At 43.7% G+C, this 481548-nt stretch overlaps 30 protein-coding genes, 2 long non-coding RNA genes and 3 other non-coding genes across 58 annotated transcripts; 22 read left to right on the top strand and 13 right to left on the bottom strand.

Moving 5' to 3' along the window:
• Positions 1 to 1435: 1435 nt before the first annotated feature.
• On the top strand, positions 1436 to 12544 carry cabp7b (calcium binding protein 7b). Its single transcript, XM_086135088.1, has 5 exons — positions 1436 to 2020; positions 9287 to 9430; positions 9505 to 9617; positions 9784 to 9931; positions 10009 to 12544. Exons 1-5 carry the CDS (start codon positions 1912 to 1914, stop codon positions 10134 to 10136), a joined length of 642 nt encoding a protein of 213 aa, XP_085991214.1. The 5' UTR covers positions 1436 to 1911; the 3' UTR covers positions 10137 to 12544.
• Positions 12545 to 12718: 174 nt separating this feature from the next.
• On the bottom strand, positions 12719 to 15435 carry zmat5 (zinc finger, matrin-type 5). The gene is made up of 6 exons (XM_086135089.1): positions 15287 to 15435; positions 14405 to 14598; positions 14241 to 14303; positions 14060 to 14140; positions 13036 to 13144; positions 12719 to 12966 (listed from the first exon to the last, which is right to left on the bottom strand). The coding sequence occupies exons 2-6, from the start codon at positions 14529 to 14531 to the stop codon at positions 12828 to 12830; spliced, it is 519 nt and encodes a 172-aa protein (XP_085991215.1). The 5' UTR covers positions 14532 to 14598; positions 15287 to 15435; the 3' UTR covers positions 12719 to 12827.
• On the top strand, positions 15294 to 21890 carry ttc33 (tetratricopeptide repeat domain 33). The gene is made up of 4 exons (XM_086135087.1): positions 15294 to 15526; positions 17657 to 17738; positions 18292 to 18423; positions 20443 to 21890. Exons 1-4 carry the CDS (start codon positions 15294 to 15296, stop codon positions 20809 to 20811), a joined length of 816 nt encoding a protein of 271 aa, XP_085991213.1. The 3' UTR covers positions 20812 to 21890.
• Positions 21891 to 23204: 1314 nt separating this feature from the next.
• Positions 23205 to 27888, bottom strand: ptger4b (prostaglandin E receptor 4 (subtype EP4) b). Its single transcript, XM_086135420.1, has 2 exons — positions 26887 to 27888; positions 23205 to 25678 (listed from the first exon to the last, which is right to left on the bottom strand). Exons 1-2 carry the CDS (start codon positions 27694 to 27696, stop codon positions 25133 to 25135), a joined length of 1356 nt encoding a protein of 451 aa, XP_085991546.1. The 5' UTR covers positions 27697 to 27888; the 3' UTR covers positions 23205 to 25132.
• A 10392-nt stretch (positions 27889 to 38280) lies between these two features.
• On the top strand, positions 38281 to 51649 carry map1b (microtubule-associated protein 1B). Its single transcript, XM_086135389.1, has 6 exons — positions 38281 to 38641; positions 40247 to 40348; positions 42644 to 42726; positions 42901 to 43041; positions 43124 to 48688; positions 49141 to 51649. Exons 1-6 carry the CDS (start codon positions 38431 to 38433, stop codon positions 49294 to 49296), a joined length of 6258 nt encoding a protein of 2085 aa, XP_085991515.1. The 5' UTR covers positions 38281 to 38430; the 3' UTR covers positions 49297 to 51649.
• A 1980-nt stretch (positions 51650 to 53629) lies between these two features.
• On the top strand, positions 53630 to 57714 carry ptcd2 (pentatricopeptide repeat domain 2). The gene is made up of 10 exons (XM_086135959.1): positions 53630 to 53817; positions 53973 to 54065; positions 54507 to 54636; positions 54713 to 54830; positions 55373 to 55451; positions 55525 to 55616; positions 56537 to 56650; positions 57042 to 57116; positions 57200 to 57316; positions 57394 to 57714. Exons 1-10 carry the CDS (start codon positions 53700 to 53702, stop codon positions 57613 to 57615), a joined length of 1158 nt encoding a protein of 385 aa, XP_085992085.1. The 5' UTR covers positions 53630 to 53699; the 3' UTR covers positions 57616 to 57714.
• Positions 57715 to 58149: 435 nt separating this feature from the next.
• On the top strand, positions 58150 to 62102 carry cacfd1 (calcium channel flower domain containing 1). Its single transcript, XM_086135068.1, has 5 exons — positions 58150 to 58579; positions 59380 to 59452; positions 59629 to 59754; positions 59967 to 60074; positions 60703 to 62102. The coding sequence occupies exons 1-5, from the start codon at positions 58477 to 58479 to the stop codon at positions 60779 to 60781; spliced, it is 489 nt and encodes a 162-aa protein (XP_085991194.1). The 5' UTR covers positions 58150 to 58476; the 3' UTR covers positions 60782 to 62102.
• Positions 62103 to 62225: 123 nt separating this feature from the next.
• Positions 62226 to 82672, top strand: LOC147191990 (carboxyl-terminal PDZ ligand of neuronal nitric oxide synthase protein). Its single transcript, XM_086135067.1, has 11 exons — positions 62226 to 62979; positions 64349 to 64420; positions 72681 to 72773; positions 72837 to 72895; positions 73144 to 73252; positions 73332 to 73452; positions 73791 to 73969; positions 75010 to 75168; positions 76066 to 76270; positions 76668 to 76920; positions 81219 to 82672. The coding sequence occupies exons 1-11, from the start codon at positions 62872 to 62874 to the stop codon at positions 81694 to 81696; spliced, it is 1836 nt and encodes a 611-aa protein (XP_085991193.1). The 5' UTR covers positions 62226 to 62871; the 3' UTR covers positions 81697 to 82672.
• Positions 82673 to 89685: 7013 nt separating this feature from the next.
• Positions 89686 to 123214, top strand: garnl3 (GTPase activating Rap/RanGAP domain like 3). Of its 3 annotated transcripts, none has more exons than XM_086135427.1 (30): positions 89686 to 90193; positions 100532 to 100601; positions 106112 to 106186; positions 106436 to 106535; positions 106854 to 106972; positions 107490 to 107554; positions 107835 to 107898; positions 108179 to 108205; positions 108303 to 108378; positions 108463 to 108561; positions 108967 to 109070; positions 109438 to 109546; positions 109628 to 109673; positions 109751 to 109857; positions 110571 to 110686; positions 111088 to 111210; positions 111506 to 111580; positions 111652 to 111766; positions 112536 to 112673; positions 114059 to 114175; positions 114269 to 114426; positions 115043 to 115201; positions 115519 to 115585; positions 116067 to 116174; positions 116745 to 116863; positions 117451 to 117586; positions 118212 to 118271; positions 119625 to 119852; positions 120041 to 120164; positions 120282 to 123214. In XM_086135427.1, exons 1-30 carry the CDS (start codon positions 90096 to 90098, stop codon positions 120436 to 120438), a joined length of 3159 nt encoding a protein of 1052 aa, XP_085991553.1. In that variant the 5' UTR covers positions 89686 to 90095; the 3' UTR covers positions 120439 to 123214. The 3 variants fall into 3 exon arrangements, with proteins under 3 accessions (XP_085991553.1, XP_085991554.1, XP_085991555.1); XM_086135428.1 differs by having other exon boundaries at positions 111106 to 111210; XM_086135429.1 differs by lacking the exon at positions 89686 to 90193 and adding an exon at positions 97511 to 97611.
• An 11081-nt stretch (positions 123215 to 134295) lies between these two features.
• Positions 134296 to 137539, bottom strand: ptges (prostaglandin E synthase). The gene is made up of 3 exons (XM_086134146.1): positions 136148 to 137539; positions 135381 to 135463; positions 134296 to 135233 (listed from the first exon to the last, which is right to left on the bottom strand). Exons 1-3 carry the CDS (start codon positions 136259 to 136261, stop codon positions 134984 to 134986), a joined length of 447 nt encoding a protein of 148 aa, XP_085990272.1. The 5' UTR covers positions 136262 to 137539; the 3' UTR covers positions 134296 to 134983.
• A 1030-nt stretch (positions 137540 to 138569) lies between these two features.
• usp20 (ubiquitin specific peptidase 20) lies at positions 138570 to 149624 on the bottom strand. 3 transcript variants are annotated; one of them, XM_086135352.1, is made up of 25 exons: positions 149467 to 149624; positions 149134 to 149224; positions 148689 to 148742; positions 148487 to 148549; positions 148179 to 148337; positions 148013 to 148109; positions 147764 to 147833; positions 147411 to 147524; positions 147158 to 147236; positions 146371 to 146842; positions 146135 to 146284; positions 145884 to 145996; positions 145502 to 145674; positions 145084 to 145178; positions 144964 to 144997; positions 144828 to 144873; positions 144179 to 144359; positions 143971 to 144097; positions 143628 to 143797; positions 142859 to 142940; positions 141783 to 141891; positions 141599 to 141701; positions 141460 to 141528; positions 141219 to 141387; positions 138570 to 140319 (listed from the first exon to the last, which is right to left on the bottom strand). In XM_086135352.1, exons 2-24 carry the CDS (start codon positions 149209 to 149211, stop codon positions 141230 to 141232), a joined length of 2796 nt encoding a protein of 931 aa, XP_085991478.1. In that variant the 5' UTR covers positions 149212 to 149224; positions 149467 to 149624; the 3' UTR covers positions 138570 to 140319; positions 141219 to 141229. The 3 variants fall into 3 exon arrangements, 2 of the variants coding, with proteins under 2 accessions (XP_085991478.1, XP_085991480.1); XM_086135354.1 differs by having other exon boundaries at positions 148179 to 148296; positions 149134 to 149624; XR_015103544.1 differs by lacking the exons at positions 138570 to 140319; positions 141219 to 141387; positions 141460 to 141528; positions 141599 to 141701 and having other exon boundaries at positions 143628 to 143822; positions 149134 to 149624.
• A 358-nt stretch (positions 149625 to 149982) lies between these two features.
• rpl7a (ribosomal protein L7a) lies at positions 149983 to 153045 on the top strand. The gene is made up of 8 exons (XM_086134199.1): positions 149983 to 150025; positions 150815 to 150935; positions 151118 to 151267; positions 151467 to 151607; positions 152131 to 152210; positions 152398 to 152528; positions 152607 to 152676; positions 152909 to 153045. Exons 1-8 carry the CDS (start codon positions 150023 to 150025, stop codon positions 153011 to 153013), a joined length of 801 nt encoding a protein of 266 aa, XP_085990325.1. The 5' UTR covers positions 149983 to 150022; the 3' UTR covers positions 153014 to 153045.
• On the top strand, positions 150972 to 151045 carry LOC147191995 (small nucleolar RNA SNORD24). The gene has a single exon (XR_015103607.1). It is a non-coding gene; the product is annotated as a small nucleolar RNA SNORD24 (small nucleolar RNA).
• LOC147191996 (small nucleolar RNA SNORD36) lies at positions 151986 to 152060 on the top strand. The gene has a single exon (XR_015103613.1). It is a non-coding gene; the product is annotated as a small nucleolar RNA SNORD36 (small nucleolar RNA).
• On the top strand, positions 152248 to 152325 carry LOC147191997 (small nucleolar RNA SNORD36). The gene has a single exon (XR_015103606.1). It is a non-coding gene; the product is annotated as a small nucleolar RNA SNORD36 (small nucleolar RNA).
• Positions 153046 to 153230: 185 nt separating the features above from the next.
• surf1 (SURF1 cytochrome c oxidase assembly factor) lies at positions 153231 to 155997 on the bottom strand. The gene is made up of 9 exons (XM_086134197.1): positions 155873 to 155997; positions 155727 to 155793; positions 155101 to 155219; positions 154722 to 154804; positions 154453 to 154647; positions 154260 to 154332; positions 154010 to 154172; positions 153450 to 153531; positions 153231 to 153374 (listed from the first exon to the last, which is right to left on the bottom strand). The coding sequence occupies exons 1-9, from the start codon at positions 155930 to 155932 to the stop codon at positions 153308 to 153310; spliced, it is 909 nt and encodes a 302-aa protein (XP_085990323.1). The 5' UTR covers positions 155933 to 155997; the 3' UTR covers positions 153231 to 153307.
• Positions 155998 to 156078: 81 nt separating this feature from the next.
• On the top strand, positions 156079 to 158185 carry surf6 (surfeit 6). The gene is made up of 4 exons (XM_086134193.1): positions 156079 to 156279; positions 156758 to 156931; positions 157164 to 157246; positions 157391 to 158185. The coding sequence occupies exons 1-4, from the start codon at positions 156189 to 156191 to the stop codon at positions 158087 to 158089; spliced, it is 1047 nt and encodes a 348-aa protein (XP_085990319.1). The 5' UTR covers positions 156079 to 156188; the 3' UTR covers positions 158090 to 158185.
• Positions 158186 to 158323: 138 nt separating this feature from the next.
• Positions 158324 to 163544, top strand: kyat1 (kynurenine aminotransferase 1). Of its 2 annotated transcripts, none has more exons than XM_086134191.1 (13): positions 158324 to 159363; positions 159450 to 159508; positions 160054 to 160201; positions 160310 to 160459; positions 160550 to 160636; positions 160964 to 161092; positions 161184 to 161304; positions 161429 to 161505; positions 161651 to 161740; positions 161833 to 162019; positions 162327 to 162403; positions 162679 to 162765; positions 162856 to 163544. In XM_086134191.1, the coding sequence occupies exons 2-13, from the start codon at positions 159456 to 159458 to the stop codon at positions 162919 to 162921; spliced, it is 1272 nt and encodes a 423-aa protein (XP_085990317.1). In that variant the 5' UTR covers positions 158324 to 159363; positions 159450 to 159455; the 3' UTR covers positions 162922 to 163544. The 2 variants fall into 2 exon arrangements, with proteins under 2 accessions (XP_085990317.1, XP_085990316.1); XM_086134190.1 differs by having other exon boundaries at positions 158324 to 159302.
• Positions 163545 to 163867: 323 nt separating this feature from the next.
• spout1 (SPOUT domain containing methyltransferase 1) lies at positions 163868 to 168362 on the top strand. 2 transcript variants are annotated; one of them, XM_086134192.1, is made up of 12 exons: positions 163868 to 163947; positions 164045 to 164084; positions 164685 to 164798; positions 165063 to 165222; positions 165325 to 165414; positions 165490 to 165539; positions 166199 to 166329; positions 166407 to 166479; positions 166556 to 166654; positions 167436 to 167538; positions 167608 to 167755; positions 167872 to 168362. In XM_086134192.1, the coding sequence occupies exons 1-12, from the start codon at positions 163900 to 163902 to the stop codon at positions 167935 to 167937; spliced, it is 1122 nt and encodes a 373-aa protein (XP_085990318.1). In that variant the 5' UTR covers positions 163868 to 163899; the 3' UTR covers positions 167938 to 168362. The 2 variants fall into 2 exon arrangements, 1 of the variants encoding a protein (XP_085990318.1); XR_015103403.1 differs by lacking the exon at positions 167872 to 168362 and having other exon boundaries at positions 166556 to 166846; positions 167608 to 167650.
• On the bottom strand, positions 168357 to 173886 carry st6galnac6 (ST6 (alpha-N-acetyl-neuraminyl-2,3-beta-galactosyl-1,3)-N-acetylgalactosaminide alpha-2,6-sialyltransferase 6). 3 transcript variants are annotated; one of them, XM_086134194.1, is made up of 6 exons: positions 173663 to 173886; positions 173425 to 173474; positions 171984 to 172196; positions 170804 to 171219; positions 170392 to 170499; positions 168357 to 169959 (listed from the first exon to the last, which is right to left on the bottom strand). In XM_086134194.1, the coding sequence occupies exons 2-6, from the start codon at positions 173434 to 173436 to the stop codon at positions 169773 to 169775; spliced, it is 936 nt and encodes a 311-aa protein (XP_085990320.1). In that variant the 5' UTR covers positions 173437 to 173474; positions 173663 to 173886; the 3' UTR covers positions 168357 to 169772. The 3 variants fall into 3 exon arrangements, with proteins under 3 accessions (XP_085990320.1, XP_085990322.1, XP_085990321.1); XM_086134196.1 differs by having other exon boundaries at positions 171984 to 172122; positions 173651 to 173886; XM_086134195.1 differs by having other exon boundaries at positions 173651 to 173886.
• A 2751-nt stretch (positions 173887 to 176637) lies between these two features.
• On the bottom strand, positions 176638 to 179555 carry st6galnac4 (ST6 (alpha-N-acetyl-neuraminyl-2,3-beta-galactosyl-1,3)-N-acetylgalactosaminide alpha-2,6-sialyltransferase 4). The gene is made up of 5 exons (XM_086135845.1): positions 179451 to 179555; positions 179192 to 179353; positions 178027 to 178436; positions 177170 to 177277; positions 176638 to 176897 (listed from the first exon to the last, which is right to left on the bottom strand). Exons 1-5 carry the CDS (start codon positions 179460 to 179462, stop codon positions 176711 to 176713), a joined length of 879 nt encoding a protein of 292 aa, XP_085991971.1. The 5' UTR covers positions 179463 to 179555; the 3' UTR covers positions 176638 to 176710.
• Positions 179556 to 179818: 263 nt separating this feature from the next.
• miga2 (mitoguardin 2) lies at positions 179819 to 188234 on the top strand. Of its 3 annotated transcripts, none has more exons than XM_086135699.1 (15): positions 179819 to 179859; positions 181233 to 181451; positions 181806 to 182016; positions 182384 to 182499; positions 182680 to 182803; positions 183031 to 183161; positions 183593 to 183710; positions 184290 to 184396; positions 184485 to 184597; positions 184868 to 184940; positions 185272 to 185358; positions 185992 to 186090; positions 186257 to 186391; positions 186472 to 186642; positions 186825 to 188234. In XM_086135699.1, the coding sequence occupies exons 2-15, from the start codon at positions 181356 to 181358 to the stop codon at positions 187014 to 187016; spliced, it is 1773 nt and encodes a 590-aa protein (XP_085991825.1). In that variant the 5' UTR covers positions 179819 to 179859; positions 181233 to 181355; the 3' UTR covers positions 187017 to 188234. The 3 variants fall into 3 exon arrangements, with proteins under 3 accessions (XP_085991825.1, XP_085991824.1, XP_085991823.1); XM_086135698.1 differs by lacking the exon at positions 179819 to 179859 and adding an exon at positions 179870 to 180191; XM_086135697.1 differs by lacking the exon at positions 179819 to 179859 and adding an exon at positions 179871 to 180074.
• A 150-nt stretch (positions 188235 to 188384) lies between these two features.
• On the top strand, positions 188385 to 192722 carry dolpp1 (dolichyldiphosphatase 1). Its single transcript, XM_086135805.1, has 8 exons — positions 188385 to 188500; positions 189405 to 189505; positions 189803 to 189887; positions 190148 to 190247; positions 190588 to 190686; positions 190802 to 190930; positions 191268 to 191357; positions 191463 to 192722. The coding sequence occupies exons 1-8, from the start codon at positions 188425 to 188427 to the stop codon at positions 191497 to 191499; spliced, it is 717 nt and encodes a 238-aa protein (XP_085991931.1). The 5' UTR covers positions 188385 to 188424; the 3' UTR covers positions 191500 to 192722.
• Positions 192723 to 201055: 8333 nt separating this feature from the next.
• ntng2b (netrin g2b) lies at positions 201056 to 256496 on the bottom strand. 6 transcript variants are annotated; one of them, XM_086134691.1, is made up of 26 exons: positions 256397 to 256496; positions 256135 to 256212; positions 254051 to 254570; positions 242138 to 242781; positions 223239 to 223411; positions 221017 to 221046; positions 214884 to 215027; positions 214675 to 214788; positions 214479 to 214571; positions 214179 to 214337; positions 213672 to 213830; positions 213482 to 213586; positions 213263 to 213373; positions 213113 to 213193; positions 212576 to 213028; positions 212412 to 212492; positions 212245 to 212328; positions 212078 to 212161; positions 211906 to 211983; positions 211745 to 211828; positions 210296 to 210397; positions 209972 to 210076; positions 208358 to 208432; positions 205332 to 205499; positions 203809 to 203943; positions 201056 to 202994 (listed from the first exon to the last, which is right to left on the bottom strand). In XM_086134691.1, exons 3-26 carry the CDS (start codon positions 254327 to 254329, stop codon positions 202771 to 202773), a joined length of 3765 nt encoding a protein of 1254 aa, XP_085990817.1. In that variant the 5' UTR covers positions 254330 to 254570; positions 256135 to 256212; positions 256397 to 256496; the 3' UTR covers positions 201056 to 202770. The 6 variants fall into 6 exon arrangements, with proteins under 6 accessions (XP_085990817.1, XP_085990821.1, XP_085990818.1 ...); XM_086134695.1 differs by having other exon boundaries at positions 212576 to 212824; positions 212918 to 213028; positions 256135 to 256480; XM_086134692.1 differs by having other exon boundaries at positions 214884 to 215009; positions 256135 to 256480.
• A 55914-nt stretch (positions 256497 to 312410) lies between these two features.
• On the top strand, positions 312411 to 351696 carry rapgef1b (Rap guanine nucleotide exchange factor (GEF) 1b). 6 transcript variants are annotated; one of them, XM_086135355.1, is made up of 27 exons: positions 312411 to 312752; positions 327882 to 328027; positions 328597 to 328775; positions 330322 to 330478; positions 330554 to 330642; positions 331201 to 331356; positions 331938 to 331988; positions 332903 to 333017; positions 333612 to 333798; positions 334097 to 334603; positions 335872 to 336074; positions 338795 to 338956; positions 341519 to 341665; positions 342484 to 342576; positions 343939 to 344024; positions 344307 to 344412; positions 344762 to 344837; positions 344907 to 344991; positions 345557 to 345649; positions 346380 to 346565; positions 346660 to 346744; positions 347138 to 347232; positions 347310 to 347388; positions 347457 to 347558; positions 348465 to 348562; positions 348648 to 348776; positions 349514 to 351696. In XM_086135355.1, the coding sequence occupies exons 1-27, from the start codon at positions 312725 to 312727 to the stop codon at positions 349662 to 349664; spliced, it is 3591 nt and encodes a 1196-aa protein (XP_085991481.1). In that variant the 5' UTR covers positions 312411 to 312724; the 3' UTR covers positions 349665 to 351696. The 6 variants fall into 6 exon arrangements, with proteins under 6 accessions (XP_085991481.1, XP_085991482.1, XP_085991484.1 ...); XM_086135356.1 differs by having other exon boundaries at positions 333615 to 333798; XM_086135358.1 differs by lacking the exon at positions 338795 to 338956.
• On the bottom strand, positions 351687 to 355503 carry uck1 (uridine-cytidine kinase 1). 2 transcript variants are annotated; one of them, XM_086135366.1, is made up of 7 exons: positions 355291 to 355503; positions 354239 to 354398; positions 354021 to 354114; positions 353794 to 353936; positions 353635 to 353729; positions 353493 to 353541; positions 351687 to 352793 (listed from the first exon to the last, which is right to left on the bottom strand). In XM_086135366.1, the coding sequence occupies exons 1-7, from the start codon at positions 355381 to 355383 to the stop codon at positions 352597 to 352599; spliced, it is 831 nt and encodes a 276-aa protein (XP_085991492.1). In that variant the 5' UTR covers positions 355384 to 355503; the 3' UTR covers positions 351687 to 352596. The 2 variants fall into 2 exon arrangements, with proteins under 2 accessions (XP_085991492.1, XP_085991491.1); XM_086135365.1 differs by having other exon boundaries at positions 354021 to 354117; positions 355291 to 355500.
• Positions 355504 to 356058: 555 nt separating this feature from the next.
• dnlz (DNL-type zinc finger) lies at positions 356059 to 357346 on the bottom strand. The gene is made up of 3 exons (XM_086135368.1): positions 357027 to 357346; positions 356803 to 356942; positions 356059 to 356428 (listed from the first exon to the last, which is right to left on the bottom strand). Exons 1-3 carry the CDS (start codon positions 357303 to 357305, stop codon positions 356278 to 356280), a joined length of 570 nt encoding a protein of 189 aa, XP_085991494.1. The 5' UTR covers positions 357306 to 357346; the 3' UTR covers positions 356059 to 356277.
• A 493-nt stretch (positions 357347 to 357839) lies between these two features.
• lrrc8aa (leucine rich repeat containing 8 VRAC subunit Aa) lies at positions 357840 to 364029 on the top strand. The gene is made up of 3 exons (XM_086135361.1): positions 357840 to 357986; positions 359227 to 361363; positions 361935 to 364029. Exons 2-3 carry the CDS (start codon positions 359237 to 359239, stop codon positions 362208 to 362210), a joined length of 2403 nt encoding a protein of 800 aa, XP_085991487.1. The 5' UTR covers positions 357840 to 357986; positions 359227 to 359236; the 3' UTR covers positions 362211 to 364029.
• A 62-nt stretch (positions 364030 to 364091) lies between these two features.
• Positions 364092 to 368979, top strand: phyhd1 (phytanoyl-CoA dioxygenase domain containing 1). The gene is made up of 10 exons (XM_086135364.1): positions 364092 to 364372; positions 364918 to 365076; positions 365738 to 365813; positions 365896 to 365999; positions 366536 to 366598; positions 367535 to 367556; positions 367652 to 367780; positions 367845 to 367961; positions 368076 to 368202; positions 368672 to 368979. Exons 1-10 carry the CDS (start codon positions 364214 to 364216, stop codon positions 368718 to 368720), a joined length of 1005 nt encoding a protein of 334 aa, XP_085991490.1. The 5' UTR covers positions 364092 to 364213; the 3' UTR covers positions 368721 to 368979.
• Positions 368823 to 373250, bottom strand: dolk (dolichol kinase). The gene is made up of 2 exons (XM_086135363.1): positions 373143 to 373250; positions 368823 to 372054 (listed from the first exon to the last, which is right to left on the bottom strand). Exon 2 carries the CDS (start codon positions 371983 to 371985, stop codon positions 370405 to 370407), a length of 1581 nt encoding a protein of 526 aa, XP_085991489.1. The 5' UTR covers positions 371986 to 372054; positions 373143 to 373250; the 3' UTR covers positions 368823 to 370404.
• Positions 373251 to 373699: 449 nt separating this feature from the next.
• On the top strand, positions 373700 to 388375 carry nup188 (nucleoporin 188). Its single transcript, XM_086135563.1, has 43 exons — positions 373700 to 373754; positions 374533 to 374587; positions 374869 to 374942; positions 375027 to 375111; positions 375194 to 375274; positions 375368 to 375412; positions 375504 to 375596; positions 375681 to 375800; positions 375880 to 376091; positions 376226 to 376340; positions 376432 to 376632; positions 376734 to 376814; positions 377399 to 377491; positions 377576 to 377695; positions 378413 to 378539; positions 378628 to 378786; positions 378867 to 378993; positions 379358 to 379445; positions 379522 to 379598; positions 379680 to 379794; positions 379867 to 379987; positions 380087 to 380153; positions 380316 to 380441; positions 380526 to 380766; positions 381536 to 381742; positions 381831 to 382000; positions 382087 to 382156; positions 382235 to 382302; positions 382440 to 382638; positions 382725 to 382802; positions 382871 to 382956; positions 383832 to 383968; positions 384232 to 384410; positions 384511 to 384711; positions 386047 to 386139; positions 386209 to 386361; positions 386440 to 386577; positions 386705 to 386779; positions 387042 to 387278; positions 387456 to 387587; positions 387659 to 387732; positions 387803 to 387932; positions 388004 to 388375. Exons 1-43 carry the CDS (start codon positions 373720 to 373722, stop codon positions 388196 to 388198), a joined length of 5280 nt encoding a protein of 1759 aa, XP_085991689.1. The 5' UTR covers positions 373700 to 373719; the 3' UTR covers positions 388199 to 388375.
• cdk5rap2 (CDK5 regulatory subunit associated protein 2) lies at positions 388375 to 417584 on the bottom strand. Of its 3 annotated transcripts, XM_086135560.1 has the most exons (49): positions 417513 to 417584; positions 416805 to 416866; positions 416106 to 416216; positions 415724 to 415800; positions 415518 to 415641; positions 415255 to 415406; positions 415056 to 415182; positions 414922 to 414975; positions 412560 to 412676; positions 411968 to 412087; positions 411782 to 411874; positions 411480 to 411698; positions 410940 to 411110; positions 410752 to 410862; positions 410418 to 410555; positions 409992 to 410171; positions 409729 to 409923; positions 408880 to 409068; positions 408588 to 408696; positions 408354 to 408493; positions 408164 to 408280; positions 407769 to 407912; positions 407580 to 407692; positions 407027 to 407166; positions 405521 to 405661; positions 405351 to 405448; positions 404829 to 404972; positions 403835 to 403933; positions 403545 to 403675; positions 403199 to 403460; positions 401542 to 402877; positions 400785 to 400886; positions 399889 to 400037; positions 399459 to 399811; positions 399091 to 399323; positions 398542 to 398593; positions 396792 to 396925; positions 395838 to 396080; positions 395091 to 395216; positions 394884 to 394997; positions 394670 to 394817; positions 393826 to 393944; positions 392761 to 392973; positions 392145 to 392449; positions 391695 to 391841; positions 391473 to 391608; positions 389302 to 389348; positions 389141 to 389189; positions 388375 to 388757 (listed from the first exon to the last, which is right to left on the bottom strand). In XM_086135560.1, the coding sequence occupies exons 1-49, from the start codon at positions 417517 to 417519 to the stop codon at positions 388699 to 388701; spliced, it is 7950 nt and encodes a 2649-aa protein (XP_085991686.1). In that variant the 5' UTR covers positions 417520 to 417584; the 3' UTR covers positions 388375 to 388698. The 3 variants fall into 3 exon arrangements, with proteins under 3 accessions (XP_085991686.1, XP_085991687.1, XP_085991685.1); XM_086135561.1 differs by lacking the exons at positions 414922 to 414975; positions 415056 to 415182; positions 415255 to 415406; ... (3 more) ...; positions 416805 to 416866; positions 417513 to 417584 and adding an exon at positions 412788 to 413849 and having other exon boundaries at positions 392145 to 392446; XM_086135559.1 differs by lacking the exons at positions 414922 to 414975; positions 415056 to 415182; positions 415255 to 415406; ... (3 more) ...; positions 416805 to 416866; positions 417513 to 417584 and adding an exon at positions 412788 to 413849.
• On the top strand, positions 412762 to 416028 carry LOC147192015 (uncharacterized). Its single transcript, XR_015103558.1, has 2 exons — positions 412762 to 412801; positions 412919 to 416028. It is a non-coding gene; the product is annotated as an uncharacterized LOC147192015 (long non-coding RNA).
• Positions 417585 to 418975: 1391 nt separating the features above from the next.
• LOC147192016 (uncharacterized) lies at positions 418976 to 423561 on the top strand. The gene is made up of 2 exons (XR_015103559.1): positions 418976 to 419403; positions 423122 to 423561. It is a non-coding gene; the product is annotated as an uncharacterized LOC147192016 (long non-coding RNA).
• LOC147192017 (uncharacterized) lies at positions 422273 to 475621 on the bottom strand. Its single transcript, XM_086135562.1, has 61 exons — positions 475171 to 475621; positions 472289 to 472359; positions 467747 to 469242; positions 466362 to 466415; positions 461007 to 461060; positions 459303 to 459356; positions 459166 to 459219; positions 453362 to 453406; positions 451180 to 451233; positions 450865 to 450909; positions 449410 to 449463; positions 448236 to 448280; positions 444526 to 444579; positions 443696 to 443740; positions 442239 to 442292; positions 442025 to 442069; positions 441029 to 441082; positions 440839 to 440892; positions 439815 to 439868; positions 439678 to 439731; positions 439479 to 439532; positions 439362 to 439406; positions 437505 to 437558; positions 437371 to 437415; positions 436879 to 436932; positions 436728 to 436781; positions 435529 to 435582; positions 434522 to 434575; positions 432319 to 432372; positions 432158 to 432202; positions 431437 to 431481; positions 431277 to 431330; positions 430697 to 430750; positions 430461 to 430514; positions 430305 to 430358; positions 429613 to 429666; positions 429417 to 429524; positions 429293 to 429346; positions 428874 to 428981; positions 428727 to 428780; positions 428367 to 428420; positions 428212 to 428268; positions 428063 to 428116; positions 427883 to 427936; positions 427761 to 427814; positions 427095 to 427148; positions 426910 to 427017; positions 426681 to 426788; positions 426364 to 426471; positions 426201 to 426254; positions 426052 to 426114; positions 425913 to 425966; positions 425720 to 425755; positions 425605 to 425622; positions 425479 to 425514; positions 425370 to 425396; positions 425239 to 425289; positions 424873 to 425041; positions 424186 to 424295; positions 423878 to 424099; positions 422273 to 423428 (listed from the first exon to the last, which is right to left on the bottom strand). Exons 1-61 carry the CDS (start codon positions 475221 to 475223, stop codon positions 423282 to 423284), a joined length of 5283 nt encoding a protein of 1760 aa, XP_085991688.1. The 5' UTR covers positions 475224 to 475621; the 3' UTR covers positions 422273 to 423281.
• Between the last annotated feature and the right edge of the window lie 5927 nt (positions 475622 to 481548).

A 481548-nucleotide genomic window follows, 5' to 3' on the forward strand; every position in this document is an offset into this window, starting at 1 on the left:
GCGACCTCCGAGCTTTTAGGTCCACTGCTTCGGCGGCCTCAGTGGCACATTGCGCCCCTCAGGCTTCATTTGATTTTGATTGGACGCATGATGGATGTGACATTGTGCGGGCAGTCGCCCCCCGCATTCTGCTCGGTCCCCGTGGGGGTATTGCGGCGGTGTTCACCTTTTCCCACTGCTGGAGTCTTAATTAACTTTACAGTAATGACTGCGGAGAGAGTCCGGCTGACGTGGATCTTGCCGTTTCGTAAAGATCGAGTTCGTCGTGCAGGGTGGAGATTTTTGTGTGCTGGAAGTCACGGAAAATGTAAAACTACTTCATTTGCTTTCCTGGGCCACAAAAAAAATGTCTGCCTGTATGTGTGTGTGTGTGTGTGTGTGTGTGTGTGTGTGTGTGTGCACCCTAGAGCTTGAGCTCAACTCAGCTGCCATTGATATTCAGTGTAAACGTTCCTCTTGCTTCTTTTCGCACCTTTCGCTCCAAACTTTGACCAGATTGGATCTGAAGCTCCCCGAAAGAACCGATGATAACAGAGTACATTGGAGAGCAGGTAAGCATTGACTCCTTTGTTTTTGAATCAAAATGCTAATTTACTTTTGTGCCTCAAACCCTTTCAGTTGTGTTTCAATGAAACAAGTGACGCACACACACACACACACACACACATGGTTGAAAAGTAATTTTCTGGAGCAATATGATAAGATAGAAAGACAATGAAATGATACCTCTTGTCATGCCTTGAAAAAAAAAAAGAAACATACAATTTATGAGTGTCTTTAAAATGTCCATTCATCCAAAGATTGAACATTACGTCCAATTACAAACAAGCTGAAAGTGCTTCGCATAATCACATCATCCCCATCAGGAGATGCGAACAAAGGCTCAGCTCGTAAAATGAGAATAATAATACTAATAACACCAATAATAAAAAGTGATGGGAGGCACAAATCATGAGTGGAGGGCAAACAGACATAATGAAAAGGTTACTAATTAAAACTGTATGAGATTAGTTCAAAAAGCAGCAGTTGTTACCCTAGCGTGTGGCTAGCAAGACCACGTCAGCGCCTCAAGGTGTCACCGAGGCAGGATCGTAACGTATTTTGACATACTCCATATATATATATATATATATATCTCCACACACACATGCAGTATATATTTAATGTATGTGTGTTGTCATCAGTGTTTGTGTGTATAAGTGTGTGTCATGGTGTGTATAAGTGTGTTTCATGGTATGTGTGCGTATGATGCATATGTATGTGGTTCAGCGCGTGCATGTTTGTGGTAGTGAGTGTGTTTATAAATGTGTGTTTTGTGGATATCAGTCTGCGTGTTTGTGTGTGTGTAAAGAGAGAGAGAGAGAGCGAGAAAGAGAGAGAGTGGGTGGGTGAGTGGCACTCAATGACTGTGTGCGCGGAGAAGAGAAGAGAAGGGGGTCACCCAGGAATCCCTGGAAACGTCTCAAGATGCTGCTTCCTTTCTTCCTGCCTCTCTTGCGAATCATTCTCTCCTCACCGTGACCATTTCAAGGCGCGTTCATGCCGCACCAAGGAGACAGAAAGTAGTTGGCACGCCAAGCAAAAAGCCGCGTGCACCGCAAACACCACAATGTGAGCGTCTTCTTTTTTTTTTGTTCCCCCCCCCCCCCCTCGTCGTCGTGTTTTTGCAGACATCCACCAAGGCTGCGGTGTTGCACCAGCTGATCCTGTCATCAAATACTCTGCAACAAGAAATCATGCAAGAGGAGCGCTGAAGTTGCACTAGGAGAAAAGCAGGGGAAAGAAAAGGAGGATTTTCTTCGGGTTTGGACGTCGAGAACCCAGGAAGGGTTCGGGGGAAGAAGAGCTTTGGGCTGCGGGGCTGCATGAGGATCTTCACCCGGCGGTCAGCTCGGTCTCCTCGACGCAGAGATGCCAGTGCGCGCCGTGACCACCAGGTTCATGTACAAGGGGCTGTGCACCATCCCGGATGTCCTCACCTACCGGACCCCCGTCAGTCTCCCCGAGGATGAGCTGGAGGGTGAGTCCAAAAGTATTCTCGTATTATCCAACAACAATATTATTCAGAGTCAGGATCAGAAGTGGCAAAAGTTTGCACATTGAGCACAGATACTTCTACTACTTGGAAAAAAATACTCAGCTAAAAAGAGAAATAACTGATTCAACCGTACTATTGTAAGTAAAAAAGTAACGCATTGGCTCCATGTGTCAATTATTTTGAACTTCTGTTTGAATTGGCTACATTGAAATGATACTGAATGTAATTGGCCACAGCGTTAGGTAGACTGGCACATCTCTGGCCAGGCACGTGCAAGCATAGACCCCAAGTCGTGTTCAAGCACCTGCCCTTTTGCCACAGATGAAATAATAGCCCTGAATGCTACAGCTCTTTTTTAAATCTTCATTCAAATATAAAAAAAAAAAAAGACTTCTCTGTCATCAGCTCCAACCATAGTGTTTTAATTTATTTGGAGTTAATCAAAGGCACTTTAAATGACAGTTGTGTTTTGACCACCATTTGAAGAAGAAACGTTGATGCCTATGTACAATCACAGTTCACAAACAGACGAACGAGCATTTGCACTTTTGTATGTGTGTCTGCTCCATGTGTGTCCAAAGTTTTGTCATTCCTCTTAAATTCGATGCTAATTTTTACTAGCCCGTCTATGGCATTTCACATTATATAATAGCATCAAGCTAAACAACATTATTTGTTTTGGTTGAACATTTTGGAATTGAGATAGCTTAATTTGATAAACGGTATTGTTGACTGTGCTGGTGTATCTAATGATCACATATTGAGCGCTGTGTGCTCATATGAATTGGGACGAACCCGTGTGACACGAGCAAGCATCTATGGAGTAAGTACATCATATGTATGTACGGCATGGTACCCTGGGCTGTGAAGTGATGCATGTTGCTATGAATACCGAAGCGTATAGAATTGCTGGTGGTGGCGAGTGACATTTAGTTTGACTCCTCTATCGTGTTAATGCGCTGCAATGATAGGTCGCCACAGTTGTTCGTACCGCACCGGGGGCCTCGCGTCTCCCCAAAAAAAGTGAAGCAAATTGTAAGGTTTTGAGGCGTCAAAATACTTCAACAGTATGTTTCATCATAAGATGAATTGCTATTAAATCCACTCCTCTCTGCCACACTTGTAATGTATTTGTTTTTTGGGAGGTAGTTTTTTTTTCTTTTTTTAAACTATTGATGCATTGTGTTTTCTATGGCGAATGGCCAAAAAGGAACAATGCAGTAAGATTTGTACCACAATTCTTCTTGCTGGAGTGAAGGAGAGTGTCATGGCGAAGATTTTTGGAGAGAAGCCAGCAGACTGGGGGGGGGGGGGGGGGGGGCTGACCTGAAATCAGATTTATCCTTTGATGTGAAGGGCTTTTGCATTTCTTCTTCTTCTTCTTGTGTGGAGCTGGGCTGCGTCGGCATTAAATGACATCTGCTCTCTGCAGCAGTTCGCCGCGAAAAGAAAATTGTGCAGTTTGAGGCAATAATTGATCATTTGTACACCGACTAAAAAAAACTCCAAAGAGGACCAGGGAAATTGGAACAAATCCTTGCTTTCGCACAATCCTCATCTGAAAGCCTTTTTGTGGGACTTAGGTTTGAATGGCTCCATTTTGTACGGAGCTGAGTAAGTGATGGGAGGGTACGTCATGACAAATGTTGTCTACTGTCTTCTCGCTCAGCCCAAACGCTTTCATCACGGCTCCATTTTAAAGTTCCTCCGCTTGCTCGACCCGGCTTAATTATTCCCCCTAATTAATTTCTAGTTATAGATGCACCAAGGCATATGGCCCACACATCCAGATGGGCGATATGCGTAACTATTTTCATGAGATGACAACTATGAATCTGCGCAAAAGCACTCTTTAGCACGAGCATCATGATAGCACACAAAGGAATTGCCGAATTTGGTTCGTGTCCAAAAAACAGGACTAATCAATGTCAGATCACATGTACAAGAAAAGATTGCAACGAAAATGTAATCCCAAATAAACGTAGCAACTTTTTTCCATGGGGGGATGGAGGGGGAAGTGCTTTATCCTCTTGAAATTTCAATTAATTTTGTAATATAAACCATCAACTCCCCCCCAAAAATACTTTTTTCCTTGCTATAATGCATTTTTTTCTTGAAAAAGTCCATATTCTTCTTGAAAAAGTATTTTCCTTAGTAAAGAAATAGCAAGGCCAACAAGTATTTCTTATTTACCAGCCTTGCTTCTTCTTCTTCTTCCTCTTTTGTATTTCCTGGCAGTCTTGATGCCCTGTGGTGACGTACTGCCTCTCACAGGTCAGCCTGGGCACTACAACAAACATGAGCCCAGTAAACTTGGCCGTTTGTGTGTGTCTCTCACATCTAAAATAAGTAAATAAATAAATCTGTCATGGTGTTAAAACTCGGAGTGTCTGTCAGTTAAAGAAATGATGCAAAAGCCTCCCGATGCAATAAGTCAACAATCATGAATCAGCCCTGAAAGCTCTTAATGGATGACTGCTGTCCAGGATATTGGAGCAGATGCTTGTCCAAATAGGGCCACTTGCGGTGCCAAAACCCACCGGTACTTCTCATCAACCCGCAAATAACAAGCTGCATTGTAACAGAAGACTCCATTTAGAAGTGTGTGTGAAACAAAAACAAAACAAAACATATGTACAGTATATGTACGTGTGTGTAAATGTATTAATGCTTGTCTAACCAGTTAGCTTAATGCGAACATACAGCTAGCTTAATGCCAACATACAGCTCAGGTAATGGAAACTAGTAAAGATGTCCCGCTACTGATAGACCTTCAAACAACGTTCTATAAAAGATACAACCGAGTTTGACAAAAACAAAATATCTGTGTTAGCTACTCAAGCAGCAAGTACTTATCATTTTAGGCGATGACATTGCCAGAGCGCTAGACATCAAAATTACGGCTTTGGGAGGTCTAGTAGTTTTTTTTTTTTAAATTGTTGTAGTCATAGTGTTAACACACACGGAGCAGTTAACAAACAAAGGGAGCAGACAGCAATAGTCACCCATGGGTGCAAACTGTACAGTGGACAGATTGCTATGCGTTTTTTTAAACAAATTTTAACACCTATCAATATGGGTCGCAATTTGGCAGCAAATGGAAAAGGCCATTCCCGTGGTGACAAGCACCGTATTAGCTCATTAACAGTCATCAAAGAGTCTGACTATAATGAGGCTTGGTGTTGATGTGCTTTATTTAATGACATCATGCATTTTTAACACATTCAGCTGTTTTATTTCACTCCACAAGGCATGAAAAGGTGACATTTCGGAATTTATTGTAACCGACCTTGGCAGGTGTTGACATGAAGCGTCACGGTGGGTGAACTATAGTCCTACGTGTCCTCGGCCCAAATGTCAGCTGGATCTCACGTGGAAGGTCAGAAGTCTTTCAAGTCCCGGTTCAGATGTCACTTTCCGGACCTGTGTAAGGATGAGAAACAAAAGCACTCGCACAGAAGTTAGCGCGACAAATAAGCTAAAACAAACATAAGCCATGTTGCCTTTGCAGGATGTTATCCACACCATCAGTCTGCTGGGAAATTGGCAGTAAATATTTGAGTTTCTTATGAATAACAAAGTGTGATAAATGACCTGCGCCGCTGTCGCTGCTGCTGCTGCAGCGGCTTTGGGATCAAAACACAAAAGATGCCTTAATGGATTATGACATTCTATTACATATGTAGCTTTGCAGAAACCGAAAACAGAGCCATAAATCAAATGTAAACGCACGACAGTACGAAAACTAGCTTTGCAAGTCACTTGAAACTTGCTTCAAAGAAATTGTAATATATTCTTTATCCTCTGTGAGGAGCATTTCATATTATGAAAGACGGTTGAAGCTGCAGTTAAATGGACACAAATCTAGAGAGAGTGAGAGACCTGGCTACTCTGTATTCAGTAGAAAAAAAGTAATCACTGAGTGTGTCCTGGATTTTTGCTTGTCTTACAGCTAAAAAAACAACAACAACAATATATATATATTTTTAATTAGAATCAGGTGCAGGTGTACTTAACATTGTGACCCATGACAGTTTTTTCTTTGCTTCTAGCCAGTCTCGTCTTTTATTTGTTAAAGATGATGCATTTTCTAGCCACCCTTATCTGCGTTCCTCAGCGTATTTCTGGCTCACATTCCTTATTGTTAACCTTCTTTTGTCCTCTGTTGGGTTTGATTTGGGGGATGGCGTCTCTTGTTTTGTTTCATGTAAATTGAGTTGATTGCAATCTCAGTGCTCATCTTTTCACTAAATGGCATCCATGTACATTGCGTTCGCTTTGCGGGAGTGTATTTAGTACGTCACACCACATTGCTAATTGTTCTCTTTTTTTTCGCCATTAGATCCTGGTTTACATCTACAAATTCTTCTCGTTTTATTTGTGATTCTGTCCTCTGCCCTTGTGTCTGACCCTGCTCTGTCAGTCTGAATAACAGTAGTCCAATACCATTTGTCGTTGGTTGCGCCCGGAACTCCTCCCCGTCGTTTCCCCTGTGTCCTACCCAGCTGTACCTCGTAATTAGTCTGAGTGTGTTTGGTACCCTTGTTTTGGAACCTTTTGTCCTTCTGTTGTTCTTTTGTTGTTCGCCTCCATTGTCCCGCTAGCATAGCATTAGCATTTACAGTTTCAAAAGCAAGATATTAGCAAGGAACTCCGCAAGTAGGACTCTGAGCACAATCGTATGCATACTGCGACATCAATAAATAAAAACTGGCCGTTATTGTCTAGATCAGGAAGCGACTGTACATTGCGGTTTCAGCTCTTTTCTTAAATATTCACTCCTCTCAGCCCCCAAAATAAAACCAATCTGAAATCCGGCGGGCGCCACTGAGTGTGCTGAGTGGATTTATTTGGTTACTGGCACTAGGTCATGACATTGAATCCAGGGTGGTGCTCAAAGGAGATAACAACACTCCAGCCATGCCGCCAGCTGTAATGTAGACAGATGCACTTTGTGTGTTTGTGTGTGCGAACAGAATATGCCCGTGCGTAATGTTGCTTGTTGGCTCTATTAGACAGAGTCTAATTGTATGTGACGCTGCTCCGTGTGTTAAAGTAGCAGTTGTTTGATGCTTTCCAATTACCGTACATTCAATTCCACTTTTCATTAGCCTGTCTAAGGCATGTGCCAGGATATGTTAGCAGTAAGATAACTGATGTTCAAAAATACAAAACTACTGTATATATTTTGTTTTGCTGGTTAAATGCGCCATGTTTGATTCAAATTCAATGTAAAATAGTAACGCAGAACACAAACATGTAGCACGCCATCATTTGGTCACAAATAGCTCGCAAGCGGCCAGTTTGAAAAGCGAACGTATCGGTCAGCTTCTTAAACTCGGCCTGCCTTTTTGCCGAACAGCACAAAAAAAAACCATTTACAAATCGGTCCTCCGTTGACAAAACGTTGGTCAACTTTCCTCATCTTTTACAAAAAGAGAGTACAACACTAGCCAGGTTAGCAGCTAGCACAAGAACCTAATGTAGCAGTGTGCATCAAAAGTTGGTCATCTTTCTTTAATTACACAATCACATTGCATATTACCTTGTGATCACAAAAAGCTAGCAGACAGCTCTTGCGAGACACTGTTAGCAAGCAGCCTGTGACGTCACTCAGTCCCCCTTTCTGTCAAAAAGCACTTAAAAATTACCTTTGGGGACAAAAAGTTGGTCGTCTTACTTCCTTTAGACAACCACACGACATTTTGCCTTTTGATGCACAAATAGCTAACTGACGGCTAGGTGCAGTAGCTAACAAAGAAGTATACATGTTAATTAATTGCTCCTTCACAGACCCACATTAGTTCTTTCTTGATTAAAAGTTGGTCAACTTTCTTGTACACAAACACATGGTAGCATTCTTAAATTTTGATCACAAATAGTGAGCCGCCAGATAGAGCGACAAGGTAACATAGCAGTCTCCTTCTTGTCAGAAGCAAACACATAGCCGACGACACTTAAATCAAAAAGACTGCCCGCCTTTTTACGCTGGAAGCTCTTTGTTATCACTTCAAAGAGAAAATTGGGATGCAGGTCGTTGGCGCTGCGCAGCCAACAGGAGCGCTTGCCAAAAGGCACTTAATGAAACGCCCACACTGTCGGCCGGCCCTTCCGTCGTAAGCAATTGTGCTTAGAGCGTCCTTGTCTGGCAGCTTTTTGGCTTCTTGGCCGTGATGTGTGCGCCTGCTGCAACGGGCTGAGATCAAACATGAGCTTCTCTTTTACACAAACAGTCAAATGGGGAGGAGGAAGGAAAAAAAAAATCAATCAACTCGTTACTTGATACAATGGAAAGCCATTTCGGGTCGATGTCTTGCTGTGTGCTAGCGTAGCAGCATTTATCATACTCGCGTTTTGGCAACTCTCATTTGACATAGTACACAACAAAAATGAATAATGCTTGTAAAGCTGTCATTGTGCCTTTTGTCTTTTCAGCTTGTTTTTCTGTTTTAGCATGGCAAGCATTAGCATTTTACCTCTCAAGTCTTTTTTAAACATTGTTGACACGTGTCCTATTGTTTTCACACATGGCAATGGTTGCATATGTGTGATGTTGTTTACACACATTGTTTACACAGGTATCGCTGTTTAAGCAAGTGTCTTATTTACATGCATTGTGTGGTGTACGCATGTGTGTTATTGATTACACACATTGATTTTGCAAATATCTTAGCAATTACATCCGTTGTTTGCAAGTGAGCGGTATTGTTTACATGTTTGTAGTTTACTCACGTTATGTTTTGTTCACACAAACCATTGTTTACACCCAAGGTCTTTTTTGTTTTTTTAAGCATGTGTGGTATTGTTTACACACGAGGTATTGTTTGCATGTGGTGTTCATACGAGCGGTATTGTTGACGCATGTATCGTATTTTACACATTAGTTTCTACTTTTTTTATTTTTAAAACACTCGCTATCGATTACACATGTATGGCATTGTGTACACAGGTGTCATTGTTTACACGACACAGTTCTTATCATTTACATGTGTTGTTTACACATGAGTGGTATTGTTTACATGTGTGATATTGTTCATGCATGTGTCATGTTTACACACCCAATATTTACATGTGCGATATTGTTTCCGTGTTGTTTACACATTATTAGTTTTTTTATTTTTTGGAGCACGTGTTTTTGAAGCATTTGCTATTTTCTACATATGTGTAGTTGTTTACAGGTGGTATGTTTACACACATGCCATACTGTTTACACACATGTAGCAATCTTTTGGGGGTTTTTTCCGTCAGAAATCCGAGAGGCGTTCAAAGTGTTTGACCGAGATGGCAACGGCTTCATCTCCAAACAGGAGCTGGGCATGGCCATGCGTTCCCTGGGCTACATGCCTAATGAGGTGGAGCTGGAGGTCATCATCCAGAGACTGGACATGGATGGTGAGGCTCCCTCACAGTCATCCTAGAATTCTACATATAGTCACGTCATGTCCTTTGCGCGTGTGTGGTCTCAGGAGACGGTCAGGTGGACTTTGACGAGTTTGTCACGTTGCTCGGTCCCAAGCTATCTGCGGCCGGAATGCCGGATAAGTTCCACGGAGCAGACTTCGATTCTGTCTTCTGGAAGGTCAGTCAAGTGCACAACAAGAGACACGGTCCAAACACAAGCTTGCATACTTGTGTCACATCACATCGGGGATGGAAATCATTTGCCAATGTGTGTTTTCAAAAGGGGGAAAAAAATGTTCACCATGCAATTAAGGAAGAAAATGTGTTTTGGTCCCTGCAACCAGTGCGACATGCAGAAGCTGACGGTGGACGAGCTCAAGCGTCTTCTATACGACACCTTCCGGGACCACCTCACCATGAAGGACATCGAGAACATCATCATGACCGAGGAAAACCACCTCAACAGCCCCGAGTCACACGTGGACATCGACAGTGCGTACATGCACACATGCACACTCACATTACTCCCGCTGTAAAAGTGCCTGAAAAGTGTCTGGATGTTCCCACAGCGAGCCCCACGCAACAGGAGAAGCACACGTGTGTGCGCAAGAGCCTGATCTGTGCCTTCGCCATCGCGTTCATCATCAGCGTCATGCTCATCGCCGCCAATCAAATGCTGCGCAGAGGAATGAAGTAGCCCACCCGTGAACCAAATTTTCTTTCTTCACATTTTCACCAGCTTGTGCAATAGAACGAATGATGTCGCCGACGCTGGCTTCCACCGGACATGATGAAATATTGTGTTGATAATCAATACCACTTTACAATAAGGGCACCGCTTCAGAGGGTTTCGTTCCTGCTTGCTAAATTGCTGACAAAGCTGTTGTCGGCACTTTCTGATGACATCACAATCCGATATAAAACGATGGGAGTTACATCGGGCTGCTAAATAGTGAGACTCATTTCACTCTACTGCTTTGTCGCTTTGTAAATACTGTTCGTTAATTAGCTCACCCCAATGTTCAAATAACTTTGATTTAGCCTATGACTCAAACCTGCCGTAGATCAATTCAAACTTTTCATTCATCATGAATGAAGCGTGGATACCCCATTTAAATTCAATGCAAAAAAAAACCATTTAAACTTATTAATTGGTGATATTTATTACTGTTTATATATGACATTGACATTTTTAAACACTGTTAACGCGATTTATGAACAAACTCCTTATTTTAAAAAAGTACACTAAAACTAATGTATTTAAAACTATGAAGGATTTTAATTAAGGAAGCATTTCAATGCAACCTATGCACAACCCCGTAAAAGGATTTACAACACGGTCACTGATCAATTGATTTTGTTCTATCCGTTCATCCATCCATTTTCTAATCCGTTTATTCTCATAAGGGTCGCGGGTGTGCTGGAGCTTATCCCAGCCATCTTCGGGCAGTTGGCGGGGGACACCCTGAACCGGTTGCTAGCCAATCACAGGGCAAACACAGACAAACAACCATCCGCGCTCACACTCACAGCTAGGGACAATTTGAAGTGTTCCATTAAACTGCCATGCATGTCTTTGGAATGTAGGAGGAAACCGGAGTACCCGGAGAAAACCCACCCAAGTACAGGGGAGAACATGCAAACTCCACACAGGAAGGCCGGAATCGAACCCTGCACCTCTGCATTGTGAGGCGGACGCGCTAACCAGCCGGCCACCGTTCCGCCCCAATATTGTAATTTAGAATGAGCACACATTTCACGACCTACCCGCGCAACTCGTCACCTCTCTGTAAGCGCACCCTTATTGCAATGTGCCACTACCTTTCAACACAATCTTTTCATCATGACATCCTCGAAACAAACCATCTCAAAAGGAAGCAGGCCCTTACAAGAAATTAATAGCATATTGTGTAAAAAAAAAAAAAAATCCTGGCAACAAAAGCGTGCAATATCATAGACACAGATTGCAATCAAACAGCAACCTAAGCGGCGTGTGTGTGTGTGTGTGTGTGTGTGTGTGTGTGTGTGTGTGTGTGTGTGTGTGTGTGTGTGTGTGTGAGAGTGAGAGAGAGACAATTTATGCAACGACATCAAAGACAACTTTGATGTTCTGATCATTTCTCCACAAGGATCACTCGAACTCGTGAACTATCATTTATTGACATATCATGGACAGAAATGACTTCACGTACGCCACGCTTATATTTTCTTACTGGAGAAAGTGACGCCGTATCTCCGAGGCGGATTATTTTATAACAAACAAACAAAAAAAAGTAAGGACGGGAGATTAAAAACAAACTGCAGAAACACATTTATTTAGATGACATGAAAGCTGTTTACGCGATATACTTGATATCCAGCTTAAGCGCCATGTACTAGTATCTTCTTTTTTTCGCACTAGTAAGACAATTCCATGCTACTAGTGAGACACAGATGGACCACTCGTGCGCTAATTAGTAATGAGGGCAAAGATTATACTTTGCAGTACTAGTAGATTGATCTGAAGCTTGATATCAGGGATACGCTCAAAGGTTTTCCAGTTGTTATGTAATATAACGATCATGCACTTTTCAGACTTGAATCTATTTTTTTTCCCCGTCTTAGTTTGAACTTCAACTTGCAATAAATATGTGTACATATGATGATGAAGATTGTAGAACGCGACATGCCATTCGCCATTACCTCCTCATGAAGACATATCATGTAAAGTAGCAGGTTTGATGTGAATGTACATACAGAAATAATCGCGATTGTAGCAAAAGATATTGTGAATGTCGACGTGTATTTTTTATTTTATTTTTGTCTGAAATTGTTCCTCAAAAAGGTGGATGTATAATTTCTGTCAGGTGCCTTTTGTCACAAAATGTCGTATTTAATGTGAAAAGTGTGGAGCACTTTTGAAAAAAAATGTAGTTTTAATGCTGGATCTATTGCAAAATTATCAGCAATATATGAACGTGTGTGTGTGTGTGAGTGCGTGTGTGTTTGTTCTGACTTGTGTTAAATTGTCCGTATCAAGTGTACACAGATGTAATGTAAATGCTGTCTGAATGCACGACATCCAAGTAAAAAAAAATAATTATTAAAATCCACAATGTGATGACATTTTTATCCGTTGCCTTGATTGGTCAAAAGAAGTTTGGTAGGCGTGCACAAGTCGCCCCTTCGCCCAATCAGCACAAAGAAAAAATTAATTGTACTGAATGTCTCGCCTTTATCAAGCAGATCACATTGGAGCACATTGTGTAACTTTACAATATATAGAAATATTGACAAAAATCAGCAAATTTCGTATTTTTTAATGTTCGTAAAATGTAAAAAAAAAAAAAAAAAAAATTAACACACGATTTTAATCCAGCTAATATTGTCAACTCAATAATCCAATCAATCATCCCCATTTCGCATTGCTGTCCATTTTCCAGCCACCTGGAGGAGGCGGCACCAGCGAAGGTGGCAGGTCCGGAATGGAGAAGATCTGCGGCGGGATGTCGCTCTGCGTCAGGTCCTCCTCCCGCTCGTCTTGCACACTGCGCAGATGAATAATTCAACTCGCAGCCCATTAGGTGTGCGCAGGCGGCCGTGCGCGTGGTTCGTACCCTTTGCTGGCCCGGCCGCTTCTCCTCTTCTCCCTGGTGGACAGCCACACGTCCAGGCTGGGCTTGGCCTCGCTCGGGTCCTCCCAGCCCTCCAAGCGCCGTCTCTCATCTGCGAGACAGAGTCATAACTTATTTACGGATGTCTGGACCTGAGTCCAAACACGCCGCGGGTAATGGTACAATTCCACCTCACTCTTCGTTGAAATTACCATTTATTTATTTACCACAAATACTGAGTGAAATTAACAGAGATTCCATCAAGCCGTTTGAGCCAACGAAAAAGCAAATTTTTTTGAGCAATGTTTTTTTTTTTAACAATTAACCTCTGATTTGACCTGTTGCCATTCATACAACTGAAACACAGCCAAGTGTTCGACTAAACATGCTCAAAATTCCCACTGAGTAATACGTGCCTTGCCTCAACAAAGGTTGGGACGCGCTGCTTTAGACAACCAAAAAGGCAAAGCGCCAGCGACATCACTTATTTACAAACGTCTAGACGGTATTTGTCTCACGTCCTTTTGATTTGACAAGCAGCGCGTGGTCTGCGAGTCGACTCATGCTTTTCTAATCAAGTAACAAATCTTCAAACGTCTCCTTTTATGGTAAAAATACATCAAGAGACAATGTGTTGCACTCCCAAATTTACTGCGTTGGCTCGCCGAGGGGAGAAAAAGAAGCGTCGGTTCATCATGTGTGCTTCTGTCTACAAGCACAAATATTTACTAGCTACACTTTCAATGAGAGGACAGGACAAATTTTGAATAGCCAAGCACTTGTTCATTTTTCTTTTGTCATTTCATTTGGATAAAAATAACATTTTTAAAACAGATTGTTTGCAAGAGCGCACGCACACACACACACAGAGACAGACACACACAGACACACTATAGATGGATGGACGAACAGACAGACGGTTTGGACAGTTGACAGTGAACAGATATGATGGGCGCATAGAACAAGTGTGGCTATTGTTTTTCTTTTTTCCAAAATCAAAAGCGCCCTCATGTGGCGAGCCGCCTACCTTGCATCTTCCTTCGCAAATTGAACATCTCTGCCTCGGACATGTGAGAAAACCTGCAGCTGGGGCCAAAATCGCAAATGCCTGAAATATAAATGACACGTTTTATCACTCACATGCAAACATATTTTAAACATTTTCAGCGCCGCTTTCGCTGACTGCGAGAATGGCGTTTTGTTGTTACCTCTTTGGAGGAACTTCCTGCAGGGTTTCTTTGCCTGTTCGTCTTTTAAAATATCTGCATAGCCTGTGAAAAAAATGAGGAATTTGAGTATAAGACAATAAAATGGATGAAAAGGCAGTGCAATAACAACTGGGCCAAATCGTTAAGTTACTGATTTAGCTTACCTCTGAAATGGTCGAACCAGGCCTTTTTAGCTCTTTGGTGCTGCACGCCAAAAAGATGCTTTTTCCTGTTGTGCATGTTGTCCTGGAAGGAACGCTCACAGTAGTCGCAGTAGTATCTTTTTCCCATGGTCTCTGCGGTTTTTTAAAATCCCAGAACCACAGCTGTCAGTTGCCTTTTACCTTTCAAATAACCCCTGTATCAAATAGAAATAAAAAAATGAACGTCGTTTTCTTTCATCTTTATCCAAGTTTGAACAATGTAGTGGGGAGACCACATGCGAGTCAATGTTGCATATCTCGGCGAAACCCGGGCTTTACCAAATAAATGTTATTTTTAAATGGTAAATGAAATTGTTGTTTTTAATTAAAAAAAGAACCACAACGTAAAGAAAGTACGGTGGCCGTGGGAAGTCACAAGATGATACAGTACAGTATTTGTAAACAGAAGGGAGACTGCGCAAGATGGTGCTAGCAAAGTTCAATTTCCGTTGTCAACATTTTCAGACAGTGTCAGGACTTACTTTTTTATTTCAGTAAATAAGAAGGAATTGTAGCACTCCAAATATATATATAAAGCAAAAATAAAAAAACAATTACAAATAATATTTTCCTCAACGTAACAGCGGTCGCCTCTTGATTACGCCACAACTTTCTCCAGACATGACTAGTCGACGTCTGCTTCATCCGACTCTCACATGAATATTTACTGGATGTTATGATTACTCCTGCATTTGTTTGGCGAGTGTTTCCATCGTGTGTGTTGACGTTTATCAATATACATTGCCGTGCCATGTGTAGGCGGCTAAATATTTAATAATTGTCTATTTTCAGTGGGGTTGAGATGAGTTTCGGCTGTTAAACCGACCACAATCTGACTCTCACCAGCAAAATGGCGTCCTTTGGCTGGAAGAGGAAAGCGGGCGAGAAGGTGTCCAAGTCGGCGGCTCAGCAGTTCGAGGAAAAGGACGACAGCGAGGCGGCAGACCGGCAGCGGCGTGACGGGGACGGCCAAGTGGACTGGCAGCAGGCCGTCAAACGCCGCCGGGAGACCCTGTTGGAGGATTGCGCTGCCAAGAGCAAGACGCTGAAGGAGGAGGGCGCCTTGCTGGCCGAGCAAAACAGGTTCGCTCGTTCGGAGGGTTGTTGTTGTTCGAGCCTACGCTGCTGGAAAGCGGTCAGTAGGAGGCGCCGTCGCAAAGGAAAACGTCCATAAGCCATACGAGGAGGACAGTTGTGCCTGGACTTACGAGCAATTAAATTCGTTCCGTGGCTAGGCTCGCATCTCAAGTCATCCTTCACCGCTTGATATGAGTGGAAATGTCATTAATCCTTTTCAGACCCACGAATTACATCTGCAAAAAATGTTACAACTTGTTTCTAATAGGAAAGACAGGATTCTCTGTGGTTATACTTTAAAAAGCCACACCGTAATTCAATCATTTTGGATTTCAAGACCAACTTGTACGAGAAACTTGATGTGATTGCTAATAAATTTGAAGCACATCTACTTAGACACATTAGTGACACAAAATTAAAACGTATTTGAGTTTTGGTCACTACAAATGGCTTGATGGTGGCGCTCATGTTTGATGATTCTTGAACTCAGCGCCCAAAGCCAGTTTGACCTAACGACATGAATTTTTGTAAACATGTTGATGAGATGACCCACTATCATCCCATTTCCAAGTGCCCTCAAACAAACTCGTCGAGATGTAGTCCGTTTTCGCTAGTTCGGGACCCCTCACAGCTACAGTACATGACATAATTTCTTCTGGGAACTGTTATCTGATCTTTGCAGCAGGGTAGTGGACCCTTGATAACCGAATTCTATTTACTCAGCCAATAGCCCCCTGTGCACTCCATGACATCGAATGCTGTCTGTTGCCACAGGCGACTCCTCGTAATCACATTTACATGGAAATGATACCCGTTAATGGCACTCTCGGGGTTTTAGATGTGATCTGAGTGCTGTCGGATGGGTCGACCGTTTTCACCTCCTTGAACTATTTTGACGCACTGTAGTCTGTGACCCGTCGCTATATCACGGGTCGTCAAGCATTTGCCTGTATTTTAATTGCAAGTCAAAACTAAAAACCCCCAAACGTTTAAGGAGTCTCATATTGTTTATTGTTATAAATGATTAATTTATTGCATGTGGTTGTTTTTAAAAAAAAAAAACATAACCGGGAAGAGTTTCTAAAAAAAATAAATAAATTGCATGTTAAATCGCAATATTGGTCAGAAAAAAATTGCAAAATTGTTCCGCCCTACTCGAAACGGAAATGGCCCCTGAAGGGGGAAAATGGTAAAATGTCCGTTAGTGGTTGGTAAACAAGGGTTGACGACCCTCTTGTTTAAATTGTGCTAATGGACCTTTTGACTTGTTGTAGTATTTGATGCCCTGTTTGTCCTCACTGTCAACTCTGTCCTCAGTAACCTGTTTTTAGCGCGGACCTTTGACACAGGCCATACCAAGTACACACACACACGTATTGCTTCATTTCCTCCGATGGTGCGCTGGTGGTTTGCTGACAGTTTCAACACTTCCATTTCCTTCCTCTTTGCCTCGTTCGTCTTTCTCGCTATGCCACTTCGGCCAACGGTTTTCACGGATCTACGCTGCGGTTTGTCTTCGCACACAGCGATTCACATCTTGGCCAAATTTGAAGGATACAAGACAGCGGCGAATGGCTGTTGGAAGACAGGAAGCCATTTTGACCATTTTTTTTGTGTCCCTCAAGATCAAGTTGTCATATGCATCTTGTCCAATTGAAACAAACAAACAAAAAAAGCTAACGACATTTTGGAAAATTCAGCCCCTGAAATAAGTTGTCTGGCATGTCTGCCATGAATAGACACCAAAAAAAGTTTCCAAAAGCCAGGCTGTTGAAGACACAGGAAGTCTGCCATTTTGCTTTTAAGTGGCCATTTTAGTTATTTGCACAGTCCCAAGGTTGCTTTAACTCTTACCTGTGTGTATTAAACAGATGGGTGGTTGGGGATTGTATATTGTGTACATGACATTATGCAAGACTGATCTGTCAATAACACGCGATATCATGCAAGGCGTCACTGAATATACTTGGCCCTTTTGTTAGCTTACATAATACAAGTCAAACATACATGCAGAGACAAATGGCTTTCGTTGCAAATTCTAAAACGTTCAGAGTCCTCCTCAAGCCCAACAATCACAATCCTACCAGGCAAAGACAAGACATTAAAGTTTGGTGCTTTTTTTTTTCCTTTCCCCAGGCACAGAGATGCTGTTAAGAAGTGGGACGAAGCCATTCAGCTGACTCCAGACGACCCACTGCTGTATGAGATGAAGGCCCAGGCAAGAACTAGCAGACGTGTATTCACTAGGCTTTGCACAATCATGATTTTGGAGCCGATCCCTGATTAGCAACTTTAAAAAAAACAACAACAATAAACCAGCCCAGCCTATGAAGAGCCGGAATTCGCATTTTATTTGAAATGCATTTGGGGAAAAATATTTAAACCCTAAAAAATCTCCCACAAACGCTGATAAACATTCAGTACATGCAAAATAGATGGCGGGGGAATGCTGTTTTGTTTTACATATTTTGTGGGTCCACTCAATGTTGTCATTGATTGACTGGCAAATTACGACATTAGAACCGATCATCGATTTTGCAGAAAAAGGATCCGATCCAGCCGATCACATGTGTCAGGTCTACTCTCTGACAATTCACATCACGACAAAAAAAAATTCCTCCGGGTGGCGAAAGTCAAAAGTTTTCTCCAGTGGCACCGAAACTAAACAAACCCTTTCATGTCATTTGACCAAGACGGAGCTATTGAGGAAAAAAGCTTCAATGAAGAATTCTTTGGCGTGATTTGTTTTCCCGCTCGGTGTTGGGCCGCAGGTGCTGACGACACTGCAGGAGGTCTTCCCCGCCGTCAAGGCGGCAGAAACGGCGGTGAAGCTGCGGAACATGTGGTGGGAAGGCTGGCAGACTCTGGGCCGCGCCCAACTGAGCATGGGAGAGGTCGACCTGGTAAGTCACAATCGCCTGAGCTCCAAAATTTTCGCTCCAGCCAAAACGACCACTGCCTATTGTTATTAACATACAGTATGGCGACAATAGCTGGCGTCGGTACGGTTAAGTGACCAAACGTGCTATTTTATTTTTTTCTCCGACAATTATTTGTGATCGCAGCCTAGTATTTATTTATTTATTTATTTAACTTAGAGGGGGAAAAAATCCAATACAGCGGTGTCGTCACCTCAACTTTCATTTTTGGTCAATATGATCAGCGGTTTGGAAAATGGATGGATGCAAAATCTGACATAATTGGTCACAAAAGAAACGGTATCCACCTGTTTTAAAATTCTCAAAATCATTTGCAGTAGGAAAGCGGCATCCTGCCATTGAAAATAATAACAATTTTCATGATGTCGAAGAAAAATCTTGTTTGTTTTTTTATTTTATGTAACTGAAATGCCGCCATCGGTTAAGGTGGAAATTACAATGTTTTCAGCCAAAATAAGGGGAGAGTTAAAAAACAAACAAACAGGAACATTGTGCCACCTTCAAATTGGACAAAGCTGACGTAAATCGCTTCTTGACAAGCCGTTAAGATCAATCGCTTGCGCCTGTTTACTACAAACATCCCAAACGCGCCCAGCGCCTGCGGCAACACCCGATATTGCCGCTAAACATGTCACGTCTTGAATATGTTGGGCGCGTGTGTGTGCATCTGTGAAACAGAAGTTGCGGAAGTACTCTTACTCTGTGCACAAGTAGAAGTCCAGAAACCAAGGTAAAAAAAATATATATAGATATAGAGTAAAAGGATGCATTTTTCCTGGTACTTAACTGCAAAAGTAAAAATACTTTGGAATGGTGCCTTGACTTACGAGTGACCCAACCAACAAATATTTGGGGATACGAGCCATTTTTCGAATGCATGTATGCATATTTATATATTTTTTGCTTTGATTTGCAAGCTAACCGGTGGTATGAGCCCTGTGCAGCGAACAGTAGAAGGAGGAAGAATGGACATTTGAACACAAACAGTGGCGCAGCACACGTAGACAGACAATGTAAGACGTTACATGCATATATTCTTTATCCTAAGCAAAAAAAAAAATTGAACGCTGACATATGAGGACTGAAACTTACTGAGTCACAGTAGTTATATAAAAAAAAAAGTCTTCATTTGTGTCCGCTTGACTGTGTTATCCTGCCACCTTTTGGTGTGGTTAAGTTGCGCAAGCCAGAAGGAGCCGTAATGAATTCGTGATGCACAGACCGTTCAATTCTTTACATTGTACTTATGCTATTTGTATAGTTTAACAGCAGAAGTACAATGTATTATCATCGAGTGCAATTTTCCTGATTTAACACTTATAATTTTAAAATTTTAAATCTGTTATTTTTTGGGGGGCGGGGTGAGACTGGAATGGATTCCTGGTATTTCCATTCATTTCTAAAGGGGAAAGATATGATTGCTTTTAAGTGTGTGTGTGTGTGTGTGTTGGGGTGTGGGGTGGACTTGTATCTCAAGGCACCACTGTTTGGTTAATTGCTTGTTATAACTCACCACGATCAGTGTCGAGCTAAACGCTCCGAAATGACGCACTCCTTCTGTTCTTCTCGTGCGAGTTGTCTTACGGCCAAGACAATAGGAAGTGGTGAAAGTCAAACACAGACACACCTCACACACATTGCTCCAACTGGCAAGGTGAGTGGGGGGGTGCAAGAACATCTATTTTTAACCCAGGCACATCCAGTCGCATTTCAGTTTTGTAGACTATGACACGTTTGAGTGGAATCGTTCCGCTATGCGTCACTTTTGACCGTCTTTTTACCTTATTATTATACCTCTGCGCCGTTGATGCTAGATTCATTAGCTTGTCTATGGAGTTTGCATTGTGTGTTAGCATCAAGCTAGCACACAGGAACCACTGTCCTGTAGTAACCACTGTCCTTGAAAGGGTTAAAGCCACAACATGGAATTGTTTTTGTTTAGTTTGGATCTTTCTGAGCACAGCCTGTATTTTATACGTGCAGGCGCTACGGTCGTTCCAGGTGGCCGTCCACCTTCGCCCGTGGGAGCGCACCTTGTGGCAGGACGACCTAGCGTGGGCGCGGACGCTGTGCCGGCAGAAGGCGGCCGCAAGGGAGAGCCTCGGCCGCCAAGAGGAGGCTGACCGGCGGCTCTTGGATGCCCCGGAACTCCAAAGGGACTTTGACTTTGAGTCGGACGAGGTGGTAGCGGCGTGCGAGGCCGTCGCCCAGCGCCAGGCACGCTACCGCAGCCCCCGCGCGGGCGCCCTGGTGGTGGACGCTGCGGGGAATGTGCTGGAATCGCGGGAGGGAGCGTCAGGAGATGCGGCGGAGCCCTTGCGGGAAGACTTTGTCAAAATGAGAAGACTCTGAACAGGTATGCATGACGAAATAGGTCAAATCATTGAATGTGTGTGCATAAATAACATATCTTGCCATAGAACTGTTTCCCAACCGAGGCATGTATTTTACATAAAATAAATATCTTATGACACGCTATAAAAAAACGGTACAAGAAAGTATGTACTGATGATGTCATCCCAATTTTGTCAAAGATTTTATGACTCAGAAAGCTATTTTGCTGTTGCATGAATGGCAGCAGGTGTCGACGCAGGTTATTTTGACCTTCTGCCATCTAGTGGAAGAGCATGTCATTGTTCTTCCTGTCACTATACATCCATTGCATAGATAGAGGAACAATGATACCCGATTTGAATTAAAGACCCTCTAAAGTGAATTTGGAGATTTCTTTCTGAATACATGTTTGAAAATAAGAGCTGAAAATGTGCAGACTGAGAACTATGTTGGAGTGAATTGTGGCAATCGAGCATTTGGCTGTTTATCCCATTTCAGTGTACCGATATTTTATGGAGTTTTTTCTGGGAGCAGGGTGGCTATAATGATTTCCGGTGATGCATTTGGTCACCTATGGGTTGTCCCTCCCTCACGAGACAAAAACCTGAACGCCTCCGTTCACATCAGCGGTTGTCTGGCGTAGTGAGCTAGCCAGCGATTCCTACGCGTTTGGACCAGGGTGGATACATTTTTAGGGCTCAAACATTTCATCCTGTTTCATCATCAGAAGGATGCTAGACAAAGTCGCATCCTTTTTCCAGGTCGTAGTCATGGTATTTGATTGACAGTCGAGCGAGGCTTTGTTTCAGTGCATTCAGCAGACACACCCACGGCGTTTGGGAGCCGAGACAAGGGCTTAATTTTTTGCGATTTTGAAGGTGGTTTTATAGAAATGCCGATTTGTGTAAGCATTAAAATTTTGCAGGGTTTGTTAACGAGGGTGTCAAATTGACAAAACACATTTGTTTTCACTTTAGAGGGACTTTAATAAGTCAGTCGGAGTCCGTCCAAAATAGATAAATTTGGTGGCATTGGTTCCTGTCACATTTTTATGTCATTGTAAAAGTCCAAATGAAATAAATGCACTGAAATCAAAATGGAACGGTTCCTTTTTTTAACACCCCTTTTTGTATGGTTATGAGAAAAGTATCGTTGTCACGTCCTCTTTTGAGACACACCATTGTGTTTTCTTTTTTCTTTTTTTTTCCCATGTTGCATAACAAGAAGATGAATTGAAGTCAGTTTTTTGTGTGCCGAGTGTGATTGGGGTGAATGGAGTAGCGCCTGGGCGTACACTGCAAATTTTAAATAATTTTCATAAAACTAATAACCCTTTAAAAATGGCGCTTAAATCTGCCATTTAAAGATTGAAGACTCAACATCGAAATGAAACTCCTTGCAAAGGATTTGACAAAAATTCAAGTTTCTGTAGTGGCATGAAAATTGTAATCATTCGGTTGCGGTCTTTCTTTTAAATTCCCCAAATGAAGCCTAAACGAAACATTTGTAAACTGTTTGTTTTAAATAGGAATGGGCAAGTATTGGTATCAGTTAAGAGATCGGGTCCTATTGTATGCTGACGATACCAGCCATCGATACATCAGGCAAAAAGAAAATCTGATTATTAAGTCCTTCTCGGTACTAGTTGGCGCTATACTTTGGTAGTTTGACAGATCCTCGAATCATCGGCTGTGAAAGAACTTTTTTTTTGGGCCGTGTTAAAGTGTTAAGTATGAGAGTTATCAATATCCTGCATCGGTGAGTACTCAAAGAGTGACGAGTACTGGTATCAGTCTGGTAAAAATATCGACCATCCCTAATCTTAAATGAGATCAAAGTGGTGCGTAGCCTTGACAATTTACTAAATCTTGTTGTTTTGTTAATCCACTTCAGGGCAACATCGCCTATTTCACGGCTTGGCCAAAGAGAATTTAGAAGGGAAAATCAATGCTGGCCGTGAAATAAACCCAATCTCAACATTTAGTTGTGTTTTATTTTTTTAATTAATTTTATTTCTCAAGGGCGTTTTGCTCCACAGCTTCAGGACAAGGGCCATCTTGAGTAGTAAGTCAATAGAAAGTGCCTGCGGAGCGAATGGCGGCTGGTTATAAAAAGAGATGAGGGCAATAAAACGCAATCTGACATTCCACGTCAAGATCATACCGAAGTCAAGACGACAGAGGCGAGAGAGGTTTTTGGGGTGGGCAGGGAGGTGTTTGAATGTCATCTTTGTTTCATTCTGACATGTGTTGACTTAACAGATCTCTGTAGATGGCGCCACTATGTGGCTTTGGATTTGAGCTCCGTCTTAAATTTGATCAGGTCTTCGATGTCCTGCCGACGTCTTTTATGAAGTCGCTATCGCTGCAACAACAAAATAAAAATACAATTTGGAAAAAGAAGACTCTTGGCACCGTTTTCCAACTTTATTGTTGCTATAATTCGGTACAGGGGCAAGAGTGTTTGAATTTTCCTGTGCTTTCTTTCAAAATGTCCATTTTCTACAACGACAATGGCGTTAAGCGAAGAAATACAACACATATCGGATGAATCAAAGCAACGCACGCGCTGGTAAAATGGGATTACATGAATCACAAAAACGAACAACTTTTGAGATCTCGCCCAACTGCCTTTCATCGTGAGAACATTACGAGTCCTCAGCCCCGAAAGCCGTACTATAGGACCTCAGAATCGCTGCACCTTCTCACGGAGAAGACCATAACGTGCACGTTTTCATACGCAAAATAAATTAGCTTCTTGCAATGGCAACATTCACATTTTCATAGCTTACACATCACGTAGCACATAGCTAACGCTCTCAGAAAATAAATTGGGACTTTTAGGAAATTGGGATAGCATGACATTTGTTTTCAGTGAACCCCTGTGGTATTGCAGATTTTCTAATGATTTTTTTTTTCTCCATGCATTTATTTTTTACAGCGTACATTCTAGTCCGAATTTTGCGTTACAGGCCTTCAGTGTAGTCTCACGCTGTGCCACAACATGGTAGGCAGCACTGAGCTCTACACAAGACGATGATGCAGTGTAGTTAGGAAAAAGAAGAAGAGCCAGACAAGGTAAGGTATCAAGCTGCCGTAATAGTCCTTGTTTGAAGGTTCAGAAGTCACTTACTAGCGATGCTAATTTCTGCCAGCGTCGTCGACGCACTTCACATGATATGTCGGCACAAAACTCACAGCCTTATACGGTTTTGTTGAACTTTGGTGTTGGAATATTCAGTGTTTGATTTACTTTTTGTTTCATGTGTCAGTTACATAGTCAACATCAGATGGGAGTGACAAACAGCTCGGAGCAAGCGCGCGTCGCCTCTCATTTGGAGAACTATGTGAGCGAGAGAGCAAAAAAACAGGCGCTAAGGAATGCAGTGATGTGAACGTAAAGCGAAGGTAGGCTTTTAAAAAAAAATAAGTACAACACTAACAGACACATTTGGATGACAAAATTAATATTACACAGTAAAGCTCCGCCTCTTTTCAGGGGAAAGGGACTGTGTGTCATTGTCACCTTCACAGAAAGCTTTATAATTGCCATTAATTCCGCATGATGGTGACAAAGCACTACTTTTGTCTGAATGAAGCTCCTGATTATATCTCAACATAGTTCCTTAGCTCCAAGATGTCACATGATTGTGGCAAACACCGTAAAACCACAATTTGTATTTTGGGGGTTCGACAATAAAAGGGACAGTGATTTCTGTAGACTCATATCTTTGTCGAAAGGAAAAGCTAATTTTCACTTTAGCAAACCACATTAGCAAAACTTAAAATATTTTGTGGAATTGACCAACTTAAAATGTTCTCAAAGTTTCTTGCCTTGAAATATTTTGCTCACCCATTTCTTTTTTTAAACCGTGTATTTAATTTATCTAGACATAGTTCTTCGGCACGAAGATGCCCTTAGTACTACGAATGTCCAAATGAAGCGCCTCCATTATCTCAACATAGTTCCTTGGCACCAAAATGTGAATTTTATTTTATTTATTTATTTATTTTTAACTCTGCTTGTGTCGGCATTCACTGTACTTGAAAAAGTACAGTGTTTACCGTGTATGGAAAGGTTAAAAGTTGTTGTTGGGTTTTTTTTGGTATATGATCATTCTACATTGTGGATTTTCACCTATTGTAGATGCGTCTTGAACAACGCGATAAATGGGGGATCACTGTAAATCCAGTCCAAACAAACCCAGAGGCGTCAATGACGAGTGGTCATAAGACCTGCGCTGTATTTAATTCAGTCTTGGTGGCCATTTGAAGCGATGGAAAATATTTACACCTGACAAGATGAACTGAAACCTTCTGTCAGTTTGCAAAGTCTTTGCTTAGATGCTTCTCTCCTGGACATTTGCCGTCCCATCCGTAAGCGACACTTGCAAAGCCGGCTTGGAGATATCCGGCCGCTCCCCCTCCGCGGGCCACTTGGGGGCCTCTGTCCGAGTTGCGCTGAACTCCCTCGGGGTCAGTAACATTCGTTCGCCCGGTGAGCCGGAACCGCCGTCCGCCCCTTCTCGAAAGGAGCTCGTCCCGCCCTCGGTCGGGTACAGGAAGGTCTGCGAGGTGCACGCCGTCCCTTGGCGTCCCCGCGACACCAGAGACGGCGAGTCCCGCGACACGATGGACGACGAGGACAGGCGGACGCCGGCGCAGCGGAACTGGCCGCCGCGCCCTGTCCGGCCCCGTCCCATCTTGCAGAAGAGACATTTGATCTTCTCCATGAGCGTGAGGACCACCGTTTTCCGGAGCAGGATGTACACCCACGGATCCAGGATGGGGTTGACGGAGGCCATGCGGATGGCCAGCAGGTCTTTGTTGAGCCCCGTCGACTCTTCATTTTGGTTGCTGCACAGCTGGTTCACAAAGATCCTCAGCTGGAGACCAAAAGTGGGAAAACAATGTGCGTTGATTAGTCCAACAGACAAAAAGAAACAAGTCCCGGGTCCGTTTTTCCAAGTTAGGGTCCCCCGGCACCAAATCTCCTCTTGAATTGAACAGTTAAGTCGTGTCATCATTTTCCGTGACTTCTAATTTCAAATGCAGTCAAATCCCCGGGCCAGGTGTGCGCATGCAAGAAATGATTTTCACAGTCATTGACGGCTTGCAGAAAGGAACGACGACACCAACGCGTTGATATCAGATAATTGCACAAATTGTCACACTTTTCACATGGAAACAGACAAAACAGAGCAGAAACAGAAAGTTGAGCAGTAGTGAGGACAAGGCAGCCAGCCAAGCAAAACGGGTCCTTTTCAAACAATCATTCATCACCACTGCCTTCATCCAAGGCAACCCCCTCCCCCGTTCTTGCTTCCACTGATCATTCCTTGGGGGGTTTTTTTTGACAAAGGCAACTTTCCAAACGGGCTCTGCGCTCCTCATCTCAAACTCTCAAGTGACAAAAAGTCAAGTCCCTATCACATGAAGCGTCAGTCGGTTGGGTTTAGCGACAAAGCGCATGCAGTACGTTTACCTTACTGGCATAAAAGTCACTCTTATTTGCTCATGTTTTTGCTCCATGTCTGTTGCGAGGTAGAAAATTTTCCAATTTTTAACCTTTAATAAAGGTTAAATAATAATAAAGTTTAAATCGTTTTTCCGTTTCAATTTTTGACAATTGCGATGATAATCACATTACTGACAGCTTTTTTTGACAGTCTATTTTTTTTTAAAAAGCTTTTCAAGCCGTTTTCTGAATATTAAAGCTCACATTTTTAAGAACTCAAGTAAGATGATAAAATGTATGCAGACGTGATAGAGGGGCCAAATGCGGTGAATTTCCTGACCAAAAAAAAAAAATCTATTTTAAAAGTTTTGTGGTCGCTTTTGATAATAATCCGGATGTGAAAGCTTCAGTCATCACAAACAAAAACGGAGTGCAAATACATCCTCAGTCAACCAAAATATTTTGAGTGGCTTAGGAAAGTGACTTTCAACGCAGAGTGCATGTTTGAAGTTTGTTTGAACCCTTTTCAAGGGTAGGGTGGGGTAGCATGATCGCGCAGCCTTTCGGTTGCGCTTTTGCGTGTTGCCAATTTCCAGCGCGTTGGGGAGTAGTGCCGTACCGGATAAAGCGACTCACCACTAAGGGGATGGAGCAAACGAGCACCACGGCCGAGGTAGCGATGAGCAGGATGACCATCTGGATCTCGGCCCCGGCCAGCCGCCCCAGGCTCCTCCGTCGGCCGAGCTGCGCGCGGGCGGCCGCCCGCCGGCCGCGCTCTTGCGCCGCTCCGAGCGACGTGCGCCGGACGAACCGGCGGTGCATGAGGATGAGCGCGCCGCACACCATGACGTTGCACGCCACCGTGGCCACCACGACGGCCGCGTTGACGCCGGCGTACATGAGGTTGAAGGCGGCCACCGACGTGCGGTTGCCGCTTCCGTGCCAGTTGATGAAGCACCAGCTGCCCGGCCGCTGCAGCTTGACCTCCCCCAAGCCCATACCCGGCAGCGCGCACAGCCCGGCGTTGCTGACGTAGATGGCGAGCAGCGCCAGCGCCGCCAGCCGCTGATTGACGTACTCGTTGTAGAAGTAGGCGTGGTTGATGGCCAGGTAGCGCTCCACGGACATGGCGCACAGGATGCAAAGCTGCGCCAGGAAGAAGAAGAGCAGGATGAAGCCCGAGTACTGGCACAGCGGCTCGGCGCCGGGCCACTCGCCGCGCATGTACGTGGCGATGGTGACCGGGCTGGCGAGCAACGTGCCCAGCAGGTCGGTGACGGCCAGGCCGCACACCAGCGTGTAGAAGGTGGTCTCCTTTTGCTCCTTGCGCGAAATGCGCAGCACCACGATGGCCGTGACGTTCCCCACCACCCCGAAGATGAACATGATGACCGGGATGGTGGGCGGCTGGAAGGTCCGAGGCGGCGCATCGGCGGTGACGTTCATCTTTCACCTCAATCTTGAATGTGCATCCTCCGCAAAGGAAAAGTCACATCCCAGTTCCTTTTTTTCCCCCCCGGGTGAAATGAAGCGCAAAATCCTACATGCACGCAGAAAAGTTTCGGATGCTGCGACACACTCACTGTGCTGTGAGACTTCTGACGACAAGTGGCTGCGGGGCGGTTTTTCGCTTCGAGCAGCTCCTCCTCCGGCTCCTCCTAGAATGAAGCAACAGCACACTTTGTGTTGGAAGTTGCACTTTCTACTTCACTTCTGCTTTTTGAAAAATAAATAAATCCATACTTTTCCAAAGGAAAATGTCCACATATGTGATGCAAGTTGTTTTAGCTGTCTTTGCAAATAACTAAGAATTGAATATCAGCTTTTTGTTTTCAGGCATGGCTTTTTTTATTTTTTTATTTTTTTGGGGGGTCTGCTTGTAATAGACCCATTGCTTCCAAATTTCACGTTGCTTCGTTAAACTGGCTTCTTATTGTTGTTTTGTTATTTAAATTCCCAAGCGAGGATGTGTTGCTAGCTGTTGGCTAGCACTGCTAGCGAGGATAGTCCTAGGACAACCCAGTGGGATATATTCCAACCACTGGAGGATTTCGATATATGTAGAAATGTGTCGGTGTAAGAAAGTTATTAGAAATATCGTAATTTTCAGAAAGTTATTAGAAATATCGTAATTTTCAGACTATAAAGCCCACCAGATTACAAGGCGCGGTCTCAATGAACCGTTCAATTTTGGGAAATTTCTATATATACGGCGCACCGGGTTATAAGGTACATGAATGCAAATTAAAGGAAACGAACCAGTATAGCTAAGGAGTCAAAACTTTATTTAACTTCAATTCAGCCTACATAAGGGGCACATGATTAAAAGGTGCACTCTCGATTTTTGAGAAAATCATAATTTGTGCGCCCGATAGTCCGAAAAATACTGTCAAATCTAATTCTCGTTTTCTTTTTAACGCAGATTTTCATCACGACGGATGGATCTGGAACTCTCGTTAATGTTGATCAAACCCATGACTCGCCCACTCAATCAACTAAAAGCTGCTGGAATGTCCTGGCAGCAAACACGAATGCCTCAACGCCCCAGGGTGCGAGCCTGTGCTGCCTCGGGGACTCATCGTCCCCAATATTTGAGGTTAGTTTTATTTCGTGCGGGTATATTGACGTATGTCGTCAAAATGTTGACCGTGTGCAACCGCTGCGGAAAGGCACTTCGACCGACTCCCGTCCCATCCTGGGAACGCCGGAGTTCTCCATTTGCACTCAGCGGGATCGGGTCATGTGACAAAAAGGCCTCTCCGGGGAGCCGATCAAAACACCCCCTGTTGAAATTTACTGCCTCCCGAAACGCACTTGCACCTCCGTCCTGCGCAGTGACTTTTCCCATTGCCTGAGAAAGTTGTTTGTTTATGTACACGTGCCCCCGTTATAGGACCAAGGAAGTTTATTATTGTATTTTATTTTATTTTTTTTGTGGCTTCATTACCCCGTCTGTGACCAAAAGTTAGCTGTGACGAATTTTAATGAGGACAGGAGATGCATGGGTTGTTATGGGGGGAAAAAAGCACAGAAAATATGAATTTAATACATTTCCAACAAGGATGCTGAAGTGCACCCCCCCCCCGGTCTCCCCTCTCCCTGCCGTCACCCCCCCCCCCCCTCGCCCTCTTCCAAATCCAAATAAGACAGCCAGCCACGAGAAAGACAAGTCTCGATGTGTCGACGCCGCTTGCCAAGTCGAGCAAGATTCCTTTCAAAACAAAATGATGGACGTTGTAAATGATGGTGAATTTCCAGCTCGTCATTTGTTTCCCATGATGTCGGTATGGGTTGACCACCCCCGGCCGGCCCCGCACCCCCTACCCTCCCGTCCCTGCGGAGTCAGGTTACTCTGCCCCACAGTGCTGGGTTAAAGGTGGAACTCAAAGGAAGGCGATGCGTCCAGGATTTAACACCAGTAAACATTTTTAATGTCATGTCAGGAGAAAGAATCGGATGACTACTAGTGGGATGTTGAGTCGTTGGGGTATCTCTGTTTTTCTGTATTCTTTTTTTTCCAGATGGGGTTTAACTTCTACGCTCTACATTCGAAAAGCAATAATTGTGCTTTACTTTTGTTTAAATAAAAAAAAAAAAGACTTCATGCCCCACCTTGGCCCTATCTGTTGCATTGAAGAAGCGCTACTGCACCTGTCTAGCGTATAATGAGAGTCAACGAGTCAAGGTTTGTGTGCCTCAAGATCACACAACCAAAAAGAATGAAGCAATTCATCATCCATATTTTTGAAACATTTTAATTATAAATATTCATATTTAATCCTTTTAGGGACAGCAGTTACTACAGTGGGCAGCTTATCATGTTATCAGGTTACAGGGTGCATGAAAGGGTTAACATGACGTTTAAAAAAAAACATTTATGGACAGAAGTCAACAGCGGATGAGATCTTGCAAAGATGTGAAAAATGGATCAAGTCAAGTACTTTGTCAAATGTGCTGTATGTGCAATATTTCATTTCTGAAATGTTGCCGGTAAAGTTCCACAAATCAGCAAAATTCGACATTAGAGCCGATCACAAAATTTGCATAAAATACAAAATAGCCGCCGATCCAACGTAGCTGAGCACATGGGTGGAACATCCAGTTTTATGTCTTCAGTCAATTGTTTTGAATTGCGAGTAGCTGCTTCGACCTGGTTTTGTGAAAAATTGACTTCAGTAAGAACGAGCACAACATATCTTAAATACTGCTTAATCCTTGCTGGACTCATAAAATCTGATTCATACTTTACCCGCATAGTTGGATTCAAAGAGTGACGTATCTCTGCTAATTAATTTCCATGCCTTCAAATCTGCACACGCTCAATTTGCATGGCCCGAGGGTCTTTCATGCTTCATTTCTTAGTCGGCATGATACTTGATTTTTACGGCATTGTTATGGAAAAAGGGTGGCGCGGTACCCTAGTGGTTGGTACATCTGCCTCGCAGTCAAGAGGATCCCAGGTTTGAATCTGGCTCAAGTGTCTCCTCTGCTCTGTCTTATTGTCAGGACTAACTTTCGAACGAAAAGTAAAACAGGGATGAAATGAACATTTTTAGCGACGTTCGGTCCTCAATTTGTTATGAAATGTAACCTCTCCGTCTGTCCTCCACTAACTTTATCCACCAAATAGCAGTACATTATCCAAACGCCCCCCCCCCCCCTCCCACGAAGGACTTTCAGCATTTCTCAATGCTGACTCAGCGCCTGTTGATGGAGCGTACGGCCCGTCTCGCTATCTGTAACACTCCAGTTTAAAATGGAAAGCATATCTCGTCCTGCTGCATCGTCCGCCGCTGTTTCAGATTCAGACACTCAGCCCCTCGGTTGCATTTGTTCGCTCAGTATTTCGGGACCGCCACAACGGACACGTGACAACATACATTCATCGCCCGCCATTTTTGAGTATATGACCAATCTTTCAATACTCACACAGACTACTGTATTGTTTCAAGATTTTTCCATTCTTTCGTCATCAGCACTAGAACATGGGGTTGGTTTCACCAAAACGTTTGTGACTACAAAGCAGAGAAAATATTTTTGGGTGAAAAGAAACATGCTAAGCACAAACAGTGATTTGGACGCCCTTTTTTTTTCTTTTTGTGACATCTCAAACTGTAAAATAACAACACAGAGAAAAACGTTTGATCGGAAATAATTTATTTGCAGACTACGAAGCGAGCTGACTCACCACGTGGCTCGAGTTGGACATCATTGGCCTGTTGGCCTTCCCTCCATTAAGTGCGGCATCTTAACTCGCCCTCACAAGTCACGACACTAACTTTCTAGTACATACCACAACATACTACGTTTCCACCACACATACACTGTTCAAGTGTGAGGCACCACTTGCCCAACTTCAAGCCAGCATCTTTTCTCTCCCTCATAACAAATGTGACACACCAAGTCTGACCACCTAATCTTTATTTTCCACTCAAAAGCTGTGCTGATCTCAAATCAAAAGTAATGGAACACCTCCATCTGCATCGATCCAGCTGATGAATATCAATGTCAGTCAACAACGTTTCCATTGCTTTGCTAACATTGTGAAGTGACACGCAAACCCCCCCCCCCTCCCCGCTAGATTAGCTAAAGCTAACAACTGACAACGTACACCTTACTTGTGAGTGCATGTTGATTTCTTTTCCAGATGAGAGAGATTTGTTTTGAGCACCAGAGGCTGTTGGTTTTTTTTAGGCTGGCACAAGACAACCCACCGTTCTTGCAGCCCACCAATCTCGCCTGAAAAATGTACTTGAGTCCAGTACGGAAGTAATATTACTTAGTTACTTCCTAATCAATGGCAAGTTTTCCCCCTGCGGCCACAGCTATAATTACCCTCATCGGCTCCGCATTCGGCTGCAGTTTTTAGCATAAGCTTTGGAGGAACAAGTCCTGACACTTGCAAACTATTTCCCCTTCGGGAGAGCAAAGAAGCGCATACCTAACGTCCCGCAGCGTGTGTGAGTTTGTTCATGCGTTCGTGTGTGTGTATGTGTGTGTGTATACAAGAGGGAAAGTGAGGTAACTTATTTTTCATATGAAGACTGAATTATGGCACATGCCAAAAGTTTGGAATGCGCGTGGAACAAACATGCCTATTCTTCTTCAACTGCTTTGTGAGCCACCGTTTACACTAAAGCATTTTGTTAGTGTAAACTCTTAACGCTTAATTTAGGGGTGGGGGGTAAATGGATTTATAAGGATTTGGGGGGCACACTTGCTGGGTTCCTGACGACCCTCCCTGGAACAGGACGTCATTCCTTGACAAGTATACACCTCCTTGAAATAATCGTTTTCCTTTTCCAATGCGGGGCGGGGATGGCGGGGGGGGCCGGGGGGGAGCGAATTTCATGAGTCAAAACACAGGGTTAGGGTTCAGCTGTTCTTTTTGTGATATATTTTTGCACTTTCTTGCAGAAAACGGAATTCTTCTGCAAAACAGCCCCGAAGCATGATGTCGCCACCGGTGTAGGTGTGCTGTTCTTTTCGTGATGAGCAGTGTTGTGTTTGTGCTAAACATACCTTTTGGTGGGGGGAAAAGCCATGAAAAGCCTACAAGACCATCTAAGCTTTATTTTGGGTTAATTTGAGGCACTTTGAAAGGTGGCAGGTGTGTGCTTATTTCCATTTAACATGTGTTAGTGATTGGTTAATTCTGAACATAACCACATCCCCTAGCTAAGAGGGGGTGCATACTTATGCAACCAAATAATATCCGCTTCTTATTTGTACTTACCCGCTTGAAAAACATAGCAAAAACTTCAACGGAGTTGTACCGTGCACACGATAAATCTTAAAATAATAAATCTTGGTCTCGTTCCCCCCCCCCCCCCAAGTCACAAAAAAATGGCACTTGAATAGGGGGGTGTAGACTTTTTAAAGCCACTGCATATTTTTTTAAGTTGGAATCAAACTTTAAATGTATAATGATAAGTATTTCGAGTTGTATTGATAATTGTGTTGTCATTGTTGAGTGCACCCCACATGTCCTTTTTTTTAATGTTTATTTATTATTATTATTATTTTATTAATGGTACTTTCCACCATCTTGCCCGGCGGGCGTGCCGCAACTCTCAAAACAAAGTGCGAAGTAGTGCAGCGACCTGCAGGGGATTCAATAGAATCTTTTATTCCGAAGCTTGTGCAGATTCCAGCGACATAATCACTTTAATTCCGCAGCCGCCTTCCTCGGGGCGCTTGTCTTTTCACACATCAGTCGGCGTGAAAAGACAGAAAATCATACCCTGTCCGCACTTGAACATAAAAGCCGGCTTTGCTTCGCTTTTTTTCTTTTTTTTTTTTTCCAGCGCGTTTGTGGTTTTTCACCTCTGTTCAGCGAGAAAATGAATGGTGACTCTTGCCAGCGTGTAAAAAAATCCACCACCGCCCCCCACTTCACCCCTCCAAAAAAAATATCAGCAATTGAAACATAAATGTTTCACAGTTTAGCACATATACTTGACACGTCTCGTGTCAAGTATACAAAAATCTAATTTGGTAGCAATCCAAAAAAAATTTTGATCCGTTTATCTTTTGAACGAGCCCTGAATGAACTTTAACCCTTTCATTGCACCCTGTAACCTGATAACATGTCCACTGTCGTAACTGTTGTCCCTGAAAGGCTTAAATTTCCGCAAAATGGCGGAAATGTCTTTTTTTTGTGGTCTTTTCAGGCATAGCTTCTTGAGACTTTTATTTTATTTTTATTTATTTGTTTATTTATTTATATATATATATGCTATACTCATGAAAGACTCTGGAAATGGATGAACCGGCCCCGGCACGACAATGTCCGCTCCGACCCAAAATGGCAGGCTTCCTTTCCGGCATAGCTTTTTGAGATTTTAAAAAACCAATTTTTTTTGTGCATCGACTCGTGAAAGACATGTCTACAAAATTGGATTTTGCTCTCCATGAAAATGCCTCGAGGGGCTAAATTTTCCAAGAAATGTTGTTGGCCGCAACTGAGCACCGCCAAATTACTTGTCTTATTCTTTAGTCATCGGAAATTGCCACTTTGCTTCACCCACACATGAAATTAAATTCTTGGAAATTTAGTGGCATCCCTTTGTCAAAAACAAATATTTTGCTACCGTTGCCAATTGTGTGTGCGTGCAAGTACGTCTGCCAGCTGCGTTTTGCCCTGGCTCGGATGTCCTGTAACAGCGGACCTCACATCCTGAGGTCCAAGTTTGATTCTGGCATGTTAAAAAAAAAAAAAAAAACAACAATAACAAAAATTTTCTTTCCCTCCTTTTTAGTTTGGGGCCCTCTGTTTTGACCAACAATATTGATTCTCATTCATTATTAAATTCCCCTGTGACAAACGCTCACATGAGCACAAATGTATCCTTCTCTGAATCAAAACTGCATATTTTTGGAGTATGCGAAGAAGAGCAGAGTCCAAGTCTGAGACGAAAGACGCCCCGAATTTTGAAGGCAAATGTCTCCCTCCCAACATTTATCTTAATTTCATGAAAGGCAAAAAGAAAGAGGAGAATAATTCACTTCTACAACATTCCTTGTCCTGTGAGGCGTTTGAGACTGCTAAGGAATTTAGAAAAATAGCAGTCTGAGCTCACCAAATCCGAACTGGTTTCAGTCACATGTAAACAAAGGGCAGAGGGCGGGGCTTGTGATGTTTGTTTGTTTGTTTGTTTTTTAACTAAGTGCAGAAATTGAAAAGAGTTTCATCTTTTAGTTGAATACTGATCAAAACGAAGGTTTGGTTCCAATCATCACACATAATGGGGCAGCCCATTATTGCACTCAGCAATTTTTTCACGCTTGTGTGCCAGTGCATCTGCATGCGATATAAGCGATTATTAGTTATCTTCATATCGTCACCGGGAATTCCCCCAGAGTTTTATTTTGGAGGTTAAACGTGACGTCACTGGAGGGGTTTTGTTCGGGTCGATGATCTGGCGCCCTCCAGTTGACCCAACCAGACCCCCCCTACGACTCCGCTATGTCGGGAAATCGTGATACTGAACTGGATCTGCGTCCGTGAGATCCCAGATAACCGCGTTCCCAGGAAAAGGGGAGACGTTTTAATGCGTAAATCCACCGGGGGTTGGAATATTTGCGGCTCAATCTGATAACGCAGCCAATTTAGATTTTTGCATTTGTTTCATGGAGTTTCAAGCAACGTGGCTTTCTTTTTTTTTTTTTTTATTCTTGGATCATTATGTTTGCTTTTGGCCTCTCAATGAAGACAAAGTGAGCAGAAAAGTCCCATGTCATTGGAAGAACATCTTCAAGTGGCCCAAAGGAACTCCCAAAACATTCCCAAAGATGCTCTCTCTTTATACTCTGTTGATGAAGGCCATCGACTGTGGGAGGAAGAGGTGGCCAAAAAAAACCCAACAACAACAACAACAACAATGCGGACACAAAAGGAATTCTCATAAATATGCTAATATGATCCGAACACCGCGGTCCACCATGCTGCCCCTCTTTCCCATAGTAATCCAGTAAAATTCACCTGCTGTGTGTATAAAAACAAAAGCTTGAGAGACCCTAGAACAGAGCTTTGAGGGACACCTGTGTTCAGTTATTCAAACAAATTCATTAAAAAAAATGAAAATTTGTATCTTCAGACACCAAAATGTTCAGCCAAACTCTATAGTTTTGACTAACTGAAGTCAACTACCTCAATGGTAACATATAATGCTAAATAGCATAGATAAGCGCACGGTATTTAGCTTAGCATTCATGTTAAGCCCAGTATTGCCCAACATTTAGTGGCACAGCGTTGGTGGGCAACCTTAAATTGGGTCTTCTCTGTAAAACTCTACACCCCAATTAAAAAAAAAAAGCTTCAAAATCTTCAATTCAGTGGCGGTTCACCGCACGTGCCCCGTGCTTGACTGGCAACCAGTCCTCGGTATGCCACCGCTCTCTCTTGCCCAAAGTAAGTCATGTAACACAATGGAAATGTGCTGATTTTCTCCACACGTGTTTGCACTTTGATGTCGCAGTTGAGAATGTGGCGTGCAGGAGGCAAGTTAGGATTAGGTTGATTGCTCAGGTCTGTTTCAGGTTAAATTGACTAAAAAGATAACAAAATAATGTCAGTCATATGTGTGTGTGTGTGTGTGTGTGTGTGTTGGGGGGGGGGGGGGTCTTTCAAGGCACATGAAAGGGGCCTTCAGATCAGTACATAGCAGAACGGAACATACCCGGTTGGGAGGTTTCATTTTTCACTCATTTGATGTGCTGTCATTGTGGAGTATGTACTGGCTTTGTTATTTAAAGGTAGAGCAACACATGCTGGAAATCAGGCGTGCTAACATTTTCTATGCCAATTTAGCGTCCGTAAGGTTGCGGGTGAGCTGTAGCCAATGCCAGCTAATTTTTGGTGCCTAATGTGTGACGCCAGGATCCGGGTTGGCTAGTTCGTCTGCATGTTAGCGGGTGTGTGTTGTGTCCCATAGCAGCTCCTTGCGAGTGTTGTCATTTCATATTTGCGCATTTAAACACCTGTCTCGTTCAATAAATGCGCCTGTGGCTCTCCTTACCCACATGCCTGGGCATTACAATATTGTCCTTTTTTTGTTTGTTTGTTTTTGTCACTTTACCCCAAGCTTAATTTTTGGGGGGTCTTTTATTTTGTCCCAGAATTCGCCTAAAACTAAATTCTTCTTGAACTGCATGCAATTTAAGGATCCATGCAGCTGTTGTGACGCAACAGCATGTGTCACCCACCCATAACGGGAATCAAACAACAAAGTGCTCAAAAATGTGATGAGCTCACATATGACCCTCTTTCACCTTGCTGCTGAATTCTGAAAAAGCATCGCATGTGCTTGGATAATCTAGACTACTTTGTTGTTTTCTTCATAGCATTTAATAATATTGATGAATAGCGACACCGTCCCCCCCCCCCCCCAATTATCTACATCAATAAATCGCAAAAATATCCCATTGCCAAGTTAATGCACAAATCCTGCTGCCTTTTGCAATTATCGCCAGTAGGTGGTGCTGTCAGCGCAAGAATCAACAGCTGGTAAAGTGTTGTTAAATTGAAAATTAATGTTAGCAGTATTGTTTAGTTTTCTGTGCTAATCTCTTCGTTCGGCATTTTGAATGATATATTAATATTATTTATTCCAATTGTATATGTGACCGAGAGAGAGAGAATGCAACTCGCTATTTGGAATTGGGCGAATTGCGAATCCTCAAAGGGGGAAACTCCACTCATTTGAAAAACGTTTTTTGATGCTGACTGTCATGCTGGCTTAGCATCCACGCGCCCTCAAACGCTACACTTCCTCTCTGATCGCGCCGGCGTTTGATATTGATTGATTGGTCTTTTAACAGTTGCTTTCAAGCTTCCTGCAGGCACGGTTCCTCTTTTGCTTTGTTAAAAGAAAATCCCTCTGAGATGGCGTGCACTGAATACATGAATGCAAATAGACACCTCGTTATCCCCATCAGGTGACCGTGCGCTTTTATTTATAAATCTTGATATATTTCTGTTTTCATTACTTCTTAGTCATAGATAAAATCGTATTATTATTTTAATCATGTCAATATTTTGGTTTGTCATTTTTGGGATTGTTTTTGATGACCTCCCATCTAATAAATGTTTCGTACTCTCCGCAATTAAGAAAAGAAAAAAAGTAGTCAACGAGCAGCATGTGGCCCCCACACTCTGAGTTGCACCTCCATTATAAAGGTAAACGATTATTTGGGTGATTTAAAAAAATATTGGGTGACAAAAAAAAAAAATATATATATATATATATATATACAACCACCAAATTTCCCACTGCATTTCAATTGGCGTATGTTGTTCATTTTTAAAGAGGCATTTTTTTCTGGCTAGGAGGTGCGAGGTCCTATGTGGGCACCCCAAGTACCGCTAATGAAAAAAATAGTGCCCCCCCCCTCCACCATTTAAGTTGCCCATCCCTGCCATAGAAAGATAGATTGATAGAAAATTCTCATCCTCCTCATCCTCCCGGTCTCTTCCGGAAGGGTGCGTTTGATTCGTTGCCAGTGACATCAGCTGTGCCGTGAGTGAGCAAAAAAAAAAAGGAGGTGGGGGGGGGGGGCTTGCAGGCAGCCGGGGCCACTCCTTGTCCTCACTCGTGCGCTGACTACAGCGCAAGCAGCATCGCAAGAAGGAAAAAAAGAAGAAGGAGAGGACGAAGAGGAGGGAGGGGACCGCCAACTATGTCCGCCCTGTTGCAACAGAGCGCCGCGGCTGCCGACGCGATGCCGACGATGGAGCCGGCGACCATGACGCCCGGCCCGGCCGCGGGGGCTCCTGCGGCCTGCAGCCCCGCGCGCCACTTCGTCGACTCCAAATTCTACCTGCTGGTGGTCCTCGGCGAGGTGGTCGCGGAGGAGAACCTCAAGTGCGCCGTGGCTGACATCGAGAAGGGTAAGCCGGCGTGCGAGGGAAGAATTAGGGCGAGAGGAGGAGAGGGGTCTCGTTACGTTGGGACGGGGGGGGGGGGGCGGGGGGGGTACCGTGACCCTCCCGTTTGATCCATTTATTGGGATTATTCGTGGCACTCTCCAGCACTAAACTGATTTATCCCCCACCAGTGGGAGCATCCCTCCCCCGTTATCCTCCTCCTGCATCTAGCACTCTCATCCCACACCGGCCGGTAGGCGTGGCCCGGGCCGCACTGCGGTCCCTACGGGAAGCCACGAGGACCAGTTTGTAAAGCCGTTCCTTTTTTTCTTATTGCTTCGTAAAATGTAATTAGCAACAGGAAGATTCTCTGTTTGCTTTTTTATATTTTCCTTTTTTTTGAAGATTTAAACCCATTCTATTTTGGGGCACTATTATGTACTATGACATATAATATCTCTTCATAATATTAACATAAGAAAGTAGGACCAAAAGTATTCGGACAGTGACGCTTGACTTTTTCTCCTCTTCCTCATTATCATCATCCCATTCGAGAGTGTCTTGGGGGAGGGCGGGGTTGATCAGTTGCCAATAGGTTCTTGCTGTCGTTTTTGTCATGTACGACAATCTTTATATGAAAGAAATTGAATATCCTGAACATCTTATAAGTCCGAAAGAACGATGGCATTGTTTTTTTCTGCAGCATAAAATTATTAAGAGTGAGAAATTGGGCCTTCAAGGAGTTGGACGATGACACCTGCGTTTTTAAATAGGCTAAAACATATAATTTGCATTTTCTTCTTCATCATCATCATCATCGTCATTTGGTCAGTGACAGCTACGTTTTCATGACAATGAAATAAGATTAAAATTTATAGTCAGCATATCTATATTTAGGGGCCAAACCCACCAGTCAAGTTGCCAGTTCATTTGACCCAATTTCTATGACAAAAAAAATCTTTTTTTACTAACCTTATTAATGTCCTATATTTGAAAACAAAAACATTGTGCGATTATATTTCTTGATGACTAAAACAGAGACATTAAGCAAACCAACAAGAAGAGGATTTGAAAATTCAGCCCATCTCTGGATGGATCTGATTTTGTGGCAATTTATTATTTCTCTTCAATCAGGATATCTTCAATGCTATGTGCATTTGGCTCTTGCATTGGCGTCAAAGCACATGTTGTGCCCCACCCCGATTGCTTTGTTTTGAGGAGAAATGCCTGATAGTGACCACGACAGAGGTTTCATTGTGTGAGCTGACGGAGCCGTGACTCAGCTCACTCTAATGTGATCAAGCTCATCCTGCCAACGTCATTTTCATCTTATGATCTCCCGCAGACCATTGTTACATCAAATGTCTTATTCGTGCATCATATTATAGCCATGGCATTTCATTGTGATTTTAAAGCTTTAAAAAAATTAATTAACAAACCACTGCGGTTTCTTTGAATTTCCTGAAAATGTTGAGTGTGCATAGGGAAGGGGTAAAAATGTACTTATATGTTGAATTGACTGGACTGTACTGTCCATAAAAGTTAAATAAAAATATTGGGAAATATTTAAAAAGTACTGCAGGGGTCCACAATATACATTTATGAATTTTCTATGTATTTTTTTTCCAGGTATCCGCTCGTGGGACGCCAATCTGATGGACTGTAACCTGGACCAGGAGCTCAAACTCTTTGTATCCCGACACTCGGCGCGATTCTCTGCTGATGTCAAAGGTAAAATATCCCTTTCATACTCCAGTGGCTTCTATATCGTGTTTTGGATGTTACTCAACTGCAGAGGGTTCTGGCTGTCCACCAGGGGTTGGTTTGTATTAGAGGGAAGGCTTTTTATTTTTTTCGAAAATGATATTTATAGTCATAATATTGTCTTACTTGCAGCAAGTGACTTGGGGCAATTATTTACTCCACTGTTAAAAGTACTGGGTGTCTAAGTATGTATTAGAGGGAATGCCTTTATTTGTACAAATACATTCATACTATATATCTTTATTGATGTATTTCCTCAAATCATGGTCATCCTTCCATTTGACGCAGCGTAAAATAATCACATAAACGTTTCCCATTTCCAGTTGCAACTGTAATCACCTCAGTTCGCAAGATTGAATCGTTTCCTGCGGCACACCTGATCTTGGGTATATTAGCATGCGGCATTTCTTCACCCAAGCCCAAACGAAATTGGGCTGCAATGATTGAGCAGTGGCAACTATTTGAAGAACTGCGGCGGATCACGTGGCACAAATGTAAAACGATGCGGCAGCACATCGAAATCCTTTCAGGAGGGTCAGGGAGATGATTAAACATGGCTGCCGTCCAAAATACGCTCCGAGGCACGGGCAAACCCCCGCCGCCTTGCGATTACATGCGAAATTTTCCACATCCATTCGACATCATTTAAACATTTTTTGGGGAGCTTTGATTTCCTTCCATGCCATCGTCTTCCGCTTAACAACAGGATAGCTTTGCTATAATCAAGTCTGATTAGCCTTACATTAACACGCAATGCAAAAAGCCTCACCCTTTTGTCCTTTCCTCTCCTGGTGGCTAGCGACTCTCTTCTCTAGCTGCTCTGCAACAAAGCAGCGAACTGCACAGCTAATTTCGGAATTGGTAATTAACAGTGTGACATCTCCGGGTCGCAGATGATGCGGCATTGATGTCCAGCTCGATGATGTTTAGCACATTAGGTCAGGATGAAAGTACTGGGACAAGAGGCTAATGGAGGACCCCTGGAAAGAGGCTAATCAAGCTGTGTGCTTCTTCTGTTAGTTCTAAAAAAAAAGCAGCAGGTGGTTTTTGTTTTGTTTTGTTTTGTCACATAGGCAGGAATAACGAGGAGGAGGAAGGAAAATGAGATTTTTTTTTTTTGTCATTTGTAATAGTATTTGAGTTAACTCATTCTTGTCATTGTCTTAACTTTGGTTAAAGGAATCAATTAGCGACCATCAAAGCTCACCTGTTTTCTGGGTGTGGGCATGTGACATTCGTAAGCTGAGCCCACTTGGCACTGTGATGTCATTTTCAGTGGACACCAAGAGTCAAAATGGCTGCCAACAGAGATGGGTCAAAGTGGGCGGATTTTACTGCTTAATTCCTGATCCACAAATGCAATATTAATCAAAATGCCACATTTTGACTCGTTGGGGGCACATAGAACATATTATCAAGAACATTTTAAAGCCCGTGGTGAGCGGTAGAGCTATTAGAAACAATATTTTGAAGACACATTTTTGCTCATTCCCTTTGTTGTCTACCTGAGGATTTGGTGGCACACCGTTTTATCGTCATTACACAAGCTGTTTTATTATTTATTTGTTTTTTTTCTTAAAGCAAAACGGGGAATGCTCATCTCTGCAGTTGTTCCACTGATCTATTTTTGGTCTGGTGCCTTCCAGATCAATTTCCTCCTGTGTCCTCGGTTGTGCGACAGTCTGTCTCCGCCAGGAAGCCAATGGGGCGGGACTGTGGTGGAGGGGTTCGGGGTGACGACTTTCGCTGGTTAATTGCAGGGGTCACGGCTGCTCCAACGCGTTGACACTTTGTCATGCGTCGGCAGTGCTAATGCCAGCTGGTGGCTGACGCCCACTCCCATGAGACAAAGGGAGAGAAAATGAAAGATGTGGACTTTGTTGCCTGTTAGGATGCTGTCGCTTTAAGGATCAAGCATGTCATGGTGTGGGCTTGGGTGTGTCGGGCACACACACATGCATACATCACATGTGCGAGACGCTCACACATACACAGATCATACCAAAAAAAAGAAAATCAATTTATACAGCATAATTTTAATTAATTATACCGTAATTCAATAACCGTAAAATCCCATGCATAGTATGCATAACCCCCCCAAAAAAAGATTCCAAATTGGTGGGAGGAGGTGTAGTATTATTCATGTGTGTTATTCTGATAAAAATGTCACCTTGTTTAGAGGTTTACCAGTGCAGCATATCGGATGATGAATTGAGAGCCCAAGGCAAATGTGACATTTTTGCATTTCGTTCCGTTTCGCAGGCCAGAGAATTCTTCATCACAAAAGTAACGTGCTGGAGACAGTGGTGCTCATCAACCCCTCAGACGACACTGTGAGCACCGAGGTAAACCTGAGCTACTATAGCGATATCCTGCCTTTTACACACCTGATTCCTCAACAGGTTTATAAGGAAACATGGTGGGCACCTTCAGGACACATTATATCATTATTCTCATTAAGGCCTGCTGAAAGTTTCCAACAGAATATGTCGTATAATTCTCACCACCTTTCTTTTTAGGTTCGATTGATGATCTCAGATTCTGCCAGACAAAAACTTCTGGTCCTGTCGGGCCAGTGCACCGAAAGCACTGGTGAGCTCCTACTTCAGTCCGGATCATTTTCCTTCTCCAGATTCATCGACATCTTCACTGACCAAGAGGTCTGTTCACAGTTTCTTCCTTCTCCCAAATGTTTGAATACTTCAGTAATTTAAATTTTTTTTAATTTTTTATTGCCTTTAGATTGGTGAACTGCTGAGTACCATTCACCCGGAAAACAAAGCCAACCTGACGCTCTTCTGCCCTGATCAAGGAGACTGGAAGAATTCCAACCTGGACAAACACAACCTGCAAGACTTCATCAACATGAAGCTGAACTCAGCACTCATCCTCCCTGAAATGGAGGGACTCTCCGAGTTCACCGAGTATTTGTCCGAATCCATCGAAATCCTGACACCTTTCGACATGCTGGAACCGCCGGCCTCCGGTGGTTTCCTTAAACTCTCCAAGCCGTGTTGCTACATCTTCCCCGGCGGTCACGGCGACTCCGCTCTCTTTGCCGTCAATGGCTTCAACATGCTCATCAATGGCGGATCCGACAGGAAGTCATGCTTCTGGAAGCTGGTGAGACACTTAGACCGCGTGGACTCCATCTTGCTGACTCACATCGGCGATGATAACTTGCCCGGCATCAATAGCATGCTGCGACGAAAGATCGCAGAGCTGGAGGAGGAGCAGTCGCAGGGCTCAACGGCAAACAGCGACTGGGTGAAGAACATGATCTCGCCGGATATCGGCGTTGTATTTGTGAACCTTCCGGAAAATTTGGAAAGCCCTGAACCTAATTACAGAGTACGCAAGAATCTCGAGGAGGCGGCGGCCACTCAACAGTTCCTTGCAAAGCTGAACCTGAGAACTGAGCCACTGCAGCGGCCTGTTGGAAACACCATTGAACCCATCATACTTTTTCAGAAGATGGGCGTGGGGAAGCTCGAGATGTACGTACTCAATCCGGCAAAGAACAGCAAAGAGATGCAACATTTTATGAAGCAGTGGACTGGAAACGAAAAGGATATCGCTTCTATCCTGCTGCCGAACGGGAAAGAGTCAGAGTTCCCTGTATCTTACTTGACATCTGTCAGCTCTCTCATCGTGTGGCACCCTGCGAACCCCTCAGAGAAAGTCATACGTGTTCTCTTTCCGGGAAATGCCACCCAGCAGCACATCTTTGAAGGTTTGGAAAAACTGAAGCACCTGGACTTCTTGAAGCAGGCAGTTGTCACTCAAAAACCAATGCCTATCGAAGTGCCGTCAACACCGACTCTGAAGCAAGCCAAGATGAAAAACAGAACGGACAGCAAAGAGAGCCTGAAGTCGAATCCAAAGTCTTCGCCAAGCAAAGGTGTCAGGAAAGAATCCAAGGAGGAGGTGGCGGAGAAAGCCAAGGCAGATGCAGACGAATTGTCTCGTGAAACACAACCAAAGGCAGAGAAAAAAGAAAAACCCTCGGTGAAAAAGGAACGAGCAAAGGCTCCAGAGAAAGAATCAAAGGCGAACGCAGACCAAACTTCCCAGAAAGAAACACCAGAAAAAAAGCCATCTCAGATCAAAGTGAAACCCGAAAAGGAGCGGATTGCCAAGAAAGACATTAAAATATCTGCGGAGAAGAAAAAGGTGGTTAAAAAAGACTTCGCCAAAAAAGAGGACTTGCCTAAAAAAGAGATCAAGAAAGATGAAAGGATGAAGAAAGAAGATGCAAAGAAAAGGGATGTGAAAAGGGACATCAGGAAAGATTCTCCTATCAAGGAGAAAAAGGATGAAAAGAGGGAACAGAAGAAGGATCTTAAAAAGCTGTCAAAAGACACCAAAAAGGTATTTTCCTCTGGAGATGACAAAAACCTGTCTCCCAAACCAAAGACCCTGAAAAAAGATGTGTCAAAGAAAGATGCAGGCACGCCCTCAAAACTGAAAGCCAAAGCAGGGTCAAAAGTGCCAAAGGTGGATGCAAAGGTCGATGCCGCCAAAAGTGCATCTGCTGCTGCGACTCTTATGATGGACCTGGATGCAGAAAGGGCTATTATGTCTTCCCCAGAAGACCTCACAAAGGAATTTGAAGACCTCAGAGCTGAAGATCTGGTGGAGGATGCGGCGGTTGTACAAGAAACTGTAGAAAAAGAGGCTACAATAATCACCCACTGTACAGACCCAATGGAGACCAAAGAGTCCCCCGAAGCACCGGAGTCTGTCGATGAGGGAATCGCCACAACAGAGGCTGAAGGGGAAAATGGAGCGACTCCAGACGAACAAGCTCTCAAGGGTAAACTCAACGGCATGAGTGAAAAGTACGACGATGAGGGCACTGTGATGGAGGAAGTCTCCGACGGAGCCGATTACGAAGAGAAAGGGGAAACCGAGGAGGTTTATGAGTCACGGAGAGTGCTATTGAATCACAAAGAGTCCTGCGAAACTCTTGGTGATCATGATCACACAGATGCTCAACACATGTGTGAAAGCAAAAGCGAGAAAACAGAACTGATTGTTTCAGCCTCACCCAAAGTGTCATCACCCGTTTCCCCCGCCGGATCCATCCACAATGAAATATTTCCGGCCGGCGTTGAGAGCTCAACCGCCTCAGACGAAGCAGCCGAGGAATTTGCCGTCACCTCTGGCCTCATGCAGTCCACCCTTGTGATCTCCAGTGCGATGACTCTGACACCTAATGATGGGACCAACTCTCCATCGCCGGAGTTTGGCATATTAGGTATAACGGAATCTGGAGAGTGTGAGAAGAGCAAACTACCCTTACTTCAGACTAAACCTCGTTCCGACTACTCCGGGAGCGATGCAACCGAGGGCCAAGACTACAGCCACACGGCCTCGACAATATCTCCCCCGTCGTTATTAGAAGAGGACAAATTTCCTTGTGATGGGAAAATAGATGACTTTACCACACTTGAAGAATCATTTGAAAAGCAGGACACAGTCTCGGCAAGGCTGACTTCAACCGCACCCTTTGTGCAATCTCCCTCAAGTAATCAAAAATATAACTTTGATTCATCATCAACGTTTGGCACCCCAATTGAACTGTCCACTACCTTAGCAGGGTACACCAGAGCAATGGGTGATTCCACCCTCAGCCCAGAAGACAAGACATTGGAAGGAGCGAGCTCCCCCCAGTCATCAGGCCATACACCCTATTATCAGTCCCCAGTAGAAGAAAAAGCAAGAACTCTGCCACCCATGTCAGACAATGAAAACCAGGGTCCGATTATTGTGGAGGTCACAAGTGACAAAGAGGAGTCTTCGAACAGGGATACACCCGAGCCTGATGAGAAAGAGTGTTTGTCCTCTATGGATAAATTTGCTTCCTCTCCAAAAACCCCACCTTCAATGGACCTGGACTCCCCTCTACAGAAGGAACTGGATGACATCAACAGATCAGTCTTTTCCTCAACGACGCTTGTGAAGCAAGAATCGGATGCTCATTCCATCGCGGCTTTCAAAGAAGAGAGTAAAATGTCCATTTCTGAAGGCAGCACATCAGACAAGTCAGGCACACCGCTAGAGGAAGTGGTAGCAGAGGATGTGTTTTCGCATTTAGCCTCAGCGTCCACTGCCTCGCTTGCTACCAGCTCTCTGCCCGAGCCCACCACCGACTCCCCTTCCCTCCACGCTGAGGTTGGCTCTCCTCACTCGACGGAAGTAGACGACTCTTTATCCGTTTCCGTAGGTCAGACCCCGACTACCTTCCATGAGGCAGAGGTGGCATCCCCATCCAAGGAAGACTGCCCTCGGCCCATGTCCATCTCCCCAGACATCTTACCAAAGACCAAATCCAATTCACAGATCCATGACGCAAAGTCACCTGAACATTCTACCATGTCAATGGAATTTGGCCAGGAGTCTCCGGACCACTCCTTAGCCCTTGACTTCAGCAAGCAATCTCCTGAGCACCCATCTGCAGGAAGCAACTCACGTGCCACAGAGAACGGCCCAACTGAGATTGACGACAGTCCTTCGCACATTGAGAGAGCATCCAAGGACCAGACCTCTTCGGGGGAGAAGCCTTTGCTTTTTGAAGATGCAGATTCAGCCCGTGATGCTTCTGTCACCCCATCGGACGCATCACAGTCCACTCCCTCCGCCACAACCCCATGCCAAATGACAGAGTTGCCCCTAATGGCTGAGCAGACGGACGGGTCTCCGGTCACGCCGAGAGCAGTCTCTCTAACCCACTCTGCCCCCCATTCCCCCTATTCCAGTGAGGAATCCCCAGTTTCAGGAGGTCCCGTGGAAAGAGACATCAGCCCCATTTCTCCGTCTGCGGAGCACAAGTGTGCCGGACAAGAGAAACTTGACAAACCTTCTGAAATGACAACGGCGACCTCTCTTACCCACTCGCCCCCTCATTCCTGCCATTCTAGTGAGGCCTCCCCGGTTTCAGGAGGTCCACTGGAAAGAGACATCAGCCCCATTTCTCCGTCTGCGGAGTACAAGTGTGCCGGACAAGAGAAACTTGACAAACCTTCTGAAATGACAACGGCGACCTCTCTTACCCACTCGCCCCCTCATTCCTGCCATTCTAGTGAGGCCTCCCCGGTTTCAGGAGGTCCACTGGAAAGAGATATCAGCCCCATTTCTCCGTCTGCGGAGCACAAGTGTGACGAACAAGAGAAACATGACAAACCCTCTGACACGACTTCCCTGTCATCATCTGCATTATGGTTTTCAGACAAAGGAAAACCTTTGCCAGAAAAGGAGACCAACCCGTTTATATGTGACGATTCAATACTTGGAGTGAAATCTCCCGTGAGCCCCAAAGTCTCTTCCCCGTCACATCTACCTCTGTCCTCGCATGCATGTACTTATAACACAGCTTTCAGCTGCAGGGAGCCTGACCCTTCCAAGATCAGCCCATCCATTTCCAAGACTGAGGCCGACCTCTGTTTAGTACCTTCATGTGAATACCGTCATCCCAAGACTGAACTTTCACCTTCTTTCATCAACCCCAACCCTCTTGAATATTTCCTCAATGAAGAGAGAACTCTGGAGGAAGAGAAGCCTCTTGAGATGGTGGGAGGTGGGCCTCCGCCTTCAGGGGGTAAGCTTCCTGCCAAGCAATGTGAGGAGACTCCTCCCACATCTATCAGCGAATCTGCCCCCTCTCAGACCGATTCTGATGTTCCGCCGGGGACAGAGGAGTGCCCCTCGATTACGGCAGATGCTAACATTGATTCAGAGGATGACTCTGAGACTTTGCCCACCGATAGAACCCTCACCTACAGGCATGCCGATCCTCCTCCAGTAGCGCTCATGGACTCGGCTCCAACTGCGGGCCCCCATGATGTCTGCATGGTCGATCCAGAAGCCCTCAAGGCTGAGGAAAACCGCCACAATGCTAACACGGAAGCCGCGGAAAAGCCCAAGAAGAAAAAGCTCACCAAAAAGGCCTCTTCGCCAGCTCGGAAAACTGGTCTGTCAAAAGTGAAGGACTCAAAGACCGCCTCTCCCAAGAAGAGTCTTGGAGAGGGGAAAGATGCCAAAAATGCAACCAATACGTCGGCATCTCGAAGTACCGGCGAGAAGGTGTCAAGTGTGGCATCTCCACCCAACTGTCCTCCAATGTACATGGATTTGGTTTACATCCCGAATCACTGCAGTGCTAAGAATGTGGATTCCGAATTCTTCCAACGGGTGCGCTCCTCGTACTATGTGGTCAGCGGCAATGACCAGACGTCTGAAGAACCCAGTCGGGCTGTGCTCGATGCTCTGCTGGAAGGGAAAGCCCGGTGGGAGAACAATATGCAGGTATGTCACTTATGTGATCTGTATATATGTTTTTACAACAGAAGTTCCCAAACTTATGTATCAGTAAATAAAAACAAGTCAATAAAAATAAAATTCATGACAATTAATGCAGTTGGGAGACCTGCACTTGTTTCTGTTCAACAAGCCGGTCCTATCATGAGGTTCTGGGAGACGTTGACACCCAAAATGTTGTACAAATGTCCAGTCTACGCCATAGTTTTATTCAGATTGCTGACTTTGCAGAGAATCCCACTTCACAAAGACAGGATGTCGGAAATGAACGTTCGGTGTTTAGTAGGGTTTTTTTTAAGGCTGATTTAAACGCTTCATTGCCTCACTTCTTCTTGTTGTCTTATCATTTGGCTTCTCCCCTTTTGAAGAAGCTCTCCAAAGACATTTGTTTGATGGTATCGGCCCTAAACGGTCAATTCCCTCTTTCTCCCGCCCATCAGGTCACGCTGATACCGACCCATGACACGGATGTGATGCGGGAGTGGTACCAGGACAGCCACGATAAGCAACAGGAGCTGAACATCATGGTCCTGGCGAGCAGCAGCACGGTGGTCATGCAGGACGAGTCCTTTCCAGCATGTAAGATAGAAATGTAGGACGAGGTCATTCATGAGCGAACGTAACTGAGCAACGTCACCTGAAAACAGTCACTCCTACTTTCACACACGTCAAATTAACTTCCACGATGCACTTCTGAATATCAACCCACGACTTTTCCAAGGAACTGCTGGTAAAACAAGAAAAAATACGTCATTGATCTTGACTCCCTTCACCCACCTTTCCAGTTCAACACATTGTGTTTTAATCTTGTCGGATGGATAAAGAAACAACAGATCTTTGCCTTACTGGGATGTTGAGTAATGAATGTATCCGTTAAACAGAACGCTAATGGACAAAACATCCTCAAATGGTCACACAGTTGGTAACACGAAGGCCAAAGCCCTGTGCTTAGGGATTGTAAAATATTTATGAATAGCTCTGTGCATGAATTAGCCTTAGCTTTGTACTTAAATTCGTTTTTTTTCCTTAACCCTTGGGGCGAGTGAGCTTGATAAATGATAGTTGAGCGAATTGTGATGTTGGGTGCAGATTTGCCGCTGAATGACCTTTCACATAGCCACACCTCCAAAATGCAGACCGACCAATCACTTAATGCTATGCTGTCATCTCTGTCGTCATTTGAATCCCTCAAAAGTCAGCTTTGTTTGCACCGATCTAATAATGCACTTGTATTATTCGAGCAAGATTGCTACGGCATTGTTAGCTTGTTGACCAAAATGCTAGGCTACTAATCTGCGGCTTGGTTACCATGCATGGCACTCGCAAAATTGGTGCAACTCGGCTAACGAGTTTAGCTACTTAGCTCATTTACCAAAACACAATGTCTGGTCAGTTAGGCTTCCCCTGAAACAAGCTTAGCAATGTTAATATCATTGTTTTTAGCTTGTTAACCAAAATGCTACACTGCTAACACAGGACTTGGTTACGATGCGACATGAGCTCAGATGAGCTACGCTAGTAAAGCTAGCTACTTTGATTTTTAACCCAAAAAATGCTCCACCTATATTACTCAAAGGACTAGTTCTGATCCGTGACGCGAGCGAGATTTGCCGGCTAAGCTAACAGGCTACCTTTAGCATAATGCCCGCCATCCAAACATTGGCTAGTACACTTTGGACTTGGTGACGGTACCTTTTTAGTGGAAGTTCAATTAACAAGGGATTTTTGAGACATGCCAGCAATTAGCACCTAGATGCTAAATTATTTAGCCTCAACGTAGCCAGCATCCCTGTGAATGAGAGCGATTTTATGTTATGCAACACCAAAAACGGACACAAAACATGAACCGCTGTCCAGTGAACCTCTGTTTAGCGTGGTTGACCCACCACCTTCCAGATCCACTCATGATTGGTAAAAATTCAGCACCATGGAGACCGTATAAAAACATTTTCTTATATCTTATTCTCCCACATTTTAAAGACACTAACTTATTATCCCACACCATTAATAAGAGAAAGAGGGTACTTGCTCGTTTGATGCATTTGTTTTTAAACCCACCCTTTTTTTTTCTCAATTTTTTTTCTCATTTTTTTTCTTTCTCACTTACAGATTTTCACAATTTACAGACAGGCTTAGCGCCCTATCACCCGCAAATAGTGGTAGGCCACTGTTTATTTAAACACCATACCAGATTATTACAAAGGTCTGCTAGCATGAAGCTCACATTTAAGGTGAAATACGATAGCAAGGCAAACAGTTATTAGCATAGTTGTTCCTGTAACTATTAACTTTCAAAACAACTGCTACTTTAACATATACAGAGAGACAACACACACAAACAGAGCATACATACAACAATACTCACGAGCATATATTCTCACTGCTTGTTGGACTATTAACGAGATCTCTGCCTCTTCTTCTTGTAAATTATGCTACATTTCTTCCAGTAGAGCTCAGTGCTGCCTGCCATGTTGTTTCACAATGTGGTGCAACCTAAATTCGGACTTGTCCGCACTGTAAAAAACAAAACAAAAAAAAACTAAGCGTGATTTGGTGGAGTTTTACTGTACTGGACTATTAGCAACCGCTGGGCTATTGTAACTCACCTGATATGTCTTAAATGTCAGTGCTTGATTGCAACTAAAGACCAACTTTGAATGACAATACAGCCAACTTTCTCTTCTTCTCCTTCTACTCTGTTAAATGAGCTACCTTTTTCCTCCCGTCAACAATGTTAATCTGTGTCTTGTGCTCTCAACATCGCCCTCGCACCCTCCTCTACAAACTCATACTGTACGTGAGCTCTGGCCATTTGTTTCAAGTGAAAGTAGTTGTGCGCGCTTTCTGACTGTTTGTGTGCCGTGTTTAACACAAGAGCAACCACCACTGCTGAATGATTCCAAATGCAAAACACAAAAATAAAAGGAAGTATGTTGATGAAAACACAAACGAGTGTTCCCTTTTATCTTTTTCAAGGAACTTTTGCCATAATTTCTTTCCAATTATACTAATGAGAAAGCAAACTTGTTCAGGAGAGCAAAGATGTGCTTTATTAAATGAATCCACAGCAATCTCTTTCTGTAGGCATAAGAAGCAGGACTAAAGAGGATTTGACAATCAATCATCAGCAAATACTAGGCTGAACTTGAAATACTTCCAGTTTCCCCTCTTCTTCTTTCCATATACACAATGTCAAACACAATAGTGTACTGCCTTCTATTGGCTGACAGTGGAATTACTCCCCCCAAATAATCAGGAGGAAGAAAAAAACGGTTTTGGCACATTAAAGCATATCATTTGATCCTTTCTCAGCCGTTCTATGTTAAATGTGCGCTTCACAGTCTGATGAATGGCAGCTTTGTCTCTCTGGGACCCTTCGGGCGCTTTCCACAACAAGAGCCAAAGTCAAATTCACGGCGGGAGAAAATCAAAGGAAAAATGTAACAAGCCAACATGTGGCTGCTTGTCGCAGGGAAATCAAAAGCGTGTAAATGGGAATTATCTTGTTGTGATGATGAGCAGATTGGCAAACATACCCACACTCAAGTACAGCTACTTGCATGTTAAAAAAACAACAAAAAAAACGAACCAATGAATAGCATGTAGGTCACTGTTAGAACCAGTATATGTAGATAGACACCATGACAATAATTAGAGGCATTGGCATATTTTTTAATCAATGACAAAGAATAACTAATATACCTCCATGTCAGTCTATTTTTGCATTATAGTGACCCGTAAAAGGCCAATGTACACCAGAAGGAGCCACACTATGTCCATAGAATTGACCATGAATTAACTTTGTCTGCTCAGAGCAAAATAAAACTAAAAAGTAGTCAGAAAAATATTTAGTTAAAGGTACCAGGAAAATGCACTTAGTAACCAAGTATTGCCACCATTGATGATGAGCAATACAAAAAGTGCATCAGTTTTCCCTGATGTTGTATGCAAGAGAGAAGCTGTCACCATGCACGCACATTGCAGGAAGCCATCAATTATCCAACGAGGCCTGCGTCCGATTGGCTGAGCAAGCAATCTCAGGCAGCGCGGCCTGAGGTCTTGTTGCTCAGGGCGACAACAGGGAGCATCCCTTTGCTCTGCTTTGCTTCCGCTCTATGTAACAGTATATTAAGGTGTGCACTTGAAGGTACTCTGCAATACGTTTTTTTGTTGTTGTTGTTTTTTACTGTGAATCGTTGTAAATTGGGTTTACGTGGGAAAATAATGCGTATAATGGTCGTGGAAAAGTAAAAACACTTGACTTGATATAGTTTCAGTAAGCCTAGTACATCCTTATTCTATATATAAAAAGGGGCGTTCATAATCTATTGAAGAGCACATGGGTATGCATCAGCAAAAAATAAAAAATAAAATAAAGCAACAGCACCACCAGCTGGTTGATTCTTTTTTGTGCATGTTCTTCATTAAAGACAAGACAAACTGAATTGGAATTAAAAAGAAAATACAATGTAGAAAATGTTCATTTTCACAGCCCGCCCAAGTGTCCATTTCAGCTAAATACATCTTTATTTTATTGTTGATATTGTCATGTATTTGTGTGCTTTTTCATTTATCTTTTCTGCTCTCTTGACACAACTTTATATAATTAAAAATAATTTATTTTGTGGCCATTTTTGTTTTCAGAGCGGAGGTTTATGATAAGTATCGCATATTAAATGTATTTTTGCAAAATTTACGTGATATCTTTCTCTTTTTTATGCCCCGGTATGGCAGCAATCAGCTTCCGTAGTTTAGTTCCGCAGAGAAAAAGACTGGTTAGGACGCCGCCATGTTGGAATGTACCACATTCCTATCACGTATAAACAAACGCTAAATACAATATTCACACAAAAGCAACACATTTATTGCATATACGTGTGTTTCTAAGTGTTAAAAGTATAATGAATGCGACGTGATGAAAAATTACGTCGGTTAACGCTGTGTGGTTGTCATTCACGTCCCCTTTGTTTACGCGGGGTTGGTACAGTTTTTTGACATCATGGCGCTGCGGAGCCTTGCGGCTGTATGTTGTCGTTCGTTTCGACGCGAACACATTTCTACTAGAGTGACAATTTCTGCTTTTCAACAGCCAGGCTGGATTGGATCACGTTTAGGAGGTAAATTCTAAACATTTGCTGTCTTGTTTGTCGGCAACTTGGAGTAATTCGTCCATCAGTACTCTGGTGGATTATGTGTGCAGAGGTGACTGCCTGCACGCATGCATTAATTACTTTGCTTTTGCTTAAAATAATTCTATGTATCAAATCTGCAGCTAAAAGGCATCTGCTGTCAGAGGATGTCGTCAAACTTGAAGACTTCCAGCGAAGGAAGCTGGCAGTCGCGCACCTCATCACCGGATCAGAAGGTAACGTATAGTGGACATGTCCAATATAATTTAGTTTTATTGAGAAAAAAATTAATGATTGTAAGCTTATCGCCATTCTGTGCTTTTCGCCAAATAGTTGGAGGCAACCGCGCAACTAAAACTACTTAAATAACTATTCAGTCAAAGTTTATCGCACATCAACCTTTAAACTTGTACTACAATGTTGTATTAGAGCAAACGGTTCTGAAAGGTTAAATGCAAACATGTTGTACTCAAAAAAGTGAGATACAATTCAACTGTGCATGAAAATTAATTCAAAAAAGTACTGGTCAGATTTTTTTAATGCAAATTTGATGTGTTAGTATTTAATCAATGCATCTTTTGCGTACCTTGACAGGGCGTCAACGTACCAACGTTTGAGAATCACCACTCTATCAAAATAGGTTGCGTTTACCCATTTTTTCCCCCCCATATTGGCAGGAAATTTTATTGAACTCTTTGGCCACAAACTGCAGAGGAACAGCCTGGTTTTGCAAGACGAGCTCAAGCTGCTGCTTCACTTGTGTCAGTCTACTGAGGACATGAAGACTGCCCGAGATGCCATTTATAGGTATGGTCCGGTATGGTACATTTAACACCAAATTCCACAGCACTCCCCATGAATTCACACCATCACCTGTTACCAGGTACCATGCAGAAAACAGGAACGTAGCGCATGGGGAGTTCAAATTTGGCCCAGTCTTCATGAGACTATGCTATGAATTGGGACTGGAGAAGATGGCCGCCGCTACGCTTACCGATCAGGTGCACATCATTGGTGGCAAAAGTACTTGCATGATGTTCTAAAGTAGAAGCACAGATACTTGTCTAAAAAAAGTGTCAGGTAAAAGTACAAGAATAGTAGAGTGTAGGGTTAAATCGAATGCACAAAGTTGGCTGGGAAAGGCTCCAGCATGTATGGCTCTCCTGGTGTGTGTACACGTGCCACTAGGGGGCAGCACTTATAAATACAGTTTTTGTTTCGAGGTCCTCTTCCCCAAGTATTTGTGTTTTAAAAAAAATAAACACAAGCAATAAATTAATCAGCTTTACAGTGAAAATTGTGAGTTTTAGTAGACATAAATGTTTTGGATTTATGGGTTCGATTTATGATAAAATAAATATAAAATATTAAATATAAAATAAACCAACCTCAACTTTTCACGTCTATTTTGAATTTGATTCATTGTTCAGCCCTAGTACAGAAAACAAAATGTGTACTCAGTTACTTTCCACCACCGATGCACATTTGCACCATCAAGGCTCTACTCTGTGTTTGTGCCATTGATCTTTTGTCATCTGGACAGGAAATGAGAGGCTTTTTTGGCGACCCCACCTCCTTCAACATTGCCATTGACATGTTATTTGTTAAGGGCTATCATGAAGGTGAGTAAATAATTCAGTAAATAGGCTGTCTGCCTATATACTGTTGTGTTTCAAAATGACAAATGTGTTGCAGATGCTCTCGAAGTGTTGCGCTCCATGAGAAGCCAAAGTGTGCCTTTCAACAAAGACACATTGACGCTGGCATCTGCTGTCTGCTACAAACTGGTAACTGAAAACACATCGTTGTTTATGTTGCGTTAAAAAAAGAAAAGAAAAGAAAAACAAAACTTCAGTCACAGCCAGTAGGAGGAAAATGTTTTCAGCGCGTGGCTAATGTTACTGGGTCATGCACATGTGACGTTTCCCCGATTTAATTCACCTCTCAACGCTACCATGACACAATAATAGTAACCATCAGCCCGATAAAAATAAATCACTTGGAGCACTTCACAATCAATATTCATTAACATTAAAAAAAAGTGCAAATAAAATAAGTTGTCATCACCAGAGATGCTTCTTATTCAAAGTTATCACGTGTGCATGCTTGCCAAAGTTGCCTATAACACGTTTTGATCTGACCAATCAGATGGTGGAAAATTGCTGATAATAATAATAATAATAATACATTTTATTTATAAGCACCTTTCAAGACACCCAAGGACACTTTACAATAACAAAAAACACAAAACAATACGGGTTGAGCAGCGGCAGCCAAAGATGTCATAATTTGATTGCAGAAAGTGCTGCTGTTAATCCAGCAGCTCCTATATTTTGTTGTTCTACTTCTTCCTTTCATAACTTTGCTGCTGTGAATCGGGAATTTCTCCATTGCGAGACTAATATAGGTTTTCTTATCTTATATTATAGCCCAATGACAACGAACGCCTCCCTCAAAGCGACACTGCCCGTCATGAATTTAAAGCATTTAACCACTGTGCTAACCAGAACAGCGGCACTTAGCAAAGCATGTAAAGAGGTTTTGCGGAAAGAAAATGGGAAAGGTCAACTTTACAGATGGCACTGTTTAAAAAATAATAATTTGCAGGCGGTGAGAAAGGTTTGTTTTGGTTTTTGTGATTTGTGTGAACTTGTGTGCTGTTCTGTTTTTATTTATTTATTTTTTAATCTTTGATTTCGGGCATCAGAACACAACAGAGTCACACGCGATCTGCACGTCCCTCATCGAGGAGGCTCAGGCCAAAGGGTATTTTGTCCCCAGGCACGCTTACTGCTTCGCTGTGGCATTAGCCCTCAAACAGGTGAGTTTGTGCTGAAAAATGTCACAGAGAATACCCTCCACACACAGTCGGTTAAAATACAGGATCAAAAGACACCATATAATTGGTATTCCACCTCATATTTTCTTCCTGTGGGAACAATGACTATGATTGCAGCTTAGTTGGGGTCCCTCTCTGCCTCTTGATGTTGTTCATTGCCATGTGGCATCTCTTCCAGTAGGTCTCAGAGCTGCCAAGCTTGTTGTGCCGCAGCCTGGTACTACACTCAAGCACGCAATCCGAAATTAGGATTTGCCTGTATATTGTAAAAACTCCCAAAAAAGATCGCTACAAAATCTGCACAAGCGATGAATCACAATCAAGCAGAGTTTCACTGTATCACGCGTGAAATGACTGTTGTTTTGCTCCTCAGAATGACCGTGAAAAGGCACAACTGATGTTTTCACAAATCATGAGCACAGACAGCCGACTGTGCCAAAACATAAAGGTGAGCCTGCAACAAAATAACTTTGTGCAAGTTATTCTACGTTTAAAACTTTTTTTCCCGCCTCTCATCACGTGAATTATTAGATTTTGTTACTGGCGATTTCTGGACAGACAGAAGAGGCCGTCATGGTCCTTTTATCAGCGGTCAAATTTTCCAAAAGCCCGTCCTTTGTCAGGAAGCCGGAATTTTCTCAAGAGGTGGTAAGTGAGAGCATCTTGTCACACATTTGATACCCTGTGAGAATAGTGTCCTTGACATTTCCTTCATTCACTCCCAGCTGGATCAGCTGCGTCTTCATACTGATGGTGAAGAGCAAGCGGCTGAAGTGGAGCAGGTCATTTCCCAGCTGGAGCGTGCCGGTCAGGTAAGGCAGCAGACGCTTGATGACATGCTGTGCCACACGCCCGCCCCCAAGAGAAAAATGGCCCCCATCATGGAGGAGAGGCGGACTAGGAGGAGGACATTAAAGCCACTTCCCTCAACGCTGTTGTCTGAGTGATGCGCTCAGCTTACTATAGTACATGAATCATCATGATGTGTTCTCCTGTATATTAAAAAAAATATATTTAATAAGAAAAAGAAACATGGGCCTCTTGATTACTGATCATCATCAAAATGTGGTATTTTGTTAATATTTTAACCTCTTGTTTTAAGGATGTATGGTAAATGCAACAATGTTCTGTGTAATTTTGTCCATCACAAAGATATGATGGAAATAATTTGATTCATGTTATTTTTATTTTTTTAATTTTATTTTTTTACATTAACCAAGCTCAAAACTATGGATAAAATAGCCTCTGAAAGTAATACATGATCTGATTGATTAGTGGGGCAGACATCCCACCTGCCGTGATGAGTCAGTTTAATTGGTTGAGATTAGCTCTCATGTCACGAAAGAATTTAAATAATTTTAAATATTTTTTTCTGAATAAAGTGCTCACATTTCATTTTTATTCATTAGAATTGTCTAAAAATAAAAACACGAATCTGCTGATTGTGAAACGCGATATAACTTGAAATGCCTTCCCACGATGCACTGCGGTTGCAGCAAACCGGAAAAGGAAACCAAAACTTCCACGGAAACTAGTCATATACTTTCTTGTCGTTGTATCTCATTTTACATTAGCAACATTGTAATTATTGTTGTCACAATTAAATCATTACACAGTTTTGATTTTTCCACGAGGAAGTCAGGAGTGACGTCCATGTTTTGATTGGCGCTCTTTAGCATTAGCCGCTAGCAACCACAGGCTCCATTTCGGCTCCACGGTACGGCTGGCGACGCCGCCCGGAGCCGTTGTGACGCCACTGACAAGTCTTTAATAGAAATCGAGATTTGCTGTAGCTTTCGATCGAAAGGATGAACTCCGAGGAGACCAGCAAAACCTCCCCTCCGGAGGACGATGGCATGACGTGGTGGTACCGGTGGCTTTGCAAAATAGCCGGTGTGCTGGGAGGAATATGTAAGTTGATTACTTTTTTAATTTAAAATTATGGATATAGTTTTTAATGTCACGCTTGTTTGGGTCGTAAAAAGTGACCCGGTTTACACGAAAGCTGTGTTTTGTATAATAACACGTTCATCCACGTGCTTGGTGGCAAAACGTTTCATTATAAACCCGTCGTGTACCAGCTGATTCACCTATTCGCAGATCTTTTTTTCGACGGTTTTTGGGGGGAGGGCATTTAATGTTTTCATGATTGGGGGGGCGGCCATTCAACCGCCATTTTTCATGGAAAATTGATACTGTACTGAAGATTTCTCTGGGTTTTTGGAATAATTTAATTAAGGGGGCGTTTCAAAATTATAAATATTTTATTCCCAGGTGCATTTGAACTGGCGTCAGTTATACACGGATTTTTGCTATTAGCAGGCCGGCACAGTTCCCCCCCCCAACCCCCGCGAATAACAGGGGTCCACTTTACTGAGTGATGAGGTACAACTCAACAAAAATCCGTCACCCACTTGCAGTAGCTTGTCCACCTGCTGTTTGCGCCCCGCCTGTACGAGCAGAGAGCCTGGATTTCATCAAACGAAAAAAAGCATCATCAGCAACACTTGACACCGGAGACTAAAAAGTGCCCGTGTCACACTAACCACAGCTGCATATTCCATGAGCTCTGTATTATTAAGCAGGGTGGAAATACGTGCATAGAGTGTCAGTCAACACGTGTCAATCCATATGTATTTTGTTTGACATTGTTGTATCTATATTATTTAAGTGTTTTGTTTTTTGTGTACTAATTTTTGTGCCTTTTGTAGCCTGTGCCATCGCAGGAGTATGGAACTGTGTCACTGTAAACCCTTTAAACATCGCCGCCGGAGTGTGGATGGTGTAAGTCATTGACTTAGTAGGCATTTCCTATTTAGAATGTATCTCTCCTGTTTCATTTAATCCGTAAGAGCTCCGAAGGACTTTTTGTGTCATTTGGTTAAAAGCATTTTGGCTGAATTGCCCTAAAATAAACCCACAAATTTACAATGATGTTGTTGATGTGCTGCTGCGTCCAGGTTGAATGCCTTCGTTTTATTCCTGTGCGAGGTGCCCTTCTGCTGCCAGTTCATTGAGTTCGCCAACGCCGTGGCGGCCCGTGCTGACCGCTTCCGACCCTGGCAGAAATCCTTCTTCTACTGCGGGTGAGTCATCGTCGACACCGCCTTGGTTTTGTTAAAACCACGAGACAAATTTTGCAGCATTCCATTTAACTTCATTGGTGAATATCGATTGAATACAAGATATTAGAGCTCAGTGACAGAATGGATTCATGTTGCAAGTCAAGATCCGACTCATTTGTGTCTGGTGGGCAAATGATGACCCAGACTTATAGACTGACTTGTGTTGGGCTCAGGATGGCGCTGTTTCCCATCTTCCTGAGTTTCTCCTTCACCACGCTGTTCGGGAATGCCATCGCCTTCGCCACCGGGGTCTTGTATGGCCTGGCATCTCTAGGGAAAAAGTAAGAGCACTCTTAAAGCAGCATTTTTTCAGCCCAAAAAACAAAAAAAGTTCTAACTGTCTCTCTGTCTGTCAAACACCCACTAACAAGCAGTCGAATCTCATTTTAAAAAAAGGCTTATTTTTTCTTTTTTAAATCTTAATACCCTGACATGAGTTTATATTTAATATGAGGCACTTTTGGTTGCTCATTCAAGGTTTATTTATTTATTTATTTTAATTATTTTGTTTTTCGCAGAAAGCTGATAATGCATATATTCCTGGTTTGGCATTTGCGAATTTGCAGATTTTTAAAAATGGACCTGATCACATCATTATTACAAATACTAATTATTAATGAATACTTTTTTTCTGTCCCTGAAACACTAAATGGTTACTTACTTGCTGTTAACATCCCTTTACAGTGATGACGATAAAGTTGGGGACTGATAAATGAGGGGGATAAAGAAAAAGTTAAATACAACTGAAGGGTTCTGACACAGTCATGCTTTCATTTGGCTGTGTTCAGAATACTTGTCTCATTCCATATGTCCTAACACCCTTACGGGGCGCCATTTTGATCGCCGCTAAACAAACTCCTTCCCGGTGCCCGTGCTACGCTAACGCCTTAATGGCCACTCACCTATCAGGGGGGACGCGGTGACGTACGCCCGTCTGCAGCATCACAAGCAAGGCGACGAGGAGAGGATGACCGGCACCACGGAGTGAGAGCCGTCATCTTGGCCCCTCTGGCGACGCTCCCAAGATCTCCCGCTCGTATTTATTTATTTATTTATTCTTGTAACCGACTTGCAACCTCTGTTTGAATTGTGTGAACATGTGTATATATTTTTGTAATTGTTCCTTTTAATGGTTTGCGTTCTCTTGGCTGCTTGCTTGTTGGGTGTGAAGCCTTGAACTCAGAAGTAGGGCGTCCATTTTGTGATTGCTCCCTTTCAGGACCTTAACCGCCATCGTATCGATTGTATTATGTACTTACACGACAAGATTTATTTTGGGTTTACCGCACCGATTAAGTCCGAGCCTTTGCCTTTCCTGATCCACAACTTGGAATTTATTTTGTTTCTTCTTAACTTCAAAGATTCAAACTGTGTTTTATTTTTGCTTTGTTGATGTTACCTAGCACAACGTTTGCTCGCTTGCAGTTTTAGTGGAATGAAAAATGAGTTGTGATTGACCCCGTTTTCCTCTTACAGTGCCCAAGGGACGTTTATTGAGTCAACTATTGAGAGTACCGTGCATCTATTTCAGGGTAAAGTGTTAATTATTCTCTTTGGGTGAGTATAGAAAAGTTAAACCATTTAGAATATTCTAGCCATTATCCGATTGATTAATCAGAAACTTATTGTAAACAATAATGTGCATGAAAGCTTTTTTTCTTTTTTCACTTGGGGCCACCCTCATATCCTACAAAGTAACTGTGACTTTGAGTGTGTACGGCTATAAAAAGGCGGGACCTGGCTTGGTGAGTGACATGAGCATCAACGAATAAAAGTGTAGAGTTGGCTCACCGCTGTTTGGACGTTAACATGAAGTTAACTCGCCAAACTGTCAGCTGGTAAATTGACTGTGTGAGTCGTGGCCATCGGAAGCGCATGGTAACCCATTAAACATTTATTTGGGTGCTGCTTTTAATAATTCAAATGGACAATGCACTCTTAAAAAGGGATGCCACTATTTGAGGAAATACTATTTTACAAGCTGTTAGTGAACTTTGTCCAGCAAAATCCATTCCCGATTCAATTAAAAAGGGACTAATTGATTGTGTGTGTTTGCGATGTGTTATTTGTATCTTTGTTGTTGTCCCAAATGTTTACAACGTAGCAGCAATTTTGTCAGCTAACGTCTCCTTCGGCTCTCAGGGACGTGGGCACCAGGAAACGCGCACACACTCATTGTTAAAGCCATGTTAACTGCAGTTGGAACAAGATAACATGAAACCTTTTTTGTTGTTTTGAAATCTGGGCCGTATGGACATTGTGTACTCATGAATCCTCTTATTGATCAATTAAACAATTGTTCGACTGCAGGACTACTGTCGGCCTTTTCTTACACGAACAACATCGGTAACGTGCAACTGTATAGAAGCCTCAACATTAGTTTGCCCTTGTTCCTTCACTGAAATATTGCGCTCAAGGACGACGACTGTTACTTGGAAATTAAAACAACACTACAAATAATAATGTGACAAATCGTTAGTCAAACGTGACCCAAGTGCTGAGTAAAGGTGGTAGAGTAGATTTTGGTTTTCCTGGTTACTTCCCCAGTCGTTACTCAAGCCCTTGACAGCTTTTGACACGTTTTTTATTTGATTACGTAATTTATGTTGATTACGTTCAGTTTAAAAATATTATTTTAACACTTTTTTTCGTATATTTCGTAACGTGACATTCAAGACATTCGAAGCTGCAACTTGTGTCCCGCAAGCGTCTCCACATTTGGCCTCCAGGGGGAGCTCGAGTGTGGGCAGAATGCGCGCATGCCGCCTAACTGAAGGATTCGGTGGAACTTTGCCCCATTGAAAGCTTTGCTTTGTGCGCGAAGCCACGACAAGTGCAGCCAGCCGCCAACCAGCCCGACTTGCTTGCCTTGTGTTGCAGCACGACCCCCCTCCCCTCCCCGCAGCCCACCACTACGGAGGCCATCACCCAGCCTAATTTACGAGCACCGCATTGACGCTTCTCCTTCTCTTCTTCCGGTTCGGAGCGACCGCGATGCTCAGTAGCCGCCGGGGCGAGGAGGAGCGCCGACCCGGACCCTTATCGTGAGGTCCGCGCCGCGGCTGCGGGGGCTGCGCCATGCCGGCCAGGAGGAACCGCTACAATCTGGTGAACGACGTGACCGACGCCAGGCTGCCTCTGCACAACGAGGAAGCTTACCAGCATGGCATCTCCTTCCAAGCCAAGGTACGCGCACGCTACACACACTACAGACGTGGCTGGAGTCGGCCAAATTTGTACTCAAGGAACGATTCTAAGACTGTAGAATATGACGACTCAAGTAAAAGTGAAAAGTCGTCTAAAAAATAACCACTTGAGCAAGTATTCACTGGAAAATAACCCCGACTCTAATTGTTGAATAGCGATGAAGAGAGTAGACAAAACTTCTCAGGTAGTGTTGCTTTTGAACATGATGACTCAATTAAAGGTGAAACGTAGTCTTAAAAAAACTTGAGGAAAAAAATACTCAAGCGCTCAACTGTAAAGCACAGGTGAGTAGAGTATCCAAAAAATGTACTTAAGCAAGAGTACTTTTACAGTAATATAACCCAGGCAAGAGCCAACATAGTTCTCAAAATATTGAATATTGAAGTCAGTAGTTTATTGGGTGAAAATAATACTCAAGTACTGAGTATCAGGTGAGTACAGGTGGAAAGAGTAAACAATTGTTGTAGTTAATTAATAGTAGTGTTACTTTGAAAATAATATGAATAAAGTAAAAAAAAAAAACAGTAGTCCCCCTACGTATTCAATGAAAGAAAAATACGAGTCAAGAACTAAGTAACTGGTGAGAAGCGTACCCCAAAAAATCTATTTACGAAATTTGCCCCCCACCCCAAAAACAAACCCAATGGGGAAATGAATTGAAATATATATTTGTAATAAAAATAGAACTGCTCTGAAAAGTACAATTAATCCCAAAGGTTACTGAAGTAAGTGCATTAAAAGTGCAGTAAATGCATTAAAATTGATTGTGCCTATTTGCGGCAGGATAAGAGGAGTTTGTGGGCAAAAGATTGCTTGAAGACGCGGCGACTCTGCTTTCAACTCGCTGTGTATCTGCCATCAATTATTAAGCTCTCAGCAAAACAGAATTCAGCTTTTAGAGGACCCGAGTATACTTTGTAATTACCTTCAATATGAGATTGGATTGCTTGTCTTACTTACTTAGGGTGCTCAACCCATTGACGAGACCACCTGCCATCATGTCGTGCTTCAAAGCAGGATTCTTTTAACGCGTGATTTGACTATTTTCAACATACCGATAAGGAACACTAACACTGATGCAGTCCAACTCACGATTTTTCTTTGAAATTCAACTACATCTTTTTTACTCATATACTCTAAAGTTTTGGAAATTTTAAGGACACTAGAAGGGAGCCTTGAGGTACAGAGAGAATACACAATGCCCTCACAGGACTCCAGCCAGGGCGTGTCCCCCCCCCCCCCCCCAAACTTATAAATGTGTGCTACAGAGTATATTTATTTATTTATTTATGGGGGGGGGGTATAATGAAAAATGGTCATTTGATACAATGTGATGCGTGTGTTGCAGTATGTGGGGAGCCTGGACGTGTCGCGGCCCAACAGTCGCATGGAGATTGTGGCGGCCATGAGGAGGATCCGGGTAAGGAGATGACCTGATAAGACACCATACATACAGACTCACACGTGGTTATTATTTCCCGCTGTCCGTGTCCCGATGGGGCCGTCGCTCCTCCCTTGCCCCCCTCCTCCTCCCCAGCCCCTCCCCCGCGGTCCCCCAGAGACGGTGCGCACAGCTGCATGAGGCGAGCGGGTTGACGTTGTCATCTAAGTGAGCCTGGCGAGTCTCCGACACGACAAGGCTCTTAAGCACGACTGAGCGAGCTGGCGCCCAACGTGCCACTCGGTAATTGAGAGATGCCGGATGGCAAGGCCAAAATGTGCGCTTATCCCCTGAAACATGCATGAGCGTCGCATCACTCCCCAACTTAGTGGGGAATCATCTAGATTCATCTGGGAGCTTTTTGGGCATGTTTGCAAGGTGGCAAGCAACGTGTTTGAATGTGAGCTTTTTGCGCCTAGCCTACAAATTGTGTTTGGCGCTCTCGAAAACACATGGAGTCGCAATCTCAGCAGGCCATGAACAGGGATTCCTAAACTCTTGAGATCAAAAGGGATCACTTAGCTTGTTTGTGAAATTCAGGTTTGCAAACCGCTTTTTAATGATGGAAGGATCACCGTAGATGCCGGTTTTGAGTCGCTTTGGATCTGTGACTTGCACTGCTTTTGAGTCCAAGATAAAGATTAGGCGGTGAATCCTGTTGAGAGTGACTGAGAGAAATGCCAACATGTGAGAGGTCAGACAAGTTGAGGCATCTCACACCCCAACAGTTTGTGTATGCAGGGTAGAAAGAACGAGAAGCAGAGTAGGTGTTGTGGTGGCTAGTAGAGTTGTGATCAAGCGAAAAGATGACAGGTCATGGAGTTAATGGCGTACAGCATATCAAAAAAGTAACACAAAAAATATTAACTTCAAAGTCACCAAAGTCACTCTTCTGCTTGATGTTTCTTTTCACCAAAAGGTTGTTTCTTTTTTTCTCTGCTTTTTGGTCAGAAGCCACCCCCCCCCCCTAAATCTTTCAGGATGACAAGACATCAACAGTCCTTGAACTTGTGCCATTTGCTGAAGCAATAGGAGAAGTGGCAGTAAAACAGGCCACCATCTAGATGACAGGGGAAAAGGGGAAAGATATGGTTTAACCAAATGCGAGAGTGTAAATTGAAGTCTTCATTTCTGTTGTACCGTGTTCCGGGGTGCGCCACCTCCCTTAGTGTTACAAAACACGTGATTGAATAAGTCTTCTCTGCCAAATGTCTTTTTTTTTTTTTTTTGTTAATCTCTTGATTCTGATTGGCCGGCTCAGCTGCGCACCTGCTGTTCACACGGCGAGTCACAATGTGCCGCACCCCCCGCCGATCCTTTCAGATGCGTGTGAGGCCGCTCTCCATTGTGGCCCACTCGGCTACTTTCCTCGGCGAGGAGTTTTGTTGCTTTCTCTTTGCCTAGCAGCGTAGAAAGCGCCTTTGAATGCCCCATGCTTGTGTCGCCGTCCACTTTTCATTTGGATTTACGGGAAGAACTCAAATGGAAAGCCTCCCCATCCCCTCACTCTTCTCCCACCAAAATAGCGCCACCTCCATTTAGCCCATCGCTGGCTATCTGCTCAGCGTGGACAGGAATAGATCGAGGCAAAGGGCCAAACAGGCGCTTCCCCCTTTGAATTCCCCTTGGCCCCTAATGGGATTTTTTTTTTAGGCCTCCTTTCTCCGACTGCCAAGAGTCTCTCAGGGAATTTCATTCTTCATTTTTTTTTTTTTTTTACCCTTCAGTCCGCCTGGATCACCTTTTGTTGAGAGCACAAGCGGCATTGCGGCAGCGAGTGATGCGTTTGGTCAGGGTCATTTGGGTGTGGTGTTGGGGGGAGGGGGCGTGTATGTTTTCTGTAGTGGAAAAAAAAAGTGACTCCAGAAATCCAAGAATTATTACTCTTGAGAGGCTGAAATCAATGGTTTAGGGCAATATCAAGTTAAACGGTGCCAGTGAACAATTACTCGATGATTCAAATAGTTGTCGATTAATCTGATGATCGATTAATTCTCAATTAATCGATTCGTTTTGACTCTCTTTAAATGAGCCCGTGCCAACCGCAGACGTTCACGTCATTCCAGTTGATTTTCTTTTTACGCGGCAACCCGCCGGAGCTGAAATGCCATTGGATTGAATACACTCGCCCACCAGAGGGATTGACTTTTTCCCACCTCATTGTGTGTCGGGGGCACAACAGCGGGAACCCGCGTCGTGCGTGTCATTGACAGAATGTAGGACAGTGAGCACAACATGTTGGACAATCCTGTCAACAAAACACTTTAGCATGTCTCAGACAACAAGACGGGAGACGGCAGATTGGTGGAAAGTGGGGGCAGGGGGGGGGGGGGTGCGGGGGCCGCTACCTTTTGTTCTATGTGCACTCAAATGTTGCGCACACCGGATATGTATTAGGGTTTTTTTTCCCCCTTGGTAGGCGGGGGTGGGGCTTTCCATAACGAGGGTCATTGTTTTCACCGGTTCTGGCTTTAATGGCAGATGTACGCTAGCATAGTGGCTGACCTAGAAGTGCAGTGGATAAGCTTCAAATGTTAAGAAGCCTTTTGTCTCTCTGACGCGCAAGGATAAAGCCTGACTCAAATGCCACTTCATGTATGCGGCTCGGATGTTTTTCATCCTTCAGTCGCACAGCAGACAATTGAAGGTTGTTGTCACGTGTTGGGCACAGCCAATACTTGCTAGAAATTCCTCAATCTTCGAGGTTTCAGATGAGCACAACTGTATCACTGAAGCATTTCGTCGAATAACTTCAGCAATGGGAAAGAGCAGTTAACAGGACAATCGACAACGCTTGGACGGACAAGCGGGTGGCGAATGGTCGCTGCCTCCTCTCGCAGCATCATGTCACACGCATACACAAACACGCTCTTATCTTCCGACCTGGGGCTGCGCTGCCGATATCTAATGCGCTCACTCCAGCCCAAACAAAAGATTTTTCTCAAAACCTCAAGGCAAAAGGTCACGGTCATGAAATTCCTGCATTGTTGCTCGCCTGAGCTTCGACTTTTTTTTTTCAATTTTGGGTGATTTTGAAATGCTGTCCAGTGTAATGCGCATGTCAGGCTAATAATTGGTATTGTAATTTGTTTTTAAATATATAATTAATGTCAACTTAAGATGAATGATAAATGTGGGTGATTGTTGTCACGTCTATGACTAAGCCACGACTTGCTAGAAATTCAAAGTTGAGCTGGTTTCGACCCCCCCCCCCCCCAGCCCAGACATATTTACAATACGGGAGATTGCCATTACATTTCGGACACCGTCAGTGCTTGCCAAACATTCCTGCAGGTACGACTTCCATAATGTTTTTTTAAAACATATAGCATGTTTTTCATGCTCCACCCACAGCAACATCTACCGGTAGAATACTGGAGATTGTTGTCACATGTAAGTAAAAGCCGGCAATTGCCAACCATTTCTGCTGTTCGGAGGTTTCGGATCTTTGCAAAAGTAGCTGCCGTTGGATGTTTTACCGCACAGGCCAGACGTATGAAGAATACCGGAGATTGTTGTGATGTGTAGGACACAGCCAGCACTTTCCAGAAATTCCTGCAGCTAGTAATCTCTGTAATGTTTTTACAAAACTGAACAGGCTAAGACATTTTTCACCCTATCACCACAGCCCATGCGTCTGCAGAGTACTAGAATTGTTGTCATGCTGAGGACAGAACGGGTACTTGCCAGAAATTCCTGCAGCTCCTCATTCCAAAAGGTTCAAAAACACTCCAGCTTCCTTTATCCGACTCAAGTTGGTACGACTCAGCTGCTTTTGACGGGAAGGTCGTTGTCAAAGCAACTGATCGGAGTGGACATTTTTGAGTAGATCAGCACAATCAATCATTTGGTCTGTTTGTTCAGCAAGTCTGACTTTATGTGACCATGCAAGTCCCACTGCTGTTAAAAAAAAAAAATCAAAAGTGTTAGCCAGTGTGAGCTGCAATTTTTTGCTGAGTGTATGTTTCACCCGTGACAGGTGAATTTCTGAAAGCACAGGCCTGCGCTGACCTAGCTTGCCTTGTTGCGAGAACTGATGAAGACCGCCTGGACTTAAAAAAAATAAAGAATCCTTATTTGTTGGGCCCTACTTTTCCTCTGTTGGTGTCAAATTTCAAAGACTATCACAGCAACTTCAACTTTAATGCTGCAGACTAGATCGGTCCAAATAAATAGTCAGTCTTCCCCATAAACTAAATATTGGGCAGAGTGGACTCTGCGCAGAGAATGGCTCCATGCCTCAGTGCTTCTTTGACAGGTGCCATGAAAGGACAGGCCGTCCCTCGGGCACCTGGGTGGAGGGGGGCTTTAAAGGAGGCTTTTGAGGGGGTGGTTGCAGAGGCAAAACAAAGGAGCAACCTTAGCATGCCAAACATTAAACCCATTGTAGCCTCTGCACACGGAGCCTTGTAAAAGTGCACTCTGGGAAACACAGATTTTGTGGCCCGGAAAGGACGCATCGTCACCCACAGGCACTCTCATCATGCAAGTGCCACAAAATGTGGCAAATTTCAAAGCCTCCCGGTGCAATTAAAGGCTTCCCATTTGTGTGCATTTGTTGCTAAATGCCAGCACTGTTAATAATGCATGACGCTTCGGGGCAACATTGATTTTCTGCTTGCATCTTGCATGTGAAATGAATTTTTGCTCGCCGTGTGTCTGTGTGTATGTGTGAGATCCAGCTCTCATCTCACGCCCTCATATGAGTGATTTATAGGTGACACTTAACGCTCACATTAGTTCTCATCTTCCGCGACAACATTCACAAATCAATGCTGGCATTTTACACACAACGTGATGCGTGCAACTCTAAATTTGGATTCAATCCATTAACTCATTCACTTCCAAAGACGTGTTTCAACGTCTTTCCAGACTTGGTCTAGACTTGGCTGGTACTGAATGAGTTAAGAAAAATGTTTGTTGAAAAAATTGTTAAAAATCATCCTTCAACATGTAGCCCACAATGCAGCGCCACACCTCAATATTATTTATATAGTTTTTTTTTAATACATATACATTAACCCTTTCATCCTTCCTATAACATGATAAGCTGTCCACTGTAGTAACCGCTGTCCCTGAAATGGTTAAACAACAACCCACTTTCTATCTCAAATTCTAAATTGCTTTCAATGTACATGAGGAGAGGTTTAAAATATATATATATACTTTTTTTTTTAAAGCTTAGTGCGTCTGACTGGCTTTGAAGCCACATTGCAGGCTAATGAAAGTCATTTATCTAGACGTGCCGCAGCCTCATATCCAGCGTGGAGTCGTTTGCCTGCTCCGCTTGCCTGGAGAGGTTTATGCCGGAAATTTCTGGCCGTGCTGAAGCGAGGCCAATAAATGGAAGTGTAGCCTTTGAAAAGAGATCATGAAATACTTTTAAAAGACGAGGCGACGCTTTTTGTGCTGCGGGCACCGATCAAATGCAAGACATTAGGTCAAACTCACCACTGGAGTTTGTTTTGTTTTATATGGTCAGCCGTGAAATTTCATCAGTGTGCTCGGTCTTGGACTCCACGACAAAAACAAAAAATATCTGTAAATTTGTGCCTTCCGTCTGTTAAGAATATGTGCGACAAATGTTTGATTAGTTCAGTTTTAAGGGGCCACTGGAAATGACAAAATGACCTTGAAATGCTGGCTTGAAAGCAAAATAGCCAATTTATTGTGTGTTTTGGTGCACGGCTTCTTGAGACTTTTTTGTGGGTCTCCTCATTCATGCTAAATGTGCCTTCATGTTGCTACTGGAAGTGAAACTGGCCCCAGGGGCTGAATTTTCAAAACTTTGGCCAAGTTTCTTTTTTTTATGACAAGTCATCAAAGTGTGCTGCTTTGCTACACCCAACATCCAAATGTCAAAGATTTAGTGCCGCTCATAAGTCTAGTATACATGGCTAAAATTCGGTAGCAATCGGAATCTCTTGCAAGGGGGAGTTTAACGTTTAACAACCTCAGTAATTTGGCCAAAGGAGCCTAAGACGGCTGCTTCTCATCAAAAGGGCAAACTTCCTGTGTCTTTTTGAGACTTTTTTGTGGGTCTACTCCTGATAGACGTGCATTCCAAATTTCATGTAGCCAAGTGAAACTGGCTTGAGGTGTTGAATTTAAAAAAAAAAACATAAGTGCAGCATTTGCACTGGAATTTATTAAGTGTGCATTATTGGAGCCGTTTATTCCAAGAAGCCAGTCCTCTCGGGGGTCCATTGTACTCTTGGGCCCACCCTTTCTCCCAACAGTCATCTCTTTGTAACCGCCCCACCACCCCAACAAAAAAAGGAGCAAAATTCCAGGGAAGTCCCCAAATCCTGTGAATTGTAATGAAGCGGTTGCTAGGATTCAGCAATCTACAGGATCTTTTGTGGGCTCCGGCGCGGCTTCAATGGCTCAAGTGGTTTTGTGACGTGACTGAATTGCACGCTGCCTCAAGGAAGTGGAAAGGAAGGTTGCGCCACATTACTTCATCTATGTTTTGAACCTTAATATCTCTGGACAGGCGCACTCTGATGAAAGCAGAATGAAAGACTCGCGCTTGCTCAATTCTCCAAATCAGAGACAAGGCACGTTTATTTATCACTGCCGGTTGATGTTTGGTGTTAAAAACTGTCACATACAACAAAACAGATGTAAACACGATGTTAAACCACCAAAATGTTATAAACAAAAATATAATTTGCTCAAAGAAAAACCAGCAATGCTAGTTAAATGCTAACATGTAATGCGAAATGTAAACCACGGGCTCATAGATATTAGCATAGAGTTTACACAAATTTATGTTAGCATACATAGAGCAAGCAGACAAAAAAATCATTTAAACACTAAAAACAAACTATTGATACTTTGTGTTGATACAATTGTGATACTTTTAGTTTATGAAGCATTAAAGAAGCAAAATTAGTACATTCGTGCCACGCTAATTTCACTACCCAGTGTTTTTAGCTAACCAGCCGTACTTTAATTGGTTGGTGCGTGAAATGAGCACGTTTGAGTGGCACACTGTGTCTTATTAGATTTATTTTGTGTGTTTTCCATGAATTACACCCTTTTAAAATGGCGGTGAACACCTCCAGTTAAACAAACCCAAAAACAGAAAGTCAGTTGCCCAGACGCGCCGCTCTCCAGCAATAGCCGACAGAAATCGGGCGATACAAATCTCGCACGACGGCTCGTTGGAACGAGCGCAACCTTGGCACGGCAGCTCACTTGGCATCATTAGTTACGTGCGGGTTTCACACTCACTCACCCCCCCCCCCGAAGCGAAGGAAGCACATCGCGTCGCCTCACCGCGGATCGAACGTGGCACGCTGACATCTCAAGCTTCTAATTGTTTGTTCCAGCATCCATGACGGCGACGCGTTCCAAGCATAAATATTTCAAAACAGTCACTGAGCGGCGTGGGGGGGAGGAAATAAAAAAGAAAGCAATTATTAAAATTTCATACTTTGGATGTGAAGCTGAAAAATCCTAATTTGGTGGTGTTGAGAGTGTGAATTATAAAGAAGCTTCCTGCGGGCGATGTCTTGTTGTTGGGTGAAACTTTGATGCATTGTTTGGATTTTGAAGAAAAAAAAATTCAGAGTGATGAGTTAATGCTTGTAAAATTATTGATTTTCCTCATGAAAATTCCAACTGTTCTCACTATTGCATTTTCATAAATAAGCACATATGACTTATTTTTATATAATTAATAAATAAAAAGGTTTCTCGTACAATATGGACGTTTACTTTTGCAAAATATTTTATTTAAAAAAAAAATCAAAGAGTGACACAGGTTGATGTATATCCTGTCGTCCCTCTGCAAAGCTGTTCTCTGTTTCATCAGCTCTCCCGGGGACTGGCTTCTGTATAATTTAGAGGGCTGAGACTTTAATCACCGGGGGTGGGGGGGGGGGCAGCGGGTAGCAAAGCGGGTCACTTAGTGTTGAAAATTGCATGCTAGAAAATTAGCATGTAAGTGGCACAGTGTCATTTGGGCGGGGAAGGCAGCAAGAATAAAACAAAAGGTTTGGGGGAGGTTTATAGATTTGAGGAAATACTTAGAGGTTATGTTCTGATTTATTTATATATTTATTTTTATTCTTCTTTTTTTTTTAATGAGACAGAAAAAGAAGCATTTATGTATGGATTATTTACTTTCGTTAACTGTCAATTCCATCCATTTTGTCCAAATCCTGCTAAGCGTCCCAGTTAGCTTTTTTTTAACCGAGCCTTTTTTTTTTCTCCATATTTTCTCATCCAGTACGAATTCAAGGCCAAGAACATCAAAAAGAAGAAAGTCAACCTGGTGGTGTCGGTGGACGGCGTCAAGGTGCTGCTGCGCAAGAAACAGAAGGTGACTTGCCGATGTGAACGGACCGAGAACTGCGGCTAATGCTAACGCCATTTCTGCCCGCAGAGGAAAGAGTGGACGTGGCATGAGAGCAAGATGCTCATCATGCACGACCCTATTTACAGGTTCGTAATTCCTCGATGAACCTTTTAAAAAAAAATTTACATTTTTGTTAATTTTCTCACTTTTTTTTTAAAAATGTTTTATTCTTACTTTTTGGGGGTGCACATTTCTCGTTTTCAATGTAGATTTATTTGTATCTTTTTTTTCTTTTTTTTTTATGTTCCGTGTTTGGACGTGTACTTTTGATTTCCAGAAGTACACTTGGAGTTTGACAGTTTTTGAAAGTTTGCCAATTGTCTTTCCCTTGCAGGATTTTCTACGTATCGCATGACTCGCAAGACCTGAAGATCTTCAGCTATATCGCCAGAGACGGCTCCAGCAATTCGTTCCGCTGCAACGTCTTCAAATCCAAAAAGAAGGTCAGGTTGAAGCCTCGCTCACGGGAAGCTGGCTCAGTCCCGGCTGAAGTCAGTCCGTCCGGCTTTCCGTTGCGTACAGGCGCAGGCCATTCGCATCGTGCGGACGGTGGGTCAGGCCTTTGAGGTGTGCCACAAGCTGAGTCTGCAGCACGCCGAGCAGGACGCCGACGGGCAGAGCGACAAGTCGGCCGACGAGTCTGGTGGGCGTTTGACATGTATTATTTTACAGATTTTAATTTAAAAAAAAAAAAGATCACTCTAGACCCACACAAAAATACATGGAAACCGTTAGCCAATCTATGGCGCTTTGCATTGTTTGTTAGCATTCAGCTAATCAGACTTTATGACGGCAAAGTCATGTGGTTGTTTTAAGTAGACAATGTGTTATTCTCTTTGTTTTATTTAAAATGTGAACAGCAGATGTCAGCTGGAATGGCTCGTATCTGTATTGCACAAAACATTCACTGTAATGGTCATGTGAGTACAATACTCGGATTTTCAGCCATTTGGTTTCCATTCGGGCGCTTTGACCCGCCAGCAGGTCGGAGGACTTTGACGGGGGCCGAGCGAAGGGAGGAGGACGGTCAAGGAGCACGAGGCGACGAGGAGGAGGAAGAGGACACTACAACCGGCACGTCGTTATGTGAAAAGACAGTCGGGGACATTCTGCATAGTCTGGCCGAGCTTAGCGTCGTCAAACCGGGCCACACCATCATGGTGAGACACACACACACACACACACACACACACACAAGCGTGCGCGTCTGCTATCTATATGTAGCAGCTTTCCATATGAATGATGCAAGTGCTACACTGAGCAGTTTCCTGCTTAGTGTCAAACGTTCTACATGAGCTCGCTCTTAGTGGACTCTTGATTAGGTACTCCCTCAGCGCTTGAACTTCATCAAACCGAGTCGTTCCTACTATTTGGATTGAGTCGATGGATTGTTGGGGGCGAGGAGGTGAAGATGAAGACTTAATTTGTCTTGAAAATGGACTCTTTTTTTCTTTTCTTCATATTTCCATTTTCTTGTTTTTTTAGTCATTTTATTTTAAAAATCTCAATTTTTTGCATTATTTTTATCTGCTATTTCATTTGTATTTCTTTTTTGGCATGTTATTTTGGGCGGATTTTAATGTTTTAATTGTACTTTTTGATATGTGCATATTTTCCATTTTCACAAGAAAACATGTTCTGTACTTTTTTCTTTCCTACATTTTTTAAATGTCACATATTTTCCATGTTTTGTTTTTCTTTAAACTGTTTTACAAAGCATTTCCCCACATGTTGTGCACTTGAAAGCTTCTTTTTCCATTAATCTTTTCAAACGTATTTTAGATTGAATCACATATTTTACATTTTCTGTTTTCATTTTTTAAATTTTATCCATGGACTTTCTACTTATTTTTCCTTCCCCCCCAAAAGATTTTTTTTCCTTACACTTTCCATAATTATGTTAGACTTTTTTCCATTTGGTTATAGATGTAGTCATTTTTATTTTTCAAATTCACAATTTTTGCTTGTCATCATCGTGTTGCACGTAGTGTGTGCGAACAGCAAAATAATTCAATATTTGCCTTTCCCAGACAAAATTCGCATGTTTTCAACTGCCCTCTAGCGGCAAGCCAACGTAGGTGCAACAACTTTGGCCATTGAACATGACACAAGTCGGTTTTCCCTTATTTATTTCCAGAGCGAAAGTTATGTAAGCACACCATGAAAGCAAACCAATAATGTGTTGTTTGTGTGCGGTCAGGACTTTTCCGGAAAGTCCTTGTTCACGGTGACATCCCAGGGCGTGGCTCCGAGCACCCCGGGCTCGACGGCAAGCTCTCTTGCAACGTGCCACTATTTGCAGCTCCTTCAGCGACAGCTGCAGCAACAGCAGCAGCACACGCAGGTGGCTGTCGCTCAGGTGAGGAAACCGCCTATTTTAAGACAAGCCTCACAAACTAAATGAAGCAATTTTAAAAAACGCTTTGGCGCCATCTTGTGGCATCTTGCTACCAGAGGTCCGTAGTGAAGGAAGGTTGAGGAGCTTTGTTATGACAGCTCTGCTGCCATCTTGCGATGTCTTTGGTTGAAGAGAGTTAAGGCGCTTCATTGGGGGTAGAATTGTGTTTCAATTTATGGAAGGAGTCAATTCTTTTGAATTCTTTGTGGCGGGTTTAAACTGTCGGCTTTTAATTAGACACCAAGGATGTTGCTGACATGCCTGTATTCTGCCACTAGGTGGCAGCACTAGCTCAGGCGTGACAAGCAGCAAATTGGAAACAAACGAGAGGCCTGAATCCAAGTCAGTCCCTGTTTACAGCCAAAAAGTGCCTCCCAACCTTTATGGAGACGAGGCACATAATATATAACCTCCAAAAGAAAGTGTCACAATGTATATATTCTGTGAAAATAACGAAAACCTCCTCTTTACCTTCTTGCTGTGAAATATGGGCCTGTTTATTTGAGCACATTCCTCTTATTATGTGAATGCCATCAGGTGGCTTCATTGGACCTTCTCTCTTCTAGTGGCAAGCAATTTAATTGTTCTGCCTATCACTCTACATTGCTTGTTGATGGAAAAGAAGCTCCTCTCTTCACCCCAATATCATTTTTTTTGGCACCAAGATGACCCCATAGCACTACTTCCATATTAGTCACAGCTTCCACCCGAGCACAAAAACAACATATTGCAAGCTTTTCAGCCAATAAGAGGAGGTTGATCTCTTTGTCGGGGTTCATTGGTTTAAATTGCGAATCGTCTATTTATTTTTAGATTTCCTCTTCGCACTGATTGCGAATTTGTTTCCGTGCGCGGCAGGTGCAGCTGCTGAAGGATCAGATGGCAGCCGAGAGCGCCGCCCGCATGGAGGCGCAGGCGCGCTCGCACCAGCTGCTCCTGCAGAACCGTGACCTGTTGCAACACCTGGCCTTGCTGGTGCAGCAGCTCCGGCAGCTGGAGGCCGGATCTGCTGGCGGCCAAGAGGCGGAGCTTCAGCTGCGGGAGACGCCGCTCAACGGATGCGGTGAGTGAGTTGCCCGGCCGCTCGTTCGCCTCCTTTTTCCTGCCAAGATAAAAATGGCAACCAAAATAACAGCATGTAACCAGCCAGATGAATTGAAATGTAATTTATTATTCTGTAATTTATCATTGCCTATTGCTACCACAAGATGGTGGCAAAGAACTACTTTTCTTTTACCTTGTCCTAAATATAAATAAATAAATGTGATTTGTAATAATGGAAAGTGGAGGATTAATTAATTGTTCTGTGTGTCCATATATGTCACTTTCATAGATAGTAATCAATAAGTCATCATTTTCAGACCGATTATTTAAAACTGGACACACTTGATTTGATGGCAGAGAATCAGCGCTTTAAAGAACAAAACCTCACATGTGGACTCTGAAATGTCGTCTGACAGCGCTTTCCACTTCGACAAGGCCGCTCTCTCTCGATCTGAAGAAGCGCTGCGGCGACGCCCTGGAGCAGATCATCACCTCCACGCCCAGACGGGAGCCGCGCGCCTCCTCGGACGCGGGCGGCTCCGATTCCTTCCAACCAGGCCTGGGAGACGGCTGCCTTCCCTTCGTCCACGCGGCCGATGTTGTGGAAGGCGACGCGTCAAACGAGCTGGTCCCCGTCACAAGCAGGAGAGCGTCCACCGTGGAGGAAAAGTAAGACTAGTCGTAGTATTCCTACCCATCTGTTGGCATCATCCTCACCTCATAAAGTAGTCAGCACAAGAAAAATGACATAAATGTAACGTCTCTACTTGAGTTTGTGCAAGAAACATGAAGTATGAATGCTTGCGTTTCATAAGGGTTCATAAAAGGTTGCAAAAATGTTGCAAATTGTCTCAAAGCATCGTCCAATGTCGCTAATGACAGAGGCGACCCCCTGATTTTTGTCAGAACATTTTTCGCAGCCAAAATTTGCTACTTTGGCAAGCATTTGCCGCTCACCGAGATACCAGCTTTATAATGGGCTACACAGAATGACATGGCGGGCCAAGTTCTGCTAACAGCATCCCGACATATGGCCAAGTGCAATTGCTCGTTAAGCTTCACTAGCGTCATCCGTTCAATCGGTTTTGAACTCAACAATCACATTCATATTTACGATGTGAGACGTCAGCCAGCTTGGGGCGCTGGAATGTTGTGCCCCACCGTGGCCCTATCATTGAAGAACACACTGCACGCATAACACATTTAATGAGAGTCAATGGGTCAAGATTTGTACCCCCCCCCCCCCCCGCCATTTAAATATATTATCTTAAAAATAGAAACAAGTCTGTCTCACAGTCACAAAATCTGGGTTTGAATCCCTATTTGAGTTTCGTGTGTGCAAGTTGTATGATTGCTTTGGGGATGCAAAAGTGGAAGTGATGATGGCTTATTTATTAGGTTTTTTTTGTTTGTTTGTTTTTTGGGTGGGGGGATAAAAAGAAAGAGAGAAAAAATCAAGCAGCACTTGTGATTGGTCGTATCCTGGCTCCTATTGCAAACATTCTAAAACGCTCGATACAAAACGAAAGGTTGGATGCAAACATGACAGTTTCCATAAAAGAAAGCCTTGAGTCAACATTTAATCTCCATAAATTGCCTCTCGACGCTCAATTCTGATGTTTTCTCCGCCGCGACACCAACATCAAACGCATAATTACTTTTTAATGAGCTTTTAATCCCCTTAAAGCCGAAAGCACCAATGAGGGAAAACATTCCCTTACTACCACCCCCACTTTTTTTGCCTCCCCCCCTCGCTTAATGTTTTTCCCTTACAAATGTGAAGTCCCAGCGCGATAAAGCAGATTGCTACACCAGGAGAAGCCAGTCGGATTGCGTCCGTTCAAGCGTCTACTTCCACTCAAAATGTTGTGCTTTCTTATCAGCTGCAGACCGACCAAAAAAAAAAAAAAATGTGATCAAGAAAGCATAAGGAATCGTTTAAGAAGAGGGCAAATCTCCAGGCCTTTATTAACGTTTTAAATGTCATCATGGATTGTAAAAATGTACCACAAATAAAATCTTTTTTATTTACTATTACGGTAGATTTTTAGGTTTATTGTCAACCTTCACGCAACTTGGCACCCGTAGAGCAGCAACGCATAGAAACAGTCACGCTCGGTACTGCCTGACACGCTGCGTACGTTGTGTATATTTCCGATCGCTCTCTTTCATGCCAAACTAAAACATCCTCTTTGTGTTGTTGTTGTTTGTGGTTACGTAACAACTCTCATTCTTGTCATGCCGCTCAATCAAGAAGCGGCTGCCTGTGCTCCATACCACACTTATTCACAAGATTGTAAGCTTTGTAACATGACTCTTGCTGCGGCGGGCCAAGCCGCAGTCACTGCGACACGCGCAAAAAATTAAATAGTTAAAATAACTTCGCTCTTCATGTATAATGGACTTGCCTTAGATGAATGACGGGCCCAAAAACACAAACACTGATCAATTTTGGGACAGGTGGCAAAAAAAAAAAAAAGATGAATCGATTTGGTCGTGTTTGTGTTTACGTTGTGGTGCTGTTAGCCCTGTAAGTTAGAAAGTGGTAGCTGGTTGTGGTCTAACTGTCGCCTCTTTTTGTCAGGTGTGAGGATCCCGTCCTGCTCATCCTCTTGCTCCTCTAATCAAATCAAAAACATGCCCCAAAAAAAAACAACCTCCACCCGCCCACCTTCGCCTTGCTCCTCTTCCTCTTTCCTCCTCTTCCTCTTCTCCATCTCCCCCTCTTCCTCTTCCTCCTCCTCCATATGTGAGTATCATGAGCAAGCAAGCAGCATGCAACTTTACATTCGCATTCCAAATAGGGGCGGCGAGGTCATCGTGCTGGGAATACATTGACGTTAAAACAATATATTTCTTTTTACCACCTGCACGTTCTGCTTTGCCGACATAAGAAGTTATAATAAAGTCACCTTCGGCCTTTAAGGCATCAGAGACCCTCACTGTCGCGTGTTGAAACAGCAGCCGAGATATTAAAATATACTCATTTAATATCCTGGCTGGCTGGCAATAACATCACTCCTCGTAGTTGTGTTTTCATGACGAGCAAAAACTTAATGAAAGACCAACAGTAGTGTACAATCGCAAGCCAGTAATCAAATTCAATGGTGAGAAGTACACTTATTGAATAAAAAGGTTGGAGGGATACAAAAAAAAACAGGAAAGGGTAAAAAAAGGACGGGAGTGAACGATTGGGTGAACGATCTTTCAAAAAGAAGTGCCTAGCTTTTGATTGAAGTTTACGGTCAAATAAACAAAGACAATGACACAAAACAAACACTTAGCTTTGTCTGTTTAGCTTAATGCCAACAAACCCCCTTTGGCAAAAGATATTTGAGCACAAGCGGTGCAGCAACACAAGTCAATGTAATACCAAATGACATGTATTCTTGATCATCTGCGAAGAACATCTAAATTTATTGTGGCTTCTCGAGAAGTAACCATGCCCATGTATATTCGCATCTCTACCATACTGCCCCCAGGTGGCCGATGTCCATTTAACTGAAGCAGAAATTGTGGCAAAAAGTGTTTAATTTGTTTACGTAAATGACATCATGCATTTATCAATTCTAATATTATTGAGTACTATTTTTTTTCATGAAAAAAAAGCCTAGTTTATTTATTTATTTATTTATTAAGAGGCTGAAATTGCTTTTCGAGTCAGTTCATTCACAAATTTGGACATTCGTGGATTTTTGGGTCAAACCTATTCTCCATTCACAAAAAAAAAAAACAAAAGCAATACTAGTGTCACTTTGGTGCCATCTTGTAGAATTTTAATGTTGTAGTTTAAGCCATTGATGTGTTGTTTCTCTACCCCACCCCCCCTCTCCACCTCAACTGTTTTGATGGTGGGACAGTTCAAAACTAAAAGTATATTTTTGTTGGTCCAAATACATTTACGGCACATGACTTCATGATTGTGTACGTGCTTGATCCACCGTGTTGATGCTTTATGATCTTCTCAATTTTCAGTTCTTTGCCGCCATCTTCTGGCGTCCGCATGGAATTACAATCCCGTTTTAGCCAATAGTCCAACTCTGTACTCCTTTTATGTCCATTTTGTAACAATCGCAATCCTGTCCCTGTCCGAGGACTGCTCCATTCTCCATCTCTATCATTCTTGTGAACGCACTGCCCAGGGGAATTTAAAAAAAAAAAAAAAAGCGAATGAAATCTTAATGACCTGACCTCCCTCAAAGAGGTTTGCACGTTAGACTTCCCTGGCCTGCATAGCCATTAGCGAGCTTGTTAGTATTTCCTCCGCTTTCTTTGTTCAACAGACCGAATGGGATCGTACCGGCGTAGCGTTCGCGCCCGCCCATGCGATGCTGAGGCAGGAAAACGAGGCTCGTTAGCCTCTGTCAAGCCAGGTTATTTGCAATTTTGTGTGTCTTTGCACACCGTTCATAACATTTGACTTCATTGGAGACTGTACGAGGAAGCCCCCGTTTAAAGAGCCTCTCGCTGTCGGTGAAAATCTGTGATAAGGAGCTGGGATATGCTGTCAGGAAGTGTGTAAGCGTTGTAGCGGCAGTTGTCCAAGTCAGAGGCAAAATATTTCATTGTTACGACCAGTCCAAGTTTAATGGACAATTGACACAGCAGATAAAACATTTTACTGTATTTAATCACCAAAGTTTCCAACTAAACCTTGTAAATTTTATTGAACAAACATCTGTTAGCATAATGCTAACACGAGCTAATGTAAGTTAGCATTGATGTTACTATAATTATAAATTGAAGTGCCAGTGCACAAAGTCGTAGTAGTACACTGAATGCGCTCAACTAATTTGTGATTTGCCTGTATATTATGAAATCCCATAATTTCAAAATATTGTTAAGAAATTCCATATAGTGTTAAATAAGGGCTTTTTTGGGGGTGCGGGGGAGACAAAAAAGTGGAATACTTCCCTATAGAATTTATGAATATTGCACTGCAACGTGACATAATCTCTGGTTGGCAGGTATCAAGCGCCCGTCCCAAAGCTGGAGCCCCCTCCTCCGTCCCTCAACCGGAAACGAGCCAGCCGGACATTGTCCCCGGGCTCGGCCCAGGACCCCGGCACGGACCATCCGGGCCCAAGCCCGCCCGGCCGCAACAGCCTCCTTTTCTCCTTCCCGGATGTGACGCCCGGCTCGCTGTCGTCGGCCGACTTCCACTCGCTCAGCAGCTCTTGCTCGGCCAGCGACGACTCTGGCGTGCGCTCCGAGACCAAGTCGCTGCTCTCGCCTTTGCAGGACGACAGGCGTGACAGCGCCTTTGCGGACCGCGGGACTTTTGGGACTGCGGTCTGCAATGGGCGTGAGGAGAATCTGGATTCATCTCAAGGCCAGTCGCCCGCCTCGTCCCCCGTGAACGATACCTGCCTTCACATCAGCTTCTCCGATGACGAGCTTCTGGAAAATTGCCAGGATGAGCACTCCATCCCGCAACGGAGTTAAGGGAACACGCTTCACGCTTTTCTGAGTTATTCCAGCATTTGTTCCACAACACAGACAGTCGTCTGTTGTTCACATCATTCGTCCATGAACAAATTGAGTATTTTTATAAGGAAAATCAACACTATTGAAGGTACTTTTTCGGGATTAGAAGGAGACCATGTAGCAGTTCTTTTGCACTACATTCACCCCAATTCACCCATTCGGAAATTGACAAGGGTTGACTATTTTTTTCTTGTTTTTGTTTTTTAAGATAGTGTTAACGTTCTCGTTGATTGTTCATCCCAAGAGCAGCAATCTTGGGAGGCCGCCAAGCACCTGGTTGGATGAGCGACAGAAGGACTAAGGAAGTCAGACGAAGGAAAATCAACACCAAAAATATGCAGAAGTCAGCAGATTTAGTTCTGCTTCCACAATTTACAGTTGTAAAACTGTAAACACACACACACAAAAAGAGTAAAAGTCCTTTCTCTATTTAAGAAAATTCAGAATTGGTACATGAAAAAGTCCACATTTCCAAGCAAAAAGCCAGAATGTTACAAGAAAAACATTGTTTGAAAAAAAGTATTTGTACAGAGGCCAAAAGTCCGAATGTTACAAGAAGAAATTTGTAATGTCAGAGAAGTTTAAATTTCAAGGAAATGTGTAATGTGAAGAGTCAAGTCAGAATGTGAAAAAGAATGACTTTTTCAAACCTGCAATTTTTTTCCTGAAGCTCTAAAATTCCCATACAAATCCTGAAACTTTGTGACTTTATCGATAGAAATGCTTGACCTTTTTTTTTCCTAAAGTTTGATATTTTTCTGAAAGCAAAAAAAGCATCTGTAAGATGACCTTTTGTTCCGCTGAAAAATTAGATATTGTGACTTTTTCTTGGAATGTTAAGACTGATGTGAAGGGGAGAGCAGTGATGGAGTAGTTGCAGGTGTAAAATGTCAGGCAAGGCGAAAATAAAGCAATAATAATGAATAAGAATGAACTTGTGTGTGGGTTTCATATTCATTTTGTTCAAAATATTTGCACAGGATTTGTCACTGTGTTGGTATTTTGTTGACACTCCACAAAAGTAGGGGGCGCTCTCTTCTCTTTGGTCACTGCTTTGGAACATTAATGAAAGAAGTAGAACATGATTTAAATTTTGTTTTTTGTTTTTTTTAGGCCTCCTATGTTCAGTCGTTGACTGTGTGTGTGTTTCGGAATTAAAAAAAAAATCATTTAGCTTCTGACACTGACTACCTTGAATCCCCGCAGTTAAAATGCCATCAGGAATTGCATTTATTGAAAGAGCCTTCGACTAACTTGCTTTACAGCTAGCTATGCTAACTGTCTCGATTCCCAGCCATCAGCTAGCATAAAATCATTTTCACATCTTCCTTGAAAGTAGCAGTTTATCCTGGAGTAAAAAAAAAAAAAAAAGTTAAACATGTATTTTAGGCCTCTTGAGGGGCAACGCAAAGCTAAAATGCTATCAGTAGCTCTATGGTGCATTTATTTAAAAGTTGACCCGTTCTCTTGTCTACTTATTAAATATCCTTCTCAGAACTTGTGATGGGAAGCTTCCACCCAGCTTGCTTTGCAGCTAGCTATGCTAACTGTGCTAACCGTCTTGATTCCCAGCGGCCAGCTAACTCGTGGATTCAAGCCCATTCTCTGTTCAGTCTTGCAACCTTCCTAAAAAGGAAGAGTCTGAAAGCTAAAGTGGCTCTTGTTTGGAGCTAAATATAGCATAAGGAGATGACCAGTGATGTTTGCTTTGGTTTTCCCTTCACCCCAGAGAAAGGAACACCTGCTGTGAGGTTCTTGTCCACGACGCACCGCCTCAGGCGCTGAGGACCGAAGCTCAATGAGGTGAGTAAGGCGCTAGCCACGCTACAAATAAACGTGTTACGTGTTCACAGGATCGATAAATCATCCACCCATGTGTTTATTACATTCAAAATAATCTTGACATGTTTTTAAACATAACCTTTCCTTTCATTGCCTATAATTTTTTAAATGATGTTAAATAGGTCTTAAATTTAACCCGAAGAAACCTGTGGTGATCCCTGCCTCCTAAATTCTCATTGAAGTCACATCTTGCCCTGAGGTGCAACTAGGGTGTCACCCTTGCAGTGTGAGTCTTCGTTTGTGTCATTAGTGGGTCCGCTCAATGAAATTTAAATCCCCCTTCCATCCCCCGCGGTGGCCGTTAAACACCAAAGAACGCCGTTCAGTGCGAAGTGTACATGGACTTTCTCTTTCCGTCTTGCTGTTCACACAAAAGATTACATTTTGCCTGCCAGGGGAATGAGTATGCTTGCCGCCTCCCACACACACACATTCACACATGCTGAATGAAGGAACTAAAGATGACATTCGTTTTACACAATTGGCACCTTATATCCAGTATGACTCATCTTCGTGTCGCTAGTTTAAAAATGACCAGTGGTGGGAAGTAACAGTACACACAAGCAAGGGCGTAAGTCAATATTTATTTGTTGAAATAACTGCCAAATAATACGAGAGGGAAATAACTTCACTTCCGTCAAGCTTGCGAGTAGGGGGCCGTAGAAGGGACATTCCCCAATTGTGTGAGGCTTCATTGCAGTGTTCGCGTGTGTTTCAAATTCAAAAGCGTTATGCCTAACCTTTAAAAAAACATTCCAAGTAGAGATGCAACGATCAATTGATTTTTTTAGAACGTGCTACGGACCAAACCAGTAATGGAATAATTAAAAAGAAAACATCTGTTAGTGCATTTTCTGCACTGTCAATTTTGGGGGATTTTGAATAAAGGGATGGAAATCTGCAGATTAATCGATTATTCAAAATAATTGTTAAGCAAGGAATATTTTTCCAATCAAAGATATCCTGTCACCCCCTATCACACTACGTGTGATCTGGAAGTGTGAGTGTGTGCGAGTGTGTGCATGTGTGAGACATTATTAATATAAGTGACACGGAGCGGTAAGTCAGCCGGAACGAGATGTCAGCTTTGTCATCTTGGCCGCTTTCAAAGTCAATTTATTTGCTGGCGAGAGAACATCTTGAACTCCAATCCAATTTGCGACATTAAAGAGAGAGAACATTGCAACAAGCCAATCAAATAAAAGAACATTTTAAAAAAATGATTTTAATACCTTGACCAATTGCAGCCCAATATTGGGTGCATGTTTGTCGATGTGGAAAATTGGACGTCAATTAGTGAATCAATTGTTATTTTTAGCACATTTGAATGGGATGGGAGAATCTCGGAATGAGTGTGTTCTTTAAACAAACCACTAGAGGGCGATACCTGCATGAGACGACCAATCACCCGCCGCCACAAAACCGGCTAATTTCAGCTTTCCGATGTCAAGCAAGCATTACAGGGAGATTTGAACCACCGAACACCAGAATGTAAGCCATTCATGTTAACCCCTAGTCCAATATGCAGCCAGCATTTTCAAACGGCTTCCTTTGACATCACTTTTTCACAAATTCAGCCCCGCACCGAAGTTGGTACTAAGCTACATGAAGTTCAGCAAACTAGTCAGGCATGAACAAACATCCCGAAAAGTCTCAAGAAAGCCAAATCAAAAAGTGCTCAAGAAGTTGGCCACTTTGCTTTTCGAAGCCACAGCCGTTGTTCAAGTATTCTTTCGCAGATGCGCTTTATCTGTTGACTGTCCGCGTCTCACTTGCGTCGCATATGAACCGTTTTCCCACCGGCTGGAGGGAAATGTGATTATTATTCCCTCTCGGTGTTGGTGGCTGATGAATTGATTGGCGGGAAGCTGACGCTGCATGCACAAAACATGGCAGACCATTTGCGGCCGTCAATCTTGTCCACACGCACGCACACGCACGTACATAAGTACATGGACCTGAGTGGAGCAGCAATGATTGATTACCTCTTGTACGGCTGATTTGTGACTTTTAATTTACCCTCTCCGTTTTTCGCAAGCAGGTGTGACTCACAGTTTTTTTTTTGTTTTTTTTTAAAGTAGCTGCATCACAATGCCCGAGGGCTTCGTCTATGGTTCCATCTTCCTATAATTTCCTTCTCCCTGAGTCGTTATCTGCTGAGAGATGAGCGCTGGCTTTGGCAGCAGCCGCGACCTTGGCGATAATCGCTCGTCCTTCCCGCCTTTCGTCTGCATGGCAACGACGCGCTAATTAGCTCAGGTGTTGGACAAACGTACTTTATGTCACGAAATTTTTCCACTTGGGAATTTATGCATTGCCGCTAAAGTGATGCAGCTCTCGATCGCTCCTTACCTTGCTATCTCTCCATCAATAACTCCATCCATCCAATAACAGACAAACAGTGACGCAAACCGCAGCTTCCTTTGTGGTGCTAATTACAATTTGCAGTTAGCTGAGTTCCTCTTCCGTCCATCTGGAATGGCAACCTTGCCCTTGATGAGATAAAAGGCCTCGATTGGCTCTTTTGTTGTGCCTTCCCCAGGGTTTTTGATTTACTTTCTCTCTGATGCGCTCTCACTATCTTTTTTTTTTTTTTTTTTGGCCACAAATGCAACATGCTAATAGCTCTGTGCAGATTAGCAGGGAACGGACGGAGGCAGATGTATCCTGGAAGGCAGAGTAATTGGTTTAACTAGTAATCAGCTCGAATCAACAGTGCGCACAAACACACCCTTGGACACACACAGCTCAAAAGCATCAGCGATTGCTTGGAAAAATACTGTAGAGCACTTTCTAATACTTTGCGTGCCACATTTAGCATTTGATGCAACCTGAATTAAAAAAAATAAATAAAAGATTCCCGTACCAGATGTGTGATTCCCACAGTGTGGCACAGGATTAAATGTTCAAACGATGCCAGATGTTACAGTGGCTTTGACTTTATAAAAAAAGAATAAATCTAGTACACAGAGCATTTGTTAAATAGCGTTAGGCAGCCGTGTTTGCGTACTCCGAAATGGCGGCCATTTTTGCGTACTCCGAAATGGCGGCCATTTTTGAGTTCTTGAAATGGCAGCCATTGTTGAGTACTCCAAAATGGCGGCCATTTTTAAGTACTCCGAAAAGGCGGCCATTTTTGAGTATTCGAAATGGCAGCTGTTTTTGAGTACTCGAAATGGCAGCCATTTTTGAGTACTCCGAAATGGTGGCCATTTTTGAGTACTCCGAAATGGCGGCCATTTTTTAGTACTGTACTCGAAATGGAGGCCATTTTTGAGTACTCCAAATGGCTACCATTCTCAAGTAGCATGTTGCTTGGTAACACGTTACCGGTGTCACCTCATCCCTGTGTCATTCACTTGCCGTTTTTACAGTAAAATTCATGTGGGAGTGACAAATAACTTTACTTGTGCAAACGAGCGAGTCGCCTCCCTTTACAACAAAATATTTTGCTGCAGCAGAACGTGTCCAAGTGGCGCAGCATTTGATGTAACCCAACTTGCGTTATTATTGTTATTGTCCTTATTGGCAAGCTAAGCAGGCCAGTGTAATGAGACAAGCCCTAATGGCAGGGCGTGCTCTTGGGGGTGACACTGCGCAGGTGCCTGTGACATCCACTTTCAGTTAAAGCAATCATCAGCAGCAGGATGGAGAGCGGGAGCCGAGCAATTACCGCCCGATGGTCTGTCGGTGTAATGACCGCGCGTATGTTATTATGAACAAACAAAAGCCACCGCAGATGTTTGCATCCTGACTCACTGCCTATTATGTAGACAAGACTCTCCAAAATTAGGGCTATTTGTCTGCAGGGTGAAGTTTCGAGGTGAAGCTAAAATGCACTTTAAAATTGATGGGTCAACTTGACCTTCACTGAACCTTTGGATGGCAAACTGTTCAATGTTTCTGTACTTTGGGCAAAACTTGCTATTCTTTAGCATGTGGTTGAGCAATGGAATTTTCCAAAGATGTGCATCTCTAACTATGTATTACTATAGTACATGAGTTGATGACAAGTATGGATGTTCAATACCTTTTTTTCCCTTTTTTTCAGGCCAGAGCATTGCAGTACCATAATACACCAATTTAAAAGCCAAAATGACCCGGAAACATCCTGTAACTTGAAAAATTGGAGTGCTCATGAATCAAATTGTGCTGAATTTTCATGGTTCCAGTGTGTCTGTCACAAAAGAAGTGGGTGCTGTGAAATTCGTTGGACTGATGAATAGTATTGCAACCAAGTTATTCATTTTGTGCCAAGATGATTTTTTTTCTTCTATTGTTGCTTTTTGCACATGAAGCACTTATTTACTATTATTGAGAGGCTGGCAGAGAAATGTGACGAGGGGGCAGCCGGCATCTGCTCTTTACGCAATGGCACTCTGCGGCAATTAAAAGCTTTTTCTCTTCTGTAGTAATTAACAACGGAGCAATGGCTCGGTTTTACATTTGCATTTCTCTCTCTCATAATCGCCCGTGACAAGTCAAATTTCATTACCTAATCTTTATCTTCTACTCAAAATCTGTTCTGATCTCAAATCCAAAGCCACGTGATGCCACCATCTCCAGGCATCTGTCGGTCATTGCGGTTGTTAAAAAGAAAAATTTTACTGGTCAGCTAGGTGAGACCCCTAGTTGATGAATGCATTTTTGTGTGTTAATTTTTGTTGTTATATTTGCCGTGTTAATGATGTTGCTCCTCCATTAGAGCTCAGTGCTGCCAGGAGTGTTGTGGCGCCGCATGGTACTACACCAAAGGCAGTTCACTCTAAATTCAGACTTTCTGTGAAATGTAAAAATTGAACTCTTGCCTTGAAAATTGAATATTTCAGTAACATGGCAAAAAAAATGTCACTAAATTCTTATGAGAATAAGGCTATGGAATTGACTTTAAGCTCATCGCAAAAGTAAATATTTAGACTTCGCGTCTCCCTCACCCCGATCGAGTCAACACGAAACAGACATTCCAAGTGTGTTTGCGTTCTGGCGACGTCTCTGCCGTAATTCCACCGAAATAGCTGTCAGCCAGTTGATAAGACCCCGGGGAGCCTTGCTTCAGATGTAGTCGACTCTCTTCATGTTTCATCAAACGCAAGTCAAATAACAGCCAAGACGGACAAAGGAGGCGCCACCCGAGCTGATGCCGTTTAGGTAAACAGTGGAGATGAATGGTCGCTCACAGCTCCTTCCAATCACGCTCATTTCATTCCAGATGAGTCACGGTGGGAGAATTCCTCCTCAAACCATCAGTACGATAAACATGCAAGAACAGTTGTGTGTGTGTGTGGCTGCTCAAAATGGGAACAAACACTAGAACATAAGAAAGGGCTTGAAAATGGGAAGAGCTTGAAACTCCAATGGTCAAAATTGTCAAGAACCCGAGCACATGAAGGGTTACAAAATTTGAAAAACTAGAACCTCAAACGGTTGTGACTAACACGAGAACCTTAAAATGTACAAAATATGAAAAACTGGAACCTCAAAAGTTAACAATTGTCAAGAAAGCTAGAATAGCAAAAGGCACAAACTGTAAAAAAAAATATGAACTTCAAAAGGTACAAAATATGAGAAACTAGAACCTCAAAAGTTAACAGTTGGCAAGAAAACTAGAACAGTAAAAAGCACAAAATGTAAAAAGAAAAAATTAAAAAGCTAGATCATCAAAAGATACAAAATATGAAACACTAGAACCTCATAAGTTAAAAATTGTGAAGAAAACATATAAAAAGAACATCAAAAGGTAAAAAGGAATTAGCCTTGGCCACCCCATGCCCCCTTTAAAGTCTAGCTCCGCCCCTGAGCGCAACGTCCATTGAACTGAAACAAAACATTTGGCCAAAACTGCTTCATGAAATATGTCATTACTGTACGTTTTTATACAGTACAAATATTATAGACTGACATGACAAAAAATAATAATTTTTTGGGGGGGGGCAGAAGTAATGAATGGCATTTACATTCATTTTAATGCCGACTAAACTCAATTACAACACTGTATGACTAATTCTAATAATAATTATTATTATTTATAATTACCACTGAGCCCGCTTTCGATTGTGAACCTAATAAAGTGGCCACTCGCTCTCTCTCTATCTCTCTCTCTCACTCTCACTCTCACTCTCTCTCTCGTCACAGTGTACGGAGTCAGCCAGGGAGCAGCTTGCCCTCCGCCGCACGCGAAATCCCGCAACCGTCGGCTGGACGCGTCTGGAAAGCCCAGCAGCCACCCCCCACCACCACCATCCCCAGCCCACTCCGCCCCGGCTCCTCAGTTTCCCGAAGCCCGCATGGAGGCGCCGACTGCCCCGCGACGGTGTGCGCTCGTCGGCTCTCTCACGGTACCTTTTTGTCCAGTCTGAGGAAGAAGAAGGAGGGAGGAGGAGGGAGGAAGGAGGAGAAAGTGGGGGGGCTGGTGGAGGTGGAAACAAGTCTGCAAGATCACTTTTGGCCGGAAAGGATTTTTTTTTTTTTTGGAGGTACTTTTTGAAAGGGGAAAGGAGTTCACCGAGTGCGCGCTCATGAATTCGGATAAAAATGTTTACCTCGGCAGAGACAAAGGCATCATGCGGAAGAGAGCTCTGCTCCTTCGCAAGGGCTGCAGCTTCGAGATTACCAGGTAGGTTGATCTTTTGCTGCTTGCATTCAAGGAGGAGGAGGAGGAGTGTTAAGTTTGCCATGTAGCACCAAATATGGAGCATTTCGCTAGCCACTTCTTAGGGGGATTCGCTCCCCCGAACATCCAATTATCGCGGTTGTTGCGCACCTGACTGCAGCAGAGCGGATGTCAAGTCATGCTTCTTCTTTTTTTTTTTTCGAAAGGGAGACTGGGGGGGTTACCTGCCTACCCAATCAGGGATGAGGTGATGCTGGCTAGAGTATTCAACCGTGAACCACGCAGGGATACTGAGTGCGTTTCCAGGCATCCCAAAAGAAAGCAGGAGGGTAGAGAGAGAATGTAATTGCCTGCATCATTGATGTACCAAGCCCTGCTACAAGTAATTGCCCCCTCCCCCAAAAATACAATTTAAAAGGGATTTTTAATGGCATATAGATGCCACAAGATGGCGGCAAAACGTCTAAAACAGCGAACTCACAAGCCCTCACTGCGCGCATTTGGCATGTAAACAATCATGAACACATATGACATAAACAACTATAAGTAGTTGTTTGATGAGTAAACAAAACGCGTCACAGGAAGCTAGCTTGTCAATTGAAATTGCAAGCAGATTAGCCTGAATGCCACTCTAGCTTCAACGGACGGGCAGTATTTTTTATTTTTTAGCCAATAACGAAGGATATGTTAAAAATAAAGGAAGAGTGTGTATTAGCTGCTGCAAACGAAAATGTGGGAGTTCGGACTACTTTAAGTTGAACGACGAGGTTTTCGAGGGGGCTTTGGGAGTTTTTTAGGGGGAGGTTTTTAGCGAAAGGTGATGGGTCTTTTCGTGGAGGGGTTGGGTTCTTCTTCGGAGTAGGTTGGAGGGGTTTTTTTTTTTTTGAGTCAATGTTTGGGTGTATTTTTGGCGAAAGTTGGGGTCTTTTAAGGGTTGCTGGGGTCCTTTTTAGGGGAAGATTGGGTGTCTTTTGAGGTTAGGGGCTCTTTTAAGGAGAAATCTTCAATCCGGATTAGTGCCTGGCGATTGCCACGGAGTGCATTAGTGAGTCGAGTTTGATGCTAATTTCGAGCTTAGCTGTCAAGGCGGATCGTGATCCTGAATGATTATCCCGCTCTTCCTCAGCACCCCTCATTTCCCGCTATTTCGGGCAGGCGTACGGAGGCGTTCGGAGGAGCAAATTTACCGAGGAGTCTCGCTTGTAGCTGATGACTTGAATAACTGCGTGGGTGTGTACGCGTGTGTCCCTTCCACTTTGCCGGTTGTTGAGCTCTACGCCCGAGTGAGTCACGTGACCTGCCAGGCTTCCAGGTCTAGTGGACCATCAATCAGAACAGCAAGCGTGGGGGGCACAATCAAATGAGCATCTCCCTAGCGCCGGTGTGTCAAAGAGACTCCAGCCGAGGGCTTTGTGTGCTGTTGAGTGTCATGGTGCTGTGTGTTGTTGTTTCCTGAATAAGTGCTGAATAAGCAAAACCTATGCTTAAGGGTTGGACGGTGTACAGTCAAGTCTGAATAACTAAACATGTTGACGCATATAGAATTGTATATGTTTTTTTTTAAATGGTCTTATTTCAATGCATTGGGTACTTGCGAAGGCTGCCGATACCGGCTACCGACACTGACAGGCATGGACGATTTTTCTGTATGATTTACGTCCTTCACCATTGTCTCATATTTGCGATGAAGATCCAATGTCTATCTATTTCTATACGGTTTAATGCCGAGAGTGCATTGTTAGCGTATTGCTACCAAAACGTATGTTTTTGTTCGCCTCGCCTAGCAAGCCTACAAGAGCGCCTTCAGCACGAAGGGAGAAACAAAACCAACTCCTTGCTTGTCCTCATCGTGGTTTCCCGCTGAAGCTTTTTTTTTTTTCTTTCCTCTGCTTCAAAGTGTTGTGGGGCAATGAGAAACACGTTTCCAAATAGCAACCATCATTTTTGTTGTTGTTTTTGTTGTATGTGGCGATAGAATGCAGTCAAAAGCTGTGTTGGGAATCACTCCGTATCTACAGTCAGTTTGCAGTAATACTGTTCAAATGTGTAGGCTGCAACGCTGAATCGCATAACTCGAATAATTCCGTGAGAAAAAAAGATTTTCATTTTTCAATAAGATGTCATTTATATTAGCCGATTATTTGATTAATCTACGGAACGAGCAGTAAAATACGGCAACGGGTTTTGGGAATGAATGATTAAAAACGCAGTCGGTGCTCCTCCACTCACTTCGACCTAGTTCCTTTGTACCACGATGCAACAAGGCGGCGCGATAGCACCTCTTTTATATGAAGCCGGGTTTTTGCCTGTCTAATAGAAGCCCCTCCCCTCACTACGACGTAATTGCTTAGCACCTGGATGCCACAGGACATTTAACCCCAAAAATTGGATCAAATAAATAACCCATAACCCCCCCCCCCAAAATGAAGCAATGTTTTGCGTGTTATTGATTTGACTCACAAAGTTGGATTGATCCCTTTTTGACTGAATTTGGATGATTTTTTTTTTTACCTAACTCTTATTCGAGTGTTGGCACCAAGGAGCCACAAGCTGGCGGCAAAGCATTACTTTTTTGTCTTAGACATCAAGCACTGACTAAATGAAGCTCCTCCTCTCACTTCAAGATAGTTCCAAGTCATTAAGATGGTGCTGAAGCACCACTTTTCTTTTCGACCGGGCTTTTGCTTGAGCGCAAAAATAGTAAGAAGGCAATTTTCCGTAAATAACGGAGGATAAAATGGTCAATTTGTGAGTCGTGAATTTCTCACACTTTAAACCCTTCACGAATGAACGGAAGGTTCTATATCGGCGTCGGCACGTGCATAGCATGCATCTCTCTTTTCCCGAGCAAAATGTGCAGCTGGGACGTCGCAGAAGTGAGCCTGAGCCGCTTGGCTCGGTCCCCTCTCGAGGCCCGATAAACGGCCGGGTGCGTAATGGCTCCCATATGCAGCAGCGCAGCTCGCTCTGCGTCGCTCGCCCGGCGTCGCTCGCTCGGCGTAGCCGTGCAATGCTCAGTTTTAGCCAGAAAAAACCCCCGTCCAAATTACGTGGAGAGAAAAACGGAAGGATCCCAAAAAAAAAAACCTAACAACAACAATAAAGAGCCCAAACAGGTTTGATTGGAGCGCCGTGTCAACTTTTGCTAGTCGTCCTCAACATCTGCTTTCATTTAGGCTCCATATGAAAAAGAACTCCGGGAAGGCTGGAAAAACATTTCCCATTATAGTCGGCTGGAGCAAGGCCAGCGTACAGTTGGAGCCTTTTTGGATGTTTTTCAACCGCGGATGACGCAAAGAGGGCGAGCGAGTGAGTGGGAGGGTTTGTGTGACACCGCCCTCGTGTCCCCGCCTTTACCCGCCAGTGGAAGCAAATGACAAGTGTACTGTCGGCTTGGGGCTTGAGGTCAACACTTCTGAGCTGACTTGACTCATGTGTGATGTGTGGAGTGGAAAAAGCCAAAGTTGGCGTATGTTTTGCTTCAAGGTTGCCGGTCTCCTCCGACTCACAATAGCAACATTTTCATTATCGTCCATTTTTGCCTTGGTTTTGACTTTCCAGTCAGTTTTAAATAGTTTTCAGAGCAGGTTTTCTCAGCTTTCATTAGTTATAGTACTAGTTGTTTTTTTTAATAATATATTTTTTAATATGTAATATTTGTCAAGTGCGAGATAAAAAAAAAGGTCAATTAAATATTGTGTGATAAAGTTAGGTGACCAACACAATTGCTTAACGAGCCTTCAATTAAGTGTTAATTTTATTTTCACAGAAAAGAGATTGTTTTGGGGGGCGTGGCTTAGTTTATTTTAGTTACGCAGTATTTATTACATATAGTTGTATTGTACCTTTCCCTTTTTACATACGTTTAACTTTTTCCACATTTAACTTAAAAAAGTCATTTTTTACTTTAAAAAAACTTTAATAAAAAAAGTTGAAATCAGTTTCACTTTTCAGGATAAGTTTTCAAGTAATTTAATGTATTTATTTATGTATGCTTTTATTTATTTATTGTTGTACAACTTTTAAAACAAAATGAACCGGAACGATTCGCTTGTAATGTACATTTTTAACCACAAGAGGGCAGGCTCTTTCCATATAGTTGACTAATGGCTTCCAGAGAGACGAACCAAAGGGGGAATAATCAGATTTTGAGACTCTGTTTTAAATCATAATAATTATATAGGAATTAGCAAACCTAATCTACACTTGCACACACACATAAATTCAACATTTTCAACCTACTGAAACGTTTACTGACCACACGCAAGAAGTACGGTGGTCTTGTAGGGGCATAAATCAAAATCTTGTCAAAGTTCTTCATTCAACTTCAACTTTGCCTAACTTAAGCGACAGATACGGTGGCCATCGAAGACCAAAAGACCCCATTTTGCCAAATCTCTCTCACTAAGTCAGACTTTTTCAGCTCACTTCACCGTTTTACTAAACAGATGTAATCAGTATCGTGGCCTTATGGGAGCAGACGTCAACATTTTGGCAGAACGTTCTTAAATTTGCCTACCTTGAGTGAGAGCTATGGTGGCCTGAAAGGACCGGTCGTCAACGTTTGGCAAACATAGCGGCATTGTTGGATTTTTTTTTTTCAAAGCTCTCCATTAATAACTCTGATTGACGTCAAGTACCCGTGCACGGCTGGTGAATTTGTACTCTGTAATGCTTCTGCCGACACGCTGCTTGTGTCTGGGGATCAACAAACCTGGAATAGTTTATTCCATCTAGTTTTCACACACACATACGCACACACACACACACACACACACACACACACACACATCTATGCGTTCGTGAAGGTTATTTTCGAAATGTCAGCCTCAGCTTCAAAGGTGAAAGCACTCAATTGATCTGCGAAACAAAGCCCCCTGGTGGTGGATTTGACCATTGTCAGCAGCTATCGATGAAGACGTAGCGTAAACTCACATTGAGCCAAATAACATTTTTTTATTTTTTTCCCCCTCACCAATGAATTGTAAAAGACAATTTTAGAACAGCGTTGGACGGTTTTGCGTTTCTGTTAATATCTAAATTGAAAGCCAAAGGTTGCCATCATAACCTTGGTGTCATTTGGCTCAATTTGCATTTACCAAATTTTAACGCTAAGTTACGGTGCCCTTAAAATGTTAAAAGGCAATTTTTTTGAAAAAGTGTTCCATTCAAAACTTACCTACCAAATATGGTGGCCTCAAAGGACCAACAAGGCAATGTTTTGTCAAAACTCTTAGATCGAAACTGACTTCTTGGCTTTTCGGAATACAAGTGGCAAGTATGAGCCGTATAAAAAAAAACAACAACAAAAAAACTCAACATTTTGTCAATGTTCTCCATTAAATATGTAACGTGTTTAGCTTTTCTGAACATGAACGTTAAGTACGTTAGCCATTTTAGGGATTGAAAAGTCAAGGTTTTGTCAACGCTGGCTATTGGAAACGCTTACATTTTGCCTTTTACGGTGGTGAGAGATTAAGTACGGTGGCTTGTAGGATCAAAAGTCTGGGTTGGCTCCTGCTCTGCACCAAGATGCTACCGCCATAGTATGCCAGTATGTTTTTATGTTTTTTCTTTCAATTCATTATTATTACTTGATTGATACATAGCGTTGCCTTAGCGACGTTGCCATGAGAAAGAAATTGTCACCACACAGTTGCCACGGCGAAGCATCCGAATTTGAAACGCTCTCGTGACCTGCTTGTTTATTCCACGATGACGCAAAGGGTCATGATGGCACGCACGTTGGTGAAGTGTGCTCCGTAATCATGTGTGTGTATGAGATCCGGTTCTAATTAGAGTTTGAGGGGGGTGAGGGGGTTGCCCTTCTCGGGTGGGCTGCTTGTACACACATTCCAATGCCAGGAAAACAAAAGGCGCCAATTTCTGCATCCTTGCTATTGATGCACTTGAGGTGTCATGAAAAAGAGAAAGAAGTCATGTGTCGCTTGGGTTGCTTTAGGTGTTTTACAGTCACACACACACACACACACACACACACACACTGAGATGGGGGGCGACGGGGTTTTGTTGATGAAATATTGATGAGCAGCCCAGTGGCGTTTATCCTGAACTGAAAATTCCTTCTTGTGCTCACCTCTACTCAGTGTGTGTGTGTGTGTGTGTGTGTGTGTGTGTGTGTGTGTGTGTGTGTGTGTGTGTGTGTGTGTGTGTGTGTGTGTGTGTGTGTGAGAAAATGAAGTGCTTTAGGGAGATGTTTTTTTTAATACGTCTTTTTTTTCTATAATTTTTGTATTTAGACATTTTATAGGGTTCATTTGTTGGGATTTTTTTCCCTTTCAGATTGACAAGCTTTGTCATTTCAAATACCGTTGAAAAAAATGTGCAGTGAGTGAGTGAATGACTAGTTGAATGAGTGACTGACAGTGGGGCAGTGAGAGAGTTAATGAATGAGCGAATATTTTTTCGGACAGATGAATTTAATCCTTTCATTCCCCAATAATGATAACCTGTAACCTGATAACATGATCGGCTGTCCACTGTAGTGACCGCTGTCCCCGAAAGGGTTAATTAAGGAAACGGTGAGTGAGTGAGTGACAGTGAGGAAGTGAATGAGTGAGTCCATTTTTGTAGTTCGGATGGGTTGAAGGATGCATTGTGAGTGAGTGGGGGAATTGCAACTGAATAACTCATTCAAATTCTGGAACATATTTAACCACTCCCCCATTAAAAAATGGTTATGATTATGATGATGTTTTTTTTTTTATTATTGTCATTGTAGTTGTTATTTATTCCACTGCCGAGTCACTCTGCTCCGCCGCTTGTTCCGGATGCCGGGATGTGATTGCGTTATCCAGCATCGTGACATCACTTTGGGCTCCCGGCGAGTGTTAAGTGCAAAGAGAAAAAGCCTGGCGTGGTTGACGGTGACGTCACAGGAGCGGGTGGGTAAGGTGGGGGGGGTGCTTCTGCTGTGGAGTGGGTGGCTTTTCCACTCCCGCAGAGCCTCCAGCCCCCCCACCCCCCGCCGAAAAAAAAGTGTCGCGTTCACTCACGCACTGTTGATGCATGGAGGGGGGGGTAAGGGGAGTGGGGAAGGGGGCGGGGGGTCAGAGGGAAGGCAGCATGCGGCACTAAACACACACTCCTCCGGCGGTGCGAGCCACCAATTTGGGCAGTCTTGGTTTTTTTTTGTTGTTTTGTTTTGTTGTTTTTTTGATCCGCTGGTGTCGACGCCGCAGTGTGCGAAGATGATAAGGATGAGGATGCTGCTCGCTTAGCTGGACGCTGGGAGAACTAGAAGAAGAGGAGGAGAGGAGGAGGAGGAGGAGGAGGTCGTTTGCATGGAGGAGTAGGGGGTGAAGGGGGGGTCTTTCTTTTTTCCTTTTCCACCAGTTTGTTGGACTAGACATGAACAGCGTGGATCCAGCGTCCAGTAAACTGTTGACTTTCAATCAGCGGTAAAAAGCCACAGGCTTTATAAATTCTGCATGCTTTCTCCCCCCCCCCCCCCTTCTCCTCCCCGCTGTTGTTTGCTGTTTTTGTACCTTGCATCTGTTGCGTGCATGCGCCTCCTTCTCCTCCCCCCCGCCCCCTCCTCTTCTTCCTCGGTGCTTCTCCAACACCTGCACGCGAGGTGTGCGTTACACTCATTAAAGTTAATTCGAATCGGCGATGTGCTGCTGGAGGTTGTCGGGCTTAAGTCTGGGGCACCTTTTTACGCGGAGGAATATGAAGCTAGTATGTGCCCTTTTGACGATTGTTTTTGCCCGCACCCATGTGTTGGAAAGCTGTTTTGACTCTCGGTGCACTCGTCGAACAAATGTGTCATACTAGTCATGTTCTTTTTGACGATGCGTAATGTAGTAACCCATGCAATTAAAATAAACTATTGTGCCGCATCAGTAAGCATGTGTGATGCACTAGTAACCTGGACAGTACTAGTTGTGCCAACATGCCTTGCAATAATAGTCGTCCTAGTGTGCACTAGTAACAACCGTGAGTAGTGTAAAAAGATTACTAGTAAAACACTAGTTATTTTACCGGAGGGCAAAGCCTGTACTAGTAGATAGTTGATCTCGCATTCTCGGCACAATGTGGAACTAGACTCAAGTCGGACTTCTGGAAGTACAACAAAATGTTTGAACAAACACAGAAGCTTTCGTAGGAATGAACATATCAATGTGCTGCTGTTTTGGTGAACGACAGAGTTGCAATGGCGTCGGCAGTGCCGCCTTAAACGTGAAACCAAAGTACATTGCTAAAAGCGTTCCAGGAAGGATGTTACGGCTTTTGGAGGTGCATGTGTGTTGCGGACGATTTGAACTTCCCAACTTTTACCCAATGGCATTGTTGTGTGTTTTAGGTTCCCTAGTACAGGACAGTGAACCTGTTTGGCATGAGAGATACGTTCCAGGCCCACCTGCATTAAATGAAAATCTGCACTAGAGAGAAACCACATAAAAACATTTTTGATGTACTTTTGGACATGGTTTAACCCTTTCATGCACCAATAATGATAAACCTGTAAGCTGATACCATGATAAGTTGTCCACTGTAGTAAACGCTGTACCCAAACGGGTTCAACACATTTAAACCACCCCCCCCCCCCCGGTCCCAAAGTATTCATTAGCATCTGTTATCACTCTCAAACTGTCAAAGAATATCGGTGGCTAACATATAACAATACCGTGGAAACAAAAAGAAGACTCGCTGGCATGACGGACTGTTTAAACAAACATATCATTTCGCCGAACCAAAGTCTGCTAATATGTAAGCGAAACGCCACAGAGGGTTTAGCATAAATGAGCATTCCGCTCTTTATCAAAACACTTTTAAAAGCATTAATTCGCGTCTTCTCTTACCGTATCGCTGGCAAGAGGTGCGAGACTGTGGTATAACTTGACTTTAAGTCAACAGAGAACACTCTCTTGCGCACATAGTTTCGCAAATAAGAGCCCGAGCGCGATTGCTTTAAGCTGTTGATTCGTCACTTGCAGTTGAAATTCACTGAAATATTGACACATAAAACAAAAGAAAATGGAACTTGGTTTATTTAAACAGCAAAATATTTAACCGGACGTGTCATTTAGTCTAACCAAAGTCCACTAGCTTCATGCTAACATGTAATTGAAAACGCCATACACTGGCTATTGGAAATTGGCCATTGAGCTAATTGTAAATCTTGCTACTTTTAACGCACGCAGAGGAGCAACGCAATACGAACGAAGTTCACAACTCACAGGAAAATCGTAGATTTTCTCTGCAACGTAGCGAGGGAGCGCTAATGATTCACCGTATCTTTGTGGGAAAGAGGCTACAATCGACTGCTGCAATGGCAGACGTTCAGTCTTTTTCATTAGTGAGGCTGTCCGGTGTCGTTTCATCATGTCTCTCGAAAAAGGAAAAGGAGGAAGAAAAAGGAGATGGAGTGGGAGCTGCTTTGAAAGGGTAGCTCGAGGAGTAGCTGGGTTCGACCCGCCCACTGAATGTGAGCGGAAGGCTGATGGCTGGATGCGCTTGAAAAGGCTCCAAGCGTGCATTAGATGGACCCCCCCCCCCCCCCCCCCGCTTCAGAATGGCAGAACGATTGTCATCGCTTCCATTCACACATTGAAAATTAGCAGCAACGTAACCGCCCACCTGTAGGCAAGGTTGTGATCGTTTTCTGAAAAGGAAGAAAATAACTGAAACTAAAATTGAAAAAAAAGGAACCAATTCAATCCAAAACAAAAATGCTTTCACCCTTTCATGTACCCTGTAAAGAAAACTCAGTGAAACTGCGTCTTAGCTTAAGAAAACTAAAACTATAATTCGAGGGGGCAATGGCCTTCGTTTCCATCTTTGTCAAAAAATCTCATACAAGAGCTTACAGGGTTGATTTTAAAATGTCTTTTTTCGGTGTTGCTGAGAGCTACATCAAAAGAAAAAAGAAATTGTTTGAAAATTGTACTTTATTACCCAGTGGTCAGTAATTTTTATATATATATTTTTTATCTTGCACTTGACAAATTCTCCATTAATTAAAAAACTAAAACTAATCATAAAACAAAGTATTTACAAAAAAAACTAACATTCTGAACATTCTTATTTTTCTTTATTTTTATATATTATCCATACATAAAAAAATGCTAAACTAATACACATCAATGACATAAAACACTGTTTGCATTGTATACATTATGTGAAAGTGTATTGCGCTGTGAACTGCACTGTCATGATATTTCTTTTTTTTTTTTTAACTGTCGCAGACTTGTTTTATCTCGGGATTTAGGTCCCTGTGCTTTTTTTTTTTTTTCTGTTTAAAGAAGCATTAAGGAATTGCTGTCTGTGTTTGTACCAAGAGATTTGATGTTTACCCAGCGTGTGTTTCTGTTGCAGCTCGGCCTCGGAGGACCTGGGCTGCCGGCGTGGAGACTTCAGCAGGAAGCACTATGGATCTGTGGAGCTGGTGAGTCATGCCTCCCACACGTGTGTGTGCATAAACACACACTCACACACACAAACACATATATATATATATATATTTTTTTTTATCTATATATAATATACATATATGCACACACGTGTCCACTGCGACCCTTGTGAGGATAAAGCGGGTCAGAAAATGGATGGATGGATGAACAATAGCAAGGTACGGTTGACCCCGTTGTTAGGTGTCTTCTTGGTCTCATGATGTCAAAATGTGAACAGCATGACGAGGGTCGACTGTTTGAACACCAGCTCGAATTGACCCGGACATTTATTGGTCAATTCAGAAATCAAGCGCCAGTTGTGAATTTTGCCCTAAAGCTCCTCGTTGGAGAAAAGCAACTTGCGCAAAAAGTACTGAAGCAGTGAACAGTTGGACATGTGCATCCAAAAGCTTAGAGAAGGTCACACAAAGTTCACATGGAAAGGTTTGAATGTTTTTGATCATCATTGGTGTCAATCGTATTGTATAGCGTCGTGTCGCAGTTGGGCTCTTGAATCTGACTGCAGTGTATTTATCGTATCGTCTATGGAGTCAATCGCGTTTGTATTGTAATTGGCATGATCGTACCGTAGTTGGGTGAAGCTTTTTATACATTGATGTGTCCCACTGCAATTGGAGTGACATGGTAAGGCTTTCTGCCACAGGGAACCCCAATGAACATTTTTTTTATATCGGGCAAACCGACCCCACACCCCACCAGGAGGGCCCTTCATAACGATTATTTAGCGGGGCCAAGATTTTGTCAGGAGTAGCTTTGTTGCTCTCCATCTTTGTCTTGCTCTCCTTCACCGGACGGCAGTGGGAGAGGACCGGCTGATGTGGCGGTGGGTAGATGAGTCACCGTGCTCTGGGTGTGGTCCAGCGTTGCACGCGCGCCCACTTTTGCCGCCACCGCCTCCTCTATCTCTTCTTCTTCTTCCTCTTCCTCCGCACTTCATTCGTTTCGTTGTTGTGACGCCGCCGGCGTGTAAGAAAGTATGCAAGAACGCCATTGCAGCGTCCTCCTAAGCCATTGAGTCATTGTTGCTTCTTGCGGGGGAGGGTGTTAAGCACCGCAATCGCACTTCCTTGGACCAGGCTCATTTCTGGGCCAGATTAGCATGGAGGGGAAAGCACATGCCGCCAATCAGCACCAACAGACTGCCACCTCACTGTGGGTGTGTGTGTGTGTGCGCACGAGTGTTTGACACAGTGCTGCGTTAAGAGTCAAGATGAGGTCACTGACAGAAAAAAAAAAGTTCATCTGTCAGTCTTTCGATTACTTTTGTGGCGTCCTGCACTTGCCACTGGAAATGACATAACTGTGACAGTAGAAGATATTATATGTATGTGTGTGTGTGTGTTTTTGTATTCTGAATATGAAATAGATTTTTTTTTCTCTTTTAAAACGTTCGTAAAAGAGTTCATATCGAAGAATTGTTCAGGCTTCATGAACATGATTTTAATCATGATTATTTATCAAGGACAGAGGATGAAGTGTGCGCGTATGTTTGTATGTCTTGTGAGAGTTCTCCTGTCAGAAAAAGAGGCGGTGAGCGGAAAACGCCGCTGTCATCTGCTGCCCGCCACCGTCACCGACTTTGCCTCTGAGGCTTTTTGTCAGTTTTGTCACTTGAGAAGAATCCCTAGTTGATGTGTGCGTGCGTGTGCATGTCCATGTGTGTGTGTGTGTGTGTATGCATGTATGCATGTCGGACACTCGACGCCGCCTGCTGAGTTAAGTCGCAACAGGCGCTCTGTTTCCGCGTGTTCAGAAGAAATTCTCCCCTGCAGGTCACACTTGCCGGTGCACTTGTTGCTCAAGGCATCGTGGGTAGCCACGACCTTGAGCTAATGACAAAAGTGGCACCTGCAGGCTGAGATGTGAGATGCTTCCGTGCCTCCCTGCGGGGGATCAATATGCTTTTGTGTCAGCGCTCTGTATTTGAATTCAAATTTTCTGGATGTGATTTTACTTCATCTTGTGGCATTGTTCACTATTTTTGATTTGATTACTATGTTGGAAAGAATAGAAAAAGAGGGACATCAAGCTGTTTGGATGGAAGGGTTTTGCTTCCACATCAGAAAAACGAAAGTTGAACACGCTCAATGTTTGACTTCCACATTCGGAAAAACTAAACAAAGCAATTCCGTCCAGTTCAGGTCAAGTCTTTTTTTTTTGTCTCATAAATTAAATTAACTAGCTACCAAACTGCACTGCTCTTCTAGAATACTTCCATCCATCCATTCACTTTCCGATCCGCTTATCCTCACGGCGGGTGCTGGAGCCTATCCCAGCCGTCTTCGGGCAGTAGGCGGGGGACACTCTGAACCAGTTGCCAGCTAATCGCAGGGCACACAGAGACAAACAACCATCCACGCTCACACTCACTCCTAGGGACAATCTTAAGTGTTCAATCAGCCTGCCATGCATGTTTTTGGAATGTGGGAGGAAACCCGAGTACCGTAGAAAACCCACGCAGAACATGCAAACTGCACACGGGGAGGCCGGAGCTGGAATTGAACCTCTGCACTGTGAGGTTGACGCGCTAACCACTTTCCCACCGGGCCGCCCCTTCTTGAATACTGTAAAAATGGGGGGAAAAAGTGTTTATCAATATGTAAGATTTTAAAGTAAGGCCAAGATATGTTAACGGCAGGATTTTTTATTATTTCTTTATTTATTTATTTAGTTTTGCCGGATGCAGAAGTCAAACAAATGCATCTTTTGCTGCAGATTACAAAAGAACAGAAAAAGCTCAAAATCCACATTTGCCTTCCCCATAAAAGGCCATTAAATGAATGAGGTAACGAGGGCAGGGGAGCAAAGAGGGGTGTGTGGGCTCACTCAATCGGCCCCCGGCTGCGATCCATAAATCATCTGGTAAAGCAGATGATGCCCGGCGCCATGCTGCGACACATCTGACCCCCCCCCCCCTTCCCCCCACGCCTCACCCCGATCCCCCTGAGGGCCGTCGGCATGGCCACACCCTGATGATGTCACGTCATTCATCCCATCCCGCCCCCATCCCCGCGGGGGATCGTGAGTCTGCATCCACATCGTCGCTGATCAGACCAAATATCAATAACAAGTCGTCAAATTTATTGATTTAGCTCACCTTTGTCATGGCCCTACCCCCCCGCGCAAAATTAAATCAGGGGTGACGCAAAGTATAGACACCAAAATGTTCAACTCAGCCTTATGCTAGATTTCGTCTCACAAATACTTACTAGCTGAATGCTAGCATATAATGAAAAACACCATTGGCCGGTTAATGGATGCTAGCATTGATGTTACAGTTCTATAAACATTCAAAAGTCCTGTTCACTTCTGCTAATTTTTTGTCAATATATTTTTTTGGAGAGGGTGGGGGCAGGGTTTCTTGGATTTTTTGGAGGGGGAACCAACACTCTTTTTTTTTTCATGGGAAAATCATGATCAATGTTGATAACATTTTTGTGAAGAATACATTTTTTCCCCGTGAATTTTTGCTTTTCACAGGCCGACCCGATCTCTATCCTCGCTGTTCATCACATATTTGCTGTTTTTATTTATTTATTTATTTATATTTAGCATAACTTTTTTTCCCTTCTCATTTTTCTCCCATTTTTATTGAATGTTTATCAGCGTTTTTTTGGAATGTTTTTTTTTTTTTAGATTAAAAAAAAAACTGCCCATGCATTTCAATTGCCGTCAATTTTCGCTGCTTGTGGGCCAGCACAGAATAAAATTTTTAACCACACAACCGTCAGGAATAAGAGAAATATATCGTCATCGCGTGGCTGGAACAGATTATCTACATTTCCATTGCTCACAATGGGAATCATGACTTTGTTTCAACAGTTCATCACGAAGCAGATTTCGTTTGTAACCCAGGGTTCCGCTCTAATGGGGGAAGACTGCATATTCGTTTTCATTTCCCTCCGCCTTCTACTCTGTGGAACGTCGCATATTCACTTCGTTTCTACTCTCCCTGAACCAAGGGAAGGCTGGGAGTGGCATCTCCACTCTTGTGTTGCATAATTCAAAGACTTAATTTGTGTCTGTCTCCCTCGTTAAAAAAAAAAAAAAAGTTCAATGGCCCTTATCGAAGGAGATGGATTTGACGTTGAACGCGGATCGTCCGTATGTCTCTCGTTCTGTCGTGCGCCTCCGCGGTGTGACACGGAGCAAGGAGGAATCACTCAGTCAGCTTCCCCACCATTATCCTGCGATTAGAGGAAGGAAGATGGGCGTTGGGGCTCTGGTGTGGGGCCGAGGTGGCAATGTACAGCTTCCTCATGCACTTTACAGTTTGGAATGGAATGGCAGCGTTGGCGGGGGGGTTGGGGTGCAGACACACTCTGCTTTTTTTTTCTTTGCTTTCTAAGCCGATTAATATGGATGTTGCATATTCGACAGACAGTTGTTTATCAGCCAAGCGGGCCACCTGGTCGCCTGCATTGACAAGACTGTGTCACAATGAAGCAGACTGAATGCATGACGCCTTTTAGAGAAGCGAGAAATTGAGCTACATTGCTTTTATGGATGCGCGGTACTTATATTATCGAGCGACAATCGGGGCTATGCAAGCTGCGGCTCCAGAGCCGCACGTGGCTCTTTCAGGTTGACGGCTGTTTTTGTGCTACAAACAGGATAAAACGATGGCGCAATAGTTGTGGTTTGCATTTTTTTTAGCAAAGTTTGGGAGTTGATTTTTTTTAAATATGCTTATTTTAGTTTAACCTAGATGAGTTCTAGCATTTTTTTTTTAATATATAGAGTATTTGTTGAGTGCAAGATAAAAAAATTTTAAAGTCACTTAGCATTGTGTTAGAAAGTTCAATTTGTCCTGGAAAATATGGAACCCGGAAAAATAATTCCCGAGGCTGCATCATATCGACCTGCTTCCCCGCCATCTGTTGCACGGGCGCGACATGTCGCCTTCACTCGCCATGTCTCCCTTGTCGCATCTTCACAATGACCTCCATCAGTGAGGGGGGGGGCAAGTGGGCGGGGGCGATTACGGTCAAATGGCAGAAGTGATACGCCCGGTTTCCTAGCGACCAAACATGCTCCGCAATTGTGATGATGATCCGCCGTACTTCGTCCTCCTCTTTCGTGTTTGTGAGCCTCCGCATTACCCCTCGTGTGTGTGTGTGTGTGTGTGTGTGTGTGTGGGTGGGTGTGTGTGTGTGTGCTTGAGGGGCCATCAGAAGCGTAATTGCGGATTACCTATCATATCCAACACTGAAATAAATATTTTAGTACCTTCTGAGCATACCTCAGTATGTTGTGCAGTTTCTTCAGTAGTGTCTGGAAGTGAAAAAAAATGCTGTGTGTGGGGGGGGGGGGGGGGTAATAGTTAGTGAGAGCATTTCAATTGTGTATGTGAGCAAAAAAAAAAAAAACCCAAAACGTAGCATTGTATATGAGTATTTTTAAAAATAAGTGTTTCTGTAGTGTGTGAGCACATTTTAGCAGAATATGTGAGTGTGTGTAATTTGATGCATTTGATCCTTGGCAGCTGATATCCAGCGATGCAGACGGGGCCATTCAGAGGGCAGGACGCTTCCGCGTGGAGAATGGCTCCACGGATGAGGTACTGACAAGAATGGAATTCATGCGATTACAACAAATAAATGCCTTTCCTCAAATAAAACTTACTTCCCCAAATAAAATAAAAAATCAATTTCCCTGCTCCACTTTGAGAACTTGAACACCTCCCGTCTAATTGGTGCGTCCACTGGCAAAAAAAAGAAAAAAGAAAATTGATCATAAAATGGAACATACTGTAACTGCATCGATTTTATTTCCGGAAAAAAAAGTGCCTCATTTATGTGACAAGCAGAATTTGGATTACGCTCCTGGAACCTGGAGGAGAACCGACGTGCACTTGGAAAATCCCGAGTACCACACCAGATGGTTCTTTAAATACTTCCTCGGGAAAGGTCAGTTGAACAAAATGTCACACGAGCCAACAGCAGCATCACAAACACTCGGGTAAGACTCCAAACAGTTGCACTCAACTGCATGTTCAAACGCGAGGCTCATAACATATCACAGAAAACATTTATTATAAAAGTCACAACATGGGATTTGCTCGTCTTAGTTTTACCCAAACCCACTAAAAAAGTCGTGGCAAACACGGAATCAAACAAGTGTGCACGTTGAAAAAGTCTTCAATTGTGACGATGGGAGCATAAACAAATCTGCCGTTTCAATTTTTATTCAGAAGTGTCAGAAGTTCCATAATGGTTTTCTTTCAGTGCACCAAAACTATGTGGGCACGGATGCCGAGAAGAACCCTTTCTACCTGTCTGTGGTCCTGTCCGACCAGAACAACCAGCGGGTTCCGCAGTATCGAGCCATCTTGTGGAGGAAAACGGTATCAACTCTTTTGATCCGCCGTGGCCACTGTAATTCTTGCCGGGATGCAGCCAAAAACAAATTACGATCACTTCCTGTTTAAGTGCAACCAAGTCAATCGTGTCATTAAATGTTGGATATTCCAACACCAAGCTATTCAACAAAAACAAATCATTTCATCTGACGGAAGTCTGCTAGCTTAATGCTAGCATTCAATGCAAAACACCATAGACATGCTAATGAAAATTTGCGTGTATGTTAGGGTAATTGGAAACCTTCAAGCAACTGCTAATCACACACGCGGGGGGGGGGGGGGGGGGGAGTGTGTGAGACAATGTGGCTCTTGAGTCATCGTCATCGATGTACACGTGTACACACACATGAATATCGGCACGGTGGCACGACATGACTCAGCATTTTGGCCAAGGTGGCAACATTTCGAAAGTCATTTGTCACGTTTTATTTGCGATGAATTAAATGGAACTAAGATGAAAGTCTTCTTCAGATGTTTTGTTTTTTTTTTCTTGTCTGCGCAGGGGACCCTGAAGATCAGCCTCCCTTATAGCCCCACTAAAACACTATCCGTCAAGTCCATCCTCAGGTGAGGAGACGCTCATTCACTCTCACTCTGTAAGGTCATAAAAAAAAAGAAATGAATAAATAAACAAACCGATATTGGAATGCGTGCAAACAACAAACATGTTTCTACCTGCTTTCTAAAACATAAAATGTCCACTCGACTAGATATGTTACGAATGTTAAAGGCTGTGTGACTTAGCATTTTCATCCGCCGGATACCTTGAAGCTATTTGCCCCGGCTCGGTCCCACCGAGCTTCTCTCATCTCTTCATGTCATTATCTCCACATGTGCGCCGTGCCAGCGCGATGAACATGGACAGGTTTGAGAGAGGCCCGCGGGAGATCCTCAACCCTGACATTCAGAAGGTGAGCGAGTAGCTAATGCACCTCTGTAACGTAATGTCATGTCATGTCATGTCATGTAAAGTCACAAAACATGACACAAAATCTACCAAAATCCAATGTAAAAGTAATATAATGTACTGTACCATAAGAAAGGGTAACGCAATGTCACCTAATGTATTATAAAGCAATGTCAAAGCAGGGTCAGGTAATCAAACTTTTACATAAAGTAACATGACACGTAACGCAATGCCACTTAGCATACCCTCAGTCCATGCTAACTTTTGTCTTCTCTTGCCTTCAGGATCTGCTCGTCTTGGAGGAACAGGAGGTACAAGACGGTGCTTACCGTGACTTGTATATATATACAGTATGTATATATTATATTTTTAATCTTCACAGCCATCATGAGCATAACCTTTCCACAGGGGTCCGTCAACTTTAAATTTGGCGTCCTGTTTGCCAAAGATGGACAGCTCACAGACGATGAGATGTTCAGCAATGGTAAAATATAAACTGCCCCCCCCCGCTCCCCACAGCATTATCTGGATGCCATTTGTCTGGTTTTGTTTTGCCCGTCTGTTGCAGAAATGGGGAGCGAGAGCTTTGACAAGTTTCTCAAGCTGCTGGGAGACAGCATAACCTTGCAGGGATGGGCGGGTTACCGTGGAGGCCTTGACACCAAGAGTAAGAAGTGCCAAAACAAAACATTTTTGCTTGGATTCTGCCACCTTTTAAAACGGTTTATAATCTAAGCTAAATTTATAAGGCCAGTTGTGTGCACCTGGTACGACATTTGCATTTTGAAGAACTACCTTACAACATGGCAGCATTATTTACAATACAACGAAAGTCGGCTAGCTTACCGGTAATTTATGTATCTTGAATAAAGCTTAGCAAGAGACATGCTCCTGGTCATCACGTTTGTATAATCTATTTCTTTTTGTTTAGCTGCGCTGTGATTGGCCAGTCTGCATTTTGTCAACTGAACTTGGTGACAGGTCACCATATTATCCGCTAGGTAACACTTAGCCTCCTGTCGAGCTGGCCTTAACTCACAAACTTTGTCCTGTTTTTTGCTACTTCTTCCAGACGACACTACAGGGATCAAGTCCATCTACACGGTGTATCAGGGCCATGAGCTCATGTTCCACGTGTCCACCATGCTGCCCTACTCCAAAGAGAACAAACAACAGGTGTGCGTCTGCTCCCGGTTCTACTTTTGTGACGTTGGCAAGCCCTTTGAGCATTTATGACTTGACCATCCCAAAGCAAACATTTTCTTTGGAGTATGAGATGCTACGTTCCCACTTGTCTAAACACGCTATTCAGATGAATATTGCGTTTGTGAAATAAGGATTCAGAAATTTATCCCATCCATTTTCATCCATCTCAGGGTGTCGGTAAGTAGGGAGGGATCTAAAACAGGCAGGTTTTGACTCGCAAAGAACTGGAGTTCCCCACCCCACAGGAACCTTTAGCTGGATGTCGGGTATATTGAATAAATGTCGTTACATGTTGGGCATTAAATTTTTTCCCGCCGCTTTTGTCGCCCCTCTGCAGGTGGAGCGCAAGCGTCACATCGGAAACGACATCGTCACCATCGTATTCCAGGAGGGCGATGATGCATCGTCATCCTTCAAGCCCTCCATGATCCGCTCGCACTTCACCCGTATCCTTACAAGAGAAACGACAAGTGCGACTGCTGCGTCATCTTTAGTCTGCCGTGCGCTTCCTTAGCTCACATGTGCAGATATTTTTGCATTAGTTCGATATAATTGCCAGACTGACAGTTACAGGTGAGCGTATCTGTAAAAGTATGGATGAGTTACTGATGATTTATTTTTGGGCTATTCATGTGTTCATCTTGTCGCAGGTTGAAGTTTTTTTCCGAGGAGAGTGTGCCACTGTTTGGACCGCCTCTCCCGTCGCCGCCAGTCTTTACCGATCACCAGGAATTCAGGGACTTTTTATTAGTCAAATGTATGATTGATTTATTTACTGTCATTGGACTTTTTTGGGGAAACTGAGACAGTTTAGTTGTCAGTGATACTGTTTGTAGTCACAAAGTACAGTTGACCCTCATGTTGCGTAGGGGGAGCAATGATCTTTATACAATTGGCAATCATTGAATTAATCATTCTTTTTATTTTTATTTTTTGAAACTCCAAAATTTCCTAAAAATAAAAAAAAAATTTGAAAAAAACAACAGTGATAAACAGTCACGTGAAGAATAGAACTACTTAGAAAAAAATGTTGTAATATTGAAAACGTTTTTTAAATCTGTGGGTGCCAAACCCCATAGAGCTTGACTGTACATTTTTAATGAACCTAACACTAACACTGCTTTCTGTAGGCATAAAAAGTAGGATCGAAGAGGATTTGACATGCAATAATCTTCATCAAACAGGAGGCTGATCTGAATACGTCCTCTTTTAATTCTTTTAGTCCAAATATTGTGTCAAACTAAATAATGTGCCACCATCTAATGGCCAACGGTGGAATTACACCCCAAATTAACGGCACACGAAACAAAACAGAGTCAAAAAAATGGTACCCAAAAAAAGCCACGCTGTAGCAGGAACGCAAAATCATGACTCGCAACAGAGGGAGCTTTACTGTATGTCGGAAATGTTCGTAAGGTACAGTATATTACAAGATTTAGGGACATCAACGAATGTACTTTCTTCACGCAGTAATCAATGGAGAGAAAGCCACACTGGAGACGCCAACATTTGCCCAGAAGCGTCAGCGGACCTTGGACATGTTGATCCGCTCGCTCTACCAGGACCTCATGCCTGACCTGCACAAGGTACCAGCAAGTCTTGGATAAAACCCCAAATATTTGGCTGACCCTCCATCCCCCGCCTCCTCCTCCATGTCACCACTGCGACTTTAAAAGCTGCTGACTGTGTTCTCCACTGCGGCCCACTGCGTACTCCACGACAGCATACACACACACTCACACACACTGATTCCACTGCAGTGCTGCCTTTTTTCTTGCTCCCTGTCATTCGTGTTTCCTCCCATCTGACTCTCGCTGTCACTCTCAAGCAGAGGTGGCAAAAGTACTCACACCCTGTGCTCAAGTAGAAGAACAGATACTTTATACATAAAAAACATACAATGATATGATGTAAATATAACTAGATGCTTTCTTTCTCCCCGTCTCTTTCACCTCCATCGTGCCTGTGTGTTTGCGCCACATATTAGGTCCCTTTTTCTCCGCAGAACATGTTGAACCGCCGCTCCTTCAGCGACGTGCTGCCCGAGTCGCCAAAGTCAGCGCGGAAGAAGGAGGAGGCGCGCCAGGCCGAATTCGTCAGGATAGGCCAGGTAAAATGAATACACCGCAGACGCTAGGGTAGCGGAATGTGGGAATGGGTGCATGTGCGGTAGATGAAAGTAGATCTAGTAGTAGGTCATAAAAGGTCGGGCACCCGTGATTTAGGGCATTTGTATAAAACTACATTTAGGCGGGTTACAGTTCAGGGGCATCAGGAAGGCTCATGTTAGGGGTTGAGGTTAGGCTTTAGGACGCTAGGGTAAGGGCAGGGGCTTGGGTGGTCACAGGGACTTTCGGGTAGCGTGAGGGGGGGTTCATCGTGTACAAATGCTTTGCACCATTTAGGCTCTAAAGCTGAAGACCATTGTGAGAGGCGACGCCCCCACCAGCCTGGTCACCACCGGCTTGTGCAGAAAAGAGGTGACAGCTTTCAGCTCATCAATGCAAATAGCAACACTGCCTTTTGCTTGACGTGTGCGCGTGTGCGGCAGCCGTGGGAGTCGCAGTCGTTCTGCAGCACGTTCCCTCACGAGGTGGTGTGCGCCGACTCATGGGGCCAGTCGCTGCTGGTAGCCACCGACGCAGCGGGGGTCCTGCTGCTGGATGGTGAGCCGAGATTAATTGCAACTGACTGTCCTGCCGGGGGGTCACCACACATGTCCTCTCCATCAAAGCCATACGTGCTCAATCAATCCGTCAATCGTTTGTCCTTCCCGTTTTCAACTGGCAATAAAAGACAAACAAACAAACAAAGCGGCTAATTAATATTAACTGTTCTTATTTTTTTTTCAGTTTTGGGATGTTTTAATAATGTTTTAGTAATCTCCCTATAAAGGTTTACCATGGCCTATTTATAACACCGGATTGCCACAAAGAACTACTTTTGTCTTTATGAAGCTCTTCAACACACTTTCTTCGGTACCAGCATGCCTGAAGATGGCAGAAAAGTACGATTTCTGCCGAAAGGAAGCTCCTCAACTGGCTTTAACATAGTTCCTTGGAACAAAGATGACACAAGATGGTGGTAAAGCACCGCTTTTGTCTAAATGAAGCCCCTCAATTGGCTTTAACACATTTCCTTGGCACCAAGACGCCACAAAATGGTGGCCAATCATTGCTTTTGTCAAAGTAAAGCTCTTCAAATCATTTTTTTTTCATATTGTCGATCTGTGGCTAGAATTGAATTGTGATTAAAAAAAAGTATTTCGATTAAAAAAAAAAATGGTTTCAAAATTAATCATGCATGTTTGAATTTTGTGATTTTCAATTGCTAACCGAAAATGGAAAGAAGAAAAGCTACAGGTTCTCTATGCCATTCAAATGTTAATGCTGTGGGCTACTTTGCCTATCTGTTTTTTTTTTTTTTTTTCTCCAGGCTCTGATCCACCTTCCTCCAGCACCGGTGAGGCTCAGGCTCTCCCGGCACCGGTGCAGGTGTTTGACAAGACGCTGCTAGTGAAGCAGATGCACATACTTGAGCCTCAGGACTTGCTCATCACTCGAGCAGACAAAGGTGAAGGATTTTTTTTTTCTTCTCTATGCAGTTCTTCTTTTCATATCATCCTATTTTTTAATAGTACAAATACTTGGTGTGTATACTCGGCTAGCCAGGCACTAAGCTGGCCGAGGTCCCTCCACTGTGTAGCATTTGTTATTTTGCCTGGTCTGCTCTCAAATTTCACTCATTGAATCGAGTACGCTGCCTCCTTTTCTCATTTTCTCCATTGAGCATATCGATCTGGTGTCAGTACTGTGCTGTCGTTTGTGTCTGTTTATCCTAAGGAGCTAAAGGGAATGTGTCCGAAGTACGCGCATATATGCACGCAGCCAGGCTCCAAATGCCGCAAGCAGGAAAACAAAATGGCTGCAAATGAAAATCATATCATCAATTTTCCCGCTCACCCTCATACTGACAAATGTGATTAACTCGCCTTTGATGGCACGACACGCCTTTGATGGCATGACACCACGGCAGCCCCGCATTTACCCCGACACTTTACGGCTTCTTGCTCGGCTTATCCCAGGAAATCCACATCTTGAAGGATGACGAGGCCGTATGTTGTGATATCAATATTTTGTCGCAGCCTGAACAATGGCAGTAGCAACGTTGTGAGAAAATTTCCATATTGCCATACCTCACATTTGTATCCAGATACTGTACATCATTATCAAATATTGATCCTTGTATTAGTATCGAGTGGTATCATATTGTTTTGTCGAAAGATACGATATCAATACTGTGGCTTGTAGTGGCAAAACTATGGTAAATGGTATTGTGATCTATCATTTTTTTAATCAAAATAGAACGCCAACATATTTTTCAGGTGATGTATTGTAGTACTGTTGCCGTTAGGGATAGGACAAATTTTGACATTGATATTATAAAGTACAGATGTAGTATGTAGTACATTGACATCAGACATCAATACTCCAGCAGTAGGAAAACATTGATATCAATACATTAGTATTGAAATGGTTTCTGTTCGGGGTGTGGTTAAAATGTTGATATCGCAATTATCGTCTCTCTAGCTATGGTATCACTCCACCTACATCAGATATCAATGCTGTATCTTGTAGTGCCTGGACAGATATCAATATTGCAATTTATCATTTTTGGCCTCTATCGATGATACTCTATCAAAACATCAATATCACACACCACTGTATTGTCACATCACTATCCCATCATTATCAATACTGCAAAACAATCGATACTGTCAGAGCAGAGCTGGGATTAAATATCGCTCTCGGGATATCGATATACAGTACAGTATGGATTTGTTGTCTTCAAAGACCGATTATCAGTATTTTTCCTGACATTTTGTGGCTAGTTATGCTCACGTAGTGTAAAAAATGAAGGCTCATGCTCTAGCAAGCCACCCGACCTGTCTCTCCCAGGAAAGGACGCTCGGCTGTACGTGTTCCGACTGAGCACTCTCAAGAGAGGCCTAGAGGAGCAGCAGCAAGCCCGTGGCAAGTGCGACAGCCGGGAGAATAAACTGGAGAAAACTAAAGGTGGACCATAATCATCATCTTTGCACAGTGGACTTTTCTTGACATTTTGTAGTCACCACGAATTTGACACCCTCCGCCCTGTCCTCCCACCAGGTTGCCATTTGTACTCCATCAACACACACCACGGCTCGGAGCTGAGGATCGTGGCGGCCATCCGGAACAAGCTGCTGCTCATCACCCGGAAACGCTTCGAAGGCTTCAGCGCTGTCGGGGGGACCGACTCGCCGGTGGAGGAGTTTCAGTACATACGGGTGCGTCACGCTCATGGGGTCAAACCACAGGATATCAAAGTAAATCATTGGAAATAAAACTAATTCGCTGCAACACTCAAAGCCAGATAGGATTAACATTGTACAATGAGGTCTAAATCTATTTGGGATTATAAAATCATTCTGCCAATAGAATTTTACATTACTGCATAGTAAGAAGAAAGATAGCATAATTGTGCGTACTTTGTTTTACTGTTGGGCAATCCCGAGCTAGCATTAGCACAGCATAAGCTAGCGCTGACGTTAGCTAGCAAGCTAGGTGTTATGTTCTGCTAACTTAAACACAACCCAACCAAACATTTCATGAATACCTTTGATAAATACCCTCTGGAAACCCAATAACGGAGATTTGGTTTCCGATGTGTTCTTTGAGAAGTAGTTTCTAAGTCACCAGGCAGTTTTGCTATTTCGCCTCCTGACTTACTGGTTATGCTGGATTCATTAGAATTTATTTGAGGTGCACCGCCAAACACATCCTGTTTTTGTCATGGTTTCAGTTCAGGTTAGTGGTAGTCAGTGACAAACAATATGAAAATGTCCACTAGGGTAATGTGGGACTATGGCTGATCATGTAACGTGGGCGCGCTCCTTCCACCAGGAGATCTGTTTGTGCGACCCACCCGCCGTGATGGCACTGGTGGACGGGCCGACGGGCGAGAACGACAACATGATATGCGTGGGCTACAAACATCAGTTTGACCTGATCAACGAGAGCACAGGCGACGCCTACCGGCTGCACCACGTCGATGCCAACAGGGTGAGGCGCACCTACCAAACCTTTATATCACGACACAACACCATATAAAAACATCCTAAACATTTTATACATTTATCCCCCATTTATTGCAGAAATACCTTTCAGACTCACTCAAATACGAAAAACAAAAACATTCAACCAAACAATACATCTAGCCAAAGTGTGCTGGCCTAATGCTAACGTATAATGTGAGATACCATCGATGAAATTAGCATGGATGTTACATTCTCTTTTCTTTGCCATTCTGTTTTTTACTTTTTCTTTCAATGAGGAACTGCGATACAACAGGGCTTCCCTTTTTCCCTCTCTGTCCACAGGTCAATTTTGTGGCGGCTATGGACGTGTATGAGGATGGCGAGGCTGGTCTACTCTTGTGTTACAATTGTGGGTACACAAACATAACTTTCTCTACACATTTATAACCTTAACACCAACACACCTACTACTACTACTACTACCACAACTGTGACTGTATGGAAAACAGTGTGAGCATTTATTCCACATCCTTGAAATCAAGCTGTACTGGACCAATTTCTGTCCTCCATAGAAAGACAATTCAATATACTAGTGGAATGTCTCTCTCTCAAAAAGAGCGCTAAAGCATGAAGGCAGCATCTGCTGATTTCTGCCTGCAGGAATTTGTGTGATTTAATTGATCCATTAACCACAGCAAACATCTATGTCCTGAAGTAACAAAGCAGCCCCAGACCATTGTACTCACTCCTACTAGCATGTTTGACTGTAAACCTGATGTTCACAGAAAATTTTTTGTCAATTTTTTTTTGTTTAACAATAATAGCATATTTTTTGGACTATTAGTAGCCAACAGCCAACAATTTTATTTTCTAATTCCTTCCTTTGGCAGATATTTGCTTGTACAAGAAAGTGTGTCCGTTCAACGGCTCCACGCCCATGATCCAGTCCAACACGTCCGACTTCCACTTCAGCTGGAACCAGATGCCCAACGCTATTGGTTCGTTGCAATGGCAATGCGACAAGCTCTCTGCGGTCACCATGGAGTGCCATACCATATGCCACACTTGTCCACTCATTAGTGACATCTTCGTGTGTGTGTGTGTGTGTGTGTGCGTGTGTGTGTGTGTGTGTAAGTCTCCACTTTTCACACAAACACACCACACAAATATATACAGTACATTCAAGCAACTGCTTTGTTTTCTGTATTATATTCTAGCAACTAATGTTGCATGTAATTAATATTTTGTGCTCCAGTAGGGGGCAGCATATCACCACACACTTGGTGCAGCTGCCCTAGTAAGATAATTCTTACTTTGAACATATTGTATCAATACTGTCGCTGTCTGTCATATTGTGTCAACATGACACCAACATTTCGAGTAGGCATAAAAAACAGGATTGAAGTGGATTTGACATTCAGTTTTCTGTGTGCCGCCAGCTAAGGGTGGACAGTGGAAATACATCCAAATTAAATGGGAGGCAGAACAAAATAAAGTTATGAACTGCTAAGGGGCCATTTTCGTTAAATGGTATGGTATCATCCTTACGATGGTGTTTTTCTCCTCAGTGTGCGCCTTCCCGTACATCCTGGCTTTCACCACAGACTCCATTGAGATCCGCCTAGTGGTCAATGGCAACCTGGTGTACACTGCGGTGGTCCCGGAACTGCAGCTTGCCGCTTCACGGGTCAGTACTAAATGTTTTGCTAGAACATGTCTATGATGGTCTGAAGTATTTGCTTCCCTCCATCCTGTTGTCCGTACAGCAAAATTCATTGTTCCATTAACAACAGGAAGTTGTCCAAGTGCTGAATTAGCAAGCAGCCCCAGACCTACAGTACATTGTGCTATACAGTAACAGTACAGTAATGTTTAATTGTATGTGCGATGTTTTTATCATTATATTTGGGAGTAATTTGGGTTGCCTGACTACTCCTGCGAAGGTTCACCAATGTTCCCAGTTTTCTCCATTTGTGGATCATGATGCCAGCAGTGGTTCCTCAGAGTCCCAAAACCTTTAAAATGTCCTTGTAAGAGCAATCAAAAATGAGGACGCCGGCAAATACATTTTCTTTCTCCTCACTGGAGGAAGACTCCTTTCAGCATTAGCACAAAATGCTGTCTCAGCTTACTCATTTCACTCCGTTTTATGAGTCTACGGGGAAACAACATGGCGGTCGATCTGGATGGTTATCGAGCAATAACGGCACCCTCGTATTTCATACACGCAAGTGCTGCAAAGTGAAGTCTTGTCTCCGATCCAAACCTTCGCAGTCGGACATCTACTTTGTGTCCTCGGCTCCGGTGAGCTCGGCCTCCAACTGCAGTTCCAGGGACACCAGCTCGCAAAGTTCCCCGCAGACGCCCACCAGCTACGAGATGCCTGTTTTCCCCTCACCCCTCGGGGATGGTAAGCAAAAGGCACTTTTCCATCCCAAATAAGGAAAGCAGAGAACCAATCAGAGCAAAGCTTGTTTACATATTAAATATTTTTGAATGTGGATGAGGAAACGACTCGTTCAAAATTATGGACAAAAGAAAGTCATTTGAAAAAGGTCAAAGTGTAATTCTCATAATGCATTGACAGACAATTTCCCTTTCAGTCTAGTTTGAATCCTTCCCAAAATAAGTGTTCTTCTATTGATAAATGATGCCGTGTCATGTCAGTCAGGTGAAGCAGCATGTGGTATACTACACATGGGTCAATTTTGACACTCTGTTCCAAGTGACAATCACCAGGCAACTCTGTTTAATTTAGTAAAGCGTAACGATAAACAACTGTTTTTTTCTGTTCACAAGCAATGTATTATGTCAGCGTAACAGCTGGTACCATGTTAGTTAGAAATTACTGCACTCACTGCCATGCATATACTTTGCGCAATTTCTTCTCTTTCTTGCAAGTCAACTGTTTTTCCCTTTTTTTTTTTTTTTTGGTAGGGGGGATGGAAAATATGTTCACCCACTTAATGTTGTGTTGTTTTTCCTGTGTGTGTGCGTATGTGTGTGCGTTACCCTCTTCTTGGTCCTTGGTTCAGATTCTATACGGATCCCCTACGGGACCAAGCTTTCGCTGTACACGTCTAAGGACGCCGAAGGTACCGTGAATGATGTCACTGGAATGTTAAATGAACGTCATGTGTTTTCCACGCCACTCATCAAATAGTTGGCAATTCTTAAACCAGGGGTGTCAAACTCATTTTTATTGCGAGTCACTTTGGGGTTACGTCTTCCCTCGGAGGGCCGTTACGACATTGAAACTAAATAAATGTTTATATATTATTACTTGGACATAGCAAATTGATGGATTACCAGTTTTGAAATCAGTCAAATCAACTGTAATAGTTTGTTAATTATTGTTTGAATGAGTGTTATTGGTTATTGCAAAATCTCAATGTTATTTATTACACATGACACTTTGACATTTCGGTACAGATTTTAGCAAGGAAGTTGACACACATGATTTGCTTTTGCGGGCAACATAAAATGACATGGTGGGCTGATCTGGCCCCCGGGTCTTGAGTTTGACACCTATGCCTTAAACCATCAACTGAAACCCTAATTTAAGCATAAACCCCAATTAAAGGATTGAAACCCCACATTTGTGTTGTCGTGTTAAAACAACAACAACAAAAAGATTTCCTGAAACGCTTCACTTCAGGATGAGGAGTGAAAAGGTTCTCCAAAGTGTGGAGTAATTGGTGCCTGAAAGCTGATGAGGGAGGAAGGGGGTGAAGGACGTGATCTGCAGATTGCCCTGTCTCCATGGAGACTTTTGTCCGCCCAGGTCCAAATAACAGCACCACAAAGAGGGAGGAGGAATTGGGAGTTGAATTGGGAGGGGTTGTAGCGCTCCTTGGGGGAGGTGCCGGTGGAGTCAAGTGATGTCACTGCAGCACGCTAAAGCGCTCTTAAAAAAAATCCCACTTGATTTGACGGCCTGACTCGCGTATATCGTGAAATGTTGCCAAATGACGCCGATCGCCCAACTGACCTGCATAACCCGCCGTGGCGCATTTCATTGGATTGCTCTCATGAGCGGCAACAGTGCCCTCCAGTGGCCAAGTTGAAAACTGCCCAAGGAGTGTTTGGGCTCCACTCTAAAGAATTCAAATGTGGAAAAATACAGAATTCTGCAACTGGTACAAGAACGTCTGCAAACGTTCACTGGATGATTTTTTTAATGAAAAAAAGTCCACTATCCATCCCTAACTTGAAAACCTTTGAAATCCTACCGCTAATTTGAAACCATCCTCCCGATTTGAAGCCCCAATGTGAAACCCTAACCATAATTTAACACCCTATTTTGAAATTACTCCTATTGCCCTAATTCTTGTCAGTCGTTAGTCTTACAATTTTGCGATTTAATAAGCACAAACATTACAACACCAGAGTATCTTTGTGTGGCTACGTGCTAAAGCAGTCAAGCTCATCTGTGGCCTCTTTCCCAGGCGAGTCGGTGTGCAAGCACATCTTCAAGATCCCTTTGTGCAACCTGGTGGGCCGCAGCATCGAGAGACCCCTCAAGTCGCCGCTGGTCCACAAGGTATTGACGGCGGCGACCGCCGCCCCCGCCGCGGTGGCGTGCGCTGCCCCTCTGGTCTCGGCTACGCACTCGCTGTCGCTATCGCGCATGGAAATCAAAGAGATAGCCAGCCGCACGCGCAAAGAGCTGCTCGGTAAACTTCATTTCCCCTTCTTTCATCAAATGTGTTTGTGTGTGTGTATACATATTTTTTTCATACTGTATATTAAAATATTTTTTAAATTAAATTACATTTAAAAAATGTTCTTAACTATAGCTAGTTGAATCCGATTTTTAAAAATTATTTATCTTTTTTTTTTTTTTAACACATTGTTTAAACAGGCCTGACAGAAGAACCGAGCAGTAAATCGGACAGCGGCGCATCCAAGGCGAGGAAAGCGAGCAAGAAGAACACGGCAGCAGAGGAGCCCAGAGCACGAGCGCTAACGTCCACCAACAGTGACAGGTCAGACAAAGATTCTGCACGTTGGGAAAAAGACAAAGCCCTAATGTGAAACACTAACCGTAGTTTAACACCCTATTCCAACACCAGAACCTCTCCAAATATTTTTTCTTCCGTCAGGTTAGACTCGGAGGCCTGCGATGCCGACTTGGACGTGGCATCCATTTTGGAGGCCGAGCCGGAGACTTTGGTGCTTCGGGCCGACAGTCCGCCACCGCTCGCCAGCGCCTTCGCCCTTGCCGCGTCCTTCGAGGAAGATGTCCTCGATCTCAAGTGAAGACAATCCCGTTGTGCACTTCTCTCAAACAACCACTCCTGTACCCTTTTTACGCTGCTTTTTTTGGGTGAAATTACCGGATGAGTCTAAAATACACCAAACATATTAAAACAGACTTTTTTTTAACCCTTTCAGGGGCAGCGGTTACTAGAGTGGACAGCTTACCATGTTATCAGGTTACAGGTTATGGTTATTGGAGCACGAAAGGGTTAAAGTATATTATTTCAATATTTCATGAGGGAAAAAAAATTGCATTAATTGTGACCTCATGATAAAAACAAAAAAATTGAAAGAGAGAATCTAATTTTTCATCATCAAAAAGTTGCAACTTTATTGAGAAAAAGTGCTAATGAAAGTCTATTAGCTTAGTGCTAACACATATTACACCATCGAGGGCCTTATGTAAATTAGCATGGATGTTACGGTAATTCTAAATCTTCAAACTGCTACTGTAACACACACAAAGGAGCAACGCATACAAGTAAAAAGTACTGAACCATTCAACAAACGAATAAAAGTTTAAAAAGTTCACCGGTAAAAGTTATTGTGAATTAATCCTGAAATTTCACCCGAAATCTTGATTTCCCATTTTTTTGGTGAATAGTCCATCTACTTTTTGGGGGGGTTTTGCTTGCTGTGCTTAAAAATTTTGTTTTCCACTTTTTTTTTGTTTGTTTGTTTTTGCATTCCTTCACTTTCCCCTTTCAAATGGCTGCTGTGTCAAATGGATGTGTCAGTATGTACGTGGTTGTAATCAAAACACAGAGTGGCGACCGGTGCCAGATTCTACTCGCGGCCGTTTTGAGTTCCTACCGCAGACTTGAACTAACGGAGTCACATTAAATCCAAATTTATTCATTTAAGTGTCGTATCATAAGATGTGATTATTATTTTCCGGAAAAATGTCATACAAAATACGCTTGTAGAAATCTGTTTATACACAAAGTAGCGTAATGTCTGGGATGCATATTTATAGATGTATTATATCAAAACAAATCTATTTTATTCTCTTCTTGAAGTAATGACAACAACAACAACAAAAAAAGGGTACGAACTTGTGAGCGCTCTTCTCTGGCCGTTTCCCCTTTTATTGAGTGTACACAGGTTGAAAACAGGGCTGGAGGTCTTTCCCAAGTGCCATTTACCAGCAGCTAGCGCGGAACTGCGTCACTTCCTTCTGGGGTTAGCAGTAGCAGCCATGATTGTAGTCCTTTTCTAGGTAACCAGAGTCCAAATTAGTTATAAGATATACACACAGGAGGGTCTTTCCCGAACATCTCCAAACCAAATTTAAACAAAATAGCGTAAACGTTCAAGATCCACTTGTAAAACCAGATTTTATAGTATCATGCGAAGCCCCATAAACAGTCACGGTAATTACACACACGGAGTAGCAACACATATAAATTAAGCATACAACAAAAGGCAAATAAATATTGTGGAACCAAAGCATACAATTTCCTCTCACAAATCAGCCCGCTTAATGCTAGCATACATCTGTGAAACTCCATTGATGAGCTAAAAACAGCTTGCATAAATGTGTCGGTGATTACAAAACTTTCAAAGAACTGCAGTGAGACATACAAACAGCAGACAACAAAAAATTGTTTCCTTAAACCGCAAACTAGTCAACTAGATAACTATTAAGTCTGATAGCTGAAGGCTAACATACAATGTAAAACACCATAGATGAGCTAATGAAAATTAGCATAGATGTCACGGTCATTATAAACCTTCAAAAAAATTGCTACTTTAACACACACAGCAGACAAAAAAAAGATATTACCAAGATCTTCAACCAAGCCAGATTCATTTTGATCCAACAAAATGTGGCTGATCGAAAAAAAATAACATTATTCTTTTCAATGTAAACTTGCTGATGACCAGTGTAATGGGCATCAGTTATTTGCCTATATTGTAAAAACAAAATTTCAAAAAGGTTTAAAAATCTCAGAGTGTGAATGATGAACCACAATATAGCAAGGGGTTCGCCGTATTTATATACTGACATTTCTTTCCCCAAATCCTTTCAAACGGTCTCTAACCATCGCCTCCTGAGGTCCTGTGTTGTATTGCGAGCGTTTACATTTAGCCAAGTGTGTTTAATGTCCACTTTGCAGTTAAAAAAACCAACAACAACAAATGTTAATTAAATTTATCATCTAAAGTTAAATCCATAATCAAAATAAGCTTTTTGACAGACCAGGCCCCGCAGCAGCCTACTTATAACTTGCATGATCTCTTCACTTCCTCAAACCAGGAAATGTTAAAACACACACACACACACACACACACATGTACACAAATGGTATGAAATGTTTACAAATGTCCTCCACTCTCATGTTTATTATGACGGCCGGGTTGCCGTTTGTTTTCCTTTGTCTACCTCCCCTTGGCTCTTATTTTTGTTAGTGGTGTTGTCGTTGTTGTTTGGACTGTTGCTGAACCTCTCTGTGCTATCCAATGAAAAACAATTCACGCACATGCACACACACACACGGGAAAAAAAAACAACACCAAGTGTCTTAAAATATTGTACCGCCATCGTTTTTAATGCCAAGTACTACTTGTAAATGTAAATGTTTGTGTATCAAATGTGGCCTCAAATTATGAAACAGAGCTGAACACTCATTATGATGATGATGATGACTATTAAGATTATTATTGTTATGACTATGATCATTGGAGCAGTTATTTAAAACGAGTGCTGTAGAACACCTCTGTGAAAGTAGGTACTTCTGTTTATTGATATGTAATAAATATTTATGGAATTTGAGCCCAAGTTAGCCCATTTTTTTTGTGTGTGTGTGCGTGCGTTTTCACATGTTTCTCTGCGTCCTCAGATTATTTCCACTCCAAGTGAGGAGAATGAATTTGGGTTGGTTGTTGATACAGTGTCCAGCTCACTCTCCTGCTTGTTTTATAGACTCGCGTGGAACAATCCACTCACCGCTCCAACATAAACATGGCCTCCTGACGGGAACTGGCTTGGAAAATCCACGGCCAGGAGAACAGAAAACATCCAACCCAGAATGGAAAAAATGCACAGGAGCAGTCAAACTCTGGAAAAAAAAGGATGAAAATTTGAAGACAAATTTTCATGGTTGTAGGGGGAAAAAAGCCTTACTATGCATGGGGGGGGTGGGGGGGGATTCCGGCTAAAAACGCCTTACTATAGATGGTTGGTTTTTTTTTAGCTAAAAACGCCTTAATATACATGGTAGTTTTTTTCGGCTAAAAACGCCTTACGATACATGGTCATTTTTTTTCGGCCAGAAACGCCTGACTATATATACATGGTCGTTGTTTTCGGCCAAAAACGCCTTACTATAAATGGTCACTTTTTTTTCGATTAAAAACGCCTTACTATAAATTGTACATTTTTTCGGCTAAAAACGCCTTACTATATATAGTCATTTTTTTCGGCTAAAAACGCCTTGCTATACATGGTCGTTTTTTTCGGCGCAAAATGCCCAACGATACATGGGCGGTTTCTTTCGGCTAAAAACGCCTTACTGTACATGGTCTTTTTTTTCGGCCAAGAACGCCTTACTATACAGGGTCATTTTTTTCGGCCCAAAACGCCTTACTAGATATGGTCGTTTTTTTTCGGCTAAAAACCATTGACTATACATGGTCGTTTTTTTCGGCCCAAAACGCCTGACTGTACATGGTCGATTTTTGGGGGAGCTAAAAACGCCTGACTATACATGGTCGTTTTTTTCGGCCAAAAACGCCTTACTATGCATGGTCGTTTTTTTCGGCCCAAAATGCCATACTATACTATGTCGTTTTTTTCGGGCCAAAAACGCCTTACTATATGATGTCGTTTTTTTCGGCTAAAAACGGCTTCCTATACATGGTTGTTTTTTTGGGCCAAAAACACCTTACTATACATGGTAGATTTTTTTCGGCTAAAAACGCCTTACTATATATGGTCTTTTTTTTTTGGGCTAAAAACGCCTTTCTATACATGGTCGTTTTTTTCGGCCCAAAACGCCTTACTTTACATGGTCGTTTTTTTCAGCCCAAAACGCCTTACTATACATGGTCGTTTTTATCGGCTAAAAACGCCTTACTATACATGGTAGATTTTTTTGGGCTAAAAACGCCTTACTATACATGGTTGTTGTTTTTTTTCCGGCAAAAACGCCTTGCTATACATGGTCGTTTTTTTCGGTCAAAAATGCCTTACTATACAATAAGATATCCTTTTTATTTGTCCCGCAATGGGGAAATTACAATCAGAATTCAGAAAGGAAAACGCTGGGTAGGGAGAGAGAGGGAAAAAAAAACACGCTCCAACTATCCTCTTCTGAGGATAATTTAAGTCCAGGATAAAAAATTTAAAAAAAACACCTTACTATTACATGGTCGTTTTTATCGGCTAAAAACGCCTTACTATACATGGTCGATTTTTTTCGGCCAAAAACGCCTTACTGTACATGGTCGTTATTTTTTGGCCAAAAACACTACTATACATGGTCGCTCTTTTTGGCTAAAAACACCTTACTATACATGGTCGTTTGTTTTTGGCTAAAAACGCCTTTCTATACATGGTCGTTTTTTTCAGCCCAAAATGCCTTACTATACATGGTGTTTTTTTTGGCAAAAAACGGCTTACTATACATGGTCATTTTTTTTCGGCCCAAAACGCCTGACTGTACATGGTCGATTTTTGCGGAGGCTAAAAACGTCTGACTATACATGGTCGTTTTTTTCGGCCAAAAACGCCTTACTCAACATGGTCTTTTTTTTCCGGCTAAAAACGCCTTACTATACATGGTCGCTTTTTTTGGCTAAAAACGCCTTACTATATATACATGGTCGTTTTTTTCCGGCCAAAAACGCCTTACTATACATTGTCGTTTTTTTCGGCTAAAAACGCCTGACTATACATGGTCTTTTTTTTTTCGGCCAAAAACGCCTTACTCAACATGGTCTTTTTTTTCCGGCTAAAAACGCCTTACTATACATGGTCGCTTTTTTTGGCTAAAAACGCCTTACTATACATGGTCGTTTTTTTTCGGGCCAAAAACGCCTTACTATACTATGTCGTTTTTTTTCGGCCAAAAACGCTTGACTATACTAATTCGTTTTTTTCGGGCCAAAAACGCCTTACTATACTATGTCGTTTTTTTCGGGGCAAAAACGCCTTACTATACTATGTCGTTTTTTCGTGCCAAAAACGCCTTAGTATACTCCGTCGTTTTTTTCGGGCCAAAAACGCCTTACTATACTATGTCGTTTTTTTCGGGCTAAAAACGCCTTACTATACTATGTCGTTTTTTTCGGGCCAAAAACGCCTTACTATACTATGTCGTTTTTTTTCAGGCTAAAAATGCCTTACTATACTATGTCGTTTTTTTCGGGGCAAAAACGCCTTACTATACTGTGTCGTTTTTTTCGGGCCAAAAACGCCTTACTATACTATGTCGTTTTTTTCGTGCCAAAAACGCCTTACTATACTATTTCGTTTTTCTTCGTGCCAAAAACGCCTTACTATACTCCGTCGTTTTTTTCGTGCCAAAAACGCCTTACTATACTATGTCGTTTTTTTCGGGCCAAAAACGCCTTACTATACTCCGTGGTTTTTTTCGGGCTAAAAACGCCTGACTATACTATGTCATTTTTTTCGGGCCAAAAACCCCTTACTATACTATGTGGGTTTTTTCAGGCTAAAAACGCCTTACTATACTATGTCGCTTTTTTCGGGGCAAAAACGGCTTACTATACTCCGTCATTTTTTTCGTGCCAAAAACGCTTTACTATACTAAGTCTTTTTTTTTTCGTGCCAAAACGCCTTACTATACTCTGTCGTTTTTTCCGGGCCAAAAACGCTTTACTATACTATGTCGTTTTTTTCGGCTAAAAACGCCTTACTATACATGGTCGTTTTTTTCGGTCAAAAACGCCTTATGAAACATGGTGGTTTTTTCCGGGCCAAAAACGCTTTACTATACTATGTCGTTTTTTTCGGGCCAAAAACACCTTACTATATTATGTTGTTTTTTTCGGGCCAAAAACACCTTACTATACTATGTCGTTTTTCTCGGGCTAAAAACGCCTTACTATACTATGTCGTTTTTTTCGGGCCAAAAACGCCTTACTATATGATGTCGTTTTTTTCGGCTAAAAACGGCTTCCTATACATGGTTGTTTTTTTGGGCCAAAAACACCTTACTATACATGGTAGATTTTTTTCGGCTAAAAACGCTTTACTACACATGGTTGTTGTTTTTTTTCCGGCCAAAAACGCCTTACTATATATGGTCTTTTTTTTTTGGGCTAAAAACGCCTTTCTATACATGGTCGTTTTTTTCGGCCCAAAACGCCTTACTTTACATGGTCGTTTTTTTCAGCCCAAAACGCCTTACTATACATGGTCGTTTTTATCGGCTAAAAACGCCTTACTATACATGGCAGATTTTTTTGGGCTAAAAACGCCTTACTATACATGGTTGTTGTTTTTTTTCCGGCAAAAACGCCTTGCTATACATGGTCGTTTTTTTCGGTCAAAAATGCCTTACTATACAATAAGATATCCTTTTTATTTGTCCCGCAATGGGGAAATTACAATCAGAATTCAGAAAGGAAAACGCTGGGTAGGGAGAGAGAGGGAAAAAAAAACACGCTCCAACTATCCTCTTCTGAGGATAATTTAAGTCCAGGATAAAAAATAAAAAAAAAACACCTTACTATTACATGGTCGTTTTTATCGGCTAAAAACGCCTTACTATACATGGTCGATTTTTTTCGGCCAAAAACGCCTTACTGTACATGGTCGTTATTTTTTGGCCAAAAACACTTTACTATACATGGTCGCTCTTTTTGGCTAAAAACACCTTACTATACATGGTCGTTTGTTTTTGGCTAAAAACGCCTTTCTATACATGGTCGTTTTTTTCAGCCCAAAATGCCTTACTATACATGGTGTTTTTTTTGGCAAAAAACGGCTTACTATACATGGTCATTTTTTTTTCGGCCCAAAACGCCTGACTGTACATGGTCGATTTTTGCGGAGGCTAAAAACGTCTGACTATACATGGTCGTTTTTTTCGGCCAAAAACGCCTTACTCAACATGGTCTTTTTTTTTCCGGCTAAAAACGCCTTACTATATATACATGGTCGCTTTTTTTGGCTAAAAACGCCTTACTATACATGGTCGTTTTTTTCCGGCCAAAAACGCCTTACTATATATACATTGTCGTTTTTTTCGGCTAAAAACGCCTTACTATACATTGTCGTTTTTTTCGGCTAAAAACGCCTGACTATACATGGTCTTTTTTTTTCTGCCAAAAACGCCTGACTATACATGGTCGTTTTTTTTCGGGCCAAAAACGCCTTACTATACTATGTCGTTTTTTTTCGGCCAAAAACGCTTGACTATACTAATTCGTTTTTTTCGGGCCAAAAACGCCTTACTATACTATGTCGTTTTTTCCGGGCCAAAAACGCCTTACTATATGATGTCGTTTTTTTCGGGCCAAAAACGCCTTACTATACTATGTCGTTTTTTTCGGGCCAAAAACGCCTTACTATATGATGTCGTTTTTTTCGGGCCAAAAACGCCTTACTATACTATGTCGTTTTTTTCGGGCTAAAAACGCCTTACTATACTATGTCGTTTTTTTCGGGCCAAAAACGCCTTACTATATGATGTCGTTTTTTTCGGGCCAAAAACGCCTTACTATACTATGTCGTTTTTTTCGGGCCAAAAACGCCTTACTATACTATGTCGTTTTTTTTCAGGCTAAAAATGCCTTACTATACTATGTCGTTTTTTTTGGGGCAAAAACGCCTTAGTATACTATGTTGTTTTTTTCGGGCAAAAAACGCCTTACTATACTATGTCATTTTTTTCGGGCAAAAACGCCTTACTATACTATGTCGTTTTTTTCGGGGCAAAAACGCCTTACTATACTGTGTCGTTTTTTTCGGGCCAAAAACGCCTTACTATACTATGTCGTTTTTTTCGTGCCAAAAACGCCTTACTATACTGTCGTTTTTTTCGGGGCAAAAACGCCTTACTTATACTATGTCGTTTTTTTCGTGCCAAAAACGCCTTATATACTATGTCGTTTTTTTCGGGTCAAAAACGCCTTACTATATACTATGTCGTTTTTTTCGGGCTAAAAACGCCTTACTATACTATTTCGTTTTTTTTTTCGTGCCAAAAACGCCTTACTATACTCCGTCGTTTTTTTCGTGCCAAAAACGCTTTACTATACTATGTCGATTTTTTTCGTGCCAAAAACACCTTACTATACTATGTCGTTTTTTTCGGGCCAAAAACGCCTTACTATACTATGTCGTTTTTTTCGTGCCAAAAACGCCTTACTATACTCCGTCGTTTTTTTCGGGTCAAAAGCGCCTTACTATATACTATGTCGTTTTTTTCGGGCTAAAAACGCCTTACTATACTATTTCGTTTTTCTTCGTGCCAAAAACGCCTTACTATACTCCGTCGTTTTTTTCGTGCCAAAAACGCCTTACTATACTATGTCGTTTTTTTCGGGCCAAAAACGCCTTACTATACTCCGTCGTTTTTTTCGGGCTAAAAACGCCTGACTATACTATGTCATTTTTTTCGGGCCAAAAACCCCTTACTATACTATGTGGGTTTTTTCAGGCTAAAAACGCCTTACTATACTATGTCGCTTTTTTCGGGGCAAAAACGGCTTACTATACTCCGTCATTTTTTTCGTGCCAAAAACGCTTTACTATACTAAGTCTTTTTTTTTTCGTGCCAAAACGCCTTACTATACTCTGTCGTTTTTTCCGGGCCAAAAACGCTTTACTATACTATGTCGTTTTTTTCGGCTAAAAACGCCTTACTATACATGGTCGTTTTTTTCGGTCAAAAACGCCTTATGAAACATGGTGGTTTTTTCCGGGCCAAAAACGCTTTACTATACTATGTCGTTTTTTTCGGGCCAAAAACACCTTACTATATTATGTTGTTTTTTTCGGGCCAAAAACACCTTACTATACTATGTCGTTTTTCTCGGGCTAAAAACGCCTTACTATACTATGTCGTTTTTTTCGGGCCAAAAACGCCTTACTATATGATGTCGTTTTTTTCGGCTAAAAACGGCTTCCTATACATGGTTGTTTTTTTGGGCCAAAAACACCTTACTATACATGGTAGATTTTTTTCGGCTAAAAACGCTTTACTACACATGGTTGTTGTTTTTTTTCCGGCCAAAAACGCCTTACTATATATGGTCTTTTTTTTTTGGGCTAAAAACGCCTTTCTATACATGGTCGTTTTTTTCGGCCCAAAACGCCTTACTTTACATGGTCGTTTTTTTCAGCCCAAAACGCCTTACTATACATGGTCGTTTTTATCGGCTAAAAACGCCTTACTATACATGGCAGATTTTTTTGGGCTAAAAACGCCTTACTATACATGGTTGTTGTTTTTTTTCCGGCAAAAACGCCTTGCTATACATGGTCGTTTTTTTCGGTCAAAAATGCCTTACTATACAATAAGATATCCTTTTTATTTGTCCCGCAATGGGGAAATTACAATCAGAATTCAGAAAGGAAAACGCTGGGTAGGGAGAGAGAGGGAAAAAAAAACACGCTCCAACTATCCTCTTCTGAGGATAATTTAAGTCCAGGATAAAAAATAAAAAAAAAACACCTTACTATTACATGGTCGTTTTTATCGGCTAAAAACGCCTTACTATACATGGTCGATTTTTTTCGGCCAAAAACGCCTTACTGTACATGGTCGTTATTTTTTGGCCAAAAACACTTTACTATACATGGTCGCTCTTTTTGGCTAAAAACACCTTACTATACATGGTCGTTTGTTTTTGGCTAAAAACGCCTTTCTATACATGGTCGTTTTTTTCAGCCCAAAATGCCTTACTATACATGGTGTTTTTTTTGGCAAAAAACGGCTTACTATACATGGTCTTTTTTTTTTCGGCCCAAAACGCCTGACTGTACATGGTCGATTTTTGCGGAGGCTAAAAACGTCTGACTATACATGGTCGTTTTTTTCGGCCAAAAACGCCTTACTCAACATGGTCTTTTTTTTTCCGGCTAAAAACGCCTTACTATATATACATGGTCGCTTTTTTTGGCTAAAAACGCCTTACTATACATGGTCGTTTTTTTCCGGCCAAAAACGCCTTACTATATATACATTGTCGTTTTTTTCGGCTAAAAACGCCTTACTATACATTGTCGTTTTTTTCGGCTAAAAACGCCTGACTATACATGGTCTTTTTTTTTTCTGCCAAAAACGCCTGACTATACATGGTCGTTTTTTTTCGGGCCAAAAACGCCTTACTATACTATGTCGTTTTTTTTCGGCCAAAAACGCTTGACTATACTAATTCGTTTTTTTCGGGCCAAAAACGCCTTACTATACTATGTCGTTTTTTCCGGGCCAAAAACGCCTTACTATATGATGTCGTTTTTTTCGGGCCAAAAACGCCTTACTATACTATGTCGTTTTTTTCGGGCCAAAAACGCCTTACTATATGATGTTGTTTTTTTCGGGCCAAAAACGCCTTACTATACTATGTCGTTTTTTTCGGGCTAAAAACGCCTTACTATACTATGTCGTTTTTTTCGGGCCAAAAACGCCTTACTATATGATGTCGTTTTTTTCGGGCCAAAAACGCCTTACTATACTATGTCGTTTTTTTCGGGCTAAAAACGCCTTACTATACTATGTCGTTTTTTTCGGGCCAAAAACGCCTTACTATACTATGTCGTTTTTTTTCAGGCTAAAAATGCCTTACTATACTATGTCGTTTTTTTTGGGGCAAAAACGCCTTAGTATACTATGTTGTTTTTTTCGGGCAAAAAACGCCTTACTATACTATGTCATTTTTTTCGGGCAAAAACGCCTTACTATACTATGTCGTTTTTTTCGGGGCAAAAACGCCTTACTATACTGTGTCGTTTTTTTCGGGCCAAAAACGCCTTACTATACTATGTCGTTTTTTTCGTGCCAAAAACGCCTTACTATACTGTCGTTTTTTTCGGGGCAAAAACGCCTTACTTATACTATGTCGTTTTTTTCGTGCCAAAAACGCCTTATATACTATGTCGTTTTTTTCGGGTCAAAAACGCCTTACTATATACTATGTCGTTTTTTTCGGGCTAAAAACGCCTTACTATACTATTTCGTTTTTTTTTTCGTGCCAAAAACGCCTTACTATACTCCGTCGTTTTTTTCGTGCCAAAAACGCTTTACTATACTATGTCGATTTTTTTCGTGCCAAAAACACCTTACTATACTATGTCGTTTTTTTCGGGCCAAAAACGCCTTACTATACTCCGTCGTTTTTTTCGGGCTAAAAACGCCTTACTATACTATGTCATTTTTTTCGGGCCAAAAACCCCTTACTATACTATGTGGGTTTTTTCAGGCTAAAAACGCCTTACTATACTATGTCGCTTTTTTCGGGGCAAAAACGGCTTACTATACTCCGTCGTTTTTTTCGTGCCAAAAACGCCTTACTATACTAAGTCTTTTTTTTTCGTGCCAAAACGCCTTACTATACTCTGTCGTTTTTTCCGGGCCAAAAACGCTTTACTATACTATGTCGTTTTTTTCGGCTAAAAACGCCTTACTATACATGGTCGTTTTTTTCGGTCAAAAACGCCTTATGAAACATGGTGGTTTTTTCCGGGCCAAAAACGCTTTACTATACTATGTCGTTTTTTTCGGGCCAAAAACACCTTACTATATTATGTCGTTTTTTTCGGGCCAAAAACGCCTTACTATACTATGTCGTTTTTTTCGGGCTAAAAACGCCTTACTATACTATGTCGTTTTTTTCGGGCCAAAAACGCCTTACTATATGATGTCGTTTTTTTCGGGCCAAAAACGCCTTACTATACTATGTGGTTTTTTTCGGGCCGCCAAAAACGCCTTACTATACTATGTCGTTTTTTTCGGGCTAAAAACGCCTTACTATACTCTATGTCGTTTTTTTTCGGGGCAAAAACGCCTTACTATATTATGTCGTTTTTTTCGGGCTAAAAACGCCTTACTATACTATGTCGTTTTTTTCGTGCCAAAAACGCCTTACTATACTATGTCGTTTTTTTCGGGCCAAAAACGCCTTACTATACTGTCGTTTTTTTCGGGCTAAAAACGCCTTACTATATGATGTCGTTTTTTTCGGGCCAAAAACGCCTTACTATATGATGTCGTTTTTTTCGGGCTAAAAACGCCCTTCTATACTTTGTCGCTTTTTTCGGGGCAAAAACGCCTTACTATACTATGTCGTTTTCTTCGGGCCAAAAACGCCTTACTATACTATGTCGTTCTTTTTGGGCTAAAAACGCCTTACTATACATGGTTGTTTTTGTCGGCTAAAAATTTCGTCCAAAAACGGCTTCTATACATGGTCGTTTTTTTCGGCTAAAAACGCCTTACTATACATGGTCGGGTTTTTTTCAGCTAAAAACGCCTAACTATACATAGTCGTTTTTTTCGGCTAAAAACGCCTTACTATACATGGTCGTTTTTTTTCGGCTAAAAACGCCTTACTATACATGGTCGGGTTTTTTTTTCAGCTAAAAACACCTTACTATCCATGGTTGTTTTTGTCGGCTAAAAATTTCGTCCAAAACGCCTTACTATAGATGGTCGTTTTTTTCGGCTAAAAACGCCTTACTATACATGGTCGTTTTTTTCCGGCTAAAAACGCCTTACTATACATGGTCGTTTTTTTGTTTCAGCTAAAAACGCCTAACTATACATGTTTGGGGTTTTTTCGGCTAAAAACGCCTTACTATACATGGTCATTTTTGGGGGCAAAAAACGCCTTACTTTACATGGTCGTTTTTGAGCAAAAAAAGTCCTACTGTACATGGTGGGGGGGGGGGGGGGGTCGGCTAAGACAGCCATACTATACATGGTCTATTTTTTTCGGCTAAAAACGCCTTCCTATACATGGTCGTTTTTTTCGGCCAAAAACTCCTTACTATAAATCGTTTTTTTCAGCTAAAAACGTCTTCCTATACATGGTGGGGTTTTTTTTGGGGGGGGGGGGGCGGCTAAAAACGGCTTACTATACATGGTCGTCTTTTTGGGGTGTATTATTCTTTTGTCTTTGCTTGGTATTGTCCATCTGGATAGCTATGTTCTTCTTCTGGTGAAACACACAAATATGGCATTCATGGAATTTCCGCAAAAAAAAATCCAAGCGTGTCATCACTTTTGCTCTTTCTCACTTTCTGTTCATCAAACTTTTTTTAAGTGCACGCTGACAAATATAAAAGTTATGGCCACCCCCCTTTCTTGGATTAAATGGCTTTTCCCCGGAACCTCCCACACACTCCTGTCTCTTTTGTTCGTGAGGAAAACTCCATAATGATCGAGAATTCCGGCTCGCCGATATGAGTCACAGCTTGTTGGAAAATCACTGGGGAGAATTTTGTATTATTTTTATTTTTTTAATTTTTTGGGAGGGGGGAGGAAGAATATCATAAAACATCCCCTTGAGGCACGGGATGATAAAAAGAGCATTTCAGTGTGATGCAGTAATGGTTGTAACTCACTCCCGCCCTGGCTCGGGGGGCCCTCGGGATATCAAGGCAATTGCATAATGGGTGCAGGAATGCAGTCGCCTGCCAGCCTACTCCTAGTATGAAACCCGAATATGATGGTATGTGAAGTAAATGGTCTGAAAATTACTTTAAATAGGGACAATGTGAGTCTGTTTTCCTGAAAGTGTCATTTGGAAATTATTGGGTATTTTTTGGTGTTTCCTGTAAAGGTGAAAATGGGATTTTTTTTTTGGACAAGTTGAAAATCATTGCTAAGGTGCCTTTAGCCTTCACACAAAAAAAGCACTACAAAATATTGAAGTCAGGAGTGATTCCAAACAGTTTAAACTTATTCTCAACTTGCACACACAGCAAAAAAAAAACAACAAAAACATCCCGCAAACTTTTTTGTTAAATAAATAAATAACATATTGAAACAGGTTAAATATTCAGTCCATGAGGAGCTTCCTTCAAGTTTTCAAGTACAGACAAAAAGATCAGCAAAAAGAGCACAGCGTGACTCGATTCTTGATGCTGTCACAACACACTTCCACCAGACAAAATAGTTTGTGTGTAAACATCAGGGTGAAAATCCAGGTTTCCCAAACTTTTTTCCCCAGCACAAAAGGCGTCACTTTATGTTTATGAAATAATCACAAACGACAGGTCGATGGAGGACTCTAAATGATCTTTCGGGTGTTTACGGAAAAAAAACAAAAACTAAATAGAAAACATCTACATTTGCTTGGTTGAAGATAAAGTTGACAAAAAGTCACTGCTCCATTCTATTCTTTATTCTACAATAGTGGATTATGAAAATATGTGTGGAAGACCCTAAATTGTCTTTGATGTTTATGAAAAGTGGCTTTTTCTGATTTCGTGCAAAAAAACACCCCCAAATTCTGAGGGTCGCTGACGGCAAAACCCCACATTGCCTTTCTACGAGCAAGACAGTTTGGGAAAGCGTCGCCCTCCCCCTTCACTAAACTTCCGATTAAAAAGTCCGACACGCGGTGTCTACGCGTAGCTGGCGACCGCCGCCATGATCTGCAGCGCCATGGACAGACAGGGCACCTGCGCCGCCACATAGGCCAGCGAGCGGGTGGGCGCCGGCAGTGCCGCCAGGTAAGCCACGCTATGCAGCACGCGGGCCGCTGTGAACGCCACGAAGTGGAGGCGCGCCGTGCCCAGGGATGGACCCGTCATGGAGTAGATGGCCCCCAGAAAGAGGAAGGGGAAGATGTTCTCCATGTCGTTGCGGTGAGCTCTGCCGAACAAGAAAACCCATCACGTGGAGTTTGTTTCCGACATAGAAACATGTATGACGGAGAGGAAAACACATTAGCTTGGTGTTGTCATAGTGCTGGGACAATATTTTATCATGACGGTGTTGTGACAGTTTTGTGGGCCGTACCTGCGGCATCTTTCCACGTCGGGATCCAGCCTGTGATACTGCAGTCCTCCGTGTCTCATTGCATCTTCTGGGTTGGCAAAAGCCTTCAAGATAGAACAACACCTGTTGTGACACTTCAAGTCTTGACATCACGGAGTCCGGATTGATCAGTCACTCGCTCACCCTTCCATTCATCCAAACATCCTTTTTTTCACGAAGAAATCTTTCCATCCATAGCTTCACTCACTCTGTATCCTTGCATCTATTCCACTAACGTACACTACCTCACACACATTCACTCTTCCACCACTGCTTCCAAAAACATTCATCCACTCATTTAATCACTCTTTTGCCACCCGGTCTCAAAAGATTAATCACTTCAACTCGCTCACGGAATCCACTATTCCACAATTCTCAAAACATTCATCCTCTTACTCATTCTCGCATACCTTTCCGCCATTGATTCTCAAAACATCCATGCACTCACTCACAGTACGCCTCCACCATTCATTCTCAAAACATCCACTCACTCAGTCACCCCTCCATTTTCTCAAAAACGATTCACCCACTCACTCGTGTACAGGTATATTTCCACGTTCATTCTCAAAACACTCACTTACCCTCTCACTCACGTAACTTTTCATCCTTCTTTCACAAACTATCCACTTACCATTCATGATCAAAACAGTCATCCACTTATTCACACCTCCACCGTTCATTCTCAAAGCATCTACTCACTCCCTCACTCACACTTCCACCATTGGTTCTCAAAACATTCACTCACTCACCTTCTTGCGTAGTCTCACTTGTCCCGTGATGAAGGCCAGAACGTACATCTTAAGTAGCAGCAGCACGGCGTAGAAAACAAAACAGGAGAAGACGACATTGTTGTTCCTCAACATAACGGCGACGAAAAAAAGTTGGTCTTAATCCGGCGGCGAAGTGGCCCCACTCCAAAACTATCCGAGAAGCAGAGAAATAAAACGAGGAGCATATGAGACGCTACGTGCCCTAGTAGGTATCCGGCTAGAGGGGGGGCCCGATATTTGTAGTCTGCGTTAGCCCCCACCCACTGACTCAATGATGATGGCCGTCTGAGCTGGAGAGCAAAAGCCTTAATTTGAAGATTCCGCCGTGTGTGCCCCCCCATACACGTGAGATGTCTAAACATGCATCACCGCTCCCCTCGGGACACAGCCAATGACGGCGAGGAGGTGTACAACTCAGAAGATTTAAAGTTGGAAGGCACGCATGGCCGTCAAAGAGTTGCCTCGGTGTTTCTGTTTTACTATTAAAAAAGCACCAGCCACAAGAATGCTAATAAGAGTCATGGCTAGCTATAGGTTGAAACGAAGAAAAGACAAAAAAACGAGCTTCCTCTCTTGGGCTAAAGCTATTAGAAATACGTTCATTGATGGCTAATTTGTCTTTAAAGTTTACAAATGTTTTTTCTTTAAAATTGGACAACCACAGGCGGCGAAGATTGGCGATTTTCTTATTACTTACTCTAAATTAGGTGGGTCAAACCGCCACATTTTAGATATTGTTTCCCTGCAGGAGGTTGGGGGAGGGCATTTTGACTCAAACCATTTAAAGAAGTCAAAAATAAGGGCTTATATGTTATATAAAATAGGTATTACTATTGCTTTAGTTACTGGAACGAGGGGTTGGGTAAACGTGAACAGTATTTCATTTACTTATTACATATGAGTATTAAAAATTTTGGTCCAGATTTTAGCAAGCATCATGGAAAGTTTGATTTGCTTTCGTGGGCCGCATGAAATGATGTGGCAGGCCAGATCTGGCCCCCGGGCCTTGAGTTTGACACTGTCTCTAAATGGTCTTTGATCGGTCCAAAAACACAGACAAAATAGTCTGTGACGCCAGGTTCTTTTAAGACTACATTTTCTTTGAGGTTTATGAAAATATTTAATTAGCTTCACTGATGGCTAAATTGTCTGTTGTTGAATAAAAACGCCTCAAAGTCTTTCATGTTATATTAAAAAAAAATAACTACAAAATTACACCAGGTTCACTGAAAGTCTACTGAAACACTTAGTATGGTTGATGACTCACAATTATCTTATTCTATGATGTTCAATTACAAGTAATTTTTTAATGTTAATAAAAATTGCTGAAAGACCAAAATTCCTCTTTGAGGCTTCCGAATGTCAGGTGTGTCAGAGTCTAAATTGCCTTTGGTGCTTACCACCCCCCCCCCCCCCACCCCCAAACAAACCAATTTTTAAAAAAAATCACGTTAAAGACTCAAAAATGTTTTTGAATTTTAGGTTCTGCAGAAAATTTTTTGATATTGACAAAAAAGGGGATGTTAGGCGTTTTGAAGACAATTGTTTTGGCTGTGGAAAAAAAGTCTATGGTTACGTAAATCCAAACATTTTTTGAATACTCAAAAATGTGCAGCAGTTTGTCCCCAATGTGTCAGTGCTGTGATTGACACAAAGGCGAAAGTCAGCCGCGACACTCAGAGCACATTCACCCCGGCGTATCGTGACTCATGTTGCCAGCAAGTGACTTTCTCCGGAAAGCCCTTTTGTGGTCACGCTGGTAAAATATGATGACTGCGGGCAAAACACCAGCTTCCGTAGTTCAGATTTGCTTGCAACATGAGCAAAGTTTCCACTACAAGACCAAACTGCAATGTTATTACTCATGAAAGCATCACACAGGTGATGAAGACCGCTGTCTACTTTGCTGGCTAGCTATACTAGATTTCCTCAGTAAGTGAATTAATAGTTTTCAGATAGTACTTCACATACACTGAAAAACATGATGTGTTGGATTCACTCAATCTTATTTTGTCAAGTGGTCGCACAAAATAAAATCATCTGGATCCGGACACATTTTTTAAAAGTATCTGGATCCAGATGATTTTATCTCACGCAACTACTTGATGAAATAAATTTGAGTAAAATACCATTTCAAAATACATTTAAATATTTATTCAAATACGTTGAACCAGCAATAGTAGTTTTTGATTTGTGCTTTAACAGGCAGTAAATAAGGAGCTAAGCCGCCTATATTTTTGGTTGTTCCGGCGGGGGAAATAGCAGTGTCTGTTTGAAGTCCGGTGCGAATTAGCTTCAAGCTGACAACCTAATTTGAGCAGTCATTACACATTATAGCAACAAATCTTTCCGTTGGGCAACAAAATTAACTCCAAATAATGACATCAAAAAGAGACCGACATGATTAAATACCATATTTAATAATTTAAGCAAGTCATTAGTACATCATGTGTACACACATTAAGACATCCTGTTGAAATGAGGCCAACTGTTTTCAAAGCATCGCTAGTACCACGAACACCGTCATCCTTTTACTTTATTTATTTCTTCTTCCCATTTTGTTTTGCGTGGTTTTGTATAATTGAACGGTGTTTGTTTGTTTTTTTTCTTCTTCTTTCTGCCTACATTCTTGCTGCTGGAGGCTGTAAATTTCCCCAGTGTGGGACAAATAAAGGATATCTTATCTTATCTTATCAAATTATTTGGGGGGCCATGGGGGCGGGGCGGGGGGTGATATTTCACGCCATGCTATGTGCTGAAACATGAGCAAAATAAAACACACAAGCGGATTTCAAAATGACTACTGCACTGTAAAAGCACATTTTTCAGTTCATGGCACAAACACGACAGCACAATTTACTTCTTATTGATGCCTAACAGTGTCCCTCCCCCACAATATCGCAAATTTTTAAACGATTGCCAGGCAGCGCTGAGACCTGGGAGTGTAATCAAGAGCCAGAAGACGAGGCAGAGACGAACCCTTAAATAAACACCAGTTATAGTCGCTGTGCCCATAAGCAGAGAAAATATATGCCTGTGAATATGATTGTATCCTTGGTTTGTTTGCGTTGCTGCTCCGTGTATGGTAAAGTAGCAGTTGAGGTGGATAAAATTACCGTACCATCTATGCTAATGTACATTAGCTTGGATCTAACGGTTCAACGAATATGCTAGCATTAAGCGAGCTAACTTTCCTTTGTTCAATATTTTTTCTTTTCCTCTGAACAATGCTCTTGCTTTGTGTGTATGTGTTGCTGCTCCATAGGTGTTAAAGGAGCATTTTTTAAAAAGTTTATAATTACTCTACCGTCTATGCTAATTAACGTGAGTCAGTCTATGCTGGTGTTTTGCATTAAGCTAGCCTAAAAACCACCAACTTCTGGTGTTCAAATTTCTCTAATTTTGAAAATGTACATACAATTAAAGTGCAATTTATCATTTGTTATTATTACCTAAATGAGCAGTTTTTGTGTGTGTGTTATGGTTTTGCTCCTGTTGTCAGTAGCCTTTAATATCCTGCCAGAATTTAGCTTGCAACAAAGATTTTCTTCATTTCAGACCTAGCTTTCACGTTAATAAGGAGGAAAGCTATTTGGTGGTGCTATTACTTTGTTGTACCAAGTTAACATACTGAATTAAAAACAAAATATATTAAAAAATGTTTACTTCTGCACCTAAGTACATCTCAGTGTTCATACAGTTTTTTTCTTATGGAGTTAAATCAGTGATTTTAATTTTTTCCACAATTTACATTTGCCACCTCCATTAAGGTGACATGTTCACCCTCACCCCCCAAATATTATTTTGTATCCCACGTGTGCATGCTGGACGCTTTTGTTATGCACTTGCGTGACATTCTTGAGGGCTCAGACATGTATTTGACTGATGGTGTTGTGGTAGCAGGTTGCTACGCGAGTCAGAAGAAAGCAGCCCGACAACAAGAGGAGGAAAAAAAAAAATCACTTACATCTCTGGGCGGAATTGCCTGTGGGACTACAGCCATGACAGTGTAAGGTTTGAAAAAATTAATAATAATTAAAAAAAACATTGCGTCCTGCACGTTTACAGTCTACTCACGGCCCTGACCCGTCTTCATCTTTGTCCAGGTGCCAAATTCCTCAGCTATGTGGGAGGGAGCCAGACGGCGCTGTCTGGAAAAGTCATCGGAAAGAGAATAGCAGCCGACGTTAAGGATGATTAGAGAGGCAGTTGCTTCAAAAGGACAGCGCGGAATTTGCATGCTGACGTCAGCAGCAGAAGATTCCCGTAAACGGTTGCAAACGCTGGCCACAAGGGGATGCTGACTGCTACCGTCAGGCACGCTGCCGATACAGTACACCACCGAATGCTTGCAACTTTTGATCTGGTGATTCGGCGATGCGTGTAAAATGATATTACGCTTATTCAAATTGCAATTTTATTCTTAACAGCGGTGCTGACTTAACTCGAGTCACTTCGCAACAAGCAGCAGTTTGGCAGATAAATAAGAAGATGAAACATTTTTCTGAAAAAAAAAAAAGATGTCATGATCCTCTTTTCCGTTTCCCCCCCAAGGAGATGACATGCTTTGACTGAAATTAACATATTTTCACTCTATGAAAGGACTTGTTTTTTTATTCAAATTGTGACATTTTAAGAATAAAATTACAACTTTTCCCATTAAATTCAGATTTTTTTCCCTCAATGAAACTACCACTTTTTCTGGTAAAAATCTGAAAATATTTGCAATAAAATTAACATATTTTCCCGCCGCATAAAATCAATACTTTATTCACATGGAATGACAACTTTTCCGCAATCAAATTCTGACTTGAATTGTGCCGTTTCACATTTGTGTTCACATTATGAGATTTACTTGGTTTGGTTGAACATTTTGGTGTTGAAATGTATTTTATATTTGGTTTGTTTGTCCCAATTTTGCAGTCAAACTTGGAAGTGGCAATGACAAATAAAAACTCCACCATATGGTGATTATCTCATCTCCTCCTCCAGGCGCTGAGCAAAACTTTCTTAGGCGTCTTTGAAATTGTTCGGATGTGTGGATTCCGACCTTTGACGACGTCAGAGTGCTCTGGTTTCGGCTTCGATCTTCCTCTCCCCGTGGAGGCCGTCGGGGTCGACCGGGACCGCCGTCTGCCTCACCGCGATCTCGGGACCGCCGCCATAAATTCCCAACAAATATTGCCACGTCTCCTCAGAAATCTGACCGTAGTCTGCACCTAAGGGGGAGATGCACGCATTCTTAAGTTCAGCCATCTGTTGATTTCCTGTGTGGCGGCTTGAGGCCGAACCTTGCTTGAGCTGAACGTGTCCTCCCTTCATGACGCCAATCTTACTGTTGTCAATGGCACCGGGCGGCTCTGTTCACAAAACGGGATTGCGGCGCGAATAAATTAAATAAGGAAGGCTCAATTTTGAACATTTTCTTACCGTTGTCTTTGCCTTTCACAAAACTTTCCCATTCACGAAACCACTGCATGCTGATGCACAAGATGACACCGGGCGCTTCCTCGGCTTGAAACTCTCTGTTCAGCTGCGGCAAAGCCAGAAGAGCGCCACGATTAGGAATTGGGGCCCCTTTTCATATGGAAGCAAAGTTGAAGTGGATTCTTACCTTAATGAAAGTGTCTATTTCTATTTTCCTGCGTTTAACCAGCGCCTCGATCTCCACCTGGCAGATGGCGCACACGTACAGATGGTTGACTGCAGGACCGCCTCCAAAACTGCACAAGAATCAGATGAAAACAACATCAGCACTTTTGGGAGAAAATTATGACTTTTTTTTCCCCTGAAGGATACAACCACTTTTTTGTTGTTGAAATTATGACTTTTTTTCAGTAAAACCCTCATTTTGTTTCTAATGAAAACGGTTAAACAGTTTTTGAAAAAACAAAATCTTTTTGCAATAAATTCATCGCTTTTTCTCTTGACGAACTTGAAATTTCTATTGCACGAAATTATGTTTTTCTCATAAAAAGTCTGGCATTTTTCTCAATAATTTTTTAAACGTTAAATAAATTAATTTGTTTTCTAAATTTTCATGAATTCCTCAAGAAAATGTATGTTTTTTTTTCTCCCTCCATAAACATTGAATGAAAAAGTGGCGATTTACTTGTTTTTCTCAAATAAATGTTTTTTTGGGGGGTGTTAAAGAATTCTCAAAATTCTACAACATTATCCATGATGAAATAATCTTTTATTTTTGTAAAAATTATTTTTTTTCCCCCAAACATAACTTTTTTAATTCGTTACAAAATGACCAATTGTTTCCTGTGAAAATGTCTCAATGCAATTACCACACTGGCTAAAATGACTTTTTTTCATTTTTTAAATTTATTGTTTTAACTGTCCTTGTTTTCATATGTCAGATTTTTACTTTACGGAGCGGTACAGCACTTTATATAAAGCGGTGGTTGTTTTTAAATAAAATTGATTTGAGTAAATAAAAATTAGCCCTCACCACTTTTTGAGAAAAAAAAAAATCTGAAATAAAACAAAAAAATGTTTCCCAATAATCTTCCATTATTAAAATCCGTCTCAGAACATTACAACTTTTGATCTGAATACTACAACTGGCGGTAGTGACAACGCTTGTACAAACTGTTTACGTTGCTTAAATGACAACATGGCCTCACTAAAAACAACACAACCGATCCCTCCATTTGAACAGCGCGTGTTGAAAAGGCTTACCTGTTGTAAAGGTACTCCCACACATTCTGCGGCACGATAACAACCAGGTCGTCGACGTAGTGGTATTTATTCGGAGGGATGCCTGGTAAAAAGACACAGAGCGAGGAATTGGTCATGAAATATTTTCGTGTGGTATAATCTATAAAACTGCTCCTAGTTGTGCATATGTACAATCATAACCTGCTGATAAATGAATACCTCTCAAAACAGAGCGTTATTTTCTTAAGGCAAGTTTCAGCGGGTGTTGTGGCTGACAGACAACCATATGTCTTGTGTTCTACCAAATATCCTCTTACAAAGCTTTTCTGTACCGTACTCGAGTTGCAGAGTGCAGTATGAGTGAGGGTGCACTACCTACTGGTGAGTTTGATTCATCACAGTTTCATAAAAGTGTATTGCAAAAAAAAAAAAAAAAAGTGTATTTAATTCCCATTAAATTCTGACCTTTCAATAACATTTTGTTTTCTCGTAAAATTATGTATGTATTTATTTTTAAATACAAGGCTAGTTCAGCAATAAAACTAAAAATTGCAACTCTTTCCCTCGCAAAAATTATGACTTTATTTTTAGTAGTAAGTAGAACTATTCCTCACAAAAATTAAAGCTACTCTCATCATATTATGCTGATTTTTTTTCCTCAATAAAAAGACTTCTTTCTTGTAAAATGACCACATTCTTCAATCTAATTGTGACTCCGGTTCTAAATGACGGCAAGTTATTCAGCCCACCGAATGAAGCAGCGTCAACAAAGAAGGGGGCCGCCACGTACCTCCGTGGTGACAAAGGAAGGTGTGATTGGCGATGGGGCCCGGTTCTGCAAAAGTGTTGAACTTGTTGAGCCACTCTCGCGAGATGTAAAACTGCAGCAGGCTGGGCTCCTTGGCGCTGGCCAGCGCCACCACCTTCTGGCGCTCCCTCACAGACTCCTCGCTGCTTTTCCTGCGCCACAGCAATTGCGCCATTGCTTTATGTTCAAAATTCACAAATTGGTTAATTCCCTTTTTTTGTTATGTGTTCGTTTAACAGTCAAGAAATTAGAATTTCTGCTTTTTCTTCTTGCTGCTAATTAGGCTGCATGTCTTGCAGTCGAGCTCCGTCTCAGTGAAGCTTACCTGTAGAAGAGCACGTAAGCTTCTGCATTCTGCACCACCGTCTCATGGACCTCCGTGACATACTGGTCATCAAATTCATACCACTGACCGTTGATGACGTTCTGACAGTACGCAATGTAGTGGCCGCCTGTGATGAGAACAAGGGGATTGATTTTGGATTGCGTAAAATTTGCACAGAAGCTTCTTATGCACTTTGCTGTTGTCGTACTTCCAGCGGTTCCGTGATGGCAGATGACGGAGAGCAGATCGTACGTGGTAACTTGGGACGGGCTGTCTTTGGCCAGGAAAGGACGCATGTCCAGGCCCTCCAGCGGGAAGGAGACGTGGTTGCTGATCTTGAACGAGTACATGACCTCGTGACGAAAGCGCTTCAGGTGAATGCACAGAATCTGAATGACAGAATGACACGTTGAAATTGCCACCTTGGAACAACAAAACCACAGTGATTGGGCTGAAACAATCAAGCGATTAACACAAATAAATTGATTTTTGAAAAAAAAAAAATTATGCAACTATTTTTACTTTATTGAATTAACGGTAATAAAATAAACCCGTTTGCTGCTACAGCCAGACCTGGCGCCAAGACACTAAACAGGAGGCAGACTGGCTCACAGCTGCTGTACTTGAGCTTGCAACAGCCAACTCTCTCATTTGCTGACTTCCACTTTACGCAGTAGGGTAGGACCTCCCTTTTAAAGCCATGCACACTCAAAGTCCCAGATATTTTAGAAAAATATACATATCAAAAACAAAATTCAAATATGGTAATAAAATGATTTGGTTTTCAAAAAGTGCAGATGGATGCTTTATATCACAATATTGGCCTAAAAATATACCATAAAAAAAGACTACAATACCTCTGGAAGTCGGAGCACTTTGCAATATTTTATACCATTTCTTAACCTGCAAAAATTACAACATAAACATTAAATATTAGGATGGGGGGACCTCAATGGACCAATGGGTGTGCATGTCTTGACTGGACATACTCACTTCTTACATCTCTCACAGCTGTACATGTTGTCTCCTGCAAAACGAAAAGGGACAGCAGACACTGATTCAGGTGAACCTTTTTTCTCGACATATCAAAGGGTGTGACAACTGGGAGTGAACCTTTGAGTTCATCAGCGGCAAAGAAGGCGGCGAGGCAGTCCTCCAAAGTCACCATGGGCCCCCAGAACCAGCTGGGTATACACGAGACCACAAACCTATTCCAAACAAACGCCCCTTTATTAACATTATCCAGTCATAACGGAGATACAGTGAACCCCGACTATATCCTGGTTCTAACCTCGACTGGAAGACATCTAGCAAGCTCTCTAGCTAGCTAGCACTAGCTCTCTAGCTGGCTAGCGCTCGCTAGCTCAAGCTAGCTAGCTAGTTAGCTAGATAGCTAGATAGATAGATAGCTAGATAGCTAGATAGATAGATTTTGCAAACTTTCACCCATTGCGGGTGCGTATGGCTTGAACAAACTCCCCACAACCAACAGGGTTTCATTGTAATATGATCATGTCTGTATCTGACCAACCGGCGTATGGAATCCATGATGAAGGAGATCCAGCCCTGGGAGCCGTACGTGTCGGGGCACACGTTGGTCTTGACAGGCAGGTTCTGGTGGATGGAGGAATGGAGCTTGGCCAAGTCCTCTTTCCCAGGAATAGGCAAGGACAAGTCTTGGAAAGTCTCCACTGTTGTAGACACCTGCGAGACAATCACACAATTGTGCTGGGTGAATGGAGATTTGGGAAGAACAAGGTGAGATGGAGGGACGATAGTATAGAGCGGTGAGTGACCGTTCCCCATAACGATGAATGGAATGACCGGTTCAAACCTCCTGTCCCATGCAGTCCTTTCTCATACTCACAGATGGTCTCCTGAGTCACATGGACAATGCCGGTCAGTGAACTCACCCTGTCGCATGTCAGACACTGGACCAGGCTGAGGATGGAGCCGTCAAAAATGTCAGAGATGACGCTGCGATAGTGAGACTGCTTCTTCTTTCTGGAGGTCAGCAGCGGCTGAGCTGGAAGAATTTAAAAAAAAAAAAAAAAGCTGCTGGCAGTCACTGAGTTATTAATCTCGGCCTTGCGAGCCTATCGTGCCTTTTCACGTGGGTGAACGGGGAATCAGCGGAATCGAAAGAAAGCGCCGGTGTGCGCACCTTTTTTAAATGGGTACAAGGAGCCTGCAGATCGCAGCGGACTGGAGCGAGGTGGGGTGGAAGAAAGCTTGGAATGGAGCTCCTGGAGGTTTCTCACTGGGCTGCAGGGGGTGGAATGCGGGCGTGGCGTCGCCAATTCATTGTCTGGCTCTGCCGAAACAGAGAATTGACTTTGATTCTTAAAAAAACAAAACATAAAATCATCCTCCATCAAGCAATTTCCGCAAATTTCTCACGTGAGATGCTGTTTCCTTCTTGTTCTTGATTGTTCTCTTGGTGTTGAGTGTCAGTAACCTCCTCCACAACCTCTTCTTCCTCAGCTCTCTGCGGAACAGTCGTATCCACGTCGGCGTCTTCGTCCATATCCTGCGAGGGCCCATGGAGGGGCGAACCGGAGACCCGCCTCTCCTTCAGCCTCTCTTTCTCCGAGATCGCCCCGCCGAGGGGGCCGTCCCCAATTGTGTTGACGCCGTCGCGCTCGTCTTGAGCCGGCGTCTCCCCGTCGCCGCCGCCGCCCGCCTCGCCGCGGTCGCTGTTGGAGCCCGAGTCGCAGGATAGGAAGTCCTCCTCTGCGGGCGAGCGATCGCCGTCGAGCCTCTCCTCACCGTCGCTGCTTTCGCCGCTGCTGCCAACCGCGCACTCAGAAAGTGGCTCCTTCAGCTCTTCGTGGAGCTGGTCCATCAGACAGCGCAGGAACTCTTGGGTGTCCTTTTAGACAATGGCAATTCATTGCTAAATTAAGACTTCTATCACGACAATTTTCTCATCACAATGATTTTATTTACAACGCACGGTTCAACAATTACGACTAAAAGTTTTAAAGGGGCACAATTGGGATTGAACAGGACCTTGCTGCGCTTTTCTACCTCAGGTACTCAAAGCGCTTTACACTATTACCATTTGTGATGAGAGCTGCCTTCACTTCCATATGGTGGAGCAAGCTAACATGTGACTTTTACGCAACATCCCAAAGGAGACTTCAAAACAAAATGCATTGAGTGATGTGAAGTGTACATTAGCTACCTGCTGCGCATAACCGCGAAACATGGGGTTCAGCAGCTTGATGCCGTGGGACAGACTGGTCGGGACGACGTAGCTTGGCCTACAAAAGACCAACAGTCCAATTTTGTATTGTGGCATTGTGTCAACCTAACCTGCTATTTGTGGGGGTTAGGGCTTACCCTCCTATGAATAACGAAAATCACCGTTCTAATTTATTGAGATGCACTTGTATATGACGCCCCTAAACGAATCTCTGGCTTTGATTATTTGTTACCGCTTTTTATGCCACAGCTCTGAGATGAGTTTCTGGTAGCTCTTGCAGAGAGCCGGCTTCTTGTCCGTGCGAACCAGCCCGGCGCAGTCCAGGAAATACTGAGTGAGAGGAGGACTGCTCGGAAACAAAAGGAATTAAGAAAAAAAATGTAATGAATAAAATGAAATCACCACCGTGATTGGCTAAAATTCTGCATATCTTTCTTTCCTTCCATTTTCAATTGGCTATTGTAATTGAACAAAAAAAGAGAGCAAATAACAAAATTAAGTGTCACTTTGGTTGGGGTTTTTTTTTTGATTGCCAAATGAAAATTGAAGAAACAAATGATAAATGGATTTCTGACAACAACTCACCAGTTGGACAATGCCTGAAGAGCTGCGTTCATGTAGCAGGAGTTGCCAATGTTTTTCATTCCTGTTAAACCTACAAAACAACACGTGAGTAGCTCATGTTGTTTTGATGATGGCGGATATGAGCATTTATTTGATATCTTACTGGTGCGCTAAATTGTCTGACTAGACCGGACAAAGTGCATACTAGTAGATGGACTTCAAGCTGCAAATCAAGGTTAAGGAATAGATGTTCAAAACAGCTTGCCATACCTCTGGGTTTAAGCTCATCCTCCTCGGACTCTGAGCCGTCTTCTTCTCCCATGGCGATCGGCACGGCTTTTAACGGGTGACTGAGCGGCAGCGTTTCCTGAGATTGGTGAGCAAAAAGTGGTTTGTGTCATTTCTGCAGATGATGGGTCAGTTAATGGAGCCATACCTGCTCCAAGGGTGCGCAATGGTTGTAGTGGTGGTGGGGGACGGCAGGCACAGGGACAGGCGTCAGTGGGGATCTACGTTCCAGAAAGACTTCCCGCTCGCACACGTAGCACCAGATCCTGAAGGTGGTCAAGTTCACCGTCAGGTTGTGCTTCTTGGTCTGGATGAACAAAAAAGTGTCCATTTCCTTTAAGCCTCTTGCACACAGAGAAGCCACGACATTGACGAATCCGAGGCATAACAAAATACCCGGCATATATACAAGTACGCCTGTGCCCATAACACAGAATCCAGCAACTACCACCTTACCTGTGCATGTAGGGTGCTGTGATCTGAGGAGGACTCTCCACAGCCCACATAAGGGCAGTCATTCTAAAGTAGGAGACAGAAAAAAAAAACCAGCAGGTAATCTTTCTTTTCTTCTTTTTTGTAATGTAAAATACTTATCTTTTGTATTGGATTCTCTTTTGTCATTCACTTTTGAAAATAGGACAGACATATTAAAAATTACCTCAAGACAGGCCCAGAGGTTTGGACCAACAACGCCACATGATTGACACGCTCCCTGTTAGAAGAGACAAAATTAACTCATTAGAGTACATGAATCAGAGTAGGTGCAGCTCCACTCTTGTTCATTAGTCGGAGGTAATAAAGTACAAATACTTTGGTACTGTGCTTAGGCAGATTTTACACTGAGCCTATCTACCTTTCTTAGTGTTTTTTTTTTTACATTTGCACATTTCAAAACAGCTGTAACTGTTCAATCTGATGAAAGAGGCAACATTTCCAGAAGCTCTGTGTGCTTAATTCTTAAATATAGCTTTAGTTAATGAATGTTCTTCTCTGTTTATGAACTTCAGTACAGAGTGTGTCACCTCTCCTACTGTTCGCTGAGTTCCATTAAGAGGACATCATCACCATCAATTAAATGGAGGGGAATGACGACGACGACCCACCTTGGATTTGTGTAAGAGGTCGTCTTTGGTTATCTCCCCGATGGAGTCCAGGTGAGGACAAAGGTCTTGTTCGGCCATTCTTGCAGTTGGTCTTAGAAAACAAGTCAGATGACAAGCTAACGCTAGCTTTCAATGATGACGAGACATGAACAACGCACGGCCTGTGCGGCCTCAATTTCAGAAAAACGACATGTTGGCCCTCGCAAATGTAAACAAAGAAAAATAATTTAAAATGATGCTTCCTGGAGTGGAAGGATCGTTCGAGGAAGAGGATCCAAGCAGCGATGCTAAAACGCCGGCCGCCGCCATTGACAATTATAAGTTCATATTTACCGTGACGTGAGATAACCGTCACGGGGACAATAGCTTCATAATGCCGGTGAACAAACCACCGGGGTCAAGTCGAATGCGGCGACGGGGTTGAGCCGAATGACAAGACAAGAAATTCCCCCTTCCTACTCAAAACAGCTCACTCCCACCCCGCAGCTGTCATCCACTGTACGTCACGTCGCAGGGCTGAGGAAGGAGCTAGCTACGTGACGTCCATGGACACGTGATAAATAAAATTTAAAAAAAACATAAAACACATATTTTTGTAGGAATTTGAATACGTGAATTTTTTTTATTACATATCTAAACTATCATGTAAATATAAATAGAATCAATGGTAATGTTATGCCTCTGGCTAAAATTACGTCTATAATTTCCGTGTGGTAACGCCGATCTTGGCAATGCTGGAGAGAATGTTTTCATCTCAGAGAATGAATCGAGAGCATCTGTCAAAACTGATCCCAAATCAGCCAATCGAGACCACGTTGCCCAGGAAGCGAAGCCTTGCGGTACTTCCGTTTCCGAGCAGCCGATGCTCCTCCTTTCTGCCTGAACCGACATGGTGGGTACATAGTGGCGTTTACGCAGCAAATGTTGTCGATGTTGTATCTGTCTGCATCCTTGTATCATCGCTACGTTTCATGCCGTAATGTTTAACGGAATATCACAAGGGACCTGTTTTACAGCTGCACGTCGTTATTTGTCGCCGCAGTATGTTTATATATTTTTAAAGACTTGAGAGCATCCTCGGTGATTACCGGCGTTGGTATCCCTGCGGCCGCTAGCCTCAATGCTAAGGTTAACGTGCGGTGAAAAGACTTCATTTCAACGTGGATTTTCCCCTTTCGTTACTTTTATCCCTCGTACGTAGATGTTTTATTTGAACTCTGCTTAGTTTTGCTCAGGAGGGGCGCTTGAGCCTCGCTTGTAAATAGTACGACGAGGCCTGCTAAGAAATGTGGCAATTGTCAAGTTGTCTTTTGGGTTAGTGGATGTAGGCTGTTCTTGTTCAGTTACACATTCTCAAAGGCTATCACAGCTGCAATCATATCGAAGTTTTTAAATTGCCTTTTTGAGACGAAGTGGTTTTTTTCTGTCTTGTTGGCTTAGTTGGGATTTTGATCAATGCTAGGGCAATTTACAAGCCAGTTAATTACGAGAAGGCTGATCGTATCTTGAATTTTGACACCAGCTTTCAATAGCTTTTTACCTATGCTTTACTCATGCACATTCGGAAGGTTTTCAACAAAATGCAGAAAGGAATATAGCGTTCAGTCAAGTCCATGTTAATACAAAACAAGTGTTCATTGAGCTTGTTTTTCACCGTGAGCCCTTTATTTTTGTGTGATAGCCCAAGGGAAAGAAGGCAAAGGGGAAGAAGGTGGCACCCGCCCCTGTGGTGGCCAAGAAACAGGAGGTTAAGAAAGTGGTCAACCCACTGTTCGAGAAGAGGCCAAAGAACTTTGGCATCGGTGAGTTCGCAGACAACCCTTTGTCACAAAATGTTGCGCAAATGATGTAAGCGAATATTTGCTATCTTACTACCACTGAAGACAATCTTCCCACCAAGATCGCTGATGCGCACTTGTACTCGTATGAAAGGCTCTTGGCTATGCGTGCCTGTCTTGTAACTGTTTTCATTGTCTTTCTGCAGGCCAGGATATTCAGCCCAAGCGTGACTTGACGCGCTTTGTGAAATGGCCTCGCTACATCCGCCTGCAGAGGCAGCGTGCCATCCTCTACAAACGCCTGAAGGTACCCCCCGCAATCAACCAGTTCGCCCAGGCCCTGGACAGACAAACGGGTACGACCTCCTTCCCTGCTGCTTGGCCTTCCTCGCACATGACTCAAATGCAATGTTTGCTATCTTAACACGCGTGGTGGCATTTTATCACCAAGTTGTTGGGTGATGCGTCTTCGGGACCCATTGTCAAATACGTTTTTGGCCATTTCACGAGTTTGTCACGTTTGTCCATTTTCTGTACTTGCCCCCTCCCCTGCAGCCACGCAGCTGTTCAAGCTGGCCCACAAGTACAGGCCCGAGACCAAGCAGGAGAAGAAGAAGAGGCTGCTGGCCCGCGCTGAGCAAAAGGCGGCCGGCAAAGGCGATACCCCCACAAAGAGGCCCCCCGTCCTCCGTGCAGGTGAGCAGTGAAGAGAGCAACCAATTTGAGGCCTTGTCCACATGTACATGGGTATCGAAATCACACGGAGCAGGGAATGTTGTTAGATGCCAAACGGATGTAAGACGCATTAAATAAGGTAAACGGGCACAAATTATTCACCAGCTAATGTTAGCGCACAGCCCTCAGTAGCAGCAGGAGGACTTAAATTTAATCGGCGGAAAATTCTCCCCTCTGATGAATAGAAAGGGTTTATGGCTGTCGGGATTGTCTTCTGTATTGCTGCAGTGCATTATGGGATATCTTTTCAAGTGACCGTCTGTTGATTGCAGCAGCCACTTTGTATCGACCCATGTTGTGTGAACCTGGTCTCAAGTGTCCAAAATCAAAGTGGCCTCAATGCAGTGATGTGACTTGAATTTCTTCACCTGAGACTCATCCTGATGTTTTATGAGCTTTTTAACCCTGAGCACTGGCCTTTCAAGGCCTTCTCTAGCCCGCAGCCCCTTATCTTTTTGAAAGTGACCTTGTTGCTCTCCTCCAGGTGTCAACACTGTCACATCTCTGGTGGAAAGCAAGAAGGCCCAGCTGGTGGTTATCGCCCACGATGTGGACCCCATCGAGGTAAGCTGACGCAAGTTTGCCTTGCGTGACATTCTCTCGGCAATGATGTCTGAATTTCTTCACCTGAATCATCCCATGTGGATCAAAACATACGAGCTTTTTAACCCTGAGCCAAGAGACCACCCCCTGTACCAACAGTCATGTGAGGTGAAATGCTAACCTGGCATTTTCCCGCTCTGCTCTTTAGTTGGTGGTCTTCCTGCCTGCCCTGTGCCGCAAGATGGGCGTCCCATACTGCATTGTGAAGGGCAAAGCTCGCCTGGGCAAGCTGGTGCACAGGAAGACGTGCACCTCGGTGGCTTTCACGCAGACCAACCCGTAAGCAAAGAAATCAATTTCATCCAGAATCTTCCACCCCTTTATGACCTTGCTCAGTAATTGCACCTTTTTTTCCAGTGAGGACAAAGGTGTCCTTGCCAAGCTAGTGGAAGCCATCAAGACTAACTATAATGACAGATACGAGGAGGTGAGACTTCCTTGTCGACTTTAAAATGTGCTAATCGCTCTCTAGCCATTGAATGGTGTCAGAAATCGCCAATAATGAGGAGAGCCAATCAGGACATTAGGAATCATGCCTTCACGACTCAACGGGGATTTTTATACAGTGGACTTTTCAGAGTCCGATATAAAAATTCCCCATATGGCGTGTGGAAATACTGAAAATGTTAAACATGGGACTTTTCTTGCCCCTTTTGCAGATCCGTCGTCACTGGGGAGGCAACATCATGGGCCCCAAGTCCACCGCTCGCATCGCCAAGCTGGAGAAGGCAAAGGCCAAGGAGTTGGCAACCAAGCTTGGTTAAATTCTTTGGAATAAAAAAATATATTGTTTGAACGTTGGAGTTTTTTCAAAATCTTGCCTAATTGGAGGCATTTTGTTTTGGGTGATTGGTTGAAATTGTGTGCACCATTGCAATCGCTAATGGCACGTCACTAAATTGTGTGAACTGACCAATCATTGGCGGTTTCTCCAAATGTCACCAATTCATTTTGGGTGGGACAATTCACTCCTGATTCAAGTCACTCAACACCCCCAATGTTTTAATATGGATTGCTACATCAGAAGAGTTTACGCAGACAAATTCAGCAGATTTGTTTTACAATTTAAGCTTCTTGATGAACTTTGCATACCACATGTAGGCAGTGCTCGCACACAGGCCATACCTTGAAGACAAAAAAAACGGATACATTTGTAGAAGCAAATGAATTTAAGTACATGACTCACAAAGCGTAGCCTACCAGGTGATAATGTACTGCATGTGTTCATTCCTCAGCGTCACCCTTGTCTGCCCACCGACTGGCCCTCCTGGGATGGTGCTGGCTGGAAAACATTTCCTCTTAGGGAATTTGTATGATGGCCAAAAAAATGCTCAGTCAAGAGTCCAGCGATGGGAGGGGGGAAAAGTACTTATTTGTACTTAAGTAGAGACACAGTTGTACAAAAAAAAAAGGGTATAGACTCTAATGCACTTTGTAGTCACAGATATCCCCTAAAGGTGCCATAGTTCATGGGCACCAAGATGGCAACAAACCATTACTTCAGTTGAAGCTTGAATCACTTCAACATAGTTCCTTGGCACCAGGTCGCCACAAGATGGTGGCAACGGCACATTTGTCTGAATGAAGTTCTTCAACTCGTCCAAAAAGAGATTTGCTTGGTGACAGGCCCCAAATGTGAATTTTTTGACAAATTTAAATTTGAAATTCAAAAACACAAATATGCATGGAAAAACCTACTCAAGCATATGTGTTTGTACTTTGTTACTTCCCACCACTGGTCGCATGACATGCAACGTTACCAAGGTCAGCATCAATGAAAATGGGTAGAGCTCCGGTCACGTCTGACATTGCTTCCAAGTCGCGGAAGTGCCATCGGTTTCTTTCGGGGTCGTTGCTGGGCATAAAGGGTTTGCGGGGCTCCGTCAGCCTGACCACCCCGACCACCTCTACCTCATCCTCCACCTGCACGCGCAAATGACCATACACCTTGCTGAGACTAAAGTTGAGGGGTTAAAAGGGAAAAAAAAGGCTTTGGGGTACAGTACTCACCTGGCCCTTCATCCTGCTGTCTGGTCTAATCTTCTGCTTGGGGACGTAGCCTCGATTCACCAGGATGGTGATGCTGAGGATATCAAATGGAAGGAAATTAGCGTTTTTGGCTACATATTTTTAAATGACCAAATTAAATATGCATAAATATTTGTATCGTAGTCTAAAAAACTCAGTCTAGCATTTCAATTACCCAAGGTCCGTGCAGTGAAAGGGCGTGATAACGTTTGCGCCGACCGACTCGCCGCTGGACGTCAACCGCCCCGCCATCCTGGCCTCCTTCTCAGGGTCGACGGGCGAACGCGGCAGGACGTACAGCTCCTTGTCGTGCTCGTAGCGGCCGCGCACGCGCACCCGCCTGTACTCCAGGCCCGTCAGCTCCAGGGGGCTGCAGAGGGGAAATCTTAGGTCGGTTTCCGGCCCACCGCATTTCCTGCAACCGTCAGGAGGTAGCGCACTCACTCAATTGGAAGTGGAATGGGCTCGGCTGTTGTGAGTCTGTTCAGTTCGTCGATCAGCTGTAATTTCCACTGCCGACGTTTCACCTTGATGTAATTAAAATAAGAATGATTAAAAAAAAATAGTTATATGACAATGAGACTACTTTTTACAGGGGGTTTAGTTTTTGAAATTCAAAATTATATATACAGTATATATAAAGAGTAATTATTTTAAGATATTTTACATTATTTGCTTTTGCAAATTAAACTTCACTTTCAATTAATTATTTTTAGAATGTATTTTATATTTATATTTTTCCAATGTCGTTTTTCAATAATTGCGATTTCTTTTCCAAAGATTCTGAATAATTTTTAGAAAAATGTCTGTTAAAAGTGCGTACCTGCCAGGTGCCGAGGCCAAACGTGGTAGCCGGGATGAGCAGCAGGAACCATTTAAGAAAAGTGTCATCTCCGGTCGCCGCCACCGAATTGGACGAATGCCGCTGTGCAATCCACCTGACTGGAGAAATAACACCAATTATAAATTAATATTAGGATCCCTCTGTGAACGCTGGCGCGTTTTGGCTGCCGCTGCTCAACCCGTATTGTTTTGTGTTATTTGTTATTGTAAAGTGTCCTTGGGTGTCTTGAAAGGCGCTTATAAATAAAATCTATTATTATTATTATTATTATTACCATTATTTATATATGAGTGAAATTCGATTATATCATGACTTTTACACCTTGTGTTTGTGAAGAATGGAATACAATATTTTATTTAAGTAACAATTCCAAATTTGGTCTAAAGTAGTGATTCCCATGGGAGAGACGCCTAACAATTGAACATGTCAATGAACAATTCTAGATTCCCCCGCATAGGGCCACTGCTTTGCCGTATATGGGAGGTGACAAGCGCTTCATCAATTATAGGTGAGAAGCATTGCAATATCAGAGAAACACACTTTTTAAAAAATTTAACAAAGAAATTTAAATACATTGTAATATACTTTAAATAACTTAGTATTACCATCTGTTCGTCTGAAGAGAGGCGTTTTACGCAGACAAAGAGTCCTCTTGGCGTGAACGACATTCGTCTGAAATAACATTCATCTATCAAACACTTAAGGAAGGAAAAAAACACTCTTTATTTTAAGTCTCTTTAAGAAAACTTACGTGTTTTAAAGTGGTCAACGCTCTGCTGCAGGAAACCAGCAGCGTTTTTAGCGAAAACATACCGAGACAACCTTTATCACCGGTGCAGCTACGTAAGTGACATGTTACTGTACTGATGTTGGGAAGAAGCGGGGAGTTATTTTGCTGTTACTACTTCCGGTATTTTTATGAGGGAACTGCTTCCGGGTCCGTCACCCTCATTTTTTTTCATCCCCCGCCCACACGTGCGCGTGGATGCGTTTCTTACCAAATGGAATTGCTCAATTTTCTGTATAAAGAAACATTTAAAATACAATAAAAAGCGTCAATTTTCTACATGGATCTCGCAGCAAGGGATTCCTACATCCAGAAATTTGCCAGGAAAGAGTTAAATCAGCAGAAGCAGGAAGCAAAGAAGAGGCCATTCGGTAACATTTTTTGTTTTATTTATGGCGTTTTTTTAAAATATCCAGTTATATGAATTTGAATATATCCCCACTTGTGCGAAAATGTAAATTAATGCACCACCTTTATTGACTCAAATCTTGCATTTAATTATTTCCAGAAGTGGCAGAAGTATACGCTCTCTGCCCTTATGCACTTTAATGCTGTTAATGTTACTGCTCCCGATAGTGTTTAGGTTAGGCTATTTGATTTCAATGAGGTTTTGGTCTAGATCTAATCCACAAACTACTGAAAGTGAGGTATGTGTCTAATTACTTTTGTTGTTTGTTTGTTTTTAACTGACCTGAGAAAATTCCCTTAAGATCTTCTTTGCAAGGGGTCCCACAAATTCACTGATATCCACCCAGCAATTTCTGTACCAACGCTAATATCCGTATTTATTTTAATTCACCCACTTCCTTATGAAAGATTAGTCAAGATTTTTTTTCTCTTTTCTTTCAGCTCCATTTAAGGGCCAGAAAGATGGCGGTCCACCACAGAAGAAGAAAAAGTGCAAAAAGAAGTCATTCAAAAATGAAAAGAAGCAAAGTGTGACACCTCCAAACAAGTCCAGTCCAAAGTCACCACATAACGGACACTTGAAAGTGAACACAAAACGCGCGGCAGATACAGGAGGTACACAAACTCGCTCAAACATCAGAGTGCATTTAAAATTGGTGCATGTTTTACTTTGTTTTTTAACACCTTAATTTTATTCTTTGCTCCTTTTGTACGTCAACTCAATTTTGCTGTTTTAATCTTTTGTCTTTTCATAGGGCCAACATTCCAGACTTCTAGTTTTACCTCTCGCGTGCCCTTTAAACTTATTAAAACCCGCTTAAACTTAGTCCACTTCCTTCTTTTTAAGGGGCAAATGTGAAGGACACTTTCTCTGCCTTCGATGTTCTACGGAAGAGACTCCACGAGAAGATTGAAGAGGCCAGAGCACAGGTATGAAGATGGAGACTGTTGTACAATTTCAAAATTAAAGAATGTATTCCTTGAGTTGAGAGATTTGTCTTTTGTTGTCTTTATGCAAGGAGCATAGACAATATTGTTGTCATTATTCAGAATGTGTCATTTCATTTTTGGCAGGGAGCCCCAAAGGAGGCGCTGTCAGAGGCTGTCCAGGCCAAACGGGCCAAGCGGAAACTGGAGCGTGAGCGCAAGAAGCGAAAGAAGAAGGAATTCCAATTGAAGAAGATGGCAGAAGCCCAAAGCAAGCAGGCCGAGGTGAAGAAGGAAGAGAAGGACGAACAGAAAGTGGCCCCCACGGCCATAAACAAGCGACAAGAGGGCGCCGTGATCTTCAACATGGTGGAGACGGTGGAGGAGGAGTACGTGGACAAGGTCATGAAGAAGAAGGCCAAGAAGCAGCACATCAAGGGTCAAATCACGCCGCTGTCTGGGCGCAACTACAAGCAGCTGCTGAGCCGGCTAGAAGCGCGCAAGGGCAAGCTGGACAAGTTGCGGGAGACGGACGAGGTCAAGGCCCGGGAGGTGGAGGCCAGGATGAAGTGGACCAACGCGCTGTACAAGGCCGAGGGTATCAAGATCAAGGACGATGAGGACATGCTGCGCACTGCCCTGGCCAACAAGGAGAAGAAGCGCAGCCGGCGCAAGAAGCAATGGGATGGGCGCAGCCAGATGGTCGTGGAGAAGATGCAGAAGAGGCAGGACAAGCGACGCAGGAACATCCAGAAGTGGAAGGCCACCAAAGTGGAGAAAAAGAAGAATAAGGCCAGAAAGAAGGGCAGAGTTCTTCCCGAGGACTTGAAGAAAGCCAACTTATAGTTACGAGCAGCAACGGTGCTTCCCATTTCTCGTTCAATGGGTGGGACACAAATGCTAATTGATTTCAAACTATAAACAAAATGATACAAACACCCAGTGTATGTTTTACTGTGTTGCTTTTTGTCAGTGGTTAATTGTCCGTTTGGGGTTGTGTGCGTGTAAAGAGGCTTGTGCGTGTGTGTGTGTGTGCGCGCGCGTGAGCAACCATGTGTTTTTGTTTGTGTTTACATGTGTTTTTCAGTGTGTGGAGTTATTTGAATTGAGTGTGTTTTTTGTTTGTGCTAAATTTTGTGTTTGAGTGTCTTATGGTTTTAGTGTGGTTTGAGTGTGTTTTTTCAAAGTGTTTGTGTTTTGAGTGTACCTGTATTTTAGTGTGTATCTGTTTTTTGAGTTTGTGTATGTGCCCCTCTGAGTGAATGTTTTTGTGTGTCTCTGGAGCCTGTGTGTGTGTGTTTGAGAATGTTTCTCCAAGTGTATTTTGTGTTGGGAGTGTTTTTGTGGTGTGTGTCTGCTTTTTAGTGGCTGTGTTGTTTATTTTAGTGTGTTAACGTGTCTGAGCCTTTTATGGATCTCGCTCTATGTGTGTTTTTGTATCGGTGTGTTGTTTCAAGTTATGTGTGCATTCCAATGTTCTCTATGAGTGTGCCCCTCTTGATTTTTTTTTACTACGTACCTACGGATTACGTACACCTACACGAAAGGTTTTCCTTTCGGGCAACAAAAAATATGTTGTTTTCTTTTTTCCTTTTGTTGTTTCTAAGAAATGTCCGTTTCTAGCAACCATGCTTCCTCTGCTGAATCAGTGCTAAGAAATCGGGAATCTGTAAACGAACAAGAAATTATCTATTTTGTTTCAACAGTCCAGTGCAGAAATTTTATTTAATCTTAGTATTCGGGTGGTGGCAGAATGTTGTTTTATGTATGTATTTTAATTTGATATATTATTATTATTATACTTCCAACGACGTCTCCCGACCACCTTGTCCCACCCATTCCGGAAGTGATTTAAAGACGAGATCGATCGCTCACTGCTACGCGCTAAATTGTCACATAAAACACATTGTTCAATTTCAGATTTATAATACGCTTTGCTTTGTTTTCATTTATTTAAAGACATTCTTCTATCGCAATGTTTCTTTAACCGATGGGAACACTCATCAGGAATCTTGTGACTGCAAGTCAGTGCACCGCTGCTCTTCGACAGTTCCCCAAGGTATGTGCGGGTGCATAGGATCTTAATCCTTTGCGACCTTTGGTTTCGAAAGTTCCCCAAGGTATGTGCGGGTGCATATGATCTTAATCCTTTGCGACCTTTGGTTTGTGCATATTTGTTTTCCTCTCGTCTTCTTCCCACGACCAGAAAATCATGTCACGAAGGCTAAACGCGAGCAGGACCGAAGGGGTCGACAAAAACGTTTGGTAAGAAACAGAACAGGTTCATGTCAACGAGTGCAAATGACTCACTAACAATGACAAATCTGGCATATGCTGTTATTTATTTATTTTACATAGATATATTACATAATTATACATTTTGCTGGACTCTTTGCTTCTGATCTTTAAAAGGTAAGTTCAATGTAAAAGTAACTTGTGGACTTTAGTTGTACAAATTGTCCACAATAATCACAATTGTTATTTGTTCACTAGGGGCTTTTTTCATGCGGTCTCAGTACTTTGGCCCTTCCCCCAACTTCACACTTAAAGCATTCTTAAGCGCCTGTTGTCATGCTTTTTGCTGATTATCATATTATATCACTGAGCAAACAAAAAGAAGACTCAAAATAAGAGCCTGGCATGTTGTGGCACAACGTAGTACTATAGTGAAGGCGCGCGACCCTAAATTGAGATCAAGCTATGTTATGTAAAAACCCATTAAAAACAATTGCTTCATAAAATTGCACTTTGTGAAAGAATACAAATAGTGGACAAATTCTGACATCAAAGCTACTTTTCTCATCCAACAGGGTGGAGTTCACCCAGATGGCAGCCGAATACAACCCTGTCAACCTCGGGCAGGGTTTCCCAGACTTCGCCCCTCCGCAATACATCCAAGATGCCTTCTGTGAAGCCTTGCGCGGCGGTCCCTCCATGCACCAGTACACACGCGCTTTCGTGAGTTTACTGAGGCTGTGTTCAAAATTGCTCCCTATACAGGACATTAAATTTCTCTCTCTTGCTCACTCATGACCATCTCTCTCTCTCTCATCCCCACCCCACCAGGGCCACCCACGTCTGGTAAATAGTCTAGCCAAATTCTTCACCGGCATCGTGGGACACCATATCGATCCCATGGAGGACGTTTTGGTGACGGTGGGCGCTTACCAGGCGCTCTACTGCGCTTTCCAGGCACTGGTAGATGAGGGAGACGAGGTGCATGCTCTTAAGCCTGTTTCTGAAGGCTACTGGTCATTTTGGTTGACTATTTTGTGGGGTAAATGTACCCAAATGTGGTTCCCCCAGGTGATCATAGTGGAGCCTTTCTTTGACTGCTATCAGCCCATGGTCAAGATGGTGGGCGGGAAGGCGGTTTACATCCCTCTAAGGCCAGTAAGTACCGGTACCCTTATCTGTCATCTCCTGATTTTTGTAATGGCCTGTTAATGCCACAAAGGCACTTTTTTTCACACAAGGCTTTGGCCTGACTAAATAAAACTCCTCCCTTCAATTTGTGAAAGCGCTATATAAATCAGCATGTGTATGTTAACATACCAAGATGCCATAAGGTGCCAACAAGCCTTTTTTAAATATGATACACAGCACACCCTCGCAGTCTAATGACTAAGCTGATTAACTGTCACCCTGGGATTTAATCTAAGGTACGTATGTCTTGATGGTGGTTTGCTCCAAATCTATTCCCCCCCACCCTCCTCACAGAAAGTGGAAGGCGGGGATGGCGCCATGTCAAGCGGCGACTGGGTCCTGTCTGCTGACGAGCTGGCCAGTAAATTTACTCCACGCACCAAAGCAATCGTCATCAACACGCCCAACAACCCGATGGGAAAGGTCAGAAGTGAAGTCGCGCTTCGTGTGGTTTGCCGAAACAGCGCAGAGTCATCATTTTATTTTTCGTCTCGGGACATTAACATCATTGCAGGTCTACAAGAGGGAAGAACTGCAAGTGATCGCCGACCTGTGCATTAAGCATGACGTGCTGTGTTTCAGTGACGAGGTGTACGAGTGGCTCACCTACGACGGAGCCAAGCATGTCAAAATAGGTGAGGGGAAATACTGCAAAAGAAATCGCAATACTTGTAAATACATACATACAATAAATCCTATGACCACAATAATCTTTCCCACGGGAGGTAATAATGCAAGCCTGTTTGGCTTTATTGACAGCCAGCCTGCCCGGCATGTGGGAGCGGACCGTAACGGTCGGTAGCGCGGGCAAGACCTTCAGTGCTACGGGATGGAAGGTGACCAATTGATGTGGGGGTTCACTTGTAAAACTGATAGTGACATTTTACCCCCAAATTTCAAAATTTCAGAGAGTAGAGCATGTAGGTAATAAACAGTCTATTAGACAGCCATCATTTACTTGTGCATTGTTCTTTTGTCCAGGTGGGCTGGGCGATCGGTGCTGGACCCCTCCTCAAACACATGAAGACCATCCATCAGAACAGCGTCTACCACTGTGCCACTGCTGCTCAGGTGACGACAATCACAACAAGGACAACAGGAAATAGATCCTGTTTTATTTGATCGTCTTATGTCCGCCACACTTACACGGGCCTACCTTGCAGGAGGCAGTAGCTCGCGGCTTCGAGCGTGAGCTGGAACTATTTGGCTCTTCGGAAAGCTACTTCCGTCAGCTGCCGGCAACGCTGAGCCGAAAGCGGGAGAAGCTGGCAATGTGTCTGGAGAGCGTAGGCCTGAAGCCCATTATGCCCCAGGGGGGCTACTTCATGATAACCGACATCTCCTCTGTCGGTGAGCAAGCAGTGTGGGTCACAAGGAGGTTGGGGGGTGGGGGGGGGTTGTTTCTTGCAGAGAAAATTTCCATCCATCCATTATCTGAACTTCTTATCCTCATGAGGGTCGCGGGCGTCCTGGAGCCTATCCCCGCTGTTTTTTGGGCAGTGGGCGGGGTACACCCTGAACTGGTTGCCAGCCAATCGCAGGGCACACATAAGATATCCTTTATTTGTCCCACACTGGGGAAATTTACAAATACAAAATTACATAGACAACCAACATGACACGGCATGTTGTGAACTCAACTTCCTTTTCTCCACAGAGGTGGATCTTAATGACCCAAGCACAAAAGATGAATCCTACGACTTCAGATTCGTCAAATGGCTCATTAAAGAAAAGGTAAATTCAGCATTTGATTGATTCAGTTACCTTTCCTCATAGGTCGAACAAAAATCTGTCACCAGGGTAAAACATTGTATGACACATTAAAAATACAGAAGAAAAAACAAACCACTGATGGCGTGCCCGTTAATCCCCTAATGCTCACTGAACTGAAATGATGCGACAGCTGATGCCTGATCGAAGTTTAGAGATGTAGATTTGGTCAAAATTGTGTAACTTTCGAAGTTTCTGCTGTAAATTTTGGGTTTTTTATCTATGGGCTGTTTCCGCAGGGCTTGGCGACAATACCAGTGTCAGCCTTCTTTAGTCCGGAGCACGGCAAAGATTTTGACAAATACATCCGATTTTGCTTCATCAAGGTAAAACACCCTGTGATGTTCCTTTTCATTTGACTCTTTTGTATCTATGATTCAAACAGACTTTTTATTTTTTTAATGTCCATATCTCAGGAGGACTCCACCCTGGATGCAGCAGAGGCCATCCTGAGAAAGTGGAATACTCCACATGATGTTTGATCTCACTTCCTACACTAGCCGTCCAGATTTTAATTGATTCAGTGAACACCAGCCATAATCAGCCTCTTTCTATGTTTATACAATTCTGACAAAAAGTGTGGGATATTTGATTCTGGAGTGAAATTTCAGGCTCAACCAACAGTGAAATGTACTCATGTTTACATACAGTCAGTTAAGGTTCATCCTGAGATTTCACTGCAAAGCCCAATTTTGTGGTGTGTCGTGCATTTATGCAAAACGTCCTCACTGTCCGAGCCTTTTTCGCCACTACAGTAGATTTTGTTTAGTTTGTGTGTCCATAAATGTAATCACTCAGGCTTTGCGATTTTTTTTTTGTTCTTTGGGGGCCGGCTTGGTGGTTTGATCCCGAGCCATTTCGACCATGTCTAAAGTGTCCTTGAGCAAGATACTGAACCCCCAGTTGTTCCTGATGCTCCGTCATCAATAGGTGAATGCGGTAACAGTTAATGTGGTAGCGGTTTTGAGTACCCATTTACCATAATTTTAACCCACTGTGAATGAACTAGTTTGAAGTATTATTGTGTCCATCGTCATTTTGATTGAAATGAAATGCTGTTATCTTTGGGTTTTTAATTGATTAAAATAAAGCAACGTTTATTGAACTGTTTGGTTTCTATTTCATGGTGTTTGCTTCAGTGAAGACACGCCTGACTTAACCTCTTAATACTGTACCACCACTATCACCTGTTAATTATAGAAACCATCAATACGAACCAAAAATAAAATCTAACGGGACAAAACTGTGCCATATCTATCTGAAGCATATCACAATCAAGTGATATAAACAACCAAATGTAAATGAGATGTAGTTTAGCAAACTCATCAGAATGCATTAGAATTTTTAGTGGGCACCGTCATAAAACTCCATGCGAAGAAGAAGACGACGAAGAAGACAAATGTAAACGAAGAAGAAGAAGACCCGGAAGCACAAAGACCTCACGTGTCGTTGTGGGAAACATGTCGACCGGCGTCCCTACGAAGAGACCAAAAACATCATACTCTCAGGTCCTAAACACACCGAGCGTCCCACTGAAACAACAATGCCAACAAAGTACCATGCCATTTTTTTAAACTTGTCATTGTGTTTTACCTTTGCGTTCAGCCGGGGGAAAGGGTGGACTGGAAGAAAAGGAAAACGCTACGTGAGTAAACAGCTTCATGTTAAATGTTGCGCTAAAAGAATGTGTGGACGCTTTTTTTGTTTACATATATTGTATAATTAATGTGTAATGTTCCTGACGAAAAGGTGATGCACGATGTGGACCCTTTCAGCTAAAGTGTCAAAAGTACTTAAACTTTGTAATGTATTCAAGTAAACGCAAAAATACTTGCATGGTTTGAAGAAAGACTTTGGTCAATGTAGATTTACAATGCTTAAGTAAACGTGCTTAAGTTAAACAATTCTGAAATGTACCGTAATGTAAAATAGCGTTTTGATAAGTGAAAATGTGAAAACTGAAACCGTCTCTGCATACAACATACAAATGAATATTTCATTCACAAACAAACACAATTGATCAATATTAATAATGTGCTCATTAGTGTCCAAACAGCATTTATAGGCCATACATAGGGGGGAAAAAGATCATTAACCTATGGTACATTAAAAAGCAGGTTACCTCAACACAAATGACTGTACACATCTGAGCACTACTGAGTACAGTTTTTACTTTTCTATTCTTTGGAAATTTAAATGGAATTTTTTATGGATTCTTTTTCCTCTCACTGCCTATGCTGAGTAGTCAGGGAGGCCAAAAGGCAGAGGAAAGAGGCCAAGCTGATCAAACAGCTGGAAAATCAGAAACAACAAGAGGCTGCTGAGAAGGAAAAAGTAGAGGAGACCCACAAAAACAAAGGTACTTGAAAAATAATCACGCACGGGATCTTGGAATTCGTGTGTGTGTGTGTGTGTGTGTGTGTGTGTGTGTGTGTGTGTGTGTGTAAGAAAAACCCAAGTTGCTTTGTTTAGAATCATTCACTCACCTATTTCCTAATCACTACAGTAGTGTCCCTTTAATAGAGTTTTTAAAGAACTGCAAAATCCACTTCATAAAAAATTCTCTTCAATCATATGTTCCCTTAAAAATGGTGACTGGTGCGCGTGTGTGTGTCTCTGTTAGGTCGAGCGTACACGGTGAGCGTGGCTCTGCCGGGCTCGGTCCTGGACAATGCTCAGTCGACCGAACTGCGCACATACCTGGCGGGACAGATCGCTCGCGCCTGCGTCATCTACTGCGTGGATGAGATTGTCGTGTTTGACGAGCAAGGCGAAGATGTGAAGTGAGTTTGTCAGAGGTGGAAAAAATACCCTGCTCACAAAAAGTAAACAATATTCAGCTTCGGTGGGTTTTTTGTTTTTGTTTTGTTTTTTTTTGTCCACAGGACCGTGGAAGGTGAATTCAAAGGAATCAGAAAGAAGGGACAAGCGTGCGTTCAGCTGGCCAGAATACTCCAATACCTGGAGTGTCCCCAGTGAGTGTGGAGAAACCGCGCAATGTTTACATCTGCTCGTTGTTATACCTAACATGAATTTCCCATCTGTGCAAGGTATCTGCGCAAATGGTTCTTCCCAAAGCACCAAGACTTGCAGTATGCAGGTATGCAACATCATTTGAATTTGTTTTCATTTGGGTTATGCGTCAGTATACAACAAACATGATTTCAGTTGGACTCATTTGGAATTGATGTTGCACATTTTTATCGTTCTTATGTTTTCTAATTTTGAATATAATACAAGATTTTTTTTGCAGTTAGCTTAAAATTTCATCATAAGTAAATATCGTCGTTTTGGTTTAAATTGGGCTAATATGTTTAGCAATTGGTTGTTTTTAGGCCAAGAAAACAAAGGACCTCAATTTGAAAAGACAAATCGCTTTTACGGACTTACCCTCCTCCCTATGACTGCGTTAAATCGATCGTGGTTGTCGTTTGCATGTGCTGATACCGCTTGTGTTCAAATGTGAATTGTCTAAAGGTTTATGATTGCCGCGACATTGATTCTGGGTTAGCATCCGGCTAGCAGACTATTGTAAGGCAAATTCGTGTGGTTTGGATAAATCAAGTGGCCAACTTGTAATTCTTTTATTCATGTTTAGTTTTAAATTTAATTTCTTTTGCCCAATGTCTTCTTTCTAAGCTCGCTGCCATACAACTCTTAACAAAAATATGCCACTGTACTGACTTAATTAAATCCGAGCTTAGTGTGACTGTTATTTTCTTTCTCTGAATGTTCCTCTGGTGTATGGGTTGCTCGTAGGACTGCTGAACCCTTTGGACAGTCCCCACCACATGAGAATCGATGAGGAATCGGAATACCGTGAAGGCATCGTCCTGGATAGGCCCACCAAAGCGGGCAAAGGTTCTTTAGTCAACTGTGGCATGAGGAAGGTAAGGACCAGGAACCGTCACCATTTGACATTGTTCTTCTCCAAATCATGACCTTCTTGGCTCCTGTGCCTCTACAGGAGGTGCAGATAGACAAACATCTGCAAGCGGGATTGCGAGTCACTGTGCATCTCAACACGACGCAGAAGCAAGGTGATGGATGGTCACTTTCTCAAAATGTTTGCATTAAGATGTGAAGTCACGTGTGTATGTCTGCTTTGTCGTCTAGAGAGCAAATCCTACAAAGGGGCGGTGGTGGCTCCTCACGTGCCCACCACAAAAGGAGGGCTTTACTGGGGCTACAGCGTCCGCCTGGCATCCTGTCTCAGTAGGTCTTCCCCAAACTTAACACTCAACCATATTTCCAATACTGCAGACTGTTATCCACTCAAGACAAGCGGGAAAGAAAGGGGCCTTCCTTTTCCCACCCAAATGAAAAGAAACAGCTCGTACAGTGGAGCCCTGAGATACGACTGACTGAATCTTGAAAAGGCCCGAAGTTGTTTGTTGTCACCACAAGGTGAAGTTTACAGTCAAACTAAACATAACACAAAGACAATTACACACTGTGGATTTAAATCAACCGCATAGCTTTCCCTCCGAATCATCTGTTTAGCTTAATGCTAACAAGCAATGCAAAACACCATCGATGGGCTAACTAATTGCATCAGTGTTGAGGCATTACAACCGTTTCGGCAAAAGATATTGAAGCATAAATGGTGGAGCAACATATGTAGACAGATAATATGCTATACAATACTCACTGGCATATATTCTTTATGATGACAGTGGCCTCCTGAGTAGTGACCATCTCTCTTTCTTTATCAGTATGTTTGTATTATACTGCCCTGAGGTGGCTGCTCGTAAAAACCATTTAATTCTTTACATTCTGTATAATTTTCAATGTTGTATTTTTTTCTTTTTAATAGAAAGCACAATATTATAGTGAATTCCTTTTCCATAACTTTTCCTGAGTAGTCACAGTAGTACTATGCCAGAATTGGATGCCCGCACCCCCATGACCCCCGGCCACTAATTCTGGAATTTTGTAACATTCAAAAACTGACTAATGTATTCATTTTATTTGTTTTGATACTTTCTTTCCACAGGTGCAGTGTTCACCGAAAGTCCGTACAAGGACGGCTACGACGTGACCGTCGGGACGTCGGAAAAAGGCAGCAGCGTTGACGACGCCTCGCTGCCGCCGTTCAAGTAAATAACCCGCCTGTCACAATTCTCCACTGGTGCCTATTTGCTATTTCTCATTGACAATATTTGTAGGCATCTTCTGGTGGTCTTTGGAGGTCTCCAGGGACTGGAGGCCAGTCTAGACGCCGACCAGAACCTGGACGTGACGTGTCCCAGTGTCCTCTTTGACCTCTACCTCAACACTTGTCCTGCCCAGGGCAGCCGCACCATTCGCACAGAGGTGAGACACACCGTTGAAAAAGCCAAACATGCTATATACATTTTGCTTTTCTTTTTTGCATCACTTGACCTAGTCCCAATGTAAACTCAACCACTCCTGGTCTTCTTTTCACGCAGGAAGCCATTTTGATCTCCATGGCGACGCTGAGGCAGAAGATAGCAGCCACCTTTTCCAGTGCTTAAAAGGTGTTGCCGGTCCTTTTTTATTTTTGGTTCCATGTAATTACATTTTCAATATTTGCATTCCCCATTCCGTGTTTATTGACAGTGCGACCCGTTTTGCAGTGTCTGTGCAATGAACAGTGTAGAGCAGAGTGAGGCAAACTCTTGTGGTCAATTTTTGCTTCAGCCCATGCATGCACTAGTAGGCTCTTTTTCCTTACTAGGACAACTTTGGTGTACTAAGAGGGCAACTACGTGCTACCTGTGTAGCCAAACTGAATAACTAGTTGTCAACTGCACTCTAATCACATCGTGCTAATTAAGATCTTGCCTTATTATTCTGCAGAAAAGCCATTCGGTAGTATATCTTTTCACAATGAGAACTGATAGGGACACAAAAGAATCAAGACAAATTAAAAAAAAAACATATCAATGTTGCATTCAAATCAATGTTATCTTTATTTCAGTCAAGTCAACAAAATGTTTGCTTTCACATGTAAAACAAATCAAGCCAAGTTGTGACATAACCCCCGCGATGGCTTTTACTCCCAAAAAGGGAAACGTCTCATCCCCATCCTGCTTGTCTCTTTAAAATGGCCCCGATAACCGAAAAAGTCGCTTTCAATTTGAAACATTTTGTCAAGGACAGCTTTAGCAATTTTTTGCCATCAAAGCAGGAGACACCAGCATGCACTTCTCTTGCTGATGATTTGAGATGAAAATCCATCCATCCATTTTCCGAACCGCTTGATCCTCACTAGGGTCGCGGGGGGTGCTGGAGCCTATCCCAGCTGTCTTCGGGCAGTAGGCGGGGGAGACCCTGAATCGGTTGCCAGCCAATCGCAGGGCACACAGAGACGAACAACCATCCACACTCACATTCACACCTAGGGACAATTTAGAGCGTTCAATCAGCCTGCCATGCATGTTTTTTGGAATGTGGGAGGAAACCGGAGTACCCGGAGAAAACCCACGCAGGCCCGGGGAGAACATGCAAACTCCACACAGGGAGGCCGGAGCTGGAATCGAACCCGGTACCTCTGCACTGTGAAGTCGACGCGCTAACCACTGGACCTCCGGGCCGCCCACTGAGATGAAAATGATGATTATTATTTTTTTTTTACACCTTTCTTAATGTTGGGAAGAATGAGTGCGTCATCCTTAGGGTCGCAAAGAGTTGAAACATTTCAAGAAAGTTTCCATGGGAAGTTTTAGAAAATATTCCAAATTGGAAACTTTACATGGGAATTGAGGGTATATTAAGGCAAAGACGCAGCAGACATTAAATATAACAATTTCGTTTTGTCATAAGCGGACAAGCAAAATAAGATGGCTCCCCTTACCCACATGCTCGGGCATCACAGGTTTTTTAAATTGCACTATATTAATTCTTCACTAGTTGAACGGTGGCACACCCTCACTCAAAAAAAGTGACGCTCAGAACTAAAAAAAACTCAAGTTGGGGGCACTTGGAAGTCATGGGATTTCAATTCATTTCAATGGGGAAAATTACTGGTCAAATTTAGTGACAAGCTTGGTCACGGACCAAATTAAACTTGTAAGTCAAGTTTCCTCTGTATATTTAAGTTCCCTATCAAGAGCCAGGTTTACTCCCATGGAAAGTTTCCAATGTAACAAATTCCTGAATTAGCAGTCCTAATCTTCAATACATAAAAGGTACAAATACTGCAAACTTGTAAAAAAAAAAAAAAAAAAAAACCACACACACAACAACGAGAAAACTTTGAAAAACATTCGGTGTGTCAGTAGCAGGTTTTTTTTTCCCACCTCAAAGAGATCCCTGAAAGTGTATGCCATCCCATATCCGAGCATCCGTTTTCCTCGAGGAAACTGTCTCACCACGTGGGATGAGCGAAGGTGATGTTGTACTGATGCGCCCAGCGACCGAAAACCTGCTTTTCGGTGATGAAGCGGTGGTGGCCCCCTTTTTGGTTGTTCTGGTTCTGTATGTACGTCATGCACTCGTCAGAACCCCGCGGGTTGTAGTAGTGATACGGCAACTTCTTGGATCCGGTCCGGTTCCTGCAAAGAAGGTTGCTTCAAGAAATCCACCTTTTTGAAAACTCAGCCCCCGAAACATGTTTTACATAGCAACATGAAATTTAGTAGACGTCTATCCTGAGTTGACCCACAAAAGAGAAAAGTATCTGAAAGCCATGGTTGAAAAAGAAACAAAGTCTGCCATTTTGGTTCCAAGTGGCCACTTGAGGGGCAGTTTGGACAGTTCCAGCAAAGGATTGTTTTGACAAACCCCTAACCCCCACTGTCTGAAAAGAGACAAAAAGTCTGCCGTTTTGATTTCAAATTAAACTTTCATTTCTAGAGGATCAAGATTATTTTGAAACTTCGGCCCCCAAAACTTGTTGCAGGTAGCAAGATGAAATTGGTAAGCGTGTCTTTCACAAAATGTTCGAAAGGCCAAAAGGACAGAGTAAGTCACACATCAATACTCACCCACAGTAACTGGGCGGAACCATCCCGTACACTTTGATGTTGTCGCATATTTCGATAGCAATGACCGTGGTGAACCAGCCCGTGCTCAGCCATGAGTTCGATTTTTGCCTAAACAAAGAGAAAACCAGGAGATGACATCTTGGCTCGTGGAAAAGTCGCGCTTTGCTGATATCTATAAACAATATCAATATTTTGCCATTTTGTGACACCTTGTTGCCAAGGATCTTTGTTGAGGTGAGGGGGGGGGTGACTTTTACATAGAAACCACAGCTCAGGCTAATATAAAAATATTTCTTTGCCGTCATTTTATGGATTTATCAATTATAGGCAATTCAAAATTGTTTTGCGGGGTTGTTGCAGCTATCTGAATGGTAAGCAGATTACTGTAACCCACGTCCCCCATGAAACTCACCTGTCTCGTCCTGTTTCCAATTGGAAGAGCTTGTCGAATCTACGCATTTTTTGAGGCGCGACGGTAAAACACGGCACCTCCTTGTAGGTGGAACTGATCCTCTGGATGGCTCTGTACACGGTCGCCTTTGAGTCCTTCGTCATTTTGTTTGGGGGTCCCCAGAAGATGATGGTGCGCTGGCTCTCGGCGCCCACCACCATGAACTCATTGGGGCGCCGGACCACCCGGTACAGGCTGGAGTGTGCCACCACCCGCACCGTGGTCCGCTTGCCCACGTCGGCCTCATACCCCGTGGTAGGTGCGTCGTTCATGCGGATCACACACTCGCTGTTGTCGATCTCTTCGCCCGCTTGAGTGCCCAGCACGTGGCTGGAGCTGCTGACCAGGGCACAGTGATGGCAGCGTTGGGTCATTCTCTGCCCACAAGGGTGACAATTATCACTCAATAACCAAAGAGGGCAGAAAGTGGCACAAAAGATACAAACTTTACATTCAGCGGTTGTTTTTTTTTTTTTTGTTTGTTTTTCACGCTCTTTCGTGAAGTGTAGCGATTGGAAAAAAAAGATGGGTGTGTTTTACAAAAGGAAGGAGAAAAAAACTTACAGTAGGGAATAAAACTCAAAAGTCTGCAGAAAAATAGTAAAGTTCATCAGGTTGAAATGATTCAGCACAAATGACTAAAATGTGATGTAAAAAAATTGCAGTAGGTTGAAAACGTAATGAGCCTCTGATCAAAATAAGGAGTAGAATGTACAGATGTAGAGAGTAAAAGCAAAAAGTACATTCAAAAAAAGTGAAGTACGGCTGAAACGAGTCATCAACTAACTTTCAACTGTCATTCATTTACAAAAAAAGTCCAAGCAAAATTTCTACCCTGAAGCTTAACTCATTCAGTACCAGCCAATTCTGGACCAAGTCTGAAAAGACGTTTAAAAACGTCTTTGGGAGTGAATGAGTTAACGGTGATCCTTATTCCACAGAGGCAAATGTTACTACACTCAAAAGAAATTATCTGATTATTCAATTAATCCACAGGGAATCGTGGAATAAACAATTTGGAAAATATTCGATAGCTTTTAGTATAGACGCATTCCTGAAAAAAATCTACAAAAAAAAATTGGTATGAATGTGTTTGTACTTGGTTACTTCTTATCGCCGGCGCTAACGCGGTATTGCTTACCTTGTCGCCGTAGACTGGCACGTAGTCATCTTTGGTGGCCCACGTCTTGAGATTTGTGGGCTTGGGCGTGTGGTTTTTAGCGATTTGGAAGGGCGTGTAGGCCGCCTGGCTGGTGCTGGCGATGGAGACTGAGCTGGAGCTGTACAAGATGAACAGCGTCATCAGGATGAAGATGGCCGCTGCGATAGTCACCCGCCAGGTATGTGTTCCCGCCTGAGAAGACCAAAGTCGGGTAATTCACATCATCCAAACAGTTGTCCATGTCATGCTTTATGTTTCAAGTGGAATTTAATTTGTTTCATAGGCACACGCAACTGTTTCTCCTCATTTATTAATGAGCCACATAAGTGTATAGAAGAGCTAATAATAGCCACGTAGCATTAATGCTAGACAGCACAACCATGCGCATCGGCTCAGACCTCTGCACTTCCATTGCTTGTTTATACACAATTGGTTCTGCGAACATTCGTTATGGCCACCAGAAGCTTAGAGAGATTTGTCGACCGGCACCAGATATCAATTTCGAGTGCCAAAATTGACAGTATTTTTCATATATTTCATGCTCCATGCATGTCGGGTATAAAAGATCCAGCTTGTGCATTTTCTCACAAATCAACTCACTCATAAGTCTGAGTTCCTATGTTTACTAATATTACTATGTATGTTCTGTATGCCATTTAAAAGCCATCAAAAAATTATTAGGGCCTTCTCATGTTGGATAGGGCAGTGTGAAGACCAAGTGCAAACGCAACTAAGCCATGTCTCCCATTAAGTGGTGAATGGTGATGTTACAACTATACACTGGACATACAGAAAATCTGCATGTAATTGAACCATATTTGAATATATACATGTAAACACCCACATTTCTTCAAAAAAAAATGGTGCTAAACTCCAATATGCATTTTTCAATGTGCATTTTCCACTATAAACGGGGCTTAAAACCGACAACATTAAATAAAAAACTTGATTGGAGAAAATAAATCTGCGAAAAGGTGAAACTTGTACCAAACCATACACATGCTGGGATTAAAAATGATAAAACAGTATCATCACCTACGGAAAAAAAAACATTTTGATTTTTTTTTTTAAGTGTGGTGAGTGACAAGTAGCGTTTTGCAGCTGTATTGTATGGAATAGTAAAACTGCCACACCAGCAAAAAAATATAATAATAGTAACACTTTATTAAATTTCAGGTTCTAATGCATATGCAATTTATTTGAATCCCTCCTGAGTAGAGCTCTTGTTTTTAATTTTTTTTTTGCATTGTTGAATGTATTATTAATACTATCGATTAGACCTGCGCATTTCCACTGGTAATGTATCAACACGATTTTATTTTATTATGCTTGCTTACCTCCCCGATCATGCATGTCAATAATAGTGATGACGAATGACGTACGGGCCACACCCTAAACTCTACGTGCGCGCGTGTCCTACCTGGAGTGCCATGCTTTCAGGTGTGTGTGTACTCGCTGTCTGTGGTGGTCCTGCAGTAAATGTGGGGAAAAGGGGGGGAAAAAGGGAGGAGGGGGTATGGTTTATTGAACGGCTCACATTCGCCCGAAGTCAATACTGAGCAACCCACTCCTCAGTAAACATCGTCTCGTCGTGTTCTGTCTAACCCCAAATGCATGTCGGACAAGAACGAAATCCGAGAAATTACCATGTTACTCACTCAGCCCCCCGCGGTCGACTCAGTTTTCCCTCGAGTGACATTCCCGCGAAGCTTAACGACGTTTCGTTTTGCATGCGCTTTTCGGAGGTGTCAGAAGGAGGGTTGCGAGCGCGCGACGCCTCGTCATGGTGGTGGTGTTGTTTGGTAGGGGCGCAGCAGCTCAGGGTTGCTTGCTGCCGCAGCCCAAGTCCATCTTGCAGCTATTGCGACACTCACTCGGTGACGTCAGCGGACGGACAGGATCGGAGCTATCTCGCTCTGACGGTAAGACGAGTCCCCCTCCCGTCCCCCAACCCCGCCTTCTCAAGAAGAAACACTTCAAGTAGTGTTTTTTACCTTTTATTGTGAATTTAAGACGTTTTTCCCCCCTCCGACATTTATTTCCTCAACTGCAAAGAGTAGCTGGTATCAAAACAAGGGTGGCTACAGTAGCCCTGTTAGAAATCTGTGTAATTCCAGTGAAGCACCTCCCGCATTTATTTATTTGACATTCTAAACTATAAATAAAATGTTCTCATAAATAATATTCCCAAAGAAAACTTTAAGTTGTTATGTCCTGCTTTGATGGAGCTAAGATGCTTGCCAGCTGCACCAAAGTAAGTTTCGCCTTGCATCACCAAAAAAAATAAATAAATAGCCGACTTTTTCAAACCATATTAACAATAAAAATGGCTTAACTTGGAACGGGGGGGGGGTGGTATTTCATAGTGACAAATCGGATACTGATAACTGCTGTATGTGTGTGTGTGTGTGTGCGGTGTGAGGACCGTGAGATTTTAAATGACCGCTGCAAATGTTATGTTTATAAGATTAATTTGTCCCCCCCCCCCATCTTCTACATGCATCTTGAGGTTCAGTCCCATAGGCAGACAACGCATTGTCCACGGGCTTGTTGTCCGACCATTTCATGACAACAAGTTCAGGATGGCTTTGTCTCACCGCCATCTTTCTTTCCTTTTGAAGTGTTTATCCCATATGATCTTGCAGTCCTTTGGAACCCTGTTATTCATGAGGGTTCTCATTGCTGTGTCAGGCTTTTTGTCATTAGCGTGTTAATATCATTCAAACAACACGTAAATGTGTTCTTAAGAGGCTCATAGAAAACATGCTTGGAAAAAAAGAGTCATATACACTTTGGCCCAATCCCATTGCTTCCTCTTAACCTTTTCTCTGTCTCCCTGTCCCTTACATTTCCTCTCCCATAAATTGAAAACAGTAGCCCCAGGGCAGAGGACAGTCATTGCCGCATTGGTATAGCACCATACAAACAAAGCTCAAAGGACATGTAACACAACAAGTCCATTTATGAAAGTATTTTGTGCATTGGGGCTGCCGGAAATATGACACCTACATTAGATGTGCTGGACCATGCCTTCGTTCTGATGTTGTCACGACATCAAGCTGTAACATGGGTCATTAATATGGCCTTGTCTGAACGGGGCAAAATCTGATTTGGAAAGTGTGTGGACAGTCGGCCCTCAAAATCCGATTTGAGCAGGAACCTGATTCAAATCAGATATACCTGCAGTCTAAATGTCCGCTATAGAACACAAAAGGAATTAATTCAGTTGTAAGAAGTGGATGGGAGATATTCAGGTTCACAAACATCCTCCACAGAGGGCAAATTTGAACAACTGGTCGTCGGAGGTAACATAACAGTGCAGGAAAATTGAATATATAATTACTGTACAAAGAAACTTTGACTCTGGCCTTAACCTCTTTTAAAATCCTCGCAGACTAATTTGTCCTGAGATAAGACAAAATGAATGACTTAGCCCACACGATGGAGGTGTGTGTGTTTTACATTATCACTTGGAAGAATCCACGGGGCTTTCTTGAATAACCTGTTGAGCTGGTGGCTGGCATTGTCGACCAGCAGTCTCCCGACTATGTGTGTGTGGGGGGGGAACAACAACATCAAGCCGAGGCAGCAGAGGCAATGTTGACCTTGAAGCACTTCTTCCTTCCTCCCTTCCTCCAATGGCTCAAACTAAACGTTAGTGACACAAATAATGTTTGTGCTTTGTAAAATTATTAATAATAGACGAGTGGAATTTTATTGCAATAAAAAAGACACACATTTTTGTAGCATATCTTGAAAAGGAAACCAGCACTATAACGTTCTCTTTTAAATAAAAATAAAATCAGACAGTCATGACCTCATTAAATAGAATGTAAAACAAACTGTTTTTGTCACACTTTTTGCTTAATTTAGTGGGTCAATATGCTGCTACTTGTGAGAGCAGTACAATATAGGCGTCAAGAGACTCTTGGTCTCTTTATAAACACTCTGCAGAAATAGTGGTCCTTCAGAGGATAAATGTTATAGATCTGCGAGTGTTGTTATATTATTAGTGTACATTCCTGTGTTCAGATATCTGTTACTTATATGGTAACACCACAAAATAGATGCTACTCATTGTAATGGCATTTCCCGTTGGGCGCTTTCATTAGCATTAAGCTAGCAGAATTAAAGGCTAAGAGTCTGTATGTTGTTAACGTGTAATTCTCATTGTTTTCTATTTACTTTGACAGTTGAACAACTAGGAATAACATAGTTTTTTATTTCTTATTTTTAATGTAAAATTACACTTAAAAGATTTCTAATTAAACTCCAAAAGGTACAAAAAAAATCACAAAATGGAACGTTTCCTGATTCTAATCCTGTGTGTGTGTGTGTGTGTGTTTATATATATAATTTTAAATTAAAGGATGCCATTTCTCAATCAAAAATAAAAATAAGACAAATGTTATGGATCTTAATTTCGAGCCTTAAATATTTTCATTCACAAATTCAAAATTAAAATTAAAAACAAAAACATGTTGATTAAAAAAAAAATCCTCAAGTTCAACACTGCACAAAAATACACCCAAACTATTTGTCTACAAGTGGGGACAAAAGAGCATACTAGTATCTGGACCTTAAACTGCATATCAAGGATATCCACCCAATCCTCAAATAACTTTTGGTCAAATTCAGCCATTCTGGTTTTATTTCATTCATTCAAAAAAGCCAAATCCGAGTGATGGCGTTTTCCGGGAGCCGGTTCACAAATTCCACGAGGGGTGCGTGAACTCCATCTTGTGACGCGCAGCCCACTTGGCATAGATGGCCTTCTCTGTGATAAAGCGATGACCACCGCGTCGCTTGTGTTCATGGAACTTGTACATCAGGCACTCGTCTGTCGCCACCTGGTCGTAGTAATGGTACAGCACCGCCCTGCGATTGGTCCGTCTGACCGCAGGGGCCGGGGCGGGACATTAAATAAGATACTTCGTGAGAGTTGAAGAATTTTAAAAGTTGGAAACCTTGAATAGGAATTTTGGCGAATAAAGTGAAATTTTGTGGGAATTTACTCAATTGCTGGTGGGCCCTTAGTATGAATATGAAGTATACAGCATTGTGAAAAAATCGATTTTACCATAATCTGCACGACGACAAACACATTTCATGCCAGTCGAGTGGTAGCTAGTGACGCTGCATACAAGTCTTGCAATGCGGCTGACCTGCAGTAGTCGGCGTTAATCATCCCGTAAACTTGGATGCGCTCGCACATCTCCATAGCCAAAATCATTGTGAAGAACCCAGTGCTGAGGTACGTTCCAGACTTGAATCTGAAGGAGAGTTCCAAGAAGCATAGCCAGAAATATAAAGCTCATTCTCACTTCATTTCATCAATAACGTTAAGGCATACCCTAATAAATTTCCTTTCGAAAAGCAATTCATTTTACCAATATTTTGAATTATTGGTGGTTGGTTGGTTGTTTTGTCTGAGTGAATCTTCTCAATTTACTTTAGCATAATTCATTGGCACAAGATGCCAAAGAATGGCGGCAGAGTGCTACATTTGTCTGGTTAAGCTCCACAACTCACCTCAACATAGTTCATTGGTACCAGGATACCCCTTAATAAAACTCCTCAACTCACTTCAGCACATTGGCTTTGCACCGAAGTACCCAGTGATAATAATAATAATAATAGATTTTATTTATAAGCGCCTTTCAAGACACCCAAGATGGCGACAAAGTAATAATTTTGTCTCAACAAAAACTCCTCAACTCACTTCAATATACTGCCTTGACACTAGAATGCTTGAAGATGGCGGCAAAGTAACACAAAGCTCATCAGCTCACTTCACCAGAATTTATTGGCACCAAGATGGCAGCGAATGACTACTTTTGTCTCACTGGAACTCCCCTACTCACTTCAACACAGCTCTTTGGTACCAAAATACCAGAAGATGGCAGCAAATTCATTTTTATTGCTTAGGCTTTAGCTCAAAAGAGCAGCAAGTTGAGTTTTAATCCGCGAATGCCGAACCACCAATACCCTGGCTGCACAGAAAATGAAAATCCGACTGTACCGATTCTTCCCCGTTTCATTCTGAAAGATGTCGTCACAGAGCTGGACCCTCTCCGGGGTCATGGCGTAGAGTTTAGCAGCAGGATACTGGGCGGCGATCCTCTGCAGAGCGTTGAAGACGGTGCCCTTCCCGTCCATCCTCATGTTCTTGTCAGGCCCCCAGAAGACGTACGCCGTGTCAGCCGCCTCTCTAAAGTAGCGGTGCCGGTCTTTGATCAGGCGTGGCACACTGGTGTGAGAGACCACACGCACGCTTGTGCGGCCACCCACGTCGGCCTCGTAGCCCACCGTGGGCGCATCGTTCATGCGGATCACGCATGGGATTTGGTCGATGTCGGCGCCCAAGCCAGAGTTGCGCATCTGGCCGGAACTGGAGATCAGGGCGCACTGGTTGAAGTGCAGGTCCAGGAACTGGAACAAACGCAAAAAAAACCAAAACAGGAGCTATATTGTGAAACACAGCTTGAAAACGAGTGTCTTGGCGCCATTGGACTATGTTGGATTGTGTTGAGGAGCTTTATTCTGAGATAAATGCTTTGCGGCCAGCCTGTGGTATCTTGGTGCTAATTAACTGTGTAAGTGAGTTGTGGAGCTTCATCTAAACAAAAGTAGTGCTTTGTTTGGTACCAATAAACTACATTGGCATGCGCTCTTGAGCTTTATTCAGACACATGTATTATTTCACCATCACATTTTGGGATTTTGGTGCCATGGAACTACACTGAAGTGAGTTGAAGGGGTTAATTCATACAAAGATGCTGTTCTACCACCATCTTGTGCAATCAAGGTGCCAAGGAACGATACTGAAGTGAGTTGAGGGGCTTCTGTTGTACCAAAGTAATCCTTTGCCACCATTTGGTAGGGTTTTGGTATTCATGAATTGTGTTGCCATGAATCGGGGAGTTTCATTTAGACACAAGTAGTACTTGAAGGAATCATAAGAGTTTTTAGGGGTGCAAGCTGTGCTCACATCTTATCCACCTGGTAGCTCACTGTGGTAAAGTCATGATTACAGAATTTTTTTGGGGGAAAACTTGTTAACTGTGTACCGTGCGTAAAGCGAGGACCACGGACTATACTTTGTGCAAACAGTGATGTCCAGGACATCACTGTTTGCACAAACATGGGACAGTCCAGTATAATGTAAAAAGTTTGAAAGATGTCACCTGTTCCACCCTGTCGGGCCGGATCCGGACGTACCCCCAGAGCCCGTACCTGAGCCCCGCGGCGGTGGCCGGGAATGCATGGTCCCACCTGCTGATCACATGTCCGAACCACAACAACACCGACAGGCTAAGGAGGCTGAGCACGCAAAGCCAGCGCAGCGTCTGTGTGTGCACGAACACAAATACGTCAAATAAAGTTAACCATACAACACGACGAGCACGAAGTGCACGTGATGCATTCAAAGACACTCGTTCTAACCGTATATTTCATGTCAGGGCCTTGGAGGTCCCGGGACCGGTCCCGGTGGTTGAGCGGGACTCATCGCATTACCTTTAGTCCTTCGGTAGGGTTCCATGAGAGCAGAGCTTCCGGTCAATGCAGGTGTTTTCCTCAGCAAAACAAAAGCTAGAGGACAAAAGTAAGCCGCCCCAAATGTTCCTTTTTAGGGGTATTTACTGATGAATATTTGAAAAATTGTAATCTGAAATGCCATTGTTACGCTTTGGTGGCGTATGGGAAAACAGAAACGTCAAAAAAACACGTGTTTTGTGGAATACCTTTATTTTGAAAAATATCCACCTTTTGTGACAAACTGATCGTGTTTTATAGTACAGTAACGTGTCAAACAAAATTTTACTTCCGGTAGAGTTATGTGAACCTTTGCGTGGTGAGTGAATACTGACACCCCTGATTGAATTGTCTAAATACCTACCTCAAGTTTACTTTATCCAATTGGTCAATGGTGCGGAAGTTCCCCCCTGTGCCCTCGCGCAATTGGCTGTCAGTCTTGTCAGTATCACGACGAACACAATTTGTCTGCGGGATGGTTTTATGCTGCCTCTGACACGAGAATGTCCTTCCTTTGCTCTTCGGATGCCCACGGTATTTAGAAATACCTTTCTAGTCAACATTACTAAGATAATAATTGGATCCCATGTTGTTTTTAGCTTTAAAAGCCTTAAAATGTCCGGTGTCTGGTTCGGTGACTGGAGACGTGAGGTAGGCTAGCTAGTGCTAGCTAACGTCACTTACCACAATGTCCACTTTTCTGGTCGTTTTGAACCGTTTTGATTTTCCTCCAAATCTATTTGGTTGTAAGATAAACAATGTAAAGATGACTACAGACGTGATTGGTTTATAACTGCATAGCTTGAGTTTTGTAACCTCTCAGCATCGCTGTTAACATTTTGGCAGTGGTTATAACGGTTTCTATTTTAAAATGGATACCAGGCAGATGATCTCTCTTTTAAAAAAATTGTATTTCCCAACATTTTTTTGAGTCAATTATCGTTATTAAATCTAACGACACTCCGGCCCTCCCCAAAAATGATACGAATGTAAACTTAAATAACAATAATATCGTTTTATTATAGTCACACGTGTACTTATTTAGTGTGAAATTTGAATATGTACATCTGACTTGTATGTAAAATTCATTATGATAAACGGTGAGTGTACTGTAATGTCTTAATGTCGTTTGTGTTAAAGAGCATCCCCCCACGTGAAATGTCACGGCAGTTTGTGCTAGTATCTTCGCTGATACTATTGATGAGCCCCATGTGAAGTGGTGGTTTGTGGTGAATGATTTAACTACTGCATAAAATGATTATGTAGCATGAGTTCACGGTGGTTCACATGGTACAAACATGGGGTTGACACTTTACGGTTGTCTCTGTTTTAAGTCCTTTGTCACCATCTTGTGGCATCTATATACAATTACATTTTTTTCCAATTCGTGGTACAGTATAGCGTGATTAGCAAATACAGTATGTGGATTCACTGTACATTCAAATCCGTACAGAGATATTTTTCGTCCCCCTATAGGTGATTATGGAGTTGAGTGAATGGTGCTGAACACGGCCAGAGTGTTTATTCTTTCTTTTTCTCAGTACATTACCTGCTTCCTGGCGACCTTTCTCCCGCTTAACGGTCAATGCAACCTTAATTACCTCCCCATGTGTTAATACCCTGTCTGGAGCTGCGGGAGGTTGCCTTCTTTACAAGGTGATGACTTTGCGCTGGTGTATTTTTGCCTTACAGGGTAACACGACAGATGACGGGACAGTAAAAGCCAAATACCCCGAGCTTGGCTCATCCAGGTGCTTCAGGTGAAGGCTTTTTGGCGTTTCTTCGTAGAGCGGTTGCCACTCGCCTCACCCGGAGATGTCCTTTAGAAGAACGGAGGGTGTGTCCATTGCACAGGCATTGGCCATGACGGTCGCAGAGATACCTGTGTTCCTTTATTCCACATTTGGCCAGGTAAAGATGGTGACAACATTGGTCATCACTAAACCCCTTTTTTAGATTTAGAAAATGTTTTTCTTATGGGTAATATGCCTGTATGTAGATCTTTAAATCAAACAATGTATTTAACAATATGTACTGGTTTGTAATCAAGGACAATTCCTTATTTGTGGGGAATATGGTGATGTCATTTTTAATTTATTGTTAACAAAAAAAACCACCAAAGTGCTTGGCAATTTTTTTCTAGTTTTCTGAAAACAGTTACGAATGACTCATGTTATTAGACTAACAAAATGGCAAAAAATTGGTCGAACAACTAAAAGTATTTGATAGCTGCAGCGTTAGTAATATCTGATCATTTCCTCTCAGTCCATCTTCTCGCAGCTGAGACTTAGCCCGAGCTTGAAGAAGGTGTTGTTCGCCACGGCGCTGGGCAGTGTGGCGTTGGCGCTCACCGCCCACCAACTGAAGCGGCGCGGCAGGAAGAGGAAGCAGGCCGTCCAGACCAAGGAGGACCAGGTGCCAGTGGGCATGCCCGAAGTGCTGCTCAGGACGGGGAGGCCGTCGTCGTTAAAGAGAGGTAGCTAGCAAGCCGCAAGGCTACCTTGAATACTTGTTATAGTACTTTTCATCATGACATCACACAAACAAACTTCCAGGTGGCTAACAACTGCACTAGTAAACCTACCCGTCAGGAATTTGTTTCTAAATTGGCCCGGCACATATTGTCATGAGTGCCCGTTTACCTCACTTAATGTTCCTTATATCCGTTTGATGTATTTGATAAGCGCATTAGCATCCAACTATTAAGGACGTCCCCCCTGTTGGTGAGTCCGTTTTCTTCCGACTATTTTCCCAATTTCCATTCCCATTCCTGATCAATGTGAATTGTTGCATAGAGCTGGTATTGAGCAGACGTGTCCCCCCCTTCATTACTTTATGCGCAGTTCCGCCGACGGGCCGACAGGTGATAAGCCCCAGTACTCGCAGCAATGACACACTGAGCGGCATCTCCTCCCTGGCGCCCAGTAAACATTCAAGCTCCTCGCAGAGCCTGGCATCGGTAAGTTTTGATCAGTTAGGCGCTAAGCGCATGTTGTACTTTATGCACCCCTGATCAACGATGCATACAGTTACTTATGAATTTGACAGCCTCTCCTAAAGAGACCACCTGATAATAATCGCTTTCGATTTATCTGCGATACCTTTATCTTTCTGTCATTGGTATGTCCTCTGCCTACAGATGCGAGTCGCGACCTCACCAAATCAGTCCGTCAACCCGCCGGCACGCTGGGAGGCTGAGGAGACTGCGGCGGGGGAGCCGGCTGCGGTCGAGGACGCCAATGCAGAGAATCTCTATTTAATGGGTAAAGTCATCCTTTCTGTCAGTAATCAAGAGATAGATGTTGTACCCCGCTCCGTCCCGACTGCAAATGAATTGTGTGTGGTGAACTTGTCATAAAGCAAGCAAACATAAAGATTTGAATGTATAATCACCAAGCTGCCAAAATCCACTTGGTCAATAAGTATAGCCAATTTATGCTTGTGCAACAAGTTGCAACACAAATGCTGAGTTAGCACAATTATTTGTCAGGCATGGAGCTGTTCGAGGAGGCCCTCCGAAAATGGGAGCAGGCGCTGCATGCACGCCACGTCCGCAGAAACTTGAGTGCCAGCAACAGCAGCTTGGCGCTGCAAGGGGCAGCGTGTGGAGATGTCCCCACGGTAAGTGTCGCCTTACCGTGGGGAGTGTTTTCACTTGTGGATGCAGCACTTCATGCACTACACTGTGTGCAATGGTGCCTCGGCCAATCAAAAAATGCAAATATTGCCACACTGTTAGCTTCACTGAGCAATCAAGTAGGTGCCATGTTTCAGAAGCTAATGATGTTGGCGAATGCTAATCTGTAATTTCAACAAAACTCAATGCAGATCTGCTTAGCTAATGGTTTTGACATAAGTGGTAGTGTTTTATACGGTGTTCGCTGACCGTCACTTGAAAACGGCTCTGGATCGTCACCCAGCCATGGGCGGAAACCCAATTGGAGCAATTCTTTTGGAAATCAGCCCCACTGTTAAATAAGATTAGGATGGAACAAACGATTTATTTGGTTGTGGCATTTTATTCAAGATGTTGGTCCAAATGTTTCAACCAGATGGAAGCTCACAACAAAATGTTTGCCGACAAGCTGGAGACGCTGCTGCACCGTGCATACCACCTGCAGGAGGATTTCGGCGGCAGCATCCCCACAGAGAGTGTGCTGGCTGACTTTGGTAGGACACCCAAAAAAAAAAAAAGACCAGACTGAAGATCCAAGATTGTTGCACAAATTAAACATATAATGGGGTTGAAAGGGTTTGCTAAACTAACATTTCGAATGGTTCCTACCTGCACAGCCCCTTTAAGATGTCCAGAGAAAGACAGCGAGAGCAACAAAGAGATAGAGACAGGCTGAGTAAGATAAACAGAGAGGGCAAGAGATAAATAGGCGGTGAGGGGCGGAAAGGCGACATTAAGTCCTCAAGACAAAGCGCAGATAGAAGGCAAAATACAGCCAACTTGAATTCAGGAATTGAGGATGCGTTTATATAGTCACAGCATGTTTAAGTTTCACACTGTCATTTAAGACATTTCAAGTACATTGGGTGGGCTCTTGCAGATCTGAAAATTCTCCTTGATTGTTGCGCAACTCAATTATAATGTCAAATCGTACATAGGGTTCCAAACTTTACATTTATATATCTGTTTGGTGGCCATTTTGATCATGATATATATATATACATTTTTTTAAAAACAAGTTATTGTTTCATGTATTATATAAATATAAATGTGCTGTCATATCCCCTCGGTAGAAAGCGAGGGCACGCTTATCTTACCCCCGCTGGAGAATTTCCCCGTGCTGCCGGACGACGATGCTGCGACTGTGTCATCCGAGGACTCCTTCTTCTCCGCCGCAGAGGTCAGCTCCGTTTCATTGGACGTACTCACGATGCCGACCGCAACATGAATGCGCTTTGTGATATTCGATGTGTATTTTTCGGGTCTAGATGCTTGATTGCATTTCAATACAAGACCCCTACCAGCTCCTAAAGCCTGCCGCTCTCTACGAGGAAGCTTTGGCTCGCGTCAGGGAGGAACGGGTGGCCTACAGGTCGCTGAGGTACTTAAGGAGGCACAAAAAAATGACACCACTTATTTGCATTTTCCTCTTCAAAAGATCAGTGTTATTGTGTGAATTCTGAAGAGAAACGAATAGTCTTGTCATAATCCACCGATGTTTTTTTTTTCAAGTCATTCCTTAAAGGTCTCATAGTCTACATTTCAGCAATTCAGTTCAATTCTGAAGCTTCAGCTTTTTAGCATTCACACAAATTACATTCTGTAGTTTTTTGGGGGTTTTGATTTTGTGTGTGTGTTTAATTCTTGCCAGAACTGAACTACTTGAATGTTACGGTGACCAAGACTTCCTGGCCAAGCTGCACTGTGTGAGACAGGCATTCCAGGTGGGTGTGCACCTTCCCAACCGTCATTCCTGTCGGGAAAGAATAGTGAAACTACTCATGAATACAAATTCATACATGTCATAAAGGGTACGTAATGCAGAAGTACAAAAAGAAGGTAAACTGCCTTGTGATAAAAGTTAAAAGTACTCATGGATACAAAGAGAAGGGAAACAGCTGTGTGATAAAAGTGAAAATAAGGTGAAACTACTCATGAGCACTAATCGAAAGTAGCTGCTGTTGTCTTTTTTTCCCCCCCTGTAGTGACATTATTAACAACACTCACACCAAAAAGTATTTTGGAGTTAATCCTCTCCTCATATTTGTCGCTTAGGTGCTGTTACTGGACGAGACGCACCGCACCTTCTTCATGGAGACGGGCAAGCAAATGATTGCCGGCTTAATGGTGAAGGCGAATAAGGTGAAGCGCTGTACACGGCAGTGAACCTGCATTTATTATGAGGGTTGCGATCCAGAACCACCACACAATACAAGAAAATCTGCAACATTGAGATCAAACATATGTTGTGTTGGATGTTACAGACCAAAATGGGTTTACACTTTACCCTATTTTGCCAGTACGTCCGCAACCTGGGCAACGTCTCATCATAGTCCCTCCGGCCTTATTCATATAATAATCGTCCTCCATCCTCATCCTTTTAAAGCGCTAGGGACGACTAAAGGGACGGACGAAAACCCACTTCCGTCCTTGCTTAGTCCGTCCTTTTTAAAAAAAACTTCTCGTCCTCCATTCCAAAAATAGGCATACAGATGGAATACCCATCTCTGGTTACCTTCAAACAACTGCTACTTAACACACAGGGAGCGGCAACACATACAAACAGACCTCACGACAGTACGCACAGACATGTTCTTTCTGCTGTGTGGGCACAGTGACTTTCACACAATTTACGATCAGGCTTTTCTGTTTACTGTCAGGTAAACCCTACCAAAAAAAAAAAGCTTGAAAATCTATGATAAAGTGGGGAAACACTTAGACTATGCGTTTTTTTTCCTTTGCGCTCAATAATGGTGATATAATATTTTTGCTCAGAGTCCTAAAGCGTTCCTGGAGAGCTACGAGGACATGCTGTTGTATACTCAGCGAGAGGAGACGTGGGCTGTCACCAAGATGGAGCTGCAGGGCCGCGGGGTGAGTTTCTTAGGCATGTTGTGGTCATCCCTTAGATTGCGCTTAGTCCAATCAGTGGACAGTATATAGATAGGAGAGAGCCCACGGGCACCAGGTTGGTGAACCCTGAACTAGCGGTACCGCAGTTTGGGAATCACTGCGGCATGAATGCATATTTATTTTAAAGGTGGTGTGCATGAGCTTCTTCGATATCGTACTGGACTTCATCCTGATGGACGCCTTCGAAGACCTCGAGAACCCGCCCTCGTCCGTGGTGGCCGTGTTGAGGAACCGATGGCTCTCAGACAGCTTTAAAGAAACGGTGAGTTTGTGATACACACAGGCGTAATGTACAATTCCGTTTTTTTTTTTTCACAAGTTTGTTTTTGTTTTTTGTTTCAGGCTCTAGCGACAGCTTGCTGGTCGGTGTTAAAGGCGAAAAGACGCCTTCTTATGGTTCCCGATGGCTTTATCGCCCACTTCTATGCCATATCGGAGCACGTGAGCCCGGTTTTAGCTTTTGGATTTTTGGGCCCCAGGCAGCACTTGAGCGAAGTGTGTACTATTTTCAAGGTGAGTACTTCTCAGTGCGTGTGTGCGTGTGGGTGGGTGTGGTGTTTTTGTTTTATTTCTTTATTTTTTAATATACAGATGAACAGAGATACATTATTGAGAGTAGATAAATGGTATTTTACTGAAAGATTTTCAGTGAAAGGGCCTTAACAGTGTGTCTTCTCCTCTGCCGCCGTCTGCAGCAACAAATCGTGCAGTACCTCAAAGACATGTTCGACCACGACAAGGTGCGCTTCACGTCAGCACAGTGCCTGGCCGAGGACATCCTAAAACTCTCGCACCGCCGCAGCGATATCCTGCTGGGCTACCTGGGCATCGACGGGCTCCAGGAGCTCAATGGGGGCCCGCCCGGCGACATGCAGGGACCCCACTAAACTGTGTTGGGGGTTAGCATTCTTATTCCTCCTCCTCACTCATCAGGTTATCAGATACTATCAAGAAGTCCATCATGAAACTAAGGACGCGTCTCATGCTGGACCGGCAGCTGCTCAAACGTCACCTATACGTATATATCACACAACCTATTGCTGCTTGTTTGCGCATTTTATAGTAAATATTTACTCATTTCCAAGGATGACATTTTTCCGTTAATTCTACTTGATTCTTGTTGAACTGCAGCTATTTATTCCAGTCTGAACTGTGAGAGTGCGATCGGCACCATATGTTCTTCTGCTGTAGTCGGCTGGCCATCGTGCTCCTATTGAAGTTTAAAGCAGGGGAAGGGAACCCGCGGGCCACGTGGACCCAATGAGAGTTTTTGATGCCCCCCCCCCCCCCCCCCACAAAATGCAATTATAAGTAAATCCCTCATGGAAACCCAAAGCATTTCAAATGCTTAAACCGTATGCACACAAAATTGCAAAAATGAGGATATTTGAGGGAAGTTTTAAGATGAACCTAAAATGCACTGAAACCTTTACAGGTGAAAGTGTACAGGTTGAGGTTGAATTCATAAGGGAAAACAAAGTTAAACGAATCTCTGATGGATGATAGCTGCAATGCGGCTTTTATGTCAGTAAAACCTCATTTAACCGGTCCCTTTAGTGCAGTAGTCATTGTCATAGTGGAGGCATGGGTTTGAAGCTCGAGAGGTGGGCTTCCATGGCCTTTAATCATGCCATATGTTAATTGTGATTAAGATGTGATAAACGTTGTACATAAGAGATATTATTTTTCCCACAAAATTATATGAAGACTTAACCTGGCTTTATGGTTGTGATTTTTCTGCTTTTCCTTTTATTTATAGCTTTTGTCCACGTGTGCAATATGATTTTCAATGGACTGGGCCATGTTTGAGTAAGTTTAATATGCATAAGAAAGGGGTAAAGTTACACACAAAAGTGACCTAGATTCGTTTTGCAGTGTCTTGCATGGTAAATGCGTTCATATATATTTATAGTCCACAAAATTAACCTCATCACATTTTATCTTATGCTGATGATTTGTAATTGCCAAAACACGGAGGAAAAAAATGTCTTGTTGTCCTGCCATGCCTTTTTTAAATTCTTTCCAATGCCTGTAAAAAGTGTAAATGGATGTTGATTCTCTGTATTAAATGTTATTTTTGTTTATTAAAAAATACTATAACACTATTCAGATTATTTAACTAAATATGATACTCGTGCTTATCTTTTTAACTTATTCATTCAATAACTTCTCTATGGACTTCCGCTCGCCTCACCGTATTGATTGGTTGGCGCCAAGCTCTTTCACGGCTCGCCATTGGTTGGCCTTGCGGGATGGGCGTGTCTCGTGATTGCCCGGTGGTTGTGTCCGGGTAAGATGGCGTTGGAAGAGCAGTGCTCGGCGCCACCTCGGTGGCGATCCATATCGCTAACACACGTTGAGTTCGCAGAGGGTAAGTCGACTTGACGTTTTTGTTCCCGACCACCGACGCTCGGTTGACGGCGTCGCGTCTTTTCGTGTCTCGTCCTCCTTGAATGGAAACGAGCAGTCACCCAGGTTTGCCAAATTGTGTGACGCGGTGAAGCACAGAACGTTACCGGGGCTGCTAAATTGTGAGACAAGGCGCATGCGCACTCGACGTCAATGGGCACAATGAAGGCTAGTGAGTTAGCTTGTTGGATGAGTTGATATCGGCATTTATTTCCTATTCCCGAATTCAACACACACCGCACGCCCCGAGCTACTCACACATGTAATATACTGCGAAAAATGAAAGTCAAAGTGTTGTTTCGTGTGAGTAAACTGTTTCTTTGTGGAGTGTTGCTCACACAGACGCTAAGCTTACTGGCCTGATACCTAATAGCATTACTAGCATCAACCCCAATGAACAGCATGTTTCAAAGATTGAAAATTGAACTTTTTTTTTTAAGATGTAATGCGCTGTGATAGTGTTTCACCAAAAGTAAGCTGAGTGCAAAAAAAGGGGGGTGAATTTGTAATTGAGTCAGTATCCAGTATGTGTTATTCCTTTTTTCTTTTTCTTTTTTTTTTTAAAAAGATAATTAAGTTAAGAAATCACGAAATGCTGATTAGGGGATACTGTATACAGAATAAGCAAATGACTCCAAATATAGTGAGTGAAAGAATCACTCCCTAAAATGTTGTATTTAACTTTTTCTATGGTGGCCCTAGATAATTCCTAAAAAATACCCACTAAAAATCCCCATATCATGACTTGGAAATGGAGAATGATTGAACAATTCCAAATGCAGCCACTGCGACCTTCCCTACTCCCTAATCACCGTACAGTGGTCCCTTGACTTACAGCGTCTTATTGTCCTGTCTTATTGTTTCAGATGACCTGACAGGACACCTGCTTGCCTACATCAGTCTGCTGCCCATTGCCATCCTTGTGGGCTTTGTGACGCTCATCATGTTTAAACGAGAGCTGCACACGGTAGGTGGGAGTCACAAGCGCTTTGGTGCCCACGTGAAGTGTTTTTGTATGTTGCAGTGAACCTTTGCCAGATCAAGTTTGATTTATTTGGCTGATGACATTCTATCATCTGTTTCAATAAGTTTAAATATGTTTAAAGCATATGGGAGGGGTAAAACTGTTCATAATTTTGAAAAAAGTAATTTGTCTATATTATGGATATTCTGCTGTCTCGAGTGGAGTCTGTAACATCTCCTCCGCGATGAACCAAGCTCCCCGATACTATAACCGGCTAGCATTAACAGCCTGTCTCCGCAGATTTCCTTCTTCAGTGGGCTCGCCCTCAATGAGGGCGTGAACTGGATGCTCAAGCACATATTTAGAGAGCCGCGGCCCTGTGCAGGTACAGAAAACTACTGCCACCTTTAGTGTCACACCAAAGGAGCTACTAATGCCATGCAACACAAACATAACACCCCATACATAAAATAACGTTACCTTAAAGATGGCAGTTCATGTAACCGAAAGCTATGGCAACAAGTTTTAAGAGAACAAAGGAGAAAAGATGCCACAAAGACAAAAGAAAGACCTCAAAAGCCAGAGTGAATTCTTTGATGCCGGCTGAAACGAGGCCTAGTGAGTGACATTGTCATTTGTGGGCAGGGGCTCACTCCAACCTGAATACCGACTACGGAATGCCGTCCAGTCATTCCCAGCTCATCTGGTTCTTTGTCGTTTACTTCTTTCTTTTTCTTTATTTAAGGTACGTGTGACACAAATGCGTGGTTCGAAAAAGTCGACACACCCCTGTACAAATCTTAAGTATTTGTGACATAAAACGCAGCCAAGGTACATCATTATATAACCACTCCACCGTTGTGGCCTGTAACCTCTGCAATGCAATGCAAAAAAAAAAAGGTTTTCAAGTGGGTAAGTAAAAATGAAATTCAGCAAGCGTATTTATTTGAAGTTAATCGGGGGGGGATTTTAAATAGCGGCGGATGTGTTCTGGCATTTCAACAAGGGTGTGTGGACTTTTTATATGCACTGCATGTATTGCATTGCCTGGTTCAGACTCAGACTATCTTATGTCGCGCCCTCAGAATGCATCAGACCAACAACGCTCGTTGTGTGGACCTTCTGTGGAGACATATCCTGTCCATCGTCCTCCTGGGCGTGGCCCTCGCCGTCTCCTACAGCAGGTGTGACCCACTCCCCGCACTTAGTTTTCAAATTGCACAACATCCGTGTCTGCGCCTCTGTTCCGCTTTTGTTTTTGCCGCATTTATTTGTAGTTTATCGGTATGTGGTTTCCAGGGTGTACCTGCTGTACCATACGTGGAAGCAGGTGTTTTACGGTGGCGTGGCAGGCAGCGCCATCGGCGTGGTCTGGTTCTTCATCACGCAGGAGCTGCTCACCCCGTTGTTCCCCAAAATAGCAGCATGGTAAGACCACTGAGACATTTCTCACAAGCGGTGTCCCAATGGAGTAGTCGGTTAACAGCGAACTGCGCGCTCTCAAGGGCTGACACCCACATCACTCACCATTCGCTATTTAAAACCAGACACACTCCGTCACAGAAACAGATGGTGACCCTAAGTGGATGATAACAATGCCTACATGTCACAAGTACAATTTCATTGAATAAAGCAAACATTTTGGTTTTTAATTCCATAGCTGCAGCCCTAATTTTGGAAGATATTTACTTTTTTTTTATATTAATAATTGAACATTTTCAGGTCATGTTCACAAACTTCCTTTTTTGTTTTAAACCATTGGCAGGCCTGTGTCAGAATACTTACTGGTGCGCGACACCAGCCTGATTCCCAACATCTTGTGGTTCGAGTATACTGTGACGCGCTCGGAGGCCAGGTAAAACTCACCACAACCACCGCAACACTGCCACTTAAAAAATATAAAAAATATATACCTGTATGTATATATTTTTTACGTTTTCGCCTTTATCGCGTGTTTCAGGAACAGACAACGAAAGCTCGGAACAAAACTCCAGTGAAATCCCTCACACGTATTTTACAGAAAAACACTGGAGGACTTCTGGAATCGGGTTGCCGGGTAGAAAAAAAAAGGCGGGGTGGCGGTGAGCTTGTACACACGCCCTGCTTGTCGACACACACACACACACACACACACACACACGCACACACTTCGTCCTTTGTACAGCTCCTCCGTGCATGCCACACCGTGCAAGAGGCCAAGTATTTAAACGATAGATGAAATACTTGAACTTAAACGCACGTTGATGGGCCACTGTTCTCCCAGGAGCTGAAATGGAGGTTTTCCTCCACAACAAATTGTTACACTGCAGCATGATTTTTTTTTTCCCCCTTCTCCATATTCTGACATGGGGGCTGACTTTTTTCTTAACCTTGAAGACATATATTGATTTATCATGAGAAAAAAAATGCACTTTGGTAAAAAAAACAAAAAGGAAGCAACTAATTAATGATCATTAAGTTAAATGTTAAGACATCCCCAGGCCTTTTCATCGGTTTTCTCAGTCCCATCTATGATTGTCATTGTTGCACAACTACAGCGGTGTGTGCTCAGTTTGCGACTGAGTTTTGCCCGCAGCGGTGGCGTAAACTCAAGTTGTACGTTAAGAAAGAACACAGGTTACGTGAAGTTAAGCGGATGCAAAAATCGTTATTACAGTGCGTTCAATTAAATTCCTGTTCATTCCCTATTATTTCTTTGTCAAATTTCCAATCTGTGCAGTTCATTTTTTTCAATTTTACCCTTAATGAACATTTGTGTGTAAATCCACGTTTACGAAAAATTATTGGTCATTTTTGGACCACGGTGTTTTTTTTTTTTTTAATGCCTCATTCATGTCGTAGCACCCTGGGAGAAGAACTCTGGGACTTTTTTTTTTAATCAAACATTTTTTTTATGATCATTTCCTTGTTCAGATTTGACTTGCTTTTTGTTTTTTTTTACAATTCGAGACAACATTCCATGTCTTTTTCAGGAGTGCATGAATCATGACTGCAGGAGTACTTTTTCTTGTTTTTATCATTTTTGAAGAAAGGGAAAATATGAATACAAATCCATAAAGAAGGTTGGTTGTAGCATGTGATGATGTGGAATTCCCTGGAAATTCATGACCACTGGCGATTAAAGTGTCATATCATGAGAATCAAAAAGGGAAGTTGAATTATCTATATTTTATTTCTTGTGTATTCTATATCAGGCTGAATAAACGTGTTTACGTACAAAGTTATGTTTCCGGTGTCACATTTGAAATACGAGTCGATGTCAGCCAAGGATGAAGTGGAGAGTTACAAGTTACTTTCTTCATCAGTCGTTTGTGAGCTGTCCAAATAGTAAACGTTATTAAATAACGATTCATCCTTTTACAATAACTGGAAAAATGTTGATGATTCAACTTGCTTGATAAGAATCCTCTGAAAAAATTGCAGGTAATTGACACGCTTCACTTGATGAGAATATTGAAAATGTTTGCAGTACAAGAATGTGGAATTCCCCAAGACTGGGTTTGCCTTACAACATTTGATGGCCTCAAAGCAGCAATTTGATGTCGAACCCAACACAGGCTGCGAGGGGACTAACTTGTACTGTACATAGGAGTGCAGAAGCAGCTCGAATCACAAGAACTGGAAATTGGAATGTCATGGCATACCACCAAACCAAAAATGTCACCAAAAAATGGATTCTACTTCCTGGAATAAGCATGATCTCATCTCGGTGTACTCACAAATCTACTTAGTCTGAAATGGGCATGTTAAATTGAACACAATGACTGGCAACAGTTTAATTGAACCTTATGCCATCCAGTGAACATGCGTTTAATTGTGGACTACACAAGTGTTTTGTACTTCCCCTTGTTTTTTGTGTGGAACCCACTCGAACACTTATTAATTCCAGCAGTCCCTTCAAGCAACCCCTAGGTGGCAGTATAGCTCATTTCCTGATGCATCTGTACTTTTTGGGGAGTTTTGATTCGTTTACTGGTAAACCCCGTATGTCAGGAGGCATACCTTCGGGACGCGAAGTCACTTGATTGTGTGTTTTATTTTTTTAGAAAACAAGAAAGCAAAACACAACAAATATTAAAGTCCATTTACTGCGATTATTGCGAGGGCACGTTCCAGATACACCCATGATTTAAAAAAAGCATCGAGAAAGAAAAATCAACACACACACTTGGAAAAAAATGTTAACCCAAAGGCATAATTGCCAATGTCATTTTTAAACATTTTCAGGGGGAAAAAAACAGTCCAGCTGCATTGTTGAAAGGCTTAATGTTTTTTCGCAAGTACAGATCTTTTTGATTAGCATTGAACCTTGTTAAAACAGGCATATTTAAATACTCATTAAAATATTGTTGGATTTTGAATGATTACACTGGTCAACATAATTTAAGCAGAGACTGTTTAATATGCCCGTAAACACATTTTTGACACTGATTTAAAAAAAAAAAAGCACATCGGATTTTTGCGACATTTTCATTTTATTACAGTTTGACCTATAAAAGCTTGCCATTATTTAGAGACGTTTCAGGAAAAGAAATCCGCCTGGTGCTGAGCCGAACCCATAATCCATAAATATTACTAAATACCTTACATATTATATTGTTATTACATGATTACCATAATTATTATTAAAACCTGATGTGCTAGTGAAAAAACAAGGGAAGATTTGGAATAATGTAAAAAAAGTACTTGCATCTCTGATTAAAAAATGTAAGAAAAAATGTGACCCATTGGCCGATAGCAATCACGTTGCATCCATTTTGACGAAGCATTGTCCTCCGTGCAAAAGGTCACATGGTTGGCTGGATCCTTTTTGTTCAGTCCTGTAATTGTTTCTTTCTGCACCACTAGCTTTCCGTGATCATATTCATGGAATAAAAAATAAAAAAAACGTTCGCCCCTCATCAATTTTGCATTAGGCCTCGGTTCACATTTGTGCGATTATTGCACTGGCGCGGCTCAAGAATCAAAATCCCCTGATAAATATAAATGCCTTCCTGATGAACAAACCAACCGCAACATTTCCCCAAAACAAACTGGAGCATGTAGCGACGGAAGATAGAAATTTGTTGATCTCAGGTTCTCTGAGGTATCGTCAAAAAAAATAAAGAAAATGACACGATCCATCCCTTGTGTGGATTTTAACAGTATTGTTGTAAGTACCGGAAAGCCGTAATTGGCGAAAATTACAAGTATAAAAGTCCAAACGTATCTGATAATTCTTTTAAATCACATAGACGGTTCTAAAGAGGTTATTTAGTAATGCTGATGTGAAATCCTCCAAAAGTTATTTCCCCTCATCAACTTTCCGAAATGGTGAGTGTTCGTATTTTTAGATCTAATCCTACTAGCTCTGAATCGACCTCCAGCAAGCGGGAATACAACAAATGCTGGCGGAGGTATTAATGAGCTATGTGAGAACATTTTGGAAAGGATTCTTGTTGTCTGGGATTATAACTGTGAAAGTTTTCTCGATGTAATGAGGGCCTAAAAGACAGCATGTGGAAAACACCTTTACAGTCCTGTTGAAAAAATTGCAGCTGTCTTCTCGTTCAATTGCAAGATGATCTGTTCTGTATAGTCGTATGCTTTTTTTTTCTTTTTTGTCTTTTCTCTGAATAGTACTCAAGCATATAATCAGAATCCCCTCTCAAACCCCCCCCCCCCCAAAATAATAATTGCATCTTACTGAGGAGCTGTGACCATCATCACATACAGCCGTATGTCTCTATTATACTGCCCCCAAGTGGCCGAGGTATGTACACCAGATGGTTCAGCACACATTGAACTGAAGAAAAAAAAAAGTGACAAAAATCATTACTCTATCTTTAGATTTAAAAAAAAGGGTCTCCCTTCACTGGATCCCTCCACCTCTGTACAAAAATGCCATACGCTCATAATTTAGCATCCTGCTAAAGATAGAGCAGAAGTCTGGTCCAACATGCCCTCGCAGTCAGTGGGGACAAACGGCAAAGCAGACCTGCTTGCAGATGGCGCTCTTAGGCGCCCCGGAGGCGGCCTGCTGGCGAAGCTCTCAGATTACACAAGTAACCTTGTTATCCTCTATTTCCGCGCCACAGACACACACACACGGCAAATACCATGCAGCATACACTCTGTCCGGTAATATGGTACTGTTGGGTAGATAAAACAGAAACATTTATTGGAATACTAAAAATAGAGGACAGTAAACATTTTCGTACCGTTTAAAACGATTTGGTTCTGCTTTCATTTGCTTTGGGTGTAATTTCACTAGATGCTGACCACTAGATGTTGCATTATTTTGTTTGACACTGTAGATTTTACAGAAGAAGAATCAAAACAGGAAATATTTCAACACAGCCTGTAACAATAGTATTGTTAGATAGAGTTGTTGCTAGGGGGACAGCTTTGGGTGAGGGAACCGGGAGTGACGTGTGTTCTCCCCGATGTTACGAGACTGAGTTCTCTACATGTCCTTCCAGAGTTATGCCGATTAAAGACAAATAAGCAAGAAGCTTTAACCGTCCACTCTGTTTGTTAAGAGAGAACAGAACAGAGCGAAACACAGCCTAGCGTTTTCTGGAGATTATTGAATGTCAAATCCTCTTCGATCCTGTTTGTTACGCCTACAGAAAGCAATGGCTGTTGGTTAATTTTATCGTATACATCTTTGGCCATGATTGTTGATGTTTATTGTGAGATGATACGTTTATTAGTTGGCATGAAGCTAGTGGGTATTTGTTAGATGGAATCATATACGGTAGTTTGATTGGACAATTTGGTGTTTAAATACAGTATATAAAGGTTTTTTTTCATGCACTGCTTGTATGTGTTCCTGCTCTGTGTTTCGCCACATTTGTTGGAAGGTTTATAATTGCCATAACATCTACCATATGCTAATTTCTACAAGCCATTTTAGGAGGCGGGGGGGGGGGGGGGTCTCATTTTGTTCGCATTATGCTATTAGATATTAATTTGACAAATTACGTGAATCTGCTGAACATTTTGAGTTTTAACAAGTTTATGTGTGTTTTAATGAGTGTTGAAAGTGTGTGGGGGGTCTAAACATGTGTTCTTTGAAAATTGTGGATTTTTTTTTTTTTGGATGGTTCTGGAATGTAATGATAAACAGGGGTTCACCGTAGTGGACTTAAACTGAATCCATCTGAAGTGGATTTGACATTTCTCATTAGTTTGAGACATCTTAACTGGGGTGTATTATATATACGTGCCCCTCGTGGCTCTTTAGCAATGTTCAAAAGCGCTCCAATCAATCAGAAATGTTCAATGCCCGCCTGCTGTTTTTTTTTAACCTCGGAAGCCTTTTGCACATCTAAAGTCTCGGATAGTTGGAGAAGTCTCGAGAAGCTCTTTGCTCATGTATCTCGACTTTGGGCGTGTAGCAAAACTTGGAAGATGCCAGTCACAGGCAAGTTTCTGCGCCGTAACTCCAAAGTTGTAGACCTTGTGCAGTCCCTGAGACAACCAATTCAGTTTTGAGCCTTTTGGCTCCATATAGGCCTGCAATAGTTCCTGCTTGTGTTTGTAAATGCACATATGCCATTTGGTGCATTATACATACAGATGTAAAATAACTGTGTCTGAGAAGGTCAGTATAGACATACGGTACATATGCATAAACATGAAGGTCCTCAGAAAGCTTCTATCGAAGTAGTTTTTAGAGAGGATAAAGAATATCTGCATGTGACTCTTGTTACACTATCATCTCAAGACACCACTGTACACTTGAAGCAGTTTTTGAGGATTTTGCCATTACATGGTGTTTTCTAAGGACGACACTGAGAAGTAATTGGATGTGAGTTATTCTAGGCTTGTTCCAACAACAAATGGTGTCCTGGGAAATGCCAGGATCTCGGACGAGTTACTGTAATGTCACCCCTTGCAACGCATCACCCAGGATACGGTATTCCGTCTGTGTTGCACAACCCCTTTGTTGGCTTTCCCCGAAGAGAAAGCGGCTTCTTCGTTTCAGACGGTTTCTTCATGTTCGGGCTGGCACGCGTGAGGAAGAAAACCAAATCTCAGCCGCTATTCAGGTGACGTTGACAGCAAGAATGTCACTGCTGAGGATGTTTACTCTGCACAGTCCTTAAATGTCCTTAGTTCTCTGTTCATAAACTCGACTTCCTTCCCTTTGCAATGCTCTTTTTATTGAAGGGAAATAAAATATTCCCTGTGCCACTTTTTTGTTGTTCTTCATCTTGCCTTCATTCTGTTTTCTTTTTTTTTTTATCCTGTCACAAACTAACTTCTGACAGCCTTTTTCACCGAGCACTTTGGAGTTGTGCCAGCAACCCAGAATAGTAACGAAGGTCTATTGAGTTGTTGTGTACAAATAGGAAGGCCAAGTTCCATGCCTGTCTCATCATCCTAATGAGGATGATAATAAGGGGTCACCTGTCCCAAGGGGACGTCCAAATATGGCACCTGAAGCTAACTGTCCCACTTCTGCCGCTCCTTTTTTCAGGTTGTGTTGACCTTTCATGTCACGACCTCATTTTTAATCCCGTCATGGACTAACCACCTCACATTCTAATCAGACACTTAACTACATTTTGTTAATTTGACTAGTTTTCAGAATCCAATGGAGTGGGATTGTTAGTTTGTTTTTTTGTATGTTTTTTTAAACATTTTGTGTGTTTCTTGGGTGCAAGATTTTTTTTTTTAAATCACGTGTTGTCTGATAAAAACTCAACGAAAGATTTCTAAAAACAACCATCCAGTGACTTTGAGGTACAATACGTGCAGTGTACAATACTATTTCTAAAGTTAGATGCATCACAACTCTTGCCAAGTTGCCAACATCTAAAATGGAGTTTGTGGCTTGAATTCCGAACACTAAAAGCCACTTGGAAAAAAAAATAAATTGCCAAAAATCCCTACATGGAAAGTATCCAACTTGAATTATTTCCAAAGTTCCCCATTTTAACTTCCCGTGGAAATGTACCAGAAATTTTCCAATTTTCCTTCCGACACCTTGAGTGGAGAAGAGAGGCTCGCCAAATAGTACAGGCGTTACGTGCTGACTGAATGTTGGCGAACCTTTGACGCCAACCGGAGGAATATGCATATGATTTTTCACAGCACTGCAGCATCAGCTCAGCCATGAAATATTCATACATGTGGGTGTATGGGTGCAGCTTACATCAGTTATTTTTTTCACAGGCGACGCCTCAAATTTGCCTGTAACATGTTGACACCAGCTGTGGGTTTAATGGTTGTTGTTTTTGTACTTTAGAAAAAGCAACATCTTGCTTCAAGATTTGGTATGTGGACAACTAGCTCGCTAATTATAAACTAACCGGATGGACAACTAGCTCGCTAATTATCTTGCTGGGGGAGGAGCTTCAATTGGACAAGTTGGTTCGACCCGGAAGCAAGTGATGACTGCCAAATTTTTGCACAAAAAAAACACTTTCCTGCTCCTGTTGGTGATGTCACCTAAGTACTTAATACCGGTAATATTAATGCATTTAATTTACTTTGAATAGCGCTTCTGAAGATACTTTACACAACAACAAAGCAATAATGAGTAAAAATAGTGGCAAGAAAATTATCAGCGCCGGGAAGTAAACTAGAAACACTTATTAATGTACCTAAGCAGATTTATTCAGGTAGCTGTACTTTTCTTGATTATTTAATTTTCTGAGGTTCGTCTTTTACAGTAGCCTTGCATTTCTTGACAGCAAGGGCGTGAGAACAAACATTATTTATATTGCAGATTTCACGCATTGTGGCGAGGTCTGGACCACATCCCCGACGAAGAACCGATCACTGGACGTCAAACAGTATAAATTGAGCGATACGTCACTTGGATTAAGTTGGAGGTGACTTTCTTCGGAGCTGCGTTCAGGAAAAACATCTTTGACGTCCTTCGGTGGTTGTGGAAAAGCCCTTCAGGAAGCAGGTTGGTGGAATTCCCTATTCTTCCGAGGCCCAAGCAACCCATTGCCACCAATCAATTTCAAGGGTTATCGCAAGTAGGCATCGTAAATTGCATTTGGCACTGTGGTGTGATGATCTGATAATTCCTTTTTATTGTGGCGACAAACAGTTGGTCGACTATTAGTCACAGCTTTTGTCTCGAGTCGCCGGGTCGTTTGACACTTTCAATTAATTCACTTGACGTCTCGCTCGTGTGCCGTTTAACAATGTATTAACGGCTTGTATGTGCTTTGTTTGAGGCGTTACAGCCTTCTGGTTGATCACGAATTAAGCCGCATTTTGGAATATTTACAGACTTGACGCTGATGGGGAAATGTTCACCTTTATGACAACACAAATGCCACTGAAAGTCAGACATGCACAAGTTCCATGTCAGGCCAGGCCACTCGACCAGTCGTTGAAAATTTGTAAACAAAAACAACAACATAGAAGTCACTCTCGTTTTGTATTTAAAAACAATCACCACAGTATTTGGGATTTTATGAGCATTAAGCCCTTTCCTCTCCATAAATGTTTACTCTCCAGAAAAAGCTCAACGTGGCTTAATGTTAGAAAATGACCAGTCTTCACCAAACGTCACATGCACCCATCTACCTTCGCTCACCCCAATCTCAGAACACAGCCTAACAAAACGATTGCCTTAATATTTTTGGATTTTATGGACATTGAGCGTTTTGCGACCTTAAGCTGTAGTGAGCACGAATGGAGAGGAAAATGTTAATGTCCATAAAATCCATAATATTAGTGCGATCATTCTAATATTTTCAGAGATTGATGTGGCTATAGGCGGAGTTGATTTTAGGAAACATTGTTAGCAGTTTTCTTGCATCAGATGATGTTAGGTGTTTTTTTTTCTTTTAATGTGGTGGAAAGCACATAATTCCCCCAAAATCCAAAATATTGGCACAATTGTTTTGATATTTTCAAAGATGAATATGGGCATGTGCACATGAAGTTTAGTGGTGATTGGTTGTAGTTTTCTAACATTGAGGTATTTTTAGATGTTTCTCTGTAGTGAACGTCTATGGGGAGAAAAAAGGCTAAATGCCGATAAAATCCCAAATATGGTAGCAATTGTTTTGATATTTTCACCGGTTGAAGTGGACATAAGTAGACTTGTGCATGTGAATTTTGATAAAATTTTGACCTGACCAAAATGTTTGTTTTTCAGGCTACATAACGGTCTTGTTGTGTCAAAAACAAACAACAATGACAAAAAATAAATAAATAAAAATAGCCAAAATAACAACAATGCTTGTGCAGACGTGAACGCTAATGTAGCTATGGAAAAGTCGTAGAATTCAGCATTCAACCAATTAGCCCATCAATTAATTGACTAATCGGATAAAAATGTTTTTTTTCATCATAAACTACAATAACGTGCATGTGAGGTGCCATGCTCATATTTTACTGTTGCATCTGTGACTTTGAGTCGGTATGGCATGAAAAGGTGGGCCAGGCCTGGTGAGTGATGTAGTTGTTAGAGAATGAGACAATGCCTTCCTCTCCTTCCACTTTGCTTTTTTTGTGATTGTCAAACAAAGAAGAGTGTGCTTCTAAATGTGCTAATGTCAAACCGGTAACAAAAAGAAAGAAGAAAGAAAGAAGGCAAATACCACTCATTTACTGCAAAACTTCCACATGGATGTAATAAAATGCTCACTCAAGATTGTTGCAAACGTCACTTCTTTTTTTTTTTTTCCTCCATAATTTATTTTAACCTGAAAGGAAAAATAATTTCTACAAAAAATATTCAAATAATGCCATATATTATTCATTCTCGCTCTGGTTGACACTTCTTCCCGTATACTGTGCGAAGATTAAGTCTGGCTAAAGTGTGGTGGCAATCACTCATTCTCACAGCAACCGTAATACTGTGACTAAATCTATCTGCCGTAACCCATTGGCTATGATATAATATAATAATATATGTAGAATCTCAGCGAACAGTTAAGTGGGCACATTAGATACATGGACTTAAGATATGGTTGGAACACAAAATGCAGCAGAAAGAGTACAAGTCTGTGTGTTTTTTTTTGTTTTGTTCTTGGAAAAAAATGAAGCCTGGTTCTCGTGGACCGCGCTGGTCTCGGCTTGCCTCTTCGCAAGCCCCCCTAAAAAACAAACAAAAACCTCGCGTTGACAGCCATTCCATTTTCAAGTGAAATAGTGATGATTTAGGTGATTCTGCTATTTTTTTTTGGTTTAATGCACATTGCTCCTGCTCAGGAATAAAGGGAACAGTGGTTGGTATGATTATATGCAATATATATTAATCTTTTTTTCCACCTGTGTCTCTTTTGCTTTAGTTTTTTGTCATTATCATGTTTTTGTCCATCGGGCACCTGAGCACACACACTTCATCAGTCCTGTGAGGTGTGTCTTAGTGGGCTTGTGTGTCCTTGTGAGTGTGTGTGCGTGTGTTTAGTGAGTGCTGCGGTCACACATACTTGTGTACACGCAATTCACCAAAAAGTTCCGCTTTGGGGTGAAATCTCAGAATGAACCTAAAATGCAATTGAACCTTAACAGCTGAACTTATTTTGACCCGAGCTGACCCAAGTCATGACGGTATACAGTAATGGCATAATTTAATATTTAAAGAACAAAAAAAAATTTAACTCATTTTTTTTGGTTCATTTCACTGGACGTTGTGGTGTATGCACCTTGACCACCCGGGGGCAGTATAATACAGAAAAAGATATATTCATGAAAATGCTCACAATTGCTTGGTAAGCTGCAAAAGTACGAGTTATTCATAGAGGATAAAGAATGTATGCCTGCAAGTATTGGTATGTTATATGTTGATATGTTGCGCCACTGTTTGCTTCAACTATTTGTTGCTTAAAGAATTATCATGGCATGACTGATGCTATTTGTGAGCCCATCAATGGGCATTTATTTACGTGTTAGCATTCAGCTCAATTGCCTCTTTTGGTCCTTTTTTTCTTTTGTTGATATTCAGTATCTCACCGACTGTCGTGCTGCATTACTTCAAACATTGGCTGTTCTTGTAGTGCGATTTTTTTTTTTTTTTTTTTTTAAATTACAATCATTATAATGCTATTATAATACTCTGTGCATTTTTCTCCAACTCCTCCAGCCTTTCTGGATCACTTTTGCAACCTGCAGATGACACTCTCTGACACTGTAAGCCAGGAGTGTCAAACCAAACTTATTGCAGTTATGGTCATTTTAGAGAAGGTCAAACTAAAGTTTCTTGTGCATTTTAGGTTTGCCCTGAATTTCCACCCTGAATCCAAATATCTCAAACTTTTCAATAGTGGTGTATAGACAATCGTGGGTTGTGTGCAGGCGGCGGCTCAGTGGGGCGGCGGCATGGCGAGCAGGCAGGCGAGCAGAGTGCAAAGCAGCAAGGCAGTGGTGGAGGGCTGCCATGCGGTGGCGCCGTTGCAGTCCTTGCCCGCCTCGCAGCGCGACTGTTGGCACAGCACCCCCTTGAACTCGGGGGCACAGGCGCATTTCTGGTTCTGGTAGCACGTCCCGCCGTTCTGGCACAGGAGCATCTCCTCGTCGCAAACGTTAGCTGTGAGTGACAGAAAGACGCACACCGGTCAGGATTTTATTTTCAAGCAATATTTGTGTCTTGTAGGGTAGTATAAAAAGCGATGTAAGTGCAGGGCTGCTTTCCTGCATGTTTTTCATTTTGCCCTCCTGCAACACACCCGATTAAAATGTTCAGGATCATCATCAGGCTCCTGCAGAGCCTCTGCTCGTGACACGCTGTCATGCAAAGCAGGTGCACCCAGGTGGAGGTCTAATGAGTGTTCGGGGAGGCAGGTTGAATGCGCTGCCTGTCCGCCCCGCCTCCACTCGACGAGGAAAGCGCTTCTCTGTAATGGGGTTAAGGTCCGACAGCGCCATCAATTGAGGCAGCAGCTGACGCGACTAATGAGCTACATGATCTATCCCCCTCGGGGCTGGACAAAGCACATGCATCGTTGCATACTCGCTAGACCTTTTGCGCTGAGCTCAAAGGTCCCGGAAGGATGCGCCAGCAGCAGTGCTGACATTTCAGACACACAAACGCCCCTCCTGCCAGCCCCCTCTGTAAATATCACTTTGTCATAGGGACTTTGTTTGCACACACTTTGAACATGTTTCAGGTGTTGCTTCCTCTCCGTCCTCCCCTCCTCTTTCTCTAACCAGTGGTTCTCAAACTATTTACACCAAGTACCTCTTCAAAAACATACTTGGCTCTCCAAGTGCCATGTGACTTGAATGTATGTATGTGTGTGTGTGTGTGTGTGTGTGCGTGTATATATATATATATATATATATATATATTTATAATGTATATATGCATGTATATGTATAGTGAGGGAGGGGAGTTCACTTACGGTAACAGCCTTGTTTCCAGTAGTAGCCCGGCAGACACTCGTCACACTTGGCCCCGGTGGCACCGTCTTTGCACTGGCAGAAGCCCGTGCCATTGCAACGGTCGTGGACGGAGCCCATCTGGTTGCAGTTGCACTCTGACGGGGATGAAGCGAACGAGGGCGAGGGGAAGACATTTGTTAATGATGCGCCTTGCGCACGTTTTATTTATATTCAGGACAGGTTGTCTTGCTTTAAAGTATGCGCGCCCTTTGTACACAAAGTCATTGTTCCTGTATCACGACAAGCAATCTGGACATTGTGTTGCCATCGAAGTCAGGGCTTGTCCTCAGATGCCCGATTACATTCTGAGAAGATCCACAAGAAGATCCACTGTTCCCAGAGAACCGGCAAACTATATATGTGCCTGTGAGCATTGTTCAATGCTATCTCGATGTGTGTTCCTCAGTAGCAATTAGTTGTCAGACTTTTGAAACAAGCACATAACTCAGGTTGATGCTAACATACAATGGCATCGGTGTCACCCTTGAAGGAATTGATATTGGGACACAAACACGTAACACATGTAGGCATATCTAACACTACTCACAGGCATATATTCATTATCCTCTGCAAAGAACGGCTAATATTACTGCACTGTCTGATACGACCATCTGCCAGAGAGCTCTTTGGTTTTATTGAAATGCGAAATCCTGACTGAGTGATCCCCATCAGGCTTTGGATTTGTAATACGCCATAAATACGTTTCACATATTCATTAAAGCTGACTGCTGAGCCGCTCGCCAATAATTTGTCGTTTTGATCATGAGGCAAAAGAGTTGACTCGTTGCTGACAGTTTCTCTGTTGCTTAAAATCAAAATTGCATGACCGAGTGTAAAATATTTCCAGAAGTAGAGTGGGCCTGGAGAGTAGAGATTACGCAATATGACAGCAATGCGGTTGGTATGTGTGTTTGTGGGTCATGCGCATTAATGTCGGGATTACAACCAGGGGCCTCGTTTAGTTGGGGGCGTTCTGTTGCTTTTTCGTTCGTGCTGATTTCAACCTGTGCGACAGTGGCAAAATTGCGCCCACAAATTCCCATTGGGCAAGACTTCAATCCTCGGGGGCTTTTTGTAATTATTTTTGATTTTTGACGAATGGCGTCTATGTGGCAGCATTTAAATGTGTCAAGCATTTTAATACAAATGGTGCAGCAAGGCATGCAGACAGACATTAAGTACTCACTGGCATATATTCTGTGCAAAATGACGAATACTCAAAATAGAGTCACTTCGAACAGTAGTAGTGAAACTCTTCCGGATGTATTATACTGGCCCTCGGTGGCCAAGTCGTGCACACAATCATGATGCACGAACTGTTTAAATCGATAAATTCAACTGAATTGTTCTGACTATGATTACAAATGTAAAATGTTTAATTCTCTTATGTCTCAGTTTTACTGTCGAATAAACACCAAGAGTGTTCGTCTTTCCCTTTCCTCAACTGCTCTTCAACGGACACGCACACACATAGTTTTCCCACCGATGCAGACGCTCTCGTCATCCAACTCAGCAGAGGTGTTGCGGAAGTAACCCAGTCTGCAGTGTTGGCAGTTCTGGCCCCTGGTGTTGTGCTTGCAGCTGACGCACGTGACAATTTTCAGGAACTCGAGGTAGCTGCAGCGGTTGGAGTGGCCGTAGCATTCACAGTCTAAAAGAAAATGAAGAGCAAGGGGGTGAGACAAGTTCAAGTTATTCCTCGGGAGAGCACCGTCCAGCTTTACTTGGAAGTCGTGGAGAGAATGCGACAGGAGAGCAGCACACTCTTAATAAGATTCCTCGAGAGCGGCAAGTGATAAATGTCGGAAAGTTTTGATGTCAGTGAGCAAACGGATGGCCCTCGGTGTGCTTTATGAGTCCCATATTGGCTCAATAAAGACGGACCACTCCCTCACAGTTACGACACGCGCACGCAGTTCGCTGACTCGGCTTGGCTGCTGGACTGATTACTGTTGGGACCTCCGCCCGCCTGCCGGCCTTCGATGCTTGTTTGCATACGTGCAGTGCAGCTCTGTAACTCACGGAGTGGTAATTGGGTTTAAGGAAGTGATTTCATGTCATTAACCCATTAGCTGATTAGAAGCTCATGAATCACCTATTTAAATTTTTTTCCTCAACAACGTTGTCGACAAGTTTGCCGAACAGCCATTCACATCATCTGTCGATAAGTACACCATAAAACGGACCTTTGCCAAGTTTGCCAAATGACTGATCGCACCCCTGTCGACAAAAAACACAGGCACAAGATTCACCATGGCGTTGCTGTCTCCAAGTTTTATCAAACAAGCGATCGCACCCCTTCGACAAAAACATCCAAAAAAAGATCAAACCACCACAACCCTTTCCACAACTTTGTCGAACCATTGGCACCACCTTTGAGAATGCCCAAAAAACGGATCGCCAAATTTGCCAAACCCACTGTGGACGTGAAAAGATACGATAATGGCCTACATAGACAATTGTGGCAAATTGCAGATTGTGCCCAATCTACAACTATTCCGAAAAATCAATGTCCTCCTTCCATTAAGACAACCAACCCTCGACAAGTATGCCTGGAAAAAAAGCAACCCCCAAGCTCTTTATTTTTCAGTTCAACTGGATGTTGGCTGTGCTTTCGCAAACACAGTCAGTCAGAGTTTTTTCCACCTGGAAGTCCATTGGGCAACTTCTTTGTTTCAGGTATCATTCGGACAGACAATGAGGCATCAGCATTTGGTAGCTTAGGCTTTGCGGTTTTTCTGCTCCAGACGGACGTTTACCGCCAAGTTTAGAAGCTTTATTGCCATCGCACTGCTGCAACGTAATTTAATTGACGCCCTCCGTGGGAAGTTTCTTGAAACAGGATCTCTTCTTGACAAACCACGCTGCTGTTGATACCGCTGATGGAAACACTTCATCGTGCAAAGCCAGGGAACGACGATCCGCACTGCAACTCAGCATCAACATAAGATCAGTTCATAAAGCTTTACCACCAACTTTAGCTTTTTCAAAGGCTTCAAGGGAGGAAGGTGATGACGCTCAACAACCTGAGTCGGTACAAGGAAAGTTTTATCACTTGCCAAAGCACCCACTGGAGCAAGCTTTTGTTACTGCTTAGTTCCAGTGATGCCCTCTGGATGGATGTTCCTTGCCTTTGTGTGATAGTCTGCTTTCGGGATTAAGTGTGTTCATCTGTAGTGGCAGTAGCCAGCATGGGTGCTGTGTCAAGAACAGATCCAGTTTCGAGAAACTTGCCATGGATAGCGTACGTTGTGCGATGCATGGCAGCAGTTTCACGGCCATAAAGCTTCTCGAACTGGCACCGGATGGCAGTCGGGGATAGAAAAACTTCTTGCCGGGTGACCCAATGTCAACCTGCAAGCATCTTAACCAGCCAAAAAACCCTGCAGAGCCCAAAATCTCAAATGGTGATAGCCACACTTCAGTCTGAAACGAAATAGAAACATACTGGCACACCAAAGTGTGATAAAGGAGGTATGCTGTACACTTAAGAAAAAAAATAAAGCAATCACCTGTCAACAGAATCGAAGTGGCCCCGCCAGGCGGAAGCAAATTAGTAAACTTTTGCAAAGTGCTGCTTTTGAAGAAATGCCACAGTGAGACGTTTTCCATCCTAAATAGCAATGTGAATAAGCTGATGGGGCGGGGCCCCAACCACCCCAAATAAAAGCTGGCAATCATTTAAAGTGAGAGCTACTGCTCCACATTCTCGTTGCGATTATCCACACCAAGTCTGCTGCCTAATTACGGTTTTATTAAGCTTCATAAGTTGGCTCCGACCAACGGTCAGCTGCAAGGCATCACTCTCAATTTATTATGATTTAAAAAAAAATTTTTTTTTTAGACATTTAGATATTTACCAGGCATGTTTGTGCAAATATGCATTTAAATGCGCATTAAAAAGTGGTGGTTTAGCTGTTTAATCAGCCGTCACATTATTATTTGATTATTGTTTGGTGGACGATGCGGCGTGAATTATGAATGAGCAGGTTTAAAGGAAGTTGGCGAACGCGGTGCCGTAAAGTGCCTCTCTCAGCACTGAGAGAAGCGAGCGAGAGGGAAGAAGTGCACTGATTAAATATAAATGGCCAATTACGCTGCAGACTTGAGAGAGGCACCGGGACCCTGTTCGCCGAATCAATGCCACGAGTCAAGATGTTGCTTTATTGCTATTTATCAATCGGAAGCTATCATCTTTTTTTTTTTTTTCGTTAACGAGCAGCTTTTATGAAACCGAAGCTCGACAGTTGTCTGGCTTAAGTGTGCAAATTGGCTTACACTTACCTTGATCATGCATGGAATGCAAACACAACCACACAGGATTCTCAGATGCATGGGGGGGATAGAAGATGAAACAAAAATGGAGTGAAGAATTTTTCCACAATTTTTTTTTAAACTGCTAGATCTTCAAAATGTGATGAAAGGCTACCTAAATCACAGACACACACCTTCTCTGATTTGCGCCACGCTCCCGCTGTGTAGTGGATGACCCTCCCCGTGGTCTCTTACCTTTGAAATGATCATATATGATTCCAAATAAATGTCTTTTCCCAGGCTGGCCTGACATCAAGAATTTCAGGAGCCCTTGAGGAATGCAAGAAAACGCTTGAGAGTTTGCTTCGCCACAAGTTGGCACATTGTCCTGCATCCTACAGTCACAGCAGGAATTTTCAAAACGGCAGAAAAACGTAAGGATGCGAGGGCTACCCTGACATCATTTCTCCGCACAAGCTAAATCGTATATTACCCGATGGAATTTTTCAATATAAGACCTGTTGTTCAGTCGAAGTCCACCGAACTCACTTTTCCAACAAGCAGTAACATTGGCAGAACAATTCTTGAAAAAAAAAAAAAGGCTTCAAACACTCGAGTTCAAGTTTACTGTCAATCTAAAATACAAACAAAGAGAACTACACTTTGTGTATTCAAAACAAACAACTTTATCTCCACTAGCTTAATGCTAACACATAATGGGAAATCCAGTAGACGGGCTAACGAAACTTAACATCGTTGCGGTAGTTGTAACCTTTGAAGCAAACCCATTGAAAAAAATATCACAATCCTCATGCATATACTGTTTATGCTCTGTGAAAAATGGCAACTATTACCGCAATTTACTAAACCATACTATAATTGTGAAAATCTTCATTTCTGTCTCCATGACTGTTTTAAACTGATCCCCCAGTGGCTAAGTCACACTCAACAGAAGGCATCGCAATGAATTAATCATGCTCAAATCGTGCTGTTTATATTTTTGAAAGTGCTGTTTATTTCATAAAAAAAAAACCCAACAAAACTTGTTGATGGGTCTGAAACTAGCTACATGCATTTCTATTCATTTCAATCTTGAAAAATAAAGATAGGAGCATGGTCACAGAACAAGTTAAACCCATTGGTTAAGGTGCCACTTAATAATCTTACCCAGTTAATTGTGATGATTGGAATTGATTCCTGCCATTTTCTCAGAGCAACGTTTGAGCTTTTATGACCCCTTTTGTTTTATTGCCCTTTTGTTCATAATGGATGCCTGTGACACTTGTGAGTTTAGCGGCTTGACTTCCTGTTGCTTGGAACGCGGCCACATACTGTAGGTGCCATTCGTTAGGAAGTTTTGAAAGTTTGTCTTTTGCAGGTTTTGATGCACTGATTTTGTTCAATTTCTTAAAGGTTTATAATTAACGCAATACTGACACCAGCTTCGTTTGTCTGTGGTGTTTCCCATTGTGTGTTATCGTTAACCTAGGCTAAGTTGTGTGTTTAAAATATACAATGTGTAATTCTTTGTTTTATGTTTAGTTTGACAGTAAATTTGAACTCAAGAAGCTGAAACTACTTTTTTGAACTGCCAATTTAAAAACTGTTGTGAAGTGACTTGATTTCACTGCTCACAAAGAACTTCGTATGCTGAAATTTTGCCTGCAATTCAGAGCAGAAAAATCTGCCCAATGATTTGCTAAATTGTTCATAACTCAAAAACTCATAAGTAGAGTCACTCATAACTCAAGGCACCGCTACATTGGCTTACACAGAGAAAGGAAAACCCCGATAACCTTTTGACCTCATCCTGATGATTCAAAATCCCAATATGATGGATGGCTAATCCGCTGCCTGTTTCAGTTCTACCTTTCTGCTTTTTCTCTCTCCTCTCCTCCTCCTCCCCGTCTTCATGATGGTTCCCAAAGGAGTCCGGCGTTTCATGACCGCCTCCATCACTCTCACCGTGGTGCGCTACAAAGCAGCAACATCTTGAAAATCAATTTGTATCGACGTGGAACACATGAGTGCAGGCTGTTTTACTGGAATAGATTGGCAAGACAGCAACGTCTAATGCTTTACGACAGCCCCCCGTCCCCCCTTCCAAAACACAAATCCTTCTCCTTCCCGTTTATTTTCAAATCCCAGCAAATCATGCAGCTATTTCATACTATGCATCTTACAATGAGATACCTTTCCTCTCGGGCTTTCTGTGTCGATGCCTCTCCTTGTCAGCAGAACTTGTTGATTTGTGACTGTGCCTCTCCTGGGAGTGTTCTCTAAGATTGTGGAAGACTGAAACAGCCGCTATTGTCATTGACACAACAAAAAAAAGTATAGGCTGCGCAGCTGAAGAGTAAAATCTTGTTCCCCCCGGAACTCTCGCTTATCGCAGGATATACGTCCAAATCCGCGCGGCTCGGTCTGGCACTTATTTCCCACAATAAATTGAGGTGCACTGTTCTGTTGTACAGTAAAAAGTAACAGTCACGGAATCTAAAGGACTCGGATGATTGTCACGGATGTGTTGAATTGTTTGCCCGGTCCCCCTCCCGCCAGAGTTAGAAATACATGGAAATGAATTGGAATAAAGGTGAAACTCTTCATAGAACTCAAACATACATTGACCTTCCTTTGATTCAATGCTCAACGATTTCCATGACCTGGATGACTGAGAATCTACACAGACAAACAGTCGACAAACTTCACTCCTCTTGGCCCTCAGGCGGAATAACAATGATGCTACTCTTTTGTGAATAAGTTGATAGTAGTAGCTGTCACCGCAGGAAATCTTTTTTTCTGTCTGTCCAAGGCCTCCTTTTTTACACTGTGATATGTTGAATATATCTCGTGCCTCATTATTGGGTCACAACTGAACAGGCAATGCAGGGACACCATCATCGCCTCAAATAAAATCGGCGGACACCACACTATGTGGCAGTTAAGGCTTAGCCTGCCTGCCCCCCTCTCCACTCAGTGATGAAAAGAGTTTTTGTTGCATCTCTGTACTACTTTCCAAATGCCTTGACATACCTTAGCACAGGGGTGGGAAAACTTTTTGGCTCGGGGGCCGCATTGACTTTTAAAATTTGACAGAAGGGCCAGGTCAGCACGAGCTATGGTACATTAAAAAAAAAACTGCATTTGTTGACAGTCCATATCAAACATCAACAGAACAAAAGCATGAAAGTACGGTATTAATATCCTTTTTTTAAATGACAAAAGTGTTGTTGATGACCTATTTTAGTCTGTGCATCGCTGCAGATGGGTTGTGATCAGACCAGTAGAAGTAGAGTGATACAGGGGTACTAGGTGGTCAAAATACTAGGTGGTCAAAAAGATTGCCCCGCCCCCCCGTGTTCTGCAACTTCAAGTCAATGCGCCACCTGGCGGTGAAATGCCTGTCATTACAAGTCCAATTGAAATGAATGCAATCATTCAGATCGAACCTTAATTGTGGACCAACCTTCGGCAGGCCGGATTAAAAAGACCAACGGGCCGGATTCGGCCCACGGGCCGTAGTTTGCCCACCACTGCCTTAGCATCTACTGTAAATGAAGAACACTGCATTTAAGCGAGATGTACAATTTATCTGATCCTTTTTTGATACAATACCTCTCATTTGGCCGAGTTCTTCCTCACCTTGTCTGCCATTCTTATGCTCAGATAAGAAATAGCCACTGTGACCATGTGTCTCATGTGCATGTCCTGCAGAATTGTGGGCAACTATGTAACCAAGCGAAACCAGAGTGCAAGTTGTAGCTTATTGCTTGGCTTGCTGCAACTGAACTTGAAAATAATACCGTGTCTGTCGTCCTCATGCTCAGAGAAATGACTGTGACCGTGAGTTTCATGTCCATGGTCCTCAGACTTGTGGGAGACTGTCACGGCAAAGCAAAACATGTGTGCAAGTTTTTGTCTTGCTACATTCTAAAATAGTGTCGTTTAGTTCCCTTTGGCAGACTTACTCCTCACCTTTGTCTTCTTTCTTAGGCATAGATGAGACATGATCATTGTGGTCATGAGTTTCAAGCCCATGTCTCTCAGACTTGTGGGAAACTGTCACGGAAAAGCAAAACAGGAGTGCCAGTTTTCATTTTGCGAGATGGCTCTCATTTGGCTTTGAGGGTCTTCATCCTCACCTTCTCTGTCATTCTCATTCTCAGATGAGAAATAACCATTGTGGCTATGAGTCCCATGCCCACGTCCATCAGACTTGTGAGAGACTGTCACGGAAAAGTAAAACAGTTTGTGTCTTTCTAGACTCAAATGCCACCTCCCATTGAACTTTAGCTGAGTGATTCCGCACCTTCCCTGTCATTCTCATTCAAAGATGAGAACGTACGAAGTCCGTGGCTCTCATGCCCATGCCCCTCAGACCTGTGTGAATCTACAGTATATGATGGACAAACAAAGCAAGAGTTCAAGTTTCCACCTTAAAAAAAATGCCAGCATGGCTATCTTCTTGCTCACCATGGCTGCCATTCTCAATCTCGGATGAGAAATGTCTCTTGTGGCTGTGAGTTTCATGTCCATGTCCTTCAGACCAATGCAAAACTGAGTCGTGGACAGAACCAGAGTCCACGTTATGATGCCAGATTCTTAAAGGAACCCCTCTTTTGACTTTGTCATCCTCTTCACCTGCTCTGTCATTCTCATGGTCAGATGAGAAAGTACTGTGTGCTCGAGTCTCATGCCCATGTCTCTCAGACCTGTGGGGAACTATGTGATGGACAAACAGAACAAGAGTGCAAGTTTCCATCTTTAAAAAAATGACAGTACAATGCTCACTACGACTGGAATGCACAAAAATACCACTCATTCGACTGTGTTCTTCCTCATCCTTTCTGCCATTCTCATGTTCAGAGGAGAAATGGCTGTTGTGGCCATGAGCCACATGTGCATGTCCCTTTGACCTTTGGGAAACTGTCATGGACAAAAATTGATATTTCCATCATGCTAGACTCAAAGCATATACATATCGTTTCACTTTGAGTGACATTTCCTCACCTTCCATTTCATTCTCAAGCACATATGAGAAAATACTGTGTCCATGAGTCTCATGGCCATGTCTCTCAGACTTGTGGTAAACTGTCATTAAAAGGAAGGCAAGGTTGCATTTCACTACTCATACCATCAAAAAAAAAAAAAAAAGGATACCTCTCTTTTGGTTGCCTCCTTCCTCAACTTCATCCTCATGCTCAAATGAGAAAGCATGTTTGTGGCCATAAGTCTCATTTTCCTCATGCTTATGGGAAACCAGAGGTCTGTCTTTGATGATCATAACCATGACACAATTTACATAGGTAGAGCTAACTTGTACCAACAGTGCTACTTCTACTAAAACTACTGCTGTACATTCAACTGTGATACTCTTACTTTCAGCTTCTTTTTGTTTGTCCTTGCCCTCCCCATCCTCCTCGTGCTCGGAGGAGAAAGTACTTTCGTGGCCACGACTCTCATGATCCTGCGGCCCATTAGAAACTAACACGATAAAAAAAGAACATTTAAATTCAAGCAGAGGGGTTTCTACTCTCTACAACGCTACATCTATGGGAGATGACAATACCTCCAGTTATCGTTTCCGTCTCATGATCAAATGAGGTTGCTGTCGCATGGCCATGATTCTCATGAGGAACGGAAACTCTTCTACTTTTGCCTTCCTCGTGTTCAGGTGTGAAAGTGCCTCTGTGGCTATGACTTTCATGCGCCTGAAGTGCGTGAGGGACTGAAATACAATTGACAAACAAAGATGTTGATCAGTTGTTTTTTTTTTCTTTTTTGTGCACTTGCTGATAGAATGATTCTCATGTACTTTGTACATTCTCATCTCCAAGAGTCTGCGATAGTAACTAGCAGATTACTTTGAAAACTTCAACCATCACGATAAATTTGTCTTTTGTTGGGAACATCCTCCTGGTGAGATGAGAAAGTGCTTTTGTGGTCATGAGTCTCATGAACGTGAGACTCATGCTAACCTTATAAGAAAAATGATTTACATTTCTAGGTAGGTTTTAAGGTCTTGGGAAAGCATTTCTACTTTAAACGGTGCTGCATCTATAGGGGATGGTAATACCTTTAGCGCTTCTTTTTGTTTCATGTTCAAATGTGGTTGTTGTCCCATGGCCATGTTTCTCATGAGGAAGGGAAAGTCTTTTGTGTTTGTCTTCCCCGTGTTCGGATGAGGAAGTGCCTCTGTGGCTGTGAGTCTCATGTTCCTCAAGTGCACGAGAGACTGAAATGCCATCGACAAGCAAAGGTGTTAATACACATTCTCATTTTAAGGCTCATTGAGGAAATGATTCTCATGTACATTCTCATTTCCAAGATGAGAGACTGCTATAGTCGTTTCTTTCACTACTTTGAAAAGTCATACCATCACTTTCACTGGGATCGTCCTCATGGTGAGATGAGAAAGTTCCTTTGAGCCCGTGAGTGTCATGTTTCTCAAGCACATGAGAAACTAACACTTAGAAAAATGAAGATTTACACTCAAGCTGAGTTGTTAGGTTTAATGAAAGAGGGCGTCTACTTTCTACATCACTGCATCTACAGCATTTTAAAAGTCATACCTTTACTTTCACCTTGTTTTTCATTGGGAACCTCCCTGCGGTCCCCATGGAGAGATGAAAAACGATCTTTGTGGTCACGAGTCTCATGTTCCTCCAGCACATGAGAAAATAACACTGCAAAAAGGTAATTTAGACCCAAGCTGAGTCGTAAGGTTTGAGGGAAGGGTTTCTAACGTCTCGAACGATGCATCTATGGGAAATGCCATTACATTCATCTTTTCTTCCTTTCTTGGCCTCAAATGAGGTTGTTGTCCCTCGTCTATGATCCTCATGGGGAAGGGTAACTCTTTGATGTTTGTCTTCCTCGTGTTCAAATGAGTCTTGGGTCTCATGCTCTGCAAGTGTGTGAGAGACTGAAATGGCATTGACGAGCAAATATGTTGATTTTTTTTTCTTCTCATTGTAAGGCTTCTCATTTTAAGATTTGAAAAACGATATTCTGTAACGTCTTCTCACAAGTATACCTTGCATAGAACCCCTGGAATCAATATAGCCTCGAAAGAGCAGCCTGGACCTACATCCTACTTTTGCATTTTTAACGATGTCAACTTTTCCCCTTCCTTTCCACCCTTTTTTCTCCTCCTGCATTTTTCCATGTTATGTTTTACCCAGGGGGTGTTTTGCATTTCCCAGAATCCTTTGCATCAAGTTCTCAGGGCGACTGTGCGCTTAGGAGAGAGACGGGAATCTAGTTCAGATGGAGCTTGCTACTCCTCACGCGTGTTCATAAAGTTGAAACGTCTTTGTTGTGTTTTCATTGTCGGATGACAAGCCTGCTGGATTGTTAAACGTGTAGCTAATCAACCTGTTAAAACACGTGACTTTTGTCAAATTTTCAGCATGTAGCCTATCGTCAAACCTTGAACTTGCTCATGAGACCACAGCATGCTCATTGGATTTGTTTTGAAGACAAGCTTACACTCTCAAGAGTTGATTTCTGTTACAGTGTTTTACATTTCATCTGATCCAGGATGGCTAAATTAGCTCGGAAGCTATCCGTTTGGTGATTGCAAAGTAAAACATCAATACAAACACCTGACATCATCCTGCACTCATGTAGGTCATGTCTGAGCTAAGTCGAGTCCCATGAATATCAAGTGAAACTCATGTTGAGACAGTTTCTGCCGGCGTTTTAATTGGGGAGAGAACACGTAACCAAGGCTGAGTATTATTTTGAACTTGTCAAGTTGTGAGCTGTACAAATTTTCCCGTAGCCTCTTGCGTATTCATGTAAGGCGAATTACACGTTGTTGAGTGGCCACAGCTTAGCAGCCCACTAGAGACCAATACGCCGCATGCCTCCATCTGTGTTCGACACCCCCTCGAGGTATTTTCGCACGAGCCATGCTTGTCTCCAGTGGCTTCTCTTCGGAGCAGGGTATCCTGTAAGCATCTTTCTTCTGGGCAAATTTCACTCGCCCACGCTCCACCCCCTACGTCCTCCCCGGGGTTCCAGCAGCTGTTTTTTCCGCGGCCGTATCATCATTGTCGTCATCATCTCACATGACTGGCACAACGCCATTGCTTTATCTCATCAAAGCATCACCATTCATACACACACACACACGTGTGTGTGAGTCCATACTGTTTCAGTAGCGATAAACTACTGTGGGAAAACAGCAGTCAGAATCAGGTTTGAAAAGGCTGCACTCGAAACTACGGCTTGTTCCATTTATAAATCAGATTTTTACCTCCATTGGAAGTGATTTCAAATACAGTAGTACTTTGATTTATGAGTCTGGAGCATAATCCCTGGCTGGGGTAAATGGGGATTCACTCCGTCAGTTCATCCAAAAACAACAGTACAACAACGCTCCACAAGGGGGAGATAGATATTACACAATGCAGCTTGAAGTTGCCTTGCACATACTTTATGTACAGTACATTCATGCTTCTATGCATCCATGCAAATGTACTGGGAGAGATTCCAGGTGCTTGTAATTGTTCAAGGCTTTTTTCCTTTCTTTTTTGAAGCTGAGCCGCATCAGTTACACGAGGGCACATCATGTAAATGCAACGAGGAGCTGCTGAGCGAGCTAGTGAATTAGCATAGGAGATGCTGCCTCAGATTGTTTATCTAGAGAGCGCCTCTTCCTCCCTTTTTTTTTTCTCCTTCAAACACACACATGCACGCACACATGATGAGCGTTCACACAGTGTGAAGTGTGATTTCACACTGCTGACAAAGACTGAACTCCAAAGCTGTTCCATAAGCCTCCCATTGCTGGGAGATTTTCCATTTATTTATTTATTTTAACCCTACAGAGAATCGTCTTAAAGGCTAATGTGGCCATAAAATGATGTTTTGCACTCTATGTCAAAAGCCTTTATCAAATTTTATGCTTTTTTTAAGCCTTAACGGGCACGGCCTAGTGAGTGACGTCAGGAGCGTGTGTTTTGTTTGTCCTGTTAAATAAATGGCTGAAAGATCATCAACGATTGTGGCTCTGCTAGCCAGTTTCCAGGGCATCACGGTGTGTTCATTGCTCCATTTTTTTAAATATTACTTTATTTGAATGGATTTCCTTGATTTTGTAAATCCAGTGAAAAATGCGGAATGGGAAATGACTTTGGCGTTCACACAATAAAGTTTTGAAAATAAGTAAATAAAATAAAAGACCCCATGGTTGGGGCCCTAATCGAAGGGACTTGGTGGTGGAAGTGTGGGGTGTCCGATTGTTTTTATATCACGACAAATATTAATTGGCCCTTAACCCCTAGTGGAGTGCTCTATTATTAATTAGTCATAAGTACGAGAGCAGTGCAATTTCCACTGCGAGCGAAGCGTTACTGTAACAGCTTGTGACACAATTGGGACGAGGCTGGTCATGCAGTGGCGATACCGGCTACCGATACATAAAAATCTGACATTGGGTAAGTCCTTCTTGGGACTAGTTTACCAAATACCTCCGGCAGTTTGACACATGGGCGCATCATCATCTGCATCAGAAAGAAAGGGTTTGACAATTTTTTTGTCATTTTATTAAAAGGCTAATAGCAGTATTGGTGAGCTACAAATTGAGTATGACACAGGAGTGGATTTTCAAATCCCGTATCATCCATTGTTTAAAAAAAAAAAAAAAAAAGTCCTGTCTTGGCGGAACCAACTCCCATCCCATCCTGCTCCCGTTCATAATGACTCCCACTCTCGTTCCGCTCCCAGTTGGGGGGTTAAATAAACAAATTTACTGGATAATCCTGATCCCGTCTGCCCCCTGTGAACTTTTTATCCTGTACCATCCCAATCCCATGATGAAAGGTAAACTTGACAACCTTCCCCAAAACAATGTCAACCTCTCGTAAGCAAAGAATGAATCCTGGTATCAGTCTGAACAAAAGTGGTATCAAACATCCCGATGGTAAAGCACTACTTTTGTCTAAATGAAGCTTCTCAATTCACTTTGACATATAGTTGATTGGCACCAGCATGTCAAATGATGGCGGCAAAGCACTACTTTTATCAAAAATAAACTCTACAACACAACTCAACATAAATCCTTGGCACGAAGGTGCCAAAAGATACTCACTAAATGAAGGTCTTCATTTCACTCGGAAATACAGTAGTTCCTTGGCAGCAAAATGCCACAAGACTCCGCAAAAGTTGAGTGCTCAGTCAGGAACACAAAAAGAGTTTGTGAGTTTCTTGGAGAATAACTGAGCGTAAATTCTTGTTTTTGTCTTCCTGTACATGTCCTGCAATTGGTTGGTGACCAGTGCAGAGTGTATCCCACTTCTCGCTCCAAAGTCAGTTGGGGTAGGCACCTCGTGCTCACATGCCACCCTAATGAGAACAAGCGCTATGGAAAATAGATAGAATGACCTACTATATGGTTAGATTGTATTTTCTTAAATGGGTTATGGGAATGGAAGCGGATTTAATGTGCAGTTATTTGACAGGTGCCTGCCTGTCTGACTGTGCAGAAGGGCTGTCTCAGAACGCACACGCAGACACAGACACACACAGCCTTAAGTGAGCACACAGCTCATGTGCTTTTCCTCCTTGCTCGCACACACATGGACGCACTCTTAGTGCATTTGCATATAATGAGATCATTTGTCACGCCGCCCCGACAAACGCTCGCAATCATTGCCCTAATGCCACCTGTCACTCGCAGCATCCTCATGTCTTATTACGGCACCGAGGTACGGTGTTCATTCGGCCACCGGCTAATGAAGACATTGCGAGTCGGCCGCCCGCCGTTTAACGTTGCAAGCCTTAACAATGGCATGGACACTTTTTTTTAATGCGTTACATGATTTTCCAGGCATGCTCCCATCATCGTGCTCTGTCCCAGGCAGTGTGGACTTTTGGTGTTTCAAAAAAAAAAAAAAACTAAACATGCAGGCTTTGATTAGAAGGGCAAGTGGGCAGATAGTTCGCTCGGAATTCTGCCAACATTTTCAGGATGAATGCACCGCCATTGCATGAGACCTTAGCGCTTTTGTTTTTAGAATCTATTTCATTTTTTTTGGTACTATGTCTGAAATGCCCGACAGTGCCATGGAATGACGCTAGAGCCCTGTCGAAGATAAAAGTAGAGCTTTGGCGCCATCTCGTGATTTCTTGTTATTGATTTCGCAACATTCACAATGCGAGCCCAAGGGCTGTTTCAAAAGTTGACAGCAGGGGGCGATGCTGGGCAAAATGTCAACCTCCTTACATGAATCAAAATAGGTGCCTTAATCTGTTTAATTCATATTTCACAAATGCAATACTAATCAGAATACTGTGTTTAGACTCGTGGTGCCACAGTATATTATTGCAAAGAACATGTATGATTTCGGAACAAGGGAGGAAGCTGGAATATCCAGCCAATCGCAGGTCAACTGTTGACAAAACTAGTCAATTTACTGTTTTTGTGCTCCTTATAAAACGTCGCAGGACGTGTCATATAAAAGTTGTGCTTTGGCACCATCTTTGGGGCCAATGAACTATGTCAAAGTGACATTAGGAGCTGAATTCTGCCCTGCTTAAGGTCCACAAAATCAAAGGGTAGATGTACATAAAATATGTTCCACTGCACATGTAGTCAGTCAGTCTGTGTTGGAGAAGATCAAGTCGGGGTTATGGTGGGTGGGGCGGGTTTGTTAGTGTAATACATGAGTTGGGTTTGGTGGCTCTGACCCTTCCGCCCTTGCCCATCTGTTCAGCTGACCAATGGGATGTGGGCTCGCTGGATCAGATTGTCCTGCCAACCTAATCTCGCACGGTCACTGACGTAGCCGGGCCGCTAATGTGACGAGTTATATTAATCGGCACGTTTGTGGTGACCACTCGAGCCCCAAAGACCTCGGTATGTGATCTGTACGTCGGGCCCCGGTGCGCCATATGCCCGACGTGTGTACAGTGGCCCACTCGGGCACTGAAGGCTTGATGATATATTCAGTTCTCTATGCAGGAGCTAAAACAAGGGGAGGCTTACAAATCTACAGGGATTCAGTGTGACCCAGATGTCGATGCGTAATGATTTTGAAAAATACTCTGCACAGCATTTCACACAGAAGATGGCGAACTTGGGGTTATTGCCGCAACAGGTTTACTTTTGTCAAGCACTCGCATGCTTTGGAACACTGACCTTGCGAACATTTCTGACATATCAACACTCCCGTGGGTGGTTATGAACCATATTCCCTGTGATACATAGCGACATTCCCTGTATCCAGAACAGTGACTGGGCAAACAGTTAGTCCACACAGGCGGTGCCACGCCTATGCTACTTGCTCTGAAAGTGCAAAATTGCCATAGATGGACTCGGGTCCACCCATTCTGCGTCGGTGCCTTTTATGCAGTGCGAAAGGGGGGCCGTGTGCATAAAAGCCAGAGTCAATGTCACCACTTTGACGCCGGCTTGTGTGGAAGAGCTACTAGCCTGAGAGACTCTCCACAGAGAGAATCACTAATCAGCTCGCACTTTTTATTCTCGCCCCCCTCCCAAGCCCTTCACCCGGAATCACATACATATGCTGGCATTCTCTTTTTCTCCCCCCCCCCTCCCCCTAGCACCACCAACTTTACCAACTGTCTGCTCTCCACTCCCTTTTTCTTCAATCCGTCAACGTCTGTAGTCTGAAAACCAAACTGTGGAAGAATTCCTCCTGAGCAGGATTGTGTGATGTGCGGCGATGAAAGGACTTGGCCGACAGAGGGGCCTATCAATAATGAAGCGGAGATGGAAAAAGAGAGAGAGAGGGAGAGGACTTGTAAGGGGAGGAGAAGCGAGTGACTGCAGGGGTGGGAGTGTCGGGAGCGTCTCCCGATGTGGTTCAAACTTGGAAAAACGGTGCAAAAGAAGACAGGGAAGGGAAAGGAGAAAATTTCCTCTGCTTTGCATTGTTACTTACTAGAACCGGAGGGCGAACCAGCAATCGTACCTGAAACGAAGAAGACGAGATGAAAATGATGAGAACTTGTTGACTTATGCATTGAGTTTGCCCAAAGGCACGTCTTGATGATCACGTTGAGGATGGCTTCAAGATTTTACACTGACAAAGCACGTTTTGGCTTCAGAACCTCACATTGGAGAGCTTGCATTTGACCTCATTCACTGCCAGTCATTTCCAAAGCAGAGTTCTCCAAGTTGCTGGCGGTCTCGGAGCATTTTGAATGATATATGGTGACAACATGAGCACCAAGCCCAACTAAACAAAGAGTAGACTCTCTTCTTTTACCAGGAACAAGGGTATGTTCTAGAGTTTTCCATTCTTTTGCAACATGGTTAGTTTTTACCATACATACACTGCATGTGCATATTCTTCTGGAGTGTAAAACAACTCTACTCCAAACTTCAAAATCTGTCTTTTAAAATCCCAAACCTTTTTTAACACTTGGCGTCATTTGTTACAGTATTAGAAAAGCGCTGCGTAGTTATGTCACTTGTAACTTTGATCTATAAAACAGCGACCTGAATCCGAAGGAAAGGAATTGAATTTTCAAATTCGGCTTCTGGAATCCGCGAGTGTGCATGTCGGTACCATTAGCGCGCGGTTGAGGAGTAGAAAATGGGCCTTTTGTCGTGCGGGGCGTGCAGGCCCAGGTGTGTTTGTGCCTGCGTCGCTGGCTGTGCGTGTTTCCTCCTGCGCACGCCAGCGTCGGCGTTTGTTTGAAAGGACAAAACTGGGGAGCTGCTGCCCTAGATTATTATTTTATCATCGCTCGCTGCTGTAGCTGGCAGTCTTCTCCTCCAGGATTTCCCCCCCACGCACTCTCCCCTCATCTAAGGTGATGCAAACCCGGTGAGCTCTGTCCAAACTTCCTCCATGACCTTGAAACTAGTCTTTAAAAATCACACAAATTGGGATTGCCTTACAATTTTTTTCCCTCCTAGGATAAAAATTCAACTACAATGAACAGGCGTCAAATTGGACTACACAGCGGTGAGTGGTGAAGGTTATCATTTTTGCCGTGAGAAATTTCACAGAATCGGTCGCAAGGTTGTTTTATCATGCATTTTAGGCTGTCTTAAATTCTTGGGCAGCCTGCTACCAAAACAACATCTGCTATCTCGACCTTCCCCTGATGAAAGTACGCACGGAAGCTAGTCCCCCACCATCACCCCCTCCCTCATACATTTCCTTGTTTCACCGTCTTCATTGTTTATGTCTTGTGACCTGTTGTAACTGTCATATGCTTGTGCAGGAGTTTTTTGCCTCACTCAAATTATCCTCAAATGAGGGTAGTTCGAGCGTGGGTTTTTTTTTCTCCCCCTGTCCCTCCCTTGTTTCTGACTTTTGGGTTGAGTGAACGCTGGCGCGTTTTGGCTGCCGCTGCTCAACCCGTATTATTTTGTGTTTTTTGTTATTGTAAAGTGTCCTTGGGTGTCTTGAAAGGCGCTTATAAATAAAATCTATTATTATTATTATTATTATTTTTGTCCATCTATCTATGCCAGCGACGTAAAGTGACAAGCAGAACAATTAAATTCTCTTTACCTGGATCGCAAAAGGTCTAATTTATAAAACTGAATTATACATTTGTACACTTTAGTTGATTTGTGTTTTAAATTGAGATGTGGCCATCATTTTCTGTGTATGGATCATTACAGCATTTGAGGGCATTTTCTTATTTTCATGAAGTGAAGAAGACACCAGATTGTATTATTTACGGGTGAATGAATTTCCACAGAAATAGATGAATATACAGTAATAATAATAATAATAATACATTTTATTTATAAGCGCCTTTCAAGACACCCAAGGACACTTTACAATGACAAAAAACACAAAACAATACGGGTTGAGCAGCGGCAGCCAAACGCGCCAGCGTTCACTCAACCCAAATATTACTGGTTATTTGCTCTCAACATTTCAGGAAATCAAAACACGGACCTGAAAGTAATACGTATTTTCGACCCCACTCGGTAGGATGAAGGATAAAGTGCCTGGGATTAAGCACAAATAAAGTTCAGCTGTTGTAATACTTTTCGAATAACTTCCACCAAGCAAAGTTGCAAACATCGTAAATGTAATTTTTAAGCCCCGCTAATGGGATTTGTTGTGTGACCGTTGTACTCCAATTGTGCAGAGACCCGTGAAATAGACGCGTTCACATTGTGCGGGGTACGTACAGGTGTTGGGGGTTCCGTTAGGTGCGGGCAGGTAGGAGCCGGCCTTCCAGGACTTGGCCTTGAAGCCCTTCTTGCAGCGCTGGCAGTCCTGGCCCGTGGTGTTGTGCTCACACTGGCACTGCAGATTGCCGTCCTGCAGCAGGCACTGGGAGGCATGGAGGTTACACTTGCACCTTTTAATGAAGACGGAGGAGGTAGAAAAAAAAAGGGCAGGTGTAAGCTTCAAGTTACACACACACACACACACGCACACACAACACGCAGCAGTTGACGATGTTGTGTTAACATCGCAGGTTATTAAAGGTGACGTTTTTCCTCCGAGGAAATAAAAAGTGCAACTGCTGACTGCTATAAACTCATCTCTGTATGTTGTTGTTTGGAAAGACTGATTGAATTATACACCTTATACATTCGTACAAGTACAGTGCAACCCCATTTTTCAAGAGGGATACGTTTCAGGCCATACAAAACTTCATAGTTTGACCCTTATAAACTTACCAAAACGCACATATTAACATAGCAAAGCACACGATTAAAAGTATTCCTTAGAGGCTGTTCCCATTCTCACGCTGTCAAGAATTGGGTGACAATCATATAACATCACTTTGACGAAATGAAAAGAAGACTTGCACAGTTCTCCAAATATTTGTGTTGGGAATATTTGTTATTTGTCACTCTCAGCTGAAGTTTACTTAAAAAGTGACACAAAACAGAATGAAAGAAAACTGAATTAAATTTTTTATTACGCCCAAACCAAACTAAACCATAAACTCAACTCTCCAACAATTGCTGCTGTAACACACACACACACACACACACACACACACACACACACGAGTCAGCAATACAAACAGAACATACAAGAAAACAACAACAATTCTGAAAGTCAAAATTCAATTTTCACTAAAATGTTCAACCGAACCATTTTATCGAATGAAAGCCTGCTAGCATAATGCTAACATAATCATGTGAAACGCCAAACGTAAAAAGGTTGAAACGCCAAATGGAAATGAGCGAAGATGCTGTAATTCAGAACCTTCAATCATCTGCTCTTTCATCACACATGGAGTAGCAACACGTACAGAGCGTCGCGTTTTTGATGCGTTAAGCTTCGACTTTTAGCTCCCAGACAAAATGAGGATGGGCAGGACCTCTCAGCAGCTGCCGTTTTCACATTACTGAACCTTTTCCAGATGAGCGGCTGGATTCCGATTCCAGTTTGTTCCACTGGAGTGCACAACCATCCGTCTGCATCAAATATTCAGAGACGACGTCGATATTTCAATCTTCCCTCTCATTATAATCTTACCTTGCTTTATTTGGAAAATGTGTAAACGTCGCTGGATTTGACATTATTAGGGTGGTTTTTTTTTGGGGTTTTGTTTTTTACTTCAGACCAATTAGGCCCGCGCCTGCCTGATCAACCAACCAGATGATCTGACAGGATGCGGCAGGTGGAATCCATCAGACAGGTGTCTCGCCTTCACCGCTGAAGGACACGAGCTGTCCTCGTAAACGATGAGGGAAATTGAACAGCTCTTTTTTTTTGCTTTTTTTTTTTTTGTCCTAGCGTGCACACGAGGGGAGCTTGAACGTTTGGTGAAATGAGACAGGTGTGTTTCCGAACGGACTGGGAGGCGACAAACGCCTGGGCTGAGTGAGTGACAGCGGCCGACATAGCGCCGCTTCTTATCTTCTAAAAGGCTCCAACCTGTCTCATTGCAAAAGTGAGAGGCGCCATCTCGGAAGTTTTTACCCTGTTGCCTGTCACAAAGATTTACAGACAACCCCTCTTCATCACCAGGGATACGCTTGAAACACACTTAAACTTATTAAAACAAACTTTTAGACGTAATCCTGAACGCCTCTTCTCACTTTGCCGCTCGCGCAGTTCCTCAAATATTTCAAAGCATGATTGCTTCAAGTTGTTTGTCACTCCCATCTGAAAATGAATGACTGCCAATATGGTGTAAAACATTTTAACTGACAAATACATTTAAACGTACTTCTAAGTCCAAACTTAATTGCAGGCTAAATGCTACAAATGCAGCATTTTTTCCCCATAATACCACGGGATATTGATTTGAAAAAAAAAAAATTAGCATTTGACCTACAGTACATTATACCAATACGTTCGAAGGGAGCATAATTTGTAATTTTGTGGTTTTATAATGTAACAGCATCAAACAACCTTTGGTCAACGGCAAACTATTTCATTTTCCTACATCGTAAAAGATGTTTGCTCCATTCGTAAACGTAATACTTTGCCTGAGTCTCATTCACTTTTATTCCATTTTTTTAATTGTTCGAGATAAAGGTCAAATCAAAAAGATGGAACACTTAGCACAACGATAAATATAAAAATAAATCGAGTCGTACTCTGCTCTTACCTTTAACATAGCGCAAATGAACTAATGTTAGCAATACTCGCTAGCTATGTTATCTGCCTGGGTAGCAAGTCCGAAGTGTTTCCTTCAAGTGACATATCTTGAAAATGATGCAAACTGTCATTTCAAGACGTGACCTCGAATGTGTTGAATTACTCTAAATTTGGACTTGCCTGTATCCTGTAACAAACAATAAAAATATGATCGTGATGAAGATAGATGGATAAACCTAGCGTGGGTTCACCGTATCGTGGCGGCATGAATTCGCGATGTTGGGACATCTCCTCGTGTGCAATCCCACCAATGACCAACTAATGAGTTTGCTGGCCAGCTCCTGCATCCCTCTGTCCAGTATCTGCTTTGAGCGCACATCTCTGTGAAGTCGTGTCAGCGGCTGTGTCTTTAATGATGGGGCGACTGCCTGTTTTTAGACGTGCAGAGGCATAGCAATTACGGGTATAAATAAGAAGAAAGATAAACAAACATCAAGGGGGGAGCCATGCGGTGACGAAGCCCGAGAAAGCAGCTGGAAGCAGCCGTTAATGGGGCTTTATCTGTCGCTTTACTGTAGTCACCCATTCCGCCATCCCTCGGCGGGGAAACATTCATCATTGCCGCTCTTCCAGTGTTTTCTCTCGAACTCCGCCTGCCAACTTTTGCTGTGCCCGCTTTTGACTCTCCGTGTTGTATCTTGGCTGCTTTGATTGTCTGTAGCCCCAAAGCAATGCGGCAACTGCGAGATGCTCCGCTGCGTTCTTTCGGCAACAGTGTGTTAGCTCAAATTTGGCTGAGCAGCCTGTACGGCACTCGTCTGTCGCCTCAGAGGAACGAAGGAACTGTATCAGGGTTACAATCGTTTAGAATTTTAGTTGTTTATGGTTTGCATTTTGTTTGGATTTTCTTCTTTTTTTTCAATTAAGTTAATTTGAATTCGTTTTTTGACAGCTTTTATTAGTTTGCGTTTATCTAAAATATATTTTTTTGTTTTTGTGTTAGCTTTAGTTTTTTTTTATACAGGGTATCTGTGTGCAAGATTAAAAAGTATACCCGCCACTCCAAAAAAAAAAAGAGTTCAATTCCACTTTTTTCAGACTGATCGAGTACTACAAATAGGCAAAAATTGTGAGGAAAATCTTTCTTTCTGACGCAGATGATGATTCGCCAGTAAAACCATTCATGAGACACATCTGTCGCATATATGGACTTTTTAAAATGACCTATTTTCTGAGTAACACAGTAAAAGAATGTTGGTGTAATGTAACGCCATACAGCTGTCGTAAAATCGTCACAGTTTTAAATTCTTCTTAAAAACGGAAACAATTTACGACTCTAACAAAGGACATTTTGACGATAATTATTGGGAGTTTTGTAAATGTAAAATGTAATTTCCATTAGGTAACATTCTTTTCAAGATGTTAAAACATTTTTGCCCAACTCTTCGAAGGTAAAACTTCATCAGGTGGTGATTGAAGCGGCAGTAGCCACTTTCATACTTCCCCTTTCTACAGAATCAGGCCAAGGATATTTAAAAGCACACAGTTTGCCTGCGGTAGTTGAGTCAACCTTGTGTAGTGTTTCTTGATGGTGTTAACTTTCACTTTTTACGGCCCATATAAGCATGCTCTGCCAAGCTCCAGCAAAACAACGTCCTGAGCGTGCTGCTCAAGCGTCCCGCCGCGAGCGCGGCGAGAAGTGACTGAGCGAGGCGAATGAACCACATGAAGCCACAATCATTGACCAGTCGCATGCCCACTCAAGTCTTTATCACCCGCGTAAATGCCACGCCACGCCACAACACCACCACCACCGGAACCTTCCCGCCTTGTAAATTCCCAGAAACTATTTGGACATGACTCTGTTTATGTTGTAGCTTCATAAATTGAGTTTCCTCAAGTAGTGTCTTGGTCTTAAGACGTGGACTGCTCCGCTCCATTGTTCATTATTCGCAGACAATTTCACTGATTTCAAAAGTGCATCTGGTTGGAAATGATGTGCCAGATCTCTCTCTCTCTCTTTATATACTGTGTGTATATATATATATATATATATATATATATATATATATATATACTCCATTGTGAGACAAATAAAGCTTTTCTTATATACAGTATATATATATATATATTAGAGGGGCGGCCCGGTAGTCCAGTGGTTAGCACGTCTGCTTCACAGTGCAGAGGTACCGGGTTCAATTCCAGCTCCGGCCTCCCTGTGTGGAGTTTGCATGTTCTCCCCGGGCCTGCGTGGGTTTTCTCCGGGTGCTCCGGTTTCCTCCCACATTCCAAAAACATGCATGGCAGGCTGATTGGACGCTCTAAATTGTCCCTAGGTGTGAGTGTGGGCGTGAATGGTTGTTCGTCTCTGTGTGCCCTGCGATTGGCTGGCAACTGATTCAGGGTGTCCCCGCCTACTGCCCGAAGACGGCTGGGATAGGCTCCAGCACCCCCCGCGACCCTAGTGAGGATCAAGCGGTTCGGAAAATGGATGGATGGATGGATTTTCAATTTTACATGAACATTTTTCACTTGGAGCAGTTATTCACACATAATCTCTCACACAACATTACTGTCCATCAACAACAGTGAAAAAAATATTTTGTCACACAACAGCTGCTTTAACAGCTTTTTTATGAAATCAAAACAGAGCAATATAACATTATAAAGTGCACATCTAAGGTAAACTAGTACTCAGCCTACAGTGAATTTAAACCATGGTTGCATACTTCGTTTTTCTCAAGTTTGCTTTGAACACAGCAGTCTGTTTCTGTATGTTTGCTGAAGAATAACGAGACACCGGACACCAGTGTTCGTTACGTGCCGCTGTATTCAAAACTGCCGGCCGTACAAACAAGCGCACGCACTTCCCCCGTGCTGCTGGGGCAAACCATTCTGAAAGAGGGGGGCTTCACTCCCGCTAAAACAGTCAGGCTATGTTGATTGTGTTGGTCCTTCTTGCGCGGAAGTCTCTCTACGGTTTTGTGTAGACCTCATTTCGGATGACTACACTTGGTTCGATGAAAACACTGGAGATGTTTTATTTTCGCTAGGTCGCTACCATTGCAGCGCACTGTCACTGTCAGACGAACACAGAGAAGCTCCACCCGCCGTATTTATATGGACACAGAACACTGTAACCTTCCACACAAAATAGTTCCAAACAAGTAACAATCGCGTCAGTGGTATACATCGTATACCTGTATGATACAGAGAGAGAGAAAAACAGGTAACTTTGGTCTTGTCAGTGGAGCAATCTGGCAACTTTTTAAAAGTAAACTTTCCATTCATAAACCCTTTAAGTATCCGTTTTCGGTGTCTCGCGCTGCCGTGGCTGGCAAAACAGACATGGGCGTGGACTTCTGCAGCGCGCTTGTTGTTTTGTTTCTGGTGTATTTATAGAGCAACGTAACATCCGCTTGTGACGTGTGCCGCGTTAATTCTCGCGAGAAAAAATTTAATCCCATTAAAATTCATTTCAATTAATGCCAATAAAAACGCGCTAAACTGACAGCTCTAATATATATATATATATATATATATATATATATATATATATATTTTCACACACACACAGTATATCTTTTGGATGAAGACAGCGGCAATGAATTATTTATCGGAGAGTCCGTAAATGGCAGTGATGTTCGTGCCTTTGTCGGCGCATGCATCCTAGAGCGTTCTGATTCGTCAGATTGTGGCAGAGACGCCGGCCCCGCTTTAAGCCACCAGCGCTCTCAAGTATGCACACTACACGCTAAATAATGGAGCCTGGGCACATGGTGTCCTCAAGTCCAGACCTCAAAGGACCGATGTCGTGAACACAGCAGGCTCCTCGTGTGTGTTTGCTGAGTGAATGTAAGAAAGGCGGAAGTGCCCGAGTGAGGGATTTATTTATTTTTTACATTTTTGGTGTCCCTTTAAAATGCCTCGTTGTTGCTGTTAGGGGAAGCCCAGGTGGGAATTAAGAACCTTATTTTACACGCTTGAGGCTTTTTTAAAGTTCGTCAAATTAGGCACGGTTGTAAACAACACTCTTCTCTGCAGTGTGTCAAATTCACAAAATACACTTATTTTACTGTGAAGCAGTATTTCCTTGACGATCATTAAATGTGATACATTCACAAATTTGACCTTGACCCAGCAGAAAGTGTTGCAAAAATCTCCTTGGGTTACGAAGTTACCTGTATTTTCTTCACCTTTATGAAGAGAAATTTTGTTACTATTGTAGTAAATAGTTTCAATGCCAAACTGGAAAAGGCACACAAACAATTGTGTATATATATCTTTTTTAACTTTCCTGGTGAGTGTACATTTTTGCCAAGATACACCCCAAATTCTTGAGTTGTCCAGCCTGTTAAAGGCAATCTATTGATAATCGTGGAATTGTAATCAAATGGAGTTCAAGATTTTTTGACTGGGATAAAGTCAGCCGTCAAGTATAGGTTTTTTTTCTTTTCTTCAAATGCTTCCAAGCTCCGATAATCCTTGTTTAGCTTCTCATTGGCTTCCAATTGGATTGATTTTAAAGCTCTTTTAAAAGGACTTGAGTCTCCTGTCATTGGCTAGCTTCCATTTGAACAGATTACATTTTTGCTCTTCCGGTACCATCAATGTATACGGTGCCGCATGTTTTACTGCATTATTTGTTTCCGTATGTTTTTTTCCTAACCATGTTTTGTTTATACAACTCAACTTGCTGTTTGGTGATTTATTCAGATTTTCTGGTTTTGAACATCCTGCCTTTGCGCAGCTGTTGTTGTTTTTCAAGCATTGAAAAATATATTCTTACTTCACTCGCAGCTTCACCTGACATATCTTTGAAATGTTAGTTTTTTTTTTTTTACTTCAATAATGATATACTGTATACATCCTTATAAAAAAAGAAAAGGTTGCTGCTTATAAAATGCTGCTTATAAAAATGTATTATGCTGCGCAGGCTGTAGCATATTCTTTGTCATCAGTCGGGAATGGAAGGATCTTCACAAGTTGCTGACCACTGCACGAGTGACCCTTATTAATTCAACTACACATCCCGCCTTTGCTAAGTAGTAACGTTAGTTTTCCCAGAAGACCTGGGAGGCAAAAAAATCTCATCACGATGAGATCCTAGGCCTGTATTTTCAAACGGTTGAAGTGACTGCTGACGCAAGTGATTAACTGATGTAAAAACAAGCAAACACGGGAAAAAAAAGGTACAATGCCAATATAGTGAATGGCTAAAATGCTAACATCCCCAGAGATGATATGCTAACCTCTATACATCTTTACTTCTGCACTCTCTTCAGTTCCTATTTTTTGTGAGAATTAATAAGTATAGCATGCTAGCGGTTGTTATGCCAACGCGAGTAACGAAAGCGCAAAGTCTGATGAGAAGGATTGTTTACTTTTGACCTGTATCAGTATCACCTATTTGTATTGTGAATTGAGGAAATGCTAATATGCTAACTGTAGGTACAACAACATGATAGCAGTTCGTATGCAAGCAGTCTAGTCAGGTTACAACATGAGTAACGAAAATGACTGCTCAATTAGAGTATTAAATTACAATTTACGCTGTCAAAAATAGCATTTTCTATGAAATGTCTTTTTTTCAACCATGTAAAGTTTCCTGGGAAAAAAACCCTGTACTGTCATTTTGTGGCTGTATCTCATGGCCTTTAAAGCCTCGACTGTGCCTGGATCAGTGAATGACTATGCGGGATATTAAGAGCGTATCCTCCCCTGTGGAGTCCTCGCCGCTGCTGAGTGCGTTTCTTTTAATGAACACCAAGAGTAACACCTGGGGATAGTGGGAAATTGGATTCCATTTGGAGGGTAGAGGGGGCCGTCAATGTACGGTTGCTCATTTATACGAGATGGTTCGCAACTGGTAGGTCCGCGATCCATGCAATGGACCGTCCCGAAAAAGAAGAGATCAGTATCAAGGCGTTCAGTAAAAAAGTGGGGTTGTCGGCTGTTTTGTGCAACTGATTTGTTTTTCTTATTGTCATTTTTTATATATGCACTCGTCAAGTTGTGTGTTAAAGCAGCAGTTATTTGAAGGTTTAAAGCTTAACGTGAAATCAATGCCAATGTCTGTTATCCCACCGATGGCGTTTTCCATGATATGGTAGCATCAAGCTAGTAGACTTAAGTTATGTGATTATGTGATTTGAACAATTTCATGTTTCAGTATACAATGTTCAGTTCATTTTGTTTGCTCAAAGTGATATACAGCAGTCTCCCATTTCTTGACAGCAACAGAGTGTGAACAAGTGCTCAGCAACACTTAACTAAAATAAGTTTTACTACATTTAAGTGTGTTCTAATAAGTTTAGGAGTAAAAATTGTTTTTATACAATCTTGTTATATCTCATATTTTCACCTTTCACGGGTTAAAAATGCAAAAAAAAAAAGATCTACATACAGCATGTTTTCAAAACCTATTTTTGAACAATATATTTTATTTAGTGTTAACTTCTTAAAAAAAAAGTAGTTTGCGACTTGGCGACAATAGGGAAACATGAGTCCCAGATCGACAACAGTTGACAGCCACCGATTTAAGATATAAAAATTTACATACACAGAAGTAAAAGGGACAGCAAAAGTGATGAAGAGACAAAAATCTCTAAGAGAGCAGCTGTGAGTCTAGGCGGAGCTTTTTCCTATTGTGCAAATCCCCAAAAGAGTCCTCAGAGCCCCCGAGGTGATGGATCTTTGTGTGAACTTGTGTCAGACTCCCGAGCTTTGTAGTCGACAAGAGAAGAGATGCGGGGCCTTGACTTTGAGGCAAAGTGGCCGCTGCGCGAACTTTGTGGAGATTCACGTCTGACGATAACACAACACTTCCCTTTTTCATACGCAAACCTTAATTTCCCTACCTAATTTTCAGTGACAAACCCATGGACCGCCTGGAAAAAAAGTCAACCAAAACACACACACAAGTGCAAGGCGCCCTTGTGGGGTATGCCGGAGGGGGGGGGGGGGTGCGTGTATTAGCTTCTAATTCCGGCGAGACTGTGTCAAGAGAGGCTGCTCGAGGAGAAGGAGCTGAGCAGGGATCAGCCAGAGGACAAGGGTTAATATAATTATCCTGCTAAAACCTTGAGACTGAGAGAACATCATTAGTCATAGCAAGACGAGAGAGCTTCCCAAGGCGCGGGGCCGGAGGAAAGTTGGGAGGTGATGGGGAGGGTGGGGTTGCGTACAGGCGAGGTGACGACTCCACAGTGCCAGACAATTCCAAAAAATGTTACATTGTTTATTAGACTAATGTTCTATGGAAAGCAGACTGTGACTTGCTTCTTGAATAATTTAATTAGTAAACTCTGTGTAAACCTGTTTTTTTTTTTTGCCATCTATAAGAGCAAAGGATGTGTCATGAAAGTACCCTTGTGTGTGTGTGTGTGTGTGTGTGTGTTTTCGCCCTAATATACCTTTGGAAAAATGCCTCATTAAAACTCAGAATTACAAACATCGAGGCACTGCTGCAAAGGCCGTTGGTAGTGTAGGGACGGCTTATCAAACCATCGTGCAAAAGATTTTACGGCAAAAGATGAACATAAAAATAAACTTGATCCGACTTTCTCAGTTGCGACATGGTCGTCAACTGGTTAGCACATCCACTTCACACAGTGCGATAGTACAGGGTTCGATTCCGTGCTCTGGCCTACCTGTGTGGAATTTGCTTGTGCTGTCCGTGCCTGGGTAGGGTTTTTCTCCGGCTACTCCAGTTTTCTCCCACATTTCCAAAATAAATGCCATTTAAATTGGCATTTAAACAATCCTGACCATCCCGAGATCAAAATGGCGCCTCATAATTGATCATCAGTGTCTCACATAGGAATAATAAATGGTCACTGAGCTTAGAGTCGAAAACTTTACTTTGCTCAAAAAATGCCGACCGCTCGCGTCATGATCGGCCGTAGTGCCAACTACTTAATGCACAGGTAAAAGCAGTACTTTGCAACATGGCGCACCCTTAACAATGCTATGCTAATTAATGTTCATTGTAAGGACACCCTCCCTGGGCTCCGTGTTCTTCCACTTAGGAGTCCCAGCATGCCTTTCAGCATTAAAGAGCGCTGGCAGCATCAAAAGATTCCCTCCGAATGTCAAATGCCCGGGTGAGACACAGTCCAGGTGCTGGCGGGGAGGATTCTTGATTGTATTTGTTGATTTGAAAGAATGTTTTAAGAGTGGGATGCAGGGGTGTGTGGCTGAGCAAGGAATTTGCTGACTTTGACTTTCCACTTGTGAGAGGATATCAACTACGATTATCAAATCACTTACAAGCGTAGTCTCATAAATCACAACATATGAAGACGGATTTGTCACTGGGCCTTTCTGGGTGGTGTCGTCAATGTTGTGGTTCTCAACTCACATCCCTGGGGGCCGCTGAGCTGTAAAGTGGAGTCCGTAAAAATATTTTATAATAAATGATGTCACATTGCAAATTTCCCCGGTGTGGGACGAATAAAGGTTATCTTATCTTATCTTATCTTATATAATCTTGTTCACTGCCCTGGACGTTTCTATCGATCAACTGGAATCCAATCGTTTCTGCCATTGATGGGGATATAGTTGTCACGTAAATTTACATTGCAATTTGTAAGCCATTGAAATGACTACATGATCCCCGTAGATGGCGGTGTTATGTTGTTATGGATTTGAGATCAGCACAGCTCTTGAGGTGAAGATAAAGATTAGGAAATCAATCTCAGTTTATAGTGTCGCTTATGAGGGGGAGAAATACCAATGCATTGGAATTCTAGGCAAGATGCTGTTCGGTACGCCAATTCCCAACGGTGTATTTCATTGCTTGACTGCAGTATCTACTGTACTTTCAACCAAAGTCTCGACAGTGAAACGGTGATGAGGAGTTTGACAATACACTGCAGTTTTACTGAACGTAGATTGGAAATGATTGTGAGGATGCTGTAACATGTTGCCGTTGAGGCTTCGAGGTATAAATATTGTGTCAGTTTTTTTTAAAATCCCATAGCCCTAGCTGGAAACAAACGTTTTGTCTATTGAAAGTCAAGCATCTATCCTTACCTTTTGATAGATTGGGTTTGGTTTCTACATTGTGGCAGAACACTGAATACTTTGTGTCTTGAGAGGTCATTCAAATGATCTAAAATCTGAAAACCGCTTTGAAAATGATACGGAATACTTTAGGAAAGTGTTTTTTTTTCCAGAAGTTGAATGTATTTAAAGCATGTGGGAGTGGTTAAATGTAAACAAAACAAACTTTTATATGGTTACTCTATTGTGAAGTTTCACGTAGCGCGGATGCGTCGGGAACGAATCCCTGGGATAAAGAGGGGTTCGCTGTAATTGGTGCTCGGATTATAAATGGGGTCTTTGGACAAAAGGTGCTCTGGAACCAAATATTTGGACTACCCCTGATTTCAAAAGCCATCTGAGTCCCACGGCAGAGGATCAGAATCTGAACGCACAAGTGGCCGCCGGTGAGCGCGGAGCGTCGTGTCGTGGCCGCCCACTAAAGCACGCTCATAAAGATACCGAGAGCGAAAGACCGCGAAGCGTTGGCGATTTCGACGACCTCCCTCGGAACGCCGAAGCAATATTGAGCCGGCCTCACATCATTCACCGCGGAATCACACGCGCGCACACACACCGAGCTCGTCCCATGAAACTAGCAGTTAATCCATCATCTGCCTCCCTCTTTCTTTCCCGCTCTGCCTTTGATCCAGGCTTATACCTCCCGTACGCTCACCTTCACGTCGGCAGAGGACGCGCACGGAAAAACTTTTATTTCAAAATAGTTGCTTTGCAAAGTCAAAGCCGCGGCTAATAAAAAAAAAAGCGGGGGAAAAGACACCTGACGGCGGTGAAAGAGAGAGCAGAGGACACGGGGCGCTTGTTCACAGAAGATGGACGAGCCCGGAGGCCAATGAGAAGCGGCGGCGTCGAGCTCAATGGCGCCCGGACTATAAACCTTTGTAGCTGCAAGTCCCCGTAAGCCGGTCAGGGTCTAATTAGTATCACTCCGGAGGCGCTGTGACTGAGTCGTTCAAGGTTTTTGGACTTCTGCGAGAGGTGTTAGCACTCCTCAGCTATTGCACATCTACTTTTTAATCATCTTGACTAACCTCGGGTGTTCCGTTCTCACCTTCCGCGTTTGCTACAAGGAAGCCCAATTGCCTGTTGTTTACAGCAAGGGTGTCAGAATCGTTTTCAACGCGGGTCACATCATAGTTGCGGTTTTCCTCAGGGGACCGTCAGGACCGTGAAAGAAAATCAAAGCACTTGGTTGTTGACAATTTAGTAAGACACCTGGTAGCTGTTGTCAATTGTGAAAACATAAAAATGCATCAAATGTCTCCTTGAAAGTCACCTGTTTGACACACTACACTTCAGGTCTCCATGGGAAATTAAGATGGGGAATTTTGAAAATGTTGCAAAATGTAAACTGAACACGCCCTCCCCCCAAAAACCTTTAGTGAGTCAAAGCACATATTTTTACATTAGAAAGGGTTCGACTCCAATTATGCGTAATTAAGGGGGAAACACGATACTTCTGATTTTGTCTATCGTTTAATGACCACATTTATTCCAGTCATGTTTATGGCCTCAATTAGTCTTAAAAAAGGCAACATTCTCTCCGGCATTTAGATGGTCATGCTATTGTGTTTTTTTTTCCCCACATGCATTTCATACCTGCTTCAGCGTGTTAAGTTTCTGTTGTCAAGGCTAATGTGCCGAACGGTTTCAGTCCTCCGTCTCCGTTGCAAGCAGCAGACGGACGCGGAACATTACGCCGCTCGTCAGAAAGTTGCGCAGCGACGGCCAAAGCCGTTCTTATGGTGTCGCTCCTGGCAAAGCAGGTGCCGTTGTTTGCCATGGCGACGCGACAGGTGCCGCCAAATTCTTTTGGAAGGCTTCATCCAAGGGGAAATGTTTTGTCTCGGAAAACCAGATGCATTTCTGTAAATAGCAGAGAACTTCTCCAGAGCGGCTGATTACAGTACCCTGATCTTGATGCAAATATTCACCAATGAAGAGAAGCTGTCATAATTTTAAATTGCCTAAACACACAGGGGTCAAAAGATCCAAGCCTCCGGGTGATTTTATGTGGCTCCCATATTTCCTTGACTTGTGTTCAAAACTTAGTTAAAAAAAAAAAAGAGGTGTTTCAAGGACCGTGATTTGAGGAATACGGTTCCAGGGTTTTGCTAATATACAATGAAGTGAGTCGCTGTCAAGCCAAGTTACGTCTGTTATTCCGAGATCTCTCTATTTTGGTGAGGAGCTAACCTTTTGTCATGGCTGCTAGCTTTGCCAAGTGTTACGATGTTAGACACTTTTTTTTTTTTTTTTTGGTTCAAATGAATCGACATGAAAGCGAAGTAGACATAAGATTCTTAGAAGAACTTATTTGTAGTAGTGGTAGTAGTAAAATAGGACAGCCTCTGCCTCAGACGGAGCCGAGATTGTTTTTTTTCCCTTGACTTTCTGCTTACCAATGGCACCTGGCCTCTTTTATATATCATCCCAATCGTATGAAGCAGTCAAATCAAAGTGAAAAGTCAGCGGGTAAGAGACATAATATGCCGGAGCGGGGCAGAGGAAGGGGGGAGGTGAGAGAAAAACGATGCCGACTTCCTGGTCATTCGGCTCAATCTCCTTCCTTCTGTCTTGGCCCTAATCCACTTAGTCGGCTCTTCCTGAGCTTACGGCCTTTGCTTTATTCCATTATAAAGACCCACCGCATGACCCGCTTCTTATTTCATTAAAACGCTCCAATCTCCGACTCTGCGTCTAATCTATAATGTAGACGAGCGACCGTATGGACCGTTGACCGGTTGCTTTCAGACTGACGGATGGGGGCGGCTGGATGGAGGACGGGGGGAGAATTTGAGAGCCCCGCTTACGAGTCGGCGAATGTGATTGTGCTGATCCAAACCATGATGGAGTCGTCTTCTCTTTCTTTGATGGCTTTCGCCTTGAGTGATATGGAAATGGCCTGATCGAAGAGGAGGCATCAAGAGGGCTCTGCCGGGCCCCAACACCTCAGACGCTTGTTGTCAGATAACCTTGAGTGAGAAAATCGTTGCGAATATTCGATTGATTCTCCTTCAATTAGTCTTTTACCGCATCTGACTGCGTTTGACCTTCTCCAACTCTGGCCGCCCTTCACCTGTAATGCCCTTTTACACAACCTCCAGCACGCTGAGTGCTTTGTTTTTCCAAGTTAACTTTACAACCCTCCCTCGTGTCAAAGCTTAAAATCCTATCCGGTGACGCGGTTATTGATAGGGCAGCACTCTTGAGAGTTAAGCACCTGGCTTTCCAGCACACCAGCGCCAGATATTCGCCACACTGCGTCAGATAAAGACGACACACCGCTTGTAGAGGCATCAAATGTACTTTTGCAGCCAAACTATTTCACGTACAGTACGTGTACCATTTTGAAAGGCTTCTCCTTGTGCTCCAGATTCCCCATTCCTTGCCAGTGTCATCGGTGAAGCGAACTTTGAATGAGAATTTAAAAACTATAAATATACTGTATATATGTTCCAACAATTACCCATAACTAGTGGTGCTGAGTCAGGACAAAGAGGCAATGTCAGAGGAACTATGAAATACACTTGAGTCACAATGTGTCCAACCTCATATGGGCTATTAAAATTATTTTACAGTATTTCTAAAAACTATCATTTATATATACTATTATTTATAAGAAAACGTTTTAAAAAATATTCTATTGTACTGTATAATAAACATAAAAAAATAAAGCTGACTACTTCATGGATTTTGCCTTTCACGGGTTCCTTGTCGAACGTAACCCTCGCGATAAACAAGTGTTCACTGTATTACAATCACGGTCGTCAGTTTAGACACTGAGGAAAACATGAAAAAACCCCGGAATGGGTTAAATCTGTTGTTAGCTCAGCTGGTTATAACTGAAAAACATCTGATTGGCCGAGTTGTTTTCTCATAGGAGCAGTTACAATGCTTGCATTTCTTCACTATGTATCCGCATAGTCAAGCATTTCCTATCAGAATGACCAGAAAAGCTATGTCGGTTCAAGTGTGTTGGAAGTGTGCCTTGGTGGGGCGTGGCCAAGTGAGTGGAATTGGAGTTGCTCCTTGCGAGTACTTGTCCTGTTCAATTAACGTCTGAAAGTGGATCGGCGACTCTGGCTCTTCTTGCTCACATGTTGAGGCATTACAGTACTGGAGAAGTGGTGTATCTGTAGCTCATTTGAAACTCTAATTTTTGCTCACAAAACAAAGCGAAAAATTTTAAATGGACCACGCTCCTCAAAAAACTCGCATGTTGAGGCACTGGTAAAGTGAGGTACCAGTGCAATTACTTTTAACAGCCGGCTGGTGACAAGTTAAGTCCTGTGGAGCTGCAGTGCGTCAAGAGAAGTGACCATGGCCTCCTCCGCCTCGATAATGACGGCGTATCTCATTACTGCCGCGACCTGTTGCATGCTGCCGCTCGGAATCCATCGTCTATAAAATCCATTTCACCACGGCCAACCCTCGTCGGAGCGGCGGCGGAGCCAAATATTCATTATTCAAATTTGACTCATTGGAAAGCCCAATGTGTTACTAAGGCCAGATGAGATGAGATGAAATAGCTTAGCCTTTTTGTCCGGGGACCATTGACTAATCGTCCCGCTCGCCCCATCCCCAAAAAATCAATTTCACAGCCGTAAGTAGCAGGCGGCTGTGATTGTACTGTACTCCTCAGGACCACTGCATCCCCAACTGCGCACCCCCTCCAATTCCCACAGCACGATCATCTAATACTCCCAGCAGCCGCCCAGAATAACTTATTGATAGATGATTATGTTACGGGTGGAAGGGACGGAAGAGCGACCGTTCTCTGTCATCTCCCCGGGGGCTATATTTGGAACGCTGTTACCAGATCCAGCCCACCTGGACACGACATATCACCCGCTGCCAGCGGCGCGCCTCGACGCATAACAGTCACATTATCAAAGGCGTTTTCTGGTTGAGGAAGCAGAAGATTCCATCCATCCAGCCATCCATTTTCCATAACGCTTATCTTGTTCAGGGTCACAGGGAGCTGGAGTCGATCCCAGCTGACAGACTACACCCTGGATTGGTCGTCTTTAAGACAGAAGACCATTCATACTAACATATGCAGTCTTTAGTTACCTGGAAGCGTCTACGACAGGTGTGTCAAACTCATTCTAGTCGCGAGCCAATTTGGAGTTACGTCTTCCCTCGGAGGGCCGTTATGACAGTGAAACCTAAAAAATGATTGCTTGAACACAACAAATTAATAGACTGCTACCTTTGAAATCAGTCAAGTCGATTATAATAGTTTGTTCAAATTATTGTTCAAGTAAGTGTAAACAGGGTAGCAAAACCTCAACGTTATTGATTACACATGACGATTTGACATTTCAGTACAGATTTTAGCAAGTTGACACACATGATTTGCTTTTGTGGGCCATATAAAATGACCCGGCGGGCCGGATCAGGCCCCCGGGCCTTGACTTTGACACCCATGGTCTACGATCATGATTCAAACCCTGATTTGGTGAACCAACCGTCCATTTCGAATAATTTTTCGGCGTTATAGGGCACTAGAGTCTATGCCGGTTGACAAACTAAACCCTGTATTGGTCGCCAGTTAATCACAGGGCAGATAGTGAGACAGGCCACCATTCAGGTAGCTAGTCTATGGATAATAATGAGTCTTTCGTGAAAGTAATACACATATTTGCCTGCTTTAGGAATGTAGTAGGAAATTAATGTCTGTGGAAAACATTTTGAAAGTTCTGATGTGGCGGTCACAACCCAGAACCTTTGGCGACGAGGCAGATATGCCACCCGGAAGCACTACCATGCTGTCGTCCATCCATCCATTTATTGTACTGTCTTGTTCAGGTCTCGAATATGACACATTTCCCAGTGAATTCTCATTGGAAGTTTACTGAAAATTCTCTGTATACCTTTACTGCAAATTTTCTATGCCTTTAAAATCTTATGGACTACTCCCGGCCTGGACTAGTCAAATAGTTAGTTGCTCAGCACATTAGATATGACCCCAAATGTTCATTTTGCAAGGGAGGTTGTTTCAGGGGTTTTGGGGGGAAACGGGCCTGTCCCTTGCTCTGCCGCTGTGCTGAGACTGAAAAGTAGCGATGATCAATACCAGCAGGCCTTTTACTGGATCTCAAAGGTGTGTGTGTGTGTGTGTGTGTGTGTGTGTGTGTGTGTGTGTGTGTGTGCTGTGTCAGCATCCACCCAAGACTTCATTAACACCACCCGCTTGTACACACACACGCACAAATTATATTTAAAAAAAAGCGCCCCCATACCCTCAGCTGTCGCTCATTTTCACTTTCCCTCCTCACCCCAGGACCCTTTCCGCTCACAAACCGGAGATAACCTCCACTGCCGCCCCGCCGTCCGACTCCAGGCCCGTCCCAACAAGGCTGTTAAATACCATTCAAATGTCAGCCCGCTATATTGATTGGAATAATAATTCTGAAAGGTTGGAGCGATGCGCCGCGGTTGCTAAGCGGCCGCGTGACGGCCCCGAGCATCCTTCACTGTCACAAAGTTGCCATGTAAGAGCCCCCCCCCCCCCCCCCCCCGCGCTCCCTTGCCGCCGCGCCGACATTGCTTTGCCGCGTCTTTGTGTCGTTCATCATTGTCCTGGCGGGCCAGCGAGGGGATGCGTATGAAGATCAATAGGGTCATTGTGAATACGCCTCGCGTGCGCCGCTGACGCACCGCAGGATGCGTTGATCACCCTGCGTACAATAAGCCCCTCAATACTGCTTTTTTTGAACGATCCCAATATGAAGGGATGTGACAATCGATAAATCGGACATACTTCCATGTGGCAAAAGCAAATCTTTCTCCGATGGTCAACAAAACCTCTTTTGTCATCTGACCAAGGTTGAGTAATTGACTGGCTAATTAATAAACTTTGCTGTTGCTCGCTGTCGTGTACTATTGGGCTCCCAATTAGGTTTTCCCAAATTTCTCAAAGACAACCCAACCAAACATTTTTCTACACCTGCAAGAAAATGTTTTCCACAAACCGGAGGATAGAAGTTTAGTTAGTGGTCTGTCCTTTCAGAAATGGCGGGCTTTCCACCTTACCTATGCAAACATTTATCAAATTCAAAAAAAGAAAAAAAATGTACATTTGGAAGTGACTTACATTTAATCTGCGGATATCAGATTCCTTGCTTCCCCCCATCCTCTTTACACTGACTTGACCTATATCCCAATTGTGTCATTTAAGAGCAAAAAAATTTGAAGTGTCACTCAAACCTTCCATCTATCTTTCATCTATCCATTTTTTTTACCTATCCATCTATCCTCATTTCTACTTCGATCAGTTAAATTGAAAACATTCAAACCCTATCACTTGATGCAGGAGTTATTTTTAGGAAAACATTTTTTTTTTTTTAAGTTCTCTTCCACACCCAAAAAAAGCTTTTGTTAAAAGCTGTTTCATCTTTGCGGGCACAGACAAACGGAAAAAAAAAAAAGCTGATCAAAACCTCACCTGGCAGGCACCTCGATGTTGGAGATGGCGTAGAAGTACTTGAGCAGGTTGTCCCGCTGCACGTACGTGCCTCCCAGGGCGGGTCTGAGGAGCCTCAGCCTGAGGTTGGTGAAGGTGAAGAAGTCCCTTAGTCCCTTCATGCTCTCCATGCGCGTGTACAGGCTGTCCATGTTGTGCAGCCGCGGGCCGGCGAAGATAGCGAAGCGCGCCCGTACCTCCAACGTGACATTCTTGTTGCTCTTGGAGCCCACCCAGCGTGAGTACTGCTCGGTGCAGATTACGCGAGTGATGTTGGCGGGCGTCAGGTCGCGTACGCGCTTGGCCGGCATGCCGAAGGCATCCAGGCAGTCGTCGGCGTAGTACTGGTACGCTTGCCACGAGCGGCCGTGGTCCATGGACTTGTCCAAGATCATGATGGTGGGCCGGCCGTACTCGAAGGTGATGTGGACGTCGTCGGTAAGCTCCAGACTCTTGTTCCACGACATGGAGATGTTGGCTAGCAGGGGCTCCGGGTGGCGCCTCCACGTGACAGTCTGCCAGTAGGTCAGTAGACCGTTGCGTTCGCGGTCCTGCATCAGCTGAGGAGGGTGCGCCAAGTCTGGATTGGAGGCGTCGCATTCATCGCTGCACAGATATGGGTTCTCCTACAACAACAAAGACATTTGGTTGGCAAGAGGAGACAAGAGTTTCATTCGATCACACAAATATTGTGTGATTTGTTTGATGTATCCATCCAATTTTCTGCCACTTATCCTGTTCAAGGGTCACTTTGAGAAAGAGCAACCTGGCATGGTTGCAATTGATTGATCTATTCATTCCTTTGCTTGCATTTATCTTGCTGAGGTTGACACCTTTACACCTTGGACTGGTCGCCTTTGGATAAAGGACTACGTTCCCTTAAGAAAAGATGTTATTTGGTTGAGGCATCCATTCAGCGGTTTTATACCTGTTCATGGCCATTTTGGCATTTTAGTACAATAGCTCACAGATTGGATGAAATGCAGTATGATTAGGTTCACAAAATTGATTTGATTTGGTTGGTCCGTCCATTCATTTTCCTTCATTAACCTGTTTGAAGATCTCTTGTGACTCTGGTAACTTTGGACGAGAGTACCCTGAACTGGTCGCCAGTGGATGAAGGGTTAGATTCCCTCCATCCATTTACTCATGTTCAGGATTCAGATTGGAGTCCCATCTGGATTCTCCCCGACACTACGGATTGGTCACCAGTCAGGCTGGAGATTCCAACTTAAAACCACCCGTGCCACCGTGCCAACAGAGGAAATTCTTTTCACTGCCCACACTATTGAATGCGTGTCAGCTACACAGATTCCATCATCCTTTCACTCTGTTACATCCCTAAAATCCTGGGGTGGCCCAGTGCGGATTAGCCGACCTGACGTATTCCTAGCCTGGCGGATATTTCTGGAAAATAGATGTAGCACTCTGCTGTAAGCCAGTTGTCTGACATTTTACATCAGCGCAGAAGTTCAATATTTACACACAGAAATCCCACAGATCCCCGCAGCCGTCTCTCTCTCTCTTTCATTCTCTCCCGGCGCTTCATTTGCGCAATAAAAGATGGCATCGCAATGGTAATGATCATTAACCTCCCCGCGGGTACACTCACAAGGCTGAGAGAGGCCGATTATGATCTCCCAACATTTAGTTACAGCCATTCATTGGATCAAAAGGGGGGCTCTGTAATTGACATTATTTGTGTGGCTGGGTTAATCATCCATCAGTGATTACATCCACCGCAATCATGATTCAACATTTCCACATATTGGAGACTGATTATTTCAAAAGCAATGACACGGGCAGTTTTCCGCTCGACAGGTTTGCTGGCCTAGTACCTGGGATTAAATTTTATGGCGGATGTTATGCTCTTTCTTCTCAGAGCCGCGGCTAATGCAATATTCCTTTTGGATGTTCGCGCTCCCCGCTTAACAAGCTCCTGATGGAGAGTCTTAAAATAACCCTCCTCCCTCTTACTATCATCCGTCCCCATTCCACATTCTTCTGCTGGATTTTTAGCACTACATGATAAGCTATATAGTTTTACGACAGGTTTTTATGGCGCTTTTACATTCCGTTTTACGTCCCTGTGTTTGGCTCAATCCGAAATGTAGAAAGTAGAGCGCTACCCCGACAGAAGTCGCTGATCGAGTGGTACATTGGTCTGACTTCCTTGAAGGTCAAGGTGTAGTCTGCCTTTAAAAAAATGTGAATGGTTTACCAACTTACATCACCAGTTGATTTCATCTTTTACCGTTATAATTAAGGGAACTATTTTTGTTCTTTTTGTAGTGAGCGGCCGCCGTACGCTCAGCAGGCGGCGGCTACTTGAAGATGCACGCAACAACAACACCCAAAGCCAGCTAATGAGCATGACAGTCACAAGAGCTGAGAACGGGAATCTTGGGAGTCTTTTTACCTTCTTTTTACAGAGGTGGCAAAGGCACGGGTTTTGTGAAAGTGAGCTGTCACTCGCACCCAAGGTAGTGGTCTTGGTAGCAAAAGCAAAATTTACAGTGGAACCATACAAGGCCTCAAGGCACGCTCTATCATCTGATTTACTTCAACCGCAGCGAGCGGGAAAAGTGCTGAGTGGAGACAGAAGGAAGTAGCATTTGAGATGATCGAGAATCCTAAAACGATGGAGTGAAAATGCTGCTTTGGCTGCACTGGATGCTCGCCTTCCATCTCATAACATAATTATCGCCCGCGAGCTTAATGCTAACAAAGAATGCAAAATGCAACAATATTTGAACAGTGCCGTAACATAGATATGACCCACAAGCATGTTTTCTTTCTCCTCTGCCAAAAAAGAATCGTATCACTTCATCTTCAATTAGAGTCGTTAAGAACGAAGGCCAAGTCGCACACACCAGCAGGGGCCACAATGAATTAATCACGAAGCACAGATGGTTAATTCTCTTCATTCTATTTGATGTTATCACAAGATGTTTTGATGAAGTACAATATAGAGTGCTATCTTCCCAACCATTTCCAATAAAATGGCCGCCAGCTACGATGTAAAAAAACATGACCACGTAATACAGTGTAAATATGCCAATTACATTTACGATCATCTTTCAATCTGTGGTCCTCGAACTCTGCCATGATTTTGTTGCCGTTTCGGATGATTGTCGAAATCGTTGATTTTGGCAACTCAGCCGAGCTTCGACTCCCTTTCGAAAGTTAGAGACCATTTCAGCCTTCACAGACAGTGAGATTGGCTTCCGTTTACCAGATAGGTTTTCAGATCATGTGACTTGAAGTCAGGACTTTGAAATGTGAACGTTATAGGGGTGGAAAAAGGTTCAACTGTAGAGGTTGTGGAGTTGGGCTAGGGTGAAAAGGTTTAAATGTGTTTTGTTATGCCGTCCACCGGTACTTCTCCTGACCTCGGCTTAGACGTGCGTTTACACACAGCGGACGGGATAAGCTGGCTTGTTGTTCCTGCAGTGACCCTCCACCTACAAATCCTATTGAAAGTGATCCCACTGTCAACTGGCCCAGATAAAGCCTTCCCCCGTCTGACTTTCCTTCCGCATCTAGTGTAGTCGCTGACGTGCACAGACTGTTTTGAACATTGCTTACGTGGCTCCCCCCCCCCGCCCCCCCACCCGGTAATCTACATACTACACAACCCGGTAATCTACATACTTCTATGCAAAGTTTGGTTTGAGTCCATTTCAGGTTTCTATGACCTGAAGAGCCTTCTTCTAATTCAATAGTGATGTCGACAATTGCAGAAAAAAAGGCAATTAGTTACATCATCTGATGAATCGCACTGAGCTCTGTCAATGCTCCTAAAAAAGAAACTCAAGGCAAAAACGGATGTTCTACGTGCCCTGAGTAATCTGTGGTACCTTATGAGCCATTCACTTTGTCAACATTTTTCTTTTTTGTTTTGCCAGAATTTGACTTGGAAGCCACAGCCACTAATGGATTTTCAGATGTTTATTGAATGGGACAAGCAGCCAAACGCACATTGATCAAATGAAAACACTCACAAGGGCCACGAAGGAGGCATTTGTTCGGTCAACTGTGTTAACTATAAGAAAAAAATAGCAGGGGAGGAATGCATGAATGGCTTTTCAATTCATTCGGCTGGCAAAAAAAGGAATTTGCTTCTCGACGAAATTGGTCATCAAAATGAATTAAACTTCAAGGTACCACCCACTGTCATACATAAAAGAATGTACAAATGGATGCCAAATTCTAATGTCTTCAGTTGAAATGAAACATGCTGATTTTCATCAGCCTTATGTGACCTTGTGTGAGAATTAATTATAGTGGATGTGAAGTAATATACTGTATGGGAGGGCGGGGCATTTTTCCCCCCTTTTTTTATGATCCTCCCACACAAGGGACGCAAGGTTGCATTTAAGCCCTTTGTGTGCCCGGCATGTCCTTCGTGTCCTGCTCTGCCAGCATCGCCTCAGGGTATCTATGCCAGGACACACACACACACACACACACACACACACACACACACACACACACACACACACACACACACACACACACACACACACACACACACACATATACTGAGATCCGAGCCAACTGCTGCGGCAGGTGGCCCGCACTGCTAAGCCCCTCCAGCAATTATCCTCCCCGCCATCTCGTCTCCATGACAACAGCCTCCATGATGCCTCGGCCTTAAGCGGACTTCCCGTTCGCGTTGTTTTGAAACAATTGAAAATATGCTTTTTTTAAAAATTGTTTTGAATACACTTTTCTAATTTGCACCTAATACGCACAGAGGCATCTGAAGATATGAGTGACCCGATTTATGCGATTTTAGTTGTTTCAGCTGTTATGGTGGGAGTGAACTCTGCTTACTTCGCAACAAGCAGCAGTTCAGCTCTTTCTTCTTTTTAACATTTTCAATTCTCCAAGAGTATTGAAGCTGTCTGTTACTCTCAGTTAACTCATTCACTCCCAAAGACGTTTTTAAACGTCTTTTCAGACTTGGTCTAGAATTGGCTGGTACTGAATGAGTTAAAGTTCGCTGTCAAACTGAACATGAATCCAACTCATTGTGTGTTTAAAGCAACCATATCATTTTGCTTTAAAGTCTGCCATTTTATTTTAATGCATAAGAATAAGAAATAAATGTTGAAAAAACACATTTTGTTGAATAAACACCAATGCACCTTTCGAACCCAACTGTGATGGGGTTAAAGCTGCAAAATAGACAAAGTATATATTCTAATTGTCATTTTTATTATTTTTTTAAATATCATCTTATCCGGGCTACGCTAACATGTACACCTGGCCGGTGGTGAAACAGCATTCCTCTCCTTCCTTCATCCCTTTGCCATCTCAGCCACTTCCGGAACGTTCTATAAGTTATATGACCAGCAAGGGGAATAAAGTGTATAAGGGACGCTGAGCAAACACACAATATATTTTGTTTTGGGATGGAGGGCGGGGGGGGGGGCATCAAGTGAAATGACCCTCCCGTTAAAAAGGGCTCAGAGGGGCTAAGGCAAAGGATATTGCCTTTTCATTTATGACGCTCATCTTTTATCTTGTGAGATGTTTTCAAGCAGAGAATGCCGCATATGAGTATGTTATCTAGGCTAAACAAATATTTAGTGCACTTTTCATTACCTGCAAATAATTTGCAAGTTGGCACGCAGATGGCGCTCATCTTTACTTTGGGGGATTTGAACGGGCACTGAAACTGAAAGTCTGTCGGATGCGAGCTTAATTTGCCGTGCTCTTTTACTGTGTTGGATAAAACTCAATTCAAATCAGCATTTTTTTGAGTATAACTAAACGGTGGGACAGAGAAGGTATTGTAGCTTATTTTATGATTCACTGATTATTGTGTTTTATTTATCTTCCACTTGACAAATGCTCTTTGAATAAAAAAGCTATGAGCCGATTGATTTGGAAAAAAAATATCCCAACTTTCTTTTTGGCCGCTTGATGCTTAGTGGAGTAGAGATATCAATTACAGGCAGAGAGCATTTGACATTTATGTAATATTTTGTCTTAGTAGTTTACAACAGAGAGAAAAATTGGCAAAAATCTGGTGATTTTTTTTTCCCCTGATTTTTTTTGGGGGTGGGGATGAGGGGGGTGTTTGAATGGAATCATCTTATGGCTTATGTAATGTCTAAAAAAAACAACAACCTGCAAAAATCTGCTGACTTTGAACTGGCCAGCCAATTAATCGGTCGTCTCCTAACTAATACTCAGACTAATGAAAACGAACTTAAAAGCGTTTTTGAAAAAAGACCAACGATTAAAAACTGACAAATATGTTTGTAGAAGACCTAATTAAAACTAACTGGATTTCAAAAACAAAACTCAAAACGAATGGAAAACTACAATGAAAAAAAAAATCCCTGCCAGCCCAAAGTCAGGTCCTCGGCATCGACCCGGTTCCCTCCCCACTGCGAGCCGTCAGCAAAAAACACCCCCAGCACCGTGCCATACAGTGTGCGTAAGGCCCTGTGGCCGATCCCTCTTAGTCCTGCCTCGCTTAGGCACAAATCTCACTTAGAACTATCCTCGCATTATGCCAACACTTCACATTGGAAGCTGCATCCCTTCCCATCCTCCCAGTCCACCGTGGGAGGGTGCACATTAGGACGCTATCAGTCCCCCCCCTCCTCTCCAGCCACCCTCCAAGTTCGCCGCTGGGCTTGGGACTGCCCTTTCACGCGGCCTTGAAGGCCCACAGCTGGCCTGGCGGGGGGCCCGTGCAGGGTCGGCGGCAGGTAGCGTGGCCCCTGGCCCAGTCTGAGAAGAGCCCATCCACTCCACCAGCTGTCATCGTCCTCCCCGTTAGTTTCCTTTGCTTCCTCCCCTTTCCTGTCTCTCTTTCTCTCTCTCTCTATTTCCCCTCTCATGTCTATTTTTAGAGCTTCTAAAACAGGCGTTGTGGAGCAGGGAGGTGTGTTGTTTTTGTCTCTGAGACGGGACCGACGCACGCGCTAATGTTCCCGCAACAGCCCGTTGGCATCTGCTGGGCTGGAGCTGGAGGAAAACGCAGCATGGGAAGATTGGCCTTCAAAGACCAAATAACGAGCAGTGTTCTTGAAGGCCTTATAACGTTGTTTTGTATTGACTCGATGGTATTGCGTGGTGAAGCTCGGCTCTTGGACGCTACAAGCCAACGTCGCGCCCTGCGCAACGCACGCCAGCGGCTCGGAAGGAGAATGTGTTCAATTCTAGTTTGATTTTAGTAATGTAAGGACTTACAGAAGTACGTTCTTACATTTCTATAAGTCTCATGTATCATTCGTCGAGCAGCATCGAGAAAATCATTTTCAACTTAAAATAGCAATACAAACATCATCCGCGTCATCATGATCTGCAGAGGTTGAATTAAATGAATTTGTTGTTTTCCGCAAAAATATTAAAAAAAAGAACATAGGTACATACTAGCTACATACTAGCGCTAGGCAAATATGCTAACACTGTGACCTCCCTATTAATGACTGATTAGATTGCTGAGTATGCTTAGTAGTTTTTTTAAAACATGTTTTTACTATATAAAGGCAAGTCCAAATTTAGTTACACTCAAGTTCCTGCCAAGTGAAAATAAATGTCTTCTAAATTTGACACATTCAACAGCCAACCAACTTTGAATGATTACAAGAAAATCAAAATACCGGTAGTAAAAAATAATCCTCGCTGCTGTGGGTGCATCCGCTAAATGTGCTGAAACCACTGCAGTCAATCGAATGCCACTTCTGTAAGCTTGCCAAGCAACAACGAGGCACTCTAAAGTGGCCGTGCCAGCACAAGGCCTCAGTGAACCATGCGGGCGGTCAAGTCGGAATTTAAAAAAATAAAATAAAAAATCCTGCGTCCTCGCAATTCACACCAGGTGCTCATATATCACTGGGCTTCAAATTTAGCCACGCCCAAATATCAGACAAACAATGCTTTATCTTCAACCTTCTGTCCTGCGTGCAATAGGTTTCAGTTTTTGCACATTTTCAATTATCTTTGGACATGCCTCATGTCTGACACAAATCTCTAAATTCACTTTTCAGGATGGTTTAAGATAAGATCAAAGAGGTGCTCTTGATTAAAAAACCCTAGTAATCCGCTTTTGACTAATGCTTGTATTCCCTTATTGTAGGAATGCAAAATCATATTGAAGCTTATCCATTTCTGCGAGCTATTGACGTCATTTTAACTCCCATCATCCGCAGCACAGTACAGTAGCAACTCCAAAGCTTTCTGCCGCCGCTCCCTCGCATCGACAGAAGCCAGCACACGGAACACGCTGGCCCCGCGTGGCAGAGCTTGTTGCACTCGCGGCGTAAAAGAAGAAAAAAAAATAACGAGAGAAATCGGAAAAAAAAAAAGAAACCTCCCCATGGAGAAAGTACAGTAAAGCGAAAGAAAGCAGGCGGGGATAGCGCACCATCACATCAAAAACTCCCTGAATCCTCTCCAGTTTTTAGGAACACGTTGTCACCGGGTGAAGGTGGAAAGTGAGAGGCGGGGGAAAACAAAAATAATTTTGCATCTTTCTCCGCAGTCGCTTATGTGAAGTTATTAAAGACGAGCAGCTCTGCCCATAGGGTGATTCCCCCCACTCGTTTTTTCTGTGCCCCAAGTTTCCCCTGGATTTGTAGGATTGCATGCAAATGTATGGCAGTTAAATAAGTAGCACAACTTTTCTGTTCAGCTGCCAAATCCTTCAGACGGGGAAATGAAGAGTGCGAGAGGGCGAAAGGCTTCACAGTAGACAAATAGATCAGATAAATGGACCTTCCCTGACGTGTGCACACTTTAATTAATCATCTGATCGAGTGACGAATGGCGCCGATCAGATTTGAATGCAAAAAAGTGGATTGAGACAAGCTTTTGGACAAATATCCTACACCAACATCTATATATCAATATTGTACCGTAGAGAATCAATCATCCCCCCCCCAATCCCTCCCTCCAAAATGATATTTAAAAAACCCATTTAAAACAAAAATTTAAATAAATCAGAGTAATCCGAATTACAGGATTAATAACGATGGCAGGTCAGCACACTTGAGCGAACGAGCTGTCATGTCATATTTTACCGAGCCGATCAATGATGTCATTGATCGATAGGCAAATGATGAAAATGGATTGAGTCACACCATTACTGTCATTGCTAGTTTAAGAAGTCAAGTGTCAAATGTTACTTTGTGTTGGATGTTGACTGTTGATAGCACCGATTTCAATGAAAGAAATTGTGTATTGGGGCATACAGTCCTCTCTTAACGTTTTTCTCAGCAACGTTGGACTTCAGAGTTCGAGAATGAAGCAGATTGTTCAAACTTTGTTACTAAACCATGTTTTCTGATGTGAAACATTGGTAGGACAGATTTTAAGGCAAACAAAAAAAAAAAGCAGACTGAGAGTCATAAGGTTTATTTGGCAACACAGGACTGAAGAACTTGAGAATGGAGCCGACCATGTTAATCATCCAAATGTTGGAAGTCAAAAATGACACCTTAAACGGCCAAACGAGGCGATAGGAGATGAGCTCACTGCATCTCCATTCCTTGAAGTCGATTATCAGACATACTGTGAAAGTTTTCTTTTTTTGGCAAAAGAGGCGTTCAGATGGTAGTCATAAATTAGTCAGCGAATGAGGCCCACTCATCGCGCCTCACCTGCCAAAGAAAGTGTCGTCGCTCAGCTTCTCCAGCCCCGCGCATCGCCGCCGCCTTCGCCTCAGCCACCAGACGCTTCCGACGCAAAGTTTAAAGCGCTGACTCGGATCCCACTCCTTCCCGTCCCGTTCCGTCCCATCCCGCCCTCCCATCATCTCATCAAGCCCGGTGGCGCACTCTCCGTGGATGGGCCATCGTCGGGCCGGGCCGACCCTTGTAAGGAAGCCCATTAAGGAGCCCATCAATATTTAATCTGAGCTCACTCGGAAGCAGAATTGCAGAACTTTCCAGACCCGAGCCATTAGGGGGCAGATGTCAATACGTCACCGCCGTCTTGGGCTACAAGCCCGCCCTCCCCGCCCACCCTTCCCTTCTCCGGAGGAGTCATCCGAGAGGCTTTCTGGAGACTTGTTTCCGCTTCGTCTACATGAAACAAATCATTAACCATTAGGTGTCCGCCACTTCCTGTCGGATGCGAACGACTGCGGAACCCTCACGAGACGGGAGATGACGGCTTGTTTGTTCACGCAAAACCCACGATGCTATTCTTGTTTTCAGACTTTTTGGGCTCACAGCTGACGAAACGGGTCAGGTGACTTTCTGCCGACGTGTAGCTGCTTAATTCTCGTCCATAAAGCTTGAATATATGAATACTTGAGCTGCGAGGAGGGTGGAGGGCTGGCCCGCAGGCTGGGGCGCGTTAAATATTGCTGACATCTTAACGAGTTTGCCAACCGAGGTTTGTCCTTCATTGTCCTTGCCGCACAGTCAACCAAAAAAAAAAAAAAGGTTCCATCTCGGCATTTTAGTGTCAACATCACAGTGAACCGAGCCCAGGTGCGAATTGCAAAAATCTTGCAAAGTGGTTTATTTTAGAAACTTGGCCAGTTAATCTGTGTGTTGTCATTTACAGCAGCTCCTAGTGAAGTTTTCATTCTGTATTTGTGCGTTTGACTTGTTGTCCCCCTTCGATAAATAGCTGAATGTGCACCTTATATCACTATCCGCCACTGCGTGGCAAAAAAAAAAAAAAAAAAATTCTTAAAATAAAAGATTGCAGATGAAATCTGGAAAGTATCATGGGCATAAACGAGGAACTGTGATAAAGTGGGGGAACACTGTCATGGATTTGCAAGCAGCACCCCATTAGACGGACACAATGCCAACTCGTTGCACTTATGTCATCGCGCTAGCTAAGAACCCTAGAGATCTTAATTAAATCACCTTTGCCTGCGTGTCGTTTAAGCTTCCTGCTTATTTTCCATGGTGGGAAATAAGCACGTGTAAATACTTTGTGACTCTGCTTAAGTGGAGTTTTCTGGTATCTGTACTCTACTTGCATGAACGACGGTGGCAACAGATTTGTCGAAGCAAGATTCCCTTTCCGTGGCTGTTTTTAAGATGTTCATAAAAAAGGGAAATTGTTTTGTTTTTATTTTTTGTTTTCATTTCATGTACACAATTGACAGTAAAAATAGTTTCCGTCAAGTCCCTGTAACGTGAAAGTAGAAAACGTATTCTAGGTGACGAGAGGCGCTAGCCACGAGCTAGCTGACAAACTAACACATTTAGTGGGTTCCTCTCGTTTGGTGGGGCTCATCGATGACTTCACCTCCTCGCTTGGGGAATTTAAACGACGACTCCACGCTGTTTCATAAACTGTGGCATCAAGAGAGGATGGATATTTTTGGGGCGTGGACATGGCTGCTAGCTAACGGCGCGGTGAAGTTGTGTTGGATGATAATTGATGCAAATGAAGGCACTCAAGTTCTGATTTAATGGGGGCGGGCGACTCTTGCCAGATACAGAAGTGCATTTCTTGGCACCCTTTCAGCCCCCCCCTCACCCCCTCTAATCACCCCCCCTCCAAAAAAAACAGTTGAATGCTCTAACAATTCCGTACGACATAGTTCTCCTTTTTCTGCCCATTTTCAGCATTTATCTTACATGATTTTAATACATCTCTGACTTCTTTAATCTAGAACAGCAGGTCTGTCCTTCTATTTTTATACTTATGTACCAGTCCTTCTCCTTTCACAAGAGATTTTGAAGTAGGTATACTTCTATTTAAGTACAGAGTGTGAGTACCTTGAGTGGAACTGCGATGGGTGTGCCCGAGAATCATGTTTTCTTCAGTCACACTCACCTAAGCACCCAAAGCCCCCCCCCCCACCACTGCATGCCACTGCCCCCCCCCCCCCCCCCCCCCCCCCCCCCCCCGAGCCATGCCCTTAGAGCTCTCTCGACTTCTCATGCAGCAAAAACTCACCAGGGTGCAAAACCTCTCGGGCGGGTTCCCGCACGTGACGCCGGGCGGGTCCACCTTGATCCTCATGTAGTCCTTCATGGACTCGGCCCGAGGCTGGCACGCGTAATGCTCCCACACGGAGCCGTCATCCGTGCTCACCAGAGACTTGCACAGCTCGTACTGGCCCCCCAGCGCGGAGGCCGAGCAGTGCAGCAGCAAGAGCGCTACCCAAAGGAGCATGGCAGGCGGGGTGGCGGTCGGGGCTCGGTGGAGGGGCGACGCGCATGGGGTGCCGATCATAGGGAGACGTCGGGCATCCTCGGTTGACTTTCACTGGCCGATGAAGAAGTGACTGCAAATGTCCCCCGGAACGGATCCGGGACACTCTTCCTTTCTTGATTGGGCTTTCGGGGTCTGCTTTTGGGGAATGATCCTGGCGTGCACTTTAACCATAGTGCCGCCGGGAGTGCGGGATGGCGTTCACACAGTTACGTGCCTCAAAGCCGAGGTTAGGGCCGTGTCTCCGGCCCTCTTGATTGTCCTGCAGGGTGGAACATGAACAAATTTTCACAACTTAACAAATTCTGTCAATTCGCGCCACATAACAAGTGCTCTCCTCTTGTGCTTCATACATGAAGAAAATTGTCTTGTCTATCGATCCATCCATCCATCCACTTTGACTGTGACTGACTGACATAAGCAAGTGGGCAAGTGACTTGTGCTCTGCGTGGAAGACTTCTCAGTGGAATTTGACGCCACAAAGGCACTTTAGATGCTGGCAACTTGGCAAACAAAGTGATGGAAAGCGAGACCATCCGAGCTTTATTTATGACGTTAGAGTTGTGATGATTCTAACTTGAGGAGCGGTCGTAAGCCACTGCGTTGATTGTACTTCAAAGTCTGTCGACTGTTGTGCGGTTAGCAGCATTTGGCTTTCTAAATTAGTGTTTACAAAATAGTTGACGTTGTGATTTTACCACAAAATACTGTTGATGTTTTTTGCCATCGTGCACACAAGAAATACACGCAAAATAATACTAAAACCAATAAAACTAAACTAAAACATTTTTGGAAAACCTAAAACTTAATTAAAACTAACAAACCCGTTCTGAAAACTAATTAGAGCTAACTAAATGTAAAAGAAACAAAATAAAAAGTACAATGAAAAATCCCAAACTATTCTAACCTTTGGTAGCGTCACTGGACTCCATAATGACGACAATTTTATCAGTCGCCAAGCGCAAATACATTTTTTACATTTGCACAATTGACACGGAGGAAGAAGTGTGGCTCAAGTCGCTGGCACCGCCCATAAGTGGTAGACATCGAGTCCATCTCCTGTCGCAAGAGCATTTAATGATTTAAAGAGGGGCTGTGAAAGAGTATGCTCGAGGAATTAAACTAAAAGCACTTAAAGGAGTTTATAAAATCATGATGAATATGTGTGGGCGAAAGGCGCATACTTTGTATTTTTCATGTGTTTATGTGGAGAGTATGCATCTATTTTAGATTGTAGATGCAATTAATTGTGAAGGGATCGGATTTAGACAACTTGTTCCTACTCTTTTTTGGGGGGGGGGGGATACACTGTGTTTTGGTATACGACTTTTTTTGTACTGTGTGTTAGAAAACAAAAATGGTTATTCACTCAAAAAAAATATCATCCATTTCGTACAGAGGTGACCAAAATGAGGCCCACAGTCCAATTGTGGTCCGTCTTCAATTTTCCTGCGGCTTCCAATAAAACTGGCATTTAACAGGAGATGGAACTTAAATTTAAAAAAAAAAATGCAGGAGTGGGCTCCGTTTTTATGTTGAAAAAAATGGGATCCTCCCTTTTGATAAATGTAAGAATTTCAACGTGGCCGTTGCATCTTTGCTCTTTTTTTCCTGTGAAAAGTTTAGACAGCGCTGATTTCAACTGAAAAGGGGACTTCCCCGAAAAACCCCCCTTTACCACCCCCACCCCAACGCCCTACTTTACTGAGCACGTGGAGATACTTGTGTGTCTTCATTCAATCCAATTCGGATCAGTACCGTAAACTGTCTCGTGGGTCTTCGCCCCCGGAATGAAAAAGTCAAGCAAGTGCTCCGTCATCACTTACTAGTCGCGCGCATCCGCGGGACGGTCGCCGTCCTCCCCTCTCCTGGCGGGACCGGCGCCGATCATCCGCTGTTGGTTCCTGTCAGTCATGAAGAAGAAAAATCCAAATGAAAATTTAAAAAAAAATGTCTTTTGCTCACACGGGCGAGGATGTCCTCGACGGCGCAAAAAGGAGTATCAAAAAGTAGAAAATGTTGACTCGGAGGGGAAGGCTGCTCGTCGTCTTCCTCCTCCCCTCCCGCTTTCTCTCTCTCTCTCCTTACCGTGCCTCCTCTTCTTCCTGCTTCTCTTGCACACTTTACGAGCTTTACTCGGGATGCTGAAGGGCGCTCACTCCCTCACTCGCCCATCCCCCCCGCCCCTCTCCCTCTCTCTCTCGCTTTCTCTCTATCTCTCTAATACCCAACTCAAATCCTTCTGCTAGTCACTTTCAATCACTATCCGGTCCTCACGCCCCGGGCCCCGCCCACGTTCTCATTCAGCAAGGGCGGTGCACCCTGCCCGGTCCCCATCCCAGGTGGTCCCGAGCTGCACCGACGTAAAGTGTGCACAGGCTTCTGCCGCACGCATGCACACCTCCTCCTCACAGATGTCTTTTTTTCCTACCCCACCCACACCCCCTGCTCCCTCCCCACCCCCTCGCATAATGACCTTATCTAACACATCTTTTTACACTTGCGAAAATGATATGAATACATTAGCTTTTGGGTGGTAATATAACAGAGCGGTGTAATAATATTGTGGTTCAAAGTTGCAGAGGTGAGCACCCCCCCTCCCCTTTTCCACACACACACACAGACACACACACACACGCACGCACACACACACACACACTAAATGCAAATCACAGCCGCGCTAATAACTTTGTAGGATCTCATTCAAAAAAATGTAGTAGAAAACTTTTCAAACCTATTATGAATGACAATAACTGTCAAATGATTTTTTTCATTGGTATGATTTCATTTAAAAAATGGATGTTGTATGAATATTAAGGACTGTAGAACTTCATACAATAAAGGATTGCACAATAGTACGTAAAAATGTGTATAATATCTATAATAAATAATATGCATCTATCCATTTTCTGATCAGCTTATCCTCATAAGGGTTGAGGGGCATGCCCGAGCCTATCCCTGCCTTCTTCGGGCAGGAGGCGGCGTATACGCCCTTAACTGGTTGCCAGCCAATCGCACGTCACACATACACACATAGACGAACAACCATCCGCGCTCACACCTTTGGGACAATTAAGAATGTTCCATTTACTTGCCACGCTCATTGGAACATGGGAGGAACCGCAGTACCCAGAGAAAAGCCACACAGGTACGGAGAGAACATACCAACTCCATGCAGGGAGGCCAGAGCTGGAATTCAAACCTGTACCTGCCATCGGACCCCCGCCACCCCTCAAAAAAACCCCAAAAAAACAACCGGACTTACCTCTCGCTGCCTGGAAGCTTGAGTTAACTTTCTGGATCTTTGCTTCACTTGCGATTTGCCGGCCACCAGTCCAATGCCACCATACAGTGCCACCGTACCTAATCAAATGCCCCTCCTTGTATATTTAAATGGAGTCATATTTCATGCCTTTTGTTCCCCATATTGGCCAGATATGAATCAGACTGCGCGCCACCTGTCGTAACGTGTGCTTCAAACAGGAAACGGCACACGCACCACACACACTACACGCATGTCGTGGTTTCCTAGCAACTCCTAGTTAGAAGTTTCATCTTGGAACCCGTGCTCTCTTCACCTATATCAGGTGCATTCGCCGCCCAAGGTGAGCCAAAAATAGCTCCCCAGTGACCCCCAAAAAAACACACACACACACACACACACGCTTCGTTCCGACAAGCCAGGCCTGTTGAGGCAGTCGGCATTGACACTACCCTCTTGCACTTTTTTTTTTTTAACCCATAACTTTCATTCTCATGTTTCTGGCAATGTGTGGAAAATTTGGATCTGATAAGACGGTGTCACATGGGAAAATTGGTTCGCAAACATGGCATGAGCTGTTCAGGAAGTGAGAAGAAAAAAAGAATGTGAAAAGTCCTGTTACTTCAACTCAGCTTATGGACATTGCCATGACCTGAATAACTGAGAACCTAAATAAACATAATTTTTAGCTAGCATGATTAATGAAATTGTGACCCAAAAATTCTATTAGGGTAACAATATTCTTTATCCCCTGCAAAGGACTTTTTTGTTGTTTTTCATTTACAGTGGACGGGGTCGGGGCCATGTGAACCAAGCCCTGTCAATCCACATATAAATTGAGGCCCATTGTAAATGCACCCCCCCCCCCCAAAAAAATTATGTTTAAAAATATACTGTATATTTTTAATATTAGGGGAAAATGTGTGAATGTATCAATGTGTTCCAAATTGCATTTATGCAGATCCACTGTGTAGATAATATACTGCCCCATAGTGGCCAAAACGCAGACAAAGCATGGAGTCACGATACAAATAAAATACTGCAACGTGCCATTTTTCTTACTTAAATAACACCCCAGGAATTTTTGTTCCTAATTTATGGTGCTTGAATGCGGATGTTACTGTACCCTTCAGAGGTGGTGTGCGTGTGAAAGGCACCTCCGCAAGGTTTGCATCGATCACCCATCGTGCGAGGACACAGACGTGGAGGCATAGTGACCGGCCAATTGCTCCACACAGGAGACCTGACACACACACGCATACAGAAAAGTTGTCTGTGTTTAAATTGCATGCATCAGGCGTAGCGGCATACTGAGCAGTGTATTTTTTTTGTTTGTTTTTTGTGTCATCGTCCTGTTAACAAATGATTTGAATGTGACTAAATTCATGTCAAATACTATTAAGGGGTGACATTGCAAAATGTTTTCAGCACAGTGTCGCAGTGGGCAAGGCTTTTTGCTGTTTCACTCATGTAGCTTTCCGGCAGACGTCACCGCCTCCCGTAAGACGAGACCTTGTAGGCAGGATCCAGAAAATTCATGAAATGAAAATCCATGAATGATTGGTCACATATTTCTGCTTGCTTGGAACAGCCTTTTACTGTTTCCCCGTGTCACTGTCTTGTATATGTCACACAGACACAAAATAAGGGTGGAGGAGAGGAGCCCCTTTCACACTGCTCATTGTTTTCCCAGCGTCTATATGTGGGCTCTATTTTCATCGATGGGCGCACGTCTTCATTTTTCTGCCGGTGCGAGTGTGGTTCACCATGTCTGGGAATTTGTCAGCCCACACTGTGGCTTTCTGTCATTTTCAGCATATTGAAGGCGTTTTCTATTAAACGCCTTGGCGCACATGACAATTTGGTGACAGAAAGTAGATGAGACTTTAGACCAGGGAAACGCAGGTCTAAGTTGTGGCGCATGTGGTGTAACTGATGGATTTGATCAAGGCTCACGCAGACAAATTCTGCTCTCCACTGATAGGTGTGGTGGATGTCATCGTATTTCATTCATAAAAATGACTACAGCGTGCATCGAACCCTCTGAATCGTTGTAGAAATAAAATCATAGAACATAACAAAAAAACAAACAAACATTGAATATAAAGGGAATGAGAGGAGTTGCTTTGATTAGCCAGGAATCAAATCTGCTGTGTTCACACCCACAATGCCGCAAACTCCCCTGTGTAACAGCACTTGTCTAGGAAAATTCCAAAAGGAAGAAAATTCCACCCAGGCGTATTCTTATACTGCACTTGTCAGGAATATAGGGCCCTAAGTGAGTATGTTCAGACTTTAGGGGTAGTTCCCGAGCCATCACAGATAACGCGGTATTTACCCGCCTTTAGCCCGTCACACAACCAATTGACGGCTCTTTTCCATCTCCAGCAGTAGTACATCTTTCAATCACTTCAAATGCGACTGTGTAAATTGGTCCAGTGAATTGGTGATAGTGCGACTCTATTGACGATGACACCGGTATCAGATTTACTGCCTGTCGTACAGCTGCAAAGTGTCGTGCGCACCCCCACACACACACTGCACCCCCAAGGAGAACGGGAGATTTACCGTCCTGGCGGCCGCCATGCTAACAGCGCTTCAGCCATTATGTCCTTCATTAAACGAGCTGCCGAGGAGAGAGTGAGATTTATTCCGGTGCTCTCGGGTCAAGCGGGTTACAGTTCCTCCCGTCGGCTGCGACGGCTTTGTGTTGACTTTGAGAGCTTGGGAGGTGGGAGGTGCGATCGCGGGGGCGGAATAAATCCAGCTGGATCGATAGCAGCGTTTGGTCGCATTGATCTGCTCACCCCGCCCAAAAAGGTTCTGACCCTGCTGCCACGTCACCTGCGGATGTTAGGCATTCATCTAAGCTGCACAAACTGCCTGCCCAGTCGACTGGAACTGACTGTTGCGTGTGCGAGAAAGGTCAAGTGATGTCATCATTTAGGGCAGGAAGTGGCTCTTTAGCCTCTGCTTGTGAAAAGCACTCCGTGTCACATTGTTCTGATTAAATAGGTAAATTTCCCAAGGTAGTTAACAAAGTCATCACCGAAGATGCAACATTTAGCATGCTTAGCCCCTTTCACACTGCCTGTAAAAGCTGCCATTTATAGCGGTTGTGTATCAACATTTATTTTCCGCCTTCGGAGGTCGTATCAGATTTGTAACAGACACTTTTTTTTCCTGGTATCACTGTTTTGTGTAAATGCACCAACGCGGAATTGGGAAATGGAGTCAACCTGTTGTTTTCCGCCTTTGGAAGTAATATCGGACTTATACCCACCTTTAACCCCTTGTCAATTTAGATTTCTCATACTGCTGTTTTGGAATATGTACCATCACGGAATGGGGGAATGAAGTCAATGTGTCATTGTTTTTATCTGTGGAGGTAGTGTCTGAGCTGTTTGAATAGAGCTAACATTTACCTGCTCCTTCGGCCTTTTTACACTGGCTGCACTTGGAAGGTAGTATCAGAGCCATATTGAAAAACCCAACCTTTTACCCATTTCACGCCGCCTGTAAAATGTATATATATTTTAAAATATTTAATTTATGTATTACTTTTTAATTATTTGTGGTAACACTGATTTGTATAAATGTACCAACACGGAAAGGGGGAACTGATTTTCTGCCTTTGGATGTTGTCCAGCCGGAACGGGAGACTCGCTATTTAACCTTCCCCTTTCATGCTGTCTGTACAAGCTAGCCTTTTTGCAGCTTTTTAAAAAAATTATCTTTTTTTTTTTTTTTTTTTTTGTCTTAAAACCACAACAAAAGAATGGATGTGGGGGAAGGAGCAATTGTGTTTTAAACGTAGTATCATATTTACATTTATCTGCCTTAAAACCCCTTTCACACAGCCTGTAAAATCAACTCGGATTGTGGATGATGTATTTATTTGTTTGTTTATTTTTCACGTGCATGATGATAACCGGTGTGCATGAGCTCAGGATGTGAAATGCCTTTTCTTTTTTTTTTTTTTTAAACCATAGCGTCATTGTGTTTCGCGGTGGTCTTATTTTCGTCCCCCCGGGGAACATGGAGTAAAAGTGAGAGAGCAGAGGTTTACAGCTAATGAGCCTTCTGTCTTTGGGATCTCATGCAGCAGGGTCACGGGTCAAGCTCAGAGATATGGGGCAGAAATGGATATGACAAATTGTAATGGTATTATGTGCTATTTTTAGGTGGTGCACATTGACACCAGTGAGCAGTGCCATTTGAAAGTGGACCCCGAGCAAACTTTCCGGATGGACTGCAACAAAGGAATGGTAGGATGAGACCCTTTCACGCTTGCGGTAAAATCTGGCATTTTCACATTTCTTTTGTACCTGTCATTGTGCTGCATAAATGTTCATTTTCTGGACATAGAATGGAGGTTGACAGCAATTTTCTGGTCATTTCCCACCTTTTGAAGGTAGTATGAGAGCGGTAGCAGACCATTCAATATTTATCTGCTTTGGGCCTTTTTCACGCCGCCTGTAAAATTTGACGCTTTCCCACCTTTTCACTCGCCCTAGTTCTTATCATTGACTTAATACTGTTCGGTTGTGTGTTGCGTCGGCCCGATGTTAACGTTTTTGGAGCATTTTGGCCACAGGCTGCTAAATACAAACAGGTGACATTATCATTGGCCACCGCTTGTCATGTTCAACTTCTGTAGCGTATCGTCCCATTTCCGGCATAAACGCTTCAATCGCCCAAGTGCCGTGTGCTTGAACAAACACCGTTTGTTGATTTATTTATTTAGTACACATGAGCAACTGCTGATTAGCCACAGCAGTGCTGGTGTGCTTCAATAATTGCTTCGGTCGATATTTTTGGTCACGATACTTTACTTGACCCCATATTTTTCTCACAACTTTGCTACTTTGTACTTTGTTACTGTACAAGGGGAGTTTGTGGCGTTTTAAGTGCGAGCGAGATTTGAACGTAGCCTCACTTCGCTAATCTTCTTGCCCAAAGCCACACCCCGGGCACCTGCGCAATTCTCACACATGGCCATTCATAATGAAATATGATTGTGAGAGTGCATAGTTGTAATCTCAGCTAACTGAGGTCCTTTCGGCCTGCTTCTGTTTGCTTGTTTTGGCTATGCCCAGTTGTTGGCTAGCGAGGGCTGGGCAATTCTTTTTTTTTTTTAAATTCACAAAGGTGAATGCTGTACCTCAGTTTTAGTAAAGCTCCTGACGCCAGAGGTCAGTGCCAATCTCAGCCTCTGTCTCTGCTTGGTTGTTTTTTTTCTTAGCATGGTGGTTTCTTGGACATGAAATAATGGGGACAAGATGTGGATGGATGATTATTTCACTTGTCATGTGTCAAGTCCGACAGATTGTTTTAACAATTATGAAAAATGTGCTTTTTATTATGATTATGATTACTATTATATATATTTTTTGCAACCGCTCCATTTCAGTACAGCGTGCCAGTGCCTTTACCTCATTGTGATCCTTTGAATGTACTTTCCCAGTGCTTTCAGATTCAGGGTGCAAAAGGGTTTGAAGTTCCCGCAGAGGGTGGGAACTAAAGTGGGCGGAGGTGCGTCCGGAGCTTAGCCCCTGAGCTGCAAGATGATCATGTGCGGCGTCAGACTGCAGCACAGGCAGGCAGGCAGGCAGGGTTGGCCTCTCCTCTGCTACGCCGCCCGTGTAGCCGTTAATGTAAACACGATCGATACATTTGTCGGCAGCGAGCACCGCACAGCGAAAAAGAAAGACGCCAAAATGCTGGTCCATGAGCTTGAAATCTTCCACACTCATCCTTGCATGTCGGTGCGATCAAACGGAAGTATTAGAGCCCAGAGTCTGCACGAAAATGTCATGGGATGGAAAGTCAAAGCTCACGAGCGAAGTGCCGATGACTTTTTCACACTTCTGTGAGTGATTGTGTTAAATCAGCCACTTAGGGCCTTTCCCAAATTCTGTCTCTGAAGCCTGTTTGACTGAAGAACACAAAATATGGTAAGCATGTCTGATCATGAGTAGACCCACAAAAAAGGTCTTTGAACCAATGCCTGAAAAGGCACAGGAAGTCAGCCATTTTGATGACTTTGGTGACCTTCAAGCAGTACAGTGAAGCGCAATAGTGCGTGTTTGTAATAGCAGCACAAGACAGAAAAACCTGATCCTGCAACAAAAGCTGCTATGGAAGTCAGCTGCCCGCACCACTCAGTCTCTCTTTCTTTACATTTGTGTGCTCTTCCTGCTATCTGCCACCGCCTCTTTGTGCACTTTGTTCGCATCAAATAACCGGCGAAATGAACTAATCTAAGCCAATAAACATGGCGCGGATGTGTCGAAATTGTTGCTTGCACACCTGCTCATTGAATAGATGTTACAGTAATTATAAACCTTCAATCAGCTCCTGCTTCATCACACATGGAGCAGCAACACATACAAGCAAAACATGCAACAATACTCACAGGCATAACCTGTTTTTTTTTCTGCTCTCTTTGGAATATTGTAAAAATCCATACAAAATATTGCTATTGGATCTACAGTGTAGTAATAAAACGTAATACAGCTGTGCTTTGTTCTAAATGTAAAGAGACCGCTTGCTGTTGACATTCTCGCATTCGTCTGTCAGAAAGCAATGTCAAATCCTCTCTTTATGCTTAGCTTCTCGATTTTAAGACGTTAATTGACACGAGGCTGGGGCGTCGAGTCAGCGTTGTGGTTTGAAGCTCGCCGAGGCATTAGCGCACCACTTAGCAGCCGCGATAAAAGCCGTAAGAGAATTATTGGAAGAGAGAGTGGCCTTAAACGGCGGTGACAGCCAGCATACAGCTCCCCGTATCTGCTAGTGACTCGCCGATAGCGTTAAGTAATTTGTACTTCATTTATCTCCCTGATATCGCAGGCTGCACGCACGCACACACGCACACCCAGTGTTTCTCTCCAGAGTCACTAGATCATTGTCGCATTAGCCTCCGATTTCCCTGCAGGCACTTGTGGTGCCCCATGTGAGTGCGTTGGTGTGTGGACAAGCGGTGACTTAGACGGGCTGTGCGCTGGCTTCCACCGCTGGCTTCCACTGCTAATGTAGTCACAGGAAAGTGCTGAGGAAAAAAAAGACACATGGAGAAGATCAAGTCAAATTAATACATCTCTCACCCTTCGCTTCAATGAGCCCGCTTGTATGGCGTATTCCGACAAGTGTTGCGATAGTAACGACAGTCCCGTGTATGATAAGTCAAGTTCTTGCTAGCACATGTTGGTTGTCCGCGCATTATTGGGCATCAATGAAGCTTCATTTTGTATCGTCACTTTCCCTTGTTCCTCGCCGTCCTGTGGTTCTGCGGTCACTGGTATGACCGTTTCAGACTAGCGGTGAATGAGTTAGCCTAAGCTAACATCATGAGGCTAAACCCGACTCATGCCCTTTTATTCAAACCATCGTGCACCGCGCGCGTTTGTTTCTTGCGTCATTACAACATCCTTGCGGTTTTGTGAGAAATGTCTTTGGAAAATATTATTTTCGGACGTCAAAAATGCTTGTTGACTTAACATCTGACAGTATGTACACAGAACCGCGTGCTGGTCTTGGGCACCCATTAATGTCAAACATTGCCGAACAGTATGTACGGGTTTCGTAGAAGAAGTTTTTGCGCTTCTTCTCTTCCTCCTCCTCCACTTCATCTTCCTCTTCATCTTCTTGGAAGCGAGCGGCAAGTGTTTGATCGCAAGGCTTCTTCAATCTTTGGCTGAATCTTTCCAGCCTGGCGTGTGTTTGTGTCAAAACAAATCAAGCTGAGACAATCTCGCAGATATCCGGCAAAGCATGTCTCTTTCCAAGACGAAAACGACGGGAGTTATTTTCACTGTTTGCGGGGGATGACAAATGGACCGTGCTTTCTACTCGCAGTTTGCGATAATGCCCCTTTCACACTGCATGGAAATTCTGCTTTTTTTACACCTTTTCTTCTTTTTTTTTTTTGGTGAGCATCCTGCTCTTCTTTATGAACGGTACCGAATGGGAGAAAGAAAGTGACGCGGCAATTTCCCGCTATCTATTTATCTAATCATGGGCTGCTGTGTCACAGCACGGTGAGCCTGTTTAGCATGGGGGGGGGATGCATTCCAGACCCAGACGCAAAAGGTGAAAATCTGCCATGTCAAGAAAAAGGCATTTTTCCAAATAGTTTTACCCTTCCAACACACTTGAAGCAAACATTTTTAAAAAGTCTTCAGCACCTGTTCTTTCTCTCGCTGTCACGAAATGGGAGCCTATCATACGACATCACGTTGAGGAAGCCAAAAGAAGACTCTCACTTGCGATTCTCCAAATAAGAGGCAAACTGTTCCTGCTTCAAGTTATTTATCCCTCTCAGTTCAAGTTTACTGTACAATTGACACATGGAGCAAAAGAGATACATTAAGCATTTGTTCAACTATACCAGGGGTCGGCAACCCAAAATGTTGAAAGAGCCATATAGGACAAAAAAAACCCCAAACAAATATGTCTGGAGCCGCAAAAAAATAAAAGCCTTCTATAAAACTTACAATGAAGGAAACACATGCTGTATGTATGTGGGAGACTGGACTGTCTCAGAATTGTTTGTTATTCATTCCTTTGTTGTGTTTTCACAAACGCCCCCATAGAATTTTTGTGATATCCTCACTTGATTTTCTGTTTTGGCGTATTATTTTCGCTTTTCTTAGTGTCAGTTAAGTGATCATGAATTTCCGTTTTTCGGAGGCTGTCTTTGAACGCCTCTCGAGTCGAACGAGAAGAGAGAAGGCACGGAGTCGGACGCAGACGTGTCTGTGTTTGTCGAGACTGTTAAAGCATAAACAAAGTGTACGTTTTAAACACCACAGCTCTCCTTTTTCGGAGCTGCAACATGTATCTATATCTATTTGAGCTATATTGGCCTACTATCAAAATATTTTCCCATTTTCAAACATTTTTTATAAAGCTCCAGGGAGCCACTAGATGTCGCTAAAGAGCCGCATGCGGCTCTGGAGCCGCGTGTCGCCGACCCCCCGAATCAATTTGTTGAACAAGTTTGCTCGCTCAATGTTATGTAATGTAATGCGAGACACCATATACAGGCTAATATATGTTGTGTTTTAAACTGACAAACAGCTACTTGCACAAACATCGAAAAGACAACACCCCAGTGAATAATATATTTGTGTTCCTGAAAATGCGTCAAAGATACTGTTCTGCATGGCATGTGGCTTTTCACAAAAAGCTCGTTTGCTCCACTTTTTGGTCAGAAACTGGTGTCTTTCGTGAAAATAATCCATGTTCCATTTGTGAGTAATAAAGATCGGAAAAAGGTTTGAACAAACCTTTTCTGGAGAAAGAAGATCGTGGGCAAGGAGATTTTATCAAAAAGTAAACTGTTGACATTGAGGCTTGAATGTGAGAGTTTTCCATTAAATTACCCACAATCCTCATTTCATTTCCACGATAGGCCATGGGAAACATTTGGAATATAAACAAAACTGACCAGATCTGTTCCACTCTTTGCATGCCTGATCCAACAAACGCGAGTTCTTTGATTAACATGTGCCTCGTGAAGTCTTCCAATGCGTTGATCAGTTGTCGTACGATCAGTAGTCACATGGCGCTCAAAAAGACCGCTTAAAATTCACCCTGCCTCGTCCCTCCTCGTCAATCAACACTAACGACATCAGAGACGAGTTTTGTGTGCACGCCGACTGAGGCTGCCAGAGATTAGTGGTGCCAGAAAATTCCCCAGGCCCGCCTCCGTACCCGGAAGGTCACTTTGCCGCCGGCGCGTTTTTCCTTTATGCCGGCTCGGAGGGGGGGTAAAAAAAAAAAAGGTTGCGTGGGAGCGGCCGGCCAGCGTTCCTGACTAATGAGCGGCGGGAAGACGAGGTGAAAAAGCGGCGACCAGATTAGCCTCGTTGTTGTCCAAAGCTCGATTGTAAGGGTGCTACATCATTAGCCAGTTCTCTTGCCGCCGAGTATCTTCTCCCGCTTTCTTATGGCCCCGCGTTTTTCTGATCAAAAGCTACATTTGCGCGACTTATTTGTACCCTTTGAGGAAAAAAAGTTGACGGTCCCCCACCCACATTGACTGTCTTCCCCCCGCATGCATTGTGTGCCTCTTTTCTGCTCCTCGGCTAATGACCCCGCGAGGCAACCTAGCGACAAACCGCGACGCAAACCGAGCTGCTAATAAGCAGCTGGCTCCCACAGAGGAACTGGTGTGTAGCCCTGAAAGAAATCAATGGGAACACATCCAAGCGTGAGCCGCAACAAGCCGATGAAGATCGCTGAGCTCTGCTGTGGTCTTTTTTTTTTTTTTTTTTGAGCAATGCAAGCTAAGATCAGGCAAGTGTGGAGATAAAAGAATATCCAGTTTACAGAAGCATACTACTGCCATCGGGGGAAAAACAGTTCAGTATCACGTTGCAACATGATACATTTCACATCTTAATCATAACGGCATAAGTTTCACGTTTTAATGTGGAAATGATCACATTAAAACGAGAAATTTAGCACACACTCACATAGTAGTGACTTTTTTCTGATGTGAACTATACTTCCGCAACCGTTAAACCAACCGAGGGTGTAAAGAAATATTACTGTAAAAAGTGCGTCGACATAAATAACAACAAATAAAATGTGCGAAAACTGGGCCAGCGTAGGCATAAAACTGAATACATTGGTAGTGATTAGGGATGTATCGATTTTGTCCTTTTACACAGACTCGAAAAAAAATGCTTCGCTACTCCAAACCGATACCCCGGCCTGCAATTGATGCTCAGCGAAATGAACGATGAGCTCCACTCAGTCGGAGAATAAAAGGAAGTCGGCGGTGCCGTGATAGTATCACAATAGTAAATATCACTTCAGTTGTCGCAGTTCCATTTCATAACGAAGCAGTCTTCAATGACTTTTCACTCACTGCATTTTGTAGATCACAAATAGAGGTTACATGGCAGCCTACCACGCTATGTTCTTTGTTTTTTATATTCTCTGTGTACTCCTTTTTTATGGTGCACCCTGGTGTTCACACAGATGCCACATAACTGAAATACAGGCTACATTTGAAGTCCCTGTAAAGTGAGTCTTATAAATGGGACAATTTCAAGGTCATTGTTTTGCGATTCAGAACTTGTTTCCTCATGCCCTGAAGCTCCTCTTTCCTTGGTCTCAAACACAACTAGTTTCTCCCTGGGACCTTTTAGCCCAATTTTGTGACATCGCCATGAAAGAGCTTGACAAAAAAAAGAAAAAGCATTACATGGAGAAATCTAATTCTAGGATACTGTGCGGGGAGGGGGTTGGTGGAAGATGGGGTGATGTGAGACGTATCAAAGACGTGAAAGTCGTAATTCCGCTTTAAATCTTGCACAAGATGGTGTGAGTCTTTTGATGGCGATCATCCATAAGTTGGCTCGGCTTCTCTTAGATGCCGACGCAGGCCCGCAGTGCGCATGGGCCGCCCACGCCGCCACGCCACGCTGTTCTCCCGTGGATGTGGACCCTTACATGGGGCTTTTCATCAGTGTGACTTGTATCCCTGCCACAAGTTGAGCTTTCAATTCGGCAGGGAGTGCACTACACCAGGGGTTCCCAAATGGTGGTGTGCGCACCCCTGGGGGTGGCGAGTGATCATGTTTTGCCTTTGCAGTCAATCCCCCATTTACCGCATGGGATACATTCCAGCCCCATCTGCAAAAGGAGAACCCCCTCCCCCACAACTTTTAAAAGTAGTTTTTCCCCTGAATACGCTTTCAACACTCACAAAAATAAAATGTTTAAAGTAGTCAATAAAGCCCGTTCTGGATCACATGATGTGTGGCATTAGCCGTCTTAGCCAGCTAACCTAATGAGGCTAGGTACTTAGCTTGTCACCCAAAATATAATGCGACTAAACGATATACTTTTCACAGAGCTAGCAAGCTTGAACAGAAACTGTTATATTATGCTACTAATGTGACGCTTAGTAGTTAGCAATCAGTGGCACTAGCAAGGTCAGCCAACTAAGCTAACGAGCATAGCTCTTATGCACGTGACCCAAAATGCTATGCTACTAACTATATACTTTTCACGGAAATAGCAAGCTTAGGCAGAAATTAGAATGTTGTGCGAGTACTGTGAGACCTGCTAACCATCTGTGGCGCTAGCAACTTTGCCAGCTATGCTAGTGACACTATATGCTAAATAAAGGTATATTGTATTGTATTGTATTGTATACAACAGTTGAAAATTGAAGTGTTCGTATGTCTGAAATGATGAGCCGCGATCCAGCGGGGGAACACTGTAAATCCTCATCAGGTTCAAAGATGAGGCTGCACTCTTGTGTTCTTGTGGCAGCAGCAAACACAACCAGTGCGCTGTTACTCAGCCCAGATTGACTTGAGCTCATTTGTCAACTCTCCGCAGTATGGCTTTTAATAAAGTCACGGGGTGCAAGGTGCGGGAGAATTAGGCGGCTGTTGGCCGCAGGCGGCCAACGCGCTTGTGGAGTTACTAATACCAGTGCGGCGATTTGCCGCTTTGCTGTCACAGACTCGTGTCAACTTGCTCAATCACGCCGGCGACACAAAGACGGCAACGTTTAAATCCCAAATGAGTTTCTGGCTGTGAACTCACTCGCTCACGTCCAAATGTCTGATGAAAGTCTGATTTATGACCAAGATGGGAAATAGCACGTGAGTGTTTCTTGTAGCTGTATTAGACCGGAACTTATTTATTTATTTATTTATTTATTTTTCTTTTCTCCCTTGTACACAACGCACGTCGTAGATCATACGGTACGGATCTATTGCTGAATTTACACTGCAGGTCCAAGTGCCCAATTCCGATTTAATGCTTGTATCTGATTTTTTTTCTTTCAATGTACACTACTGTTTAAAAGTTTGCTGTCACTTAGGAAAGTCCTGATTGAAAGAAAAGCACTCAAGTATATACAAAAAAGTGTGAAAAAAACTCACGGTCGGTTTAATCCATGAATGGACCAAATCATTACCTGGTTCAAATAAAAGTGGTTAACACTCCTCTTCATCTTGCTCACAATTGAGTCAGAGTACCTTGTACCAGCAGGATGTTGGTCACTCAGTTTAGATTGTCACGCCATGTCATCCGCTAATTGTAACCCCGATACAGTACAGAAAAACTGTCAGTCACAGAAAGGCCGAGAAGTGGGTGCTCTTGGAAGTTTGTATGGCTCAAAAATCTGTTGGGAATTTTGTCATTCAGCAGACATTAAAAAAAAAAAAAAGCAAAACGTATTAAAACATTCAATCGTTGTAACAATTGAGAGGGGGGTCTTTGCAGATTTGAAAGAGCTAATTCAATCAGACAGAAAATTAATTTGTTGGATTCTAGGACATGCACAACATATCTAAGTATAGTTACCATTGGTCATGTGACACTGAGACAGGAAGGCTAGCTTGCTGGCAGTCATGCAAATGTATTTACACAGAACTTTTAGAGATGTTTTCAGGAAATCCTAACTCAGTACAGATATCCGTAAAGCTTCTCTTTGGGTGCGCTCTGCTCTCTCCCCTTACTGTACTGTACTCTCATTTCCCCTTGCTCTCCACCATCTCATTAAGGGTTCTGACTTTGCTGTAAATCCGCCAAGGTTTGATCATTAGGACACGCAGGAGGAATCAATCCCGCCAGTGGATTCACATAACACGCACGCACGCATGCATGTATCTCCAGCTCCTATCAAATGACCTTGACAACTACCGCTCGCTTGTAGATGAGAGGCCGCTAAGATGCGCCACCAACAGATGAAGAAGACTTTGGCACATGAGCGGGTGGGGTCGGCGCGGCGCAGCGCGAGCCTAACGAATGCCTCGCGCTAGCTTCTTGTTTAAGGCGGGATGACTAACGAGTGGCAGTCGAGGCGGCGCCAAACGCGAGAGCTCGTCGGAAGAATGCAAACGAGTGGGAAGTGTACACTCATGGCTTCCACTTTATCTTTTGCTAAAATGCTCAAATCCAACCTGATATAATACAACTGTCACCCCGCAACGAAGAGATAAAACAGAGACAGAGAGGAACAAGGTCTACTTTCGCTTCCTCACACTAACACAAATGATTTGTTTAGAATTAGGATATGATATATTTTATTGCAAAGGCATTTTGTGACACTCTAAGTTCAGTGCGGCTACTGCTAATGCTAATGCGAGTTCAACTACATGAGACCATTTCTCAAACAACAAAGAAGGCTAAAGTTACTGACCCCCGTCAAACCTATTTAGCTCATTAGCAATATGAATGCGTTTTGCCTTCCAGGTTGAGAACAGAAATGGAAATCGCGTCGTCAATAAAATGCTGAATATTTTAAGATTTAATGGAACTGCTTGAGAAAATATCCCCAATTATTATGCAGTCGTGAAATTCATTGAAGTGGACTATAGAAGAAAACACGGGTAGCCTACTCTGAAAAAATTACACAAAAAACGAAACGCGGGACCGACATGAAGGTACAAATCGAATTTTCACTTTTGGAAATTGTTACAGCCCAAGCTTCAAGATGGTGACAATTTTTTGCCTGATTGCTTTCAAGAACAACTTCGAAGTCAACCAGCGTTCCACTTGGGATTTCCTGCTGTACATTTTGATTTGAAAGTAAGATTTATACGCATCAAGTTTTTCACTTTTTAAGCAAAATATATTCCTTTTTTTTTGTAGCGGGTATAAAACGCACGGATGGCGCGTTTGGCGTGTCCGATCGACAGCAACATGTCAGCTCCATTCCAAACAGCCTAATTAAACTCCAGAAGGCGGTACGAGTTAATTAAAAATAATTCCCGGCCACGGCTACGGCGGCTCGGTCTGGCCAAGCGACACCAGGGGACCGCTACGCATCGGTGCTCCCCGGGCCGTAGCTCGCACCTAATTAGCGTTGGAGTCCGAATATTTCAGCGCCAATTAACATGCCACTCATTCGGCCTGGCCGCTAATTGACGAGCCTCGTCCGAGGGCGCAGCGGCATGCTCGGAATGTTTAACTGTTCTGTAATTAGCGGGTATCAAAAACAAAAAAACAGCTTGTTTTATGGTGGACTTAAGTGGATTTCCACAGGCCACCCCGCCGTGTCATCCCGTGACCTGTGCTTTACGCAAGCAGGTGGGAATGGTGAAGGGTTCATGGAGGGCAGGCGCGGTAAATAGCCCATAATCCATCATGACTCAAAAGAACCCGCTCAATGAAAGCGCTCAGACCAGACGTAATAATCCCGACGAATATCGAGGAGGGATCGGCCAAAGTCACCGCGTTGAATAACATCAAAGACTCACGAAAGGCATAAAATAAAATACATATTCAAGTACAAAACCCTGGGGTAGGCCTAAGCATGTGCGGGAAATCCATTCTTAACAATATTCATATTTGATTGATTGGTGTTGACAACTTGTATGGTAAAGGATGTGAATGTTAGCTGCCACTTATGCATTTATTCACATTTCCACCGAAGGCCACCACAGTACACTTTTCGGATGACAATGCGACGCGGTGGATACATTACGTTTGATAACATGTGGAAACGATAACGATTCCTGCCTCTTTGTTGATTGGCCTTCTCTGCGTCGTCTTCTTACAGTTAAAAAGCCCTGTAAAACAACAAAAAACGTCTTGTCAAGTTGACACAACAAAGAGAAAAGAAATCGTTTGCAAGCCTGCCAGATTTTAATGAATAAAAAATGGCCAAGTATATAAAATATGCCTCGAAAGTCATGAAAAATACAGCCTGCTTTCCAACCGTAGGACACTGTGGACTTTGAAAACAAATCTTGCTCAACATTCACCTGTCAATTCAGGAGCTTCGTTCGTACATTATATGCTAAAGTGTGTGGGCTACTAGTGCGTTTTATAAACAGTTCCACATTTCCTAAAGTGTCCCTGTTTTGTGGGGACCTATGCACAACAGCGTGTTGGACGACCTCGCCGTGGTCTCCACTCGTTTGTTTGGTAGTTGCTTTTTTGTTGTTTGCTAGTTTAGCTTGCTAGCTCATTAGCTCACAGGCTAGCAGACATAATAAACAAGTGTCTCTGCTATGTGGATCTACTGTGGTGTTTCGGCTGGACCTAAAATTAGTCCACTGGTCCGCGAGATCACTAGCAGCTAATAGCTCCTAGCTACTAGTATTATGCCAATTCACTGTGGAGCAATCCAACTCACCATCAGCTAGCACCCATACGCGAGAGATGCATTTTTGGGGATTGACGGTCGAGATAGATGGCGAATTGCACACAGTAGTTTTAATGAAAATGGGGCTTGTATTTTATTACTATGTCACTTGCGACAAATAGCCACAAATAAAATTATGGCTCCCCAAAAATCCGGAGGGCTGAACTGGGGTTTAATGCAATATTTCAAAATTGTTCTCAGTCTTTCCACTTGTTTTCAGCACTTCTCTACAAACATATTTCATGTATTTAGAAAAAACAAAATGACTTTGCAGAGTCTTTCATTACTCTGGGCTTCTTCCAGCGGATCTCAGTGCTGCCCTTGGCATGTTGTGGCAACACATGGTACTACACTTGAATGCTCACAGCTCTCAAGTTGGACTTGCCTGTGCACTATCAAAGCACAAAAGGGAACAAAGCTCTCTTTTACTTAGTTTTAAAACTGTGTCTGGATGTGTCACCCAGCTGATCTGACACACGCGAGAGAAAGAAACGCCATTGTGTCCGTGTTGTGATAATAAAAGCACAAGTGTGAAAGCAGACACACATACCCAGACTATCAGGGAGCACCCCTTTCCTGACACATGAAAGCCGACACAGAGTGGAGCAGCCTCGGCGGACCTCGGGGAGCTCTAATGGCCTCGTAGAGTGCAGTCAGGGAGAGTGAGGGTGAAGAGCAGAGCAAGGTGAACGCGCACACACAAGCATGCACTTTGTACACAGCGCTGTGAAAGCCGATAGAAAATGCCACAATGAAAAGAAAAAAAAAAGACACACAAGGCGCACTAACACACCCATCGCGCTGCATTGCAACGTCCTGATGAAGCTGCTCTTTCTAAAAGGAGCTCCACATGAATAATGCAGTTTTCCTCCTCCTCACATGAGGGGGCTTCTTCCTCTTCCTCAGCAGCATTCCCGCTGCAACAAAGCAGCTGTTTTCTCCTCATCTTCGCAGCGCCTCGCAACTTTAAATCCAGTGGCGGGCCGTGCGTTTGGAAGTTGGGTCTTCAGTGGGGAATTACTCGCTTTAATACCCCGACCATCGCGTTGAGGTGGGAGAAGCTATCAGAACAATGAAAAAAAACAAAACAATAAATGTGCTATATACGCCTTTGAGAGCTGCTCACAATTCATATTTATCCAAAAGCAGGGCAAAAACACACTCAAACAGGGAAACCTTATTTTTTGATATTGAATCGTATGAAAACCAAAACATTATTTCGAGAAGGAAATACAGTAATCCCTCATTTCCTGTGCTTATTGGGGACCGGAAAACTGCAAGGTAGTTAGGAGAAAGACTTTGAAGTCTGATTGGTAGAAACTGTCTCACCTAGTTGAGGTTAACATAGGCTAGCACAACTGATTCTGAGGGCCCTGGGCAGATTACAATGACATGGCAACATATAGAGGCAGAAATCTGATTGGACAAAACAAATAAAATCAATAACAATCCAGCCACATATAGAAATGGAAGTTGTTCACTTCGGAAAATGCTACCAAAGGAAGAGAAAAGACACTTGGGAATAAGTGCAGACAATTCATGGAGCAAAATTTGAATTTAGTTTCGAAATGTTAGTTAGGTTGTGGCACGGTGGACGGCTGATTAGCATGTCTACTTCACAGTGCAGTGGTGCAGGGTTTGATTCCGGCTCCGGCCTTCCCGTTTGGAGTTTGCATGTTCTCCCTGTGCCTGCGTGGGGTTTTTCCGGGTAGTCCTGCGATTGGCCGGCAACCAGTTTAGGGTGTAGCCTGCCTATTGCCCGATGACAGCTGGGATAGGCTCCAGCAAGGCCACGACCCTTGTTAGGATAATCGGGTTTGAAAATGGATGCATGGATGGAAGATGGATGAATGGATGTTAGTTAGCATGAGACCAGCAGAGAAGGCCCCGAACACCGACTACAAATGAAATCACCTCTGCCTAAAATATTGCTTTTGCACCACCAGCATACCCGAGACTCACCTGACCAACACCCGTTCGGCATAACTTGAGCTTCCTGTTCCTCTCTCTCTCTCACACACACACACACACACACAGTTTGGCCCATTGCCGCTCGGGTGCTATCGGATTCTCATAAGCGGGTGAAAGAAGAGAAGCGGAAGCTTTATGTTTTGTCACTCACAACCTCTGAGGCTCAGCTTCCAGCGGCAAAAACGTCCACAGGGATGGGTGACCTTCAAATTGTTTTTGTTGGTGTGTCGAAAGCCAAGAAAAAGACATTTTCCTTTTTAAAGGAATGACGTGTCTTAGATGTCTATTGATATTGTGAAGGAGTAACAAAGTCAACTTTTCAGGTATCTTGAGTAATTTTTTTCCCTCACAATTTTTTTTTGCTTGTACAGCCACATATGAAAACTGCTATAGTGGTGCCCTGACTCGAAAAACATGTACACTTGGACTTGGAGTTGTGTGTTTTCGCGACAACATGAGATCAGAGAGCTGTGAGATATTTTTGGGGGAAATTAGCCGCTCAATTACTTCATAGCACTTAAAATATGTGGACTTAGAATACCCTAAATGAAAATTATTACTTTTAACCTGGGATTTTTTTTTTCTAAATGCATACAAAATATGAATATTCTCTGCTTTTGCATTGGAGCTCTTCTAGTGTCACACAAAAAGACAACGCAAAATACACAACGTGTTTGATATTAACAAACAAACAAAAAAAAAACATGCGAATCATTTTTCCTCTGTCCTTTTTCACCCAAGTGTCTATATGTCTACTTCAGTAAAACGTGTAAGTACTGTTGCAAGCTTCTTTCCGGATTCCGAGGCTTAGCCAACGTCACGTCCACTTCCATTTCCAAGAGTGGGAATGTCAGCCGGCCCAGTCGAATCCCGAGACACCCGCAAGGTCACTTCCCTCCTGACTGGTCGGGTGAGAAGTCATGTGCAGGCCATTTTCATGTCGCCTCTCAAAGCGGCAGAGGAAAAGCTCGGCCCCGGCGGGATGGATGCGATGTGGCACTGTCGCGTCCCTGTCAGCCGGGGAGTTCAGCACTACTTAGCGGCAGCCAATTACATGTCCCCCGACCTTCTCTCGCGAACCTGCCTCCACCTCCCTGAAAACTTGTGGAAGTGACGGCCTATATTTTTTTCCAGTTTTGTGTGAAGCCCAATCACAGCCGCCCTCTGAAGCTTAAATCAGTCACTGGAAAACACTAATTTATTTCTATATAACCAATCAATTGCACAGCCCGCGTCGCATCCATTTTTTTCTCCACCTTTTTTAAGCAGACACTCTCTTTTTTTGTCAAAATCATAGCACATGACGAGATTAAATGGGAGATTACATACGGCGGATTTAAACTGACCTCGATATCGGGAGGCCTCGGGGACAGGACAGTGCAAAGAGATGAAAATGTATGCTGGGTCAAGACAGGAGGGGGGCTGATCATGTAACGATGAGGCGAAGGCAATGGTTAGCAAAGCATCCGTAGCCTAGGGGGAAAAACTAACAAGCCAAAAAACCCCCCCAAAAAAACCTGTGGCTGTTTGGCATAAACGTGACCTAACTGGTACTTGGAGGAAATCGAGCAAAGTTTGGATTGGAGCTGCGTGTAAAAAGCCAAAGAAAAATTATTTAATCCTGTCCCTTACAATGGGGTAGTTCAGTGAATGCGCCCAACTCTAAATCCAGAGTGTAAAAAGCCATTAAAAAAATAAAAAATTAAATTGCGAGCATTGGGCGGAATCCTCGTACCGCCAATTTGATCACTTTTCAGTTGCCAAATAGAGCAAGCCATTTTTGGTCAATTATTTGTAAAACCAACACTCACACGTATGGAATGACCAATAGTATACATTTGTGAGAGCATTGAGCATTGTGATTTACTAAAATAGCACATAGAAGGTTTGGGCCAGATACCAGCACATTGCTTAAACATAGGCAATATAACAGCGACGTAAACAATGGACCGCAATTTCGCCATGTCAACTTTTTTTTTTCTCTCCTCACAAACACCCCTCATACACCCCACTAGCTCGTTTTCCGCTGTTACCAGGGATGCTGAGCCAGCGCTTAGCGTTAAGTGCAAGGAACTAGGCGGGACGTCTTTTATCGTGAAACGACCACAGGAAATGCACGGCTCCCGTCAGCAGGATTAGCGCTGACCATCATCATTCATCACACACATGCTTCCACCCAACGAAACAGACTATTTCTTTTTTTTTTTTTCCAAACGTACCACCATCAGCGAATTAGTTGTGAATATTGAAACGGGACATGTGGGAACCTGGGCCAATAATGAGCAGAGATGAGAAGAAATGCATACCCACAGCCAGGTAACAGTTGTGTGCGGCTGCGTTGGAAGTAGGATGGTAATTATCATCGCTGGGAAGATGGACATCAAGCGAAAAAATAACATCGCGTATGTCAGTGTGAGCCCGTCAGACAAAGGAAGCGTATTTCCTTACTTTGATATGTAAATGTCTGGCTTCATACATACACACCATTATCCAACAGCAATAGTGACAACCACCGTTATCATTTCAATGATGAGGAACCCTCACAGAAAACATTGCATAGTGGTCATGTGGGATTAAGAATGCCGTTACCGATGATTTTATTGTGACTTGTTGTTTTCGGGGCGCTGTTTCTTTTCTAACTTGCTCTAACTTTTCTAACTCTTGTTTATCCCCTCTCCCTGCCAGCAAGTTTTTTGCTGGAGTGGAAACTCGGCCCTGCCAAGATGCTTCCCCTCCCTCAATCGTACTCAGACAGCTTCTCAGAATTACACGCAGTCATAATTTGGGTTCTGGCTGTAAGACTTTTTTTCATTAATTTGAAGTCATGTCAAATATTTTGCACTGATATTTTCTATGTAGGGCAGCCCGGAGGTCCAGTGATAAGCGCGTTGTCCGCACAGTGCAGAGGTACCGGGTTCAATTCCAGCTCCGGCCTCCCTGTGTGCAGTTTGCATGTTCTCCCCGGGCCTGCGTGGGTTTTCTCCGGGTACTCCAGTTTCCTCCCACATTCCAAAAACATGCATGGCAGGCTGATTGAACACTTTAAATCAGGGTGTCAAACATACAACCCGTGGGCCAGAACCGGACCCAATAGAGGTTCGATCTGGCCCACAGGATAATTCAAAAGTGAAAAAATGCATTAAAGATACAGAATGAATGTTTTATTTTAAATGTTTTAATAAAATGCATTTCATGAATTATCCGCTAGGAGGCACACTGTTTTAAACAGAGAAGAAAACAGCAGTCTCAGCCTGTCACTGAGACAGACCGAACACAGCAGACGGTATCAATGCGCCAATGCTCCTTTATAGACATGATATTTTGATTATTTATAGCAGAGTATGGTATAATGTTAATGGTCCGGCCCACACGACATCTACCGAGTCTGTATGTGGCCCACAATGTGAAATGAGTTTGACACCCCTGCTCTAAATTGTCCCTAGGTGTGAGTGTGAGCACAGATGGTTGTTCGTCTCTGTGTGCCCTGCGATTGGTTGGCAGCCGGTTCAGGGTGTCCCCTGCCTACTGCCCAAAGACAGCTGGGATAGGCTCCAGCACCCCTCGCAATGATCGAGCAGATCAGAAAATCAATGAATGAATGTTCTATGTGCCCCGACTAGTCTAAAGACGGTATTTTGATGGTTATAATAACACGCGTGAAGACCTTCAATGTGTGGCGTCATTCACTCACAGTTAGCAAGTAACAGTTAGCACGTCATAGTTAGCGCGCGCTGATGCGGCGTCTCTCCGTAAAAAAAAAAAAAAACTTTCGCTGGGTCAACTTGAAATGTGCTAGCTCATGCCGGGAGCATCTCTCAGCAAACTCACGGCCTCATGCATATTCAAGCGAGCATCAGCCAGCACGGTCCAGAGCGCTAGCGTATCACCGTATTGATGCCGCAGCCGCCGCAGTGCACACCGGCGGATTATTTTATTTTTTTATTTTTTGCTCCTCCTTCGGCCCTCGTTTGCATTGGCCACCATAGCTCTGTGTCACTCGTCCATTGTCAGCAGTTAGTGTGCTTTGTACTGATTAGCATATAATTAGGATTGACCTGCCGCCCCTGGGACTGGCTGGAGGGCGGTGTGTGTGTAGGGGGGAGGGGGATTGATGGAGGGCTTTTGCAGCCTGACACGGTGGGTTGCGTTTTTGCTGACGCGGGCAACGGGACGTCGGCGAGGTCTTTGCGGGGCGCGACGGGCCAAAGTGCGCCAAACCGATATTGACACTGCCAGGAGAGAGTTGTCTCCTGAGCCAAGATGACTTAATGAGGGAAAAGTTGTAGAAATGAGATGGAAAACAATTACGCCGGTACCTTGACTTTGACAAGTTTTATTCGATCCTCGACCAAGATCGTAACTCCATTTACTTGTTTACTAAGACATTTTCAACATTGGAATGAATTGAAATGACGTGATTTGACTGTTTGTCCCGTTCAATCCATAGCTGAAAGTTCATCAGCAACTGTGGCAATCCTTGCCCACATGCCAGGGCGACCTTCATTGCTCATTTTTCACTTTAGTTGTCATGTATAGCTCGCTTCTTTCTGCAATCGGCTTTGGGGGCTGAGCTTTAAAAACAACAGAAAAAAAAAGTTTCATTGTTGGTGATGCGTCTTTCAAGGATCCCTTGGATCGTGCCCAAAGGAGTCTAAAATGACCACTTCAAAGCAAAATTGCTGACTTGCTGTGTCACTTCAGGTACGGCTTCTTGAGACTTTTTGCGTGCCTACTCATGCTAAGCCTGCTTTATGAATGTCACGTTGCTAACTGAAACGGGGTTCGGCTGCTGAATTTTCAAAACATGGACACAAACAATCTCAATCACTCAATGACTGATGGTTACTTGAAACACAGCGTGCGAGAATTACATTGGCCGATGAGCCGCATGCTGCTTCACTACAATAGGATTCTCATACTGTCACCTGTTCCAGTTCATTTCCCATTCGTGTTATCTACTCCAGGAGTTGTTGACACCGAATATCAAATATGCGACCTTTCTATTATCTTGTCCGACATGATCCACCCCACCCCACCACTTCCTCTTCATCCTTATTCTCTCCTCGCCACCTCGCCTCCTCCGTTCACCGCGTTCGAGGCCTAAGCGCCCGGCCGGCCGAGGCGTGCCTAATCAGAGGTGCGTATCGATAGTATCGAAGTCAGAAATCCCCTCGCGTCCCACCCTCCGCCGACGTTGCTTTTGATGCATTGATGCGCTATTGACGGAAGCAGGACGCCCCGGCCGGTGACAAATTAAAATGTCAGGCGTGGCAAAGGTGAGGGCGCGCTCACCCCCGGCGGCGTCCTTAAGGCACGCTGACAGGCCGTCGGCTCAACGATCGCTGTGAAAAGAAAAAAAAATGCTGACGCCTCGCGCCAACGAGGATGCTGGGATGCCAGGCGAGGGGAAACGGTGGGGGGGAGGGGGTTGACCGCGACACAAAGTAAATAAAAGTGTTCCAATAAAGGGATTTGTCATGACGCTGCGCCTGATTTGCATTTTTAACCTAAAGTGCACATCAGCTGTTTGGTGTTCACATGCGCGGGTGTCAAAATCACAGACCAGGGGCCAGATCCGGTCCATGACATCTTTTTATGTGACCCACTAACACAAAGTATGTCCTCTAAGTTTGTTTTTTTGCTAGACAGATTTGTTCTTTTCATTTAGGGAGAAAGTCTATAATGATTTGCGATTGACTGTAAGTCACAAATGAGTTGATTCTCTGATTCTCTTTTCATTTCTGCATTTAAAAATGTACAGAATGGATTTTGCCCACACTAGTTCTTAATTGGGATAGGGGGTTGCACAATGTTCATACTTGAAGATGAAGTTCCATAGTGCGATTTACAATACATGCCGCTCGTCCTGATGTGTAACCAAGAAGAGGTCTGTGCTACTGTGCAGCTCTTTTAAGTAATGGGACGCATCATCTTTCTTTAATTCATGCTCTGTGTTGCAATATTAAGCTGCGATCGAGTCGTCCTCCACTGACCTGTCTGCGCCGCCTCATTTATGCATCGCCACGCATTTTACACACATTGACCATTAGCTTAGCATCCGTCAGCGCGATGGATGCGCACATCGGCAATTTGGCCGTGCAAAAATGGAGCAATGTGACAATTTTTGCAAATGCCAATGAGTTGCGGGGGGGGGGGGGTGGCAGGGGTTGCTGGGGTGCGGGATAAACAGCAATGGCGGTAATGACTTGGCTCCCATCAGTCACGCAAATCAGTCACACGAATTGCTTGGAACCAAAGGCAAATACTGGCTCATGATGTGTACCTGAACATGGATTTCTGCATACATTTCGAATAAATCATCATCGCTTTGCGGTGGTTGGAAGAAAGAAGTACAATAATACATTGTCGCTGTACTTAATTAGCCATACACCCTACTGTCCCCAACCCAACAAACCCAAACCTTAAACCCTACCATTTCTGACTATCAACACTACCACTGTAACCAAAACCTTACTAATACTAACCCTAACCGTAAACCCTACTAAGCCTAAAACCCCAATAATTAAGTCCACTCGACTAACCATAACTGTCACTCCAACTCTTAATACTTACCTACCTTAAATACCTACCTACTCCCTGAGCCAAAATCCTTCACGGCCCAACCTTCCAATTTAGGTCTTGATTGACAAAGAAATCAAGACTCACACTAGCAAATTGTGTGTGCTGTTGACCCTTCACTTCCATGCTATGTTTCCGCTGGTGGCCCAGGCCTTGTGGTTTGGCTGGCAGAAGGCACCACCCCAACCCCTCAAATACCCCCACCCCCATCCAACTTCTGGAGCGGCCTCGAGGGGTCCGGGCGGGAACATGGTGAGAAGCAAAGGACAGGCGAGGGAGCGGGAGATTTGCTTAACAGCCCAACCTGTCACTTGCCGCGTCTTTGTTCTCAAACAGTCTGAGGCTTGTTTTTCGACGACATCCCCACCCGAAAGTGGCCCGCTTGGAATGACGCTTTGGTGTCACTCAAAGTGATGCAACCAAAGTTGAGATGCAATCAGGAAAAAGATAACAACTTGTAACGCACAGCGTCCCATTGGTCCTCTAAAGCTGCCTTTCCACTAAGCGGGACATTTCACTTTGGCTCGGTACACCGAGCATTGCTCAAAACAGTGGGATCGCATGCAAGATTAATTTCTTTAAAAAAAAGACAGTTTCAATTTACGGGGTGTTTAAATGTATTAACTCATTCAGTACCAGCCAATTCTAGACCAAGTCTGAAAAGACGTTTAAAAACGTCTTTGGGAGTGAATGAGTTAAGAGTGTTCGACGGCTATAAACATATTGCGAGTTGAACAGGGCTTGATCTGACCAACCAATCAAAGGACGCAAAAATATGCTGACGTCATCGAAGGCCAGCTCTTGAGTTCTTTGAGTCCATATTTGAAATCTGATGGGGTTAAAAGAACATTCCCATTGCTAATGTTGTTGGGGTACACTTTGCCAGCGCTACTTGATTCTGCTGGCCTTGAGCAGATTAGATTGACATGGTAACCCAAGAAACCTGATTATACTCTTGTTTGTAAATTTAGGTCGGTGCTTAGGCCAGCAGAGAAAACTTTGACGACCCAAACTGGCCATCACAGGATTCCACGCTCTTTAGCCCTCCCTCCCGTCATGCAGCCTGAACTTGGGGTCTTTGTCGGCTGCCTTTAGGATGCGGCTCGTGCAGGCTTGGCACAAGCACACCGGGGAGGAGGAGCGGCAAGGCGGGCAGTGTTAATTGGGACAGAAGATCGGGGTCGGGAAGAATAGCGGAGAGTGCAGGTGGGTGAGGCAGGGAGGAGGAGATACACGGGGAGGCCCTCCGGTGGCTCGCTCCGCTTAATGATGCGTCTCCCTTGTAATTAGCAGACGGTAATTAACGCTGGCATCACCTGGGTCTCTGCGGGTCACGTTCTTTCTCGGCTTTTTGGACCACGCTTGGCTGCGAGCTGAGTTGCATCCCCGCAGCCTTGCTCTGACCCTCCCGTCCACCCGCCCCCCTGCCCCTCGTATCGTCAACTCAGCTGATAAAAGCTGTCCCGCCAATATGGCCATTTATGTATGGCTCCTTGGGAAGCGGACTCCATGCTTTGTGTTGGATTCTAATTCGGTTGATTATAGGGAGCTGTTGTTTCTTAACCTTCCCGGGCTGCATTTTACGCAACAGGACACTGGCTTGGAACGAGGAGCTCAGAGCCAAAAGACCAAGAACTTGACATCACATTAACATTATTTGTTTTGGTAATTGTGTATAATTTGTAAGAATTTTAGTGCAACGGCTATGGAAGGATGGATAGATAGACTTTGGTAAAATAAAACAATCTGCGTTTTAGTAGACAAAGTTTAATTAAGTTTTGTGGCAGAGTTGTAGTAGACTTCAATCGGGAGGGACTAATAAATGGCTTGAGGCAAGTTCACGTTTCCTCTTATTTGGAGAACCAAGTGCTTGAGTCTGTTTTTTTTTTCTTAGTGGTGGAATATGATTTCTTGACAGTGAGAGAGTGAGAACAGGAGCTGAGAAATACTTGGTGTGTTTTAATAATTTTATAGCATGTGGGAGGGGTGAAGCTCTTTAAAAAAAGTGTTTTGAAATTGCAGATTTTCACCTATTGTGGGTGGATCTGTAATGTCTGTCCTGCAAAGAGCAGGGATTCACTGCATAACCCATATTCCTTTGATGAAGGTCTGATCAGGTGACGCTGCGGGTGCTTCGCTTTATTATTAATCCAATTGCAGTGCGACCTTGCGGCGGCCCTATCGATCCACACACCATGGAACATTGCCACCTACTCAAGGTGAGAGAGAGGAAGGTGGGAGAGAGAAAAGAGGCGGGGGTGGGGGTTGGGGGGCAGAGAGGCCAGGTGTGCTGAGTCGTGCATTAAAGATGACAAGGATGAGCAAGGTAGTAGAAGCGAGGAGGATTGCCAGGTGCAAGCCGGCAGAAAGGTGTAAACTCTTCCTCTGACCTATTTTTTCGTCCGCCACGCACGCGCCTTCCTGCTAACAGCTCCCTCTTGTGGTGCAAAGCAGTCATGGCACGCCACATCCAGAGAAGCAAACTGCTGCCCGATGACAACAGTCGTCAGTTTTTTCAACACTCATATCTCTCCATCTATTCATCCATCATTTTTGTTTACTAATTGTCCTCATTGTTGACAATTATGAAAATGTTAGAGGCGCTTTTGCAGCGTTAACTCTATGAACATCACTATCATCGCTCATGTGTACTGGCCCTTCAGAATCAGTCGTGCTGGCCCATGTAACTTCAACTTTATTTGTAATGAAACCGTTCCGTTGACCAAACAGATTTCAAATTTGTCCTCCCAAGGGCCAGTGAACTGGTCTTTGGTGACATTAGCATTTTCATATCCTGGTCTGAGCAAAAGTTGTTACAGCCAACTTCTTTGGTGCGTAGGCTGTATCTTATTTAATTTTGTAATGTTTTATTGTTAGTAGATAAATATTGATCGTGAACTGCTCCGGATGATGTACCTTGCACATTTGCGTGATGGTATATATCGTTTTTGTATTGGATTGATGGTTTTGAGTGGTGGATGAAATCGGCTAAATCCCCACCGGAGGCCCTGCTACCCAAATGCACCGCCCGCCACCGGATAATCGGGCCGGAAAATGGGTGGCGGGACATCTGGACACCGACGGCACGGCTAATGTGTACGCGTGAGTGTTAATAGCCATCGATCGGCCCCCGTTAATCACCACACTTTGTGATTACCTGGCAGGCTGGTATCGACGCGCTATCGATCGGCGCCGCCGCCGCATCTGAGCTCATTGTCGTTTAGCGCTTAGCCGCCATAATGTTATCACCACAACACCCCCGAGGTGTCAGCGCGGCTCCCGGGTGGCAAATGAGCGGCGAGTTACAGCAGCCAGCGTTTGATAGAGGCGCAATTAAGGGAAATAAATAGATAGCACAGATGCAACATTGTGTACACAGTCGAGGAGGGCTTGTTGAATATTAATATCCTTCACTCCTCGCTTCCTCTTCCACAGTGTCTGTAATAATGAAACGATATTGTGTCCTTGAACACGGTCCATTTCCAAACTAAGGTGGGAGTGCACCAGTGCCGCTCGGTGTGCGAAATCTCCAAAAGGGGAACTTCTTTTTCCACTTGTGTGACTACAATGTCCAATGTGCCAAACAATTGACGTTCACGCATATTGTGTCGATCAGTGAATGAACCCTTTCCCTCCCGCATGAATGCCGTACTCGATTGTGCAGTCCGTGGTGCAACCCTATCCACTTATTTGATGTCCATACAGCTGCGCCAGTCAGAAGATCAGTGGTGGTTCAAGCCCCCTGAGTGAGTTTTCTTTCAAAGTCGTCGCTCGGCGTTTGACTGCTCTCGTTTGAAAGTGTGAATAAGTTCTCCAAAGGCAGCCAGAGACACGCCTTCAACTCGCAGCGCTGAGGAACACAGGCGTCAAACTTGCTTTGGTAGCTCTGCTAGCGCTCACGGGGCCGTTCGGAACCAGGAAACCAAATAAATGTCATGATCTGTGTTTTTCTGAACAAGCCAAGGTTCCCGTTCCTGTTCCGACATCACTCCAAGAGAAGGCCTTCCGCACCAACTCGGCCAACACAGATTATGATAATAAATTTGTAATGTTCCTGCTTTGGTTCCATCCAAAGCAGGGGTGTCAAACTCATTTGACATTGTCGGCCACATCCAGCCTCGGTAGATGTCAAGTGGGCCGGACCATTAAAATTCTACCATACTTTGCTATAAATAACCAAAATGTCATGTATTTCCTTTGTTGGCAAAAGCTTTTCGCTTCTCAGGACATACAAGTTCAGCCGCCTTCATCATGCATCGTTTGACAAAGTCACCGTCGGAGTACGGCTTTGATGCTAATGCTATTTTGCTAGTAATTAGGTAGCTGGTTTTTACTGCTGTCTTGGGTCTGTCTCAGTGACAGACTTGAGACCGCTGTTGTCTTCTTCTCTGATCAAAACAGTGTTCCCCCTAGCGGATGATCCATGAGTTGCAGCTGATTTAAAAACATTCATTCCATGTCTTTTATGTATTTTTTCACTTTCAAATGATCCTGCGGGCCTGATCGAACCTACTTGGGGTCCGGTTCCAGCCCGCGGGTCGTATGTTTGACACCACCTGATCTAAAGACACCAACAAAGGATGCTTTTTTTTTCTTCCTTATACTTTGCTAGCCAAGATTGCTGATAGCCCTGAGCGGAACTGTCCTGTGTTTGTTTGTAGACATGTTGTTAGCTTGAGTGCTAACTTCCTATTCTTGATGCAGTCGAGGTGGATTGTGGCAAGTTTTGATATCGAAAGCTTGTCTTTGATAGCATATGGCACATATGATTGAGAATTGCACCAGCAAGATCATCCTAGCACCCCTCCAGAGTGCGCACACTACAATCTCAAAAATCTCTGACCAGAGCCTTGAATCTTTTGGCATATTTGCAAACTGAAATTGTGTGGGTTATGTTGGACCAGTCACAGTATATTGTGTACAGTCTCAGATCTCAACAAAAGACTACCGCGCACCATTAAGCAAATTTCTCCACCAGGGTGAAGAAAAAGGCAAACAAGGTCAGCGCACCATTAACTCGCCTTTTGTTTCGCCACCTTCATCGCGCTACTTGTAACACGTATTAATCAATTCCACCCCCTCAACCTTAAGATGAGAGAGAGCCCTTGCGGTCCCAAGGGAGAGCTCCTACCCCCCCCCCCCATGCCCTCTCCTTCCATAGCTAAGGGTGATGAAACACTATAGAAAGTTGGATCATAAGATTGGATCCCGCTTGTCTCGCCGCACATCATTGCCCCCACTTCAACTAACCCCCGAACCCTCCGGAGGCTGCCGTTCACCGCAGTGTTCGGTTTAACCCGTCCGCCCTTCTTCTTCAACCCTCATTACAATCACACACACTTTCTACCACCGGCTGCATGCTTAATACCCTTAAAACCTGGGGAATTAAAAAAAAAAAACATGATGGCTCTCATTAGCAGTCTCACGCTGTTAATGTGGAGATTAAAAAGACACCTCGCCCTTTTGTGGTTCGTGTGCTTGTGTGTGTGTGTGTGTGCGTGTGCGTGCACGCCCACTTTGGCAAATACAGTACTTGGGGGAACTGTTAAAACCTTCCTTGTGGCGACGACGTCTCACTTTTTCACATCGTGCCGCAATTACTGATTACATCACTTAATTACTTTCCTGATCACGCGACTTTAAAAGTAAGATTTCGATTGCAAGTTATTTCAGTTACCATCAACGGATGCCGACCACCCCCACTTTATGTTCAGTGAAATCCATAAATTCTCATTTTTAAAAATAAAAACATTAACTTGCATTAAATCAAAAAAGGTGTTTTTATTTTATTTTGAATTTAAAAGAAACTTGATTCTTCAACGTCACTGTTAAAAATGCATTTCCAATTAAGAACTGGCAGAACCGGGTGTCAACTCTATGTTTACACTTAGAGTCCCGGACTACTTTTTAAAATAAAAAAATAAAAGTCTGTCTTGACTTTGCTTAACATGAATGTTTCGTAAAGGCAGTCTGTGTTTGCCTGACATATTTAACTTGTTAATACTGTCTTGGCAAAACTTAATATTTATAATGTTTATTGTTTGTAAATATAATCATACTTGGGGACCTCATACAGTCAAACAGTCTCGTAGGTCTTTCTCTTTAAATTTGAGTGTGATCCGTGTGTGTTTATATCGGGTGGCACAGTAGTCGACTGATTCGCACGTCTGCCTCACGGTGCAGTAGCGCAGGGTTTGATTCCGCTCCGGCTTCCTTGTGTGGAAATTGTATGTTCTCCACGTGCCTGTGTGGGTTTTCCCCGGGTACTCCAGTTTCCTCCCACATTCCGAAAACATGCATGGCAGATTGATTGGGCACTCCAAGTTGTCCCGAAGTGTGATTGTGAGTGCAAATGGTTGTTTGTCTATGTGTACCCTGCGATTGACCGGCAACTAGTTCAGGGTGTACTCCGCCTACTGCCCGAAGGCAGCTGTGATAGGCTCCAGGACCGCCCGCGACCCATATGAGGATAAACGGATTAGAAAATGGATGGATGGATATATATATATAATAACTTTGAGGGAGCATGGCATGAATAAAATATATATTTTGAAAAAAATATATTCACAAACGTCACTCACATCACACCACTTTTTGGGGATTTTTTTTTCTTTTTCTAGGTGAAACATCAGGAGCATTATGGCGAGACAGCCATTAGATGCACTGACACAGAGTAATGGGATGGCCTCTTTCTTCTTCTGCACTTTCTATCTCCTGCTCTCATGTCTCCTGCTTTTCCATGGAGACTTGATGAAGTGCTAAAAGCTACCGCGGTGCGTTTCCAGGGGGCTGTGCTCCCAAATAAGTTTAAAAAAAAACACGGGTAAATTGTCTGTTCTGTTTGCGCAAGCAAGCTTAGCCAGCTAAGCTAACAAAGCTAGGTAAAAAAGCTTATTTACCAAATGTGAGAAAACTCACTTTATTTCTAGAACACTTTGAAAAAAATTAAATGCTACTCTACTAACATGAGGTCTTCTTTACCATCCATATCATAAGCGAGTGTAGCCAGATTAGCTAATGTGGCTTGTTGCCCAAATTACTAATGCCATTTGTGCAGCTAGCAATCTTGGAAATTATAACATTATGCTCCTAACGTGTGGCCTAGTTACTGTATCTTGAGACACTAATCATGCCTGCTTAGCTAACGGCGGTAGCTTAATGTAAAAGTGAGGCATAAAACAAAAGCATTAACAATTTCAACATCAAAATATCCAAGCCATATCATTTTGCGTAACAAAAGACCCTTAGCTTCATGCTAACATAATATATGAAACGCTATAGATCAATATTATAGTAATTGGAAACCTCTCAACGACTGCTACTTTAAAACAGCAACACATACAAACGGAGCATACAACAATACTCATTCAGGCATATGTGGTCTGTTCTGCAAGGACAACACAGCTTTTGCTGGAGGCTAAAAATCCGCAGTATAGAAGGGTTGGCAACGATGAGTCGCAATATAGCAGGGAAGCACTGTCGTACAAAAGGGAAATTTTCACGTTTAATACACTTTATAAACTTCTCTTTGGACGTGGAGAGAAGGGATACTTTCTGCGTTTCCTCATCGATGTTAAACAAGTCCGATTAAAAAAGGGGCTCGAACATGGCTGCTGTAAGTTGATTGGAAGCCATGATGAGCCGGCGATGAGCTTTCCATTCTGTCACTTTGACTTCTTTTGAGCGGGCCAGTGCACCAGGCAGCCCTGACAGGCACAAGCACCCTTGATCACGGTTAACCACCTAAGTCAGGGGTGGGCAAACTTGTTTTTAAAAATGAGCCGATGGACCAGATCTGTAAGAAAGTCTAAAAATATATTTTAAATTGTTTCCTGTGTTATTGTTGTAACAAAAACAACACTTTTGTTTATTAATCCATAGTAAAAAAATCTTAACTAAGATAACCGAATGAAAATGTAAATCTATTTTATTTATTTTATTTTACCAAGATTAGGGAAAAAGGCAATACAACAAACAATTAATGCCCATCTTTTACTCGTGTGTGTGTGTGTGTGTGTGTGTGTGTGTGTGTGTGTGTGTGTGCGTGTGCGTGTGCGTGTGCGTGTGCGTGCGCGTGCGTGTGCGTGTGCGTGTGCGTGTGTGTGTGTGTGTGTGAAAGAATGTAGCTGTTTGTATGCCTCTGTTATACCCACCCCTCTGGGTCACCTTGGCAAGAGCGGTCATCGCGTGTCTCATTCATGATGAGGCTTCAAAATGGAGGCAACTGTCAAACTGTCAAAGTGCTTAAATAAATATAAAAATTTGTCTTTACTGAAGTGCGAGCTCTTTAAAATGTGTGCAAGTGTCGTAAGCAGCCACTGACAATCACGCATGTGTGTGTGCCTGTGTCATTACGCCCGAATTCAAATGACTTGCATCATCTCAGAGGAAAATGATCCCAACTCTCAGGTGGTTTGGACTAGAGGAGTCCGTTGACGATCATTAGCTGGCCCTCAGATCTCTTCTGTGACGGGGAAAAGAAAGGAAAACTCGAGGGGAATTTGACACTTTCCAAAAAGTCCAATACTCAAATTTACCTGAAGGGATTCAGTCGTATATGCTCTTTTAAAAACATTCACATAGCTAGCCCTGCTGGCTAGAGGTAATAACTAGTAGGAGCATAATGCCCGCCTTGTTAACTTAGCTGCCGAAACTTGCAAGCGACACAGATAATAACATCATAATAGCCGCTTTATTTTAGCATTTAATGGGCTTACTAGCCTCAAAAGCTTGAGCCTTACAGGCTCACATTAGAAAGTTAGAAGCATAATTTTAACATTTTGGCTTCGTTACTCGGGCCTCTGATAGTAACCACAGATTCTAAAAAGTCCTCAAAGTAGTAGCTTAATCTTAGCATTCTGGCAGGTTAGTATTTTGGACAGCAAATTTAGTAGCTAACCATATTAGCCTACTTTCTTGGCGCCATAACTGAACCTTAGCATTTTGGTTCAAGAACTCAGTTAAAGGTCAGTAGCTATTTAGCTAATATCAGTGTTTTTTGGCTGGCAAGCGTTTTGGCCTACAAGCTTAGTAGCCAGACTGGTTTGCTTAGTTTCTGGCACAACAGAATAACTAGGCAAGAGGTTAGTGGTATAACATAAGTATTTTTGTTAACAGGCTTAGTTTCCCTGAACAGTAACTGGGCATCAGGTTACTCGCATAACATTAACATTTTTTTAGGTTAGTGTGCAACAAGCCTCATTAGCTTAGCTAGATAAACTAACAAGCACCACAGACACAATCTAAACCTCATGTAATCTGCGTGGCCTTAGAATTTGCCTCGCTATGCTTGTTAGCGCTCCTGATTGTAGCTGGGCATCAGGTTAGCAGATAGCACAGCATACGCATTTGGCTGTTGCAGCAGTAGTACCATTTGCATTTTGGTTAAAAAAAAAATCTGTATTGCATGATGTTAGCATTTTGCAAGGCGAGCTCAGTAGCGAGTGCCTGCCTTGTGCCATGGATCGTAACTAGTTTTTCGCAGCAAAAGGTATTCCGGATGGTTCCCTCTATGCTTTTCGCCGCTCGGACGATAAATGCTAGCGCACGCAAGTCGTCCCGCCATTTCATAGGTAAAGCGCTACACTGTAAAAAATAATGTAAGAAATACGGAGAGATGGAGGTGCTTGATGCGCTTGCAAACAACGCTATCAAAGGACCGCTTCAAAGCCGCGCATCTCCGTCTCCCGGGTAATTTGCCATCCCGCATTCTTCCCACTTCAAAGCGCCGCTGTGCGTTGGAATGCTGCAAGTGGGAGTAGTGTCGGAAAGTAGGGGGTGCGGCTGGAGGAGGGGGAGGAAAGTGGAGTAGCCTTGGTGAGGGGTACAAATGCGATTCCTGTAATAAATGCTGACACCCAGCCTGTTTGATATGAGATTCAGGGAAGAGTTTGATTTGTTATCGCTTTTGAGCGTCTTTGCCATGTCCTTCATACAGGCTGGCCTATCTACCAAACTACTGAACCAATGCAACAGGTGAGGCAATGATTTCACCTGCTACGCTTTAAGATGATGATTCACACTCTGGCTCTTGCATCATTAAAAAAAACCCAACAACAACAAAAACCCGAGCCAAACATGGAACGCTCCCAAAACACCGATCATCCTTTGAATTTGTTCCAGGAAAAAGTGTGTACACAGTAGTACAATGACTTGGTTACACGCCATTGCACAGTAACTAACAGATAAAAATGTCATTGACATGCTAACGTCGAGCATTGATGGTAGCGGTATCGAACACTTAAAACAATGCATATTTCGAAAAACAGTGGAGCAACTTATGAAGACAGACAATGAACAATACACAAAGGCATATATTCTTTATCCTTTGCATTACAGCATCTTAGTCACGTTAGTCGTTGGAGTACTATTCTTCGTTTGTATTTGCTTCCTCCTGGTGGTCAAGAACGAGTAGCACAATGAAATGAATCGTGGCATTAAATCGTGACGCATCGCGTCATTCATCCTTTGCATTCTATTTAATGATGTTATTCTGTTTTATAAAGTGCAATGTTATGAAGGTGTAGTTTTCCTTAATTAAAACACACATTTTTGTGGGGGGAGGGAGGAATCTGGAATTGATTAGTGGAGTTTCCATTAATTTCATCATTTCGATGGCATCACTGTATATATAAACACACGCACACACACACACACACACACACACACACACACAGACACACACACACACACAGTCCTCCCTTCACAAACTTCTCCCTGCTGCCCCAGTGCAACTCAGCAAATGTGGTGGACGAGGTTTAATGTTGCGCCCCCCCTAGCACCCACAATCTTGTACTGACGACCGCCCCCCTCCCACTCCTCAATCCCTCAACCCTCTTTGCACCACCACCAACCGCCACCCCTGCTCATGCATTTTTCATCATCGTCACAGCATTTCCGCCCAGGCCGCCACCGCGCACTGCCGTGGACCTCTATTGATTGGCGATTAAGCCATCAGAGCGCCATAAAAAGGTTAATATTTTAAACCTGCTGCAGTTTATGAGAGTTTTTTCTCACTGGGGATTATGAATGTTTGATGTCATACTTTTTCTCCATGTGGCTTTGCTGACTACACCAAAGGTCGAGAGTCGGAGGGGTTGTGGAAGGAGGGGGCGCATGGCTTTAGTGAGGGCTCAGCCTTAATTGTGGACAAACAATGTGCAGGTTCATCTCATCCTGGCTGACTGATTGTCCTCTTGATATTTTGCACCTTTGCTTTTGGTTCACAGTCACAGTTTGTCTTCAAGCATAGTCGTCATTTCCACGGAGCAGCAAAAAAATGTGTGTATTGTTTGACACTCTTGTTTATGTGCATTGCTGCTCCGTGTGGTATTAAAGGAGCAGTTGTTGAAAGGATTTTACTGTTATGTCTGTCAACTTCTTACTGCATGTGTTCAGTTAGTTGATTAGCCACAACATACAGTAGATGCTAATTAGCGTTAGCACTGTGCTAGTGGGGCCTTTGGTGTGTCTGTTTTCAATACGCACAGTGTAATTCTCTTGTGTATATTGACAGTAAACCTCAACTGGGAGTGACATTAAACAGCTTGAAGCCTAATTTGGGACGGGTAAAACTACTGTGCAAGGATTTTTAAAAATATGGTCAGTATGTATCTCCCGCTATAGACTATACATGCTATGTGAGATGATATCATTGCCATTATCACTTTGAGGCTTGTGAATTAATTGCACAAGGCGGCATGTGTGAAAATCAATGGCAAGAGCGCATGCTCTTCAGATTTTCACACACACGCACACACACACACACTCACACATCAAGCTTTACTGCTCATCTTATAACCAGGTACAATGTGTGTGTTGGCATGGATCCCTTCTGCTCAGTTTCAGGAACAAACACACTGCAGAAACAGCAAAGTGAAATAAATCAAACGTGGGCACTGCTGCCGGAGAAGATCAAAGTTTAGATTTAGCGACGTTATGCTCTATTGATCATTGTGCCAGTATGCTATTCTGCATCCGTAGCACCTATTGCACGTGGTCGTAATAGGTGAACAAGGTAACTGTTCTAAAATCAAATTAATCGGAACCGCTGCCAGATTGCAATATTTTAAGCGGCGTTCCTCTGTGGACTTTCACCTATTGTGGGTGGATCTGAAACACATCCACAGCAATAAACGGGGGTTCACTGCAAGTTTGCTCTTACTCTGCAAAACCATTAGTGTGTTTGTTGACCTCCCACTGTCTGTTATTAGAAAACAGAACAGCGCGCAGAAGCACAACAACTCGCTTAATAACAAAAATGCTTTTATTCGGCAATCTCCGGTGAGTGACATCATTTACAGAATGCCGAGTCGCCAGTCAGCCATTGTAATGCATTGTTGATTGTATCATATGTATAATATAAATTAGCTTTTCATGCTTTATTCCATTTATTTTATTTCATTACTTGTGACGTCAAAATATTTTGTTTGGGATTTTCTAAAATAACTTGATAGTTGACCTTTAATTGGTACTGACGGCGCCTTTAATCTTTCATGACCCGCGGGGGAAGCGGAGGCCTTTTAATCCCAGCAAGACAAGTCAACTAAAAATAGGAGGGTCACTACTACTGTTTCTTTGCCAGCAAGCGTCTGTCTTGTGTTGTTATTTTTAGTTTGAATGAAAAGCGGAATGTCAGGAACTGAATTATTGCATCTGTACACTTCTGACATGAGTGACCTTGTGGACTTGAGTCTTTTAAATTTGGTGTTTCGCGGCAAGTCGTCAAACTCAGACGAAAACTAAAATTTTACGTGGTTTTGCTTCACCTATCTGTCTCGTACACAAAGTTTAAATTTGGTAGGACGGGTATGGAATTGAATCAGGTGTGTTAGAGTTGGGGGGGGATCGAAAACAGGCAAGCTCTCGAAGAACCGGAGTTCCCTACCCCTGTGTTTGGGTTTACTTTACCATTTAAACATTTTGATCTTGACTTGCTGTTATGAACACACTGCTATAATTTCAAACGCAACCTAGCAGGTGCTAACGGGCCTACGATGGATCCCGCTCATTAAGCGTGACAACCTGCTGTGGTTTGCGCTCATGTCATAAATGGACATCGTTATCTTTTTATTGAAACAATATGATGGCCTTTGAAACCCGGACTCCCCGGGACCATCTGGTATAGTTTCCGTGCACCAGTGAATCCTTCCTGATCCTGGCCGCACCGCACCCCCTCTGCTAACCGCTGTCAGAAGTTATCATACTCTGAGTACTAAGATCGAAGTACAGATACTTGTATTTTTATCTGTACATTTCTCCATTGAAATGAATGGAAATGCCACAAATGCACTTCACCCTCCAGAAAAAAAAAATTGTAAAGATACCTGAAAGACTACAGTAATAAACGTATTTGGTACTTCCCACCACTGCCTGTCGGATTGGATTTGGGAGCAGGTGAGCTGAGGCGGCATCTACCTGCAGTGGCTGCCGCCACCGCCTCCTGCTTTCACGCTCCAGTTGGCAGCCTCCTGCAGGGACAGCATTCACGGGGCAAAAAAAAAACCCACAAAAAAAACAGAGGCACATCAAACTAGTGAGCCTTTGCTGTGAGACACGAAGAAGAAGCAATGCTAACCTGACAGTGATATAACACTTGTCGCCGGGTGATGTGTTGCGGAATTACTGGCAGATAAACGATAGTCGATCGTTTCCCAGACACAGTAGCCTTGAATGCTCCGTCAGCCTCTTCGTTTCCATCATCCTGCCTGAAGTTAAGATATTTAAAAAAAAACAGCCTCGTCATTGATTGAAATGCATCCAGGCAAAGAGGCATCCATAACCAAAATAGCATCGGCATTGATCTAAAAAAGGATTACTAATCAATCTTTATTATCTCTGGGCGAAGGACGGCAATACCTGAAGAGTTGCATACAAAGTATCAGGATTTACATCCCAGCTCCAGTTCCTATTTAGTGTTTTTTTATTGTACAGTCAACCCCCGTTTCATGCGGATAGAATTAAATCTTCAAAGTAAAATGTTTCTGTTCCATCGGCAGATCATTTTGTTTAAATTAAGTAATATAGTACTCATTTAATTAGCATTTTAGTTTTTTCCTAAGCCCATGTTTTCCAGTGCACAACCACGTTTTTGTTTTTTTTTTGGTGATCTGCTTGTGTTGGGAAATCAATTTAAATAAAAACTGCCCCAGCGCCAACTTTCTCGCATTCACGCTTTTGTTTGCTGTCGAGCCACATGTAGATTTGAGATTGGGGTTAAGAGGAAAAATAAGAAGCAAAAACAACAACAACAACAACAAAAAACAACGAAGGGGAAAATTGGGGTCAAAAGAAGTAAGTGGAGAAATGGCAGTAAAACAGGCCAAAATACAGATGTCGCCAGGTGAGGTTGACACATGATCCTTGGGAATTGTGCTTAAAACTAAAACTGACAGAGTGACAGTATGGTTCGGATTAGTGGGTTACGGTTAGGATAGTGAAAGGGGAGAATCAAAAATGTGCTGTAATTCTTGGAACGTGGAGTATTTTGATACAACCGGTGTAGGGTAGGGTTGGTGTTAGGTTCAGAGTTGGGTTTATGATCAGAGTCAGATTTAGAAGATGAGTGTGAGGGTTAGGCATTGGAAATCCGACTGAACTGAGACCGTTGCAGCTGACTCACTGGGAATTCGTCTAATTGTCATTAATCGAGATCTGACCAGCTTGATGCTGGAAAATAGTCCAAAGTGTCACCTTTCTACGTTTTCGTAATAAATTCAGATATACAGAGGCTGGAAACAAACAAACAAACAAATGAAAATCTCCTTGAAGACTCATTAGACTTAAGAAGATTTTAAAGGTTTGAAAAAACAAATGCGGACATGGTCCTTAGAGACCAATTTATTTATAATGCAGGGAGTGGCTAGTTTAGCATGCTCATAGCAACTTTAATAGAGGAGCCCAAAGGGAGCCGATGTCATTGTTTGCCTGCCATTTAATGAGCGACGAGTAAACCGCACTGCTAACTCGCGACTCGTTAGCGTTCACATCCAGTAATTTTCTTCAGTTTCCTATAAACTGAATCTCTCAGTTGAGGTCCAGATCTTTGTTCCCTCGTCTTCCTCCACTTCCTTCACTTCATATCAACGCACCCCCCGCTGCGCTCGCCTCCAACCCGGCGCATGCCCACCTCTGCCAACAACCCCCCACCTCCTCCCCTCGCCATCAACCCCCGCCACATGCCCCGCGCCAGTTTGTCCCTCATTATCGGTCCTTACGACACCCAAAGCGACCTTCCCACCCAGCATGGTGTCATGGCGGCAGCCTCATTATCTCTGCAGACGAAGCAGGGCATTGTGGGACTTCAGATATTCCCCCTCGGTTAGTCGGTTAGGGACATGAGATAAATCTGTCAAAGTCAAAATCGTAATTATTGTGTTGTGTGAGGTGGGGAAAAGTACATAAAAGTACAGTGAAGCCCCGTTCATCATGGGAGGATTCATTCCATACACACTTACATTTATCGAAAGACAGTATTCCTAAGCACCTGTTCTTAATTTCTGCCTTCAGAAATGTGAGACTTTAAGGACAGGAAAAGAAGCTCAGTCATTTGTCCAAATAAGAGTCAAAGCGTTTTTTTCTCATGTCAAATCTAACACCGACAGAAATTATTCACCCCAAAAGGTAGTACCGCATATATCAAATTAAGAAAACATTTTTCCATCAGTTTCTCAGTGTACCAAGACTGCTCCCCACCAATCCGTGACTCCATCTTGGTGGGCCCTGCGTTGGGCTTACCCCTCCCCTCACCCACGTGAATCATCCTGCCAATACTGCCGCCATCCTCCTCCTCGCGTACACTTTTGTGCCACCGTAGAGCCACATTTTTAACTTTTTATTTTTTTTTGAGGGGGGGGGCGAGGAGGAGGAGGAGGAGGGAAGACAAGAGGGGATATGGAGGGTGAAGTCGTCAGTCCTGGGAGACAGATGGCGTGGGGGGGCTGGCCCAACATTGGCTGCAGGGGCTGGACGGGCTCCATGTGCTGTAGCGGGTAACCGGCAGCCCAGGGTGGGACGTGGGCGGCGCTCAGATCCTCGACGCCGCAGTATTCCTCAGGCACAGGAGTCCGCTTCCCCCGCCCATCTGTTCCTTTTGCTTCTGCTACACACACACACACACACACACACACACACACACACACACACACACACACACACACACACACACGTGTATATGTCACGTAACATACACTTTCGGGTTGGCTCGCAATTGCGCCAGCGCCTCCTTGAACAAAATTAGCCCGCCCGCCAGGTTGGCCGGCGCCAGCTGACGCGTTTGTTTCGGTTACTCAACAGTTTGTCTCATTTCCACGCAATGTCGCACGCACACATGCTGTACCCGCTAATGGCGGCCACATACAAGTCATCGCCGCATCTGACGCCGCCACCTGTCGAGGGTGAGCAGGTAGACATCATGCGGCCGTAAGGTCTGTGAGATGTGTTTTTTTTTTTTTTTTTTTTTACCCCGCGCTACAAGCGACGACACCTGTCACGGAAATTGTCATTGGTTTCATCATACGTACCCACCATATGGACAATTTTTAATTGACTGATTGGTTTTACATACAGTACATCTGTTTGTATGTGTTGCTGCTCCGTGCGTGTTACGTAGCAGCTGTTTGAAGGTTTACAATTATCATCACTGTTAGACCATCTATAGTGTTCTACATACAGCTCTGCGAAAAAAGAAAATGAAGAACCCACCGCCAAAGTACTACGATCTGAGTACTAAGATCGAAGTACAGATACTTGTATTTTTATCTGTACATTTCTCCATTGAAATGAATGGAAATGCCACAAATGCACTTCACCCTCCAGAAAAAAAAAATTGTAAAGATACCTGAAAGACTACAGTAATAAACGTATTTGGTACTTCCCACCACTGCCTGTCGGATTGGATTTGGGAGCAGGTGAGCTGAGGCGGCATCTACCTGCGGTGGCGGCAAACACAGACAAACATGACAATTGAGCCCACGAGACAAAACATTCGTCATTTTGTTGTATTTTGTCCCTGATTCTGCAGTTAAACGTGGAGCACATTTTGGGTTTTTTTTTTACAATTTATACGACAATGCTATTGAGTGTAATTTTTTATTTTTATTTTTTTTAACTCCAGAGCTGTACGTTAGCATTAAGCTCATTGACGTTTGACAAAATAATTCGTCTGAACATTTTGGTGTTTAGATTTTAGTCACAAACGAATCGATTATGGCAAGCACGTGAACTGTTCGAATGTGTCTTCTTTTTGTCTCTTCAAAGTGACATCCTAGTTCTTGAAAATAGGTTGAAAAGAGACATTAAGGATTACTTGAAACTGTGTTGTAATAATACGGTTGAGGGTCTGAAGAAGAGTAAAGCGTGTGGGAGAGGAAAACTATTTCCATTATTTTTTTTGGGTTAATTTAAGCATCTATTAGATGTTTTTAAAACGTTAAACACATCATGCACAGAGGAGGAGCGGGCTCCACATGCTGTTAGCCGAGCATTAGACGTGAAATATTAATGCCTTAATATGCTGTTTTTGGCACGCCGGATCGCCGGGTTGTTTGTCACACTCCACAAGGCTTGCGATGACAAGAAAGTTAAGACCAAAAAAAAAAAAAAAGAAAGAACAACAAGAATACCAGTGTGATCATTTTGTTGCGTTTGTTTACTTTTGGTATCACGCTGACCTAGTGGGTAGCACATCCGTCGCACAGTGTGAGAATGCTGAAGAATCAATCAAAACGTGTAGAACTGTATCGTTGCCATTGTTTGTGTGTATGTGTGCTATTGCGTGTCCATGTGTATATCATCATGTATTTTGTGTATGTCGTTGTGTCAATGTGTGTGTGGTTGCTTGTCAGTATGTGTCATTGTGCTCTGAGGTCTATCAAAACCAGTGCGTTGTTTTATTGTTTGTATTGTGGTGTTTTTATTTTCTTACACACTTGTCATCTTTTTGTAAGCACTAATCTACCGAATCCCTGGCGAAACGCAGCTTCAGTTTCGCTCCCAACCAAAACCTACAGAGAGTTGCATGAAAAAAAAGGAGGAAAAAAAGCTTACAAAATGTGTTTTTCTGGCTGCCCCTTCCCTTTTTTTCTCTCTCTCTCTGTTAATCTTCCAGCAACAGATGGCCGATGGAAAAATCAGCAACACATATATTTTCTTCTGCCGCTTATTTTAACCAAAACGTGTCGCAATTGGACATCCACGCACACACAATTGAGTGTCTTCCAGAAGATTTTTTTTTTTTTTTGTAATCTTACATCATCCCTTGCACTGAACGGCACTCCGCAAAGCGGCGATGTGAGGTTACCTTCATTGATGCCCATTGAATGCTCAGGTTAATGTGTGTGTGTGTGTGTGTGTGTGTGTGTGTGATGGCGTACAAAAGCTACAAAAGCTGGTCATCATCATATGTATGCCTTCGTCAAAGCTACATACGACAATACAGGTCAGGTAGCATATTGTAGCAACACACTTATTTTTCCTAAATGAAATTCCTCAACATACTTCAATGTAGTTGCTCGGTAACCAAATGGTGGGGGAAAAAAACTACTGTGGTCTAAATGAAGAACCTCAACTCAAGATAGTTTCTTCACAACAAGATGGTGGCAAAGCACTACTTTGGTCTAAATAAAGCTTGTCCATTCATTTCAATATTGTTCCTTGGCAAAAAGATCATGACCAAGCCATATTTTTTTTCCAAATGAAGCTCCCGACTTTTTTTGTTTGGAAGCAACAAGATGGTGGCAAAGCACTAATTCGGTCGAAATGAAGTTCCTCCACTCATCCCACCATAGTTCATTGCCAACAAAATGGTGGCAAAACACTGATTTGAATGAGAACAGGCGCTTAGGAATACTTTAAAAAAGTTTGTTGATAAGCTGTAGTTTGTTTTTCGTCATTATGCACATACGAGTAGATAAAGCATTTGGAGAGTCAAATCGAATATTCAAATGTTAGTTTATGATCCTCCTTTATCGCGAGTGGACCTGGTACCCTCCCCGCATCCTCTCAACAAAAGCACCCCAACAACGTTGCACACGGGGCGCAGCGTTACGTTTCTCGTTCATTTTGGGAGAAATTTCCATTGGTCAATGAGCCTTTAGGAAGGGGAAGGAGTGCGTGCTGGTCAATGATGTGGATCCTATTGATTTCCAGTTTCCTGACAAGTGTTCAGTGATTTCCTGTCCCGGGCAGAAATATTGTGCTTGTTAATCCTTCAGTGCTCCACTGCTTGCAGTTTGTGTGTGTGTGCGTGTGTGTGTGTGTGTGTGCGTGTGTGTGTGTGTGTGTGTGTACACATGCAGGGCCAACGCAAATAGGATGCTAATGAGCCTGCGCTAATCAATGCGTCCTAAATCAGCTATTCAGCTCTAAGTGGACAGGAGAGCGAGAGAGAGAGAGAGAGAGAGTAAATGAGCGAGCAAGTTCATGAGAAAGTGCATCTCTTTGTGGACATCTCGCTCCTCCTTCATCCTTCTTCCTCCTCTTCCTCGCTGAATCCACATTCACATTCGCTTCGTGAGGCTGAAAAGGAAGAAGAAGAATCCTTTAATTGACCCGCAAGGGAGAAATTCCGTTTTATTAATTTGATTAAATTTGCATACATGTAAACACCCACCCATCCACACACACGGGGATATATACAGTACATTCACAAGGAAGCAGTTTTGGTTACATAAACTTATCAATAGTCCCCCCCACCCCCCCATTGGAAATATGGTAATTCTTGCTGTCTTGTGGTTAGGATAGAGACTTCAGCAAATTATTATTATTAGTTTTATGTCAACGGTCCACCATGATCTTCAAAGTTAGTGGGAGGTCATTTTCTTACGGTTCTGGACTAGGGGTTTTGTTTCAGGGGTTACGATTAGGATCAGGGGTAGGATCAGTGTTAGGGTGAAAGTTTCTTTACTGGCCCTATTAGACAAGCTCATTTTTTTCCTGCCTTTCGTCAATCAGTCAGTTTTGCTCTTTAGCCACTCGGAAAAAGGCTGCAACTCAATCAGCCTCTTGCCACCTTTAAAAAATGACTCCGCACCCTGAGTTGACAGGCCAAAGATGGGAAAAGAGGAAGTAATCGTGCCCACAAATGCAGCATGATAAAAAAATTTAAAAAGTGGGCTTTGGGGGTAGAGTTTGGTGGGGAATGGCTAATAAACAATGTTGCTTTTACAATTTTTATTCTTTACGGATTGTCCGTATTTTCTTCCAAATATCACTCAATGCTCCCTCATTATGTCCGTGACATTTAATGTTGTTGATACAAAAAATAAAAATAAAATCACATAAAAATAATAATGGGTCACACTCTCAAGCAGGTTGAAGACGAGCAAAAATACTTTTTCTACAACACGCTCCAGACACAGCGTTCTACTGCCATTAGCTCACTCGTGGTTAATGGAAGCTCATGAATGCATCTGCTGTTAGCCCAAAGCTAACACCTTGAGGCTAACCAGCATTGCTGCGAGCCTTAATAGATTCAAAACAGCGGCGACGAACAAAGTCAGCGACACACAGTGAAGCTTCATTGCCAGATTATTAAATGCAAAAATTCGCAAACGACAACTTTACTCATCATAGAATAACAAACGCCAACTGCACTGTGTCATTAACTGTCATAAAACTAGTTGGAATATGCCAAACGGATATCGCCCGTTCAAGCCTGGCTAATGGTGAGAGGTATTTTTAATGATTGGGGCTTTTATTTAGGTGTTTTTGGCCCTTTTGACGAAGGGCTCGGGTAACGACCAGTCACAGCTCACCCGGTTTCTGGTTTTGCTCCTGCTTCGTTCGCAAAATAAGCTCTGAGCAACGGTGATGTCATTTTCAGACAAGAGCAAGTGGCAAAATGGCCGTCCCCTGAGAGGGATAAAAACGTGTTGGTAATGCCGTGTTCAGACTAATGGTGTTGCAAAGAACATATTATTGGAAAGACAGTTGAGTGGAAATTTCATGACAAATTGTCATTGAATGAAGAGTTTTCATCAAAATTGACTGATGAATCTTTTTCTTAAAAAATCATGCATTAAGTGGACTGATGTGTTAACCCCCCCCCCCCCCCCCAGCTATTTGAGTGACCTTTGTGGATTTTTTTTTTCTTTCTCTCCCGACAACTTTGCCTGGAGGCGTGTGCCTGCGTTTGGCTAAATGAGCGGCGGCTTTCATTTGAGGCGGAAAAGCCGAGCCGCTGTCGTTAGAAGTCGTGCGGCTCTAATGATGGGAGGGAGAGAAAAAAATGGCTACCTGAGTGACTTTGAGCTGTTTGAAGAATTTCACAAATCAAGAAAAAAAAAAAAGATGGATTTCCAAGTATGTCTTCAGGTGGAGATTTCCATGCGGTGTGGATGAAGAAGATGATGGTGGTGGTGGTGGTGGTGGTGGGATTTCTTTGGTGTGCGTGAGTTTTATTTAGATTTTTCTGGATGGACGGATAAGAAATGGGCTTTTAACATGCAAGTACGCGTCCGTCTGTCAAGCGCGCTTTGATGTCGCACCGCCGCTTGCCTGTCATTAAGCACTCGCACGTCCAAAGATGACTGACGTCTCCCTTGTTTCTTTTTTTTCCATCATCAGGGGAAGGCAGGGGAACTTGACTCGTCTTTTATTTGTCCATAAATAGCCAGCTAGTGATGAGACATAAAATAATGTTGTTGTTGTTGTTGTTTTTTAAATGCCATTTTGGAATTGGGAGCGGTCATGTGGGCTATGTAAATTTGTTAAGCCACCCCTCGAATCATGTGAACATAAAATGGACAGTGAACCCATGAATAGTCACGCTTCACACAAGCGCTACTTTTGTCTAAATGAAGCTCCTCAACTTACTTTAATATGGTTATCAGCTAATAATGGAGTCAAAAATTTGAGAATTGCGAATCAAAGAATCAAAATGGTCTCCAAGTGGACTTTTAAGGGAAATGGCCTGACCAAGTGTTAGTCAGTTTCCAGAGTTTCAATGAAGTAAACTGAACATTTTGATTATTACAAATTTCATCGAGTGAACTTCTGCGATTTTCATCATAATTTTTTGCTGAAATCGATTGTGAGATTTTTCTTTCAAAGGATCATTGGATGGACCAAAAAGTTATTCATCAAAATTATCATCAATTAGCAAATTTGTCTTCAAGTGGGATCCAGTTTTCATGAAGTGGACTTTTTCCGTTAAAGTTGTCTTCAAGTGGATTTACGAGGTTTTTCTTAAAAATACACTAATATATCACGGAGTGGGCGACGTGTGAAAAACATTGAGTGAACTTTTTTTTTTCTTCTTCTTCTTCTTGTCGAAAAATGGCAGCCTTATGCGCCGGCCATGAGGCGTGTGAGCCGGCTAATGCATGTAATGTAGGTAATGTATTCCTGTCACCAAGCAACAGAAAGGAAGCCCGCTGAATATGAACGAGACATTAAAAATTCTTTTTGATTGCACACTGCAGATGCGTATTCTCGCCCAAGGGATCTTCCCCCCCCCCCCCCCCCCTCGCTTTTAAACCAATGTGCTGTACACAAGCACACAGTTTAACAAATAGTCCTCCCCTCGAAGGGCGGTGGCCCCACCGGTGCTTTTCTTGCCGCTTATAATCCATCCCGACAAATCCCAAGCAGCGCATCTGCCCGTAGGCTGGGCGGGGCTACAAAGGGAATTATTGGCATTGTTAATCTATTTGTTTACAGTGGTGGTGGTGGGGGGGGGGGGCTCCCCTTTGCGTCGCATTAGAAGGTCTCAGCGGGCTCGTCATGATGAGAGTCACCTTGCGAGCGCCCGGCCGGCCGGCCAGCTTTTACTAATGCGGATGGGAAGACTTAAGGGAATACTAATGTTGGTCAGGGCAACATCTTAGGCCTGCCTCCAGCTCTTTTTTTTGGCCCCAGAATGAAGGTTGCGTTTGAAAGCGTCCGTCCTCTCATCTCGGATTCTCGTCTGAAAAGCTCATTAGGAGGCTGCAGATCAAAGAGAGTGGCGCTTGGCCTGTGAACTGGACTGGACTGACAGGCCGAGCTACTTCTGTAGCTTTTTAGTGCCAGAGACGATATTTCGGCCCTCGCAGCCGACAGCGGAACTCTCGTCTGCGAGCGCATCATCAATGGCAACTGGCGTGAAAATTTGACATAGCCTTACATTGTGCTTACGAGGACTCGCTAAGTTTTCATCAAAGGTGTCTCGAAGTGGGCGTGGGAATTTTTCTTTCAAATCACCAAAAAGGTGAATTTACAAGTTATTTGTCAAAATTGTTATCAAGTACAGTTATTATCTGTGTGGTGTGCAGCAAAATTCTTTTCAAGTGGTTTTAAGAAATATTTGGTTTAAATTGTCATTAATGGGCTCATGCCAGTTTTTTTTTAAATGCAACACAATAAATGGACTTAAAATAAAATGCTTGAGGAGCCTAACTGGGGCTACACAGATTTTTGACATTGTTACAGCACGCGCCATTCCTGATTCAGTGGATTTGCCAGTCATTTGTCACACTTGTCATTAAGTGAACTGACAAGTTTTCGGGATTTTTTTTCCCTGAAAATTCCTCATCTTTTACATTTAACCTAGCTTATTTTTTTCAAAAGTCACACTGATGTTCACTTCAGAGGCGACTGTGGGAGTGAGAACGAAATTGATATGAATGTGCCTCATTTGCTTGTGCTCGAAAATGTGTGTGTGTGTGTGTGTGTGTGTGTGTGTGTGTGTGTGTGTGTGTGTGTGTGTGTGTGTGTGTGTGTGTGTGTGTGTGTGTGTGTGTGAGTGAGATTGCCCAATTTGTCTGGTGGCCAATTAAGCGAAGCTTAATATACACGACTCCGCCTGGCAAGAGGGGCTGCTCTCCTTGCGGCGAATGGCGCAAACTAGGTTAGTGTGTCCACGTGAAAACATCCGAACGTCCATCAGCGTCGCAGCACAGGCGGCCCACTGGCTCAACACGTAGCGTACTTGCACAGCTGCTGCTGCTGCTGCCTTTTTTTCCCCACTTCTTTTATCTTTTCTTCTTCTGCGGGTTTGCCGGATGGCTGTGGCGAGATAATGAGCGGAGTTGTTCCTTTTTTTTTTTTTTTTTTTTCGTGTCCTCCTTTTGCACCAGAGTGCAAATTAATCTTCGGGAACGCTTTACATGGGAATCAGCATAATTCCTCGCCGTTCCGTGGCTAATTTAGGTGCTTCTCACCTGCACACAGGACATCAATCGGACTGGGTTCTGTGATAAAATATACCCTTATTGTCAGCCATCTGCTTGAAACAGTCATTTTACCCACATTTGTTGGCGGTCTTAATTATCATGAAGTGGATTTACATGGTTTTCATCCAGATTCTAATAAAGTGAATTTGCGAGTTTTCATTAAAATGGCCACGCAGTTGTTTCTTTCTTTCATTTTTATGAACTTGTGAGAAAGTGAAACAGAGTTTCAAGGTCTTGGTCGAAATCATCACGTGCAAGGTTTTCAAAAATCTGACTTATGAGGTTTTCTTCCAAAGTGTCATGAAGTGGATTTCAATGAGTTTTCACAAAAGTCATGTTACGAGGTTCACATCAAAATCACAGTGAAGCCAATTTAAGCATTTTTTAAAAAAATTGTTTCGTTGTTTTTTTTTTTAATGAAATTATAATAGGGTGGAGTCTCAAGGTTTTGGTCAAAATTGTCACAAAGTGGACATACAAGGTTTTGATCCAAAGTGTGATGAAGTGGATGTAAGTTGGAATTGTTTCAAAAATTAGACTAATGAGGTTTTCATCAAAATGGCCATGACATTTACCAATGAATGATTATTATTTTTATCCTGAAGTGGAGTTACAAAGTTTTTGCCAAAATTGTTTTTCTCCACTTCGTCATAAAGTGGACTCAAGAGTTCTACCTCCAAATCGTCACAAAATGGGACTTCTGAATGGTTTCACCCAAATTGTTTTCAAGTGGAGTTCGAGGTTTTTGATGAGATAGTTGCAAGGGCAATTGAGGAGGTTGTACGCTTTAAATCACAATGCATTCAACTTACAATGTGTTTCGAATGACCTTATGCGAAAGGAGCCTGAGATAAAAGGTTGTGGTCGTCGTCACAGTTAACGACGAGGTTTTCATTATAGCTGCCATCAAGCGGACTTGCAGGGTTTTCACACACAAACAAAAATGACCGCAGAAAGGAATTGTGGTGGCTGCAGGGTAAAGGCCAGCTGCCATGACCCGGTGACCTATCTCCAGCAGGACCGATACTGCTGAGTTGGCTCCTCCTCTTCCTCCTCATCATCTTCCTCCTCCGCACTTCTAGACCGCTCAGCACACACAATCATGCGGATTGTAGATGCTAAATTTCCCACAGGAGCGGCCGGGAGCAACAGGTGCGAGGCTAGGGGAGAAGCCCGCCAATGCCACATGTTGGTCACAAACGGAACAGAACCATAACAGTAAACTATCAAACAAAACCTAATTGAAACAAAAACATTCACAGAAACCCACACTTATTGTTATGTTGTGTTTTTGCTAATCCCCCATTTAATCATGTAATTTTTTTTTCATGACAATTGTCAGGCAGTGTCTGATTTGCTGATTTTCGCAACTCGTGATCTGGCTCATTCTCTGAACTTAAATTCACTTTGTCTGACGCTCGTATGACAATTTGGAGTACAATCTACAACTTCCATTAGCCCGTCTATTTAGAATTTTCCATTATATGTTAGCATTAAGCTAGCAAACTTTTGTTTCAATTATATTGATTGGTTGAACGTCTTTTGTGTTTGGATACACAATATTTTCTTTGTTCTTGTGTGTGTCAGTTTTACAGTAGACATAAAATGAGAGTGGCCCAAAAATAAAAGAAATAATATTTGGACACCTGTGCAAGGGAGAGATTGAGAACAGATGGGATGGAATACTTTGAAAAGTGAGTTTTAATAAGTTTAAAGCATGTCAGAATCTTAGAATGTGTTTATATGGTCTCGCTAAATATCAGAATTTCACGTCTTGCTATTGAGTCTGGAACACACCTCCCTGCTACAAAGGGGGTCGCCATATACAGTAACGTGCATTTACACCTCAGGCAGGCGCTCAGCCAATAGGTAAAAGGCCACCTCAGAGACCCCCCACCCCTATTTGCCCCGGGAGAGACGCCAAGGGCTAATGGAGGCTGAGGTGCAAGAAAGCAGGGGAGTGTTTTCCGCCTGCCGGTCAGTCTAGTTGGCTGCTCTTTGGCCCGTTTCAGTTAAATGTCACTCAAGAGCGCGCGCGTCTTGGCTGAAAGGAGACTGTGAGATGTTGAAAAGCGGTGTTTCCAAAGAGCAGCCCAACAATGCCTGCCTCAGCACATAAATAATTCCTGTGAAGCCCAGCACGTGTTCGCAGCACGTCAAGCCTCTTCCTCCGGCCTACTGGTGAAAACATTCCGTTTGGCTTGGCTTTTTGTGTATGTGTGTGTGTGTGTGTGTGTTTTCTGGGGGGGGGGGGGGGTTCCCTTTCCCCCCGCCCCCCTCGCACCTCCTTGTATTCCGCGCGACCTTGTCAACACGCGGCACGTTAGCTCTTGGCAGTGACAGAGTGTTCCATTCTCATGCAGTATTGAGCAGGTTATGACCCAGGCATCTTGTCCTGTTCATCCAACAGCTCTCCATCTTCACTCACACACACATTGAGAGCCATTCATCTTTATTGCACGATGGAAAAGGCCAAAAATACACCAACCGCGTGTGTTTTTTTTTCTCGGTTAAGTGTATCTAGTTTAAGTCTGGCTGATCCTCCCCCTGTTACTCTCTGGCCACCGAGTCGAGAGGACGTGATCCCCGTACAAGGTTAACGGAGCTGTATGTTGAACGTCGGCTTGCTTTTGGAAACAAATGCCCGCCAGCGAAATAAAACGCCGTCACGTCTCCTGTCTTCAGCTCTACAGACAAGCCCCGCCTTTTTGTGGTTGGCGAGTCACAAATTGTTCTAGTCAGATGTCTGGAAGATTTCCGGACAGAATGAGGATTGCACAATCATAAGATGTTTTGATCAAAAAGATATTTATTAACAAAAACGCAAGACCGACAAACTACATGAAGGATGCTGGTAACAAAGAATCTGGAAAAGTCGAGAACAATCCAAAAGCACGTGCAAAAGGCAAGGAATGAGAAAAACAAATTGCTGGTCAACCGAGAGTGCATGACGAGAACCAAACTACGACGAACGAGGTAAAAGCTAAGCGACAAAAATGTCAAGACCGTCTAAAAAAAATTAAGCACTTGGAGACAGAGTCGTGAGCAAGGCTAATAATTCGACAGCCAGTTGTCGGCGTGGCGTGGCTTTTAAAACAGAGGGGAACGATGGCAGATTCCAGACAGACTTCAATTACACAAATGTATTGTTTTGTAAACATCAAAGATGATTGAGCCTTCAATTTATCTCATGTAATTGTTTTTCAAATACCATTAAGAGTCTTTCCTGAATCTAACGAAGAAAAGACCATTTGGAGTGTTCAGATCACTCAGCTTTATTAACATCAAAGAACTTCTTCTAATTTGGAATCTTACATTAATGTAAACCGCGTGTTTTTGTAGACATCAAAGACCATTGGAAATTTTCAATCTACAAAGAATCTACTGTAGATAATGTAAAACATCAGACAATGTAGTCTGTAAGTCTAGTACCTGAAGTTACCCATACAAAAAAGGAGCAGGGTACGCTACCATTCAGTGCTCCCTTCTTGGCAACGCGTTTGTTTCAATAAATCATCATCATAAGAACAAAGAGTGAGGCCAACGTTTACAGCGCCTTTCCATTAGGAGACCCCCACCTTGTTTCACATCTCATTCACAGCATCCCGTCCCAACTTCAATAGAGGTCCAGCAAGTCACTCTCATAATTAGTACTTGTCCACCACCTTGTGGGCAAACGCATGATTACACAGTTGTGGATTTACAGTTACTGTAGAACCGTATGTACCTATCGCAGGACTCAATATTCCATTGAGGGCAACTTTGACACTTTCAGACGGCTCGTGATTTGAAAACAGAATCAAAAACAATACAACATTGCATTTGGATCCCATTGAAAGTTGTACAAGTAAACCTGAAAGTTTAGCCGATGAGTGCAGATAGCCACCAGGTGGCAGCAGAGTCACATCGTGTGTTTGTGCGTGTGCGTGTGTGTGTGTGTGTATGTATATATATATATATATATATATATATATACATATACACACACACACACACACACACACACACACACACACAAACACTCACTATGTGTTTCTGGGGTGGCCCGGTGGTCGAATGGTTAGGACGTCAGACTCACAGTGCAGATGTGCATGGTTCGATTCCGGCTCCAGCCTTTCTGTGTGGAGTTTGCATGTTCTCCCTGTGCCTGTGTGGGTTTTGGAGCACTCTAAATTGTCCCTCGTTGTGGGTGTGAACGTGAATGGCTGTTGGTCAACGTGTGCCCTGCGATTGGCTGGCAAATAGTTCAGTGGTGTTTCCCCGCCTACTGTCCGTAGACTGCTGGGATAGGCTCCGGCATGCCCCGCGACCCTTGTGAGGATAAATGATGTTTGTTGTTTTTTTCAAGTCTTACCCATAACCCCCATCCGTCACTTTTTTTTTGGGGGGGGTGTTAAAAACAAACTGAATGTTATTGAAATTTTGGGAATAATTGGGGTGTTGTGCAAGCCAATACATTTAAATGGGTTTCAAACATATGTGGAATTTTGCAATTTGCAGGGCAGACCGATCGCCTACCCCCACTCCACTGTACTCTGAAAACCCAACACGAGTGAGTGAACAAGGACAAAAACATCAGTTTGTCCCAAAATCAGCCAGTGGAGAAAATCCAAGAAAGCAAGCGAGCATAAAGAGCGCAGATCACTCCTGCCCGGACAAGTCTGCTAAGGACTCCATTGTCTTGCCTATGTGCGACTTTATCGTAGCCTCGGGGAAGGTATTCCACTTTGCACAGGCGTGGCCTCCTACCTTGTGCGAAGCAAAGGAGGCAAGCGGCTGCATCGGTCGAATATGAGCCAAATAGCAACTGGGCTAAACACTAATTCAACACACGTGACGTACATGCGTGCGTGTCAGCACTTGGACGCACGCTCGCAGCTTTCACGAGCTGACCTAGATCACTTCAAGCAATAAGAAGTGTCGAGTTAATAATTCATAAAAGAGGAAGAAAGAAAATAAAAAGGATAGACCGGAACGGGTCAACCTCCGGCGGCCTTTTTCACAACTGCTGTTTTGACGGGAAACTCATGAATATTTTCACGTTATGCTCATTGCAGCTGCATGCGCTCAATGATCAACAGCACTGCAAGTGGGGATGTATCAGTGTGAAGGATTACATACTGCCTGTCTGAAAAGTATGTGTAGAACTATACAATGGTGGCCAGTGTGCCAGCCCACTAATGTGTCGAGCGAAAGGGCTTCCACCAAAACTGAAAAAAGGGGTTTTGAACCCCCACACTTTTTGAGTGTGAAATGTTTCAACTCCCACATTTTCTCTGTGACAGATTTCAACAACCGTACTTGTTGGTGCTATGTTTCCAACACCCACGCATTTCCAGGGTAAAAGTTTTTAAAACTATTTGTCTGAACATCCATTTTTTCCTGTGAAAGGTTTCAACACCCATACTTTTTTTGTGAAATGTTTCAACAATGGGCGGCAAGGTGGATGACTAGTTAGCACCTCTGCATCGCAGTGCAGAGATTGTGAATTAAATTCCAGGCACCGGGCTTCCTGTGTGAAGTTTGCATGTTCTCCTGGTGCCAGTGTGGGGTTTCTCTGGGTACTCTGGTTTTCTCTGACACCCCAAAAACAAGCACGGCTGGTTAACTGAACACTCAAAATTGTCCCCGGGTATGAGTCTGGTTATTGTTTGTCTATGTGTGTCCTGTGATTGTCCTACTAGGGCGGGTTCCCTGCTTCAACCCTCACAATTTTTCGACTGAAAGGTTTCAATACCCACACTTTTTGTCGCATCTGCAAGGGAATGTTGGCAGCGGGCCACTGGTTGGAAACCGCTGCACGACACTATCCCCATGACCCCCCAAACCACCATATCCGCCTGGTGTAAAGTTGCCCTCCTTCCGCGGGCTCGGCGCTCCATACACACGCCCATCTCCTTGTTGACAGATTGCCGTTTCTCATTCCTGCCACGCGGTGTCGCTGGGACATCGTCTGGGCTCTCGCTCGATCGTCACTGGCTGGCTGGCTTTCTTGCTGGTTGTGTTTCCCACTAGCGAGTTCACGGGCTCGGCCACCAGACGTCAAAGCGTGCGCGTGCAGCGTGGACCCAGCGTAAGCTCACCCAGCGACGGACCGACTTTGACCAAGGAACGGCCTCTTCCCCCACCCCTCTTGCCTGGACCCGCACCATGTGTGTGGAAGTCGGATACATCATTTTGAGCCCACCGGAACCGTCTGACGGACACTACGGTGTGCGGAAAAGGAGGGAATAGTCGTCGTCGGTGGCGACGGCGACGAACCAGCTGCGAAGCGCCAGCGTTTTTCTCGGAACCGCCGAGTGCGGGCCACTGAGAGGAAGAAAATGTCGGGAAAAATCGAGAGTAAGCAAGGTAAGACTCCGCCGTGTAACGGTTCTCTGAGACCGGGGACGCTCGCTATGCTCCCGTGGTAACATTTCATTGTGTGTTCTTGTTCAATCGGGCCTCGTACCTTTTGGTTGTAGCTTAGCGCTTTAGCTTTTTTGGGGGGTACTACTTCACCGGCATCCTTCTAAGCAAGTAAGCACACATCGGTATTGCGAGATTTGGGGGCGTTTTCACTGTCGGACTTATACTTTCACTTTACGTCGAGGACCAAGCGAGTCGCCGGGTTCGCTTTCACTCGGCCAGCTAAACTCGGGAACGCGCAGCGTCCCTTGGCGTTTATTACGGTAGCTAGCCGCGCGGCTAACGGTTTAGCCTTGGGCTCGGCCGGCTGCTTAGGATCGTTGACGTGTATGCTCCAAAAGACGACCGTGCCACCGCACCTTTGGTCGTTGGTCAAGCCACGCGTGCTCCAAATGTATACATTTGCAATCTTCAAGTCTCAAGAATGCTCAAAATCAGGTCAGGTTATCGTAAATCAAATCCTGTCTTCAGTCAAATCATCTTAATGTGGTCCTGCTTGCAATATCTGGTCTGGGGGAAAAAAAGGTCGTACGGTCAATTAATGATATTAGAGGTCAGTTTATCCAGCTCAGGGATCACCAAAACCGTTCCTGGGTTCATCAGGGAGCCCGCTAAAGAAACTTGACAGCAAGATCTCTTTGCAGAATAGTTCAGGAAGTTTTGCATTAAAGCCTCTCTTCTCAGACCGAGACAGGAATGAGACATACTTCTCTATCGACAGACCCGCCACCCCAAAAAATTATTAGCCTAAATATTCGTTTTATTTGATCTTTTATGCGAACACATACAATAAAAAAAACAATCAACTCTGGCAAGTCATCGTTTCAAGTCAGTTTTTAACTCACTACCTCCTCTTTTTTGCCAAGTCACAAGCCATCAATACTTTAATCCAAGCCTCAGTGACTTGGGTCTACTCAACTCAACTCCAAGTCTCAGTGACTAAAGTTGACTTTAGTCCAGTCATGAGTGTCGAATGGAGTTCAAGTTGCGGTGACTAGTCGCCTCAAGTTGACTCAACTCCAATTCATAGTGATTTGAGTCGCTTTCTCTGTGTGTTAGTATCAATTGTAATAATGTGAAGTACAAGGCAGTAAAACGCTCAGGGTGGTCCCGTTAGTTTGCTTTGGCCGGTGAAACTTTACACCCGTCGGCTGCTTTTGCGCATCCCCACTTCAACCAGCTGTCTTCTGAGACATGCGCACACACACACACAGATGGATGCGCACACACAAGGGAAGAGAGTGTCACATCCTAACCACAGGGTGTCAAAATTTGCCACTGCCTCGCAGACAGATGACTTAAATAACAGAAAAACAAAACCAAAAAAAACCCCTCAAGAGTCAAGTCATCAGCACTTATCTGCCCCCGCAGGCATCCTACTATTGCTCCAAAGTGTTAGCAATCAGATATCATAGAAAAGAGGATTGGGTGACTGCTTCCCACTGAGGGGATGATTGAAGAAAGTAAAAATTGAATTCTTACCAGTGTAGTTTTATGAAATGTCAATTTATTCCCAGCGTTCTGTTTTTTTCATTTTGTCGCTTTTCTTTTAGCTGCACTGCTTCTAGTATGGGTATATGGATCTTTTTTGTCCCATCAGAATTCAGACTCCGTATTGCCCATCAATCTTATCCGCCCTGGACCTTCACAATCAATATTGCTAGTTAACCTTAACCAGGAGTGCTCAACCAGTTGAGTTGTAATGTTAGCTTCTGTGCAGGCTGCCAGTTGGTTAACTGTTATGGTGATCACAGGGTTTTGTTTTGCATACGAGTGAAGTTTTCTATGATATTAATTGTGTATTTGCCATATCAGCATCGGGTTAACTAAATGTGTTTTTTCTGAGTTGCTTAGTAGTGAAACGCTGCCAGAAATGCGCCATGCCAAACGGTTGCCATAGCGTGCAGGCCAAGAGGGCCAATCAATGCGTAGACGAACTAACGGAACTTGACGGAAGACGTACAGCCCGTCGTCACGCATCAACATGTTTTCACGTCAGCATGGTAACGGTGTTCCCATGTCACTCTTTTGTCTTGTTTTGGACAATCGACACATAGGGATGTTCGTGAAAAGGGAGGAAGCGAAGAGTGGACGTATTTCTTAGCGCCTGTTTTCACTTCTATCAATAATTGCTGTATAGCATCACTTTGAGGAAAAGAAGATTCCCTTGCACAGTTCTTCAAATTAGATGCACACTGTGCTCGCTTCAAGTTTATTACTGTCCTGCGCTCTTTATTAATCAGCAATAGAACATGGGTTGATTTCTTTAAAAACAGTGGTTTCTGACCAAAATGTTTTTTTTTCCTCCTGTTTTGACACCTTGAGGTATAAAATGCTTTTATTTTCAATGGCCGGTAGATAGCCATATTGCAAATGCAGAGGGGATTCCCCGAGAATTGACTGTCTCTTGCAATCAACACATTCAAATGAATCATTTGTGTGAGTGTGTGTTTGTGCATTTCATGCTCTTTTGCTTCTGTCACAGTCTTGGAAAAAATGATGCCCCCCCCCCCCCCCCCTACTGAGTCGGCCAGTGTGACACAACAACTTTGGCATTTGAGCGTTGCAAGGAGTTATGTTTTATAATTAGCCCCCTGTGTCTCTTTGTGAGCGGTCAATGGAAGTAGACGGCCACTTCCTATTTTGCTTGTCCTCCAACTTCCTTACCAATTTGTGGAACATGTCTGCCGTTTCTAGCTCAGGAGTTTACTCCGCATTAGCACGGATGCGTCAGTCATTTCCGAGTCCACTCCAGCGAACCTGCTTCTTGCGGGGCTCCTGCAGCAGGTGCAAATTTGTGCGACACAGATCTTGGGGGGGGGGGGGGGGGGATCTTCATATTTTTTTAATTATGTACTGTAGATTTTCCCCCCTCTCACACACTTTAAACTAAGACTGCAACGGTCGAATATTTGGGTATTCGGATGCCCTACTGGAAGTTCCATCGAATAATCGGCCGTTCAGAGGAAAATAAATTAAAACATATATTTTGCTCAGTTAAAGATACGGAAGACAAAAAAAAATCCACTTAATAATAACCAACCAATTAGCTTTCAATTTTAGATGAGCAACATTATACACTTAAATTTGAACTGTGCAGAGCAACTCACTTTCTTTCCTGTAGAAAGATTAGTGAGAATTTAGATAAGCCTATCCCGTTAAATTTTGGTTAATGAAACAAAGGGCCGTCCGGACCGCGATATTGTAAGCTCAGTCAATGAATAAGCCTGATTAACTCATTCACTCCCAAAGACGTTTTTAAACGTCTTTTCAGACTTGGTCCAGAATTGGCTGGTACTGAATGAGTTATCAGTTACAACTGTGACGGGCTGCGTTGAGGCTAGCACTGCGTACAATACAATGCCAGCGTCATTTTTTATTTTTATTTTTAAAGAGCCCTTAATTAGCGATTGAACATTATTTCAGGACATCGTGGTGTTTGTTGCTGTTGGTAGCAACAGTTTGTGTTTGCAATAAAACGCTCCAAACAGTCTGAGAGACGGGCCAAGTTATCTGTCAACGCCACAAACACGCTGCCGAGAACAATTTCAAAATAAAAGGAGACCAAGGCATTGATGTCCATCTATTACTTGGGCAAGTTAAGGTTTATTTTGATTTTGACCTGCTCACTGCGGTGGCGGCGTGTTATTGCCGTGCATAGTGTACACCGTTGTTGCTGCGGTTGGCTTGTCTTTTTCTTCTTGACAGTGTATCTGTAAAAGCGGGTACTCGGGGAAGAAGAAAAACAAATGCCTCAAGCATTTTTTTTTCCAAACCCAGGTCCTCAAATTACCTGAGGATCTGTTTTCAGCTCTACTTTAAACACACTTACACTTCTGGTAACACACTTTCAAAAGTATTACTTAGCGCTTGTTTGCACTTTCTCTCAAGTTACACATTGCAGTGATTCTTTAATAACACAAAAAGCAGGAAAGCTGGAGAGTGCAGGCCAAATTAAAGCCTATATTCCTTCTCCTCTATGAGAACAATACCTGGAAATTAGTTGGGGCCCATCTCTGCCTCTTGCGTGTTAATTACGCTGAGTCTCTTTTAGTAGACCTCAGTGCTGCCCTGGCATGGTATGGCACAAGGTGGTACTAACACTGAAGACATGCGACTCTAAATCAGGAAATCTTTGCATGTCTGAAGACGGATGTTAATAAGTCGTATTAAAAATCTGTGCAATCGTGGGAAGCGCAAAGGAATAACCGTGATCAGACGGGGGAACCCTTTGCCGAAAGAGAAAACAATCCAGGGGGTGCACTCAAGACAAGCCCCCCGCTCCTTATACTACTCGGCAGTTCAGTTGTGATGCGCTGCAATTTTGAGGTTTGATGGCTGCAAAGCACTCCCCGCCTCTCCCACCCCCCGCATAGATTTAGCTGCGCTGTAATTATTGTGATTTGTATGGGAAGGCAAGCAGAGGGAGGAATCGAGGGTGGAGATCCGTCGGGAAGCGGTGGGAATCTGTCCACGCCAGACGGAGAATCGTTCAGAGCACAAGAAGACTGGTCGCTGCCGGCTTCTGCTCGGACACCGTTATCGATTAGCCGCGGATGGCTCCCGGTGAAGCTACGGCGACTACGGTCGGTGGCCTATTCTGCCGAAGAACCACGGAAGTCGAGATTGTTTTGGAAGACGCCGGATATACCGCAACACTGCTACTTTTTACAATTTGTCGATTGAGATGAGTCATCTGTTGCTCTCGCTGTGTCCCGCACAGCTGGCCGTCCGCGGGCGGGTGGCCTTTTCCCATCCCCGCCACACTGTGCGTCCCCACGCCAGCTAACTGGGTGGCACCTGTGGTAGCACCGCCGGCCTTCTGCCCTGTTAAACCACGACTTTTAAGCGCTTCATAACCCCCCCCCCCCCTTCCTCCTCAGCTATTTGTGGATCTTCCCTTGGAAGAGTGGGTCAAGCGAGCGTGATCACGATGAGCTAGTTTGTGACTAATTCTCAGCAGGGCTCTAAAAAAAAAAAATGCCAGTCCCAACAGCAGACAGCCGTTAGGAGGCAAAAACTTGTCAGTCGAGCGCTCAGTCGGGTTCTCCCACGGGGCCTCTCGCATGGGCAACGCCAGCTGGAGGAGCCAAGCCTCCTCCGAGGACACAGACTCCTCTCTTCCAGGGGACCTAGACGATGACTACTCAGGTAAAATGTAGACTAGCTGTCCTGATGAACTGGACTGTAGTTGTGACTGTAAAATAAGCAGGAGCTGCTCGGGGGAAAATTGAAATGAACATCGCACATACTTCCATGTGGCAAAAGCTGGAGCTTTTTTTTCCTGATGGCAACACTCGTAATCAACCACTTCTCTGTCATTTTACCCAGGCAGCATGATTGGCAAAACACGCTCGAATGAGACTTTGACTTTTTCTCTACTATCGGAGTTGGAATGTGTGATGTGTTAGCCATCGTAGCTATGAATTTATTATCGGTCAAACTTAAATAAAAGGAAAATGTTTCAAAAGGTAAATCAACGTCATAAATGCGTCGGGGGACACATAAAGTCATTTCTATTGACAAGTGAAGTAGATACGGTGGAGATTTAAGGGGCTTGCTCACCAGTTGACAGACGCTCTCTTGTGACATTGAAATGCATCGCGGGCTGTTGTCGCCTTGCGGGTGAATCATTTTGTTTTGTGAAATGACTTAAAGACAACCCAGCCAAACATTTTATCCATTGCTGTGACTAAATACTTTCTACAAACCTGACGTGGAAGGTTTGGTTCCTAGCCTGAAACCTTTTTTTAGTGGCTTCTTTGCCAACAGGCTTTGCTGTACAACATCCACTCGATTTAGCACTCACAGGTTCTGCTGGATTATTATTTTTTTTTCTGAAGAAAGACTGGTTTTCGTCTATAAATCCATCTGGAATATTTGTTTCTTTTTTTGTATCTTATTGTTGATGCTCGCCAGTATCGGAGCTTTGAATGCAAAATGGCTTCTGCGGCCCAATGATATTCAGCAGGGGACATTCCTCTCTGGGCTTTCTGTGTCGTGTGGCTTTACACAAGGTGCTCATTTGCTGGGCTAAAACCCTTGGGCGGACCCAGCGCGGGGAGCCCGCTCTGCCGCGCCACATCCTTCCGTCGCAGGCCTTGTGAGTGCAGGGGTGGGGGGAACGGGGCCATGGGGGGGGGGGCATTGCTGTTTCAATATGAATGCATTGACGTATGCAGGTTTAGTGTTTAAAATGACTCGTATTGCTGCTACTCAAGCCCGAAGGCCTCGGAATGGACAAGCTGAAAATGGATGGAAAGAATAAAAGAATCGCATCCACCCTGGCGAGCCTGCCGGCAACATGTTGTGACTGCGTAATTAGCGAGCGAATTATTGTGTAATCGCAGCATTTCGTGGTGCCGTAATGCCTTGTTTGGAAAACACGACGTTGGCGCTGGCTAAATCAGCGTGGTTCGCCCCAGCGGGGATGTTGTCACTTAGCCCTGACCTTGCCACTTAGAATGAGCCGCGGACGTGTGCAGCATTATGCAGCATTTGACTGGAGTGACTGTGACACTGTGGTAGAGTAGACGAGGGGTGTCAAACTTGTTTTCATCGCGGTTACGTCGTAGTTAAGCTTGCCCTCAATCGGCAAATGTTAGATTGGAAATGGACACTCCCCACTGTCTTGATAAATGTTTGACTTTAGCGCCATCCGTCTGAATCTTGGTGTTGTTAAGGTTGATTTCAGCGATCGTGGTTTTTTTTTTCATTTGCATTATTTCCTCTCTGTAGGCAGCCCTTGAATGGCCCTCATGCAATTTTTTAAAAGTAAAAATATGTTTGACTTTCTCTCCTGATGCAACTGCAGGATTGTGTCCATGCTAGATGTTGGTTCTTTATGGTCCTCTCCGTTGTAAGTGGTTTTCTTCCATTTGTGTGATAACATTTTGGATGCAGCTGAGGGAAATTATGTCTAGATAATTCTATAATGAGGTGATCATACATCTGGATGATTTTCACAGTAGTCACAGCCCACTGACAGAAACCACAACTACCATGTGGCCCGCGATTAAAACGATTTATTTATTTATTTTTGTGGGCCAAGGTGTCAATTATGGATTTTTGCTATTTATGGCAACAGTGCCTTGATATCGAAACGCCTTCTTGGGTTCACTGTAGTTGCAAATCTTACATCGCGTATTACATGCGGTGTAAGGACGTCTTTAGAAAAGGACAATAAGTAAGAGTCTTTTTACAAAGTCACGTCGCCAGCTACTGGCCTGACCCTGCAACTTTTAGAGTAAACACAGGCATGATAGCTTCCCACAGTAGTGCAGCGCTGCGCTGCGCTCCGACTTGCCTTTGACCTACACCTCAAGCATGCTTTTTTTTGCTGCTGACACATTAGCATCGGATGGAGGGTTTATCCAATGATCCATCATTGAAATTCCGCTTGATGCTTGTTGTTCTACTCCAGTGGTGCCTAATATTTTTTGACCTAAGATCTACTTTACAATCAACCAGCCTTCCGCCATGATGAGCAACAGCCATAACGGCCCTCCCAACATGAACAAAACAAACAAACAAAAAAAAGAAGTAGATACAAGAGTTTGTGAAGCTGTGAAAAGGAAATCTTTGCCTGCCCGAGTGGAGACGTGACGTGGAGGCACGGGATGCACTTTTGCAGCGTCTTAAGTGCAAGAACATCACTATTGTAGCTCACGTGTACCATTTTAAAATGTTTCTCCCGGCACTCCAGGTTCCTATTCTTTGTCAGGGCCATCGGTGAAATGCAGATGAAACAAACGGAAAAAAAGAGAGATCGCAACAGCTCTGATTGCAAGCTACAATTGCTTCTGGGTAATGCAGGTCACGCACCAACGTAGGTTAAAGGTGACCTGCTTTTTTAAATTTACTTAATTTTTTAAATACTTTTTTTGGTCAAAGTGAGACTAATTGGCTGTTGAGGGTGCATTGTGCACTAACACAAAAAATATAGTAATAACACAAACACACAAATGTTTGAAAGTTAACATGAAGCCGTAGCGTCCATTGACGAAAAAAAGACAGTGGTTCACTTCTCCCGTCACATTTAGATCCGCTTCAATTCCAAGCAGCGACTCTCACTTCCCAATACACATACGGGGCCGACACTCCTCTCTCGTCATCCTCAGCTCGCGCAGAGCAGCTTCTGTCTGTCGAAGGCTCTGAACTCATCTCAACAGATCTCTTTGTTTTCCGACTTGAGCGCGGCTGACGTGCTGGGTATTTATAGCACCTGGCAGTTCTCTTTTGTCTGTTGGTTTTCACCCAAGGTGAACGCACTGTCTGCCTGTCACAGTTTGTTGAGACGCTCCCTCCAGATCTTAAAATGGAACACGCCAGAAAATATCCAAAGTAGCCGCACAGTCGCTGGAATGTTCAGACTGCTTTGAGCAAAGTCTTAAGCGCCTTGCATACACACGCCGCGAAATAGCCTCATCAGAGAATGAATGTGATAACGGCTACATTTCTATGGACTTGTTGGCTCCCCTCAAACATATAATTAGATCTGTCGCGTTGTCCACCGCAGATTCTGGTTTGACATCTACATCATTTGTTGGACAGCGACAGTTGCTTTCACCACAATAGAAACGTTGGTTGTTAAACTTAAGTTTTACTTGTCTTGCCATCACAGCTGTGTATTTGCCCCCTCCCAGCACTGACAAAAAATGGGGCAGAGTATTCTTTATCAGACTATCCAAGAGTTGTAATCCGCATACACTGAGGGAATTTTCATTGTTCCATGCTCACATGAAAACAGTTCTCCTACGAGCTTGTAGAATTTGCTACCGGAGGAAAAACACGCTGGATATGGCCTACATCAACATCAAAGAGGCATTTATAGCAGCCCCTTGGCCCCACCTTGGCTCCTCAGACCACTTATCTGTTGTGCTAATTCCTGCATACAAGACCCTGCTGATTAGAGAGAAAACTATAATGAGGTAAGACAGCATCTGGTCTTAGGGGGGCCTGTGCAGACACTACGAGACTGTTTTCAGCACACCGTTGGGATATGTTTAAGGAAGCTGCTACTTTCAGCGATCACACCAACGTAGATGTGCCCGCCATGTCTGTGTTGGACTATATCCTCAAATATTCGGAGCGTCAGCCTTCAGGTCAGAAGCAAGCAGCCATCACTCCTTGTTCACATGCTTGGGCCTCAAAATCTTAATTGATTCATTTAACAAAAAAAATGTCAATTTTCCTTGAGTGGAGGTGTTGTCTGGCCCAGCCGTGTCGATGAGTCAGGTTCTGACACAGTCCCGCCTGCTGTGAACAGACAGTGTCGTTATGTCCACAAAAGAGGGAGCGGTGCTCACCGAGGGACAGGAAATGTAGCCAGCGGCCTCGGCCTCACGGTGGGAAGGAACAGGAGGGGTAGTCCCCCCCAAAAAATGGAGAGCGTTATCTCCCACTTTGAACGCTCGGCATCATGAGCAAGCGTGTCAGGAGCCCCATTTAGCCCTCACAGGACAATTTGGAGCTGTTGTGTTGCTGGGTAGAATTTGAACTTTTTAAAATATATTTATAGATATAGATAGATATATAGATAAAAAAATTCTGATATCCGATCATGCTGACAAGCAAATCATATATCTGTATTTAACTTTTGTCCAAAGACAGGAGCCACAAAGAATTATTATTATTTTTAATTCTAAACAAGTTTGGCTTCAAATAGTTATGTTATTGTTGTATCGGTGGTTATACATACACAAGAAGCCTCCTAACCTGTTTTCCGGGTCATGTGATTTTTGGCACCTAGCGGATTAACCTGTGTATCCATATGTAGCCATTCATATGACTGAATGACAGCTTTGTGTCGAACTAAACACGCCCACATTTCAGTATTATTGTTGTGACATTTTTATTTGGTTGTGTTCAGTAACAATTTTGTCGTGTAAAATATGTACCAAGGGAAAATAAAGGTTGGGAAGCACTTTAGTAACGTGAAATTTGCCATCATCCCAGCAACACGGAAGTATGCGTGTAATCTATGTTAAACCCAGCGATTGACACTTTGCCCAATCGGGGATAATCTCACACCGGGGCTCATTTCAGACATGGGGTGGCAAATGTCTTCATACTTTCACCATCCCTTGCGTCTACTTCTCTTTATGATGATGTTGGTCTGTTGTACTGCAGGTGCCCTCTGCTTAGGACCATGCCCTGTGGCATCCCCTTCTTGTGTGGAGTGCCAAAAAGCATCGCTCGGTGGATGCTTGTGCTTTGTGTTTCAGCGTGTAGCATATAGGCCAATTGAATGACCTACACCTTGGGGGCTCCGTCCTCCGCGTAGTCAGTTCAGCTCCGCTGAAGTTCTGAATGACTACACAGATGGAAGAAACTATGTTGTGCGGTACACACAGAGCGCTTTGGAAGGAGCTTTGTTGGTGTTGAACTGAAACAGAGGGACTATTGAAGCCAGGGGCCTATAAAAGGTTTATGGTGTCCGTATACTACGACGCACTCAGGTACCACAAACACTCTTCGCGGGCCGGCCAGCATCTGACCTCGTGAATGGACCGTTTTGTCAAAGTCTTGGGTGAATTTGCACCAATCGAATCAGGAATGAAGTCCTCCTTTATCAAAGCCGCTTATTGAAGGAACCTCCTGTGGTCCGTGATGTGATATGATTTCACATCAGTCGCTGAAAAGAGACTTTGTATGATTTAGGAATGCAGCTGCAGCACTGCGTCAGGCTCCCTCATCTGTTCCGCCATTGAATAACTCATTCAACGTGCCAGCAGCTCAACATGATTTGCCCCATCCCCACCTATTTGGGAATAGTTACTGCAAATCTTTGAACATGGCGCACAGACGACGCGGCCACCATAAGCTGGCCACGCAGCTGCTTGGAGGTCCCACAAAGTGTTGACGCCAACTCTGCTGATTGGAGCCCCGGTGGATTCGCAGCGACGTGATTGGGCGTGCCTCTGTTGGACGCCCGAGTTCATATGTGGCAGCTGTGCAGGACTGGACGTCATAGAGAGAACGAGGGGCTCGGTTGAGAAAATGCATTGGATGGACATCAGATGGCGGAAAGGCGTCGTCATTACACCACCCCACCATAACGACACTTTGTAAACAGCAACACAACAACAACAACAACAACAAAAAATGGATGACACCACTTTGGTTGTCCTTTTTTTTGCAAAAATGTTGCAATCCCATGACTGGTGTGTAATTGTGATTTATCGATCTCTGGTGTCAGCTTCTGGAACAGCATCACCCAATCACCATGTCATGGGGCAAACACCTTAGGAGAGCTTGGAAATTTTGGAAATTAGGAAAGCTTTAGAAATGGAAAAAAAAATCAAAAAGAAACCCCCAAAGTGCCGATATCGGCAGTCTCAATTAAAGTACGGCTTTATCGCTGCAGGTGTGTCTATGGGGTCCGATATTAAGCCTCCATAGTGACGCAACCACTGCTTGTCGAAAAATGCACATTTCATGTTGGCTTTTCCAACCGCGGCGTTCTTGTGGCCAGTTATGGATCAAGCTTTTTTTTTTTTTTTTTTTGGGATAATATGGTGGTCATTATGGGTCGCCATGCTCCGCCAGGCACTCTTGCTTCCACACAACGGCGCATCCATCTCATTGATATTTGCTCCTGGCCACTGATGTGGAGCGCTTTGCTTGTCACTGACTATCGAGGGGTCTTTTCGTATCAACTGTCAAGCAAATGTTATTCTTGTTTTATTTAAAGTTTTTTGTCAGTTCTCCTCCATGCCTCGTTGACTTTTTCCTCTATTATTACGTTTCAATCAGTCATTAACAAGGACAACATTTCAAGCTGGGCTTTCACTTCCCGGCCATCTTGCCACTCGCGCTGGAATGGCCCTTTAAAGATAAACTGAGGACATAATTGAGGTAGGCACTTCACTGCCACTACTACAATGGACCAAATAAATAATTCACTTTGCACTCAACTGTTTCCCATCAAATTTTTCCCCCCGCAGTTTGCATTCCCATTCTGCTCATCTTCTCTCAAAAGCCTCTTGCATTCCTGTCTTGCTCCAAATCCCGTCCTGGCACCGTGTCCCCGCTTTAGATCTGACATGAAGCAGCCCTCGCACCAGACATTGACAACTTTTATGGACAAAGGGGAAAAAAATACAATGTTGAACGCAGGGTTGTTGCTAAGTTAACACATGATGAAGACACTCCTATGAAGCGAGTTATTTCATAGTAACAGCCGGCGTGCGCTTGTAAACATGTCTTTCCAGAGATCAGTCTGCATACATACAGCATTACGTTCAAGAGAATCTGAGGAGCGAGGGGAAAGTTTGGCCGATGCCTTTGTGAATACTTGCAAAACTTAGCTTAAAAGTTGAGAAACTCATGCGTGCAACTAATGCACTTGCGCTTGTTAAACTTTTGGATTATCATGTTTGTACCTCGAAGCACAATTTGACTTTTTTGGCCCAAGTTACACTGCAGGGCTTCAATTGACAAAGTATCAAATTTAGATCTTATTCCATAGTCTGTGCTTGTGCTGTAGTTTAGCAAATTCACCCTGGGTGTTTTTTTGGGGGTAGGTGCATGATTGTTGGATATATATTAGTTTCAGTCTTACAGCATCAGTTTCACTTTGGCACCTTACCCCCCCCCCCCCCCCCCCCCCTGTGGAGATGGGAGGATGTGGAGAGAGTGGAGAAGTGGCAATAAAACAGGCCAAAATTTAAATGTCAGGGCAAGAGGCCATTTACACATGAGATGTGTTTTTTTTTTTTGTGCATTTATACATTTAATTTCTTGAGGTGGCAAATGACAGATTCAAATTCAATAGCCCATCGGCATTTTGACAAAGCCCAAGTTCCATTCCAAAAGAATGCCATTTAGGATTTTATCTTTGTGGCTTATTTTCGGTTTTGTCATGTTTTGTTTCCGGTAACGTCAAACAACCCCCCCTCCCCCCAAGACTCCTTGGCCTCTGCCCTTCTCACCAGCTGCTATGTTGACCTTTCTGACACACACACACGTCCACTTTCATTGCATGGACAGGACCGAGAAGGGGAGCATAATACTGCAGGACGGGACAGCTGTGTGTGTGTAACCTTGAGTGCATCCAATGAGGCTGCCGACAGCGAGGGGCTGATGAGCTGTCCTGTGTAGACGACTCACCTGGACTGGGCCAACTCATCCTGTCATAAACTCAGATGTCACCTGACGATTGTCTTCCTCTGTGTGTCCTGTAGCCCTTCTGATCTGTGATAATTGTTGAGTCATATATTGGACAACTTCTTGCTATTCCTGTTACCAATAAGAGAAGAAGGCAATCTTGTGGTGCGCAATGACACATTTTAGGTCATTTGCATTATTGAAGTGGATGAAAAGAAATCCAAGCAGAAGGTCAGTGGACCAAGCTGTTAGTCTGGGGGCGTTTTGGTTGACTTTAAGATTAAAAAAAGTAACAGTTTGATGCCATGATTCACAGTTGCTTCTGTGTGGTATTCACAGAAAGTGTAATTGCGGAAGTCATAACTCGGACTAGTGAGAATCAGTAACCCGGGTCAGTTCTTCATAAGTGATGACGTACGCAGCTGTCTGGCTTATTCCAGTTGCTTTACTACTAACTCCCTTTTATACAAAAGAGTGCGTTTCCATTCTTTGTGCATTCTGTGTCAAAGTGGTGAGAAAAAAAAGAAAAGCTCCAAATATCACTATGACAACAGCGTCTACAAAGATTTCAGCAAGGCTCTGAACCCGAGACAGTTCAGCAGAATATAAATAAAATTCACAAGAAAAAAAAAACATGTTTTGACACTGTGGTTTGTTCTGCCCGCTGCGCTCGGTGTGCGACGCCTTAAATTCAGCGTGAGACAAATTATAGTCGATGACCTCACCGTCTCAGTACAGCAGCAGTCAGCGGGGGGAGGCTGCTTGACGTGTGGATGCTAAAGGCGCGCGCATGACTTCCACAGAGCATGTCTGACCCAGCCGTGTTGTTGTTCGCTTTCCCCCCATATTTCAAATTTTTACGCTCTTTTTTTTGTATCGATATTTGTATAAACGAATTTTGATAAGTGCACGTTTGTTTCAATAACTTTTAATGTGTTGAAAGGGGTAAGACTATTTTCATTTTTTTTTGTCGATTTCTGATTTTTGCGATCAATGTCTTCATTCGCTTTACAGTACTTTCCTTGATGATGTCAGATTTCCTGTGAACTCGAGAGGAAAGGGGGGGGGGGGTCTCCCATATGGGCAAAAGAACGATGTGGTCCCCAGATTGCTCCTTTGTCGACAGTAAGCCGAGGCGAGGTGATGCGTGCATCCTTGAGCGGCAAGCCGAAGAAATATTGTCGATGCGTGATGTGCGACGGCCAGCTGTATTGATTGTGGTGGTGATGACTCAGCGTGCTGATGTCACTCGCTGCACCTCATGCCTGGGCTGCCTTCCAGCTGTGAAACGGAGTCCTTCGGGCCCTCTTTAAACTTTGAGTGAACAAAAGGGTCCAGTATGGAGGGTTGTTGGCAAGAGGTTTACATCCTCATGTCGAAAGGTTTCTACCAAGAAATATGAATCAGTCCTGTTCACAAGTTGCCTTAAAGGGCACGTATTAGGGGGAAAAAAAAGCACAGTTCCTCATATTGCTAGAGGCTTGCAAACCTTTTGACTGATCATTCAAGACCACAGAATGTTGTGTTCTGTCTGTGCGAGCACTTGTCGTACCAAAAGAAAGGGGAGACTCACTTCTTTCACGAGAAGAAAGTTTGTTTCTCTTGTAGGAGGAAAGCACATGCACTGGTTTCTGACCTAAAAGTGGAGCAAATGGGCTTTGTCTGAAAAGAAATGTATAACATATATTTAACTGTGTGTGCGTGTGTGTATATAAGAAGCCAAACATTAAAAAAGATGCTGCTCTTAATCATCATATCGTGCCGACGGCAGGAAACCAGCAACTTTTTCCGCCAAGATAACTTTTGCGTTCCTAAAATCTGCGCGGGTGTCGGGCCTTTCATCTCGCCATGATTTAAAGATGACCCCATCTGGTTTCTTCCTCAATCTCTCGAGCATGACTGACCGCAACTTTTTTTTTTGCCGCTCCTCTTCTCCCACTTTACCCCCCCCCCCATCCGTAGACTCGCAGCGGTCCCATCTGTCCTCATTTACCATGAAGCTGATGGACAAGTTCCATTCTCCCAAGATCAAGAGGACGCCATCCAAGAAAGGCAAGCAACTACAGCCCGAGCCCGCGGCCAAGACCACTGAAAAGCCCGCTAACAAGGTAAGCGCACGTGTATTGTGCGGAGAAATGCACCCAGTTAGTATCCTCCGTGTGCTTGTTTGTGACTTTTTTTCCCTTGTTTCCTGTCTAATGTTTTGTCCGCCCATTTTCTATAATGTGTGTTTTTACTCTGCTGGTTCCCACAGCTTCCCAGTCGCCAGGTGTCTGAACCACTTTAGAGACGAATGGAAGCCGTTTTGTTTCTTCAAATGGACTTAGCTGCTCATTCTTTACCTTTTTTGGATCAGTCGCATAAATTACTGTCTATTTTCATGGTAATTTCACAGCTTTTAAAATGACCGGAATTTTTTGCAACCCTACAAGCAATCTAAAAACGCAGCATTGAAACACATTTAAACTTGAGACACCCCCAAAATTGTATTTGTCCTCACAATCTGTATATACTGATAAAGGAAATTAGCATAGATGTTACAATAATATTAAACCCTCAGACAACTGCTACTTTAACACACACACAGCAGCAACACATAAAAAAGAGAGCATACAATAATATTCCCCAGCAATTCTCTCAATTCTTAATGTATGTCCTTTTTGTTTTTCTCATCCAGAAGGTGAGTCGACTGGAGGAGCACGAGAAAGACGTGGTCAGCGCACTTCGCTACTTCAAGACCATCGTGGACAAGATGGTGGTGGAGAAGAAGGTGCTGGAGATGCTCCCTGGCTCGGCCAGCAAAGTGCTGGAGGCCATCCTGCCTCTGGTTCAGGGGGAGGCCCGCATACAGCACAGGTGAGGGTTTTTTTTTTTTTTAACTCTCCACTCGCCTTTGCTGCATGGCAAGAATGCGCAGCAGACTCGTCAGGACTAGTTGGATGTTGACTAATGTTGATTTGAATCTCTCGGAAGTGTGTGGACTGCGATGACACAGTCAGTCTGGCACTTTACGATCAATGGTTATGGCTTTCAAACATATTTGCTTTTATTCGGGAGTGTTGGAAGAAAAGTCACCGACTGGTTTTATGTTTTCAAAGGTCATTTTTATTTCAAGTTATTGGATTATTTGCTGTGTTGTTAGCATTGCTGGCTTCTATAATTAGAGTTGAGACAGTTTTTGAGCCATGCAAGTTTACAAGGATGACTACTTTTAGGCCTTCAAAGTAAGTCCACTGCATGCCATGGTGAATCTTAAATTAAGTTGAACTTTTTGGGAGATGAATATCTCTGATTTTGGAGAATGAATCGTCAATGAAATGCGCGTGCGCTGCTCCCAACACCTTCTGATGAGCTCACACTGCACAGAACTAGCCAATAACATCATAGTTGCTGCCTAATCGCACAGAAAGTGTGCCAAAATAGCTCCATATATTACAGTTGTATCTGTGTGACTCATATTTGCCGGTCTCTACCCCAGTCCGATGCGTATCAATATATTTGTGGTCTTTTCAAACCCGACATGAGTCTGACTTGTGTCATGGCGCCGAGTGGCTGCGAAGCAGCTGCAGCGTGTCGTGACAGGTCTTATGCCACACCTCATTGTTGCTCCTGTGAAGAGGATCAGTCGTTACGTCCAAACAGCAACTGCAGTGATCCCACGTTCATCGCGGGAATTACATTCGAGAGCACAGTGTTCAACTTAAGGCCCGGGGGCCAGATCTGGCCAGCCACATCATTTTATGTGGCCCGCAACAGCAAATCAGGCATGTCAACTTCTACCATGATTGCTAAAATCTGAACCAAAATCTCAACTCCTCATATGTAATAAATAAGAGAGATATTGGAAGCATTTTCTTGTTACCAACTCCCTCATTACAGTAACTTAAACAATCGTTGACTCGACCATTATTCTTGACTTCTTGAAATGCTTTCACAGTCATAACGGCCTTCCAAGGAAAACGGTCACTTCAATGTAGCACGCGACAAAATGAGTTTGACACCCCTGTTGTAGAGCCAGCCACGATCGAAAAATATAGAGAGACCACATATGTATTTCTTTTAAGATGGTTTTAACCCCTTCTGCATGCTTTAAACATACGAACGCACATTTCACACAGCTCTCAGAATAAGAGGCAAAGCGTGCTTGCTTCTAGCTGTTTGTCACTCACAGTTGAAGTTTACTGTAAAACGGACAAATACAACAACAGAAAATTCAACATTTTCAGGTACAGCGGTTACTACAGTGGACAGCTTATCATGTTATCAGGTTACAGGGTACACGAAAAGAGCTAAACACTAAAATGTTCAACCAACGCCATGTTAATTTTTAGACACCTTATTTCAAAAAAGATATACAGTAATTCTCCTAAAGTCCAACCGTATTCTCCCCCACTCACCACAGTTCAGCGTTGTCTTCCTGCCACAACCGCGTGTACCAGAGTCTCGCCAACCTCATCCGTTGGGCCGACCAGGTGATGCTGGACGGCATCGACCTGGACGACAAGGAGAACGTGACGTCGGTCACCAACGTCATTAAAGCGGTGCTGGATGGCGTAAAGGTAAGGTGTCTCGCGCCCCATGTATTGAAGAAGGTCTGACGTTGGCGTTGAAAATGGATGCCGTTGCACCAACAGGAGCTGGTGAAGCTGACCATCGAGAAACAAGAGCAGCCGTCGCCCACCAGCCCGAACAAACCGACGGCGCCCGTCACCACGGCGGAGAGGTGAGCACGTTTGCGTGATGCTGGAATGTTCAAAAGTGAGGCGTTTTCCTCGCCCAAAAGATGCTTTACAAAAAAAAAATAATACTCTTACAGACAAATTACAATTTTGTAAATACATAGTTAACTCTTTTTTGTTCACATTGATGTGGGCCTGCGTGGGTTTTCTCCGGGTGCTCCGGTTTCCTCCCACATTCCAAAAAAAAAACAAAAAAAAACATGCATGGCAGGCTGATTGGATGCTCTAAATTGTCCCTAGGTGTGAGTGTGGGCGTGGATGGTTGTTCGTCTCTGTGTGCCCTGCGATTGGCTGGCAACTGATTCAGGGTGTCCCCCGCCTACTGCCCGGAGACGGCTGGGATAGGCTCCAGCACCCCCCGCGACCCTAGTGAGGATCAAGCGGTTCGGAAAATGGATGGATGGATTCAAATCCAGACATTAATTCCGTGGCAAAGTTCCCAACTATGAAAGTCCCTGGAATGATGCAACCCTCGTGCACGTTTCTGAATATTTAGCTCTTCTCTCATACTTATTGTCGTTTTTCTTCCTGGTGTGGAGCAGCAACATTCCTCCAGCTGCCACCTCAGTAGAGCGCGAGTCGGAGCTGGCAAAGACGTCTCCGGTTGCAGCTCCCGCCGAGGGCCCCTCGGACATGCCCGACGAGGACGTAGCCCCTCCAAAACCCCCGCTTCCTGAAGCCAAGATGGCAGAGCTCAGGTAAACGTTTTGTGGTTGGACTGTCTCTCTCGATTCCCGCAATGGACTAAAACATCCAGAACGATGTTTGACTTTCACACAATTTCAACCTGTTATTTCCCAACCTGTACTCTGTCAAGGTACACAAAACATTAAGGATAGAACAGCAGTTTTGCCATTCGGCTCCATCTTAGGGAACACTCAAAGAGGCCCCTTGATTACATTAAAAATTGTACAAACATTTCTTCCATAGTATCTGACAACTGTCAAGTTCCCACGAGATGGCAGAATCATACATTACTGCTTCTGCTACGTGACAGTCTCATTACAAGTCTAGTGTAGTCAATGAGCCTTTTCAATCCTAGAAGAAAGGGCACCAGTGGAGACGGCAGCTATCCGAAGATACAATATTTGTAGTAGAACCCTCGGTCGGCCCTGTTCAGAGAAAGTCGACTAATGATCCCGCACGGCACAGTGGTTGGGAATCACGGAGGATCTGAGTATGTCTGGGGGGGGCCTTGTCACTCACTTTGTTTTTGCTGTCTGTGCTGTCTCAACCTATTTCATCCTTTGTCTCCCTCCCTTTTGGGTTCTGGGCACAGAGCACAGTTGAATTGTGACGCTGGCCAAAGGAAACCCACTCACAAGGAGAAGTATGTTAGCTCAATGGATCACATGTGACCATTATAACATCTTACCCGAGACCCACGCCATTCCCCAGCCCACTTCACCCGGGCCAAGCCAACCCCTCATCAAGCTTTTGGATTCGATGGACCTGCATGGTTTCCATTCTTTCCGACGGGTTTTTTTTTTTTTTTTTTTGTGTTGGGCAGTCCTCCCCCCAAACACATTAAAAAAAAAATGCATGAGCGTGTGTGGCTGACCCGATGCAGTGTCCTCTCATTGGCCTCCATTGCACATCGCGTTCTGACCTTTGCCCCATGTCGACTGAACTCATGCAAGAATGTCGCTGTCAAGAACAGAACCTGCGAGCCGCTAACTCGGCGCGTCCTCTTTTGTGGCGATGATGTACAGTGGAATCTCGGTTTCCAACCTGAGTTCGTTTTGAGTTCGCTAACCAACAGAAGTAGCGTTTCCCATTGAAGTGGAGAGAAATGGACCAAATCCATTGCAGCCACAGAATGAAGCTGCTTACTTTATATATATTTTTTAAATCATTACGTTATTGTGGTACATTTGTTCCAGACTCACCCTCCACAGATGAAAATCTGATACACAACATTTAAACGATATATATTTTAGCTTAAAACACATGTAAATTTATGGAGACACCGTTCGACACTTCTCAGGTATTTATTTTAAAGCGTCTTCTTAACCAAGTCAATATTTATTCAGAATTTTTGGTCATAGAAATGAACAAACGGTTCCGTTTGTTAAGTGGTGCAGTGCATTGGTGAACCGAGGTTCCACTGTATTGTGTGTGTGCGTGTGCGTGTGCGTGTGCGTGTGTGTGTGTGTGTGTGTATGCCCTTTTGCTAGATATGCTTTGGTTTTTGTTCACTGTCCTTATTCATTTTCTCCGTCTGCATCTGTTTATCGACAACAGCCCTCCTCCGGCGCTCCCGCCGAAGAAGCGGCAGTCTGCCCCGTCGCCAACGCGTGTGGCGGTGGTGGCTCCCATGAGCCGGGGATCCAGCTTGCCCTGCAGCGTCCACAGGCAGGTCAGTTGGAGACAAATACCTTGAGAAGAATTAAAAAAAGAACTGGATTTAGAAATTTGACGTGGCTGTACACTGAATTGCAAATGTAGAATGGGAGGCCTTGGAGGGAAGGGAAAAGCGAAATTAGGGGATACAAACACATTTTTAAAACCTCTCAATTGATTTGGGAATGTTTGGACATTTTGAAATTAGAATGCTTTGAGTCTGTTGAAAAATGTTGAGTTTGAGGTAAATTTGTGATGTGTTTTTTCCCATTTATTTGGGATTTTATTTCACTGGAAATTGGGGAATTCTTCAAAAATATTTGTATTTTGGAATGTTGACAATTTTGAAGTTGCATTAGTTTGAATAGGCTGATAAATGGTGAATTTGTTGATTCCCCCCCCCCCCCCCCCCCCACATTTCGGGGGATTTTCTTATGAAAATGTTGGCCTTCAAAGAGTAGGATTTCTTTCGTTCTGTATTTTTGTGGAGGCAGTTGAAGATTTTGACATTAGATTGACTGGAAAAGTTTACGAAAATTAGATTTCTCATGTAAAAGTAAAATTTTTGGAATTTTTGTTTGTCTGATAAACGAAGCATCTTGTGTTGCAGCAGCATGACTACGAGCAGGAGTTTCTCCAGCGGCGCTTTTCGGGGGGCAGCCAGTCATATGGGGGGGACTCCCCACGTCTGTCTCCATGCAGTAGCATGGGCAAACTCAGCAAGTCGGATGAGCAACTCTCTTCGATGGAGCAGGACAGCGGTCAGTGTTCGCGGAACACCAGCTGCGAGACGCTTGGTAAGATCCAGAACAGAGGATGTATATGTACAGTAGAGCATGTGTTGGGGTAGTTAGTGAAAAGCGAAAGGAGAGGATGTAGTCTTTTGTGGCGTTCATAATGTCACGGAACACAACCGCGTTGTAGGTCTTGAAAGTTCAGTCAAAAGGCTTCGAAAATGGTTGGCAGGAAATGAGTTAAAAGACATGGCCGAGAGCAGAGTAGCGTGAAACAAAATTTGATCTGTGAATTTGTGACTCGCAAATGGCACATATGAAGGAGATCTATAACAGGTTGTGTTTTCATTTCCCTTTTCAGACAACACGGAAAATTACGACCCCGACTACGACTTCCTCCACCAGGATCTTTCAGTCGGGGATAGCCTGCCCCCAATCCCGGTGGGCGGCTGCCTCAGCCCGCTGCCCGAGTCGCACAGCGAGTCATCCTCGCCCGTCCCCGGGCAACATCCCACGCACCCCCGCTTCAGCGCACCTCCCCCCCAGCAGCTTCCCGAGTACTGGACGCCACAGCCCGGCCACCCCAACCCTCTGTCACGCATCAGCGCGCCGCCCGCGCTGCCCCAAAAGAAGCGGCGCAGCACACAGACGCCGCCCTTCCCCGACGGCGGCTCCAAGTTGTACGAGCGCTACCCCTCCCAGTACGACAACCTGTCCGAGGAGGAGCCCCCGCCCTTTCCGCTTTTCACGCCCATCTCGCCCATGCCGCAGACAAACGGCGGCGTCTTCGTCGCGCAGTACATTTGCGGCGAGAACGCCGATGTGCCTGCCAGCCCGCCGCCGCTGCCGGAAAAGAAAAGCAGACACAGTGAGTGCCTCGGGCTTTGGGATTTGGGTGGAATTAGTGGACAATGGAGGCAAGGAATCTTTAAACCAGTTAGGCGAATATTTACCCTCGATTTTTACCTATACATATTAAACATGCATATTAACATACATATCACATTTTTTATTGCAGATGTTTGCAGGGATCATTTTCCCACACCGACAATAATTTTGGATGTTTGATTACTGGCGTAATAAGAAAGAATAACATTTATTACATTTAGACCTAGAAACAAAGTGTGTGTTATTCAGAGGTTTTGACATTATAGTAGGATATGTTTATACTTTTTTTTAAATTATTTTTTTTAGAACAGGTTTGTAATTTTTTCTTAGTTTTCTTTTTGCTTCATAATAGTTTTAGAATTTGTTTTAGATTTTTTTTGGGGGGGGGGGTATTTATCAGGTGCAAGATTAAATTAACTAGCCAAAACTAGTCATTTTTGAAAGTCAGGCAATTTTTCATTCTTTGTATTTGTGACTGCTCATTAAAAATGAAAAGAACAATTGAGAGCACGTTTGGGAGCGATACAGGGGATAGGAGTGGTGCATTTGGGAATGGGTGACTGGCAGCATTTTGTCACTGCGTCACTCAGGCGTAGATTATGTCAAGGAAATATTCAACAGGAAGAGAATACCAGGAAGTACTACAATGGCTCCAGCTTGGGGTGGGGGCCAACACGGGGCAAGGGTTGGTCATTTCCTGTCACGCCTTCCACATCACTTCCTGCACATTGATGTCATTCCATGTATTCTTCTCATTTTATGGATGGCCCAACTGGTATAGCTCCATGACTGTAGGAGGGTGTTCAGATCAGAGTTAAACAGCAGTACTTTCGATTTTCTGTCTGGCTCATTGGCCTTTTGTGCATTTTTTTATTTTTTATTTTTTTGTTTTGTTCTCTTAGGAATAAAATGCTATTGTGCACAATGAGTCAATAGGGTGTCATGAGAAATGAAGGACATTTGAGGCCAAAAAAAGGGTAGCTGACAAGGTGTTTCTTCACAAAGGGGAATATTTAAAAAGAACTTTTTGAAGATCAAATATTTGGAATTGACTAAAAAATGGAAATAACAAAAATCAGTTATGAAATGCTTCATCTGAGATAACATTTGTCAAATGACTCCATCAATTTGGGAAGCTCGTCAAATGAACACAGTAACAACGCCTCAGATGTGCCAATTTTTGCCTAATCTCTGTGTGAAATGTACTTGACGAGCGCTGGTGGTAACGCAACCGTGTCGTCTGCCCAGTCCTGCAGTACATGCAGTTTGTAGAGGACTACTCGGAGCCGCAGCCGTCCGTCTTCTACCAGATGCCGCAGAGCGAGAGCATCTACGAGCAGCGCAACAAGCGTTTCCAGGAGGTCTACGGCTTCAACGACTCCTTCAGCAGCACCGACTCCGTACACGAGCCGCTCCTGCCGCCTGCGCTGCCGCCCAAGCAACGCCAACTGGTAAGGGGGACCCAACACCCGTGCGCAGGCTTTTCAGACGCATCTGTGCTGGTGTGTGTGTATGCAAGCTTTTGGTCATAAGCACAGAGTCTCAACTGGTGGGTCAGGAACCCAGATGTAGTAAAAATGGGGGTCCTCGGTTTACATCGAACCTCCTGTTCATTGCAGGGGATGCGGTCCAGACCCACCTGCAATAGCTGAACAAAACAACACAAAGAAAAACTTTTTATCAAAGTTTTTTTTTAACCCATACCACACTCTTTAAACACAAACGATGAACCAAGGTATTGCGGGGTACGACGGTACCGCCATGCAATGTTTTGAGGGTACAGGATGTGATGTACCAAAAAATATAGTTCGGGGTTTTGAACAAAACATTGTATGCATTTTGGACTTCTTGAAAAGTATGTCACCGCTTAGAAACAGTCGGCAAATGCGGGTCGCAGGTTGACAGCGGTTGAGAAGCGCGTGTCGAAAGTACATTTGTGGTGGAAATCCTCCTCCACTTTTCTCAGAAGACGCACTCCTGTCTGGTTATCTCCTCCAACAATTTGCCTCCTTATCGGCACATCTCCATTCCTGCAACTGAAAGCAGACATCTGCGCATGGATGGTGTTATTTGGAGATAAGACTTTATCGTGCACTCCAGTCCATCTATCTTTAGCAGAGCTCGAAAAGAGGAAACATTTCATCCCCCCCCCCCCCCCCCCCCCACTTGCCTGATCCAGTAGCTCAACACACCCAGCATCTGTGATTTTCTATTTAAAGCTGTAGTGAATGCTTTTTTTGTTTTTGTTGTTTCAGCAGTGTCCTTAAAAAGTAAAGCCGACCTTGCTGTCGAAACTTTTGTTCAAACTAAAAGGACTTTGAGGGAGCCCATAGAATGTTGTTCTCTTCAAGGAATGGCAAAATTTACAATCGGTGTTTCAACTAATACATTTCCAAGGGCGTCAATTTCTATGCCTTTCTGTGACTGTTCCAGTCCCACTGCATGGCTCCAGAGCCAGCCAACTCGACACTCTGATTCGCTGATGCCTACGACACTCACCAGGCCAGGCCCTGCCTTTTGAAGCAGCACGCATTCAAGTCACAGTAGAGCATGAGAATGGTGAATCGAAATATACAATAATAATACCTCCACCTCACGCACCTTGTGTCAAATATCTATTTTTACACTATTAATTGACAGAATAACTGGTAGGATTCCTGATCTTAAAACTACTCAACAGCAGCAGCCCTAGTTTGAAGGCTCGCCATTGTCAAGTGGCCAATGAGCTTATAGTGTCATTAGCAGCTTGCAGCAGATACAAAGAGACTGGAAGAATCACAGAAAGGCATACAACTGGATGTCCATTTTTTGCACTCCTGCCACCAAGACTAATCTGGCCTCGTGTTTTGGACTCATCGTAATAATCCTGTTGGCCTCTGCCATAAGCCTTTGCTCCAACCTTACATGCTTTAGCGACTTTGTGCAGCTTTGGCAAGAAAGGAAAAAAAAGTGAAAAAGTCATTTCCGCTGCCGTATGTGTGTGTGTGTGTAAATTATGGGAGGGGAGCGAGGGAGAAACACCAGATCCGATCATATTGGCCGTGTTTGGAAAGTGCTTTAGTTGGCCTCAATTCTGTAAGGCTCTTAAAGCTGCGAGCATTAAAGGACGGTTCAGTGGAGTGTCACCATAGACGGGGAAAATGAGTGGCCTGCATTTCAGTCACATGACCGACAGGCATTGGAGCTTTCAAGGGAAGATGAACTCAATGACACGTGCAGTGTTTGGTATTATTAACTTCCCTAATCACTATATATGGATTCTTTTTATCTGGTTGACTAAAACCTCCCCCTAAAAATTGCTGTGGAGTAATTAGGCAGTAGGGAATGATGAAAAATCAAATCAACATCAGCTGGTGGACATATTTCAACAAATAAACAACACATGATTCTCAACTACTAAGCTAGCATTGTAAACAAGCCGACGTGAGCCACGCTGGATCATTCTGGGTTTTTACTGTAACACTAAATGGTTGAAGTTGAATTTTTAGGGAAATGTACAATCAATTAAAAGTCAAAAAGCTGAATTGTTGCTAATTCCACGTCGCGTCTGAATCTGCAGTGTCACACAGGATAACCACTTTCTATTTCTGTACCTGGAGGATCATGAGAAATGTCCTATTAGCTCAAATAAACTAATATACATCCACACATCTACCGTGTGCAACAACATCTGTCTCTAATTAACTGCACTTGAGCATAAAATGTTGATTAACAGGACTGAATTAATCCAAAAACCATAATTGAAATCAGCTATTTGGGGATAATACTGTATTTAGCAACAGAAGTTAACAACCGTCCTTGCATGAAATCTGTTTGTTTTCGTCAGGTTAATGCTAAAATTGAAAGTGCTGATTCCTGTTTTATATCGATTTATTCCGAGAAATACCTGAAAGTTTCCAAATTGTGGGAATTTTGCAACCATAGCCATGGGGATAAAACACCAACTACACTTTCCAACAGCCCCCCCCCCCCCAAACCCCTGTTCACAACACAGCTTTTGACACTCCTTCACTTCCTCACTATCCTCCGCCCATACTTAATTTCTACTACTAAACGCTGATTAGGTCTGGCTTAGCTCGTTTAATCAACTTTTTCTTTCCTCCCCCCCCTCATCTCTCACTCCCTTGTGCTCCCCCCATTCCTTGGCTTTTCTCAATCATGCTACTTCTAGGCTTCCCACTCATCCTCCCCCTCTTCCTCCTCCTCTTCCTCGCTCTCCTGCCACCTCCAGCCGTCTGTGGCGGCCATGGAGGAGGCGGGCTCTGGGCTGGGCCTCAGTATGTCCGTCTCTAACTCCTACCTGATTGGCCAAGCCGCCTTGACCACGCCCACGGTAAGTGTCCATACGTGACACGCACGGTGTGTGCACTTTGAACGTTTGAGGCTCGCTGTTCGCTCCCGCGCGCCCGTTGTTGTACTCGATTGTCAATCATGCTTTGTTGTGGCCGTGTTGCTTGTGTTTGTTGAGGTAGAAAAAAAATAAAGTGGGGGAGTAACTGAACAGTAAACTGGCAAGTAAATTAAAATGTCTTGATTAAAAATAATATTAGCGCTACACCTTAAGCAAACAAAACCAAAAACTGGAAATGAATCAGTACGTAGCTGCATATGTGAGCCAGGAGAACCGCCTATGAGGTCAAAAGTAGATTAAAATGGGAACTATTTCATTCCGTTTATGCATAATTTTTATTTTAAAAAATATAAGCGTCAGTTAAGCTTTGCTAAGGTACCATATAGTCCTTTCAAAATATTTCCATTTTCATTTTGACACCTATATATATACTGTATATTCCTTGGTTACTTCCCACCACCGATTGTGAGCAGTCCCCGCCCACTCGCTGCTTCTTTGTTGACCCCGCGGTGTCCAAGGTTCTCCCTCGGGTGGGATGGTGGGAGTGCGTCTCTCCGGCGGAATGCCGCACCAGATGGACGTGATGGAAAACACATTCCTCTCGCTTCCCCTCATCTTTCCACGTCGTCTTTTCTCCTCCATCTTCTTCCGACTTCTCTCCCTCACTGTCTCCTTCCCCTCCTCACCCCCTTGTGGCGTCTCACACCTTTCTTCGTGTGTTTGTGTGGAATGTTTGCATTCCTTACGCCCCGGGGGCATGACGTTTTAGCTCGGGGTGCAGTGGGGACATGCCAAGGAAAGGTGCTCTACTTGCGTCAGTTTACTGGGTTATTCCCACGTGGGTGTGTCTCATGACCTCACTTATAAAGTGAAAATCACTCGATTGTGGATTTTTTTGTCATTTTGCTTTTTGTAACTTTGCGCTATCTATGGTGTTTTGCGTTGTATGTTAACAGTAAGCAAGTCGACGTGGTTAGACAAAATGACATGGCTGAGCGTTTTGGTGTTTACATGTTTAACTGGCTGATATGTGTCAGATTTAGAGCAAACTTTTTCACATCTTACTTGGACAACTGCAAGTGAGAGAGTCATCTTTTCCTTTTCTCAAAGTGATGTTCTATGATAGACTTTCATGTCAGCGAGAGTGTGAACTGGTGCCAAGGAAAACTAGATGTGGGAGAGGTTAAAAAATATATATTTATTTTCAATTATGCCATCTCTATTTTGCAGAGTTTCACATCTTGCGTGTCAGATTGGTCTGTAATCTCCATGATCAACAGAGGTTTTGTATGTCTTGATGTAGTTCAAAGGGCAGAGTAGCTTTTTCCTTGGAACAATTCTACACACCTGCGTTTGTTTGCGTGTGTGTGTGTGTGTGTGTGTGTGTGTGTGTGTGTGTGTGTGTGTGTGTGTGTGTGTGTGTGTGTGTGTGTGTGTGTGTGTGTGAATGTGAATGTGTGTGTGTGGGGGGGGGGCGCTGGTATATGCTGAAACGCAGCTGGTATGTGCAGCGTGTTCACACAGGTTCAGGTTTAGCTCCCTGCGAGTAGACAGACATCATTTTAGTTGGCAACGCATGCACACACAGGTTCATTCTTAAAGTTACCGCATCGCCTTTTGCCGAATTGCTTCGACACACCTTAATAAAAGCAGACCAATTTAAAAAAAATTACCCTATGTGATCATTGGGTTTGTCAAATTCCATTTGACATTTTCCAACACGCAAGCCCGTTAAAGCCACATTCGGACTTTGGCCAGCCCACAGCATCCCCTGCTGACGAAAGAGGCAAACTACAAGTTGGAATATCACGAGCTCAGCTTTTAAGTCATCTTGTTGAAGTGAATCAAGCAGGTACAGTGGAACAGCTGGGGTGAGGGATTCGAACACCAGCCTACTCAGAACCATTCCAAAAAAAGATTTTCCTCAATGTAGAAAAGTTTAGTTGCCATATTTATATCAGGAAAAAATTATAATAAAATGTGATTGGGACATTCTTACCTTTTTACAGATATTACAAGCCGTTTTGCTCACCAAATTTCTCCTTAAAAAAATGCGGCTCTGTTTTTATATTTGTCACTATTTTCCATGACTTTTTATTTCAAATTCAATTTGTTGTTTCAAATATATGCATTAAAAATGAAATGCAAATAGCTTACATAATGTGATGAGGTGATAAAAGATTCACAGTTAGGAGAGCCTTTTGAGGGAAAGCGTGACGACGACTTGGCCTTCTGTGAAAATTAATTTGACATCTGATGGAACCGCTGCCCTGATGCCCGTTTTGCTTTTTCCGTCTTCATTGCTTTGCAATGCTTTTCGTGTTCACACCCACTCCTCGTCATCGTCCTCGTCCGGGTCATCGCCATCCGAAGCATCTCCTCCGCCTCTCACTTTTGCCTCCGTTTCCACCATCTCGTTCCTTAAAGCGATCTGATCTATTGGCTCTTTGTTTTCTTCCTTCTCCTCCTCCTTCTTTTCTTGCTTCCGCTCTTCCCGGGGGAACACCCCCACACACACACACACCCTTCCCCACCTCATCGCAGAGCGTGGACCAAGCTGCCTTGACCAGTGCCCCTGTTCCCAACGGTAATGGGGGAAGACCCGGTCCTGGGGGCTCCCCGTCCGGCTCGGCCGCCTCGATGGCAGCCTGTCCTCCCTCCGAGTCGACTCACAGTGACTCTCTCCACGTGGTGAGGACAGATGGCGAACGCGCTGTGGACATTGAGCGGCCGGGATGGGCTTGTTGCATTCTTATGTAGAAGAAGAAGAAAAGGAAAAACAACTGGCGATGATGGGTCGATCGGTCACACTGAAATCTTGCTCGTCATCACTCTGGCTGTGTTCGGAATCATTCACTAATTCCCAACGCCCTCATCACGGTATCAACATAAGGGCTCCACAATGTGTGAAAATCTGCACTATAGATGATATGCAAAATGTGTTTCAGTACTTTTTTTAGTATGCGCTGTGATGACAGAATTGTGACTCGGGAGTGATTGCAATCACAGCCTGTCACTCATTGGCTGTGTCCAAATTCACAGGCCGGGTCCCCCGAAGATGACATTTTCGGCCACATGACGTCATTTCCGGCGCAACTCCACCGCACGTGGTGTCTAAATTCACATTAAACCTATCCAAATTCGCCACGGTTCATGCAGTCCATGGAGGTTACATAAGAAGGAGGCTTTGAAATCGTCGAAGGACCCAACCTGCTAATTGTTTTTCTGGAATCTGGTACCCACATGCGGTCGAGTCGCGCCAAAAGTGTTGTCACGCCGCTGAAAAATGCAGCCTTCGGAGGACTTAGCCTTTGAATCTGGACACAGCCAACGTCCACTCAGAATCCCAGTGGAGCATGTCTTCCTTCTCTGCATGCACTCTAGTGAGACCTGGTGATCGTGATGATGCTGAGCCAAGACTTTAAAAAAAAAAAGAATAATAATAATAATAACCTGCCTTCACACCCCTTTCACGCTGTCTCACGTCTCGGTTCTTTCCCCTCCCGTAGAGCGAGAGTGCAAATGACGAGGGTGGGGAGGGCGAGTATGTCAACTTGTACTCATCCAGCCAGGCCAATGGCGAACTGCCTCTCTCCCTCAGAGTAAGTAGTAGCAAGGTTGTGCTGCCACTTCAGGGTGCAAAGCATAAGCGCTTTTCGTTCGACTCTGAACGTGGCAGCGTAGCGGTGACCATCTGCCGAGCATGGCTACCTCACGCCCTGGACTGGCTTGTGCGCTTTCCTCCGAGGGTGTTCGTCATGGCCGCCTTTGCGGCTAATGATGCTAACCGCTAAGCTAACACCTCACTTGTCGCTGCTTTAATAAAACAAAGAAGATAAATATCTTGTAGTCCGCGGTTTTTCCGTCAGATTCCCCCATCCTAGTGCAATAGTCGTGCATGTGGGATGGTGAGTGTATGTACTGTATGTGGTTGTCAAGATTCTCTTTGGTGTTCGGGCAGGATCTGTGTATCATTTGTTCTTTGCATTTTTTTTAATAACATGGAAAAAGTGACTCATTATTTTTTAAATGGAACACACAGAATAAACATTTTAGGATAGCGTTGAATTTTCAAAATTAAAAAACAGGCCACAGGAGTAAGTTTTATAAAGCGAACTCGAGGCAAAATTATTCACTGCAATATATACCATGTGCCCCCACCAGTCTAAACACAGTACAGTATTCTGATTAATATACCAACGTGACTGTTCTTCTGTTTTCTGGGTTTGCTCACATGATGTTCACAATGCGAACCCGAGGGCATTTTGATGTCAATTTCAGTCCACAGCAGAGGGCGGTACAGGATGGATGAATCTACTGAGTTCTCATTCCACAAATGCAAAATTAGAGTAACCTCATGGGGGCTGGTAAAATATATTATTGCAAAGAAAATGTTTGCTTCAAGTTCCCCTTGAATGTAACAGTTCAGGTCAAATTGACCCATCTTGACATTTGACAGCAATTACATTTCTTAAATCCTGAATTTGAAGACTTTTCCAAAACAAGCTACTATATTTTTGGACAATGTAAGTTATTCCCAAACTTCCACGGCCTGGAAAATCTTTTTTTTTTTTGTATGTGTGTTTAGCATGAATAACAAAGCACATCACTTTTTTCATTGGATTTTCAATTTTGTCGTTTGAAAATGTCAACAAAGAATGCTCCACGGATTGTAAATGTACACACTGTTTGGGGTTGTCGATATTCCCTTTGGTGTTTGGGCTCGGGTGTGGACTGTCGCATGTGGTGCTGTGTTTACTGTGAACCACAATGGGTGTTTGTAGTTGTGAAAAAGTCAGCATACTGTGTTGGTGTCATTCAATGTTGGTGTTTGTCATGGTTGCATCAGCTCAGCCCAAACCAAATTGTGGCCTGTGTGTGGGTGTGGGTGTCCCAAAAGATGGACCTGACTTGCGAGGGGCCATGACACTCATGTTTCAACATCTTGTTTGCTTTTCAATCAGGAAACCATCATGGCTGATGACGTGCTCCAAGACCCCGCCCCTCCGATGCCATCTACCAATAGCAAAGAGGCTATGGAAGTGGAACGGTAAGGCATGGTTTCAAACTGTATTTGATTGGATAAGAACACAAAAGGCTTTCGTTTGAATTGCAGTATTAGGAAGTCATTGCAATTGTTTTAGTCTCACTTAAGAAACTGAAGTGATTAATTTTAAAAAGCACACATTAAACGTAGTTGAACACACAAAAATATATCTGATGTATTCATATGATACTCCTTAAACACATTGGAATATTTTCGTCATATTTGTTTCAAAATTAGTCCCATTGCCTCCCCTTTGACGATAACTGTTACTTTTGTGTTTTTCAGGAGGCAAAAGTCAGCGGAGTCGGCGGAGGAGAGCGACGAGAACGTGGACGAGCTGTCTCTCATCGATCACAAGGAGATCATGAGCAGGATAACACTAAAACAGGAAGTAAGACAACCGAAACCTATTTATTTATTTTTCTTTTATGCTTGTAGCCACGAGTCTGCAGCGGAAGCGCTACACAGTGGATCAGTGGCACAGTTATTATCGTTGATGAAAACAAACGAAAGGACAAAAACTATCATGCCTTGGAATTGAGGTGCCACAAGATGGCAGCAAAGCCCTACTTTTGTCCGAGCACCTTTTCAACTCACTTCACCACAGTTCCTTAGCACCAAGACGCTACAAGATGATAGCAAAGCACTACTTTTGTCTGAATGTAGCCCCCTCTCATTTCAACATATTGCATAGCGAATCTCCGCTATTGCGAATAATTGACATTGACATTTCTCCTCAGAATGATGACGGGCCGGATGTCCGTGCTGGCTCGGGAGATATTTTATTAGTTCACGCCACAGAGACGGACCGCAAGGGTAAAGATGAATTCTCCCTTGTTATTGTTCCTCTCTCTCTCTGACTAATAACTAATCTCTGCCCCACAGATCTCGTTTTGTACTGTGAAGCCTTTTTGACGACATATCGGACGTTTATAACCCCCGAGGACCTCATAAAGAAGCTACACTACAGATATCCTCTCACCGTTTGCCGCCTTTTGACATTTCTTCCTCGATACCGTGCAAATAATGGTGGATGTCTCTTGCCGCAACAGAAACCGCTGTTTGTGTGGGATACATTCAAGCCCCACCACACTTGGTGAAAATTAGTCCAAATAAGAGCAGAGCGTGCTTTCTTCAAGTTGTTTAGGTGCCACTCCCACTCGTAGTTTACAGTAGAACAAAAGAAAATTAAAACATTTATAATGGAAGTCCGATAGCTTAACATAAAACACCTTCACGGGCTAATGGAAATTAGCATAGATGTTATGGTAGTTGTAAAACCATTCTCACATGTATATATTTTCTTTGCTTCCTCTTGCTGCGAATTATGCTCCATCTCTTCCAGTCGAGCTCAATGCTGCCCAGGATGTTGTGACACAACGTAACACTACAGTAAAGGCCCACAACTCCTTCAATTCAGATTTGCCCATATACTGTAAAAATCCTAACAAATCAATGTCTTAAAAAGCGACACCATAATAGGGGCACAGAATACTGTACTGTACTTTTTTTTTTTTCCCTTGACCACAAAGCACATACACAAGTTTTTGCCACAGTCCAGACACGTTCAAGAAGCGAGTCAGCAAGAACACCTTCTTTGTGTTGGTGCGTGTTGTGGACGAGCTCTGGTGAGTAATAAGATAAGATAAGATATCCTTTATTTGTCCCACACTGGGGAAATTTACAGCCTCCAGCAGCAAGAATGTAGGCAGAAAGAAGAAAAAACAAACAAACACCGTTCAATTAAGTGCAATATAAATACAAAATGGATAAATCGCAGTGCTATTTACAGTTGTTTTCCACATCATTTAATTATTATTAATACTATTGTTGCTATTTTTTATTCAGCAGCCTGACAGCAGTTGGTAGGAACGAGCGTCGGTATCTCTCCTTCTTGCAGCGCGGGTGTAACAGTCTCTGGCTGAAGGAGCTACCTAGTGCTGTCAGGGCGGGCTGGAGAGGGTGGGAGGGACTGTCCATCATAGCATAATTGCAATCCATTGCTGCAAAAACGAGATTATAAATAATGTATACTACTGTCGGAGATTGAGTTTCTGAGTGAAATCTCAGGGTGTATCCCAAATATACCATAACCTTTCGAGGTGTGCCTATTTTGACCTTGTGTTTTTTTTTTAATACTAGCATTAGAGAAACGGGATACCAAATGAAGTCATGGTCATGACACGGGAAGTAAGAGTAACCGACGGTAATCAATTCCGTGACCGGATTAGAGATCCGCCCATTCAAGATTGACTGTTTTATTAGTGGTCGCTGAGCTTCTTGTGTCACGGTGATTTGTAACAAAGAGACTGGCTGAAATGGGGTCAAGTTTCCCTGACAATGGGCCTCTGCTTCCAGTCTGGTGGAGCTGACGGAGGACATCCTGAAGCAGCTCATGGACCTGGTCTTCACCCTGGTCTGCAACGGGGAGCTCAGCCTGGCCCGAGTCCTCCGCAAGAACATCCTGGACAAGGTGGAGCAGAAGAAGCTGCTGCGCTACACCAACTCACTCAAGCCGCTCGCTGCCCGCGGCGTCTCGGCCAGGTACGCCCGTGACCTCCCGTGACCCCTGTCTCCCATCTGCAGCGGAGTGTAGAAAATGATGATCTAAATCGGTGTGTGAATGCCTTCCCGCCAGGCCCGGAACGCTTCACGATTTCCGCAGTCACGAGATTGCAGACCAGCTCACGCTTCTCGACGCAGAGCTCTTCTACAAAATTGAGGTAGGCCAGCCGATGCCCGGTACTCTCTACAGTTGCGTAATGAGGTGCCTTGTCAGGCTTTGGACCGTGCAATTGAGTGATGAAAGGTTTGGTACTTTCTAGTTAGTGATTAAAGGTTTGGTACTTTCTGCATGTGAGTAAGTAAAGCACCTTAATGCCTATCACTCACTGCAGTTGAGTAAGTAAGTGCCTGCAACTTTCAGCAGTTGAATAATTAAATGCTTTTGCAGTTGAGCAAATTAATGTTTGGTACCTAATTTCTGTAGGTAAGTAAAAGGGTGCCTGCTACTCTACGGCTGGCTAAACAAATGACTGGTGCTCTTGAGTTGAGTAACTAAAAGCCGCTGATCAAATGAATTCTGATTGTGGTCATTTTGTTTCTGTCTGCGTCAGATTCCCGAGGTGTTGCTTTGGGCCAAAGAGCAAAACGAAGAGAAGAGTCCCAACCTGACGCAGTTCACAGAGCACTTTAACAACATGAGCTACTGGTGAGTGTCAAAAAACGAAAAAAGCATCTGGGAGCTCCTGTTACCCACTTTCTGTTTTAATCGTCTGCGTCCTCCAGGGTGCGCTCATTAATCATTCAGCAAGAAAAAGCCCAGGACCGAGAGAAGCTGCTGCTCAAGTTCATCAAGATCATGAAGGTGAGTCCTGGCACGCCCACGGAAAATGTATTTCATTTCTTTTTTACTCACTCCACTTCTTTGGACAGCACTTAAGAAAGTTGAACAACTTCAACTCGTACCTGGCCATCCTGTCCGCCCTGGACTCCGCCCCCATCCGAAGACTGGAGTGGCAGAAGCAGACGTCAGAGGTGAGCTCCTGAACTCGGGTGTCTCGTCGTAGCGACCAATCCCATTAAGATGACACACGACTCGACAAGTCACGCTACATTTTGTGGGTGTGGGTGGGTGTGAGACTGTTTGCATGTTAGCTCAACAAGAAAATGATTTGTTTTGGGACAAGACTTCATCATTGCTTCTCTTTTTAGCATTAAACAAATGGGGGGGAAAGGTGGTTTTGTCTCGTCTTTTTTGATAAAGAGCCAATTTCAGGACAATTTAGAGTGTTCAATTAACCTAGCGTGTTTTTGCAATGTGGGAGGAAACCAGAGTACTCTGACAAAACCCACGCAGGTACAGGCAAAACATGCAAAATCCACACCATTCAAACCCACAACCTCTGCGGATGTGCGAATCGGTCGACCATCATGCCGCAAAATCTTTTTATACTAAGATTGAATTTTGAAAAATGAATATGCAAAGTTTTAATCAAGAACATAATCTCATCATCAAGGTTCATAAACTTAGTCATATTAACTTTGCTTTCTGACTTCCGGGGTTGAGTGAACGCTGGCGCGTTTTGGCTGCCGCTGCTCAACCCGTATTGTTTTGTGTTTTTTGTTATTGTAAAGTGTCCTTGGGTGTCTTGAAAGGCGCTTATAAATAAAATGTATTATTATTATTATTATTATTATCTCTAAGCAACAGCATAGCAGTAAACGATTTATTTGAAATATCGGCAACATGGCAGCAATGCCAACGATGATAACATCAAAGCGGTCAAAAAAACACTCGTCTTGTCTGAGCTCTTCGACACGGTCGCAGCTCCAAGTTAGGCGTGGAGGAAGGCCACCTCCAGATTTTATATGCCGAATGAAAAAACAAAACCCTGTTGTAATATTTTCTCTTGCTTTTTTTTCTTTTTATCCTTCCATCAGGGATTGGAGGAATATTGCACATTGATTGACAGCTCGTCGTCCTTCCGGGCATACCGGGCCGCTCTGGCTGAAGTCGAGCCTCCCTGCATCCCGTACTTGTAAGTGCTTTGCATGGTTTGTCACCTTAAACAGAAATAAAGAGAGAAAGTACAGACACTCTCACACTGACAACTCTCGCCCCAGGGGTCTGATCTTGCAGGACCTGACCTTCGTTCACCTGGGCAACCCCGACCTCATCGACGGCAAAGTCAACTTCTCCAAGCGGTGGCAGCAATTCAACATCCTGGACAGCATGCGCCGCTTCCAGCAAGTGTGCGTAACCACGCATCCCATCTGTATACGTTCGACCCGTTTGCTAACCAAAACGGCAGCACCTAGCCAAGCGCGTAAGCGGTCTCTTAGATGAGTGACTGACTAAAAGACCACAGCGATATCAAGACCATGTCAAGTTTTGTTTTTTTTAACAGTTCTACTTCTCCCACTTCTCAAATTGGGAGCCAGCCATTTTTGACCATTTCGACACATTTTTGAAGGCCTACAGAAAAAATTGTTCTATAGTTAGATAAGCATGGAACCTACCAAAAGAAAGCTTTAACCCTCTTCTTTCATCAGGAAAAAAAGGTTTTACCCTTTACCATTCTTTAGTAATCGGCTGTTGAACATTGGTAAGTTTCCAAGAGAAATTCTGCAACAAAAAAAAAAAAAAGAGCTTTCTGTGCAAGGTTGTATTTCAAGCAGAACTTTCACTTTGAGGCAATTTTTTCTTTTGGGCATTTTTTTATACCTTTGATTGCAAAATAACCGTTTATTGCAAGATAAGCACTGCACTGATGCATGCCCTATGCATGGAGTTTCAATGAACGTTGAACTTTGCGTGTGCGTTTCTGTGCCTGCGTGCATGTGTGGGCGTGTTCGTCAAGGATGGCGATGGGACTTGGTCATCTTTCTTTGATTTGAAAAAGCTCTGTTGTAGAGTTTAAAAAAAAAAGGGGCTTCAAAATCTTCAGGTTCACTGCGTGAGTTTCATGTCGTGTTGTTTTCGTTTCCAGGCACTACGAGCTGAAACGCAACGACGACATCGTCTCCTTCTTCAACGACTTCAGCGACCACCTGGCCGAGGAGGCGCTGTGGGAGCTGTCGCTGAAGATCAAGCCGCGAAACATCGCCCGGCGCAAAACGGAGCGGGACGAGAAGACTTAAGCGCAGCGGCCCCACCAACGGCGCAAACAAACAAACAAACAAAAAAAGACATGACCTCCAACTGTGCTTCAATGACACTAACTCCACTTTAAAGGACCCGCCGAATGGACGCTTTTATTTTCGGCAGGCACTAACGGGAGATTCGTTGCAGGAGAACGATTATTGGAAGCGCGAGTGAGTTTTACGAGGAGCCGCACCAGGCTGGGAGACTTCTCATTACTGGGAGAGAGCGAACTCACAAATACGGAAATAACCAAAGTCTGCTCTCTTGTAAAGTGGAGACGGTCGGCCGAGTGTGTGACACTGAGGTGAGAAGGTCCATTACGCTTTCAAGTTTTTCAACATTTTTGTATTATTATATGTCGTCGCTGTTGGGTGGAATTCTGCCATCTCTAAAATCACGATTTTAAAACATGTTGCTTGAGTTACTTAAAGGGGAACTTGAGGATTTCGAGGGAAGCTCTTGACATCTGTATCATGGTGCCGTCATTTTTCGCCACACCAACCTCTTCAGTTGACTGAAATTGACGTCAACGTGCCATTAGGCTCGCATTGCGAATGTCTTGGCTTCACCTGTTTTCTGGGTTTGGCCACGTGACGCTGCCAATGCAACCCTGCGGGCACTTGGATGGCGATTTAAGCCGACAGCAGAGGGCAGTATAGGATAAAAATGGTAGCATCCCGTGATGGATGAAAATTGATGGCTCCATTATCAGAATCCCGTTTTTGGGCTAGTGGAGGCACATAAAACAATGCAAATATTTTTTTAAAACCCTAAGTCCCCCTTTAAAACTGCATTTTCGAAGCTATATCTTAGATTGATATCATATACTTTTGCGCACCAACATCAACACGCCACCACCCCAAAATCATGTACAATTGCTAATTTAATATGCTAAAAAAAAAAATCGAATTCATTTTGCTTTATCCATAATAGTCTGCACTTACGCTGACTATATTTGTATAATCATTCCCAAGCTCTTTTTTTCCCCCAGAGGTCTTAGAGCCATGAGTGATGTCATGAAATGATAAGCTGACTAAGCAGCATAATAGGCGGAAATGATTCCGTACACAAACTGAACCTTTGTACCTGACTCATTTCCTTCGGTACTTATAATTAATATGACAACTTTCTTTTGTTGTTGTTGTTTTAAACAGAGCAGGCTTACTCAAATCTATCTCACCTATTTTCAGTCATTATTACGCAAAATACATCCAGATTTTCAATCTTAAGGCAACATCATGCTGTACTGTTCTCTAGCTTTATTTGGGTAATAATGTCTAAATTAACAGTTGTCGTCAAAGACCAATAGTATCAATATGTGAGAGTGAAATTGACCCTATTTAGAGATAACGGGGTTTCCACACAACAGCGACGATATACATACACTACTTGCAAAAAGTTTGAAACATTGCATCCAAAGCAGAGTATCGCTTACTTTTTGTGAGTTGTTTGCGTGTATTTGTGTGTGTGTGTATATGTATATATACATATATGTGTATATATATGTATGTATTTTCACGTGCCATTGAATCGGTCACCTCAACTCAAGCACGCCGCTCCCCTCAAAATAGCAGCGCCATCCACTGTGAAGTCCTGCGTTGAAGGGGGAGGTTTGTTCGCTTGTGTAAAGATGTGTGGATACGAAATGTATTATATACACACGCCGCTCCTTTTGTTCTTGAAAAGGACGTTTGTGCTTACCGGAAGAACTCTGCCGTCTCTCCCGCAAGTGCCGTACGTACGCATGCAAAAACAAGGAGAAAGGCAAACGAGACAAAAAGACGGTAAGAGAAATGACGCAAGATGCTGTGATCTGTTATGTCATGGTGTGCTGTGGTCATGTGTAAAAAAGAAAAAAAAATCCAAAATCCCCCCGCCCCAAAAAAAAACAAGTCATGTTCGAGGCGAGGTGAGTGAAGTCGTTTGTCATTCCAAAATGTAAATGATTTCCTTTCGTCTTTGGGAGACCAGTCAGAAGCAACGCGTCACACTGTGCCCTCAATAAAAACAAACAGCTGTTTCTATACATGAACTCATCATACTTTATTATCATCTTATATTATTCACATAAACACACGAAAAACATTCCTTTTACATGGGCATTGAACAATCTTTAGTGGGGGAAAAAAACTGCATCTCGCACTGTGGGTTATAACTTCAAATTAATGGAACAAAATGGGTCACACAGTGCATTTTTTCCCCCTACATCAGCTTATGATTGTAATGTCGATAAATTGACACAACAGGACCATGTGTGTATGCTTGCAAAATTTGGAAAAGTTGGAAACGTTCCATAGGAATTTATGGGAATAAAGCAGAATGGGAACCTCTTAATAATTTTAGCCATCTAAACTAGAACAGTCACATTTCATTCAACTACAAAGGTACCTTGACTTAAGTCACTCATCCTTACGTCTGTATTATACTGCCCCCATTTGGCCACTGAAATGGAGCAAAAAAATGTGGCAGTGAAATTTTTTTTTAATCGATTCAATTGTCAGTAATAGATGTTTTGATAGTATTAATAGAAGTTAAGTACAACAGAGTGATATTTTTCTAATTTAAAAAAAAGCACATTACGCAAAACGAATTAATGGCGTTTGCATTCATTTCAATGAGGAAAGATAATATGAGACAGGCACCGCTGTACCCCAAGCCGTGGCTTGTGGGCAACGAGAGGTAGCTATTTGCTGCGGATGTCTGCTTATGACAAAACTAAATGTTTATATTTACACTTGAATGGGCCATTTCATTCAATTCCCCCAAAATTCTCATTGAAAGTCTTCCAATTTGGACCATTTCCCAAATTTCTCAAATGAGAGTTGCCAGAAACTTCCCCGCCCTTGTAACAGCAAATTCCAAAATCAAATAAAGGTCTTTGGGAATGGTGTGGCGGAAGCTTCCGAACGATGCCGGGCATTCTGGCCGCTAGTGGGGCCGAGTGCTGGGCTCCAACAGGGCCCGCTTTCCGGCCGGGTTGGCACTGGCAGCGTTCTGCAGGTGGCATTCGCCCGCCATGGCCCGCTTCAAATTGCGGACCTGCCCGTTGATGGGCCCCCGCTGCCACTTGCAGATGTCGCCGTTGAGGATGTCCTGGATGTGCTGCACAATCAGGTTGATGGCCACTGGAGGCACACAAACAAACACGTTAGTGTGTAAAGTCTGTGGGCCTCCGTTGTAATAGATGCTCTAATCATTCGGTGTGTAGCACTGTTGGTATAGTCAACGAAATAACTGAAACTGGAAAAAAAAACTTATTACTGTGCAGCTTTAATGGGGAAACGAGGTCCAACAGTCATTTGGTAATTGTAGTTGACTTTATTACGCAACACATACTGTGACATTTATTTTATCTTGCACTCAACAAATACTCGAAATATATATCAAAAAACAAACGAATCCAGATTAATATTTTGTGTAAAACTTAAAACTAATTAAAGAAATAAAATGAATTTAAAAGCAAATCAAAACCGCAAAAGAACCCAACAAGCCACACACCAATTAATCTTTAAGTATGCCGCCTGCAGATTAGCTCCTTGTGACAGGAAAAAAAAAGATATTTGGTGTGGTAATCACAAAAAGCTGGCTGCCTCAAATCGTGGCCTCTGCTTTAAAACGCCACCCCACAATTAATCATCAGGTGTGCTGTCCACTAAAATAAATGCCTCACCTCAAGTCAGTGCGTCCATTTTGTCCCCTGAGGACAAAGTTTTAGTTGTAGTGCCACTTGGGAGTGGTAATTAGTTACCGCTCTTATGATTGACCGTTTTTTTTTAGGATAACTTAAAAAGATGATTTTTCTAGTCATGAGAAATGAGCCTCACCCATGTTGTCAACTCCCCTGGGAATGATGACATCCACGTACTTCTTGGTCTAAAACCAGGACAGAGGGGGGGAAAAAATCCTTCAAGTATGTGGGAGGGAACACTTGCTCAGTAAAAGTAGTGCTCAGGATCTCACGCTTACCGGCAAACAGAACTCTTCAAAGGCAGGTTTCACAAAGGTGGTGTACTGCGACAGGATCTGCTCCAGGTCCCGGCCTCGGGCCATGTCCCGCAGCACTAACGAACCGAAAAGTTCAGCTCAGAAACAATCGGGGAAATAAATCCAAACCATATTTCGTACCTCTGCGAGACAGCCGCACGTCGGAATCGGTGTCCACAAAGAGTTTCATGTGGAACATGTCTCGCACTTTCTGCGGGTAAAAGACCAAGATGCCCTCCAAGAGGACAACGTCGGCCGGGTAAACGGTGATCCTCTCATCCAACCTGAAAGCAAAAGAGCGCATGAAGCAAAACATTGATTTTGCTGGCTTTCTCTGTGTGAATGAATGTCGACATTTAAGGTCTCACCTGGAATGGGTGACAAAGTCATACGTGGGGACTTGAACCACTCTGCCCTCCACAATGTCCTTCAATGTTTTGTACATCAGCTCATTGTCGAAGGCTTCTGGCGAGACCAAAACGGCAAGAGTTCCTCACTGTTACAAAGTGCTGTATTTCTCAAATAGTGTCTCCCGCTCTAATAGACACCACGCTTTAATGAGTCCCTCGGCGTGTGTTTTGTCTACCTGGATGATCAAAGTTGTACTGGCCCTTGAGAGCTTTGGCCTTTTGCTCAGCGGTGAGCACGCGGTAGAAGCAGTCTTGGCTGATGATGGCCACCTTCCTCTGGTGGTGGTCCACCTTGTTCTGGCCCAGCAGCTCCATGATCTTAGCGCACACTGTCGACTGGCATAGTGCCCCAGAAATAAAAAATTCAAATGAAAAGCGAGGAGAAACACATAGGCAACACGTATTTTAATTTGTGATATATAGTTATCGGGGAACACGGTGATTGACTGGTGAGCACGTATGCCTCAGTGCAAAGCCGCAGGATCCGATTCCAGCTTCGGCCTTCCTGTATGTGGAGTTTGCATGTACCCTGTGCCTGTGTGGGTTTTAACTGGGTACTCCGGTTTCCTCCCACATTCCAGAAACATGCATGTCAGGTTAATGGAACACTCTGAATTGTCCCTAGGTGTGAGTGTGAGCACGAATGGTTGTACATCTGTGTGCCCTGCAATTGTCAACCAGTTCAGGGTGTGCACCCCGCCTACACCCTGAAGACAGCTGGGATAGGCTCCAGTACCCGTGACCCTTGCTTGCATGAGCCTATTAGAAAATGGGTGGATGGATATATTTATTATTGTTTAAATACATTACTATCTTTGGCTGAGAAACATTACAGAAAAAAATGAAATCAAACCCAAAATGATTGCTATAAATATTTATTTACATACACATGTAAAAACCCCAATGCATTTCGTATTGTAATTGTACAATTTTTTAATAGCACATTTATTGATTTTGGTTTTGCACTTAACACTTGCACCGTCTCAAGTCAACGATAAAGAAGAAAGCTAGCGATTTTTAAAAACATTTTCTCTCTCTCCTGTGTTTGTTTGTGACTAGTAACACGCATACGTCACAAAAGAAGCTATCCAAAACGAATGTCGCGTGTATAATAGATAACGCAAACGCATTTTAATCGTTGTCCTAAGTGGGCGGGCCAAATGCCTTGACAGGCGACGCTACCCCGGCTAATGCTAACGACCACCTGAGCGAATGGGCTCGAACAAACCTTCCCACTGGCAGTCCCCCCACTGACGCCGATGAGGAACGGCCAGTGATGCGGCCTCTCCTCGGCCTCCTCTGCGGCTGCGAGGGCCTCCATCGCAGTCCGAACGCGAGAAGGGGGCAAAACAAAAGAGGCGACGTGCTAACCTGCTGCAAAAAGGCGCTACAACGTTAGCAAATAAGCAAGTCGCCTTCTCGCGCGAAGTGACGAGATCATGTGATTCATGTGACGCTGGCGCGATGCTGAAAACGCCCTGCAAATGCACTTCAATTATTTTGTATTTCGTAATACATCGCGATGGAAATTTTATATCGAAACTTTGTTTACTCTTTGGTAAAATGGCCGAATATACACAAGTACGGTACTACAGTAGCCACACAAGCACAAGCTAATGCAGCTTTTTGCATTTGTAGTTTTGTCATTTTCCCATAATGTGTTAAATCGTCTTTTTCCACGCATTTATCTAATTACATAACTGTTATAATAACAATGCATTCAAATAATACAATGCCAAATGTAAAAAACATTCTTAATCATACAATATCCTTGATTTAAAACAAAATTGTTTTCTACTATCAAACAATTATGCCTATCTTTCCAATTTAAAAATTTGATGTGGCTCTTGAGTGCTAACGTTTTCAGAATCCTGACGACAGTTCTACTTCTACAAAGACAACAATTAATGCGCTTATATAGGATTTATATTTGGTAAAGTGTTCAAAAATGGAAACATCAAAACTTCTATAAAAATAAATGCAATTGCAGTGACTGTTTTGGATTCATAATTTGATTTTATTTCAGATTTTCTGTTATGCTGTTTTCTTCCTAGTCAGCATAGTGAACTTGTGGTGAGCCCGTCTACCTCATAGTTGTTGCGTTCTGATCCAGATCTGGAGTTTGCATCAGTTTCCATGCACTTGTGGGTTCTCTCTGGCTTCTTCCCATACAACCACAGTGGAAAATAACCATCTGACTCGATGGTGTATGCATTCATGCATCTTCCTTCAAATCCTTCTTGTTTGCTGTTTCCTGTTGAGGACATTTCTCCTGGCTCGACTCGGTTAGGACGACCTCAAGAGCATCACTTCCTCCCAGCCGCCTCACCGTCTCTCCTTTGGCGGCCAGTATCTCCTCGATGTTCCTGACAACGTTCACATAGAGTACGTAAAGAGAAGCTTTTGTAAAAAATAAAATAAATAGATTATGGTAATGCAAATTTCCCCAGTGTGGGACAAATAAAGGTTATCTTAATTCTAAACCTTTAAACACCTGTTACTTCAGCAGCAGGACCACATACAAACAGACCATACAATATTATTTTTGCTCATTGGTCATACATTAAAAGTGCCCAACTCAAAATTCTATTTGTATACTGTAAAAACTCATTAGAAGATTTTCACTTACAAATCTGCGGTATAGCGGGGGTCATGAACGACGAACCACAATGTGGCGGAGGGCCGCTGTACAGTACTATGATTTCATAACTTTTATTTTTCAGAGTATCAAGCAACCAACCTCTTCCCTTCCAGATCGGAGAACCAGCCCAGGTTGTCAGAGATAATGTGGTGATTCTTGCATCCCGGACACGTCACAATCACGACACCATTATGATACGCCTGCTTGGAGATGTTCTGCCTGGATCTGGCGGTGCACACCTTCAAAGAGTTCCAATTTGCAACAAGTCCATCACTAAGTTGCGTAACACTTTGCGTTGCACAAATGTGGAGAAACCAAAGTACCTTGCATGTGTACACCAGGTAGTAATGTGTTGACTGGATTTTCCCAACAGCCTCACTCGAGAACCTTCTCCAAATGATTTGGACTTTTTCCGAGTGTGCCTGAAGACGACCATTACACTGATCCAATCGAGAAAGACTATTTATTGCTACTACCGCAGAGAGATAGCGGGGATAAATTCCACACACCGACGAACGACATCGTGAACCCCGAGCAAACGGTGACATCAATCTCGATATTTGTGATGCCCGTAAACATGCGAGACAGCCGTAGAGCGCCATGACAGTTGTTTACGTTGTCTGGAGCTGCTGGGTCGTCGTGTGGTTATGACGTCATTTCATTCTCGTTAATTTGGGGCACAGCATTGCACATTGTTTTTTTATGAGTGAGGAATTGTACTCTTTTGTTAGTTTTATGAACGGCACAAAGCAACATTGTTTGCTGGCATTAATTGGTTTATTGTATTGTGCCTTTCTTTTTGTGAGGAAATGTAGTACACGTGCAAAATCGATCTCGATATTTGTTGCAAACGCAAATGAGTTTGAGCCAAAGGAACCAACGTTATTGTTGTCGAATTAAAACGTTATACGTGTTTACAAGGCGTGTGTGTGGTTGCGTCTTGAAGTCAGACTGTACAATCTTTTCTGTCAAACTCCCACTGAGAAGGCGCATACAAATTAAAACCAAGCTCTGACTGACCCACATAACTTTAACCTGGAGCTTTTAGTTTGTAGGAACAAAACGACAAGGAAATGTACTACATCCGGCAGGCTCGAGCTGACGGACCAATCAGCGCCGATCTCGGAGTGGACTCTTCCGGAATCCGCAGACTTCCGCCTTCTGGAGCTGCTGTCCCACTGGGTCCACACCCACCGAACCGGTGTCGTCCGGGCGGTCTCGTGGTTGAGAAATGCGTCCCTGGCGTGTGGGAGAGCTGAGAGCCAGCAGTGTCCATAAAAGTGGTGAGTTTTTATTTCTCGGAAGTAGAGCTATCAGGAGACCCGAGCGGCGTTTACTTCACATCTTTGATATGTCCTATAAACGTTTTTTGTCGGACTACTAGTTCCACTCTTGGCCTAGTAATACGACATTAAGATGGATATCACTGATACCTTACATGTCAAATAAGAGTTCAAATCGCTTTGACATCTTCACAAAAATGAAACGCCTTCATTGATATCAATCTTAAGGTCCATATACTAGTGTGCACTTTGTCCTCAGTAGGGAGACGACTTGTCAACTTTAGTGAGGCAAAAGTGTTTACTTGTTTACAAACGGCATGCTACAAGTGCTACTTTTGCCATTATAAGATTCTCCTCGTCAACATCTCTTGGAGCTATAATAGACCGCAGATGTCAAGTAGTGGAATTTGTAACGTAGTTGTCTAACTAGTATGCCAAAACGGTCCTACTCGTGTTCAGAATTGTCATATAAAAAAGAAAGGCAGTTGTTGCGTGTGTGTGTGTGTGTGTTGAGGGGTTACGAGATGTCTTTTATGCACCTTAAACCGATTATCATATAAATGCCAAGATGTCTTTCACGTATGTCGATTACTTCCACTACTCCAAAAGTAAGTCCATTCACTACCAGTTTGCAATATGTAACACACGGACACCACCTGCTTTATAAATGTATCGACAGCCAAAATGCAAACCCTCCTATCTGACAGGTGTCAAATCCAGTCCCAGAAAGTAAACCCCGCCACAGTTTGTCTTTAGCCACACATGTATTTGTATGTGATAGTACTGCCATTTCAAGTCAAAATGTTACAGCACATTTGACAATAAAGTTGTATCCAATCCAATCCAAAATCCAATCAAGGCAGAACCCCTTGCTTTGAATGGCATCATATGGGATTGTGACATCACCAGCTTGTGAATAACCAGTTTGACCTAGTTTGAAAAAAAAATCACATGTTAAACAACTGAGCATTTTACTATATTAATTTCAACTATGAAGAATGCAAAAGTGTGTGAGGTTCTTTATATAAAGGGGAAGTAGCGAAGTGAGGTTTGACACCAATGACCTAGACAAAAATTTTAACCAATGCCTCTTCCGCTCAGCGACAAAGCTGAGCAGGCAATTGTCTGCCTTCGGAGGTAGTATCCGAGACCCAAGAGAGGCAGGACAGCACCGTTGCTGTGTAAAAGGCAAATGCTATGTCTTCTGAGGCTAATCGGCTGCTTGTCTGCATCCCTGCAGGTAAGCCATCATGATTCCCATCACCGAGCTCCGGTACTTTGCCGATACCCAGCCGGCGTACCGTATTCTGAAGCCTTGGTGGGACGTCTTCAACGACTATATCTCGTTGGTCATGTTGATGATCGCCGTGTTTGGCGGCACGCTGCAGATCACGCAGGACAAGATGATCTGCTTACCCTGTAAGTGGGTCGCCAATGACTCGTGTGAGGCGGCGCCCCCCCGCAGCTCCTCGGCTCCGCGCCCCGGGGAGCCCCGCGGCATTCAGAACGACCTGGACCGCCACCAGTACAGCTACATTGATGCCGTGTGCTACGAGAGCAAGTTGCACTGGTTCGCCAAGTACTTCCCCTACTTAGTGCTGCTCCACACGCTCATCTTCCTGGCCTGCAGCAACTTCTGGTTCAAGTTCCCGCGCACCAGCTCCAAACTGGAGCACTTTGTCTCTATCCTGCAAAAGTGCTTTGATTCGCCGTGGACCACCAGGGCGCTGTCTGAGACGGTGGTGGAGGAGAGGGACGCCAAACCTTTAGGGAAGATGAACGGTTCAGTTGACAAAAAAACCCTGTACCAACCATTGCCTGACACCAAGGACGTGGAGGCCAGCATGCCCATGCTCCAAAAAACAAAGACCAAAATTGAGCAAGGGATCGTGGATCGACCAGAAACTGGGGTTCTGGACAAGAAGGAAGGGGAGCAGGCCAAGGCTCTTTTCGAAAAGGTGAAGAAGTTCAGGATCCACGTGGAAGAAGGCGACGTCATCCACCGTCTGTACGTGCGTCAGACCATCATCAAAGTCATCATGTTTTTGGTGATCATTAGCTATGCCAGCTACTACGTGTGCTACATCCGCTTCAGCGTCATGTGCACGGTGGAGACGGAGAAGCTGACGGGCTTCGGCACATTCTACTGCGCCCACCCGCTGGCGACACTCTTCAAAATCCTGGCGTCGTTCTACATCAGCCTGGTGCTAGTGTACGGCCTGATTGCTATGTACACACTGTGCTGGATGTTGCGGCGCACCCTCAAACGCTACTCCTTCGAGGCCATCCGCGAGGAGGGCAGCTACAGCGACATCCCTGCCCTGAAGAACGACTTCGCCTTCATGCTGCACATGCTCGACCAGTACGACCCGCTCTACTCCAAGCGCTTCGCTGTCTTCTTGTCGGAGGTGAGTGAGAACAAACTGCGGCAGCTCAACCTCAACAACGAGTGGACGTTGGAGAAGCTCCGGCAGCACATCTCCAAGAACTACCAGGAGAAGTTGGAGCTGCACCTGTGCATGCTGAGTGGCATCCCCGAGACAGTCTTCGACCTGGTGGAGCTGGAGGGCCTCAAGCTGGAGTTCATCCCCGACGTCACCATTCCACCCATCGTGGCCAAGCTGTCTAACTTGCGCGAGCTGCGGTTATACCACACGCCGGCCAAAATCGAGTCGGCCGCCCTGACGTTCCTCCGGGAGAAGCTCAAGTCCCTGCATATCAAGTTCACAGATGTCAAGGAGATCCCATTGTGGATCTACAGCCTCAAGAATCTCAGTGAGCTGCACCTGACCGGCAACCTGAGCGCAGACAACAATCGCTACATCGTCCTCGATGGGCTACGCGAGCTGAAGAGGCTCAAGGTCCTCCGTCTGAAGAGCAACCTGTACAAGCTGCCACAGGTGGTGACCGACCTGAGCGCGCACCTCCAGAAGCTTTCCATCAACAACGAGGGCAGCAAGCTCATGGTGCTCAACAGCATGAACAAGATGGTCAACCTGAGCGAACTGGAGCTGGTGCACTGCGACCTGGAGCGAATTCCGCACTCCATCTTCAGCCTGCACAACCTGCAAGAGATCAACCTGAAGGACAACAACCTGAAAACCATTGAGGAGATCATCAGCTTCCAGCACCTGCGCCGCCTGGTTTGCCTGAAGCTGTGGTACAACCAGATCGCCTACATACCCATTCAGATCGGTACCCTCAACAACCTGGAGAAGCTGTACCTCAATAGGAACAAGATTGAGAAACTGCCTAGTCAGCTCTTCTTCTGCCACAAGTTGCGCTTCTTGGACTTGAGTCACAACAACTTGACCGTCATCCCGCCTGACGTGGGCTTGCTCCAGAACCTGCAGCACTTTGCCGTCACAGAAAACCGAGTAAGAATCGCTCAGTAGGTCTGTGTAGATACTCAGTCATCCAGGTCATGGTAATCCACAAAGGTACAATGGAGGCAACTGGACTTTTATTGTTGAAGACAGTTCACCTCTGGAGGCAACCTTTTGATCGGTTGTTATGCAGGACGATTGTTTCACTTGACAAACTGAGTGAGCTTTTTAGATTCAAGATGAAACATCTTTCAGTCAACAAGAAAGAAGTCCAGTTGTCTTGATTGCACCGGGGTTCTTGACCACCGTTTCTTTGGCCCCATTGTGGCTTATGTAGCAATCACGGTCGAGGTACAAAAACTGAAACAATAGGGCAGACAAAAGAGATTCTACTGGACTGTGCAGCATCACAAACATACTTGTTACAGCTTAACATTAAAAAAAATACTGTAAAAACATGTCTATAAAACAACATTTACCCAGTGGCGACGCAACATAACCAGTTTTAGAACTCCTGACCGTAGTCTTTGCTCTTACAATAAACCGGGCTTCACTGGATGATTCCTGTGCTGCAAGATGTGCGCTTCCTCTCAAGCAGTACGCCTTTGTCCCCCTGCCCCAGATTGAGACGCTGCCGACAGAATTGTTCCAGTGCAAGAAGCTGCGTGTGCTGCAGCTGGGCAACAATTGCCTGGAGACGCTGCCGGCATGCGTGGGCGAGCTGGCCGGCCTGACCCAGCTGGAGCTACGCGGCAACAACCTGGAGAGCCTGCCGCCCGAGCTGGGCGAGTGTCGCCTACTAGTACGCAGCGCCCTGGTGGTGGAGGAGAAGCTGTTCAACACATTGCCACCCGAGGTCAAGGAGCAACTGCTGGGTGCAGAAAAGGAGAAAGTGTGACGGCTTTTCTATTTTTTAATTGCCTTGGGAAGGTAAGTGGAGGCTGCGCACCTTTTCTTTGTGACACAAGAGTCACATATGTACCTTAAGAAGCCTTGAATGTCCATCACACATGCTCCAGAGCATCTTCTGTGTGATCTTAACTTTGGCCTTAAAAGTCGGTAAGACCTGAGTCGCTTAGTGTGAGGCGTGCCATCCGGGCTCTGTGCCAAGACCCCTTTTTTTCTCCTACCCTTTTTCTAATCAGCATGTTAAAGCCCCTTTCTTCCTTTCTACATGGAGTATTGCACTGCGTGCCAATGAACCAGAACGGGCATCAATAAGGAACTGTTAAAATGTTAATGAGACATGGGCTACGTTTGTAATCATTCACCCATTCCCTACTCCCTTAAGACTATATAGGAATTTTTATGAGATGGACTACATAGTTCACCTGTCAAATAAAAGGTAGTTTTGGAATGCTACTCATTCACTGCCGTGGACATTTATATTTATCAACTGGAATCTACCCGTTTACTGCCACAGCGGTATGTATCAATACGTTTTTCAAAAGGTACGTGTAGAAGGTCTCACCCAGAAAAGTTATTCCAAAAAAATCTTTTACATCCTTCCATGTTTTGATGTGTTGCTTTTTTCTATCTTGCATCGGCAGATGTCCTGCTTTTCTAGGGACCATTGTGTCAAGATGTATTTAACACGCTACTAAATAGGGGATAACCAATACTCACTAAACATTCCAACAGCACTACAAAATGACCACATTATATAAGGCACTATATCGTGGAGAAGGAGTGAATACCCAACACAGCCACGGTCAGTCAAGTTTACATGATACGATAGACTTTTCGTTTTCAGCTTTTGCAAACATAGCTGATTTCGAAACAATTACAGTATTAATGATTCGCCACATCCACCGCAGCCTTGAATTGCTCCACGTGGCCTAGCATGTTGCAAACACGGCCTTAAGCTCTAGGTTTTTTTTTTGTTATTGAAAGATTGACGATCCCAACTGAATTTACTTACAAATTTACACAGTGTAAAATGTTGGCCTGGTTAGTCAAAGACAAAGCTATTCTGTTGTATAACTGGAAAAACGGTTGCGACAACGAGGCACTCTAAAGTGACCACTGCCTTTTTAAAGAGAACATTTACCTGACTCACCTTCTCTCTGTGACACGCATCCACTCATGGCCGACAACGAGGTGCTCTAATGCAAAAATGCGGGTGAGGTATCTGAAGGGGGGATGTATTTTTGCGATGTAGGCATAGCTAACCTAACTGCATAATAACTAATTACATATTTAATAAGCATAATCATTGCCCCCAGACTGAGTTTATCTGCCCATGACATGATCAGCCAGGCTTCGGGAAGATCCAGAGCCATGTCAAAGCCAAAAGGTAAGCAGAGCTGCATTGAGTTTCTTGGATTGAAAGATTATGATTCACTATTAGCATCTGATAAACAGGACATACTTGGTGAAGTTGACAACACCATATACACATGGTTTAGTGTATGAAGTGCTGCCTCCATGAGTGAGTTTTTTTTCTTAACTATTAGCAGGATAATAAATGGGATGTTAAGCGTAGTATCATTCCAAATCATTGGCGTATTTTGACAAAACCATTATTAAAACACGTGGAAAGTTTCAAATGACGGGAAACAAAATAATTTTTGTCAGTGCAGGGAAGCCATATTACAATTGTGAAGTCAATGTTTTTAGAATGTAATTTTAAATGTAATGTAAAAAAATCCACATGCCTTGATTGACTGTTGCACTTTTTGTACTATTGTGACACAATAAACTGTCTCGACACCTTGGTGTTGTAGAGTTATTTTTGATGAATGTTCTTAATCCTCCTTATATATGCCAATGTTTAAACATTGTTACTTTTTAACTGTATGAACTTGAATTGGAAACTCAAAGAAATCGCTCCTAGTTTTCAATATTGCTGTGGGAGAAAATCCAATTAGGACGAGTTGGTTCAACGGGGAGTGATGACGTATGAGTGTGTCACGTTCCCGGAAGTCAGCCACTTCGCTCACTCAGGCAGCCAATCAGTACGCCCGTTTGTGGCTCCTCCTCCTCCAAGACTATATTTTGGGGGCTTCTCTTAGTCATGAAGACAACATGGACTTTATAAGCGACCGAGATGTGCAAAAGGTGAGCAATGCAACTTGCAGCTGCTGAATCAGTCGGAAAAGGTTTGCCGTGAATTGCGCTTCTTAAGTCTGATTACGTAAGCCGTTTACAGGCGCAGCAAATCGGCGCGGTGACTCGTGCGAATACTTGAATACAGTACTGGAAATAGCATACTGTACTTTCTGCTGGGTTGTGAACTTTTACGTCCAGCAAATTTTAAACTTCCGGTGTACTTGCATTTAACAGATGGCACACAAATATAATAGCAAAATGTTCTTGCACAACTCTATTGAACAAAATCATTATCACAAAAAAGCAAAATAAGAATTATTTGCTGTATTTTGATGAACCTTCGATGAAAATATTGTGACCTTAGATCAAAAAATAATTTTGGGGGGATTTTGGGAGTTCAGTGTGATGATAAACATAGAATAGCAAATAAATCCTTTTGAGGATTTTCCATGAAATGTGTTTCAAAACTCAAAATGAGATTTTTCTCAAATATGAAAAACGAAATGAAAAGGTTGTGAAACTCACTACGGTGTCCTCTTTGTGTTTTTGCATAGTACTTGGAGGATGGCTACGTGGTCCTGGATGAGCTCCTGACACCTGATGAGTGTGACGAACTGCGTCAGAGGATGTCCGAGATCGTGGATGTGATGGATGTGCCGGCGCACTGCCGCACCACCTTCTCCACGTACCACCATGAGCAGCTTAACAAGCAGGTCAGTGGCTTCAGTGCTGGCAAGTAATCCAGTACAAATATTTAGTCGCTGTGTTTAAGTTGATTTCTCAGCTATCTGTACATATTTTTTAACCTTTTAAAGTGGATTTCTGTTAGATGCCTTCCTTGATGCCACACTGCAGATGCACGTACAGTATGCGGCCCACTTCTTTTAGCCTCGTCACTTGTTGCTAGGCATAATTCAAAAGGACAGAGAAAGTCAGTAATAATGCAATTTAAGGATTAAAAAATATTATTATTATACACAATTTATGTGAAATGGCATCATGCTCAACGTATTTTTGCGGTTTCACTGTTGCCAGGTAGAAATGGTGGGTCACAATTATTTGTGTCCCAAATTTAATTGAAAACAATTTCTGTTACAGTATCACATTCACTATTATTAAAAAAATGGGGGGGCAGGTGCGTGTTGGAGTGACTCTCCCCCACCCCCCACCTCCCATTACTACGCCATCTAATGGATGAGTTTTTGTACTGTTCTGGGTTCTTATTTTTTTTCAGCACTTGTTGCTAGGTTGAAATGGTGGGTCACAATCGTTTGTGTCCCAGGGTGTCAAAAGCATATTTTATTTCACCCCCAAAAAATGTAAGTGTTTGTGTAAATGAACTGTCCGGTCAGCTGTTGTGCTTTTGACTTGCAGGGAAACGCCGACTATTTCATCACCAGTGGAGACAAGATCCGCTTTTTCTTTGAGAAGGGAGTTTTTGACGACAAAGGTCAGTCGCTGTATTTTATTGTATTTAATTGCTCCACAACAACTTAGGTAAAGCGTCTTTTATTTTTCTGTTGCACCCGCAGGAGAATTTGTGGTGCCCAAGCATCGATCGCTCAATAAAGTGGGACATGCGCTACATGCCTTTGAACCTTTGTACACTAAAGTCACGCATTCAGCCAAAGTTCAGGTGAGACAGTAACTAGGCCTGAGAGTTCACACTTACCTTATGAAATGCACTCATACACACAAGTGAAGTTTATTTCACTCACCTACATAATTGCAACTAACAAAAATAAAAAATATATATAAAATGATCGAAATAAAAACAAAAATCCAAAAAATAACAAACTTTTACGAAGACAGTAGAAAGCAAAAAACAGTAAAACTAACACCAGTGAAGCATGAAAAAAAAACGTAACAAACTTTCTCTAAAGACAAAATAAAACTGAATTAAAAAAACAAAAGTCAAAATGAAATAATGACCAACGATAATGAAAAATCCCAAATAGTAATCACCCGGTACAAACACTTACACACACACACACACACACACACACACACGAGTTTCTTTCCACTTGACATCCACAAGTACAGAAAAATGCTTATGTGTATGAGAGCATTTCACTCGGGCTTGTAAAAGTGTTCGTGCCACTTGTTCATGTCACGCGTGAGACCATTTGAGTGTGTGAGAGGTTACTCACAGCATTGCCGTCTTCTTCTCAGGGTATCGCCAGGAAGCTTGGGCTGGTGCATCCGGTCATTCTGCAGAGCATGTATATCTTCAAGGTCAACCAACACAACATGCACCTGACACTCAAAAGACAAAACTGTATTTTCATGGAAACTACATCGAGGAATAGAATTGTCATATTTGACTGATAAGGTTGCACTGTGGGAGTGGCTGACCCAACATTTTTTTTTTTGTATTCGTGCAATGTTTTATTTTATGTATTCAAATATGTTTAGATAAACGGTATGTTACAAAATTTAACCATCACAATATTGATGAATGCTAATTTAATAGATATTTCAAACTTTTCCCATATTTTTAAATCCTACGTTATTGTTTTTTTAAAAGAAAATGTAGTTACATATAAGCTCAGTGTGTGTATATTTATATACACAGTATACAAATGCTGTTTTTTTTTTACAGCTTTTAAAACATTTTCATTATATTTATAAAATTTACATACATACCCCCTAATTTTGTTTGATAATCTTATTTTTCATGCAGGCATTAATGCATGCAATAGATTATCATTAAATATTACAATATTTTCAGCACATCCATTTGCACGGAACGAAACGTTTTTTGTTTTGTTTTGTTTGTTTTATTGCACAATGTTGCCAAATTTTTGTCTACGAATCTACTGGTATTATTCATCTTATTCAAATATGGGAGTATTTGTTTTGGGTTTTCTCCGGGTACTCCGCTTTCCTCCCACATTCCAAAAACATGTATGTCAGGTTGATTGAACGCTTTGAATTGTCCCTTGGTGTGATTGTGAGCAAGAATGTTTGTTTGTCTATGAGTGTATGTGTGCCCTGCGATTGGCTGGCAACCAGTTCAGGGTGTCCCCCGCCTACTGCCCGAAGACAGCTGGGAGAGGCTCCAGCACAACCGCCACCCTCGTGAGGATAAGCGGATGAGCAAATGGACTGATGGATGTTTTGTCATCTTTTTGATTTTTACAATATGATTTTTGTTTTCTCCCCCTACAGCAACCTGGGATTGGCGGAGAAGGTCAGAACAAAGTTAAATTGTTTCAACCAATATACAAGGCAAGCTATGACATATACTGTATACTTCAGCGAGTATTTGTTGTGTGTGCCCCCTAGTGACGCCACACCAGGACGCCACTTTCTTGTACACAGAGCCCCTGGGAAGGGTGATGGGCCTGTGGGTGGCCTTGGAGGATGCCACCGTCAACAACGGCTGCCTGTGGTTCCTGCCGGGCTCACACAACAGTAAGCCAACATTTTATTAGGCACACCCGCCACGCAATCTAATCCTTTTCCTTCTCCCATGCAGGCGGCGTGACTCGACGGATGGTGAGGACGCCGCCGGGCACCTTCCCCCTGACGGACTTCATCGGTACGGAGCGGGACTATGATGGTGGCAAGTTTATCCCGGTAGAAGTTAAAAAAGGTTCGTTGAAACTTATTTTAAGGAAATACACTATGCTAAATGTCCCAGGTTTCAAGGAAGGTTAATGTGGCAGAAATCAGGCAAGTAGACTTTTGATATTTACTGAATGTGTAGGTGGCGTGGTGCTGATCCACGGCCAAGTGGTGCACCGCAGCGCCGAGAACGTGTCGGAGGACTCGCGCCACGTGTACACCTTCCACCTCATGGAGGCCCACCACACCTGCTGGAGTCCAGACAACTGGTCAGACCCTCAAACACAAAGATGCGTAGATTTCATGTATATCATGGCTGATGGAGAGGCCCACAATTTCTCATCAGGGCAATGGTGAAATCTTTTGTAACCTCACAAAACACTGATGAAACGACGACATTCATTTTTGACTAAAAACAGGAACTCCAGTTTTTGGCTCCCAACCCTGCTTCCCTCACCCACCCAAACAAAACCCCAAAATGAAACAGAAAAAAATAATCCGCAAATACGGGTAATATGCATGTGTCTGGGGGTCTGCTATCGTGGAGTAATCATGGTCGTAATGTCTTCTGCCAAAATTCTCGAAAATGGCTTTTTTGGGGGGGGCCGGAACACTCAGAATGTGGGTGCAGGCCGCATGCATTTGCCCATCCCTGATGTACATAATTACCAACCACAGGAAGAAAAAAAAAAGGGACTACGATAAGATTGGTTCCGATTGTTCCCATTTTGCTTTCAGGCTGCAGCCCACAGAAGAACTTCCTTTCCCGCCTCTTTACACCAAATGAGGAACAGGATGATGGTTCGTTCCCAGCTTTTATGAAAACCATTTATACCAAGAAATGCAAATGATGTGGGGGGGGGGGGGGATTAATGATGACCACGACTGATATTTGTACAAATGATAATTTATTTTCAAGTACTTTCACATGAATGGAAATGAAGTTTCATCGGGTCCATCAACCGCACATCACGATGCGCTCCTCATGCAAGGTGACGTGATTTTAAAATACAGGAAATGAATAAAAATGCTGGGATGTTCTCGTACTCTCGGAGGAAAGATTCAATCAGGATTTGGGGGAGTTGAACCCTTTCATGCAACAATAACCGTAACCTGATAACATGATAGGCTGTCCACTGTAGTGACTGCTGTACCTGAAAGGGTTAGAAAAAAAAAAGTGGCCACAAAAGAGAGCTTTAAAACGAATCATTAGAAAAGTATCAAGAGGTCCCGTTCAAATCCGCAAAAATGACTTCTGCTTTCCTTTCACATGCAATATCACATGAAGAAAAAAAAAAGCAGGGAGATGCTCACACATTCAAAGGAAACATTCAACTGTGGTTGTTTGAGGGGGGGGGCAGGGGTAACTCATTGAGAAAGTAAAGCATTGAAGAGAAACCATGAAACCTGCCAAAAGGTGACACGATTAGAAATGCAGAGACATCTTCATGTTAGAATTGAGGAACGTGAGCAAACATTCAATTGTGATCAAAACGTAGCTAAAAATGATCAGTTTTTTTTTCTCTCGAATAAATAACTGAAGAGGTTCTGTCAAACTTGCAAAAGTAAAGTGTGATTTTCTTTCACATGCAAGATTAAAAGAAGGATTCAATCGTGATCATGGGGAGGGTGGAGGAATCCGTTTTTAAAATAAAATAATAATAAATACTATAAGCGGTCCCATGAAAGCTGCATAAACGGCGTCGGCTTTCCGTTCATGCTCCCATCCACAACTCCCGCGAAACCCCGTCGTCATGGCACTAACACGACTTAAGGCTCTGATGATGATTGCGAAGGAGAAACATGATCATAAATTACTCGCCATGTTTGAGAAAAATTGGGTCAAGTTTCACAATGAAGCCAAAATGCTCTGTGATCTTTACAGGTGAACTTACATGAATTGTATGTAAGTCCAACTGTTCAATGTCTTCCGTATTTAAAACATCGTTTACCTCAGCTCGTCCATCCCATTGGAAAAAGTTAGTGCCAGAAGTTTGGCAGAATTGCTGCCGAGCAGTTCAGTTGTATTACAGTTTGAACAGCTGTTCGTTTTTAAACATTTATTCGAGTACATGTTTCTTTTGATTGACCTTTTATGTGTAATACATTTTCATTGCTTCGATGCTTATGTGCTTTTAAAAGTAAATTTCCCATTTTGTAAAGTTTCAAACTGTGCATAATTCTACAATGGCTTACAAGAATATCATCGTCTCATTTTTTTTTTTTACTTGCCGTAAAAAGTTTGAGAGTCACTGCTGTAGTGCATTTTAGTTTCATTCTGAAATTTCAACCCAAAGTGTCATATCCCGAACATTATCTGACTAAATCATTACAAATAATGTTCTGAAAGGTGATTTGTAGGCATGACAATATCCGCCCCGCTTGCGCTTTTTCCATCGATTTGCCACGATTTGGAGTTTTGCTGACTGCGTCTATTGTGCCGTTCGCTGCCAGCCGCTCTTGTCGTCCTGTCAGAGCGTGAGCAGGATGAGCAGGTAGAGCGGCAGCAGCAGGTTATCAATCTGCGACGTGTACGCCTCCAGCATGGCCACCAGCGCCACCGAGCCCAGAATCCACGAGTAGGCACCGTTAAGATTGACGCCCACGTCGAAAATCAGCAGCACGGCCACGCCGATGATCTGAGCCAAGACCGACGTGGCCGTGCCCTCCATGGTCTTCTTGGTGCCGGGCCATCGGATCTCGCCCAGCGTGCTTCCAAACACCGACGCCGCCGTGTCGCCGACGCCCACCGCCAGCACGCCGGCATAGGGCACCAAACCGCCCGCCCCGGGGAGCGTCCCCTTGGGTGCGCACGCCCCCGGGAAGAGCCAGATGGGCAGCGCCATGCCCAGCAGGAGATAGATGTGGGTGAGGATGAGCGGGCCTGAGTCGCGTTCATCCAAGAACAAGGTCAGCAGCTGGCGGAGAGGTTGGCCGAGCGGCTTGATCCGAAAGTAACGCACGTACTCCAGGAAGATGAAGATAGCCAGGCAGCCCGCCGATGCCACGTGAAGCAGCTGGCGGTCGTACAGGAGTCCCGGCACGAAGGTGGCCACCACGATGACGTGGAAGTACTTACGCACCACCGTGGAGGCCTGGTGCTTCTTGGAGCCGGCACGGCGCTGGTAGTTCTGGTGCAGGACCACGCAGGTGGCGGCCAAGCACAGCGCCGCCCAGTACGCCACGAGTCCCAGGCGGCACCGGTTGAACGTGACAAAGTCCCACAGCCACATGATGGGATGGCGCCCAATGAAGAGCGCGAGCCACGGCATGAGGATACCCAGGCCGAGCACGGCCGTCATGGTGTGGAAGAAGAGCGACGACACCCACGTCTCCGACTCCATGAAGCAGAAGAGCAGCGCGAAGACCACGCCCAGCAGGAGTGAGCCCACCACCAGCACGGGCAACAGGTAGTGGACCGGGTCTCCCCCCTTGGCCTCGGCCCAGCTCAGCGAGCGCTTGACGAGCTGGTTGACCACCAGGCTGATGCCGCCCACCACCAGGAGCGCCTCGCCGGGGGTGAAGCAGCGTGGCAGCAGGTAGAGCACAATGAGGCTGAGGTACACGAAAATTAGCAGCACCTCCAACACCTCGATCACCTCCGATACTGTCAGAGTCTGCTTGGCGGTGTACAAAATGGCACTGGCTGAGAGGCCGGCCACCACGCAGGTGTTAGTGGGCACCGGTCTCGTAATGCCAAGCGCGATCAGCGACAGGAAGAGTGCCAGGACCATGCCACTCACCGTCACCACCATGGTGAAGCGCTCCAAGTGGACGCTGCCCGCCGAGGCACACTTGGCCCGCAGCACCAGACCCAGGAGCGGCATCACCATCGAGGCCGGGACGATGCCGCTGTTGGCGGCGGGGCGGAACTGGAAAACGGCGCTACCCGACTTGAGCAGGCGGTCCCATTTGTGCTGCACGTAGAAGGCCTGGATGAGCACCGCCACGGCACACCACGAGTGCTGGTTCCACAGCGCCGCATGGACGCACAGAACCACTGCTGACACCACCAAGGACTCCACCAGAACCGGATTGATGTGGGTGGTCATCGACGCAGACGGGATTGTGATCAACAAAGGTCGCCTTCTGTCACTTCTTCATGTGGGCCAGATCTCCCTCTGGAAAAAGTTTGGTTGGAAGTTGAAACACAAGAGTTAAACTCAGGGCCCATGTGACCTGACCCACCACAGTACTGTATGAAGCCCGCAAAACCAAGTAAAGTGTGCCTACTTGGGCTGCCACTATCTAATAGTTTCCGAATTGAACAGTTACTGCCGATTAATCGAGTAATCAGATAAAATAGATTTTTCTTTCTTTATTTATTTTTTTTAATGACCACGTGCAACTGCAGTGTCGGTATTATTTTTATCCAATTGGATCGCTATCCTTGCATTTCCCTCCCGGCCTGGCCTGGTGATTGACGTGTGTGTCGGCGAATGAGTGTGTAGAGTGGAGTGGCGTGTGCGACTGATATAACCTAACAGCGTGGAAAAATGATCACTGCTTCAACTTTTTGTTCATGATACAATTATTCAAGTTATTCAGTCAATCGTTGCCCACTTCATGTTTCTTTTTTTATTCATTTTGTTGGAATAGTTGTACCGAAATAGTTTTTTTTAAATATGGAGATATTACAACTTTTCCTGTTCCGTTAGATGGTTTAAATTACACGACAACAACAGAGAGTTGGAATCCGATCAGATTAAAAAAAAACAAAACATCCTCATAACATTGTGGGAGCTGTCCAGCCAATGCGACCAAATGAAGAGAATATATTTGGTTCCAAATTACTCCAATTTCATAGAACAAATTCTATAATTTAGAATGTAAATATAGACCCGCAGAAAAGGCCTTTGCTTGTCCCCTGACTGCTCACCACTGCATAAATCACTGCTTCCTGGGTGAACCTTAACACACTCACATTTACACGCGTATTCACGCGCATTGCACAACATCCTTTTATTGCTGTGGGGGTTGCAAGTTGTGCGTTAACCCCTTTAGCCCCAGGAGGTGTCGGACGTGCTATTTTCGGCAAGAATGGCAAAAAAGCAACATTTTCAGGATATTTATGACTTACAAGTGAGATTTTCAGAGATGTTGAATGATACCAACACTGCGCTATCCTCAACGCTACAGTGCAAATAATAAACATCGAAACAATCGTCATCAGCACTGAGGATGCACAGAGAGACAGAAAAATACGTACCGCGTTATTGTGTTGTCATGTGGACGAAGGAAGTGGGAGGGCGGCTTGCTTTGTTTCCTTTGTCAAAGATCGTTCGTTTCCCAACCAGTAGTAGGCTGCCATATTTTGACAGCCGGGTCACGTGGTAGCACGACTTTTCGTTGCTTCATTTTATTTAGTTATTTTTCAAAATGAAATTCTGATAGTTGGATGTAGTTTCTAATTTAGTAAATAATAATGTTTTGAAAATATATAAGAAAATGTAAATAATAAACACCAGTATCATTTTTATTGTATCGCCGTCCACAAGATGGCGGCAGTACAACACCTCGAGGACATTTTTTTGACAGGCCCGAACTTCACTTCTAAATGATTTAAAAAAAATGTAAATCAGGTGTGGTGGAGTAGGGAGAGATCCAAAACGGGTAGGTTTAGCTATCGAGGAACCGGAGTTACCTACCCCTGAGCGAGAAGGTACGGATGTGACGTTATTATACTGCTGTCCACTGAGTGGCGGTCAAGCAGTACAACTTCACCAACATGACAAAGAAGTCGAGCATACACGTGACGTCATATCATACTGGCCAATCATAGCGCAATGTCGAAGATGGCGGAATCAATGATGAGCTTCAGGTTTGCCATGAGCCACAAACTTAATCTAACTTTCCTCGTTTGGCTGCTATGCTATATGAAAATTGTAAAAAAAAAAAAAAAAGCGACGTTTGTGTGGAAGTTCTTAGCTCACCAGACCGCCATTTGATAGCATATTTCACTGTTCGGCCGCGGCCATGCCATCTTTTTACGGCTCTTAGCGCCACGCTAAGTTAGCTTAGCAACAGTGCTAACAGTTAAACCGTTTGATTGGCTCGGTGGCGTGGAGTTTCTTTGAAAAGCTTAGGGCAATTCCGCGTTTCGGTGCTTATACACCCCATAGTCGCCACGGAACGCACGAGTTGAGCCTGTGGGCTAAAATAACGTTGAGCATTGAATATTTGTTCAGATGTCAAATAAAAATGCCACATTTAAAGCCATTCAGTATTATTTCTCAAGACACGCGTCAAACTGAAGGGCTGTCCAGAATCATTCATACAATCAGTACTTTCTGAGCACTGAACAGCGTGGACATTAAAGTTCACTCATCAGTTAAATGTGAAAAAAGAAAAAAATATCGCTGTTAACCGCGTCACCCATTGCTCTCGCAACAATGTTGTGAGAGCAACTGTTCACCAACCTGTTCACAAATATTGAAGCATTCAATAAATTGTAATAGCATATTGTCTTCAAATGAGTGTATTTTACAAAACCCCTGTCTGTGCTAAAGTAAATGATATCTCAGTTTGTATTGAATTTACACAATGTGTACCGGGATGCGAGGGCTTTATGTTAATGATGTCCCCCTTTGTCCCCATAGGAGCTCTCGAGAGTTATGGACCATTCTCCTGGGACGTTCTGCGCTGAGAGAGCCAGTATGATTTTATTTTATTTTTCACACGTCCTAGTGGTTAGGGACTAACCTAAGTGGCAAATTCCAATTGAATGCCTATGTCGGATAGTTTGATGACTGTGTTGATAATCACTGTTGCTACCCCTGAAAAAGAATACACACTGCATATTTAAACACTAAAATGTTCAACCAAACCATATGATTTAATGTACTGAAAGTCCGCATGTGTCAACAATGGACACAATGAATGCACAATGGATGCATGCACATACAAAAGATGGACATAACTAATGTTCTGTGAAGGCCCAGATAGAATCGGAGCTGGAAACACACTGGGAGCGACTCCATCAAGGCCTGAGCTACTACAAGCCACCCAGGTATGCTTGGTAGATTGTTTTGTTTTCCTCCTCGATGATTTCAAACAGTAAAGGAAGGAAATAACTGCAATTGCACTCGTCTAGCTCCGCCTCGGCCAGCAAAGTGAAAGAGAAGAAAGATGTCGCAGAGCCGCTGAAGGATTTTGGTCTCAGGCTCAGTAAGCTCCTGGTAAGATTTTGCGAAAAGCACTTGATGAGCTCTTTGTTTGTCAGTTTTTGTTGAACATGTCCAATGTGTTGTATAATGACAGGGCCTGGATGAGTTGCAGAGTGTGCAGCTGCTACAGTGCTACTTGCAAGAGGACTACAGAGGAACCCGTGATTCTTTAAAGGTGAGCTCTCGCTGCAGGTCGTGGTCATTGTTAAATGGAGACACGGGAGTACTCGAGTCATGTTGACATTATTCATCCTTTGTGTGTGCGCAGGTTGTGCTAAAAGACGAGCGGCAAAGTCAAGCATTGCTGCTCAAGGTCAGTAAATATCTGCTGTTCCTTTAAAAAAAATGAAATAAAATAAATCTTTGTTTAAATCAAGTGTGTGTGTCTATGTCCGTGTCCACAGGTAGCGGACTATTACTACGAGGAGCGCATGTGTCTTCTCCGCTGCGTCCTCCTGTTGCTGACATATTTCCAAGATGAGCGACATCCCTACAGGGTTAGAAAACCACCCCGCCCCAAAAAGTGTGATTCTCTGGTCCTTGTTTGGTTTCGTAACATGCCTTTTGCTCTCCTTGGCAAGGCCGAATATTCTAACTGCATCAATAAGTTGGAGAAGGACCTGGTCAGCGGCTACCAGGCTCAGTTCCAAAGCCTCTTCAAAGCCGAGGCACCCACGTGGGAAACCCACGGAAACCTCATGGTGATGCTCCGCCGCACGTCCGACGGGGGAAAGGGGGCTGAAAAGACTGCGCATTAAACATTTTGTTGCCGTCCCTCAGACGGAGCGGCAGGTGTCACGCTGGTTCCTGCAGTGCCTGCGCGAGCAATCGCTGCTGCTGGAGATCGTCTTCCTGTACTACGCCTACTTTGAGATGAACCCGGCCGACTTGCTGGCCTTCACCAAGATGTTCAAGGAGCAGGGCTTCGGTCTGCGGCAAACCAACAGGCACCTGGTGGACAAGAGCATGGACGCGCTGGTCGATCGCATTGGGTCAGAACACTTTGATTTCTTTGTTGATTAAAATAATACACTGCATACTCCCGTTAATGACAATGTACACTAAATTGTTCCCTGTATCGAAAGTGAGCTCATGTTGACATTTTTTTTTCCCTGGTGCAATGCAGCTACTTGAGCTCTCTCATCCTGGTTGAGGGCATGGATGTAGACTTCCTTCACAAGTGTGCACTGGAGGACTGCACAGAGCAGCATCAGTTTTCCAGTGTTCCCGACATTGTCAAGGTTTGACTATGGTTACAAATTTAGTGGTACCGCCTCTTTAATTGGAGTTCATTAAATGTCTGTTTCTGTCTTCTTGCCTTCCCTCGCTCAGGAGATGGACCAGCTACTTTTGACCTTTGGGGACATCCCCCACCACGGACCGGTGCTTTTAGCATGGGTCCTGCTGCGCCACACGCTCAGACCTGAAGAGTCTAACCCTGTGGTTCGGAGGATCGGCAGCACCGCCTTGCAGTTGGAGGTCTTCAAGTACCTTGCTACCATGCTGAAAGGCCTGGGAGTTTCGGGGAATAATGTAATGCAGTGCCAACCTGATCAACTTCGGTGTCATCTGTGTCCTCTTTGGATAAAATAACTTTTTTATTTTTATTTTTATTTTTTAAATCTCCGCCGCAGTGCACAGCAAGCACAGCCAAGATGTGCGTCTACGGCCTCTTGTCGTTCGTCATCACATCTTTCGAAGAAGAAAGCCTACAGGTATGTTAGCTATCTTCACACAGCATTCTCGCCCATGTTCGTCCTCACGTTTTTCATACTATTAATCAGCATATCCTCATAGACAGACTGAGTGACTGGGTAAGAATCTCAGGGGCCGCTCTTTCCTGGCTCATATTGTATCTATCAAATTGATCATCTTCGGACATCTGTCTTCCTTTTCCGTGGTGTTCCTCAAGGGTCATTCTGAGCGCTCTTTTTTTGTTTTGTGTGTGTATGTGTGTGTGTGAACAACATGCTTCCTTCTTAGGGGTGTCATCTGCAAATTTGAGGCTATCTCATTCTGTATGACATGCATTTGACCTCGAGATTTAGTCTTCATTTAATGCTGACAGTCCAGATGAAATAAGCGCAGTGGGTGATTGCTTGTCAACAAGTAATGGCTGGATATCACACAACTCGATTGAGTTGAATGTGACAAAAACTGAAGTATTTATTTGTGATCCCGGACAACTTGTATTTTGAAAGTTAAAACTTGTTTAGGGTCAAACTATGTGAAACACTTTGAGAAAAGTCCTATAAAATAAAATACACTTACCTGCTCATATATGTTTGACCCCTCGCAGACTGGCAGCGCAGGGTCGCAGAGCTCCCACCTGATTGATGCCGCCTGCGAGGTCCTCTCTGCACCCAGCCTGGCCGAAGTCTTCTGGGAAATGGTGGGGACCGAATTGCATCATTAAAGGGACTTGCGGGAGTAATTGTCCAATAATTGCCTACATTTTGTTGGAATCCTGTCACAGAAGCCCAACATGGGTTTGGGAATGATTCTTGACAGTGCCGTCGGGATGTTCCCTCACAAGATCGCACCGCTTTTACAGCTCCTCACTGCGCTGCTGTCTAACAAGTTCACTGTTAAGAAGGTAAAATGCTCACACTTGGATTTTGTCATTAAAGAGTGTTATTTGTAGAATTTTTACAGGAAAGAAAATTGAGTAAATGTTGGAATTATAGCTGCTGTTTGCGGCAAGTGATAACTGGGGAGGACACTCTGCAAGTTATAATTTTTAAGAAATAAAAAAGTTAAGAAATTGAATACTATGCATCAGATCTTTGTGCTTATCTTAACTCTTAATACATTTCTAAATATTTCAGTGTGTTAATTTGGCATTTATGTGGCATTGTGAGTGATATATTAAAAACTTAAGTTCAGAATACATTTTTGACAAAAGTGAAAAAGTTATGGTGGTGGCTGTTAGTAGATGTGATTGGCATTGATCAATTTGTAAAAATAGTTGGGGTTTTTTACATTTTGCAATTACACATCATTGTGTACAATTTTAAGAACATTTTAAAAATGTAACTCATCTTTGAATACGGCTCATGTGTAAAACAAAAACGCAGAAACAGTTTAGGGTGAATAGTATTGCACATGCAATATTTCCATTTTATTTTTGATACATCTACGGGAATATCAAAACAGTGTTAGATTTTGTCAATATTGAAAATTAAGTGGTGGATTAGGGGTGGAAGTATTGAATCTATTTTGGAATATTTCTCTAACAAAGCAAAAGGGGGGAGGTGAACAAACTGCAACAGACCTGCTCCAAAAAGCTGTGCTGTTACTTCCTGTGTGGCAGGTGTACAACTTTTTGGATAAGATGTCCTTCTACACGCAAGTTTACAAGCATAAGCCAAATGACATCATCGCCAAGGAGGACGAGACATTATGGAGGAGACAGACTCCCAAACTTCTTTACCCGCTCAGTTCGTTCATTTGAATTTGTACTCTCTGAAGCAACCCCCCACCCCCAAGAAGTGCAACACTATAAATAGATTTGGTCTTCTTATCCAGGTACGGGCCAGACCAACCTGTGGATGCCGCAAGGCATTCTGGGCCAGGTGATGATTGGCAGCGAGCAGGGTTACGTGGTGCGCTGGGACTACTCGTACAGCTCCTGGACGCTGTTCACGTGCGAGGTGGAGATGCTGCTCCATGTTGTGTCCACCGCAGGTACACCGCATCGCTTCAGTTGGACAGTATTTTTGTACCCCTCCCACCCCCCGTTCATGCGTTCCACCAATGACGTGTAGATGTCATGGCGCACTGCGCCCGAGCCAAGCCCATCTTGGACCTGGTGCACAAGATCATCAGCACCGACTGGACCGTTTCGGACTGTCTGCTGCCCCTCACGTCACGCATCTACATGCTGCTGCAGAGGTAAAACTCGAACACACAAAAGTGCTTTTTCGAAATTAGATGTACTGTCAATGCTGTGAGAAATATATTTTTTGTCTTAGAAATTCTGTTTTGCTTCAATATTCACATGACGACAAAAATATAAGTAATAACCAGAATAAGTAATATTACCATAAAAGACAACATTTTGTCATCGAAATGATGCAATTAATTTAACAACTAAGTCATAATGTACATCCATTTTATTGGGGAAAAGTTTCATCAATAGTCCATTTTATTTTGTTCTCTAAAACACATTCTTATGAGTTACTATTGGCTCCATAAATGCATTTGTGCATATGGTCACTTTTGTGCTGTATTTTTTTTTTCTTCTTCAATGTGTCAGGTTATCGTCAGTCATCAACCCTCCGGTGGACGTGATCGCCTCGTGCGTCAACTGCCTGTCGACGCTGGCCGCCAGGATGCCCGGCAAGGTGCCGACGCTTCGTCCCTGTCGCAGAGTGCCGCGTGTTGCCGCGCTCTCTTCATTTTTATTCTTTGTCTTTTCAGGTGTGGTCCAGCCTACAGCGCACGGGTTTCCTCCCATTCTCCTCCAACCCCGTGAGCAGCATGGCCCAGTGTGTCAGGTGCCGTCCTGTCTCATATGAAGGGCTCGAGCGCCAGGCAGGACCGCTCGTTTCAATTCTCGTCGTCCTGTTTCCCGACAGCGCGGAGGGCATGAAAGCGGGAAACTACGGCAACCTGCTGGTCCAGATTGAGCAGCCCAGAGGGGAGTACGCCGTGACCATGGCATTCCTCAAGTTGGTCACCACCCTGGTCAAGGTGAGTCTCGCTTGTTGTCGCCAGCTACGCACAAACGAGACCCACTATGAATGAGACTCACGTTGCTTTCAGGGTCAGCTGGGCAGCACTCAGAACAAAGGACTCATTCCTTGCGTGCTGCTGGTGCTGAAGGAGATGCTGCCCACCTACCACAAGTGGCGCTACAACGCCTACGGCCCCCGAGAGAGGATCGGTGAGCTGCCGCGTTTCAGCGCATGGTGCGTTTTTTTTTTTCTTTTCCCTTTTTCTGTGGTAAGTCAACTCGCAGCATATCCCTTCTGTCCTGCTCCAGGCTGTCTCATTTTGGAGCTCATCCACGCCATCCTTAACTTGAGTCCAGAGGGGGAGGACCAGGGCAGGTATGACATCACGGTGCGAGCTGGTTGGGAGGCATTTTGCTGTGTTGACTTTTATTCATTTATTTTCTTTCTTTGACCAAGACTTTATTTACCAAGTGGGACAAGTGTTATATCCAGATGCACATCCTCCTCCTAATAGATTTTAATTTGTGTTTTTTACAGCATGCCAACCTTGCAGTCGCTATGCATCTATAGCCTGGCCAACACAGAGGCCGGGCAGGCCGTGGTCCACATCATGGCAGTGGGTGTGGACAAGATCGACCTGGTTCTGGCCGCTCAGCCCAGCAGGTCCGCAACAACTCATCAGCAACGATTTTTGTCTCCTGAAACAATAATCAGCAACTAACTGCATCTCCTGTCGCCTTCGTATAGCTGCGGCTCCGAGGGTCCGGGCCAGGTCCTGATCCAGATGGTCAAGCTGGCCTTCTCGGTCACCAACAACACCATCCGCCTCAAGCCGCCTTCTGATGCGGTGTCGCCTCTGGAGCAGGCCCTGACACAGCACGGCGGCCACGGCAACAACCTAGTAGTCGTGCTCGCTAAATACATTTACCACAAGCACGACCCAGCACTGCCCAGGCTCGCCATCCAGCTCCTCAAGCGCCTTGCCACAGTAAGTTGTCATCTTTTTTTTTTTTTTTTTTTTGAAAACTACATTCCATCCTGGCCTCGACTATAAATGAATCCCCTCCATCATGGCTAAAGAAAGGTAACATTATGAAATGAAACTGCAGTTGTCGCCTTGTGTAGGTTTAAAAAGCAGGATTGCACTGTTCGGTCATACTGCAATTATCATTCTGTATAACTAACACAATAAGTTTTTCCCAGTTAATGGGGACAAGAACCCCCTGCGAAAAGTGAAATACCTCAAAGTAGGATCACGGGAGGAATCCACTTGCGCTCTCACTGGTCGATGTCTCGCCAGGAACCAATCGCGCGCCTTGTATGAGTGCCCGTGGCTTGTACAGTACAGGCATGTGCAAAGCCTCTGAGTCAACTTATCTCTCTGCATGTCTTGCAGATAAACTCCTCTCGCACATCAACATGAAACAACGCATCTTTCTGCGATATCGCTGCAGTTGATTTCATTTATTTATTTTTTTTGGATTTATTAATTTTTGTGCGAATACAGTCATTTGGGAAAAGCCGCGAGGCACTGAAGCCGCAAAACGTGCAACGTGGCGCGGCGAGGGATTACCATGTGTTACTCTTACTCATACATGTTCATGATCTTAATCAAAACCGGTTATGATTCAGATACACTACAACACTGTGCGCTTCTGGTTAGGCGCAATCTGCCTTGCACTTGTCACATGTGTAATGACAATATAGTCAAATTCTATTCTCATTATCTGATGCGTGCACGCCTCTCGCCCTGCCAGGTGGCCCCCATGTCCGTCTACGCCTGCTTGGGCAGCGACGCGGCCGCCATCCGCGACGCTTTCCTCACGCGGTTGCACAGCAGAACAGAAGACATGAGGATCAAGGTGATGATCCTGGAATTCCTGACGGTCGCCGTGGAAACGCAGCCGGGACTCATCGAGCTCTTTCTCAACCTGGAGGTGAAAGACGGCAACAGTGGCTCCAAGGTTGGTGGTGGTTGTATTCGGACCTTTGTCTCCCCAAAGGTCAAACGCTCATCTGGTGGGGGATGTCATGGTCTTTGTGTCCCCGCAGGAGTTCCTGCTGGGTGAGTGGAGCTGCCTGCATGTGGTGCTGGACTTGATCGACTCCAAGCAGCAGGGCAAATACTGGTGCCCCCCATTGCTTCACCGCGCCGCCCTGGCCTTCCTGCTGGCGCTGTGGCAGGACCGCCGAGACAGCGCCATCTCCGTCCTGCGCACCAAGTAAAAATGTGGCACCTCACGCAGTTTCAAGACTGGGAAGAAATTCGAGAATCACCTGACTTTTTTTTTTTTTTTTGCGGAAACAGAGACAGGTTTTGGGAGAATTTAACCACACCCCTTTTCGGAACACTGGCGCCACCTTCAGATACCACTGAGGTATGCATTTTCTACATTCACACAATCAATTGGCAAAGGGAAGATGCAACCTAACAAATTGGACACGTGCCCCCACAGCCTTGTGTTCTGGAAACATGCGCTTTTGTCATGAAAATCGTCGGCCTGGAGATCTTTTATGTCCACAGGTAAGTTTCAAATAAATGAATAAAACTCAAAACACATTAACAATGGTAAGGATTTGTGGGGGGGTTTGGGGGCGGGGGGGTTGATCTCTCACCAATCCCTGGTCTGAATTGAACTTGCCTGTGCATGTGCGCGACAGTGGCTCGCTGGAGCTGTCACTGAAGGAAGGCCTGCAGAGGTTCGCCAACGCGCGGCATTACGAGTACTGGTCTCAGTACGTCAAGTCCCTGGTGTGCCACGCGGCGGCCATGGAGGACGAGGGCGTGTGCTACTTCCCCGAGCAGACGCACATGCTGATCCTGGCCTGGCGGATGCTTCTCATCCTCGCGACCACCCACGTGCGTCTCTCGATTCATTTCTGGGGGTTATTGCCATTCCCAGTTATCCTAAACATTTATTTTCACGTATTTCTTTATTTTCTCAGTCCGACGTGATGCAGCTGACTGACAACCAGACGAAGCTGAAGCTTTTTATGGATGTGCTGGATGCCACCAAAGCCGCCGTAAGTTGCAAGCATTTCGGCCCTCCCCGTTGCTCTGCCCGCTCAGGTCCGCCTTCTTTGCCCCACAGCTGACCAGACCCACGTCTGTGGCGTGTCTCCGCCTCGGCTCCATGACGGCCACGCTGCTCCTCATCCTTCTCAAGCAGTGGAGAAGGTACAAAAGGGTTGGGGGGGCTACTTGTCGGGGTTTGAGAACAAGGTCGTTTTTTAAATTTTATTTTTATGACATTTAGTTTTTTAAATGCAGTTTTTAGAGCAGATTTGTTTTTATTTTTTAAATTATTTTCGTTTATTATTAGTTTTAGATTTTGTTTTTTTAATGTACTGTATGAAGCAGTTGTCAAGTGCTAGATAAAAGGTCACTAAATAACTAAATATTGTGCAATAAACTACAATTCTCAAAATTGTTTGATGACCTTCTGGAGAAATGTACAGCAATACGGAATTAAATACACTTCACATGAAAGCCGAAAGCTCAAGTATGACGTTAATTACAATAAAATATAACGGGTGCAGCTGAATCAAACCGCTTTACAGAAACATAAAATAACAAAATACGGTAATATGACAACATAACACATGGACAGTCATGTAATCGTAACTATTCCTGCATACGCCTTGTTGTTGACAAAGGTGAAAATGTTCGCTATAGTTAGTTTATGATGTAGTTTCAGTTTTCTTTTTTTTTTTTGAGAAATTTTTTGTAATTTCATTAATGAAAAAAATTTTCAGTTTATTTTGTTAGTCTTTGTCAGCTATGTTTAGGACCTAAACTGCTGCAGATAACAAGAATCTCTTGTTCTTGGTGTTAAAATGACAAAGCAACAAGTGTGGTATCCAAATTTTAAAATTGTTACGTTCAATTTTGATAGCACATAACTAAATATTTACTTTTTTTTTCACACTTGATGGGAATGCAGACAGTCCAGAGAGCTTTATTGCAACTATTGTGGAAAAAAGTCCATTTTGTATCAAGTTCACCTGTAAGGCTTTGTTCTTAGCTCATTTCTCATCATTCCTCCTCTCCAGCGTGGTGGCGACCGCTCCCGACATCCTGTTGCCGCTTTCGCTCATGCTCGAGTGCGTTCTACAAGTCGACCAGCAGATGATGGACAGGACCAAAGCCAAAATCCTGTCAGCGCTCATCTCCGTGCTGCATATCCAAGGTATGAAAGGTGCAACGTTTTCTTGTTTTGGACCAAATTTACTGTACTTCCCCAACTGCACCTCTAAAACATCATGTATGTACAGTATTTCTCCTTTAAAAAAATATAATAATTTTGCTTGAATCCCTTATTCAACATTTTAACATCCACGTTTTGAGAGTGTGCCAAATGTGTCACGAAAACAGCAAATATATACCGAGAAAAGAGAAACGTGTTCAAAAATTCCTGAGAAAACATTTTGTGATGTAAAAAATGTGGTCCAGGTGGCGAGGTGTCGCAGCTGCCCCAGCTGCTGTTGTGTGTGTGCGAGACGGTGAAAGACGAAGCGTTGTCGCTGAGGGACAGCACTCGTCATCTGCAACACTCAGCGGAACCCCTGAAGGACGATGACAGCATGGAGACCGACGTCCCCCGCGGCCCCCACAAAGACCAGAAGGATGGGGTGAGTCCACTTCATCCATCCATCCATCCATCTATTCATTCATCTGGCCAAGCTGTCGTGTTTCCCACCCATGCTTATTTATTTATTTATTGTCCCTAAGGTGTGCGTGCTGGCGTTGCACCTGGCCAAGGAGCTGTGCCGCACCGACGAGGACGGCGAGCACTGGGTGGCCGTGATGCGGAAGGTTCCAGTGCTGCCGTCTGTGCTCACCGCCATGGAACTCAGTCTACGCTCCAAACAGAACCTCTACTTTACCGAGGCCGCCTTGCACCTGCTGCTTACACTGGCCCGCACGCCGCAGGTCAGCTAAGCGCCAGCGTCAAAAATACCAGTTCCTCAAATCTCATGCACTGTTTAGACCAGCGGTGGTCAACCCGCAGCTCGCAAGCCACATGCGGCTCTTTGGCTGGTTCAATGCGGATCCGGGGCTTTCACACCACAAGCAACGAAAACGCCTTGGCGGTGGCGCTGCCATTCAAACAACGGAGCTAAATACACAGAATGTACTACGTGAGCCTTTCATCAATCCTGTTACTTGATTGACATAGAGGGCAACCAGTCAGCTGACTGAATCATCACTAATGCGCAAACCACGGCGCTAAGTACTAAAGCGCTAAGTGCTAAAGCGCTAAGCTAGTCAGTGAATTCCCTCAGATTTTAAGGCAGGGGTGCAAAATACGTCGATAGCAATCGACCGGGAGCCAGCGGACTGGTCCCAAGTCAACCGCGAGGGGTGGGAGGAAGAAATGGGGGGCTAGGGGGGCTTGTGTCTTGAGGTTTTGTTCATGTTCGGGCCGTTGCTCATCAGGCCGTGCGTGCGAATGTGTGCGAGTGCATGGTTGGGCACCCGCGTGCGTGTGTATATGCTTGCACGTGTGCAATCGGGTCGATTGTGGGAGGTTGGTCGCTTCAACAGTTGATCTTTGGGCAAAAAAGCGTGCGTCGTTTTTCGGGGCTATAAACACCTTACTATATACATGGTCGTTTTTTTCGGCTAAAAAGCCTTACGATACATGGTTGTTTTTTTCGGCCAAAAACGCCTTACTATACATGGTCGGGTTTTTTCGGCTAAAAACGCCTTACTATGCATGTTCGGGGTTTTTTTGGGCTAAAAACGCCTTACTATATACATGGTCGTTTTTTTCGGCCAAAAACGCCTCACTATACATGGTCGTTTTTTTTTTTTTAAGCTAAAAACGCCTTACTATACATGGTCGTTTTTGGGGGAGGGCTAAAAACATCTTACTATACATGGTCGTTTTTTTGGGGCTAAAGACGCCTTACTATACATGGTTGTTTACATGGTCGGTTTTTGGGGGGGCTAAAAACATCTTACTATACATAGTGTTTTTTTTGGGGCTAAAGACGGGACTTACTATACATGGTCGTTTTTTTTTTTTAGCAAAAAAAACCCTTTCGTTTTTACATTTTTTAGAACATGTTAATCTCATCAAATAAATACTCCATTTATAGTAAATACCATAATATAAATGTACATTTTTAGCGCCCCCCCATTTTCGGCCTCTGTTATTCATGTGTTTAATCCACTTGTTTCATTTCAGTTTTCCCACCCTGCTTTCACCCCATACATCTGTCCAAATGTGGATTTCTGAAAGTCAAGCATTTGTTCCTCCAGGGTGCAGCAGCTGTGGCCGGAGCAGGAGTCATCCAAACAATATGTCTGCCTCTCCTCAGTGTCTATGAAGTCTGGAACAACGGCGCGTCACAGGTAGTCGGTTTGTTTTGTTTTTGTTGTTCTCTTGGCCTGTGGTTTGAAATGGCGCCCTCTCCTGAGCAGAGTTTCAGCCGTAAATCTCAAGACTGCGCGTGCTGGCCTGGTGTCTACCGCCTGTGCGTGTCCTTGATGGAGAGTCTGCTCAAGACTCTGCGCTACAACTTCATCAACGAGGCGCTTGACTTTGTGGGTGTGCACCAGGAGCGCATCCTGCAGGTACGGCACCCCAGAATGATTTTTTTTTTTTTTGTTCAACACGACGGCCGCACAAACTTGTCACCTCCTCTCACTCAGTGTCTGAACGCCGTGCGCACCGTGCAGAGTCTGGCATGTCTGGACGAGGCCGACCACACCGTCGGCTTCCTGCTGCAGCTCTCCAGCTTCTCCGAAGAGTGGCAGTTTCACCTGCCCAAGCTGCTCCAGGACGTCCAGGCAAGTCCCGGAGGAATCCGGTCCGACACGATTCATTAAGGGGGAACGCAAGGCAAAATGTTCCTTGTGCCCACACTTGACATTTTGTTCGAATTAATATTGCTGAAACGTATGAATGTGCTTTCAGGTGAATCTGTGCTACTTGTGTCAGACTTGCACGTACCTGCTGCACAGCAAGAAGATGTTGCACCACTACCTCCAGGTGACCACCACGTCCTACCTGTAGCGAGCAGACCTCTGAGCTCCATTTGAGTCTTGTCAGCATAGCAGTGGAAGCTGAGGCTGTGATGGCAAATATTTTGTCCAAGCGGAAGCACAGGGTCCAAACAATCGAGCCATAGGGCCACATTGGTGGACTGATGCTAAAGATGGGCCGACAGCATTGTCTTGATCAACCTTTAAACAAACTGCTACTTTAACACGGACGCTTTTCAAACATTAAGTGCACATTTTCCTCCTTCAAGGCGAAAAATGGCGAGTCGTTGCCCCCCGGGCCCCTCCCCAGGACGCAGCGCCCCCCACAAATGCCGTCCAAGGAGTTGCAGCCATCCACTCCCGGGGCGTCAGCTCGATGCGAGCGGGACGAAGTAGAGCAGAAGGCTGTGTTGGCCGTGCAGTGCGCCCTGCTCAAAATCCTCAGCAAGACTCTCGCCAGCCTGCAACATTTCACTCCTGATTGCTGCCAAATCATACTGGATCAGGTAAGGATTTGTCAGCATATATATTTCTAAAGTTTTTTTCTTTACCAACTATAGGTTGAGACCTTTACCTGAGTTTCACACTCTGCTTTGACACCGTAATCCGATGAAAGGGGAAGTATACCAGCGTTTTCGTTGACCTTCGTGTCTGTGTTTTTGTCTCAATCGCTGTGGACGCAGTGCATGGATCTGTCGCCGTACCGCACGCTGTTTGCGTTGAGCTTCACGGCCCCAGCCTTTGATCCAGACGTGTCTCCGTCCTTCGGGACCTTGCTGGCCACGGTCAACGTGGCGCTCAGCACGCTCACCGAGGTACTGCCAACACACATGCGCCCTTCGGGGAAGCCATGCATGACGTGACAACTTTGTTTGCGTTGTGTCAGATGGAGAAGAAGAAGGAGGCGGCCTCGCTCAGCATTGTCTCTCTTGCCTCCTCTGAGGAGATCCAGGCTCTTAAGTGAGTAGTTTATGCCGGTGACACGACCTTTGTGCGCGGATGTCCTAAAAACACGTGTTCTGTTCTTGAGGTCCCTGCTGATGTTTACCATGGAGAACTGCTTCTACGTGTTGGTGTCACAGGCATTGCGCTGCCTCAAAGACACGACCATCTCACCGCGAGACAAGCAGCGGCTCAAGCAGGAACTCAGCTCTGAGCTGGTAAGGGTTGTTTTCAACATGGTTTTTAGCAAGATTCTTAGGTTTATTACTTTTAATAATGTTTTTTACAGAGCACTCTCCTGTCCAGCCTCTCGCGTCACTTCCGCCGCGGCTCGCCATCATCCCCGGCGGGCATCGGCGGCGTGGCAATCCTGCCGTGCCCGCCGCAAGCCAAGCCGACCATGCCTGGCTCCAAGGGAGCCCATGAGGGCCAGGAGCCCATCATCCAACTGGTGCAGGCCTTCGTGCGATTGGTGCAGAGATGAACGAAATATTGCCGACACAATAAATGTGTTAAAAGGTGCCAAAAAGGCAATGCAACTTTTTTCAACAAAGCCTAGTTTTATAGGCTGCAACATTGGACAGCTTTCATTTGTTTTACACCGTTTTAAAAAACTTACTGTTTTGTACTTAATTGCTAATAAAGAGATTCCTGGACACATTTCAAACTTGTTTTTTTTTTAAACTGCATTCAGTAAATCATACAAATATACAGCTCCCATCTCATAGATTCATCATACAAAGAGGAGTAGATAACTATTTACAAATGTAAAGGAAAACACACAACATGTCGAGGAGCCGGAGCTCCCTCCCCTGCATTCACCCAGGTGGAAGGGAACAACGGTCCCCCCCCCCACCCCCACTTGACTCGGGTGTGTAGGATTAGGGTGGCACCTAAAAGGGGCAGGATATGGCTCTCGAGGAACAGGAGTCCCCTACCCCTGGGTGAAGGTGACAGCTGGACAGGAACATGAAGCAGGATTACTCACTGCTCGTCTGAGGAGAACACACCAGCATCCCCTATTGGCCATTTGCAGGCACCTCCTAAAAAGGAAGGAAACACACGATCACTACCACTGTGTAAACAGCAAAAGAAAGAAAATCATGCAAAGCCTCAAAGTTAAACATTTTGGATATGTTGCGTGATACCATGCTTTTAAATGTCAGCAGCCTCGTAGGTGAAAAACTCGAGTCTGAAAAAAGTCTCCCCATCCCGCCCTTTTTTTTGGGAGGTGGCATTTTTCTGGGTGAGAAAATAGTCCAAAGGTTGTGAGCACAGCTTTTGGCATTTGGCCCCATTTAGCTTCAAGCAAGCTAAGAGTATGCGCATGAATTCAGCAGCCGATTCGTCACAGGCGTGTCATTGCCATTATTCTGCATGATGTCACCCATGCAAGAAGGCTGCATGCGTCACGCACACATTTTACCTTGTCCTCCAGTCGGGCCTTGTGGGCCAAAGAGGTAACAGTGATTTCTCTAACGTTATGGGAAGGCGGGATAAAAATAAAATCACAACAAAACACCAGTTGGTATCAATCAAGTGCCCACAGTGGTGTGCATCTGTTTTGTGTGTTTGTGTAGAACTCACCTCTAAATTTCCGCGGGCTTTCTTTAAGACACCGTGCGTGAGAGACACTGCATGAACAAACAAAAATGCATAAGTCTCACGCAAAAATTACACACATATGCCCTTGCGTATCTGGAAAAAAAACCCGACCATGTGTAGTAAGGCGTTTTGGGCCGAAAAAACTACCATGTATAGTAAGGCGTTTTCAGCCCAAAAAAAACGACCATGTATAGTAAGGTGTTTTTCGCAAAAAAAAAACGACCATGTATATAGAGTAAGGTGTTTTTCGCTCAAAAAAACGACCATATACAGTATAGTAAGGCGTTTTTAGCCCAAAAAAATGACCATGTATATAGTAAGGCGTTTTGGACCGAAAAAAACGACCAAGTATAGTAAGGCCTTTTTAGCCGAAAAAACGACCATGTCTAGAAAAACGCCTTACTATACATGGTCGTTTTTTTCGGCTGAAAACGCCTATACATGGTCGTTTTTTTTGGCTAAAAACGCCATAATATACATGGTCGTTTTTTTGGGCTAAAAATGCCTTACTATACATGGTCGTTTTTTTGGGATAAAAACGCCTTACTATACATGGTCGTTTTTTCGGCTAAAAACACCTTACTATACATGGTCGTTATTTTTGGCTAAAAATGCCTTACTATAAATGGTCGTTTTTTCGGCTAAAAACGCCTTACTATAAGTGGTCGTTTTTTTGGGGGGGCTAAAAACGCCTTCCTATACATGGTTGTTTTTTTTGGGGCGAAAAACGCCTTACTATACATGGTCATTATTTTTGGCTAAAAACGCCACACTATACATGGCCGTTTTTTGGAGCTAAAAACGCCTTACTACACATGGTCATTTTTTTGGGGCGAAAAACGCCTTACTATACATGGTGGTTTTTTAGGGGGGCTCAAAACGCCATAATATACATGGTCGTTTTTTTGGGCTAAAAATGCCTTACTTATACATGGTTGTTTTTCTGAGCTAAAAACGCCTTACCATAAATGGTCGTTTTTTTGGGGGGTAATGGTCGTTTTTTTTTCGGCTAAAAATGCCTTACTATACATGGTCGTTTTTTTCGGATAAAAACGCCTTACTTTACATGGTCGTTTTTTTTGGGGGGGGGCTAAAAACGCCTTCTTATACATGGTCGTTGTTTTCGGCTAAAAACGCCTATACATGGTCGTTTTTTTTGGGGCTAAAAACACCTTACTATATATGGTCGTTTTTGGGGGGCTATAAACTCCATACAATACATGGGCCCTTTTTTCGGCTAAAAGCGCCTTACTACACAGTCTTTTTTGGGGGCTAAAAACGCCTTACTATACATGGTCGTTTTTTGGGCTAAAAACGCCTTCCTATACATGGTTGTTTTTTTTGGGGCTAAAAACGCCTTACTATACAGGGTTGTTTTTTACGGCTAAAAACGTCTTACTATACATGGTCGTTTTTTTCGGATAAAAACGCCTTACTATACATGGTCGTTTTTTTTTTTTTTTGCCTAAAAACGCCTTAATATACATGGTCGTTTTTTCGGGTAAAAACGCCTCACTATACATGGCGGTTTTTTGGAGCTAAAAACGCCTTACTATACACGGTCGTTTTTTGAGCTAAAAACGCCTTACTCTACACGGTCGTTTTTTTCGGCTAAAAATATCTTACTACACATGGTCATTTTTTTGGGGCGAAAAACGCCTTACTATACATGGTGTTTTTTTGGGGGGGCTAAAAACGCCTTACTATACACGGTCGTTTTATTCGGCTAAAAACGCCTATACATGGTCGGGGTTTTTTTGGGCTAAAAACGCCTTACGATATATAAGACATTTTTCACCGAAACCCTCCCGACCATGTACGTATCTAGTAACGAGTTTTTAGCTTCCCCAAAAATGACCATGTATAGTCAGGCATTTTTACCCGAAAAAAAAAAGACCATGTATAGTCAGGCGTTTTTAGCAGAACAAAAACACGACCATGTTTAGTCAGTATTTTTTGCTGAAAAAACCCCCACCATGTATGGTCAGGCGTTTTTAGTCCAAAAAAATTCAACCATGACTTTTTTCTCATAAATGTACAACTTTTGTAGCACAAAACACGTTTACACATTTGTTCCACTCCAACTATTTTTCTCTTCGCTTCTTCTTTTTTGTTTATGCGAGTGGCGTGAGTAAGAGCAGGTGTGAGCATACGCTGGTCAATGATGACCCGCTCCATGCCCTCCTTGAGCTGGTTGGTGGTGTGCAGGCGTTTGACGGCTCCGGTCAGCATTCTGTCCTGTTGGGACAATCGGCTCTTGAGACGCGAGATCTCCTTCTTTAGATCCTCCTGCGGCATGGGATCACCCGGCGGACGTTTAATGACATCAGCAAAGTTGGCATGGTATGGTCTGGCGGCATCACGCACTGGCATACCTGCTGGTCGTTGACCGTTTCCGCAGCGCCCCCTGTCGGCAGAGAGACCCTCCACACCAATTTGAGCAGGCGGGCGGCCTCATCCAGGACCTGCTGCATGGTGCTCATGTCGCCCAACAGCTGCTTCACGCCCTCCTCGTCCAGTACCTCCATACAAACGAATGCATTTGGATTTTTACAAAATGAAATGTCAGAGTGTCAATCTCAGTGACTTTTTTAATGGTTAGGGTTAGAATAAAGTTGCATTATAATATATATATTTTATTTACCACACTCTATTTTTTTTTTTACTAAAATAAAGTTACTGTCTTACATGAAGAGCACTGCATTTAAAACACACACACAGAACATTTTTATTCAAAATAAAGCATTTTATTTCAAATATCAATAACAAGCTTTTGTGAGAAAAGAAATGACTATATTATGAAGTGGAAATAAATGTGACGCTACCTTGTTGAGACAGCAGCGCAGCTGCGCGTCCTTGCTTCGTGCCAATTTGCGTCCTTCTGAGATGAGCCTGCGGAGGGCACTGTAGTCCTCTACCAGTGCCAGGATGTGGCGCCCATTGCGGTTGGCCCACAAGCGGTGGCCTGGCACCAGGCGGGAGGGAGCGCCTGTAACGCTCTCGCTGGAGCTGCTGCTCCCGCCGCCGTCGCCATCGCCATCCACCTCGCAGCACACTCGAGCGTTTGCGCTGTCGCCGTGAAGAACACCGTCGACACCATCACGACCAGGCGACACGCCCCCTTCATCTGCTGGGAGGAGGCGGGACAATCGGTCAAATTATTTTTCTTTTAAAGCACGGTTTATCAGTCAGACCCCAACTATAGTGTAGTGCATCTTTTTTTTTTTTAAATGCCTTGCTATACATGCTCATCGTATTTTAAAAAAAATGTCTCACTAACATGGTTGTTCTTTTTAAAAACATGGTCATCAAGCTCGTGGACTTTCAAAAAAGAAAATGTTGACAGACATAAAAATAAGTGTAAAAGTGTTTAATGATGATGCTGCTGCCTGAATTTGAGCCAAGAAAATCCCTGCTGACATGACATGCGAGTGCGTTTACCTGGAGAGGAGAGCCGGTAGTTGATGTTGATGGTTTCGGAGCGGGCGGCTCCTCGACACAGCTGCTCCTCCAGCCTCTGTCGCAGGGTTGTGTTGGTGTGGATGCTCTTCTCCAGCTGCACACGCAGATGGCGCATCTCCGACAGCAGCTCGGACAGGTCCACTGAGCCAGTGCTCAGAAGAGCAGAGCCGGGATCCGGTGTCGCGCTGACGCCTTTGCAAAAGAAGCGGTGTTACATTTGAAGATTGGGGAGGGGGGAAAGAGGGAACAATTCAAACAAAAATGTAGATGCTAAATGGTGCTATATTTATCTTATTTGATAATGAGGGTCTTTATTTAAAAGAATTTGGAAAATAACGTTTTTAAGAAGAAAAACTAAAGCAAGAATATTACTCAGCTAATAAATCTGCGGCAAATGTTCATTTTATCATTTTAATTTAATAATTTACATTTCTCACCAACAAATGTTAAAATGAAGTGTATTTTTACAGGACAATAAAAGGTGTGAGTTCTGAAAATGTAAGTCTTTTTAAACAGGCCTCTCCATTTACTGTCATTCATTTTTAAAATGAAAAATATTTATATTAAATAAAATTAAAATGTGAATTTAATACATTCACACTGTGTATGAATTCTGACACTGATAAATAGAACATAATGTGAACATAAATGATAATTAGTACTTTTTTATTCATCCAAACTACTGTCACCTAAATCCAACTTATCTATAAAAAACAACTCCAAACATACTGAAAACTGTAAACATATTTCATTTTTTAAGGAAAATTAAGAACATCTCCCATGTATTTCCCATGCATTTCATGCACCCCTCTTAAGGCTGAACTCTGGTGACAGGTTTGTTTCTCCCACGGTGTCATGCACGGACGGGGATGGAGGACGATTATTATATGAATGAGGACTGAAGGACAATGACAGACGGGTACCCAGGTCGCGGATGGCAAAATAGGGTCAAGTGTCCATCTCATTTACACAGACAAAAGTAATTCTAAGGTTGGTTTCCCTTAGTAATTATGTGTTGCGATGGAGTGAAGAGAAGAAACCAACCTTGATTGTGCGCCGCCGTCTCCATCTTCTCACGAACTTGCAGCTCCACGCGCAGCGACTGCAGGAGACGCTGCAAGTCGGTCACCTGCTGCCGCTGGAGCTTCACCTCGCACTGCAGACTGAACGCATAAAAAACAAACAAAAAAACCCAACATGCACACAGAGTTAGCAGCTAAAGGGTGTTACGACACTACCCCATAGTGGCAACAAGAAAGGGTTATCATAGATGTGGACGTCGGAAAGTGGATAAATAAAATTATCGGCCACGAAATATCATGGGGTGAATGTCATACTTCTTGTTAAAGACCAAAGACACAAAGCGACGTGTGTGTTGGATTTGGGGGACAATGACGAGAGAACAATGGAGCAAGGGAAAGGGAGAGGAGTGAAATGCTAAACGAGACTCCAGGTTTCGGATTTCAGTGTGGGTCGACAAAACGGATGACCGCTGAAGCAAATTGTACTCATGGTGTGTCGTCATGGTGACACCGAAACATTGTGTGGTTTCACATTGCATGGTGTGCGGTATGGTTCGTGCAGACTCGTCGACTAAGTGACTTTACAACTCCATAATCTAGTTGAGAGCGCAACACTGACTAGTGCCATGTTTTTGGCTTGAGGAGGAGCAGGGATGTGGCAACAGGTCAAGCGGTAATTGCTCAGGGCACCAAGGTGAAGGGGGGTCAAAACATGGCAAAAGAATGGCACTGCTTTTGAACTCCCTAACATGCCCTTGATAGCTATTGGTTGGATAGATGGCTGATATTGGTCCAATGACATTTCCGGATTTTTAATGGGGCCTCATACGAGGAAGCTTGCTGTCAAAACAATTATTTCCAGACACCTGCGCAACTGCTCCTCGCTGGTGCGCAGCGACTGGAGCAGCCTCGTGTTCTCCTGCCTCAGGGCGTCGCCGTCCTTCCTGCTCTGCTCCAGCTTGGCCGTGCGCCTCGCCAGGCTCTCCCGCAGCCTCTCGCTCTCCCGCTGTTTGTCTGGAGGAGAGCAACAGGAAGGTGTGATGCGCTTTTGTTTCGCAAAATAGTGCGCTTCTCGTGTACCTTTGGACTCCAGGTTAAGCTGCTCCTTCAGGGCTTGGTTCTGACCCCACAGGAAGCGAACCTCGTTGACCAGCTGAGCTTGATCCTCGTTACCGTGGATGAAGATGTTGGTAGCTGCCGTGACAACGCCCGCACACAAAACCACAGCCAATTGAGTGGGCCAGCTCATCAATTGCGTCATAAAAGCCGCAGAGAGCGAGCGGTCACCTGTGTCTTTCTCCACCTCGGCAAGCCTCCTCTCCAGCTGCTCCCTCAGGCGGTCGTTGGTGGAGATGCTCTCCTCCAGTCGCCGCCTCAAAGCTCGGATCTCCTCGAGGTGCTCGGCCAGCACGTCTGAGTAGACACGAAAAGATGGAATCATGTGAAAAGCATGATCGGGAATAACATTGAAATAGAATGTAAAGAAGCAAGCAGTTTGTGCATCTTGATTCCAGACTTGAGTTCATTGTGTGGCTCCTTCCGGTGCATGCACCTTGGCCACCAGGGGCAGGATAATATAAACAGAAACTGTCACAACTGCACATTGACAGTAAATAACAGATTTATTTTCTTTTGTTTTTGCAGAGGACAAAGAATATAGACCAGTCTGTATCGTCTGTCTACATGAGGTTGCTGCATCGCTTAGTTAATTGAATAGCAACTGCTGAAAGGGTAATAGGACTGCGACATCACTGCTAGTTTTGTTTGCCCATATATGGCATTGTGAGTGATCAATAAGCTAGCAGGCATTGGTGTGACAAAGATATGTGGTTTGCTTTAACTGTCCCTATACAATGCTGGCTTGGATAGTTGAACAAAGATACCTTTTTTTTTTTGTTGTAAATAAATAATTATGGACCAATGAAATCAAATTGGATTCATTCCCTCAACACAAGTGATGACCTCTCACAAAACAGCAAGTAGGAGACAACACGAGCAGGTTCATCTCACAGAGTAATCAATCGGCCCGACTACCTGAAGTGACGGTGCGTGCTTCTGCGGAAGCATTTGCCGCCAAGACGACGTTCTCGTCGGGCTTGGGTGCTTGTGTCGGAGAGTCGCGCTCCTGATGATGGGCCATGACGGACAGGCGCAGGTCCAGCTCGCTACGCAGGCTGCTGTTGAGCTGCTTGCTGTCCCTTAGACGCTCGTGAAGCAGTGCGTTCTCCCTCTGCAAGTCCAAAAGTCGGCCTCCCGCCACCACTTCGGCTCCGTCCCCTGCACGTGAACACAGTGAGAACTGTTTCTTTTTTTTTTTTCCCTTCCCTGAAACCAATCGGGGCCACTTAATAATGTAAGTTGAAAGTGGTGGCGGTGGGCTAGGGGGGATGCGCTGGAAGCGGACACCGACAGAGCAAAGTCCTTGGTCTGCATGGAATGCCTCAGTGCACCACAATGGCTGTGAGTGGAAAAGAATTGCTGCGGCAGGCATGTGTGGCATTAAACCACATTATACCAGACAACCGAGAGAGGATGGAATGCGAGTGCACTTCTACCATAGAACCATCTCGTGCAGCATTTGCCGACCTTTACGGGCCCACGGTGCAGGATGGACTGATGGCTGTTGTGAATGTTTCCATTCATGCTTATTATTCGACTGATTATACCACCAAGTAATTGGACAAAGTCTGATAAAATAGTTTCTTCCAAAAAGGCAGATAACAGTTTTGCACATCTGCATCTATGATGCAGATGACGCTTTACGACTTGAAATGGCTTTCAGTTTGCAGCTGTGCATGATCAAGAGTTAATATTGGTAGCTTGAATTTCTTGACCACATCATGTGTTTGAGACCATTTGAGTTCCAAACTTTTGACTGTATTTAGGAAAATATATATACGTCACTTCACTGGGATTTTAACGTTCTTCATTTAAACGAAAGGACGTGATAGCATTTCCAGTCACAAGCTGGCTAACTTGGACTACTACCTTGTGTGGGGTGGCTGCCGTGACAGGAGGCCTTATCAGAGTGGGAGCTGTGGGAGCTGCTGGGACTGTGGCCTCGGACCCGACTCTGCAGGCTCTGGATGAGGCGGTTCTTCTCTTGCAGTTCTCTGGCCAACCTGAGAGGAGGAGGAGGAGGAGGAAAAGGACGATGACGACCAGGCGCGTGTTAACACAAGGATCCATCACTCTCAAAATGTAAAAGAGAAGAACATTTCTAGGTGGTTTATGGTAAATTTCAGAGGGAAATTAAGATGGAGAATATAGGACTTTTTTTCCCCAATTGGAAACTAAAGTTTATAACGGTGAATATTTCCAGATATGTCGAGCATGCTGTGTTCGTTTTTTAACCACCACATCAAACCACTCTGTTTTAGCCACACAATTCGACAATTAGAAATAAATAGAAAGATTCCACAGCAAACAGCATGCCTTCGGCATATCCACTCACACGTCCAAGCGCTCACTGGCGCGCTCGGCCACGGCGATATTTTGCCGGACCAGGCAACCGACATGATTCCTCAGCCGCTCTCTCTCGGCCTCCAGCTCCACACGCAGCTTTTCAAGCTCCTGCTGGATTGGGCCAGCGGGGCTGTCCGTCAGCCCGCATTCACTACAAATAAATCCCGCCCTTTAGGTGTGAGCGACACAAGAAAAAGGTACTAGGTAGTTTTCAATATCCTGAATGATGGTGTGGTGTTTTCAAGGGAGGAATATTGTGAAACCCCACCAAACTTGTTGTTCACACTGATGCTATATCACAAATCTGTTAGCAGGTTTGCTATTTCTGATTAAAACATACTTTTAAAAGTGTGTTTTAATCAGTTTAAAGGTGTTCAAGCGTGAATGACTTGAAAAGAAATTTGCTGGAGGAGTCACTACATTTGCTAAATGTCGTTGCTAAGTTTGAGTAGGCTCGTTTTGTCACATGCGAGAGCTTCTGATTATCAACGGTAACAAAATCTGGACTCTGCATTTGCACAAGCGCCCACCAAAGATTGCATGATTTCAACTAGTTTAACAAATGGATAGTAAGTATTTGAGATTCTGCTGTGAAAATACACAAAGGGCAGAAGACTAATGTTTCAAAAAATAATAATTATAATGAGCACAATGTCTCCTTGAAAGCCACTGTGTGTTCTGCTTTATGTTCTATGTTCTGATGCGTATGACACTGCTGACCCGGTTATATCATCAATTGTTTTTGTTGACACACGGATGAAAATAGGTCAGCAGTCAGGCAGACGCCATTCAAGCGTAGCAACCCAGACGGGGTCACAAGGCAATTAGGCGAAAGGCTACGGGGGAGCTTTGCTTTTAAAGAGGTCATGAGGCAAACATCAGACAATAGAAACAGCCGCCAACCCCAAAAATCTTCCATCCGTCGCATGTGGTGGTTGTCGTCAATTAGAGTTAGGCGCAAAAATGGCCGACAGAGCGGTCTTCGGGATAAATGCAAAATGCATGGCCACAGACAACCAATTTTAACACTGGATTCATTTTTTGCATCACTTAGTAAAATTGTTCACTTGACCATAAATCCAAAGATCACTGCTCATAGATGCTTCTTCGCATTGACAAGTAATGATGAATGAAGATTCCTCCTCTGTGTTAAATGTAGCGCACAAAAAGAAAAAGTAGTGAACTGTTGCCAGTCTCAAACAAACAGTGCAGCTCCTTCAGCACTGACAGGGGTGCTAAATATCAAGCAGCGGAGTGGAAGGTTGAGATGTACCTGCGAGAAAGCTCCAGAGCCGCCACATCTTCATTATCCTGATGAGTCTCTCCTAACAGACACGGCCAAAAAAAAATAAAAAAATAAAAAAAATGTCAAGGACTTGTCAGGAAAAATCAGCAACGCTTGAGGACTCTTAAGTGGATTTCTTCTTACTCTCTCAAGGAGCACCTCACAATCTATTTCTTTCTGTATATCCTATCAATGTTCCCAATGAAATCAACTGAAATGCGATTAATTAAACACCAGTTTTGGGTCAATTTCAAATAAATAAAAAAAAAAGCACTGAATGGAAAATATAAAGCATATTAAAAGAGAATGTACAGAAATAACCTGGTTTTACAAAGTATAATTGAGCCAAAAGTCACACACTGTAGTATTCGTGTGTTGATGTGCACCTCTAAGAGGCGTGGCCAAGTGAGTATCATCAGGAACAATGTGTCAGCTCTGGTTGGCCATTTAACACACGGTTTGTTCAGTGTGAGTGCCTTCTACACTACAGTTTGCATGCGTCAGTGCCGAGTTTTCATAAACAAGCGCGGCCGGTACCTTTGTCCAAGCGTCCCTCCAGCCGATCCAGAATACTCAGGCTCTTGTCCAGCTGCTCCTTGAGCACCTCGCTCATGTAGCGGTCCCCCGGGGTGACGTGGAGCATCTCCTGGAAAGCCCTCCTCAGCTCCACCATCTGCCGACGCTGCAGGCCCGCGAGCCGCCGGCTCTCCTTGAGCTGCTGCCTGAGCTGCGACAGCTCCCTGGCCTGCGACTGCACCAGGGAGTCCAGGCTGTGGAAGCGACAGACTGACATCAGACTGTGTAAATGGGCAAAGAAGGTCCCCAACTAAGTCGCAGTAATAGTTGTCTATTGTAATCTTGGATTAGTTCAGCATTTCTGATGAATGAGTGCATTGCATTGCAACCTGGCAGGGGAGGCAGAGCGGCTGCGGGCATGCTGTAGCTGCTCTGTTGCACTCTTCTTTCGTTCTGCCTCACTGGTTTCACCAGTTATGGCCGGGGCTTCTCTGTCACAGTCTTTCTCCCGCATCTGCTCCCTACTGGGCCTTGCATGATGGATTTGTGCTCCGTCCTGATTCGTCAACTGGTCAGAGCGGTGGCCAGCCACTGGGTTCCTCCGCACAAGACTTGGCATCTGGTGGATGAGTTTGGTTTGGCTTTCCAAGGGGACCTTCAATTCTCGCACCTGCGCCTGGAGTAGTAGCGGGTCGTCTGAGAGGCCATATTCCTCGAAGTTCTGAAGGCTTTTCTGACTGACCTGAAAACGCAGCAGGGGCCGCATTAGCTTTGATCACATTTGAAAACATAAACCGGGCAATATTTGTGACGAAATACCTTGGCCGAGCTCAAAGTAGGGGAACTTGGGTATGGTGTGCTGGCGGCAGAGTCCAGATGTTCAGTGGAGGAAAAGTGCACCTGCTCATGAGTCAGCAGCGAAGGGAGACTAGAAGCGCTTCCGCTTGCTTTGATGCCCACCTCAAGGTCTGGAGCGGCGGACAGACAGCAACAATAAAATAAAGAAGCGTTTAACACCGTTGAGAACTGCACTTCATAATGATGATCACAGGAATAATCAATAACTTATTCAGTACCAGCCAATTCTGGACCAGGTCTGAAAAGACGTTTAAAACGTCTTTGGGAGTGAATGAGTTAAAAGCCGTGTCTCCACCAATTATTCCAGTTCAGAATAAAAACATAGTAGGCTGACTTAATCAGGATCTTTTTGCAGATGCTCTGATTGATTGTCTGGTCAGGATGATTGGGAAAAATTCTTAGTTTGCAGTTTGAGTTGTCAGCATTTCTCTTTGTGAAACAAGTCGCAGAACTTTTCTCTTCACAAATGATTATAAAAATGTACCTGGATATTTTCTAACCCATTAGAATATAGAAACACTGAAAAACATACACCAAACTGCCATACTAGCACGGTGGAAACAAGGCTTTTAAAGAAGATAAGGAAGGAAGTGAAGATTATTAGGTGCAGAAAAGACATGCAAAGGTTCCATCAATGCAAACCATTGCATGGCAGTGAAAGGCGGTGGCAATTCCACACCACACTGAGAAGCAGAAGAAAGACGTTTGTGAGGTTAGGAGACTCAAACATTGAGAGTGTGTTACGGCCCCCCCTGTTCACTTCTCATGCAGCCCGTGAGAGACTCCAGCCCAAGCCGCGTGAGTTTAGTGTCCACTCGGAAGACAGACATGCAGCGTCCGTCTCAAACGTGTCTGACCTGTGCTACTGCTCTCTTCCCTATCGTTCTCACGCTTGCCCGTGGTTTCGTAACCCAGGTCCTGCAAATCCACCTGCACACCTTTGTCATCGCGCTCCAGAGCTGGCATTGGAGGCAACGGTCACGTTAAGTCAGCGACGAGGCATCTTGGATAGCTCCATAACAGAAGTGGGACTCACCCCACTACAGTGATAACTTGACTTACAATATAGGTTTGCATGTCAAATCAATTGAAATGCCATTAATGCATTTCATCTGGCCAAAAAAAATAAATAAATGTTTTTGTTAAAACTCCCATAATTGACCAGTTGCAGATCTCTGGGTCGCACGATGCATTATGGATGAGGTTTCTTAGGTTACCAATTTTGAATATTTGTGTGTGTTTTTCAGAGCCAAGGCCTAGTGATTGACAAGATTTTGCATTTTGTACTGCAGTTTCTTGAGTCTTTTTATTTGTATTTGTGTGCATGACTCGTTTAGTTCGTTAAACATCTGTGCTATAAGTGCATCAGGGACTGTAGCTCTGTTTTGTTTTGCTTAACTCTCGTCGAGGGGTAACTTAAAAAATAAATAAATAAGTGACGCCTCATTATTTGGAAAAAGAAAATCTAAGTTGTGGTCACTTGTAAGTCAAGGTATCTCTGTACAGCTTTCTACAACAAGTCAAACATGTACAGAGAATGGAAACGGCTGAACGGACTCCCTTGAAAATGGCACAGGTCAAGGAGCTATCTTTGCACTCAATAAATGCGCTCACCTTTTTGTGCTGCGTTATTCATGGATGGTGTAGATTGAGCCGTGGCGAGTTTCTCCTCCAGGTTTTTGCAGGCTTTCTTCTTCTCTCTCAGTGCCTTGTGCAGAGCCTCCAGCTGGGCCTGAACGCTTGGCGCTAGGCCCTTGGTGTCCGACAGCACTGCATGGCCCTCGCTCTCTTCCCTCTGGGCCCTCTCTTCCTGGAGAGAGGCCTGGAGCTCACTAATCCTCTGAGAGTGATCACTGAGGACCTTGCAGAGCATTTCCAGATTGCAAAGGAGATCCGAGCCGAGAAGTTCCTCGGACTGAGTGCTTGGCTGAGTGGCGCGAGTGAGGCGCTCCAGTTCTTGTCTCTTTTGTAGAGCTCTCTGGAGGTTGCCCAAGTGCTCTTGTAGGTGAGGGTTGGTGAACGAGATGGTATTTTTACAGGCAGCTGCCAGGGAAGCTATGACAGATTCTGCCGAGCTAAGGCATTTCACAAGAACTTGGGTCATCTCCTGACTTGAAGTTTGGTCAGAATTTCCACTTTTTCCCTGCGGATCCCACAACTCATTGTCTGCGAGAGATTCAGGTGCCGTCTGTGTGGCAGTACTCAATCTCAACTCATCCTGAGAAGAGTCCTTGTACGCCGAACCCTCGGGTCCTCCAAAGACCCCTCTGGAGTTCTGCTTGTTTATTGAGGCATTTAATGCCTCCATCTTCAAACGGAGATCTCCAATTTCCCCCTGCTTTTCCTGGCTATCTGGAAATGAAATGTGCTTCTCTACCAAATTCAAAAGTTGTGTGAGTTGCTTGTTGATGTCCTCCTTCTCCTGAAGCACTTTCTGTAAATCCAGGCATGGGCCGCTAGAGCCCACATCAGAAGGCGCTGCTCCTTGTCTGGACCCACCCTGGCTGTCCAGACTGCAGGCGGTCAGGTAGGCGATGGTGGACTCGGCAGCTTGTAAGGCCTCCACGTACTGGCTATTGAGACGTTCCTTGTCCTGGAGCTGCGCATGGAGCTCCTCCCAATCAGCCAGCTGCTCGCCCAGCTTGTTGATCAAGGCCTCTTTCTCCTGGCACTCCTGGTGAAGGAGCTCCAGCTGGGTAAGAAGAGCGGCGTGGTCCTGGGTGTCATCCGACGTGTGCGTGTCTGGATAGCCGCTATCGTGAGCACGTCCGCAGGAAGAAGAGGGGTCGGCGCTTGGTTGGGATGACGCGGTGGAGTCTGTAGTGGAGTGCAGGTCAGCATCTGTGTGAAGTTGCTGCGCCGCGTCCGCTTTACTTGGCTCTGAATGTGCGTCACTGCAAGATTCTGCTCTCGGCCTCACAGGGACAGGCAATCGAGATCTGAAACGGGCCTACAAAAAATACAAGAGAAACATTGAAAGTCATGAATCCATCCGCTCATTTCTATGGTGCTTTTTTTCATTAGGGTAGCAGGTGACGAGAGTGATAGATGTGATATACCGTGCACTGAAAAATGAACCTAATGTGCATGTTTTGGGGGGGGGGGGGGGTTGGTAAAGTGGGAGGATGTTACGGTCAAAGTTCAGATATTAAGGTCATGGAACAATCAAGGTCCATCCTTAAATTTCATCCAAAAATACAATATTACTAGCGTTTTGTTTGTCCTGTGTTATATAAACACAAAAACACCCTTGCACTAATATAAAACACACCATCTGCTTTGAAATCTTGCGGTGATCGCCAGTTTGCAGAGTTCCCACTTCCTCTGTGGTGATCAGGGCCCTCCTATCCATTGTGCACTCCTCATCTTTGTCCTTAGGTTGACCCTGCAAAGTTTCTTGACTCTGTCTTGATTCATCGCTCCTGTTGCCCGACACTTCTGTGCTCTCCTTCTCTTTGCACTCACTGGACATTTGTTCCTTCAGCAGACCTTGCAGTTGCATGTTTTCAGCTAAGAGCCTGCGGACTTCCTCTCTGGAACAAGGGAATTTACAACACTTAAAGAGGTCACTTTCTAGTGGACGTGGAGATGGGTGATATGAAGAAAAAAAGTCTGACCTAAGGTGCAGGAGTGATGCAGCACCATTATCAGTCAGAAGACATTTTACAGAATCGATCTCTGTTGCGGCACAACGAGCATTCTCTCTGCTCTGGCCCTGGCCGCTGTCCACACTCTCATCCCCAAGAAGCTGAGAGGCAAGGCAAACGTATTTTTATTTTTATTTGCGTGCGCAACCAAGTTTGTGGCAGTTAGGTCAAATGATGATTTCTCACTTGATTAGTGGTGTATTTAAGAACCAAGACCAACCCTTTTAAAAAGGCAATCTAGTGATTACTTAGGAACATACCTGCCCCAGTGTGATGTCCGTCTGACTCTCTTTGTCTTGAGAGCGGCACGTCTGGTGAGCAACAGGCGGCACCTCTGTAATCGTTGTTGTGTCTGGCTGCTAGAGTAATGGGATGTGAGGCGAGTATGACTGATATGTGACTCGATTCGAAAATAAAATAAAAACAAGAAAACTCAATGGGGCAACAAAATTCAAAAACACAGTGCAAAGCGACAGCGGGATGGTATGACGTGTCTAATGTGATATGGCGAAGAGAGACCGTTTTATGGGAAACAGATAGAGATAGAAAGACAGGCTTTGGTTAGGAACAATGGAGGAAAGAGTCCAGGAAAAAAAGACACACTTGTAAAAGAAATTAGAAATAGGGGATACTGCATTTGAGACTACTGAGAAGTAGGATATGTCCAGCATGCAGTTCACAAAGCGCATTTTTTTGGTTTTGAGTTTTCAAAACAAAAACAAAAACACTGCATTGTATGTACACAATGAACAGAACAAAACAGAAAAAGGTAAAGAAATAATCTTTTTTTGAACAAGTAATTGCTGTAAGTACTCAAAACATTCGCGTCGTTTGTTTTAGCGTCTGCTCCATGACCCTTGAGAATGCTTTTAACTTTGTATTTGTGTGTTTGACAACTTGGCCCGGCTGAACAGCCGAAAGTGCATCGACGACTGACCACGTGGCAAATTGCAACTCATAAGACATTTAACATGGCGTATTCAGAACTCGAGGTACCACTGCAGTCATTCTGTTACATAACCTGCCACGTCTCAATTTTCTCAAATGCAGCATACTGTAGTAACAAGCCAGACACAGCGGAGGTTAAGTCAGGTTCAAAGGTTAGACGGGAGGGGGGAGATACTAAAACTAAAAGGTGGCTGTTACGATGGCACCGAGTAGTTTCACTTAACAGGAGACTTTTATACGGATTAATTTAGAAAAATAAGAGTCTGTGTGCAGTTGAGAGAAAGGACTGCCTTTGTGGTCTCCAACCTGTTTCCATGGGTGACTGTTGGCCAGGTTTTGGTCATCCTTGTTGAAAACATCTTGGTCAGCCTTCTCATGTGCTGCCAGCCTGCTCTGGAGGACTACATTTAACGCTTGAAGCTTGCTAACACAGTCCTGCAGCTCTCGCACCTAACAGATGCAGACAAACTTAAGTGACATACTTACTATAGTGCGACAAAACAAACTACTGTAACAGTCAATTTCTCTTGTGGATGAATTGAGAAAAGCTATCAATTTATTTCCATGACAGATTTTTAAACATTGCTTTTTAGGAGTTTTTACAGTATACAGGCGAGTCAAAATTTAGACTTGCGTGTCTTCAGTCCCAAACTGATATCCAGTAATAGAGGTTGAGTCAGAACACAAGCTATTTTATTTCTGGAGTATTGTTATATGTTGTGTGTGTGTGTGTGTTAATGATGGAGTTATTTGAACCTTTAGATGACCGTAACATCTATGCTAATTTCTGTTAGCCTGTAGCATCTGCATAAAGTGAATTCAATTCACCTTCAGTTTGAGCTCCTGTGGTGAAATGTTGTCATGCCCCTCATCCACACAAATGCTCATGTAAGAGGTCTGATCACCGATGAAACTCAGCGAGTCTCCTTAGGAGAAAGGAACGCAATATTTCACAGAAATATTTCACACAGGGCATAAGTGTCATGTGGACATCGTACGGCTGTCGCCGGTGCCGCCCACTCCTCCGCCGCGGTTCTGGATGGCCCCCAAGCGGGCCTGCAGAGAGGCATTCCAACGCTGGGCATCTTCCAGCTGATGCTGCATGCTCTCCAGTTCTTTGGCATCAACTACATTCACGCCTGAACACAAACATTTACAGTGTTACAAAAACCCTCGTCTTGATATTATTTTAATATAATTTTCTAGTTAAAGCTATGACATTTTGTACTGTACCGAACCAACTTAAAACTTGACATCAAAAGTATAATTCTATTGGTATGTCTGAATCCATCATGGTTTCAGTGCTTTTCAACATTTTTGTTGATTTTTGGGAGGGAGGTGCAGGAGCGTGTTAATGCAGTGACGTGTTTTCTACGCAGATGACATTGTATTAGTAGCGGAGATGACGTGGATGAGAATAAATGAAGGATAGCATGTCGGAAGACAACTGATTGAAATGGAAGTACATATGACAGAAAGACTTTATTAAATCAGCTGTGAGAGAGGAAGGAGGAACGCCCTTAAAAAAGAACATTTGGAGACAGCGCATAAAAATAAAAATAAAAAACTGATCAGGCTTGGAAGGAGCTGCAATATGTATCTGTTTTCCCCCCATGTGATTTAAGAGGCATCGTCATGGGGAAATACGCAAATGTCATCAGTTATAATTGGCCAGATCCATCTTGCAGAGAGAGCTGCTTGTTACATACGGCTGACCCATTTCTATACCTTCCACTCTGCGCAATGATGTTTGATGCGCTGACATGCACACTCACGCACACTAACAAACACAGGCGCATGTGTGGAGCAACTCTTAAATAACGGGGCTTACGGGAATATCTGCGTGCACAGAGAAACTTTCAGTCAGCCTCAAAGTCATGCCCTGACTTGAGATTATGGGAGTGGAGAGTTGTACTTAAATAAACAAACCAATTTGCTTCGTTATATAACAAGACGTTCATCGGATTTTAGATTAAACTAATTTACAGTGGCAGATGGCCGAGTCGGCTGGATTAATACCCACGGAGATGTGAAGTCATCAGCAGACCAATGGCTTAATGGGGAAGTTGAACAAGTACACAGGCGTGCGAGAAACCCAAAGATGGACAAACGGAAGCTTTTATTCACGTTTTGTTTTTTAAAAACAAGGATAGGAGAACAAGTCAGGAGAGTGAAAGTGTGAGGACATGGAAAGAGAGAGACAGAGAGAACAAATAGAAAGTCAGCATGCAAATGCACAAGTGATGATGGAGATGAAGAGCGGACAGAAGCGAAACAGATGCTGAAATGAAGAGGGGCTGGGATCTTGTTAGCATGAGCAAACACAGTTTAGCGTGACAGAGGACAAAGATGGGCAGGCCTGTCTGTGTATTTGTATTTCCCACATGGTCACTAAACTCATTTCCGAGCAGAACTTCAGATTTGTCGGGTTTCCTAGCAGCCTAATTGATACAAATGACCCCCATTTGGGGCTCATGAAGGACTCTCATGCATGTGCACTACACCTTCTCTGACTTTGGCTCTGTCTAGCTCTCTCTCCAAGTCGTCTCTGAGCTCCTCGTTGGCTTTGACGCCGTCCTCCAGCTGCTGCCTGAGGAGCTGCACTGCCGTCAGCTCCAGCTGCAGAGCGTGAAGACGTTGGGCGCTGCAAACCGAACACACCTTTCATTATTATTTTGGGCTGCACTTCTTCAAAGGATCATTTAGCTTAATGGTGGAGGGGGAGGATTCAAAGCCATTTTAACCTCTTCCTAATCCCTTTTAGACTGACAGTACCAATGTGTTTCAGCATGGGATATTAATTCTGATTTTTTTTCTCTCTGTTTCCTTCATATTTGTTAGTGAACTACAATGCAGATATCAACTTATTTTGTCTACGGTTCTGTGTAGACAAAATAACTAAATTTATCATAGTGGTGAGTTGCATTTTGAATCCTATACCAGTTCGTCAAAATATTTCTTTACGCAAAACTGGTCCAGCATTTTTTTTTTCCAAGTTGGAACCACAACATCAAGCAACAAATCCAAATGATATTTTCCTGGTGCGGCCTATCCCACCTGTTCTGCTCCTTCACAGTCCTGACAAGGCTGGAGTAGAGCTGCTGCTCGGCCCTCAGCGCTTTGTTGAGAGCCTCGTGCTCCTGCTGCAAAGCTACTAGGTTGGGAAGCACCTGAAAAGCAAGTAACCAATCAAACTTTAAACCCATTTTCATCAACCAGAAAAGCGGTTGTAGAATTTTCAATTACTTCTTGCTGGCTGTCTCCACCAATCATGGTTCTCTCTCTTTCTGGGAGCCCCGAAGGCGATCGATCGATGCTGCCGCCAATGACCCGATCCGGGGCGAAATCACCTTGCGTGTCCCCTTGCGGGCCGAGGCGTTCTTGGAGAACCTGCTCAGAGAGCAAGACGTAACCATTAGGACTTGGGACAGTTGGGGAAGGAGTCGGATCACAAAAACATTCAAAATTGGAAACTTTCCATGGGAAAAAACAGGAGTGAATTTCAATAATTGAAGGTTGCCTCTACATGGGGAACTTAAATGAAGACTTATTTTTGTTTCCAATCTGGAATATTTTTGACATTCCTAGCCCAGGAAAGGAGCAATCAAAAGAAAATACTCCTTCCATGAGAGACTTCTTACATGAATGATCTCATCCTTGGTCTCAAGGGTGGCAGTCAGGGACTCGATGTTGGCGGCCTGGCCTTCACTGCGGCCCTCCAGCTCGGACAGCAAAGCCTGCAGCTCGGCTAAAGACATCTAGATGGACATAGTTGCACCAGTGAGTAGACAGGAAAAGAAAGATTTCCCACATGATGAAGGAAAACAAGACCTTCAGTTCATTCTCCCTTTTCAGCGCTTTGTTGAGAGAGTCCGTTTTCTGTGCCAGCTCTTTCTTAAGAACTACAACAGTCTTCTTGGATAGTGGAATGTTCTCCACGCTGTCGTCGCTGTTCCTCCTGGAGAGTTCGGCTATGTTGCCAGAAAAAAAAAAAAAAGATATCAATGAAAAGTTACATGAATGTATCACTGTGTTATTCACGCTCACACCCTGAATTAGCCTCACCTTGGCGCTCATCTAACTTCTCTTGCATGATCTGGATGGTTTGTCTTAGCTCCAGCACGTAATCTGGCTCCTTGTCGTGTTCCGTCTCCTGGCCTCGGTGGAGGAGCCTCTGCAAAATTCAACCATGTCACAGAGTTGTCACTTCCAACTTGTCCAGTAATTAAAACAAGTCAAAATAAAGGACAGGATTACTGGCTCTGTGGGTGTTCTAATTTCATTCCCCTCCTCTTAGGCTTTCAAGTTAAGCACATTTGACAGCAGAGAGTCCCTTTTTATCCCGCGGGGGGCTTACTTCGAGGACGACGTCTTTTTCATTGAGGAGGAATCGCAGCTCTGCGATTTCCAAAGATTCCTTCTGGGCCGCCGTGGAGCTTTGCCTCTCAGCGGCGGTGAGCTGATGGCTGTCGGACAGCTGCTTCCTCAGCTCCTGAATCTCTTGGGAACGCTCAGATAGCATGCGGTTGTAGTGCTTGGCGGACTCCTGATAAGATTATAGTCAAAAAAAGAAAAAAGAAACAGGCAGGATGAGACAGACAGATATATCATTTGTAAATCATTATTTTGACGTTGTTGCTACTTCCCCAGCCTTAATCTTAGAACACTCAAAAACGTTTCTCGTCTTCTTTTGTATGAGTACTGTGTATTCTGTTTTTTTTAAGTCCATATTGTAGAAATGGAAGAGCAGAAATAGAGACTTTTTAAAAAAATAAGAATTAGCAATTTTTTTAGGAAACATTTCAGCTGGAAAACTGATTTTGTTGAGAAACTAAATATGTTTAAAAAAAGGGGGGGGGGGAATAAGCCTCTTTAGAAAAGCAACTTTTTGAGAATAGGTTATATACAGTATGTTTTTTCAGAAAGTCTCACTTTTAAGGAAAAAAATCAAATTTTCAAAGGAAAAGTAACAGATGCTACCGTACTTTGCAAACAAATGTCATGTTCCATAAAGCTGTTTGTAGATAGGACTGGTCATGTCGCTATTTATCCATTTTTGTTCTGTTGTTATCGTTGGTGTCTGCCTCCACTTGTCAAACAACAAAATGCAAAAGAATTCTAAAAGCAGTTTGTTTGTAAATCCGAATGCTTGGAAGTAGGGTAGCGTCTATTTATCCGAACGCTAGTAGATGCTTTTGCATTTAACCTTGATGAGTTGGTCCTTGCTACTAATCGTTGCCAGCAGTCCTTCCACGGCGACCTCGTTTTCGGCCACAAGCCTTTCCCTGGCTTTCACGGCCTCGGCCAGCATTGCTTCATTCACCTTTAACCTCTGGCCCATCTGCTCGGCCAAGTCGCGTGCGTGACTTTGCGACTGGCTCAGCACCGATTCGGACAATTCCTGCAAAAGGACGGGAGGTCGACATTGCGTGACACCAAGCTCAGGCATTAGCACATACGTGGACTGACCTCCAAATCTTTGATCTTGCCGTTGAGGGAGAGCTGCAGCTGGCTAATGATGGAGTCTTTCTCTCTCAGCGACCTGTTCAGGTTGTCCTCCATGTCTTGCTTGGCCCTCTGCAGGTTCTTTAGTGTGTTTGCAAGCTGCTGCAGTTCCAGATCCTTCTCCTTGATCAGGCTATCAAAACTCTGAGCAGGGAAAATGCAACGGGTTTTAAGTGAAATATTAAGTAGAATTGACTTTTGAATTCCTTGTACTGTATATATAACTAATACCTGGATATAAATACAGTAAATTAGGAAACAATTGCATCTGTCTAATTCAAGTCTTGCGAGCTAAGATATGGTGAGATGTTTTATTAGCATTTTAGCTTGGTTACATCGTTTGTCCGAGATTTATCTGAAGAGCACTAAAACTAACTTTCATCTACTCACATTAATAGTTTCTTCATTGTGCAACAGAATGTTCTTGAGCCTCTCGAAGTCCCTCTCCTTTACACGGAGTGACAGTTGCAGCTCATGGATTTTGTTGTCTTTCTCTTCGATGGCTGCAAATCTCTCATCCAGCGCTTGCTGTGAGTAGGCAGTGGTGAAACTCGTCATAAAATGAGGGATGTAACAGCTTGGTCATAAATGCTATCCCATCTTTTGCGTTTCCCAGAACAGTATATGTTAGCATTACCGTTAAATGAGTAGATTTAAAGTCATCAACTTTAAACTTTTATCTCAAGGGCACCAGCGAAAAATTTAAGATTTTAGTAAGGCTCACCTCTAGTGCCTTTTCCTTCTCTTTCAACCTTTGGCACAGCTTCGCGAGCATCCCGTCGTTTCCTGAGGGACTCTTGTTTTGCTCAAAATCTCTGACCGCTTTCATGTACTCCTAAAAGATCAAACCCCCAACCAGTTACAAAAAAAAGTATGCTTGTTGTTTTATTTAGATTATTACTGTTGTGTCACCTGTAACTGCTGCTCTTTATCAGCCAAGGTGAATGTTAGCCGCTGGATGGTGACTTCATGAGCGTGCACTTTTCTTTTGGTTTGGTCCAACAGCTCCTGGTACTGATGCTCCAGAGAACTTTCCCTCTCCCCGATTTCATCGCTGAGCTTTTTCAGTTGGTTGGTAAGATCCTGGGGGGTGATGTCGACAATATTTGAACACAGTGAATCCCTGCTATGTCGATTTTTCAACAAAATGTATATTTTTGACGGCTTTTTACAACATTCAGATGAGTGCTTGACTGATGTGTTGCTGCTCTGTTTGTGTTCGTCCTGAAACTTGTTTGAAGGTTTATAACGATAGTAACATTGAAGCCAGTTTCTGTTAGCCTGTCTATAATGTTTTACAACATATGCTAGCAATCAACTAGCAGACTCTCGTTACACGAAACGATATTGTTAGCTTGAAAAGCAGCGCCTTTCTTTGTCACAGATTTTTGCCTCTTGTGGGTGGGATAGAGTACGTCGTTTTTTTTTCATTTCCTTTCAATCAAGTCTCACATTCAAGGCTTTGTCTCCCTTCTTCTTCTGCTGCTGCAGGTCTTCCAACTGCACCTCCAGCTGCTCTTTTGCCTGCTGCAAGTCAGATAGCTCATGCTCCTTCCTGTCCAGGGCCCGCTGCAGCTTATGGGCTTCGAGCTCCTTGGCGTGGTGCTCGCCCTGGAGCTGGATCAGCTCTGTTTGCTTGGTCATTAATAGACTTTGGTGTTCTTCCGCTCCCTAAAGGAGAAAATGCAAGATACTCTGTTGTTAAAAGCAAAGGTTTTCATGGTTCCTCCCTGGCTAGAAAAGACAAAACTTACCTGATATTTTTGCATCTGAGCCTTGTGCGCTGTCTCCCTGGCTTTGGCGAGAGCATCATCCCGGTCCTCAATCTCATGGCACAACTCTGCAATCTGTGCAGAGCCAAGAGGGACAGGGTGACGCATTAGCAAAATCAATGTTGGCTTCCAAAGAAGGTTCAATAAGTTTGTCTTTCAAGGCTTCACCTCTTTCTCTTGTTCTTTGATGACCTGCGTGAGCCCTTGAATAGTTTTGTCTCGCTTTAGCCCGTTTTTCTTCTCAGTTTGGAGTTCATTCTCACTCTTATCCAACCTTCCTGACAGCATCTGTGCACAAACATTATTTAATATCTTTTATGCAGAAGCACAAGACTAAACAAACAAACAGCTTGAAATGCCATCTCCGTGTACAGTGTTCCCCCACGGTTCATTTTTGCTTTTTATTTTTCAGTAAACAGGTAAATCGGAATTTAGAGTCTTCACCTTCACAATGATCTACCCACATGCCACAATTGAGGTCTACTGGATGTGATGCAGCATTATCAAGAGTAAGAAGAATAAAAAGATCACCAACTGACCTCCAATAATATAGTAGTTGTCTTTTTGCCGCAGAGCAAAGAGGAAAATATAACATCAAAGCTAATAGCTGTTATTTTGTCTAAAATACAGCCCTATCGGCAGCCATATTGCGGAAAGTGTCTTCATAATTTAACATTTGTTTAAAGGTGACTCTTTTTAAAAAATGGTCTATATATTGCAGGTTTTCAACTCTTGTAGATGGGTCTGGGCCTCACTGTACCTTGGTTTCACTCTGGATTTCTTCCAGTGTCTTTGTCAGGTTCTCATGGGTACTTTTTGCCTGGGTGAGCTCTTCAGTCAGCAGCTTGTTGACGGACTCGAGTTGATGAACCTCGCTCTATTTGGCAGATTTGGAGAAAAAAAAAAAAAAAGAGGAAAGATAAATAACTCCCCTGAGTTCCACTAATATTGTGACAGTTTGCCCAGTTCGATTGCAGCAAAGAACTACCTCCGCTATTGCAGGTATGTATTGGTCATCAAATTCTTCTGTTAGGTCATGGAGAGACTTCCACTGAGTCTCTCTACGCATTCGTTTATTACAAGCATAGAGATGTCCAACAGTGAACCTCTTCAAAACAGGGAGGCGACTCCCGGCCGGGACTGAAACGCCTTCTTTGCTGAGGCAGCGCAGGAGCTGGATCAAGTCAGAGATGACCGAGGGCTGCCGTGAGGATCTGCGCAGGAGCATTTTAGCTTGAGCCTTTCCCACTGGATCATCAGTGGCAGCGTTTCTGAAGACAAACGTTTTAGGCTCTCTGACTTTTGTCTTACTTGGCGTAGTTTCTGCAGTGTCAAAGTCTCGATTGAGGGACTGCAAGGATGCAGAACGGCCTTTGAATCTGGGCCGAGGGAACGTGCCCTTGGAGTGGACCAGGTCCAGGTACATGCTCTGAGAGCTGCCACGCGAGCCCCGCAAACCAAAGCTCTTCATCGAGACGTCCAGCCCTACAGTTGATCCCATCTTCCATTTCTTGAGACCTGAACGTCCCGGGAAAACTCCTTTACCCACGAGTCGATCCAGACTCACGCATCTCCTCATGCAGTGACTACTGCCGCTCTCCCTGGGCGATTGTGTGTCATTGGGCAGCAGACTGCCGGCCTCGTCGTCAAAACTGGCCGCCCCGGATGACCTGAGGGGAGTCTTTGAGAGGACGCTCTCCTCGTCGCTCTTTTCCTGGTCGGGGTTGTGTTTGTTGTAGACATGGATGATGCACTCGATCAGATGAGCCTTCTCCGCTTGTATTTTCAGCACTTTGCTGTTGTGCTGTTCCTGCAGCTGGCTGAGGTTCACGTCACACTGTATCACCTTCTCCAGCTGGAATACGCATTTCCCACAGAGGAACTCTCCGCGGCCGTCGCGGGTCACCTCCCAGCCGAGCACGTGTGACAAAATGATTTGCAGCTTCCTCTTTGCGGATGAGCTGAAGATCCAACGACACTGGTTGCCAACCAGACGACCATTGCAAATGCGACACAAGTCCTTCATCTCGCCTTTAAGATTCGTCCACATATAAGCGGTCCAAAATGGCCATTGCTAAAGATCCTCCGTCTGTCAGCCACGGAAGAGCGACCCATCATTGTCCAAACCACAGGAGAGAATGAAAGATTACAAAGCACTGTAAGCCCTAAGGCTTGAATAATCCCCGCTCCTGCCTCTGTTCCACTCACATTCAACGGCAGTCGATCAGGTCAAATCCTCTGAGGTTACCGTAGTAATCTTTGTTATGGCTGACGCCTTCCCAGCTCTCAAAAAGCTCCCTCTGGATGCTGCATTACTGTATGCAGGATCGGCTTTGAAGGTGGCAGGGGCCTGCTGGAGACCGGACTGGCCAATTTTCTAAAATATCCACTTAAATGAGGTGTCTTGTCGCAATCATTGTTGTCACATATCCCATTTCACCCTAAATCCAGAGGACGCCACCGAAAGAGCCTCTGGTGACGCCATCTCTGTTTCACAGCGACGATGCCAGACAAGTTATGCTACACGCAAACTGACGAATGCCTAGTGGTGAGCTTGGCTTTTCAGTCAATATGGATGGCCATAAATAACCGACTCCAGACAGCCTGATAATCCGGTTTTAACTTTGTGACCCGGGACCTGCCTCCAATGCCTGATGAGGGGCCATAAACTCAGCGCAATGAGCAAGTTCACCATGTTCTATGTGCAAGAGGTTGTAAGATGTTACAGAGTGGCAAAATGCATTGCTGCTACTTCTCTGGTCCAAACCGCCAGTTAAGAAGTAGAAAAGGGCCCAATTACACTTGAGGAATTTTCACTCCCACAGAGCAGAGAAGATATACAGTATGCCTCTGAGTACTATTCTCTGCTCTGTTTGCATTAAAGTATCAGTTGTTTGACAGTTAATACCATGACAAGAATGGCAACTTGCATTAGACTCCCGATGGCATTTTACAGCATATGGTGAACATTTCTTGACTTAACTGACACTGAGCTTTTGAGTGGAAGCAGAATAGATGAGATTTATATAACAGGATGACACAAAGATGCAAAGAGATTCCACTGGCCTGAAGAGCCGAGGCAAAAAAACAAAAATAAAAATAAAAAAAGGAAAAGCACCAACCTGGTGGTCAGGTTTTATTTTGTCCTTTTCGCTGAGTAGTTCGTCCCTCAGGGCCTAGGGGTCAAAACAAGCGATTGGCGTGATGTCAAATGGACTCCGAGCAATGAGATCAGGCCATCGTAAGAAAGTCACACCTGAAGTTCATCTGTTAGCTGTTTGACTTGATCAGAAGAAAGCATGTCCATCTCTCCGTGCCTGTTGTTGCTCTGACGGAGCTCTACTTCTTGATTTGTTACGGTTATCTTCAGCTGCTCAATCATGCTGATGGGGGAGAACAACAATGAAACATCTCCAAACACGAATGTGAGAGTTAGCCTTGTTCTTGATGTTTACCTTTCCTTCTCCTGCAGGGCCAGCTGTAGGTCTTGCACGGAGCCGGGCAGTCCCACGAATTGGAGCTGCTTTTCCATGTTGATGTTTTTGAGCTTTGCTTGCTCAGCGATGGCAGCCATCTTCTCCACCTCATCTTCAGCTGTTCGCAGGGACTGATGCATTAAAGAAAAAAAAGGGAAAAAAAATTGTGCCACCGTTCTCGCACTCCTGTCTGACAGGTGGCGGTCATGATGTTTTGCAAATGCCTCGATAGTTAAACTCACTTCTTCCAGTTCTGCAATCGTCTTGTTGAACGAGTCACGGAGCGCATCCATGTCACGCTGCGCTTGCTCTCTGATGCGCTGCGGCTCACCAGTCTCTCGACCAGCCAGACTCTCCAGCGCTTTGCTGCCAAAGCATTCGCAGACGTGGCTTAGCTGATCACTATGTATCGGATTTTACAAACCTGGACGACGGACGGAGCTCTTACGACGCAGACACGAGCAACTCCTGCTTCTCTGCCATGTCTCTCTTCATTGACTCCAATTCCACTTTCAACTCAATATTCTGTGAAGAGAAGACATTCATTCTATTGTTCCAACCCCAAAAGACTGAACTATTTAATTTCGTGTGGACATGGGTGGCATTGACACAATAACATTGTGTTAATAATTACCATAAGTTCGATGTTAATTTCCATTAGCTCATCAATGGCGTTTTGCATCACTTTAGCATTAAGCTACTGGACTTATTACATGGTTCGGTTGGTGTTTAAATAAACAATGTTTGAATGTATGTATTTTGTGTGTCAGTTTTACAGTAAATACAGTGACAACACAAACAGATGCGGTATTGAGATTTCGTTTTGCCACCGTTTTGAATATGTCCTCTGTGGAGTCGTTGCATTTCTGCTGCATGCGCTCCTCCATGAAGTAAATGCGCAGTTTCAGGTTGAAGTTCTCCTTCTTCAGCGCGGTGATTTGCTGTGGACAAAATCAAACAAACACATTAGCACTTTATTACTACGCGCCTCTCCTGTGGTTTTTGTCCCGAATCCAATCGTCTCGAGGTTGCGAAAAAAGGTAAAACTAATCACGCTGACTAAAATCTGTGAATCACATGCGCAGAACATTGTATATTTGTCTGTGTTGTTCAAATGAATGAAGCCCTTCATCATGCTTGCATGTGAAAGCCAGGCCAACTGTGCATCATTGTGCTGCGGGGCTGTGAGCAGCATGCATCTGGAAATGGGAGGTGGGGCGGGCTGTGGGGGAAGGCGGTCCAGTCTGCTCCCTTCCAGTCAATAAAACATCTCAATTTGCAACCGGCAGCCAGGCAGTTCAGGCCATGTCTGAAGGTCAGCATACCTCATACATCCTCCTCGTCTTTTTAAAAAATGTCCATAAATGGTTTACTGTGGTTCAGGTGGAGTATGTGTGTGTGTGTGTGTGTATTCTGATTTACTGATTTAACTAGTGAAGTTCAGTTTTTGTGTAATTGAACCAACTGACTAACTAACTGGACGAACGAGACTTCTCGGGAAGCAACTACTGCAGATCCAAAGCATTTACATTTTCATAGTCCTTCATGGTGAGGGCTTTGATGGGGGACATCTTGCCGGGACAGGACAGCGCTGTTGAGACAACAAGAAAGCATTACTCACAAGACCCTCTCAATTTTTTTCCCCCCATAATTATCAGTGCCTGCTATCAGCCGCATACTGTACCCGATACGGTACTTGCCCCTCCGTATCAAAGACAATTGCTCTCCTTTTTTTCTCTCTCATAAACTCAAGCGTATCTGAAGCTCGTCTGCAACAACGATTATGAATCAATTTACAACGTATATCTTTGCGATAATCTGGTAAATCGGCATTGACCTATTGGACACCTTAGCTGGAGACGTTTGATTTTATTTGTGATTCAACAATTATTTTGGCTTTTGCAATACCTGAATTAGGTCTGGGCATTATGTTTTTTTAACATTAATTTGATTTTTTTGTAAAATTAATTCAATTTTTTTTAATATGAAAAAAAAAAAACTTTGGGGCGCCCTTTTATATGCACTGAACCTCTCATTGTCAAGGCAGCCTCTGTCGTACTTTGCATCCTTGTCACATTCGCAAGTTATGAGACGAAAGAATCGTCAGGGGGAGCGCCTAATTAGACTCTTGCGGCCGATCGCTTTGCTCATGTTTGAAAACGGCGAACAACAGCGGTGGCGTTAATGAACACACAAGGGAAACGTCAACAAACAAAAAAAGGGAAGCTTTGCCATACCTGTCATGACGCCCGTGGTGGAGTGGCTACCAGCATTGATCGAGTTCGGGAGGCTGCAGCTGGATATAAAATCATTTGGTGAGCTGTATCAAAGGGCATCCAATCATGAGTTGCTGCATGACACCACATCTGTGTACACGCTGAAGAGCAGTGGCCTTTTTTTTTTTTTTTAAAGAAAACCGAGCGGTGTTTACTCATTACTCACGCTGGCCGCTTGCACACAGCCCTACGGACACTCTCCAGAAATAGCTCAAGAACGACTCTGCTTCATTTACATGGCCGAGCTCTCGCTTGTTCACTCTCACTGCGTGTGACAGACACAGCATGTGCCAGTGGCAGCCGAGCTCTCAAATTTAAGACAGAGAACACAGGAAACTTTGCTTTGGTGCTAGGACAAGAAGAGCACTGTTGTGAGACCACTGTGATGGTGCCACTTCACCCCTGCCCCAAAAATACACAATTCTGGCGAGACACATCTGCACAAACTCAACAACACAATTGGATTGGATTGGATAAACTTTGTCAAATGTACTGTATGTGTAACATACAGCACAGATGAAATTTCAATGTGCTTAAGTACAGAAAAAAATATTCCTGGTTAGACTGGTTTTGGTTCAAGTGTTTGCTTTCTAGTTTATGACCTTTGACACCTGACCCCTGGTGAACTAATAAACGATGTGAGGCTGCTTAGAGCATCTGTAACAACAACACTTTGAAAACAATTCTCTCTTTTTTTGTTTTTGTTTTTAAAATATTGGTCACCAAGCACTCTGCTCTATTTGTGACATGAGTACTTCTGTACACTGCAACAATAATAATGAGTCGCGACGGCTAAACTCCAGTAAAGTGCATGCAAGGGGTAGCACTTCTTTTTACATCTGTAAATCCAAAACAATCATTGCGCGCATACGTTCGTGTTGCATAGTATGCCGGTATTAGAAAAATACTGCGATACCTAAAACATCAAGACTGAAAACCTCATATTTTGAGTACTGATACTTTGTACCTTTCAGCAATATATGTGCTGCTAAGTGTGCTTATTTTACTGCTACAAATATGTACAGTATTAGTCATGTGTACTTTATTCAGCCTCCAACTTTCATTTGTGTTATTTGGCATGGATGTCTGCTTATGACAAAATAAACAGTTTACATTTATGCTTGGATATGATACGTTTCCATTAAATTAGCGGGTACCGTCAATTCCCAGTTAATTGCGATAAATTATTTTAACTCTTCATGGAAACGCTACAGAAAGTCTGACAAAAAACACACAGTAAAGACTTCAAAGAAGTCATCACACATTTCCTGTGCAGATGAAGAGGAAGCGTGCTAGTGCATGTGACAGATTTTGAAAAACAACAAAACAAGATACGAAACAACAATCATCACAATGCTTGCTGCCATATGAAGGAGCACCAGTATTAAGTAGGCAGCAGAGAATCGTTGTTAGTGACACAGTGTTTAAAAGAAGCATCTGGATTTACCAGACCCAAAGAAGAAACAGTACAACACCGACTTCCTCTTTTCGCCTTTCTGCTAACCACTTATCCGCTTTCCGACCAGTTTATCCGAGTCACCACCAGTCACTCACAAGGCAGCACAATTTGTCGTAACTCACACCGCACCGATCAGCTAACATCTTGGATTACTCTGACGGCAGGCTTGCCACCTGGATGCCCTCCTAAGACCAAGGTTAGGGATGCTTGGACTAGATACATGCAGCAGGAGGATCTATGGGGCTAAAAACTTAACAGTACATGAGCACAGCAGTAGTAGCCGTTTAGCAGTAAAGCAGAGCTAAATGATGCTCTTTCACCTACCGGAAAGGCGCACTTTGCTCTCCCCAATGTCGCTGCGAGTAAGCAGGAGGGTAACAAGCAACATGACAAGTAAGTGCACCACTGTGGATGTTACTGTGCGAGGAGGCGGAGACGCCTCATTGAGTGGGATGGCTCTTTGCTGTAAAAATGGCTGTGTGTCCGCCATCTTGGATGTGGCTGATGTGATGCATAAATTGACACAGGTAGTACCTTGACTTCTGCATTTAACTTGTTCCCTGACCAAGAAGATGACTCAATGTGATCAAATTGCCACGTAGAAATCAAGTGAAATCACACTAATCCACTCATCAAAACAAAACAAAAAAACTTTTTTGTGACTGGTTTCAATGAAGAAAATGTCAATGATGGTGGCTTTGAGATGGCCTTATTTGTATTTGCTTTCAATTTGGTCTGGTTTTACTCTGAGAGAGAGAGAGAGAGAGAGAGAGAGAGAGAGAGAGAGAGAGAGAGAATAAAGAGCACTAAGATTTAAATTTCGCTTTTTTTCTTTTACCGTTTTGAAGGTTTTATTAAATTTCTCTACCGATAATGGTAATGCCTACGGCCACGTTACCACATACAATATGGGGCGACGTCCACGTACGATCCTGCGAGCAATGGGTATTCTAATGTAAATATCTAATGTATCCCCCCCCCCCACGTTACTTCCGCAGTCGTGCACAAATGGTGCCAGCCAATCAGCACCCGGGCCTGTATGATTGACGTTAGTTGATCGGACCGTGATACATCATATTACTCACATAATAACGGGCTGATGGACACGTGTCATTATTATCGATAAGTCGCACCAACTTGAGTTAAAAAGGGCGCTAGATGTAAAGTAACGAGAGGAAAAAAAGTCCTGTGAAAAGTACGCAATGGCCTATGCGTAGCTATCAATGCGTGGCACACGAAAGACGGCTCGATACACCGAAATGCAAAATAAATTTCAATATGTATCCAGTTCGTAGACGGAGCAGAAGCAACTTGAATTATTCTATGTTCGCTTTAGGTAGCCACGCAGGCATGCTAATTGTTAGCCGGCTAAGCTCAAGACTTTTTTCCCCCTTTATTTCGTTGTTTTACCTTCCGTTCAAGTCAACGGGGAGCGTCTGGTCGTCGCCCACCACCGAGTCCATGGTAGTGTTTGTGGTTTAGTTGCTGCTCTCCGAGTGGCGTCGTGGCATTTTCAGTGTTCAAATGTGCCTTCTTAATGCTAGAAAAGCGGGACGGGATTCAAAATAGTCCAGGCTACCGCCATCATGCAGAACTGACGTCACCGTGGTGCATGTTGGAGGCCGGCGGTGTCTTCGGAAAGCGTCAGAGATAGCCCCTGACAGCGGAGTTCACGACAGCAAAAGTGATTTTAAATGCGGCAAAGCAGAATTACAATGACTCAATGCCATGGCTAGTTATAATGTATAAAAATAATATATATTTTTTGTGGAATCTATCTTGATTCAATTGCTAGTGGAAGGTTCATATGGAGGACATTGCGACTTTGCGAGTGACATTGAATGCGTCGTGTAACTGGGTGGATACTGGCAACGTGCTATTGGCCAAAACAAACATTTCAGGTCGGTTTGTGGCAGTTTGAAAAAAAAATGTCTGTCAAAGAAAATAATTTCTATGTATGTAGCATCGGTCGTATGGCATTTTGCGCTCTTCTTGCAGTGGGATGGGCTTTACTAAATATAACTTTTGATTTTAATGTTCGTCGTACGTTGTCTGACTTCATTGGTAGCCACGTCAATCCGTCAACAATGGCGGCCTCAAGGGTCGATACTGTGTATTACAAAAGGGCAACAACTGTTACGCGTTAAAAAAATATGAACTCGACCAAATTCTAACTTGGTAGGTTGATTGAACACTCTAAATTGTCCCTAGGTGTGACTGTGAGTGTGACTGGTTGTTTGTCTATGCGTGCCCTGCAATTGGCTGGCGACCAGTGCAGGGTATACCCCCACCTACTGTCCAAAGATGGCTGGGATAGACTCCAGCATGCCTACAACCCTTGTGAAGATAAGTGGCCTGGATAATGGATGGATGGATTTACCTTGAGATCATTTTATTATATTTTGAACAGGGGGTATAGATGAGATAACGTTTTAGTGTTATAAATGAGTAAGAACTTCAAATAAACAGCCACACAAAAATTGAAAGTCTTTATTGAACAAATGGAACGCCAAGTAGAGAGCAGAGACCGATAACGTTTGCAGCGTGAGATAGTTTCACTTCATAATAATGTTATTATATTCCCAAAACAGGCTGGTTGTATTCATAAAGGCAAACGGAAAACCTTATTCACCTTTTGCTTGGATGTCATGCGCAAAATGTCAGGTTTCCTCAGCTTGATTTCATGTCTACAACACACTTAGAAAATATAAACAAACCAAAACAACAAGACATAAGTAACAGTTCACATATTTTGCATTTTGTTTTTCCTTAAAAACACAAATAGAATAGCACCTGATACAGTACATGGTGGATTATCATAGAGAAACAAACAAAGACATTTATCCTGTAATAAATTTGTTCTCTGAGCCCCAAAATGTACACATAAGAAAAAAAAAAGTATGTGTAAGTGTGAGTGTGTGTGTGTGCGTGTATATTTAATTCTTCGAGGAGAGTAGACAGAGATATTTGCTGGTCCACAAATTAAATAAAATTAAATTAGCAGGGACAGGAATCCACGGTCTACAAACATGTCTTTTGATGACTATTACATATACAGCTGCTGCATGGGGTGCTTTGTACAACGAAATTATATAATATTAAAAAAATAAAATAAAACTTGCTTGATACTGCACACAGTTGTATCGCCTAAGAGCTTTTCACAACCAACAGGATAACTGTTTGAAAACTGCAATTCTCGAATCCAGGGCAATACACACTGTGTGTATTGCCCTGGATTCGAGAATTGCAGTGTGTGTGTGTGTGTGTGTGTGTGTGTGTGTATTATATATATATATATATATATATATATATATATATATATATATACAGTATATATAATTAATCCAAGCGAGCCTGCACTATGAACAAAACAGAATGTGTGAGCAGAAAGGTGTAATTACAGCATAATTTTTTTGCACCTTTTGTTCATTTACTATTGCAGAAAAATGTGTGTGGATGCAAGGATCCCAAAGTGACCCACCCAACCAAAAGCATTAAAAAAATAAAAATTAAAATCAACAACAAAACCTCCATTTTTTTATTCATATTTTATATGTTGCCCCCCCCCCGCCCTCCCAATGACTAAAGCTGCAGATATTCACATCAGTGGCATGTATAACAAGTATTTTCTCACACCACTGAGTTTTACAATCTCCCTTTTGGAGCACACACTAACAATAAATACACATGTGATTTCTGCCAGAAAAAAAACCCCTCCCTGCCAAGAAAAAAAACTCCCTACAAAAAAAAAATAAAGAGTAATATTGGAAGGAGATGAGCACCAAAATAAAATATAATAAAACGCACCGCCCCTCTCATTTCAATTTAACCTGTAATATTATCTTCTCCTTTTCTATTGCACTTGAAGATGAGATAAACATGAAGGGAAATCATAAGAATACATATATGTACATTATTTTATTATATTTTCTTTATAGGATTTCAGAATGAATTTTCCTTTCTTGTTGTATACAGAATGTATACAAAAATAAAATTGAATTATAATCCGGTCCAATTGATGGGCCCACGAGGCATCCCTCCACTTTGAAACGTTCCAGAGAGATGATACAGGCCTTTTTTTTTTTTTTTTTGCTTTGTTTGTTTCACGAAGGAGCCGGAAGAAGCTATGGAGAAGATATTAGTGCAAGAACTCCCCCGGCTCCTTCTCTACTCGCCCTCAACAAAAGGTTGGCACAAGCTTGTTGGCGAGGGAAGGCTGGGCTGGTACCAGGGTGACCACTGAAAACTCCACCAACATGAAACTTCCCGGGTCACACGAAGCACACGGGACCAATCTCCAGGTGGTAGTGCGATCCACGGCTGGTCTCAGGAAGATGGACCACATCGATCACAGGGAGCAGGGACGGGTCCATGGAGCGAAATACAAACCGGGCTTGGTGCCAGCGGCCATCTTTCATCTATAAGCACATTCATCCTTTTTTAAGAAAACACATTTCACACTGACGCATCCTATTCTGAAATTATATTTGTGCCATGAAATTGTTTTTTTATTATTATTCCCAAGAGTAAAGTCTTTTTCATGTTGTAGTATTTCCCTGAGTTCTTCTGCTTTCAGTAAGTCAAAAACAAAAAGAATGACACATTGTGTTTTTCACCAAACCCATAACTCACAAAACTCTACTAGTTCAATGCTAACACAGTATGCAAAAATAAAAAAAATAACGAAGACAAGCTAACGAAACTAGCGTCACATAAGCAATAGAGGGTTTGTCAAGGATTCAAAATTGCTTTCAGGATTAGCAAACACACTGGCTCAATCTAGACTATAATTTGTCTTTGAAGTTGTCATTTCAACAAGTATCAAAACACAGTGATAATGATAAAGACCAGGAGATCAAGGACATACCCAGCAAGAGTCCTCCACCACATCGGGCTCCAACTGTCCTCCGGCCTCAAATATCTCGCCAGTCCACGCCTTGAAGCGCACCGAGGATTCCCGGGAAGCCGGCAAATGCTGGGCAGCTCTCCAGACAGAGACGTTCAAGCAGTGGATGGTGACATGCTGGACAGCCTCGGTGCTCAGCAGGTGGAGGAAGTTCATCTGGACGCGGCCGACGTTGACTGCTGGCTGCAAAGAAACAGACAACATCTGTACAATAGTGCCACGTAATCCGTACACTTGATTGCCATATGTGTCAGCATGTTTTTGGATACCTTGGATACAGTTATTGGTTTCAGGCAAGTCTGCCCGCCGCCCGTGAAGTTGCAGGAGACTTCGATTGTGTCGGATGTGCAGCCGAGGTTAGGGTCAATCCAATAAATGCCTGAAATCATGACAAAGCGATGGGTTAACATTAGAACAGAGGTTGAATTGTTAGCACGGGAGCCTCGCAACAAGAAGGCTCCTGGTTTAAATCTGTGCTGTAGCAGTTGTTTGAGGGGCTATAATTACAGAAACAGCTATGCTAATGCCGCATTAAATAAATTAGCTTTATGCTAGTAGACCTTTGTTGGACTGTATGTAATTAGTAATTATCTAATAATTTGCATGTCCTTTATGAAACATACAAAAATGACATAATTGAGCTAGTCGCTGGCTTTCTATGGCTAGCTAACTAGCAGTCAGCACTTAACTAGCATTCATTTTGAGAAATCACACAAAATAAACAATAGCTGTATCTAATCGCTAGCTAAATAGCGGTTAGCCACAAACAACTTTTCATTCTTTTCAATTCCTCTGTGATGTTATACGACCATTTTGTGACAAAAGATTGAGGACAAGTGCTGAGAATCACATGCTGGTTTGATCATTTTAAATGTGTTTTCAAAGTTTTAAACATATTTGAAGTGTGTACATGGGGCTAAAACTATATTTATCACCATCTTAACAACTTTGCATACCATCGTTTAGCTTTTGTTCACAGCTGAGCAGGTCCCTGCAGATGCGGGCAGGATTCTCCCTGGTGCCCAGTGGGTTTTTCAGGCTCTGGATCAGATTAGTGAGGTAGTGGAGGGTCTTGAAGATCTCTGCACCCTGGTCCAGCATGGGCAGGTCCATCACTAGTTTATTCTATCAACCAAATACAGCAAGAGGGTAAATACCTGTTTCTGATTCGAGGATTGACCAACTCTGAAATTCACGACTCCAAAAAAAGGTTGGGATATTGGCGCTTTGAGTGTGTTTTAGGATCACCCAGAAATGTCATCCCTATGCCCGTTATCCATGACTTTATGCGAGTAGTCTAATAGTTGATATTACTTACGAACCTCATTCCTGAGCTGGCTATGCGAATCCATATACAAAAGACCTTCCTCTTTCTGAAGGGGAAAACAACAAGTTGTTATGGTTTAATTATTATCTGTGGGCATAATGTTACGATCAGGCAAAACAATCTTACAAACGATGGAGGCACACGCATGGGACCCTAGGAGGAAGAAAAAGAACACAAAGAATGAACACAAAAACCTCACATGATTCAACTGAATTCAAGTCCAAAAAAATCTTACTGGTGGGCCACGGCGTCCACGGGGTCCGGGAGCTCCCTAACCAAGACAAAAACACGCATGCTAGGTGAGCTTTTATGCTTCAAGTCAACAGAAAAAAATACAATATAAAAAGCATGCAGAACTTACCCTAGGTCCTTGTACTCCCTGGTTGGAGAAAACAGGACAGAAGAAAAAAAAAAAGTTCAACGATGTTTTACATCACAACATGGGAACACGATAGTTTCATAAATATAATAATTACCATAGCACCACGGCTGCCTTTCTCTCCCCTTGGGCCCTGGAAACAAACACATGATCACCATCAATATATTCAGAGAATTCTTTGGAAGTCTAAATCACATGTCACGTGTACAAAAAAAAAAAAAAATACAAGCTCTTATGTTATGTTTGTGTCGTCAATAATAGTCAATAATAGTATACTGCATGGTACGTACTGCGCTTCCACTGGGGCCAATAATTCCTATAGGGCCCATGACACCACCCCGGCCCTGATTGAGAAAATGAGTTTGAGCAAAAGCAAAAAAACAAAACAAATACAGCGTGGCCTTTAATATCTTTCTCTCATCTTCTCACCATGTCGCCTTGTGGCCCCTTTGGCCCTCGTATGCCCTTTGGCCCAAAGTCTCCTGGAGGCCCCTGAAATTAGCAGCGATAGGCTAATCAGATTTCTGAATGTCTCTAATGAACAACATGTACCATAAAAGTATTTTCTTTTTCCATACCTTTGGACCTAAAACTCCAAGAATTCCAGGAAAGCCGGATTCACCGACATCACCCTGAGTGACAAGTCAGCATTGTTGTTATTATTATTATTATATGTCTGGGTAGCAGCTAGTGATTTGTTGACTTGTCTGCTTTGTCTGTGAGGCTTTGAATGACACCTACAGGTTGTCCTTTTGGTCCGCGATCTCCCCGTGCCCCTGGAAGTCCCATTCCACCCCAAAAGCCTCTTTTCCCAGGAGGACCGCTCTGTCCGCGAAGACCTCGCTCCCCCTGGACAGACAAACCACCAATAACTATGAGAATATACAGAAGGTGAACACCTATTTGTTTGCTCAATACCATGAAGAAAAAAATAAAATTAACCAAGTAATGGTTTGTAAATGGGGGAAAAAAATCACAAGTTGATTAACTAATAAGTCAAGATACAATTGTATGTCTATTTTGAGGGCAAAACGGTTAGCGGAATCCCAAGGTCTTACCTTTGGTCCAAAGGCCCCCTGATCTCCTGGTAGTCCTGTAACACCGGTTTTGCCACGAGAGCCAGCTTTGCCTGGGAGGCCAGTCTCCCCATCATTTCCATGCTCTCCCTGGACACAATTGCAGTTATTGAACTTAAACTGAAGTCCCAAAATTGTCTTCGATGTTGACAAAAGCATCTACATTTTGTGCATTTAAAGGTGTTTTTGCATCTTTAAAAACCAATATTACCGGCATGCCTTTAGTTCCATCAATTCCTGGCTTTCCGTCCATCCCGGGTACTCCCTCATGTCCCTCTCTGCCCACCACACCTCTGGGCCCGATAGGACCGCCTGCCCCCTGCAGATGTGAACAGATGAGATGACACGTTCAAAGTTGACCAAGTCTTAGGAAAATGACATGTGAATCTGACCTACCTCTGTTCCTCTGGTTCCTTTTGCACCCGTTTGACCCCTCTTGCCTTTTTGACCCTTTAAAAGAAGAAACATTGCTTAAATCAATGTGATTTAAAAAAAAGAATACAGCAGTGCCTTGAATTATTAAGAGATACGACATGGCGCTTGGTTGAGTCATAAAATTCTGTTAAAAGTCAGGCCTTTGAAAATAAATGCACCTCTGTACTGCTTTCTTATACTGCATGCTTTTATTTTGAAGGTCTTAATTTTGACAGGATGTGTTACACAGAGAATTAAACCCTTTAGATGCAACTAAAGAAACACATGAACACGCATTCCGAATGGGCAAGTCTCGTGTATTTTTGTTTGCTACCCATGACAAAATTTAGATGGGGAAAAAACAAAACTGGATCACATGAAAACTAGGACATACAAAATCAGAGGTGAGGGGAGGAGCCTATATTAGAAATGTAAAAAAAAAATTGTTTTTTTTTTAAAAACACTTTCTAAAAAAATAAAAATAAATAAAAATAAAGATGCTTTTGCCGCCATCCTGTGGCGTCTATAGGCAACAATATTTCTTTTAGGGGGGGGGGGCCGGTCCTTATTAAATTGAGTTACAAGCTTGTTCACGTAACAAGTAAAACTCTTAAGTCAATGCTAACGACAAGATGAATCTCAACTTACTTGATCTCCTTTGGCCCCTTTAGGTCCTTGAATGCCTCGCGGGCCAGGATGTCCCTGCATATAATGGTAGACTTGCTATGATTGGGCGTCATAATAAGTCAAACATGTGGTGACGTACTCACAGGAAGTCCGGGAGCACCAGCTCGGCCTCGTTCTCCATCCACACCAACTTGACCCTGTCAAAACAATGCCCACCTGATGACCTCTCGTGATTGGGAATCATTGTTATTGCATAGGCCCACTTTTGATTTGAATATTGGTTGAATGTGTAGACAATTGCCCTCTGGAGGGAGAATTCTTACTTTGTAGCCCGGGTCGCCCGGTTCCCCCCTCTCTCCCCTGTCGCCCGGAGGACCCTGCGAGAACGATGTGGGGTAGTGAGTCAAAAACGCATCCAATTTGCTGCCAGCTTCAACGTCAAACGTGGTACGTAAGTCAGGGCGTGACTTACTATGTCACCTGGAGGACCAAGAGGACCCTCGGTTTTGCCGTCATCCCCCTGCTCGCCCTGGGTTGTGCACAAAACAGGCAAAATGCTGAGCGACACGACGACGCCGCATACAGAAGTCGAACAACAAGTGGTACATAGAGAGAGTTGAGGTGTACCTTTTCACCTTTTGGTCCTGGACGCCCCATTGGGCCAGAAGATCCCTGATGGCCCTGCAACAGTGGGCAGAAGAAACAGCTAGCTATTAGAATGGATAGTGTTTAACAAAGGTCGGCTGGATTTACACTGCAGGCCCAACGGCCTAAATCCAATTAAATGTCTTTATTCATTTTACAACATGTAGCCATAGAATGGACTGTTTGCCATGAAATGTCAGAGCACCTGAAGACAACCAGTCCTGAATGTACTTTTACAGGGACTTTAAACCGGATATCAAGGATATAGAATAAATGCTCTTTCCCTAATGGAGCAATTTACTATATATATTGATGGAGAATATTATTCCAGGGCAAACATACCTCATAACCTGAAAGACCTGTTTCCCCCTGTTGACCCATTCGGCCTGGAGCTCCCTAAAAGAGACAACAATCCATACACGCGTTCAAACAAGATATTGTATTGTCGAAATGTAGTCATGAAGCAATGGGAGAGGAGATGTATTTTACCACGTGTCCGATGGTCCCTCTGGAGCCTTTGGGCCCGACGCTGCCCTGCGGTCCAATCTTGCCCACTGTCCCGGTCTCCCCAAGGTGGCCTTGGTGACCTTTGGCGCCCTAAAATACATGCCAACAACTTTTTAGTGTGTTTTTGAATGGTGAGTGTTTTTGAATAACTTTAGGCATGTTAGGTATGAAATGTGTTTAAAGTACGCGGAAGGTCAAATTTGCAGATATTTATTGTTTGTGCGTTGGGGTTTGGAATGCAAAAAACCCCCAAACTATTTAGCCATTAAATTGTAATTGGGCAGTTGGATCTGCAGTAGAATTCTAGCCTGAGTTGAGGTAGTTGTGATTAAAAAGGTATCCTGACCTTACAAATCAACATGACACAATTGTTCTCAACATGGAACAAGATGTTGACTAACCTTTGGACCAAGTTTGCCTCTTTCTCCAATTTTACCACATTTGCCCTCTTGGCCCTGAAAAATAAAGAGGTGGATTTATTTTCAAGGATGTTAAGCAGATTCAGACAACCAGAAACTCTCTTACTCTGACACCAGGGATTCCAGGACTACCGGGGAGGCCTTCTTTTCCCTTTAAACCAGTTTCGCCTTTTTCACCGTTGTCGCCCTCCTGACCCATGTCGCCTTTTTCACCCTGGCATGAACACAGGGCACTATTTAGGAGTTGGCATCAATAGATATACATGTCAATGGTCAGGTGTTGTCTTTTCCATTCCAGTTACCTTAGTTCCATCAGGACCAGCAGGACCAGCCTCCCCCTCCAAGCCTGGCTCACCCTGTCCAGCCACAACATATAAGTACATTTTCAGGCAGAGCTGCTTAAACTGTGGGCCCGCAAAATAATTCGCAACAAATTATTACGTTGTACCATTCTTTAAATAGGGCGTAAAAAAATAAGGAAAGCAGCAAGCCAATAAACATACTGTCCTAAAACCACAAGAGGTGGAAGGAACAGCTAACCATTGGAACAGTTCAAATCAGTCAAGAATTGCAGAAGGATGAGCAAAATGTGTAAAATATCTCAGTTTAGTTAAAATTCTGTCATGGAACATGTAAACTACTGCCACCTACTGCCGACTGAAATTGACGTCAAAATTCCTTAGAGTGTGAACATCACATGACGAAACGCAGTAAACAGGTGAGCCCGCGGTCTTTGTGATATCAATTTCAGTCGGCAGCAGGTGGCAGTACAGGACAAAATGTCAACATCCTGAGATAGCTAAAAATGCGCTGGATTTTCCAGCTTTTTTTTTTCTATTCCACAAACGCAATATTAATCAGTATACCGTGTTTCGACTAGTGGGGAACACAAAACATAATATTGCAAAGAGAATTTAGACTTCACTTCGGCTTTCAAGTTTGTCGTGATAAAGTATGTAGTACTGGTGACATTCCTTGCTGCTGACAAACATACCCGAGGGCCAACGAGTCCCTGCTCTCCGATGTTCCCGTCTGCACCGATGGCTCCCTGTCTCACACACACCCACATACATACACACAATATTTTTCTCTTCGAATATTCAAAATACCATTAAAAAAGTTTCAAACAACAAAAGTAACGCAAGGTTACCTTCTCTCCTGGCTCGCCTGGCAGTCCTGGTTCTCCCACGCTACCAGGAGGTCCCTCATGGGCAGAAACACACACACAGTGGTGAGAACTAATTCAGTACAAATACAATATTTTCAGTACTGCACTTTAGATGAGTACTTATTTTTGACGTTTACCCCCCTACTGTGCGTCTTTAATGAACCTTGAGTGTGAAATAAACCATTGAACTGAATTCCGTGAAGTGTGATTGCGCTCACCTTTTGGCCAATTTCTCCCAACAGTCCCAGAGTGCCCGGCGGCCCGAGTGGCCCCTGGGGAACGACAAGGACAGTCATTTACTAACCAACCTAGTAGCGGCAAAATGTACCATTTTCATGTCTAATGTCCATTGCTCATCTTCAAAATGGACAATTTACTGATTCATTTCACTTTTTAAACACATTTAATTGGCTTTATTCATTTAATTTTGGCACAAAATTACCGTCCATATTTTTTTTAGCAAGCATGTTGTATAATTTCAGTTTTTTTCTTTGGATAGTCTACAAGAAGCCTTGAATGGAGCAGACAATTTGTGAGTGTTTTTTTTTTTTCAAGTACTAAAATCTAAACCAGTTGTAAAGTAAGGTTTGGAGCGAAAGTGCACAGTGAAAGGGGAAGGAGGTCGTTCACTGCCAGGGAAAAGCCAATAAAGTGACTAAATATGGTCCTAAAAAGGAGAGGAAACGTACGATGATTTAAGAGCGGCTTTAATATGACATTTTAGAGCCTGAAAAAAAAGAAAAAGAAAAAGTGCAACAATAAGAGCTCGAAGCTTGAAGAACATAGCAAAGCTTGTACCTGCTCGCCCGCAATTCCCTTGTCGCCCGGTGACCCTGATGGCCCTTGGATACCCTTGTGATGGAAAAGTAACAAAAAAAAATAAAAATAATAATCATGAATGTTTTCAATCCATAAAATGGCCCACAAGATGTTGCTCTGTAGTGTTGTGGAAGCTCACAGGAAATCCTTTCAGCCCGGTTTCCCCCGACTCCCCGATTTTACCCTGTGAAGAATCATAAAAAATAAACAAATAAAAAAATAATTAAAAAAGCAACCCACACATATACACACAAAAAAACCCAACACAAATTTGAACAAACATTTGACCAATCACAAGTAACAAACTTTCTTTTTTCCCTTAAGCTGAATTGTTTGATTAAGTTTGATTTTTTTTTTTTATGGAATAGGCAGAAATTGACCTGCACACGATCTTATCTTTATGGCTGACCAGTTTCTTCTGCACTGAAGCATCGTAGCTACCCATAGTTAGCAAAAAACGTGAACTCAAATGTATCTAACATGAGTATTTTCATTTGTGTTGAAGTGTTATATTTATGTGTGAAATTGTTTTATTGCATTTGTTTCGAATGAATCAATTCCCTAATTATTGAACAAGATACGTGACTGTATGAATACATTCCAATTGACCCATTTTAGGAAAAAATGGCGACATTAATGCTATCAATATGACAGGACAGGCTGTATGCCTCCAGGTTTCCTGCCCCAAAGTGCACTCTGTACTCATGCCTGTAAATCGATACGACCCCTCCTGAACGGAACACTCGTCAGTTTGCTTGTGCGCGCATTCCAAATCATTTGACCCTCTTCACTCCCCTGAGGAATATCATTCAGACAGCAAATGAAAGGAAATGTGGACACGCCCCGGGGTGCCTTCTCACCTGGGGTCCGGGGAAGCCAATTTTTCCTGGAGGACCGTCTGGACCCTGCAGCGAGGAGAAGGAACATGATTTATGACCCCCAACCCACCGTCTTTAACAGCGCATTTCCACAATGGAGGACGGCGTGAAGACTCTCCAACTAATAACTTGGCCGTTTTTACCTTCTTGCCCTCTGACCCCGTCTCTCCAATTGGACCGTCAGGCCCCGCTGCTCCCTGAAAGCACAGAAAGCATGTGTCACTTCACCAATAGATGTCACTGTAATGCAGCCAGAGGTGCACATTTGGTACCTGTGACCTCAGAGGGGACTTCATTCACCGCATCGTGTAGCAATTATAGAAACCATCAACACACACCAACACGCTAACTGTGCCATGTAGATCATACTTGAAACGAAATGTATCACACTTAGTCCAGAGATGCAGATTATGAAATGCATCAATGTGTGTCAGAGTGATCTAAACTTGTTTTTCTTGTCAACGTTTTGCACTGACCAACCATTTAAGAGGATGGAAAAATGCTGAGGATGAATTGGAAATCTGATTGTTTTCAAGAAACCGTCCCACCGGCGGGGAAGATTGGATGACGACCAGGCGCAGTTAGTTGGGTGATCGCCCCCGCAAGGTTCCGCAAGGCTCCGAGTACCGTAAGCCTATTACTGTATTCTAGGTAGAAAGCCGGTTAACATTCCTGTCTGGGGTACCTGCTGCATGGTGCTAGTGTTTACATACCCTGATTAGCCTGTGTCACAGGGGAAAATATCGAAATCCGCTCACGAAAGAGTTTGGGGATATTGGGCTTTGGGGTGAAATTTCAGGATGAACCTAAAATGCTAAACTGAATGACCTTAATAGGTGAACTTAATTTGACCTTTAAAGTTAGGCCTTGCACTGTTGCTTAGTTGTTAGGTGCCGTCATAGTCTCACGATGTCAAAATGTGAACGGTACGATGAAGAAGACGACTTAACTGCCAATTCGAATTGAAGCAGGAAATGCGTCGGGCCATTCATGGATGAAACACCTGTTGTGAATGTTGCCATTTAGCTTCTTGTTGTGATTTGGGTCTGATTCAGATCAGCACATTTGGCAACAAATGAAACATTAAACACGTCGCCGTGCGTTTTTTCAAAACAAATCCAGTTTGAATTAGTTTTTTTTTTGTTTGAATGCAACGCTAGAGACTGTAAATGCCAAATCACATTGAATCTAGAGCCGATTCATATTTAGAAATTGTGCAATCGAGACTTAAGATGGGAAATCCAGATAAACGTGGGGATGAATTGATCCCTTGTCATGTCTAATCAAGTCAGAATGAGATTTTGAATCCATTCCAGATGACCTTATTTCACATCAATGCATGATTAACATGCAAAATCCAATCGTGCATGTAGGGACAAATATGTCTCCTGTAAAAATCTGGACTGAAATATTTGAAACAATTTGACAAATGTTGAGGGCTTGTCTAGGGTCTCATTTGACATGCTCTGTGGTTCAAATTGACTGCAAAGTTTGGGTTCACCCCCCCCCCCTCCCCCCTTCCAAGTTCAGTACAGTAGCACGCATGTGTGCGCTGTTGGGCGCGTGCCGAGCGGCGTATGTGGGAATCCATCATTCGTCGCCGATTTACACCCTGCGCCGTGTAGTCATAGTTTTTGGCATGTGACGCGCTTGTGAGAAGTGCGGGCCTGTGTAGGGGTCTCTCGAGCAGTCATAACGAGTAATGACTTAAAAAAAAGTCTCTCCTTTTTTTTTTTTTTTTTTAACCCACTGATCATAAAACGGTGTCATAGGGTGTCATATAACATCAACATGTGCATCCACTACAGTGCAGGCAAGTCTGAATTTCGAGTTTTACATGTTGTGCCGCAACATGAGGGACAGCAATGAGGTCTACTGGAAGAGATGCAGAATAATTAGAAGCAAGAAGATGTAAAGATGGTCCTCAATTAAGCGATGGTCACTGTTCATACAGAGCAGAGAGAATAATCGAGTGTTGCTGCGGGCGCTGTTTGGATGTGTTGCTGCTTCACGTGTATTAAAGTAAAGTTGTTTACAGGTTTATGAATACAGTGTTGTCTATGCAAATTGTCGTCGAGCTATCAAAGGCAATTTGCATTTAATGCTAGCATTAGGATAGCGGACTTTGGTTTGATGAAATTATTGACTGAAATAATGATAAGGAATACTTGAAAAAGGGTGTTTCAAAAATGTAATGTGTTTAAAATGTCTAGGAGGATGTAAAGAAACATGTTACCATTTTGAAGGGGAATGAGGAATTTCGAACTCATGTCACCCTTTTTATACACAAATTTGAGGTCAGACAATCCAAGCAAAGCAAGAAAAAAAAACATGAATGGAACGAACCCGCAAGCCTTTGGTTCCTCTGCTACCTGCGGGCCCTGCCGCCCCAGGGGCTCCCTGAAAAGCAAAACAAAATAAAAAAGTGAATAAGCGGAAGAAAGACAAAACAAAGGTTCACATTGACACAGCACACAGAGACCGCCCTGCACGCTGACCCTGAAGCACAAAGCGAAGCAGGGGGGGAAGCAGCGTGACCTCGGGGTTTGTTGTTAGATGTGTCACTCACACCAATTAAACGGCCATGTGATGGAATCCCACCTCGCTGCGTGCCCCCTGCTCTGTGTTTATATTTGCTTTGGTGGCTCGATGACCTCCCGCCGCAACCGACGCACGAGTGCTCCGAGTGGGCCCGAGCAGAGGCCAAGGTGATGAGGGCTTGGGGGGCTTCTAATTAGTCGTTGGTGTTTTGATTTGGAGTGACAGCAGGGTAAAACGGGTTCAGCGCGGGAGGTTGCCTGATCAAGTTTGGCCGCAGAGCGTCACGAAAGACGTTTTGGGGAGCGGATAGACCAATGGCAACCGTAATTTTAAAATTTTCTCCGTAGCTCGACAGCTATTAGCAGGTCTATGGTTCTGATCCAGTTGTGACTAGAGATCAAACTGAAATGGACTAACAAGATGGAAAGGCGTTTATGCATTTGCTATAACCAGCTTTAGGTCTATGGACTAGTTCTAGTACTAGTTTGTCCTTACTTAGTGATACAATTCAGCCCACTAGTAGAATGACGATGGTGCTAATAGAATGGCTAATTGCAGTAAGATTTTTTTTTTTAAGTACAGTTCAGCTGCATTTAACTTTAAAGTACAATGCATTTACATGTAATCTTTAAGAGCTGTTTATTCTTTGACATTTATTTAAGGAAATGTTTTTATTCAACTCACTAAACACGTAAGTACAAAGAGCATACTAGTACATGAAGCTAAGGAAACAAAATGGATGTCAAGCATATGCAATCAATGCTCCAACGGCTTTCCCTAGCAACACAATTAGCAAACAGGTGACAACTTACTGGTCTTCCTAGTGGTCCTGAAGGCCCAACCTCCCCTGGTGTCCCTGGGTGACCCTGCGCAAAAACAAATTGATGCATCAGCGATTATCCGGCACAATTGTAAGCTACTTCGTTTTGATTACAAGACCCAAGCCTGTTAGCTTGCGAGCTAACTGGTGGCTAGCACCTCTCGTCGCGTCCTGGAAAGGCCCACAATGACCTAAAGCGTCTCGCCATTGCATGGAGGCTTAAAGTAGATATATTTTGGTGGCTCAAACATGGTGGGATGTGTCGGTAGAAGAAAGATGTTAGACGAAAAGTGGGATGTGGTTTTGCTCATTCAGCTACTGCGTTTGAAAGCGAGCACAGAGGCTTGAACTTTCATGATCAAAGCTTCAAATTTTTATACTTGCCGATTTTTTTCAATCATTCAAACTGGCAGTGTCCTCTGTGGTGGGGCAAATTCACAAGACATTTCCAATTTACCAGAGTAAAAATCGTAGATGACGACAACGTAATGTCATGGATCTCGTCATTGCATATAACATCAGGGGATTGTGCCACAGTACCTGGTGTGACGGCGTTTACAGCCACAATTGGGACGGCAAAGGTTCCCTAGTTGAGTGAAAAAGTTTGGTGTTTAAGTACTCAATTTTAAATTCTCTTTCAATTTATGTGTAAATTTGATCATAAACTTTAACTGGCATTGACAAATAAACAACTTGTAGCAATCACACTAAGCTCTCTTTTTGGGCGAGCTGCGTCAGCAAAAAGTATACTATAAAAAATGTGTTTTAAGAAATTTGTTAAATGTGTTTAAAGCATGTGTGAGGTGTAAAACTATCACGGGCAGATTTGGAACTGAATGTATTACTGGCCAAAGTGTCCACTTGTAGGACGAGGGCACAGGTGACATGTGAGTTTTTTCATGGGTAAATCCCTGTTGGACTTTTTCAATGAGTACTTCCTGCTTGCATGAATAGAATGCATGAGGAAAAGTCATTGGAAGTGATCAGTCACGGTTGTTGGAGAGTTTTCCAACAGCTGGATGAGAGAGCTTTTAAGAGGAGATGGTCCAATGTCTTCTTACTTCCTTCATCCAAAACATCAAGGTCTAGTATTCCCATGGGAATAGCCCAAGTATTTTAATTGGGGATGCCCTTCGAGCACTACCCCCCCCCCCCCCCCCCCAATAAAAACAAAACAGCTCTGTGACTTACATCTGAGCCTTTCTCCCCAGGTGGTCCGGGAAGACCCATCGTGCCACGGTCCCCCTAAGAACACAAAAGTACAGCGTTGAGGTCCAGAGGAAATAAAGTTGCCTTTGTTAAGAACGGTGTTGTTTTTCTCAGTATCCACACGGAAAGTTACCTTCTCTCCAGCCATTCCCACCTCGCCCACAGGTCCGATGAAACCCACCAAGCCCTGACAAAAAATGCATATGAAAACAGTTGCTTCGGTCAGAATATTGCTTCTATTTTATGAAAATTATGCTGCTCCCTCCGGTCTGTCTGTCATGGCCACCTGGGGGCAATCTAACATAGATGTGACTCTACGGCACATGGAGATAGACTAATCACCTTGATGGAGGAGCTGAGACTATCTTCACAGAGGCTAAAGAATATATGCCTGTGAGTCTTGTTCGTGTCTGTCTACAGTAGGTGTTTGAATATCCCTTGCTTAAAAAGTCAAGCATCGGTGCTTGTTTTGTTAGCCAGCGGATGGCGTTTTGCACTGTCTGCTAGCATTAAGCTAAACGAACTTGTGGTTGTTTTAAATATACAACAATTTTGTTTTTTGCATAGTTTTCAGGTCACGACTGGCCAATGTGTGAAAAGTGTGCAGTCGGGCAAAGTTTCCTACTCTTTCTCCCATGGCGCCAACTTTTCCCGTGATGCCAGTCTCTCCCTGCACAAAGCAAGCACACACTCCATTAAACACATGCAAAGACCTGTTGAAAACTTTTGGTTTGGAAATGACAACGAAAAGGTTCACACCTTCGCTCCTTCAGGCCCGACTTTCCCGAGGAATCCTTTTCCGCCCAGTCGACCCTAAACGGGACACAACATTAAGCGTCTCGGCACATTCCGGGTAGAAATAAACACACAAGGGCGCTGAATCACTGGCGCTGACAGTTTGCGGTAAGTCGGCAGATGTTGCCGTCTGCGCAGGTAACACGGCCCCGTCTCGCTTTTGGCACCACGTGAAGGTGTTTTTTGCCGACTGTTATGTTCTTGACAATCATTCCTGAGGTTAAGAGGGGAACTAAGTGCTTTTTTACCAGCCGTAACTCCTCTGAATGAAATGACTCAGGGATTCCAGGATTTGACTCCAGACCGATGAGCTGCTCTCATGTCATGACACATTTAATCTAATCCGCCTGGAGCACACAGTCAATTAAAAAAAAAAAAAGAGAGAGATTTGGTGTCATAACTTACTCGACTGTAGTGAACTGAGAAAAAAATAAACAAAAATAAAATCAGCTGTTCGATGAGGTGTGTGGCATGTGGAGGTGTGAGGAAGTCGTCAGGCATTTATTTGCTATCCTCGATGTCCAGTTTGAGGTACTCTTTATCCTCACAAGTAAGACAATTCAGTGCACTGGCAGATACTATCTTACAAGAAAGTTTTCCCACTACGAGTGCCACTTTAAGCCTACTAGTAGAACGTTAAGCTCATCCATTTTCCAATCCACTTATCACAAGGGTCGCGGGGCGCGCTGGAGTCTATCCCAGCTGTCTTCGGGCAGTAGGCGGGGCCAATCGCAGGGCCCACACAGACGAACAATGATCCGCGCTCACACTCAGACCTAGGGACAATTTAGAGTGTTCCATCAACCCGCCATGCATCTTTTTAAAATGTGGGAGGAAATCGGAATACCCTAAGAAAACAAGCTGGATATCCGAGATCTAAATTAATTCACCACACGAGTAAAACAACTATGACAATGTCTTCTTGCACACAGGAAAAATGGTCCTAATGAGGCTAATGTTCAATACAGCTTAAGTGAAGCACTGTTGAAGAACCCGACATCAAGGATTTAGGATGAGGAGCATTTATTGGATATTCAGCATAAATACACTGATCTCGCGCTGGATATCAAGGATATCAAATAAATGCTCAAAACGGCCTCCCATTGAGTTGGAGAAGTGGGGCTTGTGCCACCTGGACCGAGATCACTCGAGTCATCTTATGCTTCCCCCATCACAAAGAAGACCGAGGGGGTGGGGGGTCCGACTCGGATGACTCAGCGGGGGTCGGGGGTGTTGGTAGCTTGAGTGGAAATGGCAGGATGTAAAAGGACAAAAAAATAAATAAAATAAGGCAAGCCCATGTGGGATCATCAAAGCAACTGACTGAGAGAATGTCCAAGAGAAGGAAGGCAGTTTTCCAACGTCCAACTCCACTTTGGCACTTCTCTCTCTCGTCCATGAACATCCTTTTTACGCTTGCTATAAATCTCCACAGTCAACACGGTAGTGAAAGTAATCACCCCCTTGTGTCCAAAACAGAAGATCGTAAATTATTGAAATTGAAATTGACTGGCCGTACTGTCTAAAATGGTGTGATGCAATCAAACCTTTTTTTTTTGACAGATAGTCCAAAACAATTATTGGGCCACAAAAAAAAAAACAAAAAAACCACCAACAAAGGCTGAGTCACACCAGACTGTCAGGGCCCATTCCAAATGAAAAGCAAGGTTTCCAATGCTAACTAGACTGTGGAAATAAATTTTAGAATGATGTTACTATTGGAGGGTTTAAGGGTCTTGTACAGGACTCATTATCGGCCATATTTAAAACTGTTGTCCAAAGCACAGATTCGAAGAGTGATGTGATGAGATCACAACTCACCTCAAATCCTGTCGGTCCCGGAGGCCCGATCGGGCCCTCGTCTCCCTGGAAAAAGATCATTTTCATCTTTCGCCAGGGAATCAAATTTGAAAAGCTGTTGTTGCTGACACGGCTTACCTCAAAGCCAGGTAACCCCCGTGGCCCTGGTAAACCTCTTGTGCCGAGCTTTCCCTTAAAGTGTGGAAAAAAATGAACATGGTTACATAAAAACACTCGTTGGGCTTTTGTTTGAAATTTCAGGGTGAGCCTAAAACGCATGATGACCTTTACAGGTACATTTCTCACGTCGCAATCGACACATGATGGTCTTTCTCACCTTTGGTCCTTCAAGGCCATTCTCTCCCGGGGGTCCCATGTCGCCAGGGAAACCCTGTCAAGGTCAATTAAGCTGGGTTAGAATTCTGGTTAGGTCGCGGTCACAAATCAGCAATGCAGTGTGGGTAAAACACGCACCTCGGGGCCTATTGGTCCTGGTGTGCCATCAGGACCTTTGTCGCCCACACTACCCTGGAAAAGGAGAAAAAGCAGACGAGTGGACGACTGGATACCACCAACATCATCAAAGGGCTTTCATTTCATTTTCATTTCATATGCCTTATTGTCCCCAAAGGGAAATGTGTCATGGACACTCAACTGGTTCTGCAGTTTACAGTCAATCCCATGAAAAACACAATCCCGCAGAACTAATCAATTCAGTGCAGTGCACACTAACTTACATATTTGGATTCCTTATATGAATAGATGTAGGAATAAAAACATGTATGTAATGGTTCACCTTGCTCCGAGTGACTCTAAATCTCCTGACAGAAGGAAGGAGCTGATACTCTGGGTCAGTGGTTTTTGGATTAGTTCAGGATCAATGAGTACAATGGAACAGCAAAAGTCTTGAATTCGGACTGAATTCGATTACTGCATTCACACCAGACTGAATGAATCAAACTAATGGGGAAAACAAGCAAGACTTTGTTTGAACTGGTTAGGGCGTGTGCCAGCATGAAAGCACGAGTAGATGGAGCGATAATGCGACAATCAAACTGCTCCGGAGTCCGTCTGGAACACTACCAAGATGGTCTGGAACCAGCTGACTTGGCCCGAGTTTGAATACTCTATTCACACCTGACCAAGCGAATTGTAGCAATAGGGAAAATGAGCTTGAGTTTGTTATAACGAGGGAAAAAAGGAATGCCAGTGGTAAAAGCAGTCAGATGGCTTGCCACATCCAAACCGTGCCATAGATTGTTTGGAACTCTCCCATGGTGGTCTTGAACGGGTTGATTTGGTTCCATGACAGCGTTCACACCAGACGTAATGTTTCATAATAAAAAAACTCGTATTCAATTCAAAAAGAAGAGTGCTAAATCATATTTAACTTTGATGATGATGCCCACGCTTTGACTGACTTTAAGCCGCCAAATGTATTTGAGACTTTGGTAATGAATACTGCAGTAGTAATAGTAAGCCAAAATCCCAAACTAACCTGGGGTCCTGGTTTCCCTCGGAGGCCAGGTGGTCCTGAAGCGCCCTGGATGCCCTGTAAAATAAAAACAAAAAGTCAAGGCAAGAGGTATGTCTGTGGGATTTTTCTTGGACACCAGGGTTTGTGACTAAATGATTTGACAGATTTGCAGTTGACAATGAAGCGCACATAAGTAACTTGAAAGGCTTGCCTTGTCTCCTTTGAAGCCTATCTCGCCTTGCTCGCCAGGAATCCCGATGTCACCCTGATGAGATCAAGAGGAACAGGATGATGGATGACCCAAACTGACATGCGGAACATTTGGTGTACGATTGACTGGTTTTGTCGCAAAACAGTCACATACTTTCGATGTCATCGGTTTGTCTGCCATCCAAACCTCAATCTCATACGTGGTCCAATGACACTGTAAGTATACCGGTTATTTCGGTCTTGTACAAAGACATGGATTTCACGGAATGATGTGCTCCTGGATGCCTCCACCGGGGACGATTTCATTGCTGTTTGTTTAGATCAGGGGTGTCAGACTCATTTTGGTCATGGGCCGCACGGTAGTTATGGTTTCCCTCAGAGGGCCGTTATGATTGAAAACCATATAATTGTACAATCACCTCATCATATTATTACATTTACATAACTGCCCCTGCATTTAATTATTGCAAACACTGTGTGTTTTTAACAACAAATTGAATATGAAAATTGAAGTCATGGAAAATAGCGGTATTGTAAACTTTAGGTTCAGAGGGGATTTTGGTGAAAGATCACTTCAAATGACGAGGGGGCCGGATCTGGTACCTTTGAGATACGATTTTGGCCATGGGCCATCCAATCAACCTCCTGCGAAATGGAAATGTTTTTAAGCCGTTGTTTTTTTTTTTTTTTTCATGGGACTGCTGAATGGAGAGTTGAGCGCCTGTAGTGTAATACCACATTGTGCCACAAAAGGCAGCACTGAGCACTGCTGTAAAATGTGCAATGTTAAATTAAACAAGAAAAAGGCAGAGAAGGTGCTAAATTGTGATTTGGAGATGGTAGCAGTTGGATATTTTCTGCTTATTAGAGCTCAGCATGGAGATGAAGGTGGGTGGAGGGTGTTTGAGGGTAAGCATGCTCTTAAGGTCTATAATCGGGGACACAAAAAAAAATAATTCACACGCATCACATGCAATAACAGGAATATTCAGATCACCTTATCACCTTTCAGTCCTGGTTCTCCTGGATTTCCGGGTACCCCCTGGAAGAAACACAGAACCATAAGTTGGCAATCTTTCCTAGTTATTTATTTATTTATTTTTAAATACACATTTACAAATACATCAAGCCTACTATCACAAGCAGTCCCACTGAGTAGATTGAACATAAAGGCTGCCGAGACTTTCTAAACAGGATAGAGTGAGGATTACCTTCAGTCCATTGGGTCCTGGAAGGCCCATCTCGCCAACAGGTCCCATGTCACCCTGTCACCAATAAACGGACAAACATATTCATGGCTACATTGTTCCAAGGGAATAATACAAACACAGCATAACAGCCACTTATCGGCAGATGGCTAGCTAGGTGACTGGCTAGCTAGCTAGCTGGATTTACTTTAAGTTTGTTTTATTAAATCATTTAATGTTGTTGAAGTTTATGTTCAATTGGAATCTAACCGTTTACCGACATTTGTATTGCTTGAGATGTCACAATAGCAAGTTATTAGCGTCAAAGTCACAAATCTGGTTGACCCGTTTCACAAAATGCTCCTTTTCTCCGCTCTTTGTCCAAAAACTGATGTTCTACTGCTGAGTACTATCCATCCATCCATCCATTTTCCGAACCGCTTGATCCTCACTAGGGTCGCGGGGGGTGCTGGAGCCTATCCCAGCCGTCTCCGGGCAGTAGGCGGGGGACACCCTGAATCAGTTGCCAGCCAATCGCAGGGCACACAGAGACGAACAACCATCCACGCCCACACTCACACCTAGGGACAATTTAGAGCGTCCAATCAGCCTGCCATGCATGTTTTTGGAATGTGGGAGGAAACCGGAGCACCCGGAGAAAACCCACGCAGGCCCGGGGAGAACATGCAAACTCCACACAGGGAGGCCGGAGCTGGAATCGAACCCGGTACCTCTGCACTGTGAAGCCGACGTGCTAACCACTGGACTACCGGGCCGCCCTGCTGAGTACTAAAGAAAGGAAAAAATATAGAATTTTTTTTTTCCCTGGTGAAAGAAGCGAGTCTACTCTCTTATTGTTGGTTTGCTGCTTATTTTGTCATAGAATACAACATTTTGTGGGTATTGAGAAATCAGTCCAAAATAGCTACTAGTACAGTACAGTAGTTAACTGCATTTGTATGGCCTGTAAAGTTAATGAAAGTTTTTTTTGGGTGCTTTATTTTTATTTTTTGTGTTTGTTTTGCATACATTTAAATGTGCAACCGTTGTCTGGTCACACGAATGCCGCAATGGGCAAAAAGTGCTGGATACAGAGCTATAATCACGCTCCTCCAATTACAGGCCTGCTGCCACCGCCGGCGGCCCAGAATAAACCGGGAGGAGCAACTGGTCACGGGTGAAGACGGGTCGCGACAAGAGATGATCACACACTATAATGTGACCATTGGGGTGGGTGTTTGTGTGTGTGTGTGTGTGTATGGGCGGGTGCCTTAAAAAATTATTTGCAACCTGCTAAAATGTGTTTGATTGACTATTAAAATATTTTCACATCTAATTCGAAGTGCACCCACTTCCAATATTTTCAGCATGTTTATCGCCGTAAACCTAAGGAAGAAAACGGTCATCCCTTCACAAAGGCATTTTCTGTTTCATTTCAATCCAGCATTTTCGGGACAGACACACAAAAAGGGAATACTCACAATTAGTCCGAGTACTCCATTTGGACCGGGGGCTCCCATCTGGCCCTGGACACACAGAAGGAGCAAGTGAGGTGAAGAAGCACTTTTCTGGGGTTATTGCCTCATGTTTTTTTTAAACAAACATGCTGAGAATAGTGGCTCAGTGTTCAGGGATGCTTATGAGAGGTGGCTGTGTGTTTGTGAGTGCAGCCAGAGAGGTGAACTCCCAAAATGGCGCTTCCTCTAAACTGCATGTATCTTTTGTCTTTTTTTCCCCCCGCTGATGCTTGATATTTCGACCTGTAGTTTTAATCAGTAATATCTATGATTATTGTTGTTAAAATAGAGTATGCCAACATAAATCGAGGGTGATGCTGTGTTTTGGCACTATTGTCATATTTTGTTGAAAACTAAGTCCTTGCTTTAAAACAGCCATACAAATGATTTGTCCCCCCCCCCCCCCAATTCGTTTTTTAATTTATTCTTTAATGTAGGAGATTAGCACGCCAGCCTCACAGAGCAGAGGTCCAACTGTAGTTTAGCTTGTTAGCATAGACCTAAAAACAAACAAACAAACAAACAAACCAAAAAACAACAACAAGAAGCTGATGATACAGTGAGGTTTTATGACAAAAATTAACATATACAGCTCCGGGAGAAAAATAAGAGACTTAAAGTAACCACGTTGGGTGTTTTTTTTTTTTTTTCATTTTCTGTTTATTTAAATTCCAGTACTTGTATTTTGGGATAATGTTGTCAGTAGTTACGATACTCTTTTGGAAAGTTCCCCACCTACACGGCATGGATGATGTAAAAGTGAAATAGTGGGGTTTGCATTCCGTGTGACCTACTGGTTCTCCGTCTGCTCCAGGTGGTCCTCGCTCTCCAAAGTCGCCCGGAAACCCCTAAACCACGCACAGAGATGATGGATGCACACAAACAGCGCGACCCAAAACTCATTTGTCTCCATGTTCTGCTTGACCAAACCGTTTTTTTTGTTTTTTTTTTAAGCGCCAAGGGTCAACCGAAACACACACCCTACTTTAAACAACATCCTGAAACACAATGTCCAACAAAGACACCACAACAGTTGTCATTCATGGAGAGTTGGCTTTCTGGTCACATAGTCAATCGCAACAATCACTCTTGTCTCCAAAGTAATCTCGACTCTCCCCATATGTTGAGCAATGAATGAATATTAAAGCAGGGTGAGAGAGAAAACAGAACAAAGTGCTGTTGCGTGATCATGAGCGCTGCCAAGCTAACATTAGAAAAGCAGAGTCGTCTGAAATATGCAACGTAAGAGCATAACAGCCCCATTTAAGTTGATTATACTTTTTTCGTCAAGCCAGGCCTTTCCATATCCATTTAGCGCTAAATGCAGGCTAATCTCAGCCACACTCGATGCAAAGAAAAACCCCGCAGGGCCAGGAGCACAATGCCTCCTTAGACCAGAGCGTCTTAGAAAGGCTCATTTTGGCCGAGTGAGGCTATTCTTAGCCTCACACATTGTTCGGAAAATGCTAATTACCCGTCAATAGTCACGGAAAGTGGCGGGTCTTTGTCACAAAGGAGGACGATTTTAAACTTTTTTTTTTTAACTTCATAAATCATCAAATATCTATCTAGACCTAGGACAAGGTCATCAAGTGCGCTTCTCCCCATGAGGGTCCTGGGTGAGTTGTGGCCTATCGCCGAGCACAGAGACACATAATGCAATGCTGGATGAAAAAAAATCTGCATTCATCATGATGAGCTTTGGAACAAAAAAAATTGTTAGGATGTTTTGAGCAGCAGACTGGTTATCTGGTTTTGCATCACACAATGCAGTTATACTGCATTGGTGAAAAGAGCGGCAAGGAGGAGAGGCAGAGCGCACCCAGGACTGGTCGCCAGTCAAATGCAGGGCGCATGTTGACAAACGAGTGGTCAGAGTCACATTTACTCACTTCGGTTTAATGAAACTAACATGCCTGTTTTTGGATTGCGGGAGGAAGACGGAGGAGCCGGAGAAAAACGTAAACAGAGGAGGAGAGGTACGGTACATCTTTTGACTGGCCGCCAGCCAATCACAGGACACATATACTGAAGGCCAACAAGCATTTATCTTCCCATTCGCATCGATGGACAATTTGGAATCTCAAATGACGCTCTCGTGCATTTTTAGGTTGTTGCTTTTTTTTTGTTTGCGAACCAGATGCCGAGGTTTCTGGTGCTGTCATATACTGTATAACGGCAAATTATACTAAGGTTTCAGATCGTGTGACAATAAACATATAGACATTGGAAACAATACCAAGTCTAATTTTGTTCGACGGAAATATTTTTCACCAAAGTTTAGGTTGATTTGTACAACTTTGATGCTTGCCTAGCCGAGCTCTTGAATCGTGCGCTGTATGGCACACGCGACGGCACGGTATATACCAAATGTTTTGTGCGCGGCATAAGGCGTGCATTTTTCCTGCAAATGTAGATCAAATTCTGAGTTTTCACATTGCATGACATTGAATTCCCAGTGGTTTCAACTGCAGAGGTTTCACAGTTTCGGGAAACCATGCATATTTTCCGTTTGTATTCGGCAATTTACACATTCACCGATTTTTTTGGGGTGGAAACCATCCTGCGTTATTAGCTGAAAAACTCACCTATGCCAGGTTTACTCTATCAATCTTTCAGCATCATCTTGTAGCATCTAGGTGCTAAGAAACTAGGTGGAAGTAAAGGGAGGAGCTTCATTTAGTCAGGCCTTTACTTTGTGTAATAGAAAAAAAAGTGCTTTTCTGGCAACTAAAGGCAGCTATAAGCCTCTTGATTGTGTGAGTTCACTGTACTTGAATGGAAAAATGTTATGCAACCATGCCTGAATGATCTCTTGTACTCTTTCTGTCTATTTGAGAGCGTTCCAACAATGTATCAATGCCATGTCAGCATGAATCGCCGTTGCACAGACTAAAGCGCATTTGGACCAGAGCACAGCCCACGTGGATGACGCATGGAGTTCACCCACAAAAGGGATGACTCACGTCGCTGTCACCAGTGCTGTCAAAGACAAATGTGAGGCGGAAAAAAAAGAAAGAAGACCATGCCGAGTACAGCGCTTGAAACTATTAGTTGAACACGGTCCAGCGGGGATTAAGTGCATCGCTGCTTTTACATCCAGTCAGCAGACAAGCCAGTCAAAATTGGGTCAGGGAACGACTTGGATGTTGCGCAACCAGGACGACATACGCAAGGACTGCGCTGATGTTTTGGAAACATGGTTTTGGAACGCTGGGGGTAGACAGCCACAATTTATCTCACTGCACTGTAGATGTACTGGTGGTGTAACAAATATTTTGTTTGTGGAGTGAATTACAGTTTTCATGGATCTCTAGTTTACAGGTTATTTATTATAAAATAGCAGCCTTAAGGCGGGAAGAAGAAAGCAGTTCATGTTTGTCTCTCTTCCTGATGTTGTTACATCAGTCTGTCAGTGTTTTTTTTGGGGGGGGGACAGTAGCGTGAGATATGAGATAACTGCCTGGTCATGTGTGCTCCTATGATCTCGCCTCAGGCGAAAAAGGAGACACCCCTGACAGCGGCCATCAAATTGTATGATCAAAATGACTGCTATATGAAATCAAAAGGGGAAAAAAATAACATTTATACTTAAGTACAACACAAGTTGTAAATTTAAGAGCCTGTATTTTATTTTATTTTTTACTTTTACACAGGACCGCTACTATTTAGTACGGAGTAAGGGACCGATCACTACAACTAATTGGAAATAGTCTTGAACAATTAACACACCCTTACGATTACTGTGGAAAAAAGAATGAAAACAAAAAATAGATAATGAATAAGCAGGAGATTGGTTAAAACAAACAAACCAATCAAGCTCCACTTCTGAGATCATCTCAAATTAATCAGTCTAACATGGATGCTATAAGACAAACGGCATCAAAATTGAAGCAAGAGGCATCATTTTCGGCAAGTACTATCCCAGATGCGCCAAATTTCAACGAGATCCAAATAAAAATACGACCCGTGTTCTACTCGCAAAAAAACAAATCTGCACACTGGACAATTGTGAGTCAAAAAGGAAGCTCACGAGTGGATTCGTTTTGCTCCATAAATGCCCCATTGAATGAAAACATCTGCTGAATGGTTTGACGGCGTGCGTGTAAGGGTTCGAAATCTTTTGTAAGCTGCTGTCAAAGTGATCTATATGGCACACATACGCACACATAAAGCGAAAGCAACGGCTTCCTCCAACTGCCCCGGGGCCCGTTTAGTTCCACAAAAGCCTTTTTCTTGTTGCAAGCCCGACCCTGACGTGCGACTGGTGAGACCCCAGTTAACCCCCCTGACAGGCCTGGAAACACTGAGCCGGCTGGAACAATGACACAGACTTTGCACCTTTCTATGGACAACCAAAGCTCTCTATACCGCAAAAAAAAAAAAAAAAAAAATCCCAGGAAGATTAGAACTGAATGCCGCTTGACACGTGTGACCGTCTGCCAACTCGCCCAAGCACATTTGCACATACGACACTGTAAAGTATGTTGAGACAAAACTTTACCGGCCTACCCATCTTGCCCCTCTTGCCTGGTTCGCCTGGAATGCCCTGGAAAACAGAGAGAGAAAAGACGGCGGGTGAAAGAAGAATAGACAAAAAGACAACAAAGAAAGAAAAACAATAGGCAGATACAAATTCTGTGCTCCCCTACTGCACAGGATTTATCATTCTGATGATTTTTTTTTTTTTTACTTGAACTCCCTACATTTGAAAACATCTAGCGATACTTTTTTTTATTACTTAGGCTACGTTTACACTATAATCCCCACGGCACACGGCGGCCCCATTTCAGGCGTCTGTGAACAAAAGGGATTGGTCATGAGACAACGCGGCAGGACGGCATGGGCAAACATAACAGGCGGTCATTGGCACGGATGCTTGGCGAGATTTGTTTTTTTCTAAACGATCAAAAAAATTGCCACAGCGGTCACTCAAGTACAAGAGTTAAATCGCCACTTCTGTTTTTAACGCAAGCAGGCCTACGCATACTCTCACAAACGGAACGCAAGTACGTCTGCCTCCTCTGTAAGCTAGGACACCGTGCATTTCTGGCATCAGAAGTACGAGGACGGAGTGGATTACAGCCTTGATGCAACCCCGCTTGGAGCATGTCAGAAGTATAATAATCGTCTCGCGTTTTACTAGCCTTGACGACTTTAGCCAGCTCAAAAGAGACGCGCTCAGGCAGGGGCGTCAAAATTGTTTTCAATGCTTGCCACATCTAGTTAGAGTTATGGTAATTACTCAGGGTGTCCAACGGTAACCCTAGGTCCAAAAAAACAAAAATGCACTATTTGGTACGTACCTTGGTTTTAAATTCACGGTTCGGTTCACATTGGCTACGGTGAGGTCTGGTAGGTTTGTTTTAACCGAGACAGATTCAATGACTTGTGACTGTGACATATTTTTCGGAATGGACTCTGCATGCACCACTTCTGTGATTGTTTCAATAAGTTTAAATGTGTTCACGGCACGTAGAAGGAGCAAAACTATAGAAAATATTTTTTTTGGTCACTTTTTTCATTACGTTGCAATTTTCCAACTACCGGTATTGTGAGTGAGGCAGCTTAACACCTGCTACAAACAGGGGTTCATCATATAATTTTTGGGTTCTCTTTTGTGATTATAACTGGAGACACTTTCAAACCAAAAAAAAAAAACAATGGCAAGCACTAACTCTTTCTCCGTCAGGTCCAGGGAGGCCAAAAAGCCCGGGGATTCCAATGAAACCCTGCAGCAGAGGAGAGAAAAGGACAGACAGAGAGAGAGAGAGAGAGAGAGAGAGAGAGAGAGAGAGAGAGAGAGAGAGAGAGAGAGAGAGAGAGAGAGAGCGGGATACACAGTGAGTTATTTCAACACAATAAATGCAACGGGAGCTTTGATCCGACTGGATCCAGAGGGTCGGTATTCAGGGGAAGGGGAGGGGTCCTGCATGCTTAGGGGAGGGCCTCTGTGAAGAACCAAGCCATGAGGCAAGTGTATATGCCCATGGACTGCATGGTGCTGGCTTCCACGATGTAGTCCAAGGGCACATACCCTCACGCCAGGGATCTCTGAAGACGGCCCCGGTTGTCACACTGTACAAGGAAAGACAAACAAACACCACAACACAAACACAGCAGAGAACGACGTGTGGTTAGTAGGCATGGGCCGCTTGCCGCTTTCAAGGTTTACTGCAGAAGTGGCCACTCATTTTCTGATGAATACTGTAAGCACTTTTTCTGTTGTACTTTTTGTTTATTTTTACTTTTAATTGTTACGTTTAAAAAAAAAATCCTCTTTATGTTAACTAACCCATTTAATCCCACCGGTCACACTTGTGAAGGACAACAATGATTTAATTTACAGGGCTCTAAAATTTTTTATTACTGATTATTTAAAAGGGCTACCAATGACACCTGATTTTGACTTTTAAAATGTCTGTGAACATTTTTGGATTAAATGGGCTAATGTACCTATGGAATATGTTCAAGGGGGGGGGTTGCAGTTATTTCCCCTAATATTTCAAAATAACACTTTTGGAGCTGTTTGCAATATAGTGATATTGTGGATAGGTGACCCCCCCCCCCCCCCCCCCCAAAAAAAGAGAGCGAGAAAGGACCTCAAATGCCTCCTTAAAACAGCAGGGCCTCATACGGAGCTCAAACAGGAAATTCCAGCCAGTGGGGGCAGGGGAGAGACATTGGGACCCGTCAAGAGGATCTGATAAAGACGCTTTATTGGAACATTAGCATCACTTTGTGTGCGTGTTTGTCTTATTCGGTGCAGCGGAAGCCGGCTTGTTTGGATGAGGTACATTATTTACAACGGGCCTTCTCCGCCGGGGCCTGAAAATAGCAATACAATGTTGACATGACTATTAATAGTGCTACGCGAGGCCTGTGTCAATGTGCTTTTGTGTGCAGAGAGATGTATTACATAACGCCTCGGAGGGATTTGGCACCCATGTGCACACTCTGTATATGCACTCGAGCAGGAAACATACCGATGACTGGCGACCTCTCTTTAGATTTATTCCTTTTTTTTTTAAACCTCATTTCCTGTCCTCCCCTCTATAAATACTTCAGTGAAAGTGTCAGCACCTGCCAGGATGATGTGTATTTATTGATAATACATTCGTAATTTGACTTACCCGCACCCCTTTAGGCCCCAATGGTCCTACTGGCCCAGGTAAACCCTGAAAACAACAGATTTATTTTAAATTCGAGTCATTCAGCATTTATTGTTTGCTTGTCCCAAACGAATTGTGAATAAATGCGAGGAATAAACTAGCTTGTGTTGCTTATTCGTAAATACGCGTCTAAGTCGTATTTACACACATGCACATGTGCACACACGCGCATACGCACGCATACACGCGCACACAGAGGGTGAGCTGTTCAACACAAGCTAATTGTACTTGGCTTTGACTACAACTGTACCAGTCACAGCAGAGGATTTACTGCACCTGCCTGCCAGGATAACCTTTGGCACCTGGGCTTCCGACTGGACCTAGCTCTCCCTGCAGGGGGAGGAAGAGGGTGGGGGTGGATGGGAGGGAAAGAGGGAGGGAAGAAGTGAGGTAGAGGGGAGGTGAAGTGAGAAGAATCATTGTAATTATGGTCACAACAACACACATGCGCAATGACCACTTACTCAGGCTCACTTCTGAATCGATTGTATTTAAACTTCATTTATCCAGGTTTGTCCATTGACAACTATTTCTCATTTGTAAGGCCAACCTGAGAGTACAGTAAAATGACGCAAAATAAAGCAAATAGAAATGACTGACAAAGTGCCTCGACCGCTTCATCAAAATGTCGGCTTTCAGAAAGCCAAAGTTGAACCCGCGTTTCCAAACTTGCGCCCTTGGAAAAAGGGATGTGGTCTACTTTGGGGACGGCAACAGGGCGTGGCGCGCTTTACAAACGGGCACAGAGGCGACTTGTGTCAGAGCGAGGGCATGCTCATGTATAACTTCCTTTGACGCGCTTGGGATGTGCAGCCATGCGCGGCACTTGCCGTGCTGCCTTGGATAAATAGAAAGTGCTTCCAGTTAGGACCCGGCTGACCAAGGTCTATGGGTCTATTGTGGAGCATCGTGTCTAGTTAGTTTGACGAAAACTGTATATACAGTGGTCACTAAGAAGTCTATCAGGATACGAGCTGTCATTGGGATGATTATATTGCTTTGACTTTGAAAAAAAAAAAGGCTTCAAAAAAGAGGCTTCAAACTTTTCAATTGCCACTCACGGTCCAGGATTACAGTCAAAATAAATGTCAAACAGATTGACCTGTTGTATGTTTCAAACTAGAATATAACTTGGCCTTAACGTTTTCCAGCTTAATGCTAACACATAATGGGAAAAGCCATAGATGGTCTTGCCGTGTTAAGGAATGGATATTGGCCCACAAATGGTGCGGCGAAACATGTAGACAATACAACCATACTCACAGGCATATATTCTTTATCCTTTGCAAAAAAGTGACCGATATTACTGCAGATTGCTTATAATAGGTGTGAAACTCTTCTTCATTTGAATGAGCAAGATTGCATTATACTGCCGTCTGGTGGTCCAATTGTGCACACAAAAATGAGCTGCAATGAATTCATCATGATGCACAAATTGGTTATTTGTTTTCCCTTCCATTTAATTATGTTATTACCTCATGTTTTTATAAAGTACAATATTATAGAGTGACATTTTCCTTTTACCCAGTGAAGAAAAGTGGAATGTAAAGGACTGCTATTTTGTGAGCCAAACCCTTCTGAATTGTTACTTGCTGGAAAAAAAGAAAGGGGAAAAAAAGGCTTCAGCTACATTCGTTTCATCTTGACTTTACTGTTGACTAAATGCTGGTGGTGTTGGTGGAGGGGGAGGAAGGGGGGCAGGGGGGTAGAGACACTGTAAGCACGGCTCATTGTGTGTTACAGTCGAGTCATGCACACCAGCTGGCCTCTGCGCCCCATAAGCGGACAGCCCGGCAGTTTCCGTTCAGGTTCTTAACGGTGACTCAGAGTTCCGCCAGCGATGGGAAAGCGGGGGGCGTTTGAAGATGGGACGCGGAGACGCTTACACGTTTGATGACAAGTTTGGGAACTCCTTCAGCCACTGACGTATTGGACAGGCTCGTACTTGACAATGTTCCACTCTGCTGCCACTGTACGGCCTTTCTTAATACTAACATGAGCATGAATCCACACGGCTTGTATACGGCCGGCTTTGGTCGTTCCTCACTTGAAATAGTCGTCTCTGCTGCGGCCGAAACCGCATGATCTCCTCCCATATGCAAAATGAAGGACTTCTTTGAATTAAGTTTAACCGTGAGATGAAGGCGGACGAATGCTGGGACATGACGCAAGGGAATAGGTTAAAAGACTTGACAAAGCAGCTGTGAATGTGACACGGTTGGCTTCTTTCTGTTACTGTTTGTCTTTGTTTGGCAGTGTTTTCCTGATATCCAGGAGAACATCACAACCAACCAGATGTCACTCTCTCGACTGTCATCAGCTATTCTCCTCTGGTTGCATGTAGTAGTACACAACCCCCTGCTGTATTGTGGTTTATATTTTGCGCCCTTGCTATATATCACGGCTTTTTATGTGATAGTTTTTCTTCGGTAGCGTTGATATGGACAAATATACTCACAGATTCTCCGGGGAGTCCGGGTGGACCTGGGTAACCTTTCTGCCCCTGAAGACAAAACCAAAAAAAAAAAAATGAAGAAGAGACGTGGACACTGAGGACGTGAAGCATAATCATGGGAGTGGAAATAGAAAAGGAAAACAAACACACTGTGTAAAAGCACCTTGGGAAAAAAAAAGTGACTGGGCTAAGGTTATGTGTCCTGAGTAGGGGGAGATGATGAGTGAAGCCGTTATGCATGTTCACCAACAGGCCTGTCAAAGCAGTTTGAGGCCACGTGTAATGAGTCAAAATCTCACAATGCTGTCAAGGAATCCAACTTTCCAATGACAGCCAGGATCACAAATTCCGCTGGAAGACAGCTTGTCACAATGACAGAGCATTGGCCCCGCTAGCCAAACAATCGTAATATAGACATAAAATAAATATTTTATGAAACCGACTTTAATCAAAACATGGCAGGAAGGGCGAAAAAAAAAGCTCCAATGCAGCTTCCATTAAATTCTTCGATTTGCTCCTTTTCCTGGATCTTCACCAACATTTCAGTGTCATAGCATAAGTTGATAATTAACATACTAACCGATAAAGTACGCAAACGATGAACAAAAAAAATGGTCTCTTTCATTTGGTGGAGAAAGTGAAATTGGTTTGTTTGAATCATACTCCTACTATCTAAGCTAGCTAACGAACTAAAGAGCTAACTAGCTAGCCAACTGGAAACAAAGCCCGGTATCTAGCTAGCTAAGTAACTAATGAATTAACAAAGTAGCTAACTCTAAAAACATTGGCAATGTCGCTTTTTTAAACCATGTTTTAGCCTTGCCATAGCCCTAACACAGCAGCTCACTTTGTACGATGGCTCACACCTTCGTACCAGCCACCGTCATCCATCAAACAACTCCACACCGACACGCTGTCATGAGTCGAGGTAATCTGAGTGTCAAATTCCTCTCGCGCAGGCCTTTAACTAAATATTCTCGTCATATCTCACATCTGGCGTGCATCATTCCGCTGGGAGGGGGTTTGCAACAAATGAACACGCCGTCTGTCAAACTCGCTGGCGTAACACAGTGAGTCAAGACATGTCTTCTTGCGTGTGTGAGTGTACGTGTGTGTTTTCCAAATTTTGCGTGAAAGCTCTGATTGTTTAGCACACATGGCCCAGTCTTGAATTGCTCGCACGTATTATGTTTCCCATTGATGGGTGACACAAATCTTTCGTCTTTTTACAGCTAAGTGAATACAACTGTGAAACCCCATTTATCGCAAAGAATATGTTCCAGACTCACTTGTGATCGGTGAAAATATGCGACATAGCGAGACCATTAAATACTTTATGATTAGAATTTTTTTTTTTTATTTTACTTCTGTCACACGATTTAACCACAAAACTCAACACAAGAAACAACACAAAATACTCGTGGCAAGCACAATGCAAGCAGTGCGTTTCCGCCTCCAGGTTTGGACCAAATGGTCCAGTTTGACATAACGTTATGCTGAACACGTGCATGTATGCGGCCAGACGGCTGCTCTGGGCAACCACCGGACCACATCCTGAGGAGCGATATGTGCTCATTTGTACGACCACCGAAGTTAAATTCGCCTGTCCTTGAGTTCATGTCCATCAGCCATATCTTGGCTTGCGTAAGGGTAGACGGAAGAGTGGTTAAAGAGGGGGGGGGGGGGCGCTTGTGTCTGGTGAGCTACCGGCGACTTCTGGCTTTTCTATCTGATTCAACGCACATGCTTGTGATGTATGCAGTGTTGTAAACACGTGCAGACTGGTGAAAAAAGGCGGCCTCATTTGTGAACTCTTTACAAAGGAGATAAGGATCGGTGACCGCCTGGTCGGGGGATGGCGGTTCTGCTTAGCGCCTGCAAACACATGTACGGTCCAACTGTAAATGTAAACATCAGATTGGTATATGCAGTCAAGTTTATCGTTCGTGCCCCCAGTATATTCCAAAGTTTCAAGCCATCATTTCGACAGCATACAGAGTCTGAATTTAGAGTTGCAAGCCTTCAATGTAGGACCATGTGGTGCTGCAACATGTCAAGCTGCCCTCAGGTCTACTGGAAGAAATGTAGCGTAATTGAGATCAAGAAAAAAGGCAGGGAAAGACCCCGCGGAAATGTCACGAAAGCTGGTCCCACAGAGCAAAGAGAATATTTGCACGTGAGTATTCGCGTCTCCTCAACAGAGCAATTGGATGAAGGCTTAGAATTAAGTATCATCCATGCTAATTTCCATCGGTGTCTCTATTGCGTGTTGCATCATGCGTATGTTAGTATTAAGCGAGCATACTTCTGTTAGATGCAATGTGGTTCGGTTAAACATTTCAGCTTATAAATTGCAATGTTTATCCTTTGTTTTCCGCAGAAGTTTTACCGTAAACTTCAACTGAGAGTGACAAATAAACAGCGTAACGCAAGCACGCTTGGACCATTTGGAGAACGGAGTAAGCAAGAAAGTCTTATTTTGATTTCCTCAAAGTGAGGCCATAGATGGCCTCTTCTTACTTTACGGTGAGAGAGTGAGAACAGGTGCCAGGGAATATTTGAAAAAGTCTGTTTTTCTATATCGTGGGTGAGTCTGGAACACATCCCCCGCGATTCACTGCACTTTGGAGGCAATAAATGACATACCCGTTGGAAAGCTATTCGTTACAGACAAAGGTGTACGTCAGAAAACCACGGAATGTGTCAAGACAAATCCGATCCGAGCGGACATAAAACGGAAACATTGACGGCGCGAACAGACGCCGCGGAAAGAGCGGCAGCGTCGGAAAGGTGAGATGCGCAGCTCGTAATGACTCGGTGAGGTTTGGCCCCGCATACGTTGCCTCGCCGTGACCTGGCCCGACATCTTGAAAAGCCATTCGGCGGCCGCTCGCTAGAACAAATATTGCACTGAGAACTCGAACACGCTTGGCTTGCCTTTGTGTCAGCGGCCGTAGAAAGGCATCCCGTCGAATTTCCACTTCTCGATTCAAAGCGTCAGACTGGGTTTGAGTTCGAGTGTGCATGCTGTGCGTCTGTGTGTGTTTAGGTGTGTATGACAAGACAGGTGGAGAGCAGCTCCCTAGTTCTCTTAAACCATTGCTTGCACGCAACAACAAAAAAAAACAGCCATTAACCGAAGGATTGGCTGATCAAATCCCGCTCTGTCCAAATCATGTGTCGTCATCCACCTTGCCCCCAGTGTCACTCACACCGATGTACAGCTGGGTGTGAATGTTTGGTGGTGGTCGGAGGGGACGTCAGCGCATTTTGACAGCCAAGCTTATGTTAGTCTGCCCCAGGGCAGCTGTGGCTACATAAAACAGTTAACCACACCACAGTGTGAACGTGTGAGTGCATGAATAATGTATCCATTGTGAAGCGTCTTTGAGTGTCCAGAAAAGCCTTGCATAAAATGGATGCATTATTATTTGTATTATTATTATTAGTTGTAGTAGTAGTATCCATCACAGCTACATGTCAGACAAGACAGCACAACATCGGACTGTGACATTAGAAAATTGCACTTTTTAACATCTAGGGCCCCACTAGTAGCATGTTACCTAGTACACGGTTTTGCCTCTCTAGTTGCATCTAGTCGTCCATTTAGAATGCTTAAGTTGTCCTAGTGAAGACCAAGAGGAAATCAGTACTGAATCCATTTAAGTATTTATTCAGTATCATAAATATTCATCTTAAATTGACTGATAGATTGGTTGATTCAATCAGGTTCAGTCAAAAAACATTCAATAAAGTACAAAATTAACACACCACAGATGGAAAAAAAGCATCAAAATGTGGCCTCACAAAAATTGTTTCTTTTAAAATCAAGCTTTTGCCTCTGCTCTCAAACGCTATGGCTGTGTCCGCTGAATGTGCCATGCCCTGTATCAAGCATCCTTCTTCTGCTTACTAATTTCTACATGTTTGATCTGCCATTTAAAACCTCTGCTGTCTGGACTATCGTGCCATATAACCGTCACTGCAAATTAAGACACTGAAGTTTATATCAAGTGGGAGAAGGGATCCTCATGACAGCTCCATCACAAAAAATGCTCATGAAATGTTAACAAAGAATGCTTAACGCTGCAATTCAGAACCATATTGCTCTCCGTCTTTAAAGATATTTTCAACAATTACCTTCAGACATCATGTACAATGTATTTAGAAAAGTCCCTGAATTCACTTTGCAGGGTCCATAAGGTGATCCTAGGACGCTAATAGTCACACTAGAAATGGGGAAATAAACATTTCTACTCGTGTGCCGATTTGTCTTCCTAGTGAGGGCAATGAGCAAGTCGACATCCAGCTGAGAACTAGAGGAGGTGCTGTACTGTAGATCGTTTAGAGCAGGATGTAGAGGGGTTAATAAGCACTTGGGGTACAGAAAGGAAGCCCTCGTGGTTTATTTAACAAGCCTCCTCCGCAGGCATCGTGTCTGATGATTGAGTCACGATGGCAATGCTGTTCGCGATGCCAATCATGTCAATCAGACTCCGAAAAAAGCTGCGACACAATAGTAGTAGCGGTAGCAGTGGACGTGCGTGCGAATGAGGTCATCCTACGCTTAAGCATCATTAGCGGCTAATCGCAGATGGAGAGCAACGAAAACAACCTGGCAATCTCTCAACCTCCTCATCTGGACTCATTTAGTCGAGCCCTTTGTCAATATTTTCCAGCAGATTTACAATTTCCATTGTGATTGAGAGCGTGAGCGACAGTGTCAGGTTTGTTGCGAGATGTACTGTGCTTCTCTCCCTCACACACACACACACACATGCACGCACGCACAAGAAGGGCTAACTAAGACCTAACAAAAGCCACATGTCAGTCCGCTGACGTGCAGATGCACTTTGCAACTGTGTACGGATAAGCGCAACTCTGGCCCGCCGCACAGCGGGCAATGTCACGCAGCCTGCGGGAGTCATCAACTAGTTTTCATGAGGGGCCGACGAGTCAACGAACAGCATTGCACTGACACAGCAAACCCAGTCCAAAAAAAAATGTCATGTCGTTAACGCATGAGCTTTGACAGCAAAAACGATGTTTCCCTGTACTAAGCAAGATCCCGACGACCACTACCGTGCTGTACCTATGCAACACACATTATACAAGTACCGCACTGTGTTTTCACATAACTTCTTATAAGTATTGGGGGCAAGACAAAAAAACCAAAAAAGATTTCAATCAGGAAATTGGTTTGATTTAAAATAAATCAATCCGAATCATTCCCCTTTAAAATATGTTGAAATTTGTAGCAACATACTGACAAGTTAATTCCGACATTGCACAACGATAGCAAGAAACTCATGACATCATACCCTCTTAGAACAAATCTATTCACTCTCTGGGACATCCGGAACGGTCTGAAAAATGTCATACGGCACCATCTCGTTCCCACTCTGCAGGAGCCAGGCAGCATTTTGTTGCCTCGAGATTGAAAGTCTGGATGTCTTTTTAGAGCAATAATGACTGACAATAGGATAAACACATTTGAGTGAGAAGCTGGTCAGCCGCGAAGGTATGTTTGCATACAAATTCATTTCCGCCTATTATTCATGTATTATTATATGATTTAGAGCATCACTCGTGGGACTGAGAACAAGCCTGGGATGATGCAACCGATGTCATCATTCAACAGTGACATGGGGGTGCATGTTCGGCTGCTGCATCTATTGTGCCGTTGATGCAAAAAAAAAAAAAAATACAACAACAAAAAAAAATTGGAGGTCAAAATAAAGAGCCACTTGTGTGTTTCTGAGTGGGCATATGAGACAGGAGCGATCAGTGTGCGTGCCGTTCGTTACCTTGCGACCTTCTTGACTGGTCATTCCAGCCGGGCCGATGATTCCCAAATCGCCCTTGAAGACACAATGTGACAAAATGTCAAAAATGTCCCGTTCACAACCGGCGAGCGAGCATGACTGTGTGAAAAGGAAAGTACCTTCTCTCCTTTCGGGGCCGGTCCAGGTGAGATGCCGGGGTCTCCTTTTCGACCCTAAAAAAAAGAAAAAAAAAGAAAAAGGAAAACCATAATACAATATAATCATAAGATCTGTGTGCTTTTTTTTTCTTTTTACAAAGCGTATATGCTTGACCAAGTTTCAAAGAGCAAGCGAGTGACTATAATGAACCAAACTTCAAAGCTGTTACTTGGGAATTAACGCATGGAACTGACTCACAGGAACCTACCCCCCCCCCCCCCCCTTCCAATCCCCCCTGCAGTTTACAACTTCATTTAACTTATGAACTGAGAAAAAAGAATAATCTAGGATGTAAAGGAAACATCAAACACTCATGCTGATTGGCGCGACACATCAAAAAGATGGAGACTTGTTGAAAATGTGATTTAGTTACAGAACTACAGTATTCATTCTTTATTATGATTTCTGACTGTAAAATTATGATGGATTTTTTTTTTTTGAGGGGAAAAAAATGTCACCTTTTCATGGAATTTTCCAAATTATATTGTACAACTGAAAGAGAAAATAAATGGACGAGAAAGGACCGTAAGATACATGGAGGGGTTTTGGCAATACACAAATATAGTCTGTTTTTGTAATGCGCTTAAAATCTGGTGTATACAGAATGTCAGCGGGGAAGGTTGTTTGTCATGAAAGACAAAGCCAACAGTTGCTCTCCTGTTTTCACACATTAAAATTGGACTCCGTTCAATTTCTGCCTTTAAATATCTCCTTCCTGGAGCAGAATTTCCATTCACCTCTGCCGTCTGTCTGTCCCTGGAAGAACACTGACTCTCTTGTTGATCACAAGAGCAGACCACAAAGAACTCTCCAAAATACGTTACAAACATGGCGACGGCAGCCTGCTGGACATGCTCTGGCGTTTTTGGATGAACCTCAAATGCACTGTCACCTATACAGGTGAACTTCAACTTAAGCGAAGGCAAGATTTTTGTGGGTGGGGAACGGCGGTTGCATGAAGCAAATGCTAACTGCCTGTTTGTATGTTTACACCACGTGTACTGTGTCTGAATTGTCTTCTGACAGGCAAGATTTTCTTAAATTGTATCAGGTGTTATTCTCCAAGTGCTTGTCCTGAATCTTGATTATGTCCAGGGATTTTTTTGGGGGGTTTTCTGTAACTCCTCCAGTCTCTCTCTCTCTCTCTCTCTCTGAGAAAATGTTGATGATCTAAAAATAAAAACCAGTTGGTTGTTCATTATTAAGTGCCCCCCCCCTCTGTATCGTTAATGAATCAAACATTTTTTTTTAAATCTGAATACCTGATGATTCAATTGAATTTTCAGTCGGATATCCATACACCAAAATATTCGATAGCTTTCGCCCCGCCCGCTATTGAGGCGGAAAACTAGCTAACTAGCTGGCATGACTTCACTGAGTGGAAAAGAGCAAAGTAGTGATTCATTTTCTGAGAAATTTGTATTTTTCCTGTGGTCCTACTACCTATTTTAATTTGTTGTTGTTGTTGTTGTTTTACGAATACAGCGTGTTCAATGAAAAAGTTTGCATTATTTACTCACGAGAATACATTTTAGAGCTGGAATTGCAACACTGCAATAACTTGAAACCGCCGTATTTTTGCTCGCGGTTATCATGGCATCAGAATCGGATACTGACCCATTTCCCATTGTCAATCATGATACACAAGCATGCCAAAAAGTTACCTTAAGCCCGAGTGGACCAGGTCGGCCAGGGTTTCCGTGGGGACCCGGGAGACCCTGCAGGAGACAAAACGGCAAAGTGATTAAAATGCTCCATGTCACAGGTTTCTCGATATTGCAGTTTTGCTACTGGTAGTACAACCAGACTAATGTGATGTCAGTGAGGGGGGTCACTATCTGGAGAAAACTTGCTATTTTAACCCATTTTCTGAATTACTGAGGGTTTTGTGTTTCTTATGTGTGTGTGTGGGGGGGTGGGGGGGGGGGGTTATGGAAAAATGGGGCTCCGTGGAACAGTTCCGCCATATGGATGTGGTTTTCCTGTACCCTCCAACTCCACAGCCCCCAACACACACACTTTTGTCAAGACTCTAAACGACTAATCCAGATCACCTCGCTGCAAAACATTTTGGATTCCTCTGCCAAGTGGCGTCTGGATCATGTTGTTTTTTTGTTGTTGTAGTAGCAGTATTTGGCTAAAGTTGAAGCATGCCTCCTTGTCCAGCATGACAGGCGGCTAAAAAGGTGAGACAAAACAATCCAGTTGTCTCGAAATTCAAACACTTTGACACGGAAATTTAGCTGTCTTCTCGTCTCCCTGAGCGAGGCTTTTTCTAGTGGCTGTCTGACCCCGGGCCTTGTTCTCCACATGGTGGGACATCTCTCGCCTTGCTCCCACCCTTGTGGGAGGTCAAGGGTCGGCCGACGAGGCGGACCGAGCGGGGTTCATTGAGGTGAGTCGGAACAAGTCGGCCTTCTTTGGGTGTTCTTTGGGAATGAGGATCTGCAGACGTGTCCTTGGAAACTTCCTAGTTAGGCCACGCCTCCCCGCATTCATGCCGTTTTGAAGAGAAGCAAATACTAACGAGATGAAAGCCCATCGTTGTTATCGGCATGTTGGAACTTCAAAAAAAAAAATCCTCCTCTTTTGCAGCTAGAATCTCACCGACTTAAAACATCAGACTTCCACTTGTAACCTGACTATACGAAACTGATTTTCCAAGCTGTCAATATCCAACCAAAAACCATGATCACAAAATTGTGATATGATCTCAACTGTGTATTTTGGGACTGCTCCATCCCTAAGCGACCATGTTGGATATGTGAAATGTTGAAACAGCTTTCCAACACTTCCAATCAGAGCTTAAGCCCACATTGCAAGCGGCAAATGTTTGCAAGTGTGTGCGCATGTAGTGACCGTATTTTTTATTTTTTTTGGTTGCAAACAATTTGTTTTTTCACCATCAAATGTGGAACACGTTTGAGACTACCCGGTATTTAAATTGTTGGCTAACGTATTTGCGCCCTTGAACGAACCTTTTCCGCCTTTATGTTTCGGGTGTGGGTTAGTGTTGGATTGCACTTTATGAGCGCTCAACATCCACAATCAAGGGGACTTAGTCATTATCTTTTTTTTTTTTTTTTTAATATTTCCAACAAGCTTAAATTTGCGTACTTGTGCTTGACACGCCAGCTGTTTTCATTCCAGGGATTCGCAAGTTTTAATGATCTCGCCTCACTCTCGTGGCCCCTGTCATTGCTGCTTCGCATGCAACTGGCTGTCCCCCTCCAGACTTTTGGTGTGTTTTTCTGCATCCAGACAGTGTTCGCTGAATGCTCGTTCTTCCCAAAATACACCAACACACACACACACACACACACACACACACACACACACACACACACACACACACACACACACACACAGCAGGCATGTTTGAATTACATGTTTCGCAATGTGGTTTGGGGAGTACACTTGTAGACATGGGCATGATTTTTTTTTTTACATTGGTTTTGTTTTTGGGTACAGCAACCTTGCCTGCATGTCTTGCCCGGAACAGGTGTCTAATTAGAGAAGGCGAGGGCGCGGTGCACGCAAGGGCCCCCGACCGGCGGCGGCCTCGGTGGCTTTACAGGGCGTCACTGCGGTCCACTGCGGTCCTACCTCAGTTCAGGCCAAAATCATCCTGATTTAAGAAGTATAGCGCTTTAGTTTTGATGTTATGGCAACGGCACGTCACTCTCAGGTATATAAATATGGAACAAATTGCTTCTTGATGCCATATGCACAACTAAAACGTAGTTGCTGGACATTACATTTGGGAGCGTGGCGTCAGGTTCCCACAAAGATTATTTTTGACAAGCAACTCTGTAATGGGCACAAAGTGGCGTCCGACTTTGAAGCGCACGCTCGTAAAGGCCACTTAATATACAGTCTCCTTCGAAACACATTTAGTTCATCATTTTGGGCCAGATGGAAGCCGGAGGAGACGATTTCAAAGCCGTGTTTCCAGCAGGCGCAACGGAAGGGTCAGGTTGATGATCAATTATACTCACAAATTTAGTTTTTATCTTTTTATACGGCGATTCTGCGACAGTGCCAACAACTCAGGTGATTGCTTAGGGCGTCAAGTTGAAGGCGGACGCCGAAAGGCAGCTGACATTAGCCTTTATCAATGACAAAGCACTGCTTTCAACACAACAACGACAACGTGTTTAGAATGCCCTGCATAGGGCCCCTTTTTAGATATTGCTGCCGGGTGGCAAGTTAGTGGACAGAGCTCCAATAGACGGCTGATATTTACCCGTATTAATGACACAACTGTAATTGCACACTGCAATGACAACTCTGGATTCAGGACTGTCTCGAATGGGCCCGAGCAGGCTTGTTGTCAGCAGTTTATCGAGTAAAACAAAAATGGTCATTTTACTCAATAAAAGCATAAATAGCAATTATAATTTTGCATTGTTGTCATTTTTCAGCTATTTTTTCCACCCCCCAACTCTGTTTGTGAACTGTGAAACGACTAAACAAAAGCAGCCTGCTAAGTTTTAATGTTACGGCGAGGAGAATAGGGCGCGCTCCGAACAGACGGTGTTAGTCTTTGCACGCGTCCCCTCGCACCTCCCTGCCACCGCCGCCGTCGCCGTCACACGCCCTAAAAATGGACGCGTCTGTGCGGAGAGCGGTTGCCGAGGCGACGGCGTCTCGCACTCATGTGTGGGGATCAGAGGTCAAAGTTCGCGGCCGTTGCCTGGCTGGGCTCAATAGTGCTCTGTGTGTCATCGCACCGGTTTCCCGTAATCCAAGGCTACGGGAAGTCGTGCGGGGAGAAAAAAAAAAGGGGCACGTCTGCAGGATTTCAGCGGGAAACCCTAAATTTATCAGACTGAACAGTGTTGTCAGTTGTTACAAGTGCCCAGTATGTGTAAACTGCAAGGTTTCCGCAATAGACCGCAGTTGGGGTTTGAAGAGAATACAGGCAAGTCCGAATTTAGAGTTGCGTGCTTTCAGTGAAGTGCCACATTGTGCCGCAACATGCCAAAGTGGACTGAAATGTACTGGAAGTCATACAGCATCATAAAGAGGCAAAGAAGGTCCCCAACTAAACTTCAATAAGTTGTCCCCATTGAGTAGAGAGCGTATATACCTCTGAGTATTGTTGTATTCTCTGCTTGTATGTGTTGCTGCTCTATTTGTCTTAAAGTAGCAGCGAAGGTTTACAATTTCCGCAACATCTATGCTCATTTCTGTTAGTACTTTAAAAAATGTCTTTTCAGAAGCTCAAATTGTGCATTAAGCATCTGGGAGGGGTCAAACTGAAAGACAAAAGGTATTTCCAAGATAGGTTTGTGAGGCTTTGGCCGAGGTCTATCTTCTACTGACGGACAAAAAGGGCAAAAGAAAAAGCCCTCCAGTTCTCTGCAGGTGTTGAACAGTACAGTTCTGGCTGATGCAAATAAATAAACAGGTTGATTATTACACGCCTGCAAAACATTATATGGCAATCATTTATGTATTCGTTTTTGACGTTTGGAGTCAAACCAGATTGGTTTGTTTCACTGGCCCGTTGGACGGCATCGCTTTCTCAGCAACTTTGGTCGGCATCAACGTTGCATTGCTGCGCTCACGTCGGACAGGACAAACTAAGAGCATTTAAAAAAAAAAAAAAAAAGGAACTAAATGGCGCTGGTGCTAAAGTTACTGTGAACTTCACAACAGCACATATGGCAGAGATAAAGTTGACGCACAGGAGGGTGATTGTTGCGTGAATAGTGCTTGCATATGGATGAAATATGCCGTGTAAATTCTAATAAAGTTTTCTGCACAGTTCTATTCAACTCCATATCAAGAGCCAATCTATAATTTTGTGAATTTGGGGGGGGGGGGGGGGTTCAATTTATTCTCATGAATTCCTATTCATTTTCATGGATCTTTTTCAACTTTAAAAACATTTTTCAAGGCTTGTCCAGAATGGGATTCCCCCAAAAGTGAAAACGGGCTGCATGCCGTAGGAGCTGAAGCAGCAGAGAAAAGTCCAGCGCAGCCGTGTGTTCTCTGTCTGTTTACAGTGCTTTTATTAGGCATCCTGTGGCACAGGCAGCTTTTGAAAGGCTGTCTTTTTAGGAGCTTTCCTGTTTATGCTGAGGGGTGGGAGGTCAGCACTCGCAGCCCCGTGCCGAATATGGTCGATCTGCTTCCATAGGAAAACCTTGTGTGAGTGGGAGTGTGTGCTTGGGTGTGTGAGAGTGACACTAAATGCGTCGGCCTTGTGAGATTGGTGGAAATTTTGGCTTGACAGGTTATTATTATTATTATTACTACTGTCGTTACAACTACAAAAAACAATCTGGGTCTTTAACTTGTGGGATGGAAGCCCCGGACAGAGGCCTCTCTGTCACCTGTCTGTTATACAGAGGCGTCAGTCAACATGTGCACATGGACAGCACACAGACACATTCAGAAGCAAGGATGGCTGCAATAGCACGGCAGGACATATTTTGGAAAAATGGACTTGTGAATGACTCGTATACACATAGCTGTAGTGAGTTGTGGCTACAGCGGCTCCTTGCGAGTATGCTCATTCTGTATTTGTGTGTTTGACATCTTTTCCCCATTAGGAAATGGCTGAAAGTGCATCCGGACGGTGGCTGTCCTTGCACATATGTGAGGACATTACGCTACTTAAACTCCATTTTTCTCCCTGCCCACGATTTAGCAGCTAGACTGTCTGAAGATCTGACACTGGCAAACACGATCGCGTCAAAGCCAAAAGGTAAAGTGAGTTGCGATGTTTGCACAGGTAGTGTTATGTGAATGTTTGGCTAAGTCGTCAACATGGGCTTGAAGGGACATTTGTGTATGGCAAGGTGTCTGCTGCTGAATAAATCCTTCTCTGGAGAGAGTCTCTCAGGCTCGCAAATACCATCCTCTGCATTGGCATCGGAGAGAATTGGCCTACCGCCGAATCAAATTGATTCCAACAAGAGTCTGACGAGTGGATGACTGTAATTCTTTACAATTTTGAAAGATAAATGTAGCTGGGGGTGTCTGAAGAAAAAAGGACCGGGACTCACCCGAGCACCCCTCTTTCCTGGCAGGCCTGGCTTCCCTGGAGGTCCTTGAAGTCCCTGCACAACAAGAAAAAAAAAAATCCCTTGAGTGTTTCCTTTTGACTGCCACTATATGCATATGTACACATGCACTCAATCAACCATGAGGTCTGAGGTAATTCTATTAGCTGGTGATGAGAGCTGAGGCATATCCGTCAGGTAATTCTGAGCCAGGGTGGTAGGAAATGGTCGAAATAACAGATCATTTCCTGTGCCACTGAATGCCCTGTGCGCCTTTATCGTGCCCAATGATTTTCTTTTAATCAAACGAGGGGGAGGAAAGTCAAGAAAAACAACAACACGCTCTGAATGTGAGCTTCTCAGTGTAGACTACCAGGAAATCTCAAGATTAAAAAGAAGCCAATTGAAAGACTTTGAAACAATACGGCGCCTCTCCCATTGCAATCATAACTCCTTCCCGAGTCTCGAAAGTCTTCTTTCCGCTTCCTGCCACTCTGATGGTTCTAATTGCCCCCAATTCCGACGCCTTGACCTCCACCCCTATTGGTACAGGTGGTGCACTCTTATGGTGGCCCTGGGACCTTCTAACATGGACACATGCACCTTTCTTCTGAAAAGTGATTACTTTTAGCCATCTAAAATGACATCAATCAAATCGACTGACGTGATATTTGAAGTACTTGAAGATGGGCCTCATCCTAAACTAAGCCAAAAACAACACTCTTCCTGGGATCCGCTTAAATGTACGGATGCACTCATTCCGCACATTAAAATGCAATCCCTTCATATACGTGCAAATGGATCGGGACCCTGACAAATCTCAGTGCGATGCGCTCAACTCTTCTATATTTGGCACAATTATGGCGACGTTATGCCCAATGATCAGGTAGAGTTCTCGAAAAGTGTCATTTGGCTGACGATTGTCATGACAGCATTGCGGGCATCACTACAAAAAAAAATGATATGAGCCTTTTCCTACTTTTGCGTTTGCATTGAGAAGCTAAATGGTGGTGTTTACCAACTGCCTTGACCCGCGACCCAGCTTTGAAGGTGGGCCGTGTGACCTCCACTAGCCCCCTGTGATAAGAGGAATCTGGTGCGAAGACGGCAAGGCGTCAGACCTGACACGTCATGCCAAGCCTTGAGAGCAAGATGAGAATGGCGGGAGAGGGTTTCTAACTAGTGCAGGAACTGCGGCAGGGCTACCTGAAGCTCCATTAAGATGGCGACGGAGCTACAATTTGAAGGCACGTGGCACAAGACCGAGAAAAACTCGAATGGACTACAAAGTTGATAGCTTTAACTGAGGTGAACCATTAAAATTCAGCATCAAAACAAATGTGCCTGCATTTTTTTTCTTCCTGAAAACTGAGACAAAAACTGCTTACCGCGGGGCCAGGTTCGCCTTTTAGTCCAACAGGTCCAGCCAGCAGGGAGAACTGAGTAGGTGGTACCTCCCAGCTCTGGAAGCCATCCGTGGCAGGTGATGTTACAAGATTGGACAAAGGTGTTGTCGGTCGTGGGGTGACCGGAGCCTTGGTGGCTCTGGCTTGCTTGGTTGGCTTGATGACCTGTTTCAGGTTTGGCTTGGTGGTTTTCGCAAAACCTTTCGATATGGTTGCTTTTGAAGGGTTGACTTTTGATACTACTGGTTTGGAGGGAAACGCTTTGACAGAATTTAGCTTGGGCTTTGAGAGAGTGGCTTTGGATGGTATGACTTTGGGCTTAATGGGGGTTTTCTTAGCTGCGGTCGGCTGTGGTTTCTTTAGGGCTGGAGCTTGATCTGATAAAGCAGAGTCAGGCTTTTTCTTGGAAGGATTTGGGCTCGTAGTAGCTGTGGGAGTGGGCTTCTTCTTTTCGGTTGCTACAACCACCTTCTTGTTTGGCGAAGTGGGCTTTGGAGAAGTTGTTCTGGGAGTTGGCTGACTTGTTGTTTTAGAGGTGGATGGTTTTGTGGCAGGTGGTCCGGTTGGAGCTGCTGTGGTCCTGAGTGGAGCCGTGACAGTTTCAGTTCTTGTCTTGGTCGGCGGAGAGGCGAGGCCAAGATGATCTGCGACTGGCATCACGGTCCTCGGCAAGATCATAGGAGTGGTCCCGACGGTGGGCTTTACCGTTTGCGTGGGGAATACGTATCTGACAGCGGAGGCGGCGGCCGCAACACTTCGCGCGAGGCTTCGCCCAGTGGCCTTCTTGGTTATCAGGCTCCCATGTTTGGGGGCAGCTGTGGATGATGCATTGATTTGTCGCGGTAAGACAGGCAGCAAAGGTGCAAGATTCGGCCTGTACGTGTCAGCTTCCCTGCACTGTTTCTTAATGTACTTGCAGTAGTTGTGAGCTGCCTGGGCAGACGGGATCAGGTCAAACTGGCAGATGGCTCCTTCAAAGTGAGCCCAAGCTTGTTGGCTTGAACGGCCCAGCAGGAAGGAATCCTCATGCTCCGGTGCCAGTCCCTCCTCATTGTCCCACCCAAAGTCCACATGAACACTCTGCTCTCCGCAGGAGGCATATAGAGTCACTTTCTGTCCTTTAATTCCCACCGCCAGCTGGTGCCACTGGCCGTCGTGGGGTTCATAAGGCAGCGCCACCGAGGAGTTTGGTCCCGTGTGGAGGACAAGACTGCCCGGTACAAGCTGCAGGCCGAGGAGAAGCTTCTTCTTCTCCGAGAGCAGGGTGAAGAGGAAAGCGCTGTTGACTCTGTGCGAGCGGACACTCAGGACCAGTGCCGCATCGGTCCAGACGGACGTCGGCCAGATGGAGCGCAGTGGACCCTCAATGTGCGCCAGTTGGTTGAGGATGATTCCAGATTTGAAGGGAATGACCCCAGCTGGTACGGAGCGTGATGGCTTGTCTCCCTTAAGCCCCAGCTTTTGGAGGATGTCCACATCTGAAGGCATGGAAAAGCGGTGTTTAGAGTACATAGAATAGAAATTGGACACAAGTAAAAACAAAGATTTTTACAGTGAATCCCTTTTTTAGTACTGCTTTTTTGCGCGCGTTTCATTGGTAGATTCGTCTCATATTTTTGTGGTATCAACATGGCAAAATGACAAAACAAAATACAAACAACATATCAGGTCTCGCTACCTTGTAGGGCATGTCAGAAAGCAGCTGAGGAAAGTGAAATTAAACAGTTTCCTTCTAAGGCAAATATATTTTAGGACGACGGAAATAAACTTGTTGATCGGCAACAAACTGCTGCGGCACGTCGTCTATTGTAATTCCGAGCCAAACCAAATAACTAAGAGAAAAATATCTACACCAGTAGTGTACAGAGCTTTGCTCCTTTTATCCTTCATGCATCCTGCACTAATATACATTTTTGGTGGTGCTAGCTGTCCACAACTTCCAATTTAAGCAGTTAAGCAAACAAAAAGTATACAACCATGCAAAATGGATCCCTTTGGATATCTTTTTGTGGACTATGACAGATCTTTGTGCAACCACTATAGCGCAGACTTTTCAGGCGATTACGTTTTTTTTAATGGGTTTTTACACAATACAGGCAAGTCTGAATTTAGAGTTGGGCGCCTTCAGTGTAGTATCACGTTGTGCCACAGCAGGCCAGGTAGCACTGAGATCTTCTGGAAGGGATGCTGCATAATTGCCAGCCATGAGAGAAAGTTGCCCATTCAGCTTAATGGAGAAACACATTTGACCAAATCCAGTCTGCCAGTTTTCCTACAGAGCAAAGCGAAAATATTCCTGCGAGAATAGTCATATGCTCTGTTTGTGTGTGTTGCTGCTCCACATGTCTTCAAGTTGCAGTTGTTCACATGTTTAGAATTACCATAACGTCTATGCCAATTTAAATTGAATTTCATGGGGCTGTGAACTCCAGCATGTTCTGCCCTGAACTTTGTTTCGGGGCTTGAGGAGGTTAACAACCAACATCACCTTTGCCTCTTTTCCCTCTGAGCCTCTGCTCAATTAACTGTTCAGAACCTCAATCATCATGATGGACTAGGGCGTCAATGCCGTGTACTGAATTGCACTCAGCTCTGACCGTGTACAATGTTTGGTCGCCGAGGGTCACAGCGCTCATTCAGCGACAACTGTGATGTCACAGCCTGGCCCCTCCACAGCCTTTTTTCCTCGGTTGCTCCCTCTCTTTGACCCGGCTTGTGATCATCAGGCCCTGTCTAATGGGGACGTGTGTATTGGGGGTGGGGGGGGGGGAAGAGTGTGAGAAGCTGGCAGGCAATGTTGCTGAGATGCCAGAAAAGTTCAGAGGACACATAGAAAGATCCTCCAAAAAAAAGACCTGAACATTGGGAATGTTTTAGTTGCGTGGAAAGTTTAAAACAAACTAATTCGTCTAGATCACTCAGAACGTGGAGGGTTATTATGCAAGTATAGCAGATCACAGGGAGTCAAACAAAACAGTTCTTGACAGATGTGGAACTACTGAGTGTCATTGACTTCTTGGTCTTGTGGACCACTGAAGCTTTTTTTGGTTTTTTTTGTCTTTTTTGCACGGTATACCGGGAGCAAGATTGTGTCTCTCCATAGGCAGCTATTTATGTTTTTTTCCACTTTCTATGGACAACTGTAATGCTTAGCAAAAGCAGCGCGGCTTTATAAAATAGACTATGTGAGATTTAGGCAGAGTATAACATATACCAATCCACATTCTCCAGTCTGTGTGGTCTCCCCTGTGGTGTAAGACAACTGCACTTGGCAGTGAGACAGCGGTCGCATTACACGTAGTGTAACTGCGCTGCACATCGACTTCTGTTGTCTTTATTTGACTACCGCTTTTATTATGACTGGGGCGCGCATTAGCCATATGGATTCAGATGTACAGTGTGTTGCACAGATGTGATGGCACACACCGACACGAGGGGGGTCTAAGAATAAGTCGGAATGACAGAAAATCCTGCACACTCTCTATTCGAGAGGGACAATGCATCTGAATCCTTCACATGCACTCCATGGATGTGAAGGCTGTGCTAAGCTAGGCTAAGTCAGCCATTTGTTACACTGAAATATAATGCTGGAAGTAATAATACAAAAGACGAACCCACACTTCTGTAAATCACAGTTCATTATTTGCACCCCTGCTACAGAGCAAATATGTCATCAAAAATTCTCAATGCTTTTACAGTATACGAATAAATCCAAATGTAGAGTTTTGCGTCTTGAATGTAGTGTCAATTTGTACCGCAGCAGGAATTTTGGCCTGTGAGCTTTCTTATATGCTATGTTCATATTCAAGTGTTAGTAGTTTAATGGTTTAGTGTTACTGTTACGTCCATGCTAATTTGTGTTAGCTCATTTATGCCATTTCGTATGGCATGTTAGCATTAAGCTAGCATGACTTCCATTCACCAAAATGATATGGCTTGGTTGAATATTTGGGAATTCATATGTAAGTGTGTAATGTGTTTAATTCTCTTATTGTAAGTGTCACTTTTACAGTAGACTTCAACTAGGAGTCATAAAAAATAGTGTGTTTTAATGTGTTTAAGGCGCATAATAAAGTGTTGTAGCAAAGCATGGACTGGAATACAGGCACAGCAACAGACTAAGACAAGGTTAGCTTGTCTGTTTATTTTCTAGCTAGGACAATCGAACAATCTCGAATATAAATCGCACCTGGTGGTATCTGGTTTTGTCAATGAAAAAAAATCGGCACTCCTATTCAAGTTGCTGCTGAAGGCATCTGCTTCAATTTCTTGTGTCAGTCCTAAATGAGCCACCGTGTTATAACCACATAAATCAAGGCCCATGGAAAACCAGGTATTACAACCTGGAGTCAAATTTTCAGTCCTGATAATAGTAACTGATTTTTTTTTCTCTCTATCGCCATCTAAATGTGCTTGGCAACCTCTGCCCCAATTCCCAATGCAAAGACCATTGTGCAACGACTTGAGCCGCTTTCGTGTTGGTAAAAGTGCAGCGTGCTAGGGAGGAGGCCGACTGGCTCTTACCTTCAGAGTGTACTTGTGTAAGTCCCAGGTAACAAGTACAGTATAAAATGGTACAGAGCAGTAGGGCTCTCCTATGGATGAGAAAAAAGAGGAGGTTAGAGGGTTCACATGGGGTTTAGTTGTCACACCTTAACATCTTTTGAAAATTTACCGGAAATTTACCACTCTTTGCAACCCTATCAGTCGCCCTCCCAAAAATAACCACACATGCACGGATGCTGAAAATTGGGAAAAGGTAGTCCCAAGGCTTGCCCCTTGACACACTCGCCACAGAGCTCACTGGGGTATACAAGTCTAGTGACGACAGTGCAGAAGAACCACTGTTTACCAATAGGTCACATACGCATACGCACTGGAAAAGGAAATGTGTGTAACAGCTGTGGCTGGACGAGAAGAGGCAGACATGTAGGAAAGATGATGGTGACTATAGTGCGTTTACATGCAAAAACTAACAAAAAAAAACCCTCCAGAAGTGTTGAATGAGTATATGCAGTACATCAAAGTGTACATCCAGTACAGTATGTGCTTCCTGTGGCTTAATCATGTGGCTCTATGGGATGCTTCGGATAGCCAGCTGCTTGTACTCTCACGCTTATCAGCTGAGGAGCTTCCTCGAAAATGTTTCATCCATCACAACAAGCTTGTGTATTTTCTTGAGAGAGAGAGAGAGAGAGAGGAGATAAAGTGGTTTCAAGCAGTGGTGCCCAACCACTCGTCTGCGGCCCAATACTGGTCCATGGGCCATTTCGTACTGGGCCGCACAGATCAATTAAAAAAACCAAACAAAAAACATTAAATTAAAAAAGATCAAAAGGGCATAGCAGTCGCCTGCAAGAGCTCTGCTTTGTCTATTATTTTGTCATATGGTTTGTTATCCTTCGTGTGGACCCGTTGTGAACTTTTTTCATTTTGGCCAAGACATTCGTCAAAGGACAATGCGCTTGATGGCTGTGCCTTCTCAACAGGACGCGTGTACCAGCACTGATTTTGATCAGAAAATCAGCGCTATTTGACTGTCGCCGTTTGACAGCCGCCGTTTGACAGCCACAGTTTGCCTGCGCGGGTTTTCTCCGGGTACTCCGGTTTCCTCCCACATTCCAAAATCATGCATAGCAGGTCCATGGAACACTCTAAATTGTCCCTATGTGTTTGTTTGTCTCTGTCTGCCCTGCGATTGGCTGGCAACCGGTTCAGGGTGTCCCCCGCATACTGCCCGAAGAACGCTGGGATAAGCTCCGGCATGACCGCGGCCCTTGTGAGGATAAGTGGATTTGAAAAGGGATGGATGGATAGATTTTCCTCACACTTGCCTAAGGTGTGCTGTATACTCCATCAGCAAAACCACAAAATACTGGGGGAGAAAAAAAAAGGCTCATCCGTGACTCAAACTAATGATTGATGGCCAGTCAACTGAGAATAATAATGATGATAACATCCTCATCGTGTAATCAGCATCTCTGATTGTCACTTCCTGCTCCATTTTCCCCCTGTGTGGACGCGGTGTGTTTTAGCCATCACCGTCCCATTCCGGATCATATCCCTCTCCACCAAAAAAACAACATGTCAGCGTGGGATCCGTTTCTTCTCATTGTTATTCCCTCAGAGGATTTCTCTCTCTCTCTCACACACACACACACAAGCAAACATACATACACTGTAAAATTCCCAAACTAGCATTTTATCTTCTGAGCAATTGAAAGAGGATGCATCTGCAAGAGTTTCACTGAAACACCAGGTTATATTCAGCTCCCGCAGTGAGTTTGACACCACGGATAAAAAGTGATGGATGACAGCCGGCACTCGCAGTGGAATTATGCGGAGCACTGCTCACACGTATACAGAAGGTGGTGGTCGATTGTTTTCAGTTGGTCTTGATAGGGGGAGTGAAAATAACAAATTGGACGCACGTTTTCACCGTTGCAACGCAGTGGCAGGTGGCAACGGGATAGACTCTAATGAAGTGTTGTTCTGACAAGGCCGGGAGGTTAACGGTTGAGTTTGCAGATATTTGCACTGTCGGTGAGTATGCGTTTTTCAAAAGACTTTAAATTTGATTCCCTACATTTATAAACACCTCGTTCTCTTTGCATTCCTTACACATCTTGATTGATTAAGCTTTCGATGAGGTGAAGAAGATGTTCCCCATCTGTTTGATTCTGTTCGCTCCAAGACTGATTCATGGCAAACGCAGTTTGTCTTGCGGCACCCTTTAAACCATCAGCTTTTGCCATTCAAAATGAGTAAAGTGTTTTTTTTTCTCGCCTCCAATAGTTATCATTAGCTAATGTAGCAGCTCCAACACTTACTTGCTCATGCAGCACCTGATGTCAGTCCAGTGCAGATTATCGTCAGGATTGAGCTGACAGCAAACCTCCGTGCAGTATTTTTTTTTCCTCATTACGAGAACTATACGAGTTAAGTTTTTTTTTTCATTGTGCATAATTTTCAAAAAGGATGATTGCCAGATGATTCATTTCAGTCTGCGCTTTATCCATCAGTGAAGAAGGCAAATCAGCACTTCTACTTATGCTATTTTTTTTGTACAAGAACCTGTTATTCTTATTATTTTTTACAAATGTTGTAATGTGTCACTGCTATTTATTTTTACATTCCTGAGAATTGTTTCTTTTCTTTTTTTTTTTAAACCACCAAACTTGGAGTTGCACAATGCACTTCTACAATGACAACATACGTTTTCTATTCTATTGGTAGTTAGGTACTAAGAGTGAATACTTCTGCCATCTCTCTGGTGGTCCCATCCCCATGCTGAACCTCTGCCAGGTGTGCACCACATGGAACACCCGCCATACCCCCCCCCCCCCCCCCCCACCCCTCCATCCCTCACCCAACCCCACAAAAAAAAAGCCATGCAAACAACTTACTTTGTGTCTAGATGAGAGGTTTTGCAATCTCTCCTTTGGGTGCCTAAATTCATTTGTATTCATTTGTCCTGGCAGTCAAAAACCTGATCCGTCAATCACAGCGTGACTCCTTGGCAAGGGCGGGCATGAAGAAGACACACCGGCGGCCGGTCGGTCAATCAGTCAGGCGTTGGTACAGCTCGGGTTGAAGCTCCAGGAGGGAAAACGCATGTTGACTAGAGCCTGTCAAGGCCGACATACAATCCGTGTGGACACAGAGGCTCCCCGCTGGCATGCGTGTGGATATTCCCCAGTGTTTCATTCATTGAGGCTGCTCCGGATCGAGGGAGTGCGTGAGTGTGTGCCTGCCTGCCTGCCGGGGGTGGTGACGGAGTAAGGAGCCTTCCTCCCATGGCTTTCCCTTTTAAACGGGGGCTCCGGCCGCGCGGCTTCGGCCACCGTCGAGGTGTCGAGTTTCACGGCCAAGCGGCGGCGAGATGCAACTGCTTGCCTCCCTCCTCCTCCTCGTTCTTCTTCTTCTCCAGGGGGAGTTCATCATGGGCCACATCATGGGGGGTTGGAGGGAGGGGGGGGGGGGGGGGGTAAACCGCAAGAGGAGAAAAAGAAGAAAATAGCTGGCTAAAAAAGGTCCACTTTAGCATTTCAACAGGGTGCCATTTGTGTGTCAAACTTCTCTCCAAAAGATTATTTGGTTAAGACAGAACTTTTTTGGGGCAGACTACTCATTTCATTGTTGTGATTCTAGAAAAAAAATTAGCAATTGAGGTAACTATCCTCGGAGATAACTAGCTAATGTTGAAGGCATTTGAGAATTTATTCGAGTGCCAAACTTGAGGCCCATGTGCCAGATCTGGCCCGCTACATCATCTTACGTTCCGCAAAACTAAATAAAACTGACTTCATTAATTTTTCTCAATAGATGTGTTCCTTTAATTTTCATGGGAAGTCGGTTGTAATTTTTTCAAATCAATTTAAGCAAATTTCACAAGCATTATTTCACCATCGTAAATTGAAAAGTTGAAAACTTCAATTACTTCATCGTCATTATTTTCCATGCTTTCTGATCTCAAATTTAATTTGCTGTTAAAATATACAGTATACTGTACATTACAGTCAAATGCGAGTCCAATAGTGTTTGTATAAAAATATGACGAGGTGATTATGCATTTGTAGCACTAGTAGAACAACTTGTAACATTTTGCCACAACTATGATTTTAGTGCGTATGTATACTGCGCATGCATGCACCCCCCCACCCACACACACACACGCACACCAAATCTGCGCATATACAGGGTGACCCAAAAAAAACGGGCCCCAACTCTAATTAGGCCCCGTTTCTTAGTGTTTTGTCTGAATGAAATGAAACTTTGGCAATAACTAGTTCATTATATTCAAAACATCAAGCAAGACGGAGCAAGTTCTCACACCTCAAACCTGTCCCGAGATTGGCTGAAAGAGAACTTCGGGTTTAGTGATCAGTCTCAAGACTGATTTTGAGTGGGCACCCCATAGCCCGCACCTAAGCCCCCCAGATTTTTTTCTTTGGGGCTATCTTAAGGACAGAGTCTACGCAGGGAAACCCAGAACCATCACGGAACTCAAGAAAGTCATCAGGAACGAGATGAGAGCCATTAGCAATTCAGTCTGTAAGAACGTCATGGACAACTTCCGTGCTGCGCCTCAAGAAATGCACGGAGCTAAATGGAGGCCATCTAGAACATATGCTGTAGAACGGAGAAAAAAAAGCCAAAGACCCTAGTGTTTTGATGTGATGTTTTGAATATAATGAACTAGTTATGGCCAAAGTTTCATTTCATTCGGACAAAACACTAAGAAACGGGGCCTAATTAGAGTTGGGGCCCGTTTTTTTTTTTGGGTCACCCTGGATGTACGTGCTTAATCCAGGCGTGCCCCTTTTTGAAACGGAGAACTCCTTCCAAGGTACTGATTACTGTGAATGGCTACCAGTTGTATACACATGTCTGAAATAACAAATGTGCTCAAATGACCTTTAATAATATTATGAAGAATTAATGATGTTCATTTATGTGAAGACAGTAATCATTCATGTCTGCCAGTGTTTATACTCGCTTCTTACAACATTTCGAGACAGTCACAATTTCCCCTCAGGCACGTGGTCCTTGGAGGCTAGCTGGTGCGCCTGATTACGTTGGAGACCCCCCAAGTCTCACACCACACAATATACCTGTGTGTATAATATGTGTGTGCATATATTGTGTGTATAATATGTGTGTGCATAAAGTCTCCCGAATAAGGGAGATTGTTGTCACGTGCACTAAATAGCCATTACTTCCCAGATATTCCTGCAACTCTTTCAAGTGTTGCTGTCAGCTTATCAGAGCCTCCCTGACCAGTTTTCTTCTTGACATTTCACAATTTTTTGAGGGATGTTCAGTTTGAGGTCATGTTCGTGCTGTATCATATTTTTGGGTCTGGGGCCCAGACCTTGAGTTTGAACCCTGTGACTCACGGCCCACTGCTGTCTTAAAATACAACATGGGCTTGGTCTCCTAAATTGTCCCTATTCATGAGGCAAAATCATGTCTAAAATAAATCTGGAATGCAATTCAATCAAAATAAAGTGGAAAACTGGGTAATTTCTTAAATGTGGTGATATTATCTTGTTCAGCATACACCCTGTGAATTAGTTTTCAAAGTCAACATGAGGGATCCTCAAAAGGGTCTGAGGAAAGGCGACTCATTTTGGACAACGTGTGTCCACTCTGCAATTGAAGCCCAGGGCCATGGAGGGACACAAGTCATTAACGTCCCCGACCAACACGCGCTTTACCTTGTGTTTGGCACTACAAATGGGCCGAGGGGGCTCTGCCCCACTTTGGTCTAAATTACAAAGTTGGCTCTTAACCGGCGCACTCGCTGCCACCCCTTAAAGCTGCTTAATTACGGTGGTTGGCACCAAGTCTGAAAGCTGCCTTTATCCCACCTTCCTGCCCCCCTTATGCTCCCGAAATAGGCACACAGGCAGGCCAGATCAAACGCTCCCCAAAGGGAAGGGGTCATTACTGCAGCGCAGGGCCGACACAGCCCAATGGCTAGCAGGCCACGCCTCCGCACCAAATTGCAGACTGCGAGGACGGCACAAGTGCGCTCTTTTATGATGGGCCGGCAAGGACTTCATTCAAGATTACCTCTTACATGCACTACTGAAACACTCTCCTCCACAACTGCTGAAATGCTCTCATACACTTGACCTTAAAGCAATCACATGCACCGCTGAAACCTTTTCGCACTCTACTGTAACACTATCACACACATTACTAACACTGCTGAAGTGCTACACACTGGTCATTTTTTTCACTCTTGCACAAACCTAATAATAAAATTTATTTGGTCTCATATACTGCAAAAAAAAAAAACTACAGAAACAATCTCATACACATGATTTTTTGGTCACATTTACTATTAAAACATCCAGACACACTACTAAAACGCTTACACTGTATAAATGTTGTTTTGCTCACCCACAAACTCCAGAAATGCTTTCTTACACTCTACCCAAATACTCTCACACTGTGCTGAAATACTCGTGCACACACACTACTGAAACACTTTACACACGACTAAAATGGCCGAAAACATTCTCACACAGTGCTGAAATACTCATGCACACACGCTACTGAAACGCCTTACACACTACTCAAATGATCTATCAGACACCCACACACACCCAACTGAAACCCTCTCACTCACACTACTGAAAGGCCTTCTTACACACTACTCAAATGCTCACACCCACTTCTGAAATGCTTTTTCATGCAACTGAAGCGAGGTCATAGACTACTGAAACACTCGCACTCACAAGTGAAATGCTTTTACGTGCATAAATTGAAACACTCTCATTCACTACTGAAACGCTTTTACACGCACGCACACAGTACTGAAATGCTCTCTCATATACATGACTTAAACATTCTCACATAAAAATTTAAAACATACACCAAACTAAAACACCCACGCTACTGAAATGTGTATTTCATTCATGTGCCGTACATGCACACAAAGAGCCAACATAGCGTTAGTAAGACTGGCTTCTCGTCTTTGGGTGCACCCATGTTTCTCATGGTTTATATTTATCTGGGTGTCAGTGACATTACATAAGTAGCATGTTTCAAATTGCTCCCAGAAGCCGAAGCTCTCCATGAGCGGGGGAAATTGTGGCAGATTTAGAGTTCAAAACATTCAATTTAATCACCTTTTATACACAATTTAAAGGGACGGCACCAGGTTCTGGGTTGGGCGCTCGGAAAGAATTCTGACTAGAGCGTTTTTGTGTGTCGCTCAGCATGCGCTTTTGTGGCTTTTCTTGGAATTCTTGCCACGGTGCAAAACCATGACTCGATATAGTCTTGATTACTTTGAAAAAAAAATGTACAGAGAAAACTATATCAGGGCTTTTCAAAATTTGGAGGGTTAGGGAATCATTGAAGAGAGTTTGTTCCAAGGTTCCCCCAATAATCCAATCACGAATTAAGCATGTGTACCCCTAAAACACAAACAACATATACACTGATGGTGACAGACATTCAGAGATGCTCTCACAATATCCACTCTCCATGCACTTACTTGTTATTAAATCAACAGCAAATCTTACAGTATCATACAACTAGAATGGGGGTTTTTTTTTCATTGTAATAAATTATCAAAACCGGGGTAGTATATCACTGACAGTAAATAGTCATTTTTAGTTTTGAATTTTGTGCTTCAGAATTTAAATTATGCGGTGGTCTCCCTGTTTACCTTAAAGTATCTCCATGTAAAGTGGTATCGGTGTCCTAGTATTAGAGTACAGACACACATTAACAGCAATGTGCATCCCTTATTTTCACTTCTGTACTAAATTACTTTACAGCGTCTAAACGTGTGCTTTTACTTACGGAGTTAAATCAGTACTGTGACTTCTACCAGAGTTCTTTCTTACATAAGAATCTGTACTTTGACTTAAATACAACATTTGAGCACTTTTGCTACCTCTGCGTGGATCGGTGCAGCGGTATAAGAACATCTAATTTCATGAAATTGCGCCTAAAAACATGTAATTCACTTCCTGACCAAGTATGACTTACTCTATCATCGGTTAAACAGGACAATGCGTGGTCCATTCTTTCTCTTGACTCACGCTCTTCTATTGACATTTAGAGAGTGACCGGGACAGTCAACCTGGAGTGAAACCAGCTCGCTCTGACCTGAAAATCAGCGTCCAGATTCCAGTGACAAGAATATAGATGGGGAAAAAAAACTCTTAAGTAGCCTGTAATGTGTATTCAGGGATTTATCATTTAAAAATAATTGCTGAAAACATATATGAAGGCGGGGCGGCCCGGTAGTCCAGTGGTTAGCACGTCGGCTTCACAGTGCAGAGGTACCGGGTTCAATTCCAGCTCCGGCCTCCCTGTGTGGAGTTTGCATGTTCTCCCCGGGCCTGCGTGGGTTTTCTCCGGGTGCTCCGGTTTCCTCCCACATTCCAAAAAACATGCATGGCAGGCTGATTGGACGCTCTAAATTGTCCCTAGGTGTGAGTGTGGGCGTGAATGGTTGTTCGTCTCTGTGTGCCCTGCGATTGGCTGGCAACTGATTCAGGGTGTCCCCGCCTACTGCCCGAAGACGGCTGGGATAGGCTCCAGCACCCCCCGTGACCCTAGTGAGGATCAAGCGGTTCGGAAATTGGATGGATGGATGGATATATGAAGGCTGATATTTATGCAACAATCGATTGTGGCGATATAGCCTTAAATATTTTCTCATTTGACACACTTGGTCCTTGGCATGAGTCGCCCCTCCACTATAGAAGAACTTTATCGTCTTGAGCCCTTATGCGGAGCAATTGCATCCAATTAGTTAGCTACCTGCGCGTGGATAGGGGTAGTGGCTGGCGAGGCAGCTTCAGAGTGCCTTGTTTTCAGCCGTGAGTGCATGCACATCACACAGAAAAGATGAGAGAGCGAGGGAAAATTTAAAAAAAAAATGTAACGAGTCTGACGTGACAGCAATCATGTGGACGGGGATTTTAAAGCTGGTGTGGCCACTTTCAATTTTGGCAGGGTCTCTGCAGTGTGAAAGTAAAAAACGGAAGATTTTTTTTTTTTTTTACGCATTGTACTTGGCGAGTATCGATACTGATATCGGCCACTAAATGAAATGGATTGATATCACATCTTGCAGAGTCGCACACAACTACAGTACAGTATACTTCGGCTAGTCTCCAGCTTCCCTGTTCGCTGGAAAATATGGCCCGGCGAATGGAACTTTCATACACAAGCCCAAGCCAAATTTCTACGCAGGAGACGCTGGCTGGATTAGCTCTGGAGTGTTGACGTAAAACAAGCTGCCGTCACAG

Source organism: Hippocampus guttulatus, chromosome 17 (genome assembly GCF_054856545.1).
Source record: "Hippocampus guttulatus isolate MCC_2025c chromosome 17, RoL_Hgut_1.0, whole genome shotgun sequence".
Classification (NCBI taxonomy): domain Eukaryota; kingdom Metazoa; phylum Chordata; class Actinopteri; order Syngnathiformes; family Syngnathidae; genus Hippocampus; species Hippocampus guttulatus.

Excerpts from the sequence above, each read along its gene's own strand:
- cabp7b (XM_086135088.1), top strand. The coding sequence starts at position 1,912 with ATGCCAGTGCGCGCCGTGACCACCAGGTTCATGTACAAGGGGCTGTGC. Across the intron at positions 2,021-9,286 it reads CCCCGAGGATGAGCTGGAGG|AAATCCGAGAGGCGTTCAAA; the intron begins GTGAGTCCAAAA and ends TTTTTCCGTCAG. Across the intron at positions 9,431-9,504 it reads CCAGAGACTGGACATGGATG|GAGACGGTCAGGTGGACTTT; the intron begins GTGAGGCTCCCT and ends GTGTGGTCTCAG.
- zmat5 (XM_086135089.1), bottom strand. The coding sequence starts at position 14,531 with ATGGGAAAAAGATACTACTGCGACTACTGTGAGCGTTCCTTCCAGGAC. Across the intron at positions 13,145-14,059 it reads TTTGCGAAGGAAGATGCAAG|ATGAGAGACGGCGCTTGGAG; the intron begins GTAGGCGGCTCG and ends TCTGTCTCGCAG. Across the intron at positions 12,967-13,035 it reads AGCGGCCGGGCCAGCAAAGG|TGTGCAAGACGAGCGGGAGG; the intron begins GTACGAACCACG and ends TCATCTGCGCAG.
- ttc33 (XM_086135087.1), top strand. The coding sequence starts at position 15,294 with ATGGCGTCCTTTGGCTGGAAGAGGAAAGCGGGCGAGAAGGTGTCCAAG. Across the intron at positions 15,527-17,656 it reads TTGCTGGCCGAGCAAAACAG|GCACAGAGATGCTGTTAAGA; the intron begins GTTCGCTCGTTC and ends TCCTTTCCCCAG. Across the intron at positions 17,739-18,291 it reads TGTATGAGATGAAGGCCCAG|GTGCTGACGACACTGCAGGA; the intron begins GCAAGAACTAGC and ends GTTGGGCCGCAG.
- ptger4b (XM_086135420.1), bottom strand. The coding sequence starts at position 27,696 with ATGAACGTCACCGCCGATGCGCCGCCTCGGACCTTCCAGCCGCCCACC. Across the intron at positions 25,679-26,886 it reads TTTGCTCCATCCCCTTAGTG|CTGAGGATCTTTGTGAACCA; the intron begins GTGAGTCGCTTT and ends TTTGGTCTCCAG.
- map1b (XM_086135389.1), top strand. The coding sequence starts at position 38,431 with ATGTCCGCCCTGTTGCAACAGAGCGCCGCGGCTGCCGACGCGATGCCG. Across the intron at positions 42,727-42,900 it reads ACGACACTGTGAGCACCGAG|GTTCGATTGATGATCTCAGA; the intron begins GTAAACCTGAGC and ends CTTTCTTTTTAG. Across the intron at positions 43,042-43,123 it reads ACATCTTCACTGACCAAGAG|ATTGGTGAACTGCTGAGTAC; the intron begins GTCTGTTCACAG and ends TATTGCCTTTAG.
- ptcd2 (XM_086135959.1), top strand. The coding sequence starts at position 53,700 with ATGGCGCTGCGGAGCCTTGCGGCTGTATGTTGTCGTTCGTTTCGACGC. Across the intron at positions 55,617-56,536 it reads CTGCTGTCTGCTACAAACTG|AACACAACAGAGTCACACGC; the intron begins GTAACTGAAAAC and ends TTCGGGCATCAG. Across the intron at positions 57,117-57,199 it reads GACTGTGCCAAAACATAAAG|ATTTTGTTACTGGCGATTTC; the intron begins GTGAGCCTGCAA and ends GTGAATTATTAG.
- cacfd1 (XM_086135068.1), top strand. The coding sequence starts at position 58,477 with ATGAACTCCGAGGAGACCAGCAAAACCTCCCCTCCGGAGGACGATGGC. Across the intron at positions 59,453-59,628 it reads GCCGCCGGAGTGTGGATGGT|GTTGAATGCCTTCGTTTTAT; the intron begins GTAAGTCATTGA and ends TGCTGCGTCCAG. Across the intron at positions 60,075-60,702 it reads CTGGCATCTCTAGGGAAAAA|GGGGGACGCGGTGACGTACG; the intron begins GTAAGAGCACTC and ends CTCACCTATCAG.
- LOC147191990 (XM_086135067.1), top strand. The coding sequence starts at position 62,872 with ATGCCGGCCAGGAGGAACCGCTACAATCTGGTGAACGACGTGACCGAC. Across the intron at positions 62,980-64,348 it reads GCATCTCCTTCCAAGCCAAG|TATGTGGGGAGCCTGGACGT; the intron begins GTACGCGCACGC and ends CGTGTGTTGCAG. Across the intron at positions 72,896-73,143 it reads ATGCACGACCCTATTTACAG|GATTTTCTACGTATCGCATG; the intron begins GTTCGTAATTCC and ends TTTCCCTTGCAG.
- garnl3 (XM_086135427.1), top strand. The coding sequence starts at position 90,096 with ATGAATTCGGATAAAAATGTTTACCTCGGCAGAGACAAAGGCATCATG. Across the intron at positions 90,194-100,531 it reads TGCAGCTTCGAGATTACCAG|CTCGGCCTCGGAGGACCTGG; the intron begins GTAGGTTGATCT and ends TTTCTGTTGCAG. Across the intron at positions 110,687-111,087 it reads TCATGCCTGACCTGCACAAG|GTCCCTTTTTCTCCGCAGAA; the intron begins GTACCAGCAAGT and ends GCCACATATTAG.
- ptges (XM_086134146.1), bottom strand. The coding sequence starts at position 136,261 with ATGTTGAGGAACAACAATGTCGTCTTCTCCTGTTTTGTTTTCTACGCC. Across the intron at positions 135,464-136,147 it reads AAGTGAGACTACGCAAGAAG|GCTTTTGCCAACCCAGAAGA; the intron begins GTGAGTGAGTGA and ends TCTATCTTGAAG. Across the intron at positions 135,234-135,380 it reads GACGTGGAAAGATGCCGCAG|AGCTCACCGCAACGACATGG; the intron begins GTACGGCCCACA and ends CTTGTTCGGCAG.
- usp20 (XM_086135352.1), bottom strand. The coding sequence starts at position 149,211 with ATGGCCGAACAAGACCTTTGTCCTCACCTGGACTCCATCGGGGAGATA. Across the intron at positions 148,338-148,486 it reads ACAGCACCCTACATGCACAG|ACCAAGAAGCACAACCTGAC; the intron begins GTAAGGTGGTAG and ends TTGTTCATCCAG. Across the intron at positions 143,798-143,970 it reads GCTTACGTGCTCTTCTACAG|GAAAAGCAGCGAGGAGTCTG; the intron begins GTAAGCTTCACT and ends GCTGTGGCGCAG.
- rpl7a (XM_086134199.1), top strand. Across the intron at positions 150,936-151,117 it reads GCCAAAGAACTTTGGCATCG|GCCAGGATATTCAGCCCAAG; the intron begins GTGAGTTCGCAG and ends GTCTTTCTGCAG. Across the intron at positions 152,677-152,908 it reads ATAATGACAGATACGAGGAG|ATCCGTCGTCACTGGGGAGG; the intron begins GTGAGACTTCCT and ends CCCCTTTTGCAG.
- surf1 (XM_086134197.1), bottom strand. The coding sequence starts at position 155,932 with ATGTTTTCGCTAAAAACGCTGCTGGTTTCCTGCAGCAGAGCGTTGACC. Across the intron at positions 154,805-155,100 it reads TTGGCCTCGGCACCTGGCAG|GTGAAACGTCGGCAGTGGAA; the intron begins GTACGCACTTTT and ends AATTACATCAAG. Across the intron at positions 154,173-154,259 it reads ACAGCAGGATGAAGGGCCAG|GTGGAGGATGAGGTAGAGGT; the intron begins GTGAGTACTGTA and ends TTGCGCGTGCAG.
- surf6 (XM_086134193.1), top strand. The coding sequence starts at position 156,189 with ATGGATCTCGCAGCAAGGGATTCCTACATCCAGAAATTTGCCAGGAAA. Across the intron at positions 156,280-156,757 it reads AGCAAAGAAGAGGCCATTCG|CTCCATTTAAGGGCCAGAAA; the intron begins GTAACATTTTTT and ends CTTTTCTTTCAG. Across the intron at positions 157,247-157,390 it reads TTGAAGAGGCCAGAGCACAG|GGAGCCCCAAAGGAGGCGCT; the intron begins GTATGAAGATGG and ends CATTTTTGGCAG.
- kyat1 (XM_086134190.1), top strand. The coding sequence starts at position 159,234 with ATGGGAACACTCATCAGGAATCTTGTGACTGCAAGTCAGTGCACCGCT. Across the intron at positions 161,305-161,428 it reads AGCCAAGCATGTCAAAATAG|CCAGCCTGCCCGGCATGTGG; the intron begins GTGAGGGGAAAT and ends CTTTATTGACAG. Across the intron at positions 162,766-162,855 it reads TCCGATTTTGCTTCATCAAG|GAGGACTCCACCCTGGATGC; the intron begins GTAAAACACCCT and ends TCCATATCTCAG.
- spout1 (XM_086134192.1), top strand. The coding sequence starts at position 163,900 with ATGTCGACCGGCGTCCCTACGAAGAGACCAAAAACATCATACTCTCAG. Across the intron at positions 166,655-167,435 it reads CCGCCTGGCATCCTGTCTCA|GTGCAGTGTTCACCGAAAGT; the intron begins GTAGGTCTTCCC and ends TTCTTTCCACAG. Across the intron at positions 167,539-167,607 it reads GCCTCGCTGCCGCCGTTCAA|GCATCTTCTGGTGGTCTTTG; the intron begins GTAAATAACCCG and ends CAATATTTGTAG.
- st6galnac6 (XM_086134194.1), bottom strand. Across the intron at positions 171,220-171,983 it reads TGCCAGTCTACGGCGACAAG|AGAATGACCCAACGCTGCCA; the intron begins GTAAGCAATACC and ends CCTTGTGGGCAG. Across the intron at positions 169,960-170,391 it reads GTTCCGCCCAGTTACTGTGG|GAACCGGACCGGATCCAAGA; the intron begins GTGAGTATTGAT and ends CCTTCTTTGCAG.
- st6galnac4 (XM_086135845.1), bottom strand. Across the intron at positions 177,278-178,026 it reads AATGAAACGGGGAAGAATCG|ATTCAAGTCTGGAACGTACC; the intron begins GTACAGTCGGAT and ends ACTCTCCTTCAG. Across the intron at positions 176,898-177,169 it reads ATTAACGCCGACTACTGCAG|ACGGACCAATCGCAGGGCGG; the intron begins GTCAGCCGCATT and ends CCCTGCGGTCAG.
- miga2 (XM_086135699.1), top strand. The coding sequence starts at position 181,356 with ATGTCCTTTAGAAGAACGGAGGGTGTGTCCATTGCACAGGCATTGGCC. Across the intron at positions 185,359-185,991 it reads TAATGGTGAAGGCGAATAAG|AGTCCTAAAGCGTTCCTGGA; the intron begins GTGAAGCGCTGT and ends ATTTTTGCTCAG. Across the intron at positions 186,643-186,824 it reads AAGTGTGTACTATTTTCAAG|CAACAAATCGTGCAGTACCT; the intron begins GTGAGTACTTCT and ends CGCCGTCTGCAG.
- dolpp1 (XM_086135805.1), top strand. The coding sequence starts at position 188,425 with ATGGCGTTGGAAGAGCAGTGCTCGGCGCCACCTCGGTGGCGATCCATA. Across the intron at positions 189,888-190,147 it reads AGAGCCGCGGCCCTGTGCAG|GGGCTCACTCCAACCTGAAT; the intron begins GTACAGAAAACT and ends ATTTGTGGGCAG. Across the intron at positions 190,687-190,801 it reads CTCGCCGTCTCCTACAGCAG|GGTGTACCTGCTGTACCATA; the intron begins GTGTGACCCACT and ends TGTGGTTTCCAG.
- ntng2b (XM_086134691.1), bottom strand. The coding sequence starts at position 254,329 with ATGATCGGCACCCCATGCGCGTCGCCCCTCCACCGAGCCCCGACCGCC. Across the intron at positions 215,028-221,016 it reads TGGTTCGCCCTCCGGTTCTA|TCTCTCACACACTTGCAGAG; the intron begins GTAAGTAACAAT and ends ATGCCATTTCAG. Across the intron at positions 205,500-208,357 it reads CATATATGATCATTTCAAAG|ACTGTGAATGCTACGGCCAC; the intron begins GTAAGAGACCAC and ends ATTTTCTTTTAG.
- rapgef1b (XM_086135355.1), top strand. The coding sequence starts at position 312,725 with ATGTCGGGAAAAATCGAGAGTAAGCAAG. Across the intron at positions 331,989-332,902 it reads AAACCCACTCACAAGGAGAA|CCCTCCTCCGGCGCTCCCGC; the intron begins GTATGTTAGCTC and ends TATCGACAACAG. Across the intron at positions 348,563-348,647 it reads CCTCCCTGCATCCCGTACTT|GGGTCTGATCTTGCAGGACC; the intron begins GTAAGTGCTTTG and ends CTCTCGCCCCAG.
- uck1 (XM_086135365.1), bottom strand. The coding sequence starts at position 355,383 with ATGGAGGCCCTCGCAGCCGCAGAGGAGGCCGAGGAGAGGCCGCATCAC. Across the intron at positions 353,542-353,634 it reads TTGAAGAGTTCTGTTTGCCG|ACCAAGAAGTACGTGGATGT; the intron begins GTAAGCGTGAGA and ends TCCTGGTTTTAG. Across the intron at positions 352,794-353,492 it reads CAGGGGAGTTGACAACATGG|TGGCCATCAACCTGATTGTG; the intron begins GTGAGGCTCATT and ends GTGTGCCTCCAG.
- dnlz (XM_086135368.1), bottom strand. The coding sequence starts at position 357,305 with ATGGCGCTCTACGGCTGTCTCGCATGTTTACGGGCATCACAAATATCG. Across the intron at positions 356,943-357,026 it reads ACCTGGTGTACACATGCAAG|GTGTGCACCGCCAGATCCAG; the intron begins GTACTTTGGTTT and ends AACTCTTTGAAG. Across the intron at positions 356,429-356,802 it reads TCCGATCTGGAAGGGAAGAG|GAACATCGAGGAGATACTGG; the intron begins GTTGGTTGCTTG and ends GAACGTTGTCAG.
- lrrc8aa (XM_086135361.1), top strand. The coding sequence starts at position 359,237 with ATGATTCCCATCACCGAGCTCCGGTACTTTGCCGATACCCAGCCGGCG. Across the intron at positions 361,364-361,934 it reads TTGCCGTCACAGAAAACCGA|ATTGAGACGCTGCCGACAGA; the intron begins GTAAGAATCGCT and ends CCCCTGCCCCAG.
- phyhd1 (XM_086135364.1), top strand. The coding sequence starts at position 364,214 with ATGAGTGTGTCACGTTCCCGGAAGTCAGCCACTTCGCTCACTCAGGCA. Across the intron at positions 365,077-365,737 it reads ATGAGCAGCTTAACAAGCAG|GGAAACGCCGACTATTTCAT; the intron begins GTCAGTGGCTTC and ends TTTGACTTGCAG. Across the intron at positions 367,557-367,651 it reads ACCTGGGATTGGCGGAGAAG|TGACGCCACACCAGGACGCC; the intron begins GTCAGAACAAAG and ends TGTGCCCCCTAG.
- dolk (XM_086135363.1), bottom strand. The coding sequence starts at position 371,985 with ATGACCACCCACATCAATCCGGTTCTGGTGGAGTCCTTGGTGGTGTCA.
- nup188 (XM_086135563.1), top strand. The coding sequence starts at position 373,720 with ATGTCGAAGATGGCGGAATCAATGATGAGCTTCAG. Across the intron at positions 376,341-376,431 it reads GTGTTCCCGACATTGTCAAG|GAGATGGACCAGCTACTTTT; the intron begins GTTTGACTATGG and ends TCCCTCGCTCAG. Across the intron at positions 386,780-387,041 it reads TGTTGCACCACTACCTCCAG|GCGAAAAATGGCGAGTCGTT; the intron begins GTGACCACCACG and ends TCCTCCTTCAAG.
- cdk5rap2 (XM_086135559.1), bottom strand. The coding sequence starts at position 413,849 with ATGTGGACGAATCTTAAAGGCGAGATGAAGGACTTGTGTCGCATTTGC. Across the intron at positions 410,556-410,751 it reads AGAAGGAAAAGGCACTAGAG|CAAGCGCTGGATGAGAGATT; the intron begins GTGAGCCTTACT and ends GCCTACTCACAG. Across the intron at positions 399,324-399,458 it reads CGCTCTGCCTCCCCTGCCAG|CCTGGACTCCCTGGTGCAGT; the intron begins GTTGCAATGCAA and ends TCGCTTCCACAG.
- LOC147192017 (XM_086135562.1), bottom strand. The coding sequence starts at position 475,223 with ATGAATTTAGGCACCCAAAGGAGAGATTGCAAAACCTCTCATCTAGAC. Across the intron at positions 429,347-429,416 it reads CTGGAATCCCTGGTGTCAGA|GGCCAAGAGGGCAAATGTGG; the intron begins GTAAGAGAGTTT and ends TTTATTTTTCAG. Across the intron at positions 424,296-424,872 it reads TGAACAAAAGCTAAACGATG|GCATTTATTGGATTGACCCT; the intron begins GTATGCAAAGTT and ends TCATGATTTCAG.